The 576,716-nt window shown below is 46.9% G+C and overlaps 1 protein-coding gene across 1 annotated transcript; it reads right to left on the reverse strand.

The window, feature by feature from the left end:
- Positions 1–15,393: 15,393 nt before the first annotated feature.
- LOC138528581 (sodium-dependent proline transporter-like) lies at positions 15,394–300,847 on the reverse strand. The gene is made up of 15 exons (XM_069640352.1): positions 300,499–300,847; positions 147,275–147,503; positions 118,638–118,769; positions 104,041–104,189; positions 98,886–98,935; positions 89,647–89,785; positions 73,989–74,123; positions 68,398–68,501; positions 63,888–64,012; positions 53,917–54,029; positions 52,843–52,977; positions 51,552–51,651; positions 24,711–24,829; positions 22,727–22,900; positions 15,394–16,053 (listed from the first exon to the last, which is right to left on the reverse strand). Exons 1-15 carry the CDS (start codon positions 300,619–300,621, stop codon positions 15,895–15,897), a joined length of 1,986 nt encoding a protein of 661 aa, XP_069496453.1. The 5' UTR covers positions 300,622–300,847; the 3' UTR covers positions 15,394–15,894.
- Between the last annotated feature and the right edge of the window lie 275,869 nt (positions 300,848–576,716).

The following is a 576,716-nucleotide window of genomic DNA, read 5'->3' on the forward strand; positions in this document are numbered from 1 at the left end:
CATATATAAACATAGGCAACGACTGCAGCATGCACCATAGAAGTACACTATTTATAATCTTGTAATTTTGGATAGTACAATAATGAATGCTACCGTATCAGAGTTTTGAGCAATGTTAAACATGTAATAACTAGCTAACAATTCAAGACATACAGCACTTGTGCTGGTACAAACAATACATATGAAGCACCACAATGCATACAAATCAGAGGCACATACAGGGAAACTAAAGTAAGGAAGAAAGAAACTGCATCATCAGAAAATGTTAATGACATTAAAGTTCATCTTCATGTATACAAATGAATTGTGCGTTTGAGGCCTGTTCATTTCCCCATGTATGTGCACCATGAGCTGAGACCAAACCCTAAGGACAGTACTTAAAGAATATATGACAAGGTTAACGTCTAGATATCTAGCAGCTTTCAATTTTATTATTCTGACTGCCAGTGAACAAAACCACCTGGCCTATATATGTCAAACAAAAATTAGTGGCCCAGATATGTGATGTCATCAGTGATGTCATCAATGACATTTGTGATGTCATCTTTGATGTCCTGGGTGTTAGTCTTAGCAGTGCACGGTGGTGGCGTGAGTTATGGTTGTTTAGCTTACCAACTTAACCATAACGTCCCTCTAACAAAGTTTTTTCATTGAATTTTATAGGTTTTTATTATTCCAACTTAACCATAACGCCCCTTTTAACAAACTTTTTTCAGTGAATTTCATGGGTTTTTAACAGTGCATGCTATTTACCTACAACTTACTAATATCATACTTCCCCCAATATAGCAATGTTTGTGTCCAATTTACAAAGTGTCACCTTAAAACTCTGCCATTTCCCACCTTCTAGAATCATTTTTAACACTTCTATACACTTTTTGCAACTAATTCAACTAGCTTTGCATCGGTATACGTCCACGAACATCTGACTTCATAGCGGACCTTCCGGAAAGTGCCACATGACCATACGCTGGCGCGCGGCATGATGACGTGTTCGAGAACCTGTCCGCACTTCACGATAAGATCTCTGCTTCGCAGACAGTTCAGAACTGCATTTTCTACTCATCTAAGAACTGTCAGCTTCAAAATTTCCCTTGCACAGCTCCAACACCTATTCCTACTCATTATCAATCTAGTACACAGTACATACTTTTAGCAAAACTGCTATTTATCTTAAAATGGCATCAGCTAATGCCATCCCTCCTCCCCAAGAGCCACCACCACTGCTGTAATCAAGGAGCATGAGAAACACTGCCCCCTACCTTAGAAATACCACATGTGCAACATTTTTCCTTGTTCACCTACCCCTCCATATTAGTGTTTGGTTCCTCTTCCCTCATTTCCCTCCCCACCTTTCGTTCTTAGCTCTCCTGCCAAAAAAATGCATCCAAAAACAACAAAAGACATATTCCTTTAGGAACCACCTTTCACAGTTAAAAAATAGAACTAAAAAAAAAATGTATAGACTCCATCTACTTTATATTTCTCAGTAAAGTACGTAGACTCAATAAGATTTTCCAACATTTCCATTTTGTGTCATGCTAATGAGAATATTGTGGCATTCATCCTCTGTTCCAGGGACTGGAACGGTGGATCCGGGCCGAGAGGCCGAAGTTATCAGCCCAAGCGAAGCGAGGGTGGATAAGGAGGTCTCTGGACCATTATCCCCCCCCCATTCCAGCCCCTGAAATGGGGGATGAAGGCCATTAGCACCCTAGGTTCCCAAAGCCTTCAGCGTCCCGCTGTATGAAGGAAAATCCTTTTCCAAGGTGGCCTCCATGGAAAGGGAAGGTGAGGGTTCCATACAGGGCCCCTCTTTGCTTTCCATGGCAGCCTGCAGAAGGCAAAAAGAGAACCCTATGACCATATTAGACAAGCACATTTCTCTTCCCTTTCAGATCTATCCTAATTTCGAATAATTTTACCACCAAGCCAGTCCTAGGTGGACATGGACGGATGGCCACTTTAATCCTATGTTTTGTCCCTTGTGGTCATGGCCAGTAGCCAGATTGTCCGGATCATGACCTTATTCCATGACCCAGACAATCTGGCCACTGCCCATGGCCACAGGCTACCCCTCAGTCACTAAAGGTATACCGCTATTTTTTGTAGCTACATTATGACACTTGTCAAATAATAAAACACTGGCACATTTGCAAAACCATGCTTGTAGGTCCTTGCCAATGCTCCTTACGCAAGCTTGCTGGAAATCCACCCATGTTTTATTTTTTCAAAAGTGTGAAATGTATGCACATACAATCGGTTTATAACCCAGCCCCCACTTGACAAAATCCATTCACACTTTACGAAAACATCTATATCTTGATCTATAATCTTTTTGCAAACCTTTGTGTAGATTTGTCAAATGGCACCACATTTATAAGCCTTCACAATATTTTGGGACCCCCCTCTAATTTTGCTCCCTCTTGACAGAATCCCACCAAACTTTGCAAAAACATTTATATCTAAATGTATTATCAGTTTCCCAAATTAAGTGTAGATTCGTCAAATGGCACCTCATTTATAAGCCTTTACATTATTTTGGGACCCCCCTCTAATTTTGCCCCCTCATGACAGAATCCCACCAAACATTGCAGACTCACTCAGAATCAGGTCAGAAATATACATGCAACATTTCATGCAGTTCCATTAAGCGGTGCCAAAGTTATAAGCCATCCAAGCACTGCATTTCACCAACCCTGTAATGCTGAGTTATTTGCGAACTTCACAGGACTGTTCGCGAACATCCAGACTTTTCGCAGACTTTTACAGCAAAAAACACCAATTTTTCTTGCTTCTTGCAGCCATATCCCATCCCATCCTCATCACCTCCCCAAAGATTAGTATATAAGTTTGACAAGTGCAATGTTGTGTTTTTAATATGTTTTTACTCTGATGTCCGCGGACAGCGGCCGCTGTCCGCGAATCCAAGATGGCGGGCATTTCCAAAAATCTGACGCAATTCACGCTCTTCACCATCCAATCAGCGAACACGTCGCATGTCCGTGGACATGACGCAAGCCGATTAACCAATCGGTGTCCTGTCCGCGGAGCGGACATAGATATCACTAATTTTTTTAGATCTACTTTTTGCTCATTTTTAAAAAAACGACTGGACGGATTTTCATCAAATTTACAAAAGCATGCTTTTGGGGCGCAAGCTGGTGCTCCTGCCACAATTTGGTGCAAATCCGTCCAACGGTTTGAGCTGTAGGCGATCGCAAAGTTTTTCCCCATTCACTCTAAGGGAAAAAAATACATTTTGGGAACCCCCTGTAACTTTTCCCCCCCTGAACCAAACCTCACCAAACTTTGCAAATAAATTCAGAGTGGGACATATACTTCTTTTGCAAAGTTTGGTGAGGATTCATCCAGGGGGAGCTAAGTTATAAGCCACCCACAAAGTGCTCTTCCTATGGGATTAGCAACTTAACCATAACTACATGGCCGCTACCGCAGGCCATGTTATATATATATACATATATATATATATATATATAGAAAGTGCACATAAATAAACGGTGTAAATATGATTGTATAAAAGATAATGTTTAATACAAACAGCAAAAACAAAGAAAGAATATGCACAAGGTAAATAAAAAAGTGTTCCTTACAGTTTTTGACAAAAGATCGACTTCGATCAAAAGGCTAGAATTAGATGAAACCAAAATAGAAGTAAAGAAGGCAGCCTAAGGACATTAAAAAACCAAGAACAATATAAAAAGAATTAATGGAAAGTGTAAAGGAAGGAACTACAAAAGAGTGTCAAATACATTTTTTTTTTTTTTAATTATAAAACAAAGGAAGTGGAAATATCCTGACCTCCTGGAATAAGAGTGGAGATTGATGGTGCCTACTCAAAAATATTGAAACAATATATTTAATTAATTTGAAAGTAAGAGAAAAACTTGAGTAAGTATTGACCGTTTGAATTGGCTCTTCATAATGGAGGAAACACCTCTCACACAACTATGCAGGACACTGCCAAGATTTTGCAGTACCATTCCGAATTGATTAAGGTTATGATCAATAAAACATGTATGCCCTGGCCTCCAGGAGGTTCTTTGTCAGATATAGTATTACGAAATCTGACAACATATTTGCATGCTACGTATAAGGGAAAGAAGCTAGAGACAAGATTGGCAGTATTAGAGCATTGAAAAATGTACCAGAATGAGAACTAAGATCCAGTGTATAAGGCATGGATGCTTATTCAGCATAAAGGGGAAGATGCAACGCCTTCAGCTCTTCTTTCCCCTCCCGAGAAACAAGATGTATAAAATAAGGAGGGGTATGTCAATCGACCGTACAAACCCCCTCCTATACTAGTGAAGAGACAGAGGAAGAGAGGAAGAATAGAGAACGCAGATATATACAGACACACGATGAAAGCAAACAGCGCAATGAGAAAAAAGATACAGAAAAAACATATAAGAGGCAGAGAGACAAAGAAGAACAACAGATAAGGGTACGACAATAGTACAAAACAAATAGATGAGAGGAAAAATACTGCTCAAACTAGATGACAAAGGTATTGGTGGTTTTCGAGAAAGAGAGGAAAGGGAAGAGCAAGATAAGAAAGCGAAAGAGAAGGAAGAAAACAGGCTGGATAAATAAGAAAGAGAAAGAGTAAGCAACGGGAAGAACGAAGAAGACATGAGGCAAAAATGAAGAAAGAGCCTAGACGAAGAGAAACGAGAAGTAGAAGTTCAAAGATTGAAAGCACTTAGGTTACAAAGCAGACGAGAGGAAGAGCAATTAAGGGAAATAAGGAGAAGGAAGGAAGAAATTAATAGAAGTAGGGGATTTAAAGGTGACGAAATTGAATATTTATGCAGTAGAAGCATAATACCCAAGAGCGATATAGAGTCCATAGGAATAAGAATGAAGAGACTATATAGACAAATGAGGCATAAGGAAAGGTACAGAACTAAAGTGGGTGAACAAGGAGCATCCCTTAGAGAATGAGGAGGAAGCTTAAATGACGTCAGAGCAGACAATCATAGAACAATAGTCTTAAGTGGGATAGATTTTGAGGATTTGGAAGAGGATAATAGTCGCACGAGTTGGGGCATAATGATGCCAGATGAGGAAAGGAGACAAAATAAGAAAACGGAAGAAAAGGCTCCATATGGATTCTCAAGAGAATCGAGCGTAGATAAAGGGGTAAAATTGTGAGATCTAGAAGATCTAAAAGGAAGACACCAGAACCCATACCATATATATACTGAGCAACCACAAGTACAATTGCAGAGTACAGGGGGTGCGTCCCCGCCTTATGTAAACAGATTAAGGGCATTACCAGAGAGAGGACAAGCAGGCAATGGTTATGCTGCCTGGAAGCAAAAGAGTGTGGGTAGGTATGGCAAAGGATCAGGGTTTTCACAGTTCCCACTATACAAGAAAGGAGAGGGTTGACCACAATATATATCATGACCCCAGATGGATAAGGATAATTTAAAATGCACGCTGCTAAGTTTAACTTCTGGTGCAGGAAAATGGAGTGAGGAATTAGAGAAAAGAACATCAGGAATGACGTTAGCTATAATCAACATAAAAGGATCAGCCATCTTAGGGGAGGGATCTGATGACATTTGTCAAAGAGTTGGGAGGACATTCCACCACCAGGTACCCGGTGTAAAGCCAGTGCAGTGCAAACTTAAGTCATTAAGTTGATGGATTTTACAATCTGCCACACACTAAATCAGTTCCCAAACCTCATGGACATACCTACAAAGCCGCCCTGATCATGAAATCCACCACTTGCTGCAGTCAATAGATCAGGAACACTGACAAAGGCCAGCATTCCAGTATGGCCAGTAGGATAGGTCAGGTGCAACGCGTTTGTCTTGGAAGCAAAACAATGCATAGCAACACAGGTTCGAATCTCGATCTCGCGCTTAGAAGCATTATGAAAGAACAATGATAATTTACCAGGATTGGAGATCTGACCATGTAACTCGTTGCCCAATGCCAAAATTATGACAACAGCATTCACACCTGCCACTGATTATATAGCTATGCCCCCACAATATTTGTGTACTCTTTGTGAAGTGCTAGATTGCTCACCACAGCCAGATCCACACTATAGAAATACCCCCCCCCCAAATAAGCAAAGATCCTGCAGAAAGGGGATACATCTTGGCCACTACTATAAATTGCACAGCTAGCAAATCAGTTAAGAGACATGCAGGAGCTGGCGGGCAGCTCTTAGGCAAAAAGATGAAGCAATGGATGGGGAGGACTTCCATAGACTTGTTACCAAAGCATACATCGCAGAATGGACAGTGTGTTTCAGACCTATGCAAGTCAATGTACCCTGGAAAGGAGACTATAGGCACAATGCCTTGAAGAGCTTCTTGTGCACATCACACTCCAGGACGAACACAACTACAAAACTAGCCAGCAGGCAACCCTTGGTTCTGGATAGCCTTCCTGCTGAACCTAGAACCTCCCTAGATGTTCTCATAATGCTCTATGCTTATTTGTGCATCAGGAAGCTAGACTGGATTCTGATGCAGTGCCAGTAACAATCGATTGTCCGAATACGCCTGGTGTTCCTCTGTTCCCCCTACAGGACCAAACCATTTACCCACCTTACAAATTAATTGTATGCCACTCCCCTGCACCCTCATGTGACTATTGGTACAGCCTTCCCAGGACTTCCTCCTCAACACATACTCTCAATGGGTAACTCTACGTTCTCTGCTCTACTGCACTCCCTGGAGGGGAGAGGGATTGCCCCCCTAGACCTTTCAGATCTTTCATCCTACTTCTTCATTTAAACTCCAGCAGCCGCCTCACGAAAGGATGGCCGGATGGTATTGCTTAGACAACACACAATATCCTCCTACTTAGTCCCTCTTAATACACTTTTGCCACATCATAGTATGATCGTGGATATTGCCGACACTCTCTTGTCTGAATATATGGCAATCAGCACATATCTTTCTTTAACTCTCTCTGGGAGCCCCTGGGTCCCTGGTCTCTCATCAAGTTAGCCGATGAGAATTGTTTTAACTCTGCCCTTGACCATATCAACACCCTCCCTGAATGCAATATACCCCTTACAAAACTTCAACCCTGCCTCATATCCACTACCACCAGAAATGCCAATGAATAGTAGCGTGGTCAAAAGATACAGCAGATTACTGGATCTCATGCACTACACAGTGCGCTGTTTCCACCGGGCATTAGTCCGTCAAGATGCTAAAATCCTCCCATAAATTGTGGCTTGCTACAACCTATGAAAAATGTTTTTTTTTGTGCCACTTGATGGTACTCTATATTGGCAACAGGAAAGGCATCTCTGCAGTAAACCAGATTCAGCGACTGCAAATGCTTCGAGATGTGGCCGCTTCTCCATTTGAAGGCCTTCATATATATGATCCCAGCTATGGCTCAATGATCCCCATAGGATCCCAATACTTTTTGACATTGCTTGGTTAGACCTTGCATGGATGGTCTTTGGATTGTTCAAATCTAAGATATCGGGGTACTCTGGTCCAACAAAGCCAAGATGAGAGGACTAAGCCCTTGCTGTTGTCCAACATGTAGGCCTTTGCCTCTCTGGGAAAGTAGGGTTTCTTTAATCAAGTCCCTTTCTTCTGGAACATACTTTCATGACATACTCAAAAGGAGCAGAATTCTTGATCCATTATGAAACATTGTAAATCCCTTCTTACTAACATGCACCCAATTGAATCCCTTTGATCATAAGCAGTTTACAATCCATGACAGTAGACCGGTCCTCATTGCAGGATAGATAAAAGCAATTACTCCAGACTGTGAGATGAAGTCGACAATGGAGCAATAAAGATAGAAATAGAGGAAATACAAAAATAAAGACAGGGAGAGAGGACTAGCAAAGATGTTAAGCAGTAGAGGGTGTAGAGAGGCAGGGAGAAAGTGTTGCATATGAGAAGTGCAAAGTTGAGAAGAAAGACAGGATTGGAGGCCAGTCAAATACATAGAAAACTAGAGTAAACGTTATCAGATACAAGGCAGGAATCAGTGGGGGAATCTGGGATGAAAATGTGTGGTGAAAAAGCAACATCGGCAGATCAGAGGAGGTGATGGGGAGAGAGAAGGCAACACAAAGGGGTTCAGAAGCCCAGAGATGCATGGGGCCGGAAGTCCTAAAACCCAGCCACCGGCAGTGTTTTGTTTGCGCTCAGCAAAACTCAAGCACAAAGCCACAGAACACTGTACATGGCTATAGCTTCACAATTGAAGATTACTATATATGCCAATAGTTGGAAAGGAGGATTCGGCGTACAGTTCATTGCTATGTATACAGCAAGTGCGGAGGAATGGGGGGGGTAAGTAAGGAGCCATCAGTTTCTTATGGAGCTGCAGGAGTGTGAGGCTGACTTCCAGTGGGATGCTGGTCTGGATCCTGAGAGCATATGAGGTCTCCTGTTCTTTCTGGGTTTTGCCCTTTTAGGATCAGTGCCAGGCTGGGTCCTGGTCTCCGCTGCTACACAGTCTTCCTGAGATGGAGAGCATCTCTGCCCCTTGTAGTAGTGATGTGCCGATCACCGCCTTATCCCTACTAACTGCTATATTCATCAGGAGGCGACAGAGGTTCGCAATAAGGCATTTAGAGAAGGTGATGACAGGGTAGACATTTCTTTCATCATCTCTCAAATGTTCCTTACTCACCCCTAATACAGTCTCTAATCTCCACAGTGTAGACAATATATCTTTATACGGCTTGGTTGTGTTATTTGATTGAAAGACAATGCTTCCACTCCCATACCCACGTTTCCCATGCATGTGTTTCTTGATACAAGCAATTAAAAAGGGATTTCCGCACCCCCCTTTTTTTTTTAACACATTATTCTCGTCCCTCTGTGTAGCCTAATAAATGTTTCCAAGATAATCATAAAAAATATTGTAAACTTTTTTTTTTTACTTGGAAAGTCTGGAAACGAAAAAGACACTTTTGAAGAATAAGCGCTTGTAGTAAATGTGGCAGACCTATTGCATTTAGATGAACCATAGTATATCATTTTAAATCTAGTTTAACCCAGTTATCAAATTTCCTAAAATTGACTTTGAATAAATCCTGGGGTGTTTAGAAGTTTGGACACCCAAATGTCTGATTTGATTTACTGATTTAGACTTCCGTTATCATGTTTGCCCGACAGAACCATTGTTTTCGCCATAGTTGTGCCTAACATCTTACAAAAATCAACGTTTGAGAAGAATGGTGTGTTCTTCAAGGTCATTTGGAGAAAAGAAAAATAAGGCGATCCGTGCTTTTGGTTGAAGGCCATAAGACATAAGAATAGGGCTTGGTTGTTCATGCAGCATCGTAACAGCGTCCGTCCGTAACTATTTTAAATATATGTCGGTTTCGCTGGTAGTCACTCTAGGGACTATAGTTCTTGTGTAAGGTGATTTGGAGTTTTTAGGCCCAAGTCTTGAAGTAGATCTTACACCGTTCTAGCTGAGCAATCCTTTGTTGGAGTAGACCTGCATGCACGCATTGTAGCAGTAACCAGTTGTGCTAGTCTCAAAGCTCGGCCCAAATTTACCTTATGCCTAAAACAGGGTTATCCAACTCCAGGCCCGGAATGTTCATGGGTTTTCAGGATATCCCTTTTAATATTTATGAGAATAAATGTGCATAGAATCGTATGTAAATTTATCTCATGAACATTAATGAGGGCTATCCTGAAAATCTGACATGTTTCTAGCCCTTGGACAACCCTGGCCTAAAGGTATAGAATATTCTTAAGCTGGGTGGGGAGCTAGTTATGTGGTATCCATGACCCTCTGTTCACTTGCAGGCTGAAAATAAGCCCGATCGCCTCCAGGTCATGACTCACCATTATCCATCCGATTCAGGCGGGCTGTGCTCAGGTCTGCGAACAATGGCCCCAAGGAGGCGATTTCGTCCACAGTGTACCCCGTACGTACTTAACCACACTTTCAATCCTCTGCACAAATCAGGAAGGCAATCCTGTGCGGGGCAATCTAGTTGGCCGGCGGCTGCATTGATACATTATAGAGCCACACACACAGAATTCAAAGCCCTGTGGGCCAATGCAGGTTGTATTGTGATTTATTTATTTGAATTTATAAAGCGCACAAACGGCCCTAAGGCATCGTGGCACTGTTACAGTACATTCACTTAGATACAGCTTCAGAATAGATTCTTAAAAAACAGGGTTGCACAGGTACGAAGACAATGTTGTGGAGATGTTCTGTGGTTACAGGGGAACATCATTAGACACATTCAGGTGCAGTCTAGTTGAATAACTTGATTTTTAGCACCTTTCTGAAAGCCAAGAGAGAGTTTTCCTTTCTTAGGCTGAGTGGGAGGGCGTTCCAAGCTTTTAGGGCTAACACGTCGAAGCTGATGCTGCCGGCTTTGGCATTATTGAAGGCTGGGACTGACAGTACGTGGGAGTATTGGTCTCGTTTTGGTCTGTGGGCGGGCACCTGATGTATCTGTTCAGCTAGGTAGGAGGGGGCGGACTGGGAGAGTCATCTGTGTGTGATAGCGAGGGCCTTGAACATTATGCACTCTTTGGTTGGGAGCCAGAGGGCATCTTTTCTGGCCTGAGAGATGTGCTCTCTCCTGGGGATGCTTAGAACCGCTCTGAGAGTGTTGTTTTGCGTGGTTTGAAATTTGTTGATGTTATTGGAAGCTGTGCCTAGGAGTAGGATGTTGCAATAGTCCAACTTTGCACCAATGGTAGCTCTTGCAATGTTGAGGCAGTTTTTAGGTGACAGGTGAGGTTTCACGACGTTGATGATTTTTGTTGTGAGGGCAGCAGATGATGAGATGGCACTAACTTGTCTTTCCATTGATAAAGTGGAGTCCAAGTATACATCCAAGGTTTTTGCTGTAGCAGGGACAGTAATAACAGTGTCCTCAAGGCTGAAAGAGCTGTATTTTTGTCTAATTTTTTCTTTGGGGCCTACCAGAAGAATTTCTGTTTTTCCCCGTTTAGACATGGCCATTAGCTGCTATCCAGGCCTGGATGCGGGCATAAGTCTGTTGGAGGGTGTTGAGGTCTTTCTCATAGTCACCTGATAGCGGGAGACGAATGTATGTATGTATCATCAGCATAGTTGGTAAAGGCCATGCCAAACTCTTCTAGGTCGCTGAACAAGGGTAGAGTGAAGCGATTATAGAGAGTGGGGGATGTGCAGGATCCTTGTGGGACACCGCATCCAATGGGGGATGGAATGGCTGATGCCTGATCAGAAAAGACCCCCAAAGCTCGGCCCTCGAGGAAGGAAGTAATCCAGGCGGTTGCTTCCTGGGAAAAGTGTTTGCACAGGATCTTGTGTTCGACCAGGTCAAAGGCAGCAGAGAGATCCAAGAATAGGAGGAGTGAGGATTTGCCCTTGTCCATGGATTCAAGTAGCTGATTCTTAAGATCAAGCCAGGCTGACTCTGTGCTGTGACGAGGCCGAAAACCAGATTGTGTTTTACCAAGGATATCGTGTGCTTCCAAATATGACTAGATCTGCAGCTACGCCACCTTGTCCAGAATTTTATGCAAAAACAGAACGGTGGTGATTGGATAGTAGTTGTTGGGAGAGTCCGGTGAGGGTGGGACAGTGCTCGAGGCGAAGGAGGCATTAAAAGGTAGTGACAAAGGGCGCCAGGGCTGCTGCGCAGACTTTAACTAGACTAGCTGGGCAGATATAACCTTTGCAGAGCGATGATTTAATATTCTTCATGATCTGCAGAACTTCAGGTATTTTTACTTCCCTAAAGGCAAAGGGTTTAGGTGTGTTTGTGCCATATGGGCCACCAGAGGCTGGCCTAGTGGCAGAGGGCTTTGGTTTCGGTGTTGCGACCTTAGGCAGGTTGCCGAATTGTGTATTGATTTTTTGTGGAGTGTCTTAATTTTGTCTAACATGGCATGTTGAATGTTATTACACAATGTGATGCAACAAGGTGAATTGTCCAATCTTGACTGGATTGGCTATCGTGGAACGAGGCTAGGCATATGGGAGGTACCCTCATTCCCATTTTGAACAGAAGATGATGAATAATTAAAAACCTTTTCCTTGTATACAAAGATTGGCTTGGCATCCAGCTCCCTCATGCTCTTTGTGCCACCCATACGCCAAAGAAGACTATTTCCAGAGTCTGCAAGAAGCGGGAGATCATCACCTACAATCTCAACACTCAATTCTTTGTCAACGCACATCCTCTATCCCACCGCCTCAAGCAGACTTGTTCCATCCGCCCATTTCCTCACAACGTTCTCCAACACAGCTTACTTGCAGCTCAAACTAAGTAAATACAAGTCTCCATACGCCCTAGCTCTTCTACGTACCCTACACCCAACCAGTGGACAGGCTGCTAATCTCTTTCATCCTCCACCACCCCAGAATATGGTTGCTTAAATTGCTAAGTCTATGAAATGGATGGTTTTTTTATTTACTTTTCCTTATGGTTTTTTTACATTAGGTTTTTATTTTTGTGCTTGTGTGGTCATGTGCAGTTATATCATCCCGGCCCTTCAAAGTATGTATGAAACATGGTCAGCCATGTTCTGCACCACGCTTCCGGGAGAAGGATAGGTGGCCTCATGTTTACCAATGTTGTTTTGTTGCATGGGGTACTTGCACAAACCTTATCCCTGGGTTGCTTTACACTTTAGCAACACTGAATATGGATGGCTAGGAGGTGTTGAATTAATCATAACCCCTGGCATTGCCTTACCTGTACGTGGCTGTCTACATGCAGCGCTGGGTGGGGATTACACCCCAGCTCTGGAGCAAGGCTCACTCCATCTCAGGAAGGCTCATCGGTCCTCACTTGGGGTAGTTGGCGAGGAAACCCCGAAATGAGTTCACGGTTCAGACAATGGCAGTCCTTTACTGGGGTTTGAATTATGCGTCGTGCAACCCTCCCCTTCCACGATCTGAGGCTACCCCGGCATGATCTTGCATAAGAAACACTGTACACAATCTTTTTGCACATTTCTGAGATCTGTACAGGGTCATCCCTCCTTTGGTGAAATACAGGTCAATAGAAATGACATACCCTGAGCAAAAGGGAATGCAAATTTGGCACACGGATGTGTAGCATAAAAAATCTTTTTTTGGGATAATACATGACAGAACCACCCTTCCCCAATAAAGACATAAAACACACTGGTATGGGATGTAACATGATGGTGGCGGGAACCTGTGCTGTCTTGGGGCGTTTTTTATTTGCCCTTTGCTCTTCAGTCACCCCATTTAGTTTAAAAACTGAGATGTACAGGTTTAAACACAAAGACAATAAATTAGGTTGCAGGAGCAAATTACACCCATCAAATAAAATGAAAATAAATAAGCATGTTTGACACCCACCAAAAAACGTGAAGGTCCAGGTGATCGAGCCACGCTTCGCAGCTGCAGTTCTCCTAGCAGTGATTTAATAAAAAATTTCAGTCGAAGGGAGGGGCGAGTGCAGCGTCAATGTTTTATCAAACTAATTGACTAGGGGGCGGGGGGACTGCCGAAACATCCATAATCTCCCATTCTTTCTAATTTCAGGAAGAATTTGTTTCATTTAATAGACTTCTCTTGTGATTCGGAAGACAGAGGTCCTTCCTGGTCAGGATCAAGGCAGTGGTTGGCCAATCGAGAGAGTCGGAGTCTCAAATTTAGTACGATTCCAATGAGGTAAGATGATGGCTGTTGAGAGGAAGCAACTCAAATACCTGGCATGCATTGGCATCACCCTTAGTTTCCCCGGTTTCTGATCGGCACGATGAAGCTTAAAAACCAAAATAACCACCATCTGGCTTCAATCAAAATCAATAATTGTTCACCAATAGTCTTTGTTGGGCAGTAAAGTACTTTTAGGGAAGGAAAACATTGATAAATTGGCTCCACAGACTCAGCAGAGAAACTGCACAGGAAGGAGCACAACGGGTGGAGCTGTGGAACGCACAATTAATCCTGGGGCGGTAAGTGCTGCAGCTGATCCATCTCTTGAAAGAAGCATCTTCCAGTGGCACATTGACACATCTTTGTGCGTTCATCTGGGAACAGAGTGGAGAGGACAGCAAATAACTAGAGTGGGTCATTGAAACACACCTGCAGCAATGAAACATCAGTTTTGACACACACAAACAATATTCGTATGGGTTACCTCCTATGCATTTAACAAACAGTTCTTTAAAAAGCATTTAGCCGTGGTAGCGATGCACGGGCATAGAACGTCAAACACATGGAGGGATTTTTCATCTCAAAGCATTTCCGACCACCGAGAGAAGACCATCTATGGGAAGCCCAGACCCATGGAGTAATTCCTGCTTCTCAATCTTAAGGACCATGGGAAGCCCAGAGCCATGGAGTCATTCCTGCTTCTCAATCTTAAGGACAAGGGGAAGCCCAGACCCATGGAGTAATTCCGGCTTCTCAATCTTAAGGACCATGGGAAGCCCAGCGCCATGGAGTCATTCCTGCTCCTCAATCCTATGGACCATGGGAATCCCATAGCCATGGAGTAATTCCCGTTTCTCAATCTTAAGGACCATGGAAACCCCAGAACCATGGAGTCATTCCTGCTTCTCAATCTTAAGGACCATGGGAAGCCCAGAGCCATGGAGTCATTCCTGCTCCTCAATCCTATGGACCATGGTAAGCCCAGAGCCATAGAGTCATTCCCGTTTCTCAATCTTAAGGACCATGGGAAGCCCAGAGCCATGGAGTCATTCCTGCTTCTCAATCTTAAGGACCAGAGAAAGCCCAGAGCCATGGAGTAATTCCTGCTCCTCAATCTTAAGGACCATGAGAAGCCCAGAGCCATGAAGTCATTCCTGCTCCTCAATCCTATGGACCATGGTAAGCCCAGAGCCATGGAGTCATTCCCGTTTCTCAATCGTAAGGACCATGGGAAGCCCAGAGCCATGGAGTCTTTCCTGCTTCTCAATCTCAAGGACCATGGAAAGCCCAGAGCCATGGAGTCACTCCTGCTCCTCAATCCTATGGACCATGGGAAGCCCAGAGCCATGGAGTCATTCCTGCTTCTCAATATCAAGGACCATGGGAAGCCCAGAGCCATGGAGTCATTCCTGCTTCTCAATCTTAAGGACCATGGGAAGCCCAGAGCCATGAAGTCATTCCTGCTTCTCAATCTCAAGGACTATGGAAAGCCCAGAGCCATGGAGCCACTCCTGCTCCTCAATCCTATGGACCATGGGAAGCCCAGAGCCATGGAGTCATTCCTGCTCCTCAATCCTATGGACCATGGAAAGCCCAGAGCCTTGGAGTCATTCCTGCTCCTCAATCCTACAGGCCCGCCTAGAGGTCAATACAAAGATGGTGAACATTTGCAGGCCCTCAGCAGCCTAAATCGCCTGCAAAACCTACTAGAGGTCAACAATTCTGATGGCCATAATATTTTAGAAGGAACCTGGATTGGGGCAAGGCAGGGGTTTATTTCATTACAGAAAGGGCGGTGGATGGACTGTGGGCAAGTTTAATAACCGGAAAGCAACAGTCGGGGGCGTCTCGATGATGGCAACACTCGAAAATTCAAGGGATGTTGCGGTCTTCCTAGGCTTCAAGTAGAACAAAGTCTTTCGTAACTTAAACAATTTGCTTAAGTGTGCTGTACACCTGGAGACGCAAATCTGCAAAAGTATATATGGCACTGTCCTCCAACTTTTTTCATAGCAGAAGAGTAGTTTAGTGCAGTTCCAGTAACAAGCATGGCAGCTGAATAATGCATTCAAGTATCACTCCGGTTCAGCCGCACCCGGTTTGCATCATCACTCCCCTAGAGGGGCCGAAGGCAGGTTTCCTCGTCGTTCCAAGTAACTGCAAGATGTTCTTGAGTTTTTTAAAACCTCCAATAAGTCTACCAAGAGGCATTTACCCAGGGTTTGGTTCGTAAAGTGCCCGGACGCCGGTTCCTTGTCACGCCTCGCTGCTGCCACTTTGCCACTCTGGGTTGTTGAAGTCTTGATCAGTCAGGTTCACGGTGTATGGCACATCGATGACCCCGCTAGTTTCCATTCGCTGCTGGCCACTGGCTGTGCGCCAGGAGTTCAAAGGGGAAATTGACTTCTTGAATCTCTGAGGGAAGAAAATGTACACTGTAATTAAACCATTATCAAACTAGTGTAAGAGCCCGTGTACAGGGGCCCAAGTGCAGGTTTTCATTAACACAGTAGGACCACAATATAACCAAAGGCAACAGCTCCCTCTAGCGGTGACAAAAAGCAAAGCTATTCAAATTATTGTCTCTTTATATCCTAAGGCAACAACTCCCTCTAGCGGTGACAAAAGGCAAAGCTATGCAAATTATTGTCTCTAAATAACCTAAGGTAACAGCTCCCTCTAGTGGTGACAACAGGCAAAGCTACTGCCTCCGACAAACATACATCAGCACAATAGGAAGTGATAACGTACTAGTACAGATTTTGAGTCAACAACCGCAGTAGAAGAGTAGGATGAAATTGGTATAAATGAGGCTAACGTCAGAGGATAGGAATATATTAAACAGTAAGAGTAGAAAATGGGACATACCAAGATGCTTCTGAAAGCATAAAACGGGAGCAATGTTCTTAAGCTCATGCTTCATGCCGTCTAAGCGCGGGACCGGGGGCAATCAAACCTGTGCTGCTCTGCGTGGTCTTGTTTCCAAGACAAGCGCATTGCCCCTGAGCTATCCTCCCATTAGCAAATGATTTACTCTTTTAGACATGGAACAAAGGGCCTTTGCTGAAGGCGGTGCCAGAGATAAGAAGGATCAATTTCCAGAGGGGTTTAGATTGCGCATGAATATGCTGTGTGGTATCAGTAAGCGTGGCCGAAGCAATCGATGGATAGTTTTCTGGCTATACGCATGGCACCTTGTGGGTAAACCAGAGGTTCTTTAAAGAGCTGTATGAATTACAGTAGCAACTCCCAATCACTGGAGTGTGTTTACCAGCCCGATGTTGAGCCAGTCACTAGGAACGCTGATGAATAAAATAGTGAGTCTTATGGAAACATTATCTGGACAGACCTAACTATAGGCTTCTTCTTCTAGTTATTGGGAAAGGATTCCTGCCAGTTCCTTACAAAAGGAAAAGGAATTCCCCTTTGAGAAAGCAGACCACCCCCCCCCCTGCGCCCCCACACAAAATGGCAGGAAGAAAACAGCTACGCGTGAATTCTTATACGGAAGTCTTGGAACATTCTTGTAAGAGTTCCCATAAAAAAAGCCCTATATGAGTTTTCCCTAATAATTATTATAGGTTTGCTGTAGTAACCCTAGTACCGTCATTTTGAAAGACTTTCAATGATAAATTATCAGGCCTCTCCTAGAAGTCCTAGAGCTGGTGAGCTAGCTCAGAAGCTCCGATCTCTTGACCTGAAGGTCTCCCCCTCACCAGTATCCTCCAAGGTGAACACAAAGAGGACCATTGAATGAGTATATTAAATCTAACAAGTCACAGCACTACGAAATAATGTGAGAAAAAAGTGATTGGTAGTGGTATAAAAACTAGAAACAGTGATTGGTCAGAATCAGGACTCGGACAACGGGGCATCTTCTAAGAGTTTTATTTTCTCTCAAACGCAAACCTAATCTTTCCCTAAATCCACAGCTCAGGCCCTATTCGATAGCATACAGTCATGAAGGGCATTGGTCAAGATGCCTCAAATTAAGGAAAGTTCTACCTTGAATCCTGCTCTAACCTAATCCCTGTCCCTACTCACAATGACTTTACGGAACTACCCACGGAAAGGGGTGGCTGCTGGTTTCTGACCCAAATCCTATCCTTTGTCATAGGCTCTAGCTTATTTTTGGAGTTCAAGTGATACAGTTTTTGTGGCCTACAATGTTATACAGGTCCTCCAAGCCAGGCCTCTTGTGTCCTACCCCACTCTCAGTTTCTTTGTTGTTCTCCCCTTGGGCAGGGTTTTCCTCTTTCTTGCACCGACTCTCGGGCCTTCCCCCTTATTCCCCACACTCTGGGTGTCTCTGTTGTGTCCACTCTGGGATTTCTTATTCCATCCCAATCTGGGGTTTCCACCCTTCTCCCTCCCCAAGTGGGAGCTCTTTCCGTCTCTCTTCTTACCCCTCCTTCATGGATTCTTCCAGGCGCTCCGCACTCTGCGGCCTTCCTCCGAGCCGGGAGTTTTTTCAGTCCCTCCCCACTCTGGGGCTCTTCTCACTGCTGCCCCTGGGTCTGCTCTTTGCTCTTTCTCCTTGTCTCGGGAGAATAGCTCAAGGGAAACATGCTCGCCTTGGAAGTAAGATGACAGAGCAACACAGGTTCGATCCCCTGTCTGTGCGTAGAAACCTCTGGGTATTAAGCGCGGTATAAATAACCTATTATATCATATAGCCTATCACACTCTGGATTTTCTCCTTTCTTCCCACTCTCGGGTTTGTTCTTTTCCACACCCCACTCTGGGGCGTTCCTTCTCACTCCTGCTTCAGTGGTGTTCTTTCTTCAGTCTTCCCATTGGCGGCTTTCTTCCATCTCTCCCCTCTTTAGGGCATTCCTTTTTCTCACTACTCACCCCCCCCCCAAAACCCACCCACCCGCCTCTGGGGTTTCTTCTTTCTCTCCACCCTTTGGGACTTTTTCATCTTAGTCTCCTCTCGTATCTTTCAGTCCCTCCCCGCTCCGTGGCTCTTGCTGCTCCTCCTCTCTCCTCTGCCCCTTCCCCCTCCAGTGGAGCTGCAGCATACCTGATCACTATAGGTGGGGATGCGTGGGGTGGGGGGGCGTTGGGTTGGTTCAACTCTCCTCTCTTCCCAGAGTCGCTCACGCAACTCGCCAACTGGGTTCCGTGTCAGCCTTTGTAGGATATCATCTCCAGCTCACTCAGTTGGGGGGTTGGATAAGCGGTTGCTCTGCTGTCTTTGGTTTGTCTTGCTGAGGTGCTTTGTCTCCGGTCTCACCACTTCCCTGAGCTGCTCCTTTTCATTCTCTGGCTGCGTTTTGCTCCACTTTCCCAGAGCACTTTGCGGAGCTGCATGCCGTCATTGACCTTCTTGCTCTCTCGCCGACCACCACTTCTGTGGTCTCCTCGACAGAGTTAAATTATGTGGGACCTCTGCCCTCTCTCTCCCGATTGGTTCTTCCCTGGACGCTCCTCCATGGGGCTGGGACACTTGTCTCTCAGATGTTTTCCATGGAGACGTGGCAAAGGTAGGGTTAGAAGCCGAGTCAGCCATGATTAAAGGGTGTATGGGGTTGCTGCCCCCCCGCCCGCACCCCTGAGTCCCAAAGAGGGAGGCTCCCCCTTGGGTAGAGGCAACAATCTCCATGGATTTCTCCCAAAGGGTATTTTACAGCTTCCCTGTTGGTTCTTTTGGTCTTTTTAAATACCTCCCTACCATTGAAGAAAGAAGTTTCCTTATTAAAACAGTTTGAGTCTTTACATGGAGCAACATTAGGGAATCCCCTTTTAACAACATACACCAGCAGGGGGTAAAGAAGGCAGTTTGAGGTAGGCAGAATAGAGTTAAGAGCCACGTGGCTTGCTATCAAAGCTGGTTAAAAATCCAAATTAGTTATATATTCACTCCAATGAGTAGGTGGCCTCCATCCAGTTGGTGGTGGGCATGGTATGTTCTGTGAATAGGACATCTATTGTGCTCATCATTCCAACAGTAGTCCTACTGCGCTGAGGCATTTCTGGGTATGGGCGAACTGTGCCCCTGCCCGGGGTAAACAATATTGTGGTCTGGTGGAGGGGGCACATAACCAATTTCCACTAAAGCCACCATCAGCGGTCAAGAGTCATTGGTTGATCTCCAAGTCTCTGAATGAAACTCATACTAGGTACGGTCTTCTCGGTGGTCAATTCTCAAACCAGATGATACTTTTGCATTCTTTAAATTAAAAAGGTCTTTTATAAAACATTCATAGGAATTTCAGTGTATGGGTTCTTCAATTGTCGAATCCTCCCAGGAAAAGTGTTGTCTTTGGCATTATGCAAGAGGTCCAAAACAGTCGATGAATAGGCATTAAGCAATATCCTTTTTGGCAAACTAATAGGAACGGCTTTCTGCCCCCAGTTGTGCACTGGTGGGAATGTCAAGGAGTCCCAGAGATCTCCACCACTACTTAAACTGTCCACCATTACCCATGTTTGCCAAAGCCTTGATGAAGCGCTGGAGAACGTGCGAAACACTCGTCGGTAAAATGTCATTATCTGATTGAAACATTTTGTTTCGAAAGGAAACATCTGATGGCCCGGTAAATGCGGGGAGGGAGGGGTCATGTGTTCAGGGTTGCCACTATCTTCCTGCTCCTTTGCATGCAGACATTTACATAGTGGTTCTTTTTGATCTGGTTTGGTTTGGTTTTGGAGGGATTCAAAAATGCAGAGTCAGGGAATTTAAGGTGGTTTACTTATGGCATTTGAGATTGCGCATTTCCAGGCAATCCGAGATGTTTCGCTGGGGTTTGCAGACCAGAGAGGAAAAGGAGATTTGAGGAAAAGTTTGAGCACTTTGATAAGGGTCTTTAGTTACAGGACAGTTGGGTATAAGCGATGTCCAATAATGACAAACTGCATCTCCCGCCTGCTTTGGTTTCCTTCTGTGCAAAAGAAATTGGGCTCACAGCTCAATACGATAAATGACCATATTAAACATTACATTATACAATAACGGACATCTAGAGTTCTAGGGAACAAAGCCAAGCTTTTGCTGCAAAAAGCAGAAATATATTAACCTTTTAACTGCCATGGGCTCCCCCCCCCCCCAGTGCCAAGGCCTTTTTTGGTGATTTTGGTATTTCTCCATTCAATGCCTTCTAACGTTTTCTGTTTCGTTAACCCCTTAAGTGCCAAGGACGAGGTATCTCGTCCTTGGCAACAGGGAGGTAATCCAAGGACGAGATACAAATCGGTGCATAAAGAAATAGAAGCTTGCAGCTGAACCACCCTCCTAGCCACTTTCATGAATCGGAGAATGCTAGAGCCGATGGACCTCAGGCTTCCGGGGCCTGCTAGCAGTGGCCACCGGAATCCCCCCCACCCCCATTATTGCCTCACTACTCCCAATTTTTGCAAAGAATGCAGTGAGCAATTCTGCTGATCCAGATCCGTCAAAAGGTATTCCTCGGTCTTACGGATGGAGCACTGGCTGTGTTAGGGTAGGACTACAACAGCATGGCCGCAACATTACTTCTGAATGTGGCCTGCCTGTTGAGGCAGCAGGACCTGGGCGAAACATGTGCTGGCTGCGGGGTGAGTCATGTGCTGGGCCCCTGGCTGTGGGGGATGGAGCGGTGCTACGGCAAGACATTTTTTAATCAGAGCGCTGCTTACCCTCATTTTTAGTTCATTTATTTTTTATGAAGTGTGCATTTGTGAGGTGCTTAAATTCTGTTTTAAAGCGCCCACGGGGCGGGAACAAAGGAATGAAAATCAATTAAAACAATGAAAGATGGAAGCGGTCCTACTAAGCCTTGTGAGCATTCAGAACTTGCAAGTGCAGAGAGAAGAGTTAAGCCTTGGCACATCAGGAAACTACGCAGCTCAGTGAATGCAGTCTTACAAATCTCCAGCCAGTGAGGCGTAACCCACCCCCCCCCCCCAAAAAAAAAAAAAAACCTATCAGCTGGTTTTCAGGGTTTAAAATTCCCCAACATTCTTGAATTTCATGATAGACAGTGAACATCATGACAGTGTTCGGAAGCAGAGAATTAAAGGTTTGTGTGACATGCCATTGCATTGGTAATGCAGTGGTGTCTTTAGAAATATCCCTTTTGTGCCGACGTTTTTGTGTGCAAAAAAAAAAAAAAAAGAAAAAAAAAAAGAGAAATGAAAATTAAATAAGAAGAAGGAAGTGGGGTTTTTTTCCCCCAGTAGGGCAAAAAAAAAAGGGTGCGCCTACAAACAGATTACTGATACTTTCACAGTCAAAATAATGACATGGGGCCAGGTTTTTATTGATTTACCAGTATATATGTCACATTCAGATGCCAGTGGGATCAATGAACGGGGCCTTGGCTGGTCCCATATAAAAGCTGCGGTCGCCTAAGATCCAGAATCTTTTTGATCGAGGACTTTCGAGACGAAAGGAGAATGTGGGATCCGGACTCTAGACCAACCGGGGTGTGACCTTGGTAATACCACGCCACGTGCATGCATGGTGTGCTTACACAATCCTGATGCACTTTCCAATGGGTCACACTGGTGTTGGTTCCAAATGGCGCGAGACTGCCCAATACGAAGCCGCTATTGGTCCACCATCCTAAAGATGGACAAGCAAAGGTATTCTAATTGGCAAAAAGGGACCATTACAATAAAATGGGGTTGGTGGTTTTGTTTCGAAGTTCGAAATTGGGAGGTTAGCATGGGAAACAGGGGGGATGGGGTAAGAAGAGAAAAGGGGGGCGGGGGGTGGGATGGGAATTGTGGACTCAGGGATGGGCATCTCATCAATACACTATAGAAAAACACTCAAAAGGACTTTGAAGAAGGTCAACTTCCAGAAGTCGATTAATGGAGCTTTTACATTTTAAAAATCAAAATTTGAATGAGGAGCTCAGACTCCAAACTGAAAGTGGCCCTTTGGGGCTATGCTCAATGAGACCTGTGCCACGCACAGAGGGTTGAAAGGGGTGACTTAAAACTCCCAGTTCCCAGAAGACACAGATAGGTGGCACACCGACAGCCTTGTCATCTGACAGACGCCATCTTTAAGGCCCGTAGTGAGGCGTTCACCTCTTTCGCGCAAACCCTGGGTCTGTTCGGCACCGTTCCAAAGCTCAAGAGGGGATGCTCTACTTACGTCCACCAGGGTCCCGCTCTCTTTGAAGATGGCCACCCCGGCCCAGATGGGGATCTGGATGCAGCAAAGGGCCCCCATGCAGATGCCCAAGGCCTTCCCCCAGCGCGGGTACTCGTAGGTGCCGTAGTGCAGCGGCGTGTTGTACATCTCCATGAAGATATAAAAAAGAATGAACTGCAAAAGAGAGATTTTGGCATACGTTTAATTCACCCAGTTGTCCTATTTCTAGATGCTCCGTACGAGCCGCGTTCTTATTCCATAGTATACGGTGCACGGTCTCTCATGGGAGACGCGCGCTGAGCAAAGCATTGCACGGTCTAGTCATTTCAACACGCAGTAACTTAGTTCAGTGCAAGGGGAACACCTGGGAACTGGCATGACCTGAAGGGAAAAGGTGGACATCCGTTTATTGTAGGTTCCAATATCTTCTTGGCTTACCATACCCCTCCCAAGCCGCAGAATGAGAGACACCCATCTACCTACGAGAACCACATATGGATTTGATGTGGGTTTTGATTTTACCTGGGAGAGACCTGCTCCCGCACACTCCTATTTGATAACAGTTTTTCCAGAGTGTAGCGTTTGTCCGCAGAGTCACTGCAGCAGCATCTGCTAACACATTCCAGCCGGGGGAAGAGCGCTCCAGGCCAAGGCTGCATAACCATGGTAAGGGATGAGAACACCTGTTATAGACCTCTCCCCCAGGGCTGCAATATAGCTAAAACATGAAAACAGGGTAGAAGCAGGCAGGGCCAGACTGGCCTAGGCCCATGGCCTAACCAAAAAAAAAACGCAAAATGCTGGTGTGGGCCAGTTTTTTGGCCAAAGTGGGCCAGTTTATTTGGCCAATGTGGGCCAGTTTGATGAGTTACTTCACTATGCAGCTAATCGTTTTGACCAGTGTTGCTGAATAAATAGTCTTTAAATGCACAATTTCCATCACATTTTATGAAAAAAACTCCCCCTTGTGTACTATTCAAAGTGTCACAAAAGGAATTAATAGCCATTTGCAACTGTGGGCCACGTTTACAATGGTGCCCGAGACAATTGTATGGCCCAGTCCGACCCTGATATGTATACATGAATAGTTGGAGAAGGTGCTGGGAACCTTGCAGTGAGCTTCTTGCTTCCTGGTGGAATGTTGGCTAAGGGTAAAACTGATCAACCAGGCAACTTGATGGGTGAAAATATCAATCTTTGTAAGGCCCTCTGCTGACCCATTATTCACAATAGCCATGCCAACATTCCAATGTTCCCATATACATTATATTGTCACCTTTATGGCAGGTTTCATGTCAATTAGCACATTCCAAACACGTGGTTTGAGCAGTACGCCAGGCTTATCTGAAGTAGAGTTCTTGGCCAGCAAATCGGGAATTCTGCATTCATCACATGCCCTCCATTAGCCACGGCTTCAAGGTATATGAAATGAAGCAGCTCCCAGCTTTCTTAGGTTGACTTGAAAGGTTTACTACATGCTTCTTAGGTATCTTTACAGGCAGTCAATCAAGTTACTTTTAAGTTACATAAAGGACATTAAACACTGGCAGCCCATCACCCAGACAGAGGGCTAACCAACTGACCAGGCTAGAACCTTCACCCACACATTCCAACACTCAGACATCAACACTCCACATGACATCACAACATTCCTTCTTGCTCAGGCAAGCCACCAGTATGTGCCATAAAATATTTCACATAAATGAACAGCAACGCATGCAGCTGGCAAATAGATAACTCCATATTTATTATATTGTTCATTTATAACACGCTTAATACCAGCGAGTAATTTCTAAGCGCGGGAATCAGGATTCGAACCTATGTTGCGCTGCATTGTCTTGCTTACAAGACAAACACGTTGCCCCTGCGCTATCCTTCCTCCCCAAAGGATCGAAGCGTTGTGTAAAGCCTGGGTGCAGCAGGCTTTTCTGCAAAGCAAGAAATGACCGAGGCAATACATGAGGAACTACAGATTGGCACTCACCAGCAGCAGGAGTGGTGTACAGAACACCCAGCAGGCCTTGAAGAAGAAGAGAAGCTTGGTGCACCATGGAGGGCACTGGCAGATCATGTCGATGATGTCTTGGCAGAACTGGTTCACTCCTGAGATGGTAACAAAAACAGATCAAAGTGGGGTAATCTTGCAATTCTTGGAAATGATTGCATAGTACAGTCTCAGCCTGTCATTCACCACCCTGACTGCCGCCATCTTAAATCATTCACCACACCTGCTTTCTCTATAGGACATCTTTCACAAGGCTTACAGCCACCTACCATACCAGCAGCCAATTTCCACGTCAGTCACTGCAATTACAAACTATGGTCCTTGCCGCTACTCTCTGGAACGACCTCTACCCCCCCACCCCACCGTCGAGATGAACCATCCTACAACAGTTTCAGAACAAAACTCAAGGCACACTTCTTTAACTGACACTCCCCCACTTCCACCTCTGAATGTACTGCATGTTCCTTTCTCGGTTTCTTTATTGCAACCAACGCCTAGATGCCCACGGGCTTGGTGCGCTCATATGATATGATATTTTATTTGTATTGCGCTCGTACACAAGTGTTTCAGAGCGCGACTAGGCAAGGGAGGGGAACAGAAGAGAACACAACACAACAACGATCTTACTAGGCCCAGTGACATTGAGAACGCGCAAGTGCATGGGAAAGGGAAAAAGGGAAAAAGTGCATGGAAGGGGGAGAGTGGAAGGTGCGGAGCAGAGGAGAGCAGAATAAATAATAAATAGAACATTGAGGCAATAAACAGTGGTAGTGCAGCCGGCAAGTGGCAAGTGCTGTGTTTAAGGCAGCAGACTGGGTAGTCTGATAAGTGCAGAAAAAGAAGAAAAAAATAAAAAATGGGGGAGGGTATCTGTATGGGTACAGATACAGTCCCGAGTGCAAGGGGTGGCCGGGAGACAGTGCAGGAGGGTGGCAGGGTGAGCAGGTACCTGGGCCCAGGTGATAGAGGGTGGCCAGGTGCACAGTGCCAAGAGAGAGCAGATCAGCAGGGTAGAGGAGGAGTGAAGGCAGAAGCAAAGAGGAAGGTCTTGAGGTGCTTCCGGAACCGGAGATGGTTCTCCTCAAGTTTTAGAGTGGCAGGGAGGCTGTTCCAGAGGGAGGCTCCAGCCGAAGATGGAGATCTAACCCCAGCATGTTTCTTTGAAAAATGATATACACGTATAATAAATACAGATAAATACATTTACCAGACCACGTCATAACAAGCCCCATATCAAACCAGACATTACCATAAGAAACCACATAACGTAGCACTTAGTACCAGTAAAGTATTCGCCAAACTAGTTCGTACCATAACAAGCCAATTACAGGACCACACAGCACCCATAACAAACGATAACCTATCAGTTCTTCGCACAACAGACCATTGGCCAGGCAGGACTATACAAAGGCCACTTACTGCAGTGGCCAGTGCCGAATAAACCTTAACAAGCTACATATAATGCATACCCAGCAAGTCCCCTCAAGTCCCGCTTTGCCGCGGGAGTCTGTGCTGTTTGCTACCTGTCCTGCCTGCCTCTCAAGTTGGATTCTTATCGGATTGAAAACATTACTACAGCTACCAGAAGGCTTTGCTCTTTTTTTCTTTTTCTTTTAATTAAGGACGTTCCCGCGCGCACGCACCCAGCAAGTCCCCTCAAGTCCCGCTTTGCCGCGGGAGTCTGTGCTGTTTGCTACCTGTCCTGCCTGCCTCTCAAGTTGGATTCTTATCGGATTGAAAACATTACTACAGCTACCAGAAGGTGAACGCTATATACTGGGTAGTCAACAACTACCATCAATAACACTTAAACCCAATTTTATCTGCAAACTTAACTAAAGCAGCCTTTCTTTTTCTTTTAGGCTTTGCTCTTTTTTTTTTTTTTTTTAATTAGGGGCGGTCCTATATAAGGACGTTCCCGCGCGCACCTGTGCGCGCGCACCCAGCAAGTCCCCTCAAGTCCCGCTTTGCCGCGGCAAAGCGGTGAACTTAGTGTTTCATTTTTTCCTTACCCTTTTTTTTTTTTCTCTAATTTAGTAGGTAACACTACTACCGTTGAGTATGAAACGTAGAATAAAATCTCTAACAACCGGCATGCCGCCGGTAACCGAGCTGCACAAGTCCAATGGTTCTAGTTGTTCCCAGATTTGCCACTCTGCACTGATAAAAAAACCTCGACTTAGTTCTACACCAAGGATATGTGCTACAGGCGCAATCAAGAGTCGATCTGAGACGCTGTTAGGAATGGACATCCGCTCCTTTTGTAGAGCCTCCAGTCGCATGGAAAACAGCTCACGACCTACTGGAAATGCCGTAGAAACATCTTTACATCATCCAGTAACGGCTTCCTTGGGTCCAAAAGATACTACGCATGGATTGGAGCCGGAATCTTGTACTTCTGCAAAATGATTAACTGGCCAAAATGATCCTCTAGCTACTGCGATAGAGGTCAGAACTGGTGAGGTCTTAAAAACTGTTACAACGCCTGGCCCATCTGTTACTTTTGCGAAAGAAAATGTTTCCCTTACCGATAGTGTCATTCTAACTAATGTCTTAACTGGTGTTGCAGTTCCTCCCCTGATGTACGTGACATCTCTGTATTCACTGTAAGTGACACATCGGTTGCTAACTCATTGTTGAAGCCAGCTGTTCAGGATATACCTGTTATTGACTTAGATATTATTGCCTCTGTTGAGTCACCTCAAATATCTTTGGTTAATTTGTCTAAATCTCCTGTGCTTTTCACAAACGTTAGTGCTGCAAATTCAGTTGCAAATTTGTCCTTTATAGCTCCGACTCCTAGAAAAATAGTTGGAAAAACCCCTGCTACTTCTGGTGGTCTTGATTCCCAGACTGTCAGTACTAGCATAGCACTTACATCCATGAACAACGCCATATTAGCTCTTGCTAAACTGTTCGAAGTATTAGTCGTAAAGGCTGAAACACATTCAAACCAGTTTGACCTGCTACTTGACAATCAATTTGTACTTTTTAACAAACTTGAGAGCCTGGGCCAGCCGGAAGCTGCTCCAAATGGTAAGAAGTCTGTATCTTAACAGACTTCTTACTTGGCTGAAACCATGGTTCAAGCCTATCAACCTATACCATTCATACCTGATCCTATAGTTGACATTATGGAAAATGCAGTCGCGACAAAAACTGATTTGCAGAAGAGACCCACATATTCCCTTTTTGGGATCAAATCTTCTGTGCCCGATCTGCAGAATCCCCAGAATTCACTGCCTAAAAAGACTCGACTGATAAATCAGTCAAAAAAACCGAAAAACATCAAATCTGTACCACCTCATACATCCCAAATTAAAGCCTTTATTAATAAGCTCTCAGCTCCAGTATCCTCTTCAGCCTTGGCATCTAAAGCCATCACAAGAAAATACTCAACAACTGCAAGCAAAAAAAGCTAAGTTACACCCAGCCCCCACTGTTCCCTCTTTGGCACACAGCCCTTTAAGTGAATTGATTACCGTGGCCGAGCAGATGTCACAAAAAACCCACACTAAACCAATGTTGGGCAATCGTATTTGCGAAGGGGCTAGTGTACCTAACTCATCCGCAAATAGTTTTATGGGTAATGCTTTTGTGGCACAGAAACCAGAGCATGGGGAAATGGGGAGAGAGATACGAAGAGCAGTGGATGAATACTTATCCTCTAAATCAGACCCTAAACATGTAACTTTTGCGCCCTCTGCCTCGGCCACTTTGTCTGAGCCAACGCCTGTGGTAGCCCCAATTCTGAAAAAACCTAGTCTCCCTGTCATTGCGGATGCAGCAACTTTTGGCTCTCCTATGCCAATATGTCCGGGTGGACCTGGCAAGGCTAAAATAGATTCACTTGGTGATATGGAACGAATTTTACAATCCACTTTCACTAAGTTTCTGGAAGCCTCTTTTGCCCCGCAAACAGTCTTACAGCCTAAAATAGGGATTAATACCTCTACAAACCCTAATGAGTTACTGTTACCAGCTAAACAAAAGCTAACAACTATACGCTCTAAGCGTCCGGCAATTCATTCTCTGACCCTTAGTTGCCAGCCATTGCCGGCTAAACAGTATAATCTAAATCGGGCCTCTGTTCTCTCGATATTTCGTGAGATCCCAGAGCTCGACGACATCAGTACCATAGATATAGAACTTGTGGAGTTCCCAGATTCATCTAATCAGTCCCTTGTAAATCTATGGATTAATTCAAGGGTGGTTCTTAATACCATCTGGGCCGCGAAGTCACAAATTGCCCGATCTTGGCTTCACTGTGCTCCCCACCCCAGATGTTTTAGAGAGACCTTCTATGCGTGCAGATGCCCCTCAAAACAAACTTCCCATCAACCCACAAGCTAACCCCGGAAAATCCTGCATTTGTCAATATCAAAGCAAGCAACCTTAGCATTCTTCTATTCTTACATCAGAGCTATGCTTTGTTAGCTGGAATTCCAGAGGGAATCGGCATTTACTGAACAATCATTCCCTCCATTTGCTGAAGTATGATGTTATACTGCTTCAAGAATCATGGTTGGTTACACCACCGTCTTGGAATAATTATGATGTATGTTTATTACCTGCCGTGAAGCAGCAAATGGGTCGTCCAACCTCTGGCCTGTTAACGGCTGTTAAACAGTCGTCTGGCTTAAAAATCTCTCCGTGGTTTTGTCCAAATGATTTTATACAAATGTCTAGAATTGTATGTGAAAGCTACACATGTGCCGTAATTAACATCTACTGGAACCCCCTGAACATCTCTGATGATTCCTTTGTGGAAGCAATATCTAACGCTCTTGATATAATTACAGTGGATGGAGCTGTAGATATGATCTATTTAGCGGGGGATTTGAATTTACACTGTTTGGGCCCCTTTTTTAAATCCGAACAAAAACGCCTGGATAAATGGCTACTATTCATTAAATCACGGAATCTCTATATGTTGAATGGTGCCTATTCACAGGACATACCACCTAGAGCTACATGGCATCGTGCATGTAGTCATGGGATTATTGACTTTACCTATTTTAACATGTATATGTCAAATATGGTTACATCTTTTCAAATAATAGAATCAGAGATGAGTGATCATAATATCCTGGGTACTACCCTCCGCTCGAACATGTTTGTCCCCAAAGTACACCCTTCCTTTCTTAAGGGAACGTATGAGATAAATCCTGCCAGAAACCGATTAAAGTGGTCTGAACATTCTTTGAATGCCTTTAAGACACGTTACCATAGTGAACTAAACCATAATGATGTAGAACAATCGCCCTCAGACATGGTTTTTTATGATCTTATGCAGCTCTTCCAACCAAGCTCTACCACTCATAAACATAAACAAATACCGCATTTGCATATCCCCAATCATGAAATAAGATCCAAAAAAATCCATGGTTCGAGCGGAAAAAAGGCAGGCCTTAAAATTACCGCCAGATCTCCGTGGGGCTGCTCTGCTACGTATACAAACCAGCTACAGCAATTGGGCTAGGGGAATAAAAGCTAAACTTTACCAAACAGATGGGAGAAATATGCTAGTATCTCTAGCATCCAAAAACTCTGCCCAGTCGTGGTACATTATAAACCAATCCACAGCAGGCCATCAGGTTGCCTGCCAAACAAATGATGTAACAGAGGATGAGTGGGTATGCTATTACTCAAACCTATTTGCAAACCCACACCCTCATTCCTTTGCTCTTGAGCTAAAGTCTGATCATTCGTTTTACTTACACTTCGATAAAGAAGACATCTTGTATTACATCAATCATGCAAGCAACTCGCGAGCACCTGGCCCCGATGGCCTATCAAATGCACATCTTAAGCAATTCCCTAACATATGGGCAGATATACTATTTCTCATGTTTGAATCAATAAACACTTCACAAAAAATTCCGACATCATGGAGATAATCAATCGTTATTCCAATATATAAGAAGGGTGATCGCGCCAATCCGGCTAGCTATAGACCCATTTCATTATTGGATGTCTCGGGAAAGATCTTTACTCGTCTCATACTGCGAGAACTTAATGATCGGACAAAGAAGAACTTCAAACGGGACCCGCATCAATCTGGCTTTGTTAGCGGACTGGGGACGATCCCCAACATTATTACCATTAATATGTTGAAGTCTCAATATGCATCCAGAAAACAAACTTTATATTTTGCGTTTATTGATTTCAGTTCCGCTTTTGATTCCATAAACCGAAATCTTCTTTTTAAAAAACTAAAAGATTTTGGCTGCCCTTCCTCGCGTTTGGCTCTAATTATCCAATTACATACAGATACTACCATGAGAGTTCGGCTCACAATGCAAGGACTCCTGTCCGCCCCTTTTCCTACTTGTATTGGTTTAAAGCAAGGATGTACATTGGCGGCTTCATTGTTCAATCTCTTTATCCTTGATTTAGGCCTGTCATTTTGCGGAATTACAGTGGACGCTCCAGAGTTGGGGGGTCATCGTATCCCTTGGATACTTCATGCAGACGATTTGGTCTTGATTTCCCAGACTCCCATAGGTCTGCAAAATCTTTTAGCTGCATTAGCAATCTACGTGGAGGAAAATGATCTAACAGTAAACCTAACCAAATCCCAGATTATGGTTTGTAAACCCGCTACTAGGTGTAAATCTTATAAGGGATTTTGGTCCTTCCAACAACAAACTATGGATATTGTCTCGGAGTATAAGTATCTCGGTGTTTCCATTCAAAACACGGTTAGCGATGGGAAACTGTTATATATGTTAGACTCGAAATTGCTAAGCTTGATATCGCAAGCGAAAATCCTACTTTATAAGTTTGGGAAATTTACGCTGAAACATATCCTGATGTATTATGAACAAAAGGTTGTTCCCATCTTACTCTATGGCGTTGAAGCCAAACTGTATTCCAAGGATAGCATATGGAATAGACTTGAGGCTACTTTTTGGAAAAAGGTCTTGCGTCTTCCGAACTGCACACCGCTCCCAATACTACGGTTTGAATTGGGTTTGAACTCTCTCTATAGTAAAGTTAAATGGAGAATGTGCGCCTTTTTCCGTAAAAGCCTTCTCGGCTTGACCAATAATAATATCCTGGGTACGGTTGCTCTTCACCTAATAGGGTCTACAGCTGTTTTTCCGCTAAAATGGAGAAATATTGTTTTGGACACTTTAGTTGGAGCAAATATCTCTTTACAAGTTCTGATTGATCACCCCGCACGAGCAAAAAGAAAGTTTTTCTATTGGGATTGGATCACAAACTATGATCTTTGTGTAAAATATAGAGATTTTGATGCTAGTCTCTTTGGTACTAAATGTCTAGGCCAAGCGGAAGGTTATCTCATGAAATGTCCATCTGCAAATATACGCAATAAATTCCTGCGGACAAGGTTAAATTTATGGCCGACGAGAGAAATCTTGGCTAGACGTAAACTTATTCAAGCGGACCTCAGCTTCTGCCGATTTTGTGAGAAACAAAATGTAAGGGAAACCCTCCAACACATAATTGTGTCTTGTCCAAACCTAATAGCCATTCGTGATAAACATTGTAATAAGTTATTGAGTTTGTATATGGAGAAGAATGACAATGAGATATGGAGTATTCCATTTAAGAATGTTAGATTTTCAGTAATGAAGGCCATTGTCCACTTTTTAGAGGCAGTTTTACCTGACGAAATAGTGGTTTAATTAGTCTACCTTAGAGTATCCTATTTATATACTCGTGAATGATCATTATAATTATCACTATTAATATGGCTCTCATTATATATAGATTTAATCGGACTACTTTATTGAACTTAAATCTTAATTTATAGGCCGACTCTCTAACTCTGTCTCTTTTGTTTACTCTTCTCCATTATGTCGGTTGTTGATATTGTATGTAATTCTATATGATTTTCATCAATTTTAAATTGTAATGATATTCTTTTATAATTGTTATTGATTTTGAAAAGTTGATGTCTTCAGCTATATCAAAATAATAATTAAAAAAAAAAATGCATACCAAAACAAGCCACTTAGCTAATTATACCATTGACAACTGTTCCCTTACCAAACCACACAATAGCATAGCGCACCATTTACTGAACCAAACTATTTCTTGTGACACCATCTAACAGATAAAACAGGGATGGTGGCACATCTTTACTGCTGCACTGGTCCAGTCAAGAGGCAATTCAGCATACTTGGCAATGTGTAAATCAGTAATGCATACTAGCCCACATCACGGGAACGCATCAGGATCTACGCGATTACTGCCGGCATGAAATACCGTATCCGAAAATGTCAAATAAAAAAAAATAATAATACAAACCGACTCCACTCTATCCCTGCAGCGTCAGTTCCCTCCCACTAACATGGGTCGGAGCTGGCACCGTAGGGTCCTGTCTTTTATTTTGTTTTATTTTATTGTCCCCCACTTTGAATATCATGGAAGCGGGGACACCCCTGCGACCCCCCCGAAGCCTATAATGCTGAGCGAGGGGAGAATTGGACGCCCCTGCTCCCCTTGTTCGACATTATGGGCTTCCGTTTTTTTCCTTTTACCATGCCGGATGTGCAGTAAATGCACATTCAGCATTTTTTATTCCACCTTTTTGGCTGAAACGAAAGCATCATTGCCACTCATCTGTATGACAGCAAAACAATCATACCAAACATGTGAAGGCAAATGCTTAGAATCATGGGGTGATGTGTACATCATTCATAACTCGGGGTAAGTTCTCGTTTTATTTTGGGAGCATGAGCTGTAGAGATGTGTCATCACTTGGTATGCTCCCCACCTGAATTGGAAACTTACCCAGAGTTCTTTCCCCTACTTTGCAAACAGAATATATCTCAGACTCTGGCGCTTCAAGGCCAATCACCATGGCAGTGGCTTCTGCTAAATAGATGATATGATATGGCATTTATAACGCGTCTATACACAAGTGATTCAAGATCTCAGACACTGGCATGCCAGACCAATCACCATGGCAGGGCCTTCTGCTAGAATATATCTCAGACACTGGCATGTCAGACCAATCACCATGGCAGGGGCTTCTGCTAGAATATATCTCAGATACTGGCATGTCAGGCCAATCACCATGGCAGGGCCTTCTGCTAGAATATATCTCAGACACTGGCATGTCAGGCCAATCACCATGGCAGGGGCTTCTGCTAGAATATATCTCAGATACTGGCATGTCAGGCCAATCACCATGGCAGGGCCTTCTGCTAGAATATATCTCAGACACTGGCATGTCAGGCCAATCACCATGGCAGGGGCTTCTGCTAGAATATATCTCAGACACTGGCATGTCAGACCAATCACCATGGCAGGGGCTTCTGCTAGAATATATCTCAGATACTGGCATGTCAGGCCAATCACCATGGCAGGGGCTTCTGCTAGAATATATCTCAGACACTGGCATGTCAGACCAATCACCATGGCAGGGGCTTCTGCTAATATATCTCAGACACTGGCATGTCAGACCAATCACCATGGCAGGGGCTTCTGCTAGAATATATCTCAGACACTGGCATGTCAGACCAATCACCATGGCAGGGGCTTCTGCTAGAATATATCTCAGACACTGGCATGTCAGACCAATCACCATGGCAGGGGCTTCTGCTAGAATATATCTCAGACACTGGCATGTCAGGCCAATCACCATGGCAGGGGCTTCTGCTAGAATATATCTCAGAGACTGGCATGTCAAGGCAATCACAATGGCAGGGTCTTCTGCTAGAATATATCTCAGACACTGGCATGCCAGACCGGGGCTTCTGCTAGAATGTCAGACCAATCACCATGGCAGGGGCTTCTGCTAAAATGGATGATATGATATGCCATTTATAACGTGCCTATACACACGTGATTCAAGATCTCAGACACTGGCATGCCAGACCAATCACCATGGCAGGTACTTCTGCTAGAATATATCTCAGACACTGGCATGCCAGACCAATCACCATGGCAGGGCCTTCTGCTAGAATATATCTCAGACACTGGCATGTCAGACCAATCACCATGGCAGGGGCTTCTGCTAGAATAAATCTCACACATTGGCATGTCAGGCCAATCACCATGCCAGGGGCCTTCTGATAGAATTAATCTCAGACACTGGCATGTCAGGCCAATCACCATGGCAGGGGCTTCTGCTAGAATATATCTCAGATACTGGCATGTCAAGGCAATCACCATGGCAGGGGCTTCTGCTAGAATATATCTCAGACACTGGCACGTCAAGGCAATCACCATGGCAGGGGCCTCTGCTAGAATAGATCTCAGACACTGGCATGTCAGGCCAATCACCATGGCAGGGCCTTCTGCTAGAATATATCTGAGACACTGGCATGTCAGGCCAATCACCATGGCAGGGGCTTCTGCTAGAATAGATCTCAGACACTGGCATGTCAGGCCAATCACCATGGCAGGGGCTTCTGCTAGAATATATCTGAGACACTGGCATGTCAGGCCAATCACCATGGCAGGGGCTTCTGCTAGAATAGATCTCAGACACTGGCATGTCCGACCCAATCACCATGGCAGGGGCTTCTGCTGAGGCCATGCATTGCACCAGTCATACACCCATGTATGTTTAATGTGCAAAGCAAAATGTCTAAATGTGTGCAAGTTGGGCTAGGCCACAATGCACATTTAGAAGATTCTTGTTCCAACTCCCACAATCCACTCCGACATTGGATCACTTGTGCATAAAATCCATATAGGGGCAGAGCAGCCAAGTAGATTCCCCTGAACAGTCATTCAAAAGCCACAAGCACTTCCTTCAGCCCGCTGTACACATCTTTGCGGGGGAAAGGTACCTTTCCACCCATTGTAAGCAGGTGTTAATAGATGGCGTAGAGATGTGAACATGGTTTGGAACACGAAGAACCCAAAGATACGGTAGAAGGAAGCTGCTTCACTTCAACTTGTTCTTCGAACCAGGCTGAAGAGTGTCTATGGTAATTGGTTCTTTATAACGCGCTTAATACCCAGAGGTTTCTAAGCGCGGACCCAGGGAATCGAACATGTGTTGCTCCGCCTCATCTTGCTTCCATGACAAGTGCGTTGCCCATAGCTAACCTCCCTTCACAATCAGTTAGCTTTTTTGTGGGGTGTGTTGAGACTTTCGGCTGTCAGTTTTGTTAAAGCCAACGCTCCCGCCCTAGTAAAGCTTCCCTGATGAAAGGAACCAGCCTTGGCTTTGTGGTCCAAATAGAAGGTGAAGAGCCAAACATCAGTGCCGTTCTCTAGGAGTGATTCTGGATCCGTTGTGACGGCATTCATACAATCCAAGACCATTGATGAAAGTGCTTCCATATTGGCAATCTTTAAACATTTGATGAATCAAAATGGACAGAAGGTTTTAAAAAGAGAAAGACATCATAGAAGAGGATTCAGGAACAAAAGAATCTGATGGAGGTACTAAACAATCCTTTAGAAATATCAAAGATTAAATCCAGGCATGGACTTGAGATTAAACACTTCAAAAGAATTGAGCCAGGATTGGCCAACGTGTGTGATGAAACTTGATCCATTTAAGCGAAACACATGAACGATTATGAAGTGTTGGTCCACAGGGACCCATTCAAATGAACCACCAGCAAATATTCAAGACACAACCATTGTTCAAATGGAAAAGGAACAGAACTTCGCATGATACAATCATTAGAGCGTTGGATAGGATGGCTGCAAGACTACATGGGATGACAGCACAAGACCAAACTACAAGTACCTTGCATATGAAGACTTTTCAGTGCCTCAACTGTAGCCTGTGTTATTAAAAGGAGTGTGACTACGCATCAATGAAAAGAAGAGATTCCATTGCAGCATTTTGCAACATACCTGTAGAATGTCAGAGTGTATATGAACAAAAGTCCACCCCGACAAATCTATGTTGGCGATTGACGAGAATGGTTAAAATGGTTGCGAAAAGGAATGACATCAGTATGAAAAATTCTAAATCAGTGATCACAAGACATTTCATCTTGGCAAGTCATGGGACCACGTACTTGGAATTCCAAGTGATTGACATGATTCCTCTTTGTCATTATTGTAAAGAATCTTACTGGATTGATAGACATTCAACCCTGTTTCCAGGAGGGATGAATGAACTTTTAAGCTCTAGTTGTTTTAATTGAACTTAACTCGGGCACTCCAAGTATTTCTTCCAAACCCAAGGGGAAATGAGTAATAACATGAATTTGTGTGTACTCCAGGATTCCTTGGCTATATTGAGGAGAGCTATCCAGGTGGAAGAAAAATATGGGTTTGTGTTGGAGCTACACAATGAATGAATAGTAAATTTGTAATTTACTAAAAATGTTGTGACCTCACAACCAATAGTAGTAAAAATATGTGGATCATGGAAAGAGTACCAGGAATACACGGATGATCGCAATTAAAATTGAGAGGGTTATCATTCAGAAAAAGGAGCGTGGGACAGGGATTGATTTAAGACTATATATTGGGATATGCACTTTTGAACGTTACATCATCAGCACTGTAAGGAAGGCATGGTATCAAACAGTGAAGACCGACAAGTGATCACAGTTCAAGGATGTTTATTGAAGTTCAATGTTTTGATTGAATGCCTATTTCAACCCAAGTCGAAAGATGGGAGCAAACTACGGCCATCAAATAATAACGCAATCCTAGTGGAGTCTGTCAAAATAAAATGGCCTATACTAATAAACCTATTGCCAATCCTTATTTCTAAATACAAATGATGTGGGAAAACGATGTATGCAAAAGAAAAGTGTTCAAGAAACAATATGTCAGGATAGATAAGCATTTGGCGTTAATTCCCCATGTTTTCAGCACGGGACAAGGTGGCGCACTCGAGCTTCGCACACACTCTGGCTTCTCTGCCACAAGGATGCAGTTCACAATGTAGGTATCTGGGCATTCTGCACCAAGGTCTCGTTTCCTTTAAAGGTCTCTTGTTGCTGAGTGCTGGGTGTAACAAACAAGTATCAAGGTTTTCTTCTCATCAGGGATTTCACATTCACAAGGTTTCTGGTTTACTGTTCATCACGGGTCTCCCTCGGTCGGGCTCGGACCACTTTTACACAAGTTCACAATTGGTCTCCCTCATTGTGCCTTGGACCACGTTAATCTTGCTTTCTTGCACAGTTCAAAACTTGAAGACTTTCAACTGTGCAATGGATTTCTCTCAAGCAATCGTAGGACCACTTTGAATCAATCCATTCATTACTTTCTCTTTTACCCCTTTCTATTTCTGCCACTTCTTGGCTGGGTACGTAATAAAGAGACCTTCGATTGAGCACACCCGCAGTGCCAGACTACTGTGTTACTTTATTTTGCACCTTTGCTGTTTCGCATTAGAGTACAAACATCCATCAGCAACTGAGCTTTACTCACACGCGTTAATTCTTTGCTCTGTGTTCCTCATACAATGTTGCCGCTTGCAACCTTGACTTCAACACAAACCGGTCTTGCATCAGACTCCCCAACTCACTGGCTTTGTTGATTTCTCTGCCGCTGCTTTGATCCTGGAGGCAAGGACGGTACCACAGCGGCTGCAGCTCCTCCCCGACTCGCTCAGTCATGCAGGTGGGTCCTGGGTATCTTTGACACACAATGCAGGACTCTTTTAGTCTGGTTTCCCGACCTTACACTTTCCAATCTGAAGGTTTCTGGAAAGGAACAGTTTCTAAGTGGAAAGGCCAAGAGTATCTCCCTCCTTGCTTTCCCTTCTTGGTTTGACACCTTTCTCCCCTCGTTCAGCTGCTGTCTGGAAAGCTCTATTCATGTGTGCGCTTTTCCTCGCTCAGAGTGTGCTCTCGTGCTTCCGCCTTTTATCCGTGATGGGAAGCTTAATGGAAGTCAGGTGTGAGTCGTTAACAGTAATTGCCTGACTCTGCCTGAGCACAGTATTGGGACATGTCAAGTGTAATGCTCGGGTGTGAGCATTTTCTCCCAGGGTGGGCTGTCCATGTGAACGTGTTTGTGTAGGGAAAACTGGGGGGGTGGCTTAGGGCCGCAAGTATCCTAGTAGGATGGGTTAAAGAAGTTACAGGGGTGGGGGGAATACTGCATCTCACCATCCAGTGTGCCCCTCCCACTCCCTGAAGACCCTTCACGTAGGTGATCCTCCCGCACTGGTCCACCCCCACAGTCTGGATCCAAAAGCGATGGCCGTGCCCTGGCCACCTGAGAGAGAGACCCCCCCGGGGACTAGCGGATGAGACACCTTCTGGTTTCTCACAGAACCAACAGTAAATGAGAATGTGGCTTTGATCACACAAAGCAAAATTCAAAAAGAAGATGGGGTGTGGGGAGGCGGGGGGGCAACAGTGTCTGCTTAGAGCTTAAAAATATTTTCTGGGCGAGGCTACTGGAATAATACAGGAATGGAAATTACAGCCTATGCCAAAACATAAGTAACTATATAAGCACAAATAACCAGTGCATTATTACCTCCAACATACAATACACTGGACATAAAAAGAGTAGTGCTTTGTAATGGACATTCAAAGTACTGAATAACTAAACCTTTGAGAATCTGTAGGGTACGCTTATCGACATAATTCCCTTTTCCATATGTTACCTATATTCAACACTGGTTTTGCTACAATCTACCTTTAACATTATGCTTCTGCCAAAATGAGTTTCACGCTCAGTTCTCCAAGGAATTTAAGGCATTAAACCAGGCATTTGTTTTGGAGCGCCCTTCCTCTTGCCCCGAGAGCAGACCATTCCTTCCTCAACTTTAGGCGAAATACCATAAACTGGCTCGTAGCGAAGGACTCCGACATACCCAGGATAGTTTTAAGCCACAGTCGATTGTTGATATATGACTCCTTGGCACTGTAACCAATGCCATTGACTGCCTATTGCTTTTGATGTTCCTTATTGCATTTTCTACTGTACTATTATGTATATATTATCTGTAACTTCTGTAATTCATGCCAAAGTATACTTGGAATGCGCCCAGATACCTTCGGGTTTGGTGCGCCATATAAATCAATAAACTAACAAAACATAGGTCAGATTATTAACACAAACACAATAATTTAAATATTCAGTTTCAATAAACCTGCGACTGATCCTTTTTGTCCTCTTTTGCAAATCAGTGTGGAGGTTAGTTATTGCCTGGAACTTGTATGTTTTGTGACAAATCCAGGGAATTCGGTCCCTCTGCCCAAGTGGAAGCTCCTTAGAGGTCAGGAAATCCCTAGAAAGGGATATAGGTGATCCTCCCTCATCGCAAGATCCATTGTTGTCTACATGGGAGTTAAACTCTATGATAATTTCTTTTTTTTTTTTTTTTACTTTGTTTGCTATCAAAATAAAATTGATTTTACAAAGGTTGTTAATTCGTAATTGTGTCCATTATTGTTTGTGGTTGTGTGTGGTTCCGTTTCTAATTTCCTTGGTTCTTTATAACTTTCATTTGATAATTTCTTTCTTTATTTCTTTGTTACTTTACTTCTTTATTTTTTTTTTTTATTTTTTTTTTTTTCCTGTATTCCGGTCGCTGTGTCTGCTTCTGTCCTTAAGATGTTGGATTTGTGTTTTTCAAGCATTTTTCCAAAGCAGCTTCTAGGATTTTAGTTGTTGCTATCGTCCAGCGGGTTTTTTTCCCACTTAGGAGGCGGCACCACCAAGTATCCTCCTCTTGGAGGACGAAGGATTCCAGGAGCGGGGTTAAGTATGCTTTCCTGAGATAGACGGTTTTCGGGCATGTCATCAAAAGATGTCTTATTGTTTCGATTTCAGCAGTATTCTTGCAAAGACGGCACTTGTTCGTGTTTGATAGCCCTCTTAAAGCTCTTATCTCGTTTGTATGCAAGAGGTTTAGCCTGGCCCTTAGGAAGATGTTTCTTCTTCGTTTGTCCGGAAAGCATGTGAAGACTTGGTAGATTTCATTTAGTTTTTTGGGTTGGATGGGTAAATGGCCAAGGAGCTTATTGGCAGCTGCTTTTTCCAATGTATCAATCCAGTCAAGCTCTTGGAGCTTCTTCTTCACCCGCATTGGATTTCGGGTTAGATCGTTCTCATCGCATCCGATCTTTAACAGAGAGGCTTTCTGTTTGAGCACCCATTTTGCAAGGATTTCGCTTCTCCCTGTAGTTGTTTCATCTTTAAGCATATTATATTGTGGAGCGGAGTCTGGCATAATGATTTTTCTAAAAAGGGCCATCTCATTCCAATCGACAGTTGCCTTCAGTGACAGCAGTCCCAGTTCCCTTCGAATTGCTGGTAGGGATGTCGATTTCGGAAGGTGTAGCAGTTCTCGCCAGAAATAGGCTTCCAATTGTGGCCAGATGTTTGGCGGAATAGTTGGCATACCTTCTCCTCCATATGTTATTGATGGAACGAATCTTCCTTTGTAATATTTTATTACAGGCAACAAAGAAAATCGGCCAAATTTTCTGTCTAGGGCCTTTGCTGATAATTTCTGTGTCTTTTCCCATAGGTTCGATTGCATACTTGTCTCTCTTTCGGAGGAGTCAATCATAACCCCCAATTATTTAAAGTCCTTAACCTGGTCCACTTTTATGGAGTCTATCGACCAGTGGTTAGGTTTTTGGTTTGGTTTAGTTGTTCTTTCAAGAACCAGGATTTTGGTTTTCTCTTTATTGATCAGCAAATTGTTCTTAGTTACATAAGTGTTCAAAGTATCCAACTGCCGTTGGAGACCGATCGAGGTCTGATCTATCAGGATAATGTCATCAGCATAAAGCAGCCTCGGAATTTCTGTGCCCCCTAGTTTTGGTGGAAAAGTTCTGGGCTGGTCTTCAGAGTCTTTTAGGTCGCCGAGGAAGGCCGTGAAGAGGGCCGGAGCCAGAGGCCAACCCTGCTTTACGCCTCTTTCAGTTGTAATTTCTTCTGACAGGGTACCGGTCTGATTTAACTTTACTCTGATAGATGTTTTTGCATGTAGTGCAATAATAGGATCAAGAATCTTGTCGGGGCCCTTCCATCTTTTTAGCTTCGCCCGTAATAGGTCTCGATCGATCATGTCAAAGGCCTGAGTCAGGTCCACAAATGCCAGATAGATCTTTTTATCTTTTTTCCTTGCCAGATTTTTTAAAATGCTTATGAGCATGATGTTTATTGTTGTTCCAACGTTTTTTGTGAAACCTGCTTGCAACGGGTCATAACATGACAAATATTTTGCCCACTTTTGGGAACTTGTGAGCAGGTATGAGCCGTAGATTTTCCCTATTGTATCTAATAGGGCGATCGGTCGATAATTTGATGGATCGGATCTTTCTCCCTTCTTGAAAATTGTTACCACCGTTGCTGATGACCATGAGCTAGGAAACTATTTTGAACGACAGATTTCTTTGAAGAGTATGCTGATAAAAGATGCCCATGGTTCTTGGTTTGTTTTTAGATCGAAATTTGATATCCCATCAGGACCAGGCGCTCTTGAAGTGGTTAAAGTCTGTATTGCTTTTTCAATGTCCTCTTTGTCCGAGTAGTCTTCCCACAGTGTACTACTCCAGGTGTAGGTACAAGTTTGAATCGAGTGAGTCAGAGGTTTCTTGAAAAGCGTAGTAAAATGTTGTATCCAGCGTTCTTCGCTTACTGCATTTGTTGTTGCTGCGATTGAAGGATTTCCTGCCCTCTTTACAAGGGTCCAAAACTCACGAGAATTTTTTCCATTAACCTTTTTTAACATTAGTTCGGCGTCTTGCTGATAGAGGTCAGCTCTGTGGAATTTTAACCATCCATTATATTTCTTGGTCTCCTCTTTAAATTGCCTCTTCAGCGATTGTGAGTTTGTCTTTTGGGCTTGTCGTTTGAGTTTTCTAAGTGCTCTTCTTTTTGTAACCAGGAGTTTGTTGTATTGCTGTGAGCCTTGTGGGGCTTTACTGGTTGTTTTTGAATAGTCACTTTGATATGGGATCAAGAGGGGTTGATAGTCTATTGTGTGCTGGCTTTTGTTTTTTTCTTCACCAGCAAGTTTTTGCCTGTAAAATTCAGCAAGTTCCACAATCCGGTCTTTTGTCATCCTTAGCCGGTTTCCTTGGTTGTTTATTTCGACCCTTGTTTCCATAGTTGTTTTTGAGGAGTTGTCAGACAGCCAAGTTGTTTCCACGATATTATGGTCACTTGCTTTTGCTCGTATCACGCTGAAAGATATTAGGAGGTTTAGCAGGGGTTCAGAGGTAAAGATATAATCTATTGTGGCATTTTGATGAGCTCTTTCCCATGTCGGTATTTGTTGCGCGTTCGTTGACTTTTGGGCTGCGTTGTATATGTGCCTCGAGTCCATCAATTTCACCCATTTTTGTCCTCTTGAGTCTCCCCGATGTGGCTCTTTTAGGTTGGTCGATGGTTTTTTTGGAACGGGACAAGACGCGTTTAGATCACCACAAATCGCAATCATCGTGATTTCTGTGTTTGCTTGAATGTCATCGATCTCAGCTTCGATCATCCTCAGGAATCTCTCGTCTGAGATTGCTTTCGGGTTCCAATATACCGTTATTACAGCCAATGTTGACTTTAAAGACTTTACTTGTCGGGTCTTTTCTTGACCATTCCACTTGAATTGATAGATGACTTTGGGAAAATGAGCGTTTTTTGGTTATCTCGAGGCCAGAGCCGCTTTTTACGGCTATTAGCAGACCTGCAGACGGTCGGCCTATGACAGCTTTTTTGGCTGGTGCAATTTCTAGTGAGTATCCATCTATCGCTGGAGCTTCTGCTAGCCAAGTTTCTTGGAGAGCCACGATATCAAATTGCCCAAGGTTTGTATCTCCGTTCGTTGTTAGGTGTTTAAATCCCCTGGTGTTCCATGATCCAAATTTCAGTGAGGCTACATCTTTTGTTTGAGTTGGAGTTTCAGATGTTGTATGCCTCACTTCTGATTGCTATTTGCTAGAATTTGAAAATTAAGGTTTTGGGAGCCATGCCCAAAGTTGTTTAATTGGTCCAACAGGGGTTTTGCTATTCGTTTTAGTTAAGGACAGAGGAAGCTTTGCGTGATGAATTGTGGGAAGCTTTTTTCCCAGGTCTATTTTGGAACTTCTTAGATTAGGCTCCGTTTGCGATGGATTAGTGCACCTTCGTTCTTCTGGCCGCAATATCTCCGCAGAGTTTAGTCGTGGATGTTTTATCGGGAAGGCTTCGTTTTTCGTTGATTGATGGTGGCGAATATCGTCTTGCTGCCTGATGTTATCCCGAAAGTTCTCTGGCAACCTTTCTCGTTGGTTTTTTGCTGGAGCCCGCTTTGACTTTGTGTATTCAGTGATGATTAGTCCTAATTTTGAGAGGATTTCAGAGTCTTTGTTGGATATAAACGAGTTAGAGCACTCCTTTATATGAATAAAAGCTCTAGCTTTTCTAGCAATGTGGTATGGTTCCACGAGCGTGATTTCCTTCGGGGTTAAACGTTTGAGGTCTTTGGTGTTTTTCAGAATCTTCATAATAGTGCTTCTATTCAAGGTTAGCGATTCCCTGTTTGTTTCAGATTGTTCCAGTTTTAGAATTATTCCATTATTGCTCTTACGGGGAGAACTGTGATCTAATCTGTTTCTGTCTCATGGTCTGTTGTCTTTGATCTTATCTTGATGAGATTGATGTCTTTGCTTTTTCATTTCTGCCGGCCCTTGTGGTTCCGGTTTGTCTTTAGAAGTTCTATACCTGAAGGATGATTGTTCTAGTTTACTTTTTTGCGGAGCTTCTTTCTGGAGAAGGTCTGAGCACGAGAGAGTTTGAGTAGTATTAGTTGAACTCTTTCTTCTGCGTTTTTTTGATTGTTTATCTTTTTCAGAAGAGCATATCGATGTTGGTTTGCATGCTCTTGGGGGAATTTTATCTCGTGTTTCTGGCGAAAGATGGAGGGTAATATTCATTGCGCTTTGATCCGCTAAAAAATCTTCAGCAGTTCTTGGAGATTTTTTTATTTTATTTGCAGACTTTTCACCAAAGTTAGATGAACTTTTCTGGGGATCGAATGCCAGGTAATTTTGTTTTTCGTTGGAAGCTCTTTTTATACTGTTATCAGGAGAATTTAAGTGGTCAATGATGATGCATGTTTGATCATTTTGGCTTCGTTCGACAGCAGAGGTTTTTGGGCCTGCCTGTGGTTTTCTGTTTTCTTCGTTGGCTGAGATTTCTTGAATGCCAGAAAATACAAATTGAACTGGTCCTTGTTGAGAATCAGTTTGTGTATGAACGCAAGCGCTCTTTAGTTTGGGAGCTGCCCTTGCTGTATTGTTCGTTTTAGGACTTGAAGTTGCTAAGTTGAAACAATTTTTAGGTGTTTGGGGACTCTTTTCTTTTGCAGTGATGAAGCCCTTGATGTAAATCAGCTTTGTGTGCAACATAGCTAATAACGTAGTGTGGTCTCTCATTGTCTCATTGAGAGACTCGTAAAGTTTACCAAATGGTGATAAACCAATTGTTATAGCCGACATTATCGTCGTTAGGTCTGGTTTTTTTGTAAAGGATTCATTCTGCCTTCCAGAATAAATCAGGTTGGTTTCTGTTTGATGCCTCAAAGGAGGAGTCTTGAGGAACCCTCTGTTCCTGCTGGTGGTTTGTTTCTCGAGGCTCTCGTATGAAATGAGGAAGAGAAGATCTTCTTGCCGGTCTATGTGCGCCGTAAAGCAGCCAATCTGCGTCTGCGGATATTCTAGGATGGTGGGACAATGAGGCTTTAGATTTAATAAAGACTTCCGGGTGGTCTGGCGTAAAAGTTATTTGATTGCTGAGGGAGGTGGAATCTAAGCTTTCACCAACTTTTTTTGATTCGTTGGGCCGTGGCGGGACGGTGACTTCAGCTCCCTGGTCCTTGTTTAAGGGCGATTGGAGTGGGTGGGTCGTAGTTGGACACCCCAAAAAAGGGGGGTACAACCAACCCCTTCTCAGCATTCATCTCGCTTGGCGCGGACTCATTTGCGCATATTTCAGATGAGTTTTCTTCTGTGATTTTCGGAGTCCTGCTGGGTTTTAGGATTGGTGCAGTCTTTCTTGTTTTCACTACGGGTTGTACATCGATCAGGGCATCAAGTATCTCATCATCAGTGAGTTCCGTAAGCACATCGTGCTTTCTTTTCCCTTGTCTAGCGAAAAGTTCTTTTATGGAATTGCAGATCCTGGTTTTGGGGGTAACATCCTCAAGCGCTCTTTGTTGTGTTTTATTCATTTGGCCAGTTTTTTTGGCATTTATTTGTCCTATTTTTTTTTTGTAGTTTTTTGATGTTACTTGACTCTCCATTGGGTCTCTGGGAACTTGTCTTTTTCTTTGTCAGAAGCCCGAGTTTAGGGTCTTGGATGAATTCCCATTCCTCAGCTGAGTCCGGCGTTTTGTCCTCGGATTGGGCTGCAGTGCCGCTAGTCTCCTCCGGGGGAGCTAGTCTGTCCGGGCTGGCGCCGAACGCGCCTGCGCAAGGGCAGCCGACCGGAGAATCACCCCTCGGGCGAATCGACCCGGAGGTACCACCGTCCCCGAGGCCGCCCGCGTGCACCTGTGCGCGGATCCCCACCGCCGGCTGGGGTGCCGCCACCCCACCACGGCATCGAGGCGGGTCCTCCGTCTCTGGCGCTGACCTTCCCGCCTGAGCCGCGTCGTGGGAAGAGGAACCGCCAAACCCCGAAGAGCCGCCTGCTCAGTGCAAGCTTCCACGGTAAGTGGGAGGTCTTGTGTTATGCAGCAATTTGTTTGTTTGGGTTGTTTAGTTGGTTTTGCCTGTCTACGGCCTCTTCCTGGTTGAGCCTATGCACCTGTGGAGATTTTTCCCTCACGGTCGGTCCTCCGACTGGCCGCACTGGGATGCCTACGACACTTGGCAAGGGCTGGGCTGGGTATTCGGGCTGAGTATTCGGAACCTTTCCCGCATTTTCAGCACTTCCCGCGTTGTTCTCTTTGGTCAGAGAGGCGGTTATGTGCTGCGTTGTGGCTAGAGCTTCGACCTCATGACTCACTCCTCGGGTTTTAGATTTTTGTTGATTCGTGACTTCCGTGAGGGGGATGTGAGTTTTAGCCACACATGATTGGCCCTTTTTAGGTGATTTCTGAGTGGTCACTGCCGCTTTTTTCTGACGCTGAGACCCGGCTGATGTGATGGTTGGGCAGGTGCCCATCAAGGTGGTGTTTATAGGCAATAAAGCCTGAGTTCTGAGTTTGACCGGGTGTTTTGAGGAAAACGGAGGACTTGAGGACAGTTGGAGTTTCCGTGAGCTTCTAAGGCGCATGTTTTCTTCTTCTTCTATGCCCTCGCTGGAAATATTTAAAGTGCCTGGTTGGTGGAAGTCAGAGGTTGTCGCCATGTCTCTGCCAGTCCTGGCAGGGACTGCAGAGACTGCAACTGACTCTACTCTGACTCCGCGGCCGCTTCGCGGTGTATCTGGGTATTTGTATTCTTCTTCCTGCAGTAGACAGTGAGAACAGACTCGGAAAGTAGAGGAGCAAATGAAAAGTCCGACCTGCAGAGACTGCAACTGACTCTGCTCTGACTCCGCGGCCGCTCCGCGGTGTATCTGGGTATTTGTATTCTTCTTCCTGCAGTAGACAGTGAGAACAGACTCGGAAAGTAGAGGAGCAAATGAAAAGTCCGACCTGCAGAGACTGCAACTGACTCTGCTCTGACTCCGCGGCCGCTCCGCGGTGTATCTGGGTATTTGTATTCTTCTCCCTGTAGTAGACAGTGAGAACAGACTCGGAAAGTAGAGGAGCAAATGAAAAATACGACCTGCAGAGACTGCAACTGATAATTCGAAACTTCGAAGATCATTAGCTGGTATGGTATCTGGTCCTCTGAATTCACTGTCCTCCCCTGGGACAAGAGAACAGTGGATAGTCCCACCACCTATCAGAGTGGGATAAAGAGCCAATCGGAACAGGACAGGAAGAGAGGAGACCCAGTCCGAAGGAGAAGCAAGGAGACCTCACCCTGGGAGGTGTTGCAGGACAGAGGGAGTGTACAACAAGTATGGCAGAGCCGAAGGAATGCTCACAACTCCTGCCGGGCCAGGAGCCGGAAGTATCTGGCCCAGAAGAGTGCAGAGGAACCAATGCGGACCAAAAATCAGACAACGAGACAGCCAAGGCAGGGCGAGAGAAAGGAGACAGCCAAGGCAGGGCAAGAGAAAGGAGAAAGCCAAGGCAGGGCGAGAGAAAGGAGAAAGCCAAGGCAGGGCGAGAGAAAGGAGGCAGCCAAGGCAGGGCGAGAGGAACAGCACTCTTCTGGGCCAGATGCTTCCGGCTCCTGTCCCGGCAGGAATTGTGAGCATTCCTTCGGCTCGACTGTGGCCGAGTCCACCATCCTTGTTGTACACTCCTTCTGTCCTGAGGAACGAGAGCCCAAGGCATAGTGAGAGGAACGAGAGTCCAAGGCACAGTGAGAGGAACAAGAGCCCAAGGTGGGGTAAAAACCAGGAGATGCCCAGCTGGAGAGAGTGCCAGGAGTTTCCTTTGTTGAGAACACAAGAAGAACATCCAGCGTGGGGATATGAGCCAAAGATCCCCAAGTGGGAAAGAAGACAAGAGACAGAGATAAAACCCTGGTGAAACTAGAGGAAAAGAGATCAACCATAGACTGACAACAAACCAGGGTACAGAAAGGGTGAAAAGACATTCAGTGTTCTTGCTTGAACTGTGCATCTGGGTGAGGAGCCCCTTTGGATAAAGAGACAGCAGGGTTGGTGGTCAGAAACCAGCCCCTCCCTATTCTTTTGTTCGGGTAAGAGCCCTAATTGAATCTTAGTTGAATTTATGTTTTTCCTTTGTAGTGATAGGGGAAGAATTTAGGTAAGCACACGATTCTGGACAGAGGACAGGTCTTCTTTTTCAAGACATCCTGACAAGGATCCTTTTTAAGTTTTCTCCTTTGTATAGTACGGAAGAACATCTTAGGGTTGACAGCTTAGGCCTTATGAATTCTAATAATGAAGTATTCAGTAAAAATGCCACCCTCTTAATTCTGACCTACCACAGGTTCTATAATTCAAGAATTTCTTAAATGGTCAATTCTTTTCACAAAGACCATTGCACTTTACCCATTATCCTTCTCAATTTTGATTGTTTAATTTCAACAACATTGTTCATGCTGCCAGTTTATCAATTTCTACTAATTACGACTTGGGGAGGACCATCTCAGTGTAAGGAGATTTAACTGATGGCCACCACAAACAACGTTTGTGAACAGAGGTTTTGAAAATTCAACAATCAAAATTGATTTGAAAGGATAAAATTTAGAGTGTAGAGGTCTTTGGGAAAATACTTAAACAGTAAACAAACACTTGAATTAGAGAAACAAACAAGGTCCAGGTAATAACGGACCTCAAATGTTTTAAAGAAAATACTGAGGACACAAAGGGCCATTCACAATCCACGGTCACTACATGCCACTAATCAAGAACATAGGACTGCTGGGTCATTACATTTTGTCTTATCAAAATCCACAATACTGTTATTGACATGCTTTCCACTCATTTTCACCTCCCTACCTGTACAATTGCATGCTAGTGCCTGTTAGGTGCAACTCGCTCTCCAGGTGCAGTTCACTGCAGAACCCGTATTCTCAGTGCAGTGCCTTTTATGATGCAGGACTATCGCTAAGTGATGAATTGCAGGATTCTGTCACTTCTCCCCCAGGTGGAGCCTTTCCTTGTGAGTCTAGGAAGGTCAGCCCGCTATGCAACACCCTCCTTTGGGGTAGAGGAAAGCAGGACCTCACCGGGAGAGACTCCCCCTTTTGGGACGAGAGACTCCCCTTTCAGTGAGGAATTCCCAAAGCCCAAGACTATCATACCTTTTTTTGTCAAGATCTTGTGAAGAACAAGCCCAAGTTTGCTACTGTCAACCAAGTACTGCTTTAATATCCACAAGAGAAACTGGGACGTAGAAGATCACTAGAGTCATAATGCATGAACAGCTGAAAGAGAAAATGGACTTGTGCAAATGGAGCGGGAAGCCAGGATGTCATAAAAATGAGGTAGGCTCTGTTGGAGAGAGTGGAGGACCGTGAAGTTCAAATCAGCTGGTGCTGCCCACTGATGAGGTCCTGGGCATGCAGCGTCCAACACGGAGAAGATAACCCAGAGAGAATGCCAAAGTGCCGATTTGGGGAAGGAAAGCCACGCTACAGACTGGAGTGAGAATCGAGCGAGCAGAGAAACAGAGAGCCAAAGCAGGATACCAACGTGCTGCATTGGGAAAGTGGTGGCGTGACTGCTGCAGAGACACAGTGTTGGTCCCTCAACAATGCTATGACCACAGAAGCAAGGTGGACCAAGAGCAAAGCGAAGGAAGGAGTAGCGAGTGATGAGCTGGTCGATTAACAGGCCAAGAAGCCGTCCCGATATGAGGAGAAAAAATCCACAGTTTTGCCGGACCCCAGTGACATTACCGTGGCAAAGGTGAGGGGGAAAATGGCAGACCTGGTAGGGGAACAAGAGAATAATAAGCATTACTGGGACACGCATACTCATCTCAGTACACCGGAAGCTTTAAAGATCCAGAGAGAGAATAATAAGCATTATACGGCAAGCTTTAAAAATACCAAAAGTAAAGACAATCATTATTTGAACCTTCCTACTCAGCACAGTCAAGACGAAATAGAGAAATTACCAAAGAAGAGGGATAAAGGTTACTGGAACGTTCATGCTACCCCAGTCTAGCAAGAGGAATACGAGAAAGCGACAAAGAGTGTTAACTTTAGAGTTTGTATTTCACAAGAGGAAAAGATGTGAAAGACTGTTGCAACAGAAAAGATGTTGAAAGATACTACGAGGGGAAAAATGACAATTGATGGAACAGAAGAGCATAGAGATTAAGAAGAACCAAGTAGAGTCATCCTGAAAACTGGGAGAATCGAGTAGATGAACTGTATAGATTAATGAGAGTGGTGGCAAGAAGATATCTACGTGTTCCATATTAAACTGAACTTGGGGGAAGTCCCAGACAAAAGGAGAAGGGAGTCATTCTCCTGTACTTTAGTCATTAGTATAGTGGTAGGGTCAGGGTAGAGTAGTTTTGGACAGCGGACTGAATCTGATTTGGGACTTGCATCAGATGACCGATGAGCACCTTAGTTAGGTAGGGAACACCCATAGCTTAGCGGAAGATAGGAGTTTGCACCTTTTTGGTAAATGAAAACATCTATACATGGAAAGTCGGAGTCTTTGTCCTCCTTCTGACCCGCCACAGTACTCTCCAGCTCTGCAAATACCACATAAATGTGGATGAACCTCAGTGCGTACCAGTCCCATTAGAACACCTAATCTAACACTGCAGCTTAGACTCTCCTAATTAACCCACAGTAATTCTCTCCTTTTGCAACGAACAAATGTCGGAACCAAGTCAACCCTACATGGCCTGTTTACATGCCGTGTGCCTGAAGTGGCTTCATTGAGACACAATCATGATTTGTCTTGCAATTCTGCGTCAGGCTTCTGACCCGTTAGGGACAATGGGGTGCATAGATTAACAGAGGCACTGCATCACTGTTTACATGACACCATAGAATTTAGGAGTTTCATACTATTGCTGACTCGTGTGTAAGAATGTTATTAATTATCTCAGGGCAAATAACTGAACCATTCACTCGATCACAAACTTGCCCTACCCTTACATTAGAAGTACGCATGCACCAACCCAAAGTGCTAGTGCACGTGTGTCCACCAATGCATGACCATTCAGGTACTGGGGGTAGCATGAGGTATATGAGAGAGTGTAATGTAAGTGTTCGCACTAGACCAAAGGGGATTCTTCATGATGGTGGCACCTTGTTTTACCCAAGTATTTATGTACTAATGTTATTGTGTACATCGCTTAGGCAATGTACACAATGGAGGGTGAGTTTAATGGAGGGTGTGTGTTTGTGTACGCACGGCATCCAACAGATGCATGAACAATGAGCCACCTCACGGGAGACTTACCATAAAAGAAGGTCATGCCAAGGCACATGAACAGAGTGATGATGATGAGGCCAAAGCTGGTGCTGAAGGAGTCGATGAGGGTAAACCAGTAGATACCTCCCTGGGAATGAGAAAGACAATGTGATGAACCAGCAAGGCATGGCGGGACTTTGCTACGGAATCTAAGATTGGACGCAGTTCTCCGTAGACGCATGAACAATTAATATGCATCCAGTCTTTGATTGGTTTCAATATGAGCCTGTCCCCAAAACCTCTGAACGCTCTCTCCGTAGGATTGCTCTTCTGCCCATGTGGGATCCAGACAGCCTCATATCGGCCTATTGATGTTGGAGCATTGAGATAACATAATACATGTGTAACTTCAGACAGCATTGTAGCCGACTCCAACCCTCTTGCCACCAGAATGTTCACATGTTCTGGTACATTCTATCTTACAGTTTCCCAAGATCAACCGGTGTCCCGCAGATGAGGGATTTCCTAGGCATGCACAACCTTCTTGGCTGATTCATTGTGTTTTCTTTACTTCGTTGCATGTTCCCTTCCTCAAACACTAGTGGATTTGTAAAGGAAGATAACAGAAGAAAGGCCCGTCATTAACAATTACCATTAGCAATTGCTTGGGGCAGCTTCCATTCCATTGTGTTTAGTCAGGGGGGACACCACATACAAATCTGTCTTAGTCCTAGGCTACCTCAACTCTGTACGGAAACATAAGGGAGCAGCTGTATTCGCTGGGAACAGAATTAATGACTACATATGTCCAATAACACCTAATATGCTCCTAATCAGAAGGACAGAAGGTACAATGGTTGGACCAAAACCTTCCTGGCACCATCAACACGCAAGAACTGCACAGCAAGGCACATTGGCAGCACTCACTTTCTAAAATGTCAAGAGAAGATTGTTTCAGCGGGAGATTTTAAATATGTGGGACAAGAGAATACCCTCATTCTCTCCGTACATGTCCTTGCCTTGGTTGAACATTCCAGCCTTATTCTAGCACTGAGCCATGGAATCACCCCTGCCGCCCTGTCTTTCGGGGTGAGGTACCCTCCTAAATCTCAGTTCTCCTGAAGGATGACCCACAGGCATCTGTGAGTGATGCTGCATGGCTGGCCTAGCTTGAATCCTCTTAAATGTACCCAGGTAAGCATGCATTCAGACTAGAGCTCGCCCGCAGTGCGATTTCTGGCTCTTTGATCGGTTACTGTGTGTTTTCAGGTGGAACGATACAAGGGAGCAGGTCTGAAGTGGATCACACCAAGGGGAAGATGCGTCTTCATTCTGATACCTCAGTAATCAGGAGTAGTCCCAATAGGTAGAACCCGAAGCAGAGAACCCCGAGGAAGATGGTCCTCCGCCTCCAGTCTCGTAGGGACGGAAACTCATCGATCACGGCTGTTGTGATGCCTTCCATGTTACCAAACTGAAATACACAAATAGTAAACACTCAACGTCTGGGGCATGCTGGCAGACCAAGATGACATGGGTTGCATTTAAGACAAACATTACTCAAAGGACTATTGGTAAACAAAGTGATTCTGCTGCACATATTCCCATGGTGGGCCAAAACAATTACAATGGATAACTGCCCACATTTCTTGTTTAATTTAAGCATTTGTTATGGTGCAGACCTAGAGCCAAGCAGCAGCAGAACACTCACCAGAGAAGCATTTATAGCAGGGGGGCATGCATATCAGTATGCAAAAGGTACATTAGTTGTTGGATCAGAGAAGCTAAATATTGTAGCAGGTCAGACACATTTGATCGATCAGGGTTGTACAACTCGTTGCCTTGAGGGCTGGATCCATGCTGGGTTTTCAGGATACCCCTCATTAATATTCATGAGATAAATTTGTATAAAATGATTCTAAAGTTATGCAAATTGCTCCTCATGAATGTTATTGAGGGATATCCTGAAAACTCATCAGGATTGAGGCGCTCAAGGCCAGTAGTTGAACGACCCTGGATTACATTGCATAAATGTACTGCTCGAGGGAAATTCAACCAACGACGAGGCGCAAATTCAGGTTTAGAATAGAGTCCTCAAAATTCAGCAGTATTGACCAGACATCTGCCACCACCTCCCCAAGATCATGCAATGCTTGAAGTACAGGTCTTAAAGAGGTTTGTCATAGTATAGCAATGATCATAAGGTCCATGTCCCATGTTATCTTCTAAAGATAGAGATTAACGTTCTCCTATGGCTATAAAGGTAGACTTGAAAATATAATGAAACATTGATAGCCCCAATAACACATGCACAATCCATTCAAATGCCCGATCATTCTCAATTGTTGCCAATTATCGTAGGTGCATTCTCCCATCAGGGTGGACGGAATGATCCTGGGTGCTCTGCACTTACCAAGGTATCCACCCCCAAGGTGAAAAGCATGAGGAAGAAGAGAATAGACCAAAAGACAGAGCCAGGCAGGAGAGCAAGGGCTTCAGGGTAGGCCACAAATGCCAGCCCGGGACCTGCAAAGCAAATTAAATGGGTCATTTAAATATATTTACTTTAGAGACTACGAATTGAAGTACACAAAAATAAATTTAATGAAAAAACAGCAAATTAACTATAATATATTCCCATCATTGATAGGAGATCGACTAAATACATGCTGGGAACAAATCTGAAGCATAAACAGACAGGAGGCCATTCCGTAGCTGTGATCAGCCCTGATCAACGGAACAATCCCCCAGCAGAAACCGCTAAACGATATCCTATATCACCATTTCTGCCACAAACTAAAAGTCCATCTTAAACACCGCCTGCTGACAAACCTTCCAACTACCAATGCCTCTCATCACTATATGGAGCTGGAAGGATAGCTCAGGGGCAATGTGCTAATCGATGAAACGGTTTGGTGGCGTTTGATTGTCTGAGAATTGATTTTCGCAAACTGTTTGAAATAAAACAACCTGCATGCGATCAATTATCATATGATCAAACATGCTCACACCAAAACGTCCATCCTCCTTCCCCACTTACTCGTTTGCCCGCCGCCTGGTCGACTTCAGCCCTGCGGCGTCAGATCCGTCCCTCTAAAGCTGGTGGGATCCAACGCCGCAGGGTCCCTTTTTCTTTTTTTTCCCAGTGCCCCGCCTCCAATATTGATGAAGCGGGACAGCCCCTCCAACCCCCCTCAAGGCTAATACATACCGATCATGGGGAGAGGAGGTTTGTTGCTCAGACACGCTGCTATAAACATTTCAGAATCCATCTAGCAAATTCTCGAACCACATACAAATACTGTGCTAATTTGGACTGGAGATGTACAAACTGTTTTAGCAAGCAGTGATTTATTTGATTGGGGGCACACATTCATTCCATCGTACCACTTAATACGGACAGTGTGCAAACCCCATAACTGGGAAACCTTGATCCATAAAGTGGACATATCAGAAACTGGTAAGCTAATTACTAGAATGTCACACTAGATGATCATCAGTCACCATACATGTTGGATTCTTAGGGCCCCTCTCACCAATTCACCCCAGACACATGACTATTCAGCCAATCATAGTTTGGAGCATTGAGCGTGTATACCTCTTAGCAAAAGGCGGTACATCCAATTTACTACTTTCGTCCATGTTATTGGTTTCCTTACTTATAATGAATTGTTTCCGCCATAAAAATGCAGCTGTGGTGGCCATCTGATTCATGGTCTACACACCACAGTGAGTCGCTCAACTCTATCGACAAGTAAATATCAGCACACACCAGAGTTCTCGCTCGCTTTCTCAAACCCTCAACTGTAAAGGAGTAAATCTAACTGTGTCCAAGGATGGGGGGGAGGGGGTGCATGTACCATCTATACAAGTGAGGCAGTGACCGTCACATGTAGGGCGATGTCACGACACACGTAGATTACTAGATTACACCTAGAGTGCCACACATCAGAGTAGGAGGGCGTGGCGCAGGAGAACAAATGCACAAAAACACACAATGTAGATGTAGTCCCGAGGTAAAGATTAATAAGGATGTGAGAGCATGGTGATTGTATAGAATAATCTCACATGTAGCAATAATAATAGTATATGTGTTAGCCTTTTGTTTTTATTTTTTAGATCATATGTGTGCAGGTTTTTCTGCCACATATGTACATAGGGTTTTGTTTATTTTGTAAGCATAGGTGGAGCAGAATAAACTTTTAGCTAGAGGTAGTGATAGGAGAGTAAAATAGAAATATAATAAGGTTTAGTGTTGTGTATTAATGAACCACAGTGCGGCCATGTTTAGCAGGCCTAGGGCAGACTTGATAGAAGCCATTATTTGATGTTTAAGAGGCCACAGCACGCAGTAACATTTAATTTCTGTTGTCACAATGAAGCAGTGGAAATCAGCTCATCAAGGTCGAGGAACACAGAAGCCCACAGTAGTTAATCGTTTCCAAAGGAAATGTTTCTCATGGGTAGGACCCCAGACAGACACCAGCTATAGTTCCACATGATATGTTTCAAGGGCTCTGGCAGTACATACAATTGCAATTGAGAATTAAATAGCAGAAAATACACATTTACAATGGTGGTGCATGAGGTTCTTTTCTAATTAGAATTGGCATGATGCAAGAAGGGAGTGGGAGATGACGGGTTTAGGTGGCAAAGGATGAGGGGAGCCAATAAGAGAGCTGGGATATAGTATTTGACAATGGTACTATTATGCTGTGAGCTTAATAATAATATTATTATATAATAAGCTTGAGGGTGTAACCAAGCTGTTGCGGAGTACGATTATGACATCATAAAGGGGTGGTAGAAGGTTGTGTTACAGGAAATGTGTTCTGCAATAGAACTACCCCAATGCATAGGGCAATATAGGGGCCCGATGATGTGCCACTAATACATTTTTTGACCTGCCCCAAAATGTAACGAATGTGTTTTATTTTAATCCTGTGGTTTATAGTTATAAAAGTTGCATCCGCAGTAGGCAAGGTTGATAACTTTTCAACCAGTTCAGATTGCAGGGCTGTCTGAATTGATATCTCCCAGCTGTGGGGGATCAATAAAGCTCCGTTTTCTATTGTATTGCACAGTCTCTACTCTTCTGTGGAGTGTTTCTGTACCTTTTTGCCGATGACTTATGCAAAGTAATCCCCCTTTACACAACTATGGCAGCCAGCCGAGGCACGGTCTATACACCCCACTGAGCAGCTCAACTCAATCTACAATCTCGCAGGGAAACGGAGGGGTTCTTGCTTGTTTCCAGTGACCTTAATTTGGATTAATAGATCAGAACTGTGCGCTTTAAAGCAAGCAGACTGTATAATGGCAGCGTTGACGTCATTTGGGAGACACCAGGGGGTGCAACTGCGACCCCCGAGGTATCCCTTGCTAATATATATAGTTATGGTTAAGTTGCTGTTTCCATAGGAAGAGCACTTTTTGGGCGGCTTATAACTTCGCTCCCCCTGGACGAATCCTCACCAAACTTTGCAAAAAAAGTATATGGCCCACTCTGAAGTTTTGGTGAGGTTTGGTCCGGGGGGGCAAAGTTTTAGGGGGAGTCCCAAAACTTATTTTTTTCCCCCATAGACATAATGGGAAAAAACTTTGCTCACGCCTACAGCCCAAACCGCTGGACAGATTTACACCAGGAACGGCTTGGTCCCGAAAGCGTGCTTTTTAAAAAAAAAAATTGGTGTAAATCCGTCCAGTAGTTTTTTTAAATGTCAAAAATGTAAGTGAAAAAAATTAGTGCTATTTATGTCCGCTTCGCGAACATACTTCCCTGTTCGCTCCGCGGACAGGACAGGGATTGGGCAAGCAGCTTGCGTGATGTCCGCAGACATGTGACGTGCTCTCCCATTGGCTGCAGTGAAGCGTGCAGTGCATCGTATTTTGAGAGACGCCCGCCATCTTTGTTTATCGTTTGCATCAGAGCCTAGGAACGGGATCTGCCGCCTGCATAGTAAGCTCATGCCCCGTGTCTTCCTCCCCTTTCCCCCCACCCCTGCTCATGCCCGTGTCTTCCTCCCGTTCCCTCCACCCACCGCTCATGCCCGTGTCTCCCTCCTGTCCCCCCCACCCCCGCTCATGCCCCGTGTCTCTCCTCTGTTCCTCCACCCCCCCCGCTCACGCCATCGCCACATGGTGGCCTGCGGAGGGCTGAGGAGCGGGATCTGCCGCCTGCACAGTAAGCTCATGCCCCGTGTCTTACTCCCGCTCCCCCACCCCTTGCTCATGCCCCGTGTCTACCTCGTTCCCCCTCACCCCCTGCTCATGCCCTGTGTCTCCCTCCCGGTCCCCCCCACCCCTCCCGCTCATGCCCCGTGTCTCCCTCCCGGTCCCCCCACCCCCGCGTCTTCCTCACATTCTCCCCCTGCCCCCGCTCATGCCCCGTGTCTCCCTCACGTTCCCCCCACCCCCGCTCATGCCCCATGTCTCCCTTCTGTTCCCTCACCCCCCGCTCATGCCCCGTGTCTTCCTCACGTTCCCCCCACCCCCCGCTCACATGCCCCGTGTCTCCCTCCCGTTCCCCCCACCGCCCGCTCATGCCCCGTGTCTCCCTCCCGTTCTCCCCCAACCCCCGCTCATGCCCCGTGTCTACCTCACGTTTCCCCCACCCCCCAATCATGCCCCTCGTCTCCCTCATGTTCCCTCCACCCCCCACTCATGCCCCGTGTCTACCTCTTGTTTCCCCCACCCCCGCTAATTACCCTTGTCTCCCTCACGTTCCCTCCACCCCCCGCTCATGCCCCGTGTCTTCCTCATGTTCTCCCCCACCCCCGCTCATGCCCCGTGTCTACCTCTTGTTCCCCCACCCCCGCTGTTCCCCCACCCCCCGCTCATGCCCCGTGTCTTCATGTTCTCCCCCACCCCCGCGTCTACCTCTTGTTCCCCCACCCCCCACTCACATGCCCCATGTCTCCCTCCCGTTCCCCCCACCGCCCGCTCATGCCCCGTGTCTCCCTCCCGTTCTCCCTCAACCCCCGCTCATGCCCCGTGTCTACCTCACGTTTCCCCCACCCCACCCCCCAATCATGCCCCTCGTCTCCCTCATGTTCCCTCCACCCCCCACTCATGCCCCGTGTCTACCTCGTTTCCCCCACCCCCCGCTAATTACCCTTGTCTCCCTCACGTTCCCTCCACCCCCCGCTCATGCCCCGTGTCTTCCTCATGTTCTCCCCCACCCCCCGCTCATGCCCCGTGACTACCTCTTTTTCCCCCCACCCCCCGCTGATGCCCCGTGTCTACCTCTTGTTTCCCCCACCCCCCGCTAATTACCCTTGTCTCCCTCACGTTACCCCACCCCCCGCTCATGCCCCGTGTCTTCATGTTCTCCCCCACCCCCGCTCATGCCCCGTGTCTACCTCTTGTTTCCCCCACCCCCCGCTAATTACCCTTGTCTCCCTCACGTTCCCCCACCCCCCGCTCATGCCCCGTGTCTTCATGTTCTCCCCCACCCCCGCTCATGCCCCGTGTCTACCTCTTGTTCCCCCCACCCCCCACTCATGCCCCGTGTCTTCCTCACGTTCTCCCTCACCCCCCGCTCATGCCCCGTGTCTACCTCTTGTTCCCCCCACCCCCCACTCATGCCCCGTGTCTTCCTCCTGTTCCCCCCCACTCATGCCCCTTGTTGACCTCTTGTTCCCCCCACCCCCCGCTCATGCCCCGTGTCTCCCTCCTGTTCCCCCCACCCCCCGCTCATGCCCCGTGTCTCCCTCCTGTTCCCCCCACCCCCTGCTCTTGCCCAGTGTCTCCCTCCTGTCCCCCCCACCCCCCGCTCATGCCCGATGTCTCCCTCCTGTCCCCCCCACCCCCTGCTCATGCCCTGTGTCTACCTCTTGTTCCCCCCCACCCCCGCTGATGCCCGTGTCTTCCTCCTGTTCCCCCCCACTCATGCCCCGTGTCTTCCTCTTGTCCCCTCCTTCTAGGATGCCCCTTTTTGTCCTCTTGTTCCTCCCACCCCCCGCTGATGCTCCGTGTCTTCCTTCTGTTGCCCCCACCCCCACTCATAACCAGTGTATCTCCTGTTCCCCCCACCTTCCGCTCATGCCCTGTGTCTTCCTCTTGTCCCCCCTCCTATGATGCCCCTTGTTGACCTCTTGTTCCCCCCCACCCCCGCTGATGTCCCGTATCTTCCTCCTGTTCCCCCCACCCCCTGCTCATGCCCCGTGTCTTCCTCTTGTCCCCCCTTTCTATGATGCCCCTTGTTGACCTCTTGTTCCCCCCAACACCGCTGATGCCCTGTTGTATTCTCTTTATACACCCCGCCTTCCCTTTCCATGGTGGCCATCTTGGTAAAAGACCTTCCTTCCTACCCCGGGACGCCGCAGGCGTACCGGTTTGGGAAGAAAAATCTTTTTTGTACCACCCAGGGTTCCCACTTTGGGGACCCTAGGATGCTAGAGGTCTTCATCCATTGAAAAGGATGTTATGGTTAAGTTGAACTACTAAAAACCTATGAAATTCAGTAAAAAAAACTTTGTTAAAGGGACGTTATGGTTCCAAGTAAAACCGAAAACCCCCTGAAATTCGCCAGTTATGGTAAGCTAAGCAACCATAACTCGCGCCACCACTGTGCATTGCTAAGACTAACACCCAGGACATCAAAGATGACATCACAAATGTCATTGATGACATCACTAATGACATCACATGTGCATTTACTTTTCATGAAAACTTTGTAGAAGGTATTCGCATTATAATGTTGACCAAAAAGTGGCAAGAAATATTGGAATAAATATCAAGTGCTAATTAGTACATGCATTAAACTATGCATTGATATAAATAGCATTCTATTACGAAGTTCCATCCAGTATACTAAGCTACTCATGCAGAAACATAGGCATTGTGTGCAGCATACATGATGGAGGTGCAATATGCATAAGCTTGCCATGTTGAACAGTGAAATGATAACTGCTTTCTTATTAGACTTTTGGCTACTGTGAAACAGGTGATAAGTAGGTAATAAAAACCACTCACTACATAATTGCATTATTATAGACAAAACACAAAGAGACAACACCACATACAAATATGAGTATATACAAGGACTTTCAAGTAAGGAAAAAAATAGCAGTAGTAGCAGAAAGTGTACATATTCTAACGGATTACGTTTATGCAGAGAAATGATTGCTCTATTTCAAAGGTGCCACTTACCCTATACATATGTATCACATGATTTGACTGGGAAATACTGTAAGAACATACTTGAAGGATAAGTCTACAAATAGAGTACCTTTTCAAATTTTAATTCCTGGCTGTTACTGAAGGAAACCATGTGGCCAAGATATCGCAATAAAAGAAAAAAAAGGGTGAGCCAGACACGTGATGTCATCAATGACATTTGTGATGTCATCTTTGATGTCCTGTGTGTTAGTCTTAGCAATGCACAGTGGTGGCGCGAGTTATGGTTGCTTAGTTTACCATAACTGGCGAATTTCAGGGGTTTTTCGTTTTTTCCTTGGAACCATAACGTCCCTTTAACAAAGTTTTTTTTACTGAATATATATTTTAATGGACCTCTTGGGCTGTGGTCAGCGCCATGTGGCTTTGTTTCTGGAGTTGCTGGCTTTTTGTTGTTCAGGCCTCTTAAAAACAAAAAAAAACAGGGAAGTTCCACAAGTGTAACACATTGAGCAGTGACTCTAAATAAGAAAGAATAGGAATAAAATAGTTTTTCTGGAATTCTATGCAATAATTGCTAGAATAATTAAAGGTTTTTTTAGGCACACTTCAGGGGGTGAGTCCCTGATTTAGTTTGTTTTTAAATACCTCAAATTCACAATGCAGACAAAAACTATATGTATTTTGCTTTTCACAAGTTGCAGTTATAGCATGTTTTTTTCTGTCATCTCCGTTAGGATCATCACAAGACCTTGGTTACTTGACAAAATCCAGGTGCCTAAAAGCTTGTGCACAGTGTAGAAATGTTTGACCATAGCACAACAAGTGGCCCTTGATTTCATTGCGCCACAATGAATGCCTTGTTGCAATGTGTCTATCTTTCCTATCTGCATGGCATGCTGTTCAGGAGGTTTGCATGTATGAGGTAGCGAGTGCACAGAGTACAGGGTGTCGTGTGAGGGCGCTGCTTTCCCTGTGCTACTGTAAATTGTTTAATACACAGTTATGAAACCTCACAAAGATATGCATTTTGCCAACCTCTGAAGCCTGAAAAGTAGATCCACGCACGCTTGGATTTGGCCAACTTTGCTCCAGACCTGCAGATGAACTGGCCTGCTGTTAAATCAGTTATCAGTTTAATGGTATCCACTACAGAGTGTAATTTGCTTTCTGGCTTATAGAACATTCATACATGTAATTGCTGATTTGACTATAGCTGGTAAGATAGCTATTGCTAGTAAGATAGCTCAGTGGGTTGAGCGCTAGTTGCTGCAATGTGTGTGTGATCTGTAGGTTCGAATCCCGGCAAGGTCAACTCAGCCTTTCATCCTTCTGAGGTCTATAAATGAGCATCAACACAGGTTGGGTGATATTGTATGTATTTTTGTTCTATATAAAGCCCTTAAGCTAAGTACTTTATAATAAAACAGCTTTTATTATTTGGCCTTGGATGTCTGCTTGCATTTACTGTAATTTGGTAATATGGGCCTATACACACTGATATTAATGATACATATGGTGATTAATTCTTGTATGAAGTTTATATCACTTTACAGTGATATCATAAGAACAATGCTATGTGATGCGACTTCCTGTTTTGCCAGGGGGTGAAAGCTTGGGTTCGACAGTGTCCTGTGATGTCACATTGGGGTGGGGTCAAATGACATCACTTCCTGTGAGGCCATCAGAGGTCATGTAATGTCACTTCCGCTATCGCTGGCATTTTGATGAAATGATGTCACTGAATGGCTGCCTCACTTTCCACAGTTACAGTCCCGTTATTTGATCAACACTCGCAGCACCATTTCCCTCTAACAGTTTCTTACCAACCTGAGCAGCACCACTGGTCTAATAGACAGTTCTCAAGACACACCACCCATAGCCTAGTCGATGCCATTTTAAAGGTGCACCTCGAAAGTGCCTGGCTGCACTCAATTAAAGCATGATCTTAGTTTTTTTCCTGTTGTACAAAACAATAAAGAGACTACAGCTTTCATAAGTGAACGGTTTGATTTCACATGCCCTTTGGTTACGCGATGTGCATTAGGATTTAATTCAGAACGTTGCTATCACTGGCCTGGATCAAGAGTGAGTTCTAAACACGCATAGGCCTGGCAATCTATATTTATTTTATTGTTAATTTATAAAGCGCCTAATACCAGCAAGTGGTTTCTAGAAGTATCGGAAGTTGAACCTGTGCCGCATTGTCTTGCTTCCAAGGCCAACGCGTTGCCACTGAGCTATCCCTTCCTTCCTACAGCGTTGAATAAACAGATGACAACGTATTCTTTATTTTTTTGTTTTTGGTTTTTTCTTGTTATCTTCATTTGTAATTTTTGTTATTCTTAATTTTTGTAACATTTTTAAATTTTTTTGTTAATTTTTGGTAATTTGTAAAAACATTTAAAATAGTAATTTATTTATTTTCTATTTTGTCTTTTTACATTTTTTTTTTTTTTTTTTTTAGAGGACAACTTTTTGACAAAGAGGATCCTCAAGTAAACACAAACGCAGTAAGCGATTGTGTCAGTGCCAGAGCAGAGCGTTTTCCTTCTCCAACACGTTGAGAATGCCACCAGTGCCCGCGTGAGACCCTAGGAATGTATCTAAACGGATGTTATTGATGACTCTTCATCGTCCCGAAGTCGATTGACTAGTATTAGATTTGGTAAAGCCAGCACCAATTATTACAGGATTTAAAAAAGGAGTGAATGCTAGCATACAGTATTTTTTTAAAAATCAATCTTTTTATTTTAATGTTGTTTACTTAATTGAATTGGAGTATATTATTGGGTGACGTCCTTTAATCAATAATCATTTTCTAATGCGTTGCAGTATCTGTGTCACGTGTAATAATGGAAGATTTATAAAGATTATCTCCTTTCTTAAGGGCTAATTGGTTAAAATGCAGAATAACGATTTACTGTACTAAAAATACATTTAAAAAAGATTGGTAATCAGTATTTGCTCAGGATACAGATTGGTGGGCCTGCCGGTTACAGACTTTTCGATGGCATGTTGGAACCAGGAACGGCAGAGCTTGTGGCATCTCAGGTTTCTAGGTAGGGGCATCATCGCTACGCAATCTATCCCATACGGTTGGTCTCGTCTCGGGAGGATAGCTCAGGGGCAACATGCTCACCTTGGAAGCAAGATGACTCAGAGCACCACAGGTTCGATTCCCGTGTCCGCGCTTAGAAACCCCTGTGCATTATAAATAACATATCATTCATTGACTTTAAAGAAGAAACCATCTTCTCTTACCTGAATCCGCCACTTCCCCCACCGGCACCTGCTTCTTCCAGGCCATGTGACCGAGCACAGAGAAAATGGCAAAGCCAGCAAAGAAGCTGGTGCAACAGTTGCCGATGGCAATAACCAGGGTGTCCCTGTGGGCCAAAGCAAAATAACAGGTCAGGCAAGTAAATGTCAACAACCCAACATAGGCATCAATGTTTTTTCTTCAACTGTTTTAGCCTGAAGGGTCGAGCCCTTCCAAAAGGGGCAGCAACCACTTTAGGAAATAGGAGTGGGGTGTTTCCTTAACTGAACCGTCAGAGATCATGCCTTTAAATCGGTAATTGAGGAGCTTGGTGCAGAGTGTTTGCCCCACAAGCCTACTGGCTTAAGGTCAGACCACTCAGGATGTTAAAGGCTCGCTTCAGAGAGTTCTGCAACCTGCAGCCACATGTGCAATCGCATCTGGGCCAGCTAAGCCCTTTAACCTCTGGCGGCCAATACATGGAGGGCCGCTGAATTGCGCAATCACACTGACTAGGGTTACAGTACTGGCAAGCAAGAGGAACATGAAGGCACAAGATCAATCTGATCCATCTTAAGTAGGTGCAGGAATGTGATAACTGCAGTCAGGGCTCCCCGTCTTCAGAGGATGGCTCAGGGGCAACGGGCTTGCCATGGAAGGAAGATGATGCAGAGCAACACCGGTTCGATCCCTGGGTCCGCACTCAGAAAGCAAATAACTAATTACAATTACCTCTCTATCAAGGGCATTTTTTATTTGGACGAAAATCATAACAAATGATTAAACCAACATATTGAAATGCAAGTGCTTTACACCAAACGAAGTTGAATAAGTACACTCAACAAACATGGACATACATCACATGAATAAAGCAACTGTTTGACAAAGTGGTTTATGACGCCACATCATTTAGCAATCAAACGCTTATCCCAAAGCCTAAGGGATGTGTGCGTGAGGAGGATGGACAAAGTTTCCTATACCTTAGAGGAAGGACCCTTGGTATAAGCAGATGTCAAGGAGGACAATGAAAGTGGGTTGGGGCCCTTCGGATGAGGATACTTGGGTTAGGGTGACAGTAAGGGTCCCAGCATGCAGTGCCTCAGACTGGGCCACTCCACCAATTAAAAACAAAGTCCACCGTCTTTCCTCGCGAGAAGTATGGAACCACCAGCCTACACTAATGTTCTTGTGGTCTTCATGCACGGATGGTGGCGGCCTTACCCAGGACCCTCCAAATCCACAGCTTAGTAATCCGGCATTCACTGCTTACTTACTGCGTCGGGGTGCGTCGGGGTCATGGGTATGCTCAATGCAAGCCACCCACCGCAGGACGCAGTTTACAGAGGTGTATTTGGGGCGCACCAACCAGATTTTCCAATACATTTTGATTCCCCAACTCAACTCATTTGAAGGCAAATTCAAAACGTTGCAAATGAGAATCTCAGTTCAAAATGGACCAGAAGATGAACCTGGGGGAGGGAGGGGACATCTGAGAAATGAGGGGAGACTTCACCACACAATTAAGGTCTGAGGGGAACACGGATTGCTCCCCGATATGCAGAATTAGCTGCTTAGCAGAGACTGGTGTTAAGCGATGTCTTGTGGAATAATAGAGAATAAGTAGGAACCATCTTGTGAAACCCCTGCAACCCCCGGTCTGCTTGGTCGCAGTAATGGTAGTCGGTATTTTGTGCACCCCCAAAGTCGCAGTGACTAAAGGGGTGCAGTCGTAGAGGCAACATTTCGGCACGATTCCGTTACAACCATTCATGTAGCCCTGAAAAACAATCTAGGGTTAGAAGACAGTAAGAGGGCACCCATTTTCCAGGAGTTGCCCATCACGGGAGGCCCGTCTCAGAGATGAGGACCCACTGTTTACCAAACAAGGGCATGTCAAGTGACTGCACCTTTCACTGCCTAGACCTAGAGTGAATGGGGAGTGGGGGGGGAGCAGATCCATCCACCTACTCACAGTGTCCCCCCTCAGAATGCCGTAGTGTGGTTTCCATCAGGCATGCGAGAGGTTTGGTTGGCGATGGGAAAGCCGAGCGCCAAACAGTCTACAGCGCAAGGATTTACTGGGATAGCGAATGGCCCGTGTTTGGCTGAACAAATGAATCCAAACAAAAAAACGCGATGTGTGAACTCCCTTCGGTTGATATGTGAAACCTTGAGAGGCGACACAAGAGCAGCATTAGAGGCACTTTGCATTGCCGCAGCAAGTGCACGAGGGCAGCAATATTTTGCAAAGCATTTTTGCACCAGGGCAATGTTTGTCCTAGGTCTTTGCTCTATTGTGATAATGCTTTGAAAGAATAGTTTTTTTTTTGCACAAGTGCAATTTTTGCTCTTTGTGCTGGTTGCAACGCAAGGTTTCTTAACATGGCCCATAACGAGCAAACTCGCCCGATGATGTGCGTTTCATATAGTATGAAACGTTTGGGATCCGCCCAACAATGTATTTCTTGTTCAATGGCAGACACGGTTATACATTCCTAGGAGAAGGTGTTAGACATGTGTCACATACACAATCTTCATCCCGGGCTGTGACGGAGAGGGCCATGCAATGTAGGATTGAGCCGCATCAAGTTACGGGAGTTTCCCCGTTTGAGGCATTGAGAAGGAGGGTGCGCAATTCGAGACTCAAGCCAGGTTGGATGGGGAAGTTTGGTGGAGATCTCAATGTTGTGCCTCAGGAGGTTCTAGGGGAGAGAGAGTGAGGCATGATCAAGTGGAATCAAAAAAAGGAGGTATGATAAGACAAGGTGTGTGAAAGAACGGTTGATGCGAGAGGGTGTAGAGGTGAAAGTAAAGTGTGGATGGAGAGTACAGACAGGATGTATGAAGTATGTAGTATGTAGGACCATTACGCATGGTGAAGGATCTAGGGAACACAGAGCTGCTAAGCAATGGAAAGAAAGAGTGGCGATGTGTGGGGTGTAGGCACAGGCTAGAGGAGCCATTTTATTTTTAAGTTGTCCTCACAGAAGGGAAGGAGGTGTGTTATATGCACATACTTCATTTATAGAGATCAAGTTAATGTTCAGTTTGCACACAACCCAACCCAACCCCGGAGACAAAGTCAGTGTGCATGCTTAAAGCCACACTGTTGTCAGACTGGAGATGGAGTGGCTGGCGTGAACCATTCCATTCCAGAACCAAGATGGGTTTGGAAAGTTGACATATGAAAAGTAACTGTTTGTTAAGAAGCAGAAGGTTGGGGCTGCTTCAACCTTTGTACTTGATTGTTATAAGGATATAATAAATACATATACAAAAATACCTCTCTGATGCTGGACTTGACATCGTAGGGACGAACGTTACAAGCCAGGAGACGGCAGCACTGAGAGGAATATCCGTCGGTCTGTTTTCCCAGGCCAGAATACGCCGGCATGTTTTGAAGGAATTGGGTTCAAGAGCAGTCTGAGAAGTGTGGGACATTTTGATCACCTTGCATCAGAGAGCGCAACAATGCAACGCAGTTTTGCTGATTCTATGTTCCCCCCCCTGGATGCTCGGGTATAACATTTAAGAAGGGACATCATGAGAGGTGGACACTGAGCTACGTCGGTAGCCTAAACCGCGCAGAAAGAAACGTCTGAACATTTGGATTTCATGATTGGAGCATTTAGGATCCATTGCACAGTTCGTGGTTTCCTCCATGAATACAGCCTGGAGAATATTTGGTCCGAAGACATCTTCCATCTGATTATGTTGCAAGGGCGAGGAGACAGTTACGCTCCTCCCATGTCCTGAAGAAGGTCAGAGTAGTTGCTAGGCTAATCGAAAAAGCTGTTTATACCGACCAAAACATATGTAGACTTTTGTTAATAAGCCTTTTGTGCGATTTAACAGATATGCACACCATAAGTTATGACTGGGTGTGAAGATTTCAAATACCATTCGTGTTTTTTTAAGAGGATCTCATAAGAGATTACCCATTTGTATTTCTCTGTTGACATTGGATGTGTGCGAGCGAGAATGTGTATATATGGTGGAATGAAACGGATGTCAAATTTGAGAGATTTATTGTGATGTATATGGTAAACAGTGTTTTAGGTTTTCTAATAAATTCATTTTGTTCATGAAAAGTATATGGTAGTATTATCCTTCCAACCTCATTGCCAAGGTCCATTTTCTTGTTTAATATTGCAAGTTATAATTCTACAGTTTAAAAAGGCAAAGGCAAGGTTCTCCAGTTAGAACTATGGATGTAAACAGGCATTGGACCAGCATACCACGACGATATTTTCTGTAGAGTGGAATCCATGGTAAAGCTTTTTTCTCTCGGTAGGATAGCTCAGGGGTAACGCACTCACCTTGAAAGCAAGAAGATGCGTTGCAACACAGGTTCGATCCCCGGGTCCGCAATTAGAAACCTCTGGGTGTTAAGCGTGTCATAAATAACCAATTATATTCTATATTGTTGAATATGAGCCCAGCACTTGCATGTTATCCATTAGGGAAGGTAGGAGTCACCTTCCCCCAAAATCTCCTATTTCCCCCGCGTACCTAATGACGTTGTTATTAAATTTGTTGTAGGATGCCATAGAGAGCAGACCACCAAAGCCAATCCCCAGAGAGTAGAAGATCTGTGATGCTGCGTCGTTCCACACCTGTGAATGAGAAAGATGGCAGCATTAAAATCATTCACCTCTATAAAGAACATGTTCTTTACAAGTTGTAAATCAACAGACAAGGTATTGGTTCAACCACTGCGCATAGACCATTGATCAATCCTCTCCTTAATATACAATGTTATCAATAGGTATCAGTTTTCTTTCCACTTTTTCGCAAATGAGAATTTAACAAATTCTTCATGTTCAAATTTAATTTCAATTGGTGATTAATATGCTCCTGCCAACATGTGTTTCGCCTTACAGAACACAGGTCTTCTTCAGGGCCAATGTATCACCTTACTCCTGTTTAAATATTCTAACTAAATGATTGAACGATGTCCAGCAGCTTACATATAACCTTGCTGTCTGGACTAAGATCTAATCACCTTTGTTTACTCAGAAAAACAATTATTTCTCCGTGGATTGGAGTTGCGCTTCTTAACCTTTACAATGTTTCCAATAGCGTGTTAATGCTGCCTGCAGTGGTCTAGTCCGCTTCTTTACAAATTGGGCTGCAATAGCAGATAAGCCAGGGCCCGGCCCCAGGGCCAAAAGAGGATATCTGTAAATTTCCCAGATATGATTGCTCCAAGCTAAAACTCCTTAATAACGTATGTCCTTAACTGGGGAGAACTGAATTTGGAGAACACAGCTAAGGTTCTTTGGTAGCTTCTGTTCACAGGACATTGAAGAATCTCAAGTCATTGCCTTTCAAGCGCACATGTGGAAGACCTTGAACATTTTACTGGACTACAATGTCAAAAGTGGTCAACAAAAGTTACATGTATTGGTAGGTTCTCATGGGGCTCCTCGTGAAATTATTCACCTCCACTGAATAGCTGTGACCATGGATGGGAATTCTTTGAAAAAAATACACATCTCAGCTTTTTTGCATATACTGCAAGGCGGCAGATGGACATGTAACGCTGCAAAAAGAAATGAACTGTCACTTCAATACAACCATCGGAGCTTCTAAAATATCCCATCATGCAGTGCAGGGTCTGCTTAGTTTTCTATGATAAAGAGTAACTATTCTATCATCTCATTTTCCCAGTTCATCTTTTCCCAGAGAACTCAGGACAGAGGGATGGGTTGCTCATGAAGATACCCATGTTGGGGACCTAGCATTATAAGTAACCTTGCCCTCTCCATCACAAGAACGCCATGGATAAGCTCACCGAAGACCAGATGGCAGGGAAATCAGCACTAAAACTGTGATGAATCCTACGGATTCCTCACTAAACCCCTGCCTAAAGTCTCCTCCCTGGTGGCCAGGGAAAGGCAGCCGCTTCCTGATCCGGACCTTCAAGGGCACGGGGGTGTCCTGCGGGAGGATCACCTGGGAGGAGACAAGGCCCACGGAAGTGAGGAGATCCAGGGAGGTGAGACACAGTATTTCTCCTTGAAAGTAAAAAACCTTTTAAAAGGTACCACAACACGTAATGGGCTGTGGTTATTGTGATGTATTGGAACCACCTATTAATCCTGTAAATGTGGATAAAGACAGTGTGACCTCTTTACATTTCCCCACAAAAGTAAAACCGTTTGAGACTTTTAAAATCCAAAATACCCCTTGCTCCCAAGGGTATAGTGAAAGGAAAACTATAAATATTGGTTAAACCAACAGCCAACCTCTTTTCATGTACATTTTGATTCTTCCTCTTTAAATGCATGTAAGAAAAATAACTATGCATTGAGAAATGAGAAGTTGACAAGACAACCTAATTTTGTTGTTTGGGACTACACCTCCCATAATCCCACGAGTACTGGGACGAGGAAGAGGCCTGAAGAGCAATGTTGCAGTGTAGATCAGCCTATTAAGCTTAATTGCCCAACACCTGAGAGAAGTTGGGAGGCTTAAAAGGCCCCCTCAGGTGCAGGCCAGTAAAAGGAGATGGAGCTGTGGCTGGAGTGTGCAGTAGTAGCTGGAAGAAAGCACAGTGTTGGCAATCCAGACAGAAGTGCGAGAACCGAAGGGGCGTCAAGACTTTGATGAAGCAGATTTCAACTGCCTGTCCTGGGAGAGTTTGTTTTCCCAAACTCTGAATTGCAGAGGTTGCACAGCAGAAGGCATGAAGAAAGACTGCTGTTCTCCATGTGAACCTATTTGCAGAAATTGCGCAGCAGGAAGCGTGCAGGCGACCGTGACCAGAAGGTGTGTGAAGCCGTGGGTGTCAGGAACGAGAAGGGCTCTCAAATCATCTGGCTGGACCGGAGACACCCTCAACAAGGAAGGCTGTGGGTTCATATAGAACCCAGAAGTCACAGAAGTCCTGCGACACATGAAGAAAAGGAATATAGAAGCCGCTGAGTCTTACCGAGCAATCTCGTTCCTTGCGAGAACACTGCCGGCAACAGTATCCTTAAAACAATCACTTCCATGTTAGAAAAGCGATGTGTAGTTACAGTTGATTGCCAAACAATGGGGCACTTGAAATGTAGCAATCACGTACAAGTGAATGTCATTTCTTTCGCTTGCGTAAGAAACAAACACAGTGAACCTTTCTTATTGAACTTTAATTTTGGCAATAACTATATGAAGTAGTCGCGTGTGCCCAATAGAGATTCTCACAGGAAGAGTGACCTCTGAACCTTTAAAAACTCAACAACTTTAACAATCAAAGTTAAGCATTTGAACATTATTCTTACAATTTGGAGAGAGTAAGCACTGCCCAAGCCAAGAGTGAACAACAGGTCTCCCAAATTAGGAGTGAAACCAGCTTTTCTGAAAGCCACGAAACGGTGCAAGTATTGTCATATGCCTAACAGAACATCACCATTGCCCAAGCCAAGAGTGTGCAAGCATTAACTGAAGCCAAGAGAGAGTGGCAACAAGGCTGAATAAATTATCATGGCTGGCAGAATGCAAAGAGGCAAAGGCAAGGTTAGGGAAGGGGACGCTTGCTGCCTGTGATTATTCTTTAAAAGCTGACGCAACCTACATTACCAAGGTCCATAGGAGAAAGAAAGAAGTATACCCTTAAAGGCAATTTTGAATTGTTGTTTTTGTAGACAGACAAGATTGGCAAATAGGCTGCCCTTCTGGAAAGTGAATATTCAGAGGAAGAGTGCTGTGCATACTTGAAGGTGTTGAAGTGCATTAAAGTGAATCTTGTCTTGCATATAAAGTTGTTCAAAGTCACAAAGAAGCAGACTGTTGAAGCTGTGGTATTACTTTGATTGTCAGTAGATTTTGAACCTTCATGTGCACAGTTGAAGGTGGAACACTACGGGGCAAGCAAGTAGACCCACATGGTGAAATCTTGCAGGAATTAACTTAAAGAAAGAGTGGTTCAGGTGGAAGTAAAAGTGCTGTGAAGTCATCCTGACAAATATAGAAGCTGTGTTTATTAACTTTACTAGAAGCTGTGTTTCATTTACCTTACCAGAAGAGGTGTCTATTTTGAATATAAAAAAGGAACTGCGTTTCTTTTTGGACATGTATAAGTTGTGGCAGAACATTTTGGCTGGAAATAACACTGATGCTATTTAATGAAGTGGAAAGTAATTATTTCAGCAAGAAGAGAAGAGAAGCTTTTCTGTTTGAACTTTGGTTAACAAAACTATGTTTTGACACATTGAAGGAACCAAGACCTGAATTGACGCAGTTTCAAACCCTGATTTCCTTGGTTTTTTTGTTGAACATTGGAATTAAATTCACCTTGAAACCTGTGGAAGAGGAGTTCACGCAGGTTGCGAGGAAAGACTGAATATCATTGTTGATGTTACTGTGAATTACCATAGATTATTTGTGTATTTTATGTTTTAGTGGGAGGGCCAGATATCCTGTTAGAGTTTTCCTTTAGTTTTGATAGGCGGGGAAATACTCGTCGGAGTAGGGATAGTGAGGTGTTTGATGAAACTTCTACTTTAATAAAATGGCAAATTTTGAGAAATCACCTAAAAAGTTGTCCGTCTCACATTACTGAGCCCTCACATAAACAAATCAGAAATTAATCTGAGCATTCCCACCCCAATTGAATTGACTGCATATGGAGGTCTGGCCTACTTATGCACACTAGTCTTGTGAAAAGATGTTACACAATTCTAAAAAGGGATGCAGTCCCTATATACCGCAGTACTCTGGAAATCAGTGGCAATGATGAAGAAAATGACAATGAAGCCCTCAGTAATTCCCTACCGAATCCTACATTCTACTCTTGAAAAGCCCTACGAAGTTCTGCTGAAAGAATGGACAGGAAAAAGGTCTGATCGCTTGGCGCATGCTGGAACTAACAGAGAATCTCCGGAGTAACCTTTTCACTGTAAAGAAGAACCTCACACATTGTGATTGGATTGACACTAGTGTCAATACTAGATTTAATATGACCTCCAGTCTAGATCTTGGTGGTGAAGCTCGTGGAATAAATCATACCCCGAAATATCTAGAAAAATGTCCATCTGGGTATCACCGGGATCAGTTCCTGCGGCTACTTTTAAGCCTGCTTCCAACCAAGGAGATGATGTTCATGAAACATGACGAGAACACCGTAAACGATCATTGCAGGTTTTGTAACATCTCAGCTGAATCCATAAAACATCTGGTCATTGAATGTCTGCCTTCAAACATTCAAAGAAGTGTCTTTGTGGGGAAGTTTGCTCCCTTGAATGAAAATATGGAAGATTGATGGCATGCATTTGTCTGGCAAGAACTTTATAATGATTTGTGCAGTGATCGATTACCTCGATAAGGTAATAACGAAATGGCATGGGGAACACGCTCTATTTAAACAAATGATAACATTGCACACTTAAACATTGCACTGGAGACCGCTTGGAACAATGGAGCCCTTTTTTTCCTGGAACGTTCATAACTCCATTGAGTACCGAAATGCCACGTGACCTTTAATATGTCACTCACTTACATGGCGAGTTTTCATTGAAGGTTTGGTTCCAAAAGAATACATTTATGTCAAAAGAAGGTGATAATCCCCAGAAAGACAACACAGAGGGCCTCATTACAAGTCCGGCGGTAACCTTGCTGGTAAAACCGGCAGGTTGCCGCCGGACTTGCAATATTTACCGGCACCTGACTTTCCGGAAACACCAAAGGATTACGATCCCGGTGTTCCTGGAAGTCAGCCGCCGTTAAATGGTAAATCCCCATTCCCATAGGACTCAATGGGAATGTGGATGACAGTAGTACCGGCACCGTTAATAAAAGTGCTGGTGCTACCGTGAAAGTCTGCAGGGGGGGTGCCGTTCTGCCCGCCAGGGCATCAAGCCCCCAAACTTGCACTGTGCCGGTCGGTAACAACGGTGCCGGTATGCCTACCGGCACTGCTATTACCGGGCCAGCAGGGTCGTAATGACCTCAGACTCTCTGAATCAGCACTTGAGGACGTTAACTGGTATACCTGAACCCTTTAGAATTGGGCATCGAAGGATGTGTGCCAGGGTACACCAAAAGGATAAAGTCTTGGCACAGGCAAATTAAATCCAAATCCTCAGGAGGTTTTCCTGGCATCAAGGGTATACACACACCTGTGCACTCTGGAGCCTCTTCCAGTCCGCAGTGAGATAGAATCGCACACCATCAATGGACCCTTCTAGCGTGGCACCTCGGATGATGAGAACAAGGATGACAAAGTAGGGAAAGGTTGCAGTGAAATACACAATCTGTGGGACAAGAAGACAGACACACATTACTAGAAGAAAGACCAAATCAGCTACATTATACAGACAGCCATAGAAGTAAAAATATATACGATCATCCTTTTAATGGTATGGCAGCCAATGCTGTCCATCCCAGCATCTGCCTGGCAGAATAGTTATTTGGCGATGATGTGAATCAAAAGCACAAAACTCACCGGCTCCTGCCTGTGGGACATGCCATGCTCGCTACCACACCTAGAACGTTTAACCCATTAGGCAGAAAATACCTTGGGAAAAGACAAGGAAGGGCATGGCATGGACCTCGTGTACAGGAGGGCAACCAGGTGGTGGTGGTGGTGTGGCTTTAATTCTAGCATAGCACACCGATGCTACCCCTAGTTCGGACATACACCCCAATCTCCTTCAGAGCTCGTAGGTTCCTCGTGGCCATACATCAGAAGGCCCTCCAGTTCCATTTTTGAAATTATGGAACTTGTAGTTTTCCATTTTTTTTCAATGGTAAAGAAAAAACTACAAGTCCCATAATCCAAAGAGAAAAAAAAAAAACAGGACTGGATGGCCTCACGCATGGCCGTGGGAAACTTCAGGGCGCTGCCCCTGCCCCCATGTCAGTCTGCCTTCCCTCCTGGCTGCAATTAATACCCAACTATTCTGAGGACGCTGTGCTCGCTTCATCTTGCGATTGGATCTCTCAGACTCTTTCAGCAACATTGGAATGGCATTGGTTTTGTTCTTCGTGTTAAACCAATTCCAACACAGTGGAGAAGGCCAGTGCATTACGTCTTCCAATACTATTTTGGGTACCCCATGGGTTGATGCCTGTGGTTATGATCAACAGCTGTTACGCACAGTAGCAAATAAGAACAGTTGAATCAGCTACTGTGGATAATGTTCAAGTAGTTGTTTAACTTGAATATGTGTGGTATTTTCACCACTTTTATATATTGTGTATTTTTTATGTGATTTAATGCAGTTTTATGTGAATGTCTTTTGATGAATTAAATATGATATTTTAAATATTGAATACATGTCATTTATGATATTCAACATAGCCTTTATTTGGTGAGTGGACTATGTTAACTGGTTTCAGATTGTTGTGGATAACGTATTGTATTGTACATGTCTCTTCTTTCTTGATTAAATAAATATATATGATCAATTCAAAACATTCCAGCCATCACACTTTGTTTTGCTTTAGTCACCCCGAGTGGGAAGGGTATGCCCAGACGTGAGTCCCGTGCTTGCTGGGCCTAGAGACCCAAGCCACTCCTCACTGATGAGGTCCAACACAGCTGAAACATGTCTGGGGATGCTTGTGGTCTCATGCAGAAGGGATGTTACATAGCTCTTTGGACTGGACTGACCCTCTTCGGGTGGGACCAAGCCCGATTTGCATATGATCTTTCCCCGTTCTGTAATGGCTTGGCAGGATAAAGGACAATGGTTTGGATGGATGCCCAGAGCTGCGCCAGAGGTTATGATTAAGTCATAACCTTCCAGCGATCACCTTTTTATTTGCTGCAGCTCATGTTTAACCATTACACAGTGTCGCTGCAGGATAAAATTTCTTACCTGGATGTACATGTTCACCAATGTGCTAATGGTACTCAGCTGTAATTGTGGGGCTCAGGACACAAAACACCATACACTGTTCCTTCAAAAGATTGAGCCATAATTGAGCAGGCATCCTGTTAAAATCTAACCACCATCAAAGCACAAGGCTGTTCACAAGCCAACGCGAACACAGCGTCCTGTTTAGTTATTGGTTTAGGGAGCTGTGCACTGATGGGGTTTGCCCTAGTAAGAGCATTTGCGTTTAATCTCAGATTACTACTGGATTCTTGGTTTTGTACGGTTCATATGAAAAACATAGTAATATGGCATTCATTTCCATCTCCCCTTCACTTTCTTCTGCTGATTTACAAAGAGTAGTTGAAGCCCTTGATATTGCTCAAATAACCTTTAGGAATTCTGTTCTGGCTAAACTTCCTAGTTCAATTTTAAGTCTGCAATTTTTAAGAACAAGAGATTTGGCAAGAGCACCATAGTGGCCAGACCTCTACTAGCTCCCCTTGGCTGTCCTTATGGCAATTAAACTTTCCCATCATTCCTTCAACACTGTACACCAGATTTCTCAATAATTATCTGCAACACAGCCAAATTACATGTGCTACACAAGGGTTGACAAACAGACCTCATAGCTTGAGACCACCAGGCTCTAAAAATGTTTTCTGTAAAAACAATATTCCGTACAAAGCCATTTTGTCCTGGAGAGAGCGTGTAATTGTGAGCGTATATTGCTTTAAGAAATGACTTCAACTACAAGGAGACGCGGAGCGCCAGTGCGCGGATTCCGGTGGAGAGTCCAGTCACTCTGCAGTCAGTTGATAGTATGACGGACCGGGCTGGTGGACTCCAGGCCCCCTGGTGTGCGGCACTTTGTTCAGGCGGGCCTGGTGAAACTGGGCTTGGATTACTGTCTGATGGAGCCGTACCGCGGTCAGAGCTTGCAGAGCGGCAGAGGGGGGGGGGGAATTGTGGTAGATGCAGCGGATCCTCAACGTCAGCCATGGACCATTCAGCGATGAACAGAAAGGGGAGCAGAGGTAAGCCCTTCTCGCACTGCTCCTCAACTTATCTTGACTTTACTGAAAAAATGGTCCTCCTTCCGCAACGTGAACCCAGCAAACGTTATTGTAAGCTCCGATGGGGCTGCCAACGGTGCCCCAGACTCTGTGAAGGCCAACACTAACAGTTTTAAGGACCCAACCTCGCTGGAATGGTAGAGTGGGTTGTCTCTCCGTGTGTTAGGAGGGCTGATAGTCAATCCAATGCTAAAAGTGCCACGTCCAAACACTTTACCTTTAAATCTTGGACTCTGCTATGTTGAGCCATATGGAACAGCAATAAATATAAGTGGAAATACAACTGCAAACAACAAAGCAAATTTAAGCGGAGGCCTAACATTGAATTTAGATTTACCGGTTGGGCGGAGCACCTCCCCTGCTGTTGGTTACATAGAGGGATACCCTAGCCTGGACTTGAGTGCTGGCGTGGATGTGGTTTATGGAGCATCTGGAACCATTGCGGAAGGATCGTTAGCGGATCACCGGGGGAGCTGTCCCATGGTGGGTAGTGCAGAGCAGTCCATCTATTTAGTGAGGCTTGCACCCAACCCTGCCTTGGGTGTGAGGGGTGTGTGCAGGGGGCCAGCCCTAAACCTGGACTTCAACCAGTGTCCATTGATAATGGGTTAGTGCTTGCAGGGGGCTGGGCGGTCAAGGATGGGGGTTTGAGCCAGTGGGAGAGATGGTGGCTGCATATCGGTCCCTGTGACAATCATAACTGCAAAGGTGCGGATCCATGAAAACCGCCAAAGGACACCCGACCCGATTATCTTCCGTTTATAAGTGCGACTCTGGATCGAACGACATAATAGAGAGGTTGATACAAAATAATTTCGCCATCAATGGACGGTCACCATCAGCACCAGCGAAAAGCTTTGAAGTGGACACCTCCCAAACCCAACATGAGCTGAGTAAACCCAACACCCTGGAGCCAACGGGGGGAATTTTCAAACTTACCAACAAAATCTGCTGGGGTGGAGGGTGTAAACCCCAATCAGATTCCAACTAAAATGGTAGTGGGTGTGGGGGGTTAACCACTCTAGTGGATTGATAAAATCTTTTTTCTTTAAAAAGTCTTGTGCCCAGCAGGAGTGGCTTTCTACCCCCGGAGATGTCACCGACGCGGAAATACTGGAGGGGGCGTCCGAGTGTGCGGCACTGGCCCCAGTTGCATCTTTAACACTGTCTTGTCCTCAAAATAAGCCATGTATAGAGGGCCACCTCCTGTATTCTCAGCAAACCCTACAATTGACACAACTAAGAACTTTGCTAAAAAAGCTTTGGGCCCCCCCTTAGGACAACAAGCTAGTACACTGGACCAAATTGCATTTGTGGAGGTTGAGGCCGTTGATAAGGAAATAGAACGCTCATTGAGGCGTGACATTGCCAGAATTGAGAAGTTGATAGAACTGGTGGATGTAGGTAGGCCATTGGCTTTGGCAACCCGGCAAGCCAAACTAAGTGCCTTGATGGGAGGTCTGGTCCTGAACACTCCACGGAAAGAACTCATATTGAGGCAGCGCTGGAATTATTTGACAAAATTCCAGGAGACTTGGGGGAAATACATAATCCCTACTAGGGAAATGGATAACATGGGGATAGTGGGGGACAACCTTGTGTTTGCTTCAGCAAATTATTCCCCTTCAGCGGAATCTTCGGAATCCTCTTATTCAATCCAGGAGATGACAAGGAAAACCGGTTATAAGAATACTCACCACATGGATAAAGGCTCCCATTATGCCTGACCTCTGCAGCGGCATGTCAACATAGACTAGAACATTGGCTCCATTTTTAAAACTTTATGAATCAATTAATGACAACATCAAGGACCAGGCTACATTGCTTGCCATGCTGCATAGTAAGGTTCTCTTTATGGAGAGGTACATTACAGCTCACAAGGAAAATGGCCGTATGGCTGTAAAATGAATTGTTGGAAGTATTTGAAGGTGGGACAGGCCTCTCTTCTCGGGGCCATGCAGGGGCCGCCGCTCCTGGAAGGGTTGGGCTGAACATCCCTCATTGTGCTAGTAACTCCACTTTGCCTAACAAAGTAGTGGATCATGAACTCTCTAAACCCGACGGCCTGGTCTGTGATGCCACTGAAGGTTTTTGCACAAGTATTGGTGTGCAGAGGGACGAGGACCAACCTTTGGTGGGGCCCGCGCAGGTGGACGTGACTTATCAACACTCGTACATAATGCAACCATTCTCGAGATTGAGGCAGAAGAGGTGGAGGTGTCCCAGGAAGTCTCAAGAGCCTGCCCGATATTTGGCAGAAGACATAAGAAAGATGGGGAGGGTTAGACAAACTCAGAAATAAAAAAATAAAGATACCATTCCATCGGTTACAACAAATGACTCAAGACGATTATTCAGAAACCTTTCTAATCCATCTGTAAAACAGGGCTATGTAGGGAAAAGACACATAAATAATGGGGCTTGAGGGGCCTCCATAAAAGGAGCCCAAGACTTCAGACTTCGAGTTGATGGAGGCTGAACCAGCTGGGGAAGCCGCTTCCCAGAATTTTAAATTATTGGTCGGTTTATTCAACTGGATCGGAGGTGGTGGCTGAAAGCAATAACCAAAGGAATGGGGCGGATTCTGTGTCCCCGGAGTTGCGTTTGTTGCCCGACTCCACCGAAATCATGGAAGTAAGTTTTCAAACCCTCGCCGAAAAATGCGTGCCAGTCAACGTAAGATTCCGGGCAACTCAAAATCTTGATGCAGCCAATGCTGCTCTTGCACCTGGAAGTGGGCTCCCTTTGGTTCTCGGTCCCTTGAGAGCCTTAACAGGAAATGGAAGTAATGAAGTCACATTCTTGGGTGAGGCAGATGGTACCTCTAACAAAAGTTGTAAACCCCAAGGAGGACTGTAGAGGAAATGTCATTTGAAGAAAAGAAGCAGATATGGAAGGAGGGTCAGAAACAGAGGCCTGGCACTGATAAGCGGGTCAAAGAGGGACAGTGCCACAAAACCCAAAAGATGAGTTTTGCTGTTTGCGTTTGGAAAGACTGATGGGATAAAAGTTTGTTTATGAACAAAAGAAACGTCCTGGCACTAACTGCATCCCAAACATCCATCAAATTAATTCAGAAGACTTGCAAGTGGTAGAATGTATTGATGAGGTTCGTATGTATGCCGTCTTCTTGCACATTCCGTCATCTGTAGTGAAGCATTCTTTGCTCAGCGCAAGCTGGAGCTTTCCTCTTTTGGACTATAACAGAAATGTGTTCTGGAACCCAGGAGGCCTTGAGTGATCTCTTTTTAGTGCCAAAACAGTTTACTGGCACAGAGGCCTCAACAGAGGATGTTCGGACCACAGTTATCAGAGGTGGAGGAGCCAGGCTTTGGGGGAAGGGTCACCTTAAGGGGCCGTTTCCCATAGATGATCCTCCTATCGACCAGAAACCGGTCTTGAGAATGACAGTTACGACTAATGGTGGCCCCAGATCTATAAGAATGATGGCAATACCCAAGATGATCTTTTCGGATGCCCCTTCAAAAGCACAATGGTTTTGGCCTCCCGGGGTGCAACTGAGAACAGATATTCAATAGATGGCCGAGAAGGGTCACCCCAGGCTCTTGTCTATGGCATCTTGAAACACTAGGGGGTTTTCCCCCCCATTTGTTTTAAAAGGGTGCTGTTAATCTGGGCGATTTTGACCTTATTTGCCTCTAACAGACCTGGCTTCATAGTAAGCCAAACTTATATGGCTTTACCATTATATTAAATCCTGCATCACATGCACGAAAAGGGAGACCGTTTTCAGGCTTACTATTTGCAGTGAGAAATGGAATTGGGCTAGAATTAAAAAGTGTTGATAACCCTAATCCATGAATGCAGAAGGTGACCTTATACTTAAACTATGGCCTCCGGCCTACGAGGGAGGCAAGGACATTGTTGTCTGTAATAAACCTTTATTGGAACCGACTGAAATGGCTGCTGAGGAGTTCATTCAGACGGGCCTCTAACCTCACCAAAGTATACGTTGATGAGGGGATGGCGGGGGGGCCCAGGCATAATCTCTGGGGACTTGAACACTTGCCCGAATGGTTTGGGGTTCATTAATCGTGTGGATAGAGTAAATCTGTCCCACTCTGAAAAAAGGGGGTTGGCATGATCTAGGCTAATGGACACAAGGGACTTTCATCTCCTCAATGGTTGTTTTGCAGGGGGGGGCGTACCCTGTGTAAGCCTTCATGGTCTAGAGGTACACAAGTGGCCATAATTCATTATGTATTTGTTTACCATGACTTGTTCCAAAGGGTGGAAGATTTTGAGGTGGTGAGGTCTTCAGCTAGTGACCACAACTTATTGAGACTGCAGTGGTGGAAGGAGGTAAAGAGAGTAGAGGAACGGATGATCTTGACTGTGGAAGCAGCGAATGGAGGGTGGAGACTAAGAATGCCCAGAAAGAACGCCAATATTCAACAGGAGTAAACCTGGATAGTGCAGTTCTTTCTCAGTCCCAGTTGGACTACTCCCCGATCCTGCAGTCCTTTATGGCCAAAAAGCATGGCCGTTTGACTACCTCGATGAAACAGTCATGTATATGAAAAAACGGTGTTGGGGTTGGGGGGGGAGAAGGACGCTGAAAATGGCCGTTTGTAGGGCCAAATTGTTGGGTCCAGAGCAATCAGCACCTGCAATCAGTAAGTTGAAAAACGCCTACAAATACTGGCTTCGGGGGCACAAATCCTCAATGTTTCAACAAATCCGGATGATATGTTGAGGGCCATTAGCTAGAAAATCACAGGGGAAATCTGGGGGTTAATTAATTCCACCCATATGACTCAGGATGCCCTTCTTGGGAGCAACATTTCAAAAATCTGTATTCTGCTCATACTGTTTCGGAACAAGCTGTTGGCACTAGAAATGTATGTGCATCGATGGTTCTGCAAACCACTGATATAGTAGAACTAATCAAAAGGGCAAATACTTCCCGTGCCCCTAGCGCCGATGGGCTCACAACCGTAATGTTTAAGCATGTTGTGGGCCGCCTTCCTACGGGTAGTGTTTGGGTGGATCGAGCATCAAGCCATTCCTGATTCATGGACGTGGGCCATTATTGTCCCGATATTTAAGAGGGGCAATAGGGACGATACTAACAACTATCGCCCTATTGCCCTTCTGGATTTCATGGGAAAGATTTATGGCACTTGACTACTGAAGAGACTGAATGAATGGGCGGAAAGAGCTGCGCATTCAGACCCATTCCAGGCTGTCTTTGTTAAAGGCCTGGGAACCAGCCCCAATATTGCCCAGATTATTGTTCTTAAGGGCAGGGCATTGGAAGGAAAGGGAAAAACATACGTGGCCTTTTTTGACATAGTTCAGGCTTTCGATAGTGTGAGTAGGCCTAGGTTATGAGACATAATTTGAGAAATGGGGTTTGTAAATAACTCATGGTGGCAACAGTAAAGACAGACACAAGTGATCACAGTTCAATGGTGCTTATTAAACTTTAAATGGAGGGTGGAAAACCGCCTAAACTAAAACTAAATCTAAGATGGGAGAACATTTCGACCATCAAATGAAAAAGAAGGCAGTCTTTGTAGCATTGTGTCAAAATAAAAAGGCCTATACTGAAAAAAAAAGAAAAAAGAAATATTGACAATTCCTTACAGATAATTACAGAACGAGTGTGGGATAGGTTTGAATAAAGAAAGAAGTGCTCACAAATAAGTCCGGATGTGATTGCCAGGGTTCTCCATTCTCCACGTTTTGAGCATGGGACAAGGCGGATCTCCCGAGCACAGCACACACTCGAGCTTTCCCAGCACAAGCCGACAGCTCTCCACCAGCTATCAGGTTCTTAGATGTTTAAGTCTGTTAACAAAAGTCTCTTGCCTTCGAGGGCCGGATTTTTTCAACAAACAAACACAAAGTTCTGTTCCACGTATACTTTGGGTGATGACTTCGCCCTTGGGTCCCCCACTTCCGGGCTCAGACCCCTCACAAGTCTCATTCAACAATTCAACTAAACAGCTCCTTTCTCAATGAACTTTGGGGTGATGACTTTCCACCCCTGGATCTCTGTCAGCCAGGCTCAGACCCCAAATGACAAGAGGGACAAAATACTTTTCCTTGTTTTGCAATACTTCTTGCTTTCACTAATCATAATGTCTTTTTAAACTGCTCCTCCGGGTTCATCCCCGTTTGTCAGCCTCCCTCTGTCAGGTTCACTCTGGCCGACTTATCTACAACAGTTCACTGTGGGCATTCCTTGATAGGGTTCACTCCTGTCAACCCACCGTTCACAGGGACCTTAGGCCTCGCCCCTTTCCATATGCATGTCCTCTGCCGGGTTGACTCTTGACAACCTTTATAACGCACTCTTCATGCGCTCACTTCACCAAGCGGGATTCAGTTCCTTTCACTTCACAATTATCTGTTGGTCAAAGACTTACGACAGTACAGAGGATTTTGCCTTTGTTGGAAAGTGCAAGGTCGAAGCCGTCTTTGTCCTCCTCTTGAACTGCAATGCAGAGGTAGCTTTCACGCTGTGCGGTCTGCATTGCTCGTCTTGTGCTCTCGTGCTCCAACTTTTATCCTTGTGGGGAAGGGAAAGGGCCATCCGGTGTTTGTGATTCTGGTCAATTGCCTGAATTTGTCTGACCCTTGTATCGTGACATGTCAGGTAAACAGTTTAAGCATCAGTCCGTCGTCTTCCCCGGGGTATGAAAGTGTTTCTGTCAAAAGAGGGGAGGTTTCTCATAAGAAATTATATTCCTCGTCCCAGGTGAGTAGGCAAATTCAGAAAGGTGAGACTGGTAGTGTTGGTGAAACAAACGGGAATGAATGAGTGTTATCATGAAATAAACAAAGAGGATTGTGTGAACGGTAGTGTTTTATCTGACCGGGTCGGAAGTGTGGGAAATAATCCGAGGGATGGGGAAAAATAATGACTGGGAGTATTCGGATAGGCAGAAGAAAACCAAGGATTCTGGGAATTGTGGTTTTTGAGGGTGATGGGGTTTGGGCTATTGGTTGGTTTACCAGAGGTGTAGGGGTGGTTGGATTTTGTGAAGGGAGTTTGTTCGGGTGGAAGGGAGGTAGATGTGGAATACCCAAAGAAAATCTCAGGGACTTCGTCCTCCTCTCCGTCTACCGCGATGGAGTATCGCGTCTCACCAGGGCATTTGTCCAAGCATAACCCCAAGCTCTCCCACCCAGGTGATCCTCTCTTGCTCGTCCACCCCAAGGGTTGGGATCTGATGGCGCCAACCCTCTCCTTGCCACCTGACTAGGGGATTCCGAGGCTTACTCTGGAAAATACCCTCAGGTTTCTCACAGGTTGTCCCGGGGAACTTTTGGAACAACTACAAGCACTACACACAGGAACTAGCCTGAGAGTAGCGGTCCAAACCTTGAATAAACTCATGTTCTTCATATAGGATTCTATGTATTTATGGAAATGTCAACTCTTTGAGATGATTATTAACATTTGTCCACTAAGTGAGAGACGGGAGCGCATGTTCTCTACCCACCTCCCCTTATTCTATCTGTTTGAACTTTGCCAGCTCTTGGTGGATGAGCTGGTGGGTGTTTGAGTTCACACTGCCCGTCAGATTCAATATATTGGTTGACTCAATATATTACTTACTTCTCAGATATAGTCAAGGAGCGGTCAATAGCGCACAGCATTCTCTCTTTCGAATCCACCAGATTTTCTATTTTCCTAGCATGAGAGTGAGGCTAAATAGAGCAGGCCTGATATCTGAAGAAATCTTGACCATTAGAGGCCTTAAGCCGGGTTGCCCTTTGGCTCCCCACCCTCTTGAACCTCTATATCGTGGACATAGGGCTGGAAATCTTGTTTACTCCAAGGCTGGATGGAACTCCAATGTGTCACTTACTCTATGCAGACGATCTGGTTCTGATGGACCAGACGGCCATTGGTTTCCAACGTCAGCTGACTAAACTGGAATAGTATGTCAAGGATAATGAGTAGGCTGTTAATATAACCAAAACAAAAGGTATTGACCTTGGAGAAAGTGCAATTGATGGCTAGAGTGCGGTGTCAGCGCCTGGGTTCGACACGGGTTGAAGTTGAATTGTTCCAATACCTGGGCATTTGCATTAATTCAAGTGGGATTAAGGCCAAAAACCGAAGAGTTAATAAAGATCAGGGCTAGAATGTTGGCTGCTCAAGCGAGGGTTCTTCATAAGTGATTTTGCTGTTTTCCGATTATACCGCTGGTTGAATTTTATAAATTAAAAGGTAACAGCGGTCTTGTCTTAGAGTTCAGAATCACTCTTTTGTATCCGCCAATCAAATTAGCACATAGCCGAGGGCCTCTTTTGAAAGAGTGTTGGGCCCGCAGAGATCAACCCCTATCAAGGTGATTAGATGGGAATTGAGGTTCATCTCCTTAAAGGGAGTGGCTGAGTGGAGGTCTTGGTCTCTGTTCAGGCAGTGCATATTGGAGACACCTGCCTCAATTTCCCGGTTATTAAAAGGTGAAATGTCACTGGGCAGTGATAAAGCACTCTCGAAATGGAAACTTTATGCTGGGAAATTACTGGCAAAAGCCTCTGCCAGTGTGGAAGACTCAAGATTAAACCCAACTAAAGTAACAAAGAATCTGTAGAGAGCAGATTTGATAGAGACTTTGGAAGAGGCGAATTATTTTAAACTTTTTTACAACTTAAAATATGAAGCAAGGGCAGCTGATACTCTTCCTAAGCATCTCATCAAATTTCCAAATAGGTATTACAGAGCCCATTTCATGAGGCTAAGGTTTAGTTCATTCCTCTCTGGGGAGGCCCTGGCTGTGAGGCTTGGTAAAGGACTGGGAAACGCACAATGTCGCTTCTGTACCCAAATTGAATCTGTGCAAACCATTAGCCATCCACTAATATTTTGCACATATTTACAGAGCAAAGAACCAGGTTCTTTGCAAGTTTCTTGAGTAGAGTAAGGATTCTGACTCTGGCCAAGTGGTGGACACTTTTATTGAGTGGGGAATGATTTTTATTGATCTTTTGAGCAGTGTCCTTCTTAAACAGTATACTCAAGAAACCCTGAGGACTCTTTCTGATTAGGAAGGTCTTAACAGGTTTATGCATTAGTTTACATGTAATTAATTGGGGGAATTGTTTTTTTGATACATTTTTTATATGCAAATGAAGTTTAAGGATTTATGATGTTGAGCATTCTCTGGTCAGAGACCCGGTTTAATTTCGAGCAAGCGCTATTGATAGAACTCGGACTGCGATTTCTGATTTTTCAGAAACCTTTGCAACATACACTTTTTCAAGAGGACACACCAGGAGAGTGGGTTTACTATAGCTGAAAACCTGGATTTTCTTTTCTCGGACCAATTTATTCTATCCCTACATTGTTGCACCAATAATTTACTGTGTGCTTTGGAAAAGCACATCCATTCCACTAAATACATTTTCTCTTGGGTTTTAGTTTAGTTTAGTTTGTTTATTTATAAAGCGCATCCGAACCCTCAGGTAACTGGGCGCATAATCATGTGTACAGCAGAGTTACATATCGTTACACGAGCATCATAGTACAACAGACAGGACGTACATTAGTCCAGGCTCTGAATGTTACATACAAGAGTAGAATATACCAAGAAAAGTATGTACAGAGAATATGCAAAAAAGAAAAAAAGTTAGTGGCTAAAGTGGACCGGGTTACAGGTTGGTCCCGAGTAGGCTGTAGGTGGAGTGAACATTACTACAGGTAGAGAGCGGCGGCTAGCTAGTCATGTCGGTGAGAGTCTGGTTGTTTAGGCTAGTAGCCATGATTTTACCATGGCTCTGAATGGCCAGAGTGCGGCTTCAGATCCAATTGTAGTGGGGAGGGTGTTCCAACATTGTGCTGCAAGCACTGGAAAACTGGAGCCCCCTGCTGTTTTTAGGTTATAATTAGGGATCTTTAGTTGGTGTAGGTAAGGTGTTCTGGTGGGTCTAGTGGGGCAGTGTCTAGCGAATTTGTCAGAAAGGTATTGTGGGGCAGTATGTGATAGGCACTTGTGGGTGATGACCAGTGTTCTTAGCTTAATTCTGTCACGGATCGGGAGCCAGTGGACTTCTTTTCTAACCGTGGATATGTGCACCTTGCGCGGGAGGTTGAGGGCACATCTTAGTGCATTATTTTGCAGGATCTGGAGTCTGTTCAAATTTTTAGTGGTAGTGCCTAGGTAGAGTGTGTTGCAATAGTCTAATTTAGAAAATATCAGCGCTCTAGATAGGATGAGGCAGCTAGAGGTGGAGAGGAAAGGCCTACAGGCATTGATCAATTTATTGTTGTATGAGGTAGCTGAGATGGTAGAGTTTGTTTCTTTAATGATAGGGTAGAATCAGCCTCAGCTTTCTCCTCAGCTTTTCAAGTCAGCCTTGAAACGCATTTGGTTTATTTAGGAGAATTTTGGGTGCCTGTCCATGGATTGTATTTTCTCCTTCTGCAGGTCTTTCTCTTCCCCTGGGCAGACACCATTGCCTTCCAAGGTCAGGCACAGCAGCAAGGAATCTATACATCACTTTCAAAAACTACCAATCCCTTCCTCCCACAGGGGAACATTGTCACACGAAATACAAGCCAACTCCTTCACACGTGAAATAAGATCATCCTTTTGGCAAGAATTCCAAAACAAAGGTGGAAATATTCTGGATGGTACTCGGCCAGATGGATAACAGCAGAAAATGCCTTGAGTTAACTAAATCTACTCTAAAGCAATTTCACTTGGTCCAAAATCACCACCCAATAAGCTGGACACCATCAAGCCACGCTCCAGTACCTCAACTGGTTTCCAATTGAGCACATTGTGGCATGGGCAATGTTTGTATAAGCCCAAGTGAGCCATGAGGACTGTTGGCCTGAAAAGTGGTCTACTATGGCAATGAGATACACTCCCACCAGATCACTCCGAGCAGCCAGTACAGGCCGTCTGTGCGAACCTACAATGAATATTAAAGAATCGAAAACAATGCGCTTTCTCATAGAATGGCTCAAAGTTATGCAGCCCGCTCCAGACGGGGTTGGGCCCACTAAAACCACATGCAATTTAGATCTCAAAAACCCATGGACCATTCATCAGCTTTTTGTGATGACCAAAGAACAGACTCATTTTAAATCAATTTCCAAATACACTATTTCCACTGTGATGCCTTCCAACAAGGATGGATTCAGGAGTATTGGACTTCTCTGGCAATGTCTAACATTCACTGTCAGTATTTGCTGAAAACATTATGTAAATATACTTTTTGCCAGTAATGCATTCTCAGATTCCAAAGTAGAATGTTTTACTCAGTAGCACCTACCAGAACTCATGAATAAAGACAGTTTGTATATTCCCGTACTGTATCATATGGTTGGTATTTCTGGTTTTCGGGAAAGGAAGGCAAACCTATGCCCAATTACGAACCAATTGGTTGGTCAAATGGACACTTTGTGCACATCAGCAGTTCGTGATCACAAAGTGACATTTTTCATTTTTTGACTATTCAGTGTTTAGGAAACATTAATCTACGCTCTGGTTGGTAATATGGGTTGAGGGGAGAAAGAAACAGTAAAACAACCACTCAGAACTTAACATCTGCTTTCATACTGTCTTCCCAATGGACTTCAAAAGTTGGCCCTAACCCTTGCAATATCAGGCACATGCCTGGATAACAAGTTCAAAATAAATTCCCTGTTTTCCCGGATGCAAGTAAATTCAATTCTTAAGACTGAATTTGTTAAGGTTTCATAATTTCCCTTTATAAAAGGTTCCACCAGGAAGGAGTCTGCACCTTCTGCATGTAGGATTGTCTCGAAGTTTAGAGCATAACAAGATGGATCCCACGCCTGCCACCATATTGCACTGTGTTGGTCAAAGGATTCAAAAGGCACTTCGACCAAGCATGGACTTTTGGAGTGTTGTCATTAAGAGCCTGGGATTGTTGGTTAAGCCTTACTTGTTACCCATCAACCAGAGCAAGTTAAATGCATTACTTGTCATTGCCAGTGGTACACATCACTTCTCTCCCGGGAACAGTAGCACATTGCTTTAAGGCCGAGATTCCCAGCGCCAATGGCACCTAACGTATGCATATTTCTTATATCATTGGGAATTTACATTATTTGTGGACAGAAGAGTGTTCTATTACCATGACGGTCTGTTTCTAAGAGCCAGAACCAGACTTTCCCCGATATCTTCAGATGTTTCATTAGAAAAAACACACATTTACAACTTTTGCATTCTATCAATTTAAGGACTGATCAAATCCTGGTCCTTTTCTGTAAATGTTTTATATTATGGAATTTTGGAAAGAGGCATAACCTCCAGACATGATTAGAAAAAGTGGGACCACCAAATCTGTTTAGATTAGTATTTTAGCAAGAACCTTGATCATTCATGCAAATGGTACAGGTGGAACAGAAAATAAGATAATGGGCCTCATTTAGAGTTTTGTGTTTTGGTAAAAATGTGGCAGCAATTCTGCTACCACCACTTTATTGCACCTCTGAATTTTTTTTATGTCAATTGAAGGATTTACCTTCAGCATGCTGCTCCACTTTTCCTTGAAAAATTAAAGCATTTACCACGTGGAATAACCACTCACAGTAAACCCACCAAAATCCCCATTGAGTACTATGGACTCCAAAAATGGCGACCACATTACCCTACTTTAAATCTGGCGGTAATTCCACTGCATCAAGCGGCAGTAAAAGTCAATGGATTTAGCCGGTAGTTCCACCTTAACTACAGCTCACTATGTAATGAGGTCCAATGTTAGAAAGATCAGGTGGCACAAACTAGGCCAGAGAAAATTAAACTTAAATGTGAATTCGGCAAGATTAAGGATGCAGCCTTTGATCAGTTATATCTGCCTAAGGTGCGGTTCGGACATGCAGAAAGCACAAGTCCGGTAGATGTGGTGAGATAGCGACTCACCTTTCCCGAGCTGTGGATTCCCTTTAATATGCAGAGGAAGATGATGAACCAGGCGACCAGTAGACATATGGCCAGCTGCCACCGTACTGGTCCGGGGTCATCGAGTCCCGTGCTGTGAACAACGCCCAGCACCTGCTCGCTGCCAAACAAAATTCAGTGTTAGTAACAGACCTATGTGATCACAGAGCACAAACTGCATGCCATGTTCCCCAACACATATAAAGCATAGCCAACTGCAGACGATGTTGTGCAACACATACATGCAACCAGTCTCTACCAGTCAGATGCCAAAGACTACTCACAGGCACCTGCCAGTCAATGTCATGTCTAGGGAATCGGAGAACCCAAAAACATCACCAGTCTACACTGACATCCAAATGAGGTCTCCTAGAGGAAAAGGTCATCCTTGCCCCCCACCCCACCACCCCAGTGAACACTCTCCAACTTCCACAAAAATAAATATCTTAAAATCAAAAAATAAATAATTAAAACGGAATCCCCCCTTCCATATATATGGATTGTATTTCCTGAGCTCCCCTGGTTCAAGGTTAGTCAACTTTCACCTATTGGGGTTTACCGTTCTAAAAACCTCCAACAAAAGACAAGGAAACGTGTTGTGACCAGGCCATGGGCAGAGCAGGTAAAAGGCAGTAAGAGATTAAACCAACAGACTGGCATTGGTTAATTACTACTGCTCTCATCCCATTTACCTAATTTGGGGGAGTTTTTGACACAGCCCTAGAAAGAAAAGATGGACTTGTTTCCTGTGCAGGGCCGGGCTTACACCACACTCTCAGAGGAAAGACTCCAGAATCAGTGCAAACCCTTCTAAAGAGACTAGCATTTTCTGTTCGTTGAAAAGTAATCCTAGAACTGGATCGATGTAAACTTGATGTGTGCGGGGACGGTGCTCAGGGGTTACTGTGAATAGGAATTTATCAAAACAGCAGTGAATACATAGACTCAGTACTCCTTTGCTTCCTAGCTGGGTTTGCGCTATATACAATTCAAATAAAAAAAGTTATATTTAAGAACACACAATGGACTCCTATCATGCGATACACCAGGGGTCTGCAACCTTTGGCTCTCTAGATGCCCAGGGGGACAGCACCCATAGGCCTTAGCAACATAGTCAAGCTGAGGGATCATGGGAGTCGTAGTCAAACTTCTGAAGAGCCACAAGTTGCAGACCCCTGCAATACACCCTAAAGTAAGAGGAATGCATGGTAATATCTGGCACACAGGGGTGGTGCAGAAACTCACTGGTAGAGGCAGTATTAAACAGGTTATAAGTGGCAGAGGAGGAAAAATCCCGACACCCGAGGCCGAAAGGGAAAAGTCAAAACTGAGAAACCAAGGGCCAGTTATGGGGAATTGGGCAAAGTGGGGTCCTTCTCACACGTCAAATATTCTAGTCTACAAAAAGACACAAAGATAATTCTATCCTTTAAGTGACAGCACTACTTTTATAGTGGACTGAAGAGCTGTTGGGTTACCTCTAAAAGCATGAAAGTGACTGGCTGTCAGACCAACGCTAAACCCTTACAGGTTTAAACCCTCATCCTTAAACCTTCACAGCCTGAAGGATGCCTCTTCCACACCAGACTTCGTTCCATCCACTGCACAGCGTTTGCCTTTCTTTTTTCAAATCTGAATTCCTTTTCCCACTCCCAGCTACACCAAACTATTAACTTGTATCCACCCCCAGTCTCAAAGCGGTCTTTCATTTCCTACTCCCAGCTAGACCTTAAGAACATTTCATCCACCACACCCACACCCACACCCACACACACCCCCATACCGACAACCACACCCACCACTTCAACTATGCCCTCGGGGGGCGTGGCCAGCAGGCGTAGGATGAGGACGTGATTCCTCGCTGCTCCCGGCCGCCAGCCTAATCCTACATCCATCCTGCGACTAGAATTATAGATAAAAGCCCTAAAATACTACAGCGACGTCCGAAACCCTGCTGCTTCGAATCGGAACATTGCGGACCCGAATCGGTGCGGGCTCTGCGAGATATAGCCCTCAGCGCACTCAAATTGCGGACCGTTACCAACATCCAAGATGGCCGCCTGAGGGCGAGGGAGGCAGAGACTGAGAATCCTTGAAACCACTGCCACCCCAGGAAACTGCGAAGTGAGCGCGACCTCCCACGCTGCGACGTACGAGAGCCTGTGGGAAATTATACCGTCACCTCGCCTGAAGGGGTGAGAAGCCAGCCGGCAGCTCCAACAATACGAAGGCGCCCTCCCCCGCCGTGACCCACACCTCCTGATACGGGCGCGGCACGTTACGGGCCCCACCAGAGGATCACTGGGACAAAGCCGCTCCGGTCCCAGTCAAGCACCCGCTGAGCTCCGACGGCGACTCCTGATAACCCTCCCGGTCGCTCGCTGAGGACTCGGGCCAAGCGGTAAGGAGAGGGGGAGACGGGGGATTGGATCCTGGCATCCTGTGAGACTTTTCCCGACCACATATTTGCAAACGCCACGCTCCGGGCCCGACGTGTGTGTCGCAGCTCCTGAGCGAAACTCCGAACCCCGGAGAGATGGGCCTCACCGGCTTACCCAAAATCACCTAGTAGCGGTCCACAGAACTTCGGCCCTCCGAACCAGACCCAAATCTGTGGGCTTCCCCCCGACACGTGTCCAGCTGCGTGCACATGGACTGTGGATGCCCCTCTCCCGAAGGGCCATCAGTGGAGCCTGCCATAACCATTTCTTCTGCCTGTTGAACACCAACACTTGCTTCCCTGCCCTCTAACGAGAACCTTTGCCACCACCTCCCCAATTCACTTACAATGGGGAAAGATAAGCCTAGGAAGACCTCCACTCAAAGCCGGATTGAACAATACGCAACTACGCCACTCACCCGCTCCCCGGAAAGACCAACGCAACAGGACTCGGACCCCATGGAGGATAGTATCTCCCTCAGAGACATAATGGGTGCTATTGCCAGTTCTAGAACCTCCATGGAGAAAAAGATGGACAGCATTGGTGCGGATGTATCCCTGCTAAGACATGATCTACAGAAGCTGACCTCTCGTACTGGGGAAGCGGAGATGCGGATCTCCGAAGCAGAGGACAGCCTTCGCGGTGTGAACCGACAGATGTCCGGCATGTTGGCACGCATAAAGCTCCTGGAATCGAGAGCCGATGAAAGTGAGGGCAGATCAAGACGGAACAACGTCCGCATACTGGGTATTCCGGAGAAAGCAGAAGGAGATTGCATGGAACTTTTTCTTGAAGGGTGGCTTGCGGACATATATGACCTACAATCCTTCTCCAAATTCTTTTCCATCGAGCGAGCCCATCGCATCCCCACAGGCAAGATCATCCCAGGAGCACCACCACGTACAGTCATTGCGAGGTTTCTAAATTATAGAGACAGGGACACAGTACTGCAACTGGCGAGGTCCAAAGGGACTATTACATACAATGGCTCAAGGATTGCCTTCTTCCCTGACTTCACCAGAGAAGTACAGAAAGCGCGCCAATCCTTTGATCCCCTCAAAAAACGCCTGCAAGCAATGGGAGTCAAATACGGGCTAATATTCCCTGCCCAACTCAAAATATATCACAAGAACACGACAGTCCACTTCACTGATCCCAAGGAGGCGTGGAGCTGGGCTGAAAGACACATAGACGGCGACTGGAGTACTGCCGGGAGAGGAGGGAGAGAACGGAATGGACCGCGCCCTGACCGACCGCCTGATCGGGAACCGCAGCAACAACAACAGGACGGAGTCCCACAACAAGCAGAACTTTAGTAGACATCACTAATATCAGGGATATCCAAGCCATCATTATGACCCTGCAGGGATGCTGTACTGTACACTGTAAATGCGACTAAGATAGCAATTCCGGCTGGCGGCCGCCCACACAGCGCCCCCCCCCAGCCCCTGGACACCAAACCAAACGAACTCGGAACACCACATAGCGGAGTTCCAACACCCTGCCTTGTGTCTCCCCCCCGGGGCGTAACAACTGGCACATCTGTGCCCGAGACGCGGATTGCCACGAGGCAGGCAGATGTAGACTATTGTTAAACTGTTTAAAAGTTAACACTGGGTCGACAGATGCTTCAGTTGTGGGTGGAGTATGGGGAGGGGGGAGTTGGGTTTTTTATGGTTATTCAATGTTTGACATACAGAGGCAAGACGAATATGCTATACGGATCGAATACGACCGAAATATTGTGCATGCAACCAAGGAAATATATCTGTGTAAACAAACTGCCCATTGACAATGGCAACCCGAAACACTGCAACCCAAAGTAATCTTAAACTCCTAGCATGGAATGTGAACGGACTGGGCGCCAGCATCAAAAGACGGCTAGTCTTGCAATATCTAAATAGACATTCCCCAGACATAGCCATACTGACCGAAACACACCTGGCCGGAACCACATGCAAATTTTTTCAAAGATCTAATTACCGCACTGCGATACACGCAGGCTTTTCTATGGGAGCGAGAGGGGTCCTCGTACTAATCCACAAGAGGCTTCCACTAGTGACCACAGACGTGTTGCTGGACAGGGGAGGCCGTTATGCATTCATTCAGGCAACACTATGGAACCAAACACTGGCACTCATGGCAGTGTACTCCCCGCCAGCTCTCCTCAAAGATCTGCTAAACGAAATCACCCCCATCATGGCAACGAGAACTGCAGACACATTGGTGATAGGGGGAGACTTCAATGAGGTCATGGACTATACGCTTGATCGCACGCACCTAAGGACCAGGAATCCCGCCACCACAACCAAACTGGCCTCCTTCGTGTCGGCAATGGGCCTCTGTGACGCATGGAGGGCCCTTAATACACAGACTCGTCAATATTCCTTCCACTCGGGGGCCCACGCCTCGATGTCTAGGATAGACTACTTCTTCCTCCCACACCAAAGTGTCCACCAAATAAACAATGCATCCTTCCTTCCCCGAGGAATCTCTGACCATTCCCCATTGCTGCTGGAGCTGGAAACGGCCAGACCGAGACCACCCCCCTCATGGCGCCTAAATACCTACTATTTAGGATTCCCTGAATTTCAGGAGATGGTAGAGACCGCCACCTCCGACTACTTTGAGCTTAATATAGACTCAGTTGATAACCCCAATACACTATGGGAGGCATACAAACCAGTCCTCCGCGGAGAAATCATATCGTGGACGTCCCATAAGAAGAAGAAACAGCGCGAAAAGATCGTCGAAGCTGAATCCGAGGTCACATCCAAGGAACTGGACCACATTGCCAATGACACCCCGGAGTCAAACAGGGCTCTACTGTTGGCACAGCGGAAGCTCCATAACTTATCCTTGGACTGTGCCAAGAAAGCACACGCAGCAATGAAGGCGCGTGTATATGAAACAGGCGACAAAGCAAGCAAACTGCTTGCGTGGCTGGAAAGACGTGATGAAGGACAATCGAAGGTGAAATGCATCAGAACCCTAAACGCAAACCTAGTCTATGCCGACGCAGAGATCGCTGAACGCTTTGCTGAGTTCTACGAGAACCTCTACGAACCCCCCACCGATACTGTGGATAGTACCATACTAGATGATATCGTTCTCCCAACACTCACCCCAGACCAGACCACTGCCCTAGATAGTAAAATCACTACTACCGAGATATCAACTGCCATTATGCAACTCCAGGCCGGCAAGACCCCGGGCCCGAATGGGTTCCCGATTGACATTTGGAAAAAACTACAACATCTGGACATACCCGCACACTTGCTCAAGGTGTTTGAACACTCTCTAACCCAGAATGAGCTCCCACCCGACCTTCGCAAAGCTACCATCGTAGTGATCCCTAAAAAAGGCAAACCCCCAGAAGAATGCACATCCTATCGTCCCATATCCCTTATCAATAGCGAAGCAAAAATTCTCGCCAAAGTTCTAGCCAACAGATTACAACTAGTCATTACATCACTGATTCACCCGGACCAATGTGGCTTTATGCCCCAGCGATCGACCAGAATGAACATTCGCAGATTACACTTGGCACTAGAAAGAGCCCCGGCCCTGCAGCAATCTCTGGCTCTGTTGGCCATAGACTTCGAGAAAGCATTCGACTCTGTTCACTGGGAGGCGCTATGGGCCATAATGCATAGGATGCACTTCGGAGCATCGTTCATAAAATGGGTGCAACTCCTATACAAGAACCCAATAGCCGAGGTTAAAGTAAATGGGTGGCCGTCGCGCACTGTCCGACTAGGGAAGGGAACCAGACAAGGTTGCCCACTTTCGGCGATGGTGTTCGCACTAATAATGGAACCACTAGCAGTCCTCCTGAGGGATTCTTCCGCATGGACTGGCTTTCGATGGGGTCCGGGCTGTGAAGATAGAGTTTCCCTCTATGCAGATGACCTCCTAGTATACCTGAGCGACCCAGCCTCTTCATGCCCTGTGGTCACGCAAATCCTAATAGAATACGGATCCTTTAGCGGACTTAAAGTAAATTGGTCCAAATCTGTGCTGTTCCCGGTTAAAGGGATAGACTGCGTTCCGACAGCGGGCTCCCCATATAAGGTTGAAACCAAACAGTTCCGATACCTGGGTATTTTAATCGCCAATGAATTAAATAACTATGTAGAACAAAATCTACGTCCACTTGCTAAAAGATATAAGCAAGATGTAACCCACTGGCAGGCACTCCCATTGACACTGTTAGGAAAGGCAGCGCTCTTCAAGATGCTGGCCCTACCCCGCTTTTTATATGTTCTTCAGAATGCCCCCCTCCACGTTCCCGCTGCAGAATTCCACAGTATAAATAGCACAACACGTATACTCCTCTGGGGTGGGAAGCGTCTGAGAATTGCCCTCCACACTCTCCAACGCTCGGTTTGGGAAGGGGGAATAGGGCTCCCGAATATCCAGATTTATTACTGGGCATCCCAGATGGCAACAGTCAATGATATTCTACACGGGGACCCGAGCATACCCCACATAAGAGCCGAACTAGCGGCGAGACATGGAATGTCCCCACTTGAAAGTCTCTACTGCAAACAAACTCACCCACCTGCACACACGATAGCAGTACACACAGCCCTGATATGGAAAGATATACACAGACACTTGGATTGGGACAAGAAAATCACCCCACTCCAGCCCATCTGGAACAATGCTCACCTTTCGAATCTTGCCAACCTCCCGAAATGGCCAGCCTGGGTCGTAGCTGGCATACAGACGAGCCAACAGATAATCGTAAATGACCGGCTGATGCCGTTCCCCGAGCTCGCAGCGGCACATGGCCTGCCGGAATCTGAACAGTATCACCACAGACAGCTACAACACGCACTTGTCGCACACAGAGCCCAACTTGTGGACATGCCGGAATGCACACCTATTGAAAGAAATATAGTAATGGACAAGGTGAACAATAAAGTCACGTCTACCATGTACAATGTTGTTTCTTCATTCGGCACGAAAGAACTTCTGACCCTGAAGACGAAGTGGGAAAATGACATTGGCCCCATATTACCGGAAGACTGGATTGAAATCCTAATGTATCCTAGAGAATGCGCAATCTCGGCACGGATTCGTTTGGTACAGCTTAAAATACTACATCGGATATATTATCCTCGAATAACACTCTACAATTGGGGTAAATCGACCGACCCCAAGTGCCTACGCTGCAAACAAGAAGAAGGATCCTTTTACCACATCCTCTGGCAGTGTGCACGCATACAACGCTTCTGGCATAAATGTAGCGCAAGGCTCTCTCGGGCCATGTCCCGCCCAGTTCCGACGGACCCTAAACTCATGCTCCTAGGTATTACAGACGACCTAGAACTGTCACGATTCGAAAAGCTACTTGTGTCAACTGCCACAGGAATTGCGAAAAGGAACATCGCGCAATTATGGGGTTCAGAAAACACCCCGAAATATGATCACTGGCTATCGGACGTGGATGCAATCATTTTAATGGAACGCAGAGTCTACCAAGCCAGAGGTTGTCCGGGCAAAGCGGACAAGATTTGGGGAAGATGGGAACAAACAATGTAAATCTACTGTAATAGCGTTATTGTGCATTGGCGTGCAGTCCCGCAAAATCCATGCCTGCTAACACCATGCTTTGGGGCATTTTCACGTAATATGACTAGCCAGGAATTGATTGCCACCTCAACTGCTCATATACTTTATTTCACATGTGTTGAAATGCTTGCCTATGTCCTCCAGTGTATTCGTCCAGGCTACCCTGCCAGCCGTATGCAAAGTCTTGTAGTCTTGTAGTTTCGTTGATTTCTTGTTGATTTCTTGTTGATTTCTTGTTGTTTCTTGCACAAAATATAATAAAATATGTTATTAAAAAAAAAACTATGCCCTCAAAGGTATTGCACACTACCCATTCATAACTCACGGCACCCCTCCCTCACCTTTCCCCATCTAACGCCAATGCAACCACCACCCAATTCCTATTCTATGGTTATTGCTTAAACCGCAAACCTAGCTCGAAAGCAGCGGAGTGCTGTACAGAGTTTGGATAGCCAGCCTTTGGGCTGCCATCTTTTAACAGTAGCGCAGTACTTTGAGGACTGCGAGTCGGTCTGTGCGTACATTGGAATTCCTCCTTGGTCGGGTGTTGTTGAAAGAGCCATGTTTTGAGAGATTTGTGAATTTGGAGAATTGTGGGGGCATTCTGAGCAGACACTGGGATCGAGTTCCAGGGGGTGGGTGCATGACAAGAGAAGGATTGTTTGCAGGTCCTCTCTTTGCGGACGAGTTGTGATTCAAGCCGGTTGGTAGACTCGCTGAGCGAGGCGCGTGTGCCACTACTACTAAAACTTTACATGCACTCCCGAGACCTCTCCAATCCCTTCATCAGCCTTTCCCTTCAAACTGATCACCACCGCCTACCACAATTTCCACCCACATCGTCATTGGCACCAGCTTCCAGCATACTCCCCCCACCACAGTGACCACACTTTCCTCTCACTGCCAACACAGTCTCTGTACGTGTTTCTCTCAATCTCTTGTCTGCAAGCACGATACGCCTGGAGTGGATGAGATGAAACCATGGGGCACTTACATACCAGGGTCTTTAATCCCCCCTAGAGGGAATGATAATTACAGGACATTTTCAAGATGATTTTGGGGAATATCTTGAGTTTACATTCCTCTTTGGGAAGCTGCAGGTCAGTTCAGCTGGCAGAGATTAATATCGCTGCTGGTTCTGGCAGAGCGCTGCCTTCTCATGCAAGCCAAGTCTACGAAGGGAGCAATACAAGGACTTACTTCCAGAAGGCTTCGCTGGCACTTAGCTGAGTGCTGTTTGCAGATACGTTCTGAAAAAAATTAAATAAAAGTATAAAAATGGTAAGTCATTTACATAAAAGAATATTTTGTCAAAACGTGCAAAAAAATTAAGAAAATCTGTGTTTATAACCAGAAGGTGTGCTATTCTACAATAGTTCACTCAGTCCGAGTGACATAACTTCGTTTTGTGAAGGCACACACAGGGACACTTGCCGCTTTCAATTAAGGACTACACACAGTGGTCCAGTTGGGTACTTCCGGGTTTGACAGCGTCAGCAAATAGCAACTGCAGGGCCATTAGCCTCGCCCAAAAGACCACTTACAGCGATAGCTCGCCAGCGCTGCTCAACCTTCACGCATTCAGCGAGCACAAACAATCGTCAGGACGCCACCTCCACAAAAATCCACAGAGAGACACCCTTGCACAAGGTCAAAGGGCTGGCCCTTCACTGGTGACGTCCATCTTATGCTGCGGACCCGTTATGGACGCCATTGCAACCCAGCCCACCACTCCCCACCGAAAGATGAAGGACCAGGCAATTGAGGAGACTACGCAGTTCTAAAGCCCAACTAGTACTGCTGGATTGGAAAGATCAGCTCAAGACGTTCTCCACCGCAGCCGCTGACCAGGGCCCCGAAGCCGGAATACACTGCCCTCCAGAGACAGAGCCAGGATTGTGTAAGAAGTGGGGCCTGCAGCTAATGTTGAGCCCACAGAGGGAAGGAAGCTTGTTCTGCCCCCGGCCGAATGAGTATGAGCGACTGAGCATAGCGAGTGAGCTCAAACCAAACGGATGGGTTAGGGGGCAAATAAGAGGTTAAAATGGTGCATTGGATAGTACACCTTGTGATAAATTAGGTAAAAAGCCATGCAGTATGGAATCCGTTTTGTAGGGTCAGAAGTCCATCAGATGCCAAGTCACCAACAAGGAACAGAACATTTTCCAATGCATTTTCATAATGCCTTTGCCCACTATATATGCCAGTAATCTGCAAATGTAAAAAAAATAAAAATGTTCATACTGATTGTGCCCACACATGTACATTCTGGTGCACCTATATATGCCAGCATCCCCACATAAGAGCATACTCGTGTTGGCTTTGCCTTAATGCCAGTAAGAAAAAGCCATGCCATGTCCTATCTGACTACACAACATTTTCCCAGCCCTCTTCCACAGAAGAACACTCATGTTATATGTGCCCCCTACCACCAGTGAAAACTGCCATGCCACAGTAAGAAAGCATGCCATATTACTTTGTTGACTGGTTTTGACTACATTAGCAGTTTGCTGAGAAAGAAAGCTTTTTGTAAGTGGTCATTTAGGGGTGGGGCCTCCCATTACCCTCCCCAGTACCTTTCATTGTTCTGCCCTGCAGTGATCACTACAGGTGGTCCCTGATAATCTGCAGCTACTCACCGTCCCCCCATTTCTTGACCTAGGATTTTGAAACTGATTGAAGCCGCATGGAGGGATTGAAGTCATGCACATATGTCCAGTATAATCTATGCACACCACAGCTGCATCAAGCGGGGCCCGGAGACATAGTTGGCAAGTGTGCAGCGGTGCAAGAGCAATTTTGATCGCATTTGCACCAAAGCAAATACTGGCCAAGTTTAAATGTGTATTTTTTCCAATGCACTTTTGCACAGGGACAATGTTTGCCCTGATGCAAATATTGTGAAAAATAAGTGTGCAATGTTTAGTTAATATGGGGCCATAATTAAACTTTTATAATGTGCTTAATACCAGAGACCAGTCTCTAAGCGTGGGGTGGATAAAGGCAGCTCGGAAGCCAATGGCACAAACATCATCCAATGCTACAGTGGTTCAAATTGTATACTTTATGCAGCAAATACTGTGAAATATGTTACTCCCCTAGACACCCAGATTGCAGCGCTATTCAGAGGCTTACATGGAACCTTTATAGCAGGCTTTGACCATAAAGGTCTCCAATGTAAACTATCTGGTAAGCCGTTAAGCATGTGCACAGTAAAATCATTCCGCAACCGCCCATACGTAAACCCCGTTTAGGCTGACAGGTGCACATTAGCAGCTGAATTGCCTCTTGGCGCTAAAGTGTCATTCATCATTAATTTCGCTTAGTTGGTCAGTCAGTCAGTTGGACTATTTACATATGGCATTGTGAACTCAAACGCCTTTATACTGATCTTAACTCGTCTGGAACCCAGTACGACGTCCTTTCATCGATACCTATTTTTTCAACTGTTTTTTCGAAAAATATAGGGCGGTAGGAAAGGGAATATAAGGGTTGGGGGGTCAGGAATACTAAAATAAACAATCGAGGAGGTGAATCTTGGGGAGGAACCCCCAAAAATAAACATTTTCAATGGGGTTTTTCTGCGAAAACATTTAGTTAAAAAAAGTCAAGAAAATAGCAGTCGATGATATGACATAGAACCCTGGAACCCATACTTAACACTTAACTGAATAGCAGCTATACTCCAACGAGGGCCTACCACTACAGCAATGTGTGCCGTCATGAGCAGAATTTTGTAATTCCAAAGCCTGGATCCCAAGACTGAACATCTTTCATCCCCTCTGGTCTGAATGGTCTTGGTCGGTGGTCCTGGAGCACCCACACAAGTGCATTACAGTCTAGTCTAGACGTGTCACCAAGACTCCTACTAGAAGTGCATTCTTGCCCTGTGGCATGAAGGGGCAAATCCCATGTAGCCCCCTAATGGTACAGCACAACCCAGCGGAAATGGCACAAATTCATCAACATCTAAGCATTGCGTTTTTCGAAACATCTTGTGGAATAAAATGGCTAAAATAGGCATTCCTCAATATTTGATGCTCATCCTTTCTATGTTACATCTGAATACTACTTATAAGGAGAGAATCAATCAGGAGGGTGATTTGACAGATGCGATTCCAACACTTACAGGTATCAAACAAGGTTGCAACCTGGTGTCCGCTCTCTTTAACTTGTATCGGAGTGATCGTAATGACATGTGCACATATTTTCAGTCAGATTAGGCAAGCTCTGTAGTCACTGGATGACTTTTGCGGACGACTTTATATTTTTCGATACAGCGCCCTTTGGATTACAAAATAAACTCCAGATTTTTTCATCCTATGCACATCTTGCATCCAAATTCAGATAAATCAAAGATGGTGATCTTCACCGGTAGAAAGAAAATATGGTCCTTCAAATAGTCAATTGAGGGAGTAACTATTGAATGTTCCATCCGAATACTCTACTTCGGATACAATCTTTGTGACACTTCATCTTTGGCCATGTGGAGGCTCACTTTAACTCAGAAATTAAGACCTCTCCTTTCCTGAATCAAAGTTATTTACAGTAAATACTGTACATTTTCTATTATTCCAGTTCTAGATTATTATATCTTAAAGGTAGAGTCTGTTGGGTTATACGGCCTAGATATGTGCTTGGTAGATGGAAGACCATTTTTGAATATACTTCAAGGTCATATTTGGAAGTAAACCTTGCGAATGGCTGTTTCCCTTCCAAATTCTATATTACGTCATGAACTAGGATTTAGCTCACCATCTTCTAGATCCGAATGAAGAATGTTAAACTTTTCCAAAATCATCGATCCTCCATCGAATTCATTGTATTTTGATCTTTTTGAGATGTTTGGTGAGGCTTGTCCTCATTCTCTGGTGTTGTTTTTTGGAAAAGTACAATCCTTAGTGGTCAAACTAAATGTTGTAAATCAAGATCCGATTACCCGTTAAAAAAAAGCATGTTCTTGATTGGATCTGTACTGTTGGTGACTTGAACAAATATACTCTATATAAGGAGTATGCTTATTTTTCTAAAAGGAGAAGTCCCCAACGTTCATATTTGAGAGGTTTCCCCATGTAATAAGGCTTGCATATTATATATGCGATTCAAGTTAAATCAATTTCATGAAAGAATTGCACATTGAGAAACCCAAGGGTTCTGCAAAGCCGCCGATATAGTGTAGATTTTCAATATGCAATGAGCCTAAAGAAACCTTGAAACATCTAGCATTAGCGCGTCCTCACTGTAGAGCGGCCAGATTGCGTGCCCTAGGAAAATACATGAATAATGAATCCGGTTTCTCAATGAATTTACTGTGGATAAGACTGATGGGAGGGGAAATATATGGTTGTTTTTGGCATTAACTTGTCTTTTGAAGATCATCAATGATAAAATATCGCAAAAAAAAATTGTTATTTAGTATGATTATATGAACTGTAATTTTAGATGCTTACAGGACTTATTTATTTTGTTGTGTAAACAACATAGTTATTTAATATTTTAAAGTTTGTAACTATGATCTCAGAAAATGGAGTTTAACAAAATGTGGTTGTCAGACTATTTATGACTTCACAAAGTGGAGTATAGTAAAGGTTGGATGTCGGCCCATTTCTGAATCTATGTGAAATCAGATCTCCTGATGTAATAGTACCTTTTATTATATAACTTGAATTTTGATTTTGCAGAATTGCTTTTTTGCACATAGTACTGGAGGGGAGTTGACATTTGGACTTGCACATTTTTTGTGAAGTTGATCTTAAAATGATACATTTTATGATGATATTTTAAATAGTAAATCATTGAGAATATGTATGTGAAATCATTGTGAGATTTTTATTTAGCAACTTTAAGTTCTTAAATATTGTTTGTAAAGGTTTGTATAAACCAAATGCAAATAAAAACAAAAAAATAAAAAACATCTAAGAATTTAACCTGGGATCCCTTGACAAGTTTTCAAAAAATGCGGGGGAGATTGGGTATTGCGAGAGAATATCTTGACCATGACCCCATCTCTGGCATCCGGTTTACAATTACTTTGGCTATTGCTGAATAACAGCCCTGCAAAGTGAGCCCTCTCCCACTTTGGGCAGCTGTGTGCCTTGAAGAGCAGAGAAGGCATGTTAAGGCAGGATATACACACGACATGTTTTGGACTACATTTCTTTCCAATATAGTAATTATTGAACACAGTCCTACACATATGCAAAACACTATTTTAACTCTAGTTTTGTTTCTTCCATATCTCCCAAAATCAACAAAATGACTTTTTTCTCATTTTCAAAATGGCTTCCATGCAGGCTACTCTCTGGCTGCGTTGTGTTCTCGTGTGGATGATCTATAAAAGTAAAAAGGCAGTGACCTGGCAGAGGTGGGCGTTCTGGGGGGCTTCGCAGGACCAAGGCAGCGGGCTCTGGAAGGACATGCCCAGGTAGTAGAAGGTCCAGGCGATGATGACGTTGTAGTAGAGGGAGACCAGCGAGGAGACCAGCAGCATCCCGATCCCAATCCCTGCCGAGAGGAGGAAACGGAAGATGTGGAGGAGTTAAGACCCAGTCGAGCAGCATTTTAATGTCTGAATGTATTTGCATAGCGAGGCATCCTGTGACAAGTACCTGCACGTGAGCACCTATGGCTGACTGGGCATTCACCTGAGAGGAGGCCATGCATTGGTAGATTAGATGTAGGGACAGACACAATAACCATGTGTGTTAGGGAGAACTGGGGTAATGGTAGAGGGGCATGGCATGGACATACGGTCATATGCTTACATATTGCAGGATTAACACCGACCAAGGTACACAGGCGATACAAGATTATAATTTGTAGTATTTACAAAAATAGGCAGATGTAGAGATGGGTAGGAGATAAGGAAATGATACTACCCATCAGCCTGGGCGCTCCTTCGAGAGAAAGGGGTTGCCTTTTTGGGCTAGTCTTGAAGCCAAAATGAGCATGGACTCGCCATCAGGTGGTACAGATTTAGGAACAGCGGTGAATTAGCGAGAGGTAGCACAGGGAGGAGAGGGGAAAGAGGGTGAGGTTGGTTTGCGATCCAATACTATGACGGGAGTCAAAAAGTGGAGTGAGGTAGGTTGGGTGCCTCGTCTGCTTGAGGGTGGAGGGGGTTCTTCACCTGGAGGCTGCAACTTCCTAACAGGTTATAGTTACTACCAAAACAAAGGTATTTAACTCTTGGTCATCTCTCCCTGCCCCAGTTTAACTTGATTATCATCCCTAGTTCTACCTGGGAAGATCACTGTAAACACCAGAGACCGAGGTGTTCCATGCCTTGAATATGCTGGTCCTAAAGCCCCGTCAAGCCAAGCGTGCCCTTACTGCTTCATCAGTAAAGCACTTTGGATGCCTCTCAAAGACAGGACCAGACAGACAAGTACAATGCCAATCTCAACCAACAACCAACTACGAGCCAAATGCCCTCAGGAAACAATCTGACAAACGTACCCTCAAGGGTGGAGACCTTTCACCACAGATGTCCACCACAAACCTGGACCCAGAATGTCTTCATGTAATGAATGTCGGGATAAAAACATTCCTGGCAAAGTGCAACGTAATTGAGACAAGACCTTTTTTTAGTTCGTGCCAACAGCTCCCGACCTACACCTGCACTGAAGACCTCAATCAAACTCGGGAGATCAGTCTCAGGTGGGTCCGTCCATCCAGCTCTTGCTTCAACACAGAACCCTGAACAAGAACTCCAACCCCGATGGAGAACATCGGGGTTGGAGTTCTAATGATTCAGTCTAGCACCAAGGCCCCATAATAGGAGTCTTCCCTAATGCCATACCCTCGCTCCAGCTCAACCTACTTGTACCCCTCTAAATCTCCTACTACAGTACAATAGACACAGCACACCTCACACTCTGCAGCATCAGGTCAACCAATACCCCTTTACTGGATCCATACCATAGCTCACATCTTTAGCGCTGGCACACAGAAACCACCCCGGTTAGGGGCTAACTGTGTCGCTCAGAACGGCGATGTATCTAGTCATGGGCTCTCTCTACAGGCTAAAACACAAACCCAAGTACCCACCCCAAACCACATAAAACAATAGCAGCATTGTCCCTGGACTGCCACTTTCAACTGCACTCATCAACACTCTTATCGCCCCCTGTAGCCCAACAACAACCTCTACCCATCGACGTTTCTTGCAAAGATGCATGCAACGAGGATGCTTAAACTGTACACAGCTTTGATATGTGCTATGAAAGACCATTTTACTTTACATTACAGGAGGAGGAACGCAAGGAGAGCGATTGCGCATGGGCAATCATCGCACCATGAGGAAGTGCACAGAGGTGTGCAAGGATTGGGAGGGAAATTGAAAAGAGGGAAATTGAAAAGAGTCAGAGGAGCAAAATAAGTATCTTATAAAGTCCATTAAAGAAGTAGTCAGTCCCTCAAGGAGACCAGAGCAGTGGTCTAGCCTGGTCAGGGATAGGCTTGAGATAAGAGTTTAAGTGGAGTGAATTTAAGAAAAGGGTAGACTTAGCAGATTTTGAAGAGGTTAAACCAGCAACCATAGTAAAACATATATGATTTGTTGAAGCTTTCGACAGGCAAGCAACTGCTGTTGGGTGGATTCTGAGGGGGGTGGAATACCGGATGGATGAAGCCTTGGAAACCAGAGGTAGAGACACCCCTAGTTTTGGAAGAGTTAAGGATCGGGAGTTGACCTGCATTGGGCGAGACAGGGCTATCAGACAGTCGTGACATAGAAAGATCGTTCTGAGGTAAAGGAGCGGAAGACAGATTTGACTAATCAGCAAATGGAGGCCATGAGAACCCAAAGCAGGTGGAGGAGCTTGCCAAGAAAGGAATTGCGAGTGAATAGGAGTGCACTGAGCAGAGACCTTTGAGGGACTCTGGCAGGTAGAGGAGTTGCAGAGGACATTTCAGCGATCCATGTAATGGAAACAGGAGCTAATTTTGGGACAATCCAAGCAAGGGCAGTGCCCTGGATGCCAAAGCCAGGGAGAGGAGCTAGGAGAGGAGAGTGGTGAATAACACCAAAGGGTGCAGAGAGCTCAAGGAGGAGAATGCTAGAGTACAGGTGGGAGTAGAAGGCCATAGAAAGAAGTTAGAGACACGGGTAAGCATAGTGGAGTGGTGACAAACCCAGAAAGCGGGAGTGGAGGGTCGCTGAATCCAAGCGTTTCCAGGTAATTTGTGATGTAGCTGAACACCACATCCATTCACATTTTGGACTGATAAGCAAAAGGTGAGACAGCAGGCCGGTAGTTAGCAGCGTTGATGGGGTCCAACAGCAACTTATTTTTTTAATTGGAGGAATGGGGCTGACCAGTTTATCGTAGAGGGCAAGGAAGCAGTGTGGGAAGAGGTCGGTGCAGGTAAGGGAGGTCAGTTACTTAACAGTATGTGGTGTAAATGGGCCAACAGGAGCACATGAGGCCCCCAACCTTTCACTTGAGTCAATCAGTAGCATAATCACGTAAAACCCACAACTTTGGCAAGGGTGTATGATTTACTGTATTGCTGATTTATGATGTCTCAGGCGGTAAGCACATAAACGGATGTCAGCAACCTATATGCAAAGTAAACCGTGATCCACACAATAATGGTAGAACAGAGAGGGACACCCTGGGGTGATCCCTCTATCCTAATCATGGTGGTCTGAACTGATGTCCATAACATTGACCCTTCTACATGGAATACAACACTCCGACAGGTTTTCTAGATTGTGCTGCGCTGAAACCGTTATGAAAATGTGTTGGTGTACATCTATGCCACTACTGGCTACTGTACCGGTTATGATCAATACAAATCAATATTTTACTGAATAACACCAATGCAGCGCTATGCGGATTCATTAAAATTAATTGAAAAAACAATTAGCATATAGTCTTTCCCCTTCTGTATTGGCTTGGAAGGCGAATAACGATGGTGTAGACGGGGGGGGCAAATATCACCCTCATACTCCCCACACCGCTCTCAACACGAAGGCAGAGAAACGACAGATGCACCACACTCTTAGGTTCATCACCACAATCCTAAATATATCGCAGGTGTGAGAAGTGTTACTCTCTCAGAAAGCCATTCAGACCATACCCAATCGATGATTTGGACGATATGGAAATGACATAGATCAATCAAGTCGTCTAACTGTAAAACCAAAAATCAATGACGTCGTCACTGACATCACGACGTAGTCACATGGATACATGAAGTACATATTCATCCATTCATGAAGTTACACAAACATGCACTAGTTTTTTGTATATAGGCACAGGGCACAAGCTTATGACCCACAGAGGTAGAGGACGGACACACACACAGATTTCTAAGCTTGTGTAATAACACTTGTGTACGAGCGCGATACAAATATATCATAATAAGCTGAATATTCATATATTTAGCTTGAACATGCTTGACGGCCACTATCATGGAGAAGCCGCAGGGAACAATATGTAAGCTTTAGGCCTATGAGGCAAACAAAGGAGAGGCATGTTTTGGGTATGTGCAAGGGCTAACATGATCACTGCAGCCAGAGGCAACCAGAAACAAGGCCCCCAGGCCAAGGACTAGTGGAGACAGGATAGTTGCAGTTACCAAGACAATGTGCCACCTGCAGAAAATCAGGCTAAAATCCTCATAACTGCAAGCAAGATCGTTTCATTTCGTGGTCACAACACACATGACCCAGCCGAACAGGACAATGCCCATTCAACCGAGGGAGACAAAGAGGACTGTTCCCATCGAACCAGAGAGCAAAAGTTACAATTGTTGCCCACCAACTGCCAACTGAATGCACTCTCCCAACCTAGGTGATCAGACATGGCAACATTAGAGAACACATTGCACCTCTATGTTCATTCTCATCACCTTGAAAAGGTACACACGGTCTGGTAACCGTCCAGGGTCCCAGGGCTGAGAGGACGCATTCTGCCCAAACCAGAGTCCCCTTTCATTTGGGGATATAATTTGTTGCAAGGGCCAATGGTTTCTCTGCGACCCTGCAACATTTTAGATTAACACCAGCAGAGGTGGTCCCAGGGGGAGCCACCAAATATGGCTATCCAGCGGTAGAACAAATCCCTATAGCTCCTATATGTAGCTCATCCAAACTGACCAATGTGAATGTCCGATAGGTTTCCGGGATGGAACCTGGATTTGTGACATCACACCAGGTTAAAACCGGGTGGCACATGCTTAGAAGCTGAGAGCTCTGGAGAAAACTTGTTTTTCTGGTGTGATCCCTGTCATTTTGTTTGCCAATAAAAGACAGTAACTTTACTCCATAGCAGAGTCTTCCGTTCTTGTGGCAGGAAGTCTTTGACATGTTCCCAAGTGTTCTCTGCTGATAATTGGGGTGACTGCTAGAGAGCCCCGGCAACATCTATACAATGGTCTGGAGGGTTGCCCATAGCAATTGCCAGAGGTTAAGATTAATTCTAAACCTTCCAGCTGTTGCCTTTTCTGTTGTGCTTTAACTAAACTCCCATCAGACGTATGGAATTTAGTCCAAAACATCTGGAGAGCCGCAGGCTGCAGACTGGTGGTGTAGGACTATGCAGATGTCAGCGTATACAGTTTGTAGCATATGCCCTTGCTCTAGGGCCAAGATATGCCACCTGAGGCTCTCCACATGTTTTGGACTACAAAGCCCATCAGCCCAGGCTTACATAATCAGTTGTGAGGGGTCATGGATGTCATAGTCCGAAATATCTGGAGAGCCGCAGGTTGCAGACCTCTGCTCTAGGGTCACTACCCTGGGATGAGGTAAAATTTCAGAAACAGAACGCAGATTCCTGTAATACTCTGCACGCCATACACCCCCTGTTAGGAAAGATTTCGTAACTGTAGGTAATTTTCCTTCCATGTGGCAACCCCTAAACTTTTTGCTGTTGTTTTTCACCTTGTTCTTGACTTTGCCAGAGAAGTGCAGCCTTCTGCCGCACTCCTCTGGGCTTTCGCTCCTTTTCTTATGGGAAAACTGACATGCCCTTAAGACAGTCAGTACCGGGGAACGCTGTTTCCCATAGTTTCTTTTATCATGTTGCGGCTTTAGTGCAACATGACACAAGAGGGCACTGTAAGCTAAGTTATAGCTCTCTTGGGTCTCTAGCCTTCTACAGACCCTAGATACTCTTTTAGGATGGTATTTGATCGGTGCAAGTCATTCAGGGACTCGAATGGTGGCAGCGATCGTTTTGTTTATTTTGAGCTCCTTTTGGCGTTCTGAGCACGTTTTTCGCCCTGAACCCAAAATGGTGGCCTGGCTCCCAAAATGGCCAGACCACGAGGCTCCTTTGTCTTGTCCACTGACCGTCTTGCTCCCTTCACCTTCCCCAGGTCGAGCGACCCGGGGCCTTCCTTATTTGGGCATGTACTTTCCCGCGAAACGTGGTTGCTTTCGCGGGCTTCTACATGTCGTTTGTGTGCCTCCAGGGTGTGGGCTGGGATGTCTGGTCCCAATACACATCCTGGGTGCCAGAGAGTCTAGGGTAGTGTGAATGCCTGGGACCACCGTGGTCCGTGATTGGTCCGCGTATGGTATGTGTGTTGATGAGCGGATCTCCCATTGGCTCCCCTCCGTTTTGGCGCGAAGGGAACCGTGGATAAGAGGGAGCTGGAAACACCACTACCATGTCGATCTCCTGAGTTCTCACGAACGAAGGAATACAGGAGCCAAGTATCCTGCAACCAAGAGGCTGGACCGAGGAATCGCTGGTGACCCGCTGAAGGAATCCTCCTTTGCACTGCTGTCGTCCTGTGAAACCCTTTCCTCCTTTGATCGAACCAGAAGGCCTGTACTGGTGCTTCGACCTTTGGAATAGCAGGAACAGCTATTCCCTGCGACTTCATCAACTCCTGCCAAGTAAGCCTTCGGAAGTGTCTCTGGGACATCCAGTTGACTGACCATCTTACAAGGGAATCCTGCTCTGTAACCGCCGCCAGGTTGTGTTGTATTTCGAGTCCTGGTCACTCTCCCACGCTTCGTACACTTGGCGTTCCCAAGTCTGAAGGGAGGAGTGTACATTTGGCTCGAATACACACGGCCGCTCCGTTGTCCTGCTGCGGCAACAAACTGTGCTGGTTTCGTCGATTGGGACGTCTTTTTGCTCTACACGACTACGAGGCGTTCCCTGCTCTTCTGAACCTGCCAGCTGCTGAAACTAACGTGGAGAAGCCTGGGTCTGCTAGCTTCGGGGACCGGTGAGTAGTTTAGCTAGGATCTGGTCGCCCTCCTGCAGTCGCCCATTGCTTTTCCCCGCTGTGTAAAAACAGCACCCTTTTGTCCGTACTCGCGCTCTGCTTCTGCTCGCTGTGGAGGCTGCGCTTGAGTTGCGGAACCTGTTCTTCTGCTGTGCACTAACCCGAACTGCCTGACTTCCTCCAAAGAGCTTCCCCTTTTGCCCGTTGGCACCGGCGTGGCAGGTACTTTGAGCACAAGGCTCCACTCTTCGCAGGGCTCGGACTTCCATCTAGTTAGGTGCCTCTGAAGGCGAACTGAGTCTAAAGCGTTATCGCACTGCCTGTTTTCCTTCCCTTTCAGGTGGACTACACATTTCGTGCTTATAACGCTAGCGACTGTTGTATTTGTATATATATTGTGTTGATATGGTATGTGTTGGTTTAATATTGTGATATTGTGATTTTCTCGCTACGGTCATTGTTTTAAAGGCCTTAAAATAAATGTGTATATATTTTTGATATAACAACTGTTTGGAGTAGTTTGTAAGCGCTCTTGCTTTGTGTGCTCATTGCGGGCTTTCAGTCACCCTCACCCCTCTTGAGACCTAGTCTTGACCGCCGCGATCGCTACCTTGATTGGTCTGGCTCGTCCAGAGGTTACCCTGTTCCAAGTAATTAGGTTGGCCTTCTGAACTTCTGCGCCACCAGGACAGAGTTCAGAAATCCGTCTTAACACCCCCATAAGAAGCCACAAGACCTGCGACCAATAGAAACATAACGCAGATTCCTGTAATACTCTGCACGCCATACACCCCCATAAGAAGCCACAAGACCTGCGACCAATATTTTTGGCCTGATTTTTAGTTTGTTGTTTTGAACCGTGCACACATGAAGGAGGACAAGACTCTCTAGCAGTGAAGACGAAGCTTGCGAGATCCTCCAGAGTCAGAGACTCCTCAATCGCTCTTTAACATTTAATTGTGGAGTACGGTGCTGGAAATGCAAACATTTACTGGGGGAGGAGGAGACCATCTCCTCCTTGGGGATGAGGGGCTGTGGGGCTGTGGGGAAGAGGGAGCAATGCCCCAGGCCAGGTCACATGACCCGATATCTTTTTGTCCATAAAAAGGGCATTATTGGAACATAAGAATGCCCACAATTTCAAATTTAAATTAAGTCTGATCGTGATTTAGAAATAAACCCTTTAGAGCGAGTAGTGGAAGTTGGACTCTGCCCTTTTTCATTAGTCACACTACTAATCCTAGCAAAGAGATGCCTGCAAATTCATACATCTATACCAATTTGGACAGCTGCTAAACAGTATGCGAGGCTGCCGTCATTCTCCCACGCCTGGTCTTCTGAAGCACGAACTCTGCTTGAGGACAACCTGGGAGTTTCCTGGGCGAGGCCTGGGCATGGGGACGCAGCAGAGCTCCGTTCCGTCTTGTCCCCACCTATTTCCAGGCCTGGTTGATAGTGGCACATCTAAAGGGGAGTGGGGAATCTGAAAATATATTGGACCAGATGGCCATATTGTTATGTTTTGTTATTTAGAAAGCTTTGGATGCATTCGAACATCCCATTTAAGCTCTAGGAATCCAGATACAAAATGTATCCGACATATACACCTATCGATATATTTATTTAATACCATTTGACGCTGAGAACCAGACACATGATTTCGATCTATTGTGATTTTAACTAAGGAAAGCGAATTGTGAATCGGGGGCTGGATTATACTCTCTTGAATTAAATGGTTGCTATTTTCGCGATACGTTCCGACGGGATTAACAGAACCAAAATAAGTGGCCACGTTACTTAAAGCAGGCACAAACACAATATGTGTATGCCTGTCTTGAAATAAATGCAACATTATGCATGCACTAGGTTTTTGAATGATTGAATGTGAAATTCTGTTCAATTAAACCTAACCTTCCCTCACGAAAAAGAGCTACAGTTTTTTTATTTTTGCTCAGTATAAAGCCAGTTATTGTTTTAATTGTAATGGTTTATTTATAACTCGTTAAATACCCGTAGGTTTCTAAGCGCGGACCCGGGGATCTGTGTTGCTCCACAGCATCTTGCTTCCAAGGCGAGCGCGTTGCCCCTGAGCTATCCTCCGAGAATTAACAATGTGCAAGAGTCTTTATGTTTAAATGAAAAGATAAAAAGAATTGTACAGAAACAATATTTTGCGCAGACCTGGATTAAACCGATTTCCAAGTTCTTTTTGCAAAATGCAGATCCACTTTAAGGTCCTGCTTTAGGAAATAGGCTTTGAAGTATGGAATAGCGGTGAAGAGAACATGTACATATGAGGCAGTGATCAGAATACACACTGGTACGCTGAGAAAGATGAAGTCTGGAGGTGAGCCACCACTGGGCCTTCGGAGACAGGGTAAAACCTTAACGTAACCTGCGCTGCACGTTGAGTGCCATCTCCGACGTAGGGGCTCAACTAGCGGAGGACCTTGATGAAGGGGCTGTCAAGGAGGGCAAAGGACTGTCCTTGTCAGGAGGGTTGGCAGTCCTGCAGGCAGTTGCCTTGTCAGTCTCTGAGGTTTAGGATGGTACGAGGCAGGGGTTTTGGACTACGACTCCCATCAACCCCAGCCAGTATTGTCAATGAGGAGAGATCATGGTATTCGTAGTCCAAAACATCTGGAGAGCCAAAGGTTGCAGGCCCCTGGTATGAGTGATGACTGACTTCTTCTGGCCGGAATCGCTCTGCCAAGGAGTGCCTCGGGAAGGAGGAGGCATGGAAAGCTCCACCTTCACACCCCATCGTTTGATTGGTGGATCAAAGGATGTTCTATGAAAAGACACTGCCTCCTTCTGTATCTTTATTCTTCAGGCACACATCAGAAAACCCTCTGAAGTTGGACTTAAGACTAAATGCAACAAGTCGTAGTTATAGGCACGGTTGATCCCTTAGGGAGAGCACAATCTTAGTGCTGGAACAAGTCCAAGTGATAGGCACATGTGATCCCTTAGGGAGATCACCAGCACAAGGTATAGTGTGTGTAAAAGAATACTGAGCTGGTCTCATTTCTCATGGCATGGTTACCTAGTGTACAACTGAAGGCCTAATCAATTGCAGGGATTCATGGGTTGAGCAAGCCCCTCCTCCCCCCCAGCTGTTTAGCTAGGTGGCACAGTATTCTAGTCCTTGCAAGATCCTCAGAGCACAGTTTGGTTATGTTATGTTATTTGGCACTTATATAGCGCTCTATATAACATTGGTATGACTTCAAAGCACTTGTGGGTTGAGCGCCCTCGGGGACCGTAGTCTAGGTCATTTGAGAGAGTAGGGGATCATAGGGTGCTTAGGTGCAAAAGCCTAAGTAATATTACAGACATTTTAAAGTCTGCAAACACCCAGTGTGTTCTTGCTTAGAGAAAAAAACAATGATAACTATTGGCTACACCAGGGACTATCTTTGGGTGAGCACATCTGCTAAACCTTGTCAAAATCCCTCACAAGTAACTGCCAAAGAAATTCACATTCCCTTCAACGTAAACAAAAAGAGGCCATCAAACCACTTACCTCTCCATCAGACCTCTGAAGGGTTGTCTAAGCCTTGGTTTTAGGTCAGTTTTATGGATATAATGCTATTCAGATGGGTCTTCCCTATTCGACTTTTCTCCTTTAAAGGATGCTTTAACATTGAGCAGTCTGGCAGGTTACAGGCCAGTGGAAAGATGATGCCATTTCATCAATATCACTTCAGTGGCCACCGAGTCACATGCACCTTCCTTTTCAAAGATCAGCTGCATAATATTCAAGGATGTGGCAATGGGCAATCCCTTGCCTGGAGAATAACCTGTAGATATCTGGGAGCCCGAGAACCACAAGAAACTCAAATTCCTTCCACACTCCTCGTCCTTACTAGCAAGGGAGGTGGCTGTTGGTATCTTGGCCCACTCTTCCCGGACCCCACGCCCTTCTTCCCCTACCTTCTCTACTTTTAAATATCACCTCTGTCCTTTTCCATGCCTTTTTCACCTTTCCTTTGCCATCTACCGCCCTCTTTGCCCACCTACAACCTTTATCTTCTCTCCTCCATTCTTCCTTCGAGTTCCTCTTTTTTCATTCTTGGTGATTTTAGCCTTCATCTCGACTCACCCTTTCTCCTCCTCATCAATTCCCATCATCCTTGTCCTCTACAATGTTCCCCTTCCCATGTTTCTGAGTCTTCTCTAGATCTGATATTTTCCTCCGTTCCGTGTGATGCCTTGGTTTCATCCTGTCCCGTTTATTCCTCTGATCATTCCTTCCCATCATTCTCTTTCCTTATTTCCTCTCCTCCTCCTCCACCTCCTTTTCCTCCTCCTCCTAGCTCCTGTTCCTTTGTGCTTCATGACCTTCCCCCTCCTCTGATACTCCTTCCTTCTTATCCTCTCTCTGCTACTATCTCCATTTCACAACTATCCGCTGCAGTGCCTCCTTTAAATCTTCCCTTCGTTCCACTCTTGACTCTCTCTACCCTACGCGTCCTTTCGGCCCTTCTCGAGAACTCCCTTCTACCTTAGCTTACTCCTTCTCTTGTGTCCCTCCGTCCCTCCCTTTGGAAATTATAACACTGATGGAAAAAGTCTCATTCCCCCTCTGTGTTTGATCAGCTCCCCTCTTTTCACTTTTCATAGGGTCTCCCTCCTCCTGTCCGCCAAAAAACAATACCTTTCTTCACGTACTCTTGCTCTATTGCAGCACCAGTGTTGTCCTTTTCAACTTCTTAATAACATCCTTTCGCCACATCCTCCTGACCCTTTGCTCTCGTCTCCCTTATCTGCATCCGACCTAGTGGATGATTTCACTACTAAGGGCACGACACTTTGCTGCAAATTCCCAACTCATCCCTTACCCCCTCTTCACCCTCTGCCCCCATCTTCACCCGTCCCTCTCCCCTCACTGACCCCTCACACTTCCACTCCCGTGGCCACCCTAGCGGCTTCCCCACTGACCCCATTCCCTTCGCTCTCATTCCTTCCAACTACCCTCATCTTCTTCCTTATCTTACTACTCTTATCAATGTCTCTCAACGCTTAAATTCTCCTTCCACCTTTAAGCAGGTCACTATCGTCTCAACCTTACAACCATCTCTTGACCCCTCACTCCCTTCCATCTTCCGTCCTATTTCACTTCTCCCCTTCCTATCGAAACTCCTGGAGCACTTTGTCTTTTCCCAAGTTTCCTTCTTTCTTTGCCTCCACGCTCTTCTCTCTTCACCTGCACGCTCTTCCCTCACCACTCCAGTTCAGTTTTCGGCCTGTTGTCTTGTCTTGATGTCCCCAAGACTCCATGTGCATCCTCCCACTTTCTATTGGCCCCTTTCACTGGAATTCTTTGCCTCTTGCTATCCACTCTCCTACTACCATCAGATCTTTCAGATTTGTTTAAAAACCCATCTTCTGTCCTCTGTCTGACTCCTAGCCTTGCATCTGCACCTTTTGTTACTCCGTCAATACTCTAAATTGTTTGTACCATTCCATTTTTGTTCAGTGCTTTGGCGAAATCCCAATGCCAATATTAAATAAATGTAAAAAAAATTAAAATAAACCAAGATATTCCGTCTAAAATATCCCCAAATTCTGTCATTCTCTATTCTTCAACTGAACGTTCTCTGCTGTGGCTCGACTGGTATGGAATTTCCTTCTATCTCCATCCTTCACCTCCACGTTCTCAGTGGCGGCTCGATTGGTATGGAATTTCCTTCCATCGCCATCCTTCACCTGAAAGTTCTCTGCGGTGGCTCAACTGGTATGGAATTTCCTTCCATCGCCATCCTTCACCTGAACGTTCTCTGCTGCGGCTCGACTGGTATGGAATTTCTTTCCATCTCCATCCTTCACCTGAACGTTCTCTGCTATGGCTCGACTGGTATGGAATGTTCTTCCATCGCCTTTTCTTTCTTCCATCTTTAATTTTATTCTGTAATGCGCTGGAATCTTGAATGGTATTCTTGATATGGCTGGTTACTGTTCATTATTTCAAATGATGTAATTTTGTATAATCCGGTGGGTGGCAAATTTGATATTGATGTGTTAGCTGTACAATGCCTTGATACCCTTGTGTGGGAGGGTTACACTTTATAGTAAAATACTAAAAACTTATACTGAACAACAATGTCAATGCTCATTGTGCATAAGGACCTACACTACAGGGGTTATATTCTTATTGGTGTTAAGCCATGCGTAAGTAGACCAAATACTATATGAATAACCAGCTTTTTGTTGTCGGTCGGGGAGTCCTGCTCTATAGTTCCCCAGTACCTTTCCTATTACTGTTAGTGCTTGCCCTCCTCCCCCAAACCTATCCCTAGAGAGCCTGTCCTTCTTCCTATTATGCACCAGGAAACCCTATGTGTTCAAACCCCCTACGCGCATCAGCCGAGAGGGGAAGCCACCCTGCTGTCTCCGCGGGAGGACTTGATGCAGGAGAGGTCATATCTATAGTCAGAACATTAGATCAGAAACTCCTAGCAAAGTAAGGAGGGAGGTGTGAAAACCAGCACAATAATTGTTGGATGGCTGCACCTCTGCAAGACAGACATCGCTGCGTTGAGACTAGAACATAGTTAAGCAATAAGCCCCGAGTAGGAGGGCATGGGATGGGGGGGGAGAAATTACCACTCAGGTTACGACCTGGGGCCCATAGTTACAGACCTGAGCGAAGCCCAAGAAAAAAAAAAGTTTTAAAAATGACCACCATGGAAGGACGAAGGTAGTCTGTTCTTCCTTTCCATGGCAGCCATTGGAAAAAGTAAAAAAACAAAAACAAAAAAAAAGGTAAAGACAACGAGAGAAGGCATTACACGTAGTCCCTTCTCCCTTTCCAGTGGCCATTAAAAATTATGTAGGAAAAAAGGTTTTATAAAAAAATGGCCACCACGGAAAGGAGAGAAGGGACTTCATGTAATCCTTTCTCCCTTTCCATAGTGGTGTGCCGCAGATTGGGACTGGAGGATCCCGGGACAAGTGTACCCAACACGTCCGCACCCAGTCAGGAATGGTTTAAGGTAAGTGGGATGGGGGGGGGGAAGGAGGAGCAGCCATTTATCTCATTCCCCGGCGAGGAGAGATGGAAGGGAGGCCATCACACCCACCTCGCCGGGTACTAATTTTGCATCACAACACTCGGTTAGAAGTTTGTTTCTGAAAAAATAATGGCAGTTTAAAATTATCCATTTTCCTACAAAAAAAATACTGCTTGCTACTTTATTTCCAGAATAGAGAAGAAACATATGAGCAATGAAGGTAAATAGGTTCTAGGTCATATTGCTACTTGCCGAGTGCTGCTGGGAACTAACTAGGGCAACAGCAGTATATTTATTCTTTTTGCAAGCCCTACTGCCCCCTCCCCTGTGTAACCTGCCTACCACTTAACATCTACTCCCTTCCCTAAAGATCTGTTTGTGGTGGGTGTGAAAAGAAATAGTTGTACCCGCATTTATATAATTTTACCACCAGCATCCACTCCACCGGGCAGCAAAGTGACCGGATACGATAAAATAAATATGAAAAAGAGGTGAAGGGAGGCCCAGCCATATTGGTTTCCAAGGTTGGTTGCCTTCTGTTGCAGGATTAAATAATACATAACTACAGTGATGAAATAGAAGCCTATTCCTTAAGAAAGTAAATTAAATCTGGAAAAGAATGGAAAATAATTATAAAAGTGGTGGGTTTAGTCATAAATTACAACAATGCAGAAGATCATTTTTACAAAATGATATTTCTATACACAGAGCTTTTGTTTGCATCAAACCCAAAGTAGAGTACCTTTTAGAATGGGACAGCATTTCCAAACATTGATGGGTCCTGCAGCGCCATACTGGCCTAGACTCATCTCCATCAGGAAGAGGGGTAGGCCAGTGAAGACAAGCATGATGCTGTACGGTATCAGGAAGGCACCTGGGTGGTGGGTAAGGCGCAGGCGAGATGGAAGCAAGAGAAGAAAGACAGAAGAAAAAGCAACAGGGAAAACAGCAGGGAGAACAAAAAATACATACATTAGACTATTAAAACAGTAACAGTTGATTAAAATAGTAAATTGACTTTTTTGTGGGAATTTGCTATTACCCGTCCAATGCAAGTTAAACAAAATGTTCAACTCAAATGGAAGATATTTTAAATGAAGATTTATTGAATATTCCATGTACAATATGCACGTGAAATCCTACAGAAATAACTGTGTGCGATTTCATCAGTAAAAAAGAAAACAATGAAACAATCAATTGTTGAAAATGGCCACCATGTGAAATGAAAACAACTGAAATAACAGACATTTGCCAAATTGTAATTGGTTATTTATAACGCACTTAATACCCAGAGGTTTCTAAGCACGGACCCGGGAATCCAACCAGTGTTGCTTGCATCATCTTACTTCAAAGACGAGTGCATTGCCCCCGAGCTATCCTCCCGAGAAATTAGATGGACAGAGGTTCAGACCCAACCAAAGGCTTGGAAATCTTAAAACTTGCACAACAAAAATAAATAAATGGCTACACTTACCAACAGTTGGAGCAGTGAACTGCTTTTAGAATTAAAAACAATGTCAAACCGCTGTTCTCGATGATTGGGCAGTGAAAGATGCCAAGACACACCACAGAAGGCAGCCGGCCCCAATTTGAGAAAATCAGCCGAATATGACATGATCCTGTTTTGATCAATTTGATCGCAGGTTGGGTGACCCAACTTTTTTGACCCTTAAACTAAACACCCGTCCCCACATATAGGAAGACTGGTGTTATCTACCAAACTAACACAAGTCTTAGCATATTCGGGGAAAGTGCTGGAAAGTGCGTCAGGTCACTTAGGGTGACCCAAGTCAACCACTGTCAATCAAATTGACCGTGATCAATTACAATAACAAAAGCATTCCAATTTTGGATGGGTGAAAACCAAAATATGTGCAATTTATGGCTGGGGCCGCCGGCACATAACACACACGATGTTTCGCAAAGTCTGACATATGAAATGTGCACCGACCACATTAGTAGTGAAACTCACTTAAACTGGGTGGCACTGTCACAGGGCAAGTTAAAGATCCAGCTCAAAGCAAGATTTGCACAATCATTTTTTACCCTCTTATGGACATGGGCATCCATGGTATAATGGCCTCAGAGTATGACAATCACACTAAAACCCTCTTTCACAAGAAACAAACTGTTTTGTACTCATTCATTTAATAAGTAGAATTAGGTAATTCATAGAAGATTCCCCACTCACGATACAAGGGAAAGACACAGGAATCCATTTGGCCAATCCAAGCTCACACTAAGTTTCCAACCTTCCAACAGAAGCAACACAGTCTTCCTATGTAATAAATAAGTAGTTGTAGGGGGAACCTTTAATTTCCGGTCTTAGCCCTGCCTCTTTTCCTTAGTCCCACACCTATTATATACATCTGATGATAACCCCAATAATTCTGTACATCAATTTGATTGAAACTCAATAAGTGTATATATATTTTACATAAATTATATACATTTTGAAATGTCAATATAATTTTTTATATCAAATTCAATATACATTTTATATTAATTCTGATATGAATTTGATCTAAATTGGGCAAGACCGTCATCAGGGTGTATAAATAGATGACACGAGACCCACCCACATATTTGATTCTGCCCAGATATAACCCTATACATTTGAGTTAGCTTTTTCACCCACCAACATCAAACTTTGCCCTACACAAAGACCCAAATTGTTAGCTTTGGCAACGCTTGTTCCTTAAGGATTGTCCTACACTGGCTCCTCCTGGGGTGCCTTGGTCCACAAGCCCCCCCACCCATGCCTCAATAACCCCTTCGCTTTAAAATACAATAGTGCTTGCACATCTTACCCGCAAAAGCCTCCCAAGTCCAGGACCAGGCAATCATCACAGTAGTATTAGATTATCAGCTTTCCAGCTTCTGCACTTAACCATACTGTGTGAACTTGCTCAAATACCCTTACCTCCCAGGGAATCACCATTCGGTTCCCTTTCCAGATACGACAAGCCAACAAGCAAGCTGTAAAGGACCCGTAGGCACTACATTAAGCTGGGGTGACATATAACCTTGCGTTGTTTCCCCTGTCCAGCACCGCTCGAGTCCTACCGGCCTTTCAGCAGACAGATATGTGAATGCCCCTGAAAACAGGCGTGTCCTAAAATGTGTAAAATCCTGTTTGACAAGTGGTTGCAGTTTATTTTGCAGAGGAAAAGCATCTCTCCGGTCTTTATTCACGATCGGCTGATAATTGAAACGTAAGCCGGCTAAGGATGTCATTTTGTTTCCATGCGCAATGCTGCTAATGTGGATAAACAACGGTGTGCCAGGCTAGGATGCATGTGTGCAACTTGAACAGAGGTGGCTCGAGAACCCACTTTCCTCTAAGGACGTTGGTGACCATGAGTGTGCTAACTTCATTGAGCAAGCACACTAGGATGTGTGCCTAAATTGTACAGATTTTAGCCCAAACTCCCCCTACAAGAAGCTGTGTTCCCTGGCCCTGATGAAGGCAGATGTTTTGTGAAAAGACAGTGACCTCCAAGCCGAAACTCGAGTTGGCCGATACCAGTTGACCTACCCATTGAAACACATTTTCTCAGCTATGAACTGGGGCAACCAAAGGGTTGATTCGTTCACCAGGTGTCTGCAAGTCTTTGGTTTCCCCCATTTGGCCTTGACCAGACACGAATAGCTGATGTCACCTTTTTGTTTTTTTTGTTTTTTAGCTGATCCCCATTGGTCCCCTACACTTGGCAAATTCAGATTGGGGTGACCTTGTGCTTGTGTTGTTTATTTCCCTGTGACGAGCTGTATCCAGGCTCCCAGAGATGAAGCTCATCTGTTGCTACCAAGCAAGAAGTGTTTGCTTTTGCTGCAAAGATTTCAGAAGCCTGGTGCTGAGATGAGGGCAGCTTGAACCAAAGCCTGCCTTGCTCTGCGATGTTCAGGGAGAACTGTGTAAACACAGGTGCAGCCAAATGCACATGTAATCCGGTATATCTGGCCAGTGGCGGCTCAGCTATTTGTGGATTTTGATACAATATAGTGACTCACGAAGCCAGATATTTCATAATGTGTGTGTTGATATAGTGTGCATTTTGCAGAGTAAGCAACAGGATGCCTGGGGTTTGCAGATAACATAACAGGGGAAGGGATTGTATTTAAAAAAATAAATAAAATAAATTAAAAAAATAAATAAATTTTAAAAAAAAAACAGTCGCCGTCATGCTGCAGGCCTCCCGTTTCCCATCAGTACATGCTCAGCCCCGACAACGGGACTCGTAGATAATTTCGGAGGCGACTGCCGTGCCCCGCTATTTTTAGCTTATGATACAGTGACTCAGGAAGCCAGATATTTCATAATCAATGTTGTAATTTGTGGATTCTGCAGCGTCAGCATAAAACACGGGCTACAGGCTGGGTTTGCTGATAAAGCAACAGAGGAAGGAATTGCACGAAGCACTACAAAGAAATAACAATAATGATCCATGGATGTGCAGACCTCATGTTTCCAGTCAGCTCACCTGTAGACCAAGGCATCTGGACCCCTAGATAATATCTTTGGAGGCTACCAAGGGAAAGGGGGGCATATTCACCACTTGAAAGCAGTGGTTCTGGCTGGGATGGTATATCGTCAAACTCCAATTCGGATTTGCTACTTCGAGCAGAAGTATTATTTTTTGGCAAATGAGCCTGTCGTTGACTTTAGCATTTGGAGTCTCATGCTGGGATAATTGATTAAAAGCCGTTTGAAGGTCTGCTGCAAAACTCTGCTATGCTATAACAGTACAAATATGCAATTTACTGGTATCATGCGCTTAGCAAAACAAAATGTATTATGTCCACAGCTATCTGTTGGTTATGTCAACCACGAGTAGCCGAGCAGCCAACACGTGTTTCGGCAATATCGCGGAAGCTGTAACAGATGGCTCCTTACAGGACATCTTTAAAGGAGTATCTACGTGATCCGAACGCGGCTTATTTTGCCGCGGACGGAACGTTTGCATGAGAAAGGTGCGAACTACCAAATGTTTGCACCTTTCTCATGCGAACACATGTACATACTACCCCGCACACTATACTGCTCACCCCTACAGCCCCTGTTTTTTGTCTTTTTTTGCGGGTGTGCTGCGGTTGGTGTCCCCCGCAACACCCTGCTCACCATACCACACAGTATATAGTGAGCGGAGTGTTGCGGGGGCACCCCGCAGTCTTTTTTTAAAAAAAAATTTAAACTTACCTGCAATGCTACCACCAAAGGTTCGAACTTTTGATGTTCGAACTTTTGGTGGTAGCATTTTGAGAACTTTTGGTCCTTGAGGACCTTCATTGTCGGTGAAAAGGTACAATCCCTTTAAAGGATATGTTATCCAATAACACACCAGTAAACAATTTGACGGTTTGACCATTGCGGTCTGGACACAACCACTCGAATTTTCTCATATCAGACTACACAGTGCTTTGTACTCACAAGCCTCTGAACAATCTCATGGCAGTTTGATATGACCCATCATGGGGGATTCACAAAGATTTCCCAAATGCCTTGATAAAGACGATGTGTGAAACACGTGTTTGCTGCTCGGCTTCTCATGATTGACATAACCAACAGATAGCTGTGGACATAATACATTTGTTTTGCTAAGCGCATACTAGTAAACTGCATATTTGTACATTTTTGACTGTGGATAAGGGTAGAACCACTTTACTAGACGTGCAGCTGCCATCAGATTTGACCTTGGTCAAGGTTTAGCGCACTGGGATTTCGGTGTACCCAGTAGTGGTTTGTTTGTGCAATAACAGAGTACATTGGATCCCTGTCAGAGCTCAAGTTCCAGGGAGCCCCGATTGCAAGACCTGGGGTTCTTTTCAACAGGATGAATGGCTGTAACACATGGCTGGCTGGCATAAAAGGGGAGTGGCTATTTCATTCATATTAAACATGTATTATGTATTAATGCTTGGGGGCTATTTTAAGACTGGTGTTCTAATAACAGGGTTAAAACATTTCGATTTCAAAGAACGTTTTATAGATTTGGCGACATCCCCGATGGCTTCTAGACTGCAAACAAAAAAAGAAAAAGACAGTTGCCTTATGTTACTAATCAAATGTTCTCACTGGGGGCTTATAGTTTATCATTGTGGTTTTGATTTTCACATCCTGAATGGTAATCTTCTGGCTTAACACGTTTCTGTAAGGATTTACATGATATGTGGATGTACTATACAATTTTTGTGCTTTGTAAGTAAACTCTAAAAGAGAGTATTATTGTGGACCTTGAAATCCCAAATTTAGATATGAAAGCTTGGAAAGTAGGAGGTCAAATTTGCAGAGTGGGTTAAATTCCCGGTATCCCGGTTTACCCAAAGTGTGTGATCCTGGAGAATTATTTAACCTCACTCTGCACACATGGGAACACACAAAGACATATGAATATGCATACATTAAAAACACACATAAAAATACATCAATGCACAAAAACACACAGACACACAGAGTTACATACTCAGGCATACTCTGACACACAATGGCATGTGCTCCCACACATTCTCCCTCTCACACAAACACACACATATATATAGCCGCAACTATTTCTCTCCATTCCATACTTCGTCTAACTCTCTCCCATATACTACCAGGGTTGTTCTTTTTCACTTGCGACTTAAATAGTTCAAAGCGCCTGTTTTTCATGCGGAATCTTCTTCTGGTGTAGTCTGCAGGTAGACACCTGCATTTGTTATACAGGTATTCGTGGAAAACCACTCTTTCAGTGTTTGTGGTTCACAGTTACTCCCCTATATTAAGCGATGAGGTTCCTGAATGGTGCCAATTACTGTAAAATATTTTAGGTGTGCAAATATTTAACATGTCATTGCTTTTGGATGGCCACATTTAGTGAAGAAACTCTGAAGGATAAATGTGCATAGTACCTACCACAGGTCACGCTTATCACCACTTCAGGCTGGCGGCTCTACAGGGCTAAACAGTGTACAAAATGTCCTAGGGGCCTACAGGGCGGTAAACCTGTTTAGCACAAGAATGTGAATAACATTGCTTATCAGAACAGTACCTACAGAAATGTAAAACGTGCATGGCTGGTAACATACAAATGTCGAGTAATTAATGTCATGCTAGACAATGTTATGGCCATGATTGCCCCAAGAAGATTGTGCGTGGTACAGCACAAGAGACAGTGGTGTGTTTGCTTCACGGTGCCCAGAGACATACAATATTATCCACGATGATGATCAGATGTTTGGGTTGAGTAGGGTATGTGGATGCAGGAAAATGAGTTTGGTTCCAAAAGAGATCACATGCAACTTCTGTAGCTTAGCTGTAGTTCCCATGAAAATGGTAAACCTATTAAGAGGTCAAATGCTTGTGGTTAAAAAAAAAAGAATTACAAAAGAAAAAAGAGCTGTGCACGACGATTGTGGAAACATCAATTTTCTCCTTCATCTATTGATGGCCGGATGACTAACTGGCGGCTGAAAGGCACAAAGCGCTCCGACGGTCAGTGATGGTCATCAATACCCAGTGGGCGAAACGAAGGACTCAACAATCAGCAGGTGGGATATTTTGTTTATGCAGCAGTATATTTTCTTCATATGCATTGCATTTTCATTTAAAAAGTATCAGGTAACTAATATAACAAGGGACACAGTTTCCAAGTACCAGTAAAATCATACTTGTGTTGGGTGTCTGCAAATACCCAAGTTACTTTTTTTCAACCCTCAACATAATTCAGGAAGTCTGTTGTAGTTTTCAAAATTCTTGCTACTTACTTTCAATGCAAAATCTCAGAAATTCACATTTTAGTTTGTTGACAAACCTTCCACACAGACCCCGTAACATTTCTCATTCGCTCTATAGCCTGCAGCACTCTGAAGCATCTGCAATGCTACATTAATGTCATACAAACGCCCACAATAAACTATAAAACCATAAGCTCTTCTCCTTGCCTCCTGTTTGCATGTGATCCTTTAAGGAAAAGGGAATTACATAGCACCCAGTATTGTGGCAGCTAGAGAGAGCAAGTCTCCAAGGTATTCCATTTTTTACAGTTTTGGGCAGTTTCTTTGGAGCAGCGCACTCTGTCCAAGCGCAGATACTATTTCGGCACGGGTCGAGTAAGTGATGTGTAAGAGGAGTTAGAAGATCACAGTCATTCAAACTTAGAACAAAATGGGTGGGTGCCTTGGGGGTTGGGGCTGGGGATTACACAGCCCTCGAGCTGAAGAAAGTAGGACATGCCTTTACATTTGTGTACAAGAGCAAAACAATAACCTACATTTGTTTTCCAATGAGGTGCCCATTACATAAACACGTAGTTTAGACAATTGCAGGGACTATAAATAAATGTTTCAAACCAAGTAAAACACTATCCATGACATCTGAATACTATATATCTTCTATTTAAAGGTGTGTTGTCTTCATAAGTATTATGTAGTTCCGATTAGTCGACGTGTTCAATACATGATGCCTAGCGAGAAAGACCAGGCGTGGTACAAGTTGAATTAACGTGGCACGTTTGCCTTTCGCCAGGTGTAAAGGGCTTACTGTCAAAAAGATGTCAACATTTTAAGACAAGCCTGTAATTTGTTCAGGGACCGGATCATTCCAATGACCTGTTGTGAAACACCTCTAACAGGACGACCTACACGTGTCATACGTCAATACTGAATCACGCTGGCTAGTTGTTGTATGCAGATCTACATATGGATGTATCTAAAACCTGATACAATCGCACTGCTCACTTAGTGTAAAAGTAGACAGTTTTCTTAAAGATAAGAAACTGCCCAACCCCTTACAGCCCCGGGATGCGTTGTACGGTGGTTGTACGAAGGCTTGAAAGTTACACCATCGCAGGGTGAGCAAATACACAACTTAAATTTTACCAGTCTCTACCCCTCTGTGAATAACGACAAACCCTATCATGTGAGGCATCCCGAGATCGGTAACAATTTTGGGTATATAGACCAATATTTTGGTCTGATCAGGTGCAAGGTCTACCCACCCCACAGTCTTTACTTACTCTCATTACCCTACAGATGCGCTGGTAAGCTGATGTTTCCGCTTTGCCGCACATGCATCGAAACAAAGCAGGGCAGATGTGGGCACACGGTTGAAGAGCAAAGGTCGACAGGTTCTTGGTGTACGATTAAATTACAGACCGCTTTGAAATAGGGCTATTGCCTGGGGCAAGATAAGGCATTTTAAAACAAATCACCCTCAAGCTCTTCTGTGGTTATATGGAGATATTCCTACAACAGAAACAAGAAGCCTCTTGCTTCCTAGCATGCTGTGTGGACTATGCCTCCATAGATGACGATTATAAACATCAGGGCATGTGCTTGCGTACGGAGCACATCGAGGACAACGCAGCTTGGCGGATATCAAAGTAATGCCTTAATTCGTTGTGGGGTAAGTTTGCACAAAGAGGTAATTTGCCAAACACAACCACCGTCACAGACCCCAATGTGCTTCACACTCATCTATTTGAGAATTCTTACGACATGAGCAGCTTTGTGCTTATAGATGGTGAAACAGCTTCTTTATAAGGGCCATATGCTGTGGAGTATCCAACAACTTCAGACAACACCAATATATGCATAGCTACATTCACAACCGCTCACACACGCTTGAAGCGGTTTGCTGCGATGGAGCAATTGCAAGAGTGGGTTCTGCATCACAATACCGATCGCGTTTTGTCAGAAACCGCAGGGATGTCAACCCACCCATCAGAGATTATCTAGGGGATCCAACATTGAAGCTAGTCCCCAGCAAATACACTGTGGAGTTTGTATCCACGGGTCCCGAAACATACGCCTATTGCGCATTGTTAGGGACCGTCAGTATGAAAGTAAAGGGTATAACACTGAACGTTAACACAGCTGAGATACTTTGACAGTTTGAAAGATCCGGCACAGTCCTTTGTACAGGGAGATGCGTGTAACACCCCTCGGTCTATCATCATTACACAGCCATAAATCTTCCATAATAAAAAGTAATGGGAAATTAGCACAGCTTCTCTGCAGAAGACAGACGGTACCGTGTTTCATATTGACTCACCGCTCCTGCTATTAAGTATTTGGTGTTAATCTTTACCCATCCCCTCACAAGTCCACGATGACCCTGCTGCCTATACCTCTGAATCATCTCGGTCCTGCAGGACGCGCTTCCCTCCTAGTTGGCTGTCTGCACATTGTTTGTCTGAATGCGTATGCTTATTTTCCTTTTGTATTAAATTGCATTGTGCTGTAACTTTTTTTCCATTATGTATTAAATAGGTCTTTTTTCCTTTCTGCATTGAACTGTTTGTGCATATATAACCCCTTTTCTTTCTGTGTTAAATATGTCTTTTATAAATAAATATTTTTTCAATTTCCTAAAACGGTGTAGTTCTTTTCTTATGTATAATAACACACACCGCTTGTTGATGTTAAAAATGTTATTTCATTCATATGTGTAACACTAGGCGGTGTTGGGGACCGATGATGCATTGTTTTGCAGATATTGAATCAGTACACTTTTTACTGGACTGTATGTTTTTTCTGTACCCACCATGTAATAGTTCGGACAAGGTTCTCACTAACTGGGAATGCTTGCTACTGAAAGGTTCCTTTTACCCCTTATTTTCAATATTCTGAGTTATTCATCATGCGAGTGATCTTTGTTTGCAAGAAGTGACTTGCTATTTGTTTAACTAGACATTATGTGTACACCGTAGGTGTAGCATACACCAGTTTTCAGTCTACGATAGACAACCTTAACTACCAACACCCCTTCAGCTGAATCTATTTTGTACAGTTTTACACCGGACATGTTCACCTCATGACCGCTGAACATAAAGACACAACTTGGTTTTTATAAAGAACAGATTTTTATTAACATTTAGACCATCCACCTGTATTCAAATTGTATTCACATTACAGGTCAAGCTATGAGATGCTGCACAACGATCCTTTCAGATACAAATTCTGCAGTATCAGCAATCACATAATACACAGACTGTCATTCACCACGTCGATTACCAAACATGCACAGCCTAGAGGTGGCCGACAGAAATTCATAAAGTTCCCTGTCCAACAGCCAATGTCCTTTAACGTATCAGAAACTCTGTTGCATGTTGTCCACCTTCATCTAGAGGTGGCCTTAAAGCACTGAAACCCTCTTTGTAGTGCTTTTGCCAGTAGTTGTCCATAAGCGGTTGGCTACTTTTGTAGCATATGTTTGCGATGCATAAAAGATTGTTACATTCACGTCTGTATACCTCCGGTGGTGTTTGCAGATAACACAACATTCTTGGACATATAGTACTTGGATGCTCTCTAAGTAAATCCAGAAATAATTGTTGTACACATCCATTGGCGGGTTTCACATTAAATTGATCATTTTCCCTCTGGTGTTCATTTTTTATTCCCTGTAAATAGCCTCAAATACATATAAAAAAGATCTAGATTCTCAATCTTCATAGGCCAGTTTACGTGGCCCCATGCACGTTGCTCTACCATACTGTCTTTGATAAACTTTATCCTCCCTCTTGCGAATTGTTTTCTCAATGATCCTTCTAACACACATCGGACACCCCCCATCTAAAATGCTTCATTTTCAAAAGGGGGTTATTCGCCGAATGTATAGCCCACAATGTTTAGATATGCATTGTTCTGCCCCTTTTCCAACCCTTTCCTGTGTTAGCAGATGTATTAGGCGCATCATTTCTACAAGGCATCAACATGCAACATATTTTAAATAGCAAATGATCTGTGTAAGATAGTTTCAAACATTCATGGGCATCATGTTGGGAGATCATGAATTTTATGTCCGGAGCACCATATGCGACAGTGTTGTTTTAAACACATTTTCACCACAATGGCTATAAAACTCTGAATATTGAGGATATCAATCCAGGTCACAGCAGATGTGTCTGCATCGTCTTTAACATTATCGGTCGCCATTAGCGAAACATTGCTTACATAGGCTATTATCGCGATCCCCCGGGTTGCCCATTGGATTTGAGCAGCAAATACAATAAATATTGATAGTTTCTACTGCAGCTTGGCTCTCCTCACGGGTGTCCACTTTATCTGTTAGAGGCTGTAAACAAAACAGAGATATATATATACATATATATATATATATTTTAACTATGGCTAGTTCTCGCGCCCCTATAACAGGCCGTCCAATATCCAGTCCAGATGGACCCCCATTTTTTCCCCAAAGTCCCAGTGGGGCGTGGTTACTCTACGTCATGACGACTACATTATTCTGCATAACCATAGATTTGAACCCGCTGTCTTCAGAGCCCACTTCGCCTGCGTATAGTTGCCCGGGCTCCACAACCACTGGCTGCTCCAAAACCACAGCGTTGTCCCAGGTAGCCATTTTCCAGATTAAACGTGGTTATGGGAACATCCTCAATGTTTTGAAGGAAATAGACTGCCCCATAACCGTGACAATGGGTGTTAGCTCACTGATGACAGAGTGTAGCCATATTCTTGCAGAGCTCACCGGTTTCACAGTTCACCATTAAATCTTGAGCATCCTCCATCTCATTATGCCCCATGAGACAATAAGAGGTATAGCTATTGTTGTAATCGCCGGAACCGCTCGGGGTGGTTTTCCCCTCGTCTTAACTGTAGCGGCTCATAATCGTTGCTTCCCGGTTACCGCACCGGATAGCCTCTGGGAAGCAGGAAGAGTGTACGTGTTATCCAAGCATACCACAAAAACTGTAGAACCGCGTTATAAGCCCCTCCCCCACAGCATCATAATGTTAGAAACGACCCAGGCCTATTTATAGCTCACCCAATTTATATAAAATGTATATCACTGTATTAAAGTGTTATATTAAAATTATCGGGGTTCTTATCAAAAGTATATCAAAATGATTGGGGGCAACCAAATTAGTATAACAAATTATTGGGGTTCTTATCAAATTTATATAATATTTATATAAAACGTATATTACATTTATTTCAAAGGGGCAGGAATAAGGAAGCAGGGCAGGGCAAATACTGGACATGGGGGCAGGGCCACCTGTCAAATTTAACATCGACATAAAAGGTACCCCATACAACTATTTAAATAGAACAAATAAGACTGCATCAAATTGACATTGAAGTCAAAAGTTAAATCCTCATTCAGAAAAATAGGTTATGTTCAAATGCTTAAAATGGCAAATGCAAGAATCACATCACTTAAAAATATTCACATTCAAAATATTAAAAGGGTAACTATGGAGGATTATTTGCTAAAACCATGTGCTCATGAAATGTCACAGTAATAACGAGTCTACAAATCTCTCATTATTGAGTTGAGGTCATGACTTCTAGTCGCTGCCTTGCTTGTTGTAATGCTTTGAGTTTTAGAGCAATTCACATGGCTACCTTTAAAATGTCAATTTCTCAGGGGCAAACGAAATGTGGGAATCCGACTCACACACTATTTTCAATTATCCTATTTCAACTTTATTATCTGTGCCCCTTTCACCTCTTCTATGGTCTGTGCGAAAAGGAGCTAGCTAAAGACTTATTTAAATTAAATATTTTACAGGGCATTGTGATGAATCCTACGGAGTCATCATTGATCCCCAGTTCAAAGTCTCCTCCCATGTGGCCAGGGAAAGGCAGCCGCTACCTGATCCTGACCCTGCGGGTGGTATTCGGAGTTGGGATCACATGGGAGGTGGTGGTTGTCAGGTGAGAGTGGTGACTCCACAGAGAGAAGCAGTATAGTTCTCTTGGTGGTGAGCAAAATCCCTTAATTCCAGAGTTCTCGATGGCTTCCTGAAATTACCCAAACCATCTGATTGTAAAACTATGAAAACCACTTTTAAACAGAATCCTATTGAATCTCCATATGTGAATGAGGAACAGAGTATATAAACCATCTGATAATTCAAACAACTGTTCAACAATGGGATTCAAATTCGGTTGAAATTTATGGGAACTCCAAGTCCCAGAAAGCTGCAAGTACTGGGACGAGGATGAGGCACAAGGAGTTCATGTGGAGGAAATGTGACTTTTACAACAATGTGCAGTCAAGTTGTTGTCAGCCCAGTCAATTATGCAGAACATATAAATCTGCTGATCAGCTTGGGAGAGGGAGATGACAAGTAGAATGTCGGACATGAAGGAAGAGATAGAAGGAAGGCTGCAGAGTGCTCAGAGCAGGAAGTGTGACAGAGGAAGATCTATGTAGTACCGTGGGGATAATGAGAGAGACACCTGGCCGAAGATGTTTGGCCTCGCTCAGGACCAGAGAAGAACTCCGGGGGGGGAGCAGACGACACGCAGCAGGACTGTAAGAGATGCGGTCCTATGAGGAGGCGTAAGGCCAGGAGGACCAACGCGGGGACCCAGAGAGACTCTGTCCAGACAGAGAAATTGGCCCCTCATGAGCACATCTCAGCCGCTGCACAGTGAACCGTGAGTCATCCTGGTATTGAAGGCCCCCTAACCTCCGGAACGTGCAGACATGCTAAACAGCATTGTGAAAGTACTTTGAATATTGATCAAATGTAATTGAACGATAAAGGCAAATATGGTACAATTCTCCTGATATGAGATGTCAGTTGGGAGACACCTGGAACAAGCATTGCCAAGAGCCAAAAGACTTTATAAGGGAGGTTGACACAAGGAGCTTTTACAAATCCTCATAAGGTATACCAGTGTGAAGGAGATTGGTGAAAATACTAACAGACGTCAACAAGGGTTGTATCATTAGAGAGGTGCAACTGCAAGAATTTCTAAGAGGAGAGTGAATGTTGCGGAGAAGCCAGATAAGGGTATCGGGTAGTGAAACCTTTTTGGACGGAGATACCCAGCAGGAGAGTACACCAGGGCATCCAAGTAAACCAAAAGGGGGATATTCCTGGCAGGAGAGTAAACCAGGGTATGAAGAGTTTCTCATTTGAAGTGGAAATGTTTCCTGAAAGGAGAGTGTACTAGTAAACTTATTTTGAGGTGGTGTTTTAAAAAGAGTATTGGTCATATTAGGTTCTTCTTTCAATTAAACATTTTGTCAACCAGAAGCCGCAAAAAGACATGCTTTTTGCCACACTTGAATAATTTTCTCTGATATAGACATTTGCTTTGTCATTCTGAAAAGTAGTGAGCCGTTTTTGCTTTATCTGGACAAACATTAGGAAAAGAACATTTGTTATGTCATCCTGTATTAGGTGAAAAAGACATTTGGAATGCCTTTAAGACACTGGTCTTGACACAAGAACATTGCGAATAACTTAACTGAAGTATTCCAGGGCAAGGGAGTCAACCCTGGATACAAGAAGTGTTTTTGTTGAAGTTATATGTTGGAGTTATTGCACTTTTATATTAAGTTAATCTTTGAAACAGTTATCTTGCACGGTTTGCTTGTATATGTTAGTGTGTGGGTCAGATGGATTTTGGACACATGGTCCTCCTGTTTTAGTTTCATAGGAAGGGGCATTTACATTAGGATAAGGAAAGTTGGGCCTTCATCCATACCCCTTTTTCCGTGAACACCAGAACTAATATTGAGAAAAGTATCTCTTTGCGTCCGCCTCTCATTGCCAAACCCTTTCTATCTGACTCCAGCTGCTTGACCCTTGCCAGAGCCCTTATATTGTCCCGTCTGGACTACTGTAACGCTCTTTATCGTGGGTCCTCAAAAGCTACCACTGGTAAATTACACATTCTCCAGAATAACGCTCTTAGAGCGGCGCTAGGCATCTCTAGAAGGGACCATATCACAGTATACAGTCAACAGAACAATTGGATATCCATCAAGGATAAAATTCTCCTTAAAACAGCTTCACTTACCCACAAGTCCCTCAATAATGCTGCTCCTATCTACCTCATCGACAGATTTCACAGACAGACGTCTCTGAGACCCACAAGATCAGTATATAGAGACTGCCTCTCTGTCCCTAACTATAAACGCTCCACCATAGGAGGCAACAGTTTCCCAGTGAAAGCGGCCAAATTGTGGAACTCCCTACCACCAATTCTCAGAATGGAGTTACCTTACCAAAACTTCCGTTCCAAGACTATCTCTTGGCTGAAGACGCAAGCCATCTAATACTAAGAGTCCTTAGGTCTTGCATATCCATTGTCATTTGTATATGTTGTATTTACTTGTGTTAATTTGTATATGTGTATATATTCCTGCCATTTTCTTGTGCTCATGTGTATGTACATATTATCGTTGATGTAACTAAGTTTCGCAAATCCATGTAACTGCTGCGCCCTGTTACCTTAGGATATTCTGGCGCATTACAAATATTCAACAAACAAACAAACAAACGCTGGACCACATAAAGGAGCAGAAACGGGAAGAGAGTTGAACCACATTGAAGAGAAGAAAGAGGAAGCCTGAAAGGAAAGTTTAATTGTTGTGGGGAGGGTTGGAGTGCTTTTCAGGGCACTGACATTGCGCCAGCTGTGAGGCGAGCGAGTACCTGGTGCCAGGAGTATGCGATAAAAAAAAAAAAAAGTTGGTTCGTCTTAACGGCAATTCCTAGAATGCCAGTTGCCATGGGCATGAACCGCAGCGAGCACAGAACAGAAGCCATGTCAGGCGACCTGCCAAGCCACTCGGGTGACTCCCCAGCGGGCACATGGTTGGTAAGCATGGTTTCCCGTGAGAGATTGCTGGTCTTTGGGGACTGGTTCACAGGATGCGAGGGCGGCAAACAGACATTCACATGGTGTTCTTAAACACCTTTTATTGGCAGGGCTCTGGCTGCATACTTCCTAGTGGCATTGTATTGCACTTAAATCTGCACCTTTCCAATCACTTGCTTTTTCTAGTTTATAATTTGCTTTTGGTGCAAATCGGCCATCATTTCCCATGTAGTATGTGAAGGCTAAAGAACTCATTAAGAGAATGGAGTGGAGTGGATTCCTACCATCATTGATGAGAAAATCCAGGATCTACGCCTCTCTTACACCCACAGATAAATGTAGATTTACGAGGCCGACTTACTTGACTAAATTCCCTGACCATCCATAAGCGCAGATTTTCTGAGATTTCGCCTAAACATGCTCCCTACTCAGGAAATCCAGAATATTAGAGACGCTGCTACCACAGTGAATCCAATCTGTCAAAGATGCCACGAGAATGAGATCCAAACCTTGAGACATCTGATGAGTGATTGCCCCGCGACCATCCAGATGAGAACACAAAGGTTGGTCAGATTCGCCCCCATGATCGGTGGATTGAGACGGATTGTTTCTGGAATGGACTGGCATCAGGCCACAAAGTCTTTCTTACCGCTGAAATGGTAAAATTATTGCAGAATTTGCTGAGATCCTTTGTATGATTAACTAATCTTAAAGTTTGAACATTTTTGTTTATTTTTATTCGTTCTTTCTTATATATTTAGTGGTTTTGTTTTTTTCTTTCTTTGCTCATTGTATTTTATTGTTTCTGGAACTTATGTGAAAAGTCAAATTTGAATCCATTTTGTTTTGACTATATCACAATAAAGGAAAAAAAAGAAAAAAAAAAAAACAGATCATATATACATGTATATTCTTTGAAGGCAGTTTTGGTTTGGTTACTATGGTGTTGCACACTTCGAGTTTTGCACTGAGAATGTTCACGGGGCTTCTTCCACTGTTCCCTGCTGCCATCTTGAGGTTTCATAATGGGGCGCAGGTTTGATATTTTTAGTAGGTTGCAGATGTCCTGCTCCTGGTGGCATTCTTCCTCTTTTCCAGCTGGCTAATTACCTCAACAACATGGCTCTTAGTTCTTCCATTTCGAAGCTCAGCCATTTAATGCTTTAGAAGGCTTGCTTTAGTGCAGAGCGAAGTCAAATTACACGTTTGGGTCTTTCCTTAGGCTGAGGAGCAATGGGTAAACACACCGCTTTACCGGAAGGTGCGCCAGTGCGTGTTTCACATTTGTCCCAAACATGCTCTATTCGAGTCAGTAGATGCTAGTCTAGTCTTGCTTTCTATCATTCATTCTGGGACGTCCAGTCCTGGATTCATGCTAAGTAAATCCACGTGTAAATCTGGATCATCTGGTGCCATGCCTGACGCTCCATAATGCAATAGCAATGGCACGGATCAAGGTGAGGAACCTGCGTGCAAGGCTCGCAGGCATGAGACGTAACGCACAAGCTGACACTTCATCATGGGGTAAGGGGTTGATTGAGCGGGCGCGTTCCCTAGCTCTTCTACACTGCAGGCCCCCTCTTCCATCATCACTACAACATGCTACATTGGTGACAAGCTGGCCTGCCATCACCAGAACTCCTGACAGGTTTTAGACTATTGTAAGTTGCAGCCCCACTGTGAGAAACCGGAGGGTGTTCTCCCAAGCATAACTAGGGAAACCCTTATTCAGTTGGCCAGGGAAGGGCTGGCGCTCTCAGATACCAACCCTGGGGGTGGACGAGTGAGGGAGGATCACCTGAATGGGGGAACCCAGGGTTATGCTCAGGAGATTGCCCCAGGTGAGACGCGGTATTACACCAGATAGAGCAATGCGGAAGACGAGGTCCTCGAACCTTTCATGGGCTTTTCAACTCGATCTCCCTTCTGTCCGATAAACTTCCTTTTCAAGAATCCATCATCCCCTCCGCCTCTGATGAATCCATTACTCACCCTGCTGCATTCAGAAACCATCTTTCTCAGAATACTTGTTTTTCTGTTCCCCATTAGAATACCCCTAATCATTCTTCTTCTCGTCCCTCTGATTATTATTTTCTGCACTCCCAACCTGTTCACATAAAATACTTCTGTTTCCACAATCCCCCTTGTTTATCTTGAGATCCCAACTATTCCCGCTTGTCCCGCAGGTCCCACCAATCTTGTTCCTTTGAATGTCACTTCCGGATCTCACAATCGAAAGTCACCAACAATTACAGTTCCCACAAACTCTCCAAAACCAGTTTCCTTTAAAATACGAACACGGTCTTTCCACACGAAAGACTGCAGACTGTTTATCTGACATGTCCCAAATCCAGTGTCAGGCAAACTCAGGCAATTAACCTGAACCACACACACCTGACGGCCCTTTCCTTTCCCCACAGGGATAAAAGGTAGAGTAAAACAGCACAGGATGAGCACGGCGAGCACAGCAGACAGCACGACGAGACGGCATATCAGGCGAGCAGTCCAAACGAAGGAGAAACCAAGCAATAATCCTAGACCCGCAGAACCTTCGAGGAAGAAGGCATAAGACCACGAACAATAGCACAAGTGTCTTGCAGCAGATGCCAATGGTACACAGGGCAAGCCTATGCCGATAGGCAGGAGCGAGGGAACCATGGTACCGGCCTTGACTCCAAAGAAGAGGAAAGCCAAGCGGTTCATCATTGGCCTTGAAAAAGCCGATATGGATTCACCTTTATAAGGTTATTGGCCTTGAAAGAGCGGATATGGTGAAAGACTCAGCATGTACAAAGGTGTTGGTGGAGGATATGACACGAAGATTTGATTAATAAATGTTTTTATTCATGTGAAATTTGATAAACTGATCAATTCATGAGAATTTGAAAGAAACTACTGGCCAGCGCAAGACAATTAATATGAAAATATCTTCCTTACTTTAATGAATTTAACATGAGTATTAGGTGAAGGTAACTATTCCTACTAGTTACGCTGCAGGACCTTGTAAAAGCAAAGATGAAAATATGTTATGTGAAAAGCGCCCAGTGGTAACATTTCACCACACGAACTAGCAACAAAATCAACATGATGGAAGAATCGTGATCAGATCCCTCAGTCATTCCCGTGTCCATGTACAAAGCCATGGTTGGCAAAAGAATGATGTCAACTTTCAACTGGCAGGATATGAGGGCACACCGGGAGGTGAAACGTCCCACATTTATTCTACGGTCAAACCGCACCGACATGAATCTACTTCACTCATCATGGACTTGCAGTACTAGGCCGAAGGCCGAAGGCCATACTTTCAAGACTGTAGGCCCTGGCCACAACCACTGAGGCATTCCACACCCATGGATACACCTGTAGTATTGATTATCGTTTAGATGGTTGTGGGGAGTGTGTACAGTCTTGGCTGTGGAGACGCATGCAAATGAGACTGTGCGAAGGTAGGGATTGGTCAGTGAAGGTCAGTGGGTGTGTTTTGTATGGAGATATTTAGTCAGAACGTCTTTTCCCTGACAGGAGACCAGACAGCCATGGCTCGGTGTGCTCGACAACAGATTATCTGGATTATGGGAGATTCGTGGATACATTGGCTGAAGATGCAGGAGGAAAGTTGCGGTCTATCTGCAGATCTTGGATTGCCTCATGTGGAAGTGCACTAGCATGGCGTGCGCGGAATGAGGTGGTTGGACTTGGTACCTTTCTGCATTACTTTACAGACAGAGCGTCATCCTGATATACTTATCATTCATTGTGGCTGCAATAGTTTAGGCCATGTTTCTGGCATTTCTTTGCAATGAAGGAAGGAAGGACTTGCGCAAGTCATGAACATGTTTCCAAATTGCCATATACTTTTTTCCCATATTGCTCAAAGACAAAAGTGGCTGCGTTCATCTGCATTTGGCCCACAAATGGAGAAAGCGCGGCACAATGTGAATAAGGCTGTTTGTGCATTTCTAAGAGATGTTGGCATGTCCTCATTCCACAATGAAAACATTTTGTTTCGCAGCTCTTTCATATTTCACAGAGATGGAGTTCATCTCACATATGCTGGCAATCAAATTTTTCTTTGCAATGTACAACATGCATTGCAACTTTTTTTGGAATCGTAGTCACCTATTTGGCAATCCGTTTTTTCCAACCTACAGTTTTTGAAGCACACACAAAACCACCGAAAGGCTCTTTTCAGAGCCACCACTTACTCCCTGTAAAAAGTACATTGATTTTGCTTTGCTTGCACCCTCCATTTTTGTGTGTTCATTGACTATCCGCGGACCTTTAAAAAAAAAACGAGGGGGCCTACAACGGTAATTTCAAAGCTCTATTGTTGCACTGAGAAAGGCAGCTCTGAAAAGAGCCTTTTGTTAAATTTTGTTAACTTTTCTGTTCACTGCTTTTATGGACACAACACACTAGGAAACGAGGGCAAGTGAGGGTAAGGAAGGGATACCAACCACGGGGATAAGAAGGGCCAGGTGGAGAGAGAAAGATATTGGGTGGCCTTCACTTAGGTAGGGCACAGTTCTTTTCGTGCTCGGTGACTGTAGCCTCAAAAACACTTTGAAGACTCTCCCCCTGCAGAGAACTGCGTCACAGTACATACACAATATTTTGACCCTCGAAAGGTAAGGGTCAACAGCATTGCAAATGGGTTGTGACGCAGCTGGAGGAATGCGCTCCCCACAATAGTGTCTCTTGTGGTGAGAGGATCGGACACGGAGGATGCTGTGGAGGATCTCAATCTACTAGGTTCTTCACATGGCACCATCTTGTGAATGTCCGCACTGTGGAACGACATCAGGTGTTGCTCATGGTTGTCGTACCAAAGCTGTACGCACCAGGTCTCCCGCAACTCAGCACCAACTGGCACTGGTTGCACTTGACCAGGTTTGCACGTGCTTTCTGTACGTTCCCATAAACGGAAAACAACCGCCACACCCACGACTCCCGCCGAGTGTTTGTAGTCAGAGTTCCTTCACCTCATTCTCTTCTTCCGCTTCTTCCTCAAGCTCTACATCCTCACCCACATATCCCTCTGCATGCCCTTGGGAAGTTGGTGGCGGTGGAGGGTTTGAGGGTGGTGCTGAGGGTAATGCAGCAGTAGCAGCTATGGATGTCATAAGGATTTTTTGCCAAATGGTCGCTACAGCAGTAAAGGCAGCACAACTCTAACTGCTATAGCCAGAAGCACAATGAAGATGAGCTTGGGGGTGTGGCTATTTATAGGGATCAAAGGATGCGGCTTGTGACCACATTGCTTGCTGTAAAACGCTGCAAAAATTGTAAACGACACAATCATAGGTGGAGCTATTGTATGGGAAGTGTCAAATGGTGATGTTATACTGAAGAATTCTTTCCCATTTATGTGTCAGTTATTTTGCAGAGTTGCGGAAGCAGACAAAGTGCACAAATTAGTCCTCACGCTCAGCGTGGGTGTGGTCACATGATGATGTCCTGTACACATCCGCGAGGGAAAAGCATGGCTGCACAACAGCAAATGCAGACTAACACACGTGCGCATGCGCGCCAGTGTTCTACGAACAGTGGTCGAGTCCTGCAACTAATCAAAAGTGTGCCACAAGTGAGATGGACAGTTAGGGACAGGCGGGATGTTCACAGTACTTATGGGTGTACTGCGCATGTGCGTACGTGATTTCATGACTGTAAGGACAGGTCCTGTCTCCTTAGAACACCTATTTTGTTTGATAACGAACATGCCGCCCACCGCGCCTGTTCTACGGACGGTCCCATCTTTCTGCGGACTATACAGACAAATATAGTGTCCTTAGAACACTTCTAATTTGCCTCATTTATATACATCCTGCCTATCTACTATGTTCTAGGAACATGTTTTAACTCGTTTGTGAGCCGTACGGAGAGGTATAATGTCCTTAAGCACGCCCCATTCCGTTTCTTTACACACAACTTGCACAGATGGTGCCTTCTAAGATCAGTTGCATCTTGGTTGCCATTGGTACGGGTAGGTATAATGCCGTTCGAACCTCCACATTGTATTGCTTACGGCTAGCTCGAACAGATAAGCTGTTCGTGAACATTTGAAGTTTAAAAATGTTTTTTTTTCTCTAACCCGTATTCAACAACTATACAAAAATGTTATAAAAAATTACACGCACTTTAATCAACGGAAACCCAGGGGGATGCAGACACTGACATCAATATAGGGGAATTAGGGTTCAACACAAACTGATTGTGAGGAGATTATTTGTGTGGGGAAGAAGGGATGGATATTTCATCAAAACGTCCATTTTCTTCTTGAAGGTTTGGGGACGGTTTACTAGGGAATGGAGAAGGGGGGCAGGTACAGTTGGGACAGTGGCAACGTACTTTTCCTCTAACAAATTCTTCCAAAAATTCCCTTAAACTATTAAAATTGTCATTCAGGGTCTCCATTTTACGTTCTAACCTTTATAGCCTGTTTTCATCTGTGTCCTTTGAGGGCTTCTCTTTTTTTTTTTCAGGCTCTGCTACAAATATATATATATATGTTAAATGACCATAAAATACTGCACATTATTTTGCTTATGCAGAGCACTGTATATCATTACTGTCGCTATCTTCAGACATTTCCCCAAGTGGAAAAATCTCCTCCAGCCACTCCAAAGTACTGCACATTTCTGTACGCAAAGAACAGAAAGACTTTATTTTTTCTGCATTTTATACCAAAAAAGTGCACGCTCTTATAAGAAAAATGAAGTCAACTTACTTTTTTGCTGTCATTTGTCTTCCTTGAAGTGCGTGTGTCTACGGACGGTCCTGCCTACAGAGTTTTTGTGAGGTACTTCCGTTGGAGTCATCCTTTCTCTTTTTATGGTACAATCCATTTCATTCTTCATGGTCATTAAATGGATAGTTTTTGTTTCAGACATTTAGGTTTCTGTATTTATTTACTACTAATAATAATGTCTTTGTGTCCTTTCTCAAAGTTGCACATTAGTACAATTTCAGATGGGCCCCGACTGTTTTGGTAGTGATGACCTCATCCACGTTCGTCAGCAGACTGCCGCTCAGTCCGTGCCTTCACAATATCGACAGCGAGGAGGTTCTGTATGGTCTACGTTGTATGTTTGTTAAGTAATCAAACTATACTACATATCTGCAAGATCACATGCCGATAGTGTATATTCAGCATAAAAACTTCATTCACGTGCTGTTATGCTTAGGTACCCCTTCAACAAATGTGTGTAATTCAGTTACAATAAACATTTTGTTAAAGGGACGTTATGGTTAAGTTGCCCTACTAAAAACCCTTACAATTCACTGAAGAAAAAAAAAAAAAACATTAAGGGGACGTTATGATTAAGTTGCCCAACAAAAAAACCTGTGCTCTTCACTAAAAAACCTATTCAAATGTGCCATTATGGTTCAAAGTAAAACCGAAAAACCCCTGAAATTCGCCAGTAGGCTAAGCAACCATAACTGGCCACACCATTGTGCGCTGCAAACACCAACACCCAGGACATCAAAGATGACATCACAAATGTCATTGATGACATCACTAATGACATCACTGATGACATGACATGTGTAGCCCCTTCGTTTTTGATCACTGCCACATCTAGGCTAGGTGTTTTTTTTTTGCTGACAGTCGGAAAGGTAACTTTCAAAAGTTAGTACATTTATAGATATTGCTATTCTCACATAATCTTACAAACCTTTCCTTACATTTTAATCTCATCCTATAATGTACATATGTAGGGGAAGAAGCAGACCTGAAAGAAAGCTGTTGTTTTTGTGCGTGAATACAATCATGTACATTATACACAGTTGCTAATGATACTGGCTCTTGTTTGTTTACTGTACTCTCCATATGTAAGCCCCATATTTGTATACACTGTGGTCTATTTATGTTTTGTGTGCATTACTAGAAATATGAAGTAAGTGATGCATTATTAGCAACTTAGTACATGTTTCACACACCTGAAAACTCAGATACAGAAGTATTCACCACTTTCTTGTACAACTTTAGAAAGTGCAAATATAGCACCTTTGTGGTGTATGCTGCAGCCTCTACCTACATTTCTGTAGGAGTAGATTCCGGTATTAGAAAGAATGCTGCAATGGAATTTTCTTTAGCACCCTACATTGGGTGATTGAGTATGTAGTTTATTACACATGTCCAAATAACCCCCGATATTTTTTTTGCCAACATGACATTCACAACCCCTTCTCCGAATATCAAATATACATGTGATGCCATCAGTGAAGTCATCAATTACATTTGTGATGTCATCTTTGATGTCCTGGGTGTTAGTGTTAGCAGTGCACAATGGTGCGGCCAGTTATAGTTGCTTAGCCTACCATAACTGGCGAATTTCAGGGGGTTTTCGGTTTTACTTTGAACCATAATGGCACATTTGAATAGGTTTTTTAGTGAAGAGCACAGGTTTCTGTTTGGCGTTTTTCCAACGTGCATATTGTTTAAATAAACACCCTGTTTTTACTGTTGCCACCATGAGTTCCTTACAGATTAGAGCGCATGGCTTTACATTGTATTGCACACTTGGAACTCTCTCTAGAACAGGTGGCTATAGCAACCTTGACTACCGATGACCTGCCCAAATCGGAATGTATTTTTTTTACTATGCATTCCCAGGAATGGAGCCAAGCGCTTACATCGTTCCGAAAAAAATCTTTTGTAGAAAAAATGTTTTGCCATAACTTTGTAAGACCCAAAATAAAATAGTCCTGTCCACCATGACACAGGCACTGGACGGCCATTACATGGCCCCAGATAATCAATGGTTTTTCAGCGATGAGTCCGATCCACGAGCCTTCCAGCGCGATGGGAATGACGGGTGCTTGAATGCCTCAGTGCTGAAGGGACTTCAACATCACATGCTTTAACCACCTACAGCACAGTTTTATTTTAAATGCAACTACTTCAGTGGCTCAGGTATTGAATGTACCGTATGTACAACACCCTTCACCACCGTAGTGGTTTTACGGCAGCTGGCCTTGTTCGAAAGGCGGCATATTGCGACCCAGCTACAACGTGGAAAGGAAGGGTACAGGACTGGTGGAGCGGATAGGAAAGATCAATTAGACAATAGAATGACCCAAATCACAGAGGAAAAACAATTGGGTTAAGTGGGAGGGGATAGGGATGTGGGTTTCTTAAATGTGATTGGTTACTGGTAAGTATGAGTGAAGGACTCGGGAGAGTACAGCTTGCTTTAGAGCAGAGTTGTATGCAGAATGATTCTGATATGTTATTTATAACGCGCTTAACACCCAGAGGTTTCTAAGCGTGGACCCGGGGATCGAACCTGTGTTGCTCCGTGTCGCTTTGCTTCCAAGGCGAGCACGTTGCCCCTAAGCTATCCTCCCGAAACACACTGGAATGACATATACGTACACACCATTAGATTTCACAAATCAAGTGCACCAAAAAACATTACATTTAGATAAAGACCAGCAGCGAAATAGCCAATATGACTTTACGCTTGTAGGGCTGGTACGTAGACTAGAAAAAACCCAGGAACAAGCAAAAACAAAATACATTGCAACAAATAAAAACAAAGTACAGTCCCCTGATGAAATAAATCATACTGGCTGCAGAGCAATGTTCTGCGAGACGGGTGAATGCTGCAGTGGTGGTGCGTGTTCAGACGCATCTGTGATCAAGTGGAGCATGCCTTGCTCACCTGAGCTCTGTGGAGGGTTGACTAGACAGAGAGCTAATTATAAACCACTACTGAAACCTTTTATACACGTGGAGAACCAGGAGGATCCCCCAGGGCACAAAGAAGCTCCTTCTGACTCATGAGGAAGAAGCAAGCACAGGTGTCATTCATTATTCGCGTGGAAAGGCTGTGTGAGCTAGTGCCAACATGCTGCCCATAACAAATCGAATGCTACGACCCAATGGCACATGACTCAACTTGGCATTCATCCCAGAATGCATCTCTCTAAAAGCTCAATCTAAAATGAATGAAAATTCCTCTCTCAGATTCTGTGCAGGAGCATCCATCTCGCAGACGCGCGGGGGTAGTTGTGTCAATTTCAGGGAGATTTCGGGTCATTACCTGCAGGGTCTCAACTTCCACAAGTAAAACCAAAGAATGCTTCCCAGTTAAAGACTTGCTCCACTTTCTTCTGGATGGGAAGCAGAGTCACATCAAGTAAAACAGCCCATTTGTTAACATTTTGAAAGTCTGCAAGTTCCATGGGTTCCGTATCTTAATGGGAACGTTCCTTGTGGAGAACTTGTTTTTTGTTGGTTAAAAGCAAGTATAAATCTATTTATTTTATTGTTTTTTTTATAATGCGCCTAATACCGTACGGTTTCTAAGCATGGATCCGTCTGCGTGGTCTTGCTTCCAAGACAAGCGTTGCCCCTGTACTATCCCCCTCTGCTATTCTCTGTGAATCCCAATCATTGGCGAATGCTTGCTTTTTGTTCTATACTGGAGTCCCCAAATCAAAGTGTTTGTGACCAGAGGATGTACTTGATTAAAGATCGTGCCCGGGGCCATGCACCAATAAAGATGGTGGATTTCATCATGAGAAATGGAGGCAATTTAAATATTCCAGAAATTCTGTTATGGTGGTCATTGTGAAGACATTGTCATCATCAATTAATTATCTTCATGTTATTTTAATTGCATTTTTAACTCTAGTGATCCCTGTCAAATAGAAGGGGGTTTCAGACAAGGGTGCAAAAACGTAAAAGAAAAAAAATGAAAAATGAAATCTAATCAATTACAATTGCAAGACCAAGAGTCCCATCCTGCTATATTGGCATCAGGCCTTGTGCATTTGGGATTTTCCCTGCCTTGTTAACCCTACTTTTCCTCATGAGCCCTCAGAGGAGATCTCGCTAGAGACGCAATTTACAATGGTGCCCCTGAGAAATCGCAAGACCCTCAAGAAATCGCAAGACCCTCACGGTTAGGGTACTCTAAAGGTTAGTGCGCCCCAAGATGCTAAGCCTAGGTTTCAATAATAAGGCTATCAGCATTCCTGTGGCAGGCTTATTTGATTGCATATCAAATTATGGAAGCTAGCATGTGTTACATTATTATATGTATTCTTCCAGTGGCTTGTGCGCATTAAGGGGCGTCTTTCATTTACGGATTGACGCAACCCCTTTGTTGTAACATCAAACGTGCGCCTGCAATTGTTGCAGGCACATATTCAAAAGTGGGGGCTTACCTTATTTTCACAAGGACCCAACACGATGCAAATAAGATTATTCTTACTGGTTGTGCGCAATATTTGGATTAAAAAAAAAAATGGAGAAAAAAATGTGAAATCAGGATCTGATGTTCCATGCTACACGTGAAAAGTGCAACCTATACTCCTATCAGCCAAAACTATGCGGCCAGACATCACTAACGTAGCTTCCTTCTCTTCACCTGCCCTCCCCTCCACCATCCTCCCCTACCCCCGCCACATCGACTTCCTCATACATCTCCGAACTGGCCCCTCGCCCGTTAAACTGCGATGCCAATTTACGTTCCATGCTCCAGTCCTCAAAGCACTTGACACCCAGACTACCCAACCAGTCTCATTTGCGCTCACACAAACCTCGATACACTTCCTGCGTGAACCTGAATCACCTCCACACTCCCCGGACTTACGCATGTAAGAGGGGCTCTTTCTGTAATTCTGTCTCCCAATTCTCCAGGACTCTGCCAACCTGCCCAACTTCACAGATAGACCAACGAAGACCTGGCCCTTCTCTCGATCCTTCACTGCCTCATTATCGAGTGGGGCCGTCCTGCACGGTGGCTTCTCGGTGCATTGTCCACAATTAGAAGGTGCTGATGGTCCTGAAAGGGTTCACTGCCACTTCATCAGACCAGTGCACCAGGCATTCATCTTAAAGCATGTACTACTTTTTGGAACCAAGACTTGGCCAGCGTTACAGTTGCTGGCATGAACACAGCAGAACGAAGCCCATTAAACAAAAACGGCCTACACCCTTGCTTGGGATATACGACACTAAAACAGATAAACCAACAAACATGACATGGAAAGAAAAGTTGGGCACTAGATCCTTCACTCTATTAGTTTTACACTTGTAGCTATAAGTTATTTGTATGTCACTTTCTACTGGTGCTTAGGTTTACCTGGCTGCATGGTCACTGGTTGGTAGAGATACTGCTCACAGCTCTTCTTGGGAGTAAAACTAGTCTGTACCCCGATGCCTTGCATTGGTATTTCATATCTTCACATATGGTTTGACTTCAGTGAGGTTTATTTTGTATTACATGTGGTCAGCCGACACGTGTTTCGACCCCATAGGGTCCTTTTTCAAGGCCAAGGTTGGTTTGTTTGTTTTATGCAACGTCTTTTAAGCGTGGTAAGTCGGAATTTTCGCACTGGCCCGCTAGGGCTGTTTGCTGCGCAGCAGTGTTCGGCCATTGTGTACGGACCATCCAGAGGACACGTACATATCCGCAAAAACACACACAGAGCATCAACCTTTTTTTGTCCTCCCTTAATAAAGAAAGTTAAAGCTGCTGCATTCTCACCAGAAAGTCAAGGATCAGAGAGATGTGTAAAATGTCACTGTACTAATGTCCTCTACAAAACTTGAATTTTAAACACAAAGGACATTATAGAGGCATTACCCAGTGATTTGCTGTCCGTCTACCCCGCACCAAACAGGCATGATCTTTCTCCTCAACACAGCAAAACATAGGCCACAATCATACAATGTTCTATATTGGGGCAAATCTCAATGAACTTTGATCTTCCCATTGGTGGCCCAGTGTTTACAGTAGATCTTGTAGGACTATATGACCACATTGATGAACACATTGATGGACAGGTTAGACTCACCTCCGCCATTGCGGTAGCAGAGGTACGGGAAGCGCCAGACGTTGCCCAGTCCCACGCAGTAGCCAATGCAGGAGAGCAGAAACTCATACTTCCCACCCCACGTCTGCCGTGGCAGGAGCGAGGGGGCATCTGGGCTGGCCGGTAGCTCGGTGGGGGATTGGCGAGAACTCTGCTGCTGGTGGTGGGCGTTGTACCCCAAGCTGACTCCATTGAGGTGTACTGGGCTGTCCTGTAAACATGAGAAAAATTGGTGAGACAAAGATATGAACCTACCCACATGTACAGGTGGTCAACAGGATGTTTCCTCAACTCATCTTTGTTAATTTTAAATCAGGAAAATAAAGCAACTCTATTCAGATTGAACGGCAACCTACATTAGCATTACACTTCAATTGTCATAGCGAAAATGTAGCGGCGAGCCGAGATTAGAACGTAAATCTATATCAAGGTATCTCCACGTAACAATCGCATACTGAGCATGCAATTTTCCATATACTCCACATGCCCAATGTACCCTATGCAAGTTGCACATCTGAGGACATGGATCGTCGATGCAATCATCTTCCGACACACAGTGGAAAACGGTGGCCAATCATATCAGTGCGAGTCGCACAGGCCACATTTCAGTCTTTAAATGGATTTGTGCCAATCAGTCCAGATACATGTTGGGCAACGGACGTGTGATAACAATTGTACAGGCAGAGCTTCGTTATATTACTAGATCTTCCAACCATGAGTTGGGAACGGACCTCATACCATACTCTAGCTATTAAACGTCTTCCAGCAGTAGTAGCTAGCACACAGCAATGCACGTTCTTTGGCCTGTAGTAAGATATGGTCCTATCTGTGGGATCGCGGTAAACCTCTGGCAGCCGCATCCGTGCTTTGGGCATGGATTTAAGTAGCCGACCAAGGTAGATGTTGGAAGTCCAGTCTCGGTGAAACCAAGGCTGTTACAGCCGACTATGTGGAAAAGACAGGAGCAGAAGTTTTTCAGTCGTACTAGTTAAACAAGAATGTATTTTTCTTTTTTTTTTTTTTTTTTTTTAAATGGGAGGAGACTTATTCCTTAAGTACCTGCTTGGCTGCCATGATAATGAATTTAATTGATATTTTATTTCTATCGCGCTCCTACACAAGTGTTTCAAAGCGCGACAAGGCAAGGGAGGGGAGGGGAACAGGGGAGAACAAAATAACGATCTTACTAGGCCCAGTGACATTGAGAACGCGCAAGTGCATGGGAGAGGGGGATGGGAAAAGTGGATGGAAGGGCGGAGAAGTGGAAAGTGCGGAGCAAAGGAGAAACGGATAAATAATAAAGACAATAAACATTGGTAGTGCAGCCAGCAAGCGGCAAGTGCTGGGTTTAAGGCCTTAGTTTCTTATGGTGGTACCGGTTTGGGACCAGGCCTAAAACTCTTGCCGAAAGGTGGTGCTCCATGGGTTGGGCTTTGCATGGACTGCAACAACCTTCTTTGTAAGGAATTATTTGGAGCAAAAAATGGTTGTCCATTCAGCTTTTGAATGATGCAAGCACTGCTGTCCAGTCGGATAGCACAGCGAATTGAGCGCTCCCCCCAGATATCTGTGCGCAGCCTGCTGTGGCAGGTTGGAATACTGGCAAGGTCAACTCAGCCTTTCATCCTCCCAAGGTCTATAAATTGAGTAGCACTCTGTGGGATAATGACGTCATCTGTTTTTTCAGTGCTCGGAGACCGAATGGTGTGTAGATCTATACAAATGTAGATATTATGTGCTGAATGTATTGTACTTTATTGTATTGTGGGATTGTGCACAGCATTTCGTCACTGCAGTGGTGGTCTACTAGTGCCATTGTCATCAGTTCAAATTATTTAGGGAATAGGAACGGGTCTAAGAAATAGGATAGATGTTTGAGACTAGATGTAATAGAAGGTTCTGGCCAGTATGAGGAAGCGTGCCCTCCCGCCCGTTTCATCTTAATTTTGGAAATCTGCAACAACGGATGTGCAGATGAACTCAAGCATCAAGACGCAACAGAATTTTGGAACTTGTGCCTTAGAAAGAGCGGGCCAGTCGCTGTATAGCCTTGCGCACAATACCTAAGGATTTAAATGGTATCCGTTCCCGTATAGGAAGGCAGTTGTGCCGCTTTAACTGTCCCAGTGCAATCTAGGTAAGGATTGGGCTGTAATTCTAAACTGTTAGTCATCTGGGAGGGTTTTATGACGTTTGAATAATCCACCAGCGAGAGTAAGAGTGGTCTGGTCTCTTGAACATGATCCGGGAGATTAAGGTTTGCAAAGATCATTCTCAACAAAACACAAGTTTCAATAAACACTTCTAACCATAGTGGCAATCTCAGGCACTAAAGCGATTCAGAATTAGTGTGGCCTTTACTGCCAGACAACTTTACCAAATATGTAGGTCGCGGTCATGGTTCGAAGCCAGAAGGACACCTTTGCGAATAACTTCTGCAAGGGACATGCATAAAGATTTAAAAAAACAAAAAGGTGAAAGTGTTGAGTAGAGCCTCTCTTCAAAGGACTGTGCCCCATTGATAGGCATAAACAGATCTACTTCAGCACAGAGCCTTGAATCCGTTTCCGCTGGCCTGTGTCGAATGCCGCAGTGAGATCCAGAAGGTCCAGCACTTCACCTGATCCACCATCCACTTTCTCCCTTAAATGAGCAAAGAATGTTTTTAGCAACCATTTCAGTATTGCAGCCAGAATTGAGCCCAGACAGGGCAGGATCTAGTAGTTCATGTTGCTCAAGAAATGTTTGAAGCAGTTTCATGAATGCATGCTCAAGCCGTTTCCCCCAAGCTATGGCAGCCAGGCATTGGGACAAAAAGCACCCGGGTCATCGTCTTCCAAAGAAGGTTTTTTGAGATTTGGACCAACCACAGCCCACAGCCCCTTTTACAGAGGACTTGTATTACTCTATCATAAAAAAAAAAATCACATACAATATTAACAGTGGAAATATTTCCTTGGCTGCTGTCAGGAATAAAATCATGGAGAGCCAGGCCCTCTGGAAAACACCAGGATTAGTTCATTATCTTCCAAAAATGTATTGGAAAAGCTTGAGGATCTAACAAGCTTGACGATTTTCAAGAAGATTGGCAGGACAAAGAAGTTCAAAAGGAAGAACTATGGCTAAGATGGTTTCTGTTTTGATCGGCAATTTCTTGTGGTCGAGTAACATTAGAAGCTGGAGCTTGGGGAATGCTGTGACCTCGCAAAGAGCTCATGAGGCAAAACCAACGCTGTTGCCAAATAATTCTCTATTTTGCTCCATTTATAGCAGCCTATAAATGCTTAGAGCCGCATCCAGAATGGATTGGGAGGTCATAGGAAGGTCTTCAATTCCTTGTTTTTGTTCATAGAATATTTCATTCCTCTGTGAACCATTTTTGTCTGTTTCCATTGTGCTTCTTTCTTATTCATTTACGTGCAGCAATGTATACAATCCCATGGTTTAAGAAAGTAAGAACAGTACCAGTGTCTGCAAACGTAGGCGGACGGGCAGCCCTGTACCAAATCTTGCTTTACCGCCTCTTTCCAATCTTGCATCAATGATATACTTCTCCACTCGGGTGGTGGAAGCAGGCTTTCTAGAGGGAAGTGAAAAAGGAACGCCAAGATGGTTGGACCACGGAAGCATCATATGGTCTGAAAAAATGAATCTCTGGAGAGCAAGTGGGATTAGTTACTGTACCAGCAAAGCCAGGTTTGCCAAAGGTTTCTGTTTGTTCGAGTAGAATTAGGATCGGAAACACTCAAATGAAAAATATAAAAGGAATTTAAAAGGAAAAAAGCAAGCTAAGCGCTACCAGGCGAGGAGAAGTAAAACAATCCGAGCTTCAAAATCTGACAATCAGTTGACAATCTTTTTTGGGTACGAATGTGGCTTGAGGTAAACAGTATATTTACACTTGCATCAAAGTCATTCCTTTACATGTAAAGAGCCCAGACAGGGGCGTTTTGTTGAGTGTAGCAGGGTCGGTTACAGGCAATTGCTACCCCACCTGCAACTCTATCGTGATGGGAGCGAGGGAGAATGTTGCTGTTATGGTGAATTAAAATCACTGAAGACAGAGGAACTGGACTCAAACAGCCATGTCTAAACCAGGATTCTAGACCCAAACTAAAATGATGCATTAACAGTTACACGTAGGCAACATTGTGCTCGTGACTGATTAACTTCAAGCAAAACATCTTTAAAAGTAGACCAACCCTAAAGACAAGTCTGCTTCATTAATGCAATCGGATAATAGGGAGTTTCGGCCTTTAAACTAAGGGGATTGTTGGCCTTAAATTGATAGTTTGGTGAGTTTGTTGCTTTACCTTGAGGAAGAGAATAAGCGGGGTGGTCCTGGCCCTTGATATGGGCTGGGGGCAGACTGGCTTGACCCAGGTATGCTGCCTACTCGCATCTGCTGCTTGGCTGCCCCATGAGCAGATGAAATATTCTGTCCAATGAGCATTTAGTAGAAAGTGAGAACAGACTGCAGTCATCCTTTCTCATCAGTGGGGCCTCAACCATCGTGTTATGATATGCAGTGGAGTAACTTTGCTGAAAAGGTTGGGGGGATTGGGGGGGGGGGGACATGTCATCTGAAGAAAAGGTGTCCCAGCCAAATGAATGCGGACAAAATGGTGTGCAATGAAAGTTGGGGGGGGGGGGGGAGGGACATCCTTGTCCCCCCGTAAAATTACGCCTATGATGATATGATATATGGTATTTATAACGCGCCTATACACAAGGGTTTCAAGGCGTGACATGCATCATAGCGTGACGTTAAAAAGGAAGATTTGCGTGCATCCAAATTGGCCCAAACAAATCAATGTGGCAGGAAAATGGTTATAAAAAGATTAAAGTGCAGTGGCTGATTAAAAGGTTTTGAACGTAGGTTAAACGTCAGACAGCCGATAGTCGGAGGATATCTGGAGTTGATCATCAGCACGTTACCCCGGTAGGCCTCTGCACCCTGGGGTGACGCCACCCCCCCCCCCCCGAAAGTCTGAGTCTGCTACCACATTGATGGCACGTGCCATCGTACATGGCTGGATTTAGGGTCCCAGTCGTTTTTCATTGTGTATACTCCCCCCGACCCCAATCATCTGTCCGCTGCTGCGATCGACATCCCACCATTGTGCATGTCCAACAAAGACCAGGTGAGTCCGTGCAGTGGAGACTTCTGTGCTGCGCAAGTGTGCCGGTTCATTGTATGACTTCGAACACCAAATAAGGACATGTGGAAAAATACTCTTTTTGCAGTTTCTTCTCAGTTCAATTCCTTCACAAGGCCTGGTCTGATGAAGTGACCTCACATACCGGCACATCTCGGTCCTCCTGCCATTACTACAGGCAACCGCATCTCAGATCTGTGGCCAGCGCTGCACTTTCTTCTGCTGTGGGTCAGGCATTTGCCAAGCACTGCTATTACATGCCCAGGTACTGGCATCATTTTGCAACTGCTATCCTTGATGGCCAGTTAATACCATTTCGGCAGTGCCCTGCAGATGTCTACACACAAGCTAAGCTGTTGGCTTTTCCAATGCTCGTTTTTGCAGGACTTCAGTGAAGGACACACATGGTTTATGTTTCAACTAGCTGAAAGCAGATCTGCTTAAGACATTTTTACTACAGAAGTAGCGTGTTTGCAACGCCAATTAATCCATTAACTATGAGAAGACTGCTTTGAAATAACACCGTTAGGCTCTTTGAGTGGCAATCTTTATTTTAAGGCTTGATAAAACTAACTCAAAGAGATCCCAGTAGGATGAGTTTTGTGCTGAGAGGGACCGGAAGTGGGTGAAAATGACCATAGGGATTAGCATGGTCATGGGCAGTCAATGGAGGGGAAGGGGTAAATGCCAAACACCTGCAAGCTTTGTTTATCTCCTCATAAATCATGTCCCCCCTAGCTGACTCAAATGCAATAATTTTGGCTCAGAGGTGGCGCTAAAGCACCACACAATAGCCAACACTAAAATGATTTGGAGAACGGGGAGTGCAGCTTCTAATGAAATGCTTTACTAGAATGCCAGAAGTTCTAGACTCCAATCTAGCACTGAAACCATTGATTTCGTGACCTCCCTGAGAAAAGGGATAAGCATATTTTTTGGCCAATGCCAGTGACCAGTCAATTCACGATCAACTGATTGTTCACTGCATAGACACCAATGTTCAAGAAGTGCTATGACTTACAGACCCACCGAATAGTTTCACCTTCAAAATACATTAAGTACCGCGTTGACTGCATGCCTGCAATCATTCACGCATGCCACGCTTGTCCCTTGAGAGGATAATTAAACAAATGCTGCAGTCACTTTTCTGATTGAATATAGGTAGAGCAGAGGTTGTAAAGTGCAAACAGAGGCCCTCCCTTCATGTGCTGGACAGACAGACTCCTGGTGGTTTGCAGGGGAGGGTATTTTGCAATTGAAAACCATTGAGCTGGAACAATACTTTAGGAAGTCGCTATTAGAAAATTGTATTTTCTTTAGGCACTCATTGATTTGCTGAGGACATGTGTGAGAAATCTTAATCAAAAATTCGGGAACACCCCTAATGGCAAAGGACTGCTTGACTGAGTACCAACCGATGCCAAATATTGTGGGTCAAATTACATCATTGTATCACATGACATGTACGCGACCTTGCTGGTAAAGGAGCTGCACATTTTCTTTTTTTCTAGTGTAGGCTTGGGTTAGGGAAACTATTCATTACCAGAGAATGCCTCATAATAAAAACGCGGCAAGAACAGTGTTCACCAAAAATGAAGTTCGATCACTTCGCTGATGGCCCAATATTGGAAATTCAAATGATGTCATGCAAAGACAGTTTAATAAACTTTAGAAACTGGTTCAATGACTACTGGTACCATGAACGGGTACACTCACAAGATACAAATTACACAAAGGTGCCATCTCTGTACAACAGAAGGTCCGGCCAGTGGGATGAATGCATGGTCTTTCTTGACCATATTCCGAGTTGCATAAGCACCACTGATGACGTATCGGAAGGATTTCGCTCCATTGAAGTCACTAAAAAGCCTAAAGGCAAGAGTGTTGGACCCCAAAGCTTGAACGCAATTGGACCCTACCTGCCACTTATAAGCATTACCAATCCTTCAGCCTTTTGGTCATGGCGGGACATGCACATTGCCCAACACCAGATCCTAGCATCTCAGAGGGAAGGTGCATTCCAGTACACTAGAAAGCCATTCGATCTCATTGGTCACGACAATATTTCAATAATTACCAATCACTTTAAGAACCCATCACAGGTGTCCTAATTCCAAGATGGCATTTTGATTCATGGTTCCTCCTCAAAATGTAATGGATTTAGCACATCTAGCACTCCTCCACAGATTGCAAACCAGTGGACTTGCATTTTAGTGCAGCAAGTGCATGCTTTTAGAGGGCCAAGTCGAGTATCGAGGTTATACTAGATCACCCAGGCCCACCAGTAAAGACCAATTACGGTAGTTGATGGGGTCAGCGGCACATCATGCTACATTTGTCCTCGAATTTGCCTCTAAAACTGAGAATGATGACCATAAAGAACAAAATTGTGTAAACCCTGTGGCCACAACCTTACCATTCTAAGAAGACCATAGAGACTGACAATGCAAGGAATTATGGGATAGGGACTGCCCTTGTGTAGAAAGACACACAAGAAGCCTATGTGGGAGCTTTAGTTTCTAGATAACTCGTCGATTCGGAAAAGGGATATTCAGCAAATGGGGAGGCCATGGGCCCGGATCATGGAACACTTCCACACCTCTGTTTGGTACTGCGTTTCACTTTCACATGGTCCACACACCCTCGATCCACATACTCACAATGGGGACACAAGAAAAACAATCCAAACTTTTCAGCAACTATTGCAGTCAAACTCCCAGAGTGTATACTCATGAGATCATGCTCTTGAGAGTAGAAACAAGCTATGATGGCTGTGCCCATGATTCACCAAAACCACATGTTGGGGAAAGTTGGAATGTGTGCTGGCCGATCTACAAACTGCTGCTGATAGGTGTGAGGGGTCAGAAAGGAGAGGCGGACACAAAGTGGTAATATTCTCAACATTAGCCATTTTATTACCAGAAAGGGATTTGGATGAAGGGCTAACTTTCCCTATCCTAACGTGAATGTGCCTTCCTATGAAACGAAAACAGGCTGACCTTGTGTCCAAACTAATTCTGACCCTCACACTAACATACAGAAGCAAAAAGGTGCAAGGTAAATGTTTCATAGTTCAACTCAACAGAAATGTGCAAACACTTAAACATATAACTTCAACCAAAACAATCCTAGTGTCCAGGGGTTGATTCCCTTACCCTGGATTGTTTCAGGAAAACTGTTCACAATGTTCAGTGTCAAGACGAGGCTCTTAAAGGCAATATAAATGTTACCCAGTACTCTCCTCAGGATGGCAAAGAAATGTTCCTTCCACAACACTGAAAGACTAGGGGAGACTTCCTCTTTGCAATATTCCAACCAGAATGGCAAAACAAATTTAATTTTCCACAACACTGGTTGGAATATGGCGTAAAGGAAAGTCTTTCCTACTTTTCAAGATGGCTAAGCAAATTTCTTTTCTGCAACAGTGATTCAGGTATGGCAAAAGGCATGTCTTTTCAATGTCTCAGGTTGACAAAATGTTCAATTGAAATAAGAACTTAATATTACCACTTTTCTCTTCAGCAAACCAGTTAAAATTGAGTTTCCTGGTACACTCTCCTGCAAGACACTTCTCAACTGAATACTCTTGATATCCTGGTTTGCTATCCTGTCAGGAATATCCCCTTTTGGCTCACATAGATCCCCTGGTGTACTCTCATGCCAGGTATCTCTGTCCAAAAAGAATTTACTACCTGCTACGCAATTGCACTTCTTCAACAGTATAACTTTGTTGACTTCAGTTTTTCACACATACTGACATTCCATATATGAGGGTTTGTTAAAGCTCAGTCGGTCAACCTTTCTTTTAATCTCTTTTGGCTCTTGGCAGTGCTTGTTCCAAATTTCCCACAACTGACATCTCGTATCAGGAGAATTGCTGTAACGTCTTTTGGTTTAGGCAATGCTGGTTCTACGTTTCTCCCATCGGACACCTCATGCCAGGAGAATTATACCATGTGTGCCTTCTCTTTTCACTTCTATTTGGACGGTATTCAAAAATGCTTTCAAAACACTTTAGCATGTTTGCACGTCCAGGGCCCCCAATGCTTCTATGCTGATTCACCAGTTCACTGTGCAGCTGGCAGATGTCTCCTCTTCTCCCATGGGATTGCTTCTGTGACCGGTCTCGCTTCCCGCTTCGCATTGTGGAGAATCCTATGGATCCCTCACTGAAATCCTGTCTAACGTCTCCTCCCAGGTGGCCAGGGAAAGGCAGACATTTCCTGATCCTGACCTTGGGGGTGGTGTACTGCGGGAGGATCACCTGGGAGGGGACAGGGCCCAATGTGGTGAGGAGATCCCGTGGGATGAGACACAGTATTTGGCCTTGGGTTGCATATTGACCTTGATCCACAGACAAGATCTTTGACCTGGGGTACAAGCTCTGTTCAATCTGAGCAAGTCTTATTGACAGAAAGATCTTTCAAAGTATCTCAGGATAAACACCCTCCTTACTCCCAAAGATATATGGTAAAAGGATCTAGAGAAAGTGTCTTAAATCCAATATCTTCCTCTGTAAGAACTAATTAAAACAGTTTGCCTTGTAATGAGTTTATGGGTAATACAGCTACGCTTAAAATCAACTCAGAAGTCAAAAGAAAACTTTGTTGGAGGGGACTATGTGTCCCATAATCCCATGCGTACTGGCACAAGGATGAGGGCTGAAGAGGCATGCAGTTGCATTAGTCAGGCAATTAAGCCCAACAGCCCACACCTGAAAGAATCAAGGAGGCATAAAAGTCCCCCTCAGGTGCAGGCAGTGTAAATTAGAGGAAGGAGATAAAGAACTGTGCCTGGAATGCGAGCTGTAGCAGTAGTAGCACAAGGAAGAAGGCACGAAGCTGGCAAACCAAGCAGAAGTTGGAGTACGGGGAGACAGCAGATTTCACCTGCTTTTTCTGTGAGGGTCCTGTTCCCCCAAACTCTGAAGTGCAGAGGCTGTGCAACAGAAGTCATGCTGGAGAGCTGGTTTTCCCCATGTGAGCCTGATAGCCGTGGTTGCCCTGCAAAGAATGTGCTGGAGACCGAGGCAAGGAGCAGTTGTCAAGCCATGGGTTTCAGGAGAGACAGGTGCTCCACAAACATGTGGCCAGAACGGACACACCTTCACAGAGGAAGGTGTGGGTCCTTAAGAAGCCAGAAGCAGTAGACGTTGTGGCAGAAATCGGGGAAGCAGTGTGACCCACAGAGCAAGTGACAAAGAAGCTGGTGAGTGAAGTATGGCATTCTAACACCTTCTGCAAGTATTACCACCAACAGTATTCAGCTCCATGTTAACTCACATAAGATTTCAAGCAAGTTAAGTTTAGTTGAAGGACAAATACCTGAACAATGGAAGTGTAGCATTCGCGTATAATGTGAAAGTCATTTTTATTTGTGTGAGAAGCTAACGCTGCTTAACCCAGTGGTCGCGTGTCACTAATTAAGAGGAGTGAATGCGGCAAAGACCATTATGGAATACCTAACATTGACAATACAATTGTTGAAACCTTTAACTTATGAAAAATACTTTGAGCGGTGCGTGTGCCCAATTGTGATTTCTAAAGAAAGACTGAACTCTATTCTTTCCTTTAATCTGGCATACCTTACATTTATAAGAAGTTAAAAAGAGTATAAACTATTGAAGATGAGAAAAAGCATTCCCCAGCCAAGAGTCCACCCTATTAACCTTGAAAGAAGCCTTTCTCAAAGTTAAAAAGCAATCTAAATGTACTGTGAAGTTACTAACAGTTCACTTGGCCTAAGATACAAGTGTGCAGACATTACGTGAAGCCAAGAGAGTGGCATCAAGGCTTCTGGGCCGATAGCTGGAAGAAAGGTACAGGTAAAGTTGGGGGAAGGGAAACTGGCTGCTTGTAAAGATTATTTTGAAGTGGACACGACCTGTAGTGCCAGAGACTGGAAGCCCGAGAGAAGTGAACAAACTCAGGTTGTTATTGGGGCAGTCAGACACGAGAGGCAAAGAGGCTGCCCCTTCTGAAGAGAGATATTCAGAGGAAGAGTGCCTTGCCTATCTGAAGAGGTTGAAATACTTTAAAGTATATCTTGTTGAAGCATGCCTAGAAGTACAAAATACTGAAGCTGCGTTAGTAGTCCAAAATACTGAGGCTGTGGTAGAAGTTCACAATACTGAAGCTGTGGTGGTATATCGGTTTGTCAGTAGATGCAACACTGTAGTAGTATGAACAAGGTGGAGTACTTCGAGTCAAAGAAGACTGTTCTCATGGTGAAGCAAGTAGAAGTTAAGTTGTTGAAGTGAAAGCAGCAGCACTGAGAAGTCATCCTGACAAATATACCATTGTGAATTCTAAAACTATAACCAATGAAATACTAACTGTTAACCAATAACTGTGTATCACTAATAGTTGTGAATATTGTATTTCTTTTCAACTATGGCAAGTCTTCTTGAGGAAGTGACAAATCATCATGGTTGGGATTACCATTAGTGCTATTTGGTGGAAGTTGAAAGTGGATATTTCACCAAGGAGAACAGACTTGCTCTCATTGGAACCTTTGGTTAACAATGCTTACTTTGAAGTATCAAGAACTGATTTGAGAACATTTCTTCCTTTGGTTGAACATTAACAGTATTGACCCTGCATCCTGGGGAAAGGATTTACCCAGGACATTAGAAGGTTATTCAGAAACTGAAAATGTTCAATGTCATGTTGTATTGCCATATCATTACTTTGTGTATTTGTTGCTTAGTGTGAGGGCCACGTATTCCGTGTTAGAGTGTGTTCCCTCAGCTTTGGTTAGGCAGGGAATTCCTTAGAGTACGGATAGTGAGGCATGTATTATCAGATTTCCTTTAATCATAAAATGGCATACTTTGATAAATCATGAAACAGTTGCCCGCCTCGCAATACTGATCCCTCACTGTGTACTCTGCAGCCTTTCTCCCCTCTACTTCTTTGTTCCTCTTGCTGCAGGTGATCCTGGATTTAAATGTCTGGCGCAACTGATTAGGTTCATGACAACTAGACTGCACATTACTGTTAGCCTCACATTTCCTTCACATTAACTCCTTGCTCCTCTTCCTTGTGGCAGTACCCGAGGCTTTCTGGGACTTCAGTCCCAGGAAGTTTCAACTGATTTTAAGTCACATGGTTGAAAAGTTGCATTTAAAATAAAATATCCATAAACATTAGATGTTGGATATGTTCTAGGTTTACCAAGTACACATGAAGACTGAATAGGGTTTTGTTTAAACAAAGTGGCTTTCAGAGTGAAGGACAGCAGGCCATTAGAAACTCCAGAATTAAGGGATCTTCCTCACAAGAAAGAGAAGTAGACCGCCTCTCTTCTGTAGGAGTTACCACTCTCCCCTGACAGCCATCTTCCCCCCAGTGATCCATCCTCAGAATACCACCCCGAGGATAAGGATCAGGTAGCGGCTGCCTTCCCATGGCCACATGGGAGGAGACTTTAGGCTGCGGATAAGTGAGCACTCTGCAGAATTCATCACATGGCATCCTCGGCCAAGATCCAGGTTATTTTTTGTATTATATTGAACTTTACGCCAAATCGCTGGTCAAACCAAAAGGCTGTACAATAAATGATAAAATCAACAAATCGAAACATCTCAATCAAGACCAATGAAAATGTTCCTTAAGGAGGAAAAGCAGAAATAGAGCAGAGAGATAAAGGGGAGTGCATTCCAATATTTTGGAGCAAGTAAAGAAAAGGAACAAAAACAAGGACGCACTAGGGGGACAAGGAACAGGCAGAAGAAATTGAGACCGAGACCCAAGAGCTCATATGTACATGGAAAAACTAGAGGAGAAAGATAAGGAGGAGCGAGACCTAAGAGACATCTGAACACAATACAAATAGAATATCAATAATGTGGTGAAACAGGACCAGTGCTGATCCAGTTGAAGAGGTGTATCGGAAATGGTTGGACGACTAAACTGAATTTAGAGCCCATGTTAGAACCATATTGGAAAGTGGCAGAAGGACGGAGTGTGGAATCCAGGTGTGTGGTGTAAAATTACGTATTCATGATCAACCATGCTTTGAGAATACCACTGCTCGAAACAGCACATGGTGCTCACAAAATGCCATCTATGCAAACATGGCTGGTGGCCAGCCATGGACTGAGCGAGATCAACGCAATCTGCATTGTTCAGTCTGCGGCAAAGGCCTCAAACTCCTCACTAATGCCACGCCACCTATGCCTAGCATAAATTGTGGGCAAAAATAGAGGTAGGTTTTACTCGGGCCATTTGACTACAGAGAGTGCCATTTGATTGCCAATTGTGGAGAATCATGCAATAGAAAGGGCGTTTTGGCTTGGTTACCAAGAGGGCCTGTTAAAAAGCGGTCACATTATGGGGAAATGTTGTAGGGACAACCGAGGTCTATGTTGCATGAATTGGATGGTCAATTTCGGGTGCCGCAGATGGGCGGTGTGTGCCTGGGGAGGAGGATTTGGAGCAGACAGCTGGTGTGGCCTTTTTAAAGGAGATGCAAGGAGATTCCATGCAGATTAGACAGCAGTAGCTGAAAGGAGCCATTTTGGACGGCCTTTTGCCCCACAGGCTATGGAAGGGTATCAGGAATGAGAAGATGATCAGGGGAAGTTTGTCCTTAATGAGCAACAGGACACGGCCCTGCCCCAAGGGATATCATTTGGCAGTAGCCAGGGATGTCCAGTGCTACCCATGGCTTCGCCCTAAGCACTGATCTTTCATCCCCGAGGTTGGCGGTCACCAAAAAGGACCAGGAAAGTGAAGCAGGCATATCTCTCCAATAATTACTGGAACTGCACTGTTAACAATCCCCTTGAAACAACAGCAGCTGATCTACAGCTCCAAGACACAGGTCAGGGTGTGCATAGTTATGGGAGGAGGCAAATTCTATGCGACATGTGACCAAACCTTCCCAATAAAGCCTCTTCAATGTTTCACTGAGCACATTAGCATTCATGATTAAAGGTTTACACTGCAAAGTCTGCGGTGCAGAGAATGCACCATGATTGCATTCAATTTACTTGATGGAAATCAGTGTGCTGCCGTGTATAGATTCTGTTTAACATTAGTCCCTCCTTAAAGCAGGGCTTGGCTACAACATCGCTATATCAGTAGGATAAACAACCATACACTCACAGTAAAATGTATAGATCTCTCAAAATTGACTACTTCTGGATGTGTGTACACCAAACACATGAAGTGAATAGTACCGATTCTGCTCCGTTTATCCAGTAGGGATCAGGGCTGCATCTCTGGCGGTTTAAGGCAGAATCCCAGTTCTTATATCGCTGGTAACCAAAAACCTACTTTTCAGCTATAGGACTTCCTGTGATGTCAGGTTTGAAGATAAAGGCCCATCACTTTCTGGGATGTCAATTCATGCGATGTTGGCGAGTGCCTGGACTCTGATGGATCATCATCATCTTTATCTTGATGGTCATCTATGTCAGCATCATCATCTTCATCATTATTGCCCAACATATTACTGGAAATCTGATAATACATGCCTCACTATCCCTACTCTGCTAAGGAATTCCCTGCCTAACCAAAGCTGAGGGAACACACTAACACGGAATATGTGGCCCTCACACTAAGCAACAAATACACAAAGAAATTATATGACAATACAACATGACATGGAACATTTTCAGTTTCTGAATAACCTTCTAATGTCCTGGGTAAATCCTTTCCCCAGGATGCAGGGTCAACACTGTCAACCAAACGAAGAAATGTCTCAAATCAGTTCTTGATATAGGGTAAAGAAGATAGAGACCTGGGGTTTCTAATCTTCTCCCACTGCTCAACTACACCATGTGTTGTTCTCCTTTGCTAGCCAGTAGATGAAATCTGCAGCTCGTCTCCCCGCCCCTTCCACCTCACAGATGATGGATGGAACTAGAAATCCAACCTGATTGTGGCGGATGTTGATGTTGGTGCTATGCCCATGCATAGACTTCCGCTTGTACCCCAGAGTGACGTGTTACTGGGTGTAGAAAGTTTGAGACTTGGCCATGCACAATTCTGGCCTTCCTAATGCACAAAAACGGTTCCATGTGATCTTACCGAACCCGGTTATACCGAACACTGGCGTACAGAGTAGATTTTACCTAAATCTTTTTTATCTGTATTTTGTTTAAGTTTTGGGGGGGAAGACACCCTCAAACCCCCAGTTCTTCCTGGGTGTATCCCAACCCCAACCACCTCTCTACCGGTTTTACCCCTTTACCCCAAACCCCTATCTATTTTAAAAAAATACCCAAACTTTTTTCCGATAATATCTTTTCAGTATTACAGTGTTCGGTAGCATCATTGGATACCCACAAAACCAGAGTCGCTGCGTATGTGCCAAGATCAAAGGCCTCTGGCTCATACGCGTGCTGCAGAAATGTGTCTGTCTGAAACAAGCAGCCCTCAGTGTAAGGCTTATCCTCCTGCTCCTTCTCGCAAAAGTCATCGGCTCCCATGTGTATCGTTCTCTCACTACAAGAGGTAGACACGGACTCCCAACCCCCTGAATCGCTACTTTCTCCCACACAAATCATGCGAGCGAGGGTTCTCTCACAAGCTACCCTCGAGGATTTACTGAAGCACAATGCTTTTGTTCTTGCGGCACAGGTTCTTGTGGCTTACACTCAGACACAGAATGCCTCGCCTCTCCTCTTGCCTACAACAATCACTGGTAGTCTGTTTACGAGTTCTATACGTGTAACACAAAATCAAACGTCACTTCCGTGTGTCACAGTCAACTGAACTGCTCACACTCCTGGTTCATGCTCAAATCGATGAATGTGTCGCACAGCGTAAAGAAAACCTACCTTAAACCCAACTCAGCCCGCTTACTACCTCCCCCGACAAAGTTTCTATTCTATCACTCATTAACCCTCCCCTACACTTCCTTAACCTACCCCGAGCACCCACCTTCTGCCCCTCTAGAAAAAGCTGTCCAAAACTGAAAAAAGAACCCCACCAATGTGCACCCCTTCATAGCCCATGAGGAGGAAATCAGCGCCACAGAGGTTTGACCTGGTTGAATCCTCCCAATTTCAGGGGATTCAAGGTTCTACCGAGAAAATTCACCCAGACCCAATTGTGGGCACCAGCATCCTGTGTACTGTTGGCGAAATTGAAGGGGAAAGGATGATAAAGTTGAGGAACGTTAGCAAAGGGGTAACTGGGTGAAGTTTGTTTGAAGCATTAGTGCATTAGGGGTCTATAGTTTGAAAAGCGTTCAGTCTGCTTAGAGTGGTCTGTGAACTTTGACCGGTTACTTTGAAACTCGACTTAACTTGTGACCTACACATTTCTTTAGTTTGTGCGTTTGCACACAGCCCCCAACTAGCGTATTATATCATCAGAACACAAAACACAAGTGCTGGGTATCGCAATTTAACAAGACAGGTCATTGAATGGCCAAATCTTGTCAATTTGTTTAAATAAATAAATAAAATAGATAGATTTTTCCCTCTTTGACAAGTGCGTTGGACAGTGCATTTGTGCCCTCAGTGTCAGGATCCTGCCCAGCGCCTATGCAGGTGGACATTTAGAAACGTCACTTCTTACCATTTACAATCTGCATAATGCCCCGGCTTTCAATTATTTGCTTTCCTGCTACACAGTAGGACTTCAATCATACCCATTGCGGGCTTTGGGTTAATTTCGCAAATGCATTCTGGTAGATGTATGCTTTCCAGGAGGAAAATGGCTGATGCAAGCTGCAAGAGCTGGAGACACCTTGTTTAAATTCAACTGCGGTAGCCTATAGATATATAGAGTAAGCTTTATTGTGTAAAGCCACTGAGCTGGAAACCGCTCCACTCTGTCGCTGTGGACTGAAGAGCTCGCAGAACCTCACTTTCCTCAGTATCAGTTGCCCATTGGCTGCATTTACTGCGAGTTCCTGCTTTGTGCCGGTTCCTGGAAAGCCAGCTTCGCCTTTGAAACTTAATTGACATGGCTGCTTTGTGCAGCGTCTTGAATCCGGTTTGCTCTTCAGCAGACCAGTTTTTCGCAGTTCTTTAAGAGCCGTTTTCCTTTTGAATTGCAATCGTCTTGACTTCTCAGTGCAGCGTCCTGAAACATGTTTGCTGTTTAATCCTACCCGTTTTTTTGTATTCAGTTTTGCTTCTGAATCTTGCTTGCCATGGCTGCCTGAAGCATCCGGTCAGCCTGCATTTACTAAACCTCTGTTGGCAAAAGCACTTCCTTCCAGCTTTCACACAAAACAACCTGTTGCTGAGCGTTCCCCTTCACAGTTCCCTTCCTGTTTTGCTATCCACACCCTGTTTGTCAGTTTTCCCTCTCATAGACCCTTTCCTGTACTGCCACAAACTATGACAAGGCCATCAATCTGGCCTGGTCAAGAGGGGTGTTGGGAGGAGAGGGGTTGAAACCCCTCTTAGCCAGAGGGGGCAGAGGGAGGCATACCATGGAGAAATCCAGATCGAGTCCTACCCTCGAGGTGGGCGCTGGATGGAGGGCATCATTTCCAGCCCCACCCTTGTGCCGGCATGCGTCTATGCAGACCCTTGTTGTATCCAGCCTTGACTCTAAAGTCATATACTTGCAAGTGTCTTTCTGTTAATATCAGAGCTCCCACATCAAAAGTAAAGAAAAAAACAACAAACCGAAGAAAGATCAGGGACATTGAATGACCACTGTGGGGTTCCGCTGCAGCAACGAGAGCTGCCGACTGGAAAAGAAACAGGAAAGTTGCAGGAAACGCACCGGAGGCACCGGCGCTGCACAATGAGGGAGAGAGAGAGAGGCTGCTTCCATAAGCGGCTGCACAAAGGACTTTGCAGAGCTGCAGGGGAAAGCCCGCAAAACAACCCAAAGGCCCCTTGGACCATGGGGTACTGAGAAGAGAGAAGGACCCATCCTCCCCTAAAGCCTCACTGGGAGACCCCACAGAACTGAGTCATAGAACACGAACATGGATACTGGCCTGGACAGCGCCATATCCGGTATGCAACGAGCCAGCGCTGACAAAGTGGGTAAGACTTAGCCCCTACATATGACTTTACACCTTAGACACATGCCCCCGGTGGGAGAGACGAGGCCAGATTGGCCAGGAAAAGGCATCATATCCTGGACAAGAGAGGGAAATATAAACAGGGAATAGGAATATTAGCAAGGCACTATCCCAACTCCCATTAGAACACTAACCATTGAATAGGGTAGGAAGTCCCAGGGGAGTCTAGCAAGTTGAGACATCCGGCCTCTGGGTCATCACCAGTAGCTGAAGATAGAGGCAGACAGTAGGGGTCAATCTTCTGTACCTACTAACTTGGGGTCAGGGATGCTTGGGCAACCCTGAGAGGGGAACAACTGTAGGCCACACAACATCTACAATAAAAACCCTTCAACTGCCTCCGACTGGGATTCATTCTTGGCCCTCTGTGACAAAACATCCTTTGAGAGCTTCCACCTCAAAGACGTCCCTTGTTCTGCAAGTTCTCCTCTCTGTTTTTTTCTCTGTGCAGTTCTAGTTTCTTGCTTTACTTGACATCAGTAAATTGGAATCTTCTGCTGCAACTACACCGATGACACAATCTACAACTCTGAACCACTCATCACCAAATGCCCCAGATATTAAAAACTGCCTGACACTGGTGGACGCATGGATGAAAGCAAACAGACTAAAACTCAACCAAACAGAACTGATGCTCTGGAATCCTAGAGGTTCTAAATCCACCACAATCTGTTGGCCTGACGAGATGGGCCCTTGCCCCAAGCATCAACCACAGTAAGGAATCTAGGAACAACTAAGGACAAGACTCCCTCTTGATCCACAGGTTAAAGCCATCATCAGAAGCTGTTTCTCCCAGCTGTGCATGGTACACCGCAACTTAACATTCATCCACACAGCCATGGCCATAAAATATCCAAACTAGACTATGATAACAGCCTATGTCTCAGACTCCCAGATTACCTTATGAGGAAACTTCAAAGAGTTCAAATGCAGCAGCAAGACTACTTCTCAGAATTAAGTGATACAAACATATCAGGCCGGCATTACGTATTATCCACTGGCAACCCATCAAAAAAAAGGGTTAATTTCAAAACCTTGTCGATCGCCCACTGTCACAGACCCTGCCTCCTTCAGAAGTAAATTTCAACACTATACTTGTTCCAGAACACTTCGGTCCAGCAATGCTGTACTAGTACTAGGCCCCAACTTCAACAAGAAACTCAAGTAGGATGCTCTTTTTCAGTTACGGCCACAAAACTGGAACAGTACACTCAAACCTCTCTGCCTGGAAGTGAACCACCTGATTCCCAGGAAACCGCGAAAGACTTGGCTTTACAACCAACCAATGAAAAATAATAGCAACCGACTAAAAACTGTGCATCAGAAACTTGGGCTAATTTACAACAAGCAATTTTCAAAACTCTTCACACGACCAGCTGAGGGAAACTAATTTGATTTATGGAGCCTCTCCTGCATGACACCGGTCTACACCTTAAACTTAATGAAAGCTACAGCCAAGATCCAGCAACCAACAACACCCTCACTCCCCCACCCTCGTCCCTCTCTGCCCCTCAACTGGCTCCTCACTACTTAAACCGTGCATCCTTACACCTCAAACTCTCCTTCAGACAACCTCCAGGTCTAGTGTATTTAACAGATTCAGACCCTATCCCTCTTCTATCAAACACCCATGTTGTCAATTATTGCATGCCACAGTCGGAGCGCTGCTCGTATGGCTAACCTGCCCTGTCAGCACCAAACACAAACAGGTTTTCCTATCAGCACACAGGGAACAGGTACTTTCAATCTGCCTCCATCGACACCAAAGGTTTCTGCATCTGCCTCCCTGCTATTCGACTAACGCGCCTATCTTACAGGGGCATGCGCAGCGAGTGCAGCATTATTTGCAGAAAGGGTCTATACAAGACCACTTTACAATATTCCATGCATTTGCTAAATTGGCAGTGGCCCCCTGTCATGTTTGTTAACATTGCTTTGAGATTCACGATTCTGGAATTCCAGGGTCCCAGGTTCCTGTGAATGCTTCCTTTGTAGTCCTTGATATCGGTCTGGATTCTTGGCTCTTGATTCCACGCTCCACTGGCCTTCCTATGTGCCTGTAAATTGGCACTCGTCAAGCTCCCGTCATTAGCCTGCGTTTTCAGTTTGTGCACGTTTCAGTGTTTCCGCAGTCCGCCACATACCTGGTTATTCCCATTTACTATTTTTTCACCTTCATTGCAAATTGATCCATTGTTGTGCTTCAGCTCCATATACCATACACAGTGTAACCCCCGGGTTAGTCTCAGTTGCAATCAGAAAAGGGAAAGACTTCAGTTGCCTTAGTCTACTCTAGGGGAGTCCTAAACTTTCCCAGTAGAAGGTCTCCACCTTTACCCTTACAGAGTACAACCAGCAAGCCCAGCCCATGATGCCGCTGTATGATTGAGAAGAGCAGATTACTCTTAACAACCAGCGATTACCTTATCTGTCTGGACAACCCACATACTATCCCAGTGACATCCTTGCTCCGATCAATCCCTTTTACTCAATATATTTGCTTACCTTTCCCATTTTTTGTGCGTCTCTTTTGCTTACAGACAGTTCTCCTATGACTACCTGTCTCAGACAAACCTGTTATGTACCCTGCTTCTGCTATATACTAAATGCTCTCCCAAATGTTCTCTGTGTTCCTCTGTGATCCCTGTGACACCGCAGCATAGCGTAACACTTATGTCTCATCCAACCTGTTAGAAGACAGTTCATGGCTTGTTGGTGAATCACCAGGGAAGGCATTGGCCTGGAACAAGACAGTACTGCACGCCGGCAAATAATGTCTTTCTGGAGGACCAAACCAAACACCCCAAGTTCTATTCTATTGAATTTTTGTAAAGCGCCAACTCGCCCGCAGGCCTCCGAGCGCTGACAGAAAGTACAAACATGAAAACATAAAAGAATGCAATAGGAGGCGCGAGATGCAGGCACGGATAGTGTTAGATTTCTCCACCATCAAACAAAATTTTGAGGGCTTTTTTTGAACTGTACCAGCGAGGGGAGTTGCCAGATTGGTTGGGGTAGATTGTGCCAGACTCCTGGACCGCAGGCGTTGAAGCTTAGATCTCCAAAGCTTTTAAGTTTGGTGCAAGGTTGCAGGAGTAAATCCCTGTTAGAGCGCAGTGCCCGTATGCACAGCAGTCTGCTAATACGAGATTGGAGGTAACCAGGAGCATTCCCAGCAAGGCATTTATAGACTTTGCAGGATGCTTTAAAAATAATCCTCTCCTGTATCAGCAACCAGTGCAGTTTTCTGCGGGCGTCCGAGACGTGATCTTGTCGTCTGATGCCACCGATGGCTCCAACGGCCCTGTTCTGAGCAACTTGCAATTTCTTGACATTTGCCTGTGTAGTACTGGCCAGAAGACTGTTGCAATAGTCAAGCCTGGAATTAATTGTTGCTGCGGCTAACAGCGCCCTATTGTATTCTGACAAGTATGCCTAACCTGCCATAGAAGCTGAGTCATATGTGCAGTTGGAGGTCACATAGGAGACATGCTTCTTAAAATCAAGTTGAGGAAACCCGCCACTGACTGCTACACTGTGCGTTTGCAGTCTCAATGCGCACAACAAACGTGTCTGAAAGTCATCCTTTGGTCACCAGGACAGCTCAAACTCCAATAATTAAATGGTCCAAAGCTGTGTATATGTCTCATGCCCTGCACACATTTTACTGTTAGGATGACGATTCTGACAGATGAAATTAGCACCATACCCAGTGTGCATTGCATGCTCATAATCAATGCACATTTAAATTACTAGTACAGATAGGTTTGCTAAATTTGTGGATATTATTATGTTCCCAAAATGCACTTTGTTTTTATGCAAAGCAGCCAGCATGCTATATTCAGGGCACCCAGATTATTCACACCTAGCTCAGCCTCTCGGTCCCGCCCACACCACTTCCAAACCAGCCCCACCAGATCCTCCACACACCCCTTTGCTTGCTACCCCTACCCCAGGCGCAAAGTATGTGGAAGGAGTTTCCCCCAGTACATTTTGTCAATTTTCGTCACTGTGAAACTGTGTGCGCAGTTACCCCAATAAAGCAGCACTGCAGATTAAAAATAAACCCATCAGTAGTTTAAAGAACGAAGGAACCCATTTTACGGGTTTTACTGTGCAAAGTCATGTTAGGGCACAGTCGGGAAGCATGGTGCTTTCTCCTGACCGCAGCTTTTAAGTTAATGATTTACTTTTGGTGGGTGTCTTGGAAAGTGCTTTAGATGGTTGTATACTAATTGACCTTTTCACAATTGACCTCGGGAGAATTGACCTCGGGAGAATTGACCTAATTTAGAAGGTCAATTAGGATATATATGCGGGGGGGGACCACTGCAATCCCCCACCCAATCCCCTTATATTATTTTTAATCCAAAACCAACCCAATAAATATATAATATAACTAAAATAATATAAAGGTCAATTGTGCAGAAGGTCAATTAGGACCACTATAATTAGGTAAATTGTGCAAAAGGTCAATTGTAAAAGGTCAATTTAGGTAATACCCTTTAGACTGCTGTTAAGAACTTAGGGTGGGGAGGAAACTGTGGCAAGAATTAGGGGTGCGGGGTGAAGGGAGGGGAACATCAGAGGAGACAAGATAAGGTTATGTTTTGTTGGTTGCTTGTAGAGCCCTTCAAACCTCTGTCAGGACATCTGAATGATGATAGAAGGAGAAGAATTGGGAGGAGAAATCAGTATCAGAGGAAAAAAGGAACCGATACAACAGAAGGTTATGTTGCCATCATAGTGCTTTACCTGGTCAGGTGGTCTCCTATGTCTTAGAGTAAAGAGAAAGAGCAGGACAAGCAGAGGGAAGGACGCATATCCGCAGGTTGGATGCTTGTATAGATATGTACACCGCTGTCACACTGATTATCTACAGGCAAGAGGCCTGTGAATGTTTAAAACGGCCTCTTTGAAAAGTTAGTGAACATTGAGAGTCACATGCAAATCATTCTCTGAAAACAGATCAAGCTGAGAAGATACTCAAAAAGGGGGGAATAGTGTATGTGTTTTGTTCTGCGATATCTGCTTTAGTCACCAGGAGGGCAGCACTGAGCCACAAAGTGACAGTGCAGCCACACTTCACCACACTGGACATAATATGGGCATGGAGCGGCATTGGGGCAGAACCTACCCATTGTAAATCCAATAAGGGCAGACCTTTGGTATGGAGAGCCACAGGCGTAGAACACGGGAAGAGGGCACCATATTGGGGCAGAACTTAGTACTGTGTGGCAAGGGCTGGAACCTTCACATTTTTCCACCACAGCAAAGTTTGCCCTAGTGCGAAAACAAAATATTATTAGCACTACGGCAAATTTTGCTTTGGTGCAAAAAAAATGCATTGAAAGTATATGTTTTTTGCACTGGAAATTTTTCCCTGGTGCCAACACCGTGCAAACGTGCAAAGTTTCTGTAATCTGGCCCTAGGAGTGTTTAATGGTTTTGCCCAAAGAACTGATTGTTAATGTAAAGGCTGTTTTTCCATTTGTTCTGAAAATAGTGCTGCAAAATGCACCCTTTTTTACAAATATTATAATTGGTTATTTATAACGCGCGTAATACCCAGAGGTTTCTAAGCGCGGACCGGGGATCGAACCCGTGTTGTTCATGTCGAGCACGTTGCCCCTAAGCCATCATCGCGATACTGGAAAACACTGCACTGGAAATAACGGTCTGACATTCACCAGAGTTAGTTTGGGCCTGTTGGCTGCAATCTGGGTTAAACATGTATGCCCCACCACTTAAATTCACCTGCCACACTGGTCTGACGAGATGAGCTAGTTCCACAGTATCCAAAATGGAACAAGGAGGCGCTTGTTCCAGCCTCAGGCGATCAAGTCGACAAATCTATAGGGAAATCCTGGGTTTCCACTTTAAACTCAGGCTGGGCCTGAAATTAGGTTTTTCAGGGTTGCCCTCAGCAGAGAATAAAATCGCTTTTCATGCGCCTAAAATCTGGGCAGCTTGGACAGGTCTGGGCACGATCTTCAGGTTTTTCCGGAAGTAATCCAAGCCATGGCCCGAAAGAGGTCGAATTTTGCTTAAAATATATTTATTTTTAGATTTGCTAAATGTATGCGCAAGAAATGCTCCCAGATGCCTCAGGGTTAGGTGTGCTAGACAAATGCTACATAAATAAATATTTATGTTTAGATTTGTTAAATATTCCAAAGTTTTTAATGGAAAATGAATTTAATTCTTATGTCTAAAAAACGCGAATATTTCAGGTAAAGTAAGCGCGTTTTTACCCTACAGCTAAAGCTGGTTAAATGCAGTGATAGAAGTGAACCAAGAAAGTAGTGTAACTGACTCCGGTTGGAGACAGAGTAAAAAAAGAAGGGAGTAACGTCAAACACATTTTTTCACGGATGCAGTCATGCAGGTTGACAGCCAATTGTGTTGAAACAGATTTCTCTTTAGCTGTAACTGATATCCGTGGCAAAGTGGAGAAGTGTGCTTTAACTTCATAAAGAGCAGTTCTGGAATGGTAAAAATAGTTGCAAAACGTAGTAGAGCTGTTAAAATAGTGGAACGCCGCACCGACCGTTCCCGCAAACTTCGACCACTGGTTAAAATCACACCTTGCCTTATTCTGCACGTTTCTTTAAGATGATGAAACTTCTCCATGAGAAGGGGTCTATCGATGTTAATTACTTTTGGGAATTTTGCAGGCGTTCATTTCTGTAAGACCATGGATTAGTCTTGACGTTCTAGGATACCCTTAGGGTACAAAAAACATGGATGCCTTGCAAAGAGACGGTTACAAGTCAATAGTTTTGGCTTTTGCGTAGGCTTTGAATCAGCGCTCCAAGATACACAACATTGGGCAGCTATTGCCATCAAACGGCCAAATACTGACATCCCTTTCTCTAGTAGGGACACCAAAGCAGCAACATTGCCATCATAAGCAAGCCATTGCCATCAAAACTCTGGGAAATCACACTCTGCTGGCGAGAGCGGCATCCAATGTCCAGGTAAGGCACGCATTCAATCGCCAGGCATCCCAAAGCCGCGCGGAATGTTAAGGCAAGCCTTCAAGCTGCTCTAGACCAATTGCACTATAAGGGCCATACCCGTCTCCCCCATCGCCTCATAGAACATGCAGGTGTACCCTTTTTGCAGTGCACTTCTTTGTGTGTGGGGCAATACACGCAGCACAGAATGCTTCGACTACAGTACTTAGTCATGTCAATGGCCATAGCCCTCTACCGTGACAACATCAGAAATTGGTGGCGCACTCCCAATCCACCAAAACTAAAAAAAAGAAGCCAGAGTTGCAAAGCACTGGACAGTTTCTATTGTAGGCTGCACTGGTTTTCCCCCAAAAAAGAAAAGGGCCGCTCATCAGATCTCTGCCCTCCAGAGATCTGGACCTACCAACCTACGAAATGTAGAGGGTTTGAATTCCAACCCAATAGCCTAGGAATGGATCCCCGAAACACTGAAAGCTCGCCAGTACGGAGAGAATCCAATGTCCGGATTTGGCAACTTTTTTCGCTCGACACCCTACAAAGTATTTACTCCTCTCCCCCTGAATTACGTAATCTGGTGAAATGCCTCTAAGATCTTCAGCCTTCACCACAAAATCAGCGGTAGTGTATAATGCCGAATCGATCTACATTCCACCAGCCTATGCAAACAATATATGAAGAATCGCTCTAGAGTTTAGCCTGAATTTGCTGGAATCAATAGATTACTTAAATTGAAAGAAGAGATGGCGTATAGTCTACTCTAGCTCTTCTCCTACGTCAATAGCCAACCACAAGCCTTTGGTGCTAATCACTCAGGTGCGGTCCAGACACTGCAGCTTTTAGGGGATATGGCCCCAATCTTCCCCATCCAATATGGCCTCGCCCCAATCTTCCCCATCCAATATGGCCTCACCCCAATCTTCCCCATCCAATATGGCCTCGCCCCAATCTTCCCCATCCAATATGGCCTCCTGGGCAGCATCTCTACCAACATGCAGAGTCTTCCACTCCAGATTCCTGATATCACGTAGCCTCGAGAGTTTAGTCCTCTTTGCCAGAACCCCGCATTAGCACCCTACCTTGAAATTCAGAAGCAAGAAACCAAAACTCTTATTTTTGTACCGCGTGACCTAATAAAATTAAAAATTGGACAGGAAAATCATATGCTTGTGTCAAAAGGAAAAGGGTTTATTAAAAGCCGCAAATACAATATCTTTAGTGCATTTGGTTATCTGCATTTGGTTTTAAAAAATGAAAAAAATAGCCACGCCATTTCAGGTAATGAAATGTTGGGAAATTCAACGGTTCTGCGATGTAATTCCACTCTACCCTGAATGTTGTGCTTTGTATCGGTGCTAGACAGATAGTGCCTGGTCTGCAGAGAAAGACTAGCCTTAGGAAGGACTGAGCCTAAGAAACCGGCCAAACTATGAAACTGTGCATGCCTGGTTTATAACAGTGCCAATGAGGAGAGCCCAATTATACCACGTGGGCAGCCGGTGCAAGGAGACCGATCCTGGTTGGAAGACAGGAACTGCTGCATCATTGGAGGAGAGGACCTGCAGAACAGACCGTGCACGGATGCCTCAACCGCACCGTTTCAAAGGGCAGTTGCAAAATTACAGACACAAGGTGACGACAGGGTGCCCCCACCGTCAACCCCCCAGGGACAGGACCAAGTGAACTCTACAGAGGCCTGCCTAGCCCCTGTGTAAAGGAAGCAGTGGGTTCCGGGTACACAAACTAGGGATCAGGACCATCCACCCTTGGGCAGCGGCGAGAGGCCGGAGCACTTACCAATCCAGATCCACAAAGGGGTACTCACGCACACATTTACCATTGACTAGCGCCACCCAATGCCGACTCACATGCGGCCCAGGGCGGGCCAGACATACAAGCGGCAGAGAGTGTATGGGAAGGTGGATTGTGTTTCAAGGAGCTATACATAAAAACAGGCTGCCAAGAAAAGTGCAGCCTCCCGAGGGCAGCCAACCACTTAAGGAATTAAAGTGAAGCAAAAGCATCAGCAAACCAAGCCAACAAAGCTAACCTAGTGGAATAGTCATAGTGATCGTTCCATTCCCACAGCCCCCTTGGCCCACACTGCACCACGCCGTCCCACAAGAGGGTAGGACTCGTGAACTACCAGAGTGTGGGAACAGGATCGAATGTTGTTACACATGCAAGACCCTCACACAAACCACAAGAGAAGTGGCAACATGCAGCAATTATACACACCGGCACCACATTCCTTCCAACACCAGGCAACTACCCACACAGTGGAAACAAGGGTTGGATGCCTTCCAAGTGTACTGCAAAGGTCTCAAGACAGCAATAGGCAAAGAAATGACCAAAAAGAAGGACATTCAAAATATTGCAAAAGCAGGAAGCAACCTTACTATACTGCAATAGCAGGAAGCAACCTTCCTATACTGCTAGGGCAGGAAGCAACCTTCCTATACTGCTAGGGCAGGAAGCAACCTTACTATACTGCTAGGGCAGGAAGCAACCTTATTATACTGCTTGGGCAGGAAGCAACCTTATTATACTGCTAGGGCAGGAAGCAACCTTACTATACTGCTAGGGCAGGAAGCAACCTTACTATACTGCTAGGGCAGGAAGCAACCTTACTATACTGCTAGGGCAGGAAGCAACCTTATTATACTGCTAGGGCAGGAAGCAACCTTACTATACTGCTAGGGCAGGAAGCAACCTTATTATACTGCTAGGGCAGGAAGCAACCTTATTATACTGCTTGGGCAGGACGGAACCGTATTATACTCTGCACTCACCTTTGCACTTGCCACCTGCTGGCTGTTACTTTTACTTATTGCTATTATTCTATTCCCATGTACTGCACCGTCCCTTCCCCCTGCCCCCCGCGCTTTCCTCCTTCCCCCATCCCATACACTTGCGCGATCTGAATGACAACTGGCCTAGTATGATCGTTGTTTGTCCTCCCTTTGTTCCCCCTCCCTTGCCTCGTCGCGCCTTGAAACACTTGTGCATAGGCGCATTATACATGCCACATCATATTGCATCATACTGCTAGGGCAGGACGCAACCTTACTATACTGCTAGGGCAGGACGCAACCTTACTATACTGCTAGGGCAGGAAGCAACCTTACTATACTGCTAGGGCAGGAAGCAACCTTATTATACAGCTAGGAAAGGAAGCATACTTATAATACAGCTAGGACAGGAAGCAACCTTATTATGCAGGGCAGGAAGCAACCTTATTATGCAGGGAAGGAGGCAACCTTATTATGCAGGGCAGGAAGCAACCTTACCTATACTACTAAGGCAGGAATCAACCGTACTATACTGCTCTTTCAATCTTTCTCGTCTTTCACTCCTGATATTAATCACACTCTTTCATCATGTCTTTCTGACATCAAATCCTGGATGGCTTCTCATTTTCTTACTTTAAATGCAGGAAAGACTGAGGTCTTATTCTTTCCTGCTAACACTCTCCCTCCACACCCCCCTCCTTTGTCTATTTCTTTTCCTCCCTCTACCCCATCTATTTCTCCTACTGCACGTAACCTTGGTCTTCACTTCAATTCTAATATTTCCTTTGCCCATCATCTCTCTGTCATATCTCGCTCCCGTCGCCTTCACCTTTATAATATTCATAGAGTCTGTCCCTTCCTCACTGTTCATGCTACGAAACTTCTGGTCTCTTCCCTAATATTTTCTCGCTTATTTTATTGTTCTGTTACGCTCTTTGGCCTTTCCTGCTCACGCTTAGCCCCTCTTAAATCAATATATCACTCTTCTATTCGCCTACTTTGTCTTCTTTCCTATCAGGACTATCGCTTCTTCTCTCGCCTCGCTTGGTTGGCTACCCTTCCATTCTCAACTTAAATTTCACTTTCTTTGTGTAGTTTTTAAATCTCTTTATGGGCTCGTCCCTGGCTATCTTACTTCTCTTCTCTCCTTCTATACTCCTTCCCGCACTCTCCATTCTTCCTGTCTTTTCAGGTTGAATGCCCCCCACGCCCCTGCTCAATCCCGCCTTCGTTCTTTTCAGCTCCTTGCTCCTCTTCATTGGAACATGCTCCCTCTGTCTCTCTGTTCTATTACTTCCTACTCTCTGCTCCATTGTTCCCTGAAATCTCACCTGCTTCACTGTCCTGGATTGCCCGTTACCGGAAGTGTCTGAATGTTGACATGCACTACTGACTTATGTACCGTTTTCTTTTTATGTAAAGTTCTTTGGACAAAGATGCTATGTAAAAGCACAATACAAATACAAATACTGCCAAGGTAGGAAGCAACCTTTTTATACTGCTAGGGCAGGAAGCAACCTTCCTATACTGCTAGGGCAGGACGCAACCTTACTATACTGCTAGGGCAGGAAGCAACCTTCCTATACTGCTAGAGCAGGACGCAACCTTACTATACTGCTTGGGCAGGAAGCAGCCTTACTAAACTACTTGGGCAGGAAGCAGCCTTACTAAACTGCTAGGGCAGAAGCAATCTTATTATACTGCTAGGGCAGGAAGTAACCTTACTAAACTGCTTGTGCAGGAAGCAGCCTTACTAAACTGCTTTGGCAGGAAGCAGCCTTACTAAACTGCTTGGGCAGGAAGCAACCTTACTAAACTGCTTGGGCAGGAAGCAGCCTTACTAAACTGCTTGGGCAAGGAAAGATCGTGGTGGTTGCAAAAAGGTACTTAAACTTGGAGCATAAACAAATTAGGAGCTAGCAGATCCTCACACTCGGAAACTGGAGTGATCACTCTGCTCAGAGCTTGATCAGTCGGATTGCATCCCATTCGCAGATTCAGTGCCCTTGTTATGGGTAGCCTCTAAAATCTGGCACTGGATCTGGGCGGATTGGTGCTGGACAGTCAATGTTCAAATCGCACATGGATTTGCATTCCAAGGACACTTGCAACAATTGCATAATGCAAATGTATGCGGATATCCATGCAAAATCTCTCCAACAGTGATATCAACCCATCAGTACCAAACTATAAAAGGAATGCTAGACTGTAGCATGCCGAAACCTACACCCGATGTGGCCTTCCAAAGCCTGCAATCTCCATTTCACCCATTTCTGCTGCAAAAGGAACACAGTTATCAGAAAAGTAGATTGCGCTGAGAGTTTAGTCATTGGTCATTTGAATAATTCCCCAAAACTGGGGCTACCCTAATTCCTTTATGGCCAGTGTGGGTCTTCACCTGAAAATTACAAACCATGTGAAAGAGGCCAGCCCGGGGGTGGGCTGGCCTATAGGGAACATTGGAGATTTCCCGGTAGGCCTCAGCACCCTGGGCCTCTTGTGTGCCAATTTATTTTATTACAACATTTTCTCATAGGAAAAGGTTTGTGGCTTGCTGACAATGCGTAATATGGGGCAGTTTGAACATTATTTCCAGGACCTCTTTTGGTTCTCAGTCCACTCGTGCAGCTCCCAGGCTCCCATCCAGCTTACCTGGGAGTAAGTCTAAACGCAATCAATGTCCAGGTCAAGGGAAGTCCCCAGGGAAGCTACAGCGAGGAGTCCCACGTTGCACCCACGCTGGCAGGCGTGGGAGTGGAGTGATCTGCACGAGCTGTGGAACACTGGATAAGAGGCATTATCAATGAGACTATCACGGTTATAAAAACGCTGGAGGTCTGAGAGGAATTGCAATAACAAGGGTTATCATTAGCCCATTGTAATAGTACTGCAGGGCCAGGGGACAAGGTTTGCCCCGGTGATTGGGAAACCAGCTGATGGGACGCAGCAGCAGAACACTTCCTCTCTGGTGTGCGCATGCATCTGTTGTGACGCACCATAAAAAAGCTCAGTTGTCGAGATAGAAACTGGACCTGTCGGTTCCTCCAGCCAGGATTCAAACGCCCCAACCTGTTCAAAGCGAAGTCGCCGGGAGGAGACTTGATCATAGAGCAGCAGTGCCCACCACTTGGTGTTCACTTGAGCACTGTCACACTCTCGGTGTCGATGTTCCCGCTGCCCCACCCTTTTTACTGGCCGCTCCCCCTGTTGCACCAGGCAGCTGCGCTGGCCCTTTAAAAAAGGGACAGTGCAACTCTGCCCAAGGATCACGTGGGAAAGGGACACGTGGGGGGGAGGAGGAGGAGAGAGGTTATGGGCAATACACCAGTTTTGCGGAGTATGTATGATGAAGGGGTCACGTTATAAAGTCAACGTTCCTGCTGTGTGTTGTATCCACCTCATTTCCAGGCCTGTGGGTAACAACTGGCGACAACGCTTTCCTGTACCCACAGTGTAACACACAGTGTCGATGCCCGACCTGCATTCAGCAATCCCACTGACCTCCTTGGCAAAAGGCGATCTCAAATGCATCAGTTCTGCCCCTCTAGTGCCCCAGATCCATACCAGAGGGACCTGCAAGAATATGACTTGAACTATCTGGACTATCCTGAGGAGTATGTCAACCTCATGCATGATGATGGCATGGCGGTCAAGGCCCCCGAGAGTCCTTATCAACATAGGAAACAATAACCACAGTTTCCTCATAGATACATGGTCCACCGTCAACGTTATGGGAGAGCAGGAATTCTTGCAAATTGCCAACAAACACACACTCCAAATTCCTGGCGAGAACATTCCAGTGGGGTGCCACCAAACCATTACAATCCAATGGCCAGTTTCACTGCACACTCGTACATAATAAATGAGCTGTAGTTGCCACCATACATGTAGTGCGCAGACCCACCAAAGGACGGTGTCTTCTCAGCTACAAACCATAAACCAGTTGGATCTCATTGACATTCACTACCAGGACTCGGAAGTGGTGCAGACCACTACCCTCCAATACGATCACACCAACGCCATTTGTAGGCGGACAACTGAGCTGCTCTTCAAAGACACCATTAAGCTCCAGTTCCCACAGAGGTTTCAAGGTCTTGGCAAACTCAAAGGTGTTGTCGATAAATTGCACATAGACCACTCTGTCCGGCCAGTCCCCCAGCCCCCGCTGGTGGGGTTCCATCACCTGGCAGCTGTCTCACAAGAACTCAATCAACTCCTTCAGAATTATATCATCGAGAAGACACCACACCATGGATTTCCCTGCTGGTGATTGTCCCTAAAGAAGGGGTGGGGGGGCGCATAAAACACTGCACTGACATGAACGTGGCTAACACCACCATCCAACGTGAGCGACACCCAGGCCCCAAAAGAGGACATGATCGTCCAGCTTAACAAAGTGACCACATTCTCCAAACTCGACCTCAACCAGAGGTATCATCAGTTGGAGTTTCACCCTGGCCCCAGAGTTATCACCACTTTCTCCATGCATGAATGGCTCTTCCGATATAAGCGCCTCAATCGAAATCTCATCTGCTGCTGAGATTTTTCAGGAGGCACCTTAAATTGGGCGAAGTGTAACATCAACAATCATAAACTCAGATTCTTTGGACACGTGTTCTCCGATGCTGGCTTGGCCCCTGATCCCGACATGGTCAGCACGATAGAGAGTCTGCTACCACCCGCACAAGTATCGGATATCCGCTCATTCCTCAGCATGGCTGGATACTGTGCCAGATACCTCCCACATTACACCACACAGACAGAGCCACTCTGATGCCTGTAGCTGAAGGAGGCTGTACGGCTGGACGACGGAATGGCAGAGGGCATATGATGGTGCGGAAAATGCCCTGGTTGAAGCCAGGCGGTTAGCATAATTTAGCAAGTCTGGCATGCAGAGATCACTGTCAATGTGAGCCCGGTGGGGCTAAAGGCCATACTCGCCCAAACCAAAGAGGAACAATGACAACTCAAACACATTGTGGCCTATGCCAGCAGAGCCCTCTCGCCCACAGAGAGGGCTTACTCACAGGCAAAGAAAGAAAGTCTTGCTGGTGTCTGGGCCTGTGAATACTTCCATAATTTCATTATCGGGAAATGTTGGACCTTGGTTACCGTCTATCAGGCTTTGCCATCGCTGATTGGAAAGCCCTGCACGAAAATGATTGGGAATCTGCTTATATACTAGTAACATTATAACATTGTGCACAGGCCGAGAGGAGACCGCGACCCCGGCCCGTGGACTGCATTTTGGGACACCCACACGACCAACGAACAAGCACCAGAAAGAGGGATGTGGAGTACAGATACGTCACGGCAAATGCAATGCCTCCAGCACTCAAGCTTGATGAGGTTGCACAGGAGTCACTAAGAGATACTTCCATGGCAATGGCCATACAGTTGACTAACTGGAACAATTGAAGAGACTAGCAAAGACAATTCCAGTTTCATCTGAGCGCAAGCACGGCCAAGATAGGCAGGCTGCACAAAATTCATACAGAGCTGGCCATCATAGATCAGACAATCTTGCTAAGAGGAGGAAAACTAGTGGTAACCCCATCACTTAGAAGGGCAATCATTCAAACAGTGCATGAAGGCCACAGGGGTGCAGAAAACACAAAGAAAAGACTGCACCACCATGTATGGTTCCCAGCCATGTACACCATGGTCAACGACATGGCACAAAATGATTTACCCTGCCAATGCACTGCCCGAGTGGAGCCGCCATTACCTCTACAGCATACGGAAATACCAGAGAAGCCATGGCATAGGCTGGCAGCCGACATCTGCGGACCAATGGAAACCGCGAAGCATTTATTAGTGCTAATAGATGAATTCTCAAAATTTCCCACCGTCAAGAAAACACAGACTACAACATTCCCGCAAGTGGCGGCTCTCATGAACGAGATACTGGGTGAGTGGGAGTCCCCCACACTATCAAAACCGACAATGGTCACCCCCATTCAATTGACACAATTTTGCATGGTTTGGCAGACACTTGGTGTTCACTCATCAGAAAAATCACGCCACTGTGGCCCCAGGCCAAATGGAATGGCTGGGAAATTCATGTCCTCCTTAAAGAAAACCATACAAAGAGCAGACGTGGAAGGCATGTCCAGTCATCAGGCCCTCTGTAGGATGCTAAGAGAGCATGTCCAGTCATCAGGCCCTCTGTAGGATGCTAAGAGAGCATGTCCAGTCATCAGGCCCTCTGTAGGATGCTAAGAGATTATCGGAACAACAGAAGTAATGATGGACTACCAAGCAAACACCAGGTTGATAACCCTGCCCATAGATCTCAAGGACAAAGACAATGAAATAAAGGAGAAGAACACTGCCAAGAAATAAGCCAGAGAGGAAACTGATCATAGAAAAGGGCCACGGCCAATAGAGTTCAAGCCAGGAGAGGAAGTGCTTGTACAACAAAACGTCATGAGGAAAACCAATCCCTGATATGCTCCTACCCTCAAGGTAGTGGAGGTGAAAGGCCCCATAGTCACAACCAAGAGCAGGGATCAACAATTCATCAAAAATACATCATATTTCAGACATCGCCTGACACCTGAGATAGAAGGGAGACATAGGAAGGAGACCCGCCAAATGACCCGGAGGAGAAGGCAAGGAGTCACAGGTGCAGCAGCAGATTGCCCAAGAAAATCGTACACAGCAGGAGGCGAGGATTATCAGGAAACCGCAACACCCTGTAGAAGAGTGTTGATACGACCCAAGGACACATGTGAGGGGGTGATGTTGCACCAAGCAACTGCGCTAGCCCTGTAAAAGGGACAGCACAACTCTGCCGGAGGGACATATGGGAAGAGGAGCGAGAGGGGTTGTGGGAAATACACCAGTTCTGCAGAGTATGCATGATGAAGGGGTCACGTTGAATAAAGGGTCCAAGTTAAACGTTCTTGACGCGTGTAGTCTGAAACCTCATTTCCAGGCCAGAGGGGTAACAACCCCCGTACTCACCGTCATCCCCCACCCCCAATTCAAACCCCATACCTGGGTCCTTCCTTTCCTCCACTCCTCCCTGCAACAATGTGTTATACAATAGTTCTAGTAAGACTGAAGAAAACACGAAAGAAAAGGCATTTAAATGGCCACCATTGTTGTGTCATTGTCACTCTCAGCATGCACATTCATGCAGCTTCCCCTTCACACTAAAGAACATGCCCAGGTACACACATCCCTTTCATTGCCTGCACACAAGGCTGAGCTTACAGCCATTCATATGCAGATTGTTGTAACGCGATGTTTATTGGCGGCCTGTGAATAGGTTTTACATCCCAAGCAGTCTATCCAAATCAACAAAGAGATGGCTCAGTGCGATGTTACACTGGCTCGACATCTGCAGTGCTCATGTTCCCTCTAGGGGTGAAGTTTAAAACAAAAAAATATTTTTTAGGTCGCATAAAGTAAGGGAACGATGAAGATCACACTGAGGAATTTGTGTCTCTCAGGAGACCGGGAAATAAAGGGTACGGCGTACCCTTACTTTCCGGTGCAATCCTTCTAGTACCCCTCCCTCCAGTAAGATCAAATAGCTCCCACCAACTCCCCCCCCCAGCCCCTCTGGGCAAGTTGCAAGTGGCAGTCAGGGAGATAGACCTGCCCCCTCAATGGAGTTTCAACCTTCTCTCACTCCACCTCAATGCGATGAGCTAGTGTCAGTCCTTCGTATCCACAAGGCCCCAAGTTACATTCACCAGCAACCACAAACATCCAACATCACCCCCACCCTCAGTGAGATCCAACTCCCATGAGATCACCATCTCCGCTCAGTGAGATCATATCCCCAGTCTCAGGACCTGGGTGGCTGTGCAGCCATGCCAGTCAGCATTTCCAAGCCACTGAGGTAGATCCGCCGGACCCAGCGAACTAGAGATAGCAGTTTAAAGAGATCTGGAAAATAGATCTTTTCGGTGGAGCAAATCCGTGAAGGCATTAAATACTGAAAAAGTAGTATGGGTACAGGAAGCGAGATTCGCTGCGTAGAACCCAGCCAAGCTGAACTAAAGGTTTATCAAGTGCTTGGATTCAAGACTCCCACGAGAACACTCCTAGCATTTAATAGAACATTGATGAGCAAGCCGGCCACTAGAACATCGGGGCAGTTTTTTATCACCATCAACTCGACGAGATTGTGTCGGTGAGGAATTTTAGACCCGGCAGTCGAAACTAGTCGGGAGAGAAGGTCAATGAACCATGACAAAATTACTGAAACTCTCCATGGTAAAGGATTGCACGAAAAAAATGAGCAAAAAAACCACAAATCAAGCATCAACTAAGAGATTCTTCGAAGTAGTTATGGAAAAGGAATATTCTGCTTAGCCTGAGATTAGAACCATGTATGAGATAGACAAGCGTAGAAACAACAGCATGTAGATCAGTGGGTTGACTGACTACATCAGTGTAAATACATGGATACAAATATCAGTGAAATGAAAATACTGCTAAAAACACAAATTTATTACGCGTCTTCCAACGCAAAAAATAAACACAGTCGGTGGAATCTCATCCTGCAACGACTGCCAGAATGCAAAAAAGGACACTTAAAAAGTGGCTTAAAGTAATCCTCTTTTGTTGACATATTAGCACAAAATTAGAGGAAAAAGATCTTGAAAGTTGTGCAAGTGTTGTGCCTCCAACGCAGACAAAATGCCAGCATCAACCCTCCTGGCCCATTTACAAATCCTTCTCTCCCCCTTGATCATTCTTTTAAGTTAGATCCAATTACCCTTACATGCGCCCCTTAAATCCCTCCACCCCCCACCAGACTAACCCACCCTCTTGCACCCCTAGCACACATAACAGGGATGCACAGCCCTTTTATAAGTTATAAGGAACGCCCGCCGCCCCTCCCAGAATAACAGAGCTGATGTAATTTGCCAACTGCGAAACATTTCATTTAGACTATCACCCCCCCCCCCAGTGTTGTTTACCCCGCTGACCCATCAATGGCCACTGTGAAATTAAGATGGTGGCAGAGAGAAAGAACAGTGACTGCCATTAAAAGGCTATGTGATGCATGGATGACTCTCTAAAGGAGGTATCAAACGCAATATTTATTGCTTAATATATATGTTGGATAGCCAAAATAGCTAATGAAATTGAGTAATTAGCCAGCAATTATAATTACATACAAAAGGGGTGCGCTTCTAGAAAGATAGGATTGGAATGCATTCAGGCTTTCCACTTCTTCCAGCTGGTTTGTGGGCAAGGCCTTCAGCATCAGCCGCTCTACTCTTCTCCAACACACTCGTTTACACAAGAGGAGAATGGCCCATTTCCCAACTCAAAAAGGGATGCTTTCTCCAGCTCCTTGCCTCCACGCAATGAACCATCTAGCCTCTGGTAAGCACGGTTGTTCCGCCTGGCTTTCTTTTGCTTACCTTTGCAGCTGAAACCCTCTCAGCCTTTCTTGCTTCGCTGCCTGGTCCTCGTCAGCCCCTGGTGAGCTGCTCCTTCTCGTGTCAAGCCTTGCCCCTTGAGTGCTTGGGATTTGGGTAGGGATCCTCTGCCGGACTCTGCCTTGCAGCCCCCCTCCTCTCTTCCCAAGAGCAACTACCTTGTCCTCCTCCTGCAGGCTTCATTTAGCTACCAGTGAGAGGTTAATGTGCTGCAGGTTTGTGGTCAGGGTTGAGCCTGCTCGACCTTGCCTGTCCTCGTTAACAGGACAGCCTGTTGTCAAAATCAGAGAGTCTGTCCTCTGTGTCTTAGCGCGTGGTATCTCAGTACTCTATCCCATCAGTCCCTCTTTTCCTCATCCCAGTGTTTGTTTAAACAAAAAGGGGGGTGGAGGTTGGGCAGTCAGAGTATCGTAAAAGAAATAGGATGGGGTAGGGGAGAATACCATGTGTTGCACCTCACCCCCCCACTCCACGAGGACCCCTCACCCAGGTGATCCTCCCGCAGTGATTCCCAAGAACTGGTTCCAAAAATAAAAATATCAATGGACGTGCCCTGGCCACCTGGGAAAGAAATCCCCGGAGACTAGACAGCGAGACACCCTCTGGTTTCTCACACACCCCTGCCAGTCAACACAGGAGTTCCCGCTACACCTGGGCTGCAAGAAGGAAATCTATCCTACAGTGTATTACCAGAACCCAACAAGATACGTCTTCGCGAGACAACTCCTCCCAAAAGTGATGGTCTGGTCAAGAAACTCCACTATGTGGTTAGAAGAGAGAGGGGAGCTGGGCACTCACCCAATAATCATTGCGGTAGCCTGGGTGGACATAGAACACCCTTCAACCACTCCCCCAGACTCCAATTGGCTACCTCACAGAAGGGATAAATGTCAACACACAAGATATTAAGCGCCTCCAGGGTGGGACATGACAACCCATTACCAAGGTCAGGATCAAGAATGATGAAAATCACTTGCCTCATTTCCTGATTAGCAGGGAAAGTGTGCAGTACCATGCAGTAACATTCTTGGACTTCCAATTCTCTCCCTTTACAAGAAGTTCTTGGATCTAGTTTGATAAGGCCTCCTACAGACCCCAATACACTGAAGCAGGATGTTTTCCACCTTGACCTACAGCGGTTCCACTCCTCCTTGCGGACTTGGGGATGCATCCGTCTCTCCCTGATGCTCAGAACCACACCAAGAACCATGTGACAGAAAAAAAAGGAACTCCATGACCCAATTTTTCCAGAGTCCCAGAATCAAACCGAACATATCCAGTTTAGGTTCGTAAGGAGCCTATTCTAGACACCCTTACTGAGGACCTCAAGTCAGTCTAGTAATGGCAAACTATTATTTAAGCAATATTGCAAGGGCTTTAAGGCGAGCCCAGAGGGCATTACCTGACCAGGTATGCCCCCCCTGCAAGGGTTATATAGCGATTGGTACCCCGGAAAATGTACCAGGGTACCAAAAGTGTATATTTCTGTGAGAAATGGCATGTTACTATTACTTGGAAAACCCAAACTAATTACATATTTGTAAATTAGTTTCAATACATCTACTGGAACCCAAAGGGTTCATTGCTGTGCATTCAATGTCTGTTCGTTGTCTATGTACAATATATAGTTTGAGAAGTTAACCAACCTCATTTTCTGGCTCAAACTTCTTTTCATTCAGGGTAAAACTTACAAAGTGTTTGCATTATAAGTGTATCCTAGTAAAACAGTGAAATATTATAAAGTGATTTATGTGCATTTCTCATTTTAAAAAGTCACAATTTCTCTATCAAACGTTCTTAGAATGCAATAAACGGTATCTGAAATGTCTAATTCAAAACTGAAGCCTCCAAAAGAAGCAAGCGATTTTCTTTTTAAAATAAATTTAAAGTCTGCTTTCTGAGATTGATCAACCTATATTTTTGATAGGACAATACTGACTTGTTCATATGTTGACTATTATTTAGGAGACTACAATTGTATGGTGTGAGCTGAGCCCTTAACAATTTGTGCCAGATTAAAAGAAAATATGTCGCCCAGAGAAGAAAAAGGTAATTCATTAGGAAATGAAACCTAAAAGCGCATGTGTTGGAAAGTGCTCTTTTCATATTATATTTTTAACATGGGTTTAACTCCTACTACAATGGTCGACATCTACGAAAAGCATGGATTACCCTGGTACCATTTCTTAAAGGTCTTTACTAGATTCTAATTAAAAGTTGAAATGCATGATTTGATCAGCAGCTTTCTGAGACCTTCTGCTTGAGGGAACATAGTGTTAAAATGTGAAAATGCCCAGGTGGTGCGAAACATGTGTCGCCTGTTGATAACAGAGGATGAGCCAGATGGACAGGAGGAGATGGAGAACACCTCCATGCTGTGGGATTGGTTATAGAACAATCCCAGGCACTGGTGTGCCGTTCGCACACCCACCACCAGTGCTGGTCTTGTGTCTGTGTGAGAAGGTTAGGAGTTGTTGGATTCGGGGAGCATATATCCATGCCTTCATGACACATCCAAAGTCAGCTTTTAAGACGGCTCAAGATCGCACTTCTGACTGTAACCCCTCATACAAAACATTTTAGTGCATTAGGTCGATGCTTGGAGGTATATACATTATCAAATGCCCAACCACGGTTTACTTTTAAATACTTTAATGTACAAATGTGCGCCAGACAGTTAATCCCATTCTGCTTCTCAGTGTAAAGTTCACATATCAATCACAGGTTTCTCAACCAAAACCTCCCTGGACTAATGAAGTACTCAGATGACCTGCCCAGGCATTAGGGAAACCCTCAAGCCTACTTCAAGCCACCTTGTGGACTGTGTCCTAAATAGGTGGACATGGGCATCTGGAAGGCGACCTGTCCAGCTATGAAAGCCTACCTAAGTCTTCCTGTGAAACCTGACTGCCACTGCCCCCCCCCCCCCAGTGCCTCCGATCTTTAGGCATTCTAAAGATGTGCAGGATCGTGTTTGGTGTGGTATAAAATAGCAAAAGATGAAAGGAGCAGGAGATTTGGCTGGACGGGGTACGAGGGATTAGCAACAATGCACAAAGAAGTTGGTATGCTCCATAGCAAGATGGCATGTGTGGTATGGATGTGCCCTCAGGGATCTTCCCTTAGGGAACGGTAGAAAACGTTGCCTGCAGTAATCCGTTCGCAGATTTAATTTTGACCCAACCCTTAATTTTTTAAGTGGCCTGTAGAGAAAGTAGAGTGTTAGGAAGTAGGTATGTTGGCTCAGTGATGATCATAGAGGTGACCAGAGGTGGGCAGCGTTGGTGCAGGCAGGCGCGATTGTGTGCAGGGAGGTGTGGGCATCTGGGCTGCATGGTACTAGTCTAGTTGGGGTTTTTCTTTACCAGTTTCAGTGGGTGACCTTATTAGACAAGGCTACAGACGTCCAAGCAAGGAAGGGTGCCGGCTACTGTCACATCAATATGGTCAGAGAAGTTAATTATATTTTTATGTATTTGGATGTGCTTTGGCCAAAGTGCTCAATAATTTAAAATAAACAGTACATTAAAGCTTGGTACAATGCAGTTGGATTTATTCAGCGGGAAATGGGAGGTAGATGGCACAATCATTTGTCCGAGTGGTTGGAAAAGAAGGAGAGTTTTCACATACGCTTGGAAAATGAATACCCAGTGCTTGGGTGCGAGCAAAGCAAAAGAACAGAAATGGGAGGCGGCACGGGGGGGGGGGTTAGGGACAGAGGAGGAGCTGCTTCTGAGAGCGTAAGGAGCAGGGGGGTAAGGGAGTAAAGGGATATTAAGGAGGAGATAGGGAGGGGCAAGACAATGGATGAATTTATAGACAACTGAGAGAAAATGAAAGAAGGATGCAGGAATCAAAAGGGAGAAGAGATATAGATAGATAGAGAGGGAGCAACGGGGGAAGGAGAAGACGGATATAGATAGAGTGTAAACGAGGAGCAATGAGAGAAGCAGGAAGATCAAGGAGGAGGGCCAAGCAATTGTCAATGAGGAAGAAGAACAGAGACGTGATCAGAGGCTTATTAGTGTGGAAAGAGAATAAGGGCGGGAGTGACGGATGTTGAATAGAACAAAATTGTCAGGAGTGGGTGCGGGAATGGAAGTAGCAGGGAAAAAAGTTGAACTCAGTTTTGTAGGGTTTGAGGTAGAGGAAGTTGGAGGGCATCCAGAGTTGGAAGGCAGAGACAGACTGTAGAGTGGAGTGAGTCAGAAAAGGAGGAAAAAGAGACCATAGTTGGAGTGTCATCGGTGTAGAGATGATAGGAAAGATTGTAAGAGAATAGGAGACTAAAGAGGGGGATTGTGGAAAGGGATAAGAGAAGGGAACCCAAAACGGAGCCTTGGGGAATGCCCTAGAGGAAAGGAAATAGGGAAGACGCACTACCAAACCAGGTGACAGTAAAAGCGGTTGGAGAGACAGGAATGTAACCATTTGAGAACAGAACCAGAAAAACCGAGGGAGACGAGGGTGGAAAGGAGAACAGAGTGATCAACAGTGCTAAAGGCAGCTAAAAGATCGAGAAGAAGAGAGCAACGAGCAGAGTGGAGAGCATTAGACACATGCAGACGAGCAGTCTCAGTAGAACGCGAGGAGTGGCAACTGCATTGGAGGGGAGGAAGAAGAGAATGAAGAATACGCTAGGAAGAGACCTGGTACTAAGTGGCACTCTCGTCTCTCAGACTGGGCTGAAACCCTTGGTGGAATATTTTCCCATAACGAATAGTCAACCATGCACAGCTCTATATACAAAATTCATAGAAGTCTTGAATACCCGTATAAATGTAAGCAATTAACATTGCAAGCTAGTTGGGACATCACTCCTGACCTGCCATGAGAAAAAGACATCGCTGCTGCTCTGTAATCAGCTATTAATGTTGGATAACGACATCACAATGTCTTTCTTGTAAAATTGCTTTCTGTGACACTTTACAGCCATTTAGGGAACAGTTCATAGCATCTGATTATTTTGTGCGTTGCTGGAGTTAAACAAAAAACTATCATGATATCACATATTCTAAAGCACAAAACGTTTTTAGATGCGATTTATACATACACTCTAGAAGGTCCATATCAGTGCTTTTTTTATCCCAACATTCTCTATTGATCAAGGGGCCAGCTAATAAATAATAATCTTTTATTGGGATTTAGTTCATTTTGAACTTTACACAAAAGAAAGAAATGAAAATAAAGTAAAATAGGAATAGGATAAAACATATACATCAACAACACAATATAAGCGACAAGCAGCCTTAATTAAATAGAGTTGGTCGACGTGATTAAGTAATTAGGTGAATGGACTACAGTACTACATAGGAACAAAAGACAACCAATAGAGCGAACAGTGGAGTAAACAACAGCAACATAATTAAATATTCAGGTTAGACCTCGTACTCGAAGTTCATAAAATCTTAAAATCAGACAAAATTCTTTCATACAATTAATTCGAGACCTTCTTGAGCTCGGTGTCACCATTCTGCGAGTATAATTCAGACCAGTTTCCGGTCAGGAATGTATGTTTTGCTACTTTCCCAACTGCCCAGTCTGTCGAGCACAGATACTCGCAGATCGGGTCTATACATCGTCTGGCTAGAGTTTCCTCTAGCAACGGCAGCGATCTCAATGAAGTGCTGTCACGACCATGCAACCCTGTTATTAGGAACTTGCGGCGCCTTATTTGGTGGGAGTCACTTTGGCAGGCGACTGTGATGGCAATAGGTTCTTCGCCTGTAGCCAGACCCGATATAAGGCAATCTGTGCTGAGATGGTGCCACATTTAGACAGTAATCCCAAAAGGATTCCGATAGGATTGCCTCGTACCTGTGGACGCGACTGCCGAAGTTCCACATATGTAAAGGGCCCAATTTCACACATTGGGTCAGCACATGCCTGACTGTTTCGGTTTTATCAGACAACGAACCGATACAGCAATACCAGTGCTCAGCGGCTAGGCCCATGTGTGCTCCTAGCACAGACAATGCAGGAAGTTGGATAGTGCGAAGCTATAGCAAAAATTGGCTAACGGCAGGATCTGGGCACAGTAACGGGTATGGCTGGGTCTTCATGTAGCTGTGCACCACATGAGACACAGCCTCGTCTCCCTTTCACTTCGAGAGATGGTCGTAGTTATTCGTCCCACTTATTGAATTTCCTCTCGAAAGGCTTTTTCAACTGTATGTAAGGAGCGCCTCTGCTGAATTCTGGGATCTAGTTAATGTCAGTAAAAATAGCTTTGTGCAGTGCCTTGTAGTTGGAAGCCCTGAAAACAGCTTCTGTATCCATAGCTCTAGCCCAGGGCTGACAATTCACAGGCAGCGCCAGATCGCGATTTTAGATACAGGCAGCCTCTAGCACGGAGTGCCATTCCCCTCCGTGAGGCTAACCCTAATTCGAGGCATAGATATACCATGGAATACGAGGAGCCCAGGCCCAGATCCGAGCGCCAGAAAGATCCCTCTAGTTTGCTTAGCCAGGAGTAGTCCTGCATAGCAAGAGCCTCAAGGCCATAGAGTATTGCAAGTACAAATCACTGCCTATACAACATGATGGACACCAGTTCTAGTATATCCGGCACGGCTTTTAGCGAACTTGCAGGCTTTGAAAGTCAATGGTTTTGCTTGCCGGCTTTTGCTGATCATGTGTCTGTAGTCAGCAATACTGTTTGTCCTTCAGTCCAAGTAAGGGTAGGAGTGTAGATAATCGATGGTTCCACGCAAGGTATCCATCCTTGTCCTGTTGACCTTTTTCCGCGGCACCAACATTATGCTGCTCTTATCTAAATGTATGGTCACACTGTGTTGATGAGCATAGACTGCAAGTTCGTTTTGTTCTTCGTGCCGGTATAAGTCTAGTCGAACAGCATAAAGTTGTCAGCATTAGTCAGTAGGTTGATCACCTATCTTGGGGGGCCGTTTGTTTGCCAAACAATCAAGGAAGAAGGTCACTAGGTATAGGTTAAACAGGGGCGCCACTATGCACCCCTGTTTAACACCCATGTTTCTGGAAATAGGTATGGTAACCCTTCCCTCTTTGTCCAGCCTCACTCTAGTGCTGTTGTCACTATGCAAGAGAGCCAGGATATGGACGAGCCAGTCCGGACATTCCAATTTCCTAAGCTTGGTCCACAGTGTATCCCTGTTCACCTGATCAAAAGCACTTCGGAAATCCACAGAGGCAATATACAGTGTGGTATCCGTCCTGCTACGGGTGGTCTGTATCAGGAGTCCAAGGCTCTGATGTTGTGAGCGGTGCCGGAGCCAGGTCGAAAGCCGGTCTGTGCAGGATGGAGTATGTTATCAGCAGATGCCCAGTTCTGTAGCTCTTTTAATACTAAGGATGCAAAGTTTTTACCTGCGACATCCAACATGGACAGCAGCCTGTCGTTATAAGCGTTAGACTGGTCCCCTTTTTTGTGGGCTGGTATAAGAATGGACTGTTGCCATGAGGCCAGTATTGTACGTTCTCTACCAACTCATGAGAATAAGGTAAGCGGTACCTGTGACCAGTTAACAGGGTCCTTTTTTTAATACATTTGTCAAGCCGTTTAGGCCTGGTGCTTTCGCGGCATTACGTTTTGTAATGCCTCTGTCAGTATCTTCTGGCTCATCGACAGTAACTAGGGCACCTCTTTGCAAACAGACCAAGCAGGAATTTCAGGGTTAACACATTTTAGAGGTGATATAGCTGTTCCATTCGGCTCCAGATATGTGGTTTAAGAGCTTATCTAATTTTTCCCCCCTTGTGATTTCCAAGATCTGCCATATTTTGCCACCATCTCGAGTTGTTAATACTTGAACAAAATGTTGCCAACTGAGTTGACAACTGGTGGTGTTTTAACCAGGTACAGTATTCCCCTTTGATGATTTTAATTGCGCTTTGCGCCAGGAGCGAAGGGCCATGCAGCTTCGCCTGCCCCGTTAGAGCTCTAATTGCCTTGCACATCTTACACTTGCTGTCACAGATCTTTTTATCAAAGGGTTTACCCAACCTGGTTTTACTGGCTAGAGTTGGTTTACTATGACACGCAGCGATGGAATGTGCCAGTTGATAAAGACAATCTTCAATAGCTTCAGCATTTTTGCCTTGGCGACTTCTCAAGTCAAAACACACCTGGGGGAAGGCAAAGGTGCATCATTTTGGGATTTTGCTCTGATTCCAACTGACACGGTTTCCTGCATGGTTGGACCTCAAGTCTCCACACATATGAGCCTCTGTATAGCCACCATCTGTTTTGAGGTCCAAGGAAAGCGTTCCATGGTCACTGTATTCATTAGAGGCTGTCAGAGTACTCGTTCCAGCAGACGGTTGTTGCCGGCAAAATAGTCCAAAGTGGCCAATGGACAGGTAGAACTGCTAGGGCAATCCTGTTTGGCCATTTAATATGGTCAGACTCAATTCCTTAAGGTAACCTAGCCACTGCATACCCCCGATGTTGGATGTTAGGTGCAGCATATTACAATATACAACAACAGTTTATACACCAACTCTCATCATAGAGTTCCAATTTTGGTTGGGTGATAATTGTATGTATATATGTGCTCTGTAAAGCGCTTTGGATTAAGGCGCTATATAAATTACACATCAATATCATTATCCCCATCTACACATCTTGCGTTCCAAAAACCACAGACAATAACAGGGTTAGTAGCAGCTGTGTCACCCCACTACAGTAAGATCGGATCTAAGTTATCAAACGTAATCTCTGAGGTGTTGGTACCATGGGGATGAGGGGGTCAAAAAAATTCACAATTAACATACCCTGCTGTTCCTCTCCCTCGTTATTAACAGACACTTCCACTGCCAAGATGTTACCAGCAGGGCGGCCTGCATAAAACAGTTTAGGTTTAACATTTCTTGTACCGAGCAACAGTCCACCTGTCGGGCGACCAACGCTCCCCTTAATAGCCTCTATTTGGAATATTACATATCCATCCATTCTGATGTTAAATGTAACCCATGTATCCAGAAGAACAAATATTTCACAGGCTGTAAGCAGGTTGCGTGAGCCACCCGGGGGGGGGGGGGGATTAGGGGGAGTCAATGGTTTAAGCCCCTCATGTTCCAGCTTAGAACAATACAATGTCACTGGGTCCTTCTCTGTCTCGGGATCAGTCGCTTGAGCCATTCCCACCCCTGAACATCATCAATCTTTACTCCCACATCAAGCTTGTTGTTTAGGTTAGGTGCTCTGCTGTCAGCTTGCGATTGTTTGCATTGAGTGCAACACAGGATCCTCTCCTCCTTCTTTGGTTTCATGTCCAAAATAAATCCCAGATGCACCATCAAGGCCCGATGCGGTCGGATCAATGAGGTCGTCTCCGGGAGACAGCAGTGGATCTGCGTTACCTTCCCTGGTTGGAAACAGAGCGGTTCAATACAATCGAAGTCTCCCAAGTTCAAGATCCTCAGGGATGCGACCTTGTTGAACAGTACCACTAGAACAAAGCGGTCCAGGTGACGGGACCCTTTTACTTTGTGTTCCTGAGCGTTCGTGAGTTTTTTAGGGTTCAGGTCCACTGATTTCATGCTTCTTGGACTTGGTCGACACTACTTCGGGGAGTACCGTGGTGTGGATAGTAACATCTTCATTGGAGACAGTCTTATTCCCCGACGTTTGTTATTACCACTGCTCGATGCAGCTTGCTTCTTTGTAGGGGTAATTTATTTTTGAAAATCCTCACCTACAAGTCTGCTGGTTAGAGTTCCCACGGTCTGTGCAGATCTCTTTCGGGGGCTGCTCTTTTCCGCTCCTTCTTTGACTTCAGATTAATGTCCGTCTGACAGTGTTGATTGGCTGTTTATCCAGTGAGGCTATCTGAGAGGGTCTGATCTTAGTGCGTTTGAAAGCCTTTGCCTGGAGTCTTTTGGACAATCTTATTTGTTTCCTTGAAGGGGAATGTATGGGAGAATTCATATCTACGGCATCATTGTTTAGTGGATCTGTGTTAATGATCTGAACCTCAGAGGTTTGCAGGGATGGTAGTGGAGGTCGCGTTAAAGTCGATGGGATATTTCTGAGATCAATCAGTGGAGGGAGGTAGCGGGCGGTGGTCAGCAGCGCTTCGAGTGGTCATCAGCTGGTGTAATTGGGAGATGGAGATCCCTTGCTTTTTTATGTCCTCATGAATTGTCCCACAAAGTTTCAGAAGGATCTTCACGGCAAATTGTAATACTCCGTTACTCTGTAAGCTGCCGGAAGTCTCATGCATGTTGTAAATGTCTGCGAGGTAAGATGCAGGGTGTTAGTTTCCTGTTTCGTAGTGCAAGTTAGGGCTCACGGACAGTCTCTGGTTAGCTGGCAGACTTGGATGGTTAGGGGGGTGGGGTGGCAATGTACCAACCTCACCCTCTGCAATCTCCTCAACAAGTTCTTGGCATCTTTCCCCATTCGCCCCCTCCGCAGACAGTGCCGCAGGTGGCACGACAGCTCTGCTTTCAGGAGCATTAGGGACGAACGAGGAGCAACCCTGTAGGGCATAGCACATAGTGAGTCATTATCAACAATGTGTAAAGAGCTGCTCATAATCCTCTTCTGAGGACTTATAACCTCTGCCACTGTTGTCAGTTGGGCTGGTAATGAATTTGTTTTTTTGCTGGGAAGCAAGTCTCCACTATTCCCCTACAGCTGTCCAAAGCCCCTGTGGTAAAAGCTGCACGCCCTCTCTCATCGTCACTTACATATTCACTCGCTGCGGCAGATTTATGGGAGCGTAAGCCGTAAGGTATTTTTTTTAATACAGCTTGGCAGAGCCTTGGAACAGCTCTGCAATTTGCTGTGCATCTCAGTGAGATTCATAGTAGGTAAGAGGTGGGGGCAGGAAGAGCCAAAAGAATGTGGGAGGGGAAAATAGTTTAGATTAGTGCTGTCGGGGGATTGTAGCACAATGAGGTACAACTGCAATAGTGGCCTGGAGGTCCAGCGGGTAAGAATTAAGCAATGTCTCCGTAAGGCTCACCTTCGTTAGGGATAGAAGTCCACTTTAGGGTTGAAATCCAATGGTTGCCACGCCTTCTACAAGGTTAGCTGCCAGCAGCCAAGGTTGGGTCTGCAAACCCGCGAACCAAGTACAACACTGCGCAACGCTCCTGCCTCACTCTGCGTTGCTCCGCGCGTGGGCAGGGTTTTTAAGTGCTGGTTTCCTCTGATGCGAAAACAGTAAAGAGGGTAGAAGGACTCTGCTAGCTCAGTCTGTAGTCACAGGGTCCAACGCAGCACACCATTCCTGCCTCACTCCACAGATGATCGTCTGTGGCCATGTACCATTGGGAATAAAATATCCTCTACCAAACTTAAAAATATCGCGAGTCGTCTGCAATCTCGTTCCTCCCTTTGGTTAAGGAATCGCAGTACCTTGAAATATCCTTATAACGTACGGTATGGGGTACTTTATCCCACATATTACATGCAAGCTTGTATACAGAATAAGGGCTTCCATGGATTAGAAGACATGTATATACATCAGTTCTAGTATTTCCACTTTATTATTGATAACCTTATGTCAGATTTACCCATTAGGTAGTCAAAGAGAATATATATATATATAATCCCAACAGAAAAGGAAACGGGAGAACAGACCTTTACACACATCAGAGACAACTGAAGCCTTCACACCTGCACGTAAATCATGTATCTACCACCGATTTGGGCTTCTATCCGGACTTCCACGTGGGAGTGGGAGGGCCTTACAATGATTTCCAGTGTAATAAAGGACACATGGATATGCCCTTTAGGGGTTAAGATTAATGAGGCCAAAGCAGAGAACACAAAACAATACAGAAATCCACATTCCTCGCACAGACTGCCCATGCCCCGTAAGGAGCAAAGGCTGTTCTCCAAACTGGCCATCTTTGGAGCGCTCGCGGTCCTCCATGAGCCAATGGGAGGGGATGCGAGAGCGCGGGTGGGAGAGAGCCAGCAAGAGAGCCTTAAAGGATAGTTCCGGGACTTTTTTTTTATTGTCCCTATGGGTCGGCCATGTGTTTGTAAGCATAAATCGGTAGATCGTAGGAAACTTTCCTATGGACCTTACCCGACTTTTCGCCCATTATCGCACTCGAAATCAGCCTCCATTTTGTGATAATCCTATCATTCCGCCGCATCGACCTGGCTCACCTGCCTTTGCGGCACTAAATCAAATCCCCCGCCCCTGAAACAGACTTTATCAAAACATTCATATTCCCCGCCTCTATCCGTGACGTGACTGAGCTGCGTAGGCAAACGCGCCCAGGCGTCTTCTACGCGACTCCACACAGACCCCGGAAATCAACACAGATCAGCTCACAATACAGCGCACCACAATTCGGAATATGAAACTGTACTTTGAAATCAAACCGCAAGATTGTAAATGTGGTAAAGTACATTTATTTGACATCAAATGTTTAGAGAATATTCAGCGATTTGCATTTTTATTTGCTCATGTTCCAAAAAGTTCGTATTGAGGAACGCGATGGTCCTTTGCTGTACACAGGGTCTTAGAGCATCTCACAATACAGCGCCACAATTCGGAATGTGAAACCGTGGTTTAAAAGCAAACGGCAAGATTGTACATTTGGCAAAGTACGTTTATTGGACATCAAATGTTCTTTGCTCTCGATCCAAATTAGTTCGTCTTGAGGGAAGCGATGTTCGTGTGCAGTACACAGGGTGTTGGTTTACGATAAAAATAAGCTCTTCGGTCGCACTGATAATCGCATGGCTGTTCCAACAACGAGGCACTAGGCCACCACAACGGTAGGTATGTTGCATCTAACCGTTAGTACCGCGTAAGGGCATATTGTACTTGGCGATCGTCCCATAAAATGGTCAGGGTGGTAACGTTGTTCACGCGGAGAAGCAACTGGCGGCTGTAGAAGCCGTCCGCCGGTGTCCGGTACTCGTGACACAGACAGTAGTGAATGATGTACCTAAAAACATAAAAAATGAAATTAGTCTCACCATCAGATCCTTATTAAAATCATAGCGAGGACAGCGCTACTGGGTGTACACAAGTGTTTAAAGGCGTGGCGAGGCAGGGAGGGGGGGGAGTGGAGTACAAGGTAAGTAGCATAAAATAATAAATAAATAGGGCCAGCTGGTGGCAAGTGCAAGGTAAGTGCAGAACAAGTGCTGGGAAGGGGGGGCTGTAGGATACTGAGACAGTCCCCCAGTGCAGGGGTTGACAGGGAGGCAGTGCAGGTGGAGAGTGGAAGGGCCCAGGACCGAGGTCGCAGACAGTGGACCAGTTGTAGCAGGGGAGAGGGAGAGAGAAAGCAGAAGCAAAGAGGAAGGTTTTGAGGTGCTTCAGTAAAAGCAGATGTTTCTCCTCAAGATAGTGCGCGGTAGAAAACAATATGCCACATAGAACGAACAAGTACAACTGAACCCGTCTTTAAAGCCACTGTATAGTAATGAAATTGCGGTATAAACTCATCAAAAGTTACTTACATTATATTTGCATTTTCCATTGTGTCTCTGTGTAGGGCAGACCCGAAACACCACTCTTTCTTTGCCGACGTTACTTCTTCTAATGAACGTGGCTCATCGTTTCGTTTCTGAATTTTTATTCATTATCTTTTCTTAGTCTTTCAGGATGGTCCCGGCCTGTCAAGGTCAAATCACAATAGAACCTTATATTGGGTCGTGGGCCGTTCCGCCACCCGAGCAAAACATCAAAGCAGCTGACCTTCACTTTGAGCGAGCACACATTTCTAGTTAGCTCCAGTTAGTGTAAGGGCATCTTGTCTGCGCGCCTTTTTTTTTATTGTCCCTATGGGTCGGCCATGTGTTTGTAATACGGAAACATTCTATAATTTTTGTAAAAATGATTTATATTACTGTTTGGTTTAATTGCAATGGGCCTGCAACATGAGGAGACTCGAGAGAACAGACAATCAAATTACAATCATTTAAACCGTGATGTGTATTTCTCAATGAGCTCTGCTTTAGGTGGACATGGAACAGAGGCAATGTTGGGTGGCAATGCAGTTGTCCCCTGCATAGGTTCGTTCACCACTCCATGTATGTGCCTATCGAGGACATCTACGATAAGTCTCTCAATAAACTCATATTGCATATCCTCAAACACTGGTTTGATCACCCATTGTTTACTTCTTTTAGTGAAGGCCTTATTGTAGCGAAGCGTCCCTAAAGTTCCGGTCGTCCTACTTTGTTGACGGCCAACATTATGGTTATGTGCCAAGACCGCTAGAAGAGTCCGATTTATCATGCCTTCCATGCCAAAATGCAATCTTTTGGGCCTGTACTTTAGGCACATATTGTGGAACACCTCCAAATCTCCTGTGTGGCAGAATTCCGTGAGTCCCCTCAAATCTCTTGTTATAGTTTTATCAAATACAATCTTTTCAATGGCCTTGTGAGTGGGTGATGAAGGAATCAACCACTTCTTCTTCCGTGCCTCCTCTGTGGACAAATGGCCATGTTCACATTTGTGGAAATGCTCATTTGTCGACCATCGATGTACGTTGCTACAGTGCAACATTACTGACCGCCATTTTTCCAGTAGAATTTCCAACGACCCTTCACATGTTTTTGAGCTCCACCAAAGATGGTTGCTGATTGACTTGGACCACTGTGAAATACCTTGCATATCTTTTTTTTTTCCTGCAGCCGACAATTTTTTATTGATTGTTTTTGCAAGATGCCATACGTCAAATTGGTGATTTATATTTTTGTACTCTTCTCTCATTGTCTTGGCAATTGAAACGTGTCTGTCCGTGGCTATCAGGTCGATCACCATTCCCCGCGATTGTAGTTCTTGCAATGATGCTACAAAGCCAACTTTCTCCATGGCCACTGAGGATGTACTTTGTGACACCTGCACGACCACCGAACTCACAATTTTCTTACTTTCCATGTCCTGAAAGTGGTAGGTGCAGTACTTGGCTGAAAATCCTGGGCTGTCGCACTGTCCATCACCGGCTAGCCTGAAGCGTTTGCCCGCGAATGTACTTTCCATTGACATTTTTTCCATTCTCCAAGCTTCGCTGATGGCTGGAAATAGATAATCGGTTTGGTATTTGTAGAACTGACTTTTCGCAATGAAATGGATTCCCACAAACTGAAAGAAATACTGTAACTTTTTAAAACTTGAACCACTAAAAAGTGCGGCCGCTGCACAAAGTAGATTGCCTGCTGGCAGTTGCCCCAGCATGGGTTGTGCAGACCATGCGAACGGATGATATTGTGTACAGGTGGCATGTATTTTAAGGTTAGTGCCTCGAATTGCACGAGTCACATTAATCAATGGCTCCCCACATACTTCCCCACCAACCCAATGCCCACATTTCATCATCATAATAATATCCATCAAACAGCTATCGAATACAATGAATTTGGCCTCTTTCCTTATACTGTCACTCTGCATCCCAGCTGGTTCGGCCTGTAACGTTGAGGACATGTCACTCGCATGAAAGGTACAATCTCTGATATCGTCTTCCGCTATGCTGAGTGATATTGATGGTGTTTCATTGTCGTCCACTTCATTCTCTTCCATTGCAACATCTGTTCCTTGTCCGGAGATGGGAGAAAAAAACAATGTCTTCAACTTTCGCGCGCTCTTATTTTTTGCGGGTGTGGATTCTGTGAATTGATCTCCGACTGCATCCAAACTACCAGGAGGACATTCACTATCAATGGCTGGTGGTGGTATAGCTCCGTTGTCAATCACTTCATATTCTTCCCATTGGCACGATGCATCTCCAGTCTCAAGTCCCTGCCAAAAGGTTTGACAAGCAACATCTCTCGTTCGCTTCACTGTCTGTGTAGATCTAGTTCTTACACCCACTCGCAACTAGAGGACAGATTAGAAAAGGGATGTTCAGTTTAAACACAACTTACAGTATTGAACTATTGACAGTGAAAGACAACATAATATAGTGAACAGGACACTAACCTTCTTTTGCTTTCTTTTCTTTGAAACTTTCTTTCCTCGAACTTCAACATCTGGACGCTGTTGCTCCGACTCGTGTGTGCATGTCTCCACTTCCTCTCGCGCTGCAACGACTATATTTTCATGATAAGCACATCCATCACTCACTGAGGCTCCATCGACTCCCTGAAACATAGAACTTTCATTAGTATGTATAATAATATTGAAAACACAAAATGTACTTGGGGACCAATACCCATACGTACATCTCAATAGCAAAACACGAATGAACGCATTGTGTAGAACATTCAAACGACAATAGTTCACGCATTGTTGATCTAGTTAGATTGAACTGTCAAGATCCATACCTCGGGCTCCGCATAGACTTCCATTGATGATATTATTGAAGATGACGCTTCAGCAACTCCCTGAAACACAGTAATTGCATTAGTATGGTTTTCTATTTTGTTTAAAAGAACATAAACTTTCTGCAGGCGTCAACGGCTCATCTAAATAGACCTGCACAAATGATCAGTTGTCTAAAATAAATAATGGATATCTAAATATGATTCGATTTGCTCCATCGTTGGAAGTGTCACCACCCAGAGATCTGCATCAACTACTAGGGGTGATGTTCTTGTTGAAGAAGCTCCGTCAGCTCCCTGAAACATAGTACTTGCGTTAATAAAGAAGGAAGTATAGCGGATGTAATCACGTCATTTGATCTCGCATGATTGATCTGTCAGTATCCATACCTCGAAATGCATAAGAACATCAAGGGACGCTGTAACTGCGGTGCACACTTCTGCAAGCTGTTGCGCCGACCGGTAACTGCATGCTCCCCCTTCTTCTTGGACTAATGCTCCATCGACTCCCAGAAACATAGGACTTTCATTAGTAATGAAAACACTATTGAAAAAAGAAGACACATAAGAGGGCGACGACAGAAGGACTTACCAATGGCTAAAAACGAAAGAAACATTGTGTGTAACAATCACGCTACAAGAATGCAAGATCTGATGATCTCCATCGATGGAACTGTCCGGAAACGTACCTCGAGCATCTGAGTGACATCTACGGTTGTCGTCAATGCGTTGGACTCCTCAGCATCTCCCTGAAAGACAGTACTTGCATTATTTTGGATAACAATAATTATAACTGAAAACAAAGACTAGAGGACGAGTACTGTGGTGTACCATTAGGTAAAATGATTACACGATCAATTAAAACTATTGATTTACATGCCTAAAACAAGTCAGTGTCAGAATAGCTAAGTAAGATTACCCGATAGGCGCTTGAAGTGGCTGATGACTGCAATAACGACACGGATGGAGAATCTTCCGCCTTCATATTGAGTGGATACATAAATGGGGAAATTATTGTTAGCTAATGCTACACACTACCGCAAGGCCGAGAGACAAATACGTAAACTTGACTCACCAGTGGAGGGATGTGGACGAATAGAGTGGGAATAGCGGTTGAGAGCAATTTTCGCCTCGCTCGCGGTGTTTTCTTCTTTATTAGCAATGATGTGGAGTACATGTCTGGGCTAAAGTGCCTGCTGCAGATGCGGTATCGATCACCCCTCTTGTCCGCAAAGACTTCAAGGACTCTACTTTCTAGCTCAGAGGCTGGATATCCGCAATATCGGACCCATTCTCTTATCTGATCTATTGTCTTAGGGAAAACATGCATTATAGTATCTTCAGATTTGTTATGGGTCTTCGAAGGGCAACCGCCAATGGAACAGGCAGGCATTATGGAAAGTTCTGAAAAGTAAAGATCAACAATTCTCTATGAATACCAATGTGTTAAAACATTAAATGACACATAAAAGGTTCAATGCAAGGTCCGTTTTGGTTCTTGGAACTATACACGTTATTCACATGCGGTTAAGTATTTCAATAACTTTCAAAAAATAGAAAAAGTAATTTGACTAAACTCAGAACATGTGACTAGTTCCTTGCATGTACTGTCGTGAACGAAAAGAAAACATGGATGCAATTTGATGACTACTAGCAAATAGATATAAATTAAAAAATTGGACGCAAAATGATTATGGTACATGGACTTACCTTGACGAACAAACAGTTAGATGCAGGGATCAGAGTAGTTTCTTGTCGTAGAACAGGGAGCAGTTCACAGGTTGCAAACTGACGAGTTTGCTCAAAGTGGTCACGGAAGTTCACAGAGACGAAGAGCAGATAACCAGCACCTTCACGGGTTGACTAGCAAAGCGCAAAGAAGTTCTCATTAGAAATATGAAGTGGGTTATAAAGAATTCGAAACAGGGGTGTGTTTGTGAATGAATGACGTGTATATGTCGTGGCATTATGCGGTCTGCAGGGGGCCGTCCAGCGTGAGGGGGGATGCTTGGCAGGAGACACGGGGTCTGGAGGTAGACATGGGAACAACAAACCCATGCTCTATAGACCACTTTGAAGTGTACATGGTCTTTGGCACCTCTTGGCCTTTATCGCTCCCTGACAGCTCCACTTGCCAGCACAAGTACCCCGGTGCGAACTGCCTTTGATAGGGCGGGGGGGTGGATCGGGGCGTTGGTCGTGCAGACAAGACACAGGAAGACTCGTGAATGGAGACACACTTATGTGGATTGCAGGGGGCCGTCCAGCGTGAGGGGGGATGCTTGGCAGGAGACACGGGGTCTGGAGGTAGACATGGGAACAACAACCCATGCTCTATAGACCACTTTGAAGTGTACATGGTCTTTGGCACCTCTTGGCCTTTATCGCTCCCTGACAGCTCCACTTGCCAGCACAAGTACCCCGGTGCGAACTGCCTTTGATAGGGCGGGGGGGTGGATCGGGGCGGTGGTCGTGCAGACAAGACCCGTTTGCCGCAGGGCCTCACCAAGGAGAGGCCATCTAACTGAATGTAAGAGGATGGCTGCAGGATCTACTACATGGAAGGCAGGGGGGTGAGTTTATAAATACCTCACCCTCCCAGGAGAATATATGGGGGTCATCTCTGTACCCGGTGCCCAAAAAGAGGATTTATTATGATCAACCATATTTATTATTTACCTATAACCATGTTTTGTATCAATAAAATCCAACAGCTTTTTATTGCCAACGCTTGATGCCAACCCACAAAATAATATATGTATGACTGCTGCATATATGGGTTCAACGGTTATGTGGATTGAAGGTGTGCGGCCAGCGTGAGGGAGGATGCTGGCCGGAGACATGTGGTGTGACAAGACAAGGCACTGGAAGGCTATTCAACGGAGACACACTAGATTCATTTAAAAAATCAAAACAACCATTGCTAAAATATATGTTGGGCTTTATTTTAGATTTTAGTTAAACATAAATAATAAACATTACACATTGTAAAGTTGAGGTTGCAGCACATCGAGGGAAAATCCGCGGTATTGTCCACTGTCACTGGGGAAATGTTGTCTAATGGCAAGTACCGCACAGGCAGGTATTACTCTCCGAACGCGGTGTCCGAGCCTCCCGTGAAGCCACCAAGTGAAGCAACGATAGGCCACCAGCCTGTACCACCTGTGAAAAAAAAAGATGCAAACTGTATTAAACTGACCAAACTTTCTTATCAATGTCGATTCAGGTAACATGTCATTTTTCTTAGAAAAAAATTATATCTAGAAAATGCACTATATGGAACCAATTTACATGCGTTCGAATGATATGTAAATGTAATTTTATATGTGGGAGACGACCATGAAATAGTGGTGGCATCACTGACATCACAAACAGAGTATACTTACTCGTTACTCGGATTACGCGGACGAACAGTGCCACCAAGTTCGTGCATAAGCACCATCATCATCCTCAACACTGTCCGTGAGAGGCAGGCTTCCCTGAACTCTGGCAGCTCGGTGATGCATTGCGGACTTTGCTCGCCTTCCTGCAGACTTTGCTCGCTTTCCGAAATGTAGGCCAAGCACCCGGAATTTTCACGGCAGCAGCAGTTCTCCTCCTCAGTTGGCATTAGCTCGCACCAATTGCACGTGCACCAGGTGGAGACGCCGTCCATGCGACATGGTCCAGGCTCTTCATCCGTTGACTGGTCCTCCCAACTGCCGTCCGAATCCCCATCGTTTTCGCGTGCTTGCCTTTCCAGTAGTTCCTCCTCGGTGTACTCGGGCTCGTACATATACGGCATTATTGTGGCCATTGTGCGGTAAAGATAGTAAAATAATTTACAGAGATGGTACAGGTGTTCACACGGGCTACAAGCGGCGAAGGTAGCTGACCAGAGCACTGAAACGAGTCACAGAATACTCAAAGTAACACAGAGAGAGGAATGGAATCGAAAATCTGCTGCTGTATGTTGTGAAACGGTCTGTTTATACTTATTGGGGAAAGAGGCGTCCTGCCATTTCCATGGCAACACGTCAATAGCTGAGGCGCAGCGATTGTTGACACGAGACGTGCTTGAAATGGGCAGTACGCGTCTGCTGATGTCAGGCTCAGGGGCGGGGGATTTGATTTAGTGCCGCAAAGGCAGGTGAGCCAGGTCGATGCGGCGGAATGATAGGATTATCACAAAATGGAGGCTGATTTCGAGTGCGATAATGGGCGAAAAGTCGGGTAAGGTCCATAGGAAAGTTTCCTACGATCTACCGATTTATGCTTACAAACACATGGCCGACCCGTAGGGACAATAAAAAAAAAAGTCCCGGAACTATCCTTTAAAACAGAAGAGACAGAAAAGGATTGGGCGTGGGGAAAATGCGATAGAAAGCGCGCAGTGCAATGACAGAAAAGAAACAAGTGTAGCAAGACCGCGACAGAGTGCATAAGAACCAAATAAGGACATGGGGTGGAGAAATGCAGAGGCAGTAGAGAGAAAAAGGAAACATGCTGGGAAGGAGGGGCAGAGTGAGAAAAGAGACAGAAAGGAAGGTGGGAAGGAGAGAAGGCATTGAGAGTACAAAGGGAAGGTGAAAGAACAGTAGAAGATTGGAATACTGAGTCCGGACAGGATATGGAGGAAGGTAAAGAAGGGCGACAGAAGAGCAGCGAGAGAGTGAAGGAAGAGCAAGAAAGGGAGAGTGAAAAATGGAAGGCTAGCATAGATATAGAGCGAGGACAGGGGAAAGGGAGTGGAGGAGGGCGGTAGAGAGAAGGCAGACAGCAATGTATCAAAGCAGCAAAAAATGAATATTCTCGTGAACAAGGTTGGCTGCACCCACTGTGGAAATAGAATCCTTAGCGACTGGACCCCACTGTGGAAATAGAATCCTTAGCGACCGGACTCCACTGTGGAAATAGAATCCTTAGCGACCGGACTCCACTGTGGAAATAGAATCCTTAGCGACCGGACGCCACTGTGGAAATAGAATCCTTAGCGACCGGACGCCACTGTGGAAATAGAATCCTTAGCGACTTGACGCCACTATGGAAATAGAATCCTTAGCGACTGGACGGACTGTGGAAATAGAATCCTTAGCGACCGGATGCCACTGTGGGAATAGAATCCTTAGCGACCGGACTCCACTGTGGAAATAGAATCCTTAGCAACCGGACGCCGCTGTGGAAATAGAATCCTTAGCGACTGGACGCCACTGTGGAAATAGAATCCTTAGCAACCGGACGCCGCTGTGGAAATAGAATCCTTAGCGACTGGACGCCACTGTGGAAATAGAATCCTTAGTGCCTGGCCTTTTGCTGTCAGGATTGCTCCTAGGCTGCCCCATCCAAAATAAGTAATCTGACACATGGGTACCCAGCCCTTTTGGCACAAATGAAACCATCTTAAAATCACACTCATTTGATACCTGCTACTTTTCTTGGCACATCTTCAGCTTGCCAAGAAACAAAATGCCTCTTATGGACCTCAATTGTCTCACCCTCCAACATATCTAATTTCACCCCCTTCAGAGGCTCAACAGGTTGAGAGGTATACATGAGAGTGGGGGCTGGTGGCCTGCCCATCACCCACCTACTATAACTAGGGATATGTAGTATGTGCATGCCACCACTTTCACCCCCATAATGCATAGTGGGCAGCATGTTCCATTCCATTCGGGAGACGCTAATCCAGTTCTCTTTTACTTTGAATTCTGGGACTTGTAGTCCTCGATTCACAATGTAACCCGGAATTGTACAAGCATCTCCTGTATGGAACGAGATCTGATGGCATGCATTTGTGCAACCTCCACCCTGTTAGACCACCAATTGCCCATGCGGTAGCCTCCTTGATCGGTGGGGGGCCCAAACGAACACGCTTTTGCCAAAGGGGCCCCGGCCTTAGGAAGTTTGAAGACTACTGCACTGGGGTGTTTTATAATCGGCCATACGACCTAGGACACAGTGAATCAACAGTGGGTGCGGTAAAACAGCTAGCCTAATGAACGGTCTGTGCTACCAAAAGCCCAGCCCTTCCCAATGGTCATTATAGTTGCAGCTTTAAAAGGGGAAGGTAGAAAGAAGGAACCTGCCGGTCTGACGGCATTACTCGGTAGGTTGGGCAATACAGGTTGTTTGGAAAGGCGTGTTATGCTCAGCACACACGCACACAAACACACCGAGGACATTCAATGCAAAACACAGGCCTGGAAAAACAGAACAGGCTCGGTCGGGCCGTCTGCTGGATCACTTTTCCCCCATGAAACTACAAGCATTGACAAAGCCAACCAGAGCCGTTGCTAGCGGCGGACTGAGGGGGCTATATCCCCTGGTCTTTTGCTTGTAGCCTTGGATAGAAACTCAGGGGCTACAGCCAAGAGGCTAGCTAGCCTCGAGTCCCCACAGTCCCGGTATTAGCATAGCCCCGGATCTTCTCCAGACCTAGCAACACCCCACCAACAGTCCTGGTTTTGCAAAAGGCAATTGCTCCTGATGCAAAACGCTCTACTGGTGTCCCAAGCAGAGAGACTGGAGGCCTGCACAGCGATGGGCAGCAAAGGCGGCTAGCCATGGTGAAGCATAACTGCTCTACTGGTGTCCAAGGCAAAAAGACCGGGGAGGAGGCCTGCACAGCGATGGTGTCCCAGGCAGAGAGACCGGGGAGGAGGCCTGCACGGTGATGGGAAGGCTAGCCATGGTGAAGTAGAACTGCTCTACTGGTGTCCCAGGCAGAGAGACCGGGGTGGAGGTCTGCACGGCGATGGTGTCCCAGGCAGAGAGACCGGGGAGGAGGCCTGCACGGTAATGGGAAGGCTAGCCATGGTGAAGCAGAACTGCTCTACTGGTGTCCCAGCCAGAGAGACCGGGGAGGAGGCCTGCACGGCAACGGGAAGGCTAGCCATGGTGAAGCATAACTGCTCTGCTGGTGTCCAAGGCAAAAAGACCGGGGAGGAGGCCTGCACAGCGATGGTGTCCCAGGCAGAGAGACCGGGGAGGAGGCCTGCACGGCGATGGTGTCCCAGGCAGAGAGACCGGGAGAAGACCTGCACGGTGATGGGAAGGCTAGCCATGGTGAAGTAGAACTGCTCTACTGGTGTCCCAGGCAGAGAGACCGGGGTGGAGGTCTGCACGGCGATGGTGTCCCAGGCAGAGAGACCGGGGAGGAGGCCTGCACGGTAATGGGAAGGCTAGCCATGGTGAAGCAGAACTGCTCTACCGGTGTCCCAGCCAGAGAGACCGGGGAGGAGGCCTGCACGGCAACGGGAAGGCTAGCCATGGTGAAGCATAACTGCTCTGCTGGTGTCCCAGTGTCCCAGGCAGAGAGACCGGGGAGGAGGCCTGCACGGCGATGGTGTCCCAGGCAGAGAGACCGGGGAGGAGGCCTGCACGGCGATGGTGTCCCAGGCAGAGAGACCGGGAGGAGACCTACACGGTGATGGGAAGGCTAGCCATGGTGAAGCAGAACTGCTCTACTGGTGTCCCAGGCAGAGAGACCGGGGAGGAGGTCTGCACGGCGATGGTGTCCCAGGCAGAGAGACCGGGGAGGAGGCCTGCACGGTAATGGGAAGGCTAGCCATGGTGAAGCAGAACTGTTCTACTGGTGTCCGAGGCAGAGAGACCGGGGAGGAGGCCTGCACAGTGATGGGAAGGCTAGCCATGGTGAAGCAGAACTGCTCTTCTGGTAGCCCAGGCAGAGAGACTGCGGGGGTGGGGGGAGGCCTGCACGGCATTGGTGTCCCAGGCAGAGAGACCGGGGAGGAGGCCTGCACGGCGATGGTGTCCCAGGCAGAGAGACCGGGGAGGAGGCCTGCACGGTGATGGGAAGGCTAGCTATGGTGAAGCAGAACTGCTCTACTGGGGTCCCAGGCAGAGAGACAGGGGAGGAGGCCTGCACGGCGACGGGATGGCTAGCCATGGTGAAGCATAACTGCTCTACCGGTGTCCCAAGCAGAGAGACCGGGGAGGAGGCCTGCACGGCGATGGGATGGCTAACCATGGTGAAGCAGAACTGCTCTACCGGTGTCCCAGACAGAGAGACCATGGAGGAGGCCTGCACGGCGATGGTGTTCCAGGCAGAGAGACCATGGAGGAGGCCTGCACAGCGATGGTGTCCCAGGCAGAGAGACCGGGGAGGAGGCCTGCACGGCGATGGTGTCCCAGTCAGAGAGACCGGGGAGGAGGCCTGCACGGCGATGGTGTCCCAGGCAGAGAGACCGGGGAGGAGGTCTGCACGGCGATGGTGTTCCAGGCAGAGAGACCATGGAGGAGGCCTGCACAGCGATGGTGTCCCAGGCAGAGAGACCGGGGAGGAGGCCTGCACGGCGATGGTGTCCCAGGCAGAGAGACCGGGGAGGAGGCCTGCACGGTGATGGGAAGGCTAGCTATGGTGAAGCAGAACTGCTCTACTGGTGTCCCAGGCAGAGAGACAGGGGAGGAGGCCTGCACGGCGACGGGATGGCTAGCCATGGTGAATCATAACTGCTCTACCGGTGTCCCAAGCAGAGAGACCGGGGAGGAGGCCTGCACGGCGATGGGATGGCTAACCATGGTGAAGCAGAACTGCTCTACCGGTGTCCCAGGTAGAGAGACCGGGGAGGAGATCGTCTGCACGGCGATGGTGTCCCAGGCAGAGAGACCGGGGAGGAGGCCTGCACGGCGATGGGAAGGCTAGCCATGGTGAAGCAGAACTGTTCTACTGGTGTCCGAGGCAGAGAGACCGGGGAGGAGGCCTGCACAGTGATGGGCAGGCTAGCCATGGTGAAGCAGAACTGCTCTTCTGGTAGCCCAGGCAGAGAGACAGCGGGGGGGGGGGGGGGGGGGGGGAAGGCCTGCACGGCATTGGTGTCCCAGGCAGAGAGACCGGGGAGGAGGTCTGCACGGCGGTGGTGTCCCAGGCAGAGAGACCGGGGAGGAGGCCTGCATGGTGATGGGAAGGCTAGCCATGGTGAAGCAGAACTGCTCTTCTGGTGTCCCAGGCAGAGAGACGGGGGGGGAGGGAAGGCCGGCACGGCGATGGTGTCCCAGGCAGAGAGACCGGGGAGGAGGCCTGTGCAGAGAGACCGGGAGGAGGCCTGCACAGCGATGGTGTCCCAGGCAGAGAGACCGGGATGGAGGCCTGCGCGGCGATCGTGTCCCAGGCAGAGAGACCGGGGAGGCGGCCTGCACGGCGATCGTGTCCCCAGGCAGAGAGACTGGGGAGGAGGCCTGCGCGGCGATCGTGTCCCCAGGCAGAGAGACCGGGGAGGAGGCCTGCGCGGCGATCGTGTCCCAGGCAGAGAGACCGGGAAGGAGGCCTGCGCGGCGATCGTGTCCCAGGCAGAGAGACCGGAGAGGCGGCCTGCACCGTGTTGGGAAGGCTAGCCATGGTGAAGCAGAACTGCTCTACTGGTCCCAGGCAGAGAGACCATGGAGGAGGCCTGCACCGTGATGGGAAGGCTAGCCATGGTGAAGCAGAACTGCTCTACTGGTCCCAGGCAGAGAGACCATGGAGGAGGCCTGCACGGTGATGGGAAGGCTAGCCATGGTGAAGCAGAACTGCTCTATGTCCCAGGCAGAGAGACCGGGGAGGAGGCCTGCACGGTGATGGGAAGGCTAGCCATGGTGAAGCAGAACTGCTCTACTGGTCCCAGGCAGAGAGACCATGGAGGAGGCCTGCACGGTGATGGGAAGACTAGCCATGGTGAAGCAGAACTGCTCTACTGGTCCCAGGCAGAGAGACCATGGAGGAGGCCTGCACGCTGATGGGAAGGCTAGCCATGGTGAAGCAGAACTGCAGAGAAGCACATTTGCTCTTTTCTGCGCCGCACCCGTATTTGATGCCAACATCCATCAAATGGCTCTCGTAGAATAGACTGTTCATACAGTGAGAAGACCTAACATATGGCACACATTTTATAGCATAGATCAGTACCTGGAATGTAGTGTGCTTACCTGGGCATTTGATGCTAAAACCTGGCATATGGTGTGAGCAATTAGGAAAAGAAATCTAAAACACATGCTATGATATCTGTCCATCTGATGGCAAACGTGGCAAAGGGTTAGAGAAAGCGGCCAATTGTACCAATAGGTGGCAAATTGCTCCAGTACCTGGCAATTTGAAGACAACCCAGATAAATAGCTGAGTACCTGGCAATGCAATAGAATACCTAACAATGTCTGTAGCTGGGCATTCAGTGGCAATATCTAGCAACAGGTGTTCCTGGTCCTATTTTGACAATACCTCATGTATGAGAGCAATACCTGGCAAGTATACAAGAACTTGGTATATACACCTTCTGTACCTGGGCATATGCTAGGTACAGGGTTCTGCAACCTTTGGCTTTCCAGGTGTTTTGGACTACAACTCCCATCAGCCCTATCCAGCAAAGTCAATGCTGAGGAATCATGGGAATTTTAGTCCAAAACATCTGGAGACCCACAGGTTGCAGACCCCTGTGCTAGAATTAACAGTCATGTGATGGGAGCACTGGAAGCCTACTACTGAAATATCTGGGCAATGATGGCAGTGCCAAGGTGTAAAACAGCAACAAGTAATACATATCTGTGATTCTGGTGCCAGTAACTGCAAAACGGTCCGAGAACCGGTGCGTACAATGGAAATAACCAGCAGTAAAGCAAATCCGTTTTACTATACAAAACCCCAAACTGTTGACTTTATCATTGCATAGTGCTTGCTACTGATGCAAGGCTCGTGTTTAAAATCACGATATTGATAGGTAAGGGAACTGAAGCAGATGAAGGAAGTTCCCGGATCAAGCAACGCTGGCCATGTGTGAAGCCACAGCTGGCATCTTGGCCACAAGACCAGATCCCTTCAGCTTGGGCAAGAGCACATTGAGTGAAGTCATTGCGCCAGCATCTCGCCCACAGTGACAAGCACATCCTTCTCGCAGTGCTCCAGTTCCGTTTGCTCAACCACTGCAATAGCAAACCACCCACTCTGCAGTCAGAGACGCAGGCTTTGAGAGCACTACCGACATGCCCCCAGATCCTAAAGGCCACCCATTGGCATCTGCCTTTACCAAAAGTATCGGTGTCCCTCTACAGTTGACAGCACTGCAAAGGGTCGCGCTCCCTTCCTTCAGCCTATTGAGTGGCTCTCGACGCCCCCTCCCCAACACCAGTACCCAGAGCCAGCCTAAGGGGGTGGGGGGCGAGCCGGGCGACTGCCTGCGGCACCACGCCCCCTAGGGCACCTTTAGCCCCACACCACCCCAGCTCGGGGGGAGTCTTTCAAGGGCTGCCCGGAGCTGCCGTGGTGGCAGAATGCGTGGCAGGCGCCACATTGTCATTGAATGCACCCGCAGCAGCGGGTGCATTCAATGACAATGGGGTGCTGATGCGCCCTATTTAACCTCATGAGGGGAAAAAAAAAAAAAAGAAAATTAAAATAAAAGCCCATCCTGGCCCCACCCCCTGTTAACCAGGGGCGCGCGGACGGCAGCAATTCGCCCAGGGCGCTGCTGCCCTTAAGGCCTGCCCTGCTAGCACACCAGGTCCCAAAGCGTCCAGACAAAAGATTTTCCCTGGGTTCCTGAAGTCTTGGGGACATAGGTCCTACACCACGCCCCCCAGTTCCAACCAAACTCGGGTGTGCCTACATAGGCATTGCCTTGCGGGAACACATGATCACTTTCTGTAGGGTGCACATATGTATGACAAATATATACACGTCCGAAGGGTACTCAAAGGGTTAACAAGCAACCTAACACTGCCAGAAAAAACAAAAACACACAATCCGTTTTGCCCATCACAAGTCACCTAGTTTCAGAGTAAGGGATTTGGAATGCTGTTAAAGGAATCAACACAATAGCACGTAGTCCAATTACAGGAACAGTCTCCGGGAGGGTATGCAGCGATGATGTGGAATCCCAAAATAACGAATCCAATTACAACGACAACAAAACAACGAGAACGAAAATAACGAATTTGGGGGAAAAAAATCTAAAAATGGGGTTGAGTGTGGGAATTGTGCTTTTGCTGGTGGGGGAAAAGTATTAAATGTTAAAATGTTAAATGTATTTGTACCGCGCACCGTCACCAACGGAATTGGTCCCAGGCGCTCTGACGGCTCTATAAATAAGGTGGGGTGGGGTGGGTTAGTAAGGTGAAGAGGGAGTAGGATAGTGAGGGAGTGGTGTTTTGTTGGCAGCTTTAACTCGGTATACACCAGATGCAGAGCTTTGGTGCGGGTATTGGATCGGTGACAGGTCGCGTGTGCTGTTGGTCCGGGTTATGTGTTGTTTCAGTGTTGTGAAGTGCGTGTGGCATGTTGTGCGGGAGATGGTTGTTTGAGTTATTTTGAGTGAGGTAAGTATGCAGAGTTTGAGCTTATATTGGTTAGTGGGTTACCTGACCTTTGGCATGCTAGCGTTTGCAGTTCTGTCTCAGTGTGGCACCAGTTGACCCCCACACCTCTATCTGGATGCGGCGTGGGCCAATGTTTAGAATTCTATCTGGGTATGGGCAAGCCAACATTCACAGTCCCATCCAGATGCGGCGCCAGCTAGCGTCTAGAAATCTGTCCAGGTGTGGGCATGCCATCATTTGCAACCCTATCTGGATGCTACGCAGGCTGGTGTTCACAATTCCAAATGTGGCACACGCCAACATTCAAGTTTCATCTAGGCGCGGGCTTGCTATCCTACAATCAATCCCATCTAGATGCGATGCAGGCCAATGTCCACAATTCTAGGTGTGGCCTATGCTAGTCTTCAGGTTTCGCATAGGTGCGGGCATGCTAACGTTCGAAGTCCTATCTAGATGCGACGCAGGCTGATATTCTCAATTCTGTCTAAATGTGGACATGCTAATATTCACAATTCTATCTAAGGGCGTGCATGCTAGCATTCAAAGTCCCCTCTAGATGCGACGCAGGCCAATGTCCACAATTCCATCCAAGTGTGGCTAGGCTAATATTCTCAATTCTATCTAAATGCGTCTGCCGGTCTGGATATGGTGCGTCCGGTACGTGCGAGTGGGTGAGTCACTTGAGGGCTTTCGTCTGGGTCCAAGTATGTGTTCAGTCTCTGGAGCTTTCCTTTTGTGGCTATTTTCCATGATATCTTATGCTCTGTCGAGTGGTTAATTGTTTGGTTTGAGTGTTTGTCCAGATTGAGAGTGGCCGGAATTGGAGTCATTTTCATCGCCGTTTTAACGTCTGCGCATTCTGGTGCATCTTCGTTGTGGTTACCCTGTGAAGAGCCATGATTTGAGGAGTTTCCTGAATGTTAGGTGGTTTGTTGGGTTCTGTATATTCTTAGGTAGGTCATTCCAGGTTTTGGGTGCCAAGTGGGAGAAAGAGGATCCTCCGAGTTTTTTTCTATTGTAGGGTTTTAGTTCCAGGCGTATGTCGGTGCTAGATCTTAGTGTTCTTGTCGTTTGATGTAGGCATAATTTGTCGCTTAGGAATTCTGCGCCTTGTTTGTGTATTGCTCTGTGAGTGATGCACATGGACTTGAACTTTATTCGTTGCTTAAGTGGTAGCCAGTGTAGTATTTTTAGCGCGATTGTGATGTGTTCTCTTTGGGGTAGCTTGAGGAGGAGTCTGGCTTCTGCATTTTGTATGCGTTGCAGTTTTTTTTAGAAGTCGTTCAGTCATGCCCAGGTATAGGCTGTTGGCATAGTCTACTCTTGACATGTTCGGAATAATGATGGTAAGTGTTTTGTTGGCGAACAACAGGAACAGTAGGATCCTTTTTGCTGCTCGCAGAAGGAAGAAACATTTCTTGATTACCGAGTTTACTTGTGGCTCTAGAGTGAGATTGTTATCCATCGGGACCCCAAGGTTTTTTACAGTTGATGATGGTTCTGGTGTGGTGCCGAGCTCTCTTGGCCAGGGGATGTAGTTTATGTCTCCTCCCTTTTTTGAGACGATCATTATCTCTGTTTTGCCTGTGCTGATTTTGAGATGGTTGAGGTTCATCCAGTTGAATATGTCACGAAGGCAGTTCTCTAGTGTGGTGTTTTCTTCTCGGGTATCTTGTATGTTGAAGATTATTGGAGTATCGTCAGCGTAGTTGTAGCATGTGAGGCCGCATTCTTTTGTTGAGTTTGATTAGTAGGTACATGTAGATGTTGAATAGCAGCGGGGAGAAGGATGAACTTTGTGGTACTCCGCACGTGGAGTCTCTGGGTTTGGATTTAAAAGGTTTCATCCATACCGTTTCTGTTCTGTTTGTTAGGAAGGATTTGATCCATAGTAGGGCAGGGACTGTTATCCCTAGTCCTTGTAATCTCTTTATGAGGACGGTGTGGTTGACAGTGTTGAAAGCTGCAGACAGATCAAGGAGAATCATGCTGGTACTTTTGTCCGAGTCTACGTTTGTTTTTAGGTCATCCCATATTGAAAGGAGAGCTGATTCTGTTCCTCTCATAGGTCTGAAACCACTTGTGCCTGGTCTAGTAGGCATTGCTCTTCTATGAATTCTTGGGTTATTTGGTAGACGTACGTTTCTAGCAGTTTGGCTATGTACGGTATGTTGGAGATGGGTCGATAGTTAGATAAGTCCTCTATGTTTCCTGTTGTGTCTTTGAGTAGCGGCTTGATGTAGGCCGATTTGAAGGCCTGTGGTACTTTACCTGCTGAGATTGAGAGGTTGAGGAGGTTCCTGTGGTATTATATGGAGGTTCCTTGTTTGAGAATTGTTTTGTATATGTCCGGGGGGCAGGGGTCTTCAGGAGAGCCCGATTTGTTGCTTTTGTTTACCAGTTTGACGAAAGCCTCAACTGATATTTCTGGGAAGTGTCGGAGGGGTTTGCGCTGTGATCGCTTGGTCTGTTTTGAATGGTGTGTTGGATGGAGGTTATTTTTTTTTTGAAGTGGTCTCCGAGGTCCTCGCAGAGTTTCATCGATGGAATTGGCGTTTTGTTGCAGCCCGGTAGGTTTTAAAATTTCGTTTATGATTTTGAATAGTTCATTCTGAGCGTTTGGTGCTCTGAAGATTCGGTTGTCTTAATGTTTCCTCTTCGCTTTTTGTATTTCCTTTTTATATGAGCGGATCTGTTGTAGGAATTTCAATTTGTTTGCAGAGGTGTTGTTGGTCCTCCATTCAGATTCTAGTTTTCGTTTTTTTCTTTTCATTGCGTTGAGTAGTGGGGTGAACCACTTTGCTGTGGTTTTCTTACGTGATGGGGTGAAGGGCTTTTCTTTGGCGATGTCGCCTAGGGTTGTTGCGATCCAGGTATGAAGTAGGGCAACTTTTTTGTCTTGATCTGCTTCTTCCATGGTCGATGCTTGCGGTTTGCTGAGTTCTAGGAGTTCGGTTAACCAAAAAGGGGTGCTTTGGGTGGGGAGACAGGGAAACCCCCAAAAACGACGAAAAAAAGGAATTCGTTATTTTTTTATTCATTGTAATTGCATTAGTTATTCTGGGATTAGATGAAATCACATGTAATCCTACTGGAGTAATGATACAAGCTGTTAAACTAAAGAACGTCTTTTGACATACAATGTGCTACAAAGCACAGCATAACGTGATGAGCAAAGGACACTGTCCTCTGAAATAACAAGCACACTAATCACATGACTTGGATATAACTGCGATTTTTACTTCCGGTCTTCCTTTATGGTAAACTCGGACAGACGGCATTACAATGCAACCCACAAGGCCTTGAAATCATTGTGGCATAGATGGACCAATCCCAGGAGTGCAGAATGGGGTTTTTGGCACTGAATCCCAAACTTGCAAAGTTCCCGGTTCTCGATCATTTATGTGTTCTCTGTACAGGAGCCTCACTTCTCAGGTTACACCTCGACACATTCCTCAAAGGCCTCAGATGTAAGGGACAATACAAAAAGGGCCCAGCTTACTTCCTGTTCCTTTGCAGATTTTGATGGGCTGTGCGGGAAGGTGTTACAAAGGGCAGGCTCACTCTTGGAGGGCGTTTGGCGCATTTTGAGAGTGATGAACAGTTGTAGGAGTTCAGTGTTATAGTCTAGATTATTCATGGCAAGAGGTGCCATCGTTGTGCCACTTTGCTTCCATCATAGGCGCAGAGTACACAGGGCAGAGGCGGCAGTAGACTCCTTGAACCAGGGGTGTCATTTTGCCCCGTGGATATTCTGCATGCATTTGTTTGGGGGATGGGAGGTGACCCAAAACGAAAATGGAAAAAAAGGATGGGGTGCTCTGCGGTGTTGAATCGTTCAGTGTGGCAGTGCTCCTCACTCCTCTGCTGCTGGGCTGAGGCTCAGGGAAGTGTTTGCATGCATCTTGGAAAATTAGCAAGCGGCGCTCGCTCCCCATTAATGAGCCACCTGAGCCTTAATTGCAGGGTGGAGGGAGAATGAGAGGGGTGGACAGGCCAAAGCCGTTTGGCAGGCTCAGAAGAAGTAGGGTGAAGGTGGCGATCCAAAAGCAGAATGCAGAGGAAAGACAGCTCAGCAGGTTAAGCGGCTGTTGCTTTAATGCTATAGGTCTAGACTGGCCTGTAAATCCTATGGCTCCTCCCACCCCCCAAACTCTTAATGCAAAATGTGCTCTAAAATGGGTTGTTTTAGCATGGCAGTGGGTACGACTCCCTCGCTTTGCTCGGTGTGGGAATTTCTACCCCCAGTGAGAAGCAGAGGTTGGTACCCGTGGTCTGCATAATGGTTTCCTTATATATAAACAAAACGCAAAGAACTCTGCACTTCCTCATCCCCTTTCCTTCCCCATATCCTATCCAAAGGAAACAAAAAATGAACCCACAAAAAAGCGTTTTGGCATTTCATTGTTAGCCCTTCCATATTTGGGGTCATTACCTCATCTCCCCACTTGCTGTGGTGTGGTCATTTGTGCTGAGTAGTGTCATGTCTCAGGTCTTGACTTGTCCTTGGGTGTGGTCCTAGTTTCTTGGGGTGTTTCGTTGGTTCTCCTGCTCGAGGATGGGAATGGCACACTTGAAATCCCTGGGAAGTGGGAGGAGCCTAGAAGGATGTTCTATTTTGGTTTTGTCCTCATAGGTGGTGGAGTATTCCTCCAGGACTGAGGAGGAATGGGGGGTGGGGGGAGCTGCTGGAGGGGGGGCTTTGAGGGACCCGGTGCCGTTAGTTGGCGCCAGTTCACAGACATAGGCCAGGGAGCATGCCAGTCTGAGTCAGCGGGATGCAGAGTCATTGGAGCGGCCACAGCAGGTGGAGCGAGGGAAAAGGAAGGGACATCAGGAGAGACCCTCTATGTCCAGGGGCTGGGCCTCTGGTGCAGCAGGAAGGCATGTAGATGGTGCATTGTGACATGGGCATGTTCTGCCTGTGGCAGGATTAGACGGTTCCTGCAAGCATCTTGGAGGGGTACAGCTGAAGTATTATTTTCTGGGTGGAGGAATCACTACCACGGAGGAAGTGTTCCCCACCCTGCAGGGTGAGGGTGCCAACGAGGGGAATAGAGGAGGTCCCTCAGGAAGAGTTGCATGTTGGAGGAGGAGCCCCAAAGGAAGGAACAGCCTACGCGGTTGTTGCAACAGGCGTCAAACGTACCCAAGGGGGGCATGAGGAGAAGGGGATGAGGAGATGGTGGAGCCTCACACCTGCATCTGCCTTTGCTGTGGGGACAAGACTTGTTTGGGAGCTCACTCGGGGAGCAATTACCCCGCCCCAAATCAGCCCTCACGATCTTGTGGTGTGGTAGAATTCTGACCGGCCACTGTGCATGAATGTGTAGAGGGAAGAGGTCTTCTGCAAGGTGTGGAGGAGTGTACAAAGAAAGTGGTGCAGTGGTCAGAACCAAGCACTGTGCCCTGAGGAAGATGCCATGTGCAACCACATTCGCCAGTGGCCTGAAGATATTTACTGGGTGAAGGAGTCTCGCACTTCCATAGAGCTCCCTAGTGACCCGCCTGCCTCCACCAAACCCCGCCAGCTGTGGATGTGCCATAATGTCATCACCCTCCCATGCCAGAGCCTGGCCTCTACCCCTAAATACCCAGCTGAGGCAGAGCATAGTGCTGTATTAGATGCAAGGCTCTGGAGAGAGTTGGATCTCTGTGCTCAGTGCAAGAGGAACCCCTAACTTTGACCACATGACAGGTTTCCTATTGGGCAGCAATGTTTTCGTGGATCTACCTCTACAGTATCTACAAATGGAAACGTATCATCCTTGTGTGTATGATAAATATTAAAGGTTGTCAATATATTCTGCACAGTTTTATCACTAAACAAACAAGTATTATACTTGCAATATAGTGCCTTGTAGGCTCAAATAAACACATTACGAATACTTTCACTCTCTTAATATATATATCAAAACCTTTCCATTGAATACCCATATATCGAATATTTTACATTGAAACTGTTTATGGCGAATGCATTTAGGGTGGGGTAAAGGGTTAAATATGTTTGGGAAACGGTTGGGATGGATTTTTAGGGGTGGGAAATGGAGGTTTCAGGGGGGTGCCCCCCCCCAAAAAAGTGGCTTCACAATTCAATATTAAATATTCAATATATGGGCATTCTTTATAAATTGCTTTGATATAAAGACACGTAACCCTGTAGGACTATACTCACGATAGACATGCTAGGATTGGCAATCCAGGGGGAACGAGAGGATTTATACACCAATCACTGTAAGCCCCTTTAACTGGAAAGGCTGTCAAAAGCCCAAAGCTTTGAAGGGCAGTTAACTAACATTTAGAAGCAATGGGTAAAATAAATTACAGGTAGAGCATTTTAAATACTACTGCAAGGATTCTGCGCTTCGATCCTCTGTGCTGTGCTGGATGCACTTATCCTGGACAAAGAAATACAAGGCACAGCACAGGCTGCTAGGAGTTGGGCTGATTATTTAATCAGCACGGGAATTGTCGAAAGTTTTATTTACCAAAATTACCATGTAACATTAAATTACTCGTGTAACCATGGAAAAGAAAAACATATGTTGCAAAAATAACTTTACACCCCCCAAAATATTGTTAAAATGAATTTGGGAAAAATGGCGAAGTGGCTAGTTTTGGGGCTCACGAGCAGGTTGTCTAAGAGTCAAGGCATCTGAAACTAGTTTTCTTTTTACCAAAGCAGTTCAGCTAGGTATAGTTTTGCCTCCAAATTACTGAAGCAAGCATTGAAAGTCACAGTTTGGGAACAGTGGCAAAGTACCAGCTCTAGGTCCATAAACGCCACTATTTTTATGGCACATGCACTGAACTAGCTGCTCGATTTCTCTTACTCAGCCAGCCGAGCTTATTAATCAGCCGTGTCCTTCAACTATGCCCCCAGATCTGCATCTTGCTTCTTCAGGAACCTTGTCTCCAGCTCTGTCTGATCAGTGCGCACCTCTGTTGTCCTGTGCAGAATGTTAGAGTATAAACTCACTTATCTGAACAAATCTTATTTCCTCACCAGCCAATCATGAATAATGGGTGGTTGTCTTATCGTTTTAAGTCTATCCTGAATTATGGGCATTGTCCGCTACTGTGAGGGCTCAGGAATGCGAGTCAGACAACTGCTTGTGTTTTTCTCAAGGTAAGAAAACATTTGGCAAATAGATCCTTGCTATTCCTACTCTATCAGGGAATTCCCTACCTGTTCTAAAGGCTAAGAGAATACCTTTTGACATAAACAAGCTGGCCCTCACACTAAACAATAAAACATTCCAAAGAAATCATTAAACAATAGAGAATATTTAGCCAGTATTTTGGATGACCTTCACCTGTCCTGAATTAATCCCTCCCCCAAGATTTTCCAAAGTCATTTCTCCAAATCGTCAAAGGATAAGAAAAGTCTTGAACCAGGTCTTATGAATTTCAAGTCAACACAAAAGTTCATTAAACAAAAACCCACTAGTAACACTTCTTCAGATTTCAACTGAAAAGATCCCCTTCCAATTGCAGCTGAGAAAATAGCACCAATGTTAATCCCGGATGTCTTCTTTCCAAGATTTATTGCCACAGTTCAAAGATTAGGTTAACAACCTCTTCTTTTACAACTTTATCATTAAGACCTCTGCAGTACATTTGGTATGATTGTCAGGATGCTTCTCTTTGGGTTGTTGCTTTCCTCTTGACAGACACCCTTCTGCTACTGTAACCATTCAAACAGTCTCCTTTGTTTCACAGTATGCTACTCCTTCAACCAACTTCAATGTGACCTCCACTGACAGTTTATACACCACTAAAGTGCAGGTAATTCTGCTTCTAATATACATTCATTTTTCAGAATTATTAGGCATATAAAGAAAAGACACATCAACCTCCACAGGTAGGCAATGCACTCTTCTTTCCTATACTCAAAAAAGGCAGCCTCCTTGGTCTGCCTCACTGCCACGTATGCATGACTCTTTTACAAGCACCCAGCTCCCGTCCCATGCTTTGTTCACACCTTCTTGGTTCCAGTAACAACCCTGAAGCTGTATTGCCACTCTTCCAGCAACAATGCCACACTTGTATCAGAGGCCATTGGACGTTTAACAACCTTGCAGATCAGGTATTAGGATTGGTTTCACTATGGAAAAGGTTTGCCTCTTGGATTGGGTAATGCTTGTTCTTCTAGTCGGTACAACAACTTCTGGAGTGTTCCGAATACTCCAAGGTTCAGTCTTCAAAGGACAAACAGATTTAGGCACACGCGACCACTCTAAGATAGATATTTAACCTTAAAGAGATGACGATGATTGTATTGCTTATTCAATATCACCAAGACGCTAGATAGTTAACCTTAAAGAGATGACGATGATTGTATTGCTTATTCAATATCACCAAGACGCTAGATAGTTAACCTTAAAGAGATGACGATGATTGTATTGCTTATTCAATATCACCAAGACGCTAGATAGTTAACCTTAAAGAGATGACGATGATTGTATTGCTTATTCAATATCACCAAGACGCTAGATAGTTAACCTTAAAGAGATGACGATGATTGTATTGCTTATTCAATATCACCAAGACGCTAGATAGTTAACCTTAAAGAGATGACGATGATTGTATTGCTTATTCAATATCACCAAGACGCTAGATAGTTAACCTTAAAGAGATGACGATGATTGTATTGCTTATTCAATATCACCAAGACGCTAGATAGTTAACCTTAAAGAGATGACGATGATTGTATTGCTTATTCAATATCACCAAGACGCTAGATAGTTAACCTTAAAGAGATGACGATGATTGTATTGCTTATTCAATATCACCAAGACGGTTACTTGTAAAAATCAACATTAGTTTTTCAGAATGGTTTTTAACAGGCGTTCCCTTTTTATGAGAGATACACAACCACTCCAGCGACAGTTACATTGTTCAACAATGAAAATAAGTCTTCATCTTATGCCAACACTATTGCTCCCACTAATAGTGCGTGTGATACATTTCCATTATTAAAAGGAATTTCCATGATGAACAATATATACTCACATTTTGAACTTACACAATTTACTTCTCAGCTGGTAAAAGTTACTAGCAAGGCTTGCTGAATGAACCTGAACTCAGAGCTTCACTCGACGCTCCAGGAACACCGTGGTTGCGGGCTGTCTCACTTTTCCAACATCTTCAACTACAACTACTACTACTTCGGGCACTCTTGGGACCCACAGCAGTACAAGTGTCTCAGGTGCGGCCATGCCAATTGGGAGTCTCCTTTACTCCTCAATCCCTCAGCTTGCCTTCTGATACAGGCCGCAGGCTTCAGCACGATCATGGCTCTGCAATCACAGCCACACGCACACATGAGGAAAGCTCCACTCTCAGCACATCTTCCTCAGTGCAGCCACGGCAATGCTGTCTCCACGCTCTGGCGTCCCATCTGTGGTCACACTTCCACATGAATTGCCAGTCTCATGCTCTTGTACTACTGCCAGCCCCTACTCCTGCTCGAGTTCCGTCTGCCTCCCCTCTCCTGCGGCAGCCTTTTATGCCTCGCAGGTTTGGCAATTGGCTTCAGGTGTGAAACATTATTTTCTATTGCCTGACCTTTGCAAAGGCTGTTATGCCCAATTACCCGACTCCTACATCTAAATGCTTCTTTAACCCTCTTCTTCATCCTAGTCCCTACAGGATTCTGGGACATATAGTTTACTTCATCAAAGTCAGGTTTTTCTACTTCTTGAGTATTCTTAAGGGTAGATTTAATTCCCTTTGCAATTATAACCGAGGGGGATGTAGGTTTTAACTTTGCCGGGGGAAAATGATTTAGAGAAGACAGCATTTCCGCTATTCCTTGTAGTGTACTTTTGGTATTGAGGAGGGTATTTGATTTTAGGCACCAAAATAATTATTTCCTTTGGTATAATAAGCTTTGGTGTTACAACCTTAGGGTTTTCCACCTACGATTCCACTGGAGGTTGAGAGACATTAAAACAACAGTAAGCCACAACCTCTTTTGGTACAGTGGTAAGAGTCTCTCTGTTAGAGGTAAAATACAGCATCTCATCCCACGGAATCTCCCCACTACCCTGGGCCTTGTCCCCACTCAGGTGATCCTCCTGCAGTACACCACCCCCAGGGTTTGGGGTCCGGAAGCATCTGCCTTCGCCTGACCACCTGGGAGGAGGCAGGGTTTCAGTGAGGAATCTGCAGGATTTTTCACACTACTCAACAGATATTTGATCTCTCCGGCAACTAGGGTTTCTTATTAGTGGTCGAGTTTTTTTGCAAAATGTATCCTGCATATAATTCAGACTTCGCAATGTCCCCCAGATCAGTGACTTCCAACTGCAGGCCTATCATCAGTTTATCTTAAAAAGCTGCTCTGGGCTGCCAGTTCGGTTTTCTTTTCCTTTGAATAACATAGCCTTTCAGAAACTACTCTAAACATGTCATTGAGAGGCCAATCTAAAAGTGTCTACCCATCGTTGATCTTACCCAGCCCACAATGAACAAAATGTAGTCCACATGTTGCTTCACATTCATTTAATATAAAACGTCCAATGTTAATTTTGCATTGGCATTTGACTGGCTAATTTCCATAGGATAACATTAACTTCTGAAAATGAAAGTGCCATCTATAGGACGTTGCAAAAAATAGAATGCACATGAAATGTAATTTGGCTCTTCAGCTTTTAAAATTGGGCTAATGAGAGGCCTGGCAGAGAATTTCTGATGGCAGAGAATTTCTGATAACTGGAAAAAGTTGTATTCTTTTTCCAAAGACATGATCTTTAAACAAATATTGTCAATTGTATAATAACATGAAATTGACACCAATTGGGCCTAACTGAACCCATTTTCAAATAACACGGTGTTATAACTCAGTATTGAACTCATGCTGTTAAATATGGCAGTTGTGTATGTGAAAAGCAGAAATAATTAAAAAACAAAAGAAAAACACGTTCCTGTACATAAAGAGCAGGCCATATAAGTTATGCTTTGCATATTGGTTCAGAATGTAATGTCGATTCAGTATTTTGATAACAAAAAGGATATGCATGAGTGTTTTTGTAAATTTCGCTGCAGAGAAATGTTTATGTAATATTGTTCAGAAGTGCAGGCCATCGCATTGCGAAATATGAACACTGCCTCGTTAAGCAGAAAGCAGGCCCATAAGCCTGTATTCATTGAACTGCAAATGTAACGTGAACAAATGCAATAGGTATGAGCTCACAGATTCCATGCATATAGTTTGCCTTGGATGGTTAAGCTGTTCAACACAGGTATATTCATACAATATGTACGTTCTAGTACCTGCCAGACAGGATGCAGCATGACGTTGGCCATGTCACGCCAAGCAGCATAAAAACCTACATCCACCAAACCTGCCCAATCGGTGCCTGCTGCACTAGCAGCCATGACCAGTAGCAGGCTCCTGTTGCCAGAATCCCCTACGCCACCACTAGGGACACCCCCCGCGCCCACGAATATAGGCAGGCTCCATGGAACCGGGTGATGAGCCATCTAGGCAATCATTGCTGCTTCCTCTTCGTCCAATGGGGAAGTGCTTGGGGCGGAGGGAAGGTGGACTTGTCGTGGCTACTGTGGAGAGGCATGTTCTGCGGTAGAGGGGTGCCTAGTGAGGTCATGGAGTACAGGAGTGGCTGTGCTCTGTAGTAGACCCTGAAAACAATCGCAAGTGCACCTGGCCAGACTGACCCCTTCCTCTATAATTACTGCACTGGGTCATCATTCCTTCCCACAGATGAAGTGCCCCGTAGATAATTATCAAGCATCTGTGCAGCCAGGGGGCCACTGACCATCCCTGGTGAGAAGTATTCTGTATTCAACATGTCCATATCACTGCGGACGAGGTCCATAGTATCCTCTCCCAGTAGGCGGTGCCCACACTGCTCACAAAGCTTTCAAGAGACGTCAGTGATTTATTGCCCATTGAAGCCACCAATCTTGAACTTGACATTACGATTGAAGTTGGGGAAATCTGGCCTGGTTGAGGTTCATCCTGCTCCCAAGGTCCTTTCCAATTGAAGTTGCAAGCACGGCAGCACAGCAAAGCCTCCTTGCACATTATATCTTCAGGGTGATGTTCCCTTCAGGTCCTCCTCCATCAACAGATGCAGGTGAAAAGTGGATGCTACTTGAAATGTCGGTTGATAAAGGAAGACAGCAAATACTGTGACGAGTCCCAGGATATCGTCTCTGCTTCCATGGGGCGAGCCCCTTCCCATGAGGCCAGGGAGGTGAGGCTGCTGCCAGATAGTCCCCTGGAGTGGTACTCTGTGGGTGGATCTCATGGGAGGGGAATCTCCCCTCCCCTTATGGGACGAAGGACGACTATTGAGGGAGAATGCGGTATCCACCTAACGCCACGACCTCTCCTTCACCCCCACTCTCTTTACCCCTACCCTCCTATCCCATATACTTCTGTGGAGAGCAAGAAGTAGAAAGGACTGAGACGAAGATGAATAGGGATAGGGATGAACATGATCCAAAACAAGAAAGGGACTTCACCGCATGTCAAATGGTCTGTCATGAACCACGAGAGGGACGGAGGCTCACAGAAGGGGGCAGCAAGGGCAGACCCTTGTGCAGAGATGCTAAAGGGGCAGTTTCCATGGGATCCGCTGAAAATAACGAAGGGCTGGCTTCGGGAAGCCCCAGCAGTGTAGCACAAGACAGAAACGTGGTCTGGAGAGAAGGGAGACACCAAAATGGTTCTGAAGCCAGGGAGCCACTCCAGCAAGCCAAAGACAGCCCCAGAGCTCCGGCAAAACAGAAAAGGATACTGGGAAGCCTGCAACCGACCAGAGGACTGCAGCCAAGATCCTGAAGGTATTTGGGTGGCTGAACCTATGGTTGGGGGTCCCCAGAGGGTGTGAGAAACCCTGAAAAGCATAGTGGATGAAACCTTACCAAGCTACAGTAATAAGGGGAATAGGGTCTGGGACCCTCAGAAGAAAAGGCCATATCAAGTAACAAGAAGGTCTAATCTTCTTTGTGGCAGTACTTTGGGTGGGTGGGAGGTGACCCAGGGCTGTCACATAAGAGAAACCATAAAGAGAACTGTGAGAGTGGTAAATATGAAGACAGTACTTGTCAGGGGAGTAAACCAAGTCTGCATGTGAAATCAAGAAACCACAAAGAGAACTGTGAGAGTAATAAAGAGGAACACAGAGCTTGGCAGGCGAGTAAACCAAGTCTGTGTTTGGGACTAAGACCTGTATAGAGAAGGAAACCACGCCTGCCAACCAGGGTCAGGGGCCCACCATTGCTTTCAGCATCCAAGCCACTCTTCTTCATTGCAGTGCCTGGCAGGAGGAAACCACGTCTGCCAACCAGGGTGAGGGACCCAACACTGCTTGAAGAAGCTTCCAAGCCACTCTTCTTGATTGCAGTGCCTGGTAGGAGGAAACCAGTTCTACCAACCAGGGTTAGGGACCCATTACATTTTAGAGAAGCGTCCAGACTCCTCTTCTTCGTCACAGTGCCTGGTGGGAAAAGAACCAGGACTGCCAATCAGGGTCAGGGACCCCAAAGACATAGAAGACACAGAAGAAGCCCAAGAAGGGACAATAGTTGAACTGTGCTACAAGCCTAAAACAGATTGAAGGAGAAGTTCTCCCAACACTTGAGTAACTGATAAACCCAGAACTGTCTTTTGTCCAGGGGAAGGGGGTCATTCCTCTGGACTAGAAAGACCTACTTTTTATTTAGTTTAAACTTAGATTGTGAGGGACAGAGGTAGGATTCTGACATTGGACTTTGAACTTTTGCTTTTGGACATTCTGATGCATACACTAGAATATTTGGTTGAGGCAGGGAAACCCCCCTTAGAGTTAGGGCAAATATAGGCTTTTCTTTTCATTTAGCACTTAAAATAAATGTTTATGCCAACCACCATGACCCCTCAGTGTTGAGAATCGTGTTTCTGCACCCTTTCACTACCCCAAGGATTCCATTTAACCCAACTACCGATGGTTCACGACACACAGGTCCTTCTTCTGACATACCACATCTGCATCACCTGCCAGCGCAAGTGCCATAAGTGTGTGTGTTGGGCAGGTTCAGCATAAGCAGGTACATTAGAAGTCACACCTCAACGAGGGACTCACTGTGACAACTAATCCACTCAATGGTATCCTAAAAAGATCAAAGTACAGAGCAGGCATTAGGCACTTACTACGATGGACAGTCACATGAATGCCCCATCTACAGCTCTACTGTGAGTGTTGCAACAAAATGATTGCCGTGCACTGCGCACACAACCCGGCCAAAATGTGCAAGGTGGAGTTCCATTGGGTGGCCACAGAGGTCTTCACGTTAACCAGTGATAACCTGTAACCCACCTGCAGGTTGGGTAGTTCATTACAGGCCTGGTAAGCCCAGCTGAAAAGAAAGTGAATGTCTGGGTCACAGCAAACACTTCTTTTGCATGCGGATGATTGCAAGAAAAAGACTACAGGGGGAAAAGGCATTCATAAAGCAGGGGAGGTGAATGGTCCAGTCAATTTGTAAAACAAAAGAGCATTTGATCCATCGACTGCTTCCAAATGCAAAATGATAAAGTATTATCCACTGTGCCTCCCCCTTTACCGAGATGTCAATTCCCCTGTGGCTTTGACCCGGAAAGTCTTACATGCACAATGTTGCCAAATTGCATATGCCTAATGCCCCCTTGCATTAACACGGCTGATAGAGGAAGGAAAAGCCTCCCAGAGTACTGCGACAACCATGTTGGTAATGCTCGCACCACTTGTCAACATGGAAATGTGGACGTGGCTTTTTTGGCACACAGGATGAAGTAGCACCATCCCAGAGCAGTTGTGATGTAATCCTACAATTCCACTACCACCTTGCAAGAGAAGGAATAGCAGCTTCCACAATAGAAACTTCTAAGTGGAGATTTTCCAAAAAGCCACCAAACACCAGGAATTTTCACGAAGGAGTAGGTGAAGTGGTCTGTTGCCAATATCAAAACCATGTTTCCATTGTGAAGCCACATGCCTTCAGATGTTTTTGGCTATGCTCAAATGCTTCCACAACATTAGCTGATGCAATAGGAGAAAAAACAAAATTGAAAAAAGAAGCACAGCTATGCATCGCTAGGATACGGTCGGGGTAGGGCTCGTCGTTCCATATGTAGGTGAGGCATGGTATCACAAGTATGGCACTGGCACAATAGGTACAATTTGTAAACACTTATTGATGTTTCTGGGGTTGGAAGAATTCCTACTTTTCCCTAGAACTAAGATTGGAGTAGTCTCGGCCATCATACGATAAACAAGACAGTCCTAGTGGAGTCCGTCAAATCAAAATGGCCTATGCCAACAAAACCTAATGCCTGACCTACCTCTTGTGCAAAAAGTGTGTAAAGGAGAAATGCATGTGAAGGAAAAATCAGTGTTCAAAAGAATAAATGTAGCTGAAACAGCTCTCCTCCCCACGTTAGACCACCTGGAGTAAGGGGGTCCTTGTAGGCAGGATGACACACTCTGGCTTGGGTTACCAACACAACAGTTCCAAAACGTGGATCGAGGCCTACCTGGCCTTCCACTTTAAAGTCTCTCTCTTCAGACCTCCAAATAATGTTTCAACAAAAAAGTTCACATCAGTCCGCCTCTGTCGGGCTCAGATCTCTTCAAAACAAAGTTCTACAAAACGTGCAAGGGGCTCCCTTCCCCAAGCCTATTATACGTCTGGTCTCCCCCAGCAGGGCTCAGACCGCTTTCGGATGTCGAAGATTTTTGAATGTGCGTGGCTTTCTTTACAGACTTCCAGAGGATCACTTTGAATAAAAGTTCAAGGTTCAACTTTCACTCTCCCCCTTTCTCTAGGAGTTAATTTTGCTTACTTCGCTTTTGCAGTTCGCTTTATCGGTACTAACAATGCACCTTTCACAGAGAATTTTGAGTGGGCTTCTTCCTTTCACCAGACCATTCCGTTACTCAGTATCGCTGATTTCGCAGCTGTCCTTACTTCAAAGTTCATTCACAGGTCTACCTTTCTTCACATCTCATCCAAATGCGTGCAACCTTCACTTACGATAGAATGTTGCCACTTCAAACTTTCCTTAACACACACTGGTCTCAGGTCGCTTGCCAACTCACTAGCTGTGTGCATTTGTCTTAGTTTTACGATTTCCATTTCGCAAGTCAAGTTTAGTACCACTGGCTTGGCCTCGCCAACTCTGCCGTCCTCCCAAGAGGGTCGCTGGCATCCTTGAAACACAATGCAGCCTTCTGATATGGGATCTGGCTTACTCTATGTGTCTTTCATGGCCTGTCGGAAGCAACAACCTCCAGTAGGGAACTTTTGGGATTTTCGACCTACTGCTCTAATCTCTTGGTCTGTCGCTCTACTCCAGTAGGTTTGCCTTTGCCCCGGAAGTTTTGCTCGTACTCATGTTCCACCTTGCTCAGAGTGTCTTTTGGTTCTGCCTTTTATCCGTGTGATGAGAGCTAACGGTTGTATACTAATTGACCTTTTCACAATTGACCTCGGGAGAATTGACCTAATATGCCCCCACCCAATCCAAAAACCCCTGCAACCCCCCACCCAACCCCCTTATATTATTTATAATCCAAAACCAACCAAATACATATATAAAATAACTAAAATAATATAAAGGTCAATTGTGCAGAAGTTCAATTAGGACCACTATAATTAGATCAATTGTGCAAAAGGTCAATTGTAAAAGGTCAATTTGGGTAATAACGAGCTAACTGGTATCGGGCGTATGCACCTGTCAAGTGCCTGACCCGATTAAAGGGACATGTCCAGTACGATGTGTGACAGTTAGTCTTGTTACTCTCAGTCATTCTCTTCCTCACCCCAGCGTTTGTGTAAAGGGGAATCCTAGAAAATAGGACGGGTAAAATTAACAAAAAAGTGGAAAATAAAGCATCTCACCATCAGATTCCTCACCCCCCTCTCCCCGAAAACCCTTCACCCAGATGATCCTCCCGCACTAGTCCACCCCCAAGGTCTGGATCCAAAGGCAATGGCCGTGCCCGGACCCCCTGAGAGAGAAATCGCAGGGGACTAGCGGGTCAGACACCCTCTGGTTTCTCACACAAGCAATGCAAGACTGCAGTATTTTCAGGGGGTATTGTGAGGTGGTGGTATGGTGCTTGCCTGATGATATGGTGGAGGATAATTTCAGATCTTTTTCTTCCCCCCCCCCCGAAGCCTCCCGTGTCTCTCTGCAGCATGCAATACCAACGTTGGGCCGTGCCTTCCCTAGGAGCACCATTTTCTGGCAGAGTATGAAAGTAGCCATATTTGGTTGCCATTTCCTCCGCGTGTCAGACTGCCACACTTGACTTTCACTGTGTCTAACAGACAGACGGGATCATTTAGGTAGGACTGTATCGGCAGTGGTGGTATTTTTTTCCAATCATCTTCCATTTCATAGCCCTCAAGAATGAGTCAGTGGATGGAGGCGGCAGCAGAGAAAGACCTGAAATGTTCAATTAACCCCTCATCCCCCGCTGTTCAATTACACCATGTGGTGATCTTCCTGGATCCTCAGTAGATGCGATATGCACTCTATTGAATGCCGGGTCTGTGGTTCAGTGGACTAATGCATCCACTACAGCCTGTGCTTGACCCGAGGGTTGGAATCCTGGAAGGTCCACTCAGCTCTTCATCCTTCTGAGGTTGATAAATTGCATACCACCAAGTTGGGTTACAATAAACCTCCATTATCTTTCAATAGCACCAAGATACCTCTTTGGAGGTAAACATGCGCTCTACAAATACATGTGCCATGTTTAACACCTGTGCCCTTGAGATCGGGGATGGAACTAAAGGTGTGAACTCCTCGGTCTATTTTGGTGGATGCTAATCGTTGTGGTGTAATGCAGGTACTACAGAGCGATTTGTGACAAAAGGGTGTGAAATGAGATTTGCAAGATTGTGCTGGAATTAATGCTGCTCCTCTTGACTACCAGTGGCAGCAATGGCTAAACAGTCTACTCAGCCGCCCACTACTACTAAACCAGCAGTGATCCCCAATGGTAAAGCAGACATAGCCGGATGGTTATACCCACTTTGCCTTTTGTGGGGTTGTGGGCCGAGGAGAGGCTATAATCATCAGAAGGGGTGTGAAGTGATAACAGTAGCAACCCAAACAGCAATAAGTCAGAGACTCCAGAATCAAAGAATGTCCACTCGAGGTTCCATAAAAATATAGACTAAAACATGAATGCAATTAAGCAACTACAGGAGTGAGTTGTTGCTTGCATTATTAAAGAAACACAGAAAGTGCAAGCTGCTGTAGAATAGCACTCTTGGTAGTTGAGCAGGGATGTTCAAGCACTGAATTGGCACAATGGCAGTGCTCAAGAAAAAGTCTTCCGAGAAAAAAAAGGCAGCAAAGGGGTTGGGGGCTTCAAAGTCTCTATAGTCTCAAAAGTGATTCAAGGGCTATGGGCCATCTTCACAGCACCCAATTTCTTTGTCTGTGGTGCACAGCAGCTTCTATGCACTTTCCTGCAGTTGAGCCGGGGCAAGTCGGGGCTCTGTGTGAATCGCGTTGGTGGCAGAGACAATACAAATCAGTGAGTTCCAACAGGTTCCAGTCAGTGGTAAAGTCGGGTAGAAAAAGCTTACGATGTGTTGTGTCAGCATGTCGCACTTTGAATTCCAGCGGTCAAGTTGGATCGACGTGATGCTCGAAATGTGGAGAGTTGGATGCTTCTATAGTGGGGAGCTGCTTAGATCGAGGCCAGCTTGAAGTTTGTGAAGTACCAAAAGCAGCACTGCAGGTCTTGTGTTGGCTTGAAGGGCATAGAGCATGCTTCAAGTGGATTGTAAATGGCTCGTAGTGGTGAAACAGGATTCCAGCTGCTGGACCTCTGGATTGGTTTCAGTCCCAATCCGTGGGGCTACAGGACAAAGAGTCCTGATGCACCCACAATCCGGGGAGGTTGGCCGACACCTATAGCGGTTCCTTCAACTCCAGTGACGGGGTCCTGGTTCCAGTGCATCCACAGCGAGGCATTGGTCCATCAGAAGTTCACCCCGCAATGTGCTTGGGGGTGGTTAGGGAGCAGAGTTTTCATCTACCCTGGATGCCCTCTGTTTTCACCTTCCTGGCAGAGGATTGTTGAATGGTCTGCACTAGAAATGGAGATCCAGAATGTGTATTCTTCTTGCTCTTGTCCAGGAATGAACCAAAGAATGAGGGGTGCCCGCTACTTCTAATGGTTAAAGGCCTCGGTGGATTGGTCCAAAGCAAGACTATTAGAGGACACAGGCAATTTATTGTCTGCCCCATATAAGGTCCCTAAATTCTTTGGAAATGTTCAAGTTCGAATTCTTTCATAAAAGGCTTAAATATGTTGCAGCTGCACCCAGGTACAGTGAACACACAGTACATTTGAGTTATGTGCAAGATAAATCCCCAATCAATCAATCGTTGTCCTTATAAAGCACTTCTTTCCACAGGAAGAGGCTCAAAGTCATCTGAGCTTTTATAGTTTAGCAGGTTAGTTTCCGGTGTCTAAAATTAATGATCCTAGTCTTTCGACTTGCCACACGACTGTGAAAAGTGGGCCAAAACTGTTTAGGTGACTATTGATTTAAGAGGCCTGAATGGTGCCAGTCTTGGGACCAATTGCTCTGATCTACTTACCTCCTTCCTACCATCCTCACCCAGACCCAGTAGGGCCAAATACATCCCGTAGAAGCAACAGGTTTTTGGGTCTGCATAAGCAGATAGTGGTATATCATCTAGAAGAACCCCATGTGTGTAATTCACCATCATGACGTCTGAAGAGCATTTAATTGATCATTTGAAACACTAAAACAAGGCCATGAAGTGTCATCTCTAGGGAATCTGCAGTCTTCTCCTAGCAATTGTAAAAGAGTTAAGCCTTGGAGCTCAGCTCCAAGTACCAAAGGGTACTTTTCCAAGTGATTGGTGATCTTGCCTTGGTTAAGGCGGCAGGTCAGTTTGTCAGAGGATGTGCTTGAGGCCTGCCACTTCCGCTTATCAACTCTGCACTTGCGTTTCAGAGCGGCCAAGTCAGAGTCATACCAAGAGTTGCACTTGGAGGGAGGCTTCATGTGGATCCTCACGACTGGGGCAAGGATGTCCAGAGTATTGGAGATGGAGAGATGGAGGTTAGCAAGTGCCGAGTCGGGATGAGAGTCAATAGCAGGGGTGGGAGGAGGAATGAAGGTAGTGGCAAAAGCAGAAACTGATACATGCTTCATCAGTTGAATGATAGAGAAGGAGACTGCCAGTGTGGGCAGAGGCATCGCTGGGGGGCGAGGGAGACCCAGATGGGAGGAGAGAGTGGTCGGACCAGGGGATACGGGTAGTTGGAGGAATGGAGAGAGTGAGGTTTGCTGAGATGAGCGCATCCAAGATGTGACCAGTAGAGTGGGTTGGGTTGGAGGGCAGAATTGTACGGGAAAGAGTCACAGGCTGCGGAAGAGAACAGTGGTCGCATCGGGAGAGTCTAGATGAATGTTAAAGTCCCCAAGGAAGAGAGGTTTGGTGGGGGAGGTGGTCAGGAGAGAGGAGAAGAGGTCAGCACATTCAGAGCGGAAAAGGGAGGTAGGTCCAGGGGGCCTATAGATCATGGCAAGTGGCAAGAGGGGAGAGGGTAGGAGAGACACCCAGCCTACAGATGAGGGATTCAAAGGAAGAGCAAGATTGAGTGGGAATGATGTTAACAGGTATCCATTCAGGGATGACAAGGGCAACTCAAACTCCAGCCCGGTTATTCCAGGGTTTGGAAAGGATCTTGTAGCCTTGTCAAAAGCAGTGACGGAGCTGGCATTGAGCCACGTCTCGGAGGGCGAGGTAGTCCAGATTTAAGTCTCCAGGGAGGTGACAGATATCAGGAGTGTTGAACAGCAGAGCTAGAGTTGAGGGTAGCTAAGTGAAGCTTGTTGCCACATTTGAAGGTCGTTTGAGGTGGGGTACACGGATGTGGTACACCCATCGGAGGGGGTGGAGAGGCCAGACGGTTGGCTGTCAGAGGAGTGACAGGTGAGGGGAGGAAGTTAATGAGAGACGCCTATCCAGAAGGAGGAGGGTAGGCAGAGAGCCCTGGGCCATGATAGTGCCATTTTGGTAGACATTAATGATGCACCTAGAGGATGAGTAGTATGCCAAGATAGCTTCCCATCTGGTTCCACCATTAATGGGAGAGGAGGAAAAAGGGGATAGGATACAGACCATGTGGGGTGTCAGGTTTCACTACCCTGCAGCAATAGGGACTAGGAAGCGCCATGCTCCGGCCAAACGCTTGTCTCCCATTCATGGTGCGCACAACAGACAGCTTGATGCTGGCCCTTTAAGGACTCTACTGCCAGGTGCCTGGAAGTTGGCATGGCAACGCTGGCGTCCTGCTCACACAACCTGGTCCCTCCTCCGACGGCGCGCAACGCTCACGGCAGTCATGTGACATTATTCAAAAGCACCTCCTTCGCGCTATTCTGGTGCTTCTGATTTTAGTACCAGTGGCGTTTGCGAACTTCTTGTTCTTTCTTCCCGACCCCGTTACCTTCCTTGATCCCTGTTGTGCCGGAGTATACCTGCTTCTTGATCTACTTTATTTCCTACTCGGCTTGCCACGGACCGCTTGGAATACGTTCTGGTTTTCTGCTGCCCGCTCCTTGACCTGACCTGGACCGTCCCTGGATTTTGCTCTGCCTACGTTCTATTTTGGTTGCCGCCCACCCCCTGCTAGAACTCGGAACGAACTCGACCTGTTTTTGCCCGAGCTTTGGATTTGTTTGTTGCTCTGGGATTTTGTCCACGTACTGTCTTGGATTGCCTTCTCCAGGATACCTTGAGGATTCTCAGCTCTCTGGAACACCTATGTAAGGGTACACGGACTAGAGACTGCCTGTGTGTACCCTTAGGCGTCCTCATGCCGTCAGGGTAGGTTGTTGTGGATTGTCTTCTTCACCATTGGATCAGACTCTGTCCTGAATGCATCATCATTGCTGTCCCTGCCTGTGCCCAGATAGGACATCACTGTGGTAAGCTCCCATTGCTATTGTTCATGGGTTGTACTTCAATCCTTATTGCTTTGATAACTTATTGGGGTTTCTTGTTACAGAACAACCCCGGTGGCTGTACTCTAGTTAATCATTGGTTTCCTGGGTACTAAAGTTAAGGTTAGTGCCTTATATTAGCACTCTACTGGTCATCTTTGCTACGGACTGCAATGTGTTAACCCTTTGCTTTCCTTGCAGTCTTCGACCAGCTCCAGTCTATGCAGCTCGTGCCATCGCCTGCCACCTGCTCTCATTGGTTGTCACGGATACTTGTTTTTGGCATCCTATCTTTCCGCTAATTGACCGTGCTGGTTGTATTCCGTTACCAACCAGTCGGGTACATTAGCAGGAAGAATTCTTCCACTACACTATGTGGGCAACACGCCTCTGACATGGGGAGTCCATGGGTCAGTAGAAGGGACAGTGAAGAGGATGTATATGATGGTCTGTTAGGAGGAAGCATTGACATGGGTATCGGCAATGGGGAGGCCTCGGTTAGAGACCTGGAGCGCTTCCTTAAACTTGTTCCTTCAAGACTTCATGGGAGGGGTAGGATAGGTGATAGAGTAACAGTTATAGAAGACAGACACTAATGATCAGGAGTACAGGGGCATGGAGGGAAAAGTCAGGAAGAGGGACTGCACTGCACAGGAGGAATTCCCCAGGTGACCTGGCAACCAATACAGCAGGACAGTAAGTCAGGGGTTCAATGAAAGGGCCAACGTTCTAGCAAGCAGTAGTATCACAACATGAATGATGTGGGGGGAAGGGGAGAAGATTATAGTCGGTCACATAAATTACCGAATGCCCAGAATCTAGATTTTAAAGATGCAGCTAAGGGGCTCAGTTAGAATACAATCAAAGGTATCATGAAGTGCCCAGTTTGAATGCAGTTAAAGGCAAAACAATGTACATCTAGATTCGATGTTTAAACAGCACACTAGAAATGCAGCAGAATGCAGTTAAAAGGGCAAAGGAATTGCCTCTAGATTCACTTTTTCCTTTTCTTTTACAGAAGAGTAAAAGGTGGCAAAATGAGAAGGCCTGCAAGGACCCATAATAAAACAGAAGCCAGTCCAGTGGCAGATCAAAAGAATGGGGAGATACGATGCTGTGCAGCTCATGCTGCAATCAGGGTGGTTTGTGTACCAAGGCTAATGCGGGGGGTGGTGGAGGAAGAAATGCAATACGCTGTGCCTCTGCGGGAGGGGAGGACCAGGTTTGCGCTGCGGCAAGAGAGGGAGAGCAAGCCCAGCAATTGTGTTAGTAAAAAGTGTGCAGGCCGGGAGGGCATTGTGAATTGAGCGCATAGAGTGCTCTTAAAAATAGCAGAAAATAAATGTTCAGCCGGTGGAGCGTAGCAACCCGACGGCCATGGCCGAACAGGCCAGACAGAGGCCTTAGTGTGGGCCTTGGATGGGAGCCGGCTCATGTGAAGTCCTGCTCTCAAATCACAATTCCAACTTTCCCTCTGTTCTGATCCTTCTCAATCTTTCCTTTGACACCGTCAATCATGCCATCCTCAAAAACCCGTTTTTGTGACACCATAGGTATCACAGACCAAACACTGGCCTGACTGACCACCTTCCTTTCTAACCAGCCTTCACAAGTGCAATTGGGCCCTTTCCTGGTCGCCCCCTCTCTCTCTACCTGCAGCATCCCTCAGGGCTCTATTCTAACGCTGTGGCTCTTCAATATCTACCTTGCATCTCTGGCCCATCTATCTCCAACTTCTGTCCTCACTTCCAGTGTTACGCCGATGACACACAGCTCTCCTTCAAGCTGCCCTCGTCTACCCCCTCTTCTTCCTCTCTCATACCTAACTGCCTGGCTGCTATTGGGGAATGGTGCTGTGCTAATGATCACTGCCTTAATGCCAATAAGACCGAGATCCTTCTCATTGGGACCCCTGCTGCAGGTCCCCCCACCCACTCTGGCCATACTCCCCTCCTTGGGCCCCCTCCCATGACCCTCTAGTGAGGCAAAAAACTTGGGGTCATCTTCGACTCCACTCTCTCCTTCTCCCCTCGCATCTCGAACCTTGCCAAGAAGTCCAACTTTCAGCTCTACCCCCTCAGAGGCATTCTCCCTTTCCTCACCTTTCCCCAGAAGCTCAATGTCTCCACAGCTCTGGTTCTCTCTAGGATGGACTACTGCAACAGCCTCTTCCTCAATCTCCCCCTTTCCTACCTAACCCCCACCCCCTTCAGCAAATCCAGAATAGGGCTGCACGACGTATCCTTGGCCTGAAGCCCAGCGATTGCATCTCTGCCCTAAAAAACGCTCCACTGGCTCTCGGTGGCTGGAAGGATCACATTCAACCCCCTCTGTGCCATCCACAAGGCATTCTGGTGCCTAGGACCCTGGTACATCCAACTTGCTCTCCCTTAATACCTTCCTGCTAGAGTCCTATGGTCCTCTAGCTCCACCTCTCTGCAGATCAGATGTTTCCCCAAGCAGAGAGTGGGGGTAGATCTCTTTCTTCGGCAGGAGGCTCCCTCTGGGATGGCCTTCCTGCTCCCCTCAAACTTGAGCCGGATCTCCTTAAGTTCTCAAAACGTTCCTTTTCTCCTCCTCCTTCCATCTCCCTTGCTAACATCCCCCTGCAACTGGTGCCTAGCAACTTATGTGCCTTACAGGGGCCAGTTGCTCCTCGTCTAGTCCTCCCCAGCACCCCTAACTAACACTTTCCCTGCGGCACCCTTCCCTGACTAACCGATTCTCGGTCCCCCCCACCTCGCAACAGCTTACCCTTACCCCCTGCATGCCCTGGCACTTGCCCTCCTGTGCTCCCCTCAGCACTTGCGGTGCCCCTGGGCCCCCCATCATGCCTGCACTTATCCCCTGACCCTCTCCCTTAGCCCATCCCTTCCGCCCTGCACTTATTGTCACTGCCCTTGCATAGTCAGACTGTCACATGGCCTCGTAGGACCATTTATTGTTCTTTCTCCTCTGTGCCCCCCCCTTTTGTGTCTTGTGGCGTCTTGAAACACTTGTGTATAGCCGCCATACAAATGCCTAATAAATAAATGGATAGGACACTGGGAGCTTGGCCCACGCTCATTAAGTCTGCATTACCTTTCCCGCTCCTTTCCTCCATGTGTGTATTCGTTCCCACTCTTTTAACCATCTAGAACTTTGTCATCTTCCTTAAAGTCAATGATTTTAAGGTTAGTCAGAAAATGGCTTGATCCTGCCACATGCAATTATTATTTCAAGATTGGAATTCACAACAAAACGTTTGAAAGCCTGAACAAATCAGAACCTGATCACCCAACGTTTGTTACAGTCTTGGTACAGGCTTGTCTAGAGTATAGTCAATTGGTTAGGTCACTTTCCTACAGGCGTTGATCAGTTAGGTCACGTTCCTACAGGCGTTGATCAGTTAGGTCACTTTCCTACAGGCGTTGATCAGTTAGGTCACTTTCCTCTAGGCATGGTTGTGCCCTACTCTGCTGGAGTCGTGCATACCGAAGATTAGAGATTGGTCAATTGTATATTAAGTCTGCAGGACAAACAGCTGAACAAGACAACTCCAGATACTGCAGAAAGGTCATTTCGGCCATAAGAAAACGTGGCTTTTTACACTGAGGGAGCAAACGCTGGTCCTAGTTCCAATGTTAAATCAGGCCGCAAGTGGAGAAAAATAGCTGCGATTTTAATGTAATTGAGAACTCTGGGAACATAACCCCCCGCCCCCCACACCAAGTGTCCACATTTACCCACCGAGTCCACCTAAACTCTACCGTGCTACCCCAGCAGCTATAACATTCCTGTGGTTTCTCCATGTAGGGTGAACATAACCTCAGTCCCCCACCCCACCATTTTCCTTTCATCCAATCACTCCACTACCAGAGCTCTGCAACCTAGGTCTCCCCATATGGGTAGGACTTCAATGACCCCTCAACAATGACTATACCGACTGTGGCTGGTTGGAGTCGAAAACATCTGGAGAGCCAAAGGGTGGCAGAACCCAGCCATATGGCCACCCACCCCCCGCACCACCCAAGCCTTCCAAGGAAACGAGAGTGCTTGGAATTTTTAATTAACAGCTAGTGCGAACTCGTAATGATGGAATTTAAAACATTGCACTGCAGTGGCGGTATATGTTAAAAACATTTTTGAAAAGAACGAGGAAAAATCAAAAAATATTTTTTAAAAAACACGTAACAGGATGGCGGCACTGCCGGGAACAGGGATAGAATTTGTGACCGCTCCCAACAAATCAGGTGAGTGGCAAGGAGGAGGGAGACGGGCATCTTCAGTGCAAGCACTTCAGTTAACCTTGCCCAAAGAGAACTCATGCATGAAGTTACGTAGTGAGCTTGTTCTATGAGCCAGTCACCCACACCTGGGTAGTCCAGCCCTTGACCTCGAGAGCTGGAATCCTAACGGGTATTCAGGATCTCTCTCATTAATGTTCATAAGGGCCATCCATGTCTGAGAACCAATAGGGACACACTTGCCAAGGAGTTGTGTAATAGCCCATACACAGAGTTGAAGGCTGATAATGGGTAAGCTACTAAACTGTGAGCCATGGACACTTTAGGGGGCACACATTTGCAACTACCAGATTCCCCCCCCCCCTACCTTAGATACAGAAACGTAAGTCCGAGTGGGGCTCCATTTCGTTTTTTTCCATTTTAGGCGCTCAGTTCAGAATGTACTATTCTCAGAAGGCTTCTTAAAATTAGCACCTAGAATTACTATTTAGTAAGCATATGTGTTTATTCCTCAAAATTCTTCTTTGTGCAGCAATGGCCATAAAAAACTCTTGAGAGATTCTTCGGCAAGATGGACCCTGAAGCAGCTCCCCAGAGCATCGAGTAGGAAACCACTGGGAGCCGTATAGATCAGAGCTGTGCAGTGTCTGGCACTCTTTTCTGGCTTGAAAAAGAGCCAACAAGGTAACTGCAGGGGAATACAGTGGTCTCCATGGGATTTCTGGGGTAATGGGAAACCATGCATTGCACATGCACAGAGACTGCGCCCGCCCCGGTAGTGAGGCAACTGTTGTATCCGCCCAACGCGGTGACGCAGGGCGTCTTAATAAAAGCCCCGCCCCCGCAGATGGGGGGCAGTTCCGAGCCAGATATCAAGAACGTGTGGCGCGAGTCATTTCGCTCATGCCGGAGCTGCGCCACTGCGGCCTACTTCCGAGGCCCTCAACGTTCTGTCCCCCCAGACGCCGCAGCACGGAGCCAGAACGCAACACTGGCGACCAGGGAAACGGGACCCAGCACACGCGTTCAATGCCCTGCCAGCTGTTCATAACAGCATCGACACGCAAAATTTGTGGACACCCGGTGGAGGGGGGCACACAAACCCCCGCCCAAAAAACAAAAAAAAACAAAAAAAAAAAAACAATAAAAAAACAAAAACCACCACCTTTTTGTCCCTATTCTCCATCTGTCAAACTGCTCTGTACATGAGCCCCAGTTGTTGGAGGAAATACAGCCTCAACCTATGGACACAAGGAACTGCAACATCTATCCACTAACATCCAGGGGTCCAATGCGCCACGACACAACATGGGAAGACATCACACACGTGTGATCACGGCAACAAGACACTGAGCACCTGGATCGAGGCAGCTGAGCCACCCGCCACAACTCGAGCTTTCAGCCACTGAGGGGAGCACAGACGCCTGAAGCTATGCACCGAGGTGAGGCGAACAAACCCCATCAAGGGACAGTGAGGCCTTGCTATGGGCGACCGGCACGTCCACCCCCAGACCCGGTACGCCTTCAAGGCTTGCGGCTAATCTGTCTACGTCATCACCGCAAGCTTGCCCACAAGGGGCCTCCTCTGCAATGATACAGCCATTTGACCCATTCACGGATCAATCATCAGTTGGCCCCCGGTGGCAGCTACGGATCCAAAAATTTGAAATGGCAATGAATGTAAGAACATAACTACCGCCAGAAAAATAAGATCACATCTGTTGCCCAATGTGGGGGACGAAGTGCTGCGTATTTTTAACTCGCTAACCATCGATGATGGCCAGGACATTTACCAGCAAGCGAAGGATGCTTTGACCGCTCATTTTCTCCCACAACTCAACCCCGATTACGAAACCTTTATATTCTGCACCACAATTCAAGCAGAAGAGGAGACCTTAGATGCCTACCACACCCGACTCAGGAAACTGGCAATATCGTGCGAGTTCACAGATGTGGAGAAAGAAATCCGGAGACAGCTCATCAACGGCATCCAATCTGAGAAACTGAGAAGGATGGTACTGAGTGAAAAGGGCACACGCATCCTGGAATTGGGTCGCCAAAGAGAACTGGCACATGCTAGGGCCGCTCACATGGGCACTACTCTTCAAAAACTACAGCCTGCCCTCACGACAGCCATGGTAGCCCAGGTCACCAATAGACAGTCGACAAGGGATGAGACTGGCGGTAATTACACACATGCCAAATGGCAGCCACGAATCCCGGGACCCACGGAGTGCGGATGGTGTGGTGGACCGCGGTACTGCCCGGCGCAAGGGACAACATACGGTGCATGTGGCAGGAAGGACCACTATGCCAAGGTGTGCCGGTCATCAAGTAACCCACAACCGCCACCACAAAATCCTCAAGAGAAGAGTGGGACCAAGAAAAAGAAGCAAGCAAGTGCACGGCGAGTGGAAATGACAAACTCTTCGACTGAGGAAGAAGGTGGATGACATTACCGGGACCCAATAGGAATCTGGCAGGGAACAGTGGAAGAAAGGGAGAAAGGTCTAACTGGTGTCAGCCCTGAATCATGGACATGCTATGCTGAAAAAAGGGCTCAGGAAGTGCAAATGCCAGGTCACACTCCAAAACCAACAGGTATGGATGACCATAGACACGGGAGCATCCGTAAATGTTATGCCCATAAGCACATTTCAAACACTGCAGCCACAACCAGACCTGAAGGACACAGACACTTTGCTGTTTGCATATGGCTGCAGGAAACCCCTACCAGTGGTTGCCAGATTCCGCACTACCCTCAGCCATGGTGATAGCATTTTACCGTAAAAAATCTACGTGGTAAATGCGGGCATCGAATGCCTTCTAAGTAGCGATGTGGCTGAAGACCTATGGCTCGTAAAGTTCATCTGTCAAGTAAAGGAAGCACAAGAAGTTGAGAAGATCCTGGCACAGTATCCCAACCTGCAAAAAGGAATAGGGTGCTTAAAAGGAAAGGCAATGAAACTCCACATTGACGTTTCGGTCCAGCCAAAGGCCATAAGACACAGGAGGACCCCATTCCACATGCACGAACAAGTGGAAAAAGAACTTAAAGCATTGGAAGAAGCCGGAATAATAGAAGAGGTAACGGGACCTACACCATGGGTTTCCCCGATGGTAGTCACAAAAAAACCCAAACAGCCTGGAAAAGTCCGGATTTGTATAGACATGCGTCTCCCGAACGCTGCCATCAAGCGGGAGTGCCACATCACGCCTACCCTGGACAAAATTGTGGACGATCTCACGGGGTCAAGAGTTTTCTCCAAGGTTGATTTGAAAGCAGGATACCACCAGCTAAAGCTACATATGGAATCTCGATACATAACCACTTTTTCAACACACATGTGCTTGCAAAGATATAAGCGTTTGAGCTTTGGGATCTCTTCGGCTGCCAAAGTTTTTCAACAGACAATTCAGGAGGTCATCCGGGGCATACCAGGTGTCCTAAATGTGAGTGACGATATCCTGATCCATGCTTTGGACAGAGAAGAACACTTGAGGAGACTACAGATGCTCCTGGGCAGACTAGAAGGTGCCGGACTAACCATTCACAAAGAAAAATGTGAATTCTTTAAAACAGAAATATCATTCTTTGGCTACAAGTTTAGCAGCACTGGCATCTCCCCAGACCCCCAGAAAGTTGCAGACATTCAGGCTGCGAGTCCACCCATGACACCCACTGAAGTGCGCAGTTTCCTGGGGATGGCCACCTACTGTGGGAGATTCATCTGGAATTTGGCCAGACTCTTGGAACCCCTTTGAGAACTTACCAAGCTCAACACAAAGTGGGAATGGGGGCAAGCATGACAGGAAGCCTTTGAAAACATCAAAGAGTCACTGTTGGCAGACACGAAAATGGCGTTCTATGACACCGCGCTCCCAATGGAACTATATGTGAATACTAGTCCTGTAGGCCTAGGGGCCATCCTCATGCAGGTCACCAAAGAGGGTGAGAAGAGGCCAATTGCATACGCATCAAGAGCTCTCACAATGAAGGAGCAACGATACTCCCACATTGATAAGGAGGCAATTGCCGTGCTTTGGGGGCGTCGTCATTTCCACCTCTATCTATATGGCAGAAGGTTCACAACCTTTACCGATCATAAACCCCTGCTGCCAATCTTCATGGGCACATCCTCCCACCCGCCGGCCAGAATAGCCAAATGGCTGTTACATCTCCAGCAATACAATTTTGAGTTGGCCTATCAGCCGGGAAGTGGAAACCCGGCAGACTTCCTCTCAAGACACCCTCGAGCGGCGACTCCACAGGAAGTTCAAGTAGCCGAAGAGACTGAGGAACATATCTGCCAGGTGGTGCGTGCCATGAGACCAAAGGCCATCAGCATCAAGGACATTGCAGATGAAACACACAAAGACCCGTGTTGTGATCTGGTAAAGGACCCCATAATATCAGGTGATTGGAAGTCCTTCATGAAGAACACCCACAACAGGACAGCGGAAGCAAAGACGTTTTTCACGGGGATGTTCACCATTCGACAGGACCTGTCAATCGCGGAACAAGGGATTCTACTCGGGGGAAATCGTATCATCGTCTCGCCAAGCCTTCAGGACAGAATATTGGTGTTAGCCCACAAAGGCCACCAAGGAATGGCTTGGACGAAAGCTCGAATCCGGCACAGAGTGTGGTTTCCGCAGATAGATGAGAAGGTCGAAAGGCTAATCAATACCCGTCTACCATGCCAGATAACTAGAGCTCCACCTGACCCAGAACCAATCCAGTCAGCAAAACGAGGTTTTGGAAGATGGGACGCAATAAGCATCGACTTTTGTAAACTGCGAGAAGGCCTGTACCTCCTGGTGGACATTGACGACCACTCCCGATATCCCGAAGTCGAGATTGTTGAATCCACGGCAGCGGAAGTGGTCATCCCGGCCATGGAGAAGATGTTTGCAACGCATGGACTGCCCTCCAGAATCAAGAGTGATAATGGCCCACCATTCCAAGGGGAGGAGTTCAAACAATACCTGGAAGAACTAAACATACGTTACCATCACATCATGCCAAGATGGCCCCAGGCGAACGGGGATGTGGAACGGTTTATGAGGACACTCAACAAAGTGCTAAGGGTATCAAGAGCAAATGCCAGCCCGTGGAAAGTCGACCTCTATCGTTTTCTGCGAAACTACAGGGTCACCCCTCACAGCACGACTGGTGTCCCGCCAGCCGACCTCATGTTTGGCACAGTCATAAAGTCTTCCATTCCGCATCACCCCAGCAGAAGCCCGGACAGATTTGACGATGAGCGCACCGAAAGAAGAACGGGTGCCAATGCCCACATGAGTGCCAAGAGGAGGTCAAAACCATCCAACCACCAGGTGGGTGACCAGGTGGTCATGCTGCGGAACCCGACAAAGTCCAAGCTGGACTCCAGCTAGGAGTCTCTCCCATGGACTGTCAGTGAGAAACAAGGGACCATGATAACTGTACAAAGAGGACACCGACAGGTAACACGAAATGTGTCGTGGTTCAAGGCTGTGCCACGCAACCGATGGACCGATGGGGAATTTCTTCAAGAAGATGAAGACCCCCAGCCGAACGAGGGAAAACACGCTCACCCTCATGGCGAAGAAGAAGTGAGTGACAGATCGTGGGAGCAGTGGAGCGAACCGGACATGGGTGAGCCGGACATGGAAGGTGAGACACCCAATGAGACAGTGGGGCCCGGCTCCAGGGGTGGGAGATATGGTTTGAGAACCGCCACCAAGACGCCAGCTCGGCTCAAAGACTATGTGTGGTAGTCAGCCCCACGAGAACTATGAAAGGGGGAGGCACCCGGGTTTGTAGCTGAAGTATTTGCAGATATGTATGCCAAGCTTTGTTTAATGTTAAGTTGAATTAAAGGAGGAATGCTGTATCCGCCCTGCGTCCCGCAACGCGGTGATGCAGGGCGTCTTAATAAAAGCCCCACCCCCGCGGATGGGGGAGCAGTTCCAGGCCAGATACCAACAACGTGTGGCGTGAGTCATTTCGCTCCTGCCGGAGCTGCGCCACTGCAGCCTACTTCCGAGGCCCTCAACGTTCTGTCTCCCCATGCGCCACAGCGCAGAGCGAGAACGTAACGGCAACTACTCCCTGAGTGCAGACAGGAAGGAGTTTGCAGGGTAGAGGGCTTGCACCCGGAACAAAACCTCTCTTTCCTGGCTTTGGTGGCAAAGACAAGTTTCATTCATTAGTTTGGATGCATTATAATGGGGATTTCGGGACAAAGACGAAGGAAGGGCCAGAGAGGACATGGAACGGCAGGAAGCTTGATTCTTTTTACAGGCCTGGGTGCGCTCATGATTACGTATAAAGACTCCCGACTGTTAGAGCAGAAAAAAAACTTACAGAGAACAGCCCAAAGCAGTGCATGCAACGATCTTGGAAGAATCAAGCCTCCACGTACCACCTCCTTCCTATGCACCCTAACAAACCTCCAAAGACTGGGTTTCCAACAGCAGAGGCCGGTATATTTCGAGCACTGCCTGCCTACAGGATGCTGGGTGTCATGCAATGTGTCCCATTTAGAACACGTTGTTCCTTGCTCTACTGGGCTACACAGGACTTAGTGCGGTAGGGAGGGGATGTCGGAGGGCTGTACTTTGAGGACTTCCTCTTTGTGGGCAAGAAGAGCTCCCCAGCATTGGCATCATTTCAAGGGTTGTATCAATTTCTGAAGGATCAGTTAGCAACTGCAAAGTGGCCAGGCTGAGCTACTTGCATACCTGCCCATACTGATGAACACCAAAAGGGGCATTGGGGTGCCAATAGCCAAGGAGAAGGGGCTGAAGTCCAAGATAGAGGGCAGTGTAATGTACACCCATGAATTTGGCCTCCAGCTCCAAGGTCATCCCAGCAGTCAGGGTACATGCTAGGCGGTGACCCAGTATAACGACCGGTGTCACCGAGAAGCACCACTGCCTCAGGCTCCGAGCACTCAAGAAGACCTACACACGTGGAGGTCTTTCCAGACTGTGAATTTAAAGGCTGTCGGCTTTGGGGGTCACCATGGAGGTCCAGTCCAGAGTGGCTCTCTTAGGAAATGACCGATATGCTGAAAGATGGCACAGATTTTTGTAGAGGAAAGAAGCAAAACAGAATGACCCCGGAACCGATATCAATGACACTGGCTCTCATGATTTGACCAGAATGATTGATCAACAGAAATGACGTTTTTGGCGAGACAACATGGTGGTGGTACAGGCGATTTATTTACATTCTGGAGCATGCGGGTAGTGTTGGGTCTACTGAGGCACTTGGTAGAGACAGTTTACAGCAAAACACCGAATTAAGAGCACGGCATGTACAATGTTTTGCAAAGAATATTGTAAGTGTACATTTATAAATAACCCAGAGGTTTCTAAGCACGGACCGAGGATCAAACCCGTGTTGCTCTGCATCGCCTTGCTTCCAAGGTGAGGGCATTGCCCTTGAGCTATCCTCCCGAGTTGCTCTACATCATCTTGCTTCCAAAGCGAGGGCGTTACCCCCGAGCTATCCTCCGAGTGTTCCGGTAAGCACTAAGCAGGCCTTCTGGCCTAGAGGGCAAAGAGGTCCTTCTTGACGCTCCAGAAAGCAGTTTGTTGTCTACTGAACTGGAGAGCACTTGGTCACGTTCTGAGTGTGGTCCAGGCACCAGCAGAATTACAGGTCATTCAGAAGGTTGGTCGAACAGATGGGATAGGACAACAGGTTCTTTGAGCAACAAGTTAGCGAGTTTGTGGCAAGGGTCAAGTAAACGGAAAGTCTCAGAGTTGGGAGACAAGTCACTTGGCAGCACTGCCATTTTATACTAAACTGAAAAAGGGGCCAGGAGCTTGCCAGTGTGGGCAGGTTTGTGGTTCTGCGGCAAGAGACACCTCCCCGTTGACTTTGGTACCCTAACAGAAATGCTGCCAGAGGGGTGCTCCAGCAGCCTTGAAGGAGCACTGCTCAGGGCCGCCTTCCCAGTTGCCTTCTCCAACGTAATGTGCATTAGGGAGCTTGTGGCACAGAGTAAAATATATTTAATTCACGTACTTTGATGTAGCACAGACCAGCCCCAAATGTGCACCTTCACAGGTGTGTCAGATGTTTCTTCAAGAGAGATGAGGCACAATGTAGTTCAGGAGACGGCGAGTTCCAGAGCCTCTGAGCACAGCGCGAGGAAGACTGCCTCAGAGTTTGGTTCTCTTTACCAGATGTGCCTTTATCTATGCACAGAAGACATTTTGGTGCATTGAACATTTTCCCTTCCGAAATGAGGTACAAGGTTCTGGATCAAGCCCACCCATGAGCGTCTAGTTGGGGACTTCCCAACACTTCAAGATCACTCTTAACCAGGGCGACTGCAAAGTAGTGCCATAGTCTGAGGCGGCAATATTCGCTGTATGAAGAACTCTTCCGAAAGGAGGCGCTGGAGACAGGGAGCAGAGCAACAACTGGAGCGGACAAAGAAGGACTTTTACCAGCAGGGCAAGGAGCCATGCAAAGAGATCCACTGGCCACAAATTCGGAATGCAGCTGAAATGAGCCACTGGGGAACGTGAGTGCAACTCACAAGAATGCAAAGCTGCCAAGCGTAGCCGCGACAGGGCAGTGATTTAAGATAGGGAACCGAAGGAGAGAAGTTTGGCTATGTTTGACCTCCCCCTATCATCGCACCAAGGGAAACGAGTAGAGTCCAGATACATGCCTGACCTATCGCTGAAGCAAGCGCAGAGCCAACTAATGGCTCAGTCCAAGAGGCACCACCAAGGAATGGCCAAGGGAGGACACAGCAACCCTTAAAAAAACACTGCCCTCTGCACTGCCAACAGCCCACCTGACGGTTATGTGTTTGTATTGGTGTGCCACACCAGTGACCTCATCAGGCCACCCCTATGAAAAATATCATTAGGCCACCTCTATGAAAAATGTCTGGGGGGCACCACTGCTCAGTCCACAAACCTGGGGCATGGTCAAAGCAGCTCAACTGTTTGGTGGAACTGCCCCCATGCTAAACCAAGGGAAGTGGTACATTGACCAGCCTAGCATACTAATTGATGGGAGTTGCTACCCAGTGTGTGAATTAAGCGCTGCGCTGGCAAGACAAGTGCACATCTTGATGGGAGTTGTAGTCCTGCAACGAGCAATCATGTAGAACTGAAATGTGTGAGCCGAGTGGTGTCTTGACCCTACACACGGATTGCTTGATGGGAATTCTAGTCCAGAGACCTCCTAGAAGTCTGAAGAATGACCGTGCAGGTGCCTCGCTTGATGGGAGTTGCAGTTCTGAGACTTGGCAATGGGCAGGATGGACATCAGAACTGGCTTTAGAAAGGGTGATGCGCTGAAACTAGGGGCGCCATCTGATGGGAAGAAGGACTTTGGCAGTTCCATACGACAACAAGTCCCCTCAACCAGCTACAGAGTACTACAGTTGCAGCAGCAAGCAGAGTATTAATCAGAGAACTGCACCATCCACGTGGATCGGAAGGCCACCAGGACAGCGCTTGCAGGCCAAGGGAGGCCACCAAGGCAGCCCTTGCAGGCCAAAGGAGGCCGCCAACGCAGCCCTTGCAGGCCAAGGGAGGCCGCCAAGGCAGCCCTTGCAGGCCAAGGGAGGCCGCCAAGGCAGCACTTCCAGGAATCCTTGCTAGACAACTTGCCTTTAAATTTAAACTTACTGCAGATCATGCGATTCATTTTCAGTGGGGGTCGCATTTTACAGTTTTTAAAACCACAATGGATATTTTTTTTTTTTTAATGAAGAGCTGTCCCAAAACGAAGAATTGCGATTTATAACTAGACAAAACATGCTACTTTTGTGTCTCCGCCTAAAGGAGCGCAATCTCGTGTAGGTTTTCACAGGAAGCACCCAATCTCTTTCCGTCTGTAAAGACGCCGCAGGGGGGTGTCTGTACTTCCGCTCTCTATATGGTAGAGGAGAGGCACAGAGGACCCCAGCCAAGATTCTCTATTATTGGTACGTGGTCGAGCAATCAAGGCCTAGCTTCTCAGGAGGTGATGCGGGCTGGTTCTTAAGTACAGTGTAGTCCCCAAGCACCCACAAAGGAATGTCCGCACACTGTACCGGTTAAAATACAGCCGTTATATAATTAATATTCAAAGGTATATATAATATCACGATAACGCACTGTGTGCTTGGAAAAATCAACAATGGTAAATATATACAGTTCTAAAGTGGTATCAACGATTATTAGATCTCATTAAAGTGCATCAACTATACGGTAAAAATGTCACACAGATCAATAAAGAGGAAACCAACAGTAGAGAGAAGAAGGAAAGCAAGATGGTTGAACAATTGGCAGAATGCTGGTCCCGCTACCTAGACACAGTTCTGTGTGGAGATCCCCCCGCGTCCCGACCTGGGCAACCTGTAGGATAAAGATACAAGCCCAGTCCATATATTGTTCACACTAGACTTCCCAATAGTTCTGCAACCCCAAAGTACCTGGTGCTGTATCGTTCCTCGTCGGGGAATCGATGGCCCTTCTTGAGTGCCCTCCCTTTAAGGCAGGAGTTACGGGTCGAACGTCCGATGGAGAGCAGGTTGAGCTACGACGGTGAAGTGGCCGCATCGTTCCTAGCGGTGCTCTTTGACGGGGAAGAGTAAACGTCCTGCAAGGAAGAGGCGTGCGGGCCCCTCGGTGTCGATAGTTGTGGACCGCAAAGAGTTTGAAGAACTGTGGCCCAGCAAGGGCGTCGAGTCGTCGGCATCTCTGTGGTCTTTGGGTGGCAGGAAACCCACCGGTTGGATGTTCCTAGGCGCGTCGACGGTCAGGCCTTCTCCAGCCGGATACAGCGGCGACGATGCGGATGACAGCTTCCTTGGATCAATTAGGGCGGCTGCTCCAGTCGGTGACAGCGGTCGTCGACAGAGGCGGACAACAGTCCGGGCGCATCACTTTGTGATTCCGCGGCTGTCCCCGTCTCGGGTCGGCAGCCTGTCGAAGTCTGTCTACCAGGGAGCTTTGGCAAAGATCTGCGGTTGCACGATGGTCCCTCGTAGCTCGGGAAGAGGGCGCCTTACCAGGTCCTCTCTGGGTCAGTCCTTGGAGGCACAGCAGCTTTCAGATTTGGAAGGAGAGCAACAGCAATTCTTCTTGTCCAGCAGGGCTTCAAGGTCAAGTTTCAGTTACTCCAGTTACTACTCGTAGTGGACTTCAGCATCTGAACACGATTCCTAGCAGTGAGAGGTCCCCAGATATACTGTTGATCTCCCATTCATTCCATGGGGTCATACTCAAGCATCCAATCACGACTAAGGGCATTCAGGCAGGCAGGCAGCCAGCCAATCAGGCACACAGTGCATTCAGGCCATTCATTTCTCTCCAGACACTCACAACAAGTTATGTGTATTGGGACAAGTACCAAGCCATTCAACACTCCACACTGCATTCATACCGGTTTTGGGCAGGGCTGTCTCAGTCATTGTGTGAACACCAGATACTAGACACCCACAACACAGAATGCGTATTCGTCACACACTCCATTCACCCAGGTCCCACCCACAGGCGTACCCACAACATACGGTCGTTGGGAAGGCTCCAGCCAGTCTGGTCAACACTTCCCCCACACTACCATATATGGAACTTCCACCCAACAGCCAGTCAGGGGGAAGGGACAGAGTCAGGGCTTCCCGGGACTTCGGGAAGATCAAGGTAACAGGCAATGGAAGGCAAGAGGCCATGGGGGCCATTTTGTCTCCATCAGGAATCTACTGATTCCAATGACAGTGCCTGGGCATCCAAAAATGCAGGACGCTCAGGGCACCAGTCAATTCAGCACGTAGCTGCCACCAGCCCGTACTCTGCTCTGTGGATCACACACAGGTGCCCAAAAACATACACTAGGGGCACAGGGTTGCACCCCTACCCATGGGTGCCATAACGGTATCCCATGGGTCTGTTCAACAAAACAAGAGAGAGAGCTGCGCCGCCAGGAGTCCGACATGAACTCCTGCGTGGAAAACACGACAGGACACACGATAAAAAGCAGTTAAGGACAAGGATACGGAGGCCCTGTCCCTCTGATGCATTTTCAGCATCACACAGCCGGCAACTCCTGGTGAGGAAACTTGCAAACAAAGCGGTCTTGAACATAAACAGCGTTTTTATAGGAAAAATGGAAACTGTAGAGCGGAGCAGACTACTTTGTTTTTATCTTTCATTTGGAGCACACGCGCCACTTTGCATAATGTGCCCCATCTATTCATCGGCAGTCAATAGAGACATACATTTGCAAGTACGTACAATACATGCCAGGGATGTCATTTGGGAGGTCTCCCTTGCTACCCCTAAAAAACAAAAACAAAATTCTTTCCTTTTTTTCCCCTCACAAATGGAAGCTCCTGGGCTGTGACCAGCGCTATGTGGCTCTTTGTTTCTGGAGTGGCTGGCTTTCTTGATCAGGGCTCTTTAAAAAAAAAAAAGCAGGGGGTTCCACAAGGGTAACACTGGGAAGTGACCCTAAATAAGAAAGAACAGGAATAACAAATAATTTGTATTTCTGGAATTCTATAAAATAATTGCTGGACGCATTAAAGGTTTATTTCCGGCACACTTCAGCGGGTGAGTCGCTGATTTAGTCTGTTCTTAAACACCTCAAAGTCACAATGCAGACAAAAACTTCCATTAAGCATTTGGAGTCCATTTCGGACTGTGTATTTTGCTTTTCGCAAGTTGCAGTTAGAACGTGTGTTTTTCTGCCGTTGACTCCGTTACGATCATCACAAGGCATTCCATTTCAGTGTCTTCAGTCACTTGACAAAATCATTCAGCCTAAAAGCTTGTGTACAGTATAGAATTGTTTGACCACAGCACATAGTTGCCCTTTATTTCATTGTGCCACAACTAATGCTTTGTTGCAATGAATCTATCTTTCCCATCTCCCTGGCATGCTGTTCAGGATGTTTGTTTGCATGCATGAGGTAACAATTGCTCAGATTACGGGGTGCCGTGTGAGTGCACTGCTTTCCCTGCACTACTCTAAATTCTTTAATACATAGTTATGAACCCTCCTGATGGCATGTATTTTGCCAACCTCTGAAGCCTGAAAAGTAGATCCATGCAGGCTTGACATGTGGCCCAGTTTGCAGCCAACCTTCCCAGTTTCATGGTATCCACTACAGAGTGTAATTTGCTTTCTGACTTTGAGAACCTTCAGACATGTAATTGCTCACTTTACTGTAGCCAGTAACATAGCTAACGCCGGTAAGATAGTTATAGCCGGTAAGATAGCTCAGTGGGTTCAGCACTCGCTCCTGCAATATGTGCGATGTCCAGGTTGCATGTTCGAATCCCAGCAAGGCCAACTCAGCCTTTCATCCTTCTGAGGTTCATACACGAGTACCAACACAGGTTGGGTGATATTGTATGTAAATTTGTTCTATATAAAGCGCTTAAGCGTAAGTGCTATATAATAAACACATGATTATCATTTGGCCTTGGACGTCTGCTTGCATTCACAGTCATTTGGTAAAATGGGCCTATGCACACCGATATTAACGCATATGGCCAGGCATAAAATGAGCAGCGTCACACAGCAATTTACTATGCAATTCTGTCTGTTTGCTAATTAAATTGACACTTGTGTAGCACAGCTAGCTATTTAGGTTACCCTGTTCAATGAAAGCACAGCTTACCCTGCATTCTTCTTTTGCCCTCAGGGAAATCTACACTCCCTTTTCTTTGAAAGTTCAAAGGGGCTAATGGAGAGGGAGTGGATCAGTAATCATCTCCTCCACTCTTAAGTGCCAAAGGCCTGTGTGGGAGTACTAGGCAAGATTCCGTTTTCTTTTTCAAATAATTGCAACCCAGAAGTAATTGAGACGACACTTTTATTAAGCTATGTCCTGTTTGGCAAAGAGCAGTATGTGTTAACTTTATTTTTGTTAAGACAGTCGTGTAATTCCTTTCCTAAAAATGAAAGTTGTTACATAGTGCATAATTACAAGATTGCAACTGTAAAACACTGCTGTGTCTCCATGCTTTTCAGTACAGTTTAGGTTAGCGTATCTAAATCTTGGTGTCAATTAGATTTCATTTTGTTTCGGAAGATGCATTATAATGACGAGTAAACAATTTTGATAATGTACCTGATCACAGGACTAAATGGTTTTGATGGCAAACCCAGTTTTGTGACCTGCTGGTTGCAAACATGATATGATATTTATAACACGCTTAATACCCAGGAGGTACACGTGGAATTGAACCTGTGTTGCTCCGTGTCGTCTTGCTTCAAAGGTGAGCACGTTGCCCTGAGCTATCCTCCCGACATCTCCTATACATCTGTGCAACTGATTCTTAATGACCAGATTCCATACATTTTGATGTATCCTATCACCCTGTTGCTTTATACCAGTTACCCTGAAAGTGAGATGGCCACAAACTACAATATTCCACCTAGTTTTCCCAGTTCTCTGCCTGCTAGGCCATTGAATCTGCTTAGTCTCTTACTTTCCTCGTACATACCGCATGCACAAATCTAACTAGATGTCAACGCAAAGTAGTGACCAATAATTCCATCCAGCCCGTACATCTACAGATGTACTGCAATATCATACGTAGTTAGTATCCAGAGCTTGCTTCGATGGAGTGCATTATATATTGGCACCTGCGGGAGAGAGCTGGCCAAACCGTTTTATAGTCTCTATTTGTGTGCATTCATGCATCTAATCTCGTTACCCGTTACAGACACTCGTCTAGGGCTCTGAAAGTCTACTCACCCACTCGCATAGTCGAGTAGATTTTAGGGTTGACATTTACTGCAAAGTAAACGTTAAATAAAAAATTCAAATAAAATTCTTACTGTGCATGGCTGGACTCTACTCTGGGTGGCAGCAGTGTGCCAAACATAAACTGGGTTTGAGGTGACTTGCACCAATTTACAGAAAGCACATTTACATGTTGTGTCATATGTTACCACGTGTCAAGTGCATTTCTCTTAAGTCGAGTAGGTAAACTAAGTAATTGCAAGGATAGCAAAAGGTTAAAGAATTTGCAAGGCTGGACTCATTTCACTAATATCTTACTTCAAAGGTTCACTAAAATGCAATATTGGTGTTCATTGTAGGTCTTTGGTACAAATAACGACTGGTAACATTAAAAATATTAGTACAATTTTGCTAATCAAATAGGTTTGTTAATGAAGAACATTTTAATTAGAAAACTCTGCTAATCAATTTCTAAAAACAAACTGATGCCATTCTTGTATGAAATGTATATCACATTACAGTGATCTACATCATATTTTTCAAAGCATACTTTGGAACAATGCTATGTAACGTCACTTCCTATTTTATCAAGTGGTGAAAGGTCATGTTCCATTGCTTCCCGTGATGTCACTTTAGGGCGTGGTCAAGTGACATGCAAGGTCATCATGGTTCAAGGGTCATGTGATGTCACTTCTGCTACCCCAGGCATTTTGGTGAAATGACATCCCTGATACATGCATCACAATATTTAGAAAGTGTGCACATTTTTCATCCCCCAATTTTTCAAACTTTACTCCATCTTGATCCCAAAATTACGTCCATTACAAACTAAATACTCACTGAAATAGCTAGTAGGTTTGCCTTTTGTACAAGCAATCCGGTACGCACTGTTTTGCTGCAGCACTTTGGACGCTGGTCATTTCGGCGCAGTGTTTTTGGTGCAGGTCCATTTTAGGCGCACCCTGTCGGCCGTGGTGAGCTAGGCGAATGAACCTGCATACAGATATATTTAGTTTTTAATATTTAAGTTTCAAGCGAAGCAAGGGAGAATGCAGTGCTGTGGTTTGCAGTATATTTAAGCAAACAGCAGCCACTCAGTACATGGAGCTGCACTGTGACTGCACGCTCCATGCACAAATAAGTTGCTGTGTACCACATGTTAAGTTGAAGAGAAAAAACACAGTAGGGAGAAGTGCTGAGGCGGAGCTGGAGATGAGTGGTCCATGCTCCGACGTGTAGTCCACCTTCCCAACACCTGTGAAGGGGAGGCTGTGAAGCCTGAAGTGAGGCGATGGTCTTCCAATGGCATTGTGTGCACGGAAGTTCAAATTCCTGATATCCGAGGGAGGGGTGAACCTCAGTGCCGGAACGCACGAGGGAAAGGCTGTACAATGGCCAATCAAGGAAAGGGACTATCAATTGCATTGTGGAAATTGAAGTCCCGATTCTCACCACCTCAAAGAAAAGATACAAATATCCCAAGAAAGTGAGGAACTACGGTCGAGTGAAGGCCCAAGTGCCAGAGCCCCGAAAAACCAGAAGGTGACCCCAACAATCCCTAGGAACCAAGCTTAGCTCAGAATGTCACACGTCCAAGCCCACCAGACAACAGGAAGTTACATAAAACATAGGCCTGATTAGGAATAACCCAATGATCTCCACCGGAAGAACGACAAGAGTCTGTGCCACAACTACAAATCCAAGAAGCCAGCAACAGCAGGCGGCTACGTATCGCACTCCACGTTTATGGAAGATACACTCCATTCCCAATAACATGTCGCACAAGACCTCTGCCATTACAATGCAGCTATCCCCCACACGACAAAAATGTGGTCTAGCTGAACACATAATGAGTCCACTACCCTCGCACTCTCTCCTGCCAACTTCAAAGCTCCCATCCACATGCCAGCTCAATATGGGTAGGAAAAGGGACCTGGCCACCCCGATCACCTTTACTTTGGCTAAATGCACACATGCATTCCAAGACTCCTCAAATGATTCTCATACACAGACTTTGGTACCCCCTGAGGATGTTCCAATTTACAGCACGTTGGGACCATACCAATGGTGAAAGGTGTGATCCAAATGATGACTATGATGAGGACTATCTAACATTATATCGACACAACTCCCACATTAATCACTCTAAAAGGCATAATCGCGATCCATTACTGTGGTCACAATTCAAGGAGATCTGAAAGTGTGCCTAATAGCGTCACTGTAGTATAATTGAATCTAGAATGTGTGCCTAATAGCGTCCCTGTGCCAAAGCTCGAACCTAGAAAGTGTGCCATAATAGCGTCAGTGTGTTAATGTTGAATCTAGACGGTATTGCCAACATCATTGAACGTGCCCCAAAAGCGTCACTATGTTAAAAGCTGAATTTAGAAGGTATTCCCAACATTCACCGAGTGTGCCTGGTCGCATACACTTTACCGATTACCACAATATCACACTACTACGCTTACTCTCTCCTATACACCACCATTCAACTAGAACACAGCAATACAGCGACATATTCGGTAAAGCTGTTCTCATACTAACATGACCCATCAAACTACCCATCATCCTAATAAAACACAGCTAGCTAGCACACACCGGCTAGCTTAGGCGCCTCCTCAGGCCCAACGCAGCCAGAACTCAGTCTGGGTGTCCACCCTCCAGACTGAACACATTCAACTGATCTCAGCACCACACCTACCGCTAAGAAGCAGCTATCATGCAACAACCACACCAGCTGCGCACATACCTGGTGCGCCCACGCACTTTACGACTCTCTCTCTCAACTGACTTGAACTGTGGTTCCCGAGGGCATTCGACCTACCAGCGCTTTGAGATCATACCAATGATAAATAAGGCATGTTCGTCCACTGGGATCGGGTCACTGTATGACAGAAACGTCTCCATGGTAAAGGATGTTGCAGTTCCTGCAAATAAGAAAGTGGTGGGGGCCACAGGGTGTCTCCTTCGCAAATAAAGGACACAGACGTGCACACTGGCCCAATAGGTTAGGGTATTGGGGCTGGAGGGGAGCAATGCAGTAACCGCAGAATGCAGAACTGCAAAAAGTGGTTTCTAGCAAAAAGGGATCCCAATCATGTCCTCAAAACTCAGAAGTGATTAAGCATGAAACTCACAAGTTGAAATACATCGAACTACACCAAGGATCATCACTAAACAGAAATGCTTAAAATGTAAAGGTGCTCCTAACCAAAAATGATCACTCCAATCCTAAATTCAAGCGGCTCTCAAATTACTCTCAGGCTATGGCCAGAGGGCAAAGGAGCACCCTCTATTCACAAGGGCTTAACCGGAGACATTTAACATGGGGAGGGGCCTGAAGCGGGACACTGCCCTGTCCTTGAGTTGCAGTGGAACACTGATCCCAGTGTACTGGTAAACAAACGCACTTAAAATCCTGGGAGGGGCACCCACCTGGTTGCCTGATCCCAAGATATCAGTGCATAATTTTTTAATAAACATATAAATAATATGATACACTGTATTTTGTTCTGCTAAGGCACAGTGTGTTGTCTGGCTGGTGCGGATACCGAAGGCCCAAATTGATCAATAATCGTAGTGCATTGTGGTACATATAGTTTGTGTGTTCACCAGACTACAACTTATACTGCGGTTTCAGCTTTTTTTAGGGAAAACATTGATCACTTGCACTAAACAAATCTGGCATGCCGGTTATGGGGCAGAGTGCCATGATGGTTCATAACAGAGGCACAGCAAGGACTGTCCAACAAGTAGGACCTGAAGCTAATGTAGTTGGGCCCACCACAATGACATGAACACCTGTAAATGCCCACACAGTGCTGCATTTATGGTATTTGAGTGGACCTTCCACGCTCATACCCTACCCGGTCTACCCCTGTGGTTCATAAGATTACAATCTCCAGAAAGGTAGTCTTAGCATGACCTCTCAAAGGTTTATAAGAGTATATAAACTTTGGTGACACCAAGTTACTGCACCAGGAAATGCTAGTTATGACAATGACCATAGCATCACTATCGTGCAGGTGTAGAGCTTGGCTCCTCCAAACAAAGTTTGTAAATACTGTACAGCTAATGAGGAGCATAGTGTTTTGGGCAAGGTGCTTAGGGAGACAGTGGAGCCAAAGTGTCAAGGGCCACATTCCGGCATTTCCACTAGATTATACTGTGATCTTAGACAGATCATCTTATCTCACTGTGCAGTAACGTGCATGTGACCAAATGGCTTCTGGCCCGCAAGAGTACAAGGGTGGGTAGTGGCTAAAGCCCCTACTCAGCCCTCAAACTGCTACAAAATACGAGTGATCCCAAACATAAAAGATAAAACAGACACAGTTACAAGATACACTTCGCCTTTTGTGGTGCCGTGGGAAGTCTAAAGAGGGGTTTCAGTGTAATCCAGTAACAATCCAAACAGGAAAGCCTGGCCATCCAAAGTCAAGGGAATGTCCAATCAAGGTTCTATGAAAATTTGTATATACAAACTTAAATTAAACACACCATGTGCAAAAATAACTAAATATAAACACTACAAAAAACCCACCATTGAGGAAAGAACATAGAACATGCAAAACATCTTATGTTAATAACATTGGTATAGCGCAACTTTGACCCGGAGTTATCCTGGAACTTGAAGGACCCAATCATCAAAAAAGACAAACAGTCAACGGAAGCCATATGATCTTCTAATGAAATAAAAACCTTTTTTAGAGTTGGATATAGATATATATATATATATATATATATATATATATATATATATATATATATATATATATATATATATATATATATATATATATGAGAGAGTGAGAGAGTGAGAGAGTGAGAGAGTGAGAGAGTATGTTCTTTAAGAGAATATGTTCTTTTATGCAGAAGAAGCTAACGGTGACCGAACCAGTCTACAGGGCCCAAAGCTGGACCAAGGGTCAGGTATTCATCCAGAATATCTTTCTGTGGTTCGATGGCATCGACCCAGGCTTCTTAGTGCTGTGCGAGCTGATCGAGCCAAGTTCAAAGGCAGCAGATCATGCAGGCCTTAGCAGAGAGCAGGCGTTGAGCTGGTTCGATGGTGGCTCAGAGCAGTTCAATTTCAACGTTCGAACGACACAGGTCGGTTGGCTCACGGGTTGGTTTGAAGATCGATCCGGTTCATGTCATTGTAACTGCTGGTTCGGTCAGTGTGCAGCGGTTCAAGTCAAGGTCTGGCAATGGTTCGACACTGCAATCCTGCTGACCCGAGGTGCTGTTTGACGAGGCAGCAACTCTATGTGGAGCCAGTTTGAGGCATATGGTAACCACCGGGTCAGGTTGACGCAATAGCTTCATCGGTTCAGGACAAGTTTCGGCAATGAGCAGTTGGTTCGATCCAGGGATCTGTAAAGACTGTGATGGCGTAGAGCTGAAGTTTTCTGCGGTTCAAAGAAGTGTGCAATGGACTGCAGATGGTGAAAGCCACCAAAGTCGATTCAACAGTGAAGATACTGGTGCTTGGATGCGCAGTTCAAGTCAGACGGTTCGGTACAGGGTTTGAAGATTGTGGTTCGATGGAGCCCATAGGGCCTGGTTGACTGTTGAAGAACAGCAACGAAGGTGCTTATGGTTCAAAGGAACTTCAAATGATGTAGCTGCAGCAATGAGTTTCTTGTTTGAGCAGGGGGAAACAGTCACACTGATGCGGTGCAACAGTGAACTGGTTCGAAAGATGAAACGCCGCGGTTTGTAAATCAAGTGAGTGCCAAAGGCAGCACTGCAGGGTCCTGTTGGTTTGACTTGGTCAAACTAGCTTCAAACGCAGTTAACACAGCTAAAACACAGGAATTCCGGCTGTCGAGACAAGTGGTCTTTTCCAAAGTGCTTTCTGCTAAAGGAAGTGAAGGCAACATGATTGAAAGGTAGAGAGAAACAAGATGGTGGAATCTTCCTCCAACTGAACTAAACTCCCTCTGTCTACACTAACTTTGCCCCTTCCCTTGTCCATAGCATCAAGAGACCTTTTGGTACGCAGCACCCTTGTGTGAGACTAGTACCTTTTTGGGACGGGAGTGCCCTTTGATTCCAGTTTCCCAGGCTAACTCCTGCAGGGTGGCTGGCTCACCGGAGAGAGAGGTGCTACCCTACCTTACAATGGATCAAAGAGAGGCAAGCCCCAGGGCCTTGCTGGAAGGGGGAGAGGGGATACAGATAATCCTTCCGCAGCTGTGCTGGGCTCACTGAGCTAATATATGTGCATTATCAATTTGATATGGCTGCAATAATTATGAGAGATACAAGCCACGATACCTTAAACTCAGGTATGGTTTATATTTAAAGTTTATATTGTATTCAATGATGCACACAGTGATGCCTTTCAAACCGTATCTTCAATGTAAAGCGGTTAATTGGTTACAGCAAACATCAGTGGTCATCTTAACAAGTATATAGCAGTAGCCACCAGATATATATATCTCCCCCTCTCTCTTGCTCACCGGTTCCCATGGAACACTCATCCCGGTAGCAGATGGAAGCTCCATGATGTCATCAGCCTGCTTTCTCAGGCAGGGAAGTGCCAGAGGCGCCACCAAGGGGTGGCAAAGGGGGGCCACGGACATCCTTATAAAAACACTGCACCCACTCTGCACCGGCCGGCCTGCCTCTTAGTTGTTTGTTTTGGTGTGCTGCCCCAGTGACCTCATAAGGCCATCCCTAAAAAAATGTCTGGGGGCGCCACTGGGAAGTGCAGGATATAAACCCATTCAGAGAAGCAGAACAAAATTATGTCCCCAATACTACACATCCTTCGTCCCCATAGCATTTAGTGGACTAGGAGCACTATGACCTAGTGGCGATGTAGTCTAAAGCGGGACCAATCCTCCCTGTCTGCCCCGATAGAGCAAGAGGAATAAGTGTGCCGAGAGCTGGACAGACAGATTGTCCCCCACTTGAATAATGCAGTTACCCACAGAAAGAAATCTTCTCTGCCCGGACCCCGCCACCTCCTAGAATTGTTGCATATAAAGCATGGGTGCGCATCGTGTGCCACCATTTCTCACCAGGCTCATAGCACTTGGTTCATCAACCAACATTCATTGATCCATGGACAATTCTCTGATGATCTTAATTGATCTATACATTAACTTGGCAATTTACATAATATTTTCTATTTCACTATGTATGGATTTCACCACTTGGGCACTCTTTCAATTATGTGCCATTTTTGCATGACTTACCTCAAAAAAACAAATCCATGGGCCCTCCTCCCATAGCCATGTGCCATATTATTTCAAGATTTCAAATTATTTGAAAACACTTAAGCTCTGGTACGTTTTACATTCCAAGTCATCTGTCAATTTCATTAAACCAGATATTATTGTCAAGAATATAACCCATCTGCCCCAGGACATCTCTTAACTTCTTAAAACATATGCATATGTTTTACCCCATATCACTAGTTTGATTAATATCCCATCACATGCTGCACTTTACTGTGAACCGATGAGAGAGAACTATGTTATTTATGGTATGTCCATTATGTCCTCAAGGAAGCTTCATATATATATATATATATATATATATATATATATATATATATATATATAGCCCCTTACTTACTAATCATCAAGTTCTTTTCCACCTCACCTCCCTTTTATGTATCGGAGCCTTGCGTCATTTGTTAACTTCTGTACTCTATGTGCTCTCCCACTTTGGGTCCAGAGACCTGGCATGGACTTGCATGCCAGTTACTGTCGAAAGCGAACCAAAAGGTGATGCACGACACCACATTGCTGCTGCAGGGCCCAACGGTTGTTTTCTTTAATACGCAATGTGTTGTCATGACTCTCCTCTTCTCTAGCATCATACTGGGCGGTTGATCAGCAGCGTCCCTTGAAATTGCTCTTGCAGTGACAAGAGATTCCAAATGCTCTCTGGTCACTGTTCTCACGCCGCTCCACTGCACATAATGGAACGCTCGCATCGCCTTAGATTGGCATCACTGAAACTTGAATGGATTTCCCCGGACACAACTGCCACCAGGATAGGGACTCTCCTAGTTCTGCACCCCTGTTCCCAAAGATCACATCTTAAATGCAGCCCCTGTATTGCAAGGACTGTCACTGCACCAGTGACCTGCAAACCTGCTTTGTGCCACTGGAGAGCAGGTGCTGCAGATCAGGACACTGATTCAGCAGGGCAGAGTTTGTACACTATGCTTTTAGCATGGAGCTTGGATCAACAGATTTCCCTTCCGGAGATGGAATTACCCCCCATTTTATTCATTTAATACATTTCAAAAAGCCTGGGCTTCTACACCCTCCCCAGAGAGCAATACGTCACAGTGCCGTCTTCAATGAAAGGGTTTGCATTCTCACATTCCGATGGCACCGCTTAGCCCATTGCCTGCTTCTTTTCACGTAGGCCTTTTGAGTGGAAAGGCAAGAGAGTTGCCCCAATGACACAGGCCTCTAGAAAGCTTACTTTAAGGTCTACTTATTTGTCACAAAAGCGGCTTGCTTTGTTCTGCAATTTCAAATGTTCTTCTACATCATGACTAATTATATTAGGTTATGCTATGCTGATTTATACCGTGCACCGCTACCACCCAAGGGCAGTCTCCAGGCGCTCCCGTGGCTCTGCAAGAAAGAGGACGGGGTTGGTTAGTAGAGGGATAGGTCCAGAACCAGGAGAAACTGGCGTCTCCTTGTTGGCTTGCAGCTGCTGCATTGCGTGTACTGGCTTGTTGAATCCGTACGGCTAAAGTCCAATGCCTGGGTTGTTTTCTATGTGAATGTTTGTTATGTTGGGGTGTGTCTGTGTTTTATGTGTAGATTGGCTGGTATTTAAGGTTGTGTGCACTGGCTTGTTGTATCCATATGGGTAAGGTCCAGTGTCTGGGGTGGTTTGTTGCAAGCGTGTGTTACTTATGTTGGCAGTGAGTTTGTGCATAGCGTGGCTAGCCCAGTGGGTGTGTATAGTGTTTGGGTGGTGTATTGGAGAGAGCAAGAGCTGGGTGGTTAGTACATTGGTTTCTTTCTAAATTCTTCTATGTGGCTAATCTATACAATACTATATAGTGATATGCATGGTTAATTTCACAATCTTAAGTGCGTTAAATGCCTAATGTTCACAAATCTAAGTGAGACGCGCGGCTAGGATAAGCAGGAGAATGTATGATAACTTTACTTTAAAAAAGAGAAAATAAAAACGACAATAATTTTCCTTTTGCACAGAGGATTTAAATATAAATTTATTATATGCTCCCTTCGGTTCATTATGCTCTTTGTGCATTTTCCAAGTCCTCTCTACAAAACAGACCATTTTGTTTTGTTCACCTAAGTCAAACATTCATAAACAAGTGTTCCTTGCTCTAGGACAAGAAACGGGAAACACCCTGGTCAAGTGCCAAAATTGCAGACTGGACCCAAAGGCCGCGATTCTGGACAGCTTGTTTAATCTCACAGTGCCCAACTGTCAAATTTGCCAGTCCCTCGCTTTTCAAAATTGCCTATCCCCCATTTGGTTTTCAATGTGTTCTCTTCAAGAAATCCACACTCCCGGTTTAAATGGTTATAGGGGTGCTTTATTATCGCATACCAAAATGTGTTTCTTGGTACACTCCTTAATCCATGGCCTCTTCTAATCTCAGTCTACATGCACCTTCTTGGTGACTTCTGCTCTGCATTCTCTCTCCACGTGCTGCGGTCTGTGTACATGACTCATTGCTTATTTATTTATAACATTTATAGAACGCCCAGACCCTGGGTATCACAGCGTTTGGTACAATTGTCAGTTTGGAGGTACATTTCATACAAAGCATTAGTCATATTTGTCAAAAAGCCAAGTTTTGACAAGCTTTTGGAAAGCTAAGTACGATTGTTCATTTCTGATCGTGGGCGGAAGAGAGTTCCAGAGAGCCGGTGCAGTAACAAAAGCCGACGCCTCCTGCTCTTTTATTCTTAAAGCGAGGGGTGAGCAGTGAAATGCTGGAGCTGAATCTCAGCGAACGCACTCAGTGTTCGATTTATGCTGTTGTTGTGGTGGTGGTAAAGGGGGCCTCATTGTAAATTCAACGGTGGGCAATAGTCAGAGTTTTAAAGTCAATACAAGCTATGATGGGTAGCCAGTTGGCCTTTCGTCTGGTTGCTGAAATGTGGCCAGATAGTTGTAGGCCTAAGGCGGGGTGCAGGACTTTGTTCTGCAAAAGTTGTAGTTTGGCCAAGTACATAAATAGAATATTGCAGTAGTCCAATTTAGTGAGGATAAGTGCTCTTGCGAATGTGAGGCAGTTTCTAGGAGAGAGAAATTGCCTGCTCAGAGAAATGAGTCTAGACGTGTAGGCAGTGGCAGGCGCTAAAGCATTTATATGCCTGGATATGGTTAGCTCTGCGTCCAGGTTGACACCCAGTGTTTTGACCTCTTTCAGGACTGTGATGCTAGAACCATCAATACAGAAGGTGGCAAAGGACGTGTGAAGGTTTCTGAGCCGGTGGTGGGGAGCCAACAATGAGGTGCTCAGTTTTATCTTCGTTTAGGCAGAGGTTGTGGGTGGTGTAAGGAAGAAACGTATCAAACAGTGAAGACAGACTGAAGCAATCTCAGTTCAAGGGTGTTTATTGAACTTCATTTAGTTTGTTAAACGCCTTACTAATCCTCAGTCTAAGTATGGGAGCAAGATATGTCCATCAAATAATAATAACCCAGTCCTAGTCTAGTCTCTGTCATACTAATAAACCTATTGACAATCCTTACTTCTAGATACAATAGGGAGTGGGACAATAATGTATGCAACAAAGATAAATGTTCAAGAAATAATGCCAGGACGTTTGTCAGGGTGTTTGAGCAGTTGGCTTCCCTTCCCCACGTTTTAAGCAAGGGGCAAGTAGGCACATTCAAGCTTTGCACACACTCTGGATTCTATGCCAGAAGGACACAGTTTAAAGCATAGATATCAGGGCCTTCTGCCAAAGTCTCTTTTCCAATAACAGTCTGTTACTGCAGAGGGTCTGTCGTAACAAACAAACGTAAAGTTCTATTTTTATTAGGATCTTCATATGTAAAGTTCTCACTTTCAGTAGTTATCATGGGTCTCCCTCGTTCAGGCTTGGACCCCTTTGTACCACAATGTTTACTCTTGGTCTCCCTCGTTCGGGCTCGGATCCTCCCAATATCAAAATCTAAGCCTTTCGAATATGCAATGGGTTTTGCTTAAACCGTTGCAGGACCAATTCGATTCACTCATACAATATTTTCATCAACCTTTTGGCTGGATACCTTACAGAGATCTTCGATTGAGCACACTCACGGTGCTGGACCACTCTTAACGGTATTGTATCTTTCCTTCTCAAGTTCAAACATTCATCAGCAGTTTGTTATACACGTGTGATGAAAGACACAAGTGAAGCCAATGTCCATTCCAGCGCTCGTTATACAATGTTGCCGCTTACAACCTTGACTTCAACACAGATCTGTCCTTGCACCATTCTCCCCAACTCACCGGCTGTGTTGATCTCTCTAATGCTTCTTTGTTCTTGAAGCCAAAGACGATACCCCCGGCAGCAGCTGCTCCTCCCCACCTTAGTTGGTTATGCGGGAGGGCCTTCGGTACCTCCGACACAATGCAGGAGTCATCTGGATTCCTGGCTTGTGCTTTCTGCTTCAAAGGTTTCTGGAATGTAACGGTGTCTTGTCAAAAAGGTCAAGGGTATTTGCCTCCTTGCCAACCCTTCTTGGTTTTCCATCTTTTGCCCCCTTTTCAGATGTCGACTCAAAACTGCTGTTCTTTCGTTTGCTTTGCCTTGCTCAGAGTGTGCTCTATTGCTCCACCTTTTATCCATGTGGGGATGTTTAATGGAAGTCAGGTGCAAGTGATTGTCAGTAATTGCCAGACTTCGCCTGGACATAGTAGCAGGACATGTCTAGTACACTGCTCGGGTGAGAGTCTTTTCTTCCAGAGCGGGCTGTTCATGTGAAAGTGTTCTTGCAGGAGAAAAAGGGGGGGGGGGTAAAGTTTTCATATAACCTATTAGGTAGGATGGGGTAAAAGTGTTATAGGGAAGAGAGGGATACCTCGTCTCGCCATCTGGTGTCCTACTCCCTCAAGACCCCTCACCCAGGTGATCCTCCCGCACTGGTCCACCCCCAGGGTCTGGTTCCAAAGGCGATGGCCATGCCCTGGCCACCTGAGAGAGAGAGAGAGAGAGATCTCCGGGTACAAGCGGGTGAGACACCTTCTGGTGTCTCACAGTGGCCATCCAGTTTTGCATGGTGCTGTACACTTTGTTTATTGTGGCAGTGTCACAAGAGTAATCGCCTGTGATAAGGAGAAGTATGTGGGCGTCAACTGCAAAGTTAGTGTAGATGATCCCCAAGGAGTCAAGGTTGTCGAAAAGGGACTTGGTGTATGTGTTGTAAAGCTTAGGCGATCGGCAAGAGCATTGTGGAACACCTAGCGGAACAAAAATAGGGTCAGCAGCTGCATCACCAATGAATACTCTAGTAGGCCGTTCACCGAGGAATGATTTGATCTACGTTGTGACCGTGACCTAGGGTGAGAAATGGAAGTGTCAAATGAGATGTTGACAGGGGTCTCATGGTCTACAAGGTCAAACACTGCGGAGAGATCTAACAGAAGCAGGATTGCTAAGTTAGCTGAGTCACGGATATTATCCATTTGGATTTCCAGTGCTATGTTTTGGGCAGAAGCCCGATTGCCTCATTCTAAGCAGATGGATTTGCTCCAGGAACTGTTGAACTTGTGTGTAGGCTAGGCCAGTGGTCCAGAATTTTGAGCAGAAAGGGGACTGTGGTAATGGGGTGGTAGTTTGTAAGAATATTGAGATCTAGGAATTAGTTTTAGTTAAAATGTTTTTATTTACTAGTATTATTTTTATTTATTTATTTTATTTAATGTTTTTTTAATTTTCCTTTTTTTATTTTTTTTTAAAAAGGTGTGGTGGGATCCAAACTGTTTTTATGCTAGTAGGGACATCGTTGATAGGAAGGATGTGTTGGAAAAGTCAGTGATAATGAGTGCCAAGGTAGGTGCGCAGAGCTTCAATATATGTGCGGTATTACAATTGGAAGGCTTTAGTTTTAGGATGGTATCCAGGATCTTCTCTTGTGTGACTTGAGTGAACACTCCACAAGTAACAAGAAACATTACAAAACATCTCCCTTCGCTTAATTAACAAAACATCTTGACCACCGCAATCCTGTTCTTATTCCACACCTGACCGCTACTCCCCCTGACCGCACCTTCATGGAATCAGGGTATAACAGTTCTCCCTTCCTTTTCACAACACTTTTCTTAATCCTCACCCAATCACCACACTCCACTCTACATAACCTTAAACATACATTAAAACCTCATCATTATTCATGGCTTCTGTCCACTACTCTTTGCTTACAATACCCTCATAATTTGCAAAGACATCTCCGAAACATCAACCTCCTTAACATCCTTCAAACAATTGCCCATTCTAGATAAACAATCTGCCATTATATTCTCTTTGCCAACTATGACTTGAATTTCGAATGTATGGCTCTGCATCCTGGTCCCCCAACTTGCCACACGTCTAGATACTTCATCCAAGCCCTTGCCCTCAAAAATGCACTTAAGCAGTTTATGATACATCCTTATGAGGAAATCTGTCCCCCACACAACAATTTTAAACTTCAACAGTCCAATGACATGCTAACGCCTCATTTTCCAAAACAGAATTATTATTTTCAGAATCTCTCAAGGCATCAGCAATAATCTCCTCCTCAGCAAAAATGTCTTACCTGTGATAAAACTGCATCTGTACCATTATCGCTTCAATCCACGGTAAGCAACACCTATGTGTACAAAGGTTGAGCTAAATCAATTTCCTCTTTTATAGTGGAAAATTCTGGATCACATTTTTCATCCCAATGAAATTCCTCACTTTTCTTCAGAGATTTTCTAATCTAACACACTTTGCATAGTTCTTTACACATTTTTGATAGAACTCCATCATACACAAAAATGAGCGCAGTTCGCCTTTGGTCTTTCCACACTCTTTATGAATCCACCATGCTACTCTTTGGCTTCACACCATTCACAGACAACTCATGTCCCAGATTCTCACCCTCGTTTTCCTTTAAGATGCATTTCTCCTCCCTCAGGGTTACCCCCGCTCAATTCCAAAATCTTTAACTTATGTTTATTCTCAGACTCACCACACACCAGTACGCCATCCTGAAAACAAAACACGCCCTTCATCCCTCTAAATAGTCTATCCATCACTTTTTGGAACCCAAAATCAGAACAAAGGACATCCTTCAAAACTGGAACACTCCCTCATGCGTTATAAACGCTGTAAGATTTCTACACCCCTCTTCGAGCTCTATTTAGTCATATGCTGAGGCCATTTCTAACTTGGAAAACACTCTCCCCTGTCCAATCTTGGCCAACATTTACCCCATATTTGGTAAGGGATGCTAATCCACCACCACCCACATTCAATTCACGGAGATTAACACACAATCTAAAATCACGTGATGGCTTCTTCACCACAATCAAAGGTGAAGTCTGCTAAAACTCCACCAGCGGTTTCAATAATACCTATTGGGAGCATATTGACAAGTTCTGTTCATACCATCTCTGAAAGCCATCGGATCTCGACGTAACTAAAGTGAGAGAGGAGACGCAGTACTGCTGCGTGCAGTGTACCTGTGATGGTGATAACTCAAAAGGGCTTGTGAATGAATGGGTAGCCTTGCATTTAATAACCTTGTGGGAGAAGATTGCAGGATGTAAAGCGTTTTGCACGTTACGGTCTCAGCGGGAGGGCCGCAGTTGCAGTGAGGTAAATGGTAAATCTGCATGGGCACTAATGGTGCGAGTTGGGGACTCACGGGGGTTGTGTCGTGCAGATCACGCACCATTGCTGGAGTGATCAAGCTCCGAGGAGGATCCTGGAGCTCAGGTGGGTCACTTGGCAAACTGTGTGCGCTTTAGAAACACAGAGCATGGCAGGTAGGAAGCGCGATCAGTGGATGCGGAAGCGGGACGGGGTGTATTAACAGTAATACGATGCACATGACATGTGCAGTCAGATGAAGAGCAAGAACCCTTCTTACCTTTGTGGAACGTGTGGACACCAGTCCGCGTTACCATCATACCAGCAAGGTGATGGTTTGTTCCGTTGTGCAGGGGACACCAGCGAGATCTCACTGGGCAGAACGGCAGGACAGGCACAATAGGCCTTTGAAGGCTGCCTTCATTTGGGCTGGCTGCGCCTGCCGGCACAGGGGTAGCATCCCCATATCTTCCATGTCTGTCCAATCAGGATGCTGGTATTTGGGAGTAGCTTCTAAGAAAATCAGGTCACAGGGGAAGGCTGGGTGTTGTACAGTGGCTTTTTTGTATGGCTTTTCGCTCCGTGGCACACAGATGCCTGCAATGGGGGCCCAGTGGGTACTGGAAAGTCATCTGCAGCGTGCTGGTCTGCTGGCCATCTGATCTGGGTGCAGGCCAAGACAAGCACAATAGGCCTTTGAAAGTGGCCTTCGATGTGGGCCCGCTGCTTCTGACCGGTCTGCCTCATACACTTTTCAGGCAGTTGTACAGCCAATGATGCTGCTAATCAGAGTCTTCTACCTACGATAGGCTTTGGCACGCGGATACTGACCGGAGCCCTGCATCTATACTACAGCCTGTATACTTTCCTTGCGTTTGCCACGGTTAAAACGTGCCCGGTAGCTAGGCTAAGATGCATGCAAGTGCAGCCACCATAGCTCTTGAAATATCACTGGTTTATTGTACGGATTCCAGCACAGATGAAGGGGGCAAGGGAACCTCATGGGAGTACTCAAGCCTATTTTAACCACTACCAGGGCAACAAGCGTTATGGATGGTGGTTGTGACAAAAGGGCAAGTGGCGAGTGCACAAGCGGAGAGTCTTTTGACACCTAATTTAATCACCAAGTTTTCTTGGCCCCCGAAAAACCTTAACATGCCCCGGAATTAAAAAGGATCACACACACAATCGCACAGGGAACAGATCAGCAACAGTTTGCTTTACTCAAAGAGATAAAATGAGTTCACCAATTTCTGTGCCATCCGTAGATGCAAAAACAGTCTGGATATACAAGTAAATAGACATCTTGTTCGCAAATATGTCCCTTCTCTGGCTGCAGAATGATGGCTGGGCTGCAACAATGTACAACCGCACGCAGCAGCTACAAAGCTACATTAAGCACCAACATGGAATCCTCAAAAAATAAAAGGAAAGCACCGGGAGTCTTTAGAGAAAGACCCGGTTTCTAAATCAAAGCCAAATAAAGCCCAGTAATAGCTCAGACTCAAGCAGGAGGCTATGGCTGGCCATCTATTACAAGGGGTTTAACACCTTTAATTGCAGATTGTTAAAATGCTCAGCAGATCTCAAGTTGTGCCACATCAGGAGTGAACAACGGAGCAGTTGTGGCTTTCAGGTTGAAAGCCTATTGCATTATTGTACATGTAGTCCTACTTTCATTAATTGTACAGGAATCCAAAGCGGTCTGCGATGCAAATGACAGGACCGATAGAGCGTGATTTGAGAGCTAGGCTTTGAGTGCCATAACTGGAGGTTTCATCACTTCTTCCCTGTGGGGGGGGAAAGCCACCCCCTTTGAGGCTAAGGAGGTGAGCCTGATAAGCAAAACCCTCCATAGGGGTTTTGGCCAGCATGTCCTCACTGGGAGCGACTCCTCACCAGGGCACAGGGACTCACATTCCATTAAGGAACGCCCTTGTTCCGAGGCATTATCTGCATACATGCTAATACCAGAAGTGGATCGGTCTGCCATGTGGAACTACAAATAATGTAGGAAATTTAAACAGGTGGCTCAAGGCAATGCTGGTCTTTCAGGGGGCTGGACGATCAAATACACCCCTTTCGTATCCGATACCAAGGATAAAAGAACGTTCACTAAAAAGGAATTCCACTTGAATGGAGGAGACACGATACGCAGAGACGAGCCTCCGACATCATTGGGAGGTGGCACCGCACTGCCAAGCGGTGCTGGCTGTAGCGCAGAGAAGGACACAGCACGAGGTCCAGACAGAGACCCGGAAGGAGACTAGGAGAGAAACTTGCCAATGAGGCACAGGGCTGTGAAGAGTTGGCAAAGCCAAGCAGAGCTGGCCCAGAAGAAGGATCGGGGAAGAGGTCCAGACAGAGAACTGGGAAGACACCTGTAGAGAAGCCAGAGGGGTAGAGAAAATTAGCCAACAGGGCACAGGGATGTGTGGATTTGGCATGGCCAAGCGGGGCAGGCGAGGAGGAAGGATCCGGAAAGAGGTCCAGACAGAGACCCAGGAAGACACCCGGAAATAAGCCTGAGGACGGGATAGAAACTGGTCTAATGAGGCACAGGCCTGTGCGGAGATGGCAAGGCCAAACGGAGCCAGCCCATATGGAAGACGTAACCACGCAGAGGACATGGAGGGGGGCTTAGAGCCCAAGAAACAATGCCAAACTCGGCAAACGAAATAGGAACAAGTCCCCCGCTCACACCGCGAGAAACCAGAGAGGGAGGAACAAGGTGGTGAGCGAGTAAACACTCCTCCTGGCATAATGGAGAGGATGGCGAGAAGTCCCAGAGAACACAAGTGTCGGCAGACCGGAGCCACCTCGTGGGAGCAGGACCTGCCATAGAGAAAGTGTGCACGTTCCTGCCAGTCGAGGGGGCCCCAGCGACCAAACCCAGTTGGGGCAAGAAATAACTGAGGATAAAGCTGGCGCAACCCGGCCCAGAAGGGCAACCAGACACATATAATAAGAGTGCTTTCGGGAACCGTGAAAACTCAAGCCTTGGAAACTGCCAAATGGCTCAAAGGCACACCCAGAAACCAGGGGAAAGATATCCCTGGAGGAGATACGTATATCCCCATGGAGTGAGAATCTAGGAACAAGACAATCAAGGGAGCCAGGAGGGCCCTACAAAACAAGAATCAGCCCAAGAAACCAGAGATCGGGCACAGCTCTCCTTCTCGTCATCCCAATAGCTAAATCAACCAGAATACAGGAGGGGTGGGGGAATCCACTTTCTCAACCCACTCCCACCATATGGAACTCGAGCCCTTTTAGCATCCACGGAATAGAGGAGCACCTAGTTTTCCGGAAGGCACTCAAGACCTGGCTCTTCCCGGCTACACCTTGACTGACCTAGTACACTTCCTGGGTGAACTATCAGCCCCAGACAGGTAGGTGGGGCCACTGGGGAGTCACTTGAGTCAAGACAGTACCTAGCCAACATGGAAAGGATTCCAGTTGATCTGTATGATACAATCTGCATACCATCTTCGCAACTAGATAGAAGCCCGATTCTCTGGTATGTATAACACTCAATCTCAATGAAACCGCCATATCCCTCGTAGGGCACAGCCACCCACAAACCTCTGCAATAATCTACTACTCAATGCACTTCACCTCTGCCATTAGAATGCAGAGGACTCCCACGAAAAAAGTGCCGTCCCGCTGGGTACATAAACAGTCTCCTTGACTCGCCTACCCTCTTGACAGTCTATCCCAGCACCCATCCACTAACCAGATCGCCAAGCGTCGCTAGCAGGGACTCAGCCACTGCTCCCTACCTTTATGCAAGCTTTCAATGATCATACCTGGAACTTCGGTCCCCCAGGGGCGTTCACCACACAGCACTTTGAGGCAGTACTAACAGCATTGGGGGCTAAACAAATGCCATAGAAGATCATATGCATCCATGTAAAACTCACAAATAGAAATAAGGATGTTCTGTATGCTTTTCTCCAACAATGCCTTAAAGAAAGAGGACCTCTTCCACCCACTGCAATCAAATCATGAGTGTGCATCAGTCGCTACGGTGACAAACCCTTATGCTGCATAAAACTCTGGGCCATCCCCAATGCACGGCTTCCTGAGGAATAGGGAACGCTGGAGTAAATGACACCGGAACAGCGGCCATTGCTAGTGCAGAGATACAACGGGTCCTTTTGTTAGTACAAACTGGTCCTTTTGTTGGTACAGCGAAGCCAGGTGGCCTTGTATCTACTTTTAGAATAAATGCAATGCACAAGATTTTCTCCCCCACAATAGTGCGCTCAGTGTCTAATACTTCTCAATAAAATATAAGTAAATAAATAAAACACTACTTGGTATGTCTCACCAATCCATGTGGTCGATACTCTAAGAATATTGATTCATATTCAATTAGTACATGCGGGCTTGTGATTTAGCCATAAACAACCTTTTGGCGCACGGTCCTATTGTTTTGCCAATCCATTGGCTTCCTCTAGGCTACGTCAAACATTCCTGGCCTATAGCAGATCACTAAACACAGTATTAATGAACTACTGCATTCAAACTCATTTTTCTTTTACAATTAAAATACCCAATGTGTTTGTTAACCAATTCCTGTTCTGTAACAGATTTTAACACAATACTATTTGCACAATGTGGTTTCATGAACATGTGTGCAATATAGTTTGGAGTTCCATCTTGTTGTGTCTTAAAGTTGAATGTCCTTAACATTGGGGCAAATGATTCTGCCTATAAGCCCCTAATTATTGTCAATCTGTTATTCCTTCCCTATATTTTATGCTCCGGTCTCGGGAGGATAGCTCAGGTGACCACGTGCTCACCTTACGAAGTAACACAGGTTCGATCCCCGGATCCGCGCTTCTAAACCTCTGGGTATTAAGCACATTATAAATAATCTATCATATCATCATATCATGTAGAATGAAATGTGATCCCCAGTAATGGTGGACTATTCTTTTTCGAGTATATCTTTAGACCCTTCGTCCATGAGTTAAGGGCAATCTTTGTATTCTTAGCGGTCAAGTCAGACTTGTTTCTGGATTCCTTCAAGATTGCGGTGGCCGCGTTTCCGCGTGGTGGTACTTTTAGAACAACATCAGTAAAACAATGGCAGGCTTCCAGCTATCAATCTATTCTTGCTACTTTGTAACAGTTGCTGAAGAGCACGTTAAGTAGAATAGCCTCGGTTGCAACCTTGAGCTCCGTGTCCCAACTCCTAGGAAAGGTCCTGGAAGCTTGGTAGGACAGGGAGGAGGAAGGGGGTGATGGCATTGGGGAGCTGTTGAATGGTGATTCGATGCACAGGCTCCGGGAGTTCCCAAAGGAATATATGTCAAAGGATGTCCTAGATTTAGGGAAGCAGAATTACTGGCGGACAGTAATTCGACTGTTCTTTTCAAGAAACATCTTAAGACCTTTCTTTTTGATGAAGAGCTTGGTTAAATGACCAAACGGTTCCTTCCCCCTTTATGACCGGGTTTCCCCCTCTTTTTGTCATCTATTTTTTTCTTTGTGAGTGCCCGAGGCCTACGGGTTACGGCGCTATAGAAAAGAGCAGATCGATAGATCGAAGGATCCCGATGTGGGTAATTGCTATGATATGTTGAAGCAGCTAGAAGGTATGGGGGTGGGCAGAGAAGTTGCATCAAGGTGGCGTAGAGTAATCAGAGTGTGATTTATTTATTTTACATTTATAAAGCGCTCACACAGCCCGTGGGCATCGAGGCGCTGTTACAGGAATTGTTTTTTTTCTTCTTAGTTACGTATTTATAACGCGCTTAAACACCCAGAGAAATCTAAGCGCGGACCCGGGGATCGAACCTGTGTTGCTTCGTGTCGTCTTGCTTCCAAGACGCGTACGCTGCCGCTGAGCTATCCTCCCGGGACAATAGGTGGCGGTGATGTGGCCATGCGCCTGCGAGCCGACTACTACACTAGGAGAACAGAACAATGCTGCGCTCAATCCTTTGCAGACCGGATACTAATGGGGCAGGTGTTCGGAGATACCAGCTAGCTGGAAGTACTTTACAGGTGGCCCTTCTCCCTCACCAACCACCCTGCAAGTTCTAGTTTGGGATGATCTGTTGGGTCAGAGACCACAGTTGCCCAGTTAGGACCGATCCAGAGAAGACGCTGCAGAACACCTTTCGGGTCCGACTTGAACAAAGGTTGGCAAATCTAAAGACACTCGTGGAGTAGCCTGGGAGCAGCATACAAGGCGGTCTTCCAGTCAAGGGAGGATGGAGAAACTGTTTGCAGTGCAATCAACAGCGGCTGTGGGCAAAACAAACCGCAGACAGTCAAGGAAACTTCAACACGATTTGTTAAAACACAAAAAGAGCACTTGAAAAAAAACAGGGTCAGCTCTAGAAACAGAGAAACAGGTTGTGAAATAGGAGCAGCAGGAAAAAGGAACAAAGTCCCGTAGAAAGCCTCCGGAGATGCTAATCACACCTTTTATTATTTTTAAAAGGAATAAACGGCAGTCTCGATCAGGAGAGCCTTTGTTAATACAGAGGTAGGCAGTGCTTTAAGTGGCCTGATGCAAGAACAGGCAGGCTTTGAAGCCAATTCTACATTTGCTAACCATGTATCCATAACCCACATGTAAGGATAATAATGTGTTATGTATATCGGCTCAAGTCAAACCGCTGTACACAGAACAATGTTATACACAATTATTATTACCCAACCAAAGTTGGCACTCATTTAACAAGCTCGAAAAATACTTGGGGATTCGAACCTGCGACCCGCAGATCATATACACCTCTGAGCAGTGAGCAGTGAGCGCTTAACCAGCTGAGATATCTTACATTGGTACATGCTGGGAAGTAACCGTCATAATGTTGCCCCATCTCGCCACCATCCACTGGCGGATGTAGAACGCAAGGCTGGCATAGGCAACGCGTGTGTGGCTGGCATAGGCAACGCGCGTGGCGAAAGCAGGTTTACGCAATACAGTAATGCCAGGGACGGCATCAGGGCCTTTCAATCAAATGGGGCCTTAGGAGGGACCCAGCAAGTGCCAGTGAGCACTTTTATGACACAGCTATATATTCTGCATGCATCACTTTCATTCTGGGGCTTTAAATGTGTGCTTTGCAGGGATTGCCTAACTAGATGCGTTTGCTGGAGTCCTTTCGACCATCGCTTCCATTGGGGTATACCGTTGGGTGTCCTGACCCACGTTTGAGCTATCATGCTGCAACATTTGGTGCTGTGGGCTTAGAAAATCCAAGATGGCCAAAAAGACCACATGTGCCCCAAAATCCAGGAGAACCATGCAGTTTGCGCACACTAAAATGGTTGCCTAACTTGCCACCCACCAGTGCGAGCAGGATGGGCCGGGGTGCCATGAGTGAAATGTGTGCCAAAGGAAAAACCGCACTTTAAAATCACCTTTTGTTTCCCTGAATGCCAGCTCAAAAGGCCTATTTCAAACATTGCAACATATCCAAAAATCTCACGAAACACCGGCAGACATCTGGCAGAATGAAGTATGTGTGCATACAAAATCTGGGAAGTTGAAGAGCCCCAAAACAATGTTCATAACAAGACTGGCTGAGCTCTGCAGGTCTGCAGCAGCCTAACTGAAACTGGATTAAAACCACCAAAATCGAAATGTTTAAATTAACTGAGTGACCTACTTTTGAGTGTCACATAGTTTGTAACTGTCAAAATGTCATAGTTTTGAACTTAGAATCAGCATTCTAGCTGCATATGTAAAAATTGTCTCGACTTAAACTGGGGAACAAAAAGTGACATTTTACCTGAAACCTGGCTTAAGGAAACTGGAATTCCGCCAGACAGCTACCCCCGACAGGAGTGGGGCCTTTCCCAACAAATGCATTCCCAGGCCTGGCTGCATTCTGTTGCTACTGCCAAAAGGAGGTCACACACTCTCTGATTGAATTACCAGGGGATTGCAAGAAACTAAAGAAAGGGCCCAGGCAGATGGGTTATTGGGGTGGTCGTAAATGGCTTCCTTTTGAACAAAGCCCTGCCTTGACTCAGGCAGATGGTTTATTGGGGGGGGACCGTAAAATAGCTTCCTCTTGGCAGAAGCTGGGAGGGGCAGGGTCTCTGAGCTTGGCAGAAACTGGATAAACTGGTTTCTACACCATGTGACCTGAAAAGACACACCCCTGTTGGCCAGAATATGATTCTAAGAAAGATGTATAACTCACAGTGCGGACTTGTCAAAATTATTTCAATGATACCATAATTCTTGTGATTTTTCTGTGCACGTTTTAAGACGCGTTGGGAATTTGTGTGATGTTCTGGGGCAAAACCCCGCTATTTATTGACACCACATACTCTGTGTTTAAGCTAGCGACCTGGAAAGTTACTGAGATATGTGTGGGAGGGGGGTGTATATGTGTATAAATCTGGAGAAAAATCCGATGTTGCAAAACCCACTAAAAAGCACAAAATGTTGCCATTTCTGAATGCAAGCCCCCAGGAAGAGCAGAGTTTGAACAGAGTATACCTCATGTGATATGTGATGGGTGCATGTAATTTTAAACAACTGTGTATCTGTGCAATATGTATTTGAATCAAATATAGATTTGTGGGCAAACTGACCAGGGGAGGATTCTCTGACCCATAAAACCTACAGCATCACTGACTCACATTTCCTTCCCCCAATCATGGGAGAGGGGAGAATTTGGCCAATGACAAGTAGAGGGGCAGGCTTAGCTAGGCCCAGGCACACACCCATTTTCAAAACACATAAAAAGAGACTGCTGGGACAGGTAGAGACATTCAATTCCATTTGTTGCGGAGCATGCTGACCGACGACTTCACATCCAGAGATCCTACACTTAGACTTCCAAGCTAAACAGAGACTACAGAACTTTGAACCAAGAAGGCCCACTGCAAGCAAAAGTATTTGTCAGCAGGCCCAAAATCATTTGCAGACTATTCACAGCCGGGCTGAGCTGTTGATTCTGGCCCGAAACCCTGCGCCAGAAAGATCCAGAAGCAGTGCTGTACCCAGAGAAAGCAGAGCAGTATCCAGAACCAGAGATCCAGAGTGACCCAGACCGCTGTTAGCAGAACCAGAGAGCTGACCCAGATCACTGTGAAGTGCCGAGACCAGAACCGTAGTCCAGTCCAAAACCTGACCAGATCCGTGATGAGGCCTATTTCAAAAATATATTGTGAGTACCTAGTAGAACTGTGCAGAACCAATCTCTTAGTTAAAATAATCTAATCCAAAATATTTTAACCTAAGTAGAACTGCCTCCTAGAAATCGTGTCATCTGTCATTTTTAAAGCTGCACCACTGTCATTTGTCAATTCTGCAGCTGCAAAGCTGTCACCTGTCATTCTGAGTTTGCTTTAAATCCGAAAAACTACCTTTATTTAATCGTCCATATCTCTGGAACCGTTTGGGCTAGGAACTTGGTTTAACTTTCCTCTGAAAGCTTAGAACCGAAAATTGCCGCGATTTGCGATTTGGCCCGATTTCTTTACTTGTAAAAAGATAGCTGCTTTTGCCTGAACTGCTAAAATTCGTTTGCATCTTAAGAACCACATTGCATCTATTTGGAACCATAAAAGTATTGTTGCTATCTTATCCATCCTATACCCACTCATCATTGATTATAAAGAAGTGTGCTGGTGCCAGAATATCCATTATTGATTACTGCTCAGATTAAGTGTGATATTCAATTATTAATTTATTATAAAGTGTGATATATATATATATATATATATATATTGTTTAAATTCTCAAATAAACCTTTTAAACTTGCAAAACAGAACTACTTCTTGGCTCAGTGGGGTCAGGGGGATTCCAAGAGAGGGGGGTTATATAGGGGTAGTCATCCAGAACTCATGAACTGGACACAAAGATATATCAATAAGGGTTTCCATTCAGTATCCCAGACTAGGCATTGACTTAGCTGTAGTGTTGAATTGAATCCTCTTACAATACAGAAGTGTTATCACCTCGTTGCCTTTTTAAACACCATAGCAGACACTTTCTGACAAAGAAGAATGTATGGCTTTGAAGTGGGCATTTAGTGTTTCAGCTCCCTGCTGGCTGGTCCTCTCCTGATAACCAGCGGCTAATAACCCCCCACCCCCGCTAGGTTTCTTGGTCTCCGTTATAATACATGCACCCCACGGGTGCTGCCTCAGACCATTTTCCGCTCTAGGCAAAGGGGCCCCCACCCATAACCAGAGTATTGAATGGGTGAGCACACATCTCCATCCGCGCCAGAGAACTGCACTCCACTGCCAGGCCTGCCTCAAGTGTGCCACTTTTCATGATGACCTGTTGGCGCTTGGAGGTGGATTTCCAGTGTACTCACTCAGCGCATCATTCGCTGTTGATATTCAGGCCAGGGCCGACCTTAGGGCAAGGCCGCCCGGGGCGCCATTAGCCCGCCCGCCACACCAGCTCGGGGGAGTCTTTCAAGGTTCCACACCAGCTCGGGGGAGTCTTTCAAGGTTCCACACCAGCTCGGGGGAGTCTTTCAAGGTTTCGTCACAGCTGGCGTGGTAAGAGAAGGCTGAGCAAGCGTCCCATTAAAATTAAATCTGTATTTAATAACAATAGGGTGCTGATGCTTTTGCTTCAGCGGCTATGTACAAATGTGCCCCCCGCCCTCCGCATGTCATGGGGCATGCGGGGAGGGGAGGGCCCCATTTTGGTTTTGCTGGATGGAGTCTGACATAACTACACTCTTCCTTCCAACTTCTTCGTTGGCGCACACACACACATCACTTGTCATATCACTCGATCAATGACACTTTCCTCTGGCCTTCGTTCTGGAGACGCGACCGATGCACACTTTTTGGAGTGCCAGCGGAACGATTAATCGTGGCTCGGTTTTGCACTGGCACAAAGTCAGGATTTGCACCCCTGGAAACACAACTCCTATTTAGAGCCAGTGCAAAATACTTCACAAATTTGATAATTGCGCCTTTACTGGTAACTGTAACCCCAACACAATGACCAAAAAAGGCATTGCGCCAGACCTCTCCAATGACAAACATTTGCACCAGCACTGTAACTGCTGAACCCACATGCAGGCAACTTACATTTGTTGTGTGTGGGATATGTGCGTCTGGTCTCAACCACCCGTATCTTCCCCATGAATTATTACACCGCAACATTTGGAAATCTTGAAGTCCTCACAAGGTAGGATTCCATTTCAGCTACACTCATTCATTTAAGTTAATTCAGTGTCCTCTAACTGGGGGGCTGGCCCACCGGGGGGCACCAAAAGATGTCCTGGGGGCGGGAGGCAGACTCTCTAAAAAAGGTATTACGAGGACAGATTTTTAGATTTTTTTTAAAAATGAAAAGGATTATGGTGACTGTTGTTAATAGAAAATATGAGCAGTAGAAAATCTGCATATGTTCTAAAGAGTCTGGGGACCCCCTGGACATCTAGCTGGTGGGGGACAGAAACAATATTTTTACTCAAGGGAGGGCTTGTTATGAAAATGTTTGAAAACCACTGAGTTAATTGGAACACACCTGCTGCAGCACTAAGCTTCCTTGCCAGGGATTTAGACAAGCAGAGTAAGGAAAGCTGTAGTCTCAGGCGCGGGGGGGGGGGGTGAGGGCAGTGAGGGGGTGTGGGGGCAGAACACGTTGAAGGAGGATGGGAGGCTGGGCTTTACCACGTGAAACGGGACTGGTATTGGTGCCTTACAAAAGTGAATGGGGACAGTGTTCACTTGTATCTGCTCCATCTTTAAGGTTAACCACCTAGGCACCTAATCTGATCCCAAGATCATAAATAGCCCTTTATGGTAATCGTAAGTAAAGTGTAACTTGCTAGATCGGCTTTTTAGATACTCGACCGATTATAAAATCAGACTGATCCCATCAGCAGGATTGGAGTTCCCACGCCAGATGCATTCCAATTTCTTTTTCCATCAGTTTTGATTTGTATGGATCATCCATGAACCAATCGTTTTCCCCTGGTCTCCAGGTTGTTTCATACGCATAGGAGTATTTAATCATCTAATCAGCCAATCAAAGAGATTGCAGGTTTTGTCTGAAATATCCAGGTTTTTTTTAAATTGCTGATCGATTATGTATTGCTGGGTTCACGAACTGGAATAGCCGAGTGCTGTGACCAAAAGGATGAACATGTAGAGAGGTCTTTTGGAATGGGTTGTGCTTGGTGGGACCATCTACATCTGTCATTACTTGAGGCTCTTACAAAATTACAAATTAACATCTAGTAGATTGGTTAGAATATTTCAATCCAGCAAGAGCAACTAGGTCGGCCAACAAGTTGGGGGGGGTGGGGAGGGGGCGGGAGAGATCCACAAACAGGAGATCTATCCACACAGTGAGATGTACTTTGTGTGCATGTCTGGATGAAGAAATACCGGCACATAACAAACACTCGCACCCAGGAATCTCTTTACGTGGCAGAATGTGTGTTGTGCGGTGTAAGGTCGAGGTAAGTGCTAGCCAACCTCGACGTCCCTTGCTTTATTTATAAAACATGCAGTGTTTAGGCTTCTGATTTTATCACGCGCAAACATTCACCACGTAAGCATCTTGACACAGTTTAAAACATAAAACTTAAGTGAGGTGGAGCGGTGCCAAATCTATGGTTCAAATAGTTACATTGAAAAGATGTGGCTTGCGTTTTCTTTCTGAAATGTTAGTCAATTTGACACGTTGCAGAACGAAGGAGACCAATCATTCCACAATTTAGAGGCCTGCAAAGAGAAGGATCGGCTGCCGGATCTTTTCCCTTCTACAGCGAGGGATAATCAGAAGGCCGGTTGACTGACAAGGAAGGCCCCGAGAGGGGGCAATACCAATGACTTCTATTAAGCAAGGGAGGATATTTGTGGTGAAATAAAGCCTTATGCAGTGGGCACAAAGATAACAACTGGGTGCTGCTCGACTAGAAGCCAATGCCAGGACATCAGATGACATGAGGCGTGATCATCTAAGCAATAACCCTGGGGACGAAGACTTTGCAGCCTGAGCAGGAGTCTGGTAGAGATACCCAGATAGATGCAACTGCAGCGATCTAAATCTAATCTGGAGGAGACAAATTTAAACAGGAGTTCCTATCTTTTAAGTCAAAGAAACATTTGGGACAATGTACGGTCAGAGTCTAGAATAATACCAAGTTCTAAACCTAAGTGTCGGCATTAGATGCTCCTTCTATTGGCGCAAGCACTTGGGTGGAACTCCCCAGGTTTCATGGTCATTCACCATCACAACTTCAGCTTCAGATGACTGATCGTGTAAAGCAAATTATGATCCACCCGTTGTCCAATGGAAAAAGGATAGTGCCTGACAGATGTGAAAATTACAAAATAAAATAAAAAAAAAAAAAAAAAAAAAAAAGTACAGCACACCCAAGTCAAATTTGAGTATAAACAGTATACAAAAAGTAGTAGGTATGTTAGAATTGTAAATGTTTGAGGTGCATGGGAGACGAAAACAGTCCTAACACGTGGGCTGATAATGATGAACAACAAAGAAAAAGTTACCAGGAGGAGGGAACTCCCGGCCCCTGGAAAATCATTCACTCGCGAGAGCTTGGCACGACAGCAGACACCAGAGCGACTTATGAAATTAAGTTATTGTAATTGGTTATTTACAACGTGCTTAATACCCAGGGGTTTCTAAGCGCGTACCGGGTCTCGAACTTGTCTTGCTCCATGTCGTTTTGCTTCCAAGGCGAGCGTGTTGCAACTAATCTATCCTCCCGAGACCAATTTAAAAAGCAGATGTAAGGTTGTTTCAGTATTCTGAGCTCCAGACATTGAGGCAGGGCAGTTTCTAGCCACCTTGGTGCCCAGGGCCAAACATCAGAATGCACCCCCCCCGCCCCGACTGACACACGTCACTCCCAAACTACACCTCTGTCATATGACAAAACCCCTCCTCAATATGAATAAATGCTATATAAATGAAGATGGTTTATTAAATTGCTGCCCAAGTAAATGTTTTTTCTGTCACCTGCTCTTAGGTAAGGCCTTGCCTGAATGCAGTTTCAAACTGTCCATACTGGCACACTACCGTGTGACCAGCCTACCGGGGTCTGAGGGCTCACTGACCTGGCCCTGTGTTGCTGGTGTTCTGCTCGTACTACCTCACTTGTATTTCACAAGGGGCAATACTAGACTAACCATATAAATGATTTTCTGATAGAAGGTTATCATTCCAAGATGGCCAGTCTGGTACACTCTTATTGTACTCTTTCAAAATACCTCTCAGAGTAGGAAAGGAGACAAATAGCACCAATGAGGATTCCTTCCTGTATGCTCTGCATTAAATCACAGAGCATTTCAGGACTATAACAGTGATCAGAGATCTATACACTTGATAAACACGTCTGTGATAAAAGGATTGTAGGTGTGAATCCCTAAATTCATAACTGATGCATCGCTTGGTGGTCATATCACAGTTCACAGTACGCACCCTAATATTAAAATGTTTGTAGCCGGTCAAGTGGCACAGCGAGTAGAGCGCTCGCTTTGACATCAGTGCAGAGCCTGCGAACGCAGGTTCGAATCCCGGCAGCGCCAAACTCAGCGTTTCATCCTTCCGAGGTCGATAAATGAGCACCACACACCGTGGGTAATAATAAGCAGCGCTCAGATACCTGAGGGTTCGTAGCGCTATATAAATGCCAAATTATTATTTATTATTATTATGAACCATACATGCCCAATTGGACAGCTTACAATTTTGGATGAGAGTATAAAATGGCTGCAACATCAGCCGCTCCATCAGGGTAAAAGGGCTCTTTTGCTTCTTGTTTCTGAAGAGAAGAATGCTAGAGGAAGGGCTGGGTATCAGTGTGGGCATGCCCCAACCCCAATACAGAAACATCTTTAGGGAATTAGATCTACAGATATGGCAGGATAACACACAAGAGAGACCCAATAAACCATGCACAGAAAGGCTACACAGAAGGTATTGTACCCCTTTCAAACTTTAGCCGGACCAGTAATAAGCTAATGAAGCGTTTTAAACAAAACCAGCTTCTAATTCATGGTAAAGGGTCCACAGTTCCTCAGCCACTACCTCCTCACTATTATCCAGGCCTAAGGGGTTATTTCAGCAAAAATGAGCAGGCTCATGCTTTATCCAACAGAGCTGGCATTCGCATCTCTCATTAGTGATGGCCTGTAGCTAGTGAAAATCATGGTGTGGCAGTGTAGAAAGGGGGTTTGGCATAGTGCATTTACAATTTGAGGCAACTTCTTTGATTGCGTTATGCGTTTAAGTATGGGCACAGTATGGCATGTTCGTCAGAGCTACATACACAAAACATCCCAGTATGCCCTTGTATGGACATTGGGCACATCAGACAAAAACAGGTATATGTCCTGTTACATAAGGGAGCACCACATAGACGCCATTAACCAACAGGGTGGTGACTTGTGCAGCGCACAAATCATTGCTGCACACATATCACTGCATTGATTTGCCATGGACTACTGTCTGCACGCACGGTGAAACACAATGAACTCTACTTTCCTAATTAAGGTGCCAGGTGACATTGAGTTGCCATCTGGTGTGCGCGCTGGGCAGTGGCTGGCTTGTTTAGACAATTAAAAGACCTTTGATGCTGAGCGGATGCATTTAGTCCATGTCCCAAAGCAGCCACTAGACCACTTAGGCAAGAACATTTGAGTTAACCTTCCCAGGATGCGCCATATGTAACTAAAAAGAAATATTAAAAAAATGAAACGTTTTGTTGTGTCAAATAAAGAGACATAAATATAAAGAAAATAGTTCAAAACGTTTCTGTGTGGCACGTTAATTCTCTAAATAATGCATGGGTTTGGTGAGCTAACTGACACTTGTGCTGGTCTGGTGAATACAAATGCCACGTGTTCAGTTCAACACTGAAATGTTAAGTAGATACCATGTAAAAACAATGGCGTGTTAATTGAGCCATCACTTCAGTTTGCCCCACTTGAAAGGCCGTCAGCACAAAGATTGGAGGGGCACCAGGTGTGCGACTCCAGAGCACCTCACACGCTGCATTTGGAATATGCATTCCTTTGTTTGAATATTCCGAACGCATTGCAGTCATCCACAAGTCAACAGAGATCAGCCAGCCGCACATCACAGAGCAGTGCTCACCGGTAGAGCAGGCTACTTCATCTGTTGTCCGGCAAGCTCAGAAGCAGCTTTCTGCGTGGACCCCTTACTGCGCCCACCTCCTGGGCTATTTAGCTCTGTGCCTCGGGCCGTCGCCCGCTCCGCCCCAGCCAAGAAACGGGGCTGCCTTGAGGACAGTGTTGTTACAGAAGCGCATCTGGTTTCTTTTCGGTCTTGCATTGCTAGGAGTGGCTGCTGTTTTTTTTAGCACACCATCACTGAAGTTATCAGAATTCCATTAGAGGCCCGCTCTCCTCTGGGGCCACTATTAGTCAGATATTACAGTCTGCACGGAGAAGCAAAGGCACATTATTTGCAATAGCCCTGCCAGGTGAGAAGACATGGCGCTATTACAATCCTACAATCCTTCAGATGCAAAGACATCTGGTCTAACCGGTTATTTCCCATTTTTCCTTCCCCTCCCCCCCCCCATCACTTGCGACACGCACATCCCATGTTGTGCGGGATTGCTATTGCCCTGATGAAGGATATTAGATCGGAAATGTATTTGGCATTTGTAGCACATTGACACAGGCCGCCGTTTAAAGGCCACGCTGGTTTTATGTAAATCCAGAGTTGGTCTCTGCCTCAACTATCATTTGGCGTTTTTCTTTCTCAAGAATGATAGTCATTCCGCAATCATCAAAGGAACACTTTAACGTAATGTTATTCTAGGGAATTCGCTAGGCCAAGGGCCGTTTCAGCCAAGATCCACAGCTATACCACTATTTGCAACGCCCCGTGCAGAGGCAAGTTCCATAGGGTAAGCACCCCAAGATAATTAGATCAATCAACAATCAGAATTAATTTTACTCAGCTGTGCCCACTCTCACGTGTCACACTGCAATGACATACATAACATCAATATCTTTTCCTAGAGTGGCTTTAATATTTGTATACATTTTATTAGAAAATACAGACTTGGTTTGTATCCATAAAGAAATATACTTATAAAATACAAAAATAAATATTTTATAGAGAAAAGATTTTTTAAGATCAATTTTATTGCACACATATTCACATGTCCAAACCTTTCACCATGTATTGTGTGCAGAGATGCATATACTAACATTCACACAGATCCCAAATATAACACAAAAGAAAAACAATGCTTCACAACACCATTGAAGTACTTGATGGAAAATATAGGTATAAAACCAATCAGGAAAGTCTAAAAAGCTGAACACCACAACTACACATTAATTGCCGTCCATATGTCACATCACCAGACCAACCAAGTGAATAATTGTTGAGGAGTCACGCTTAGCATTAGATAGTCAGATATCCAGCAGAAATGTTTAATGACTAGATGCTTTGGTTTCCCTGCCCCATGTGAGAAACCTGAAGGTGTTTCACTTACTAGTCCCCGGGATCTGTCATCCAGGTGGCCCGGACACAGCAATCACTATTGGATCCTCCCGCACTGGTCCTGGGGGTGGACCAGTGCGGGAGGATCACCTGGATGAAGAGTCCAACGGGGAGTGGAAGTGGGACACTGAAGGTTGAGATGTTGTACCCCCTTCCCTAGAACACCTTTTCCCCATCCTACCCCGTAGGATATTCAGAAATTCTACCCTCCCCCCTTTTTTCCAACAAAAACCCTTTCCAACACTTTGACAAGACAAAGGGCTAACACCGAGCCGTTTACCCGACATGTCCCAACACGAGAGTCAGGCAATTGACAAAAAACATACACACCTGATGGCCCTTTCCCTTCAACACAAGGATAAAAGGCAGAGCACGAAAGCACAGTTCGAGCAAGACAATCCGCACGAGGAAGTAGCTATTCCAGGACAGCATTTCAAAAAGGTGGAAAAGGATGGTGAGAGCTATGAGGACGACAAGGAGGGAAGTGCCCTTGCCCCTTTCAACCGAGATCCGCGAACCCTCCGTGAAAGGAATCATAAGACCGGGAACTACAGCTACAGTGTGGTGCAACAGATGTCAACGGTGCACGGGCCTTCCAATACTGATAACCAAGGCGGGGAGAGACGCTTGCTTCCGTGGTACCATCCTAGACTCCAGAGACAAAAAAAGCCAAGCGGATCATCACAGCCAGTGAGTCGGAAGGAGAGCCGATTCTGTTGAGCGAAGGTTGCAAATGGCAACATGATACCAAAGAACCTGTGAACAAAGGCCTGGTGCGTTACTGAACTTTAATAGCATAAGGAAAGACCAGCTGCAGAGTGGTCTGGCACCATGTGGGCGCTCATTCGAAAGACTCTGACTGGTCCCGCAGTTGTTGAAACTACAGATCCCAGGAAGCCCTAGGAGAACCGATACAAGAGGTGAAAGTGGTCGTACAAGGGCCGAGCTAAAACTCCTTTCCTTGTACAATCAAAGGTCTTTGACCCATTGTAGATACCAAGTGAACTTTGTGGCAAATGTGAACACAACAGAGGGATGCTTGCAAATTCAAATTAGGGTGAATGCAAAAGAGAAGAGTCCTGACAGGAAAACCATGTGGTTGCTAACAGTGGGTTAAGTCACTGTGTGAACCTCAAGGAAACCGGATACATTGTGTTTATTATTTACACATTATGTAAGTACTTATATTTGTTCTCCATTGGGTTAGAGCAAAAACATACTGCACTGGATCTTAACAAATGTGTTTAGCTTATTAAATAGAGTATAAAATATACAAAAAAAGCATAGCAAAAATGAATGCTTACATCAAGAAAAAAAAAAGAAAGAAAATATGCCAATGGCATGCATGATGTAGAAAGCATACACGGAAATCCAAGTTTGAGTATTTGAACAAGGGTACATGAAGAAAATTGTCATCACATCCTATGAGCTGAACATTAACCATAACCATGTTCAATTACAGCATGAATCACATTATTAGATAATTGAAGTTGCAAAAAAATAAATAAAAAAAAACACTTGCCCATCAAGACTTGAAATAAAGTACTTCCATCGTATTTTTCTTTGGGTACTTATGTGTAGGAAAACCAAGGCGATTGTGTGTATAGAGTCTAAGCGTGGTTAGGTAAATTGGGGGCCCATGTAGGGCATTGGTGCAAATCCAAAGCAGTGCACACCTCTTGCATGTGTCAATCGGAGCGCAAGGGTAATTACGTTTCAGCGGTTGAAGGTTGTATCCGCCTTCCTCAGGACCAAAAGAGTGGAGTATTTTAGGCGGACCCCTCACAATGAGGCTTCAAGTACATCAGATGAACGACAGATTGCTCTTCAGGGCAAAGAGAAGAGGTGCATCTCAATTGAGTGCGGCGGCTCGTGGGGGCTTCTGTATTCCTCAGTATAAAGGTGCACTGGTGAGCCTGTATCTGTAGCAGTGGTCGAAGTGTACGAAAAGAAGTAGGGGAGCTATGTTCCCTGCCGGTCTGCCCCACTCCTCACAAACCCCATCGCTGCGCCCCTCCCACACACAGCCCAAACCCCCAAACAAACACACCTATTATTTAAGGGAATGTTCATTGCAGTGCACTGAAGTGCAAGCTTCAACTTCTTCCTACACTTTTATTTTAAAACTAAACCGTTCCGGAAAGGTTTTTTTTTAAAGTAAAAGTATAGGAACGGTGAAACAGAAAAATAAAAAGTATAGGAGAACCGCTCCCGACCGCTCCCGCCCACTTCAACTTCTGATCTGTAGGGCACTATGCACGGGTTATCACAAACTCGTTTGTTGCTGGCCGAATAGATGCGCTCCCATCTGAGTGGGTGAGAAAGTTGCAAGTGATCAGGCGGAGTACGTGTGGCCACGTGGGTGCCGTGCGATTGCCAGCGTGTTGGCGTGGCTGCTGTATGCTGCTTGCGAGGGAGACGCATCGCAGCAGAGTTTGTTGATAAATTGCCTAGGCAAATTAGGGTGGTCAGTAACACCCCTAGAATACTGAAGTACCAAAAGCCTGATTGGGGCTAAAGCCCAGACTTAAATGAACCTAGGAGGTCTACAGTGATTTGATGGTCCGAGCCTATATTTTTTATGTGTGGTTTATAAAAAAAGCTCTCAGCTACAAGCGTTGAGGTTCCTGGAAGCAACAGCCAATAAGGGAGAGGGTTGGCATGCGAGGGGAGCACTAGGGGGGCAGAAAAGGCACAAATGCCTAGGGGAGTGCAGGCAGTACAGTGAAATGCGAAAAACAATGCTGTGCAAGGCAAGCAGATTGATGTTTCTACACTACTTTTCTAGCTTCCATTTTGTGCTGGGTCCTACTGTTTTAAATAGCTCAAATAATGCACATATGTTGAATAAAAGAGGGACACACATTTTATTGTAAGGACATGATCAATTGGGATTCAAGTTGTTCAAGGGTTTGAAGCGGTACAGTTTCATAATGTGGCAACAGTTTTCCTTAGGAGGAAGGAGAGCGCGGATGGAAGAGGAGAGAAGATTTTGGAAGGGATAGGGGTGATGACATATTACAACAAGGCCTAGGGCGGATGATTGCCAGAGGAGCAGCATTTTATGGCAGTTTATTTTCAATTTACTGGTTGTCATTTTTTAAATACAAAGCCAATTTTGTTTCTCCAAGTCTGCCTATTCCACAACACTAAGTAATTTTGAGCTGTTAGCAGTCATTCCACTCTTGACAGCTAAAGTCTTCGATGGACAAACTCGTATGTATGCTCGATATTTGCAAAAGCTTTATTGTTAGGGTGACAAAAAAAATAATAAAGTGTACCAAAGCCAGCATGCTTTAGATATTTGGTGATTCAGTCATACAACTCTTACAGACAAACGTGACAGATAAGAGTTTATCATCTTCCCAAAATGCACTTTAATATGAAAAACCAGCAAAATCTCATTGGTGCCACTTCACATTATCTTTGGAGTTCTTTCGAATCAGCACACACATACACTGTGTTAAGCAATCACTTATATTCAAATACACAACATGAATTTTTTAAACTGTTGCAAAAATGATTGTTTTCCCTTCAGAAAAGTAAAGGTTAAAAATGATGCATCATGTTTCCTTACAGGTGGCACTAAAATGATGTCCAGAAGCAAGCACTAATTTCCCTCCCTGGCCCCACATGTCAGAGGTCTGTGGCCGCCCAAAAGGTGCAAGGATGAAATGGATCATAGAGAAGTTAAAATGGCAAAGGGTAAATCTGAATGCCCAAGTGCAGCAAGAAATCTTTGAAAGGATACCAAGGCCTTAGAAGAGCGAGAACAAAAACTGTGTGCCAAAGGTACACACATTTTCACAGCTGTAAAGGCATCCCGTAAAGATATCCATTCAGCCATCTTTACAGAAGCTGCTCGGTGCTAAGCAGGCAAATGGCATTCCTACTGGGTTTATCATGTGTCTTTGATGCACGCTCAGCACTACCAGGAGAACCCACTGGAAAGTATGTCACTCAATGCATATCTGTGATGCATAAAAGTAATCTTTACATTAATTATATTTTAAAAGACAAGGTTGAACTTTTACTGTGAAGCAGTACTTCAAACGACAGCAGAGCATCTATACCTATACCCACACATCTCAACATTTTACTATGTACTGTACAGTTCAACCAACTCTACAGAGTTAACACACAATTTAAATTACCTTAACCGCAAGCTGGCAAGACCCATAGCCTAAACCACACCCTCAAAGGTATTATCTGGAACGCCTGAGCCATTATTCAAATTGTACTCTTGGAGTGTTGGGTATTTCGAACAATTTGTTTAATGTGATTTAGTTTACGTAAACATTTTTTACATAAAAATTATCTAGAAAATTGTCAATATTTCAATCTTAGAACAGCAACAATAACAATACATATTATGTATATAGAAAAACATTCATAGTCATGAATATATAAATACATCTCATATGCACATCAATATCAGTGGGCTAAGATACCATCATAAAACAACAATAAAATAATTTAATATTTCATAATATTCATTTTGATGCTGGAAATGCCTTATGGCTGGACAGGGACCCCTTGTCCTCGTCCTACCACTTCTCTGTGTGTGTTTCTCTGTTTTCTGCCACACAGCTCTTCATGTCATCTTTTGGTGAACACCACCCGTGTGATACCCTTATGGCACCCATGAATGAGGGTACATCATTGTAGCAGTTATATATGTTTTTGGGCACCTGCATGTTACCCACAGAGCAGGGTATGGGCTGGTGGTAGCTACATGCTGGCTTGGCAGTTGCTCAGTGTCCTCTAGTTTTGGGACACCCAGGCCCTGCCATAGGAATCAATGGACTCCTGAAGAGAGAGAGTGTGAGTGTGAGTGTGTTTTCCCCCCTAACAAACTGACATGAGTTTAGTGTAGTGTGCTGAAAGGATGGGTACTTACCTCAATCCACATTCTTTATTATGGGTGCCTGGATAAAGTGAATGCCCTTCTGCACAATTGGCAGACTGAGCCTAGTTCAGCCAGAGTGAATGGGGGACAGATGTGTATATCTGGGGACCTCTCACCAATGCATTCAGAGGTTGAAGCTCAAGCAAGAAGCTGTTCCTTGAAGCCCAGCTGGAGGAGAAGTCCTCTCTGCAATTTCTTCACTGTAATCCAACAGCTGTTGTGTCTCCAAAGGACTGATCCAGTGCGGACCTGAAAAGGAAACCTCTGCCCGAGCTATGAGGGCCCATCGTGCAAACTGCTGTTCTTCATCCAAAGTGCCCTGGAAGCCAGTCCGGTGTGCCTGCCATTCAGAGAAGGGGTCTTTGTGAGTCCTGAAGAGGACTGCCCGGACATCTTGAGTTGAAGAAGTCCATTGGTGCCGCCCAGGGTCCGGAGGTGCGTTTCATGACTGCTGGAAGGCGTTGCTGTCTCCCGCCCAGAAGAGGGGGTACCCTGGCATAGTGCTGCTGCACAGCCGGAGCTGCAAAAGGTCAACACTGCCTTCGAGCAACATTTCAAGGAGCATCCTTGCCATCATCACGGACCTCTTTTTCCTGCCGGATAGAGATCACAGTCTCTGAGTGCAGAGGAAGGTCTGCCGGTGGGTTTCGCGCCCCCAGAAGCTAACAAAGATGTCCCAAGAGTCCAGATTTAGTGAGGGTCCATTGTCCACTCCAGTGGTCGAGTCCAGGTTGCCAAACGCCATCCACAGGTCTATGTTGTGGCAGCAGCACTGAGGAATCGAGTCAGAAAACAGCAATATTCCGAAACCGGACACCAAAAGTGACCTATTCACATGTCACCAAAGGATCCCAGGGGTCTTACTCTCATCTGCCAAGCCTTTAAGGAGTCCACAGCAAGTTTCATCTTCACAGGACTTCTACGGTCAGAGAAATCATCGACCAAAGAAGAGCACTGCAAACAGCAAAACTGATGCACTTCAGAAAGACTTGGTTCCATTTTTCTCATGGACTCAGCATCCCATTGGCATGGACTCAGCATCCCATTGGCTTCTTCTTCCAAGAGGGGTCCATCCTCTGAGGGAATAAAACCAAGAAACTCTGCCACTTCGCCTGCCAAGGCACCAAAGATACTCTGACGAGGAAGAGCATCTTCTAGCCTCAGGAGTCGTCCTGGGGTCCCAGATATGTCTTGGATCCTGTTCTCCTGTGGCCTCCCGGGTACTTTGGGGTGGTAGAATGTTTTAAAGAAAGCAGAAGGTTATTGAGCATTAGTGGAGTGGGCTGTAAAACAAAAAAGAAGTTACTCCCTAACTTTCCTGTTACAGGTTGCACGGGGAGGAAGGGATCTTCACACATAATTGTATATCTAGTCTAAAGAAAGCTTTCTACAACTGTTCACAACTAACCTGCCTTTCTTCCCTATTCTATGCAGATACACCTCATTTAAGAATTCACCGTCTGCAGTTAGTGCATCTATCACTGAGTTTAAGTGTTATGTAGTACCAAGTACAAAGTGTTATTTATATGTATATTTGTGGGTAGCAACATTATTTTATATAAAGAAGCTGTGTTATCACCTAACTGTGTGAACATAACTTTGTGGGGGCTTTTGGGGAAACACTGTACTTACCAGCCTGCATCACCTCCTGAAAGCTTAGGCTTGGCAGGGTAGAATAGGCGAGCTTGGCTGCTCGACCATTCTACCAAATTGAGAGACTTGTCCGGGGTGTTCTGTGCCTTCAGCCCACCAAAGAGGGTTTAGAAGTACAGATACCCCCTCCAGTTTTTACACTGGTGGTACAGCGATGGGATCACTGGTTTTAAGACACAGTGCTTAACCTAGCTACAACAAAATATCCACACTTCTTTATTGATTTAGAATTCCATTAGTGTATACTGATAACTACACTACAAACAATGGAAACTATTGCAAATGGTAAATTGAATAGGACCATCTTAGAGGCAGCTCTCCAGAGTGCTTGTGAAGTGAGGGAAATAGACCTTGAAGAAAAGTCTACAGCAGAGCTTATATTCTGTATGGATTACCAGATCGTGATACGATGAAAATGAAGAAGGCTTTGATGAGGACCTTGCCCCTGGGGAAGTCACCGTTGATACCAATGGGATTGCCGCCTCTCCTGACACTTCTATTGCAAAACCCAGCATTGCTCCTCAGGGCGATACCCTGAGACTTGAACATTTGAAATTGGAGCTACAGAGAGAACAGTTAGCCTTCCAATACAAGAAACTCGAGACTGAAGAGGAGTGAACGAGAGAGGAGTTGCAACAGCAAGTGATATTCAAAGACAAAGACACTGAAGCTGAAGGGACTCCTGCTAGAGAAAGGTAGTGTGGAGACTTCAGCAAAACCAGATGAGGGTGTCCGATCCCCAGCCACCAAGTTCATGAAAGATTTGGTTGGTATATATGTGGATGGTTCCAATATCCTCCAATGTATAGAAGCATTTGAGATGGCTTGTGGTATCCACCATGAGGACCATAGAGATTGGACTAAGTTTTTGTTAAGTAGAGTACCTCAGAGTGGTTATAAATGCTCTCTATAACCTTAATATCTTCTCCCCATGTTCTGAAGCTAGGTGGTCGGTCCTTACCGGTCCTTGTGTACGCAGATGATTCTGTTATGATGGCGCGTACCCAGAGAGCTCTGCAGGCCCTCATTTCTGAGTATGCTGACTTCATGGAGGGGCTAGATCTAAAGGTGAATGCAGATAAGTTGGTGGTGATGGCCTGTTGGCAGGGGACACGGAAGATCAAATTCAAGGATATGCACTGCAGGAGCAGTGTGTTCCCCAGGGTCAATTCTTTCGACCACCTTGGGGTGAGATGCTCTGCTAGCTTCTGCGCCACCGCCCACATAACTAAACAGGTGGTGCGGTTTAAGCAGGCTCTGGGTGGGGTCTCTAGGGCCAGGCCTATGTCTAGAGCTAGACCAATTGATCCATTGTTGCAACTGTACAAGGGCAAGGCTGTCTCGGTTGCCAGATTTGGGATGCAACTGTGGGGCTACTCTAATGTTAGTGCAGTTCAGACAGCGGAGAACCATTTCTTCAAGAGACTGCTGGGCTTGCCAGCTTCGGCTCCACATTATGGAGTATATGCAGAATTGGGCTGTATGCCGATTGAGGATGTGGTTTCTCTGCAGCCAGTATTGCACTGGCTTAGTCTATCGGGCAATGGGAGAGCTACACTTACCCACAAACTGATGATCTCCCTGATTGACAAGGACTTGAGAGGGAGAGTCCCATGGCTGTCTCATATTAAGAAACAGCTGATGGCGGCTAATATTACGCATCTGTACCCACCTTGTGGTATGCTCTCTTGTGGAGAGATAAACCGATGGACTGCCCATTTTTATGAGTTTGTGAATGCGAACAGAGAAAGTACAGAATTATTGAAACCCAAGAACCAAGGGCTAATGACAATCCTGCCAATGGTTGTTCAGAGCCATCTGCTGTGGGCAAAGTTCCTAGCAGATCGCGTACTGCTATCCAGGGTACGGTTTAATTGTATCCCTCTATGGGCAGTGGTGGCAGCCTGGTCTGGGGGGGAGGGGTGCCCACTGGTCCTGCCCCGTGTGTGAGGTGCCCCTCGAAGACTTGGCCCATCTGGTATTTTTTTGTCCTGCCTATGTGAGAGCTAGAGGCTTGTTCTTATGACCCGGATTGCAGGAATTGGGTTTTGCACAATATCGGCCTGCCCTAATATACCTGCTGTGTGCGGACTCACCACGTGTGGGCTGGTCTTTGCTTTCATATCTGCAATCAGCACTTTATCTGCAGAAACAAATTCTAAGTATATGAAATGAGATTATGCACAACTATTAACGATCTGGGGTCTGTGTTTTTTGGTGGCTATTTGTGATGTTTTATGTTGTATTTTACTGTGTTACAATGTAAATGTATTTTGCACTGTGTTTATGGAATGTTCTGTGCATATCCGAAATAAACAAATGATGATGATGATGGTTAAAACTGTATCCTGAAACTGAGTGTGGAAGAAAGAAGCCAGTATGAATGCATGAAAGCAGCTTTGGTTGCCAAGTTTGGCAAGACACCTGCCCAGTACCTTAAGATGTTCAGAGATTATAAGAAGAGAGAGAATATGTCAAGTGCTGCACATATGAAAATGATGGGTGGGTGGTTACAACGTGAAGTCTTTTGTTGAATTGGCTCACCTCCTGGGGCTTGTTCCCCAGAGCTGCGTCAGTACATTGCTGACCAGGATATCTTGGATCCCTTTAAGTTGGCTAAGTGGGTCTCCCACAGGGTGTCCCCTAAGGATCCTGGTGGGAAGGAAAGGGGCCAATTATAAGGCTAAATCGTCCAAGAAGCAGTCACATCTGAATACATCTAAACATTTCCCCTCTAAGGTCCAGAAATCTAGTGGAGATAATTCTCATGGGGGTGGGACTAAGAGTAGTGGTGCTCCTGCTGCAAAGCAGGCTCCCAGTGGATCCAGTTCATTCCCTGGCATTCCTGGCACCTGTTGGGACTGTGGGGCCATCCCAGATGTAAAGGTAAGGCACTTGGCATCCAGGCTGTCAGCCTGACCTACCCTTACTCTATACCCGAGGTGGGGGCCACGATCCTCCCCTCCTCTCCAGGAATCACCTTTGGTGAACCTGTAGAGATTTCCTTAGCGTCCCTTGGGGCATGTGACCAGTACTCCGAAGTACTGGCTACTATCCCACAGAATACTAGAAGGTTTCTGAGAAATGGTCTCATAAATGGCCAGCCTCCCACTGGTTTAAGGGGCACGGGGGCTAGCATGACAGCGGTGGACAAGACCCTGCCCAGGCCAGTGGTGTCAAGTGTTCAGAATTCTGGAGCCAGGCCCATTTGCTCTGACTTTTTTACAAACGAGCATTTCAATGTGATGAAGTCTGTGTTCAAATTCAGATGCCAACCAATTACATCCACATTAGTTACAGCTGCAGCAAATCTTTTTGCTGCTGTTTTTCTTCGTGGCGACACCAAGCAATGTCAACAAAGGACATCTAGGATTACAGATAGACTTTATATAAAAAGGATGCCTTGTTTGGCATAATATTACATCTCGATGAAATGAGGCAGAGTTCTTGCCTTAGTACAGCCAAGGCTGGTAAACCCAAGCAAACCCTTGCCCAAGTCAAGTCCCATAAGGTTAGTCAATGCTTCAAGCCCATAGATTATTGCGTGGCAGAAACACTGCCTGCATAGACGCAGAATTTCATCCAAGCTAAGCTGTCTGATTACCAAACGTTGATATAGTCTGCATTAGAAATGCAGCATTCCTTATCTTACTTGACACACATTCATCGTAAGCAAATGTGCAATCAATATCAATACCAAGATGCCCATAACTGTATTCTAAAGGGCCTTCAGGTGAAATAAATCGGATTTTATTCAACTTCTTTTTACCAAAATATACATTCCTGGTTTTTGCACTATTGAGTGTTCAACTATTTTTGCCTGAATATCGCCACCATTCGCCAATAGACCCCTTGAGTCCAGAATAGTTGTGGTTGAAAACAACAAAATCATCCCCATAGAGAAGACTGGTAATATGTGTGGATCCAACTTTGGGTGGGCTACCGGAGAACCGTTTTAAGCACTTAGTGATATCCACAATGTACAAATTGAACAGCAGGGGGGAGGGGTCGAGACACACCCCTGCTTAACACCAACATTGGTTTGTATCGGACTGGTCATGGACCTCCCGCTGCCCAATCGCACCTGCACACTCGCATCTCTGTATATCCAGAGGGCAACCATATGCAGCGAATTTAGAGCAAAAGTTCCCTCTATTCGCAGAATCGAACGCTGCTTTACCATCAACAAAAAGGACATGCCACCCAAGAGCATCGCTTTCATTCTGACAATCAAAAGATCTATCAGTCTCATATTATGAGAGGTTGAAGAACCAGATCTGAATCCTGTTTGAAAGACATCTAATATCGCAGCTCTATTTATCCATTCAGTAAGTTCATCGAGCAAAAAAGGTGCAAATAGTTTTCACCTGCTCTTTAACATAGGCAATTAGACGGATCGGTACGCAAGCTCTTTTTAAAAAACGGGTATAAGAATTGCCTTACACCAAGTTGTAGGTATACACCTTAAATCAATTACCTTAGTAAATAGAATGTCAAGCATACAGGACCAAGAGTCAGTCGCTTCTTAATACAACATTGGCTAGTCCGTTTGGGCCAGGGGCCTTTGAATTTAAGAGTCTTTCCAAGGATCTCTTCTCTTGCCACTTGCATCGTTAAACCTTTACTATCATAATATAAAAAGGTGCTATTATCTTCCAATTCACCTTGGTAGTAATTACGCTGGATAGGTTTCTTCCAAAGGGATTCACAGACAGGCTTAATAACCAGCTTGCCCCCCCCCCTTTGCAGTCCCCAATAATTGCCAAATACTCTGCGCGTTTCTAGTATTCAATGCTGTGATCATTGTTTGCCACGTGAAGTTCTGCCGGACATGCGCCACCACTTGATCCAGTTATATCATTGATTATTAATTCTTATTCATATTAGTTGCCAAGTGATATTACTGGATTTAGTTAGGCAACGTATATCCTGCCGCATCCGTCGCTTTGCATCTCTTATTTTACTATCGTAATTTGCTGAAGATTTTGCCTCATGCAATATATGGTTGGGTCCTTGCACAGCTACCACCGTCGTAAATTCCAAAACCCAATTTTCAATTTCATCTGCATCCATTTGGCATACGTTCTCTATCCACTCACAGTTTCAAACCCATAATATAGCTGGTAGATTTATCAATATTTCTAGAAGATCATCTGCTACAGGAATTAGCATGTTGCACACTTATAACACCTAATCTAACTTTTGTGGTCGAATTTTACAATTGCAACTCATGGTGAATGTGGCGTGATCACTTAAATTGTTGAGTCTAATTAATACACGCAATATGAGGCATCATGATTCTATTAACAAAAAAGTTATCAATTGCACAAACAGCAATGATGCAAACACTATGCACCACCTCATTTGTTATAAAAAGGTGCCTGCATTGTGCAGCTATGAGGAATGTGGTTGCTTCTCACACTTGAATGTTCAAGGTCGCCGTTCGCCATTAACATTTTAGACCAGTGTAGGTGCTTCTCAGAGTGACAGCAGGCAATTTGTGAGCTAAACCAGATATTAGCATTGAAACCAAACTTCCTCATTCCAGCTTTCTCTCACTTGTGTCCAGTTGGCAGGCAGTGTATGTTCTCATCACTTCATCTAAAAGATGGTTTTCGTACTTAAATCGAAAGTAGACAATTAGCCATTACAATTACCTCTAGGGCACTCAACTGTAGAAGACACTGCCTTCTCCAAATCTTGGGCAGCAGAGGTTTGAACACACTCTTTCAACTAACATGACATAGAAAATGACCGACTCGAACTAATGGAGAGGAAGCAATAACTTTCTAATCCCTGCAACCCTAAAAACACCCTCATAATGTTATGGAGCAAAATTGGGGGACACAATGGGGGTGAAGGGGTGTAGTTTGCACAACGCGGACAGAGTTTGTTGAAGGGGCGGAATCTGGTGAAGGAGCAGAGTCTGGCAGAGGTGGAGTAAAGTTGGGGGAATGGGGGCGCATGCGCTTATTTGGGCTTAGGGTAGCAGAAGCCCTAGATATGCACCTGGGTACAGGAGCGCATATGGTTTTGGAAGGATGATCGGAGGAAAGGCAAGGGTATATTGACAATGTAAACAAACCGAGAGGGCAAATCACTTTATCAGCAAAACTTGGTGATCAGGGTTTTTCCAGCCAGGGACATACACCCTAAACACACAACTCCAACAACAGACAACTTAAAAAAACATGGAACATTTGTCCCAACAATTCATCATGGTTGTAGTTCTCCCCCGGTGTCCCGCCTATCGAGGGCCCTGTCAATCTCGCACACAGAGCCCTTTGCCACTGCCTTGAGAGGTGCTTGTGGACACTGATCAGGAGGGTGGAGGAATAATGTCACTTTCAGCTCCATATCCTAGTGGGGTGGGGGGTTATATGGGTAAGAATGGGTTCCTGTTTTGTTAAGGCAGAGTAATGCCAGGCTTAACCGAATAAAGACTGGGACGAAGAACAGCCTGTAGTGGGGGTTAGCAGGAAGTAAGACTTCGGCGGGACGAGAGCCTACCACCCCAGCATCCGAGGTCTGATCGTATATACGCTGCAGCCTGCCCACCGAGCTCAGTGGCAGGTGTTGCGGGCTTTTCATCAGGGGTTGTGCCACTTCCGTTTCCGGCAGCGCGCGAGAGCAGGTCATTGTAACTCGTTTCACATGTTGCAAAGCGTCCGTCACCGAGATAATTGGCGACTTGTGCTCTGCCTCTTAATTTTACTGTGGCTCAGATGCCTTTCCTTGATGCAGGGGTCTCGCTTAGAATCATCACCCTCGCGTGTCCAAGTCGGTCCTCCCAAATGAGCTTTCCCCAAAGGCCCCCACCATAGGTCCCCTTTACTCTACCCACGCGGATGGGCCTCCTTAGCTCCCCTCGATCATACACCATTCCTGGGAACCTCTTCCATCTGATCACTGGATGGCCTGTGCCCTGTGCATGGGATCTTCCTAGAATCCACTTTTCGTCTGCAGCCCACCACATGCGGCTTTCCTCTCAAACCACCTGCCCCTTTACCCCCTCCCCCATTCATACGCCCACCCTCTGTCCATCTATAGTGCTTCATGGGTGCTCCCTTTATGAAGCACTATATATAGGTCACATTCCCATCATCCCTCAGGATTCCCTCTGCCCACACTGGGCGTCTACTAGCGCCCCTTCGGCTTCCTCTCCTTAGGTTCCCCCTTAACCCCGTACCTCTGCTGCCCACACTGCGTGTGCTGTAGTTAGCTGCACCCCGCTGCCTCATCTTCTGGTCACACCCTATGCAATCAGATACATATCCATGGCTGTCTAGGGCGTCCCCCTCCCTCAAATGATAAACATTTAAATGTTCCTCCCTGGTAGCCCCGAATCCTGCACCCCAGACCACCACAGGTCACCGCGTGTCAGCATTGCATGCAGTGCAGTTTTCTTCGCATTCTGTCATTTGCAGTTCTGTTGCAAGTGCAGCTCTACAAGTACCAGAATGCTCAGCGTCTAGCCCGATTGGTGAGAGAATAACGCACGCGATTGGGCAGCTTCAGATCTCTGCACTGCCATCCGTTGGTACCCCTACCTCCCAGCCCCGTGCTTCTGGGACAGGCCCTACTCACCGGTGTCTGGGGTGTCGCCGCGGCCCCCGCCGCCCCCACCTCCTCCTCTGCCATCTGCATTTCCTGGTCTAGGGGCTCAGGCTTCCTCAGCCCTTCGCCCCATTGTTCTGGCGGCAGCTTCATCGGGGGAGCCCTCTACGGCCCATTCCGGCCTCAGGAGCCGAGCCGCCGGGGTCAAGGGGGCAAGCAGTGGCCAGCCAGGCACTCACTGTGAGGCCAGAAGACTCAGCCGGCGAGCAGCCACCCCGTCCGTCTGCCTGCAGCTCCCTCCCAGCACAGCAGCCAGACAGCGCTTACCTGCGGCCAGGTGGGAGGAGGGCTCCACCCTTTCCTATTATGTCAGCAGGGTGTCTCCACAGTAACCGCGGCCTCAATAAACCAGAACTGTCAGCCGTGTAACAAGAGGGAACCACGGCCGTGTGTGTCTCAGGGCTGGCCCGGTGCCATGTGGAGGCACGCCCTCTGCATAACACCGGCAGCGGGAAACACAAGCACCTTGCTTCTCAAGCCAAGGGGGGGCCGTTGCTTTCCTTGAAACACTATCATTTCAGTGCTGCGCGGTCCCACTATTATCTATTCGGAGACGCTGTCTGCATTTATAATTATATTTGCCAGATGTACTAACATCCTGTGTGACAAGTCGCGGCTTGTGAGCTTTTATTTTGCATTCTGGGATTTGCAGTTTTGCTTGTAGCAGTCAGTACCTTCCGAGCTCTCAAGTTTCCCCCTGCCTTGCTTGAGAAGGCCATCCTCTCTCATCCGCTTACGTTTTATCATTTTGAATTCTTGGACTTGTAGTTTGTTCGTATTAGGAAAATTACAAGTTGCCTATGGCGCGGCCCCAAAGGGGCTGAGGGCGCCAGGGCTTAACATGGCGCAGGGGCCCAGCCCGCCGACTTCTTGTTTGGGAAGGCGCAGGAAGCAGGGGCCACGAAGGGGGTAACAGGGTCATAAAGAGAGGCGGGCAGGAAAGGGGGGGGAAATGCCCTCTTCACAGGGATGTCACTGGATTGGAGGGCGAAGGGCTCTTCGCACCTCATTAGGTGACATCAGAGGCCCCTTGGAGGCCTCTCTATGTAGGTGCTGTGCAGGGGGAGCAGTCCCTTTCCACGGGCGGTTCCACAGGAACAGTGGCACAGAAAAGGCGGAGGTGGCTTACCCCTGCAGGGCTGCCCGCTGCAGAAGTGCGTCTTTGCTGTTCGGGTACTGCGAGGCAGACCGTGTCCCATGCCGGAGGAGAGCAACTGATGAGGTGGTGAAGCGGTGTCGGCACGTGTGTTCCGCTATCATGCATCTTACTGGTCAGATAGCACAGCAAGCTAAGCGCTTCATCCCTCATATCTGTGTGCATCCTGCTGTGGCAGGTTCCAATCACGGCAGGGTCAGCTCAGCCTTTCATGCTTCCGAGGTCGATAAAATGAGAACCACTCTGTGGAATTATAATGTCTTCTGGTATTTCAGTGCTCTGAGACCTATGGGTGTGTAACGCTATATAAGAAATACATTATTATTGATAGGACAACCAGCAAAAAGAACAAGGGCGTGCAGGTGGTCCCGTCACGGGAAGAATCCCCTCCACGGCAAAGCCGTGTTCCAGGGATCAGAGCAGTAAGCAAGTGTCTGTATATCTCACGTGGGGAATGGAAGCTGGCGTTAGAGGAAAAGACCCTCGAACGTCAGCAGGCGTGGCGGCCATTCTGGTTGGGGAAATCAATAATAGTACGAACATGACATTTCTGCATGGGGAGAGCAGTGCAGCATTAATGCGAATGCAGCTCCTAGGGTACTCTGAGATAAAAGCGCATATGATGGTTGATAATGGTGTAGACTTTTTACATATATTAAAATGAGAATAGGGTGTACATTGAGTATAAAGCAATAGAACGTGGCAGAGCCTATAACATTGGCACAAAAGAAAACAATAACAAAACTTGACCATTAATTTCAAGAGCAGATGAGCCGATTCAGCAAGCAAGGAAGAAAGTGGAGAGATGGCGATATCCCTAGTCGATTTCAGAGATGTTTTTTTGATAACTTCCACAGTGTTTATAAAGGCTTCCAGAAGTGGGTGTCTATGTGAATCTCTGACGTGTTTGTTCTCGCCCACCAGGCCTATATGTCAATAAGTGGGTTGCAATGACAAACTACAAATTGTACTGCTGCGGTCTAGGAACTGTCTGCATAAATCTGCGATATTGTCCAGAGTCACTTGGGAATTTGTCACGAATGGCGCAAAACATACAGGCAGGTATCACTCGTAGAACACAGAGTCCCAGTCTTTCATGAATCAACAATGTAAACGCAAGATAGGCCACAAGCCTGTACCACCTGTGGAAGAGATACATAGTTTACTTATGTAAATAAACCCAATAATTGCATGTATTATGTTTTAAATACCTTTTTAAATGTAAGACATTGTGATGCTTTGAAAAGCACATTTACGTGGAAAGTACCAAGAGTGCATGGGATATCTACTGGGGATCAATTGAAAATGTGAACGCCCATTCGATGAAAAACAGTTTGGGATTCGGTTAAAAAAAGCTTTTTACATCTAAGTGAATGAAAGCTAATTGTTTGGACGCTGAAATGTTAACTGCCTCGGTTGTCAAACATACAACATATATTAAGTGAATTTACTTGTTACTTGGATTATGCGGGGATACTGCATATCAAAGTTTGTGCATAAGGACCATCATCATTCGAAACACGGATCTTGTAAGGCAGGCGGCCCTCAAGTCATGCAGCTCGGTAACACACAGCGGTGGTGTGTCATCTTCGGCAATGTAGGCCAAGCAGCCCGAGTTTTCTTGGCAGCAGCAGTTCTCCAGCACACTTGGCATAACCTCACACCAATAGAGGGCAAACCAGGTGGAAACGTCTTCCATGCGACTTGGTTCAGGCTCCGGTGATTGATCGTCACAATTAGCATCTGATTCCCCATGGTCTCGACTTTTTTCTCTTACACGGATTTCCTCTTCTGAATATTCAGACTCGTACATGTAGGGCTGAATGTTGGCCATAGTTCCTGAATATTATAGAAGTACAGAATTAAAAGTGAAATAAATAGAAATGTTTTTGTTTGTATACATTAACGAAATTAGGTTTCACATTAAAATTCAATGTCAACTAAAAACAAGCAAGAAAATAGCCAAGTTGGAAAAAACAAATGTGCAAAGGCAAGATTAATCGGGAAAAAATGGAAAAGTTTGCAAGAACATGCCATGTTAAAGTATAATTTAGATAAAGTTTGGTGAACACATTTGTACATAATATAAGAACTTATTAAATAAAAAGCGACTATTGAGTTCATTATTTTTGGCAGCCTAAACACCTGTTGTAAGTGTGTGGTGTACTTGGCAGATGGCTGAACAGAGCACAAACAAGTCTGGTAGACTCGAAAAAAGAAATAAACTGTCACGAAGGAAAAATGATCTCCAATGGTGTGTGATCAGAAACGGTTTGTTTACGTTTATGGAGGAAAGAGGCGTCTTGGCATTTCCATGGAGACATGTCAATAGATGGCGCACACAGAACGTTCACATGAGTCGTGCGTTGGCGTTGTGCGCAACGGGGTAAGCGTCTAATGATGTCAGCATGAGGGGCCGTTGATATGATTATGTGCCGCGGGGGCACTTGAAGTTAGGGCAATGGATCAATGGATAAGATTTACACAAGATGGCGTTGCCGAGGTAGGCATTTGCATTAAAGTGAGGAAAACTAAGATAAGGTGCATAGGAGTTTTTTGTTAAGATGCATCGATGTAGATCAAAAATACATGCTTGATCGATTGGGACAATAACATTTCTGAGCGAACTACCCCTTTAAGGGGAATACAGCAGCAAGCGTGCAACTACATGCCGGGCACGGTGGTGGGCCAGCCTAAGAGGGTGAGCATGGTAGCATGCTCTTCCCCATCACAGGGTATTAAAACTATTTTAGTTTGTATTCCAGAAAAATGTGGATTACATCTCGGGAACAATCAGGACATGTGGGCATATTGACATCAGCACTAGGAAGGCCCTTCCAATCAGAAGAAGTTAATAAAGGAAGGCAGAAATGGAAAAGCTGAAAGCAAAGAGGAAGAGGGCATGAAGATTGAGGCTGCTGTGGTCACTGAGAGAGCCGGAGGGCTGAAGGACAATGAATAACAATGATAAGATGGAGGACCTGCTGAGGAGGATCAGAGCGGCCATGAAAGAAAGGAGTGTTGACTGACTGAATTCTCAAGGTACAGCGAAGGAAGAGTTGGATCACAATGACATATTGGCATTAGAAGATAAAGAAGGGGAGGATTGCATCCCAGACACGCAGCCGCAGCGGGCAGAAAAAGAAGTGAGTCTGTCGACAAGTGGGCGGTCGCAGCCCAAGACCAAGAAGAGCGAGGGCACGGGAGAGTATTCTAAGGTGCCAGACAGACTAGAGGCAGCTCTAACAAAAAAGGGCTTGGAAGAAGAGGAAGACCCGCCACCACCCAAAAGGCCTGAAGGAGGGAGGAAATCATCGGCGAAGGCGGCAGAGGCGAATGGTGAGAGGAAAATGCCGAAGTAGAGGCAGCAGACGAGTGCGAGAGTAAAGAAGCCGCTGGGAGCCTCAAGAGCAGCAGCTGAGAATGACGCATTGGGTGAGAAGATAGCAAAATTGTTGAATTGCATGTTAAAAAAGCGCTGCAAAGGTTGCATGAAAAGTTGGGCGTTGATAATGTTAATTCCTGTCAAGATAACTATGGCTTCCAAGCAGGGACAAGTAAAGGCAATGCTAACATAGCACTGCATGAAGAAAAGCGTGTCTCTAAAGTGAGAAGTGAACTAGTAGCAATGGGAAAGGTTGTGTAAGCGCAAGACAAAGAGGAATCAAGCAGTCTGCTTCAAGAAAGGAGCGGAGCTACTGCAATGAGGAGTCTAGACCAAGGAAGAGGGATGCACCTGTTCCTTTGCAAGCATGTTTCCCAGGGGAGCCTTGGGGGCTCAAGAGGATGGGCCACCAAGTGGAAGACAGGCACAGGGACAAGCTGGCTTCAGCAGTAGGGGCCATAAGGGAACCAGAGTGCACACCTGTAAAGACTGGTAGGGGGTGTCTGTACTTCTGCTCTCTATATGGTAGAGGAGAGGCACAGAAGACCCCAGACAAGATTCTCTATAAGGTAGCAATGGACGAGCAATCAAGCCCTAGCTTCTCAGGAGGTGATGCGGGCTGGTTCTTAAGTACAGTGTAGTCCCCGAACCCCCACAAAGGAATGTCCACACACTGTATTACTGAAAACACAGTCTTTATATAATTAATATTCAAAGGTATGTACACGATCACAATAACGCACTTTGTACTCGGAAGTCAATAATGATAAATATATACAATTCTAAAGTGGTACACCTAATGTTATCGAATCTCATTAAAGTGCATCAACTGTACGGTTAAAAAGTCACACAGATTAATAACGAGGAAACCAGCAATAGAGATAGGCAGGAATGTAAGATGGTTGAAACAATAGGCAGAATGCTGACCCCTACCGCTAGGCACAGTTCTGTGTGGAGATCCCCCACCTGGGCAACCTGTAAAATAAGGATACATCGCACAAGCCCAGTCCATATGTTCAATAGTCTCACTTCTTCCTATTAAGGTTTGACCCCCCCAAAGTACCTGGTGGAGTAGAGTTCTCTGACGATGCGCCGACCGATCCTTCTTGAGTGCCTCCCTTTCAGGCGGGAGCCACGGATCGTCGAGAGGTGTCAGGGAACTTGGCGTTCGGTGTCGGGGAATCGACGGCCCTTCTTGAGTGCCCTCCCTTTAAGGCGGGAGTCACGGGTCGTCGAACGTCTGACGGTGAACAGGGTGAACTACGGCAGGGAAGTGACAGCTTCGCTCCTAGCGGTGCTCGTCGACGACGGAGCGTTGGCGTCCTGCAAGGAGGAGGCGTGTGGGGCACCTCGGTGACGATAGTTCTGGACCGCAAAGAGATGATGAAGAACTGTGGCCCAGCAAGGGCGTCGAGTCGTCGGCGTCTCTGTGGTCCTTAGGTGGCGGGAAAACCACCGGTGGATGCTCCTCGCGCGTCAACGGCCGGGTCTTCCCCAGCGGGAGACAAGCGGATGACGATGCAGACGAGAGCGTCCGATGATCAATGGAAGTTCTTAGGCAAACGGGATAACGGCGGGTCCGGTCGGCGACGGCGGTCGTCGACAGTGGCGGACAACAGTCCCGAGTGCTTCTCCTTGGAGTTCCGCAGCAGTCCCCGTATCGGGTCGGCAGCCTGTCGAAGGTCTGTCTACCAGGGAGCGTTGGCAAAGGTCAGCTGTGCACGATGGTCCCTCGTAGCTCGGGAAGAGGGCGCCTTACCAGGTCCTCTCTGGGTCAGTCCTTGAAAACACAGCAGCTTTCAGATTGTGAAGGAGAGCCACGGCACTTCTTCTCGTCCAGCAGGGTTTCAAGGTCAAGCGTCAGTTACTCCAGTTACTCGTCGTAGTGGACTTCAGCTTCTGAACACGATCCCTAGCAGTGAGAGGTCCCCAGATATACTGTTGAACTCCCATTCATTCCGCTGGGTCACACTCAAGCATCCAATCACGACTACGGGCATTCATGCAGGCAGGCAGCCAATCAGGCACACGGGGTATTCAGGCCATTCACTTCTCTCCAGACACTCACAACAAGTTATGTGTATTGGGACAAGTACCGAGCCATTCAAAACTCCAAGCTGCATTCATACCGGTTTCGGGCAGGGCTGTCTCAGTCATTGTGTTAACCACCAGATACTAGATATCCACAACACAGAATGCATATTCGTCACACACTCTATTCACCCGGGTCCCACCCACAGGAGGTACCCACAACATACATCACCGGGAAGGCTCCAGCTAGTCTGGCCGGGCCTTCACAACAACACCATATATGGCACTTCCACTCAACAGCCAGTCAGCGGGAAGGGACAGAGTCAGGGCTTCCCAGGACTTTGGGAAAACAAGGTAATGGGTAATAGAAAGCAAGAGGCCACAGGGGCCATCTTGTTTTCCATCAGGAATCAACTGATCCCAATGGCAGGGCCGGGGTATCCCAAAATGGAGGATACTCCGCGCACCTGTCAACTTCAGCATGGAGCTGCCACCAGCCCATACCCTGCTCTGCGGGCCACCCACAGGTGCCCAAAAACATACACTAGGGGCACAGGGTTGTACCCCCACCCATGGGTGCCATAAGGGTATCCCACGGGTCCGTTCACCAAACCAAAAGAGGGAGAGCTGCACCGCCAGGAGTATCACATGAACACCTGCGCGGAAAACACGACAGAACACACGATAAAAAGCAGTAAAGGACAAGGATACGGAGGCCCTGTCCCTCCGATGCATTTCCAGCATCACAACACCTATGGCCACAAGAGCAGCAGGCCTGGTATGGCACATACCTATAGGACTCAAAGTGAAGATATGGAGAAGGTGTTTATCGCTATGTTTACTTTGCTGGAGCAGCTCGGTTTGGACATAGTGAAAGAGGCCAAGAAGTAGGATGGTAGGAGAGACGGCAGGAAGAAGGTAAGGAAGGAGGGGAACATAATGAATTGGCTGTATGAATTCAGGAGGTATATCTCAAAAGTGGTGAGACGCCACTGCACTGATAACATACGAGCAGCACACTCACGAGGCTCACAAAGAGTGTGGGGGTGATGCATGGCTCAAATATGATGGTTTCAGGCTAACGATGCAAATGTATCCCAGCATGAATTGGGATGACTTTGACGTGTCAGGGCACATGCACTGAATGATATCTATCCAGTAATGGTTCAGGGGTGGAACAGCATCCATTTAGGAGGCATTACCCGAGTTGGATGTGCTGGAGTTACCATAGCAGTGAAAGAGGAAGGCGCCCATTTAGGCAGGGGGTGGTGCCTGGTCCAGAAGTTATAGATCAGGGAAAAACACCACCTGCTGGAAATAAAAATAAAATACAAAAGGGAACTGCACTTGGGGAGCCAATTGCAAGTCCAGGCACACGTGCAGCAAATGCGACAGAGACCACACAGGCACTGAGTGTGGGATTAAGGAGAAGAAGGTCCTGAAACAGAGGGAGCCAACAAAGCTAAAGGGGGGGACGGAGCTAGGTTGATTGAAACAGCCCCGAATCAAGCTGGAGATATTGCGGACGCTTCTTAACACATGCCATGACAAAATGGCAGCCAAGGCACCCTTAAAAGGTTTCGCAGATGGGTTCAAGATACCGATCCGCAAAGTCGTTAGCAAGTCGGTCCCCAGAAATGTGAAATCAGCAATCCAGATATAGTGGAGCTAAAGATTCAAAAGAGAAAATGCTAGGCAGGATAGAGGGGCCATTCGAAGCGGCCCTGTTTGAGGAATTTGTGGTATCTCCCATAGGGGTGTTTTCAAAGTAGGAAGAACAGCGTTTCAGACTAATTTACCATCTGTCATACCCCAGGGATCCTCCATAAACTGAGGGCTAGATCCAGGGCAGTGTTCAGTGGGATATTCGTCTTTTGACAAAGCATTTGACCTTGTGAAGCAAGCAGGCAGAAAACCTCTGTTGGTGAATGTGGGCATTGAGTCCACATTCCGACTATTGCCAGTCCATCCTGAGAGCTTCTGGTTGGTGGGGCTACAGCTTCAAGACAAGCTGTACTTTGACAAATGCATGGCTATGGGCCGCGCAATCTCGTGCCACTGCTTTGAGCTACTCAGCACCTTCATTGAGTGGGCAGTGGGAAAGCGATACTCGGGCTAAAGTGGCACACTATCTAGATGACTTTCTGTTTGTGGGGAAGGTAGGTGAGGAAGGATGCGAGGCAGCACTAAGTGCATTTGAGCAATTGGCAGAAGAGCTAGGTGTCCCACTGGCCCAAGATAAAATGGTTAGACCAACAACAAAACAGACATTCCTCGGTATTGAAATCGACTCCATAGAAGGTCTCTGCATGCTCCCCGTGGAGAAGGTAGAGCAATTCATGGAGGCTTTGCAGGCCATGTGTAAGAAAGAGAAAGAAACGTAAGCAGAACTGCAGACATTGGTGGGCAACTTAACTTTGAATGGAGGGTCATCCCGGCTGGTGTTTGCGAGAAGGCCTGCTCGAAACACAGTGGGGTTGACGAAGGTGCATCACCACGTGCTCTTGGGGGCGGGAGTGAAGAAAGACCTGCAGTTTTGAGAACGGTTCCTGGAATCCTTTAATGGGGTGTCGGTATGGAGGGATTCACGGCAGTCTAGCGAAGTGATAGAGCTTTTCACAGATGCTTCAGGAAGTGTGGGATTTGAAGCATTTTTGGCAGGAAGTTGGTGCGCGAGGGCTTGGCCAGGGGCATGGAAAGATCAAAACGGCAACGTAACATTCCTAGAGCTTTTTCCCATTGCAATTAGTTTGTAATCTGGCAGGAGAGGATGGCCAATAAAAAGATCACACTTTGGTGCGATAACCAAGCAGTAGTGCGGGTGGTGAATAATAGATCAGCATATTTTCCGATGGTGCTTGCCTGCTAAGTTTCTTGACACTTGCATGGCTGAGAGTGAACGCAGATGTTAGGGCATGGGATATTCCAGGTGTACAGAACAGCATAGCTGACGCTTTGTCTAACTTGCAGTGGCAAAAGATTCAGTCAGCTTGCACTGGCGGCAGAAGAGATGTCAGCAATGCCAGACTGGCTCGTGGGGATAGCGAGGATGTTGTAGGGACACTTGTAGAGAATTTGTTGGCCCCAGGTACGTTGCAGAGTTACAAGTGTCATTTTGATAACTTACTGGCAATAACGAAGCCCAGTGGAACAATTCAAGGGCAGGACGTAAAATTCATAAGAGGCCTACTAGGCAAAGAAGAGAAGGGCACGAGCGGCAACAAGCTTAGCAGCAGTGGCATTCTTCAGCAGAACCAGAGGAGTCAAGGACCCCACAAAAAGCAAGGTTATAAAGGCAGCCATGAAAGTTTGGTGGAGGGTGGAAGGCAGGGAGCCAGATCACATGTGCCCCATTATGTTCCAAGACCTGACAGGACTGATGAGCAAGTTTGCACTCATATGCAAAGGTACATATGAGATAAAACTATTCAGAGCAGCGTTCGGCGTGGCGTTTTTGGGGTCTTTAGGGTTAGCAAGCTGGCCGCGGCAAACAAGGCAGGTGATGACCAAGGGGGCCTCAGAGAGACTGACATAGAATTGCAAGAACCGGAGTTGAGGATATTACAGAGAAGGTCAAAGACGGATCAGGCAGGTAAAGGGCAATGGTTCCGGCTACACTGTATACGAGATGTCAGCCGCTGCCCAGTGTGTTTTCTAAGTAATCTTATGGTCGTTAGACCTATGGACACAAGGAAACTGCTGGTCCACAATAACTGTCTGTCATTAATAGTGTTTCAGTTCCAGGCAGTGATGGGCATGGTGTTGAGAAGAGTGGGTAGGGATCCAAAACATTACGGCACCCACTCATTCAGAATAGGGGCAGCCACCACGGCAGCAGGGGCAAGCGTTCAGTGGATTAAGGATGTCAGTCGATGGAGTTTCAGGGCCTATTAAAAAGTAAGTTAGGGCTGAAAGGATGTAGAGGATGCCAATGATGAAAATATATTTTTCTCCCCCTGTGATAGAGGACGCCATGTGTGGCAGAAAGGTAGCATGGGTGATTGGTCACTCATTCGTAGTAAGAGAGAATTGGGAAACTTCAGGATGATTGGAAGAAAGAGGTTCTTGAGAAAGACCCACATTTAATGGTTTGGTAAGAAAGGCATGAGATGGGATGAACTGGATAGCATGGTGGAGAGATTGACTAAGGCAGGAGCTCCCTCCGACATAGTAATAATTCATCTAGGGGGGAGCGACTTGGCCCAGTTGAGCAGGGGGCAACTGTTGAATGAAATGCGCCGCACATTGTGGGCATTGTTGTGAATTAATTTGGTCCGAGATGATTGCTATGTTTGCTTGGAAAGGGGCTAAATCAAACTCAGCAGTGGAAAAGTTGAGGAAGAAGTTGAACATGGTGATTGCAAACTTTTTCAGGGGGGCTGGTGTTTCGACGATTAGGCATGGGCTGATAAACCTAGGCGTGCCCGGGTATTATGAGTCCAGGGTTCGCCTGTCAGAGATTGGTTGGGATTTCTTTTTGTTGAACTTTGAAGATGCTCTAAGACAGCGAGTCTGTAAATAATGAGCAACTTTTTACACTCATGGCAGCGGCAAAGGGTCGAAAACACCTTTTTTGCTGTGGCGGTTACTCAGGTGATCGAGAAGTACGAAAACTAACCTGATGGAGGCTAGAGGCCCGAGAGTAAATTGCCCCCGGTTAGCCTAGCACAGTGGGGGAAGAGGTGCAAACCCCCATGGTCATCAGCTTCCAGCCTTAGCTGGTGGAGAGGAAAGCATAACGGTGCTCTTTGCCGCTGTCAATGTGTTTCCCCCCGGAACGGAACGGGAGGCGTAGGCTTAGAGAGGTTCGGGGATCCTGGAGAAAGAGTTAATAAGGAGAAAAAGAGAGCTGACTGGGAGGAAAAATCAAAAGGGCGGTGCGGGTGAGGAAGAAGAATAAGCAAAAAGGCGCCGCGATCATCTTGTCTATTAAATACGTGAATGTGTTTCTTTGAAGTTAATGGTTTGTAATATGTAAGATTAAACTGCCCCTTGTTTTGCCACAGTAAGGAGAGCTGGTCTGGCTCAGTTATTCAGTCAAAGTGGCTACAGAGGGATTGCAAATATGTTGCAGGGGTGGGGCGTGAACAGTACCCGACTGCCCAGGTTAACAGAATTCCGCGAAAACACAGGGCTGGGTGGCTTTCGCGCGCAGGGTAAGAGGAAACTGCAGAGCTCTGTAGCCTGCACACTGGGGCCTGTACTGTTGTTTCCCCAGCAAGTCGCAGCATGCCCACTGCTGCTGGTTAAAACGCGAAGACCGGTTTACTGAGTCGCACGTGGCATGCAGCCATTTAGCAGAGAGAGAATTACTCGAAACCCACAGTAACACAACTGCCTTTTTTTTTCCTGAACTCTCTTTGTTCTTCTTTCACTCTTTGCTTATTTACTGTTTGTTTCCTGCCATGCCCGTGTGCTTGTGCACCTTGTGCTCTTAGCTTGGAGCATGTCATTACTTCTTCCCGCCTCATCACAGTCCATACCTGCGGCAAACCTTATTTTTAAAAGTTTTAAGAGGAATTTATTTTCTGTCCCTTAATATTCTTACTGTATAGGGCGTGTAAATCGGTAACCCCTCCCTTACACTCTCACATCAATTGTGATAGTACCCCCACACGTTTTAGCACTTAATCAATAAACAGCATTGGGCACCATAGTATCATTTGTATAAAAAATTCGTATTTATTCTTTCATTATTTTAAAAAATATCATCAAACTCATCAGTGATCAACAAAAATATCCTAAAAAACATTTTTGTGCATAAGAGTTAGTACACAGTGATTTTCCAGTAGACCGTTTTCTACAAATAGGTAAAAACAGCTTATTTTGTCATTTTCATACAGAAAACAACAACGCTTCCCACATCTATAATCTGTTCCTCCAACTTGGGAGGTCAAATAACAATAAGATTGACCCAGTCAGATGGGTAGCCTAGGGTTACGTTATACAGACATACAATTTCTGTGGTACGAGGACCTCAATGTTTCAGTGTCCTCTATGAAAAAAAAGGGAACAAGAGAAAAGTGTATTCTCTAGTCATCTGTCGATTCGTGTTTCGGCCCCTCTACTCAGATACATTTTTTCCTGCCATTCTCAGACAACTATTTGTTGGGCCTTCATCAGGACGATGTTCGATGTTGTACTCAATATTGAGTAGCCCAATTATTCATGGATACTCTACAAACAAAAAACATACAACATTTCATAACTATTAAAAAACGTTGTCAGCTCTATGGTGTTAAAACTACAGTAAGATAGTCGGATAGCCGGATGTTACAGTGCATTGGTCCAGGTATCCTCTCTTTATATTCACACTGGCCATTTGTGGAATGCTTGTATAAGGCCTCTACATCCAGAGACACTAGCCAATCATCTTGACCGATATTGATTGCTGCTAGAATGTTGATCATTTCTGTTGTATCTTTAACAAATGACCGCATCTTTCTTACAAATTGTCTTAAGAAAAAGTCAGAGTAAATAGAAAGAGGCTCCAAGATTGATTCGATTGCTGAGACAATATGTCTGTCAGGTGATGTCACACTATTTTTAAACATCTTTGGCAGGATGTAAAACACCAGTGTTGTTGGATGTGACCTAGTTGGGAAAGTGTGTTTGTCGTGGTCTATCCACCCTTGCATGAACGCATGGGACGTCAAACTGCTAATTTGTGAGGGGTCATTCTCTAGTCTTTATTAGAAAATGGGATTGTCCAGATGTCTAAATACCTCTGCGCTGTAGGATTTGCGTGACCATAGCACGATCCCGCCCCCCGTTGTCTGCTGGTTTCACTGTAAAAGAGGCATTGTCATGCAAACGTTTGAGCGCAGCTCTTTCTTCTTTACTTAAACAGTTGCTATGGTTATTTTTGGACAGTATTTGTTTCTTTGTTTCTGTCCATATTTTGTTTTCAAATGCCACAACTGCTGGACTGACCATGGCTGCTGAAGGTGGAAAAGTAGACGGAGGTTTTAAGCCTGTCACGCTAGTTTCTCCTCCAGTATCATCACCTGTGTTCCGGAAAAAGTATTTTAAACATAGAGATCTAAAGAATTTCTTCAACTCTACTTCTGTCTGGAAGTGGTCAGCTCGTGTATAGGGAACAAAACGCAGTCCACTTCATATAGGAGAGACATGAATCCCATGGCCGTGGGTAACAACCCATGGTCATAAATAAGGCGAGCTAGAGGGGTCTATACTTAATGCACTAAGACATAGCACGCCTATTACATTATCAACGCCCAGAGCTTGGAGAATTATTACTCCTTGAATGTGTTTTTTTCTTTCTTCGACTAGTGTGATAACCAAGTAAGAAGCGGCATAGAATTGTGGAATAATGCATGAGTGCAGACCAGACTACAGACTAAAATATAACTGTATGTATAAAGTATCATGCAGGGGAGTAGAGAAGACTTTTTGTCCGTGGACTGATTGCACTGTGCCGCTGGTTGTTTTAATCAATAGTACGGGCTCAATGCAGTTGAAAATACACCATTGCACATATTTACTTAATTGTGTGCCCCCAGGTACCACTCAAACAGTTTACTGTGGAACGTCCTGAACTGGGATTTGCGAATGTGGGCCAATTTTTTTTTTGTGCCTAGGACAATTTTTTGTCCCTATGTTCTCCTGTAATGTGTCCTCCCTGGGTTCATTAATGGAGCTTGACACCATATTCTTCAGTCACTAGTTGAGACGTAGGCTGCCTTCTCTGTTAATGATATCTTGTATTTTTGTTTGGGGACGAAGAGCTGGAGTCCTCAAGAAAACAGTCCCTCCACTTCTCTGAGCTCTTCCTGCTTTCCAAGCAGTATCCCTAGTAAGCCCTTCCAGGAGGCATCAACGGGTTGTGCCATATTGGAATCCTACATATTGCTCCCCATGTATTTTTGTGTGTGACTTGTGCTGACTCTGCTTATGTGGACACTGCACTCCATGTCCAGGCACGGTGCTCTGCACATGTGTAATATGACAGTTGCCACCCTCCCGGAGAAGACCGGGGAACGAGAGGAGAATGGAGTAGTACAGATGGGTGAGCCAGAACACTCTGAAGTAGGGCCGCGCCAGGGCCGACGTTGGGGTGCCAGTCTGGCTCTAGGGACAAACGGTGAAGCACTGCGACACACACTGAGCAAGGCAAGGCCCAGGAAGGAGCAGTTCTTCCGGGGCAGCAGCAAAGCAGGTGAAGCAGGATGGCAGGCCGAGAAGCAGAATCAAGGAGTGGTGAGACCTTGGGGGTCCTGGCGAATGATCGTTGCCTCCAAAGAATCTTGAAGGCTGCACAAGTGACCCCGACAAAAGAGAACCGTGAATCCTGCATTGTGTGCGAAAGATTTCAGCAGCCCTCCCGGTGAGCAACCTAGTTGGGGAGGTGAAGGAGCAGCTGTGGTAGCAACCTTGGCTCGTAGAGCAAAGAGGCGAACAGAAACTAGCACACCCAGTGAGTTCAAGAAAGCTATGAAAGGCCGGTCTGTATTGAAGGTAACATTTACAAGCAGCAACAGTGTATCACAAGAATGAAGGTTGCGCGTATACTGAGAAGATGTGAGTGAAAGTAAAATGTGATTAAGCCATCAAACTATTGCTGAACAGTTAATCAAACAAGTGAGACATGATACGAAATAACAGAGTGGTCCGGCATAGCAAACATGCCCAATCAAAGGTCTCTGTTTAAATGTACATAGCGGGCAAGCGGAAATGTGAAAAGCCGACAAACTCATGAATGACAAGTGTATCTGACATCAGTGGGAAAATGAATACAAAAAGTGAACTGTAATCGAAGTCATCATGCTGAGGTATTCGTAAAACTCCTTGCGCATTTGAAAGTCTTCAATGAGAAAAGCGAACTGTGAGCAATTGTGATTTGGATAGTCTTAACCCGATCGAGGGAGACCTGCAGCGAACTGTAAGAAAGTGTGATCGAAATGTCTGAGCCCAGCAGAGGGGGAACTGTAACGAACTGTGAAAAAGTGTGATTGGAAGGTTCAAGCCCGACAGAGGGCGACCTATGTGAACTATAAAGCCTGACATTTGTGAACTATGAATCCTGGAGGACAGGAACTTTTGTTTTGTTGAATGAACCCAAGGTATCATTTGAATAAGAAACTTTGTGCAGACAAAAGACTTTGTGCGACCAAGAGACTTTTTTTCATGGAAGGCCCTGGTCCGTGTCCTGAGCTGCATCCTTGTGTCTAATGTCAGAGTGTGTTCTAAGACCCAAGTGGGCTACCTTATCCCGTTCTTAAAGACGTGGGGAAGGGAGTTTTGCACATTTATCTTGACATATTGTTTTGAACACTGATTTTTCCTTTACACATACATCTTTTCCTATACACATTTATTGTAGTAGAATAAGGGCAGGCAGTAAGTCTTTTAGTGGCATACTTGTCCACATGGAAAGACATGCAACTACGAAAGAAATCCGATGAAACATATTAGTGTAAATAACACACAAGTCAATCCTGTGGGGTAGTTTAGTAATATAACAACCAGTGGAACAGTGACATAAGCCAAGTGGATAGGCCATGTAATGTGTATGGTTCAATAATTTCTCATAGAAGGAAAAAAAGCCTTAATCTCCTGCGTTAAAGACAGAAGATTCCAATTGAAAATCCCAAACACATCCGGTACTAACATTAAGGTTAGCAGACCCTGCACCTGTCATAGACTATATGTCTGCAGTCTTAAAACCATAGAGCTGACAAAGGTTTTGAAAAGTAATGAAATGTATGTTTGTTGTTTGTAGAGAATCCGTTCATAATTGGGGGTACTCCAGATTGAGTCCACATTGAGCAAGGTTCTCGTCCTGATGAAGGCCCAACAAATAGTTGTCTGAGAACGCCATGAAAAAGCGTATCTCAGTAGAGGGTCAAGAACACGTGTCAACAGATGACAAGAAAATACACTTTTGTCTAGTTCCCTTTTTTTCCATAGAGGACACTGAAACATCGAGATCCTGGTACCACAGAAATCGTATTTCTTGTAACGTAACCCTAGGCTAACCATCTGACTGGGTCAATCTTGTGCTATTTGACCTCCCAAGGTGGAAGAACAGACTACAGATGTGGGAAGTGTTGTTGTTTTTTGTATGAAAATGACAAAATAAGTGTTTTGACTTATTTGTAGAAAACGGTGTACTGGATATGTTAAAGTCACTGTACTAACCCCTATGCGCAAAAAGTTTTTTAGAATGTTTTTGTTGATCACTGATGAGTTTGACAATATGATTATGTTTATTATGTACATGTTATGAGAAAAACAAACAAAAATTAGTTTTTTTTAAATAATGAAAGAATAAATACGAATTTGTGATACAAATGATACTATGGTGCCCAATGCTGTTTATTGATTAAGCATTAAGACGGTGGGGGTACAATCACAATTGATGTGAGAGTGTAAGGGGGGAGTTGGAAATCAGGTCTTCCCTGCTTGAGACCGGTCACCCGTAAACAAAAAATTATTGAAGTACACGTATCCCAAATAGATCCTTAATAGCCTTATACAGACTTGACCATGCATACCTTCTTCCTGTACATTTTTCAGCTTAGCAATACTCTGTGGACGGAGGTGAGGCTCCAGGGTCTTGCAGAATAACACCAGACACAAAGTGCTGCTTCCGAACAGTATTCATCCAGTAGAATAAGGGGTTCTAACTTCTGGATGAGCTCAGAACTGTAGATCCAAGGTTAAATGAAAAGGACCCCCACCCCATTCATGGCTTGTAATATTGGATGAATGTGTGCAAAGAGACTCATGTGGCTAGATCGAAAATGTCCAACATGTAGACTCCCTGACCGCCAACACAAGCAGTTGCCATTCCTCTAGTACAGTGGTATTCAAACTCTTTTATGCTGAGCGCCCATGAGTAAAATTTTTGCTGCCAAGCAGCCCCTCTGCCCCAAGTAAAAATATTGTTGCTGGGCCCCCCAGATGCCATATCTCCTATATTTTCTATTCTAAGAAGTCACTGTAATCCCTTTTTGGAAGAGCCTCGCATCCACCCGCACCCTTGGGCATCCTTCAGGCCCCTCTAGGCGGGGCCAGTCCTAGGTTTGAAGACCAATGCTCTAGTGGGTCATTATTGTATCACCCTGAGTGCAGGTAGGCATGCTTGTATGGAGGCTTCCAGGACCATGGACATAGTCCAGTGACTGAGCTTCAAGCCGACACTGTAGGCTGTAACCAAGTGACACAAAAAGGTAACCCAATTTTCTCTAGAACTCTGCCTGGAATTTTTAGACACACAAGGCTCCAGTTAGGTTGATGGAATGGAGTAGCCGCTTTCTTAGTATTGAAGATTTGAACAGAACACTGGAAGGTTAATGTCCTTATTAATGTGAACAAAGAACATACTTTGAGGAGGAAGGTGGGACCAGTATTGGTTAGAATCTTCAAGTATTGTGCCAGAAATATCAAATATCCAATCTGAACGATCTCACAGTATGAGATAATAGCCACTAGAAAGGCCACTTTCCAAGACAGAAACTTCAGATCCACTTGTAGGGTTTCAAATTGACTTCCCATTGCTGCAACTGGAGAATAATATGGAGGTCTTCATAATGCAAGACCTTTCAAGAATCTTCAGGCAAAAGGTTCGAGTGAAGGAAATGAGGAGATAGGTTGGCGGAAAGTTCTGGTAGCTGTGGATAGGCCATCTCCTAGGTCGACTATTGTAAGCCAGTGCCGAGTGGATCGTGGATACCCCAAGAAGAGGGTCAGGCCAGAGCCCCAGTTTAGAGAAGCTCTATGGAGTAGGAGGTCGGGGTTGATTTGGGTGGGGGGGGGTTCTACCACTTGGAATTTGGTGGGCAGGAGAACTTGCAGCATCATGACCCATCCTTACTCTTTTTCTAACTCATGCACATTCATTAGCAAAGTGACCTGCAATGACGAGATAACTGCCATGTTCTAGGGATGCCCAGTTTGACAGGCAACAGTGCATTCCTCAAGAACTGCAGTGTGAACCCCAAGTTCAGACCCGCCAGTCTATCAAGTGCTGGAATGCCACCACAGGCAAAAGCCTCAGTGTCGCCACTGCCAATTCTCCTTTTGGGACTGTGAGAAACCAGAGGGTGTCTCGCTGTCTAGTCCCCGGGGATAGCTTGCACAGGTGGCCAGGGCACAGCCATCGCCTTTGGTTCTGGACCCTAGGGGTGGGCCAGTGTGGGAGGATCACCTAGGTGAGGGGTCCTCGAGGAGTGGGGCTGAGATACCCAATGGTGAGATTCATTATCCCTCCCTTTTCAGCACCTTTACCACATCCTATCTTTTTAGGATATTCTGATTTTCCAACTCCCGCCAACACTCAAACATTGCACCAGACATGTCCAATTAATAGGGTCAGGCAGAGTCAGGCAATTGACCACATTTGCATACACGTGATACCTATTGATTTTCCCCACACAGATAAAAAGTGGAGCACTGGGACACACTCTGAGCAAAGCAAGGCACGAGAAGGAGCAGTTCTTCCAGGGCAGCAGCGAAGCAGGTGGAGCAGGATGGCAGGCCGAGAAGCAGAATCAAGGAGTGGAGAGACCTTGGGCATCCCTGCGAATGATTGTTGCCTCCAACAAATCTTGAAGGCTGCACAAGTGACCCAGACGAAATAGAACCATGAATTGTGTGCAAAAGATACCAGCAGCCCTCCCGGGTGAGCAACCTTGTTGGGGAGGTGAATGAGCATCTGTGGTAGAAAACTTGGCCCCTAGATCAAAGATGTGAACACAGAAACCAGCACAGCAGGTGAGTGTCACGAGAATTAAGGTTGTGCGTGTACTGAGAAGACGTGAATGAAAGTCAAATGTGATTAAGCTGCCAAAGTATTGCTGAACTGTGAATCGAACAAGTGAGACATGATGCAAGATAACACATAACACAGTGGGCCGGCAGAGTGAAAGTGCCCAATCAAAGGTCTCTATTTAAATGTGCATGAAAAGCCGAGAAACACATGAATGACAAATGTACTTGACATCAGTGGGACAATGAATAGGAAAAGTGAACTGTAATCGAAGTGGTCATGCTGAGGTATTCATAAACCCCTCGCACATTCGGAAGTCTTCGATGGAAAAGCGAACTGTGAGCAATTGTGATTTGGAGGGTTCCAACATGACCGAGGGAGACCTGTAGTAAACTTTGTGCAATTGTGATTTGGTGGGTCCGAGCCTGACAGAGGCAGACCTGTAGCAAACTGTGAGAAAGTGTGAGCGGAAGGTCCAAGCCCAAAAGAGGGAGACCTATGTGAACTATAAAGCCTACAGTTTGTGCACTATGAATCCTGGAGGAAAGGAACTTTTGTTTTGTTGAATGAACATCCTTGTGCCTAAAGCCAGAGAGCATTCTAAAACCCAAGTGTGCCACCTTATCTCGTGCTATAAACGTGCGGTAGGGAGTTTTGCTCAGTTACCTTGACATATTGACATATTGTTTTAAACACTGCTTTTTCCTTTACATATACATCTTTCCCTATACACATTTATTGTAGTAGAGTAAGTGCAGGCAATAGGCATTTTAGTATAGGCCTTTTTGTTTTGACTGACAAATGACTAGGACTGTGTTTTTTTACTTTGATGGTTGAGAGTACTCCCATCTTTAGCTACAGGGCAAGTTAGGAGTTTTTCAAACCCCCCTTTCAAGTTGCAATAAAGGTTTTTGAACTTGCCAATCCTGTGGCTGTGTCTTCTTATGGTACCAGGCCTCCTTTACAAGATGTATGCAATTAGGAGGAAGGTAAGGGCTGGGAGTTCCGTATAGGACCAGTAATGGATCAAGAATACATTCTCTTTAAAGCTTTAAAACATAAGGTCAGTCTCGCTGACAGTGGCCATTCTTCGTATGTTTCAGATTGTGATGAGGTGGGAAGAAGGGGGTTTATATTTATCTCATTGTCTGAGCAGAAGAGTGAGGTGGTGTGATGTTTTGGGACCTCCATGGTTCTTAAATATGTATCTAATTAATGGACACAGGTCCATTTGCATTCATCGAGGCCGACTTTGGCACGTTGTATTTGACTGCATTCCACTTACTGAAGGGAGGGATCTGCAACCTTTTGGCTTACCACTTGTCTTGGACTACAACTCCCATCAGCCCCAGGCAGCAATGTCAATGGTGAAGTTTCATGAGAGTCCTAGTTCAAAACATCGGGAGAGCTACTGGTGCCAGACCTCTTTCTATGGAGTGATACTTGAGCACAAAGCACCATTATGTAGGTTTCACGGTTTGTGGAATATGCTTGTCTATAACTTGAGTGACATTTTATAACCAATATATATCATGAGAACTCTTAGAGCTTGATCGTGTCTACCAATAAAGAATTCCACCATCAGCTGTCCTGAAGAATTCTTTTATATTTGAACTATGAATATTTATAAAGTCTTAGAGACAACCTGGTTTAAAATATCTCTTTTAAATTGGAAGCATCAATGAATCTTGTATCGTACACATCAGATATTCTATGTGGTGTGACTTGGTCTCCGTGGTGTTACATTATCACACGCATCAGATGATGTGAATCGGTCTCTGATGTGTTACATGATCCCAGGCATCAGATATCATGAGTGGTGTGGATCGGTCTCAGATATCACGAGTGGTGTGGATCGGTGTCTGGTGTTACATTATCACACGCATCAGATATCATAAGTGGTCTGGATCGGTCTCTGCGGTATTACATTATCTTATGCATCAGATATCATGAGTGGTGTGGATCGGACTCTGTGGTGTTACATTATCACACGCATCAGATATCATGAGTGGTGTAGATCGGTCTCTGTGGAATTACATTATCACACTTACCGGACATCGAGAGTGGTGTGAATCAGTGTCTGTGGTGTTACATTTCATACATCTGATGTACTTTGTTTTCTGTTCCCTTACACAATTTTCTGTTCATTTCATTTTTTTTGTTCATCCGATCATCATTTGGCTTAAGTAATTGTTTTTGCACAACACTGGAGAACAAAGAAGGATATTCTATATATTTTCTAATATGAATAATTGTTTTCCCATATCGACGTACTTGTATGAAAAAAAAAAGATGAAAATCAGCACAGGTGAGTATAGTTGCATGATATTTGAATATGAAACCTTGGTTCTGTGCAATCCACAATGATGTACATTCAAGAATTTATTCAACTACTGGATCAAGCAAAATTGTTTAAACTTGCTCTAACTAGCGTATCATACGCCAACCTAGCACACCCTGCCTCTCTCACACTGTTTCTGCTCTCTCTCTCTTTGACGTGTTGTCTCTCTCTAAGTCTCTGTCTCTTGTTATGTGGGTTGCTGACTGCTGCGCTACCACCTTCTATCCTTCCAACTCCCCTTCTTTTGTATGCACAAACCATGGCCTGATGACATCTTGATGGGGTCACAATACACCACTTCCCGGACATGGTCAAGTGCCGCAAGATCACTGCAGTGGTTATTGAATAACATAACAAGCCTTTACTAAAAAGGGCTTCATTTAATTGCACTAAAATTGTAAACACGTCTTTTGAAAAAGGTACAATGTTTATTTCTAATGATCACTTCCGCTATAAATTGTACTCATAAGAAGGTTACACTTGTCTTACTGAGGAAAGAATATGAACGGAACCTAGAGCAACCATATACATGATATCCTGATAAAGGGTTATCATTCCAAGATAGACAAACTGGTACAGTCCTATTGCACTCTTTCAAAACAGCCCTATGATAATGGGGAAGGCAGCAAGTAGCACAAGTGAGGGTTGCAGGTAGCTTTGGATAAAAATCAAACAGTATTTTGGGAACCTAAGAATGACCACAGACTTGTATATCTGGCAAACATATCCGTAATAAAAGAGTTGTATTATTACATCACTAAAAGAAAATACTGCACACTGGGCTTTGTACTCATTTATTTTTTTTCAAAACCCACCCTAACATTACAATGGTTGCTCCATTGAAGCATATACACTTATTCTGAAAATCTCGGCTTGGCTGCGAGACAAAAATTGGTGCAAGAAAAGGTCTTCACTACCTGATAAGGATAAAGATTGCTGTGGACACGCTCAATTTCAAATGCACAGAAATCCCCAAAGGAAGAAAAATATTGTAGTCAAAGTGACTATCAATTTACACTGGAAAACCAAAATTTGAATTGCTAATATTTTTTGACTTGCATGACAGATTTGGATGATATTTTGCAAACACAAAGTTTGTCACGGTACAATAGTCCTCTCCAAACCCCCGCCCCCACTCGCCCATGCTCCCTTCCCACCCCCAACCGACCGGACATTTTGGGAAAGATTCATTAAAAAATGAAAATGTTATTAAGAAAACAAAATACCACACTTTCACACTTTTCAGACTGTTCATTTTCACATTGAGGATAAAGTGCAGTTTTCAAATAGTCGTAGCATGAAAACTGCTGGGCAGATTTGGACCAAATAAAAAACAACCTAGGAACAAAGTATTGACTTATATGTCTTGACTGATTTGGGGTACATCCATCCAGTAGTTTGTAATATGTTTGACAGAGAAGGGGGCACCAGCTGCTCCGTACAAAACCTTCATATCGACCATGGTGCTTTTTACTGCTGAGAGGATGAGCGAGGTGGGAGGAGTCAGGAATGAAACTCTGACACATTTTATATACAGTTTTGCATAAATATCTTTATTAGAACACAAAAGGGGTTGGTAAAAGGCCTCGCTGACCCTGCACTTGATGGGTTTCCCCACCTAAACTCAAAAATAAGGATCTGTCAGTGTCAGAATGTCCAGAACAAAACCACTGTGTCCAAAGAAGTATCCTGACCCTCACATTCTAAACAAAGGAACTCTAAATAGAAAGGATAATGTCTTTGGCCTTGAGTGTTTTGTAAATGTTCAAAGGAAACAAAATATGCATAATTTCCACAAAAAGAAGTTCCTTAAAGATAGATCCCCTTGCTCCAGAGGGTTCCTCCCTTTTCCTGTATTCTGTGTCGCTTCCTTGGGTTCCAAATGATGTTCCCCTTTTTTGGGCCAGCAACAAATGGCAATTTCCCAAATGTCTTAGCTTTAAAGTACAGTTTTCTTTTCCCTGGGTATCCCTCACAGTTGGGCTCAACAATTTTACTATATATGAAAGGAGTTCCAATTTTGAACAACAGAAGATCTTTATAAGGGTTCCTCCCAAAGTGCAATTGGTTCCCCTTCCTTTCCAGACTTCTGTTCTTCCTTTCTTGTGTACCGCTGCCTTTATATAGTCCTGATGTAGCCTTCTCAAGACTTCATTTCATCATACTCCACCTACCACAATAGGTAATTAGCAGCACTTTAACTTTCAGGACTGACTACATTTAATACATTCCTCTGTTAGATGTTGGGTTCCTCAGTCTTTTAAATCAACATAGCCAGCTGACTCTACGTTCCCTTGGGTCAAGAACAAAAGTTATCTTTTAGTTGGTTACCTTTCTTTTATGTGTGGTCGGAATACTGGGTGTATTCTCCTGCCAGGAATGTTGGTTCTCAAGTCTTTTAGACCAACACACACATCCTACTGGCTATTTACTGTAGTTTGTTCAATTTCAGTTTGCCTGGTGTGTTCCCCTACCAGGACTTGTAATTGCCTGGAGTACTCTTCTAGCAGGGCTTTCTGTAATATTGTACTTGGAACTGCCTGGTATACCCTCCTGCCAGGGCTTCTCTTGAATGCACAAACTTATAGCTGATTGGTATATTCTCCTGTCAGGGCTTTTCGGGTGTGAGCTTCTGCTCACTCTGCCACCTTTAGTGGGTCTGTCTTGTAGCCTTCTTGGCTAAAATACTTGGTTTCTCATATATTGCCTCATCAGTCTCTCTTTTATATTCTCATAACATACATAGACAAACTTGAAAGCCTCTCCTTTTTGGAAACTGCCCTTTCTGTCCTTCTCTCTGTGGTTTTACAAATTACATTTCTTTCAGTTTGGCTTATTCTCCGACATGCCCTGGTGTTCCCTCTGTCCCTTTGTGGACTCACTGGTTCTTGATGGTGTTTTGTAGTTGTTTCTACGGCCTTCCAGCGACGGCCTCCTTCTCCCTTCCGCGTTGCGACCATTCTTCCACTGGATTCCTGCTTCTTGAGGCTTCTGCTGCGCTCGTCTGTTTCGCATGTGATTCTGGTGAGCAAAGTGCTGTTCTCCGATGCTGGCGAACCGCAGAAGCTCTCTCCTTGCTTCTGGCATTCCCACCGTTCGTCACCTGCTTCCAGCAGCCTTCTCTACTCAGGACTCCAAGCCGGGTTGGCTCCACAGAATTCTTCTTGGACAGAAAGGAGCAATACCCTCCTGCCAGAAGCCTCTCTATGGTTCCTGCTTCAGTGACATAAAGGTCCCAGGCACAGGTGTGTGCTCGCTGCCACTAGAGTGCTGCCTGTGCTTGTGTAAACCTGTGCTCTGCATTACTCCACTCCTCTTCTACATCCCAGTGTTGAGGGGATTGTAGGAATAGTAGTCCCCTTCTAAAAATAGTGTATGAGTGTTTGCAATGTGTTTTAAAGGAAAACAAGGTTTGGAGGAAGAGAATGTAGGACTGGAAAAAGTGTCTTTCACAATTTTATGCAAGGCCAGTTGACTTCTAAAAGTTGACCTTTGGAATGCAATGACTACTACCCTCCATGAGTGGAAGAGGGGAAGTATTACAATAGGCGTTTAGGGCATGAGGAGTTGGAGATGCATTTTCAGAATGGGAAGTTCGATGATGCCTCCACCCTCTCCCAAAGGTTGTCTCACACCATTAGATCGTCCCTCATATATCTGCCCCCAGGGTCAGGATCAGGTAACCGCTGCCAGTTGCTTGCCACATGGGAGGAGGTTACCATCAGGAAATGTAATGAATCCTACAGACCCCTCACTAAAACCCTGCCTAAAGTCTCCTCCCAGGTAGCCAGTCAAAGGCAGACACTTCCTGATCCTGACCTTGGGGTGGTGTACTGTGGGAGGATCACCTGGGAGGAGACACAGCCCAATGTGTTGAGGAGATCCTGTGGGGTGAGACACAGTATTTGTCCTTTGAAAGGGAGAACCTTTTAGAATTGCCAAAGCATGTACTGGCCTATTGTCGTTATGATGTATCTGAACCACAAATAAAATATGTGTATATAGACATAAGGAACATAAAACCTGAACAAGCCCTAAGAACCGAAAGACCATTCAAGGCATGTGAGGATAAAACTCCTCCTTACTCCCAATGGGATAATGGAAGGGAATTTAAAAATGTCACCTTAAACAAACTCTTCCTCTGTAACAATGAATTCTGATGGTTCATCCCTGAATACTGTTAGGGGAAATAAATATGCCCTTAAAACTAAGCAGTTGTCAAAAATAAAGCTCTGTAATTGAGTGGTCAGACTGGAGATGACTTCAGTGAGGAAGGGTGTGGGTCCCAAGTGAATCCAGAAGTCATAGAAGTTGTGCAGCATGGGGAGAAAGGAACACAGAAGCCAGTGAGTTTGACTGAGATTTCTGTTTCTTTGCACGAGCATTGCCGGCAACAGTATCCAGCTAAATAACCACTCGCATATGAGTAGAAGTGATACAAAGTTGATCGTTAAGTATTTGACAATGGAATACTTGAATTGTAGCACTCGCGTGTGACCAAGCATTGTCCCTTTCACTTGCGTGAAAAGAAAACACGTTGAAACTGTATTGTTGAACTTAAAACATTGCAAAGAACACAAAGAACTGGTTATGTGTGCCTAATAAAGTGTTCTAAGAGGAGGAGTGACCTCTGAATCCGTATTAAAGCAGGTAACAATTCATAACGAGAGAAGTCAAGTATTTAAACGATGTTATTACAAGCGGTAGAAGGCAAGAATTTCCCCAGCCAAGAACGAACAAGATATTTCCCAAATTAAGACTAAAACTAGCCTTTCCCATTGACAAAGAAGAGTTTAAATGTTACTGTGAGCCAAATAGAACATCAGCATTGCTAAGACCCAGGTGTGCAAGTGTTACCGGAAGCAAAGAGAGTGGCAACAAAGCTTCTGGGTAATTATTCTGGATAACACTAGACAGAGAGATAAAGGCAACGTTGGGGAAGGGAAACTTGCTACCATTAATTGTTTCATTTCAAAGTTGATACAACCTACATTGCCAAAGCCAATAGGATGAAGAGAGACGTGTGTCCTAAAAGCAATTCTAGGTTGTTGATTGTAGCATACAGACATCAAAGGCAAAGAGGCTGCCCTTCTGGAGAAGGAAGGTTCAGAGGAAGAGTGCCTTGCTTACTTGAAGGTGTTACCGAAAGTGAATCTTGTCATAACTGAAAACTGTTGAGCGTCACAAAGTACTGAAGCTGTGGTGGTGTCACAAAATACTGAAGCTGTTGTGGTGTATTTGGTTGTCAGTAGATTTGAGACTTCAGTACCACAACTGAAGATGGAATAATATGATTTTGAGGAGTATATCCTCCAGGTGAACTCTTGTAGATATTGCCCAAAGTTGGAAGTTGTTGGAGTGGAAATAGAAGTTCTGTGAAGCTATTGTGACAAAAATACCTCCTGTGACTCCAAATCCTGTAAAGAGAGACATACTCATTCTTAACCAAGAACTGCGGTTCATTAACATTTGCAGAAGTCATATTTACTTCAATCTAACAAAGAACTGTGGCATTTCTTCTTGGACAACAGGAAGTTGTCGCAAAGCATTGTGTATGGGAATGACATTGAATGACATTGTAGCTGTTTTTTGAGGAAGTGGAAAGTCGTTAATTCACCAAGAAGAGACCTTTTTCTGTTGTTTGAACTGTGGTTAACTAACTTTACTTTAATATTGAAGGTGCCAAGAACTAAACTAAGACTATATTACAAACACAGATTTCCTTGTTTCCTTTTTTTTAATGCTGCACTGAATTACCTTGAAACCTGGGGCAGGGGAGTTCACCCAGGTTACCAAGATAGACTGTTAATATCATTGTTGATGTTACTATGAATTGCCATACATTTCTTTATGTATTTGATGTTTAAGTGTGCGGATCAGATATCCTATGTTAGTTAGAGCGTTTTCCTTTAGTTTTGATAGGCAGGGAAGTCCTTGTCAGAGTAGGGCTAGTGAAGCGTTTGAGAACGTTTATGATTCAATAAAATGGCGTATTTTGAGAAATCATCCAAAAGTTATCTGCCTCACATTTCTGACCTCTCACAGAAAGGAGTGATGATACCATCAAATTCATTACAGAGGCTAAAAACATTTTGCTTGCTGGATGGATTTGGATGACATTTTCAAAAGTTTGTTAAGCGCTCCACTAAATTGAACATTTTGGGACCAATTCATTGGAAAATAAAAAAAGATATTAAGAAAACATAAAAATGCTGTTTTCAGCCTTATCGCATTCATTTTCTTATAGAGAAAAATTGCACTTTTTCGAACAGCCATAGCATGAAAACCAATTGGCAGATTTGGACCAAATAAGAAACAATTTTGAGCTAATTTCCTTGGCTGGTTTGAGGTAAATCCATCCAGACGTTGTTATAATATTTGACAGAGAAAAGGGTTTACCCTGCGCCTTAAAACCTCTCTATCGGTCTTGGTGCTTTGCAACATAGAGGCTCAGAGGCCAATAACTTTTGATTTGTTGGATCGATTTAGCTGCCATTTTATAAACCAAAGGTTTGTCAAGGCCCCCCCCAAATTGTGCATTTTGGGAACAATTTATCAAAAATGAAAATGTTTAAAAACACAGTTTTCAGTGTACTCCCATTCATTTGCCCATGGAGAAAAAGAGTAGCTTTTGAACAGCCGTAGTGCGAATACCGCCCTGCAGATTTGGACCAAACCTTGGAATGAACTCCCCCACTCGCTTATAGTGTCAATAACGTTCTTGACATCAGAAAGAGACTACAATGTTCCTTTTTATGTAGTCACTCCTATGGGAACACTGATTGTTTTGAACAAGAGCACATAGATTGCCTGGCCGTAGTGCGAATACCGCCCTGCAGATTTGGACCAAACCTTGGAATGAACTCCCCCACCTGCTTATAGTGTCAATAATGTTCTTGACATCAGAAAGAGACTACAATGTTCCTTTTTATGTAGTCACTCCTATGGGAACACTGATTGTTTTGAACAACAGCACATAGATTGCCTGGCCGCAGGCGCTATATGATTACCAGTACCAATAGCAATCACATCAGGCTAGAGGTTGGGAGTGGGAAAGAAGATACCATGTGAAGTTGGGGGTGGGTTGGTGAGCCAGTTATGGGTAGAACTGTCACAAATTGGGGATTTATCCGTAATGTCCAAATCACTTTCTAGTTCTGTTTCCTCCCCCTCCTCCTCACCTGAAGAAATATCCTTGGGGGTTTTCTTTCTTCTTTCTTTGACGGATGATTTGTTTTTTATGAGATACGGTCTACCACGGAACAACGCCAGACTGGTTGCGGAAGACTTCCGGAAAACAGTGGCCCCGGGACCATGATAGCCAGAACGGGGAAAAAGCCACGTAGGCAAAAAAAAACAGAACCTTCTTGCAGAAGGGATGGTAACCACGAGGCACTGAAGATCGATGGGTGACACGAAAGCTTCGAGCAGGCAAGTGCGAGTCAGACTGCGGAACAGAGACTTGAGAGAAATCCCCCGTAGAAACGGAAGCGCTCGGGGAAACCTGGAGAAGGCGCCGCCGAGAGCGACCCCACTGGAAAGGAGAGACGAGAAGCCAAGGCAAAAATACGCCAAAGCTTCCCAGAGGGCAGTGCAGAGAGACAGAGAGAGCGAAGGGAGTGGAATGGAGAGAGAGTTCCAGCTGGTAGGAGCATAGAGAGAGAATGGAAAAGAAGGTACGTAGAGAGGGGCGAGGACCCAAGGAAAGGCAGGGCTCAGCAGAGCCTAGAGAAATTACCAGGAGCGTGACAACAGCAGAATAGCAAAACACACACAGTTGCAACGCGGCAAGCCGACAGCAACTGAACGCTGATATGCTGGGGACGGCCATGTTGAAAAAAGACTAGACCGCAGCTCAGAAAACGTGTCAAATGTAATGGAACAAATGATGGCGGCCCAATCTCCATCGATCCCAATGCTTGGCGAAAAAGGGGCGCATGACAGTATGCCCCCCTCCAGTGCGGGAAAAGCCTGCTTTATCCGGATGGGCCCGATAGAACTGTTTTACCAGACGGGGTACATGAACATTGGAATTGGGTTCCCAGGAGTCTTCTGATGACGGGTAACCCTTCCAAGAAAGCAGAAATTCAAAACGTCCACGATGATAACGGGAATCCTTGATCTTGGCTTCTTCATATTCTTCCCCCTCAGCCTCAGGCCTTTGTTCCTCCACCAAGGGACCCAAAGGGGCTGTCGGAATGTCAGCCAAAGCCGGGCATAACTGGGAAGCATGACATACAGGATGAATTCTTTTCATGCTGTTAGGCAGCTGTAGTCGGAAAGCGACCGGATTTATTTGAGAAGTCACTGTATAGGGTCCCACAAACCTGGGTGACAACTTAGATGGGTGAATCCACCGGGGAAGAAATCTGGTGGACAGCCAGACCCTTGATCCTGTCTTAATTGCGGGTGCCTCAACACATCTTCGATCTGCCAAGCGCTTGTATCGGTCTCAAGCTTGAATCAGGGCTGTCTTTTTCCGTTCGGTGTGCCCCCGTAATTTGCTGTAGACGGTCCTCAATAGTGGGACATACTGATGCAGAATCCGAGACCGGTAAAATACTTCTCGGATGTATTCCAAAGGTACTGAAAAAAGGACTCAGTCCTGTGGCAGAATGGATGCAATTATTATAAGAAAATTCGGCGGTAGGCAATAGATCATACCAGTTGTCTTGTGTATCATTGGTATAGCATTGAAGATATTGTTCCAAAGTTCCGTTGAGTCTCTCGGTATGCCCGTTGGTCTGAGGATGGAAGCCGGAGGATAGTGCTCTTTCGATACCCAATCTCTGACAGAGAGCTGTCCAGAATTTCGAGGTATATTGACTTCCTCGGTCCAAGATAATTTTAGTAGGCAATCCGTGCAACAGAAATATATTTCGTACAAATACCTCAGCCATCTGGGGGGCCGTAGGAATTCCCAGGAAGGGGGAAAAATGAGCCAACTTAGTGAGTGTATCGATAGTGACCATGATACACGTGTGGCCTCGAGATTCTGGAAGGTCCACTACAAAATTTGTAGAAATCTGTTCCCAAGGGACCTTGGGTAAGGGAATCTGTTCTAATAATCTGATGGGTTTTTTATTACAATTCTTGTTTCGGGTACATTGAGCACATGCTTGGACGTACTTCTTAATGTCAGAGGACATTCGTTGCCAAAAGAACGATCTTTGAACTAGAGCCTCCGTTTTCTTCATACCCCGATGCCCTGCAGTGGGGTGGTTGTGACACCAAGATAACAATTTCTGCTGCAAGCTGACCTCCGGCAAGAACAATCTCTTGTCAACAAAGCACAAACCGTCTCTCAAGTCCACTTGAATATGAGGTGAAGAAGAAACAGGTAATGGTGCTTTAGTGGTGGCGGACCTGACTTGAGAGAGGAATGAGGAAACAAAGGCAATAAAAACTCTGTCGGGAAACAACCTTTCTTTTAGGATCTGTGAAGGGTCTTCCATGGTATAACGACGGGAGAGTGCATCTGCAATCACGTTCTGAGTGCCTGGTAAGTGATCTCGAAGTCAAAATGGGCAAAGAAGTGTGCCCACCTAGCTTGATGAGAGTTTACACATTCCATATTCTGCAAAGACCTGAGATTCTTGTGATCTGTTCTAATGAGGAAAGGATGTCCTCCTCCTTGCAACAGATACCTCCACTCTTCACAGGCCAATTTGATGGCTAATAGTTCTCGCTCAATAACAGATTAATTCCGTTGGCTGGTTGTGAGAGTCTTCGAGAGATATGCGATGGGATGTTCCTCTCCTTCCTCTTCCTGCAGGACAACAGCTCCCACTGCGTTGACTGAGGCATCCGCCTCTACAATAAACCTTTTGTCTTGGTTAGGTTGAAACAGAATGGGTGCCGAACTAAATCTTTGCTTCAAGGCCAGGAGTATCTATCACGAATAGTTACCAAGCTGAGCCCACGATAGTCAATGCAGGGTCTAAGCTACGTGGAGTCTCTCTTAGTGATGAAAAACAACGGGGCACCAGCAGGAAATTTTGAGGGTTGAATAAGGCCATTGGTTAAGTTGGCATCCAAGTATTTCCGAAGTACTTCCTTTTCTTTTAGGGACAGAGAAACATTCTGCCAAAAGGAACTAAGGCATCAGGTACCAAATTGATGGCACAGTCTTCAGGACGGTGTGGAGGAAGATCATGCTCTGCCTTTTCCATAAAGACTTGATGATATACCTGAAACTGAGGAGGAATTAAGTGAATAGTTCATTATTGAGCTTCGACTGAATGTAGAATCGCAGGTTTGTAGCTAGCAGATTGTAGGGAGGATTGTTGGCAATTGGCTGAACGTAAACTGAGGGTGTTCTTAGACCAGTCTATGGTGGGATTGTGTAGACGAAGCCAGGCAATGCCCAGGATGATGTGGAAATGAGCTGCCCGATTAATCTTGAAGGAAAATTCCTCCTTCTGCTGTTGAATGGTAAGGCTGATCAGTTCCGTGGAATGGGTAATGGGACCCGAGCAAAGAGGAGTACCATCAACACCCTCTACCTTGAGATCTTCCTGATTGAGAATGCGCCGGATACCCATCTTCTCTGCCCACAAGGTGTCCACAAAATTGCCAGCCACTCCGCAATCTATAAGAGCGAGAGTCTCTACTGACTTATCCCTCCAGGACAAGTGTAGAGTAACCACCATCAAACGGGTGTCTTCTGACTGCGTCGAAGGTGTGATGGATAATGAAACATAGGGACTTTCTGTAATTCCTCGAACCGTGGTCGCCCCTAGGTTCGAGGCACCCCGTTTCCCGACCTTCTTGGAGGGACTTCGGGACAATTCCGAAGCAGATGTGAAGAGGATCCACAATACATGCAGAGACCCGAGTCTCTGTGTCTCTTCCGTTCTTCCTGAGTAAGTGGAGCCCTCATGGATCCAATTTGTATTGGTTCATCCTTGCTTAGGGTTGTAGACTAAGGTGAGGGAGGTGGAACGGGGGCAGGAAAACCTGTGATTACTTTCCCTCTCTTCTTCTCTTGTCTGCGTTCATTTATTCGGTGTTCCATCTGTAGAACTACTGACACAAGGTCTGAGAAAGAGGCGGGCCTAAGAACTCTTGCCAATTCATCCTTTAGTTCCTCCTTGAGACCTGCGAAATATGGTGAATTGCACCTGTTCTGACCAGGTGGATTCGGTAGCTAGTCGCTTAAACTTTGTGATGTAGGACAAAACATCCATCTGGCCTTGGTGTACCTCCAGGAGCTCCTCACACACCATGTAGGTTATTTCTGGTCTTTCAAAAGTCTGTCTTAGCTTGGTAAGGAATGCTTCCCAATCTTGTAGGACCGGATCATTTCGGGTGACAAACGGGTTGGCCCAGGCCAAAGCGTTTCCGGACATATTGGAAACTGCAAACCCTACTTTGCTCAGACCTGTCGAGTATGCTGTGGGTCGAAAGGCAAAGTACACATTACAGGCTTCAATGAATTCTTTAAGTGATTTAGGTGTGCCATCAAATCTACCCACACACAGAGGTAGTGAAGGGAGATCAGAACGTGTTTCCCGGGTAGACACCAATTGTCTAAGTACATTGTTCTCCACATTAAGGTTTTGTATTTCTTGATTAAGATTACGGACTTCCACATTAAGGGACTTTACTGCAGTAACCAATTCCTGGAGTTGTTCAGGGGTAGCCATCTCTGTTTGTGTTGGGTGTTGCAAACTGTCACAAATTGGGGATTTATCCGTAATGTCCAAATCACTTTCTAGTTCTGTTTCGTCCCCCTCCTCCTCACCTGAAGAAATATCCTTGGGGGTTTTCTTTCTTCTTTCTTTGACGGATGATTTCTTTTTTATGAGATATGGTCTACCACGGAACGATGCCACACTGGTTGCGGAAGACTTCCGGAAACCAAAGGTCCCGGGACCGTGATAGCCAGAACGGGGAAAAGCCACGTAGGCAAAAAAAAACGGAACCTTCTTGCAGAAGGGATGGTAACCACGAGGCAATGAAGATCGATGGGTGACACGAAAGCTCCGAGCAGGCAAGTGCGAGTCAGACTGTGGAACAGGGACTTGAGAGAAATCCCCCATAGAAACGGAAGCGCTCGGGGAAACCTGGAGAAGGCGCCGCCGAGAGCGACCACACTGGAAAGGAGAGATGAGAAGCCAAGGCAAAAATACGCCGAAGCTTCCCAGAGGGCAGTGCAGAGAGACAGAGAGAGCGAAGGGAGTGGAACGGAGAGAGAGTTCCAGCTGGTCAGAGCGTAGAGAGAGAAGGAGAAAAGAAGGTACGGAGAGAGGGGCGAGGACCCAAGGAAAGTCAGGGCTCAGCAGAGCCTAGAGAAATGACCAGGAGCGTGACAACAGCAGGATAGGGAAACACACACAGTTGCAACGCGGCGAGCCGACAGCAACTGAACGCTGATATGCTGGGGCGGCCATGTTAGAAAAAGACTACACCGCAGCTCAGAAAACGTGTGAAACGTAATGGAACAAACGATGGCGGCCCAATCTCCATCAATCCCAATGCTTGGTGAAAAAGGGGCGCATGACAAGAACATTTTCAGTTTATCCGGGGAAGACCACATGAACCTCACAGGATTACAGCGGCAACGTCGCAAGACGCACTCAGAATTGTTTTTGCATCACATGAAGCAATGAGTGATAGGGGTAATGGGAGAGGGCCATGGAGGGAAAATGCAATTTATTGGAGTGAGAGGACCTGGAAAAAGAAGGAGGGCAAATGTTGAGTGCTGTAAGAGGATTCAATTCAACACTACAGCTAAGTCAATTCCTAGTCTGGGATACTGAATGGAAACCCTTATTGATATATCTTTATGTCCAGTTCATGAGTTCTGGATGACTACCCCTATATAACACCCCTCTCTTAGAATCCCCCTGACCCCACTGAGCCAAAAAGTAGTTCTGTTTTGCAAGTTTAAAAGGTTTATTTGAGAAATAAGACAAAATATAGATACCACGCTTTTATAGTAAATCAATATCGCCCTTATAAATATAATGTTAATCAACAATGGGTAATCTGACACTAGCACACTTCTTTATAATCAATGAGGAGTGGGTGTAGGATGGATAAGGCAGCAAAAATACTTTTATGATTTCAAGGGAAAAGCAATGAGGAATAAAATGCAGTACAGAAATACTTGATATGATTTTAGCAAAAGATAAGATAATCACTTTTTCTCTGGCAATTCACCCCCCTCCCCTATGCAATGTAAGAAATGGAAGGAGATGGAAAGAGGAGCACACAGTTCTCAGGAATGCAATCAAATACAATGCGAAATTCAGTTCCCCCCAGCAAGCTTAGAGAAAACCGGTATGAGTTTTAAAACACAGGCCCAAGTGCTTTGAATGTGGTGGCAATGAAGTGAGAAATATGCTGAAAATGCTTTTAATTCCCTTTAGGAGGTTCAGGGTGAGTGAGAGATACTTGGGATGAGTGCAGGCTCACCTTAGCAATGATTCAGAGATGGTGATTAAGAGGCAAACGAATTTTTAGCAAGGAAAGAAATGACTGCTGATGGTTACACGTGGCTGGATTTTTAACCAAATCGCAAATCGCGGTAAAATTCGCGAGTGCGTGAATTGTGTTTGCTGAAAAAGTATAAGGAGTAGGAAGTCGGTTCTAGGCTTGTTGGAAAGCTTAGATCCTAAGCTTTCAGAGGAAAGTTAAACCAACGGTTCCAGAGATATGAACGATTTTGTAAAGGTCGTTTTCGGATTTAAAATAAACTCAAAATGACAGGTGACAGCTTTGCAGCTGCAGAATTGACAAATGACAGTGGTGCAGCTTTACAAACGACAGGTGACAGTTAGGAGGCAGTTCTACTTAGGTTAAATAGATTGAATTATATTACTTTAAACTAAGAGATTTGGTTTTGCCCTGTCCTATCTGTACTCACAATATATTTGGAAGGTCTGGGTCGCGCCACGGATCTGTCAGGTTTTGGACTTCGGTTCCGGTCTCGCCACGGACGGTCTCTGCGCACAGCGTCTGGTCTCTGCTCTGCTGGTCTGGTCTGGCACTGGTCTGGTCTGTCCGGATACAGCGGTCTCTGAACGGCTCCTGGATCTCTGCACTGGTCCTGGCAAAAGTTCTTGGCAAGGGATTCAAGCAGCTCACCCGGCTGTGAGTAGCTTGGAATGATTTGAGGCCTGCTGCAGAGAACTCAGCTTGTTGTTTTAGGCCTCTGATTTAGGTTCTAAAGTATAAGTTCTAGGTTCTGGAGTATGTAGCTGGAGTCAGTCTGGAACTGGTATCTTCTGGATGTTGTGTGGTCCGGCAAAACGCTCCGCAGCAACTGGATTTGAATGTCCTCTCTAGCTTCCAGTGGCTCTTTTTATGTCTTTTAAAAGTGGGTGTGTGCGCAGCATCACTAAGCCAGCCCCTCTCTCAACTGATCATTGGTCAAGCTTTTCCCTCTTCCTTGATTGGGGGAAGGAAATGTGAGTCAGAGTGGTGCTGTAGGTTTTATGGGTCAGAGGATCCTCCCCTGGTCAGTTTGCCCACAAATCTATATTTGATTCCAATACATATTGCACAGATACGCAGTTATTTAAAATTACATGCACCCATCACATATAACATGAGGTATACTCTGTTCAAACTCTGCTCTTCCTGGGGGCTTGCATTCAGAAATGGCAACATTTTGCGCTTTTTAGTAGCTTTCCCCATATCGGATTTTTCTCCAAATGTATACAATTGTGTGCAAGACATGTGGGCATTTAGATAAGGAAGTGTCAGATTTTTAACCTGTATACATTTAGAGTAACAACCTCTTTTCCGCTCGTAAACCCCCAGATCATACCACCGGGTCCTAAAACCTCTTAAAATGTGGACAGAAAAATCACAAGAATTATGGTATCATTTAGATAATTTTGACAAGTCCGCACCATGAGTTATACATCTTTCTTAAAATCATATTCTGGCCAACAGAGGTGTGTCTTCCCAGGTCACATGGTTGAGAAACCAGTTTGCCCACTTTCTTTAAGCTCAGCCTGTTCTCAGAGGGGGCTGCCCCTCCCCGTTTCTGCCAAGAGGAAGCCACTTTTACGATGCCCCCAATATAACATTTGCCTGAGTCAAGGAAGGGCTTTGTTCAAAAGGAAGCCATTTACAACCCCCCTAATAAACCATCTGCCTGGGCCCTTTGTTTAGTTTCTTGCAGTCCCCTGGTAATTCAATCAGAGCGTGTGTGACCTCCTTTTAGCAGGGGCAACAGAATGCAGCCAGGCCTGGGAACCTGTCAGGCAGAATTGGAATCTCTTTAAGCCAGTTTTCAGATAAAATGTCACTTTTGTTCCCCAGTTTAAGTCAATACAATTTTTACATATGCAGCTAGAATGCTGATTCTAAGTTCAAAACTATGACATTTTAACAGTTACAAACTATGTGACACTCAAAAGTAGGTCACTCAGTTAATTTAAACATTTCGATTTTGGTGGTTTTAATCCAGTTTCAGTTAGGCTGCTGACATGCATAGCTCAGCCAGTTTTGTTATGAACATTGTTTTGGGCTCTTCATCTTCCCAGATTTTGTATGCACACATACTTCATTCTGCCAGATGTCCGCTGGTGTTCAGTGAGATTTTTGGATGTGTTGCAATTATTGAAAATAGGCATTTTGAGCTGGCATTCAGAGAAACCAAAGGTAATTTTAAAGCGTTTTTTTTTTTTAACAGGCGCTGCTGTTTTACCTTTGGCACCCATTCCACTCATGGCACCCTGGCCCATCATGCTCGCACTGGTGGGTGGCAAGTTAGGCAACCATTTTGATGTACACGCAAACTGCGTGGTTCTCCTGGATTTTGGCGCACATGTGGGCTTTTTGGCCATCTTGGATTTTCTAAGCCCACAGCACCAAATGTTGCAGCATGATAGCTCAAACGTGGGTCAGGACACCCAACAGTGCCTATTAGGACGTGGAAGACTTTTTAATTCAGAGAATTTTTTCCCGTTACCGCAGGAATCGGCAACCCGCCACTCTACCGCGTGAATTTCTGTTATTGGAAATTATTACTATCAAATTATCACGGGAATAAGGAGTAAGAAAAAAAAGTTTTAACATCTACAGTGCCTACATCCACTGGGCAGGGGCAATGGGTGTTTGATAACAAATGAATGGTGTGACATAGCCAGTGGGCCCCAAAGAAAAATATTTGTGCACCACATACAGAGGCCATGGCCAAAGGCCATTGCTAGTGAGGCCTCAAGAAACTCTGCAACATGTTCGGGTGTGGCCACTGGCCATGGCTGAAGGCCATGGCTAGTGAGCCCAAAATATATCTATTGGTACAACATTTACAATGCCCACAGCAGAAGGCCATGGCTAGTGGGCCCTGGGGAAACAAAGGTATAGCAAAACCCTTGAAAGTAATTGAAAAACTATTTCAGAAAGATTTGAGGTGATCAGATTTAATGCAACAAAACCCCTGAAATTCAGCACTCGCATTTCAATCAAGTCCACCTCGGAGAAGAAAATGCATCACACGAAGCAAACAGTGATGGGGGTAATGGCCAGGAGGGGGACAGGGAGGAAAAAAGCAATTAAAGGGAGTGGGTGTACCATGGAAAGAGGAAGGGGACTGTCAGGAACCAGGATTGGAAATGCTGGAGTCGATGGAAGTTCCGAACCCGAGGATCTTTCTAGTCCTCATCCAACATGGCGCTGTGCCTTTAAAGGCAGTCTCCGCCCCCTGCTCGGCGCGTTGTATCTGTTGCTGTTTCATTCAACGCTCCGAGTGCTGCTTACTCGTATCTTAGTTCCGTGCTTCCTGCTCCTTCTACAGCCCTCCCGTAGCAAGCCTGTACTACGATCGTTTCCTTTCCTCTCTTACCTATCTATCCTTTTTTTTGTGTTTCAGTTTCCCTACTTTTGCCTCCCCAGTTTACTTTCACATTCTACCTTGTCGCTGTTGCTCTGTACTGTCAACAATACTTTCGTTTGCTTAGAGCGCCTTCCTATCAGCCAGCAGATTTGGTTCTACTTCCTACCTTTTGAACGCAGTGCCAGTTCTTCGCACCGTGTTCACTTTTCTTTTCTGCTGCCTTTCGTCCACTGCCAACTCGGCAGCTCCCTTCTTACGTGATTCTGTACCCCCAGTCTTCGCTCACCTCTGCGAAGTTATCTAGTTTACCATTGGATTATAATTCACCTCTTTGGATCCACAACAAGAGCTGCTGAGCATCTGTGCCATCTCTTCGACCCATCATCAAGACCATCTATGAACTAGGGTTTTTTCTGCCTCGTGCTTTTTCCCTAGACTGGAGGCTGGCCCCCTGGGGTTCCCCTAAGACAGGTCTTTGCCTCTGTCAAGGTGGCCCCCGGAGGGGCTAGACCTTACCTGCACGAAAAGAAGGTTCGAGCACCCAAGGGCAAGGGTGCAAGGATTAAAAAGAGACTCCAGAAGACAGAAACCGGCCGTCAAGAATCCACCTCAGGAGAGTCAGGTGAGGAGAAAGGGGAGGTAGAATCAGATCCTGACAGAATACAACGCCCGTGCAATACCATGGCCTCCTTGGAACAATACCAAGAACTAGTGGCAGCTATGCAGAGCCTAACTACAGAAGTCCAAGCGCTGAGGACTGAGAATATCGCCCTCAGACAACAGGTGGTCTTACACCGTGACGACCGCGGGGATCTACCCGCTATGCCCCTTTCTTTTGGCAAGTACGATGGTCACCCAGGGGGATTAAAGGACTTCCTCGACGCCTGCAATGTTTATTTCGCCTTTCGCACCCATGCCTATGAAACCGCCAAGTCCAGAGTCGGATTTATTATTGCCAACCTCATTGGCAACGCTCTGGCTTGGGCTACTCCCCTGGTAGCCAGAAATGACCCTTCCCTGAACGATTATGATCGTTTTGTGGAAGCCTTTAAGGATAAGTTTGACAGACCAGAAGTATTCTACTCTTCACTGGAAGCTATATTGGATGTCACACAAGGGAACACAGACGTCCAGACCTACATATCCCGCTTCCAGAGATTGGCGGCTAAGGCAGATTGGCCGGACTCTGCTCAACAAACAATATTCCGAAGAGGGCTACACGATGAAATCAAGGATGAGTTAGCTCGTGTAGCTTGACCGGTGTCCTGCCAAGGATTGATGACTCTATCTCTACAGATCGAATTCCGTTTATCTGAACGGAGACAAGAAAGAAGACGAATCAGAGGTACTCCTCAGACTGTCTGTCTACCTGCTCCTTCTCCCTCATCCAGGTCAAACCTCACTCCTGAAGAACCTATGCAAATAGGAGCCACCCGAGGGCCTCTCACACCTGAGGAACGCAGACGAAGAAGAGAAGCCGGATTGTGCATGTACTGTGGCTCCTCCAAATATTTACTAAGAAACTGTCCAGAAGTTCCTCCTAGGCGGAAGGAAAAACTACAGCCCCCGATCTGCCGCAAGGGAAGTCTCGGGGGAATTGCCAAGTACGCTTGCAACTCCTCAAGAACCATGAATAACCCCGAGGAGAACAGTCTGATGGTGTTCCGAGTCAAATTGTGGCTATCTGACTCGAGTCCCACCGAAGTTCTTGCTATGTTAGATTGCGGAGCAGCCGGAATCTTTATGGACTCCAATTGGGCTAAGGAACATCAGGTGTCCACTAGACCAAAGACAACTCCCATACCTGTAGAAGGTGTGGATGGGAGGCCTTTGTCCTCCGGACCTATTACTAAGGAGACTATACCCCTGAAGATGGAATTGAGTCACCATTCTGAATATTTGGTGTTCGATCAGATCCGAGCTGCGCACTTTCCATTGGTCATAGGTATCCCTTGGTTAAGACGACACAATCCTCAGATCAACTGGAAGGACAATAGAGTGAGCTTTAATTCGCACTTTTGTAAGTCCACTTGTATGAACCAGTCTATCGGCTTGACTCACCATGGAGGGAGGTTGGGTCCTGCTCTAAGTCCGGCTATCATCGCTTTGATTCCAAACCATTACCAAGAGTATTCGGAGGTGTTTTTAGACATCCAGCCACGTGAGTTACCTCCTCACAGGGCAGAAGACTGTGGTATTGACTTACTTCCGGATGCTGTAGTTCCGTTTGGACGGATGTATCCCTTGTCTCTCCCTGAAAGAAGAGCTCTACGGAATTACCTAGACTCCAATCTTCAAAACGGGCTTATCCAAGAGTCCAGATCTGCTTGTGGCGCCTCCTTGTTCTTTATTCCGAAGAAGGATAGTGCAGAATTACGTCCATGCATAGACTTTAGAGGTCTAAACAAGGTGACGATTCGGGATAGGTATCCCATGCCTTTGATCCGAGATATTCTGGAGGCAGTACAGGGGGCTATTTACTTCACCAAACTGGATTTAAGGGGCGCTTACCACCTCCTAAGGATAAGAAAAGGGGACGAATGGAAGACGGCGTTCCGCACCCCATTTGGACTTTTGAGTACAGGGTGATGCCGTTTGGCCTTGTCAATGCCCCAGCCATTTTTCAAAGATACATGGACAAGGTATTCACGGACATGTTGTTCGTATCTGTTGTAGTGTACTTGGACGACATCCTGGTATTCTCCCAGACATTAACCGAGCATAGGGTACTGGTTAAGAGTGTACTGCAACGTCTTCAAGAACACCAGCTATTAGTTAAACCGGAGAAGTGTCAATTCGAAACCACCTCAGTATCCTACCTAGGATTCCTTTTGTTGGAAGAGGCATAGAGATGGATCCAGGTAAGATTAAGGCCATCAGGGAATGGAGAGAACCCGCCACCGTCAAGGAACTACAAAGCTTCTTAGGGTTAGCCAATTTTTACAGGAGGTTCATTCCCAACTTCTCCAACCTAGTGCTTCCTCTTACCTCCCTGCTAAAGAAGGGTGTCAAGTTTGCCTTTGGAGAGGAACAACAGAGGGCTATTCTAACCCTTAAGGAGTGTTTTTCTTCTGCTCCAGTTCTGGTACAACCAGACCAAACCAAGCCTTTCATTTTGAAGACTGATGCGTCGATAGGAGCGATAGGGGCTATCCTATTGCAGAAGGCCGCGGATGATTATGAACACCCAGTGGCATACTTTTCTAAGACACTCACCAGCAGCGAACGCAATTACTCCGTTCTGGAAAGAGAGCTGTTGGCCATCAAATTAGCCTGTCAAGAATGGCGACATCTCCTATAGGGCGCTACCCATTGTTTGTGATCAGAACTGACCATCGTAACCTTCGGGTTCTCCAACAAATGGAGTGTACCAATGCCCGACATGCCCGGTGGGCTTATTTCTTTTTGCAATTTGATTTTGTGTTAACCTACATTCCCGGTTCTGAAAACAAGAAGGCGGATGCCTTGTCACGAAGCATCGGGGACAGCTCAGGGAATTACGAAGGGCATGACCGTATTTTCCCAAATCTTAAGGTTTTAGCAACTACTGTCTCCTTCCTCCAAGACCTGATACCTCAATATCAGGCTTGCACAGAACTCCCTTCTTCTGTCAGCTTAGGTAGTGATGGGTTGTATTACCATGAAGATGCACTATTCATTCCCACTAAAGGTCTGCAGAAACTCATTCTTTCCTGGTGTCATGATTCTCCCTTGACAGGACATCCCGGTATCCGAAAGACCTATGAATTGCTGCAATGAGGTTTCTGGTGGCCAAGGTTAAGAAAGGATGTGCACCAGTATGTCACTTCATGCTCTATATGTGCTTCTAATAAATACCGCACTGGCAGACCACTCGGTCTCTTGCAGCAGCATTCCTTACCATCACGACCATGGGAACACGTGTCTACAGACTTCATTGTTGATCTCCCTCCTTCTAACAACATGACAGTAATCATGGTCACAATAGACTCCTTCAGCAAGCTGGCCCACTTTTCTGCATTCAGGCAGATACCATCCGCCTCTGAGACCGCTGAGGTCTTTCTTCGAGACATTGTCCGACTGCATGGATTACCCCGGACTATAGTATCGGACAGGGGACCTCAGTTTACGTCCAAATTCTGGACTTCACTTTGTCAGACTTTGGGAATACACCGCGCTCTTTCCTCGGGTTCCCACCCTCAGAGTAACGGGCAGACAGAAAGGCTGAATGCCAGCCTAGAACAATACTTGCGGTGCTTCTGCAGTCCACAGCAGGGAAGGTGGTACCATTTCCTCTCGCAAGCAGAGTTTGCATACAATAACACTCTGCATACCTCTATCCAAATGAGCCCCTTTTTGTGCACATATGGGTATCATCCTCAACATCTACCGGGCCTTAGTTCTCCAGCCACAAAGATCCCTGCCTTGGACGGTATCTTGAAGGAAATACATGAAATACATGGTCTTGCCAAGAAGGCACACCAGGCCAGTCTACAGACTCAAAAGAGATGGGCAGATAAGAAACGGGGATCTAATCCCAACTGGAGTGTGGGACAACTGGTCTGGTTGTCAACCAAATTCCTACCTCGATGGGTTCATGCTGGGATGTTTTCCCCTCGATTTCTTGGGCCGTTTTCTATCCTTCAACAAATCAATCCGGTAGCCTACAGGCTCAGACTTCCGGACTACATCAAGAGAGTTCATCCGGTTCTTCACATATCCTTGCTTAAGGAGTATAAGGAAGATCCGTTCCTTAGACCCATTCACAAGGGTCGAGCCCAAGTACGATGTGTTCCGGAGGAATACGAAGTGGCTTACCTTGTGGATTCCAGATACCGCAAGGGCAGACTCCAATACCTGGTACACTGGAAGGGCTATCCAGTGGAAGAAAGGTCCTGGGAACCAGTTAGCCACATCCACGCATGTTCCATAGTCTCCACCCGGGCAAGCCTGGGGGTCCCCCGAGAGGAAGGAGGTATACTGTCAGGAACCAGGATTGGAAATGCTGGAGTCGATGGAAGTTCCGAACCCGAGGATCTTTCTAGTCCTCATCCAACATGGCGCTGTGCCTTTAAAGGCAGTCTCCGCCCCCTGCTCGGCGCGTTGTATCTGTTGCTGTTTCATTCAACGCTCCGAGTGCTGCTTACTCGTATCTTAGTTCCGTGCTTCCTGCTCCTTCTACAGCCCTCCCGTAGCAAGCCTGTACTACGATCGTTTCCTTTCCTCTCTTACCTATCTATCCTTTTTTCTGTGTTTCAGTTTCCCTACTTTTGCCTCCCCAGTTTACTTTCACATTCTACCTTGTCGCTGTTGCTCTGTACTGTCAACAATACTTTTGTTTGCTTAGAGCGCCTTCCTATCAGCCAGCAGATTTGGTTCTACTTCCTACCTTTTGAACGCAGTGCCAGTTCTTCGCACCGTGTTCACTTTTCTTTTCTGCTGCCTTTCGTCCACTGCCAACTCGGCAGCTCCCTTCTTACGTGATTCTGTACCCCCAGTCTTCGCTCACCTCTGCGAAGTTATCTAGTTTACCATTGGATTATAATTCACCTCTTTGGATCCACAACAAGAGCTGCTGAGCATCTGTGCCATCTCTTCGACCCATCATCAAGACCATCTATGAACTAGGGTTTTTTTCTGCCTCGTGCTTTTTCCCTAGACTGGAGGCTGACCCCCTGGGGTTCCCCTAAAACAGGTCTTTGCCTCTGTCAAGGTGGCCTCCGGAGGGGCTAGACCTTACCTGCACGAAAAGAAGGTTCGAGCACCCAAGGGCAAGGGTGCAAGGATTAAAAAGAGATTCCAGAAGACAGAAACCGGCCGTCAAGAATCCACCTCAGGAGAGTCAGGTGAGGAGAAAGGGGAGGTAGAATCAGATCCTGACAGGGACTCTTGATGAGTACCTGTGAGGACAGGGAAGAGTTTGTATTTTTTTTGCGTTATCGGGGGAATGCAGGTGGAATCCCGCAGCATGTGTAGTTCTTTGCCTGCTGTATGTGTAGATTGTTGCCATTATCTGGGGAATATCAGGGTAATCCCATGGGAATGGGGAGATCCAACATGGACCATGGAGCTGCGTCCACGCAGCATAGACACGGCAGCGGTCACCCTGATTGCTCCGGATCACCGGAGTGGAAAACGTGGGCTGGGGGCACCCAGCTCACCACAGCCCCGGCTCTGGGGGCACCCAGGCCGGGGTTGCACCGATAGCCGTGATCACATGGCACAGCGAGTACAGTGGGATGGTGTTGGCCAGCGGGAGTGCCGTCCTGATGCCGGGCCATGTGGGCAGGCCCTCGACATGCTGCGTAGCACCAGCATGTTGTATCCCAACCACAACGCAGGAGTCAGCTTTTGTTCGACTGAGGAGCCGGAAATGGCTCGTCCTTTTTATAAGTTGGGTCACATGGTTACCACCATGTGACCCAAGCACAAGTTCTGGAAGCTACTATGCTCCCAGGAGGGGTGACATGCAACACTGCGGAGCGAGAGGCAGTGGGGGGCCGTAGACGATTGTGGATGTCGGCCCGGTGGCTGCTGATGGGCCAGCGCTGATCGGAGTGGGTCCCCTTCCCTCTGTTACCGGTCACTACACCTTTAAGGAATATGCCCGCCACATAAAAGGGGCGGAGTTTATGACAAGGGGTTTGAAGGGAGGTGGCTTGGTGCTGGTGTGCCAGTTCCTGTGAGAAATGAATAAAGTGAAATTGTGTTAATTGTACCTCCGGCTACGTGTCCTTATTCCATCCAAGTAGGCCCAGTCCGGGCCACATCTGGCGATGAAGACCGTTCCCCACCATTAGGCCCCAAGCGCCCACCAGAATGCCATACCGGCCACCACAACCTCAATATTTCCAACAGAGATTTTTTCAACCAAATCAACGAAGGTATGTCCGGGCCGTCGACGAATACCACTATTAAGACTATCCACAAGGCTATTGGTGCGATGAGCAACTGTCTCATCTGACAGACGAGTACGATGAACCCCCGGAGGGGTACTTGGAAGAAGAAAACGACTATACTCCCATGCCCACCCAAGGTGCCTTATAATATGACCCAATGATGCAGGATGAATACGTCAACCTCGTCCAGGATAGCGAAGAAGCCAAGGAAGCTCTGAGGATCCCAGTCAAGATGGGAAACTGCCTGTTTCACTTCCTGGTAGACACAGGCGCCACCGTGAATATCATGGGTGAGCAAGAATACATGAGAATCACTGACACACCGGCACTTGAACTGACCCAATCCAGAATCTTCCAATGAGGTGTAGCCACGCCCCTGCTGATCATCGGCCATTTCAAACGCGGCCTCCTCCTCAAAGGTCGGCAAACCGACACTACTATACACGTCATCAGGTGCCCCACAAAAGTTCGCTGCCTCCTCAGTTACTACACAGCCTCATGTCTGGGACTCATTGACATACATGTGGAGGCTAATGACGTGATAACTTCAGCCACGGTCCATCAAGGCCGTGAGGACACTGTGAGAGCCATCACCTCCGGAAACACCCAAGGCCTCATCACCAAACTCAACGTCATGGAAATAATTTCCTCAACTGTGCACAGACCTAGGAAAGCTGAAGGGCCCCCCGATCAAACTACACATTGACCCATCGGTGTGACCAGTTCCATAACACCCCAGGAGAGTCGGATTCCACCTCCAAGAAGCGGTCTCCAGAGAGCTCGACCAACTGCTCTCCAATGGCATCATCGAGCCTGCATCCGGGCCCACCCCTGGGTCTCACCCCTGGTCATTGTGCCGAAGGAAGGAGGGAGACTGCGACTATGCGTCAACATGGGGATGGCCAACACCGCCATCCAAAGGGAAAGACACCCAGGTCCATGCATTGAGGACATGATCGTGCAGCTCAACAACGCCTGCATGTTCTCCAAGCTCGACTTGATACAGCGGTACCATCAACTGGAACTACACCCTGACTCCAGGGTAATAACGACATTTGCCACCCACGAGGGGCTGTTCGGATAGTGGCAGACGCCCGGTCCTTCCTTACGAAGGCCGGATACTGTGCCAGATACAACCCTCATTATGCCTCGATCACTGAACCGCTCAGGAAGCTGCTGCGGAAAGAAGCCATGTTTGAGTGGTCCTCGGCATGCCAACAGGCTTTTGAATCGATCAAGCGAGCCCTGACGGAGGCCCATCACCTTGCCTACTTCGGTCCCTCCTGGCACACGGAAATAATAGTGGATGCCAGTCCAGTGGGCTTAGATGCCATCCTTGTTATTCTGGTAATTGGTATATGACAATCTGTATCACTAACCTGGGCAGACTGCGGTTTCCAATGAAGACAGCCAGCAAGGAATTGGAAAATCTCCCGTGAGAATCCTGCTCCCCCATCTCCCCGCGGTTGAAAGTCAGGGAGGAGGAAGGCACAACCCCCAGGGAAACCCTCCTGGGGAAAAAACCCTGTGTAGCAGCGAAGCTCCGGACTGGACGATGGAGTGTGGATGCAGTTCCTTAGACGAGTTTGTACGCGATGAGGATTGGTGTTCTTTCTATGAAAGAAAGGCAGAACAGGTAAGTTCAAGGAAAGAAGGGTGTCTCGATACGGAAAGCTACCTATCGGGAGGGGACTTACAATGAATCCTGAAAGGTGTTTGATACAAAGACTTGACTATTCTCTGAGGTTCGAGGAAGACAGAGGAAAGTGTCTCGGGAGGCTGGCTTGGTAGCTGGGCTGGATGGAAAAGAAAGGAGATTCAGAAATGGATGGTTTGAAGGGAAGAGTAATGGCAGGGGAGTAGAGACAGGTAATGTGAACACTCACTGTCGAGGGCGGAACCTCTCTCAAGTATTTAACCGTATAATCGGTGATTGGCCAGATCGTAAATCTGAGAAAGGGAGATTTGGAGAGATGATAGTTAGAACAACAAGGGAAGTTGCAGTCAGCAGAGTCAGAAAGGTTGGATTCCTAGTAGCAGACTTACGGAGCGTCGGTAAAGACAGTAGCGACGCGTTTGCTTGAAGCACTTCCTTCCTTATCAGGCATCACGTGATCTGTCGCAGAAGCGGCAGGCGAACGTAAAACATATGCCAGCAGGGCTTTGTCCACACCGGAGTCCGCCTACTCGCAGGCTGAGAAAGAGAGCCTGGCCGCTGTCTGGGCCTGCAAGCCATTCCACAACTTTATAATTTGCAAAAAGTTCACCCTGATCACCGATCATCAGGGGCTGCTATCACTATTTTAGCTTAGAGATGAAGGGTGCTAAATCTCTAGCTGCGTCCTTGATTACTTGTGCCGGAAGCCACCAAACCCCATCAGGTCCTATGCTGGCTTCTAAAGGACTATCGAAATACCCCACACGAGGCTACGAACAAAACCCCAGCAGAACTGATGGTTCGATACGACGTACACACACGCATTGTGAGAAGTTCCTCGACACCTGGAGGTGCAGATGCTGAGGTGATCCAGCGAGATACAGAAGTGAAGGTGAAAACAAAGCAATACTCAGACGCGAGGCGCCGGGCAGTGCCTAAGGATTTCCAGGTCGGGGACGAGGTTCTTGTTCAACAGCCCATGGAAAAGAAGACTGACTCCCGGTTTGCCTCAAGCCCCATGTGGGTCACAGCCATAAAAGGGACAATGGTGACGGCCCAGAATGAAGACAAGGCCATTCGAGAAACAATTCCCTATTCAAACACAATGTCAAGAGAGAAGATTGTGAATCTCCCCCGCCAGAACCAGACCCGTGCCGCGAGAACCACAGGACGACTTGTGGGTCCCGCCTGGAGGAAGTGTGAGCCAAGCGGAAACTCTCGAAGAGTCTGGGTGTTAAGCGGCTAGACCGTGGCTGGAGAGGAGTGCAGGCTGCCATCACACAGCCTCTCAGGAGCGGACGCCATCTACGTGGTATGTAGAGAGCCCTGAATCCCACCGGCACTCGGAGCGGTGTCCCATTGGTTCACATCTCCTGCCTCTGTCTCGCTTTATGGTTGAGTGCGTAGAAGGCCCTGCGGCAAGATCGAGTAATCCACTACAACTACACTAGTGGGTTCTGGGCGGTAAGTACGAGACTGACATCGCAGCCGGCAGCAAGAGCAAAAAGACCTGCATTTTCCTAGCGCCTCCGACCTGCGAGGCGCTATAAGGTGGTGGGGAACAGCTGGCAACAGAGCATTTGTGCCTGCCTGGGCAGAGGAGAATCAGTCTGGTAAATTGTGTGGAGCGGAGCTGAAGGTGCTCTCTGGTCTTCCTGCACGTGATATGGCTTCCCTATGAGAGTGGCAGGATGATGTCACTGGCTGATTGAGGGCACTGCCTGTGACTTTTCATGGAACATGCTGAGATGCCACGGCTTTGGAGTCATGAGCTTGCCTAATCCAAGTGTTGTTTTGAGGGAGTAAAGCTACCTTCCTAAGGTGTTGGCTGATTGACAGGGGGGCACACCCGGACATTGGTCCTGACATTAGTGGAGAGTGGTGCTATTTGTGGAGGCGGAGTCGCTGGGTCCCCCTCTCTCACTGGAGTTGGATGGCTTCCTATCGTGATTGGACCACTAGGCACCATTGTCTGCTAGATTTACCAAAGCTTGCATGGGGTAATGGCGGCTGAGCAGGGAAGGGCAAGTGTTGGCGAGTGGTGGCTGCGTCCCTCTGCCCACCCCCGTTGTAAGCATTTCTGGATATTTTTTGCAGTGGTGATAGGCATTGTCTGTGTAGGCCCCTGGACAGTCATTGGATGGCAAAGGTAACAAAAAGCAGGGTCGCCTGCAGTTTATACAGAAGAAAAATTTATCTCTATGCAGGGGCACTAAGGCCTTGTCTGGTTTGCTGGGACCAGAAGAGGCAGTGTCTGCTGTTTCATCTCTGCCGGCAATGCAGGGGTTAACGGGCCGTCTTCAGACCTGGGCCTAATTTTGGCAAAAATGAAAAGTGGTTTTGCATCGGTCAACACCAACCTGGATAGCATGGAATACAAAATGGATCGCATGCAGGAGACGATTCAGAAAGAAAGCAGTTGCCTTTGCGAGGCTGCACACAGAGTGGGAGTCTTAGAAGATACGAGCAGTGAGGTGACCCAGGCTATCAGAGGGTTACAGCGGGAGGTGAAGGAAATCCGGGATAAGAATGAAGGCCTAGAGGCGAGGTCCCGGCGCAAACAACATAAGAGTGGTTGGAATCCCAGAAACTGTACCTGCACAAAATATGGAGTTATTCATGGAATCCTTTATCAAGGAAGTCCTCAAAGATCCCCCACTTTCCTCCCAATTCTTGATTCAGTGTGCTCACCATGTGTCAGCGCAGAATCCCAGGCCAGGGCAGAGTCCATGGACGGTCATCGTGAGGGTTCTGAACTATCGTGATCCTGACGCCATTGTTAGGCAGAATCCTGTGCAGTGCCCTTAGGGACCACTACACACAATTAAAACTACAGGTGGCAGTACAAGTTTTACCTTTGGTACAAGCCTGTACTACTACTAAATTATAGTGGTAGCAGTAGCGGAGCAGCCAGGCTTATCTCAAGAGTATATGAGCAGTAGCAGAGATTACACAAAGGGACCACAATTACTGTGACTCAAGCAAACACTGACTCAAGGTTTCAGGTAAAAAATATAAGTACAATTGTTATCGACACAACACTTCTATTAATTCAAAAACCACATGTTAAATATACTACAAGAGTGGTTGGAATCCCGGAAACTGTACCTGCACAAAATATGGAGCTATTCATGGAATCCTTTATCAAGGAAGTCCTCAAGGATCCCCCGCTTTCCTCCCAAATCTTGATTGAGCGTGCTCACCGTGTGTCAACGCAGAGTCCCAGGCCAGGGCAGAGTCCATGGACGGTCATCGTGAGGGTTCTGAACTATTGCGATTGTGACGCCATTGTTAGGCAGAATCCTGTGCAGTGCCATTAGGGACCACTACACACAATTAAGACTACAGGTGGCAGTACAAGTTTTACCTTTCGTACAAGCCTGTACTACTACTAAGTTATAGTGGTAGCAGTAGCGGAGCAGCCAGGCTTATCTCAAGAGTATGTGAGCAGTAGCAGAGATTACACAAAGGGACCACAATTACTGTGACTTAAGCAAACACTGACTCAAGGTTTCAGGTAAAAAATATAAGTACAATTGTTATCGACACAACACTTCTATTAATTCAAAAACCACACGTTAAATATACTACAACTAACCAATTCACTTTGTACAGTATTATTCGAGCTAAGTACCCTTTGTTTGAATGGACCGGTGTTATGAAACAGAACACGTTACCGTGAATACAATTGCAATCACTTTTTGACAGTTCGGTCTACTAGATAAAAACGTATCCGTGGCAAGAAATGCTACCGGTGTAAAAACACACTTAGCTCCCGAAATACCCAGAGAAAGTTGGGGGCAAAAATCACAGGCAATATGTTGGTTAGGCAGACAGCATCGAAGAACACACATAGACAGGAATTCAAGAGTCAAGGGACCGCAGCCAAAGTCAAATGAAACTGGGTGCCTGTTGTCGAGGATCACACAGTCGGACAGTTTGAGATTCAACGTTGCCAAGAGTACTTTGATATTGTCAATGTTCGGAAGCAAAAGCTATAAGAAGGAGGGAAAAGTAAGGACAAGCCTTAAAATAGAGAAATAGGGATTTCACCCAAAATTCCTCAAACAGGACACAGTACCTTTCTCAAAGAACGAAGCTGGTGCCACGCAGTTGTTCCTGTTGGTTTCCCGCAGACCCATGCTTTCCTGCAGCTTCAGCAGGAAGGACGATGAGGGGGTCCCCACCACACAGGGATGAGGCTGGCAGCAGTGACAATGAATAAAAGGTGCGCTCCTTAAAAACAGGTGAGGTTCTTCAGGTCGCTATCTGGACCACTACAGCAGTGTGCAGCGATTTCGACCATGAAGGCGACCTCTGGCTGAAGAAGATGAGCTGGTTATCCCCACCAGGCTCAAGGGAAGAAGACTCCGGACTGGATCTTCTCTTAGTCGTTGAAGGAAAGATAGCTCAGGACTGCAGCAGAGCTTCACCGGTACAGGGTAGTTGCAGCAGTCAACCTCTCCTCCCCTTCTCGTCGGTTCCTTGTAGTTCCAGTGGCGACTCTCTGACTTCCAGCCCAAGAGACCTGCCTTTTATGCGCAAAACCACCATTCACACAGCCTGGCTGTCAACCACCCAGCAGGGGGGTTGTCCTGCCCAGACAACCACCTTGCCCAATCATGGTAAATTGCGACTTGGATTTCCTAGGATACCCTGTGCAGGGGGTGACTACACCCCTCCCTCACATTCAGCCCACCTAGACACCAAGGCGCCTGGAGGAGGGCTTCTTAGCAGAAGCCCGCCAAAAGACAGCGAACAAAGAAGGCAAACCTGGTTTGCCACGCAAAGTAAAACACAAGAAGGGTTTGAACAAAAATAAATGGTGGATAAACCATACCGGAGCCAAAATAAAAAGCATTTGGTCAAGCGGGTTTAAGTTCGAGGCTAATACAATAGCTTACAATATTACCACGGTTATATAAGATAACCGCGGTAGAAAGTTAGGGTAGATACCACTGCCACCAGCCATGTCTAAATGTTAAAAAGAGCGAAACAATGCACTGTGAGGTACAGATAAAAAGAGTTAAGAGTTAACCCTTCCAGCACTCCATGTAAGATGGTGTGTACTGGATCTGTGGTTAAATTTGACTAAGTAAAGTTAATGGTAACTTTACCCTTTTCTGGGGGATGGTAGTCGCCTCAGAAATGGAGTTGGGGGAGTCTGAACGACAACCCTGTGCCACTGCACAGAAGGTGCTGGGTGACACACACAAAGAAGGGAGCTACTGAAATGATGTACTCCAGAGCCCACAATCACAAAAAAAACAGGTCAAAACACATAGCAAAACACAATTAAGAGTGGGGAAAAACTCACTCACTTACCATGTGGAAGGAAACAGCTCCAGGGATCCAGCAAAGCTGCTGAGGGACTCGCTAGGTAAGGGAAATTAGCCATGAAATGAGAATTCCCCCTAACACTCACCCCCAGCCCCCCGGCTAAGGGACAGGAGGATTTAATCCAATCCTGGATGGTTCTCATACCTCTAGTCGGTTACAAACATCCTAGAGAGACAATCAGAGACCATTTTGGTGGTGACTTCCTGCTCTGTGCTCAATGGAAAAATCAAATCCTTGAAGGCAGATTGACCATCTGAGTAACTTTGGGTTTTCCCCTTTCATTTGCATCAGCCATCTCAAGGGTTGGTGGTCAGTCTGAATGGTGAAGGTAGATCCATACAAGTATGGTCTAAACCTCTTCAGTGCCCATACAATAGCAAAGCATTCTCTTTCTAGTGTTGCCCACCTTGTCTCAGGATCCTTTAACTTCCTGCTGATGAAACAAATGGGATGTTCCCTACCTTTCTCATCCAGTTGACTAAGGACTGCACCTATACCTACATTTGAAGCATCAGTTTGTACAATGAAGGGTTGGTGATAGTCAGGAGCTCTTAGGACTGGAGCTTGACAAAGGGCTTTCTTTAGACCTTCAAAGGCTTGATTGCACTCCTCATTCCACTTGACCTTTTTTGGACATTTGGGAGAGGAGATGACATTCAAGGGAGAAGCTATGGTCCCACAGTTCTCTATGAAGTTCCTATAATACCCAGTGAGACCTATGAAGGCTCTCACTTGGGTTTGAGTAGTAGGGGTGGCCCCGTTTTGTACAGCTTGTACTTTGCTAGGCAATGGCCTTATTTCACCTCCTCCTACCTCATGTCCAAGGTAGACAACTGAACTCTGACCAATTTGACATTTGCTTGCCTTTATGGTCAGATGGATCTGTTCCAGGGCCTGCAATACATAGCCTATGTGTCCAATATGTTCTTTCCATGTAGGGCTGAACACTGCAATGTCATCCAAGTATGCCATGCAGAAGTCATCCATCCCATTCAGATTGATTGACCATCCTCTGAAATGTAGCAGGTGCATTCATTAATCCAAAAGGCATTACCTTGAATTGGTAGAGGCAAGCTGGGGTAGGAAATGCAGTTTTCTCCTTGGCATGGTCTGCCAAGGCTATTTGCCAATAGCCTGACGTTAGGTCAACTGTGCTGAGGTACTTGGCTGCACCAAGTTTGTCCACCAGCTCATCTGTCCTAGGTAAAGGATGGGCATCAGTCACAGTGACTGCATTTAGAGCTCTATAGTTCACGCAGAATCTCAACTCTTTGGATCCTGCCTTTGGTACAAGCACAACTGGGCTAGACCATGGGCTAGTAGAGGGTTCTATAACCCCGAGATCAAGCATCTTGTTGACCTCCTTCCTTATATGCGTTCTTACATTGTCAGACATTTTGTAACCCCTGCTTTTGACAGGCAAACAGTCACCACTGAGTATATCATGCTGGCCCCAAGGGGTTAAGCCTGGTGAAAGTGAGAACAGGGAGGCAAACTGATTCAACAGTAACTAGCACTCATCCTGTCGGTCAGATGTGAGACTGGTAGAGAGATTAACTCCTTCCACTTGATCATCTAAAGGTAAGCCTCTGAGGAGGTCAGGCAGAGGTGCACTCTCCTCCACCTCCTGAGCTGAAGCTAGAAGCAAAGCTCCTATGTGAGGTCGAGAGACATATGCTTTCAAACGGTTGGGTTTGAAAGACTCTGGGAGCCTCCTTAGGTTTGTCTAAGTCCACCAGATAGTTCACCTCTCCAAGTTTACCGACAACCTTGAAGGGTCCTATCCATTTGTTCTGCAAGGCCCTCTGCCTTGTGTGGACCATAACAAGAACAAGCTGGTCTTGAGTAAACTCAACCATGTTAGCCTTCTGGTCATGCCAATGTTTGACCAGAGCTTGACCAGCCTTCAAGTTATCAGTTGCCTCTGCCATCATGTGTGACATTCTCCTCTGGAGATCTATTACATAGTCAGTCACTCTGACTGGCTTGGGGGAAGGAGCACTCTCCAACCCCCCCCCACCCCCCCCCGTAATCAGGGCCAATAGACCTCTGACTGGATGGCCATAGAGAAGTTCAAAAGGACTAAATCCTACTCCCTCCTGAGGGACTTCTCTATATGCAAAGAGAAGGCATGGCAGTAGAAGGTCCCATTTTCTTTTAAGGGGTTCTTCTAAAGCACCTATCATGCTCATCATAGTTCTGTTAAACCTCTCTACCAATCCATTGGTTTGGGGGTGGTAGGCAGTTGAGAACTTGTAGGTTACTCCACAGGTTTTCCACATGGCTTGCATGTAGTTGGACATAAAATGTTATCCCCTGTCAGATATCACCTCCTTAGGAAAACCTACTCTGGTAAAAATACCAAGTATGGCCTTAGCCACAACTGGAGCCGTAACAGTCCTCATAGGTATGGCTTCAGACAATCTAGTGGCATGATCCACTACAACCAGGATAAACCTGTTGCCTGAAGATGTGGGAGGATCAAGTGGACCAACAATGTCAATCCTGACCCTCTCAAAAGGAACTCCTACCACTGGGAGAGGCACTAAGGGTGCCACATTCTTGGATCCACTCTTGCCAGAAGTTTGGCAAGTGTGACAACTTGTGCAGAATTTGTCTACTTCTGAACCCATCTTAGGCCAATAGAAGTAAAAGGAGAGCCTTTCCTTGGTCTTCTTAAAACTTAGGTGACCAGCCAAAGGTATCTCATGGGCTAACTGCAGAAACTGGAGTCGGTTCACTCGAGGTACTACAAGTCTTTTGCAGTCTCCAGGGGTTGACTCAGTTGGTTCACTGTAGAAGAGGACATCTTCCCAGTACATCCTATACTTCCCAGGCTCAGTCCCATTGAGCTGAGAAGTGGCCTGTTGGCGAAGACCTTCCAAGGTAGGACATTCTCTTTGTCCCTTATTGAAATCTTCCCTGTTGGGTCCACTTTATGCCAGTAAAGACTGCAGCTCAGGATGGTCAACAGGGTCCAGATCTCCTACCAAGGTAAGATCCTCTTCTAGATATGATTTCTCAGTATCTAGTTTGACCATACAGGGTTGAACCTCACACTCAGCCTCAGCTGGTGTGGGAGTCACATGTGTGACTTTGGACAGTCTCGGAGATGTCCTTCTGGGCACAGGAGTGCTTGCTGGTTTCTTGCTGGCAGGTTTGGGTTTCCCCTGGGTCTTTCCTTGCCCTGCAATGGCAGTAAGTAAGTCCTGTGGACTTGGGGTGATAGTTTCCTCTATCATGTCCCCAAGAGAGCCTCTTAATGTTCTCTCCCTTGCAGACCTTGTGAGCTCCTGTTTCCTTCTGCTGGGGAGCCTGGGGGTCCTAGACACAACTCCAATAGTTTTAAGGTCATTAACCAGCAGGACCCTCCGAGGTATGTTATTTTGCACACTTACAAGTATCCTGACAGTCATGCCATTACACTGGATGAGAGCTGGTAACTGGGGAACCATTTGCACAGGGCCTCCAGCTAACTTGGTTAAGTTTTTGGGTGCCTTAGCAACATCCTCCACCTTGAAAAGCATTCATCAACCACAGTAATGCCGGATCCAGTGTCTCTGATGGCAGGGGTCTCCTGACCATTCACAAGAACACTATCTTTGTAATACTCTTTAGTATCATCTGGGATTGAGTTATATACATCTAAGTTCTGTTGTTCCCAAAGACCCAAGGACACTAAAGAAACACTAGCTGAGACTCTCATGGGCTCATCAGCTAGTAATTGAAAGTTTCCACTGGTCATAGGTACTTCATCTACCTGGGAGAAGGCTAAGGAGACAGTGTTGATCCCTGAAGGTTTACCCTTACATCTGGGATCTCCTTTCACATGGTCAGGTAGCCCACAAACAAAGCATTTCCCAAATGCTCTTGGAATGGGGGTTTACTCTGACCTCTATCTGGTTTGGGACCAGAAGGTACACTAGCCTGATTCGGGTTTCCTTCTGGCTTACCCTGGTTATGTTTGGGGCCCTCTTTTGGATTGGAATTATTGGAATTCTCTTTGTTGTCTTTCTTTGGCTGCTTTCCCTCTTCCTTTTTCTGAGTTGCCCCAGAATCCTTGTGAGTGGCCCTGTTGGCAACCCACAAGTCAGCAGCCTTAGCTAGTTTCTTAGGATCTATCTCCTTTGAATCAGCCAAGTGCTGTCTAAGCTCAGGGGAACAGACATTAAAAATAGACTCCAACATTACAAGATTCCTCAAACCTTCATAAGTGTTCTCTTTGTAACCCTTAACCCATCCATCTAGGTTTTTCAAACATTCACACACACAGGCAGCCCAAGGGGTACCGTCATGCTTTTTGAGGGTTCTAAACCTCTTAAGATACTGGGAAGGGGTCTTCACAAATCTAGCTATTAATGCTAGCTTCACACACTCATAATCCTGTTTATCCTCCTCCCCAACTCCATTACAGCATCACTTGCAACAGGGGGAAGCCTAGAGAAAAGCCAGGGAATCAACTGATTCCCTGTGATACCTTGAATCCCATGATTATACTCAAACATTGCTAACCAATCCAAAACATCAATTTTAGTCTCATACATACCAATCATTTCCTTTGGCATACAGGGTCTCTTAGGGCTGGCAGACCTAGAAGACTCGGGGAGAGAAGCATTTTCCACAGATAATCTTTTCATCTCTAGTTCATGATTCAGCTCCATTTCTCTGAACCTTAACTCTTGATGTTTCATGGCAGTTTGTGCATCAATACGTTTCACCTCTAATTCAAGTCTCATTTTCTCCAGTGCAATAAATTCAGGAGTAAGTGTAGGACCTGTGGGGGTCCCAGTGGACAGAGGCTGTGCTTTCTGAGCAGGCAAAGGAATTGTAGGGTTACCTAACAAGGACTCATCTACTTCTTCCAAATCAACACTCTCAGAATCAGAAACATCAGTATCCACATTTGCTGGAGGGGTAGGCCCTTTTGAGCCACTCTCCAGACTTTGTGTTCCTATCAACTTTGCAATCAATTCAGATTTATTTCCTTTACCAGAGAGACTCCTCTCCTTACACATGGTTCTCAAAACCTCAGCAGTGTAGTTTAAGAGACCCTCTTCAGTGTAGCTTCCCATATTTGACATGATTTCTTAGTTAGATAGAATAAGTGGTGTTAATACTGTGGTTGGTTGAACCAAAGCAATAGCAGCACTGTAAGTGTAATCACTCTACTTTCAAATCCTCACTGCTGTACACCAGTGTTAGGCAGAATCCTGTGCAGTGCCCTTAGGGACCACTACACACAATTAAGACTACAGGTGGCAGTACAAGTTTTACCTTTGGTACAAGCCTGTACTACTAAGTTATAGTGGTAGCAGTAGCGGAGCAGCCATGCTTATCTCAAGAGTATATGAGCAGTAGCAGATATTACACAAAGGGACCACAATTACTGTGGCTCAAGCAAACACTGACTCAAGGTTTCAGGTAAAGAATATAAGTACATTTATTTTTAACCCAATTGTTATTGACACAACACTTCTATTAATTCAAAGACCACACGTTAAATATACTACAACTAACCAATTCACTTTGTACAGTATTATTCGAGGTAAGTACCCTGTGTTTGAATGGACCGGTGTTATGAAACAGAACACGTTACCGTGAATACAATTGCAATCACATTTGACAGTTCGGTCTACTAGATAAATGCGTATCCGTGGCAAGAAATGCTACCGGGTAAAAACACACTTAGCACCCGAAATACCCAGAGAGAGTTGGGGGCAAAAATCACAGGCAATATGTTGGTTAGGCAGACAGAATCGAAGAACACACACAGACAGGAATTCAAGAGTCAAGGGGCCGGAGCCAAAGTCAAATTACACCGGGTGCCTGTTGTCGAGGATCACACAGTCGGACAGTTCGAGATTCAACGTTGCCAAGAGTACTTTGATATTGTCAATGTTTGGAAGCAAAAGTTATAAGCAGGAGGGAAAAGTATGGACAAGCCTTAAAATAGAGAAATAGGGATTTCACCCAAAATTCCTCAAACAGGACACAGTACCTTTCTCAAAGAACGAAGCTGGTGCTACGGCAGTTGTTCCTATTGGTTTCCCACAGACCCACGCTTTCCTGCAGCTTCAGCACGAAGGACGATGAGGGGGTCCACACCACACAGGGTTGAGGCTAGCAGCAGCGACAATGAATAAAAGGTGCGCTCCTTAAAAACAGGAGAGGTTCTTCAGGTGGCTATCCAGACCACTACAGCAGTGTGCAGCGATTTCAACCACGAAGGTGACCTCTGGCTGAAAAAGGTGAGCTGGTTATCCCCACCAGGCTCAAGGGAAGAAGACTCCGGACTGGATCTCCTCTTAGTCGTTGAAGGGTAGATAGCTCAGGACTGCAGCAGGGCTTCACCGGTACGGGGTAGTTGCAGCAGTCGACCTCTCCTCCACTTCTCGTTGGTTCCTTGTAGTTCCAGTGGCGACTCTCTGACTTCCAGCCCAAGAGACCTGCCTTTTATGTGCAAAACCCCCATTCACACAGCCTGGCTGTCAATCGCCCAGCAAGGGGGTTGTCCAGCCCGGACAACCACCCTGCCCAATCATGGTAAAGTGTAGTGTGACTTGGGTATCCTAGGATACCCTGTGCAGGGGGTGACTACAACCCTCCCTCACATTCAGCCCACCTAGACACCCAGGCGCCTGGAGGAGAGCTTCTTGGCAGAAGCCCGCCAAAAGACAGTGAACAAAGAAGGCAAACCTGGTTTGCCGCGCAAAGTAAAACACAAGAAGGGTTTTAACAAAAAGAAATGGCGAATAAACCGTACCGGAGCCAAAAGAAAAAGCATTTGGTCAAGCGGGTTTAAGTTCGAGGCTAATACAATAGCCTACAATATTACCACGGTTATATAAGATAACCGCGGTAGAAAGTTAGGGTAGATACCACTGCCACCAGCCATGTCTAAATGTTAAAAAGAGCGAAACAATGCTTTGTGAGGTACAGATAAAAAGTGCTAAGAGTTAACCCTTCCAGCACTCCATGTAAAATGGTGTGTACTGGATCTGTGGTTACATTTGACTAAGTAAGGTTAATGGTAACTTTACCCTTTTCTGGGGGACGGTAGTCGCCTCAGAAATGGAGTCGGGGGAGTCTGAACGACAACCTTGTGCCACTGCACAGAAGGTGCTGGGTGACACACACAAAGAAGGGGGCTACTGAAGTGGTGTACTCCAGAGCCCACAACCACAAAAAACAGGTCGAAACACATAGCAAAGTAAGAGTGGGAAAAAACTCACACTGTTACCAAGTGGAAAGAAACAGCTCCAGGGATCCAGCAAAGCAGCTGAGGGACTCACTAGGTAAGGAATATTAGCCATAAAATGAAAATTCTCCCTAACAGCCATCCTACTCAGAGCACATGAACTTGGAGACTTGCAATACAAGGATTCCACAGTATCTTTCTATCAAAACTTTACCCCAATCTGTGCAGCAAGCTCGACTCTGCTTCTTGGCAGCAAATCATCTGCTGAGAGAGAGGGGAATACAATATGCCATGCTGTTCCGCTCTAAGCTGCGTGCTATTCAGGACAATAAGACAAACTTTTTTACGGATCCGGCTGAAGTGATAGCTTTTGTTGAGGCTTTACCTAAGAGTTGAGAGGGTGGTGGGCTAGAGGAATACATTACCATGATGGGGAGATCTTCTGACCATATTTGACTATGGATGCTTTTCAGGCAGCTTTGATCTCTGTGTGGCTTACTGGTCAGAGGGTCTAGCAGAAGGTGGTAAGGGGAGTAGCACCGCCATCATTATTTTTATTTGTTTATGTAACGGGGTGCGTCAGTTGCTACTTATCCTGGCAAATATGAGCCTCCTCCTCTTCGGGGGCAATTTCTCATCGCGATTGGGCCAGCGAAGTCACTGAGTTTGGTGCCTCTGGGTAGGCGCCCTTAAGAGAGAAGTAGGGAGAGTTGGGGAGGGATAGTGGGGAGGTATCACTGCTGGTTGGGGTGGGCAGTGGGGGGGTGGGTGGGGAGGTGGGTCTGTGTCATGCTTGCGTGGAGAAAGTGGGGTCTGGGCTATTGGGGTTGGGACGTGGGGTAGGTTGGGGGCTGTTATGTTTCAGAAATTTCAACCAAAATTGGTTCTCGTCATCTTGAGAACTATGCAGAGTGCACACAGTTGTTGTTGGGTTTTGTTATACTCGGAGAGACATGCATGCAGGGGCTGTGAGATGGCTGAACGATGGCTAATGTAGTGTCACCGGAACACTGCATCCTCCTCAGCTGGAAAGTGAGAGGACTGAATAACCAGGCTAAAATGAGCAAGATAGTGGCTTATGGGGAGCGGCCTGGAGCCAAGATTCTCTTTCCTCAAGAGACACACTTGAGGGGGAAGTTAAATGACGTGTTGGCTAAGTCCTGGGGCGGTGCCCGATTGTACACCTCTAACTCATCATATTCGTGTGGTGCCTCGATTATTGTCCATAAATCATTGGGGTTTCAGGCTCTAATGTTATTGTGTTGGGGATGCTGGCCCGGCGACTGGTCACTTTGGTCAATGTGTATGGCCCAAATACTGATGAGCCTGGATTTTACGGCTCCTTATGGGTCCAGCGCTTGGCATGCTCACACACTCAATTGATCGTAGCAGGGGATTTGAACACTATATTGCATAGGGAGGGCTAGAGGGTCTTGGGCTACTGGACCTTTGGAGAATGCTGCATCTGGAGGAGAGAGATTACTCTTTCTGTTCCTCCGCTCATGACATGCCATCCCGCATTGACTATGTAATGGTGGGGCCTGGCTGGGTGCATAATACAGTCAGCTGCATTATGCTTCCAAGAACACTGTCTGATCACTCCCCCGATCCTGTGGCGGTTTCGAGATGAAAATTTGATGGGTGCCAGGCCTCGCTGGCGTTTCAAAAGCCTGGCATTATCTGATGTGGTGTTTCGGAGTGAAGTGCAGGAGTTTATAACATCCTTATTTACCTACAATGCAGGGTCGGTAGCCTCGGTCGGGACCCTATGGGAGGCCTTTATGGTGTACCTGAGGGGGCGCTGCATCTCTATTGAGAGTGAGGTGCTTAAGGCAATAAGGCAATACAGCGTAGACTAGGAGTGTTAGAGGGTGGGCTGAAAGAATTGCAGTCTGGGGAAAGGGTGCAGACGTCTGCTGAATGTCTGGTGGTGGTCCGGACTGCCCTTGACCACTTTAGAGAAGAGGCTGATACCGAAGTGCGTTTCCTTGCAACCCCTCACCCTGACCCCCCCCCCATTGGCACGTAGATATGCGGAGAAGAGGGGGTGCCGGGTAGGTACTTAGCAGGGCTAGTGCAGTGGTCTAGGGAGTCAAACGGACATCCCAGTGATTAGGCAATCTGACGGCACGCTGGTTTCAGAGCCTGACTTGATACCTGCTGAATTGCTGGATTTTTATGGCAACTTGTATACAGCCAGGGGTAGGGTGGAGTCAAATGCTATGAATATTTTTGTGGGGTAGTCCGAGTTTGTAGGATTGAATGAGCAGGCTAAAGTGGTTTTGAGCGCTCCTATTACTGTTGAGGATATCCTACAGGCGATTAAAGATCTCCCGACTGCTAAGGCCCCAGGTTCGGATGGGATTACACCCGAGTTTTTTAAGGAATACGGCACTCATGTAGCCACGTGTTGACTTCAAGTGTGGCAGGAGGGCCTGAAAACTGGGCTGCTACGATGCACAAGGGTATACAGTTTGCTCTCTTTTCTCCCAGCTATTGTGCATTCGGATCAAGCTGGCTTTATTCTGGGCCGCCCCACACCCCTTAAATTACGGAGACTGTTTGCAGTATTAGCCCAGATTGATCCCTCAATAAAAGCGATCAGAGCATTTTTAGACATGGAGAAGGTTTGTTTGTTTGTTTATTATTTGATAATGCGCACAAAACCCAGGGGAAGCCGGGCGCAGCAGGTACAAGGATACTTGAGCTTAGATAATAGTCATGGACTGGTTTCAGGAATATCATGGCCGTTGGTGCCGCGCGAATTAGTTATCGTTGGACCAGAGCCAGTTCTTTACCTTACATCTGAAGTTTGTGTAGGGTAGGTTGGCCCTTAATGCAGTAGGCAATGCGTTCCACGCCTGGGCAGCTCTGACAGGGAAGCTAGCTCCGCCCGCTTTGGATCTTCTGAATCTAGGGGTTTCAAGCAGGAAGGGGTTGGTAGCCCTAGTGTGGTGTCTGGACGATTTTCTGGTCAGTCTGGCCGAGATGTAGGGGGGGGTGCTGTGTTATTGAGCCCTTTGTGGGTGAGCGATAGTGTCTTGAGGAGGACTCCAATGGAGGTCTTTCCTGATGTTGGAGATATGTTCTCTACGGGGTATGTCAAGGGCTGCTCTAATAGCGTTATTTTGAAGGATTTGCATTTTATTTATGATGGTTTTATTGGCTCCTGCATAGAGAGCATTACAATAGTCCAGCTTGGACATTACTAATGCGTTAGCTATGGTGATGCAGTTAGTTTTGGAGAGGTACGGTCTGCAGGTCCTGATTAATTTACAGATGTACGCTGTAGACGATGCCAAGGAGTTAACTTGTTTTTTGAGGGACAGAGTGGAATCGAGGTAAAAGCCTAGAGTTTTTACCTCAGTTGCCACCTTGATTATGTTACCATCTATGTTGAAGTTGCTTTAATTGGGACTCCGTTTTTTTAGGTTTGTGTCGGAACCCAAGATCTGTTTTGTCGTCATTTAGACAGAGGCCATGGGAGGCCATCCATGCCTGAATGAGGAGGTACATTTTGTTTACTAGAGCTGTGTCTTCGACAAAGTTGCCAGATAGTGGTATGAGAATCTGCGTGTCGTCTGCATAATTAGTGTAGGTTACCCCTAATCTGTCAAGTTTGTCGAAGAGTGGCTTAGTAAATATATTATACATTGTCGGGGAGACACATGAGCCTTGTGGGACACCACAAGTGATATGGATTGGGTCAGCTGCCGCTACGGGGGAGAACACTCTCATCGTACGGTTAGCTAGGAAGGATTGTACCCATGCTATAGCTTCACTTGAGAAATGGGCGGCAGACGCTAAGTGGTTGCATAATACTGCATGATCCACCAGGTCAAAGGCCGCTGATAGGTCAAGGAGGAGGAGTATAGCTGTAGTACCTTTATCCTTCAACTCGTCGATTTGTGTCCTGAGGTCAATGCTGGCCGTTTCAGTACCGTGAAGTGGTCTGAAGCCAGATAGCCGTGAGCCTAATAGTTGGTGTGTCTCCAAGTAATTTTGGATTTGGAGGTAGGCTACTCTATCGATGATTTTAAGGAGAAATGGGACCGTAGGAATGGGCCTATAATTAGTGGGGATTGCTGGGTCAAGTGTCTGTTTTTTGAGTAGGGGCAGTACCCAAGATTCTTTAAGGTTAGTAGGTACCGTACTCGTATTGAAGGAGGCGTTAATAAGTTTCGAGATGAAGGGTGATAAATCTCTGGCTGCGTCCTTGATGATTTAGGCAGGGCAGCTGTCGCCTTGGCAGTTTGATGGTTTAAGGGATAGAATGAACTTTTCAGTTTCCAATATGGAGATATTAGTGAATCTGAAGGGTTTACAGTTGGTTTGGGTGGATGTGCTCGGTATTTCTTTCCGTGGGGTGGTATGGGTTTTGCTGGGGCTCAAGGAAGCTTTTTTCTTAGCAATTTTAGATTGAAGGGTTGTGATTTTATTTGCTAGGGCATTTTGGATGCTGGTGCACCAGGATTTGTCCTTGGGGACATTGTCTATAGGGGCAATTGGATTTTCCAATTCTCGGAGAATAGTGAAGAGCTCTTTGGAATTCGAATTGGCTTTACTGATTCTATCATTGAATTAATCTTTTTTAGTTTGAATTATTTCCTTCTTGTAACTTTTGTCAAAGTTGGCAAGTGTGGTTTTATTGTCAGCAGAAGGGGTATGCCTCCAGATAGCTTGGAGTTTGCGTTTTTGGATGCGCATTTCTTTGAGTTGGGGAGTGAACCAGGAGTTAAGGTGAGCCTCACGTTTCATTTTATGAGGTTTGATAGGGGCAATCAAGTCTAGCGCTTTAGCCATAGAATTGTTAAATGACTCAACTAACTCACTAGGGTTGGATTCAAATGAACTGGCGGTGAGAGCTGGTAGGAGTAATGGGAGTAGTTTTTCAGCCGTGATTTCTTTTTTGCTTCTCGTTGGAATGGGGGGTGCTATTTTATTCTTGTTAGGTTTGGGAGGCTCGATGCTGGCTGTGAAGCATATGAGATAGTGGTCCGTCCATATTTGAGGTAGAATACTAGAGATGGTGATGTCGCAATTATGGTTAGCTATCCAGTCTAGTGTGCGTCCTTTTGTGTGTGTAGGAGCTAGGACATTTTGGGTAATGTTATGATTGACTAAAATGGATTGGATAGATTGGGCTTGTTTGTCATCGACGTCATTAAAGCCCAGGTTAAAGTCACCTAGTAAGAGGAGCTGGGTGGTGACTTTAATGCTATTCGTGAGGAGACTAGATACGTCTTCCTCAAAATTGCCTAAAGGGCCTGGTGGTCTGTACACTAGAAGTATTGTTAGTGTGCTATTGTTTGAGATAGGTATTTTAGCTGAGATAAGTTCGCACAATGTGATTGCTGGGTGTGGGGTAAGTCTAGCAGCTAGCTGTGTTTTGGTTATAATGGCCAGGCTGCCTCCTCTAGTGTTAGGCCGGTCGACTCTTAGGATGTTGTAATTGTCCGGTATGGCAGTCATAAGGGCCGGGCCGGCTGCATCATGGAGCCAAGTTTCAGAAACAGCAAGGATATCTAAGTTATCCGTAGCTAGTATGTCAGCTATTTCAGTATTGTGTGCTATAAGAGACCTAGCATTAATAAGGGCTCCTGATAATGTAGGAGTAGTAATGGTATTTTTAGCAGATCCGGGATGAAGGTGGTTGGGTATCCTCTGTTTGTAGTATAGGTCACCTTGTGGTTCGGGACGATTTATAATCGCTGAGGCTAGGCGGTTAGGCTTAATGGCGGTAGAGATACGTGTAGGTACAGGTGGGCTGGTTCTTTTATTTTTTATGTCATAAAGTCGTGGTAGCCTAGCTCTAAGTCGCAAGTTTCTCTCTTGCAGGTTGCAGGGGGCGAGGTTGGTGAGGGCCATTATTGTGGTGATGGTTAGAATAGTCCAGGCTAGGGACCAGGATGTAAAAAGGAGGCAGGTCTGGAGGGTACGCACGTTTGGTAGGAGGACACAGTGACAAGTATATTGGGGCCTGAGATACAATTGTGCTGATGCTTTAGCACCAAGGTGTGACAATTTTGGTCAAGGCTAGTAAGCCTATATACTTCCGAGGGGCGTCACAATTAAGCTGGAATGCACAGGGCGACATCTAAGTTTAGGCGTCTATAATACAGGCAAGAGGCAGGCTACAATACACATGGCAGCACCTACATTTGAGTCATCACAGGGCATCACAAGGCAGCACAATTAAACTAATATGCACAGGGCAGTATCTAGAAATTGGGCATCAGAGGCAAGCTACAGTACACATGGCAGCACCTAAATTCGAATCATCACAGGGCATCACAAAGGCAGCACAATTAAGCTAATATGCACAGGGCAGTATCTAGCAATTGGGCATCAGAGGCAAGCTACAGTACACATGGCAGCACCTAAGTTCGAAACATCACAGGGCATCACAAAGCAGCACAAATAAACTAATATACACAGGGCAGTATCTAGCTTTAGGCGACAGAGGCCAGCTGCAGTGCACATGACAGCACCTAAATTCGAATCATCACAAGGTATCACAGTAGAACTAGAGTGCATGGGTCCCCATCTAAGCTTAGGTAACAAAGGCGGGCTAAAGGTGGGTTTAAAGTGCACTGCAAAATTGAGATAGCTTGGTGCAAAGAGTCATTTGCAGCAAAGTTCATGTAAATATGTAGCAGGGACTAAGCAGATAATGTCAATGTGGCACAGTAAGCTGAAAGCAGAGTTATCTTGGCAGTCGTGTGTAGTAGAACGAAGGGTTCTGGCAGACGGCAGAGTAGGCAGGTAACAGGCATGGAAACAGGAGAAGGCCTTGTTAGCAGTGGGCCTTGAGTGAAGTGTGAGTGAACTTAGAGTGTACTAGGTACCTCGTGGTTTCAAGCGGATGGTAGTGGGCACAGAGTTGCTGCTACCAGCAGCAGAGTGCTGCAAATGTGGAGGTTTTCCTTTGATGCTAAAAGATATGTTGTGTGCTGTAATGTGGAAGCACAAGCATTGATTTTTCCGATTGCTCGCGTTGCGGCTGCAGTGCTTACCATTTAACATGGGAGGAGCAGGACATCCGCTGCTCCTGCAGGGTCAGATGCGGCTCGGTAGAGCTCCTGCTCCACGGGGTACAGCTGATGGAGACGTCAGGCTGATGATGTAGGTCGTTGTGCAGGTCATGTAGAGGGGCACGGGTGGGGATGCTGCAGCGAAATTTTCGGGCAGAGTTTTCCGGCGATGGCGACTGGAAGTACTGGACAGGCACGGGACAGGTAGTTTTCCTTGGGGCATGTTCCTTAGGGCAGTGGGCCGGCTTACGCCTCACCGGCATAGGATTGGCTGAATAAAGCAACCAACAGCCAATCCTGGGTGGTAGCCAGAGTAGCCTGAGTGGCTACTCTGTGTTTGACTCTATTGCTTGGGACTATCTGTTTGTGGTTCTCAAGAAAGTGGGGGTGCCACAGTGCTACCTGCAATGCGTTAAGGTCCTGCACTCCGGGGTGACCACAAGAATCAGACTTTTCGGTAGACACTCTGCAGCTTTTGAGTTGGGGCGCCGGATACACCAGGGATGCGTATTGTCTCCGCTTTTGTTCGAGATAGCCATGGAACTAATGGTGGTGCGTTTGAGAGCAATTCACACACATCGGGGGCTAACTATGGGTGAGGTCCGGGAACTGATTTCACCATATTCTGATGATGTTATCCTTTATATCAAGTACCCGGGTAACAATTTGTAACCTCTTTTGCAGGAGATTGAAGCATTTGGTCTAAGTCGATCCTGTTCCCTCTGAATGAGGCCTCGCTACAGCCCCCAGGCACTGAGCGGTTTTGCTGGGATCAAATCTCAACAGAGTATTTGGGTATACAAGCGAGTAGAAGCCATTCTCAGTTACTTAGGGACAATCACTGGGCTTATTTGGTGACACTTCGGAGTAAAATTGACCGGTGGGTTACTGTGAGAATAACATAAGCACTAACCTGTTTGACTGTTCAGGAACGAGGTTGAAGAACAGGCAAACCTCCCAGAAAACTCTTGTTGACGAGGAGAGGAAATTACTGGCGGGCCCATTGGTCAGTACTCACCCTCGAAAACTAGTAATGCATGATAGCTGCACCATGTGAGGACAGAGTGCAGGATTCACATACTCCAGCAAGATTCAATGAGCAGGACTCAGTAAATTGGCAAAGGGAAGTCTGTTTAATGATACATACATCAGCAGATGGAAATCAGCAGCATCACGCCCACCTGCCTCACCCCGACTTCCTCGAGCTTTAGTCAAACAGCCTCTTTTATGGGCAAATCCATCATCATTGACGTCTAATTCTACAAATAATCACCATGCAATATAATTGGTTGGGAAAGGTAACTTAAGTATAGGTGTTATATCTGTATATGGAAATAACGCAAGTGGATTGGATAACTCTTATCGGGTGGGCGTCTATGCCCTTCCCTCTACAGCACACATGATTGACGTCACTACAAGTACGACGTCTCATTGGTTACAGTGTCTATAGTACCCTAGATTACATGGTCCCTTGTGATTGAGCAAGTTACACCCCTAAACATAAATCTCCATTTTAATTAGCAGCATGCAGAATAGACACCCCAGTGCCTAGTGTCCCAAGATTCACCCTTCCTCCCTTCCATCAATCAGTGTTTTAGGGCTATGTGTCAATTAGTTGGCTGGGTATGGCCTCGGATCTGTAGTCTCTTATCAGGAAAAGTTATGGCACCCTCGGTTTCTGGATGACATCAGGCGGTGGTACATCTTCACGCCTGTCTGGTCATGTGCTGGTCCACCATGAATCTGCTTCAGTTTCCAGCTTTTAGTGCATTTAATTCTGTTTCAGCCTCACCACCTGCATGGGCCCCCCTTATCTTGACCTTCATGAGTCAGGCTGGTATGCTCTGAAGTTGGAGTCTTGTGAGCTCATGCTCACCTCCCCTTCTCTGGTTGACCTCGATCTCCCCGGCATAAGCCTCTCTTTGTTGAGTTTCGATTCCGCTCCTTCGCTGGTCTTTGCTGGGTTTCGAAACTCGGCCTGTCAGGCCTCTGGCCGCCTGGGTTCATTTCTGCTTTTACAAAATGGAGTCACACTTGTATAATGTGCCTTATTGAGGTAGATATATGGTTGGCGCTTGCCGCTCTATTCTTCTACTAAGCATTGTAGGCAGTATCGATTTCTTAGCATCTTGCGTTTCAAGCTTATTTACACACATTCAACAGGGCGGTTGCTTCCATCTTGTCTCATGGCACCATTCTCTTACGTTTTAACAGTGTCTCTCCCCTGCGTCCATTATCATTTTCCTTGCAGTTACTAGTACTGGCATACGTGCTTTCAGTAGCCAATTCCGTTTGTTCTCGGGACTGCTCGGGCCCTTGGTTTATTTCCATTGGCCTTCCATTAAAGCTTTAGGGGTCTCCTCGTGGACCGTGGTCAGGTATTCCTCACTTCACATCAGCGGCTGGTACGGCGGTCTGATATGGTACTGTGCTGCCCAGGGTTGTCGTGTTATGGCTGCTTCAACCGGTACTTATCTCCTTATGTACACGGGGCAGAGTCCCAGTGCGGCTCTCTGTTGGTTCATTTGCTCCTCATCCGTCACGTACCTCTGCGTGTACCTTACTGGCAACTCGCAATGGGGGGCAGGGGTGCAGGTCATAGCTGGGTCCTCCTCTACACTCCCCCCTATGGTCGGTTCATCGACCACTTCTGCTTCCTCCTTTATATTCATTTTCTTTGGTTCTTCAGATTCTTGCTCATCGTTTCCTGGGTTTACACAAGAAGGCGTGAAAGTATGCAATTTTGGTGTCCATATTTTTATCACCCCTTTCAAACTTCCTGCTGTTCTCACATGCTCATCTTTGTTCCAGGTCATCAGCTGGCATTGTCCGTTTGAACTGCAGTAAATCCATTTGCCTTCGTATCTTCTTCGTTTCTTGGGATAAGTGAATTTTGTTCCTTCTGGTGCAAATTCACTGGCCTTCACAAAGTCCTTTATTTCCTCATCTGTCAGGTCTCTGGGCTTCCAGCCTGGCTCGACATCGACCATGATTTTCATCCCAATGGCCTTCTTTGCCGTTTTCTGGCATTGTGTGATGATTGTCTTGATTACACAGAATCCTAGCAGCACCATTGCTAGCAAGGCTCCCAGAAACTTGAATATATCAGCCATCCATTGCGGGACCCATGAGAATAGCTTCCCAAACCAGCTGTCGTTGTCCACTTCATCTGTCTCCTCAGTCATCTGGTCTTTCAGGGTTGTTAACATATCTATGGCCTCTGTGAGGGTTCCATTTTCTTCGTCGTGTGATGGTATAAATGTGCAACATGATTCTCCAATTTTTTGCGCAAACACCTCCATCCATTGCGGTGATCATGTCAAGCACATATCTGTTTCTGGAGGGTCATCTGTCTGACTGCTCTCAGTTCTTCCTTGATTGCCTTGAACCCTTTTATGGTGGTATTGATGGTCTGCAGTAACTCCCATCTCGTTATCTGCAACCACTTGGTATTTGCACCAACCTGGTTGTGCGGCAAAAGTATTGTTGTAAATACGAATGAAGTTAGGCTAAACAGCCTGTGCTCGTAGGGAATGGCATAAAATGCGTCCTCTGATTTGGCGGAGAAGTAATTCTCTCTCTTCATCCTTGACATTAGTTCCACAGATCTCCTTTTCCTCAGGTCAGTGTCTACCTTTGGGAAACTGTCCAAATTCAGTTATTTTTTGGGATCACTAGGGCAGAAACGTGGACGTTCACCAGTGTGCATATGCCTCCCCAGTTCCTTGGTAGTCTTATGTAGGCTTTGGATCCACATGCCCAATAGTGGTCCATCAAGTCTGCGGTCCCTTGCGACATCCCTGGGGCTTCGTATATTCGCCCGCAGTTTTGATTCTCCCCCATTTTCCTCGTGCCCTTACTTCTAAAGCACAGTTTCGGGTTTTCCAGCGGTACTATTTGCATGGGGCCTCCTCTGTCTTCGACCCACGTTAACAGCTGTACCAATTTTGGCCAGAGTGGTTTACATAGTCTTTGAGAGTTTTCTATGGCTTCTTGGCAGGCTCAAAGGACCACCCAAGCTCGGCAGATTACAACTCCTTCTTCCCAACCGTCGGGGGAAACTACTGATCCCCAGATCTGCATTTGGCCTTGGTTCTTCCACATTTGAGCTTCTTCTGCCGTTTTCCTTTGGACGTTCAGTCTTGAGTTTATTTCCCACCTTATTCCTGATCCTTTGACATCAGGGTTCTCATATCTAATTACATGATTCTTGGTGTGCGCCCTGTTTCTTGTTTTGATATCCTGGACATATCCGTCTTCATCAGGGTAGTCCTTTTCGTTGGCCCATATCAACAAGGCGTCTCTCCCCATGAATTGTCCTCTGGTGTTGCACATTGACCCATGCTGTACAGCAGGAGTGCACAGACGAAACTTTCTCCTTCTGATTGTCTTCGTTCAACTTCCTTCATGTGCTGGTACCATATGTTGTTTCCAAGATGGGCCGTGCTGTCCAAGTAATCGTTAAACTCGTTATCGGTTTCATATGGACTTCTCTTGATCCTTAGCGTTTTTCTGTAGTTGGCTATCACTATGTCTCAGAATGTGTCTGTTCTGCTCTTTCGTTCACGCAGACTCTTGGGTGTTATCCTTGGAGGGGCAGGTTTCATTTCCTGCCCTGCAGTAATAGGCGGAGGTTTTGCGCTTCTCTTCCTTCCCTCCTGCATTCTTTTGTAGACCTCCTCCCACCACATGCGACTTATCATCCTTCCAACACGTGGCTGTGTCGTAGGCTCGGTAGTTACTTCTGGCGTTGGAGCTGGCCTACTCGCTATCACAGTTGTGGTGGTTGTCTTGCTCAGCTCATCATGTAGCTTCTTTGCTCTAAGTATGAGTGGAAACACATACTCAACTACCGCATGTGTTTTCTCAGTGAGTTCTTTCGTTGCTTCCTCTGTTCCATAGAGTGATTTTGCTATTTCACTTTGGTTCGGTTTCTCACGTTGCTCCCTGCTTTCTGGAACTGCTTGTTCCACAGGTGATTTCTCTCTTTCAGTTGGTTTGGGCTGCGGTTTCGTAGCCATTGACACTTGCCCTTGTTCGTGTGCACTCAGTGTATGGGTGCGTGCCGTGGACAGTGCTATGTTATCATTCATTCCGTGCTGACCCTGTCTCCAGCCTTTCTCACCATTCATTACTTCAAGTGTATACGTATTACTGCTAATTACATTCAACTGTAACTCGTTTGCTTTATCATCAGTTTTGCTTGGAACAGGGATGACAATATAAGGTCTGGGTGCTTTTGTGGGCCCCAGACGTTCATTACCTGGTGGATGCACAGACATTGGGACGCTTCGTGCACCAATAAAAAATGCAATTCTAATAGTTAACGATAAAAATACTACAATAATCACAATACATATACATATGACGGCCTTGAAAGACAGCTTGCAGCATCTCCTTCCAGGAAACCGGGGGCGCCCTTCCGCTGGCGGTACGACAAGGTTACTGTTTTTGGCCCCCATTTCAACCAAGTCCATAGTCAATAGTTTATTTTTCTCCTTATTCTGATCTCGTCGGTCAAAAGTTCAGTAAACACTAAAGTGACAAGTGCAGTTCAGTGTCCCCCCTCTTGCAGTGATTATGATGATAAGTCTCTGAGTATGGAGTACAGTTCCCTTGCCAGACTATGGAAAAAGGTTAGACTATCATTTTCAGCACATCATAATTATCCTTTATTTGTATGGCCAATGTATTCCCAGAGCACTCTTCCAACTCGCCTTGGCTCTGGGGACATACAGGAATTTGTTTGCAGCGACACCATGAAAGGATGGATTTGTTACACATCACACAAAGATAAAATATTGAAAAAATAAAAATAAAAATAAAAATAAAAGTGAACATTTGAGAAGGTAGGAAAAAATAAGAAAAAGGTTGAAAAAGGTAAACACGGCAGTGAAGTTCATGTCTCTGTTCCTTTCACTTGGTCTTTCGAGGTCGAGTTGGCGAACAGTTTCTCTCTCCCCCATTTACTCCAATGCGGAACGATGATGCAAAATAGAAAAAGTAAGAAAATAGGAAAAGAAGTTTAAGATGTCGTTGTCCTTGTTTCCGCCTTTTCGGTCAGTTCTACGTTGGAAGCACGAAGAACTGTGTCTTTGTTTCCTTGCTCTGTCCCCGGCTGGGGGATGATGGAAACGTTTTATCTTGGATCTCCCCCTTCTAAGGCTCTTCTTAGCAGTGGATGTCCATAATTGCTTCTTAGTTGTGATGCAATAGCCCTCAGGAGCCGATTCAATTGGGCATTTTATGCTGGATCATTAAGAAAAGCGGGCACCTCAATGTTGTGGGGTCTGCCCACTAGTTCTGGAAAGTTTTCAATGAGATGAAAGAAAACATGAAACGCATACCGACTGTCTTCGGATGTTAATGACATTTGCTCTGACTCTTTGGCTCTTAGATCACAGGCCTTTCATGCAGTGTGATCAGTCTTTGCCTCCTCGATCTGTCCCTCGCTGAATAGTCTCACAGGAATTTCCTTAGGAATTCTCGCTGGAAGTTGGACAGTTCCACTTGGAGCATAATGCCATGGAGGAGGGTCTTCATTTGTGGGAGATTGACTGGATCTCTAAGGAAGGTTGCAACATCGACATCAGCAGGCCTTCCCAGCATTTCTGGATAGTCTGTGACTAGCCTGATCAGGACGTTGTGGGCTAGCTGCGTGTCTGCAGGGGACAGGGACATTTGTTTTGTTTTTCTGGGTCCCGATCACAAGTCTTTTTGTTGTCGCAAACAGGTCTTGCACTTTCCTGCTGCGTGGTCTGCTACCACATTGTTCAGTTTACTCCATATTTGATCCAGGATGTGATTATTTCGGGGATCTCTGATGAAGGTCAGGGTATCTGTCGTCCTTCCGACAAGTTCTGGGCACTCCTCAATGATTTGAAAGAATAAAATGTAGGTACCTTCGTCAATAACTGCTTGAGGCGGGAGCATTAGTCTTTTGTTCACTGTGCTCTGGCAACTTGGCGAAGACCTCTGCGATGACAGTCAGTAGTTGCCTGATTACCTTCTTATTTTCTGGATCTTGAATATATTCTGTGACACTTGTTACTCTCCCTATAGTGATGATAGAACAGCACTACTAGCTGGTGAGCACATCCCACTTGAGACTTCTGCTGGGGTGAACCATGTGTCCGTGAACAAAGTCTTGATACTGGATGCTTCCGGATACCAGTTTTAGTTTACAAAAGTGTCCTGTTTGTACAGTTTATCAGAGTCTGAGAGTGCGTGTTCAATGCTTTGTGGCTTAGCGTGATCAAGCTACTAGTGTCACCGCGGGTTCAGAGTATACAGGTTTCTTCTTTTCGCTTGAACTTCAGCTGCACAGTACATGTTTGAAAGTCCTGTATCTCATTCAGTGCCTGGAGGAGAAGTTCAGTGTATAGCCACAATTTTCACAGTGAGTTCCTTAGTTTGTGTTTTCTGCTCGTGCGTCCTTCTTCCTCGTCATAGACCTTGTCTGCACATGCTGTGGTCCTTCCCCATTGTCAGTGGGTTCCCCGGCAGTAGATGCAGTAGGAGTGCTCTCTCCTATAAAGGGTTTTAAGTAGTTCAGGAAGATCCAGGCTCTTCTGCCCACAAGCTTGACAGCGGACTGGGTGCAGTCCTCTACGATGAAGGGGCCGTTAAACCTCGGCTCGTCCCATTTCTTTCTCGTAATGTTTTTTACCAGAACACTGTCTCCAGGGAAGACAAGGGGTGTGCCAAGGCTGAGAGCTGCGCTTGCCTCTGCACTATTTGCAGTGGTTTGTGCTGCGCTGTCCCCTTTCTGCCGTCGCTGCAGCTGGCCTGAAATGACAGTGGCACTGGATGTGAGACAGTCCAGGTAAGCTTTCATCTCTTCTCCCAGAACCTCCCTTGTCGACTGGGCATCATATCTAGCTCTGTCTCGGGGGTAAGGGGAGTCCTCATCCTTCTCCCAGTAACTATTTCGTGCAGTGTAAAATGATGGTCGGAGCCTAGTTGGTTCCGAAGAGCATACAATGCCAGTGGTAGACAGTGCACCCATCCCTTTCTTAATGTGAGTTTCAACTTGGCTATCCTTTCCTTAAGCAAGCCGTTGATCCATTCACATATCCCATTTCCCTCTGGATGATACGCCGATGAGAACTTGTGCTTTATACCCAGCAACAAGCTAATCTGTTCGAACACTGCATTCACGAAATGAGGCCCATTGTCTGATCTCATAACCTCACACACCCCCCATCTAGGGAAGACCTCCCTCACCAGGAATTTAGCAGCACAGGCGGCATCGGTGTGTGTACAGGGACCTGCTTCCACCCATCTGGAAAAGGGGCACACCACCACAATTAAATACCTGCACCCATTAGACACCTGAATCATATCGACATAATCGATATGCAGGTGCCGGAAAGGTCCACTTGGTCTGGGGATGACTCCACTTACTACTTTTAATGTGCACCCAGAGGTGAATTGTTGGCAGACAATGCAATTTACCATAAAGAATACAACATGCTATGCTAAATTCGGTGTAAACCAGTCTTTGGCAAGCGTTGCGGCAAGATTTTCTGTTGTCATGTGAATGGGGTAATTAAGCTGTTCTAGCACTACTTTTAGAAGGGCGACAGGCATTACTGGTTTACCAGTGCTGTCTTGTCTCCACAATCCGTCTGAGGGGTTTAAAGAACACCCTTGACGCTTCCACAGGTTTTTCTCCTCCTGAGGTGCCTCCCTCTGGAGCTCCATTAACTGAGACTGCCCCATATTACTATAGGCTTCTGGTGTGGCTCGCGCCACCATCATACGTTCATGGGTACGTGCCACATCCACGTCCACGATTGTTTCAGCTTTGGATGCCATGCGCTTGGCTTCCGTGTCCGCTTCATGGTTTCCATGTGACACAAAATCTGTCCCTTTGGTATGAGCGGCACATTTTATGACCGCTATGCCCACTGGGAGCTGTAGTGCTTTTATCAGCCTGTCCAGTAAGGCCACGTGCTGCACTGGCGTGCCGTCCGCTCGGAGGTAGCCCCTCCTTTTCCAGCGTGCCAGTCCTGCGTGCACTGTTGACGTCACATAGGCGGAGTCAATGTACACTGTTACTTCCTGGTCCACGTGATTCTCAATGGTGAGTATCAATGCCACTAGTTCTGCAGCCTGTGCCGAATAGTGAGATGGTATTCGTGCACTGACAAGTACTTGGAACTCTCCATTCGCCATATGTTTGATCACGGCCACGCCTGTATACCTTTGCCCGCCATCTTGGTCAATTCTCGATGACCCGTCAATAAAGACGATCTCTCCACTTGGCAGGGCATTTTCCTTGACCCTGGGGATCTCAGGCCGGTCATGAAAATGGCCTTTCATGACCGGGTCCAAACTTCCACTGTAATATGCTAGGGGTTTATATCCCAGTGAGGTTCGCTGCACGAGTACTGCGTCATAAAATCGCCATCAGTATGAGAAAACAGATAGAATTCCTCAACATAATTAGGAATCCCGAGGGCTGGGGCCTTACAAATTGCCCCCTTGAGTTCTGTAAACCCTTTCTCCATTGCTTCATTCCATTCGATTTCTTCTCTCGTTGCCTGGGCCTTTCTAAGGGCCTGCAACAAGGGCTTGGTATACGAGCTGTAGTCAAAGACCCATGCTCTGACATAGTTGCACAGGCCTAGGAAGCTTTGCATTTGCTTTACTGTGCGCGGCTTGGCCGTGCTCATGATAGCCTCAGCCCTTTCTGGGGTTACCTTTTTCCCTTCATGTGAGATCAGTTGCCCTATGTACAGCACCTCCTGTTGGCAGTATTGCAACTTGTCCTTGTCCACTTTGTACCCCTTCTCAACCAATATAGTCAATAGCTGGACAGAGTCGTGTCGGCATTGCTCTTCAGTCCTGCTGCAGTCCATTTGCAGGACTGTGTTGAAAATAGATGGAGACTCGCAATACCCCTGTGGCAGTCTCGTACTTTTCAGGCGTATTTGTCTGAAAGCAAATGACGTCAGGTCTTGTGAGTCACGGTGTAATGGAATAGAGAAGAATGCATTCTTCAAATCGATCACCGTGAAGTATTTTGCTTCAGTGGGTATATTGCACAAAATTGTGGCTGGATTAGGGACTAGAGGGAACTCGTCTTCGACTATGTCGTTCAATGCTCATAAGTCCTGGATTAAACGCCAGGACCCCCCTTTAGATTTTTTGACAGGGTAAATCACTGTGTTGCATGGTGATTCCGACGCCACCAGGATGCTCTGTTCCATCATGGCAGAGATTGTCTTTGCGATCCCTTCATCTGCTTCCCTGGAATTGGGATATTGTCGTGCCCGTGGCAGAATTGCTCCTGGTTTCAATTTAATTTTTACTTCTCCAGCCCCCTTCGGGAGACCTACATCATAGGGCCCTGTAGTCCATACTTTGGCTGGCACTAGGGCAATATCTTAACCACTGGAAGAGGACTAGGTTTTTTTTGGGTTGAGGCCAGGACCATGCCCTACGCGCACTATAATTTAATTTTTAACAAAAGAGATCCTGTGCCTCACTGTTTCTCCCCACTCGTGAGGTAAATGCTCACAGTGGCCCCTTGAGGGTGTGCAACTTCACCGTTCCAACCAAAACACAGTTCTGGACCATACAAATTTGAAAAATTATATATATTTATTTTAATTGTACCATATTTCATTATTTTCTATAAAAATACATATACAACCTATATAGGGCTGCAATGTAATCCCCTTTTTTAAAAAAATCTTGGAGAAAAATTGTTCTCACATACATTGCCTACATAAAAAACGTAGCAAATGTTGACACGAATAAGAAAAAAGGATAGAAAAAAACAAGTGATAAATTACATGAAAACTAATCACACCAGATACGGCAAAATCAACCGTCACCTAAATCTTATCACCACCAAAATTCATCAGTACATACACAAATAGACAATACAATACATTTACATAAACGCACATTAAAAAATCTACAATGAGTTCTGAAAAAAGCAATCGTCGTTACTAGTACAGCTCTATATGTGTACCAATTAGCTGCCTAGTAATTGATCCTTATGCAAATTAGGATTACTCAGTACATTTTTTGAATGAGTACAAGCTATCACTGCTTTGTTGTAAGCGTGTCTCGGTCACACGTTATCGTCCCGACATGTTTCTTTCCCTAAATCTGTGTCTCTTGTACAGGGAAATTCCTCAGGGGTATTGCTTCCAAAAGTATCACATTAAACACATTTGTAAAATGTCGATTTCTTATGAAGAAACTTGGTTAGACCGGAAGTTGCAGCCCTCAAGGGTTTCCTTCTTGTTATAAGTGACTATAACCTTGAGGAAACAAAAGGGTGGAGGGAAGGGGAGAAAAGAAAATAAACACACCTTTAAATGGAGGTAGTGTTAAGCTCTATACCCAGTAGAGCTAGCTACTCGACCTTAGTTTATAATTAACTCAGGGAGGCTTACCTCACTACAAACTTTTACGATAGTAGAAGGTATGGGAGCGCTGCTTTTTAGTAGGGCGCTGACTCCCTAAAAGGGAAGAAAAGAGAGAATAGCAACAGGTCAGTATTGAATATGGACGAGACGGTCTTAAGCTATAGAACAAAGTACAGATGGTAAAAAATGGGAACCACAGTTCTTTATAGGTTTGCCAGAGTACGCCAAATGGCTTTGTCTATTATTTCTTTTTTCCTTTTATTCTTTTTTGCAACCCGAAAATATGTCACCTGAGGGGCTGAAAGATACTCTTTAGTTTTAAAAAGAGTTTTTTGTTTTCATACAGATGGTTGTGGCAAGACCCAGTCTGAAAGATCGCCACTTAAAGTGGAAGGGTTAAACTAGCACTGTTGGTCCTAGAAATTCGAAAAGAAACTAACGCGCATGGGCAAACCAATTGGTTAGTGAGGATCCCACAAGCCAATATATATAATGACTTATTTACTTTCCTAGTATCAAGAACTAATTACTGTTTTGTTAATGGACCAAATGCATACCTGTATGGACGTTTAGGAGGAAACCCGTCTTGTGTGAGTCTTCCTGTGAGTCTCTATGGTCGTATCACATGGGGTGGCAACTTCTGGTTCGACTCTGCAATGTAGGTTTAAGTAGATAGCTTTTATTTATTAAAGCTGTTGGAAAAAAAAGAAATGGTGCGCAATGAACTCTATTTCTAACTTAAACTTGTTAAGATTTATTACGAAATCTGCTACAGCTGGATTCCTACAGACAAAGATGACAAACGGTTACTTACCTTTCAGCTAGTGTATTTATAAAGCTGGTTCCTGGCATGCGTGATTACTCCGTCTTCGCCAGCGGATCTAATCGACTAAACAGTCTGCAGTCTCGCGAAGTTAAACTTCTCTCTCCCGGAAGTGGAAAATGGCGGTCATGTGACGAGCTGTAGGCATAAACACTAGTACGTGTAAGCTAGTGCACGTTTTGTGCTTACACGATCTCCATAGGAGAACTATAGAACTGCTACTATCTATATGGCCAAAGTAGCGAATCCATGGATAGACCTCGTGTGTGTCACGACTGGAAGCCGGAAATGGTACGGTCAATATACGAAGTATGCACTTTGTTCTGGCAATTTAATATAATATTAGGCTCCTTTGTTATTATTCTTCTGGCAAATTGCTAGATGCTCATTTTTAAATATGAGCCTACAAATTCCATATATTAGCACCAGATTGCTTCTTAGTGTCTAATTACTCCTGAAATTGGATGGTATATTCTAGGGCCATATCGTCATTGAAATATTCCGGGCGTACCAGCGCTAACATCATCCTCTGCGGCACCTCCCGCTTGATCATTTTGACCCAAAATATGAGACTCACTTCCACCTGTGTCTCTTCTAGGTTAGGGTGTTCTTTGAACAGATCGTCATCGGTGACGTCAGTCACTCGATACCCTTCTTCGATGGCAACAATCGCACAGCAAGGTCTGCCCCTGTCGTCACATCCTTCAACTAATACTACCTTTCCTCGCACCGTGGCAGATTGTATCATTAAGGGAAATACTTGTCCCTCCTATTCGTGCATGGGTATTCTTGGCCTGAATAGAAACACATCTGGGGTTCTCATAGCTTTGTCTGCGAGGCCTGGCAGTCCCGCCATAAGCACTCGCATGCCATATGCGAACACTTCTGATTCCAGTGGTATAGCTCTCATGGCTGCACGTCCAGAGTATGCTCTTATCATTTCGCACACGTTTGAATAATGCATTCCTGGAGTGGAGCATACTATGCCATCCTCAGTGAACGAGATGGTCATATTCAACTTTGTCATCAAGTCCTGACCCATGATATTCACCGGGGACTGACGAGAATACAATAAGGGTACATTCATGTCGCACTCTCCCACTGAGACTGGGAGTGCATCAGTAAAGGGAACTCTGCTATGAGCTCTAGTAAAACTCTGGGTATCTATGGCCTCGCCGGACAAGGAGAACCTTCCTTCTCGTATGCACGAGCGCGTTGCACTTGTGTCAATTAAGAAGGAATATTCCTTCCCCGCTATGGTGACATTTACCCTAGGCTCCCTGTTAGGGTCTGGTGTCACTGATAAGATAGAGCACATCAGCGTTCCCTGTGAGCCATCCTATTTCATATAAAGGTTCGGTCCACTCTATACCTGTGGGTTTCCCCCACCGGAATTAGTGCCCTGAGCCACTTGTGGCAGTGTCTGCTGGGGTTGCCCCTGTGGTACATTCCCCATGTTCTGTGACTGGACCATTTGCTGTGCACCTTGCTGCAAGCCAACCGCCTGCTGCTGCACGGTATAGTTTTGTGCACTGCCCTGTTGTGGGGTAGCAGGTTGATTGACCATGCCTGCCCCCAACCCTTGGTTGATCTGCCACATGCTTTGGCTTCTGCACATGCGCGCCACGTGGCCTGTTACTCCACACAACCAACACACTGGCGGCGGTCGGGCCATCTGTCCATCTGGCATAGTCGGACTGGCCATCGGTGCGTTTTGGATACCGTTTTGAACATTCTGTAAACCTCCTTGGTTACCTCTAAATCCTCCCTGATTGCTCTGCCATCCTCTTTCTCCAAATCCCCTTCCTCTCGGGCAATATCCCGCGTTACCCTGATTGTTTTGTGGCGGGTGAGAGGCACGTTGTGCACTGGATTCAGCTGGACTTGTTAGCATGGCTACCTCGAGAGCATACTTTGAGACCTTCCTTTGCACTAGCTTCGCCTCCTCTCCCTTACGCATTCCCTCTTTTTTCCGAATCTTTTCTTGCAACAGTCTACAGTAATGGGCAATCGTCAACTGGATTTCAGGCCATGGTTTAGCTTCTATTCCTACCAATTTTTTTTGCTGTTTTTGCACCGGTTCTGGTAACCCTTGGCACAATATATGATAGAATACAGGGATAGATTTCGTCCAAGACTCATGCGTTTCGAGCACCCACGCGTCTTGAAAATTCTGGATATAAAGTAAAGGATCCTCTGACTCCTTCATTTTTCGAGTCATTATAGCTCCCATATCAGATGTGTCTGGATATAGCGTACGCAGCGCTTTCCACACTGCTGCTCTCAGTGGCGTAACACAAAATGTGGGGGCCCCCCTGCGAGCCATGCTGAGGGGGCCCCCCAACTCGGCAACAAATCACGGGTCGCGCCACACTCTGGACCGGCCTAGATTGTCACGCTTGCGCAATATGCATGAACGTGCTGCTGAAGGGGTATGCAGCACACTACACTAGGAGAAAGATATAAATATGTGTTTTAATGTAATATACAGCACACTTTCTGAGATAAATTGGCTATAAAGCCAGAGTGTTTGCAATTGTTTTGTAGGGTAACACAATCCAATACATGCAAGTCACCAACAGTGCACAGGAACATTAATGCTTTGCTATTAAAAATGCCATGCCACAATGAAAACATGTTCAACTGGCTGCACAATGTAGACCAGTGTAAACACGTAATAACATTATAGTAAAGCATGACAGGCCACATTTAGATATACCTAGAGTGGTTGCACCAAAATGCCACTCCAAGCAATAACACTCATCAAGAAGAGAGCACACATTAAAGCGTGTGTCTCCACGGCCTCTAACAACACGGCCAAACTCTTTGAAATCTGCAAAGAACTGGCCAATCCTGTTGTGGTCTAAACCTCTCCTGTTCCTTTACAGGCCCTCTGTAAAGCCCTGGCCTCTCACTTCTCTGCTAAATCTCAGGACATCCTGTCCTCTATCTCCTCTGCCTCTCTCGGCCTCGTTTGGCCATATCTACCTCTCCTCCTCCTTTTTCCTCGTCTCTCTGACAACACCTGACAAGGTTTCTAGGCAAGTCCGATCTGTGAAAGTGTTATGCAAACAGATGCTCCGCTGCTCCTCCAGAACCGTCAAAGACCATATTGTCACCCTCGCTCCAGCCTTGGCCGATTTCTGTAATCACTCTTTCGCCACTGCAACGTTTCCCTCTCCCTTTAAGCACTCCCTTGTGCACCCACTCCTCAAGAAGCCGTCTGCTGATCCTACCTGCCCGGCAAACTATCGCTCAATCTCCATCACCCCTTTCCTGAGCAAACTCTTGGAAAAGCTTACCATCTCCCAGTTTACTCTCCACACTGAATCTGTTGGTTGTCTCCATGACCATCAGTCTGGCTTCAGATCTGCCAGAAGCATGGGATCTGCTCTCCTTAACACCCGTGAAGATCTGCTCTCTAACCTTGATTCCAGCATTCCTTCTGTTCTCATCTTTCCTCTGCTTTCGACAGGGTCAACGTCACCATCCTGATCAATCGACTCTGTGAGAACCTGGGCATCACGGATCAGACCCTAGAGTGACTGACCTCCTTCCACTTGGACTGCCCCTCCGCTCCCAGGTCCATCTTGGTCCCATTCTCTCTGCGACCTCTCTCTACCTGTTGTGTTCCCCAGGGCTCTATCCTCTCACCCTGGTTTTTCAACCTCTACTTGGCCACTTTGGCCTCCCTGATCTCTCCCTTCTGCTCTAACTTTCATTGTTATGCAGATGACTCAGCTTTCCTTCAGACTCCCCTCCGCCTCCTCTCCTCTCTTGCTCATTCCTGACTGTCTATCCATGATTCAGGATTGGTGCGCCTCCAATGATCTCGGCCTTAATGCCAGTAAGTCGGAGATCCTTCTCATTGGGACCATTGCCTCTGCGTTTCCTCTCTCACTATAGCAGACCGCCTTGGGCCCTCTTCCTTTGCCTTCCTGCGAGGCAAAAAACCTTGGTGTCATCTTCAACGCCACACTCTCTTTCTCTCCTCACATCTCGGACATCGCCAAGAAGTCCCACTACCAGCTGCTCCTCCTCAAAGGGACTCTGCCCATTCTCACTTTCCACCAGAAGCTCACTGTCTCCAGAGCCCTCTCTAGGCTGGACTACTGCAACAGCTACTTTCTGAATCTTCCTTCCTCTAGTTTCCGTCATCTGCAACTAATCCAGAACAGGACTGCAAGACTTACCCTTGGCCTCAAGCCCTGGGATCGTATTTCTCCAGCCCTGAAATCTCTCCACTGGCTCCCGGTGGCTGCAAGGATCAAGTTCAAGAACCTTTGCATTGTCCACAAGACTTTCTGGGGCCGGGGCCCACACTAAATCCAATGCTCTCTTCCAAAATACCTTCTTTCTCTAGCCCTTCACTCAGCTACATCCAACTCTCTAAGGCTTAGACGTTTCTCCAGGCAGAGAGTGGGAGTAGACTTCTCTCCTCTGCTGGTGCCTCCCTCTGGAATGGCTTCCCTGCCCCTCTCAAACTTGAGCCGGACAACCTGAAGTTTCGGAAGCAGATCAAAAGTTTCCTCTTCTCTGCTGCTTTCTCTCTCTCTCCCTCCCCTGTTGACCTGTCTGCTTTACCGACTGGCTGCTTGGCTACCCTCAGAGTCTCTCTGAGTCTAGTCTCTTTCTTGATTGGTCACCCTTGCACTGCCTCCGGGCCTACCATGCACTTAGGGGCTGTAACTGAAACCCTGCAGTCCCTTGTTCTCCTTGCACAACCAATAGCCGCTCTGCCCAGGCTGCACTTACTCAGAGCATTGCTGCCCCTCCCCTCTCACTTGCACTTCCACCCCTCCCTTCCCCCTTGCACTTCTCGTTCTCGCAATGACACAAGGCCTAGTGAGATCGTTTGTCTTGTCCTCCCTCTATCTTCCCTCCCGTTGTGTACACTCGTGTACAGGCGCGTTATAAATGACTTGTATCATAACATATCATTTTATCACGGATGCCTAGAAAAATATACAATGCCGCAGTAAGAAATGGCTAGACTGGCAGCACCCAAATGCCAATCTAGCCAGGTAATTAAAGTTAGCAGGACTGCTTTATCAGAAATGTCCAGTTAAAAGAAAGTCATACCAAACTGAGGAATGTCTAGACTGGCGGCACCAAAATGCCTCTCTAGCCACTAATACCACATATCAATCCTGCTTAGCCTGGACATGGACATCCATTATGATTTATCACACAATCCCGCCCCCCACACATCCCCTCTCCCTCCCACCTAGTACCCCAACCTCCACAATCAGCTCCTTGGCCCAGAATTACCTCCACGTCCCTCTTCCTTGTCCCAGAGCTTACGTATGAGGATCCTGTCTAATAGCTAAGTACTGGGATGAGGAACAGTGGTACTAGGATGTGTGTGGGAGCCAGTGCCAGCACTAGGTCGGGTGGGATGTGTGGGACCAAGTGGCAGCACTAGGCCGTGGGATGTGTGGGTCCCAGTGCCAGCTCTAGGCCTGGCGATGTGTGGGACCCAGTGCCAGCACTAGGCCTGGTGATGTGTGGGATCCAGTGCCTGCACTAGGCCCGGGGATGTGTGGGACCAAGTGCCAGCACTAGGCCTGGCGATGTGTGGGATCCAGTGCCAGCACTAGGCCTGGCGATATGTGGGACGCAGGGCCAGCACTAGGCCCGGGGATGTGTGGGATCCAGTGCCAGCACTAGGCCTGGCGATATGTGGGACCCAGTATAAGCACTAGGCCGAGAGATGTGTGAGACCCAGTGCCAGCACTAGGCAGAGGGATGTGTGAGACCCAGTGCTAGCACTAGGCCCGGGGATGTGTGGGGCCAAGTGCCAGCACTAGGCCTGGTGATGTGTGGGATCCAGTGCCAGCACTAGACCTGGCAATATGTGGGACCCAGTGCCAGCACTAGGCAGAAGGATATGTGAGACCCAGTGCCAGCACTAGGCCGAGGGGTGTGTGGGTCCCAGTGACAGTACTAGGCCGTGGGATGTGTGGGGCCCAGTGCCAGCAATAGGCCGAGGGATGTGTGAGACCCAGTGGCAGTACTAAGCCGTGGGATTTGTGGCAGCCAGTGCCAGCACTAGGCCCGGGGATGTGTGGGACCCAGTGCCAGAACTAGGCCCGGGGATGTGTGGGACCCAGTGCCAGCACTAGGCCCGGGGATGTGTGGGCCCCAGTGCCAGCACTAGGCCGGGGGATGTGTGGGACCCAGTGCCAGCACTAGGCCGGGGATGTGTGGCACCCAGGGCCAGCACTAGGCCCAGGGATGTGTGGGACCCAGTGCCAGTACTGGGCCAGTACTAGGCCTGGGGAATGTGTGGACCCAGTGCCAGCACTAGGCCCGGGGAATGTGTGGCACCCAGTGCCAGCACTAGGCCCGGGGATGTGTGGGACCCAGTGCCAGCACTAGGCACGGGGATGTGTGGGACCCAGTGCAAGCACTAGGCCCCGGGATGTGTGGGCCCCAGTGCCAGCACTAGGCCGGGGGATGTGTGGGACCCAGTGCCAGCACTAGGCCCGGGGATGTGTGGGACCCAGTGCCAGCACTAGGCCGGGGATGTGTGGCACCCAGGGCCAGCACTAGGCCTGGGGATGTGTGGGACCCAGTGCCAGTACTGGGCCAGTACTAGGCCCGGGGAATGTGTGGACCCAGTGCCAGCACTAGGCCCGGGGAATGTGTGGCACCCAGTGCCAGCACTAGGCCCGGGGATGTGTGGGACCCAATGCCAGCACTAGGGCCGGGGATGTGTGGGACCCAGTGCCAGCTCTAGGCTCGGGGATGTGTGGGACCCAGTGCCAGCTCTAGGCTCGGGGATGTGTGGGAGCCAGTGCCAGCACTAGGCCCGGGGGGATGTGTGGGACCCAGTGCCAGCACTAGGCCGGGGGATGTGTGGCACCCAGTGCCAGCTCTAAGCCCGGGGATGTGTGGCACCCAGGACCAGCACTAGGCCAAGGGATGTGTGGGACCCAGTGCCAGCACTAGGCCGATGGATGTATGAGACCCAGTGCCAGCACTAGGCCGAGGGATGTGTGAGACCCAGTGCCAGCACTAGGCCGAGGGATGTGTGAGACCCAGTGGCAGCACTAGGCCGTGGGATGTGTGGGACCCAGTGCCAGCACTGGGCCCGGTGATATGTGGGACCCAGTGCCAGCACTAGGCTCGGGGATGCCAGCAGTAGGCTCGGGGATGTGTGGGACCCAGTTCCAACACTAGGCTGGGGGATGTGTGGCACCCAGTGCCAGCACTAGTCCCGGGGGATGTGTGGGACCCAGTGCCAGCAGTAGGCTCGGGGATGTGTGGGACCCAGTGCCAGCACTAGGCCGAGGGATGTGTGAGACCCAGTGGCAACACCAGTGCCAGCACTAGGCCGGGGGATGTGTGGCACCCAGTGCCAGCTCTAAGCCCGGGGATGTGTGGCACCCAGGACCAGCACTAGGCCAAGGGATGTGTGGGACCCAGTGCCAGCACTAGGCCGATGGATGTATGAGACCCAGTGCCAGCACTAGGCCGAGGGATGTGTGAGACCCAGTGCCAGCACTAGGCCGAGGGATGTGTGAGACCCAGTGGCAGCACTAGGCCGTGGGATGTGTGGGACCCAGTGCCAGCACTGGGCCCGGTGATATGTGGGACCCACTGCCAGCACTAGGCTCGGGGATGCCAGCAGTAGGCTCGGGGATGTGTGGGACCCAGTTCCAACACTAGGCTGGGGGATGTGTGGCACCCAGTGCCAGCACTAGTCCCGGGGGATGTGTGGGACCGAGTGCCAGCACTAACCCGGGGCTGTGTGGCACCCAGTGCCAGCAGTAGGCTCGGGGATGTGTGGGACCCAGTGCCAGCACTAGGCCGAGGGATGTGTGAGACCCAGTGGCAACACCAATGCCAGCACTAGGCCCGGGGATGTGTGGGACCCAGTGCCAGCACTAGGCTCAGGGATGTGTGGCACCCAGTGCCAGCAGTAGGCTCAGGGATGTGTGGGACCCAGTTCCAGCACTAGGCCCGGGGGATGTGTGGGACCCAGTGCCAGTACTAGGCCCGGGGAATGTGTGGGCCCCAGTGCCAGCACTAGGCCCGGGAATGTGTGGGACCCAGTGCCAGCACTAGGCCGGGGGATGTGTGGGACCCAGTGCCAGCACTAGGCCGAGGGATGTGTGGACCCAGTGCCAGCACTAGGCCCGGGGAATGTGTGGAACCCAGTGCCAGCACTAGGCCCGGGGAATGTGTGGGACCCAGTGCCAGCACTAGGTCGAGGGATGTGTGGGACGCAGTGCCAGCACTAGGCCGAGGGATGTGTGAGACCCAGTGCCAGCTCTAGGCCGAGGGATGTGTGAGACCCAGTGGCAGCACTAGGCCTGGGGATGTGTGGGACCCAGTGCCAGCACTAGGCTCGGGGATGTGTGGCACCCAGTGCCAGCAGTAGGCTTGGGGATGTGTGGGACCCAATGCCAGCACTAGGCCCAGGGATGTGTGGGACCCAGTGCCAGCTCTAGGGTCAGGGATGTGTGGGACCCAGTGCCAGCTCTAGGCTCGGGGATGTGTGGGAGCCAGTGCCAGCACTAGGCCCGGGGGGATGTGTGGGACCCAGTGCCAGCACTAGGCAGAGGGATTTGTGAGACCCAGTGCCAGCACTAGGCCGAGGGATGTGTGAGACCCAGTGGCAGCACTAGGCCCGGGGATGTGTGGGACCCAGTGCCAGCACTAGGCTCGGGGATGTGTGGCACCCAGTGCCAGCAGTAGGCTCGGGGATGTGTGGGACCCAATGCCAGCACTAGGCCCGGGGATGTGTGGGACCCAGTGCCAGCTCTAGGCTCGGGGATGTGTGGGACCCAGTGCCAGCTCTAGGCTCGGGGATGTGTGGGAGCCAGTGCCAGCACTAGGCCCGGGGGGATGTGTGGGACCCAGTGCCAGCACTAGGCCTGGCGATGTGTGGGACCCAGTGCCAGCACTAGGCCTGGCGATGTGTGGGACCCAGTGCTAGCACTAGGTCGAGGGATGTGTGAGACACAGTTCCAGCACTAGGCCGAGGGATGTGTGGGTCCCAGTGGCAGTACTAGGCCGTGGGATGTGTGGGACCCAGTGCCAGCACTAGGCCGGGGAATGTGTGGGACCAAGTACCAGCACTATGCTTGGGGAGGTGTGGGACCCAGTGCCAGCACTAGGCCCGGGGATGTGTGGCACCTAGTGCCAGCACTAGGCCAGGGGATGTGTTGGACCCAGTGCCAGCACTAGGCCAGGGGATGTGTGAGACCCAGTGCCAGCACTAGGCCGAGGGGTGTGTGGGTCCCAGTGACAGTACTAGGCGGTGGGATGTGTGGTGCCCAGTGCCAGCAATAGGCCGAGGGATGTGTGAGACCCAGTGGCAGTACTAAGCCGTGGGATTTGTGGCACCCAGTGCCAGCACTAGGCCCAGGGATGTGTGGGACCCAGTGCCAGAACTAGTCCCGGGGATGTGTGGGACCCAGTGCCAGCACTAGGCTCGGGGATGTGTGGGCCCCAGTGCCAGCACTAGGCCGGGGGATGTGTGGGACCCAGTGCCAGCACTAGGCCCGGGGATGTGTGGGACCCAGTGCCAGCACTAGGCCGGGGATGTGTGGCACCCAGGGCCAGCACTAGGCCCAGGGATGTGTGGGACCCAGTGCCAGTACTGGGCCAGTACTAGGCCTGAGGAATGTGTGGACCCAGTGCCAGCACTAGGCCCGGGGAATGTGTGGCACCCAGTGCCAGCACTAGGCCCAGGGATGTGTGGGACCCAGTGCCAGCACTAGGCATGGGGATGTGTGGGACCCAGTGCCAGCACTAGGCCCGGGGATGTGTGGGCCCCAGTGCCAGCACTAGGCCGGGGGATGTGTGGGACCCAGTGCCAGCACTAGGCCTGGGGATGTGTGGGACCCAGTGCCAGCACTAGACCGGGGATGTGTGGCACCCAGGGCCAGCAATAGGCCCGGGGATGTGTGGGACCCAGTGCCAGTACTGGGCCAGTACTAGGCCCGGGGAATGTGTGGACCCAGTGCCAGCACTAGGCCCGGGGAATGTGTGGCACCCAGTGCCAGCACTAGGCCCGGGGATGTGTGGGACCCAATGCCAGCACTAGGCCCGGGGATGTGTGGGACCCAGTGCCAGCTCTAGGCTCGGGGATGTGTGGGACCCAGTGCCAGCTCTAGGCTCGGGGATGTGTGGGAGCCAGTGCCAGCACTAGGCCCGGGGGGATGTGTGGGACCCAGTGCCAGCACTAGGCCGGGGGATGTGTGGCACCCAGTGCCAGCTCTAAGCCCGGGGATGTGTGGCACCCAGGACCAGCACTAGGCCAAGGGATGTGTGGGACCCAGTGCCAGCACTAGGCCGATGGATGTATGAGACCCAGTGCCAGCACTAGGCCGAGGGATGTGTGAGACCCAGTGCCAGCACTAGGCCGAGGGATGTGTGAGACCCAGTGGCAGCACTAGGCCGTGGGATGTGTGGGACCCAGTGCCAGCACTGGGCCCGGTGATATGTGGGACCCAGTGCCAGCACTAGGCTCGGGGATGTGTGGCACCCAGTGCCAGCAGTAGGCTCGGGGATGTGTGGGACCCAGTTCCAACACTAGGCTGGGGGATGTGTGGCACCCAGTGCCAGCACTAGTCCCGGGGGATGTATGGGACCCAGTGCCAGCACTAGGCCCGGGGCTGTGTGGCACCCAGTGCCAGCAGTAGGCTCGGGGATGTGTGGGACCCAGTGCCAGCACTAGGCCGAGGGATGTGTGAGACCCAGTGGCAGCACTAGGCCGTGGGATGTGTGGGACCCAGTGCCAGCACTAGGCCCGGGGATGTGTGGGACCCAGTGCCAGCACTAGGCTCAGGGATGTGTGGCACCCAGTGCCAGCAGTAGTCTCGGGGATGTGTGGGACCCAGTTCCAGCACTAGGCCCGGGGGATGTGTGGGACCCAGTGCCAGTACTAGGCCCGGGGAATGTGTGGGCCCCAGTGCCAGCACTAGGCCCGGGAATGTGTGGGACCCAGTGCCAGCACTAGGCCGGGGGATGTGTGGGACCCAGTGCCAGCACTAGGCCGAGGGATGTGTGGACCCAGTGCCAGCACTAGGCCCGGGGAATGTGTGGGACCCAGTGCCAGCACTAGGCCCGGGGAATGTGTGGGACCCAGTGCCAGCACTAGGTCGAGGGATGTGTGGGACCCAGTGCCAGCACTAGGCCGAGGGATGTGTGAGACCCAGTGCCAGCTCTAGGCCGAGGGATGTGTGAGACCCAGTGGCAGCACTAGGCCTGGGGATGTGTGGGATCCAGTGCCAGCACTAGGCTCGGGGATGTGTGGCACCCAGTGCCAGCAGTAGGCTCGGGGATGTGTGGGACCCAATGCCAGCACTAGGCCCAGGGATGTGTGGGACCCAGTGCCAGCTCTAGGCTCAGGGATGTGTGGGACCCAGTGCCAGCTCTAGGCTCGGGATGTGTGGGAGCCAGTGCCAGCACTAGGCCTGGGGGGATGTGTGGGACCCAGTGCCAGCACTAGGCCGAGGGATGTGTGAGACCCAGTGCCAGCACTAGGCCGAGGGATGTGTGAGACCCAGTGCCAGCACTAGGCTCGGGGATGTGTGGCACCCAGTGCCAGCAGTAGGCTCGGGGATGTGTGGGACCCAATGCCAGCACTAGGCCCGGGGATGTGTGGGACCCAGTGCCAGCTCTAGGCTCGGGGATGTGTGGGACCCAGTGCCAGCTCTAGGCTCGGGGATGTGTGGGAGCCAGTGCCAGCACTAGGCCCGGGGGGATGTGTGGGACCCAGTGCCAGCACTAGGCCTGGCGATGTGTGGGACCCAGTGCCAGCACTAGGCCCGGGGATGTGTGGCACCAAGTGCCAGCACTAGGTCGAGGGATGTGTGAGACCCAGTGCCAGCACTAGGCCGAGGGATGTGTGGGTCCCAGTGGCAGTACTAGGCCGTGGGATGTGTGGGACCCAGTGCCAGCACTAGGCCTGGCGATATGTGGAATCCAGTGCCAGCACTAGGCCTGGCGATGTGTGGGACCCAGTGCCAGCACTAGGCCGGGGAATGTTTGGGACCAAGTGCCAGCACTATGCTCGGTGAGGTGTGGGACCCAGTGCCAGCACTAGGCCCGGGGATGTGTGGCACCTAGTGCCAGCACTAGGCCAGGGGATGTGTTGGACCCAGTGCCAGCACTAGGCCAGGGGATGTGTGGGACCCAGTGCCAGCTCTAGGCTCGGGGATGTGTGGGAGCCAGTGCCAGCACTAGGCCCGGAAATGTGTGGGACCCAGGGACAGCACTAGGCCGGGGGATGTGTGGGACCCAGTGCCAGCTCTAGGCTCGGGGATGTGTGGGAGCCAGTGCCAGCACTAGGCCCGGAAATGTGTGGGACCCAGGGACAGCACTAGGCCGGGGGATGTGTGGGACCCAGTGCCAGCACTAGGCCGAGGGGTGTGTGGGCCCAGTGCCAGCACTAGGCCGGGGAATGTTTGGGACCAAGTGCCAGCACTATGCTCGGTGAGGTGTGGGACCCAGTGCCAGCACTAGGCCCGGGGATGTGTGGCACCTAGTGCCAGCACTAGGCCAGGGGATGTGTTGGACCCAGTGCCAGCACTAGGCCAGGGGATGTGTGGGACCCAGTGCTGGCACTAGGCTTGGGGATGTGTGGGACCCAGTGCCAGCACTAGGCCCGGGGATGTGTGGGACCCAGTGCCAGCTCTAGGCTCGGGGATGTGTGGGAGCCAGTGCCAGCACTAGGCCCGGAAATGTGTGGGACCCAGGGACAGCACTAGGCCGGGGGATGTGTGGGACCCAGTGCCAGCACTAGGCCGAGGGATGTGTGGGCCCAGTGCCAGCACTAGGCCCAGGGAATGTGTGGGACCAGGTGCCAGCACTAGACTGAGGGATGTGTGAGACCCAGTGCCAGCACTAGGCCTGGGGATGTGTGAGACCCAATGCCAGCACTAGGCCGAGGGATGTGTGAGACCCAGTGGCAGCACTAGTGTTACTCACCACTCCGAAATAGGCCAAAGATGCAGAGGAGTGACCTTGGAGATGATGGTGGTACAAGAATCGATATTCAGCCTTCCATCCCAGCTCCCCGGAGTACAAGACTCAGGCTTCCTCAAAGAGGGGCTCTTTTCCACAATGTATCTCTCTGCTGTTTCAGTTGGGACAGACAGAGGTGTCAATTGAATAAAAGAGCGGGGAGAACACACACCGCCAATACCAATGCTGCAAAGGAATACAAAGATATTAGACAGTGTTGAGGTTAATGCAAGTAATTAGAACAGTTGAATTAAATGGGCAACTACCTAGATAGGTACTGGAGTGGAGCTTCCCCGGGGTGGATCTACAAGGAATAACACAAAATGAGTGGAAATGGTCTAATTCAACATCGGTCCCAACTATATATAGAATTGATAACAACTAACCTGAATAAGGATATATTGAGGAAAGGAATCCAGGAAACAGAAGACAACGACAGGAGAAAATAACAAACAGGGATGTTAGTATAGGGAAGTAGCCCCGGACGGCACGAGGGTCGCACTAGTGCCGGGTTGGTGCAGTTTCAGGGAAGCGTTCATATGCACTTGAGGACAAGCTCACAAGAAAGTCACTCAATGTCCCAGAATCCAACAGAAGACAAATATCCAAACAGGTTGTGGAGAGAAATAGTAGCAGAGATGGGGTTAGCCAATTAAGTATGTACCTGAGCACACATGTATCCAGAGTAGTTGTAGAAAAGTTCCAGATAGTCGACAGCAAGTCTCTACATTTTTGGTTCCGAGTGCAGAAGCGGCAACCTGGAATGCAGTACCGCAAGAGACAGAAGGGAGCCGCATCCAGTAACGTTCCGAGTCAAACAACCAGATGAGCATTACAGGAATAAAGGAGGAGGCGAGGCAATCCAGTAGTCAGGCAAAGGTCAAAACCAGGAGTTCAGATGAGGAATCGTTTAGGAAGACACGAAGAAGTAACGGAAGTAACCGCGTGTAGCATGTAACGCTAATTAGCAGCAACGAGCCCCTTGGAAGACGGTGGTTTTATAGTCGTAAGAGGGGCGTGTCTTGCCGTACGTCTTCCATGTACAAGACGTGTCAGCTGACCCGGAGTCCGTCGTAGTTTGTACAGACGCCATGGCAGCCTGTATCTGGTCCATAGAGGAGCTTGTAAAGAAGTTGAATTCTGCAAGGAGGCCCGCGGGGAAGCCTGAAGTGTAACAACTAGGCCGTGGGATGTGTGGGACCCAGTGCCAGCACTATGCCCCGGGATGTGTGGGACCCAGTGCCAGCACTACACTCGGGGATGTGTGGCACCCAGTGCCAGCAGTAGGCTTGGGGATGTGTGGGACCCAGTGCCAGCACTAGGCCGAGGGATGTGTGAGACCCAGTGCCAGCACTATGCCGGGGGATGTGTGGGATCCAGTGCCAGCACTAGGCCCGGGGATGTGTGGGACCCAGTGCCAGCACTAGGCTCGGGGATGTGTGGGACCCAGTGCCAGCACTAGGCTGAGGGATGTGTGAGACCCACTGGCAGCCCTAGGCCGGGGGATGTGTGGCACCCAGTGCCAGAACTAGGCCCGGGGATGTGTGGACCCAGTGCCAGCTCTAGGCTGGGGATGTGTGGCACCCAGTGCCAGCAATACGCTCAGGGATGTGTGGCACCCAGTGCCAGCAGTAGGCCCGTGGATGTTTGGGACCCAGTGCCAGCACTAGGCCGGGGGATGTGTGGGACCCAGTGCCAGCACTAGGCCGAGGGATGTGTGAGACCCAATTCCAGCACTAGGCCCGGGGAGTGTGGGTCCCACTGCCAGCACTAGGCTCGGGGAGGTGTGGGACCCAGTGCCAGCACTAGGCCCGGGGATGTGTGGCACCCAGTGCCAGCACTAGGCCTGGCGATGTGTGGGACCCAGTGCCAGCACTAGGCCGGGGGATGTGTGGCACCCAGTGCCAGAACAAAGCCCGGGGATAAGTGGGACCCAGTGCCAGCACTAGGCCGGGGAATGTGTGGGAGCCAGTGCCAGCACTAGACCCGGGGATGTGTGGGACCCAGTGCCAGCACTAGGCTCGGGGATGTGTGGGAGCCAGTGCCAGCACTAGACCCGGGGATGTGTGGGACCCAGTGCCAGCACTAGGCTCGGGGATGTGTGGGACCCAGTGCCAGCACTAGGCCGAGGGATGTGTGAGACCCACTGGCAGCGCTAGGCCGGGAGATGTGTGGCACCCAGTGCCAGAACTAGGCTCGGGGATGTGTGGGACCCAGTGCCAGCACTAGGCCGAGGGATGTGTGAGACCCACTGGCAGCACTAGGCCGGGGGATGTGTGGCACCCAGTGCCAGCAGTAGGCCCGGGGATGTGTGGGACCCAGTGCCAGCACTAGGCCGGGGGATGTGTGGGACCCAGTGCCAGCACTAGGCCGAGTGATGTGTGAGACCCAATGCCAGCACTAGGCCCGGGGATGTGTGGGACCCAGTGCCAGCACTAGGCTCGGGGATGTGTGGAACCCAGTGCCAGCACTATGCTTGGGGAGGTGTGGGACCCAATGCCAGCACTAGGCTCGGGGAGGTGTGGGACCCAGTGCCAACACTAGGCCCGGGGATGTGTGGCACCCAGTGCCAGCACTAGGCCTGGCGATGTGTGGGACCCAGTGCCAGCACTAGGCCGGGGGATGTGTGGCACCCAGTACCAGAACTAAGCCCGGGGATTAGTGGGACCCAGTGCCAGCACTAGGCCGGGGAATGTGTGGGAGCCAGTGCCAGCACTAGGCCCGGGGATGTGTGGGACCCAGTGCCAGCACTAGGCTCGGGGATGTGTGGGACCCAGTGCCAGCACTAGGCCGAGGGATGTGTGAGACCCACTGGCAGCACTAGGCCGGGAGATGTGTGGCACCCAGTGCCAGAACTAGGCTCGGGGATGTGTGGGACCCAGTGCCAGCACTAGGCCGAGGGATGTGTGAAACCCACTGGCAGCACTAGGCCGGGGGATGTGTGGCACCCAGTGCCAGAACTAGGCCCGGGGAAGTGTGGACCCAGTGCCAGCTCTACGCTGGGGATGTGTGGCACCCAGTGCCAGCACTACGCTCAGGGAGGTGTGTCACCCAGTGCCAGCAGTAGGCCCGGGGATGTGTGGGACCCAGTGCCAGCACTAGGCCGGGGGATGTGTGGGACCCAGTGCCAGCACTAGGCCGAGGGATGTGTGAGACCCAATGCCAGCACTAGGCCCGGGGATGTGTGGGACCCAGTTACAGCACTAGGCTCGGGGATGTGTGGAACCCAGTGCCAGCACTATGCTCGGGGAGGTGTGGGATCCAGTGCCAGCACTAGGCTCGGGGAGGTGTGGGACCCAGTGCCAACACTAGGCCCGGGGATGTGTGGCACCCAGTGCCAGCACTAGGCCCGTGGATGTGTGGGACCCAGTGCCAGCACTAGGCCCGGGGATGTGTGGGACCCAGTGCCAGCACTAGGCTCGAGGATGTGTCGCAACCAGTGCCAGCACTAGGCCCGGGGATGTGTGTCACCCAGTGCCAGCACTAGGCCCGGGGATGTGTGGCACCCAGTGGCAGCACTAGGCCCGGGGATGTGTGGGTCCCAGTGCCAGCACTAGGCTGGGGGATGTGTGGCACCCAGTGCCAGCACTAGGCCCGGGGATGTGTGGACCCAGTGCCAGCTCTAGGCTGGGGATGTGTGAGACCCAGTGCCAGCACTACGCTCAGGGATGTGTGGCACCCAGTGCCAGCAGTAGGCCCGGGGATGTGTGGGACCCAGTGCCAGCACTAGGCCGGGGGATGTGTGAGACCCAATGCCAGCACTAGGCCCGGGGATGTGTGGGACCCAGTTACAGCACTAGGCTCGGGGATGTGTGGAACCCAGTGCCAGCACTATGCTCGGGGAGGTGTGGGATCCAGTGCCAGCACTAGGCTCGGGGAGGTGTGGGACCCAGTGCCAACACTAGGCCCGGGGATGTGTGGCACCCAGTGCCAGCACTAGGCCCGTGGATGTGTGGGACCCAGTGCCAGCACTAGGCCCGGGGATGTGTGGGACCCAGTGCCAGCACTAGGCTTGAGGATGTGTCGCAACCAGTGCCAGCACTTGGCCCGGGGATGTGTGTCACCCAGTGCCAGCACTAGGCCCGGGGATGTGTGGCACCCAGTGGCAGCACTAGGCCCGGGGATGTGTGGGTCCCAGTGCCAGCACTAGGCCGTGGGATGTGTGGGACCCAGTGCCAGCACTAGGCTGGGGGATGTGTGGCACCCAGTGCCAGCACTAGGCCCGGGGATGTGTGGACCCAGTGCCAGCTCTAGGCTGGGGATGTGTGGCACCCAGTGCCAGCACTAGACCCGGGGATGTGTGGGACTCAGTGCCAGCTCTAGGCCCGGGATGTGTGAGACCCAGTGCCAGCACTACGCTCAGGGATGTGTGGCACCCAGTGCCAGCAGTAGGCCCGTGGATGTGTGGCACCCAGTGCCAGCACTAGGCCGGGGGATGTGTGGGACCCAGTGCCAGCACTAGGCCGAGGGATGTGTGAGACCCAATGCCAGCACTAGGCCAGGGGATGTGTGGGACCCAGTGCCAGCACTAGGCCGGGGGATGTGTGGCACCCAGTGCCAGCACTAGGACCGGGCATGTGTGGGACCAAGTGGCAGCACTAGGCCCGGGGATGTGTGGGACCAAGTGCCAGCACTAGGCTCGGGGAGGTGTGGGACCCAGTGCCAGCACTAGGCCCGGGGATGTGTGGCACCCATTGCCAGCACTAGGCCGTGGGATGTGTGGGACCCAGTGCCAGCACTAGGCCGGGGGATGTGTGGCACCCAGTGCCAGAACTAGGCCCAGGGATTACTGGGACCCAGTGCCAGCACTAGGCTTGGGAATGTGTGGGAGCCAATGCCAGCACTAGGCCCGGGGATGTGTGGGACCCAGTGCCAGCACTAAGCTCGGGAATGTGTGGGACCCAGTGGCAGCACTAGGCCGAGGGATGTTTGAGACCCACTGCCAGCTCTAGGCTGGGGATGTGTGGCACCCAGTGCCAGCAGTAGGCCCGGGGATGTGTGGGACCCAGTGCCAGCACTAGGCTGGGGGATGTGTGGGACCCAGTGCCAGCACTAGGCCGAGGGATGTGTGAGACCCAATGCCAGCACTAGGCCCGGGGATGTGTGGGACCCAGTGCCAGCACTAGGCTCAGGGATGTGTGGAACCCAGTGCCAGCACTAGGCTTGGGGAGGTGTGGGACCCAGTGCCAGCACTAGGCTCGGGGAGGTGTGGGACCCAGTGCCAGCACTAGGCCTGGGGATGTGTGGCACCCAGTGCCAGCACTAGGCCCGGGGATGTGTGGGACCCAGTGCCAGCACTAGGCCCAGGGATGTGTGGGACCCAGTGCCAGCACTAGGCTCGGGGATGTGTGGCAACCAGTGCCAGCACTAGGCCCGGGGATGTGTGGGACCCAGTGCCAGCACTAGGCCCAGAGATGTGTGGCACCCAGTGGCAGCACTAGGCTCGGGGATGTGTGGCAACCAGTGCCAGCACTAGGCCCGGGGATGTGTGGGACCCAGTGCCAGCACTAGGCCCAGAGATGTGTGGCACCCAGTGGCAGCACTAGGCCCGGGGATGTGTGGGTCCCAGTGCCAGCACTAGGCCGTGGGATGTTTGGGACCCAGTGCCAGCACTAGGCTGGGGGATGTGTTGCACCCAGTGCCAGCACTAGGCCCGGGGATGTGTGGACCCAGTGCCAGCTCTAGGCTAGGGATGTGTGGCACCCAGTGCCAGCACTAGACCCGGGGATGTGTGGAACCCAGTGCCAGCTCTAGGCCCGGGATGTGTGAGACCCAGTGCCAGCACTAGGCGGTGGAATGTTAGGGACCCAGTGCCAGCACTAGGCTCGGGGATGTGTGGCACCCAGTGCCAGCACTAGGCCCGGGGATGTGTGGACCCAGTGCCAGCAGTAGGCTCGGGGATGTGTGGCACCCAGTGCCAGCAGTAGGCCCGGGGATGTGTGGGACCCAATGCCAGCACTAGGCCCGGGGATGTGTGGGACCCAGTGCCAGCACTAATCCCGGGGATGTGTGGGACCCAGTGCCAGCACTAGGCCTGGCGATGTGTGGGATCCAGTGCCAGCACTAGGCCGGGGGATGTGTGGGACCCATTGCCAGCACTAGGCCCGGGATGTGTGGCACCCAGTGCCAGAACTTGGCCCGGGGATTAGTGGGACCCAGTGCCAGCACTAGGCCTGGGGATGTGTGGGACCCAGTGCCAGCACTAGGCCCGGGGATGTGTGGCACCCAGTGGCAGCACTAGGCTCGGGGATGTGTGGGACGCAGTGCCAGCACTAGGCCCGTGGGATGTGTGGGACCCAGTGCCAGCACTAGGCCGGAGGATGTGTGGCACCCAGTGCCAGCACTAGGCCAGGGGATGTGTGGCACCCAGTGCCAGCTCTAGGCTGGAGATGTGTGGACCCAGTGCCAGCACTAGGCCCGGGGATGTGTGGCACCAAGTGTCAGCACTAGGCCCGGGGATGTGTGGGTCCCAGTGCCAGCACTAGGCCGTGGGATGTGTGGGACCCAGTGCCAGCACTAGGCAGGGGGATGTGTGGCACCCATTGCCAGCACTAGGCCCGGGGATGTGTGGCACCCAGTGCCAGCACTAGGCCCGGGCATGTGTGGGACCCAGTGCCAGCTCTAGGCCCGAGGATGTGTGGCACCCAGTGCCAGCACTAGGCTCGGGGATGTGTGGGACACAGGGGAGGGACACACTTGGGAGGGTCACACACCACGTACAGGTGTGAATGGTACCGGATTGAGGGTGTGAGGAACTGTTCTCAGACAGGTCTAGTAGGGGGGCTAACTAGACTCAGGAGACGGGTGCTTTCATCCTCGTGGGCCGGGGTGGGCGTGTGAACTATTCCTGAAGGGGGGATGGGAAGAGGAGAGTGATCCGTCAATATTGGTTATTCGCTTCCAACCGGAACGGGGCCTAGTAGGTCAGGCAGTCCTTCCTGGTTTTTTTGAGACAGCTGCTGTCACACTACCTGCATGTAAACCTGTTCTGTTTATCCTTTGCAATGTACTTCTTTTTCTTGTATGAATGACTCTGTGTACTCCTGGAATATGTGCATCTAAATAAGGTTTTAAAAAAATAACCTGCCAGACGCAAAATCGCCTAAAAACTGACATGCTACAGCCGTACTCCCCGCTGCATGCACCTCACTCCTAAACTGAACTACACTATCACCTGGTGTTCAATCACTGGGACTGCACTGTAGTTCTGGCTGCAACGCCATCGTAACTTGCACCCCACTTTTGCAGTATTGTCACCCGCGTGTGTCTTATTCGTGGCGGCAGCTTCTCCGGCTGTTCCACTACTGGGAGCCTCACACTGCTCTGCCAATTCACCTCCTTTCTAACCCACAACACCCCACGATTGCACTAGTGGATGCTACAAGCAAGCCGGCTAATACACCTCTGCACAGGTGTGCTGCACCCCCAGCTATTTCTGTGCCGGAGCCCATACATAGCTCTGCCGACGCACCTCAATCCTGGCTAGCAACGCCCCCTGCTGTTGCACTAGTGGGAGTTACATTAATTTGCAATGCAAGTCTATCCACAAAGGACTCAGCCATTGGGTCTCAAGCTTGACTACCTTCAACCCCTGCCTTCCCAGCACTGGGATATCCATACACAGCTCTGATAATGTACCTCAATCCGGACCTCTACCAACCCCAGCTCTTCTAGCTCTGGGGACCCACACACTGCTCCGGCACGCTGTGTTTTGTCGCAGCGCTTTCTGCGCCGTCCGTTTGCGCCGGAGCTTTGGACGCAGGACACCTTTAGGCGCACTTCTGTTTTCTCTAATGAAAATGACAGCCTGAAGACTCCGGCCAAGGCAGCATGCAAAGCGCGCACTGAGCCTTAGAACGTGAGAGATACGTTCACCAATTTAATGCGGTGTTATTAGACTATTGACTGGCAATATGGGGGCAGTTGCTTGGGCTCCGCTGCGGCTCAAGGCCCCTTTTTATTTGAAAAGGTTGAAAGGCCCAGATGCTGTCTCTGGTGTATTGTATCCCACATGTTATGTTTCCCGGACACAGCAAACCTATTTTTGCATGGCGTGTGCACTGACAGGGTAGCTGCATGTAGTGAGTGCAGCGCCATCTCAAGGTGCGCTGAGAGGGTGTAGCCGCACAAGGACACCCCCACCGCGGATCAAAAAAAGGGCGCGTTGCTGCCAACTCACTGTCATATAAACAGTGCCTATTAAAGAATCACGGCATGATTTTTTAATAGGCGCAATTTACATGACACTGAGCTGGAGGCAAGACACCCTTAAACACCCTTTACAAGCGTATCAGGGGCCTCCGTTCTGTTGTTCGCTGATCAGCTGAATAACAGAACTAAACCCCCTGATGTTCTGCATTTGTGGTGGGCAGGCACAAGTCTCGCACAGGGCGCTGGCAGACGGTGGGCAGGCAATGACTGAGTGAATAATGTTTGCTGAAATATGCTGTCAACCAAAGCACTGCATGTTCCTGTACTTTGGGTGACAATATATTTAAGCAAAACATTAATATCTCGGCGTGCAGGTCCCTGATAGCCATGCTCAAGAGGGCGCGCCTAAAAGAGACCTGTGCCCAGGCGCTGCACCGAAACTGCAGGCATGGAAAGCGCTGGGCGAGAATGTCCAGCGTCTCAGCGTTCCGGTACAACTAATTTTGGCAAGTCCAGTTTGGGGCAAGGTGAGGACACTTCAGTTTAATCCAATGAAAGTGACAGCCAGAGGGCTCCAGCCAAGGCAGCATGAAATCCACGCCCAGCTCTGCCAATGGCTGTGTATTCATACCGCCAGCACCACCTGCTGACAAACACCAAGAACTGCAAGCAGCTTGCCAACTACACCTCAGTCCTGACACACAGCTGCGTAAAGGCACCTCCACTCTTCACTGCAGCACCCTGCTGTGTCAGTGCTGCAATCCACGCCCAGCTCTGCCAATGGTTGTGTATTCATACCGCCAGCACCACCTGCTGACAAACACCAAGAACTGCAAGCAGCTTGCCAACTACACCTCAGTCCTGACACACAGCTGCGTAAAGGCACCTCCACTCTTCACTGCAGCACCCTGCTGTGTCAGTGCTGCAATCCACGCCCAGCTCTGCCAATGGTTGTGTATTCATACCGCCAGCACCACCTGCTGACAAACACCAAGAACTGCAAGCAGCTTGCCAACTACACCTCAGTCCTGACTGACACACAGCTGCGTAAAGGCACCTCCACTCTTCACTGCAGCACCCTGCTCTGTCAGTGCTGCAATCCACGCCCAGCTCTGCCAATGGTTGTGTATTCATACCGCCAGCACCACCTGCTGACAAACACCAAGAACTGCAAGCAGCTTGCCAACTACACCTCAGTCCTGACACACAGCTGCGTAAAGGCACCTCCACGCTTCACTGCAGCACCCTGCTGTGTCAGTGCTGCAATCCACGCCCAGCTCTGCCAATGGTTGTGTATTCATACCGCCAGCACCACCTGCTGACAAACACCAAGAACTGCAAGCAGCTTGCCAACTACACCTCAGTCCTGACACACAGCTGCGTAAAGGCACCTCCACTCTTCACTGCAGCACCCTGCTGTGTCAGTGCTGCAATCCACGCACAGCTCTGCCAATGGCTGTGTATTCATACCGCCAGCACCACCTGCTGACAAACACCAAGAACTGCAAGCAGCTTGCCAACTGCGCCTCAGTCCTGACACACAGCTGCGTAAAGGCACCTCCACTCTTCACTGCAGCACCCTGCTGTGTCAGTGCTGCAATCCACGCACAGCTCTGCCAATGGCTGTGTATTCATACCGCCAGCACCACCTGCTGACAAACACCGAGAACTGCAAGCAGCTTGCCAACTGCACCTCAGTCCTGACACACAGCTGCGTAAAGGCACCTCCACTCTTCACTGCAGCACCCTGCTGTGTCAGTGCTGCAATCCACGCACAGCTCTGCCAATGGCTGTGTATTCATACCGCCAGCACCACCTGCTGATAAACACCGAGAACTGCAAGCAGCTTGCCAACTGCACCTCAGTCCTGACACACAGCTCTGTAAAGGCCCCTCCACTCTTCACTGCAGCACTCTGCTGTGCCAGTGCTGCAATCCAGGCACAGCTCTGCCGATGGCTGTGTATACATACCGCTAGCACCACCTGCTGACAAACACCGAGAACTGCAAACAGCTTGCCAACTACACCTCAGACCTGACACACAGCTGCGTAAAGGCACCTCCACTCTTCACTGCAGCACCCTGCTGTGTCAGTGCTGCAATCCACGCACAGCTCTGCCAATGGCTGTGTATTCATACCGCCAGCACCACCTGCAGATAAACACCGAGAACTGCAAGCAGCTTGCCAACTGCACCTCAGTCCTGACATACAGCTCTGTAAAGGCCCCTCCACTCTTCACTGCAGCACCCGCTGTGCCAGTGCTGCAATCCACGCACAGCTCTGCCAATGGCTGTGTATTCATACCGCCTGCACCACCTGCTGACAAACACCGAGAACTGCAAGCAGCTTGCCAGCTACACCTCAGTCCCGACAGACAGCTCTGTAAAGGCACCGCCACTCTTCACTGCAGCACCCTGCTGTGCCAGTACTGCCATCCACGAACAGCTCTGCCAATGGCTGTGTATACTTTCTGCCAGCACCACCTGCTGATAAATACTGAGAACTGCAAGCAGCTTGCCAACTACACCTCAGTCCTGACGCACAGCTGCCTCCACTCTTCACTGCAGCACCCTGCTGTGTCAGTGCTGCAATCCACGCACAGCTCTGCCAATGGCTGTGTATACATACCGCCAGCACCACCTGCTGACAAACACAGAGAACTGCAAGCAGCTTGCCACTGCACCTCAGTCCTGACACACAGGTCTGTAAAGGCCCCTCCTCTTTTCACTGCTGCACCCTGCTGTGCCAGTGCTGCAATCCACGCACAGCTCTGCCAATGGCTGTGTATACATACCGCTAGCACCACCTGCTGACAAACATTGAGAACTGCAAGCAGCTTGCCAACTACACCTCAGTCCTGACACAGAGCACCGTAAATGCACCTCCACTCTTCACTGCCGCACCCTGCTGTGCCAGTGCTGCAATCCACGCACAGCTCTGCCAATGGCTGTGTATACATACCGCTTGCACCACCTGCTGACAAACACCGAGAACTGCAAGCAGCTTGCCAGCTACACCTCAGTCCTGACAGACAGCTCTGTAAAGGCACCGCCACTCTTCACTGCAGCACCCTGCTGTGCCAGTACTGCCATCCACGAACAGCTCTGCCAATGGCTGTGTATACTTTCCGCCAGCACCACCTGCTGATAAATACTGAGAACTGCAAGCAGCTTGCCAACTACACCTCAGTCCTGATGCACAGCTGCGTAAAGGCACCTCCACTCTTCACTGCAGCACCCTGCGGTGTCAGTGCTGCAATCCACGCACTGCTCTGCCAATGGCTGTGTATACATACCGCCAGCCCCACCTGCTGACAAACACCAAGAACTGCAAGCAGCTTGCCAACTACACCTCAGTCCTGACACACAGGTCTGTAAAGGCCCCTCCTCTCTTCACTGCTGCACCCTGCTGTGCCAGTGCTGCAATCCACGCACAGCTCTGCCAATGGCTGTGTATACATACCGCTAGCACCACCTGCTGACAAACATTGAGAACTGCAAGCAGCTTGCAACTACACCTCAGTCCTGACACACAGCACCGTAAAGGCACCTCCACTCTTCACTGCTGCACCCTGCTGTGCCAGTGCTGCAATCCACGGCACAGCTCTGCCAATGCATATCCATAATGGTAGCCAGCACCACCTGCTGGTGAATCCCTAGAGCTTCACGCAGCTTGGCACTACATCTTAATCCTGATACACAGCTCTGTAAAGGCACCTCCACTCTTCACTGCAGCACCCTGCTATTGTAGGGTACATTTACCAGCCCCACCATTAATTCCCTGCATCACAAAACTGCATTTCAGCAGTTACCCAAAAATGGCTCTGCTTTGATCTGCTGAGCACATATGGGGTGCAAGTTGAACACAGCCACCCCAAGAATAGCTGCATTTTGTTTTCATTCATAGGAATCCAGAGAAAACAACTAGAATTCAGAATGGCTGTGCATTGCTGTTCTGTCATGTAAACATTCAAGGCTGCACAGGAAAATTACCTGCATTTAAAACGGCATCGCACTGGTGCCTACTTTCATTTCAAACATCAGACAGTTTTGTTCTATTAAAACACAGCCCTGGCCGTGTATTTCTTTTTGAACACCATCAAATAAGGCCACCCCTCCCAGAACGGCAATGTTTCATCAGTAAAGGTCATGAAAAGCAAAAGAACTCTGCTTCAAGTCTGCACGGCTTGGCTTTACCTTTTTGAAATAAACGAACCCACGCAAAGTACTTCAAAGAAAAGATGCTCTCTCTTGCTTCGTGTCCTTTACTAAGAAACCACATCTCTGTGTCTAAGAAACTGACCAGATCTATAAAGAACCTGCTAGAAAATAAATTCAAAGGAAGCTGTGTGCGGGGGGGGGGGAAACGCATTTTGTGAAATGAACATGAGAAAAAAAATGAACCAGTGTAAATTTGTTGTTGCAAAGCAGAAAATGACCTTGGGAAAGCTTAATGGGAAATAGTACTGTAGTGTGCAAAGAAACACAATTATACATGTGGGGACAGGGGCTGCAAAGATATATATATAGTGCTCTGTTTTCCCCCCAAAAAGGACTTCAGCAGCCTGGATGAGGCCCAGGCCTTCCTGTCAGACCAGTTTGGTTTAAAGGCAAATTTCACACCGACCTGTGACTGCAACAAGGGCATGTGCCCTTTTCCCATGGACCTGGCCATGTGATAATTACAGGTTATCTCAGACTGCCAGGCAGAACTGCTCCCAAGGACAAAGGATGGGGGAAGCCCTGTGTTTTGCCTTGTAAGTGTGATTTCCTCTCCATTCATCCCTAGTCTCCTCTAGAGGACTTCAAACAGGGAGTCATGGAAACCCTTGTGCAAGATGACCCAGGGAAGACAACTTGGATTGTGGGGGTGGCAGCGCTGCACACTTCTTTGGCAGATCTGCCTCATTGACAATGCAGAACATACTTTAAGAAATGTTTCTTTACATTGTGAATAAGCCGCAATGTGATATTATGACAGTTTTAATGTAATTTTTGAACAAGCAAAATAAGACTATGTGCAGCTCTCTGGCCCGCGGTGAACTGAAATTATAAGAAAAAAGCCTTTCTGGGAGAAGCATAAATGGCATAGATATTAAACTTGGGGAAACTATGCCAAATACTATTATGCTTATGTGTAGCCATTTGTAGAATTTTAGGTAATATGTTTCTCCTGAAAACGGCGAAATTGTGCCCAAGGGCAAGGCAACATGACACAGAATTGGCATTCAAACCGGCATATTCCTTGTGAAATACTGGATATGCCTATCTGATTTATATGATGGTGACTATTGTAAATATGAGGGTTTTGTTCCATAACTTATTTTGGTAAAGAGTAACTGTGGTGTTAATGTTAAAGGACATTTGTACTGCGCACTATCACCACCGAAGTGGTCCCCTGGCACTCTGGCGGCTCTGAAAAGGGGAGGAGAGGGGTGGGTTAGTGGGAATAAGCTGGAAAAGTGCAAGAGAGCAGTGATGTGCTGTTGGCAGCCTCAGCCCGGTGGGTCGTATGCTGAACTGCCAAAGAGACAAATGGAGTCATAAAAACACACACACATATACTTATGTCACTTTCTTAGACCAACCAGCCCGGAGGAAAGAGGGGACACCCGTAGTCTTGCCTATCCCATGCAATGGGTAGGTCCAGAGAATTTCCGTCCATATTGTAAAATTATATGATGTCACTCTGGCTATTTAAAGAGTAGACAGGGAGGCACAGGGAGATTCAACATTAAAAATTCACCCTGCAAGATTCCAAGACTCCAGAACCAGGTCCAGCGGTAGCTGACCCAGATCCAGGCAGAACCACCTATTCAGAACCACCTTCATTCCAATAATCCACAGAGCAAGGACGAAAGGCAGTTGATCCCTTTAGGAGAATCCAGTGACCAGACTCTTTTCCCAGCTGGACCATCCCGCTGTCCACAGTGATCAGACTTTGCCCAGCCATTCCCTACCAGGAGAGCCCAGCTAACCCAGTAACCAGATCTCTTGATCCTGCTGCCTGTAACCAGATCTGTGGCCCCACCGTCTAGAGAACCTGCTGGCTGTCCAAATGACCAAACCCAAGTTTTCTTTGTAAGTATCCCATTACCCGGTACCCAAAAACTGCATAGCCCGCTATTTTACCTTGCATTCTGTCCCAACCCTATTAAAATCCCATTAAAACCCTAGTCATTTCCCAAATTGCCAGTATCCTCTGTTCACCCTTTCCCTCTGAGAATCTGGTTAGTCCATATCTGTTAGCATATTTGTTCTTTAATTTCCTTCAGTTACCTGTGTAAGTCCTTAGTACCATTTTTGAGATTAATTAATTAATTCCCCTATAAGGAGGCACGCGGCGCGAGCTAGTTGAAATTGCAAATTACCCACCTTGCGTGCAGTATCTTTCTTTAATAAGCTAGCCATTAAAGTATAGTCTCAGTAGAACCTGTCATTGTGCGAACAAAACCGATTTTGCCTTTGTATTTGCTTTCCTTTTAAAATCCGATTTGCTTTTCCCATAAAAAACCCATATCATCATCCCATGAGAGTCATCTCTTCCCCTTAGTATCCTCTCTGTTCTGTGTCTTTGTTTCCCATCCCAAAAAACGATTTCCAATCTTTATTGCTAAGCTCATTTTCTTAGCTGTTTCCCAATGTAAAGCCCGTGTGAAATTGCAATTCTGCCACGTGTGATTTTTGCTGCATTTTTTTCCTCCCAAAATTGATTTTCTCACCTGTGTTCATGTTGCTTTAGTACCCTGCTCAGTAGCTTGGAAGCTTTCTTGCCTCTTCAGTACAGCCACACGAATGTCCGTCCCATCTATCCGACCGCAAATGTAAACTGACCTCTAAGTATTCGGTGAAATCCGAGTATGCAATTTTGCTCATTTTTAGGGTTTTCAATTTTTGTTTTGGCCTCCCATTCTGGGGTGGTGGGTCGAATTTAAAAAACGATATTTCCCTCTAATTTCTGACTCCTTGCCACTACTTTGCACCCACACAGAATTTAGTCAGCAGGTGTTTGGGGGAAGTGTTGCAGGGGGAGTGCATAACATACAAACAAACAAACATATGTGCGATCTGAATGTAAAGAAAAGTGATTTTGTTTCCATTCCTCTCAAAGGTGTATGTACATTGTGTTAGTAGTTGAATCAACTGTCCCCTAGGATTCTGCAATTGTATTGCCACATCGTGGTGGATGCTGCCCTAAATTTGATTTGTTTGATTTTGCATTTGAATTCTAAAAATCTATAAATATGTCGTTGTTACACACTGGCCTGGTTCATGGTACATGGCGACACATGGTGTTTGTTAAGGTGGGTGTGAGACGCGTTGGGTGCCTCGTCAATAAAGAATCCAGGGTTCAAATAATAAAAATTCAAAAGGTGTGTTTTATTGCGCGACACCTTCAGCGTTATTGGAAGAAGTCTCTGGCTGGAGTGTGCTGTGTCTTAAAATCTGTTACACTGTGTCAGTACTGCAATCCACGCACAGCTCTGCCAATGGCTGTGTATACATACCGCCAGCACCACCTGCTAATAAATACTGAGAACTGCAAGCAGCTTGCCAACTACACCTCAGTCCTGACGCACAGCTGCGTAAAGGCACCTCCACTCTTCACTGCAGCACCCTGCTGTGTCAGTGCTGCAATCCACGCACAGCTCTGCCAATGGCTGTGTATACATACCGCCAGCACCACCTGCTGACAAACACAGAGAACTGCAAGCAGCTTGCCACTGCACCTCAGTCCTGACACACAGGTCTGTAAAGGCCCCTCCTCTCTTCACTGCTGCACCCTGCTGTGCCAGTGCTGCAATCCACGCACAGCTCTGCCAATGGCTGTGTATACATACCGCTAGCACCACCTGCTGACAAGCATTGAGAACTGCAAGCAGCTTGCCAACTACACCTCAGTCCTGACACACAGCACCGTAAAGGCACCTCCACTCTTCACTGCTGCACCCTGCTGTGCCAGTGCTGCAATCCACGGCACAGCTCTGCCAATGCATATCCATAATGGTAGCCAGCACCACCTGCTGGTGAATCCCTAGAGCTTCACGCAGCTTGGCACTACATCTTAATCCTGATACACAGCTCTGTAAAGGCACCTCCACTCTTCACTGCAGCACCCTGCTATTGTAGGGTACATTTACCAGCCCCACCATTAATTCCCTGCATCACAAAACTGCATTTCAGCAGTTACCCAAAAATGGCTCTGCTTTGATCTGCTGAGCACATATGGGGTGCAAGTTGAACACAGCCACCCCAAGAATAGCTGCATTTTGTTTTCATTCATAGGAATCCAGAGAAAACAACTAGAATTCAGAATGGCTGTGCATTGCTGTTCTGTCATGTAAACATTCAAGGCTGCACAGGAAAATTACCTGCATTTAAAACGGCATCGCACTGGTGCCTACTTTCATTTCAAACATCAGACAGTTTTGTTCTATTAAAACACAGCCCTGGCCGTGTATTTCTTTTTGAACACCATCAAATAAGGCCACCCCTCCCAGAACGGCAATGTTTCATCAGTAAAGGTCATGAAAAGCAAAAGAACTCTGCTTCAAGTCTGCACGGCTTGGCTTTACCTTTTTGAAATAAACGAACCCACGCAAAGTACTTCAAAGAAAAGATGCTCTCTCTTGCTTTGTGTCCTTTACTAAGAAACCACATCTCTGTGTCTAAGAAACTGACCAGATCTATAAAAAGCCTGCTAGAAAATAAATTCAAAGGAAGCTGTGTGCGGGGGGGAAAAACGCATTTTGTGAAATGAACATGAGAAAAGAAATGAACCAGTGTAAATCTGTTGTTGCAAAGCAGAAAATGACCTTGGGAAAGCTAAATGGGAAATAGTACTGTAGTGTGCACAGAAACACAATTATACATGTGGGGACAGGGGCTGCAAAGATATATATATAGTGCTCTGTTTTCCCCCCAAAAAGGACTTCAGCAGCCTGGATGAGGCCCAGGCCTTCCTGTCAAACCAGTTTGGTTTAAAGGCAAATTTCACACCGACCTGTGACTGCAACAAGGGCATGTGCCCTTTTCCCATGGACCTGCCCATGTGATAATTACAGGTTATCCCAGACTGCCAGGCAGAACTGCTCCCAAGGACAAAGGAGGGGGGAAGCCCTGTGTTTTGCCTTGTAAGTGTGATTTCCTCTCCATTCATCCCTAGTCTCCTCTAGAGGACTTCAAACAGGGAGTCATGGAAACCCTTGGAAACCCTTGTGCAAGATGACCCAGGGAAGACAACTTGGATTGTGGGGGTGGCAGCGCCGCACACTTCTTTGGCAGATCTGCCTCATTGACAATGCAGAACATACTTTAAGAAATTTTTCTTTACATTGTGAATAAGCCGCAATGTGATATTATGACAGTTTTAATGTAATTTTTGAACAAGCAAAATAAGACTATGTGCAGCTCTCTGGCCCGCGGTGAACTGAAATTATAAGAAAAAAGCCTTTCTGGGAGAAGCATAAATGGCACAGATATTAAACTTGGGGAAACTATGCCAAATACTATTATGCTTATGTGTAGCCATTTGTAGAATTTTAGTTAATATGTTTCTCCTGAAAACGGCGAAATTGTGCCCAAGGGCAAGGTAACATGACACAGAATTGGCATTCAAACCGGCATATTCCTTGTGAAATACTGGATATGCCTATCTGATTTATATGATGGTGACTATTGTAAATATGAGGGTTTTGTTCCATAACTTATTTTGGTAAAGAGTAACTGTGGTGTTAATGTTAAAGGATATTTGTACTGCGCACTATCACCACCGAAGTGGTCCCCTGGCACTCTGGCGGCTCTGAAAAGGGGAGAAGAGGGGTGGGTTAGTGGGAATAAGCTGGAAAAGTGCAAGAGAGCAGTGATGTGCTGTTGGCAGCCTCAGCCCGGTGGGTCCGTATGCTGAGCTGCCAAAGAGACAAAGGGAGTCATAAAAACACACACACATAAACTTATGTCACTTTCTTAGACCAACCAGCCCGGAGGAAAGAGGGGACACCCGTAGCCTTGCCTATCCCATGCAAGGGGTAGGTCCAGAGAATTTCCGCCCATATTGTAAAATTATATGATGTCACTCTGGCTATTTAAAGAGTAGACAGGGAGGCACAGGGAGATTCAACATTAAAAATTCACCCTGCAAGATTCCAAGACTCCAGAACCAGGTCCAGCGGTAGCTGACCCAGATCCAGGCAGAACCAACTATTCAGAACCACCTTCATCCCAATAATCCACAGAGCAAGGACGAAAGGCAGTTGATCCCTTTAGGAGAATCCAGTGACCAGACTCCTTTCCCAGCTGGACCATCCCGCTGTCCACAGTGATCAGACTTTGCCCAGCCATTCCCTACCAGGAGAGCCCAGCTAACCCAGTAACCAGATCTCTTGATCCTGCTGCCTTTAACCAGATCTGTGGCCCCACCGTCTAGAGAACCTGCTGGCTGTCCAAATGACCAAACCCAAGTTTTCTTTGTAAGTATCCCATTACCCGGTACCCAAAAACTGCATAGCCTGCTATTTTACCTTGCATTCTGTCCCAACCCTATTAAAATCCCATTAAAACCCTTGTCATTTCCCAAATTGCCAGTATCCTCTGTTCACCCTTTCCCTCTGAGAATCTGGTTAGTCCATATCTGTTAGCATATTTGTTCTTTAATTTCCTTCAGTTACCTGTGTAAGTCCTTAGTACCATTTTTTAGATTAATTAATTAATTCCCCTATAAGGAGGCACGCGGCACGAGCTAGTTGAAATTGCAAATTACCCACCTTGCGTGCAGTATCTTTCTTTAATAAGCTAGCCATTAAAGTATAGTCTCCGTAGAACCTGTCGTGCGAACAAAACCGATTTTGCCTTTGTATTTGCTTTCCTTTTAAAATCCGATTTGCTTTTCCCATAAAAAACCCATATCATCATCCCATGAGAGTCATCTCTTCCCCTTAGTATCCTCTCTGTTCTGTGTCTTTGTTTCCCATCCCAAAAAACGATTTCCGATCTTTATTGCTAAGCTCATTTTCTTAGCTATTTCCCAATGTAAAGCCCGTGTGAAATTGCAATTCTGCCACGTGTGATTTCTGCTGCATTTTTTTCCTCCCAAAATTGATTTTCTCACCTGTGTTCATGTTGCTTTAGTACCCTGCTCAGTAGCTTGGAAGCTTTCTTGCCTCTTCAGTACAGCCACACGAATGTCCGTCCCATCTATCCTACCGCAAATGTAAACTGACCTCTAAGTATTCGGTGAAATCCTAGTATGCAATTTTGCTCATTTTTAGGGTTTTCAATTTCTGTTTTGGCCTCCCATTCTGGGGTGGTGGCTCGAATTTAAAAAACGATATTTCCCTCTAATTTCTGACTCCTTGCCACTACTTTGCACCCACACAGAATTTAGTCAGCAGGTGTTTGGGGGAAGTGTTGCAGGGGGAGTGCATAACATACAAACAAACAAACAAACATATGTGCGATCTGAATGTAAAGAAAAGTGATTTTGTTTCCATTCCTCTCAAAGGTGTATGTACATTGTGTTAGTAGTTGAATCAACTGTCCCCTAGGATTCTGCAATTGTATTGCCACATCGTGGTGGATGCTGCCCTAAATTTGATTTGTTTGATTTTGCATTTGAATTCTAAAAATGTATAAATATGTCGTTGTTACACACTGGCCTGGTTCATGGTACATGGCGACACATGGTGTTTGTTAAGGTGGGTGTGAGACGGGTTGGGTGCCTCGTCAATAAAGAATCCAGGGTTCAAATGATAAAAATTCAAAAGGTGTGTTTTATTGCGCGACACCTTCAGCGTTATTGGAAGAAGTCTCTGGCTGGAGTGTGCTGTGTCTTAAAATCTGTTACACTGTGTCAGTACTGCAATCCACGCACAGCTCTGCCAATGGCTGTATATACATACCACCAGCACCACCTGCTAATAAATACTGAGAACTGCAAGCAGCTTGCCAACTGCACCTCAGTCCTGACATACAGCTCTGTAAAGGCCCGTCCACTCGTCACTGCTGCACCCTGCTGTGCCAGTGCTGCAATCTACGCACAGCTTTGCCAACGGCTGTGTATACATACCGCCGGCACCACCTGCTGACAAATACTGAGAACTGCAAGCAGCTTGCCAACTGCACCTCAGTCCTGTCATACAGCTCTGTAAAGGCGCCTCCACTCTTCACTGCTGCACCCTGCTGTGCCAGTGCTGCAATCTACGCACAGCTCTGTCAACGGCTGTGTATACATACCGCCAGCACCACCTACTGACAAATACTGAGAACTGCAAGCAGCTTGCCAACTGCACCTCAGTCCTGACATACAGCTCTGTAAAGGCGCTTCCACTCTTCACTGCTGCACCCTGCTGTGCCAGTGCTGCAATCTACGCACAGCTCTGCCAACGGCTGTGTATACATACCGCTGGCACCACCTACTGACAAATACTGAGAACTGCAAGCAGCTTGCCAACTGCACCTCAGTCCTGACATGCAGCTCTGTAAAGGCGCCTCCACTCTTCACTGCTGCACCCTGCTGTGCCAATGCTGCAATCTACGCACAGCTCTGCCAACGGCTGTGTATACATACCGCCGGCACCACCTGCTGACAAATACTGAGAACTGCAAGCAGCTTGCCAACTGCACCTCAGTCCTGACATACAGCTTTGTAAAGGCGCCTCCACACTTCACTGCAGCACCCTGCTGTACCAGTGCTGCAATCCACGCACAGCTCTGCCAATGGCTGTGTATTCATACCGCTTGCACCACCTGCTGACAAACACCGAGAACTGCAAGCAGCTTGCCAGCTACACCTCAGTCCCGACAGACAAGCTCTGTAAAGGCACCGCCACTCTTCACTGCTGCACCCTGCTGTGCCAGTGCTGCAATCTACGCACAGCTCTGCCAACGGCAGTGTATACATACCCCGGCACCACCTGCTGACAAATACTGAGAACTGCAAGCTGCTTGCCAACTGCACCTCAGTCCTGACATACAGCTCTGTAAAGGCGCCTCCACTCTTAACTGCAGCACCTTGCTGTGTCAGTGTAGCAATCCACGCACAGCTCTGCCAATGGCTGTGTATTCATACCGCCACCACCACCTGCAGATAAACACCGAGAACTGCAAGCAGCTTGCCAACTGCACCTCAGTCCCGACAGACAGCTCTGTAAAGGCGCCTCCACTCTTCACTGCTGCACCCTGCTGTGCCAGTGCTGCAATCTACGCACAGCTCTGCCAACGGCTGTGTATGCATACACCGGCACCACCTGCTGACAAATACTGAGAACTGCAAGCAGCTTGCCAACTGCACCTCAGTCCTGACATACAGCTCTGTAAAGGCGCCTCCACTCTTAACTGCAGCACCTTGCTGTGTCAGTACTGCAATCCATGCACAGCTCTGCCAATGGCTGTCCATAGTGGCAGCCAGCACTGTCTGCTGATAAACACTGAGTACTACAAGCAGCTTAGCACTACACCTGAATCCTGACACACTGCTCTGTAAAGGCACCTCCACTCTTAACTGCAGCACCCTGCTGTTCCAGTACTGCAATCCACACACACCCTGCTGATGCAGTACTGCAATCTGCCAATGGATATGTTTACCTACCGCTAGCACCAATACTGGTAACTACGCAATGTTTGCCTACTGCATGTTAAACCTTCCAGTGTGCTTCACTCCCGACCTGCTAGTCCATCATTGCATCCCTGCCAGTTCAGCGCAGGGACCCAGTGCGCCTCACTCCCGACCTGCTATCCCATCATTGCATCCCTGCCAGTTCAGCGCAGGGACCCAGTGCGCCTCACTCCCGACCTGCTATTCCATCACTGCATCCCTGCCAGTTCAGCACAGAGACCCAGTGCACCTCACTCCCGTCCTGCTATTCCATCACTGCATCCCTGCCAGTTCAGCACAGAGACCAAGTGCACCTCACTCCCGTCCTGCTATTCCATCATTCCATCCCTGCCAGTTCAGCACAGAGACCCAGTGCACCTCACTCCTGATCCAGTGCACCTCACTCCTGACCTGCTATTCCATCATTGCATCCCCAAAACATTCCCTAAAGAACCCTTGAAACTCCAGTACTGTTTATATGCACTTTAGCCAAAGCACATCAACACCGACCTGCACCGTCCCCTGCTATTTTAGTAACGGTTCCTGAGTGCAATGTCAACTAAAATTGCGGCGAAGGTGCTGCGCCGAACAGCTGTTTTTCATGCTTGTCCGACTGCGCCATCTGCTGTTTTTATACTGGAACCAAAACGCAGCACTGATTTTTCACCTCATAACCTGTAGCAAGTTAGCACAGTGACCAAGGCTAGAAGCCCTCGTGGCTGTCAAGAATATGGTCCTGAAATGGATTGAGTCCCTCCGAGACCAACTCGGCAAAATAAGGGAAGAAATGCGGTCCTCCCTACAGGAGGTCAGGAAGGACATCACAGAACAAGGGCACAGAGTGGACACTGCAGAAGCAGGGCTTTCGGAGATCGCGGAAGACTCGAAACAGAACGGTGCACTTCTTGAACACGTCGCCAGGCCAACACATAAGCTAGAACTCCAGGCAGAATACCTCGAGAACAGAGCCCGTAGATCCAACATCAGGGTTAAAGGCCTGGTTGAAACCGTAGCTCTCAACGGTTGTCACCAGGGGAGTTGCTAGGTCTGGAAAAGACCCGGGGCTAAGCTGATGTCGAAACTGTTGGGACTGGGGGCTAGCTAGTCTTTTGGCTGTAGCTCCTGAGATTCTATCCGGGGCTACAACCAAAAGATCAGGGGCTATAGCCCCCTTAGCCCCCCCCTAGCAACACCCCTGGTTGTCACCCCATGGCGGGTGAAAACAGCCGATTTTGCTTTTGGCGGGTGAAAGCCCATTCATTTATAAGGACGGGGAAGGAGCTTGGCGGGTGAGAGAGCAGCTTTCAGGGAGGGTGACACCCGCCAAGTGTGAGTTGAGAGGTACGTGAAACAATCGAGGATAAAGACCTGAAGGACACAATGCAGCATTGCTTTAGCAGCCTACTGTCCGGCACACAACCGGAAAACATAGAAATAGATAGAGTGCACAGAGTGGGACCTAGGAAAGGAGACCCTGGAGCCAGGCCCAGAGACGTCCTACTAGAAATTACTTCCTACACCACAAAGGAGGAGATACAACGTGCAGCGAGAAAGCAACAGACGGTCTCTACCAACGGAACGCAGATCCAGTTATTCCAGGACCTTGCATTATCTACGCTACACAAAAGGAGACTGATGCAGCCGGTCACAAGGGTGTTAAAGACCAAAGGAATTACTTACAAATGGGCATATCCTTTTGGCTTGCTGTTCACCTGGGGGCGGGGGGGCAGACAGCAGCATATCACCACTTGTGAGGAAGGACTGACCCTGTTACAGTTAGAGGAGGAAGACCCTCGTTCGGATAAGAGGTCAAATCAAAATCAGAGAGGGGAATCACCCAGACAATGGGAATGGTCATCCGGTACCAAAAAGAGGTGTGGGAAAGAGATCACTCTAACAGGCCCCCGTCCGAAATGAAGCCCAAAAGCAGAAACACACGTAAGACAATAACCAGTAAGTGTGGCCCAAGGATTGGGTCAGGGGAGGAGGAATTTTAAGGAGGGGAAATGATGGCGAGAAGAGTGAAGCAAGCCCGGACGGGGAGGGGAAACGGGAAACATCATGGAACCTAACTCAGGATATGGAAATGTCCTGGCAGAAGTAAAGTTGGGGCAGATATAAGACCCAGCACCCCAGGGGAGGTTCTAAGCGACCTTGGTCCGAGGGGTAGGGGACGGGGAGGGGGGGAAGCGAGGGGAGGGATGGGGAGGGAAAGTTAAAGTTGAAGTTCAGTTAAATGGGAAAGTTCCATGGTATGGTCCGCAAGGTGGGAAGAAGCAAAATGGAGGCAAATGGAAGAGACATAGCGAATACGAGAGAAAACTCAGGCATAAGAGGTATGGCTGACTTGAATAGCATTAACCCAAACGCACAGGGCCTAAACTCACCAGTGAAGCATCGCTCTACCCTGGCAAGACTAACAGATCTTCAAGCATCGATAGTCTTTTTTGAAGAGGCACACCTACTCCTGCAGATGAAAGAAGGATGACCCATAGAGCATTCCCTAGACAATACTATGCCTCGAGCAGGAAAAAGAGCAAAGGCGTGGCTATACTATTGGGGGCCAATGTGATATTCAAGAAACAAGCTTTGTACAGAGACAGGGAGGGCAGATACCTGCTCCTCAAAGGCATGCTGGGTGAACAGATATATACACTAATCTAAATATATGCCCCAGTTGATAAACAGGTCCTGTATCTAGGGGAAATACTACAGAAACTGGGGGGCTGGTGTGAAGGCCAGATAGTGATTGGTGCAGACTTTAATTGTGTGATGGACTCCGCCCTGGACAAAACCCTCCGACCCATTGCTGCAGCCGGGAGAAATAGGCAAGCGCTAAGCAAACTCTTTAGGGACTTGAGGGTAGTGGAAACGTGGAGATTTATCCATGTGCAAGAGAAGGAATTCACCCACTACTCGGCAGCTCACAAAGGGTACTCAAGAGGGCATACACAGGGCACATGTTTCTGAGGCACGTCGAGCATTGCATTGGCAGCCCGTGGATTCACAAATATCCTTCAGACTTATGGTCATTACCTTTAAATGCCTCAAGGGCAATATGCATACCTACCTACAAAGGTACATAGGAATAAAAACACTGTCTTAGAAATCTTCGCTCCAATAATCAGAACCTGCTTCACCAGCCCAAAGTGAAAAGTAAGAAAGCACAATGGGGCGGCTTTGCTTTCGCGCCGCCGGCTCTCAGAAACACCCTGCCAGATCAGTTGAGAAACTCGGCAGTCTTGAGTAACTTCAAGAAGGGCCTTAAAACCTTCCTTTTCAAATAGTAGCCTCAATCCTTTTAGTACCATTCCTACGGACCCCCTGGTTTCTTCAAGTCTTTTTTGTCTTGTCTGTGCCCTCACACCCATGGGTTTATGGTTGCGCAATATAAATGTAATAAAGTAAAGTAAAGTAAAGAATCGATATGATATGATATTATTTATTTTATTTATTTCTTACATTTATATAGCGCACAGACAGCCCAGGGGCATTGTGGCGCTGTTACTTGCAGCAAACTTAGTTACAATATGCATAAGTTACAACATTGGAGCCCAGAGATGTAGTACATGTTATACATAAAACGAGCATAGTTAACATAACCATCGACGTCATGGCAGGGGTGTGGTGATCAGGCGAATAAGGTGGTTTTCAAGGTTTTGCGGAAGGCAGTGAGTGAAGGTTCAGCACGCAGGGCAGTGGGCAGGGCATTCCAGTGCAGGGCATATTGGTCTCTGCAACGTTGATTCCCCAGATGCGAAAAGTAGAAATAGGAGTTAAATATCTCTCCGACCATGCTCCAGTCCTAGTGCAAATTGTGATGGTAAAAACAACGATTAAAACCCGTAAGAACTGGAGGTTGAACAAAATGATATTGAGAGACATCACGCTTAGGGCACATATGGAGAAGGTACTGAATAAAATGACAACCGGAAACAGACTGGAGAGTAATCTGGGATGCGGGGGAAAGCGGTAGTCCGGGGGGGATACATATCACAGGCCACAGCATACATGCAGGAAAGGGAGCTCATTAAGAAGAAACTTGAGTCAGTGCTACAGGAGGCGGAAACACAACATAAAACTAGGCAAACACAAAAATCGCGGAGAGCACTCCGGAAAGTGAAGGGCCCAGTTGGAAACATACATAGCAGACTGCACGGCACAGTCCTTACTGAACACGAATCAGACATATTACGTTCAGGGGGGAAAAGCAGCCAAATTACGTAAACAAAGATCTCAAAATTACATTGCACAGTTTAAAAACAAAAAAGGGGAACTATGGGCATCATGGGAGGGAAACTGGAAATAATGGAGAGATTTCATCAGGGACATCTGAAACAGGAGGACCTTCACCCACATGCACAATTAGATTACATGTCAAAATTCACCCTGCCCCAAATCACTGAGGAAGACAACGACGCATTATAAGCTAACTCTAGCATCTTCTAACTACAAAGAGGCCATTATGCTTGCTAAAAAAGACACCTTTCAGTGCTATGCGGACGATACCCAGCTCATTTTCAGACTACCCTCGGCCTCCTCCTCTCCCTCCCTCATCTCTGACTGTCTGTCTGCTATCCAGGAATGGTGTGCTGCCAATGACCTCTGCCTTAATGCTAGTAAGACTGAGATCCTACTCATCGGCACACCCACTCCCTCCTTCCCTGCAGCTCTCTGGCCGGCCTCTCTTGGCCCTCTTCCTGCTCCTACCTGCAAGGCAAAAAACCTCGGGGTCATCTTCGACTCCACACTCTCCTTCTCTCCTCATATATCTGACGTCTCTAAGAAGTCACATTACCAGCTGCACCTCCTCAGAGGTATTCTTCCCTTCCTCTCCTTCCCCCAGAAGCTCACTGTCTCCCGAGCCCTGGTTCTCTCGAAGCTGGACTACTGTAACAGCCTCTATCTTAATCTGCCTGCCTCCACTCTCCGCCCTCTGCAACTCATCCAGAACAGAACTGCGAGACTTGTCCTTGGCCTCAAGCCCAGGGACCGTATCTCTCCAGGACTGAAATCTATACACTGGCTCTCAGTGGCTGCGAGGATTAAGTTCAAAACCCTCTGCATTGTCCACAAGGCCTTCTGGGGCCTGGGGCCTAAATACCTTCAACTCTCTCTTCCTAAATATCTTCCTTCCCGAGCCCTATGCTCATCCGTCTTCAACTCCCTCAGGGTCAGCCGCTTCTCGAAGCAACGAGCTGGGGGTAGATCTCTCTCCGCGGCTGGGGCCTCCCTCTGGAACAGCCTTCCTGCCTCCCTGAAACTTGAGGAGAACCATCTCCGGTTCCGGAAGCACCTCAAAACCTTCCTCTTCACTTCTGCTTTCTCTCTCCCTCTCCCTTGCTAAATTCTTCACCTAAACTGCACTGATTCTGCAACTGGGCCACTCTCACCGACCTCGGTCCTGGGCCCAGTCACTCTTCACTTGCACTGCCTCCCTGGCAACCCCTGCACTGCGGGACTGTCTCTGTATCCCTACAGCCCCCCCCCCCAGCACTTGTCTGCACTTACCTTGCACTTGCCACCAGCTGGCCCTATTTATTTATTATTTTATTTCTATTCTACTTATTTGTACTGCACTCCCTCCCCCTCCCCCTTCCCCTTGCACTTTTTCCCTTCCCCCTACCCCTGCACTTGCGCGGTCTGATTGACACCTGGCCTAGTAGGATCGTTGTCTGTCGTCCCCTTGTTCCCCCCTCCCTGCCTCATCGCGCCTTGAAACACTTGTGTATAGGCGCGTTACAAATGCCATATCATATCATATCATACCTACAACAAAAGAATCATACAAGCGGAATCAAATACAAAAGAACTTTTTAAGATCCTAAAAGAACTGGAATCTCCTATCGCCCCTGTTGACAAATGTATCACAGATGCATTATGGTGCACTAACATTCAGAAGGTGCTATTAGATAAAATAGCTCTGCTACAATCTAATATTAACGCAAAAAAATGTTCGCTATTCTCTGACCCTGAATACAAACAATATCCTAATAAGACCTCCACCTTTGAGCCTACCTGTAAACCATTTAGTTTCTCACTCCTGTCCATCTGGGAAGTGGAAAACATCATTAGGAAACTCAAACCCTCGAATTGCCAAGGTGACGGCTGCCCTGATCCGATTATCAAAGCAGCAGCACATGACCTCTCCCCATTTATTACTAATTTTATCAATGCCTCCTTCAAAACTGGAGTAGTGCCTGATAACTTAAAAGACGCTTGGGTCATTCCTCTAATCAAAAAACCGACCCTTGACCCAGCCAACCCGTCCAAATATAGGCCGATAACAACGGTACCCTTTTTACTAAAAAATATTGGATAGAGCAGCCTACCTGCAAATACAGGTGTATCTAGAATCTAACAATCTATTGGGACTAAGGCAATCCGGTTTCCGACCAAGACACGGCACGGAAACTGCCTTGATAGATCCCACCACTCAAATTCAGGTATTAAAAGACAATGGTAAACTAGCACTCCTCTTACTGCTTGACCTGTCAGCAGCCTTTGATTTGGTTAACCACCAAACGCTATGCCACCATCTGAAATCTGCAACACATTTCTCCGACTCAGCCACATCTAGGATCAGCTCCTTCTTGGCGAACAGAACTATGAGGGTCTTCTCTCCTACTGACTCTGCTGAACCTTCCCCGGTACTTTGTGGGGTTCCGCAAGGTTCTTGCGTGTCCCCCACGCTCTATAATGTCTTTACAAAGCCCCTATTCGATATTCTTGACTATCTGGGTGTCACGTATACTAACTATGCGGACGACACCCAGATACTCATTCGCATCTCTGGAGGCTATGCAACTGACAGCAAAACCCTTAACGAAATCTACTCAGTAATACAAGCATGGATGGCACAAGGTGGTCTTTGTCTAAACGACGAAAAAACTGAGCTGCTTATCCTTGGTACACATGCTAAACTAAAGAAACTAAACACTGCCTTCAAATCATTTACTATAGATGGCAACTCCATTACCGTCTCAAACAACACTAAAACTCTTGGCATTTACCTTGATGCCACCTTATCCTTCTCCAAACAAACTAATGCGGTAGCAACTTCATCCGCATATACTTGTAAACTAATCACCGCCTGCAGGCCGTTCATTTCCACACCTAATTGCATCACACTTGCTAGAACTCTAGTTCTGTCCAAAATTGATTATTGTAACACCCTCTATTTAGGTACTAGCCACAAAAACATTAACAAGTTACAAGTAATTCAGAATAATGCCATCAGGGCAGCCCTCAACATCCCCAAGAAGTCGCATATTTCTGAGACTAGACGCAACATGCATTGGCTCCTGGTAGAGCATAGAATATCTCTCAAAACCCTAGCCCTAACACACAAAGCCAGGACCAACGTTGCACCAGCCTACCTTACTAACCAACTCATTTTACATACGTCCTCAAGACCACTTAGAGCGGCTCAAGCAAACACAATGTCCATACCGAGATTCAAACTCCATAACTCGGGAGGTGCTAGCTTCCCTGTACGCGCATCAAAGCTATGGAACATACTCCCTGCTTCCCTCAGATCAGAACCCTCCTTGCACTTATTGAAGCGCAACGCTAAGCGCTGGCTTCAGGACTTGGATACAATGACAGTTTAACTTCCTTGATCTTAGGCTTGTCGCCTGCCCTACTGTATTTATTGTAAATACTGTACTGTATTATTTAACTGTATCTTCCTTTGTTTACTGTATGTAACTGCAACATGTATGTATCTGTAACACATATGTATCCTCCTTATCTACTGTATGTAACTGTAACATTCTGCAACCTGTTTTTAAATTGATGCGCCTGTATGCCCATGGGCCTGGTTGCGCTTTATAAATAAAATAAATACAAATTACAGGCCCCCATAACGGCAGAAGAAATAAGTGATGCTATAATAAATGTACCCCCTAACAAGACCCCGGGACGGGACGGGCTAGGGAATGGATATTACAAAACATTCTGAAATCAACTACTAGGCCCACTAACTAAAGTCTTTATTCATATAAGGGACAGTGGTATGGCCAATCCCGACATGGGAAGTTCGATCACAATACTAACACTTAAACCAGGCAAAGACCCCACAGACTGCACTGGCTACCAGCCGATATCGCCGCTTAATAGTGATGCCAAACTATATGCTAAAGTCCTCGCAACAAGACTGACAAAGGTATTACCCAAAATAATCCATGAGGACAAAGCTTGCTTTATAATAGGGAGGCACACGCAAGACAATATAAGGCGGGCAGTGGATGTCATGGACCTAGGAACCAGGTCGGGACAAAAATTCTCTATAACTGCATTAGATGCACGACGTGCCTTTGACAGTCTAGATTGGACATACTTGAAGATGGTTTTAAAGAAATGTGGCTGTGACCCCAACTTCATTAGGAGGCTCCTAGCAAGCATTCGACTCCCAACTACGTCCTTCGTGGTTAACGGGAAAACCACGGCCCAAATAAAAATACAGAGAGGTACACGCAAGGGATGTCCCCTATGCCCCCTAATATTCGCCATGGCGATGGAGCCTATTGCGGAAATAATAAGATTGGACCAAGATGTGGTGGGGGTGACCTGCGGAGGGGCAATGAACAATAGCTCTATATGCCAATGACATTATGCTCTTCCTAAAAAACTCTACAAGCACACTACCGAAAGCATTGGAAAGGTTACAAGAATTTGCTAGGATTTCAGGGATCACCATACATTTCACTAAATCTCTGTAAGACTCTGAACATCACGGAAGCATTGGAAAGGTTACAAGAATTTGCTAGGATTTCAGGGATCACCATACATTTCACTAAATCTCTGTAAGACTCTGAACATCACGGAAGCATTGGAAAGGTTACAAGAATTTGCTAGGATTTCAGGGATCACCATACATTTCACTAAATCTCTGTAAGACTCTGAACATCACGGAAGAAGAGGGAGAGATTGATAAACTGAGCGCATTATACCCCCTGACCTGGGAAAGCGAGGTAATAGAATACCTGGGTATTCAATTAACAAAGTATTACAAAAGCCTGTATGGGGCAAATATAACACCCCTGTGGAAAAAATGGAGGGAAGGCCTTCACAAATTGGATGCCCAGGAATTATACGGGTTCGCACACATTGCAGCACTTAAAATGACACTGCTACCCCGACTACTATATGCGGTGGGTTCCATTCTGGAGGATATCCCCCACAAGATGAGTAAGGCGCTACAGAAAGAGTTAACAAATTTCGTGTGGCACCGGAAAAAACCTAGAATACAAAAGAACATTTTTACTACGCCACCACTTGTAGGAAGACATGGGGTTCCCGATGTCGAGAGGTATATCCTGCTGCGCAAATAGCATCAATGTTGAAATGGATGGGAAGGGACACACTGAACAGTTGGATGGGAATTGAGCAAGGGGTGACTACAATCTTTCTTGGAATGATACACGCGCTGCCAGTAAGGGCCAGAGGGGCAGAAGGACAACCGCTGAGGCTACCAAAGTGTCACTGAAGGGATGGGATAGAGCACTTAGAAGGTGCCAGGTCTAGGACCCTTCACCCCAATAGCACACAATCAGGACTTTACCCCGGGCAAGCAAAACATTTTTTGGCGATAATTGGGGACGGCACAAACAATCCACTTAAAGGAATTTTTCCAGGGAGAAAATCCTCTTCTATTTGATGAATGCAAACTGATATTTGGCATAGGGGAAAGGGAAAGATATGCATGCATACAGATTAGGCACTGGACATCACAGAAGGAGGTTAGGAAGGCGGCCACAAGAACCCCGATAGGGATGGAGCTGAAGCTGCAGGAGGGTATGACGACAAGGGCAATATTGAGGCTGTACAGGCTGTTAGATAAGACACAAGGGGAGGATAAACTCTCATACAAGGACAACTGGGATAGGGACCTGGGCACACCCATCACAGAGGAAGAATGGGGTCAAATCTGGAGGAGGGCACAAAAGACGTCCAAATGCACTGCTATTTAGGAAACCATATGTATAATATATTACAGGTGGCATCGGACCCCCCCATAGGATGTATAAATGAACCCTTGTTACCCCCACATGTTGGAGACAATGCGGTGGCAAAGGAGACCTATACCACATGTGGTGATCATGCCCCAAGGCTACAGTATATTGGAAGGAGGTCCTAGGGCACATAAAAGAGATTACAGGGAAACAGCTGCCACTCACACCAAAGGTAGTATTACTGGGAACAGAGGTAGAAGGAGTTTACGCAGCAACCGGTAACAAAGCTGCCCTCATCACCCACTTGTTAATGACGGCAAGGATGACCCTGGCCCAGGGGTGGAAAATGCGGATGGTCCCATAATAGCATGCTGGTGGGTCAAAATCTGGAACCTAATGGCCATGGAAAAAGTGGGGGCCTGAGAGAGGGCAAACATTAGAAATTCCTGTCAGTGTGGGACCCATTCCTCGAGTTTGTTAAGGAAAGGCAAGGCCAGTATTATAGACCAGCCAGAATGAGAGCGATACAGAACTGAGGGACACCGAAATGGGAACAGAGGAGATTTGAAATCGTGAGCTATGCCTAAAGAGCGGACACATCAAACTCATCAAGTAACTCAGAAATTGGACCATACCAGTTGGGGATAAGGTGGGAAGGCGAGGCGGGCATGAAAGATTTTGAGAAATGTTATAATTAAAGTTGGACTGAATCATATAAATGCACAACCACCGACCCTAGGGGGAACTCTGCTAGTATGGATACTCAGAACTGCGAGCGAAATACTTATTGAAGCAATTGTGCCGTCAATGCCATGTAAACCGTGATTGTCTTTGAATAAATAAAGTTTTGAGAAAAAAAGAATAGTGGAAGAAGCAAAGAAGACTTCGGGAGTGAACTTCCTTGTTCCATTACTCAAGGAGAAGACCAGGGAAGCCTGGGGGTTTACATTGTGTTAAAAAGGAAGAACTGTTGGACAATTGGTCACACCAAGGAAAGTCCCTGGGAGGAACTACAAGGACATTTAAAGGCTGTTACCAGAGACTGTCCGAAAACAGCCTCTAAGGCTAATGCAGTTTGACTGTGAGGAGGGAGCCATTCTCTGGTCTACCTTTTGTTGTATCAGAAGCTATTTCAAAAGATTGTTAGAACTCAGCTCGAAGGCTGACCCAGTTGATCAGGAGAAAGGGGTCATTCTACTGGCTCCACCTTAGTTCTTAAGAACATTTGCGCAAGACTGTTAGAAAGCAGCCCTGATGCTGATCCACTTAAACCAGGAGAAGGGAGTCATTCTCAAGGTGTTATTTCTGTTTGTAAAAACCTCTTTGATTAGTGGTAGGGTCAGAATAGGACAGAGTTGTACAGAGGACAGGCTCTTTAGTTTGACTGAGGGATGCCTACAAATTTAAGTTGGTCTGAACCCACCGCATCGCTGCTCTCTGCTCCAACTTCCAGGGCTATGCGGATGACACTCGGCTCGCTTTCAGGCTCCCCGTTGCCGCCTCTTCGCCTTATCTCATCCCGGATTGTCTCTCTGCAATACATGAGTGGTGTGCCGCCAATGATCTCTGCCTGAATGCCAGTAAGACGGAGATCCTCCTCATCGGCACACCTGCACCTTCCTTCCTGCCACTCTCTGGCCAGCCTCCCTTGGCTCCCTTCCTGCTCCCACCTGTGAGGCTAAGAACCTCAGGGTCATCTTCGACTCCACACTTTCCCTCTCTCCTAACATCTCTGACATCTCCAAGAAGTCAAACTACCACCTGCACCTCATCAGAAGTATTCTTTCTTCTCCATCCCCCATAAGCTCACTGTCTCCAGAGCTCTGGTCCTCTCTAGGCTTGACTACTGCAACAGCCTCTTTTAAAATCTACCTGCCTCTACTCTCCGTCCTCTGCAACTCTGGGATCGTATCTCTACAGCTCTGAAATCCCGTCATTGGTTCCCAGTGGATGCAAGGATTATATTTAAAACCATTTATTTGATTTTATTTTATTACATTTGTTATACGCCCAGACCCGGAGGTATCATGGCGTAGTTACAGACAGCTTGTTAATTACAATCTTACAGTCATAAACACATGATTTACAAATTAAGGTAGGACATAGTGGTGCCATTAATGCAGTATCTGCATTGTCCACAAGGCTTACTGGGCCTGGGTCCAAAATACCTTCATCTATCCCTCCGTAAATACCTCCCCTCTCAAGCCCTTTGCTCCTCTACTTCAAACTCCCTCAGGGTCAGTAATTTTTCAAAGAAAGTAGATCTCTCTCTTCGGCTAGGACCTCCCTTTGGAACAGCCTCCCTGCTTCCTTGAAACTGGAGGAGAACCATCTCCGGGTCCAGAAGCACCTCAAGACCTTCCTCTTTGCTTCTGCCTTTGCCCCCCTTCTCCCCTGCTGATCTGTTTTCTCTCTCGGCATCGTGCACCTGGCCACCCTCTGTCCTTCGGGCCCAGGTACCTGCTCCTGCACTGCCTCCGGGCCACCCCTTGCACTAGGGTCTGTATCTATACCAATACAGCCCCCCACCCACCTTTCTTCTGCACTTATCAGATACACCCTTTCTAACTAACCTAGCACTTGACACTTGCTGGCTGCGCTACCACTGTTTATCGCCTTTAATTATTTATTTATTTATTTTACTTATTATTTATTCTGTTCTCTCATCTGTTTCCGCGCTTTCCACTTCTCCCCCCTCCCATGCATTTCCCCCTTTTCCCTTTCCCATTCACTTGCGCACTCTTAATGTCACTGGGCCTAGTAAGATCATTGTTTTTGTTCTCCCCTGTTCCCTTACTTTTGCCTGGTCGCACTCTGAAACACTTGTGTATGAGCACGATATAAATAAAATATCATTTAATTTAATTACTTCGCTTTTGCCGTTCATTCGCTTTATCGTTTCAAACAATGCACTTTCAACAGAGACTTTCGAGTGGGCTACTTCCTTTTGCTGGACCACTCTGTTACTCAGTATCGCTGATTTCACAGCTGTCCTTACTTCAAAGTTCATTCACAGGTCTGCCTTTCTTTGCGTGTCTTCCACACGTGTGCCGCCTTCACTTCCGATATTGCTACTTCAAACTTTAACACACAACGGTCTCTCAGGTGGCTTGACAATCACCGGCTGTGTGTGTTTCTTTCTTGGTTTTACGATTTACAGTTCACGAGTTAGTACCGCAGGCTTGGCCTCACTTCTCCAACTCTGTTGTTCACCCGGGACGGTCGCTGGTGTCCTTGAAACACATTGCAGCCTTCTGATGTGGGATCTGGCCTTCTCCACATGTCTTTCGCAACATGTCGGAGGCAACAACCTCCAGTAGGGAACTCTTGGGGTTTTTGACCCGATGCTCTCCTCCCTTGGGCCGTCGCTCTGCTCCAGTAGGTTTGCCTTCGGCCCAGAAGTTCTGTTCATACTCGTGTTCCATCTTGCTCAGAGTGTGTCTCTAGATTATGACTTTTATACGTGTGAGGAGAGCTAATTGGTATCAGGTGTATGCACTTACAGTCAAGTGCCTGACTTTACCTGACCTGATTAGCAGGACACATCCAGTACGATGTGTGAAAGTTACTGTTGCTACTCTCAGTCACCTTCTTCCTCGGCCCAGTGTTTGTGTAAAAAGGGGGGAGTTAGGACCTTGAAGAATCCTAAAAAATAGGATGGGTTAGATAAATAAAATAGGGGGGAATACCACGTCTCACCATCGGCTGCCTCACCCCCTACTCTCCGAAGACCCCTCACCCAGGTCATCCACACGCACTGGTCCACCTAAAGGGTCTCGATCCAAAGGCGATGGCCATGCCCTGGCCACCTGAGAGAGAGATCCCTAGGGACTAGCGGTGAGACACCCTCTGGTTTCTCACACTTAATAGATAGGCTATTGAAGGGCATAAGGGCCTTCTTTCAGATTGCTTGACAAGAGGACACTACATAGGAATAAGTGGTGGTGAAATGTTAGGTGAAACAGTATTTCACTTTCAGAATGTGTTTCCCAGTGCCACAGCAAGAAAGGTCGCCTACAGACAACTAGACACGGACCTTGGAGGAAATTAATAGATCATGCACTTAGTTATGTGAAAGTACACTCTAACACACCCCCAAGCACAGTGTTTCACGCTAACACACTGAAAGACAATCAACATATAACCCACTCAATCCCTGATCATGTAAAGGGACTATTAACAGCACACGGAACCCACACACATGCACTCAATCTACTAATTATTCACTCAAGCCCCTTGAATACACCAACAGACGATCAACTGTTGACACAATAAATATCACACACTGAAACGCACAAACGATTTCTCTCAATAAATCACACACCCAAGCAAAAAACATGCACTCATCCTAGGGTAGACATACATGCAAAATCAACAGATCACAACCTCAGCTCAAACACACATGCATGGTCCCATGAACAACCACAAATATAAACTGCCCTCTCTTTACATTAGGTTCACTAGTCAGAAATATTATGGGCCTCATTACGGGTCTAGCGGTAACCATGCCGGTGATACCGGAGGGTTGCCGCCGGATCCGTAAATATTTACTGGCGCCTGACTTCCTGGTTACACCGGGGATTACAACCCCGGCGGACCGTAAAGTCAGGCACCGGTAAATTGTAAGTACCCATTCCCATAGAGTCCCATAGGACTCTAAGGGAGTGGGGACCATGGAAGCACCGGCACCATTGTTAACGGTGCAGGTGCTTCCGTGACGGTCTGCCTACCTTGACCGCTGTGCCTGGCAGGGTCAGACCTGTCGGGTACAGCGGCTCCGGCAGGCAGACCTGTAATATGCCAGTCCAGAAACAATGGTGCTGGTAAGCTTACTGGCACCGTTGTTTCCGGACCGGCAGGCTCAGAATGAGCCCCTCTGTCCTGCTAAAATGCAATATAAGATAACATAAAGTGCATATTGTTGTAATATATATTTGCAATATTGTCAAGAAAAAGAGAAGGGATTGTGTTGTAAATATATGTATATATATATATATACATATATATATAAGAGTAACTGGATTTGTTGGGGATTATATAACGAATAGAGATCTGGATTCCTCGAATTCACGGGCTCAAGAGGATGGAAAGGGCACTCACTATAGTTCCATATCGGAGCATTAAGGATTCCTACTGACAAAGCCAGGCACAAGAGTGTGTGTCAAACACCCAGAGGGGGTGATAAAAAAAGAGAGGAGAATACATCGACTAAGGCAGTGGAGGAAGACGCGAGTAAGGGTACAAATTCAAAGTGCACATATGTATGGGGTTATAATATGTTAGTAAAAAAAGTTTGTGTTGTGTCTAGACTAATAAATATAAAATGGTAGTAAAAGATTTAAATTAAAGCGCTTATTAGAGGTTCCTAACCAAAAGATTGACGTCAATCCGCGAGGGAAATCAAAAAGAAAATAAATAAAGATAGAAAAGAACTTTAAAATATAAATATTAAAGCAACGATATCATAAAAATTGATAGAAAATGTAAATGAAGGAACAAAAATAACGTCTTTGCATATGATTTATGAAAAGGTGTGGATAAAATATTCTAATTTGTGGATAAATAAGCAGCAATTGATGATGCCTGGTCAAATTTATCAGTGTGGTATATTTGATAAAATAAAGATAAGAATAAAAGGCCAGACAAGTATTGGCAGTCGAGAACAACTTGTCATCATGATAGAACTTCCACCAGTGCACAAAAGAACATATGAGAGTAATTCAAATTAACATTATTTTATATATATATATATATGTGGTTATGAAAAAATGTTGATTGAATGTTATGGGTGAAAAAAGGTGTAATTTCTGGGAAACACAAGAGGAATGCCAATATGGCCCTAGTGGAGTATAGTGGTATAATTGGAAGAAATATTATGAAACAAGATAAGTACTAGTGGATGAATAGAAAAGAGAGAAAAGGTAAGTACCAGTGGACACAAAAAGTGTGTGAATCTCCTTATTCGATCATTGTTAGGAGAAGGAGGACCCAGGTGAGTACAAGTAAAAGTCAGTGAGGGATACACGAAAAGGGTAGCAGGTGCAGGCAAAGAATAGTATAGATATGCACGTGTGACCATATCTAAGTGAAGAAAGCAAAGAAGATACATGAACATGCTGATAAAAGGTATTGATTATGTATATATGGTTAATGCATAAAAATGTAGAGATAGGCAAACATTGTATGCATATATGCCACACTTGCATGCACTTAATAGGACAAGCGCTTATTCCCAGCGTCATGGGTAGATATTAGGGTAACAATTATATCTCAACAGAATAAACACAGCAAAGAAAGAAGGGACCATGATCCTATACCATCAGAAGAAGGACTACAAAAGTACAGAGATGATGCTTCAGCATAGCAGAGAAAATTAAAATCAGGCCTGCCACCGGATCATGTTCATAATAATAAATCACGTGCACCATCGCTTTACTTAAAGAAAAATAAGTTTGTGTCCTACCTAACAATGGACATAAGGAAACGACCCCAGTGTTATACATGAATAAAAAGACACTGTCCCTTTAAGGGCAGCCAAGGAGAAAGAGCGGGAGGAAAGACGGAAAGGGAGGGGCTGGAGGGAGGAGACGGCAGTTGGAGTTTGGCGGTGAATAAAGTTGGTTCACCATAGATTTGGCTCCGCGTCATTTGTAGGCCTGAGTGCGTGCGTATGAGCGGGGTACAACACTGGCGACGAAGCCGATACGACCCTTTGCGTGCCGGCAGCAGTTTGGAGGGCCTGTGAGCCCAGCAGTGCGAGGAGGGCCCGCGCGCCCAGCAGCGTTCAAGGAGGGCCTGCGTGCCCAGCAGTAAGGAGGACTCGTGAGCCCAGCAGACCCGGTGGGCCCGTGTGCCCTGCAGCGTATCAGGACCGGAGAGCCCAGCAGAGTGGTGCTCAGCAGTGGTGGCCTGCCAGCAGCAGACCAGCCGACCAGAAGATTGGAGGGGCCCGTGCGCCCAAGACTGGAGAGCCCGGCAGTGAAGACCAGCCGACCAGAAGATCGGAGGGCCCGTGCGCCCAAGACTGAAGAGCCCAGCAGAGTAGAGCCCAGCAGCGGAGGCCTACCAGCAGCTGACCAGCCGACCAGGTGATCGAAGGGCCCGTGCGCCCGAGACCGAAGTGCCCGACGGCAGAAGCCCGCCGACAGCAGCCCAGCCGACCGGGAGATCGGAGGGCCCGTGAGCCCAGGACCGCAGCGCCCAGCAGAGGAGGTCCCGCGACAGCAGCCCAGCCGACCAGGAGATCGGAGGGCCCGTGAGCCCAGGACCGCAGCGCCCAGCAGAGGAGGTCCCGCGACCGGGAGATCGTAGGGCCCGTGAGCCCAGGACCGCAGCGCCCAGCAGAAGAGGTCCCGCGCCCCCCTCGGCAAGAAGAGGACCGCGGACGCCAACAACGAGAAGAGCCCGCGAGCCGGAAGAGGCCCACAAGAAGAAGGAGACTACGAGGGAATGCAGCAGGCCCACACGTCACGGAAGAGGAGACCCGCAGGCTCGCGGCATCCACCCCTCAAGTAAGGTGTCGGAAAGGGGTAGCAAAAGGGGAACCCCGAGTCTCCCACCACGTGACACATCAGTAAAAGCACACAAAGGGGAACCCCGAGTCTCCCACCCACGTGACACATCAGTAACCACATCTAAAGGTGACATTTGCAAAGAGGAACCCCGAGTCTCCCACCACGTGACACATCAGTAAAACACACCTAAAGGGGGCATTTACCACATCAGAAAACAGTAAAGCCAGAGCGCCGGTCTGCACACAAGAAGCAGAAGGTGAACAGCGTGCCCCAACACGCGGACTTACACCGCAGCAGAACAAAAGAGCCATTGTGCACAGCCTACTAGGGCACCCTGAGCACCTGCGACGCAGCACTCCACGCTGCACATCAAGAAAACCCACAACCAGGTGATAACATACGCACACCACCTCAGTGGACGTAGAACCACCAAGCGACACCACCATGTCATCTGCAGACGCGCCAAACCCTAATGCACCACCACCACCAGGAGCTCCCTCCTCTCACGCAAGCCTCATGAGGAGACCTGCCCCATTCACGCTAAACCCACACCATGACCAGGGGCAAAGATGGGAAGAATGGATGGAGGAATTTGACGACTTTGTAGGTGCCATTGGCACGCAAGAACCTCCCAACATACTGAGCATATTTGCAAATGTCGCAGGGAGAGAAATAAAAAACATCATACGCACAATCCCTCCACAAGATCGCACCACGTATGCAAGACTCCTGCAAGCCATTAACGAAAAGCTGGTCATCACACCTAACCGGGACTATGAAAGATACACTTTCAACCAATGTGGCCAGCTACCTCACGAATCAATAGGGGAGTTCGTAATACGTCTCCAAAGGAAAATATCCAAATGTGACTTTGCTAATTTTAATGATGAAGAGGCCATTAGATTACGCATCATAGAGGGGTGTGTATCCTCGATGTTCCGGAAGCACCTCCTCAAGAAACCCTTATCTCTAAAAGAAGTGCTAGACCTAGCCAGGGTCTACGAAAGAGTGGACATTCAGGCAGCAGCCATTGAGAATCCAAAAAAGGGAGAAACTATAGCCGCAATACATCCCTATGCCCGCCAGCCAAACCCCCAACCAAGGACCAACCAGAGGTACCCGACACAACGAGCACAGGGTGACCGCCAATGCTATCGCTGTGGATTCGAATATCCACACAGAGGACCGTGCCCCGCCATCGGGCAACGGTGCATGAGATGCGGAATGGAGAACCACTTCCAAGTGATGTGCAAGGAGCCACTACCAGAAGGGGGATCAACACGCCCACGACCTGCCCCTCGCGTGATGGACGCGCATAAAGAACAGCACCACCAAGTGGACAGGAACGTACCTCTCGCGCCATCATACCAACGCCCAAACACAGTGAGAGCCCTGGAGGGACTTCAGATTGAACCGGACAGGAAAGACCACGAACTATATGATGCCTATCAAGATGACTTCATGCGGGAACTAGAACGCGAAGACAACCGCAAAGCGGAAGCACCAGACATCCGGGAGCGCGACAGGGAGCCATACCCCTATGCCCCACCACATTATCCACCAGGAGGAAACGAACAACCTCAATACCTGCAAGACGGCTACGACCGAGAGTATGTATGCCTTCTCAGTGTGGAGGAAGAAGACACTGCGGCTCCCAGAGTAACAATTCAAATGGGAAGAGCCCAAAACAGATTTATCGTTGACACAGGAGCAACGGTAAACGTCATGAATGAAGACATTTATCGTGAAATAGCCTCGGCATACCCCATCCAAGAGCCTAAGACACACATCTTCCAATGGGGAGCAGCCCAACCCATGACATCTAAAGGGAAATTTCAATGCGATCTATGGCACAGAGACATCACAACAACCGCCACGATACATGTGATAAGAAGCCCAGCTATTGGCCGCTGCCTTCTCAGTTACAGGACAGCTAACGCACTTGCCCTGATTGACCTACATTATGACCAGTCGGAGGTCATTGAAGGACTACCACTACCACGCGAATCCGTCAGGGCAATGATAGACAGACCATTGGAAAAAAGGGAACTCAAGAACACTTTCCCCAAACTGTTCGAAGGAGTAGGAATGTTAAAAGGACCATGCATCAAACTACACATAGACAAAAATGTCAGGCCAGTTCCACAACACCCACGGAAAGTGGGTTTCCACCTCCAGGAGCAGGTATCAAAGGAAATACAACTTCTCCTCCAGAATGACATCATAGAGAAAGCGGAGGGGCCAACACCCTGGGTGTCACCAATAGTAATTGTCCCCAAGGACAATGGTCGTCTTCGTATCTGCGTAGACATGCGCATCCCAAATACCGCCATCCAGAGAGAAAGGCATCCGGGACCAGGACTGGAGGACATGCTAATCAGGTTAAACCAGGCGAGATTCTTCTCAAAACTCGACCTCAACCAGGGCTACCAACAACTCGTCCTGGATCCAGAATCACGGCCCATAACCACATTTGCGACACATGACGGCCTGTTCCGATATAAAAGATTAAATTTCGGCATCTCATCTGCCGCGGAAATTTTCCAAGAGACCATCAGGCGTCTCATAGCATCAGAGACGAATGCATTAAACTACAGTGATGACATCCTGATATTTGGGAAAGATCAAGACCAGCACGATAGGGCTCTCAAAAACATCTGCTCCATCCTACAAGATGCAGGGCTAACACTGAATGAGTGCAAGTGCGTCATTAACAGAACAAGTCTCAAATTTTTCGGACACACATTCTCAAACAACGAAAGACCCGGATAAAATAAAGGCCATCACTGAGCTTCAAGCGCCGACGAACACAGCAGAGTTACGCTCGCTATTGGGAATGGCAGGATATTGTGCGCGATACCTTCCGAACTACGCCACAACGACTGACCCGCTCCGCAACCTCCTGAAGAAGAACCAACCGTTCATATGGGATGCACCCTGCCAGGAGGCATTCATAGCGATAAAAGAGGGACTTACCAACAACAAACAACTGGCATATTTTGATCCTAACTGGCACACCATCATCACAGTTGATGCGAGCCCGGTGGGGCTGGGAGCCATCCTAGCACAAACTGACTCTGCAGACAACGGCCACCATGCGATAGTTGCCTACGCCAGCCGAGCCCTGTCACACACGGAAAAAGCCTACTCTCAAGCAGAGAGAGAAAGCCTGGCCGCGGTATGGGCGTGTGAAAAGTACCATCACTTCATCATTGGTCGGAAATTTACCCTAGTAACAGACCACCAAGCCCTCTTATCTATCTTTGGGAACCCCAGGACGAAGATGCCACCCCGCATAGAGCGATGGGGGATAAGACTACAGGAATACGATTACACCATTATCCATAAACCAGGAGGAGACGCAAACCCAGCGGACTATTTATCCAGACACCCCCTACAAGACAAAGATGACACTTTGGCACATGAGGCCACTGAATATGTCCTGTACCTATCGTCAAATGCCATGCCACCCACCATCTCGACCACGACGTTCGAGGAAAGGAGCAAAGCCGACCCAGCGATCAGGGCCGCTATCACACTTACCCGCTCCAACAAATGGAGAGAACGCCACTCAAGCAGAACTGAAGAAGGAGATGTAGACCAGAAGGAATTGGACCGGCTAGCCAAAGTAAAAGATGAGCTTATAGCAACTGACCAAGGGCTGCTACTACGAGGAAAGAGGCTAGTAGCACCAAAAGACCTAAGAAAAACACTAGCAACGCTGGCACACGAAGGACACAGGGGAATCGACAACACAAAAAGGTTCCTCAGGAACTATGTCTGGTTCCCATATATGGACATGATAGTGGAGGACATGCTCAAACACTGCAGACCCTGCCAACTGGCAGCCCAAGGACCAAACCCAAACCCCCTCCAACTCACCACGCTCCCAACGAGACCCTGGCAAAAGGTTGCAATGGACTTTTATGGACCCGTAGAAGAGGGAGGGTATCTATTAGTAATAATAGATGAGTACTCAAGATTCCCGTTTGTTAAGCAAACACCCTCGACATCCTTCACTGACAATGCACCCATAGTGGATGAACTTTTCAGCGAATGGGGCATCCCCAATATCGTGAAGACTGACAACGGGTCCCCTTTCCAGGGACGGGAATTCGCAAACTTTGCAAAGCACCTAGGCTTCTCCCATCAAAAAATCACACCACTCTGGCCCCAAGCCAATGGGATGGTCGAACGGTTTATGGCCACAATCAAATTGACCCGACAAAAGGCAGTAGCGGAACAGACACCCCATCCGAAAGCCATCTGCAGCATGCTCCGAAGCTACCGGAACACTCAACATGACGCAACTGCAAAACCACCCGCTGAACTCATGGTGAGATACCAACCCAGGACGCGTATCCCACGATGGGAAGACTATACACCGGAAGAAGACCTAGCCATCAGGGAACGCGACGCGGAGAAACGAAGGAAAGCCAAGCAGTGGGCTGACGCAAGGAGGAGAGCAAAGGAACAACAGCTGGAAGTTGGACAAACAGTACTGGTCCGACAAACACAGCGCAAGAAAACGGACACTCGATACCATCCAGAACCAAGAATCATCACAGCCATCAAGGGGCCCATGGTCACGGCAACCGGAGAACTAGGGGACATTACCCGCAACTCCTCATTCTTCAAGAAGCTATATCTGGAAGAACCTGAACCACCAGAGATACCCGACGAGAGCCTCAATGAGGAAGAGGAAACGGAACCCCCAATAGAGTCAAGCGGCGAGAGCCGAGAATCACCCGGGAGACCCCCTAGGACAATAAAGAAACCGGTGAGGCTCATCGAACAGATGTAGCTGGACTGTCATGATAAGTACGGGGGAGGTGTTATACATGAATAAAAAGACACTGTCCCTTTAAGGGCAGCCAAGGAGAAAGAGCGGGAGGAAAGACGGAAAGGGAGGGGCTGGAGGGAGGAGACGGCAGTTGGAGTTTGGCGGTGAATAAAGTTGGTTCACCATAGATTTGGCTCCGCGTCATTTGTAGGCCTGAGTGCGTGCGTATGAGCGGGGTACAACACCCAGACCCATCATATGAAGGAAATGCGCAAAGGACAAGTCCTATTTTAGGGAAGTACATTTCTTCTTGTTAGCCTGCCATGACTTTTTGCCTTTATTTGGTTTCTGCAGGAAGCAAAGGACAATGTTATCCATGGATGCGTCAAGAAGGAAGAAGAAGAGTGGCTAAAGAAGAAGACACCCTTTTTAATATCTTTTTGGATGTGTTATGTCTGTTTTGTCTTTTATTATATTTATTATAAAGAAGGGGACGATTTAACCCCAGTGGTGTGAAAAATAAGAACCCACGTGTAAAGACTCTATCAAGAGTAGAGGAGAAATGTTTCCATTTTCACTTAAAAGAGGAGTTTGGAGATGACGTTTGGGTTTGGCACGACACTAAGAAAGACACAATGAGGTATAAACCTATGAAAAAGGTGGGGCAAGTGAGGGTAAAACAAATGTATATGTGTGCTTTTTGGTCCAACATCACAGGCACACCCAGGTATAGGCATAGATTAACATAGGTGACAATAAGGTATGCATGATAGGGAGAAAAAGCAGCCATTCAATTATATTAAGGAAGAGGCACTGTATTAGCAAGTGTTTTCAGGAGGCAGGGGTGCTTTATAGAAAAACAGAAGCACTGCAGTAGTAATGTTTAGATTTTAGGAGGAAGTACTGATGATAAAATGCACTTATATTTTAAGAAACTCACCCAGTGTTTTATATTTCAGATGGACAGGGAGTACCGGCACGACAAGTGATCCATGGCAATCGAGCCTACGAGCAGGGAGAAAGGCCACCAATTTTACAAAAAGGGGTTTTAAGGGTACCCAGCCAGATGCCCATTTGAGATTTGAAAATTAAGAGAAGAAACAATTCTCTGTATGAACCCCCTCCCTTGTGTCCCCCAGAACATCTAATGTCCCCTCGACTGACTATTTTATTCAAATCAGAAGATTGAGGGTTCGAGTCCTCCATGATCGCAAAACAATGCATCCTATAGCATGGCCTATGAACTAAGGGCCTGTGAACTTGCTGCAAAGCAGCTAAAAGGAAAAAAAGGGAAGATAAATAAATAATAAATGGACCACAGAAAAGTCCATGGACTTGTCATATTTTTTTATTTCTTTTTATTTTATTGTATATGGTTTACAAAAGAAACCTTTACAATTACATTCAATAAGAAAAAAGAGCAATAAAATGCATATATACATACATTACAATAAATTGATTGAAGATACAATACAACTCCAGGATCCTTCTTTTTTTAAAAAATAGAAAACATAGAACAAGCCAATAAAATCAGTGCATGATTAAGACCAAATACAAATTCCAAGTCATACTTCCCTCTGCGTGCAGAAATATCAAGAAAATGTCAGATTTATATGCAAATACAGTACATTAGATGGTATAAAAAGGATTAAAAAATCATCATACAAGTAATTCATCGAGAAGGCACATACAGATCTAATGATTTAATGAAACCCACCACTGCAAGTCCATCTATGGTTTTAGAGATAGAGAGACAGTGAGACCAAATAAGATTTTCTACCCCCAGAAGTCCCAGAGTATTGAATCTGCCTAAATAGAGTGCCCTAAGACCTTTCAGTGCTACACAGTCTAAAAAAAAGTGACGGGCAGATTCAATCACCCCAGGATTGTGACAGAAACGACGTGATAGATCCAAGTCACTAATCTCCTTCCTTCTATATAAAACTTCCTTGGTAGGAAGAATATTCCATCTAAGTTTCAGGAGTAGTGAACAGTAGTAGCGGTTAGGGAATTGTGTCAGAATAAAAGACAAGCAGCCTCTCTTCTAATGATCAAATTGTAAATCGCAAAGAGATGGATAAGTGTGCAATTTTTTCAACGTATCATTCCAGTCACAGCAGAAAAGGAGCTCTTTCACTTTGTTCGGATTGGTCAACAAAGTATCCCTATCGGTAGACAGATCTAATAGGGTCTTGTCACAGAGGTCCCTACATTTTAGAAGAAATAGGTTTCGGTCTAGGGATCCCTGTGAGAAGAGAGACTGATCAAAGAGAAGGAAAACATCAGCATATGCCAACCAAGAGAGCCTGAGATCCCCCAATTTTGCGTTCACCAAACCTGCATCTCCGAGAAACTCCCATACATCTGCCAAATAGAGAATAAAAAGGCATGGAGCTAAAGAGCAACCCTGTCTAACCCCAATGCGTGTCCTTATTCTTCTAGAGAGGGTTCCCTCTAAATCAATCCTAATATGGACCCCCGAGTTCTCATACATTGCCATAATTAGGTTGAGAAGACCTGCCGGGATCCCCCACTTTGATCATTTTGCCCAAAGCCGAGACCTAATAACCAAATCGAATGCATTTGACAAATCGATTGAGGCAACATAGAGAGTGCCACCGAATCTTCCCCATGTTGTGCTTTGTAAGGCAGTTAGAATAAAGCCGTTAAGGTTAGTTGAATGGCCAACCCTAAAGCCTGTTTGTTGTTTCGGAAGGATGTGGTTTTCCTTGATCCAAACATTGAGATGAGAAAGAAGCATGGAAGCAAAAGCTTACAGTCTGCATCAATAAGAGAGATTGGTCTGTAGTTCTTGACCATAGTTCGTTGACCTCTCTTAAAAATGGGAACAATATGGGCAGTTTGCCAACTGGTTGGGACATTACCGGTATTTACTATATCTTGAAATAGCAGACATAGAAGTTTTGCCCAGATTTATGGTTCCGCTTTCAATTTATTGTTCGTCAAGCCATTAGGACCAGGAGCCCTGGATTTCTTAGCTTTGGTCATTAACCCTACTATTGTCTCATAATCAATGACGGGCTCCCACCTAACATTAGGTGCATCCTCCCCAGTTGCACAGAGTTCTAGCCCCTCTTCCCCTCTACCAAAGTATTTGGTGTAATGGTCTACCCATTGAACCTCCGGGATGGCGTTCAATTGGTCAACAACCGCATCGTGGTCTTGAGCTGAGAAAATAACCCAAAACGCCCTAAAATCTCTTTTAACCAGGGCTCTTAACATAAGCTCTGCATCATTTTGCAGCAAACTAGATTTTCTTTATTTACAGTAGTTTTTATATTTTTGACGAATGGATTTAATTTTTGCTTTTTTGTTATCCCAGTCACTGTCAAGCAATTGAACTTCTCTGATAGGTTTGCGAGTATGGGCCTTTTCATAGGCCAACTCCTGATCAAACCTATGAACATGAGATCTTTTAGAGTTACCTTTCCTGAGTGAGTCATAGATACTACTATGGAGAGCATTCAGGAAAATGTCAAAGAGTAAGGTGTTAAAAACCACTTGTTTCCACAGAAGCAAGGTATGATTGAACGAAGAGATAAGTCGACAATTAAGGAGATTAATGTTAACCGGCGACCAGCGTACCCCGGTTCCTTGTCCCACAGTATTAAGTCGTCGTGGTCCCCCAGAGGACAATAACTTTGTGGGAAAAAGAGATGGAAATGAAACCGACAAAGACCCATGATCACCCCATGGGTTGAAAGAAACCTGAACCTCAGACGAGAGAGAAGACAGGGAATAGTCTACGAAGACATAGGGCCTCATTACGACCCTGGCGGAAAACCATGGTGCTATTAGCACCATGGTCCATGCCGGTAATTTACCGACTCTGCCATGGAGAAAGGGGGAATTACCACACCATTACAAGGTTGGCGGGCCGGTAATTCCCCCTTCCTCCATGGCCCTTCCCCATTCCCATTTTTGCCCCATAGGGCTCAATGGGAATGGGGAAGGCGGTAAGTACGGTGCGGCAAATTGCGGCACCGTACTTAGCACCAAGGTCCCTTTGCGGGTCCCTACTTTAACGGCTGGTAAAACCAGCCGTTAAGGTCGGGTCCCGCAAAGGGACCTCGTAATTAGGCGCTAATGGGTTAACGGCGCCGCAGCCTTTTATGGCGCCATTAACCCATTAGCGCCAGGGTCATAATGAGGCCCATAGTCTACGGTAGACGATGACAAACCTCTATGCCATGTAGGGCAAAGCGGGAGAGTAGAATCGTAGGAGCCATTAAGACATATTAAACCCACTGATTCCATAGAGAGATTCCAAAGTCTACCCCAAGCAAATTTCTGGCCTCTCCGATTATCATCCTCCAAAACCGGACCTAAATCGCCATAATTGGCCTCAGATGGTATAGAGCAGTCAGAGTTGAGGTCTCCAGCCAGGATCACTTCCCCCCTGGTATGGAGAAATCTCCAAGCAAGAACCATATCCATTAGACTTTCCAAAAAGGGCTCAAGGGCAGCAAGGCCTTTATGCCAATAGATATTAATCATAAGAAGGTTAACCAGGCCATCTCCAGAAGTGGACTCCAAAGCTAAAATAGCAAATGGCATGTCCGAAAGAACCACATTCCTAAGGCCAAGAGAAGCTCTAATTCCTATGAGAAGACACCCTGAAGCCCTTCCTCCCAGACTAGATTTAGCATTTTGAGAGTAAATTTCAAAGCCATCAATGAAGGGGGGGGGGGAGCAGCCAGGTTTCCTGTAGGTAGAAGCAGTCAGAGCCGCTGATCATAGATGCTGTATCAGTATTAGTTAAGAGATGTAAATTTCCCCTGGAATTCCAGGATAAAAAGTGAATTTGTTAGGGGCCGTATGGTTAATTACTGGGACAAGACTCATAAGGGAATGCTCATTTCCACAGACCAGAGGTAACTTGGGCCCAGTTTCTGGCATCACCATTGTTTCTGGGCGTAAATTGCCTCAGTTGGGGCTGCGGAGCCTTTTCCGGTTGATACACCATAGTAAGATTTCCCCTATACTCTTCAGATCCTCCATATTTACCGGAGAAATTATTAGATTGTAGCAAACTTACTTCAAAACCAAGCTGCATTAGGCCCTCTTTTTGGCCCATTATTAAGTCCAACACCACTCTTGATTTCAAAACAATATTGCTCAAATCTACACGATCTTTAGAGGGAAGGAAAATCCTTTCCATGTCATAACTAGAGATAAGAGAATATTAAGAGGTATTAATTGATGAAAAATGTTCAGGATATTCCCACGGTTCAAACAGATAGGCATGTCCTGACCCCAAAGACTAGTAAGTTGCAGGGTCTCTAATGTGTCTTTATCCCCCAGCGGTTGGGGAAGTGAATCAGCTATACATTTAGTAAATTGACTTAAGGAGTCAACTTCCAAATCAGTGCCCCTTGCACCCCTTAAAATGGTCCTATTTTGGGATACATAGGGACCAACAGGAAATCTTTCATGACCGTTGAAAGAACCCCCATTTGATTGCTTTAAATGAATGGGGTTTAAGAAATTAGGAACATAGAGGTCCCCCACTGGTCTAAATCCCATAGCACGCTCCCCTAACACGGAATCTGCAGTGACCATATGACCCTCGGGAGGTCAAGATGATTGGCCATATGTAATGGAGGAACTAGTTGTGGCGGCCCTAGCCTGAAATGGACCTGAGGTTGGATTAGCGTCCACCAAGGAGGCGGGGGGTTGTTCTATAAAGATCCTGTAATAATTGTTTCGCCATATCAAGATTAACCAGGGTGGTAGATATGGGAGTTGTGATAGACACAGGATGAGTAGAATTTAAACCAGGTCGCAAATTACCAGGAATAATTAAGGATTCTGTAACCAAGGAAGAAGCCACAGAATTACATTCTGTTTGAGCATTCAGAATAACTAGAGCACTATTATTTATAGGCTCAGGAAGGGTTGGAATAATTTTTGGATTACAAATGGCATGGGTTTCCTCAGCCAAAACAGAATTCCCCACAGCCACAGGGGGAATATTGTCATTCGGCACATAACTAACTACCAATGATTCGGTCTGACTGCCAACAGCTAAAGTAGTAGGCAATAAAATCGTCACAGCATTAGGTATGGCAATTGGAGGTACTGCTTCTTCCACCGGGATATTAACCCCCTTAGAAGGGGTGATAGTAGTTACACATGGGGAAGCACTTGGCAAAACCAGATTTAAAAAAAATTGATTAGTAAATGAATTTATTTTTTTTCATATTTTTCTGATTTTTAGTTTTCTTTATTTGTTGGCTAAATTTTTTTTACACAAAGGAAAAAAGCCCTTTACGTGTACTGTTTCTTTAGTGAGATCAATGAAGTCAGAAGACTTCTCCAGATTGGAATGAGATTTAGAGTCTAAAGGAGAGGCGACAGTATCTCCCTTATGTGGTTTATCTGTTTCTAATGTAATAGATTCACAGGCAAGCACGGGAAGAATAGGACCAGAGGAATTGACAGCCAACCCATCTGGTACTTTTCCCAAGGGGGAGATAATAGTCACATTTACAGGGTTAATTGATGGTTTTGCGCCTAAGACGTGATCCGAATGGACTCCCTCATCCTTCAGAGAGGGGTTAGGGAAGGTTTGAACACATATTCCCTTCTCTGGACAGAGTTAGGCGGTTGTAGAAGAAATCTTGTTAGAATCTTCCCCCGAGGCACTAGCCCTTTCCACATTAAGGCCCTTCTCATCTAACGGCCCTTCCATGGTAAGTTGGTTTGACAGAGCAGATTCCGGGCACTGTTTGGTTATAGATATAAATGTTGTTTAACTATATCTCCCAATTCTCGTAGTGGCCGAAATCCAGTATGAGGTGATTCAGCAGTTTAAATGATTGGAATATACTGTTTCTAACAGTGGTGTCGAAAGGTTATCTATAAATAGAATTTGCCAGTGGGTTAAAAGTTAATAAAAGCGGGATAACCCAATTGAAAACTGGATATCTTATCTATGTTCTGGGCACACTGTGCTAATGAGTCTGAAGGCCAGTGTCATCCCAAACTGCTTTTAAACCAGTTCGCCAAGTTGTGAAATATCTCATGTTTATTGGAAATTTGGGGAATTACCTAGATTTGCTAATTTGCATAAGGAGTCTTGTGTTTAAAGCTGCCATTTTCTAATTTGGGATATAACAAGTCATCAAGCAGGACCAATGAAAAATGTATTAAAAGTAAGGTTCAGATTTGCATATAAATATTGTGGAATCCTGTATTTGCTATAAAAGGGGGTTTAAAATGAGCAGGCTGTAGTTCTTCATTTTTGACTGACCAACTGTGGCTGCTGATGATATGATATGATATGATATGGCATTTATAAGGCGCCAATACACAAGTGTTTCAAGGCGCGATGAGGCAAGGGAGGGGGAACAGAGGGAAGACAGACAACGATCCTACTAGGCCAGGTGTCATTCAGTTCGCGTAAGTGCGTGGGAAGTGGGAGGGGTCAGTGCAGTACATGGGAAAAATAGAATAAATAACAGTAAGTAAAAGTAAGGCCAGCAGGTGGCAAGTGCAGGGGTAAGTGCAGGCATCCGGTGTCAAGTGGGTTCCATGTCTTAAAATCGCGGCAGAAATGGCTGTGAATACAAAATATCGCTGCAAAAATGCAGTGGTTTTTTGCGCCACAATCATGTAAAGGAAGCGGGGGACACCCCTGCAACCCCCGGACCCATTATACCATTTAAGGGGAGCGGGGGACACTCCCGCTCCCCCCTCTCCCCTTAAATGGTATAATGGGGTACACCTTTACCGGGCCGAACCGCTGCAATTATTTTTACTGGCGACATTTTTGCCACGATTTTATTACCTGATACCGTCAAGTGCTGGTAGTGGGACTGTAGGGATACAGAAAACAGTCCCCAAGTGTGGGGGATGCCAGGAAGACAGTGCAGGTGTGTGACTGGCGGGGGAAGGTACCTGGGCACCGAGTTCAGAGGGTGGCCAGGTACCAGTGCAGTTTCAGCCAGGAAGTCAGCAGGGGAGAGGAGGAGAAAAAGCACAAGGAAAGAGAAGGGTTTTGAGGTGGTTCCGGAACCGGAGATGATTCTCCTCAAGTTTCAGGGAGGCAGGGAAGCTGTTCCAGAGGGAGGCCCCAGCTGGGGAAAGAGATCTCCCACAAACTCGTTGCTTAGAGAAGCAAACCCCAGAGGGCCTTGTGGTACAATGCAGAGGGTTTTGTACTTAATCCTCGCAGCCACTGGGAGCCAGTGCAGTGATTTCAGTCCTGGAGAGATACGATCACTGGGCTTGAGGCCAAGGACAAGTCTCGCAGTCCTGTTGTGGATGAGTTGCAGAGGACGGAGACTAGAAACAGGCAGATTTAGAAAGAGGCTGTTACAATAGTCCAGCCTAGAGAGAACCAGAACTCTGGAGACAGTGAGCTTCTGGGGGAAGGAGAGGAAAGGAAGAATACCACTGAGGAGGAGCAGCTGGTAGTGTGACTTCTTAGAGACGTCGGAGATGTGAGGAGAGAAGGAGAGTGTGGAGTCGAAGATGACCCCAAGGTTTTTTGCCTCACAGGTGGGAGCAGGAAGGGGGACAAGAGAGGCCGGCCAGAGAGTGACAGGAAAGGAGGGAGCGGGAATGCCGATGAGGAGAATCTCGGACTTACTGGCATTAAGGCAGTGATCATTGGCGGCACACCACTCCTGGATGGCGGACAGACAGTCAGAGATGAGAGAGGGAGAAGAGGTGGCTGGGGTAGCCTGAAATTGACCTGAGTGTCATCCGCATAGCTCTGGAAGTTGGGGCAGAGCGCGGCAATGCGGTGTGCAAGAAGTGCCAGGTATTGGTTGAACAGCCACAGAGAGAGGTTAGACCCCTGGGGAACACCACAGGTAGGGATAGAGATAGAAGAGAGGAAGGACCCAAGTTGAACCTGGGATGGTCGATCAGAGAGGAAAGATGGGTTCCAGATGACTGAAAATAAAACCTTGCTGTGTGTACAAGATCCCTTGTCTGATGAGGCTTTTTTAAAGTATGACTGAGCTAAGGCCTCTGGCACAGACTCCATCCTGATGCCCACGCTTTTCCCTTTTAACACTACCAACACCACGAATCTGGGTACAAGATGATCCAGATGGATCCAGGAGTTCGACGTATACCTGGTTGCGTTGGGCCCGCAAGACGATAAGTGCGTCATAGGCTTGCTCACCCTTACAGCAGGCCCCGAAGTCAGTGACATCATATTTGAGCTACCCGAGGACGTCGAACACACTTATGCAGACTTGAAACGCATCCTGGGTGAGCATTTCGCCATCCACAAAAATGTTGTCCACGCCACCAGACACCTTCCAGGTGAAACCTTGGACAAGTTTGTGGCGTGGCTGCGAGCTAAGGTGAAACACTGTGAATTTCACCAGTTTTCCAATGAGGAGGCCATCAAGTCACAGGTACACCCTTGCTGAAATACTACTACTGGCCCGAACGACCACAGCACTGAAGCTCCAGGTCTCAACCATGACATATCTCCAGATCAGCCTTTCGGTCGATATAAAAGAGCAATCTGTACAGAAAGTAGTGGCGCAGTCCACCACGTCGAAGACCGGCAGATTCGGGTACGAATTCCCGCACGAGGAGGCGTGCCCCGCCATAGGGCAATAATGCTTACCATACGGAGGAGAAGACCACTTCAGAGCCATGTGTAGTGCTTCGAGAACATCCAGGTCAGGACAGAGAGATCACTGGTCGTCAGGGTATAGGTCTCCCTCCCATCTGCCATGGGATGACAGGCATAGACAGCATGACAATAAGTACTCATCCATATTCTCAACAACTTGATGGCCGGCAAATACATTGTGCCAGCAGCAAAGATTGAGGCAGCGTTCCCTGCACTGTTTACAGGGATCAGGAAGCTAAAAGGGAGAAAGATCGAGCTTCACATAGACACCGCCATAAAGCCCACCACACAACACTACAGAGGTATTCCGTTCAACATCCAGCGCCAGGTGGAGAATGAACTGCAATCGCACCTGGATGCCGACATCTTTGAGCCTGCAGTGGGGCCCACCCCTTGGATTTCTCCAGTAGTGCCAGTCCCCCAAAAGGGCCAAGAGGGACAGATACGACTCTGTGTCAACATGCGCATCCCCATCCAAGCCATTCGTTGAGAACACCACCAATCCCTGCGCATCACAGATATGATGCATCTGCTTAACAGGGCCATTGTTTTCTCCTGGCTCAACCTCAATAAAGGTTACCACCAGGTCGAGATCAGCGAAGAATCACATTACATCACCACGTTCATTACCCACCTCTGGGGTGATCTGGAAAGTTATCTGCCACATACCACATAAATTACAGTGATGATATCCTCATATTCAGAAGGTCAAAAATGCCAAATATGTTTTTCAAAACAAACGTGGGCGTCGGAATGGCTACTAAACAAGTAGAAATTAGGTCAGCAGAACTGTGCACATCCGAAAGACAAAAGTGAGAAATGTTAAGCACTTTTTGGGCCAAATAGACCCAAACATGTCCAGTTTGTTTGGCCAAAGCAGAGTATCCATGATGGGAAAAGGAAGTGGTAACTCCTGGAGGAAACAAAGGCAACACTCTGCTTTTGTGCTCACATCGTTTTCTGAGTGCAATCCGATAGGCAGCAATAGATGCATCCTCAGGAGTGAAGGTAATCGGTGGTGAATCGTTATTTGCAGAATAGAGAAGTCTTCCACATCCTCGGACATGAACTCGGACCCTCCCGAAAGGACTGCAATGTGCCAAACACAGGCACTCAACTGAGTCAGGATCTAAAACATAGTTTCAGAAAAGAAAGATATCAGTGAAATACATCACTCACGTAAATAACACTTATCAGCCGCAATATGCATCCATTTCTTTTTTCCAGATTCCATAACCAAAACAAGTTGATCATTTCCAGATGCTATTACATCAGCAGGCACGGGCGGACCAGTAGGTTTTTCTACCCATACCTTTGCACCAGGAATCATTGTGTCAGATGAGCCAAACCCTTTATTCCCATGAACAGTCAATTCCGTGGGAGGTTCACCTTTAGTTACCACAGATATTTTAACAGGTACAACAATTAATTGTGCAATTCTATCTCCATTGTGAATGGGCAGCATGTTTTCACCACTATTCAAAAGAATTACTTTAATGACGCCTTCATAATTTGCGTCAATTATACTGCCTAACACTTAGATACCTTTTAGGGCCAATCCTGATCTTGGAGCAATCAAACATGTGCAAAAGGAATGTGTACACCAATATGAGTATCAATGACAGCAATACCTTTAGGTTGTAAGCAAATTTCTTCTCTAGCATGTAAATCCACCCCTGCAGACGGAGTGGCGTGATAAGGAGCTAAAGCACCAGGAGATGTTTCCCAATACAGCAAAGTCTCATGTGCACGGTTTGGATTCATTTGCAAGGCTACCGTCAACATACGCATTAATGGAGTTTCACCATTACCAATAGGACGGTTGTTTACATTTTTGACAGCTTCAGATAAATGTCCGGGCCAGCTTCGCAAAGTACCATCACCAATTTTGCGCAATTGTTGTTTCAATAAACCGTTCATGCGTTCAATCAGACCAGATGCTTCCGGCTGATAAGGGACGTGAAAAATCCATTTGATCCCTTTCTCAACAGAATAATCAGTGACCATTTTACCTTTAAAATGGGAGCCATTATCACTTTGAATTTGTAATGGGGTTCCATATTATACAGCCACCTGATCAAGTAATTTAATCATATTCAATTGAGTAGCTCTCTTTCATGGCAAAACCATTAGATAGCCTGAATATGTATCCACAATTGTACATGCATATTGACAACCCTTACTTAGGGGCATATGGGCAATATAATCAATTTGCCAAATTTGACCTGGTAACTTTCCACATTTTAATGTGAGGAATAGACCAATGTTTCTGATGTTGGCATACAGGGCATTGCAAAATCACAGTCATTCACAACTTCTAATGGTATGTTAATTCCCCTATCATGCGCCCACCTGACAGTAGCCTTCTCTCTGAGATGTCCACTTTTCTGGTGGGCCCATTTAGCAATCCCCTCCAAGTCTTCTTCCTCAGCTTTTGAGTCCATAATTTTAACTCTTGCATGTCCATCTGCAACAGAATCGAACCATCATTTCAATGGCTCTGTTGCACAATGTGCATCTACATGATATACAGTAACAGCAGTATGCATTAGCATATCATCAATGTCCTACCATATTTCTTTTCCCCACAATTTTTTAATGTGAATTTTCCATACATTCCTTTTCCAAGTCGGCAGCCAAACTACCAGACCATTAGCAACAGACCATGAATCAGTATAAATATGACAGGTACCAGGCGATTTACCAGGCGATTCCTGTTTTAAAACTTGCTATACAGCATATAGTTCTGCAAATTGGCTACTTTTGCCTTTTCCTGAGGTAGTAAGCACCTTTTATGTCTTGGGATTGTATGCACCGGCTTTTCAATATAGCTCAATCCCTACATATTAAGCTGTGCCATCAGTAAACCTAGGCATGTTCAGTTTTTTCAACAGGTAATTCTCCATATGGGATCCCCCAAGTAACTGGAGATTTCTCAACCATTATCTCACCTTCTGGTTCGAGGTCAATCAGGGGCACGCCTGCCACCTGTTCATGTAGTTTTGCTAGGCCCGTTTTACCAGGTTTGGCATGGTCTTGTATATACCATTTCCATTTAATAACACTGGCTTCTTGAGCATGCCCAATTCTGTGTGTCTTTGGAGAACTAAGCACCCACTGCATGATAGGTATCTCAGGTCCTATAATTACGCCATGACCCACAGTCATCTGTTCAGTGTCTATTAAAGCCCAATAACAGGCTAATAATTGTTTCTCAAAAGGGGTTTATCTATCACCTGCATCAGGTAATTTCCTACTCCAAAGGTACTCGTTTTCTGTCCTGCTTTTGCCATAGACTCCAATTCACATATGAATCTTGAGTAGAGACATTCAATTCAACTTCACCCTCCCTCAATGGCCATAAATCAAGCACTTTTTTAGTAGTATTTTTAGCCAATTGAAATGACATGTCTTGTTCTTCACCTCATAAAAACTCAAATTTTTTACGTGTAACTTTGTAAAGGGGTGCCAAAATGTGTGCAAACATGCAGGATATGCTGTCTCCAAAATCCGAATAAGCCAATAAATTGTTGTGCTTTTTTGTTTTAGTTTTCGGAGTGGGAAATTCAAGAATGTTCTGTTTAGCCTTAGGCACCATTTCACGATGTCCATTATGCCATTGTATTCCAAAAAAATTACCGTCTCCGCTGGACCTTGTGTTTTAGCATCATTTATTTCCCACATTTCCTTGTACAAAACTTCCATGGTAAGGTTCAAATGCATGCGCACGCTTTGCTCATCTTTACTTTGAATCAGTATGTCATCAATGTAGTGCACAATCTGCACATCAGGTTTACATGGGATTTTATCCAAATGCTCAGCCACCAGTCGGTGACAAATAGTTGCACTATACATATAGCCCATAGTTAAAAGATTAAAGGTGCATTGTCTCCCATTCCAAAAAAATGCAAATTTTGGCAATCAGCCGCAATCGGTATTGTAAAAAAGGTGTTAGCCAAATCCAACACTGCGTACCAGGTGCCTTCGAATTTTTGTAAATTTTCAACTAATGTTACAGCATCAGGTACCACAGGCACTAATGGAGGAGTATATTTGTTCAATTCGCAGTAATCAATTGTCATCCTGTAGCTACCATCAGGTTTTTTGACAGGCCAGATCGGATTGTTCCAGGCAGTAGTCACGGAACGTAATACGCCCGCTTCCACATAATCTTTGATAGTATTTGAAATCTCTTTTTGTCCACCCGGAATCCGATATTGTTTCATGGAAACTTGTTTAGTTGCTCTCGGAACCTGCACGGGGGTATTTGCAATTCACCAACTACAACTGGTGAACAAGTAAAAGTATCAATGCCAAATTGATAGGTTGTACCTCCTAATCCTAGGGTCAGGTCCAATAATGTATTCTGCCAAGGGAACGATCAATACCTGATAAGTGCCTCTCTTCAATTGCCCAATTTTCATGTCAATTTGAGTTTACACCGCTGAAATTTCTTTACCACCCAATCCAGTAATCATGAAATGTTTACCTTTGAATCTGGAAGGGTTCCTGTGAATCAAAGAGGCCTCCACTCCAGTATCAATTAAAGCACAAACCTCTTATACATTACCGGAATGCCAAAACAATTTAACTTTAACATGAGGTTGTCTGTCTATTTTAACATGGGCTGTTGACACTAAAGCTTGACCAATATCCTATTCATCTTTAGAAAAAGTGCCTTTTTTCGGTTCTCTCTCTACTAATGCACTCAACATTTTTCTCAAATCAGCATATGTTGGCTGGGAGGGTATCGAAATATAAGAGAGTTCTTCATCACCCCCCTCTTGTGATGATCCAAAAGGATCTAATTCATCTTTTGGCTTATGCAAGTCTTGCCGTTTTACTTGTTTATAGCGCTCTTTTCCATCCAAACCTCATTTTTTATATAAAAAAATACATATCATGTGGTGGAATTCCATCTATTTCTTACCTAGGGACACCATCTTTTAATAAATCTAAAAACATATCCTTTCTGGATACGCGGGAATCTCTGCTATCAAATCTTTACCAGGAGTATGCTTTTCTGAGCGACTCTCCCTCTCACGAGATTGTACTTGGGGTATGTCCCATTCACCCAAATCTGATAGCTGTCTGATCGCTTCCACTGCCTCATCAGTGTCTTTTCCTGTCATTACCACCAACAAGGTCATGATAACATTTTTATATGCAGGAGAGACTGTACGTATAAGCGAATTAATAGCTGAGACAGATAAATGTACCATTCCCATATGTTCAGGAGTATCAAGATGAATAGCCTCCTTCATAGCATGTTCTCTTATCCTTTGAATTAGTTCCTTTAATGTATACCAGTTTATATCATTAGTCGGCCAGTCCGACGTAATTGGATATTTGTGATTACATCCTCGTGCAGCCAATTGTAAAAGAGATAGTTGCCCATCATCACCATTACGATCATGAGGAGGACCTGCATGCAGGGTCTCCTCAAATTGAACATCATTAGATAAAGACAAAAATCTAGCAGAATCTGTAGAATCAACCAACAAACCTGCAGCTCCGCAATCAAATATTCTGACCATCCAAGCCAACAATGATTCACCAGTTCTCTGTTTTAGTCTATTGATTATTTCACCAATTTCTGGTTGTGAATAATCTTCAAGGGCGGTCATGTCTAAAATACCGCCTCCCAGATTCAATGGATGGCGACCCATTTTCCTGCGAATGACGGGATTAACCATCACTTCTTTACAGGTGGGTTTCGTTTCTGTAATAGGATCAGATTATCAGAATCACTACACGTAGTAGTACTGTCAAAAACATTGCAATCCCATTTATCAGATCCCGATTAACATCTGCGGCAGCAATCACTGTCGCTACATTGTGAGAATTAACCCTTCCTCTTCTTTTTTGATATTTATATCATGCAACTCTTACTGCAGCACTTTCAACTACAGCTTGATATTTATCAGCTTTGTCACGACATAACTTCAATTGAAGTTGTTGCATCAAAGCAATCTGTTTTTCAGCAGCCAATTCCTTTTCTAACTTTTGAACCGAAGATTGAAATTCTACATTTAATTGATGCATCTTTCTGAACGCATGTAATAAAATCCATCCCCTTCTCCCAAGAGCCGAACACTCCTTCCCTTTCTCCACGGGGACCAATTGTAAACATTTAACTGGTTCGTCCGGACTTGCATTCTCCTATGCTAGTATCCCATGTTTCACTTAATCCCGCACCACATGCCCAAGTCTGTGAGATTTTATCATAAGGGCTTTTTGACCATCCTGGAATCGTTATATCAGGGAAATCTCTGCTAGCTGAACTACTCTTTTTTAAAAATAAAGAGGCCATAATAACAGAATGAAAGTTTCACATCACACAAACTATTGTCGTTGAGGTGCACCGCATGTCTCATCTTCACAGGACGTTCAGGAGCCTTCGTCAATAATCACCGTGAAGATTGTAGCTGCTCCCGCGACAACAGCGTTCACCTATTCTTCACCGAGGAATCTCGACGACCCGTGGCTCCTGCCGTAAAGGGAGTTCACTCAAGAAGGGCCCGTCGCCGACTCATCGAAGAACTCTACAAAACCAGGTATATTGGGGTCGTAGAACATTTAGAAGGAATCAAGACTGTATTAAGCATATCTGGACTGGCTTGTCAATACGCTTTATTTACAGGTTGCCCAGGTGGGGGGATCCTCACACAGAACTGTCTCTAGGTATACGGGAGTTAGTATTCTGCCATTGCTTAATTTACCTTGCTTTCTTTCTGTGTGTTTCGTTGATTCATCTTACAATCTGATTTGCATGTCATTTGATTTGTTAGCAGTTGATGCATTTCAAAGAAATCGATAGTCAGAGTGGTACCACGTAGACTTGTATATATTTGCCATTATAGCATTTACAGAGTACAAAGTGTGTTATTGTGATTGTGTCTATAACGTGAAGCTTGTTTATATAACAAGCTATGTTTTCACTAACATAGTTTGTGGACATTTCTTTGTGGGTGCTTGGGGACTACACTGTACTTAAGAACCAGTCTGCATCACCTCCTGAGAGCTAAGCCTTGATTGCTCGTCCATTGCTACCAACAATAGAGAATCTTGGCTGGGGTCCTCTGTGCTTCAGCTCTGCCATATAGGGGGCAGGAGTACAGAGACCCCCCTCCAGTCTTCACAGGGATGACGCAAAGTTAGTAGAGAAAAATATTGGTAAAGTTGGCAGTTCAGGTGCCTGTGCCAACACCAGTACAGGTGGAGGGAGCATAGAGTACACAGCAAGTTGTGAGTGCCGCTATTGCGGCCCTCTGGGCAGAAGGAAGACAAGGCCAGTGGGGCGGGGGAAAACAGTAACCTGACTCACAGTGGCAGCAAGGAGGGCCACAGCGAGGGAGAGGGGGATTTCGAGGAGCAGGGGTGGTTGATTTGGAACCAGGGGAGGTGGGTTTGGACAGTCTCAATGTTGGAATTGTTTGAGGTGGGGGCATTTTGCAAGGGAGTGCCGGAGCAGGTCCATGGCAGGGTATAGTTACAGGCTGCAGCAGCAGGGCCAAGGGCCCCAAGGACCTCAAGGATTAGGGTACCAGCAACAGGGCCAAGGGTACCAGAACCTTCCTTGGTGGCAATACCAAACTTTTAATCAGCAGCCCCAAGTGCCAGACGCACAAGCACAACATTCACCACAGCAACAGTGGGGTGGTGTTGCCTCGGTAATCAGGGCACCGGGCAGGGCGACCTCTCCCTTTGGGGGGGCAACAGTAGTAGGAGGTAACTCTTTCTCGTTCCCTGGAACGAGCACATATCCTGACTAGGACAGCCCACATTGAGCACTCGCGTATCCTGTGAACGACTTTCCACCCTAAAGAGGAACCATTGATGGGGGTGGAGATAGGAAACAAGCAATTTATATTTATGGTTGATTCTGGTGCAACCAAATCGGGCATCATGGAAAGCAACTTTCCACTATTTGGAAAATATCTTTACGCGCAGGGGTTCTCTGGTGCTATTTCCAAGGTTCCATACATTGAGGAGTTGGATGTAAAGGTGGGAGGAAAGATAGTACAGGTGCCCCTACTATATTCTGAGAGTCCCCCTGTCAATCTACTGGGTAGGGATCTGCTCAGTAAGTTAAACATGCCTATATCCTTTACAGATCATGGAGTAGAATGTTCTACTTCTGGGATGTGTGCTGTAAGGACGATGCTGATTATCTATACAATGGCAAGGGAGGTGGTGGTCCACAGGATTCCCATAGACCCAAACATGTTTATTTATGATATCAGTGTGCTTGTGAAGGCGGTACCCCAGATTGCCAAGCAATCGCCACCGAGGTGGTGGCAGGAACGATAGTATCGCTGGACCTGCAGGGGTGGTTGTGTCAGACAGAAGTATTGTCCTATTAGGGGTGGCTAGGGATGGATGTGAGTGGCGCACAGTGCTCTGTGTAGCCCCAAAAGTACATCTAAAGGAAGTGGAGGATGACAAATTGTTTGAGGATAACAACAAAGAGGGGGAAATAATCCTAGAAATGTGCATCTCTTGTGACATAATAGTACAGGACCGTAGAGTGCAGTGTCCCTTAATGGCAGTAGTAACTTCATCCCCATTTTTTTTTCGAATAAGATTTATGGCACGTGCCCTCACAGTTGTGGACTACAAATCCACATGATGTAGTGTTGTTGAAAGATGTAACAACTGTGCGTATAACCCTAAAACCAGGTGCTGTGCTGCCCCGGGTAAGACAATATCCACTGTCAAAAGAGGCAGAGGAAGGCATTAGGAAGACCATACAGACTCTCCTGGATCAGGGGATTATCGTGCCATCTACCTCCTCGTGCAATACAGCGATATACAAGATTAAAAAATAAATGGGGGGCAAGGTGAGAATGATCCAAGATTTGTACCCCCTAAATGATGTGGTACAGAAAGAGTTTCCAGTGGTTCCAAATCCTGCAACAATTTAATACAGCATCCCCAAGGAGGCTACGTATTTCACTGTGGTGGATTTGAAAAATGCATTTTTCTCGATTCCACTCCATCCAGAGTCGAGGTATCTTACAGCATTTACACAGGGTCAGATGAGGTTCAAACATACTAGATTACGTCAAGGGTATTGTGAGAGCCTGAGCATATTTAACAGAATACTGCACGTTGATTTAGGGACTATCCAGGTGCCCAGCATGATTATCCAGTATGTAGACGATCTGCTAGTGTTTAGTGACAATGAACAGCATTGTGGAAGAGACTCTTGTTACGCTCACCTGACTCCCACGGAGGCGCAGGTCTGGTTTGGAGTGTTGTTGCTTCTTCTATGGTGAAGCGCAGGACCCGGAAGATGGACTGGACCGGACCTTCGAATCTGGCTTGTCTGGCTCGCAGGAATATCTTTCTGTATGTGAAAAGGGAGTATTAACAATCTGCGGGAGAAAGTATAAGCTTCCCGCTCTCCGCTCTACGAAACCCTCCTGCGACCCCCACGTGAAGTCTCACCTTAGGGTTTGAAAGGTTGAGCTCTCCATCCTGCTTCTCATGCAGGGGCGCGTTGTATCCAGTTACTTCACTGGGATTTTGATTGTAGAGGGTTCAAGTTTTGTTTTCCCAGTATAGTACCGTAAGGATTCTGTTAATGAGTATGATTCCGCAATAATAATTGTTCGTTGTCTCTTTTTCAGGTGCGGAAACTATTCCAAGAAGAGCTGTGGAACCAAAGAATGAGACTCTAGTGAGCTTGATGAGAGTTCTCTCAGTGTCCTTGTATCAATGCGCTCACTAACGCTGATGTCTTTTTTCCCCATAGGGGCCGGGGTCCGGAAATGCCTGGATGCGGCACCGACCCGAAACGAAGCTGAATCCAGAAGAAATCAGGTAAGTCTTTAATGGGCGTTTGGGCAATGTCTTTTCATGCGCCCACTAACGCTGATGTCTTTTTTCCCCATAGGGGCCGGGGTCCGGAAATGCCTGGATGCGGCACCGAGCCGAAACAAAGATCAATCCAGAAGAAATCAGGTAAGTCTTTAATGGGCGTTGGGTAACGTCTTTTCATGCACCCACTAACGCTGGTGTCTCTTTTTCCCCTTAGGGGCCGGGGTACGGAAATGCCAGGATGCGGCATCGACCCGAAATGAAGTTGGAATAACCCAACAGGTAAGCTTTGTAATGGAAATTAAGGTTTCCTTGTTTTCTTTCCCCTCTCACCTTTATTCTTGTCTTTTTCTCCCTAGGCGTGGTGATGTGGCTGCGAGTCCAGATGTCGCCCTAGAACGTGGTGGTACCTTGTACAGGTGAGTGAGATGCGGCGCTGCAGCGATCGATGCGATGTGCTTTTAAATGGATGTCTTCCTTTTCAGGACCGTCGGCGAGATGTCTTCGGAATGAGGATTTAGCAGGTAAGGACTCTTCTTTACCCTTTTCTCTTCTCTCTTTGCAGGTGTTCCAGGATGCTGGCAGGAGTGGCAGAAGACAGAATGCAGGAGCAAACACGGTGAGCGTCCAGCTGCTAGATGCAGAACAACGCGAAGCAGGAGTTGCTGCTTGGGCGTGGCTTAAATAGCCTTCAAAGTAGTTCCAGGTATGTATCCTTCCTCTCAGGTATGTATTCCTCCCCTGACCACACCCGTGTGGTTAAGTAGTTCCAAAGATAAAGTAGTCCCATTCAGGCCTCAGAAGGCCTGGATGTTGCAGCATGGTCTGCATCAGGTAAGTTAACACTAAGCACCTTTAACACAAAGTCCCCTTTTATGAGCCTGGCGCCTATGGCGCCAGGACTGTGGCCCGATAAGAGCCTGGCGCCAAAGGCGCCAGGACTGAGTCCAAAGAGCCCCTACTTGAGGCTGTTGTGACTTCCCTTGAAGACATGATGTCTGCCTCTGGGGTAGCTGGGTCTTGTCTGGCACCTTGGAGGTAGGCATCATGACAACTCTGTTGTAATGCTACAATTACTAGCTTGTAAAGGGTACAAGGTTGACAAGGCCAATTTGCAATATTGCCAGCAGAAAGTAATTTAATTGGGGCAGTTTATATCAGTGAATGGAAAGAGGATACTGCCTGACAGGGCAGAATCGGTATGTGCCACCCCCAGACACGCCTCTGTTAAGTAGATGCCTGTGCAATTACTGCAGGGCCTGGATCCTTGATTATGCGGTGTACACTAAGCCACTTTATCAAGTCCTAAGGGAAGCACAGAGAACGAAGGACCACAACTTATTGTGGACGGCAGAAATGATTAGACAATTTGATGATTTGAAAGAAGTCATCACGGGGGGGCGTGGCCAACAGCGAGATGCAGTAGACGTGTGCCTCCGGAACTCCCGCAGCCGCGGCTTACATCCTGATGGAAAACGCCAGCCTAACAATACCTTCTGACCCCCAAAAGATACCCTCCGGTGCGCAAAGGCTCCGGGCACACCCACGCCCGAAATTGGCTTATAACACGCCGGGGCTGTAAGACAGGAGGCCGGTGAAAGTGGCACCGATTTCACCCATCTGGCAACCAAGATGGCCGCCGGAGCATTGGGCGCACTCTGAAGCAGGAAGGGAGAGGCCCATACCCCGACAACCGGCGATCGCCAAGGCGGGTTCCGTGGCGCTGCAGATGATCGTGGGCCCAGGAGTGAGGACCGACGCAGCAGATACCAGGCTGCAAGAGTGACAAGATCCGGGCAATGGTGTCCGGGAGATCGGAGGAGCAAAGACACGGAGGCAAGGCTTCAGTGGAGCACTGAACGGCGGCATAGGGGACCCGAACCACCTGCCCAGGTGCAAGAAGGAGGAAACGGCTCACCTAAGCGGCGCGGCGGTGGCCTGAAAACAGCTGAGGCTGCCCCACCGGTGAGTGCCTGCACCGCAGCTCCCTGCGTATGAGGGACACCCCGTCTTCTCTCCCATCCGAGAGGCCCTTCAGACGAAGCCAGGCTTGCCCGCCCCAGAGGATACAGCAGTGAGGGGGAGACACGGGAGCCTAGCCTGGCCTTGATCCACAGGATCTGCCGCGCAGTCGATTGGAGTTCTGCGGCTGGTGATATGCATTCCTCCTGGTGGTCGACCGGGGCCCCGGCTGCCTGAGAGGCCGTGGGGCGCACCACATACAAGGACGCCCACTGCAGCAACACGACCCCCCCAAACCGGACACCTGCAGACACTGCTGCACTGAGCAGGGAGCGACAAGTGGACCCGCCGAGGTTCGTGTGCTGGCTGCTGGGGGCTGGGAGCTCAAATCTCCCGCCGTCCTTGTAACAGACACTGGGACTCATCAGCACACACGACCCGACGGAGAGCGTTAGCCCCCTCTGGGAGGTCGAACAGGCGCGCAGCCCGGGGCGGACGGAACATTACAGTTGCAAACACGAATAGAACACAGAGGTCCGCCACCGAACAGCGCCCTGCAACAAGGAAAGCATTGCATCACACAATCTCCCCCCTCCGCGGAACGAGGTGGCTCTCAACCCCGGCACAGTGCTAACAAGTGAAGATCGACCTGTAAAACAAGTCTATGCAAGGAGGCCCCTCGAGCAGCAGGACAGATCTTTTGGAACAAGAACGCACCCGCAGGATCTGACAGTAAGCATGGGGAAAGACAAGTCTAGGAGTGTCATGATGCCCGCTCCCAGGGAGCCGGTTCAAGCCCTGCGTCCCCGAAAGCGGACATCCAGTCCCCAAGGAAGGACCCAGCAACCCCATATAGGGGCCCTTTGGACAGTGTCCTGGCGCCTATGGCACCAGGCTCATAAAAGACATCATTCCTGGCGTCATAGGCGCCAGGCTCATTATGGAAGTGCTTGGGTGCACTTACCGATTGCAGACCATGCTGCAGGATCCCGGCCTCCTTGAGGCCTGAAAGGAACTACTTTACCTGTGGGACTAATTTACCATCCGGGCGTGGTCGGGGAAGGATACATACCTGATTGGAGGAAGGATACATACCTGGAACTTCTTCCAAGGCTATTTAAACCCCACCCGAACAGCCACACATGCTTCGCGTTGTTCTGCATCTAGCAGCTGGATGCTCACCGTGTCTGCTCCTGCATCCTGACTTCTGCCACGCCTGCCAGCATCCTGGATCACCTGCAAAGGAAGAGAAGAAGAGAACAGAAGAAGGAAAAGTCCTTACCTGCTAAATCCGCATCCCGGAGACATCTCGCCGACAATCCTGAAAAGGAAGACTTTTATTTAAAAGCTCATCGCGTCGATCGCTGCAGCACTGCATTCCACTCACCTTTACAGGGCGCCTCCATGTTCAGCAGCGATCATCCGGATTCGCAGTCACGCCCCAGCGCCTAGGGAGAAAAAGGCCAGAACAAAAGGTGAGAGAGAGAAGGGAATAAGGAAAGCTAAATCTCCATGTTAAGACTTACCTGTTGATTCATTCCCTCTTCATTTCGGGTCCGCGCCGCATCCTGGCATTTCCGGACCCCGGCCCCTAAGGGGAAAACAGAGACATCAGCGTTAATGAGCGAATGAAAAGACATTACCAAAAAACGCTCATTAAAGACTTACCTGATTTCTACAAGGATTTCACCTCTCATCTCGGGTCGGTGGCTGTTCCCCGGCATTCCGTACCCCGGCCCCTATGGGGAAAAAGACACTAGCATTAGTACATTAATGCATGGACACAAGGGGAACCTCTTATCAAAAAACTTACCTGGAAGCCAAGCAAGTTTGGTTCTCACCAATCCGAAAATCCAATGAAGTAACGGGATACCAACGCGCCCCTGCATCAGAAGCAGGATAGAGAGCTCGTCCTTCCTGACCCTAAGGTGAGACGCTACGAGGAATCACAGAAGGGTTTCGAGGAGGGTGAGAGGGGAAAGTGGGAGGCTGATTGCATTACCCCGCAGACAGTTAATCCCCTATTTTTGCCTACAGAAGGATACTTCTGCGAGCCAGACAAGCCAGATTTGGGGGCCCGGTCCAGTCCGTCTTCCGAACCCTGCGCATCACCTTAGAAGAGGTCACAGCAGCGCGAACCAGGCCAACGCCTCCGTGGGAGTCAGGTGAGCGTTACAGAACGCGAAGCCTTCCTACAAATTCCCACCCAGGCGCTATGGAAAGTTCTGAGACTGATCAGTTGGCCCAATTACTGGGGGAATTACGGGCTGAAGTACATGTCGCTCGTCAAGAGACTAATGCCCTCAGGAGGGAATTAATAATATCAAAGGAAAGAACTGATGACCTGGCCAGACAGCTTTTGCAAAGTCAAGCTGGGCAAACTCCTCTACCCGGTTCCGGAGGGAACCCCGCTCCTGTGGTTTCCAGTAACCCTGTGCAGATTAATCTACCTGGAAACATGCCACTGGCCCCACCCGAACAATTTGCTGGGGACCCCAAACGATTCGCTGTATTCATGAATCAGTGTCGTTTGCACTTCCTATGCAGACCTGGGGCCTTCCCTAATGATCAGACCAAGGTAGCCTTTGTATTGTCATATCTCAGCGGCTGCGCTGCCGATTGGTCAGTTCCACTGGTTACTCAAGATGACCCAATTCTCCGTGATTTTCAAAGGTTTCAAGCAAGCATGGAAAGGTTATTTGCTCGACACTCTCAGGGGCAGGCTCTGCATGACAAACTTCTATCCCTGCGACAGGGCAATCAGGACCACCTATCCTATATTGCAACCTTTAATAGACTAATTGTGGAAACGGGATGGCCAGAGGATAAAAGAGTCACGTTGTTTTATCGAGGCCTACGCGGAGAACTTAAAGATGTCTTGGCCCAAGTTGTAAATCCGCCCCAAGAATGCACAGAGTATATAGACTTAGTGGTCCAATTGGATCACAGACTTCAAAACAGAAAAGCAGTGAAGGTACGCATACATATGTAATGTTGTGCTCACACTTGGAGTTTGTACTAATCACCATATGTGTTAAAAGAATGTACCCTTTGTTAAAAGAAGAGGCCTTCTCTTTATACAGCGACATTTAAGACCTGCTGACCTGGCAAGAACTTGTTTTTAACAGAAGAATTGTGTTTGGTCACTGTATGTCGAAGCATGCTGAGCCTGCTAAAACTATCTGCAGATTACGGGTGGGGAAGGAATGAGTAAGCACAGCCTCGTGCACAGAGATAAGGACACAGAGGGGCACGAGAGAGAGCGAATAACAGATAACAGGAAACCACAATAGCAGATGTTGAACTGTTGACCGTTGATGCAAAGTCATGACTGGGAGGAACCGCCTTGTGGTGGACATAATCTATGTGCAGCAATGTATGACAATGTAAAACAGATGGGTATAAAAGGACCACGATGTGCAGGGCAAAGGGCGGCACTTTGACGACTTGCTTTGCGAGACGGTTGAACTTGTGGCCCATTCGCGAATGCTTGTGTGTTAATAAAGCAATGTTTACTCAACTCTTTTCTGTTTGAGTTTTTATAGGGTCCCTTTTGTACTGATTATGGTGACGGCGAGAAATCGCACCCACAATTTTGGTGTCAGAAGTGGGACGCGAAGGAGCGACAGTCCGTCACTGGCCGGCCCCGCCTCCCCCCAATCTACTGTATCAGCCACGACAAACGACACAAGTGCAAGGTGTATGCCAGGGTGAAGAATGTGGAGAAGGGGTATACTATAACGATGATTTTCAGGATAACACAAGCGATATGTCCTGAGGATGCCGGAATGAGATAGCGGGAGTGGTGCAGGTTCCTATAGACCAAAGGGGGCCTTATGCCTCTATTAGGATCGGCCCCCACCGAAACTTGAGATGTCTGGTAGACACGGGAGCTGGAAACAGTTCCGTGAATATCAGAGCCGTCCCCGCTGTCCCATTATCGGATAAAAACAAGGTATCAGTTGGATTTGGGGGAAATCCAATAAAGACTCCTGTAAGTGAAATAGTAGAAGCGGAACTTCATGGGGTAAAATGGGAGAATGGGTGGCTATTGACCAATCACTGCCCAGAAAACTTGTTAGGTATTGATGCATTAAAAACGCTAGGGGCCACAATATATTGCTCCCCCCAGGGAGTGAGAATGACCATAAGCAAACCTATGAGTATGATAGGAGTAATGCAAACCCTGCCCCCGGAACTCCAAGACATCCCGAATGAACTATGGGCCACTCATGGGAATGATGTAGGAGTGTTGGATGTTTCCCCAGTAGTAATCAAACTAAAGCCCGGTGCCAGGTTGCCCAGGATAAAACAATATCGCATATCACACGAGGGAGAGAAGGCACTATATCAAATAGTACAGGACATGATACGGTTAGGGGTGGTAGAGCCAACAAATGATAGCCCTTGTAACTCTCCGATCCTTCCAGTACACAAGAAAGGTGATGAAGCCTTACCCTATCGTTTTATTATTGATTTGAGAGAAATAAACAAAATAGTAGAACCCAGATATCCAGTTGTCCCTAATATTTCAAGTGTACTCACTTTAATTCCCAAAACAGCGAAATGGTTTACGGTAATTGATTTGAAAAATGCCTTCTTCAGCATTCCTATTGCCGAAGAAAGCAGGTACCTGTTTAGTTTCACTCTTCGAGATAGACAGTATCGATTTACTAGAGCCCCGCAGGGATATACAGAAAGTCCCGCCATATTCAGCCAAGCACTAAAAACACAGATGGATAACCTAGCCCTACCCGCTAACACTGCTCTGATACAATATGTTGATGATTTGCTATTATGTGCAGCCACCGAAGAGGAATGCCATTATGTGACCAGATTGGTGCTAATGCACTTAGCAGAGAATAAGCACAAGGTAGCCCTAGCCAAAATGCAGTATGTAAAACAAAAGGTCCATTATTTAGGCTTTGAGCTGTCCGAAGAGGGGCGAACCCTGTCTACTGATCGCATTGCTTTGATACAGTCCATAAAAGGTCCAGACACGGCAAAGGGTCTCCGAAGGATAATTGGTGTTTTATCCTACTGTAGGCACTGGATTCCTGAATTCTCTGTATTGATCCAGCCCATGCTAAAAGCCTTAAAAGAAGTACAAGAAAACGGCCCATTAGAATGGACAACTGAGATGGAAAAAGCCCTGACAGCTATGAAAGATGTTCTATGCCACGCACCGGCCTTAGGCACACCTGATTATACTAAGAGATTTTGCCTTTTTGTTGATGAACAGGAAGGTTGCGCTGTGTCAGTCTTGACACAGGAACAAGGGGGTAAACAGAGACCATGTGCATATTTTTCTAGCACTCTGGACTCAGTAGCTCGAGGCCTACCCCCATGCATGAGAGCAGTAGCTGCAGCAGCGACAGCCCTAAAACAAAGTGCAGGTATCATCCTAGGGAGTGAAGTAACAGTAAAGGTTCCACATACGGTAGATGTTCTTCTGAATAGAGTGCATACACAGCATTTGACTACAGCTAGACTCACACAGTATGAGATGATCCTGTTTGCCAGTAATGTAAAAATTGAACGGTGTAACACTTTGAATCCAGCGACACTGCTTCCTTTGCCCACCTCACCTGATGACATTAGGCATGATTGTGTGATCCAAATGGAAGAACACACTAAGGGTAGAGCAGACCTGCAAGACACCCCGCTGGTTGATAATGAGGGTATATTATTCTGTGATGGTTCCTGTTTCAAACTGCCAAATGGGGAGACAACAGCAGGGTATGCAGTAACTACAGGGGAACGGTTGATTGAGAGTGGGAAAGTGTGTGAAAAATCGGCCCAGGCAGCAGAATTAATTGCGCTAACGAGAGCATTAGTGTTAAGCAGCGGTATGAAAGTGACAATTTATACTGATTCAGCCTACGCTCATGGGGTGGTTTCCAGTTTTGGTAAACTCTGGGGAGAGCGTGGGTTTTTAACCTCCCAAGGTGATACTATTAAACATGCCCGATTGATTGCTGAATTATTGCAAGCCCTTACGCTGCCCAAAATGGTGGCCATAGTGAAGTGCTCAGCGCATAAAAAAACACTGGATTATGTCACGCAGGGATATTCTTTGGCTGACCAGATGGCTAAACTAGCTGCCACAAGGGACACTCGGTGGGAAGCCCGACAGCTCATAGTGGGGAGGGATGTGACTATGGAAGGGACGAAGGAGCGCGTAAAGGAAATCCAAGCAGATGCAACCATTGAAGAAAGACTATCTTGGCACAAGGATGATCAATACGAGGAGACGGTACTACCTGATGCATACTTACCTGTGATAGTGAGTGTGGCTCATGGTCCAACTCACGTTAACGCAAGGACTATGGAAGAAGTTTTAAGTACTGTGTGGTACAACAAAAGATTGGGAATGTATTGTCGCCAATGGGCAAAACAATGTGAAATATGTGTTTTATATAATGTGGGGAAAGGTGTACCGGCCCCGGCGGGCCACAGTAAGTTACCCACCTGCCCTTTTGAGGTGGTGTATATGGACTTTATACAGCTGGAGCCTGTAAATAAACATTCCTACTGTTTGGTGATGAAATGTGGGTTCTCAGGATGGGTGGAAGCATATCCCCTGCGGGACAATAGTGCCACCTCCACAGCACAATGCATATTGAAACACTGGGTGCCCTTGTATACGGTCCCCAGATATCTATGGTCTGACAATGGGACTCATTTTACTGGTGAAGTAGTACGCAAAGTTTGCAAGGCCCTTGGTATTGATCAACGTTTCCACGCAGTTTTTCATCCTCAATCAGCTGGGATTATAGAGGGCACAAATAAGGTACTGAAGAACAAACTGGCAAAGGCTTGTGCTGAAATGGGACTGAAATGGCCGGATGCATTGCCTATTGCATTATTGAGTATGCGTACTATGCCTAAGCGTACACATGGTTTATCTCCTTTCGAAATTGTTATGGGGCGCCCACCAAGTATTGGGACCCCCATATCACCTAAGAGATTGTCTGAGCAAGCATGGCCTGCATTACAACAGTACTGTATTGGGTTAACTAATAGACTGATTTCTATTAATGCACAGGTGAACACAGTAGCTCCATCTCCTCTGATAGGAGAAGGTCACGACGTGCAGCCCGGTGACTGGGTTGTTATAAAAGCCTTCGATCGCACCAGCGGACTGCAACCCAGTTGGAGGGGCCCGTTTCAGGTGCTCCTCGCAACACAAACTGCGGTAAAAGTTGATGGCAAACCGCACTGGTACCACGTGAATCACGTCAAGAAGACGCTTCCATTACTGATTCCTCCGGAAAAGGGAACCAACCAACCCCAGGTTGCAACAGTACTGCCAGACGCCATTAGTAGGTGTGCCCATCGTCTCCGATCCCGTGACGTGTATGTGCCAAGCAACGTGTAAGGACACTGTTTTGAACTTTGATCATTAGGGAGATGAACATTTGGACTCTCTTGTTGGTTTTAGCAGAATTGTGTCTTACTGAAGACGACGGGCTTGTAGCCTGAAGGGCCTTCGGCGTTCCCCTCCTGGGACAGGAACTACGAGACGTGGGACAGATCGGATGAAGGTTTTCAGTGAGACCTACCACTATTAGAGTAATAAGGACACTGGTGCTTTAAATAGGGGATATTGCTATATCGCTAGGTTGCAACTGATATACGCTGTATACTGAGCCATATACTGAACTATGTCTACACCCGTGTATGCTGGTTTAGTCCCTGAACGGATAAGTGTATGCTCCTCAAACACAGAAGGTAAGAGGAAAATACCAGTTTGTACCACAAGAGGCAAAATTTTGTTTTCTGTATGCACGATAGTAGTACTAATAGCATTTGCCATAATATTCTGGTATCTGGAACATCCATCTAGATATGAATTAAAGAACCTGTTGCCCGAGTCAAATGAAACAGGGAGAACAGATTGGGTCAAGAGCAGGAATCGAGATGCCTATGACCAACACGACCCGGAAGACTATGCTAAAAATGAATACGTGAAGATAATAAACACAACATATGGGGTAGTGAATAAAACTGATTGCTGGATCTGCACCCACATGCCACGACATAGCAGTGAAGGCATCCCAGTGTACGCATCGCCAGTTACTGAGGATGCCGGGTGTACATTAATTTACATGAGAATAGTGTCAGCACAGCAATACATGATACCGAATACCGCTTGTTATGTTAGAGGAGAGAACAAAACCCTTCTAAAGGAAAAGATACGCTATAAAATCAAAACTGAGGGAATCGGGCTTGCACCTGCTATGGTACAGATAGTAAGAGAACCTCCTCCCCCTATCACCATCACACAAGAGTTTAGGCCAAAGAATATATGTTTTAAGAGGAGCGCAAGAGGTAATCAAAGAATGAACTCGGGGTGCAGTCAAATGGTGAATCTAAATAACTACACGAAGGGATTGTTACAGATTGAAGGACATGCCTACGTCTGTAACAAGAGGGCTTATTTGTGGTTAGCCAAAGATTTTGTTGGGGTATGTTACATAGCCAGAATAATGCCGGCTGTGATGGTATATGCCCCGTCTACTCTGCATAAAGAAATACACAGCAGAAATAAACGAGCAGTAAACCCAAAAATTCCTACGTATCAACCTACAGGATGGGAAACGTTTATAGATCTGATGGGGGTCCTGGTTCCTCCAGCGGGCATCTTTATGAACAGTCAAGAAATCCAAAAGCTAAACAGGGCCCTTGAGTTCGTAATCGAAGAATCTGCAGACCTAATGGAAAACATCACTTATGAAATGAAAGCAATTCGGCTAGTGGCTCTCCAAAATAGGTATGTCTTAGACATACTCACTGCAGAAAGGGGCGGAGTCTGTTTTTTGGTGGGATCCCAATGCTGTGTTTACATACCAGAAGGGAGTACAGGAATCCTGGATGGAGTAAACAAACTGCATAAAGTGGCGGATAGCATCCACCAGGAGGAAGGGTCAGGAGATAGCTGGTGGATGAAGCTCCTGAAAGAAATTGGATGGCAACTTCTTACGCCTATACTGGTTCTAGCGGCAATAGTTGTAGGAATTTGTCTCTGCATCCAATGCTTCCCGGTATGTGTGTCGTGCTGTGTTTCCATGTGTTCTTCCAGCATAACGCGCCTAAATCCAATGGATAAAAGCCATGTACAACAGGAATTTTTTGACATGGGAGGCCTGGAGAAGATTATGGTACATACAGTATGTGATGATGTTGCTTTCCTGCCATCTGCTTATGCTAGGACTGTTTAGATTGATGCTCAAGTGTGAGCAAAGGGTGGATTGAAGGTACGCATACATATGTAATGTTGTGCTCACACTTGGAGTTTGTACTAATCACCATATGTGTTAAAAGAATGTACCCTTTGTTAAAAGAAGAGGCCTTCTCTTTATACAGCGACATTTAAGACCTGCTGACCTGGCAAGAACTTGTTTTTAACAGAAGAATTGTGTTTGGTCACTGTATGTCGAAGCATGCTGAGCCTGCTAAAACTATCTGCAGATTACGGGTGGGGAAGGAATGAGTAAGCACAGCCTCGTGCACAGAGATAAGGACACAGAGGGGCACGAGAGAGAGCGAATAACAGATAACAGGAAACCACAATAGCAGATGTTGAGCTGTTGACCGTTGATGCAAAGTCATGACTGGGAGGAACCGCCTTGTGGTGGACATAATCTATGTGCAGCAATGTATGACAATGTAAAACAGATGGGTATAAAAGGACCACGATGTGCAGGGCAAAGGGCGGCACTTTGACGACTTGCTTTGCGAGACGGTTGAACTTGTGGCCCATTCGCGAATGCTTGTGTGTTAATAAAGCAATGTTTACTCAACTCTTTTCTGTTTGAGTTTTTATAGGGTCCCTTTTGTACTGATTATGGTGACGGCGAGAAATCGCACCCACAGCAGATCGGTCCAGGTTTGAGACCCGGGTGTTGGTCAAGACCCATGCTAATCCCAAGGGAGTTGATGTCTCTGAGCCTTTGCAAATTGGAAGTGTTAAAGGACCCTTAACTCAAAAGGAACGTGAAAGGAGGCGGCAATTAAAATTATGTCTTTATTGTGGGAATTCAGGACACTTTCTACGAGATTGCCCGGCAGAACCGCCCCGAAAGGCGGTAGGAGCCGCTGATAAAAACCATGAAGACTCTGTTTCGGGAAACGACTCTGCCCGACAAGTGTAGGGGTCCGCTTGCCGAGCTTGAAAACTAACTCTCAGACCTCGCATTTCATTGTGCCAATGGTTCTCGTAGATCCAGAACAGCCTAAGCGGTTGCATGCAATAAAGACATACATCGATAGTGGGGCTATTGGAAACTATGTGGATCGTGAATTGGTCTCTAGGATTAACCTCCCTCTCCGTCCTAAAACCAGCAAAGATGTCATTACCACAGTCGATGGAACTGAAATTGCCTCTGGACCGGTAACACATTCCACTACTGAGGTGACTCTTATTGGTCCCGACGGCCATCGGGAGGGTGTTGTGTTTGATGTAATCAAGGCTCCACAGTTTCAGGTTATTCTTGGAATCCCTTGGTTAGAGACACATAATCCTCGAATTGATTGGCGAGCTAAGAGAATAAACTTCCCGGATTGTACACAAACCTGCTACCCAGAAAACCTGAAGATTAATCTAGCATCTGTAACCTCTGCCTCCATGCAACTACCTCCGGAATACCAAGACTTTCAGGACGTCTTCCAAAAGGAACAGGCCAAAACGTTACCTCCTCACCGATCGTAAGATTGCTAAATTGATCTGGTGCCCGGTGCACAACCCCCTTGTAGCAGGATTTATGCCCTTACCGAACCTGAAAATCTGCATTTGAGGCAATATTTGGATCAATACCTAGCTAATGGTTTTATTCGCCCGTCAAAGTCCCCGGCATCCTCGGCTTTGTTCTTCGTGCCCAAAAAAGAAGGCGACCTTAGAACTTGTATCGATTACCGCGCATTGAACCAGATAACGGTTAAAAACCATTATCCTCTGCCTCTGATCCCTGAACTCCTTGACCAGGTGAAGGACGCTTGCATATACACCAAGTTAGATCTCCGGGGGGCTTATCATCTGGTACAAGTTAAAGAAGGCGACGAATGGAAAACTGCCTTCCGTACTAAATACGGATTATTCGAGTACCATGTGATGCCTTTCGGGTTGTGTAACGCGCCGGCTGCCTTCCAATACTTCATGAATGATGTCCTTCGGGAACTCATCGATGTTTGTGTTGTCGTATATATCGATGACATTCTGGTGTACTCCTCTTTGGAATCTGATCACAGAAAACACGTCAGGGCAGTACTTGAAAAACTGCGCCAACACAAACTATTTGCTAAATTGGAGAAATGTGTTTTCCATACCACAGAAGTCGAGTTTCTAGGTTTCATCCTGACACCCAAAGGAGTCCGAATGGACTTAAGAAAAGTGGATGCAATCCTCAAATGGCCATCACCTAGCTCTGTAAAAGGGGTTCAAAGCATGCTCGCCTTTGCCAATTTCTATCGCAGGTTTATCCCGGAATTTTCACGTGTGGTACAACCCATTACTGCACTCTTGAGGAAAAATAAACGTTTTGAATGGTCTGAAGAAGCCGAGCAGGCCTTTCAGGATTTAAAAGCTAAGTTTACCTCTGCACCTATATTAAAACACCCGCGTCCAGATCTCCCTTATGTCGTCGAGACTGACGCATCCAGCCTAGCCATGGGAGCAGTCCTGTCCCAAAGAGATCCCGAAACCAACCAACTGCATCCCGTAGCATTTTGGTCCAGAAAATTCTCGGCACCCGAGGTTAATTATGCAATCACGGACAAAGAACTGTTAGCCAATAAGTCCGCTTTTAAAGCCTGGCGGCATTATCTGCTTGGCGCTCGACATACCATCACAGTGATCACTGATCACCGGAATTTACAGTATTTGAAAACCGCCAAGGCTCAGTCATCACGGCAGCTCCGATGGGCTTTGTTTTTCGCTGAATTCGATTTCGTGATTACCTATCGACCTGGCTGCAAGAATGGCAAAGCAGACGCCTTATCCCGAATTGGAATGGGAGAATCTGATACAAACTCAGAACCAGTACCAATAATTCCCGAACAGAGGATTCTAGGCATGACTTCGTTACAGACGCTTGAAGACATTCAAGCAGGAGTGAAACAACTCCTGGACCCTACAACCTTACAGGATTGGATACAAAAGGGATCAGACTTTACCATAGATAATGGTTTACCTTATTTCCAAGGACGCTTATTCCTGCCGCATAAGGAATTACACAAACTAGTTATTTCCGGTTATCATGATGCATTAATAGAGGGACACCCCGGTATTGCCAAGACAGAGGAAAAGGTGAAACAACAATTTTGGTGGCCCTCTTGGCGAAAAGATGTTAAATCCTTTGTGATGTCCTGTGGTGTTTGCGCCCAAAATAAAAGTCAAAAGAAAAGACCAGCCGGTCTCCTTCAACCTCTAGACATACCGCCAGCACCCTGGCACACCCTATCAATGAATTTTATTACGGACCTGCCTCCTTATTCGGGTTACAATACTATTCTGGTAATTGTGGATTTGTTTTCCAAAATGGCCCACTTTATTCCTTTGAAAGGTTTACCTTCAGCTTCTGTCCTAGCCAAAGAATTCCTCGAAAATATTGTTCGGCTACATGGATTCCCATCTATACTAATCTCTGACCGGGGAAGCCAATTCATTTCCCACTTCTGGCGCAAATGTTGTCAAATGGCACAGATCGAAGTAAGATTATCGACCAGTCACCACCCTCAGACTGATGGTCAGACCGAGAGGACAAATCAGACCCTTGAACAATACTTACGGTGTATGTTACAGCAATCTGAAAGCAACTGGAAAGACATTCTTTGGATAGCCGAATACGCATATAATAATTTGGTACACTCTGGAACTGGCCACAGTCCTTTTTATACTTTGTTTGGGCATCACCCTCGAACCTCAAACCTTGACTCACCCCAGAACCTCGGAATGCCTGCAGTAGAACATCTGCATTCAACAATTACCCAAGCCTTCAAAGAGGCAACTACGCATTTACAACAAGCCAAGAGAAAATACAAGGAGAATGCTGATCTACTTCGGAGTGAAGCACCTCCGTATCAGATTGGGGATCAAGTATGGTTAGCTACCAGACATTTACCACTTAAAGGGCCTCGAACTTTTAACCCAAAATATCTGGGACCTTATTCTATTACGGCAATAATTAACCCAGTCGCTGTTAAACTTGATTTACCAGCTAGTATGCGAATTCACCCTGTTTTTCATGTGTCACTTCTGAAACCAGTGGTACCCGGAACCCGACTACTCAAACCTCCAGAGCCTATTCTAATAGATGGGGAGCCCGAATTCGAAGTGAAGAACATTTTAGACTCAAAAATGTTTAGGTCAAAACTGTTCTACCTAATTGATTGGAAGGGGTACGGACCTCAGGAGGGGCCTTGGGGGGGAGTGCTGTCATGATGCCCGCTCCCGGGGAGCCGGTTCAAGCCCTGTGTCCCCGAAAGCGGACATCCAGTCCCCAAGGAAGGACCCAGCATCCCCATATAGGGGCCCTTTGGACAGTGTCCTGGCGCCTATGGCGCCAGGCTCATAAAAGACATCAGTCCTGGCGTCATAGGCGCCAGGCTCATTATGGAAGTGCTTGGGTGCACTTACCTGATGCAGACCATGCTGCAGGATCCCGGCCTCCTTGAGGCCTGAAAGGAACTACTTTACCTGTGGGACTAATTTACCATCCGGGCATGGTCGGGGTAGGATACATAACTGATTGGAGGAAGGATACATACCTGGAACTTCTTCCAAGGCTATTTAAACCCCACCCGAACAGCCACACGTGCTTCGCGTTGTTCTGCATCTAGCAGCTGGACGCTCACCGTGTCTGCTCCTGCATCCTGACTTCTGCCACGCCTGCCAGCATCCTGGATCACCTGCAAAGGAAGAGAAGAAGAGAACAGAAGAAGGAAAAGTCCTTACCTTCTAAATCCGCATCCCGGAGACATCTCGCCGACAATCCTGAAAAGGAAGACTTTTATTTAAAAGCTCATTGCGTCGATCGCTGCAGCGCCGCATTCCACTCACCTTTACAGGGCGCCTCCATGTTCAGCAGCGATCATCCGGATTCGCAGTCACGCCCCAGCGCCTAGGGAGAAAAAGACCAGAACAAAAGGTGAGAGAGAGAAGGGAATAAGGAAAGCTAAATCTCCATGTTAAGACTTACCTGTTGATTCATTCCCTCTTCATTTCTGGTCCGCGCCGCATCCTGGCATTTCCGAACCCCGGCCCCTAAGGGGAAAACAGAGACATCAGCGTTAATGAGCGAATGAAAAGACATTACCAAAAAACGCTCATTAAAGACTTACCTGATTTCTACAAGGATTTCACCTCTCATCTCGGGTCGGTGCCTGTTCCCCGGCATTCCGTACCACGGCCCCTATGGGGAAAAAGACACTAGCATTAGTACATTAATGCATGGACACAAGGGGAACCTCTTATCAAAAAACTTACCTGGAAGCCAAGCAAGTTTGGTTCTCACCAATCTGAAAATCCAGTGAAGTAACTGGATACCAACGTGCCCCTGCATCAGAAGCAGGATGGAGAGCTCGTCCTTCCTGACCCTAAGGTGAGACGCTAGAGGAATCACAGAAGGGACAGACGCTGTACCCGCACTCTCCCTGAGAGGCGTCATGGCAGCCATAGCAGACTCCCGCTCATCGATGGAGCAAAAGATGGACGGAATTAGCCTGGATGTGTCCCTCCTCCGACACGACCTACAGAAGCTGTCAGCGCGTACTGGGGAGGCGGAACAGCGTATCTCTAATACGGACAATGGACTAAACAACTCACAACAACAACTCCAAGAAGTCTCAAACAAGCTCAAGATCCTTGAGGCCAGGGTCGAGGAGGGAGAGGGAAGATCCAGGCGGAATAACATTCGAATCCTTGGTATTCCCGAGAAAGCCGAAGGACCATGTATTGAACTTTTCCTGGAGCAGTGGCTAACAGACTTGTTCGATCAGCAATCCTTTTCAAAATTCTTTTCTATAGAGAGAGCGCATCGGTAGACCAACGCCTGGCGCTCCCCCAAGAACGGTGATAGCGAAGCTGTTAAATTACCGTGATCGAGACGCACTCCTACACCTAGCACGAACCAAAGGCACGATCACCTTCAATGGCTCAAGGATAGCCTTCTTCCCAGCTTACACGAAGGAGGTACAGAGGGCGAGGCAATCCTTTGAAAAGCTTAAAAGGCAATTGCGGGCACTAGGAGTCAAATACGGCCTGCTTTTTCCTGCCCAGTTGAAAATATACCATAAAGGCACTACGGTCCACTTCGATGACCCTAAAGAAGCCTGGCGATGGGCGGAGCAGCATATAGAAGGGGACTGGTCAGCCCCTCTAGGCAATAACGGCAGAAATCCCAGACCACCAGCAGAACAACATCAAGTGCCGGACCAACCACCTCAACCAGTCCGCCCAGCGGACGATGGGGATTGAACCCTGGTCTGAGCCCCACCGAAGAGATAGATCATGCCGGCAGGTATGAAACTGAACTCGGGACTGTGCAGAACTATGTCACAGTACTTCAAATATGGCATTTTACACATTCATGATGCGGCAAGCGGAGGCTTATGGCACTCGCACCCAGGGAGAAGGAGGAACTCCCCCGCCACAACAACTTCCTCAGTTCATCGTGATTGGGAACGGGTTAAGCTGACGCCATACCTTTTTTGAGTGTCAGCGATGTTGGGGCGACAGGTACTTCGTGTTGGGGTGGAGTATAGGGAGGGGGAGGGATGGGATAGTTATGAAAAGTTTTTTTATGTTATCTTGTTAGTTCGGGGCTATAGCATGTCCAAACAGTCACCCAATCACAACCCTGTGCATACCATACCCTGCAGCACCATTTATCGGGACCCTACTCCCGCAAGACATACCAGTGGGAGGCAGCTCTCCCGACTAACACATCCTTCAAGCCCTCCAACAAGAGTTTTAGATGGCACAAGCACAAATCCAGTCGCTACCGGCTGACCGCCCCAGATCCCTCAAACTGCTCACCTGGAATGTGAATGGCATGGGCTCTGGAATTAAGAGACGCCTGATCAGGCAACTGTTGAATAGACACTCTCCCGATGTGGCCCTACTTTCTGAGACACACCTAGCGGGAACACACTGCACCCTCTTCCAGAGAAGCAACTACCGGGCCGCATTACATGCAGGGTACACAATGGGATCCAGGGGCACCCTTATCCTTATACACAAAAGACTCCCGTTCTCCCTACAGGACCCTCTAGGTCGCTGTGTATCCATCCTGGGATCACTCTGGGGGGTGACATTGGCCATTGTGTCGGTATATTCCCCACCCGGATTGGGACAGGAATTACTGGATGGCCTAACCACTCTTATGGGGAAATACCAGCCAGATCAGTGGATACTGGGGGGAGATTTTAACGATGTTATGTGCAATACCACAGATCGTACTCACCTTAGAGGGCGCAATCCAGATACCCCCACGAGGCTGTCGAACTTTGTATCCGCCCTGGGCCTTCGGGATATGTGGCGGGAACTACACCCCCAAAACAAGGGCTACTCGTTCCACTCTGGAGTCCACGGCTCCCTCTCCAGACTCGACTATCTCTTCCTCCCAAACACAGACCTACATAGGGCAATATCCGCAGAGTTCCTCCCTCGTGGAATCTCGGACCACTTGCCCTTAATAATAGAAATGCAAATGCAAGGCACGTCCCCTCCTAGAACATGGAGACTGAATAATTACCACCTCGGGTTCCCCGAACTGACTGACCGCCTCACGGAAGTATCCGATGAGTATTTTGATATAAATGAACCGGCAGTTGACAACCCAGTAATGGTATGGGAGGCTTACAAAACAGTGCTGCGAGGAGAAATAATCTCCTGGATAGCAAATAAAAAGAGAAAAAGACTCCAAAAAATAATAGAGGCAGAAGGGGAGATGATCCAGTCCGAAAATATGCACATTCTCGACCCTACCCTGCAAACCCAAAGGTCCCTTAAACTAGCTACAGAACGTCTCAGGAATACCATGCTGGACAATGCCAAACAAGCCCACTGGGATTCTAAAGCGAGAATATATGAGCTGGGGGACAAAGTAGGCAAAATGCTAGCCTGGCTTCAAAGGAGGGATGAGGGACGACACCACGTCTGGGAAATTGTTACTCCATGCAATGAGAGGTACCAGGCGGATGCCGAAATAGCAGAGGCCTTCGCCCAATTCTATGCAGAATTATATTGAGCCGAAGGCCACCAGGGGGCGCGGGCAGGATGGACGCCTGAACGTCGAGCTCCGCACCCAGCCCCGGGTGAACTGCGATTTACCGGCAGAACGAGGGTCCCATGCGCTACGCGACCCCCACCAAAAGACGTTGGAGCCTGTAGCCCCCACCTGGACCCAATTCAGGTCCCGATCCGACGCTCCTGTGCGGAGTTACACGGACCGAGGCGGCATCAGCTGCCCCTCCCCCACGACCTGGCGCGGAGTAACGCAGGAAGCAGCACGAGCCGCGCCGCCCACGAATAGGCCCGAGAAGGAGGGCCCACGGCGCTTCCTCCCCTGGACATCTTCCACGGCCCACCGCTTGACCCAGGGCCCCGACCCGAGGAAAGTCGTCCACCCGCCCAGGGAACACACGCTGGGGCGGCCCTCTGCGCCCAGGCGCTCCGCGCCCGGCGCTTCTGATACCCGAAGCCCGGCCCGACCTGGAGAGGACCATCCGCCGGTCCTGGGAGCTACGGTACTGCAAGGGGGCCGACGCGGGAGCACGCCCCCCCACCATCACAACACTCGCCGAGATGGCCCGCGGTGCTCGGGGGCCCCACGCCTAACGAGACACACCCGGTCACAGGGAGGCCCAAGTCCACCAGCCCCCTCCACGGCCTCAGAACTCGATCTGTTGAGGGCCACCCACTCACCCGTGGAGCAACGACGGGGCCGGAATAAGGGCACCAAGGACACCAAGGACTGCGTGGAACACACCGACAGCGTTGTAAGACCTTGGGGACCCTCTAGTTGACTTGCCGGGAATCCGCCACTAAAGGACCAACTCAACCACCCCTTCCCGGCTCCCCAGTCGACGAAAAGGCGGCGCCCGCTGATAAGTGGCCGGCACGAACCTTCCATGCACTGGAAAGAAAACCTGCAGAAATACCAGTTTGTTGCCAAAGAAAGTGCCATGGCCACCGGTAGCCCCACTCCCCCACCCCCAGACCTGGGGGCTATCCAGAACAACATCCAAACGATTCTGGAGGAGATACGAGGGATGAGGACAGACATGGGGGCCAAACTGGCCGACCTCACCACCAAAGTCACCACCCTAGAAGACCGCGTGGAGGGTGTCGAAAATAATCAACTCTCAGTAACACTCCTCGAAACCCAAATGGACATGAGACTCCGAGACATGGAAAGGCGTGAAGAAGAGCTTCGGCTTAAGGTTGATGACATGGAGAACAGGGAGAGGAGGAACAACCTTCGAATCTTTGGCCTGGTGCAATCCGAGGGCGAGTCCACACAAGGTCTCGAAGGCAAAGTGCACGACATCGTGAGGATCGCCCTGGGAACAGAGGGCGTGGGGACGATCAACTTCGACAGGGTGCACCGAGCAGGGGGGGAGGCAGAGGCCCACGCTCGGTCCTGGTTCGGCTGCACTACTACAGAGATAAGGTCAGAATCCTGGAGAAGGCGAGACATCTTGGCATCATACAGTACGGCGACTCGAAGGTATCCATCTTTCAAGATCTATCGGCCCTGACCCTGTCAATGAGGAGGAAATGTGGCACACTTACAAGATGGTTGCAGGGAAAAGGGGTCCGATATCGGTGGGGGCACCCCTTCTACCTGGAGTTTGAGTGGCTAGGTGAGAAACACCACCTGGTGTCGGAGGAAGACATACAGAGAGCCACGGATGATCTGGTGAGCGACCAGGCGGGCCACTCGGGCGCCCAGGAGGGAGGACCACGGGACCCCCCCAGGGGCCCCGACAGACTAGGAAATCACAGCGGGAAATCTAAGGTCAAGGGGGCCCGAAAGTTTCGGAAAACCAGACACCCGTCGACGAACCTGGAAGACCACCCAAATTCATGATAATAGCGTTCGATTGGAGGTGGAGAAAATCACGAGGTGAGAGATGATTCGGGGTGCGGGCGATGGAGGCCCTGGGCACACGAACTGCCTTTAATGGACGCCGCGGCGGCGCTGTGTTTAGTCCGCTGGACTATGGGACGGCAGAGCGTTTTGTTAAAAAGTTAACTGTTTATTTGTGTTGCCCCATGTCTGAGGTTCAAGTTATGGGTTGGTGGCCTGGGGGGGAGGCTCCGGGTCCCAGAATTCTATCTCGGCCATGTCTACCGAAGGCCTGAAGGGGCCGACCTGAATCAAGTTTGCGATCTGGGACTCTCCAAACACACGAAAACCCCGGGGCTGGGGTTAGAGTCCTTGGTGGTTCGTTGACCAACCCCAACATATGTTGGGGAAAGTGGACGGACGCCTTATGTTTCAAGGGAGGGGCGGGGGGAGGGAGGGCACAGGGAGGGGGGTTTGGAATAAGGGGGAAGGGGGTAGGAGGGACAACGGGGCAGTTAGAGGGGTTCAGGGGGAAATTCAGTTCAAACCACAGGAATACGCTTGGCAATGGGCTCTAAAATTCAATCACCACGAGGGGTTCAAAATGCACGCCCGGAATGATGACAATGATTGAAGGGAGGGTGGGCACGTTGAATGTCAAGGGTCTAAACTCTCAAAATAAAAGGTCCCTCACGGGTAATATGTTCCGGAAACAACACCTGACGGTCCTATTCCTACAGGAAACACATTACAAGCGTGGGAGAGAGTCCAGAATCAAGGGGAAAGATATCGGCAGCAATTACTGGGCTTCACATCCAACCTCTAAGAAGGAGGGGGTAGGCATTCTCCTGGGAAGGGCTCTCCAACTCACGGGGGTGGAAACCAAGAGAGGATTTGGGGGTCGATTCCTAGGCGTTAAGGGGCTTTGCGAGGGGCAACGAGTCACTTTTGCCACTGTATACGCACCCAACTCGGGTCAAGTAGAGTTCCTCACACGGATCTTTGGCGTCATGGATGAATGGGCTGAGGGGGCCATGATTCTCGGTGGGGATTTTAATCTCATAGCCGACCCCCAACTGGATTGGTGGTCCGCTAGAGGTGGGACACCCAAGGGGATCACTAGGGACAACCTGGCTTTGCAAAACCTCCTGAGGGATCACTACTGGGTAGACGTTTGGCGCAAGGCGTACCCGGCCCAGGGTGGTTACACATTCTTTTCTCCCCCACACTGCACCTACACCAGAATCGACCTTCTGCTGGCCTCAGAGGAGGGGGATGGGGCGGTAACCCAACCAAAGGTCGAGACCATAACGTGGTCGGACCACGAACTACTTGTAGCTAACTGGTCCCTGCCCATCGCCCCGAGATCGGCTCGATGGCGGTGTAACGACACGCTCCTTAGGGATCCAGTATTCCGTGATTTCATGAAACAAGAAATGCTGGCCTACTTCGAGATAAACGACACCGGGGAGACGGACATGTCCACGGTATGGGAAGCGGGGAAAGCCACCTTCAGAGGTCTCCTCATAGCGGAGGGCTCGAGGCGTAAAAGGGAAAGGGGCCTGATCGAGAGCAGACTCCGAGCGGAGTTACAGATCCTGCGGGCCAGACTGGGCGTCCCGGGGGTGGACCGGAGGGCACTATTGGACGAGATGCAGGGCAAAAGACAGGAGCTCCACACGGTTCTCATAGGTGAGGTGGTTAAGAGGATGAGATATACCAGACAGAGATACTATGAACAGGGAGACAGGGTAGGCACTCTACTGGCACAGAGGTCGAGGGGGTGTAGAGCGGAGAGAGGGATTACCCAGCTAGCCGACGAGGAAGGCAGAATTCATGGGAACCGGCAGGAAGTGACGGAATGTTTTGCTGATTACTACAGCAAACTCTATTCCAGGCAAGTGGGTGAATCACAGGAGGATATTGCCTCCTACCTGGCAGAACATCCCCTCCCCAAACTGACCGACCAAGACTTAGAGGCCCTCGAGGGGGAAATCCTAGAGGAGGAGGTGGAGGGAGCCATTAAGAGACTGAAGGCCGGAAAGGCTCCAGGCCTTGACGGCTACACAGCGGATTTTTATAAACAGACCCAATCCACCCTAGTGAAACCCCTGACTAAATTGTTTAATCAAATTAGGGGCAACGACACAATCCCACCGACTTTCTTACAGGCCCTTATCACTGTCATACCCAAACCTGGTAAGGACCGGGCGGTCTGTGGGTCCTACAGACCCATCTCACTTCTCAACGTAGACGCCAAGATTTTTGCTAGGATCCTGGCCTCCAGACTGGAAAATTCCCTCCCACGCCTGATACATCCAGACCAGGCGGGATTCGTCCTTAATAGACAGGGTTCCGATAATCTAAGGAAAACACTTCATATACTAGCCACAACCGAGGCCAGAAACGAAGGCACACTCCTACTGGCTCTCGACGCGGAGAAGGCCTTTGACAGGGTCAGTTGGGCTTTCATGAGGGAGGTTCTCATGTCGGTGGGGATGGGGCCAAGGTGGTTGGGATGGATATCCGCGCTCTACTCCTCCCCTTCGGCCAGAGTAGTGGCAAACGGGATTGAATCTAGAGAATTCCCCCTTGAACGTGGTACGAGGCAGGGATGCCCCCTGTCCCCGTTAATCTACGCATTGGTGATGGAACCGTGGGCAATCTCGATCCGCAATGACATGGCCATCAGTGGTGTGCAGATGGGGGATATGCACTGCAAAATCTGCCTCTTTGCGGACGACGCCCTGCTCTACGTTACCAGACCTTCCCATACAATCCCTCGGCTACTGCAGGGCCTCACAAGGTATGGAGAACTATCGGGGTACAAAGTCAACCTGGACAAATCGGTGGCATTTATGGGTGGGAACCTGCCGGACACAGAGGTGGCCTTTGTGGAGGGCCTCCCCTTCAAGCGGAACGATGAAGGGTTCCGTTACTTGGGAGTCCAAATCACACGTAACCTTGAAGACCTGTATGGGGCCAACTTCCCCCCCCTCTGGTCAGCAATCAGGAGAGACATAGAAAGGTGGGCGGGAACGGGTCTCTCATGGATGGCACGCCTTAATCTCATAAAAATGGTGATTCTCCCAAAATTCCTGTTTCTCTTCCAAATGCTCCCGGTGCAAGTCCCTAAGGCCTTTTTTGATGAAACAAAACGAATCCTCCTTAGATTCCTCTGGCAGGGCAAAAAACACAGGATTTCGTATGAGGTATTGACTAGGACCAAGGAGGATGGGGGGGGTGGGCTACCCCGACCTCGAGACGTACTATAGGGCATCCCAGTTGAGGATCCTTGTTGATCACTTCACACCGGGAACGAAAAAACAGTGGGTAGCCATGGATAATAGGCCCCTGGCGCCCGTCACACTAGAGGAATGGCTCTGGGTCCCAAGGAGTACGATCCCCAGAACCGTCTTGAACCACCCGATCCTGAAAGTATTGTGGTCTCTATGGAGAGAGGGAGGTTACTACAGATGGCTCACAACATGGCCCTCCCCCTTGAGCTGTATATGGGCCCCCCCTTTCCTGGCCAAAATAGCAGAACCAGCAGCTTACCAGACGTGGTTCGAGGCGGGCCTTGGTAGGACCGGCCAATTGTGGGTGGGGGGCTCCTTCCTCCCCCTGAAGGACCTCGAGGAAGCCCTGGGAATAGGTACGCTTTCCCCGTTTCGTTATCTTCAGCTCAAGGGTGTCCTCACCCAGCCATCTTGGGGCGATACCCTCAGGAGGGAACTCACAGACTTTGAAAAGCTCCTTTTGACCGCAAAGGGTTCCAAGGGGATAATCTCTCGCCTATACAAGCTCTTTCAATTCTCTATCCCCCGAGACCCACCCCCAGCACGCACGCAATGGGGTAGGGACCTAGGCGAGGAAATCGATGACGAGAGATGGACAGAGATGTGTAGACGGGCTAATCGGTCCACATCCTCCCTCCAATATCGCCATCAGGCCCTCAAGATACTACACAGATGGCACTACCCCCCGCAAAGGATAGCTAGAATGCGGCCAGGATATGACCCACACTGTTGGAAATGCAAGACAGAAAGAGGTGACTATATCCACATGTGGTGGGGATGCCCAGTGGTTCAGAAATACTGGGACAAGGTGCGGGCCTGGATCAAAGGGGTGGATGGGATCGAACGGGCTTCCTGTCCTTGGCTCCTCCTTTTCGGGATTAGCAATGGGGAGGACCGGGATAGCACTCAAGACCACATGCTCCAGGTGATGCAGGTAGCAGCTAGATGCTGCCTGGCACAGAAATGGAAACACCCGAAAATGCCAGGGGAAAAAACCTGGGTGACCAAAGTAAGAGCCATCTACGACATGGAGTTCCTCACACACCTGCTTGATGAGTCCAAGTCCAACATCGAGGAAATCTGGCTCCCCTTTTTTGACAAATACGGCCGAGTGGTCTAGGACCTGGTGGTTGAGCTGAGGGATCCCCCTCCTCCCCAAGGACACGGGACCATGGCCCAAGGACCCGGTTGTGAACCGAACCCGTTTGATCAGCATGACTTTGACGTGCCACACGCACAATGCACTGACGCCTCAATCACTAAGAGAGCCCGTTGCGCAAGTAACTACCTATGCTATGAACGCTCGAACTGAAGGGGGGCGGGGGGAGGGAAAAGGAGGGAGGGGTAAGGGGTGTGTTGCGTTTGGTTTTTTCTATATGTTAACTTACATTAATAAATGCAATGTAATAATGTAATCACGTAATGCACAAAGGAAACCTAATAAAATCGATTTTCAAAAAAAAGAATTATATTGAGCCCCGACATCACCTCTCGACCCTACTCTGTTTGACGACATAGCACTCCCATCATTGACAGCACAACAGCGAGCGGAACTAGACTCCGACCTCTCTGAATCCGAAATAGCCGAAGCCCTAGCGCAACTCCAAACAGGGAAAACACCAGGCCCTAATGGATTCCCGGCTGAAACTTGGCAAAAGCTTGGAGGGAACAAAATAGCAACCCCCTCTACAAAATGCTCCTTGGTTCCCATGAACAAGGCACCCTCCCACCAGACCTCTGTAAAGCCACCATTGTGGTCATTCCCAAACCTGATAAACCCCTGGAGATGTGCACCTCTTACAGGCCTATCTCACTAATTAATAGTGAAGCCAAGGTCCTCGCTAAACTCCTAGCCAACCGACTGCAGCCGGTAGCCCACACCCTGATTCACCCGGATCAATTTGGCTTTATGCCACACAAGTCGACCCGAATGAATCTGCGTCGGCTCCACTTGGCGTTAGAATGGGCCCCAGTTATCGACACCCCACTCGCCCTATTGGCAATTGATTTTGAAAAGGCCTTTGACTCGGTCAGGTGGGACAGCCTTTGGGAAGTCTTGAGACGCATGGGGTTTGGTGTTGGCTTCTTGGGATGGGTAAAATTGCTCTATACGAACATCCAAGCGGAGGTCATGGTGAATGGGTGGCCCTCCCGGTCCTTCCCTCTGGGAAAGGGCACGAGACAGGGATGCCCCCTCTCTCCCCTTCTCTATGCCCTTGCAATTGAGCCTCTCGCCCTTTGGCTCGGTGAATTTAGCGGGCTCGGAATTAACTGGGGAAAATCCGTTCTCTTCCCGGTGAAAGGTGATGCGCTGGTCAACCCCCAGGAATGCCCGTACCGAATGGAATAACAAGGTTTTCGATACTTAGGGATCTGGGTGTCAACAGACCTCACTAACTATGCAACACACAATATTCATCCGTACTGGACCGCTTTTTCAGTGACGTCCACCACTGGAAGCTGCTCCCCCTCACACCCATGGGCAGAGCCGCACTCTTTAAGATGATGACTCTCCCAAGGTTTCTCTATGTCTTACAGAACGCCCCACTAAAGATCCCAGATTCCGACTTTGATCGGGTTGAAACCCTCCTTCGGGAACTCATATGGGGTGGAGGCCAGCCAAGGATAGCACTAACCACGCTCCAAAGATCGATCAGGGAGGGCGGGATAGGGGTGCCCCGCCTCCAAACCTATTACTGGGCCTCACAACTTGCAGTGGTCAATGACCTGCTTCATGGAGACAGGGAACTCCCCCACATCAGGGCTAAACTCACCGCTATGCATGACACCGACCCACTGCACTTACTATACCAGACCCTCCCGAGATCCCCCCCACCAACGACCACGACTCATATTATCACTGTTTGGAAACAAGCGCACGGATTCGTAGGGTGGAAAGATAGAATAACCACAGCGCAACCCCTGTGGGGAAATAGCAATCTGTCTGAGATAAAGAAACTTGACCCATGGCCTCGGTGGGTTGGGGCCAGGATTCTGAGAGTTGAAGATATTCTTGATAGAGGGGAACTAGCCTCGTTTGAAGCCATGCAACAAAAATTCCAACTCCCGGGTACCGAGCGATACCACTATGTACAACTGGCCCATGCCCTAAGAAACCATATACCTGTAAATGCCAGTATCCCAGACTACACACCAATAGAACGCAACATATTACCAGCTTTCATCCCCACCAAGTGCACCTCATCCTATATAACGCCATCACATCCTTTGCCACACCTGAACTGACGAGCTTGAAGGCTAAATGGGAGGCGGATGTGGGGGAAATAGACCCAGAAGACTGGATCCAAGCACTAATGCATCCAAGGGAGGTTGCCATCTCCTCTAGGCTTCGGCTGGTTCAATTAAAAATCTTGCATAGAGTCTATTACCCTAGAAAAATACTATACAGGTGGAAGAGAGCCTCGAACCCGAACTGTCTCCGATGCAGAGAGGAAGAGGGGACCTTCTTTCATATTCTATGGGCATGCCCCCGAATCCACAACTTCTGGAACGAATGCTGTAATGAACTTAATAAGATCCTTACCTGTCATGTACCACTGGACCCAAAGATCCTCATCCTGGGTGTTCCGGATGAGATTGCTCTTAATAAATGGGAAAGACTACTCTTGAACACAGCAGTCGGGCTGATGAAGCGTAACGTAGCGCAAAAGTGGGGAGCCTCAGAGTCCCCAACGATGGAGCAATGGGCAACGGACATGAACATGTGTGCAATGATAGAGCACAGAATATACAATGCAAGAGGCTGCCCTGTAAAAGCGGACAATATATGGGGGAGGTGGGAAGAGGAAGGACCCTAGATCCCACAAGACGCTGCAGGAGTGATGCTGTTTAATCGCATTAAAGTCTTGGGGAAATGTTTTGGGTGATTGGTAACAAATCTGCTAATGTTGACTTTTGAAAAGACATGCTAGTTCCTAAAAGTTGTTGTTGTTTTGATTGTGAAGTAAAACAATAAAAAATGTTTTATCAACAAAAAAAAAAGAAGTCATCAGCTCGGCACCCGTACTGGCCACCCCAGATTATACACAGGAATTCTATTTGTTTTCATATTCCAATGGTCAGTTTATGACAGCAGTGTTGACACAGAAGAGCACTATGGGTCATATGCCATTGGTCTATTACAGTGTTACTCTGGATGCAGTGATGCAAGGACAGTTTGCGTGCGAACAAGTATTAGCAGCCGCTACCGATGCAATAGAGAAAAATTCCACAATTGTGATGGGGTGTTCAGTAACGTTGTATGTGGAACATTCTTTGTTTGATACTTTGGAGAGGTCGAAGTCCACCCTGACTATGTAAAGGTTGTCCGCATATGAAATTATCATTTCAAAACCTCACATTCATGTGGTTAGGTGTAAGACAGTGAATCCTGCCACCTTCTTAGCAGATATGTCCACTAAAGAGGACTTGACAGTACACAACTGTGTCACATACGAGGGGGAGGAGGACGACGCTCCCAAAGCGGAGGATCATGCATTAACAGAGGATATGGTACCTTTCATTGACAGGTCATCCACAATTGATTAGGAGGATGGGCAGAGGCTGACAGGAGCAGCAGTGGTAGCACTGGTGGGAGGGAAGTACAAGACAGTGGTTATGAAGAGGTTGCCTACACACTATTCCGCACAAGCAGCAGAACTGGTGGTGTTCATTGAAGCACTAAGAGAGTCACAAGGGCATAATGTTATGATATATTCTTACTCAGCATATGTTACAACAATGGTGCTTGCGGGTCCCTCTCACTGGAAGAGGAGGGGGTTCAGGAGTGCGGATGGGTCTCCAGTACAGCATGCTGTGCTATTAGAGGAGCTGATAGAAGCGTTATCACAGCCATCTGCTGTAGCGGTCGTCAAGTGTGCTGCCCATACTCAGGGGACAGACAAAATCTCAAGGGGGAGCCAAAATGGCAACGTATCAGTCAAGTGAGACATCCACTGAGTACGTTATGACTGCCCCACCAATGGATGAGCATCCAGTGCCTTACACCGCATTGCCCATCTCCCAAATTATTGAGCTTCAAGAAAGGGTGCCTGAATGGGAGAAGGAGATGTGGTTAAGGAGAGGATGTAAGCAGTCCCCAACAGATCTGTGGTGGAGGCAGGAGAGCTCGGGGAAGACAGTGATGCCCCGGGAATTGCTAGCAGTAGCATTTAAACAATTGCATATCATAGTTTGAAACAACACATAGCTGCAGATATACAGGAGGATTGGTTCACACCAAATATTCAGGAGAGCATCACTGATATGGTCGTTCATTGTACCACATGTCAAGGTTTTAGCATAGGGATGACACTGCGGATATTACAAGGCACATTGCCACGCCATATTGGGCTGTTCCATGAGTTACACATAGACTACACCGATATGGGGAAACGTTGTAATGGATTGAGGTACCTCATTGTTGTGGTCTGGAAGCAGGGCCATGTATGCACCCAGATGCCACGTGTGCTGCAAGTTTTCTGGTGCAGGAAGGGATCCCGCGCTGGGGTGTGTGCAAGGTTTTGAGATCAGACAATGGCACACATTTCTTCAATGCGTTATTTCAGCATGTTACAGCACTACTTGGTATCAGGCATCAGATGTGCTTGATTTATCGCTTCAATGAGGGTCATTCTGAGTTGGGCGGTAAGGGATACCGGGCACCGTTAAGGAGACCGGTGCCAGTAATCCCTTAACGGCCAATTCCGAGGTCCCTTAGTGGGAACCGTAAAGGACGTGTGGTCTAACCACACGTTCTTTACGGGTCCCCCTAAGGGACCAGGGCGCTAATAACAGGCCTGCTATTCGCGGGCCTGCTATTTGCGGCCCCGTTATTAGCGCCTTCCCCATTTCCATTAATGGGGGCTCAAATGGTAATGGGGAATGGTTGGTTGAATGGGGACTTACCGGGTCCTCCAGGGTCGGAATGACCCGGTAAGTCCCCATTGAACCAGACCGGACCCAGGCCCGGTATGGGAGGCAGCCATAGTGCTAATAACACCATGGCTACCACCCAACTCGGATTGACCCCCATGGTTATGAAGTCAGGGGCACAGGCATGCAGGGGTTGCATGCACAGGAGACCTGGGTGGACACTGTCCTGGCGCCTTTGGCGCCAGGCTCCTGAACAAAAGTAAACAAGAACATCCATTTAACACCAAAGCTTTTATTATGGACATAGCACTTCAGATGCATTAACGTTGAACATTCCATCCATTAAGAAGGATGTATTAACCTTGAACATTCCATCCATTAAGCAGCCCCAAGTGTATTCTTGGGTGTGGCTGCTAATGGATTGCCTTCACATGCGCTCACTCTCTAGGAGTGGCTGGTAAACCGGCCCTAATGGGCGTGCCCACGATCTCAGCTATATAAGCTGCCCTGATCCTCAAGACAGACGCTTCGTGTTATTCTGCACTTGCCAGCAGCATAACACTCACCGTCGCATGAGTTCACACTTACCTTTGAAGATTCTGCTTTCTGGACATCCTGCTTCCTGCCAGCATACTTACCAACTGGGTGAAGCTGTTCTTACCTGTACATCTCTTCGGCGAACCAAGTATTAATCTTTACACTTTCCGGAACTCTAAAATCTTCATCTTGGCACCGCAGCACGACACGCTCCATCGTCGACAGCAGCACCTGCAAGGAAAAACAGAAGACAAGGTTAGACATCGAAAAAACAGTCAGTTTAAGGTTGCGCTTCGCCATACTTTGTGCTTTTCCTTAAGCCATCACTTACCTGCTGTCGAACATTGCGGTAGCATCCATCTTCAATCCGGCCGCGTCTCACAGCTGCATTGAGGCTGCATTTCCATCTAAGGGAAGAAAACAGAAGAGAGACATTATTGCGGGCATAAATAGGAGCAACATATAAAGACATTAAACAGAACGAACAGCATCACAGGAGCTCAAGAAAGACTTACCAATCATAAGGAGAAGCATAGTCGCAGCTGGACTGGACTAATCCTTATCAGGGATTAGTGAAGGAACTAGATCCCATTCGACGCGCCCCTGCCAGAAGTAGCAGGATGGAGAGCTTATCTTCCATAATCCAGAGGTGAGCTTTATGGGCCGGCGTATGCTCACAGAAACCATACTTTGGGGTGAAGGGTTCGAGAGGTACAACAATCACAGATTGGCTCACTCAGACACTCTTATCTCCACGCAGGACTAGTATCACCACACACCACCGCTCACAGCTTTTCTACTGAGGGAGAGGCCTGAAGGGGGTGATTCAAGTTCAGGGAGGGCTGCAACCGTGCCCCAACGCCTCCGCAGAGACCAGGTGAGCGTAACAATAACCCTCAGGCCAATGGCTTTGTGGAGAGGAAAAATGGACTCCTCAAGAGTAAGTATCTAAATTGTGCACCACATTGAAGAACAACTGGGTGTACTGTCTGCCCCTGGCCCTTTTTAGCTTATGCACACAGCCAAGCAAAGACCACCACCTGTCACTCCACGAGGTGGTTACTGGTCAGCGCATGCATACACCTGTGTCCCCTGTGAGAAGGGTTTCTGATGCGCATAGGACTGCAGCAGTGTTAGGAGAGGAATTCAGGGAGTATTTGACGACACTAACTCATGCCTTTAAATATGTCTCCCTGTCAAACTTATAAAGGAATAGGGGTCTCAATCCCCTCTTCCGAACCACAGAAGCCAATTAGATTGAGCCCTCCCACCGTGGTTGGCACGGGCGCCTGAAGACTGATATCACAGGAAGCCACGTGGCAGCCAATGGGGGGAAGATGGAGTTAGGGAAAAGGGGATGGAGTGACAAAGGAAAGGAGGGGAACATACACAAGCAAATACATACAATACAGCGATATTCCTGAACCTGTACCTCTATTTCCTGAACACCTAAACTGACCTCCTATACCTGTAATGACCTTGTTACATCCGAATCATAGGAGCTCTTTAAACTCCACTTTGCACCTCACAGAACATAAGCGGATAACCTAGAACATGGACTTTGAACATAACATAGGGCTTGAACATAACGTATGACTTGGACAGTCATTTCTTGAACACACATAGATTGGCTTACAAGCTAAATGGCACAAACAAAAGGATGTCCCTTTTTATGAAGACACAAGACACATGGCCCGTCAGGCACAATGAAGCCACAAACAATGATTTAGGAAAAAAGACACACAAGAACATGCCCTTGTACTGTGTGGACCCATGTGTGTTCTTTAAATAGTCTCTATATCTTTCCCAGTGCCCTGATTTATCCGTTCAGAGCTTTATAGCATGTTTTCTCCACATGGCGTGTCTAATGCATGGCATGTATCTTAGGGCGTGTTACCTCACACACCCACTACCGCGTTGAAGTAGTCAATTAATAAACAAGTAAGCATATAGCAACTCCAGAATATGAACACTGGGGTCAAAAACACTTAACTGATGGTCCGGATGCCTCACAAGGACATCTGGACCCTGAAGAGCGATGCCCCAAGCTTATGGGAGCCCGCTTCACCGCCGCGGCCTGTGGTTATTCAGCTGTTCGTCACCGTCGCAGCCCGGGGAAGCTCCAAGAGTCCTTCGGCGTCTGAGAATTTCCGCATGCCTGCTCCTAAGTTGCCACCGCCCGTGTTGAAAATCATTAATTACCTGCACCGAAGCACGGGTGGCGGCGAGTTTTAACAGTTGCTGCTAATGAGCAGCTGTTGTAGCGCGCGATAGGAGAACTACACCTTTCCCAACGCCTCATGGGAAATTTAGTTTATCGCCTCTTGCAAAGCAAGAAGCGCCGACCTGTAGCTTTCCTCAGATTCCTGACAGTACCTCCTCTCTCAGGGCCCCTTCCAAGTTTTGCCTTCTCTGGATGTTGCAGATGAAATTGTCGCACCAATCTGGGTGCATGAACCGCACTAGCCGGTTCCCATGAACAATCCTCAGCTCCATATCCTACCCACTGGATGAGATACCATAAACGATTCTGTCTCCATCTTGAGTCCAGTATCTTCTTTACTTCATATTCTGCCTGTCCATCCTTGATAATTGAGGGAGGGTCTCTGTACTCGTGTTCCCGGAGCTGCGGGTTTAAGCAAAGACACATGGAACACTGGATGTATCTTTAACGTATTAGGCAACTTTAATTTGCATGCCACCGTAGATATACATTTCACAATTTCATAGGGTCCAATAAACCTGGGGGCAAATGTACGGGGTCCCTTTAAAGGCAAATTGTGTGTTGAAAGCCAGACCTTATTCCCCACTTTATACTGAGGAGCAACTCTCCTATTTCGGTCTGCATATTTTTTATATTGTTCCTTAGCCTGGTCTAAATTGGCTTGTGCTTTCTGTCTGAGGTGTAGTAGTACCTCTTTTCTATCTTGAAGCATAGGAAAATTCTCCATATCAGGTAGATGTTCTGGTAACATATTTTGTGTGTGACCATACAAACACACATTTGGAGACATACCCAATGAAGCGTGTTCAGTGTTATTATAAGTAAACTCAGCCAACCATAAAGACTGTACCCAAGATTCACAACCCTCACTTAAATAACACCGTAAATATTGTTCCAGCGTCTGATTGACTCTCTCTGTTTGTCCATCCGTCTGTGGGTGATAACTGGTGGACAACGCACACTCCATGCCTAACATTTTACAAAAAGCACGCCAAAATTTGGAAGTAAATTGAGGGCCTCTATCAGATACAATACTATGAGGTAGCCCATGTAATCTGACCACATGTTGCAAGAACAATTCCGCCAATCTCCCTGCTCCTGGGATTCCTTTACAAGGTATGAAATGGGCTTGTTTAGAGAGATAATCCACCACCACCCAGATTGTGTCATACTGATCATCCGGAGGCAAATCAGTAATGAAATCCATGCATATATGTGTCCAAATCTTCTCCGGGGTGGGTAGTGGCTTGAGTAACCCTGCCTTTTTTTTTATGGTCTGACTTACTGCGTACACGTTTCACACTCTTGAATGTACTTCATAGAATCTTGTCTTAACCCTGGCCACCAGAAATATTTCTCCAACAACCCTTCAGTCTTTTTGCTTCCTGAATGTCCTGCTAAAGGTGAATTATGACACCAATGCATCGCCTTCCTCTGCAAGGCGAGCGTCGGTAAAAACAATTTCCCTGCACAACAAGGAAGCCTATTGTGGAATGTTTCTGCGGGATTTTTTCCCCAATTCAATTGGACCTTTCCTTTCATTTCTTGTTTTACTTGTCTCAGTAATTGAGTCATTACTGCTCCTACAACCTTTTCTGCAGGAATGATAGTCTTCACTTCGGTTACACTGCTTTCCATATTTTGCTGCCTAGATAAAGTGTCCGCCTTACCATTTTTTCTCCCTGGTCTAAAAGTGACTACAAAATTAAACTCATTAAAGTACTGTGACCATCTTAACTGCCTTGGACTTAATGTATGAGCTGTCTTGAAGTATTGTAGGTTTTTATGATCAGTGACCACTGTAACCTGATATTTGGCCCCCAACAAATAATGTCGCCACTCCAAAAATGCTGCTCTAATCGGCAATAACTCTTTATCAGTGATTGAATAGTTTTGTTCGCAGCTAGTAAGCTTGCGAGAGTAGAAAGCTACTGGATGCCATACTCCTTCTTCATCCTTTTGAGACAATATTGCTCCAACAGCCACGTTAGAAGCATCCGTTTCCACTTGGAAAGGTTTTTCTGGGTTAGGATGTCTCAATACAGGAGCTGATGTAAATGCTTTCTTTAACTCTTGAAAAGCTACTTCTGCCTCGGTGTTCCAATCAAACTTAGTGGCTTTCCTCAATAATTTGGTAATGGGGGTAACGATTTGTGAAAAATTTGATATAAAGCGCCTATAAAAGTTTGCAAAACCCAAAAAGGACTGGATATCCTTAATGCACTGAGGCACTGGCCATTCCGTAACTGCTTGTACTTTTTTCTTGTCCATCACAATACCAGAGGGAGTCAAAATAAAACCAAGAAATTCCACTTGAGTGGTATGAAAGGCACATTTTTCCAGTTTTACATACAACTGATGGTCTTGTAATTTTGTTAACACTGCTCTCACATGCTCTATGTGTTGCTTTTCAGAAGAGGAATAAATTAAAATGTCATCAATATAAACTATAACAAATTGATCTAGAAACTCAATCAACACCTCCTGCATAAAGTTATCAACAATGTCTGACGCTGTGGGCGTATCAGCAGGGTTGTCCGTGATGTGGTCCACCCCACTCAAACCCTGAGAGTCTTTCAATTCCCCTTCCTCCTCACCTGATGAAGACGAGAAGTCCAACTTCCTTCCACGAGGTCGACGAGTAAAAGTCCTCCTCTCCTTGTGAAGATAGGGTCTGCCTCGGGAGGAAGCCACCGCGACCCTTTGGGAATGAATACGCGGGGACTTCCCCCCCGCAACAGACAAGTGCGGCAAGGGGAAAAGCCTTACGGCACAAAAACCCCTTTGGAGTGTAGGTATCAGAATGGTGCAGAACGAGAGGAGATCCAAGCCCGCTGGAATACGGGAAACCGGCAAACTGACGGTAGGGAGTAGCTATAAGTGTAGAGCAGACCCTGAATGTGAACGGGGGAGGGCAGAGAGAGTCAAGTAAGGCAGGAGGAAAGAAGGGAGGAGAGCAACCGTGCCCGCGAACAGAAGGAGCACCGGTAAGAGAGAGAGAGAGGACAACAAGAGGAAAATAGGACAGGAGCGGAACACCGCTAAGCGAGAGTACTGTGGAGCGCTCGCAACGAAGAAGAATTCAGAAGTTGCAACGCGCCGAACCGCCGAGCGTGAACAGAGAAGTACACTCAGCGGCAGCCATGTTGGAGAAAGACTAGAACGTAAACCGCGCTAATGAGCACAACGTGGCGGCACGGTCTGACGACCGCCATGTTTCCACCTCTTCCATAACCGCCAGGAACCAGCGGTTGTGACTATATGCCCCCCTCAAAGTCGGGTTCCCCCCGGCTTGCCGGGATGTAAACTGTGAAACTGACGTAACAAGCGGGGAGCATGTACATGGATCCTAGGTTCCCAGGTATCTTCCGAGGAAGGATAATCCTTCCAATGAATAAGATATTCGAGGCGACCTCTGCGATAACGTGAATCCCGGATATGGGAGACCTCGTATTCTTCAGAGATGGGAGCAGACAAAGTAGGGAGACAGGGGCTATTCTGTTTCCTGTTCCCAGATTTGAAGGGACGTAATTGAGAGGCATGAAAGGTCGGATGTATGCGACTAAGATAGTTAGGCAGTTTGAGGCGATAAGCCACCGGATTGATCCTGGAAAGAACATCGAAGAGACCAATAAATCGGGGGGATAGTTTAGAAGGGCGTACCCAGCGGGGTAAAAACTTTGTGGATAGCATGACCTTAGATCCTCTATTCCACTCCGGTACAGGTCTCCGGTGTTTATCCGCTTCTAGTTTGTTACGGGCATTGGCCTTTAGAAGACTTTGGTTGGCGGTGTCATGGGCTTCCTTTAATCTAGACAGAGAGTTTTCCAAGGATGGTATGGGAGTCTCAGTCCAGAAAGTAGGTACTATGGATTTAGGATGGTACCCATACGTACAAAAGAAAGGGCTGATTCCCAGTGCGCTGTGTACTGAATTGTTATAAGAAAACTCAGCTGTTGGTAAGAGGGACACCCAGTTGTCCTGTTGTTGGTTGATGAAACACCTCAAATACTGCTCCAGAGTACCGTTTAGCCTTTCTGTCTGCCCGTTGGTCTGTGGGTGAAACCCAGATGATAGAGCCCTTTCGATACCCAGCAGGCTGCACAAGGCTGTCCAGAACTTTGAGGTGTATTGGCTCCCACGGTCAGACACGATCTTTTTGGGGAGACCATGTAATCTGAAGATATCTTTCATGAAGACTTCCGCCATAAGGGAGGCCGAAGGTATTCTGGGTAAGGGGGAAAAATGAGCCAACTTCGAGAAGGAGTCCACAGTTACCATGATACATGTACAGCCCTGGGAATTTGGTAGGTCTACGATGAAATCTGTAGATATGTGCTTCCAGGGGCCTGATGGAATCGGGTCTTGTTGAAGCAGGCCAAGGGGACTTCGAGTGGAATGCTTATTTTGCATACAGACAAGACAGGTCTGGATGTATGCCTGAGTATCGGCTCGCATACCGGGCCAGTAAAAACATCTCTGTAGTAATTCCAGAGTCCCTCGTAATCCTCTATGCCCGGCTACCCTTGAGTCGTGGCACCACTGGAGAGCTTGTATTCTGAGGTCCTGTGAAGGAAGGATGAGCCTTCCTCAAGAGAAGTACAGACCGTCCCTCAGATCCACCGGAGTCCTCCCCACTTGCATGAGTGTTTCTTCGGGGGAAATAGATTTCTCTCTCACTTTTTCCAGGAAAGACGATACAGCGGATATGATCTTGATATGGGGAAACATAAGTTCTTTCTCGTATCCCAGAGAGGTTTCATCTCTGCGGGATAAGGCGTCAGCAACCTGGTTTTGGGTTCCGGGTATGTAAGTTATGAGAAAATGGAACTGTGCAAAGAAATGCGCCCATCGGGCTTATCTGGTGTTATAGCACTCTTGTTGACGTAGGATCTGCAGGTTCTTGTGATCAGTCCGTATCAGGAACGGGTGTAAGCTTCCTTGGAGAAGATGTCTCCATTCAAGACAAGCCAGTTTCATGGCTAGAAGTTCCTTTTCTATAACGGAGTAGTTCTGTTGGCTAGAGTTGAGGGTCTTTGAGAAATAGGCGATGGGATGTTCTTGACCCTGATTAGTTTGCAGGAGAACTGCGCCAACCGCACCCGCAGAGGCGTCGGTCTCAAGAATAAAGGGGAGCAGTTGGTCCGGCTGTCTCAGTATAGGGGCTGAACAGAACCTTCTTTTCAGGCAGACAAAACTCTCTTCGGCTTCCCTGGACCATTGAAATGGCCTGGAGGCTTTCTTCAGTAAGGAGGTGATGGGCAGGGTGAGTCTGGAGAATTCGGGAATAAACTTCCGGTAAAAGTTGGCCAGTCCCAAAAATCTTTGGATCTCTTTGACCGATGAAGGGGAGGGCCAACCTAGTATAGCTTCGACCTTCTTTGGATCCATGGCGATTCCCTCGCTGGATAGGATGAAGCCCAAATAGGAGACAGAGGACTTAGCGAAAGCACACTTTTCCGGCTTTACCAGTAAATGATGATGCCGCAGCCTGCGTAATACTTCCTTCATATGACGGGTATGTTCTTCGGGTTGACGGGAGTAAACCAGAATATCGTCCAAATAGACAACGGTATTTTGACCCAAGAGATCTGAAAATATACGGTCCATAAACCTCTGAAAGATTGAGGGAGCGTTGACCAATCCGAACGGCATTACTTGATATTCGAACAATCCATAGGGAGTGCGGAAAGCTGTCTTCCATTCGTCACCAGTTCTGATGCGGAGCAAATGATAGGCATTCCGTAGGTCGAGTTTGGAAAACACTACCGAACCTTGGATGGCCTCCAGGATCTCAGCGATGATGGGCATAGGGTACCGGTCCTTGATGGTAAGTTGGTTGAGCCCTCGGTAATCGATACAAGGTCTTAGGTCTTTGGGGTCCCTCTTTGGAATGAAGAATAAAGATGCTCCTGCTGGTGATCTGGACGGTCGGATAAGTCCATTTGCTAAATTGTCATCTAAGTAACGTCTAAGGACTTCTTTTTCCGACAATGAAAGGGGATACATCCTACAAAACGGAACCAGAGCCTGAGGGACTAAGTCTATCCTACAGTCCTCCGGTCGGTGAGGAGGAAGTTCCATAGGTTGTTGGTCTTGGAACACTGTGGCGTACTCCTGGAAACTGTTAGGGATACAGTGGATCGTGCTCCTCTCTGGGGCACACCCCATCTTGACGCTTTCGAACAAGGGTCCTGGAAGACACTTCTCCTGGCAGAAGGCCGAATGAAAATTTAGGAGGTTTGCCGACCAATCGATGGTAGGGTTGTGTTGTCGGAGCCATCCAATCCCCAAAATGACTGGGAAATGAGCTGCTCGGATTATGTCGAAGTTCAGTACTTCCGTGTGTTGTTGAATGGATACTCGTACCTCCTCTGTGGTATGGGTAATGAGGCCGGAGCACAGAGGGGTACCATCTACACCCTCTACCTTCTGGTCTTCCTTCTTGGCTATCCTACGAAGGCCTATCTTGTCGGCCCATAGGGTGTCCAGGAAGTTACCGGCTGCTCCACAATCCAGCAGGGCCAGAGTCTCTATTTCTTTTCCTCTGAACTGAAGCTGGACGGATATCACCATAAGACGTTGGTCCTCCGAGGGTTGCGCAGAAGTAACTGAAAGTGTTACATAGGAACGGAGAAAAGCCCCTCGGTAGTCCGTCCTACCAACTACCGAGGGCGTTCGTTTCCCGAACGTCTGGGAGGTACGTCTGGGCAGTCTCTCAAGAGGTGAGTGGAGGAGCCACAGTATAGACACAGGTTGCCTTCTCTTCTCCTCTTCTTCTCTTCAGCTGTCAAGGGCGATCTGGTTGTTCCTATCTGCATAGGTTCTTCCCGGGTGGATGGACGAGCGGCAGGTGAGGAGGTCGATGGGTGAGTCTCGGGGTAAGAACTGACGTTACGGGTCTTTCTCTTTTCATTTCTTCTTTCAGACAACCGAAAATCTATTTGTACCACTGCTTTTATGAGATCTGAGAAAGAATCAGGGCGAGGGATTCTAGCGAGCTCGTCCTTTAGCTCTTCGCACAAACCTCTCCTGAAGATGGTATATTGAGCCTCTTCTTGCCAGCCGGCTTCAGCAGCTAGTCTTTTGAAGGAGGATATGTAAGTGAGCAGGTCAGAACCACCCTGACGTACATCCAACAGGTCTTCACTAGCCTGGTGGGCGCTTTCAGTGCGAAGAAATGTCTGCTTGAGAAGATCCTTGAATGCTACATAGTCCTGTAATACTGGGTCGGACTGGGACACCAGAGGGGTAGCCCAGGCTAGGGCATTCCCAGTCATGTGAGTGATCATAAACCCCACTTTGGCATGATCAGAGGAAAAGGTGTTCTGTCTGAATGTGAAATGGATATTACAAGCCTCCAAGAATTCTTTGACTTTTTTCTCGGATCCGTCGAATTTTCCCGACACCAGAGGCAAGGGCGGTAAATCTCTGACTTGCTGTTCTCTGGCGGTGACTCTCTGTTGGAGAGCAGTATTTGCCGTTTGAAGTGCTTGAACTTCCAGGTTTAAGTTTTGTACAGCCGCGACCAATTCTTGAAGTTGCTGGGGAGTTGCCATGTCTGTATCTAGGCGTTGCAAGCTATCAACAATGTCTGACGCTGTGGGCGTATCAGCAGGGCTGTCCGTGATGTGGTCCACCCCACTCAAACCCTGAGAGTCTTTCAATTCCCCTTCCTCCTCACCTGATGAAGACGAGAAGTCCAACTTCCTTCCACGAGGTCGACGAGTAAAAGTCCTCCTCTCCTTGTGAAGATAGGGCCTGCCTCGGGAGGAAGCCACCGCGACCCTTTGGGAATGAATACGCGGGGACTTCCCCCCCGCGACAGACAAGTGCGGCAAGGGGAAAAGCCTTACGGCACAAAAACCCCTTTGGAGTGTAGGTATCAGAATGGTGCAGAACGAGAGGAGATCCAAGCCCGCTGGAATACGGGAAACCGGCAAACTGACGGTAGGGAGTAGCTATAAGTGAAGAGCAGACCCTGAATGTGAACGGGGGGGGCAGAGAGAGTCAAGTAAGGCAGGAGGAAAGAAGGGAGGAGAGCAACCGTGCCCGCGAACAGAAGGAGCACCGGTAAGAGAGAGAGGACAACAAGAGGAAAATAGGACAGGAGCGGAACACCGCTAAGCGAGAGTACTGTGGAGCGCTCGCAACGAAGAAGAATTCAGAAGTTGCAACGCGCCGAACCGCCGAGCGTGAACAGAGAAGTACACTCAGCGGCGGCCATGTTGGAGAAAGACTAGAACGTAAACCGCGCTAGTGAGCACAACGTGGCGGCACGGTCTGACGACCGCCATGTTTCCACCTCTTCCATAACCGCCAGGAACCAGCGGTTGTGACAAAAGTATTGAAATGCTGCTGGAGCATTACACAAACCAAAAGGCATCACAAGATATTCAAACAAACCAAACTTAGTCCTGAAGGCTGTTTTCCACACATCCCCCTCTTTCACACGGATTAAATGCTAAGCCCCTCTCAAATCTAATTTGGTATAGACCACTGCTGTTTTTACTTGATCCAATAATACTGAAATCAAAGGCAAGGGGTACCTGTTCTTCACTGTCACCTTATACAATGCTCTATAATCAATGCATGTCCTAAGTGTTCCCTCTTTCTTTGAGACAAAGAACAAAGGTGACGACACAGGTGAGGTGGAATGTCTAGTAAATCCCTTACTTAACATTTCATCCAGGTATTCCCGTAAATGCTGGTTTTCTGTTTCAGTCAAAGCGTAGATTCTGCTACAAGGTAATTTAGCCCCTGGTTCCAATTCAATTACGCAATCATAGGATCTATGGGGTGGTAACCTGTCTGCTCCCCCTTTGTCAAATACTTTAGCAAAATCTTGTTACTGATTTGGAATACTCACAGCCATTGCTCCCACCATTTGTGGTTCTGCCACCTGATCTGCCAAATATAATGCAGGTCTCACCTCCTCCTCCATGTGACCCTCACATTCCACTCCTGCAAATACCACCTCCCGCTTATTCCAATCAATCCTGGGATTGTGTTTAAGTAACCAAGGCATGCCCAGAATGAGCCCGAATTGAGGTGCCGCTATTAAATCAAATACAATTTCCTCTATATGTCCAGACTCACACCTCATTAGAATGGGTTTAGTTTGTTGACATATGGGTCCTGAAACCAATGGTGATCCATCCACTGATTGCACCCCCTCAACCTGAGCTTTTTCCCTTAAAGGTAAACCCAATCTTTTCGCCAATCCAATGTCAATGAAATTACCGGTGGCGCCTGAGTCCACCATTGCAGACACTAGCTACTTAGTACAGGCAAAAAGTAAAGTCACCAAAATGTACAAATGTGAATTTCTTTTCCCTGTCGTATTTGCACTCCAATTGGGGAACCTATTAATTTCTGGGCCTGTCGCCTGCGTTCCCCCTAAGGCCGGCCCAGTCCTTTTCCCGTCTCAACCTTGCTTCTATCCACCCCTGCTCCTTTCTTGGGAGTATTCGGGCAAGTTCTAATAAAGTGTCCTGGTTGTCCACAATAAAGGCACAAGTTATTAGCCTTCCGTTGCTCTTATTCCACCAATTTGCATAGGTTCTCCTTCTGTATTCCTGTTTCCCTTACCCCGATCCAACCTAGCAAAAGGCAACACTTCTGGTCTTTTCTTCTCCCCCTTGCGTTCTCCAATACGATGATCCAATCTTAGGGCTAAGTCAATCATGGCGGTACATGTACTAGGCTGAGGTTCTACTTGAGCAATAGCATCCTTCAATTCCTCTTTGAGCCCTTGATAAAACAACACAGTCTGTTTATTCTCAGGCCAATCAGTTTCAATCACCAACCTGTTAAATTGGGTAACATACGAAACCAAGTCGCGTGTTCCTTGTCTTAAAGCTAACAATTCTTTGTCTTGAGCCAAAGACACCTCTCGGCGATCAAATAACCTACCAAAATCCACTAGAAAACCATCCCAATTATATAATAATGGATCATCCTTTTGCACCAAAGCCATAGCCCATGCTGCCGCATCTCCAGTTAAATAGGAAATAACAAATGCTGTTCTAGCTTGTGTTGTCTCAAACGCCTTAGGTTTGCACAAAAAATGAAGTCTGCATTGTGTTAAAAAGGTCATGTATTTCTTAGGGTCTCCTGTGAATCTTTCTGGTGCAGCTAATGGCACACTATTAGGGGGCTGCACAATTACAGTAGGCGGGACTCTACCAGTTTGCCCTCCCGTAGAAGTTCCAGCCCCATCCAGCGGGGTGCCTTGTGCGACCAACCCTTGTACCTGAGCTTTCAATATACTAGACTCTTGCCTAACTTGTACCAATTCTGCTTGTATGTCTTGTAGTGCTTTTAGCACATCTGCTAAAGGGGGAGGATTCGTATCCATTTGGCCTGGGTGGTTCAATTACCCCGAAATCGGGGGCAGGTAATTCTGTCAAACTTATAAGGGAATAGGGGTCTCAATCCCCTCTTCCGAACCACAGAAGCCAAATAGATTGACGCCTCCCACCGTGGTTGGCACGGCGCCTGAAGACTGATATCACAGGAAGCCACGTGGCAGCCAATGGGGGGAAGATGGAGTTAGGGAAAAGGGGGATGGAGTGACAAAGGAAAGGAGGGGAAATGTGTGTGGTGAACGCTCACAACCTTCCTTTGTTAGATAACTCTTATGGTTAAAACACTACTAATTTGGAATTTAAAGAAGGGTGCAAACCCGCTGGAAAAGGTGCCTCCGTGGAACGGCACACAATGAAAACAGGGGGTAATGACCAAGGCCGTTAAGCCAGCGGTGCGGGCTGCACTCCCAAACACCACTCGTGGTGTATAGATTCAATGTGGTTCAAAGCACAAAATAATTAACTTCTGTCAGTTTACTGCAAAAAATGATAGTTTAATACTTGATTTTCGTCATCAATTTAAGTAATTGTACATCTTAGAAAAAGCAGATGTGCAGGGCGAGCTCAAATAATTGGCCAATGCATTTCGGAACACTGTTCCTTCGTCAGTGCCAGCTCATTCACAAACTAATCAGATTTGAGTGCTAAAAATTGAGCAAACGAATCTGTTGGATAACCCACAATATGTCAGCAACATTAATTAATTGAACATACAGTAATTATAAAGCAAATCCACAGGGATCATAACATAGCAAGAAAATAAAGTCATCAATGTATACATCATCATCATCATGATTTAGGAGTTTTTCAAGCATGCCGGGTGTGGATACATTATGCCCAAAGTGGCCATATGGATGCACATGTTCAATGACAATAACCGCAATGAACAACACGATTTCAACACATACCAGGAGAAAGGTTACATGTAATAAAGAGTCCATACATGTCATGAACCATAAGATTACCAACGGATACCAATAGTAAAAAAGTAAAAATAATGTAAAAAATACATACGTGAAATCCCATTTTATGTGCGTGATGATAAACCGTGTAATTACAGCAAAGAAGGAAGAAAAGAAAAAGGTAGAAAAATGACCACCAAAATGCCATATATCATTTTATCTAATAGGCATCAAGTAATGACGTGACTATTTCAACACTGACCTTGTCAAAGATACAGCATGGACTTGAATTTCACACCAACACTTCCAAAGTAAACGTGCTTGACTGGCGTTTCTATGCGTGTGCCGGCGTTTTACTTTGCGTGCAGACTCTTGCCTGGAAGAGACATGCAACGCGATTAGCAGTGTGTCAGAGTTACCATTTAACTAAAGACGCACGGACGCCTACGAGCATAGTCGCTCATAAGAGAGCCATGCAGCGCGGCACCCGGCGTGTCATTATTTCATCTTATAACAAAGGCTCTAAAGTTGACATGTAGCACGAGATGCGCCGTGTCAGAGTTCCATTCCATTAGAAGGGTTCAGATGCCTACGAGCACCATAACGCTCAATCTTGCTTCTTACCTGACAGTAGAAAGAAGGCGAGCCATGCGAAGACGCCACTAGGACGCGTTCGCGGTAGCCATAGTGCTAAATGTTGTGTTCGTGTCACACTGCCAAGCAACACATGGAGCCACAAGTACTGAGAAACGCCGGCGGCCATGTTGGAAAGGCTGCTGGTGTGTATCCCGAGTATTACATGTCTGATAAGGTGCACACTCTACGTGAGCTCGTAGTAATAATGGTTGAGTTCACATTGCGAAATAAAATAGGAGCGTAATTACATAACATTTCTACATGGATGAAAGTAATGACAAAATAATAATATAGAATCATAAAAAAATCAAACTGGGAAATGTGAAACCAAGCATAATGAGGGAGAGAAAAATTAAAGAATAAAAAATAAATGAAATCAACACCATTTCTACAGTTAAAAATACGCCTACCTTGTCTTGAAACCTATCGCCACAGTGTGCACTGGCACAGGCGAGAGTAGTTTAAGCTGTAAGCTCCCCTGTAAATATCCTTAGTTAGAAGTAAAGGAGGTAAAAAGAGAGTAAAGAGCAGATCAACGTTGCGAATGCCCCGGGTACTATATCTAAGATTATCATCAGGTGAAATAATCCTATGAAAGCAAGAAGGAAGAAAAGAAGGAACTTAAGACAAAATTCTCCGACAGTATGGAGATGGTATCATGGATGAATCCAAAGCCAGTATATAGTACCTTATTGGTCATAAAGGCCATGTTGTATATCTTTAGAAATATGTACATTCTTGACCACACCCCTGTTGGCATATCCTAAGTGAGCCTAGGATTGGCTCAATGTCATGGTAAATTCTGACATATCATACATTATCAACTCCACAGTATATCATAATACAGTTACTCAAGCATCAAAGGAAACAACTGAGGTCCAGTTCCTCGTTCATTCCATTCGGTGACAGCGAGTCGAGTTTGTTGATCCAAAAAGCCTCCTTCTGTGCTCGCCACTGTTTGATGTCTCGAGATTGTCCTTTGGGAAACATAACTTCTAGCACGAGAAATCTCAGTTGGCTCACTGTGTGCCCATTGTCATTGAAGTGTCTGGCTACAGCTGACATCCTGTTGTTATTCCTGATGTTTGATTTATGCTCGTTTATCCTGATCCTGATTTTGCGTGAGGTCTCTCCCACGTAATACTTTCCACAGGGACACTTTATCGCGTAAATGACATTCTCAGAAAGGCATGTAGCATGTTGTCTTAGTGCGAACCTTTTGCCAATTCTTGGATGTGTAACTGTGCTACCTTTGATGATGCTGTTCCAATTCCCACAGCTCATGCAAGGATGAGTCCCAGGGAATTTGTCTGGTCTCTTGGCGGGTATTTTCTCTTTGGTTTGTACTAATAAGTTCCGCAGGTTACTGCTCTTCTGATACGCAAATGTTGGTGGAGTAGGAAACAGGTCAGCAGTCCGTTCGTCGCTTGTGAGAACATTCCATCTGTTGTGTATTATGGCCTTAATTTGCTTACTTTGTATTGAATATTTGGTAACGAAAACTAATTCAGGACTGTCTTTCACCGGTTTCTTCACCAACAGTTGCTGCCGTTCTTGTGCATCGGTTTTGTCACGGGCAATAGCTAAATCAGTCTCTGGATATCCTCTTGCTTGCAATTTCTCTTGTCGTTTCTGTAATTGCATGCTGCAGTCCTCAGGGTCACTTACAATCCTTTTAACCCTTAACATCTGCCCATAAGGCAGATTCTGAAGAGTTTTGGGCGGGTGAAAGCTGAGCCGATGGAGCAGATTATTACGGTCTGTAGGCTTTGTGTACAGCGTAGTGGTAATTCTATTGGCTTGGATGACTGTTTGTACGTCAAGATAATGTACATTAGGATTACCTATCTCAATAGTAAACTGGATACGTTGGTCGATCCCATTAAGGAATATCAGAAACTCTTGAAGATCTTGTCTACTACCTGACCAAATGCCAAAAATGTCATCTATGAATCTGACCCATGTCTTCAACTGGTGTTGCCATCTTGGATTGGATAGCACATGCGTGGTTTCAAAATGGTGCATAAAGCTGTTAGCATATACTGGTGCCATTGTTGCTCCCATTGCTGTCCCCGATATTTGATTGTAAAACTTTCCATCATACCTAAAGCAGGAATTCTTGGAAATGAAGTCAAGCAAAATCATTAAGAATTCTTTGTTAGCTCCAATTTCTGTTGTACTAAGCAATAGAGATTCTACTGCTTGTTGTCCAAGATCATGCGGAATGCTCGTATAGAGGCTGACTACGTCAATCGTAAATAGGATGTCTTCCGGGGCCAAAGAGATGGTGTCTAGTATTTGGAGAAAGTGCGTTGTATCTTTCACATATGTACTTGTGGCTTGAACGATTGGCTGCAAAAAGAAGTCTATATATGTTCCAAGCGGTTGTAGCAAGCTCTTTGTGGCCGCTACTATGGGCCTTCCAGGTGGGTTAATCAAGCTCTTGTGGATCTTAGGCAAGGTATACAGATGAGGCATTACTGGAAATGTGGTTGATAAGTACGCCCTAGTTTTCATACTGATCCATTCTTCTTCTACAGCGTTGTCAAGAACTTCATCTAGTTTCTTCTTGATCTCTGGAGTAGGATCTTGCGGTAGCAATTTATAGGTGTTGGTGTCTGAGAGCTGCCGTAGACATTCTGAATGATATTGTGATACATCTTGGATCACCATTGCTCCGCCCTTGTCGGCCGGACGGATAGCTATAGTGTCATCGCTAAACAAGGCCCGTATCTGTGAAAGTTCTCCTCTGTTGAGGTTAGTTCTTTTTGGTGCTTGGAACTGAACCTTCTTGAGGTCACTCAGTACCATTTTTTGAAAAATGTCTATCGCCTGTACTTGTATTGGTGGACAAAAAGTACTGTTCGGTTTGAACTCAACATACTCTGACTCCATTGTTGCAGCAGATGGTGCACTTTCAGCAAAAAATGCTTTCAACTTGAGCTTTCGAGTCAGTTTGAATAGTTCAATCTCTGTCTGAAATTTATTGGTACTATAAGTGGGTACAAACTTCAGCCCTTTCTCTAGGGTTTGCATCTCTCGAGAGGAAAGTGCTCGCTTAGATAGGTTAACCACTAATTGCGATTCGCTTGAAACCTTGTTTGCATCCTTTGATTTCCTCTTTCTCCCCCTCCTTGTCCTCTTCCTCTTTCTAAAAAACCAGTGTTAGTAGTACGTTTGGGTTGCGCTGGCCTCGTTTCTTGGGCTGATGTACTGGCTGGTTGAGGATCTGTCGCTGCTCTGTCTTCCTGCTCAGGGATATCCGAATCGGAGCTGCTATTGCCACTTGTGGTCTTGTTCGGGCGTGTGCTTTGCTGCTGATACTTGTCAGCCCACGTATAAACCTCGTTATTGAGGTAATCGAAGGTATCTCGACGAAATTTACGTATTTTCCGAGCCTCCAGATCTTCTTGATAGCTCTCAAGCTTCTTATTGATATCAGGTAGAATCTCGGCAAAGGATTCGGCATCAGTAATGTCAGTGATATCTTTAGAGAGATTTTCAATTTCCTTCTCAAGCTGTTCTACGTTGCTAGATAGTTCCTGTATGGTCAATAGGATCAAGTCTAGGGAGCATCTATTGAGAATTTGTTCCCATTTCTCAACAAACTTCTTGTTCTCTTTGCAAAGAGTGGGTCGTAATGGAATCCGAAAACCTTGAGGAATCCTTTGTGGTTTGTAATACCTGCTCAGGGTCACTGCATGTAATTTACGATTGATTAGCTTTCTGACATTGTACTCAAGCTGTTTAATCTTGCTGTGCGGGTCTGCCCCACCTGGGGTACGTATTGTTTCCTTGATGAGACCCAGAATCGCGTCTGCTTCTTCAGCTGAGAAACCCAGCGTTGTCGCTCTATTGTCTGTGATATGCTCAATTTCTTCATATGACATCTTTTCAGTGGTGTGCCACGTTCAAGTGAATCCACGGATGGGAACAAGAACAGAAATGTGTGTGGTGAACGCTCACAACCTTCATTTGTTAGATAACTCTTATGGTTAAAACACTACTAATTTGGAATTTAAAGAATGGTGCAAACCCGCTGGAAAAGGTGCCTCCGTGGAACGGCACGCAACGAAAACAGGGGGTAAGGACCAAGGCCGTTAAGCTAGCGGTGCGGGCTGCACTCCCAAACACCACTCGTGGTGTATAGATTCAATGTGGTTCAAAGCACAAAATAATTAACTTCTGTCAGAAAGGAGGGGAACATACACAAGCAAATACATACAATACAGCGATATTCCTGAACCTGTACCTCTATTTCCTGAACACCTAAACTGACCTCCTATACCTGTAATGACCTTGTTACATACGCAACATAGGAGCTCTTTAAACTCCACTTTGCACCTCACAGAACATAAGCGGATAACCTAGAACATGGACTTTGAACATAACATAGGGCTTGAACATAACGTATGACTTGGACAGTCATTTCTTGAACAAACATAGATTGGCTTACAAGCTAAATGGCACAAACAAAAGGGTGTCCCTTTTTATGAAGACACGAGACACATGGCCTGTCGGGCACAATACATCCACAAACAATGATTTAGGAAAAATGACACACACGAACATGCCCTTGTACTGTGTGGACCCATGCGTGTTCTTTAAATAGTCTCTATATCTTTCCGAGTGCCCTGATTTATCCGTTCAGAGCTTTATAGCATGTTTTCTCCACATGGCGTGTCTAATGCATGGCATGTATCTTAGGGCGTGTTACCTCACACACCCACTACCGCGTTGAAGTAGTCAATTAATAAACAAGTAAGCATATAGCAACTCCAGAATATGAACACTGGGGTCAAAAACACTTAACTGATGGTCCGGATGCCTCACAAGGGCATCCGGACCCTGAAGAGCGATGCCCGAAGCTTATGGGAGCCCGCTTCACCGCCACGGCCCGTGGTTATTCAGCTGTTCGTCACCGTCGCGGCCCGGGGAAGCTCCAAGAGTCCTTCGGCGTCTGAGAATTTCCGCATGCCTGCTCCTAAATTGCCACCGCCCATGCTGAAATCATTAACTACCTGCACCGAGGCACAGGCGGCGGCGAGTTTTAACAGTTGCTGCTAATGAGCAGCTGTTGTAGCGCGCGATAGGAGAACTACACATTTCCCAACGCCTCATGGGAAATGTAGTTTATCGCCTCTTGCAAAGCAAGAAGCGCCAACCTGTAGCTTTCCTCAGATTCCTGACACTCCCGACAGATTGCACCTCCCAGAACTTTGACTACAGAGACGCCCGATGCTGTACAGACAACGGGAACAGATCATGAGCATATAATGGCTAGACCACTGCTGCCAGGGGATTACGTCTATGTGCGCAACTTTGTGTGCCGCTGGAACAATCCCCGGTTCCAGGGACACGACGAGGGGGTGTTTTGCACTCCCCTCATGGTGAAAGTGAGGGAGCTGCGCTACTGGGTCCACCTCTCTGACATTGGTAGGGCACCTTCAGAAAGCACAGTAGTGCATCAGTTGTTGTAACAACAGGGGTGACAGTACTTGTACCCCGAACACCTTACTGGCCTGCCTGAAGGAGACACAGGTTTGGTGGAACGCTCAAGTGGCAGGCCAAAGTACAGCTGCTAGCTCGACTCTTTTCTTTCTTTAGGAGCTCTCTCTTTCCCTCTATTTTTTTCTCACTCTCTCTTTTTCTCACTCTCTCTCTCTTTCTCTCTCTCTCCCCCTGCTTCCTCGTGTTTCTTTTTCTCTTGTACAGTGCATGTCTCGCACGTCCCTCCCTTTTGTTGTCATGTGCGTCTGTGCTTCTATTGCAAGTGAAAAGAAGATGGACGCCGCCCATGTACATAGGTTGTTAAGTAGGGACCCGAGGCGTAGGGATGCAAATGAAGGATTATGGAAATATATCTATTATTGTTGGATAGCACTTGCTAGAGGAGTGTGTGTGATATTGCTAATACTATTGGGAGTGTATTGTGGAGAGGGTATTATAGCGGGAGGTCCTATAAAGGGGGTCTGGGGGAAATAGGATTGTATATTATCCTAATGGAACGATACATATCAGTGTCAAAAACACAAGTGGAGTCACATATATTAACACTAATGTGAATACGAACAGTAACAATGGTAATAGGGTCAATGACTCCAATATGCAAGTTCCGTCTGAGAAGGAAGTAGAGAACAGGTTGGTTACAATAAACGGGTGTAAGGATTGCATGGTATCAAGAATAGACAGACACAAGTGATTACAGTTCAAGGGTGTTTATTAAACTGTCTAGGTAGGGTGGAAAAACGCCTAATCTAAGCCTAAACCTAAAATGGGAGAAAGCTACGACCATCAAATCAAATTAAGGCAGTCCTAGTGGCGTCTTGTCAAATAGAAAAGGCCAATACTAAGAAAAACCTATTGCCAATCCTTATGCTAAATACAAAAAGTGTGTGGGATAGGGTTCATAAGAAATAAAGAAGTGTTCACAAATAATATGTCAGGATGTAGTAGTCGTGGTCTCCCTTCCCCATGTTTTGAGCATGGGACAAGGCAGGACTCTGGAGCACAGCACACGCTCGAGCTTTCCCAGCATGAGATGACAGTTCAGCTTTCAGCTATCAAGATCTTCGATGGCCAAGTCTCTTGCTCTACAAAAAGTCTCTTGCCTTCGAGGGCCTGATGCATTCAAAATAACAACAAAAGTTCCTCTCACTATGTACCTTTGTGTTGATTCTTTACCCCCATGGTTCCCCCTCTTCCGGGCCTCAGACCCCTCTTGAATATCTCCCTCCCTCAGTCTGGTTCACTTTGGCTTGTATTCAAAAACAGTTTCTCAGTTGCATTCAGGGTGCCGATTCCTCTCAACTGTTTGCCTCCCTCAGTCGGGTTTGTCATGCACCAGCCCTGGAAGATCTTGAGCCATTGGAAATACTACTAATATGGTCCGGGTTGTTCCAGGTTGACGGACTAGTCTATTTCTAACATGGCCGCCGTAACCTATAACCAACAGTGCAATCTGGCGCTCGGCGCGTTGTATCAGTAATTGTTACGTGTGCTGCCAGTCCCTTGCCCAAAGTGACTAGCCTTACAGAGACTTTCTCCCTTCTTCTTATCCTTATAACCTGTCTATATTCAATCGTCCTAATTTTTCCACACGTTAGGATCTTTCAGGTCTTCAGGTAAGGTAACGGGAAACTTTTTCAATATTCTCTCATGCACGTAGCGTTGACTATCTTTGTTTCTAACGCTACCTCCGTGTGTGTGTCTTACCTCGGCTATCTCCCTTAGCCTTCTCCTGCTCTGTTCTATTACCGCCTTCCTCAGTACTGTGAGTCTTTCTACTTTTGATCAGTTCCTTCATCTCTCCGACCTTGCTATCTGGATTTATATCTGTATGTCAACCATTTAAGCGTATTGCTACCGGCTCTCCTGGTTACCGGAATCGGAACGTTCCATCTCCGTTCCGCCCCGAGTTCGAACCTCCTTCTTCTCTTTCCGGTGTTCCGATACCAGCTGTTTTTGATTCTATCAGAAGCCTGTCAGTCTTCAAAGGATCAGACTTTCCAGTCTTGTACCGGAGGGTCACGTTGGACACTCGCCTGTATTCCTTACAACTAGGATTATTCAGATTACTGCCTGCATTGTTGATCCTTCCTATCACTGGTTCTTAAAGCGGAAGTGTTCCTTTCTGATATCCCACGACTATTCACCACTTCTGAAGAAGGACGGAAACATCAATCATGGTTTTTTTAGCCTTTGGCTTTTTCCCTGTCCTAGGGGCATGCTCCTCGGGTATCCCCAAGATCTGTTTACAATCCAGATCAAGGTGGCCACCGAGGGAGCGTGTCCCTACTTACGTCAGAAGAAAGAGAAGAAGTCAATAGAAATTACAAGAACCAAGAAGAAGAAGGAAGCAGCAAAGTTGGAGGAGATACTAGAAGAAACAGGTGAGGAGGAGCTAGGGGAAGGGGAGTCAAGTCGTGACAGTATACAACGCCCAAGTGTACCCATGGCGTCTCTGGAGCAGTTTCAAGAGATAGAGATATGCAACGCCATTCAAGGACTCAGAGTGGAGATGCAAACCCTTCATGCGGAGAACCTTGCTCTTCGTCAACAGGCAGCAGCCATAGATGAAGGCAAGGATGATTTAACACTGATGCCGTTTTCTTATGGCAAGTTTGAGGGAAACCCCAAAACGATAAAGGAGTTCCTAGATGCCTGTGCGGTATATTTCTCCTTCAGCCCCCGAGCCTTCGACTCTGGAAGGGCTAGGGTTGGATTCATCATATCCAATTTAGCTGGGAGCGCCCTGGCCTGGGCCACCTCCCTCGTCACTAATCAAGACCCTTTAGTTAATGACTGCGCCCTATTTGTGCAAGGTTTCAAGAACCGTTTTGAACGTCCAGAGGTCCAGTATACCAAATACGAAGCCCTCCTCGATGTTAAACAGGGTAATCAGGATCTGCAAGCTTACATTGCGCAGTTCCAGAGTCTGGCGGCTTCCGCAGGATGGCCAGACATAGCTCAACAGACTATTTTTAGAAGAGTGTTAAATGAGGATATTAAGGACGAGCTAGCCCGTGTGGCTCGACCAATCAAGTTTCAGGAACTAGTCACTCTAGTCCTCCAGACCGAATTCCGTCTTCAAGTGAGACATTCGGAGCGAAGAAGAGGAAGAGGATACTTACAACGGTATAGCCCCCTCAAGGACGGAGGGAATGACCAACACTGGAAGAACCCATGCAGATAGGATCAACTAGGGGGCCCTTAACTAAAGCCGAAAGGAGGAGAAGACAAGAATTGAACCTCTGTATGTATTGCGGATACTCTAAACACGTACTCAATGATTGTTCTGAGATTCCCTCCAAACGGCAGGGAAACGTCAGACCCCAGGTTTATGCAAGGGAGACCATGGGGACGACCGCCCAAACCCTTGCAACGTTACCAGACCCAGCCACGAAGGAATAGAAGACAATCGTCTAATGGTGTTTCAAGTCTCATTTTCCTCCAGACCGAAGCAGATTAACTCGGTGTTGGCAATGCTAGACTGTGGTGCTGCGGGAAACTTGATAGCATTGACCTGGGCCCAAGAAAACCATATCCCACTCCGGGAGAAAACAAGACCTGTGCCAGCAGAGGGTGTGGACGGACGCCCTTTATCCTCCGGACCTATTACTATGGAGACGGTTCCGGTCACATTTGAGATGAGTCACCACATCGAAACCCTCAGCTTTGATGTCATCAGGGTGGCCCATTTCCCTATGATATTAGGAGTTTCTTGGCTAAGACGTCATAACCCCAGGATTGATTGGACTGCAAACAAACTGAGCTTTGATTCAGACTTTTGCGGTGAACACTGCATGAAGGGGCTCAAGGCTGAGGTTCAATCCAGTAATACCGGAAGGCCCTCCAGCGTCTCAGTCTCTTCCATTCCAGTTCAGTATCAGTCCTTTTCAAAGGTTTTTGAAGACTTCAACCCTAGACTCCTCCCACCTCACTGTCATGAAAACTGCAGCATAGCCCTCAAGGAGGAAGTCTCTCTTCCATTTGGAAGAATGTATCCATTGTCATTATCAGAAAAAGAAGCGCTGAAGGATTACTTAGAAGCTAATCTGGAGAATTGACTTATCCGACCTTCGAAGTCCTCAGGAGGGACCTTCATTGTTCTTTGTATCTAAGAAGGATTCGAAGGAATTACGCCCCTGTATCAACTATAGGGGTTTAAATAGCATTACCATCCGAGACAGATGCCCGATGCCACTTATTCGAGATATCCTCGAAGCAGTTAGGAACTCAAGGGTCTTCACTAAACTCGACCTCCGAGGGGCCTATCATTTGTTAAGAATTAAGAGTGGGGATGAGTGGAAGATCGCACTCAGAACACCGCTGGGGTTATTTGAGCACTGTGTGTTGCCTTTCAGATTGGTGAACGCCCCAGCGGTGTTTCAGAGGTTTGTGGATAAGATCTTTGCAGATATTCTATATATATAGCTGTAGTCGTGTATCTGGACGATATATTGATCTTCTCACCTTCTTTGGAAGAACATCGAATCCATGTCAATGAAGTTCTACAGAGATTACAGGAGAATCATCTCTTCGCCAAACCGGAGAAGTGTATCTTCGAGGCTTCCGAGGTACCATACCTCGGATTTATATTGTCAGCAAATGGGGTTCGTATGGATCCTAACAAGATTCAGGTGATAGATCGATGGCCAGAACCATCTTCGGTTAAGGAGGTGCAATGTTTCTTCGGTCTGGCAAATTTCTATCGCCGATTTATCCCAAGATTCTCGGACCTCGTTCTACTCATCACTTCACTCCTCAAGAAGGGTGTGGCCTTTCAGTGGGGAACTGAAGCGCAGGAGGCGTTCAAGAACATTAAGAGACATTTCACCCCTTCACCAGTCCTGTTCCAACCAGATCAGACCAAGCCTTTTGTCCTGGAGACGGACGCCTCAGGAGGCGCCTTGGGAGCAGTCCTGTTACAAGAGGACGTGAATGGGGAAGAACACCCCATAGCATATTACTCTCATACCCTGACAGGAAGCGAAAGGGACTATTCCGTAATTGAGAGAGAGCTGTTGGCTATGCCGAGCTGCCTGTCAAGAATGGAGACACCTTTTGCAAGGGGGCTCCCAACAGTTCACTATCCGTATGGATCATAGAAACTTGAAGGTACTCCAACAAATGGAGTGCAGAAACTCGAGGCATGCTCGCTGGGCTTACTACTTTTCCAATTTTGATTTCCAGATCACCTATATACTTGGATCTCAGAACGGCATCGCTGACGCTTTATCCTGAAGCTGGTCAGAAGAGGAGAGACTAGGAATAAATACGGAAAGAATCCTACCGAAGCATTATTTCCAAATGATAGCTAACCTCTTTCTTTCTACAGGAAGCCCACAGCGGGTTGGAGGAATACACACAAGATGAAAGACAAGCATATCACTTACAAGAGGTTGGAGGATTATGGTTTCACCAGTCTGCACTATTTCTACCTACCCCAACTCTTCGGAATCAAGCTATCAGCTTTTGTCATGACCTACCATTGGCTGGACATAAGGGTGAAAAGGCAATTTATGAACTGGTATCTAGAAGTTTTTGGTGGCGCATATATGTGAAAGGATATCGCCTCCTATGTTTCTACTTGTCCCATCTGTGCCATCAACAAAACACCTCGACAAAGACCACTAGGGCTCCTTCACCAGGCAGAAGCACCTTCACGTCCTTGGGAAGATCTTTCCATGGATTTTATAGTGGAACTACCTCCCTCAAACGGTAGAACAGCGATCCTGGTGACAATTGATTCCTACACAAAATTAGCCCACTTCATAGCTTTACCAGGAGTACTTTCGGCCTCAGAGACTGCTACTATATTTCTTAGGGATATAGTAAGACTACATGGATTACCAAGGACAATAATCACCGACAGAGGTACACAATTCACCTCCAAGTTTTGGGACTCACTATGTCATCAACTAGGAATACAGAGAGCTCTGTCCTCGGGATATCATTGTCACGACCCTCGCCCAAAACCCCCTCTGGCAAACCCATTGGCCAGATGGAGTCAGGACTCGGGCCTCTAGAGCCTGGCATCCTCTTCAAAAGCCCTCATGGGGCCAGTCCTGGCGCCTATGGCGACAGGCTCATACCCCATGAACAACAATGTGCTTGGGAACTACTTTATTGTATTGTCAGCCAACATGGAGGCATCCACATAGCTTGGTTCATAAGAACCAAGCTATGCGGTCTAGTGTTTTGGGTGTGGCAGGCCTGGAACTACTTTCCCAGGTACTACTTTACATGGGCTATATAAACCACACCCTAACTGTAGAACAAGCTTTGTGTTACTTTGCAGCTTGCAACATGATGCTCACCGTGTCCAGCTATTCCCTCGAACCTCGGAGAAGCAGAACCTGCAAGGAGACAAAAGGAACATCATTAGCAGCAGCATCTTACCTGCAGTCTTCATCTTTAAACACTCGCAGCTACTGAGAACAGCTTCCTCTAATCTGCACGCCTCCCGGACAGAACGACCTGAAAGAGTAAGATAGAGGCAACATTAAAGAATGCTAAAGAGACATTTACAAATTACGAACTGCTCAAAAGGCTTACCTGGCTGGTCGCCTCTCGGCTGGCACCACTCCAGACATTCCACTCGCGCTGAAGAACACCGCGACCTACAAGAAAGGAAAACACAGGTTAGCAAAGGCAAGACTTTGCAGCACTGCGCATAGCGCTTACTTACTGCATCATAGCGCTCTTAATACGCCATCATTTACCAACGGGGCTCAACCAAGCCAGTTTGCCGTGCTGAAGCTCTGCATACATAAGGGAGAGAAAAAGAGACATTTTAAACAAAGAAAGCCATGCAGTAAAGCAAAAAAACGAAAGAACAGCAATAAGACCTACCTGAACAATATCAAACGGGCCGGCGTCAGTGAAGTAACTGGACCACACTCACCCATAAAAGACAACGCGCCCCTGCAAAGAAGGCAGGACGGAGAGCATGCCTAATTCTAGCACAAGGCAGAAGCTTCCCCGCAGACCACATCAGGGCAACGCTGAGAAGCATACCAGCGAGTAACCCAGCTGGGTGGCTTCCCTGTGGATACCAGGTGAGCGTAACAGAACACGAAGCCTACCATAACAAATCCACCTGGGCGCCATCAGAAACGGACCAATTGGCCCAATTACTAGGAGAGCTTCGTGCTGAGGTTCATTATGCCCGACAAGAGACTAATGCCCTCCAGAGAGACCTAATAGTGACCAAAGAACGCACTGAAGAGATTAGCAGGCAATACTTGCAATCACAGGCTGGACAGACGTCTCTACCTGGAAGCAATCCAACGATGCAAAACCCTGCCATACCACCCACTCCGGTACAGATCACGTTACCTGGAACAGTACCCCTGGCACCACCAGAAAGGTTCTCAGGCGGCCCACGGAAGTATGCGGCATTCATCAATCAGTGCCGCCTTCATTTTTTTTGTAGGCCTGGAGCATTTCCAAACAACCAAGCTCGGGTAGCTTTTGTCTTATCATACCTGAATGGTAGTGCAGCAGATTGGTCGGTGCCGTTGGTAACCCATGACGATCCTCTATGACATGACTTTGGGGGGTTCCAGATAGAAATGGAAAAACTTTTTGCTCGCCATACCCAGGAGCAAGCAGTAGACAATTAACTCTTGTCCCTCCGACAGGGGAATCAGGACTTGTTAACGTACATTGCTACCTTCAACAGACTGGTTGCCGAAGTTAGGTGGACAGAAAACAAAAGAACCACGTTATTCCATCGAGGCTTACGAGGCAAATTAAAGGACGTCTTAGCCCAGGGTTGATCCACCCAGAGACTGTGCAGAATTCATAAATCTGGTTGTGCAGCAAGACCACCAGTTGCAGAACCGAAAGGCAGACCGGTCTAAGACGGACCCTCGGACTGTGTATGTTCAACCAAGGGAAAACACACCCCGTGTACCTGAAAATGCTGTAGAACCCATGCAGATTGGAGGGATACAGCCTCCATTAACAAAACAAGAGCGGGACAAAAGAAGACAACAACAGCTTTGTTTGTATTGTGGAAAACCAGGACATTTCCTGAAGGACTGTCCACTAAAACCCCCAAGAAGAACAGTCAGGGCCACAGAGAAGGATGAAGCTAAGGAATCGGGAAACTACCAAGCTCGACAAACGTAGAGGTCAGTTTGTCGAGTGAGAAGAAAGAGTTGCTGACCTCGCACTTTGCAATACCAGTGATCTTAATTAACCACCAACAGTCGTCAAGAATGCATGCCGTTGAAGCATACATCGATAGCAGAGCAGTTGGAAATTATATTGATCAAGAACTGGCAGCAGAGATGGGGCTTCCTTTGTGTTCTAAGCCAACTATGGACAAGGTAACCACCGTGGATGGGACAGAAATCGCTTCGCTTCCGGGCCAGTAACCCAGTGCACAGCCAGGGTAACCTTGCTGTGTCAGGACGGACATCAGGAGTCTATTTCATTCGATCTCATCAAGGCACCTCCGTTCAGGCTAATACAAGGGATGCCATGGTTGGTTGCTCACAACCCTTTGATAGACTGGCGGGCACGAAAATTAACCTTCCCCAGTGACTGCTCCCCTGCCTGCTATTACCAAGAGGAGAAACCCGACGTCTGTATCCCCATGACTCCCGGAGCGACAGTATCAACCCTGGGAGCAACTAATACCTTGCCAAGTGAATACCATGATTTCCAGGATGTTTTCCGAAAGGACCAAGCCAATACATTGCCGCCGCACAGGCCCTATGACTGTCAGATCGACCTTGTTCCTGGTGAACAAATCCCTTGCGGCAGGATCTACGCTCTCGCAGAACCAGAAAACCTTCATTTGAAATCCTTTTTAGACCAGTACCTTGATAACAGATTTATCCATCCTTCGAAGTCCCCCGCAGCCATTGCTTTGTTCTTCGTACTGAAAAAGGAAGGAGACTTGAGAACCTGTATTGACTACTGCGCATTGAACCAGATCACCGTGAAGAACCGCTACCCCTTGCCACTTATCCCTGAGATGCTAGACCAAGTTAAAGATGTCCAGATTTATACCAAATTGGACCTTCGAGGAGCGTACCACCTGGTCCGAGTCAGAAAAGGAGATGAATGGAAAACCGCCTTCCGTACTAAGTATGGCTTGTTTGAATATCAAGTCATGCCCTTCGGGTTATGCAACGCTCCTGCGGCATTCCAATATTTCATGAATAATGTCTTAAGGGAGTTCATTGATGTGTGCGCCTTAGTGTACATAGAAGACATCTTAGTATACTCAGCCTCGAAACAAGATCATGACAGGCACGTTCGTTCAGTCCTCACCAAGCTCCATCAACATCGCTTGTTTGCAAAGATTGAAAAATGTTTTTTTCACGTCACCGAAGTAGAATTTCTTGGTTTTATCCTTACTCCAGGAGGCATCAGAATGGACGTCCACAAGGTAGATGCCATTCTGAAATGGCCTTCACCGACGTCTCTGAAAGGGGTACAAAGCATGCTGAGCTTTGTGAACTTCTACCGCCGGTTCATCCCAGACTTCTCTCAGGTTGTGCACCCAATCACAGTACTATTACGAAAAAACAATAACAAGTTTGCTTGGACCGAAGAAGCAGAAGAAGCCTTTCAGGAACTTAAACGAAGGTTTACCTCTGCTCCAATCCTGCAACATCCTCGTCCAGACCTCCCTTATGTCATTGAAACTGATGCGTCCAGTCTCGCAATGGGGGCAGTCCTTTCACAGAGAGACCCGGAAACTGGCCAGCTACATCCTGTGGCCTTCTGGTCGAAAATGTTCTCACCTCCAGAGATTAATTATGCCATCACGGACAAGGAACGCCTGGCTATCAAATCCGCCGTTAAAGCCTGGAGGCACTACCTTCTGAGGGCCACACACACCATTACTGTCATCACAGACCACCGAAACCTGCAACATCTCAAAAGAGCCAAGGCCCAGTCCTCCCGCCTATTACGGTGGGCTCTTTTCTTCGCCGAATATGATTATGTAATCACATTTCGACCAGGAGTCAGAAACGGAAAGGCAGATGCCTTATCTCGCATGGGCATAGATGAAATAGTATATACAACTCCAGACCCAGTACCTATTATACCTGAAGACAAACTCTTGGGTATCACGACAGCCTTAACGCAAGCAGAACTACGAAAAGAAATCCAACGGACAATGAATCCTGATGCCTACCTCGCATGGCAAACTCAAGGAGAACAATATACCTTCAAGGACCACCTACCCTTTTTTAGGGATCGCCTATATGTACCCAAGAAGGAATTACAACAGCATATTATTTCAAACTATCATGATTCACTGATCGAAGGGCATCCTGGGATCGCCAAAACCCTAGCTATGGTGAAAGAGAACTTTTGGTGGCCTACCTGGCGTAAGGACATCATTCAGTATATTCAGTCCTGCGGTGTCTGCGCACAAAATAAACCACAGACACAAAAACCATCTGGTCTCCTACAACCATTGGACATTCCTCCAGTTCCATGGCACACTCTTTCCCTTGACTTCATCACTGATCTACCTCCAAGCCAAGGGTTCAACACCATCCTTGTAGTTGTGGACTTATTCTCGAAGATGGCCCATTTTGTTCCTCTCAAAGGCCTCCCAGACGCAGCCACTTTAGCAAAAGTGTTCCTCGAGGGCGTGGTTAAGCTACATGGCTTCCCTTCGGTTCTGGTCTCTGATCGAGGCAGCCAGTTTGTTTAAAACTTCTGGAAAAAATGCTGTGTAATGGCGCAGATCGACGTTCGGCTATCTACCAGTCACCATCCCCAAACGGACGGCCAAACCGGGAGAACCAATCAGACACTCAAGCAATATTACAGTGCATGCTGCACCACGAACAAAGGAATTGGAAAGACCTACTATGGATAGCCGAATATGCATATAACAATTCTTTGCATTCAAGCACGGGACAAACACCTTTCTATACCCTTCATGGCAGACATCCACGTACCTCTGAACTAGACCTTCCAGCCAGCTTGGAAATGCCAGCGGTAAAGACTCTACACACAACCATTACTCAGGCTTTCAAAAGGGCAAAGGAACACCTTATTCATGCCAGAGAAAAACAAAAGAGATTCGCCGACCAACACCAGAAAAAGGCCCCTGATTATCAAGTAGGAGACAAAGTTTGGTTAGCCGCTAAATTCGTACCCATCAAGGGAACCCGGGCCTTTCGTCCCAGATTCTTAGGACCCTATACCATCAAGGCAATTATCAACCCAGCAGCCGTGAAACTGGATTTATCACCTAATCTACACATCCACCCAGTATTCCATGTGTCCCTCCTGAAACCAATGCAACCCGGCACACGGATTGGGACACCACGTAAGCCCGTACTTGTTGACGGAGAACCAGAATTCGAAGTCAAAGATATCTTGGACTCTAAATACTCTAGGACCAAGCTATATTATCTTGTCGATTGGAAAGGATTTGGACCACAAGATAGATCCTGGGAGCCCAGTGAGAATATCCACGCACCACGTCTAATCAGGAAATTCCATCTGAACTTCCCAACCAAACCTGGGCCAGGCAGAAGGAACACCATGGACGGGACCTTAGGGGGGAGTGCTGTCACAGCCCTCGCCCAAAACCCCCTATGGCAAACCCATTGGCCAGGTGGAGTCCGGACTCGGGCCTCTAGAGCCTGGCATCCTCTTCAAAAGCCCTCGTGGGGCCAGTCCTGGTGCCTATGGCGCTAGGCTCATACACCATGAACAACAATGTGCTTGGGAACTACTTTATTGTATTGTCAGCCAACATGGAGGCATCCACATAGCTTGGTTCCTAAGAACCAAGCTATGCGGTCTAGTGTTTTGGGTGTGGCAGGCCTGGAACTACTTTCCCTGGTACTACTTTACCTGGGCTATATAAACCACACCCTGACTGCAGAACATGCTTCGTGCTACTTTGCAGCTTGCAACGTGACGCTCACCGTGTCCAGCTATTCCCTCGAACCTCGGAGAAGCAGAACCTGCAAGGAGACAAAAGGGACATCATTAGCAGCAGCATCTTACCTGCAGTCATCATCTTTAAACATTCGCAGCTACTGAGAACAGCTTCCTCTAATCTGCACGCCTCCCGGACAGAACGACCTGAAAGAGGACGATAGAAGCAACATTAAAGAAAGCTGTAGAGACATTTTCAAATTACGAACTGCTCAAAACGCTTACCTGGCTGGTTGCCTCTCGGCTGGCACCACTCCGGACATTCCACTTGCGCTGAAGAACACTGCGACCTACAAGGAAGTAAAACACAGGTTAGCAAAGGCAAGACTTTGCAGCGCTGCGCATAGCGCTTGCTTACCGCATCATAGCGCTCTTAATGCGCAATCATTTACCAGCGGGACTCAACCAAGCCAGTTCGCCGCGCTGAAGCTCTGCATACCTAAGGGAGAAAAAAAGAGACATTTTAAACAAAGAAAGGCATGCAAGATAGCAACAAAACTAAAGAACAGCAATAAGACCAACCTGAACAATATCAAACGGGCCGGCGTCAGTGAAGTAACTGGACCGCACTCGCCCATGAAAGACAACGCGCCCCTGCAAAGAAGGCAGGACGGAGAGAACGCCTAATTCTACCACAAGGCAGAAGCTTCCCCGCAGACCACATCAGGGCAAAGATGAGAAGCAGACCAACGAGTCACCCAGCTGGGTGGCGTCCCTGTGGATACCAGGTGAGCGTAACAATCATCCTCAATCAAATGGACAGACCGAGAGACTGAATGCTAACTTAGAGCAGTACCTTTGTTGTTTTTGTAACAGGGAGCAAGATAATTGGGCTTCTTTAATACCAATGGCTGAGTTTATAATATATAATATAATAATACATATCATACGGCGATCAAGATGAGCCCTTTCAAATGTACCTATGGGTATCATCCACACCACTTACCAGGAACTTTATAACCAAGTACCAAGACCACGACTCCAGCCATTGAAAGGATGCTAACGGATCTCAGCGTCTCTCACAAGGAAGCGTTACAAGCATTGGAAGACAGCAGTGAGAGATATAAGGAGTATGCAGACACCAAAAGAGGCCCTACTCCTTCATGGAAGCCGGGAGACCGAGTCTGGCTATCAACTCGGTATTTACCCCGTTGGACCCATGTGGGTAAATTTGCAGCTAGATATATCGGTCCATATCGGATACTATCCAGAATTAATCCGGTAGCTTTCAAACTGCAGCTACCCCGTGCTCTAAGGAGAATACTGTAACGCTCACCTGATTCCCACGGAGGCGCTGATCCCGGCTGGGCTGCTATCGTTTCTTCAATTGAGAAGCGTAGAGCTCGGACGACTCTCAGGACTGGGCTTCCTCTTATCGAATGTCTGACTTGCAGGGTAAGTTTTCTTAGGCGTATAAATGCTGAGCTCTCCATCCTGCCTCTGGTGCAGGGGTGCGTGGATTCCAGTTACGTCACTGCTCAAGTCTTTTGTGGCCTTAGTTGTGGCACTGGTGCTGGGATGCCGAAGAGCGATGCCGCCGTTACTGCACGAGCGGATGCCTGTAGGTATACTGTAGTCTTTAGGCTTTAAAAGATGGGCACCTCAATAATGTCCCTTTTCCTTTGTTTCAGGCCTCGGGATGCTGTGGGCGTAGTTTTCCGTTGCCGCTGCACGTGCCGATGCACGTAAGTATAATGTTCGTTGGGTGCTTTTAATGGCACCTCTAATAATGTCCTTTTTATAGTTTTCAGGTGCCGGGATGCTGCGGGCTTTATATCCGTTGCCACTGCACGTGCCGACGCACGTAAGTATAATGATCGTTGGCCGCTTTTAATGGCACCTCTAATAATGTCCGTTTTCTAGTTTTCAGGTGCCGTGATGCTGCGGTTGATGCGGCCGCTTCTGCGCGTGCAAAAACTGGTAAGTTAAGATGAATGCGACTGCCTTCACCCGAACCCCTTTTTAATTATGTCCTTTGTCTTTCAGGTGCAGAGAAGCTGCCGAAGAGAAGGCCGCGGTTAGCTCCGTTGCAATCACGGATGGATCAGGTAAGCGGGCCCCGCATGCGAGCGAGTTGCACTTTTCTAACCTTATGTTTATTCTTTGCAGGTTTTGCCGGTGACTGGATTCCGGGATCTGGTAAGTATTGTTCTGTGTCTTTCTTCATCCACAGGTTGCTGCGCGGAAGCTGAAGATGACTCTGGACCTGGAATGCAGGAGCCGACTCGGTGAGCGTCCTGCTGCTGCTGCAGAATAACGCGAAGCACGTGTTTTCCATCGGGCGTGGTTTAAATAGCAGAGAAGTGCTTCCAGTGTGTGTTCTTCCACCGGTTCCACCCAGGTAAGAAAAGAGTTCCTGAATGGAGGGAATAGTTCCTCCCAGCCCTGATGGCTGGGGACTTCAACCAGACTAGATTGTTCTGGGTAAATATGCAGCATGGTCTGCCTCAGGTAAATCCACCCAAGCATTATTACACTGTTTATCAATATGAGCCCCGCGACTATGGCGCCGGGACTGAAACCCTTCATGAGCCTGGCGCCAAAGGTGCCAGGACACGGTCCAAAGGGCCCCTGTAGGGGTCTGCTGGGTCCGGAGTAGTGGAAGACGGGTCTGCTTCCGAGGGCGCTGGGCCAGTCCTGGCCCCTCGGGAGTAGCGCCCATGACAGCACCCCCCCTCAAGGCCCCTCCCAAACTTGTCCTCCCCGGGGGTTTTGGTTTATCGGCAAAGGTTCGGTGAAATTTCTGGACTAGACGAGGAGCATGGACGTGGTCATAGGGTTCCCATGACCTTTCCTGAGGTCCGTAGCCTTTCCAATCGATTAGGTAGAATAGCTTCGATCTGATGATTTTAGAGTCCAAAATGTCTTTTACTTCAAATTCGGGCTCCCCATTCACTTGAATGGGCTCTGGAGGATTGGTCAATCTGGTTCCAGGTTGCATGGGTTTCAAAAGAGATACGTGAAATACAGGATGTATTCTCATATGGGTGGGCAATTCTAATTTAACGGCCACTGGATTAATTATGGCCGTAATTGGATACGGTCCCAGGTATTTGGGGTTGAAGGTGCGAGGCCCTTTAAGCGATAAATGTTTGGTGGACAGCCAGACTTGATCCCCAACCTGGTATTGAGGGGCATTGCTTTGGTGTTGATCTGCTCCTTTTTTGTACCTCTCTTTAGCTTGTTGTAGATGTGCAGTCGCTTCCTTAAAAGCTTGGGTAATAACGGTGTGCAATTGATCCACGGCAGGTGTTCCAAGATCTTGAGGTGGATCAAGGTTGGAGGTTCGAGGATGAATCCCATACAAGATGTAGAAGGGATTCTTCCCGGTACCCGAATGAACTGAATAGTTGTAAGCTTATTCAGCTATCCAAAGGATGTCCTTCCAGTTACTCTCCGACTGTTGTAGCATGCATCGTAAATATTGCTCGAGAGTCTGGTTTGTTCTCTCGGTTTGCCCGTCGGTCTGGGGATGATGGCTTGTCGAAAGTCTTACATCGATTTGAGCTAATCGACAACAGCTACGCCAAAAGTGGGAAATAAACTGGCTCCCCCTATCTGAGATTAGTACTAACGGGAAGTCGTGTAGCCGGACGATGTTTTCAAGAAATACTTTGGCTAGGACTGATGCTGAAGGTAAGCCTTTTAGCGGAATGAAGTGGGCCATTTTAGAAAACAGGTCCACAATAACAAGAATGGTGTTGTACCCGGAACAGGAGGGTAAGTCTGTGATGAAGTCCATGGAAAGGGTATGCCAGGGACACGGTGGGATGTCTAATGGTTGCAGAAGACCAGCCGGTCTCTTCTTCTGACCCTTGTTTTGAGCGCACACACCGCAGGACATCACAAATTCCTTTATGTCTTTTCTCCACGAAGGCCACCAGAAGTGTCTCTTCACCTTTTCTGTGGTTTTGGCAATGCCAGGGTGACCCTCAATTACTGAATCATGATAGCAGGAGATTACCTGTCTTTGTAAATCGGCGTGTGGTAGGAACAATCGTCCTTGGAAATAAGGCAAGTCATTGCTTACGGTGAAATCTTTTCCTTTTTGTAACCAGTTCAGTAAGTCTGGTGAGGTTACAAGTTGTTTAGTTTTTTCTTCAATATCCTCAATGGATTGTGAAGAAATCAGACCCACGATCCTTTGTTCAGGAATTATTGGTACAGGTTCTGGATTGGCAACGTTATCTCCCATTCCAATTCGGGAAAGAGCATCCGCTTTGCCGTTCTTGTTGCCGGGGCGATAAGTGATCACGAAGTCAAATTCAGCAAAGAATAGAGCCCAGCCAAGCTGTCTGGAGGATTGAGCCTTGGCGGTTTTCAGATACTGCAGATTTCGATGATCGGTGATCACTGTGACGGTGTGTCTGGCCCCGAGGAGATAATGCCGCCATGCCTTAAAGGCTGATTTAATCGCTAGAAGCTCTTTGTGATGGTGTAGTTGATCTCAGGCGCCGAGAACTTCCGAGACCAGAATGCCACAGGATGCAGTTGGTTAGTCTCTGGATCTCTTTGTGATAGGACTGCTCCCATTGCTAAGCTGGAGGCGTCGGTTTCAACGATGTAAGGGAGGTCCGGGCGTGGGTGTTTCAGTATTGGCGCCGAGGTGAATTTAGCCTTTAGCTCTTGGAAGGCTTGTTCTGCTTCTGCGGACCATTCAAAGCGTTTATTTTTTCTTAAGAGGGCGGTGATGGGTTGTACCACTCGTGAAAACTCTGGAATAAATCTACGGTAAAAATTGGCAAAGCCTAGCATGCTTTGAACGCCTTTCACGGAAGTAGGAGGCGGCCATTTGAGGATAGCGTCTACTTTTCTCGAGTCCATGTGGACTCCTTTGGGTGTCAGAATAAATCCCAAAAATTCGACCTCAGTGACATGAAAAACACATTTTTCGAGCTTGGCAAAAAGTTTATGTTGGCGAAGTTTTTCAAGGACCGCCCTAACATGATTTCGATGGTCAGCTTCTGAAGATGAGTACACAAGAATGTCATCTATGTAGACGACAACGCAGACATCAATGAGCTCTCTGAGGACATCATTCATAAAATATTGGAAGGCAGCCGGTGCATTGCATAGTCCAAAGGGCATCACTTGGTATTCAAATAGCCCATACTTAGTGCGAAAGGCCGTCTTCCATTCATCTCCTTCCTTGACCCGTACCAAGTGATAAGCTCCCCGGAGATCAAGCTTAGTATAAATACAGGTGTTTTTTACCTGGTCAAGGAGTTCCGGGATCAGAGGTAAGGGGTACCGGTTTTTTACTGTTATCTGGTTCAGAGCACGATAATCTATACAGGTTCTGAGGTCACCTTCTTTTTTTGGTACGAAGAACAGAGCCGAGGATGCAGGGGACTTCGACGGACGGATTGGCCAGGTACTGGTCTAAATACTGTCGCAGATCAAGGTTCTCAGGCTCGGTAAGGGCGTAAATCCTACTGCAAGGGGGAGTTGCACCGGGTAGCAAATCTATCTGACAATTGTATGATCTGTGGGGTGGCAAGGTTTTAGCCTGTTCCTTTTGAAAAACATCTTGGAACTCTCGATACTCTAGAGGTAATTGTGGACTGTCAGCCGTTACTGACGCAAGGCCAATGTTAGGTCGTGGATAACAAGTTGGTGTGCACTCTGGGAACTTTATCGTCTTTGCTCACCAATCAATCTGAGGATTGTGTTTCTCCAACCAAGGAATCCCTAGAATTACTTGGAATTGAGGAGCCTTGATCACGTCGAACACAATTACCTCCTGATGCCCGGCTTGGCCTAGTATCGTCACTTCAGTAGTGGTATGGGTCACTGGTCCGGAGGCGATTTCCGTCCCATCCACCGTGGTAATGACGTCTTTAACCACCTTTGGACAAAGAGGTAAGTTCATCCTGGAAGCCAATTCGCGGTCCACATAATTTCCAACTGCTCCGCTATCAATGTATGCCTTAATTGCATGCAAACGATCCGGTTGCTCTGGGTTTACGAGGACCATTGGCATTATGAAGTGCGAGGTCAAAGAACTGGTTTTTACGCTCGGCAAGCGGACCTCTACACTTGTCGGGCGAGGTCGTTTCCCGGCTCAGGCTTTTCAGAACTCTTATCAGGAGCTCCCACTGTCTTCTTAGGTGGTTTCACCAGGCAATCTCGAAGAAAATGTCCTGAATTTCCACAATAGAGACATAGTTGCATTTGTCGTCTCCTGTCGCGTTCTTTCTGGGTTAGGCGACCCTTTAGAACCCCAATTTGCATAGGTTCGACGGCTTCAACTCCTTTGGTGTGACTTTGAGGCTTAGGGAACACTCGTGTTTCAAACCTGGATCGATCCGCCTTTCTGTTTTGTAGTCTGTGATCCAATTGGACCACCAAATCAATGTACTCTGAACAATCCTGAGGAGGATTCACTACCTGGGCAAGGACGTCTTTGAGTTCGCCACGCAAACCCCTGTGAAAAAGCGTGATTCTTTTGTCCTCAGGCCATCTGGTTTCCACGATTAGCCTATTGAATGATGCAATGTAGGCCAAAAGATCTTGATTGCCCTGCCGTAGGGAAAGGAGTTTGTTGTCCAGGGCCTGCCCCTGGGAATGCCTTGCAAAAAGTCTTTCCATATTTGCCTGGAAGGTCGGGAAATCACGAAGGATCGGGTCATCCTGTGTAACCAGAGGGATCGACCAATCAGCGGCACTGCCGCTAAGATACGAAAGCACAAAGGCTACCTTAGTCTGGTCAGTCGGAAAGGCTGCAGGTCTACAAAGAAAGTGCAATCGGCATTGATTTATAAACACTGCAAACCTTTTAGGGTCACCAGAGAAGCTTTCAGGCGGTGCCAATGGCACATTTCCGGGTAGGTTGATTTGAACAGGATTGGCTGAAGCCGCTGGGATATAGCTCCCTCCTGAATTAGGTAGCGGGGTTTGCCCCGGTTGTGTCTGTAATAACTGTCTGGCAAGATCATCAGTTCGTTCTTTTGATATTATCAATTCCCTCCTAAGGGCATTCGTTTCCTGGCGGGCAGCATGAACTTCAGCTCTTAATTCCCCTAATAACTGGGCCAGTTGGTCTGCGTCGGAAGTTTCCATAGCGCATGGGTAGGAGGTTATTGGTGGGCTTCGCGTTCTGTAACTCTCACCTGATTCCCACGGAGGCGCTGATCCCGGCTGGGCTGCTATCGTTTCTTCAATTGAGAAGCATAGAGCTCGGACGACTCTCAGGACTGGGCTTCCTCTTATCGAATGTCTGACTTGCAGGGTAACTTTTCTTAGGCGTATAAATGCTGAGCTCTCCATCCTGCGTCTGGTGCAGGGGTGCGTGGATTCCAGTTACGTCACTGGATGAGTTCAGTGTTGAGGCTCAAGTCTTTTGCGGCCTTAGTTGTGGCACTGGTGCTGGGATGCCGAAGAGCGATGCCGCCGTTACTGCACGAGCGGATGCCTGTAGGTATACTGTAGTCTTTAGGCTTTAAAAGATGGGCACCTCAATAATGTCCCTTTTCCTTTGTTTCAGGCCTCGGGATGCTGTGGGCGTAGTTTTCCGTTGCCGCTGCACGTGCCGATGCACGTAAGTATAATGTTCGTTGGCCGCTTTTAATGGCACCTCTAATAATGTCCTTTTTCTAGTTTTCAGGTGCCGGGGTGCTGCGGGCTTTATATCCATTGCCACTGCACGTGCCGATGCACGTAAGTATAATGATCGTTGGCCGCTTTTAATGGCACCTCTAATAATGTCCTTTTTCTAGTTTTCAGGTGCCGGGATGCTGCGGTTGATGCGGCCGCTTCTGCGCGTGCAAAAACTGGTAAGTTAAGATGAATGCGACTGCCTTCACCCGAACCCCTTTTTAATTATGTCCTTTGCCTTTCAGGTGCAGAGAAGCTGCCGAAGAGAAGGCCGCGGTTAGCTCCGTTGCAATCACGGATGGATCAGGTAAGCGGGCACGGCTGCGAGCGAGTTGCACTTTTCTAACCTTATGTTTATTCTTTGCAGGTTTTGCCGGTGACTGGATTCCGGGATCTGGTAAGTATTGTTCTGTGTCTTTCTTCATCCACAGGTTGCTGCGCGGAAGCTGAAGATGACTCTGGACCTGGAATGCAGGAGCCGACTCGGTGAGCGTCCTGCTGCTGCTGCAGAATAACGTGAAGCACGTGTTTTCCATCGGGCGTGGTTTAAATAGCAGAGAAGTGCTTCCAGTGTGTGTTCTTCCACCGGTTCCACCCAGGTAAGAAAAGAGTTCCTGAATGGAGGGAATAGTTCCTCCCAGCCCTGATGGCTGGGGACTTCAACCAGACTGGATTGTTCTGGGTAAATATGCAGCATGGTCTGCCTCAGGTAAGTCCACCCAAGCATTATTACACTGTTTATCAATATGAGCCCGGCGCCTATGGTGCCAGTCCAAAGGGCCCGTGTAGGGGTCTGCTGGGTCCGGAGTAGTGGAAGACGGGTCTGCTTCCGAGGGCGCTGGGCCAGTCCTGGCCCCTCAGGAGTAGCGCCCATGACAAATACACCCGGTCTTCCATACTTCGCTTTTCAAAGCTCATAAAGAAGATCTGTACAAAAGAACCCAAAGGAAACCGATCACCGTTCCTCCCAATGAGCCTGAAGAGTATGAGGTTGCCAGATTAGTCGATTCTCATTACAGAGGAGGAACCCTCCAATACTTAGTCCATTGAAAGGGCTACCCTATTGCTGAATGGACATGGGAACCAAGGTCCCATGTACATGCTCCCAGACTTATTCAACGATTCCACAGACTGTATCCGGGGAAGCCTGGAGGAAGCAGTTATCGAAGGGGGCATACTGTCATGCACCAGCCCTGGAAGATCTTGAGCCATTGGAAATACTACTAATATGGTCCGGGTTGTTCCAGTTGACGGTCTAGTCTATTTCCAACATGGCCGCCGTAACCTATAAACATCAGTGTAAACTGGCGCTCGGCACGTTGTATCAGTAATTGTTACGTGCGCTGCCAGTCCCTTGCCCAAAGCGACTAGCCTTACAGAGCCTTTCTCCCTTCTTCTTATCTTTACAACCTGTCTATGTTCAATCTTCCTAATTTTGTCCACACGTTAGGATCTTTCAGGTCTTCAGGTAAGGTAACGGGAACCTTTTTCACTATTCTCTCGTGAACGTAGCGTTGACTATCTTTGTTTCTAACGCTACCTCCGTGTATGTGTCTTACCTCGGCTATCTCCCTTAGCCTCCTCCTGCTCTGTTCTATTACCGCCTTCCTCGGTACTGTGAGAATTTCTATTTTTGATCAGTTCCTTCATCTCTCCGTCCTTGCTATCTGGATTTATATCGGTCTGTCAACCATTTAAGCGTATTGCTACCGGCTCTCCTGGTTACCTGAATCGGAACGTTCCATCTCCGTTCTGCCCCGAGTTTGAACCTCCTTCTTCTCTTTCCGGTGTTCCGATACCAGCTGTTTTTGATTCTATTAGAAGCCTGTCAGTCTTCAAAAATCAGAGTTTCCAGTCTCGTACCGGAGGGTCACGTTGGACACTCGCCTGTATTCCTTACAACTAGGATTATTCAGATTACTGCCTGCATTGTTGATCCTTCCTATCACCGGTTCTTAAAGCGGAAGTGTTCCTTTCTGATATCCCATGACTATTCACCACTTCTGAAGAAGGACGGAAACATCAATCAGGGTTTTTTTAGCCTTTGGCTTTTTCCATGTCCTAGGGACGTGCTCCTCGGGTATCCCCAAGATCTGTATACAATCCAGATCAAGGTGGCCACCTAGGGAGCGCGTCCCTACTTACGTCAGAAGAAAGAGAAGAAGTCAATAGAAATTACAAGAACCAAGAAGAAGAAAGAAGCAGCGAAGTTGGAGGAGATACTAGAAGAAACAGGTGAGGAGGAGCTAGGGGAAGGGGAGTCAAGTTGTGACAGGGTTCACTATGGCTTTCATCACAATCTCCTCTGCTTATATTCTAGAATCTTAATGTCTTTTCAAACAGTTCAATGTGGACCACCCTCTGCCAGTTTATTCTTGTCAACACACTGTTCCTTTGGGACTTTAGATTTTGTCTCTTTTCATTGGCATCCCTCCTTCGGGTTCACTCTTGCCAATCTCACAGTTCCTTCTACTTTCTTATGATTTGGGATCCATTTCCCTTCTTCGCGATCATCTGCTGGTCAAAGACTTTCGACTGTACAGAGGATTTTACAGGACCCCCGTTTATGACCACTTTGACCCGCTTCTCACCTTTCTTTCTCACCTTTCCCACTTTGACCCTCTTCTCACCTTTACCAAGGCCTTCTGGTAATATTAGTTTCAACGATCGGGGAATCACCCAGAGCTTCTTGAGTGAGCACCCACGTGGTGCCTGACTCATCTGCAACTGCCTTTCCCCTTTTACATTAACAGCTCTTTATACATTCTACAATTAGCTGTTTGCTACTTTTGTTCAACACAGTTCAGTTTCTTATCGGTTCTCCCCTCGACTCACTGGCTGTGATGAACCGTTTGTCTTTCTTCGTATCGGGAGTCAAGGCCGGTTCCACAATAGCAAGCATCTCCCTCTGTCCTGCTTATAAATGTAGGCACACTCCATGTACCATTGACATCTGCTGCAACACACTTGGGCTATTGTTCGCGGTCTTACAATTCCTTCCACAGACGTTTCACGGGCCTTGGTCAGAAAGGGCAAGGTTGCTTCTCTCCTTGTCACCCTCTCGGTTTGCGCCGTCTTTCTCTTCGACTTGAACTGCGTGCCTCGATAGCTGTCTTGTTGTGCGGTCTGCCTTGCTCGTATGGTGCTCTTGTGCTCCACCTTTTATCCCTGTGGGGAAGGGAATTGGCCATCAGGTGTGTGTGATTCTGGTCAATTGCCTGACTTTGCCTGACCCTTGTGTTGGGACACATCAGGTAAATGGTTCTGGTGGTTCTCTGTCGTCTTTCCTGATGTGCGCAAGTGTTAGAGTTAGAAAGGAGGAGGTCGAGTGTCTGACTATCCCACAGGGTAGGATTGGGGGAAAGGTGTTATAAGAAGGGGGATACCGCATCTCACCCGTCGGTGTCCCTCTACCACTTCCAGAGGACCCCCCTTCCAGGTGATCCTCCTTCACTAGTCCACCCCCAGGAACTGGATCCAATAGTGATGGATGTGTCCTGGCCACCTGGATGACAGACCCCCAGGGATTTGTACGTGAGACACCTTCAAGTTTCTCACACAGGGGATTGTCTACTACTATGGAAGGTTACAATGGTATTTCTGACAATGTTACTAAAGCAACTATCTTAGCGAATGTGTATAGAAGAATAATTAGAGAAGTAAAACAAACGTATGACACATATCAAGGGTTGGGTTTTGATGTGATTGAGGATATTCATCACCCCAAATTCTCTAATTCCTTGTACTCTGATATGAGTGTTGGGGGAAGAATGCTGTAAATGGGGCTGTTATGTGTGTGTTCACTCATTCCGCCCCACGTCAGGGGCTCCCATGGTGTCAGTACCTCAAGCAGTCATAATTGTAGAGGCACAATGCCCGGTTCATCTTGCGCTATGCAGAATAAAAGGAACGTTCCAGGCACACAGTGTGGAATTGCAAACAGTGGGCCCAGATTTCGTGAAGTGTTCCGACAACCAATGAAACATCAAGTGTGTCGAATTACCTTATCTGATGGTAAAGGGGCAGAAATATGTCAATAATAACTGGCAGGACAGCACATTACCTTGCTTGGCAGAAGGACTGGTAACAAACAGCAAGGACAGAATAGCACAAGTGGTCAACTTCTGTGCACAAATCTGGACAGAACATGCTACAAGGCTAACATGGATTGCAACGATGGAAAAGCCGGTGCAAGTGCACAAGGAAGAAAAATGCAAGCTCTGTTTCCGCAGCATGGGTACAGTCTCTGTTGACACAAATGAATATTGTAATAAGACTCTCTTGATCACAGACATGAAGAAAGGGACGGCAGCATTGATGGATTACTACTAGATCCGACGTCGCCAAGCTTACTTGCACCTCCAATTATCATGTTGGGGCTGTTGCTCGCTGGCCAGATTGCATTCAGCACTATTAGTAATCCCAGAAGAACACCTGAAGGGGGGAGTACTGCCTGCAGGGGGGCTGAGTTTCCCCACAATGCAAACTGAAGATAAGAGCTCGGTGCCCACGCAAGAGCCCAACATACAGCTAGGAAAGGACAGTTCCAACAACTGCATAAGATGAAAAGATCGAATTATATATCTAAAGACGTTTCCACTTTTCTTGCTGAAATACCAGAAGAATACCGGCTGTTCAGCTCATCATAATCCTTCTTCTCTGTCCTACTCTTGACAGGGGTACAGGCAGCAGCCAATGCCAAATGGCTACAGATAATGCACTGGGAACTGGTCCAGCTCACAAACAACACAGAGAATGGGTTCAACGTGATCATGGCTGAGTTATGAGCACAGAGACTTATGACAATGCAAAATAGATATGTGCTCGATATGTTGACAGCGGTGGAGGGTGGGGTTTGCAAAAATTCCTAATGCTGTGGCACCCTCGTACCAGTACGGTGGCAGAGGTCTGCATGGTAATGGACTTGGCTCGCTGTGCCCCAACTCCAGAAGGTGCTGATGCCCCATAGCGCCCTGGGGCCTGCTGGATGCCCATAGCAGCCCCCAAGACCCCCAGAGGCACTGGGCCTCAATGATGATGATGCCCATAGCACCATGGGGCCTTCTGGATGCCCCCAGCAGGCCCCCCCATACAACATTGGCAATGAGAAGAAGAGCCCCAGCGGTGTGGTCGCCTGCCTGAGGGGGAAAGGAAGAAACAACAACCATTGTCATGGAAAAAGGAAGATGCAGCATCCGCCACCATGTCATCTGGTGGAGAAAGAGAAGTGCCCCCGCCGGGGAAAGAAGCGTGGCCTCGGTAGCAGTAAAGGCCAGATCCCATGTGCCCGGGTGGAGAGAGGGTCTGCTGGCAGCCCCTGCGGCATCCGCCGCCCTGAAGAACGAAAATGCCCCAGGTCCCGGGCGGCATGAAATGCGGGCCGATGGAGGGCCTGGGAGTTTAGGCGCGCGGTGGTTGGAAACGGCGCGAAAGCAGTAGGGAGGGGCGTCCGAATGGCGCCACAAGAAATAAAAGCCCAGGAAAGGGCAGGAAACAGCACCTGGGGAAGGTGCGAAATATAACAGCACGTGGCCGGGGGGAAAACCCGGCCCCCAAGAAGGAACAAAAGGTCTGGGGGGTATAAGTAAGCCAGGAAAGAAGAGGCGGCACAAACCAGGTAAAGAGCTCACCTCGGGTAGGCTCTTAGTGCCTGGACAAGGGGAAGGAAAAACGTTTGCTCTTGCGGGCTCACGCCTTTTCCACATTCTCTTACTTTGGCTAAGTGCTGCGGCTACGAGTCGCCTACCTGTGCCGGAGCAGCGTAAAGAGGGCCAGAGGAGAACGGGAGCGGCGTGAAAGTACCAGCCAGAGGACAGGGCAGTACGCCGGACCGTGAGGACACAAGTGAACAGAGCTCCTTCGTCGGGGGCAGGGGAGATAGGCGAACAAAGATCGATAAAAGAAGATCAGGAGAAGCAGAGGGCACACAGCGGGCAGGAGCTGGAAGGCTGGGGTGACAGCTCGCCGGTGGAGAACGAGGAAGCAGTTCGAGGAGCAGCCAGGGTCAACCCTGCAGAAAGAAGGAATTCAGACGAGGAGGATGGCGGAAGGAAGAGCAAAAAGGGGACAAGAATTCTCAGAATGGGCAAAGAAGGCGGAGAAGGAATATGGGGCACAATGGGTGCTGGAGATAATGCAGAAGGAAGAAAGGGCAAAGGCAATGTCACCCTTGCTGTTCATAGAGCCTAGAAGCAGCGAAGGAGAAGACGAGGTGCCACAAGGACAGAAGAGGGGGAGAGAGGAGCCAAGGAGATCGGAGGAACAGACTGAGGCACCTACCAAGAAGAGGAAAAGAAAAAAGAAAAACAAAAAGGTACTGTGAATAATGATGTGGGGAATAAAATCATAAAAATGTTAAAAAATTGCGTCACGGTTTCGGGTAAGTCGCCCAGAATCAATGGCAAGAAGAGCAGAAGTAATAAGGGATTCAGGGAGGAGCAGCAGGGGAATTCGTCAACTGAAAGGGAAAGCAGTGATGACGAAGAAAGGGATCACTTAAGGGCTTGGGTAAAATGGAGAGGGGTGGTGAGCAGGGAGAAACAGAGAGGGGCAGGGGGGTAGGGGCAGAACCCAGGGAAACGCCGGTCCTGGCGCCACAAGGGGCGCCAGTAGAGCCAAACACAGGAGGGGCACCGCAAGGGCCCAACCCACAGCCGGTGGTGCCAACAGGGACACCAGCGGCACCAGTGGCGGGGGACCCGCCGCTGGGGGCGGCACCACCAGTAGCAGCGACGGAGGTAGGGGGACCAATCATGACGAAATATGGCAGACCAACCATGGGTAAAGATGCACAGGGCAGGTCAATGAAGGCAATGGCTTGGTACATAAATGACAAAGTAAAGAATATGGAGAAAGGAATTAATTGATATTTACACATTGCTAGATTGTCAAAAGAGGCGAATGAATGTGGCACTGGAGGACATTAAGGAGGATGAGAAAAGCCTATTAAAAAGGGGGCCAGTAGTAAGGAATTTTGACAACTGGATGGCAGCCTTTAATATAATGTCTACGATTATATTACAGAAATTCCCAGAAGACGGGGTAGCTGTTACGCTCATCTGGTTCCCACAGGGGCATAAATCGGACCCGGACAGCTGCGGTCTCCACCAACGTGATGCGTAGTGCAGAGATGACTGTCTGGACGGGCCCGCCTAATCTTGTCTGCTGGACTCGTAGAAGTATTCTCCTGCAAGTGGAGAAAGGGATTTAGCCACCCGTGGACTTTAGTCATGGCCCCCCAACTGTTCTCGTTCTCCCCACTAATCACCTCCGATATCCCCTCTTGGTAACCTCACCTTATGTTCTTGAATGATGAGCTCTCCATCCTGCATGGCATGCAGGGGCGCGTAGATACCAGTTACTTCACTGGTTTGAAGGTACTGGAGGAGTTCTGGAGGAATATTGACTCCAGTGTCTATAAAGTTCAAAGAGTCCAATATGTCCGATGTTCACTCTTGTTCCATTCCCTCGTTAGGTTGCAGCTGGCTCTAAAAGAATATTGCCTGGAGGCAGCTGATGGCGTTCAGGTAAGAGTCTGTATTACCAAACACTGTCCGGTAAAAGTTGCATGAGTTTAACTTGCTGTTTTCTCTCCCTTTATAGGTGTGGCATAGGAAGATGCGGCGAATTAAAGGATAATACCTTCGGTGGTAAAGCAGGTAAGCCTATGGTGGCAAGAGATTGTCTTTGTTGGTTTTCTCGGCTCACCTTGTTATTCCTTTTGTTTTTCCCCCAGGTGCTGGGTTTCGACGAAGAAAATGATGGAGGCAGCGCCGAGTCGAAAGATGCGGTGGACTGGTGAGTATAACGTGGAGTTGCTGCTGGCGAAGCGACGCGTGCTGAAATAATGTCCTTTCCAGGCTCGGAGCTGTGTTGGGTCTGGAATCAGGTAAGGAATCAAATAATGTCCGTGATCTAACCTCTTCTCCTTTCTTTTCCTTTTGTCTAGGAGCTCCGGATTCGAGACGGGCATGGCAGAAGACTGGATGCTGACTTGCAGACACGGTGAGCGTTACGCTGCTGGATGCAGAATAACACGAAGCATGGGCTGCTGTTCGGGCGTGGTTTAAATAGCCTGCAAAGTAGTCCCAGGTAAGAAATTCCCCAGAACCACACCCGAGTGAAAAATAGTCCCTGTAAGAAAATAGTCCCATCCATGCCTCATGTTGGCTTGGGCTCATTTGCAGCATGGTCTGCATAAGGTAAGTAAAGTCTATGAGACTGGCGCCTATGGCGCCAGGACTGATTTCTATGATGAACCTGGCGCCCGGGGCTGTTGGGGTTTTAATAAGTATCTGGATGCCTGCTCCGGGGGCTGATGGACTCGATCCGGATGCCCGGGGGTAGGCATCATGACAGCAGCATTAGTTGCGTATCAGCAGAGGGTGCTGAAAGTACACGTGGCATTCGGGGGAGACGCATGGCAGGAGTATGATCACGAGTTCAGAAAGGAGATGGACTGCTTTCCGGATATGGGATGGGATGAGGAGAATTTTAATCTCTACATATTTAATGTACTGAAGGAGAAATGGGATTCCAAGGAGCGAAGCGCAGGAGGGCAGCAGAGGAGGCAGTATTGGTAGAATGAGTACAAAACTGATTATGGATACAATAACAGGAGATACGAACACAGCTATGACAGAAATCGAGAGCACATTTTTCGGAGCAGGAACTATGGGTCACAGAGAGGGTGGCAGAGCAGCCTGCCCCCAACCACGCAGGGGGGGGCAGTTGGAGCACGGGGACAACGGGGGCAGAATCAGGGCAATGTTGGAATTTTGAGAAGGGAGTACCATGTAGCTGAGGATGGAAGTGCAAGTTCAGCCACAAGTGCGAGAGATGTAAGGGTGACCACAGCAGCTCCAAATGCACAAGGGCCGCAGCTCCAAGCGGCAGGAACGATGAGAAGCGAAACTAGGAGCTGGGACGAGAAGGGAGCCACGCCAGTAAAAATTGAGAGGATGGAAGGGTGGCTCCAGAAATACCCAGACCAAAAAGCGGCAAATGTGATCAGGCAAGGTTTTAGAGAAGGTTTTAACATCCCGTTTACCGGACGAGGAGCGCCGGACATTCCCAAAAACCTGAAGTCTGCGACCGAGAACAGGGATCTAGTGACCAAAGAAATCCAGAAAGAGGTAGAAATGGGTAGGGTTGGGGGACCTTTTACAGCCTTACCGTTTGAAGAATTTATATGCTCTCCACTGGGGTTGGTGCCAAAAAAGGAAGAAGGGGAATACAGGCTAATCCACCACCTATCATACCCCCCGGGGGCCTCGGTGAATGACGGCATCGCCCAGGGCGATGCAACAGTATCATACTCAGATTTCGAGGAGGCGGTAGAACTAGTCAGGAAGGCAGGAAAAGGGGCATGGATGGCAAAAGCAGACATTAAATCAGCATTCTGGCTGTTGCCAGTCAACAGCGAATCTCAGAGGTGTTTGTGTATGCATTGGGAGGGGGAATACTTCATCGACAAATGTCTCCCTACGGGGTGCGTCATCTCATGCGCATATTTTGAGAGGGTAAGTTCATTTTTACAGTGGGCAGTCACAGAAGAGATGAGGGAGCCAGGATGGTACATTACCTGGATGCCTTTTTATTCGTAGGGCCCAAAGGTTCAGAGCTATGCAAGGCAACCCTGGACAAATTTGTGGAGATAACAAACGAGTGGGATTTTCCGCTGGCGGGGGAGAAAACAATGGGCCCAACACAGATTATCCAATTCCTACAGATAGAAATTGATTCAATCCTGGGGGTGTGCCGGATCCCGGATGACAAGGTAACGGATCTACTGAAGACAATAGAGGAACTACAGGGAAGAAACAAAGTGACAGGAGAGAATTGCAATCGCTGGCAGGAAAGCTGAACTTCGCAGGGAGAGTCATACCACAGGGTAAGGTGTTCCAGAGAAGCATTGAGCTGAAAACAAGAGGGGCTATAATGGGGCACCACAGAGTCAGGATAGGGGGAGGAATCAAGAGAGATCTGGAAGTGTGGGCAGAATTACTGAGGTATTTCAATGGGTCAGTGATATGGCGCTCACCCATAAACGAGGAAGGGAAAAGGGTGTTGTTCACCGATGCAGCAGGTGGCCTTGGTTTTGGCGCAATACTGTGGAGACAGTGGTGTGCAGGCAAATGGCCAAAAACATGGCAGGTGGCGGAATGGACAAAAAACATAACGCTGCTGGAACTCTTCCCAATCTGGGTCACGTTGTGCGCATAGGGGGAAGAGCTAGGAAACAAGGAGTTGGCAGTATGGTCGGATAACATGGAGGTGGTGCACATGTTAAATAAAGGGAGTGTGTCATGCCCAATAGTGTTGGAATTAATGCGGGCAATCACCCTGGAAAGCCTAAAAATGAATACATGCATAAGGGCGAGGCACATCGCTGGAGATGTAAACATGGTGGCTGATGCAATCTCTCGTTTTCAGTGGGAGAGATTCAGGGAGCTGAGACTGGACGCCGACAAGGAAAGAACGCCCATGTCGCAGAAGACACTGAAAGCACTGGAAAGGAAAGAACGGTTGGCTACAAGGTCGACTCTAAAGAAGTGGGAGAAACACGGAGAACGGAACGGGTCATTGACAAACTGACCAGGAACGCCCTAACGTACAAAACGGGTAAGCAGTACGAAAAGCATGTAAAAGATGTGTTGATGGGAACAGGTGTGCAAGAGGTGTGGAAAATTTCAACCGAAAAAATGTGTGAATTTCTGGAAGGGGCATTTGCCAAAGGGAGAAAGAAAAGGTGGGCGGCGGCACACCTAGCGGCGGTGGCATACACTACAAAAGTGGCGGGCATACCGGATCCAACCGGCAGCACTAGAATAAAATATGGTATGAGAGGATGGGCTAAATTAGAGGGGAAGAAACCAGATAGCAGAAGGCCAGTGAACTTTGGGAAGTTAATAATTTTGTTGAAAGTGTTGCGAGATACATGCAGCAGCATATACGAAACTGCGCTGTTCAGGGCAGCGTTCGTGCTCGCATATTATGGGGCTTTCAGGGTAGGGGAGCTGGTGGCCAGTAATACGGTGGCAGGAAATGGCCTGGCAAAGAGGGATATTAGTATGGGAAGCAAGGGGATGTCTATAATATTAAGGAAATCTAAAACAGACCAAACGGGGAAGGGGAGAGCAATAGACCTCAATTGCATCAAAGAGAAGGACCACTGTCCCAGATGCATCACCAAAGAATTCCTAGATCTCCGGCCAGAGGTCGACGGGCAGCTATTAATACATAAGGACGGTAGCGCACTCGGCAGGTACCAGTTTCAGGCGGTATTAAAACAGGCGGTGGCCAAAGCAGGATGGGATCCAGCCGAATTTGGAACACACATTCAGGATAGGGGCGGCAACCTCGGCATGGGCGGGGGGGCCTGGGAGCAAAGGGAGTGAAAAGGATTAGGGGGTGGAAGTCGCAATGTTTTAAAAAATACATAAGGGAGGAACTGATATAAACGCTTATCTCCCCTGTTTCCATAGAGGCTGGACCCTACAAATCGGCATGGATAGTGGGGCACTCCTTCGTGACCCAGGCAGGGAGGTGGCTGGAGGAAGTGAAGCAAGGTCTGCATTTCAAAAACACAATTACATCGTGGTGGTGCCTCCCGGGGATGCATTGGGAGGACATTTACAACAGGCTGTCGGACCTGATAGATTTCAGGGACCCCCTGTCAAGTTGGGAAGCACGAGAGGGCTGCGTACCTGGTTTCTTGGTCTTTGATCTTGCCGAGGTCGCCAGTCTGTAACCAGTCGAAAGACGAGCTTGTGGCACGAGAGACCAGCCTCTCCGCCACCCAAAAACTGATACTGGGTGGAGGATGGGCCGATTCCCAATGTCATGGAAAGCACTCTCCTGATTAACGTGACGAAGGGACTGTGCAAGCACAGACATGAGAGGCTACAGTCTTGTTGCCGATCACGGGCAGGGATGGAGTCCGATGGAATCAAGTCCAAAAGCACGTGAACTGAAGCGGAGGTCAAAGATTCCGGCATGGAAGATATATTCTTAGTCCACAGGAACAGATGTAGAGGGTAAGGCCGGACAGGAATTGAAGGAACCAAGCTGAGCAGGTGACCAAACTGAAGGGGCCCGAAAGGTAACCCTAGGACAGCAATCGCAGGGGACACCGGTAAGTGTATGCTGGCTGGCCCAGGGAGATCCAGGTAAAAGTATGTCGGCAGGCCCTGAGTTGAGTCTGGTAAGTTGCTGGCAGACCCAGGGGAACCCAGGTAGAGTATGCTAGCGGGGCCAGGGAGAACCCAGGTAAGGTATGCTGGCAGGCCCAGGGAGATCCCAGGTAAGGTATGCTGGCAGGCCCAGGGAGATCCCAGGTAAGGAATGCTGGCAGGCCCAGGGAGGAACTCAGGTAAGGAATGCTGGCAGGCCCAGGGAGGAACTCAGGTAAGGAATGCTGGCAGGCCCAGGGAGGAACTCAGAGGGGTAGCAGGCAGCCTAGAGAGGACTCAGGTAAATTGCAGGCAGCCCAGGGTGGGCTCAGGTAAGTAGCAGGCAGCCAAGGTAGGAAAGCTCACAGAACGAAGCAAACCGCGTTGAGACGGGGCCTGTCTCGATCTGCGGCTCCTTTTATGGGTCGCCGGCGCCCGTGAGGCTTGGAACGGAAGCCGCTTCACCTCCGGGCGCCAGCGTACTCAAAGCGAGTCCTGGAAGGCAAGCCCTTCCTAGGACTCGAGCCCAGTCACGGCGCATGCGCGGAACCGAGACAGAGGCCTCCCGCGCATGCGCCGTGGCCCTCCGGCCCCGACACCCAAGGCTCTCCCTCTGGCCAGCCCCCAGGCGCGGAAGCACGGGTAGACTCTCCAGGAGGTGACGGGAAGAGTGGGCGCGGCTGACCCCGGTCTCCAACGTGGCGTGACACTATGCCCCCTCCCAGGAAGGCCTGGGGCCCCGGGTTTCCAAGGAAACTGCCTATAGAACTCACGCACCAAGTGGGGAGCATGTACATGCCGGTGTGGTTCCCAAGTACGATCACAAGCCGGGTACCCTTTCCAATCCACCTAATAGTGGAGCACCCCCCTGCGATAACGAGCATCACAGATCTCCTGAACATCAAATTCTGGGATGCCGTGCACAATGACTGAGGTTGGGCGAGGGCAGGTGCGACCGTAGGTATCGACAACATAGGGCTTCAACAAGGAGACATGGAAAACTGGGTGTACATGCCAAGAAGGGGGTAACTGGAGACGGAACGCTACTGAGGACAGCCGCTTGGTAATAGTGAATGGACCAAAATAATGGGGAGCCAGTTTGACAGGCAAATTGCAAAGCGGCAGGTTCCTAGAGGATAACCAAACCTTGTCCCCGACTTGAAAATCTGGTTCCACACTCCTCTCCCTGTCCGCCTGAGCTTTCATCCGATCCTTGGTTTCTCTCAGGATCTTGCGTGCCAATTCCTGTTGCTGTTGGATGCTTGAGACCAGGGCATCAGCGGATGGAACAGTACTGGCGGGTACGGGATGGAAGGGCATCAATTTGGTATGTTGACCAGTTGAGCAGAAGAACGGACTGACCCCAATGGAGGCATGAACAGTATTGTTGTAGGATACCTCAGCAAGGTCTAACCCAGCCTTCCAGTTGGACTGAGTAGCATTATCAAAACAGCGGAGGTACTCCTCCAACGTCTGATTAGTCCTTTCGGTGAGCCCATTTTCTGTGGGTGATAACCCGAGCTTAGAGCTCTACGAATTGCTAGATGGCCACACACCTTGCTCCAAAAAGAAGAGATGAACTGGGAACCGCGATCTGAAATGATCTTTTCCGGAAGGCCATGCAACCGATAGATTTCATGCAGAAACGCTGAAGCCATTTGGGTCGCCGTAGGAATCTTGTTAAATGGAATGAAATGAGCTAATTTGGTGAAACCATCCACAACAACCATTATGCAGGTAAACCCTTCGGAAGGAGGCAGATCCACAATGAAGTCTGTGGCGATGTTATGCCACGGGTAAGGTGCCACTTCAGTAGGTACCAGCAATCCCAACGGCCGTCTTCTCGGAATCTTGCACTGGGCACAAACAGGACAGCTTTCGACGTACTTCTGAACTTCGGTAGCCCATCCAGGCCACCAAAACTGTCGGGATATCAATTCTCGTGTAGCTCTCATTCCTCGATGACCTCCGATAGGTGAATCGTGAAATCCATGTAATATGCTATCTCGGATTGTTCCCTTAGGAATGTACAGCCTTTTCCGGAAAAACAAAAGCCCATCATGTTCGTACACTGACCGACGTATTAGAAGGCCCGACCTTTCAGGATCCGTCCGGGTGGCGTCAGCGATTGACTCAAGGTGAGTTGACAAAGTCAGTAAGAAATGCTGAGGGGAAATCAGTGGCTGATCCGGACAGGCTGTCTCTACCTCTTTCTCCAGGGATCAGGAGAGAGCATCTGCTTTCAGGTTGGAGGTTCCCGGAACGTAAGTGACATGAAACACAAACGGAGAGAAGAAGAAGGCCCACCTGGCTTGACGAGGCGTTCGACATTGCAAAGAGCGTAGGTACTGCAAGTTGCGATGATCAGTCCGAACTTCCACAGAAAAGCGAGCTCCGAGTAGATGATGTCTCCATTCCTCAAAAGCGGTCTTAATAGCCAACAGTTCCTTTTCAATAACCGCGTAATTTCTCTCGCTGGGATTCAATTTGCGAGAGAAATAGGCTACTGGATGTTCTACTGACGTCGCTGGATCTTTCTGTAGGAGAACAGCTCCAACAGCGAAGTTGGAAGCGTCGGCCTCCACAATGTAGGGTAGATCATCCTGTGGATGGCGCAGAATCGGGGCGGCCATAAAAGCTGACTTCAAGGTGTCAAAAGCCTGAGATGCAAAGGAATCCCACTTGAAAACCACTTTACTGCTGGTCAGCCTGGTGAGGGGCGCTGAGATCTGAGAAAACTGTGGAATAAAGCGCCTGTAGAAATTGGCAATCCCAGAAAGTATTGAAGAGATTTCACGTTGTGGGGTGGTTTCCACTCTTGTATGGCTTGCACCTTCTTAGGATCCATCTCTATCCCATCTTGGTTAATCACAAATCCCAAAAACTCGATACTAGGCTGATGAAAGCAGCATTTCTCCGCCTTTGCGAATAGATGATTACAGGACAAACGGCGAAGGACCTCCCGAACGTGTTCCACATGCTCTTCAAAGGATTTGGAAAAAACCAGGATATCATCCAAATACACCCAGACTGACAAACCAATTAGATCACCAAAGATGTTATCCATAAACTGTTGGAAGATAGCGGGGGCATTGCATAGACCGAATGGCATGACTCTATATTCATAATGCCCAAAAGGTGTCTTGAAAGCTGTTTTCCATTCATCTCCACTCTTGATGCGGACCAAGTGGTAGGCCCCGTGTAAGTCCAGTTTGGTGAAGATCCGAGCTATGTGTAAAGTTTCTAGGATACTGCGAATCAATGGTAATGGATAACGGTCCTTTGCAGTTATGTCATTTATTTGCTGGTAATCTACACAGGGTCTCAAGGTGCCTTCCTTCTTCTTCACAAAAAACATGGGAAAACCTGCGGGCGACTTGGATGGAACGATGTATCCTTTCTGCAAGCAATCTGACAAGTAATCCTGAAGTACTTGTCTTTCGTCCCGGGTTAAGGCATACAGTTTCCCATGGGGAATGACACAGTCCGGCAACAACTCGATGGAGCAGTCGAATGAACGATGTGGCGGAAGAGGTATGTCGCCTGGTTCAGAGAATACCTGTTCAAAGTCGGCGTACTCCTGCGGGACCAGAGAAGTGGAACAAAGACGGACCCCACTGACATATGTTTCCAGGGCGGTTGAGAAAACCTGGGTAGGAGCTGATAATTTGCACTTCTGGGCGCAAACTGCGGAGGAAAAGGTCAAGGTCTGTGTTCTCCAATCTATAACCGGGTTATGGTGTTGTAGCCAAGGTAACCCCAGGACCACCTTGTAGGTAGGAGACTTGATAACATCCAAGGCGAGTTCCTCAGAATGACCAGCGATCTGGAGAGTTAGACCCACTGTAAACTGTTGGACGGGCCCGGCGGGCAAAAGAGTCCCGTCAATGACCACTACGGGTAGAGCGGTGAGTCTAGACAAGAGCGGAATCTTGTGACTGGAGGCAAAAGCCTCGTCAATGTAATTGCCGGAAGCTCCGCTGTCCAACAGCCCCAACACTTCCAGATTCTTATCAGGCAACTTGATTCGGATCTTCAAGGTCTGTAATACCGCATGTTGCATGGGAAGAAGTATAGAACAAAATGTGAAAAGGTCTGAAGATGGAATAGGACCTGTCGCTGCCCTTCCAATACACGACAGGTCTTTTAGTTTCCCGCCATCTTCTTCTGTGGACGTAAAGGACACGTACCCAGATAATGCCCGGCAGTTCCACAATAAAGACATAGGCGTAATGTTCTTCTACGTTTCTTTTCTTCCTCAGACAATGGACCTCTCATGGCTCCCAACTGCATTGGCTCTGATCCTGATTCAGTAGGACCGAACAATCGGCGGGTAAACTGGTCATTCTGGGATTGTTTCTTTCGAGCCAACGTCTTTCTGCCTTCCGCTCGGCTAGCCTCTGGTCAATGCGGAGCACCTGATCAATCATGTGTTGGAGACTCTCTGGTTTGGGGATATGGAGTAACTCGTCCTTGTACTCCTCTCTCAAGCCTCGACAAAACAGGGTGTTCTGCATGATTTCAGGCCACTGACAATCGGTTGCTAATAGTCCGAAGCGGCTGATATAGGTTATGATGTCGGCGCTTCCCTGTTTGATATCCATCAGTTGATTCTGTGCAGCAGAGGCGTTTGGAACACCTCCAGGAATGCCTTTTCATTCAAAATAGGACTGTTTGAAACCACAAAAGGAGTTGCCCAGGCTAAAGCATTGCCAGTTAAGTTCCCCAAGATGTACCCGATCTTGGCCTTATCATTGTTGAAATGAGTCGATCTAAAAAGAAAATGGATTTGGCAGTGGTTACAAAACTCCGCCACCCGTCTAGGGTCTCCATCAAACTTGATTGGTGTTGTATGAGCCAAAGAACCCTCCACCTGTGAAGTACTCATTGCTCCTTGGGTTATGATGTAACGTCTGATTCTCCTGACGCAAGGCGGCCATCTCAGCCCTGAGTGCTTGTAACTCGTTCTGCAGGTCTTGCGAATCCTCCATCTCCACATCTGAAGGCAGGCGTCTCAATCTGTCAATTTGGGAAGCACAAGAGGGCTGCGTACCTGGTTTCTTGCTCTTTGATCTTGCCGAAGTCGCCAGTCTGTAACCAGTCGAAAGACGAGCTTGTGGCACGAGAGACCAGCCTCTCCGCCACCCAAAAACTGATACTGGGTGGAGGATGGGCCGATTCCCAATGTCACGGAAAGCACTCTCCTAATTAACGTGACGAAGGGACTGTGCAAGCACAGACAGGAGAGGCTACAGTCTTGTTGCCGATCACGGGCAAGGATGGAGTCCGTTGGAATCAAGTCCAAAAGCACGTGAACTGAAGCGGAGGTCAAAGATTCCGGCTTGGCAGATATATTCTTAGTCCACAGGAACGGATGTAGAGGGTAAGGCCGGACAGGAATGGAAGGAACCAAGCTGAGCAGGTGACCAAACTGAAGGGGCCCGAAAGGTAACCCTAGGACAGCAATCGCAGGGGACCCCGGTAAGTGTATGCTGGCAGACCCAGGGAGATCCAGGTAAAAGTATGTCGGCAGGCCCTGAGTTGAGTCTGGTAAATTGCTGGCAGAGCCAGGGGAACCCAGGTAGAGTATGCTAGCGGGCCCAGGGAGAACCCAGGTAAGGTATGCTGGCAGGCCCAGGGAGATCCCAGGTAAGGAATGCTGGCAGGCCCAGGGAGGAACTCAGGTAAGGAATGCTGGCAGGCCCAGGGAGGAACTCAGGTAAGGAATGCTGGCAGGCCCAGGGAGGAACTCAGAGGGGTAGCAGGCAGCCCAGAGAGGACTCAGGTAAGTTGCAGGCAGCCCAGGGTGGGCTCAGGTAAGTAGCAGGCAGCCCAGGTAGGGAAGCTCACAGAACGAAGCAAACCGCGTTGAGACGCGGCCTGCCTCGATCTGCGGCTCCTTTTATGGGTCGCCGGCGCCCGTGAGGCTTGGAACGCAAGCCGCTTCACCTCTGGGCACAGGCGTACTCAAAGCGAGTCCTGGAAGGCAAGCCCTTCCTAGGACTCGAGCCCAGTCCACGGCGCATGCGCGGTACCGAGACAGAGGCCTCCCGCGCATGCGCCGTGGCCCTCCGGCCCCGACACCCAGCGCTCTCCCTCTGGCGAGCCCCCAGGCGCGGAAGCGCGGGTAGACTCGCCAGGAGGTGACGGGAAGAGCGGGCGCGGCGGACCCCGGTCTCCAACGTGGCGTGACACCCCCCCGAGTATCTGGTTATAAACCTCGGGGGGAACGACCTGGTGAGCACAAATAGGGGTAAGTTACAGAGTAACATTTGCGAGTCACTACATAGCATAGCCCACAGTTGGTGGAAAACCGAGATTTTCATGTCGGAAATAATACCAAGAATGGTCTGGTACAGGGCACACAGGAGGCATGCAATCGAGATAGCCAGAAAGAAATTAAATAAATCAGTGGAAACGTACTGCAAGAGCACAGGGCTACACCTCATAAAACATGGCCTACACCGGAACAATCCGGAAATGTTTCACCAGGATGGGGTGCACCTATCAAGCAAGGGGATGGGGGCTTCTTCCGACAACATTTTTAGGGCACTCCAGGAACGGGTTGTAGGTAGAGTGCTTTTGGGGGGGACCTGAACGGGCGCAAATAGCACCCGCTCAGGTGTGGCGGCATGTGCCCAGGAACGAAGGCCCAGAGGTAACAAGGACTCGGGAGGAGCCTTGGGCAACTTCAAAACGGGACACAAGGTGCCCAAAAGCATATGGCAGTGTATTGATTTTTGTTGTTATGTATTTTCTGTAAGAAAATAAAATGCCTACGGCCTACAACTTTTCCATAAACATAATTGGTCTGTGATTTATTATTTAGGTAGGGATCTGGTAATAAGAGCAAAGCGAGCCCATACTACTTAGCCTATGCCCCAGGCCCCGGGCTGCTTGAAATGCGGGCCGATGGAGGGCCTGGGAGTTTAGGCACGGGGTGGGGGGAAACTGCAGTAGGGAGGGGCGTCCGAATGGGACCACAAGAAACAAAAGCCGAGGAAAGGGCAGGAAACAGCACCTGGGAAGGTGCAAAATATAACAGCAAGGGGCCGGGGGGATCAGGGGGAGGGGAAACCCGGCCCCCAAGAAGGAACAAAAGGTCTGGGGGGTATATGTAAGCCAGGAAAGAAGAGGCAGCACAAACCAGGTAAAGAGCTCACCTCTCTCGGGTAGGCTCTTAGTGCCTGGACAAGGGGAAGCAAAAACGTTTGCCACCCAACCCACCCTACAAGGATAACGGAAGAAGAAGGAAGCAGGGAGGAGCCAGAATGCCGAGTACTCTTTCGGTACACGGTCCAAAGCAAGTCGTAGGCGGCATGTGCCCAGGAATGAAGGCCCAGGGCTAACAAGGACTCGGGAGGAACCTTGGGCAACTTCGAAACTGGACACAAGGTGCTCAAAAGCATATGGCAGTGTATTGATTTTTGTTGTTATGTATTTTCTGTAAGAAAACAAAATGTCTACGGCCTACAACTTTTCCATAAACATAATTGGTCTGTGATTTATTATTTAGGTAGGGATCTGGTATTAAGAGCAAAGCAAGCCCACACTACTCAGCCTAGGAGTGGGCTGCCATGCCATGGAAAAAGAGATGGAACCCCCGCTGGGGAAGAGAATGCTGCACTATCCCCGTCGGGATGGGGGGAAAGATGGTGAGGGAGCCCTGCCAGTGTTCCCCACCGGCCGCGGCCCTCTGTGAGGCGGGTGCTCACACAGCCCCCTCTGCGGCATCCGCCACTAAAGTAGGGTATTTAATATGTGCTCCAGTGTGGAGCAATCTGGCGGGCGAACGCGCCAGAGAAGATGGCATGGCGGGCGCCGCCCCTTAGTGGGGGCGATCCAGCTGACCTCCTCCCCACGAGGACTATTGGTCAGGGGGTGGGAGGGGGAGAGGAACACGTTAGCCCGCCCCCTGAAGCACGCGAAACGGGAGGGGCGGGGCGGGAAACTGAGGGAGAAGTCGGCCCATAAAGGCACGGGCATTTGAAAACAAACGCACATTCGCCCTCGGTTTCCCGCCTCACCGGATCATCGTTTCGTTTCCCACCCACCCTCCCAAAATACAAATTGTTTTGTAATAAATTGTCTTTTGTTTTACAGGTCGCCCAGCGGAGTTACATTGCGATCCCTTTAACGAAGCACTGACAGACCCATAGGGGAATGATCAGCCAACAGATTAGATGTACGGCGCCCCAAGAGCAATAGGCTTGGGGGAGGCCCTGGGGAAAAAGGGGAGGGATGTAGGAGACTTGGGAGCCAATCCCAAGACAAAAATTGCGGGGGGGGGAACGAATAACAAACTGAAACAAGGGCAGCAAGGGAAGCCAGTTGGGGGGGAACAAGAGGAGACTACGGGGGGTCAGGTAACGGTGAAAAAATAACAGCAAGGGAAAGTCTTCAGGAAAGGAGGGGGGCATGAGGGGGAGGGAGGTGGGGGATCCAGGAAAGGGCAGCAAGGCTAAAAGAGGGAACAGGGGGGAGGAAGCCAGTACCAAGGAAAGGGAGGGGAGAGGAGGTACGGAAGAACAAGGCTGGGTAGTCTGCATCTGGGGGGAAAGGGAGCCAGGACATGGAGGGCCAGAAATGACAGGGAAGGGGGGCTTGGCGGGACTCAAAAAATGGAGGACCGGGGGAATGGAGGAGCAAGTTTGGGAAAGGAAGGGAAAAGAAGGGATAGGGTACCCGGAAGAGACATTACGCTGGCAGGGGTGGCACTGGGTCAGATTTCACAGGGGGCCTTGAGGGAGAGGGAACAGGGAAGTTCTCAGGGGCTCGGCAAGACGGAAGGGAGACCTGGGGGACTTCATAGCATAGATAGGATTGGGCTTCCCGTACAAGCAGCAATTGGGGGAAGAAGGGGGGGACAGAGTAGAGTAGAAAGGACAACTAATAGATGGGCATCGCAAAGCGATGACCAACTAGGCAGGCAGAAAGTGTGGGCCGGCATCGGAGGGCGGTGTCGGCCTTAACAACGGAAGGGGATATGTGTAACGTTGGGGCACTTGTGGTGGTGCCGATATAGGAACCTGAACACTAGTGAGGCACCGCGTGGCTGCCGGTTTTATCTAGACCCAGACCCAGGACACAGGGTAAGTGTCAGGGTAGGAGCGGGGGGCTGGGCATTCCCAACAAAGACCTAGAGCAAAGGGGGGCTTAAGAAAAACACGGTCATGGGAAATCTACAAACGGCCGGGGTAGAGAGAGGCTATTAGCAAGGGCCGGGCTCAATCAGAGGCGTCCACCGGACGAGGACGATTAGGGAGAGGGGGGGGCAAGGGATAACTAGGTAGCCGCACACTGAGTAGTAAACCGGTGGCTGTGAATTACGGATCGCCTGTAAGATAGCTCCAAGACTTTATGCAAATAAAGCTGCTGAGGCATTTTAATTTTCCAACTTCAAACAAAGTGTCTGTGTCGTTCTTTGGCTCAACATGTGATGTATGACATATGCCGGGTGGCTGGCGGGGGGAGAAATGGGGGGGGGAGCGAGGGGCCAGGACATGGAGGAGGGGGGAGGACAAGGCACTGGGATGCCCACGCTAAGTGGAGCGCCTGCCCCAAGCCCACCAGAAGCAGCACTGCCTGCGCGGGTCTTCCGCACCCTAGTGTGCGGCATCAGCGACAAAAGAAGATGGGGGGGTGTCCGTTTCCCCCTGATAAAAGGTGAGGGCTGCCGGCATGAGGAAGGCGAGGGGGAGGGCCCTATTTCCCTCCCGCAACAAAGCCATGAATCGGCCGCAGCCAGGAGGAAAAGTGGAAACGCAGCCGCATGAAGAAAGAGACCTCTCGCCTGGGGGGGATAATGTCCCGGGCCAGGCGGTGAGTATAGTGAACAGAGGCTGTCCGCTTCCACAAGTAAAGAGGGCAGCACTCTGCTGTGCCGTCAGCCCCAGCTGTGGCAGGACCAGGCCGCCGGCGGTGCAAAGTTAAAGAGCCTCATGAATAGGTTCCCAAACCCCAGGGGAAATGCAAGTGCCCAGGCCCCGTGGTGTGCAAAGCACGACACGATGGAGGGTCTGGGGGGTTAGGCGCGGGGTGGGGGACAAACGGCGTGAAAATAAGGGAGGGGCAGCCGAATGGCGCCCCCACCCTTGGAGTCAGCCAGGGAAGGACAATAGCAGCGGAGGATAGGTGTGAGGTGTTAGCAGCAGGGGGGGCGCTAGGAAATCCGGCCACCACAAGGCACAACAAAGAGGCAGGGGGGTATAAGAGACCCCGACACTAGGCAGTTAAGCACAACCAGGCCAAGGAGCTCACCTCACTCGGGTAGGCTCCATAGACCTGGCGAAGAAGGATAAGGAAACGTTTTTGCCTCTACGGGCTTTTTCGTTTATCCTGTTACTTTTACTGAGACGATTTTGCCTCGGTGCAACGGAGCGGCTCGTCGGAAGAACAAGGACTCACCTCTGCTTCGGACGGCGGCCACGGACGAAAACCCGACCCAGGGAAGTGAGGAGACGACCATCGGGCAAAGAATCAGGAGTTTCGGCGAGCAACAGCTGGAGGTGTGGGGGCGGTCGGGGGACTTCAGAGAAGTAGCAGCAGGACAGTCCAGAGCCGGGATCGTAGAAGCAGGTGGTCGGCGTCGTGGAAGCTCGAAAGACAGTATAAAGCCCGAAAGAGTACTTTTTCCTTTTCAAGGGAGCAGGATAGCTGAAGAAAGGGCAAAAAGGGCGGAAGAATTTGCGCTTTGGGTGAAGAAAGCAGCAAGCGAATATGGAGCAGAATGGGTACAGGAGGTGATGCAGAAGGAGGGTAAGGCAAGGGCAATGTCGCCTCTGCTACTCGAGGACTCCAGCAGTGGCGAAGAGGAAGCAGGATTACCATCAGGCCAGAAAAGGGCGAGAGAGGTGGCAGGAGGATCGCAACAACAAACAGAGGAGCCAAAGAAAAAACAAAAGAAAAGCAAGGACGAAGGTACTGTAAAAATCAATAATGCAATGGGTAACAAAATTTTAGAAATGTTAAAAAAATGCGTCACGGCTCAGGGTAAGTCACCCAGAACCCGCGGAGCGAAGAAAAGCAAGCATAGGAAACAGGAAGAGGAAGGGGAGACAGCCGATTCAGGAAGTAGTGGGGACGAGGAGAGGGAGCATTTGAGAGCATGGGTAAAAGGGAAAGCGATAATAAAGAAGAAGAAACAGAAAGTGGTGGAGGGTCAAGGGGCAGGGGGGCCAGGGGCAGCAAACAATGTGGTCCACCTAGCGCAAGGAACACCACACACAGAGATGACGAAATATGGCAGACCCACAATCGGCAAAGACACGGCAGGAAGGGCTATGAAGGCACAAACATGGTATATTAGCGAAAAGATAAAGGAGAAAATATGGAGGAAGGAATTCATTGATGTATATACTTTGCTAGATTGCCAAAAGAGAGGACAGGATGTACCCATAGAAGACATAAAGGAAGATGAGAAAAGCTTATTGAAGAGGCCAGCAGTAGCAAGGAACTTTGACAACTGGTTGGCCGCTTTTCAAATAATGTCCAGTATCATTCTGCAGAAATTCCCAGAGGACGGCGTAGCATTAGTGACATACCAGCAGAGGGTGTTGAAAGTGTACAAAGCATTTGGGGGCGATGCATGGAAGGAATATGATCATGAATTTAGGAAAGAGATGGACTGCTTTCCCGATATAGGATGAGATGAAGAGAATTACAACCTGTATATATTTAATGTTTTGAAGGAGAAATGGGACACCAAGGAACAGAATGTGGGAGGGTATCAGAGGAGGCAATACTGGCAAAACGAGTACAGAAGGGAGTACAAATACAACAACAGGAGATATGATAACAGCTATGATAGAACAAGGGAGCACAATTTTCGGAGCAAGCAACATGAGTCACAGAGAAGTTGGCAGAGCAGCATACCTCCAACAGCCCAAGGGGGGGGTAGGGGTACGCAGGGGTCAACAAAAACAGAGGCAGGGCAATGCCGCAACTTTGAGAGCGGGACACTATGCAGTTGGGGAAAAAAATGTAAATTCAGCCACAGGTGCGAGAATTGTAAGGGAGAGCACAGTACCGCAAAATGCACCAGGGCAAGAGCAAGCACACCTAGAGGACCAGAGAAAAGAAATTAAGGGAAGTGAAGAGAAAGGGGCCACACCGGTGAGGATTGGGAATATGGAAAAGTGGCTGAGGGTTTTTCCAGGCCAGGAAGGGGCAGAGACAATCAGGAGAGGCTTCCAGGAAGGCTTCACCATCCCGTTCAAGGGCCAGGGATCTCAAAACACCCCTAAAAATCTGAAATCCGCATTAGAAAACAAAAAGCTAGTCAGCATGAAAATCAGAAAGGAAATAGAGCTGGGGAGAATGGGGGGCCCCTACAAAACACCCCCGTTTAATGAGTACATGTGCTCACCACTGGGGCTGGTCCCAAAGAAAGAAGTAGGTGAATTCAGATTGATTCACCACTTATCATACCCACCAGGGGCATCAGTGAACGATGGCATACCACAAGACGTGGTGTCAGTGACCTATTCAGATTTTCAGGTGGCAGTGGACATGGTCAGGAAAGCAGGGAAGGGGGCATGGATGGCGAAGGCCGACATAAAATCTGCATTTCGCCTACTACCAGTTAACAGAGAGTCACAGAAATTGTTGTGCATGCATTGGGAGGGAGAATATTTTGTGGACAAATGTCTCCCGATGGGATGCGCAATATCATGCGCTTACTTTGAGAACGTAAGCTCTTTTTTACAATGGGCAATCACAAAAAAGATGGAGGGGGCCCAAGTAGTCCACTACCTGGACGATTTCCTATTCGTGGGACCACAGGGATCTAACCTATGCAAGGCCACACTAGACAAATTCATAGCAGTAACGGAAGACTGGGGTTTCCCCTTAGCAGAGGAAAAGACCACGGGTCCTACACAAGCAATACAATTTCTGGGTATAGAAATCGACTCGAAAGAAGGGGTGTGCAGGATCCCGGAGGACAAGGTAGTAGATCTTTTAGAAACAATCAAAAACACGAAAGGAAGAAACAAAGCTACTGTAAAAGAGCTGCAGTCCCTAGCGGGGAAACTTACCTTTGTAGGTAGAGTCATCCCCCAAGGCAGGATATTCCAAAGGAGCATTGAGCTAAAAACCAGGGGGGTCAGAGAAGGACACCACAGAATAAGATTAGGAGGTGGGATCAAAAAAGACTTGGCAGTGTGGGAATATTTTCTGATGTCATTTAATGGGGCGGTGATATGGCGCTCACCGTTAAATGAAGAGTGCAAGAGGGTGTTGTTCACGGATGCAGCCGGGGGTTTTGGCTTCGGGGCTATCATGGGGAGAGAATGGTGTGCAGAAAAATGGCCAACAAGATGGCGGGAGGCAGCATGGACAAACAACATTACATTGTTAGAACTGTTCCCCATATGGTTAGAGCTATGCGCATGGGAGGCAGACCTGAAAGATAAAGAGTTGAACGTATGGTCAGACAACATGGCGGTAGTGCAGGTCATAAATAAGGGAGGCGCATCATGCCCGCTGGTGCTGGAGTTGATGAGGGCAATAACGCTGGGTTGTCTAAGGAATAATGTGTGTCTAAGGGCGAGACACATCGCAGGGGAAACAAACTTGGTTGCTGACGCCTTGTCTCGTTTCCAGTGGGACAAATTCAGAAAACTGAGACCAGGGGCAAGCAGGATAGGAACGCCTACGCCAGAAAAGGCATGGGTCCCATTAAGAAAACTGGAGGAAAAACGGTCAACTACAAGGTTGAATCAAAAGAAGAGGGAAAACAAGGCCAGGTGATTGAACGGTTGGCAGCAAACGCCATAACATATAAAACTGGTAAGCAATACAAGAAACATGTCATGGAGGTGTTAAAAGAAGTGGGGTTACAAATGATTGGTGATATTACAACGGCTAACATGTGTGAATTTTTGGAAAAAGCATTTGCACAAGGTAGAAGGAAGAGCTGGGCCGCTGCACATTTGACAGCAATGGCATACACAACAAAGGTAGCCGGGCTGCCAGATCCAACAGATAGCTCACGGTTAAAATACGCTATGAAAGGTTGGGGGAAATTGGAAGGAAAGAAAGCAGACAGCAGAAGGCCACTAAATTTCAGGAAAGTGATAAGGCTGTTACAGTTGTTGTAGGCCACATGCAGCGACGGGTATGAGACACGATTGTTCAGGGCAGCTTTTGCACTAGCTTACTATGGGGCATTCAGGATTGGGGAGCTAGTAGCCAGGAACACGGTATCAGGGGACGGGCTGGCAAAAGATGACATAAGCATCGGGTCAAAAGGTATGTCAATACGGCTTAGGAAGTCAAAAACGGACCAGGAAGGGAAAGGGAGGCTAATAGACTAAATTGCATCAAAGAACAGGGTCATTGTCCCAGATGCATAACACAGGAGTTCCTGGAGGTAAGACCGGCAGTTGGGGGGCAGCTATTGATTCATAAAGACGGAAGGGCACTCAGCAGATATCAATTCCAAGCAGTGCTAAAGAAAACTATCACAAAAGCAGGGAGGGACGCAGCAGAATTTGGCACCCACTCTTTCAGAATAGGGGCAGCCACATCAGCATGGGTGGGAGGCCTATGTACAGAACGGGTGAAAAAAATTGGAGGGTGGAGATCGCAATGCTTCAAAAGATACGTGAGGGAAAGCTTAATATGATTCCTCTCCCACCCCCCACAGATACAGGCCCTTACAAGTCGGCGTGGATAGTCGGCCATTCCTTCGTGACGAGGGCAGGCAGGTGGATTGAAGACTACAAGGAGGGGCTGCAATTCAACAAGACAATCACATCATGGTGGGGCCTCCCAGGAATGCTCTGGGAGGATATCCACGACAGGCTATCCGACCTGATCGGGTTCAGGAACCCGCCGGAATATCTGGTAATACACTTGGGGGGCAATGACTTAGTCAGGACCAACAGAGGGGTATTGATGCGTAGCATGTGCGAATCTTTAAAGGCCATTGCGCACTGCTGGTGTAAAACTGAGATTTTTATGTCAGAGATCCTACCCCGAAGGGTATGGTACGGTGCACATAGGAGGCACGCCATCGAGACGTCAAGGAAAAAGCTAAACAAGACAATAGAAAAGTATTGTAGAGGTACCGGCCTCCAGTTTATAAAACACAGTATGTCACAGAACAATCCAGAATGGTTCCACCAAGACGGTATACACCTGTCCAACAAAGGGATGGCAGTATTTACAGCTAACATTTTTAGGGCCCTAGCAGACCGGGGTTGTAGATAGATCTCGTTTTGGGGGGACCTGAGCGGCCTAGGTAACACCCACTCAGGTGTGGCGGCACGTGTCCAGGAACGGATGCCCCGGGATAACGAAGAACAGCCTAGGACCAGGCTGGGCATCCACAAACCCTGGACACGAGGTGCCCAAAAGCGAATTATGTCATTTTGGTTTGTTATATGAGTGAGTGGTTGTTATTTTCGGTAGAAAATAAAAACAAGCCTACGGCCTATAATTTTCCACGTACAGAATTGTCTGTCTCATTTTTGCCTACTAGCAGGTACCAGGGAATGTTGGGGGGACAGGTGCAAAGCGGGGCCCACACTACTCAGCCTATGCCCCAGGCCCCGTGGTGTGCAAAGCACGACACGATGGAGGGCCTGGGGGGTTAGGCGCGGGGTGGGGGACAAACGGTGCGAAAATAAGGGGAGGGGCAGCCGAATGGCGCCCCCACCCTTGGAGTCAGCCAGGGAAGGACAATAGCAGCGGAGGATAGGTGTGAGGTGTTAGCAGCAGGGGGGGCGGCAGGAAATCCGGCCACCACAAGGCACAACAAAGAGGCAGGGGGGTATAAGAGACCCCGACGCTAGGCAGGTAAGCACAACCAGGCCAAGGAGCTCACCTCACTCGGGTAGGCTCCATAGACCTGGCGAAGAAGGATAAGGAAACGTTTTTGCCACCCGCCCACCCGGCAAAAAACAAAAGAAAAAAAAAAAGAGAAAGACAAGAACAAGGAGCAAGAACACCGAGTACTTTCTTCGGTACACGGTAGAAGGGAGTCGTAGGAGGCGGCACGTGTCCAGGAACGGATGCCCCGGGATAACGAAGAACAGCCTAGGACCAGGCTGGGCATCCACAAACCCTGGACACGAGGTGCCCAAAAGCGAATTATGTCATTTTGGTTTGTTATATGAGTGAGTGGTTGTTATTTTCGGTAGAAAATAAAAACAAGCCTACGGCCTATAATTTTCCACGTACAGAATTGTCTGTCTCATTTTTGCCTACTAGCAGGTACCAGGGAATGTTGGGGGGACAGGTGCAAAGCGGGGCCCACACTACTCAGCCTAATGCTCTTGTGACGGAGCTGGTTAAAGGAAAGATCCCGGCTGCCAAGAGGTGAACGTGAATATACTCCACGTCGTAGTATGAAGTGAAGCTGGCCCCTGCAGATCCCAGGCCCGGCAGTGAAATAACAGATACTCCGGTCCACGGAGTTCCAAGCTAGGAAAATGCTGCCCAACATGCCAGTAATCGTGGTCAACCCTATATCAGGTGTCTTGCTGCCTGCACCAACAAGTCAGGCCATTCAATAGATCTGTGGCATTGAATGAAAGGAATTGAAGCAATGCAGCTGCCTGTGTGTGGGTGCACAATTAGTAGATAAACCCTGCAACTAGGCTGGGTTGATGTGTGAGGGGGGAAAGAAGAAAACCAAGAACCACTGGCTGTAGCAGTGCTTGGATTGAGCATGTGACGAGTTTGGCTTCTAGCCAACCATGGCATTGCAGTAGAAGTGATGGGAAGTGAATAGGAGAGCTAAACTGGCACATGCAATGCAAAGACACAAGAGGGTTGCAGCTAGGTGTGAGTGCTTGTGCGCCCTCTGTGACTCGCAGCGTCCTGACTGGGGGAAGCAAATTGAGAAGCAAGTAGCCCCAACATCCTGCCACGATGGCCGGGGGGGGGGAGAAAGGAAAGAGAGCAGCAGGTAGCCCCAACGCCCTGCCATTTGTGTTGCCTCGCCTGCCCTGAAAGTGCCCCTGACACCCTGTCACAAAGAGAGCAGCAGGTGGCCCCAACGCCCTGCCATTTGTGTCACCTCGCCTGCCCTGAAAGTGGCCCCTAAACCCTGTCACCTGTGTATGTCCAATCAGCATCATGTGGCCCTGACACCCACCACCAAGAAGCGGTGCAACTGGCAAGATAAGGGTTGCAGCTCTACGTGAGTGCTTGTGCGCCCTCCTGTGCCCACTATGGAGCTGAGTGACACTCATGACTGGGGGAGCATGACCAAAAAGGGGGGTGAGTGATAGCCTGTCACCCCAGGCCTTATCAAGTGGTGCAGTCTAGGCGCCCAGCTACCCACGTCTCGCTGAAAGCCCAACGTCAAGGGACTGACCAAGCCTGACCCTGGCCCAGCTTGGACGCCCTGCTACCTGCATCTCGCTGACGGCCCCTGGTGCCCCCAGGTGCGGCTTTACCGGCCTTTGAACTGTAACATCAATGCACCACCGAACATCAGCACGTGGATAGGCGACCTAGTCGAACCATAAAGAGAACCCTTAGATGGATGGCAGAAATGGGGTAGAAGATTGTTACTTTGGGGGAGATGTACTGTCTTGTCATTGGCCACCAATGACACTTGATGGGCAAGCACGGGGATCCTCAAATGGTTATGTGACCAATGTTGATGTGGGAGGGCATGGGGGAATAAAGTTTCAGTTGCCAAGTTTCAGTTTCCAAATGTCCAGTTGTGTGGCTGCGTCCCGCGTCTGAACGGCTGAGTAGGGACATAATAGGGTTATACATTGTATCAAATTCTATGTCAAGACTCGGACACTCTGATTATGCTCAGTTCTACTCTTTACTTCTCGAGCAGCCAACAAAAAACTCACTGAACATCAAAATGAAAATTAACTACATTAACCATGAGAACATGAGTACATTTGTAGTTTGTGTTTCATAGGTTTATACATCCACGTGATCCCTCTAGACCAATCGTGTTTCCAAAGTCCACAATAAACTTCACTGACTTCCTTCTTTCCTCCTATTTCTTTGCTGCTCGAGCAGCTAAGCTAAGTGAACTTTGTTAGAGAGAATTCTCATAAATGTGCCAATTCCGCCCACCTTAGAGCCCTCCAGCTCTTTTGCTGAACTTTGAACTTTTTAATTCTGTTTGTTTTCTATGTTTATTTCTTTGATTATGGAGTTTATAGACAACTCGATAGGCATCATCTTTTCATGTGTGTCACAAAACACCCTCAGTGCAGTGACACAGGGGAAGCCTTTTAGACTGTTCCAAGGTTTAAATACCTCGTCTGGGATGAACTACTGTTTCCCAGAGAAAGTAAAGTGAAATTGACTTTACTAGTCTTTTCAAATTCCTAGGCCCAGCACACCCTATCTTACAAAAGAGTGCTGGAGGGGTTACTTAGTATCTCCTATGTCTAGAAACTCATGTAGCAGTCAAATGCTACCCTTTCCTCTCGAAATGGCTGGTGGCAGTGGTTTACAATGAACTACCATGATTTTTCCTGACCGCGAACACCGTAGCGTTAAATCATAGGAGCCATGTTTTTCAAGATGCCGTCTGAGCCCCCTTTGTTTAAACAGGTCCCGGTGTTCCTTTTTCCCCATTTCTTTTAGGAAAGGTCCTTCTAGAGTTTGTCTCTGCGCGCCAAACCAGGTTTGGTCCCTTTGTTCCTACGGCTTTGGCGGGCTTCAGGACTGAAGACCGGCTCTGGCGCCTGAGTGTCTGGGGTGGGCAGGAAGTGAGGGAGGTGCCCGAAATTCCCTGTGCTTAGTCTCCTAAATGCACTCTGGCGTGATTGGCTGGCTGACTGTCCGGCAAGGACAGCCACCCTGCTGACTGAGAGGCAGCTAGGCTGGAATGGATGGGAGGAAACTGGATAAAAGGCGAGTCTCTAGGCTTGGAAGGCAGAGTCGACCACTGGAACGAAAGAACCGAAGACGAGCTTGAAGAAGACGGCTGCTGCAACTCCTGGACCATTGGTTTGCCCGGTGAAGCCCTGCTGCAGGTTCGAATCGGCAAGTTCATCTCGACAGAGAAGCCCTTCAAGGACGACTTCTCCCTTTGAGTTGGTGGGACCAATCAACTCGACCCCTAAGCCACCTGGATACCATTCTCAAAGCTGGTTGTATTTTCCTCAGAGTGCTGCTGGAAACCGAATAACCAGGGAGAGGGACACCAGTTTGTGTGCTTGTCTACAGCTACCGGAATTGAAGATTTGTCTTTGCCAGTTTTGCAACCAGTCCCCGTGCAGTGCATGAGTCTCCCGACATCATTTCTCTTGTCCCCACGACTGAGGCTCAGGAACAGCGAGATCTGCAGGAACTTCCAGGAACAGAAGTCTTCAGCTGCATCTTTTTCTTCATTGTAAGGTACTGTGAAAACCTGACCGAGAGAACTTACCTCTCACTGCGAAAGTGCTTGAAACTTTGGCAACTTGCAGGCCTAGTCAGCTTGTGACCCAACATACAAATCTTTCTTTTACGAACTACTTCTGAGAACCGTGGCAAAGACTTTTCCGTTTAACTACCAGACCTGCCTATCCTATACAAGACATTAGCCCATTCACTTTGGCCTAACCTATTGCATTGAATTGACTCCTCTGGCAAACTCAAACTATTTGCACTGTTTAAGAGTACTGTAATATTCTTTTTTATTAACCTATGCCTTTTTGCTCCTACTTCAAATGCTCTGAATGCCATTTTGCTCCTCCTTCAAAGTAGTTTAAATGCCTCAGAAACTGATAGTGTGAAGTACCGAAGTATATTCTTGTATGATATAGATTGCCTCCTTCTAGTGAATGTTTTATAACAGACTGTGAAATAAATTAATAAGTGTTTTACCCAGAAACCTTGAGTGTAAGAGTTCATTTAAATACTTGTGATTGTAGACTTCTGTGTAACATCCTTACAGCTCACATTCCCTCTTGAGATAAGCCTGGCTGCTCAGCAACGCTACCACAAATCTGTGTAGTACAGACTTATACCAAAGGTTGGTTTTGCTTACACCTGTAGTCCTAGTTGTGTGTAGAGCTCCCAAAGGGTACTGCATACAAACTTTGCCTAACACTGGTGGCAGGCGGTGAGGATCAATTGTATAGTTGTTACATTGAGAGTTCTGTTTTACTTGTGTTCAAAAAGTAACCTTCACAAGGCTAAGCACAACTAGAAAAGTAATTTTGTCATGCCTGATATGGATAACTTCAGACAGGAAGCCCTGATCATTCTAACAGTAGATCAACTGAAAGATATGTGTAAGGTCAGGAATCCCCCTGTTAAAGGAAAGAAAAATGAATTGATTGAAAGATTGTTGGAATTTCAAAGTCTGAGAAGTAGGTCTGTTACACCTACTCCTTCAGCAAATGTGGAAAATGTTGAAGAGGATGATAATGTTTCAGAGTCTAACTCTAATGTGATTGAGGAGCAAGAAGAGTTAGAGGAGACTCAGGATGTGAGCCCCTCTGCACCTCAATAAGCTCTTATGCCTCAGCCTTTAGCCACAGGGACCCTACCAGGTCCAGTACTGAGTCCAGAAGTTGTCTCTCTTGTGAAGAGGGAAAATGGGAGAGTCCCATCCCCCCATTCTCATCCAAACCATGGCCTAGGACGGTGGTCAGTCAAAAGGCCGAATACATAATACCGAATGCCAAAAATCTCGAAAAAAAAAATATCGAATTATTTATTAATTTATTTATATGTGTTTTTGGGGTCAGGTAAGTAAAAAAAAATGGTTAAAATAAAAAAAAAACAAAAAAAGGGGGGTTGGGGGGGAACCCCCCCATTTAAAAAAAAAACGTCAAAAAAAAAAAATCGATATTTTTTTTTTCGGCCTTTTGTCTTCGAGATTTTGGTTTTCGAGATTTTGGTATTCGGTATTATCACTATGAACCGCCTAGGATGTCACGGCCCAAGCACCCCCCGCAAGAGGGATTCAACCCGCTCACTTACACACCAGATAGCAAGATCCTCTGTGGCCACGCCCCACATGGCCAGGGAGCCTGCCCGTTAATGAAACCACGGGCGGGAACCCCAGGTGGAACTGACATCGACCATATGGACTAACTCGATTAGACAGCAACCACAAATATCATCATCGTTAGAGATGCCATGACGACATAGCCAACCGAAAAGAACACACGTGCCACCATGCACATTGGTCACCTACACACCAACCTACACGAAGAACATACTCAATGATATGACACAGAGGACCGCACACACCCACAGACATGCATCGTTGTTATTTTCCACATAGGCCACCTACAGCTCCGCAGAAACACAAGATGCCTGTAGAGCTTGTGTACATGCTTGCAGACGCTTCAACGCCACTAAAACCATGAAGATGTAATCTTACATATGTACTAATGCTTATGACACTCTGTCGCCCCTCGCGACCCCCATATTATGGATTATGTACCGCCACCAAGAAGCTAGGCCAAGGTAGGCTGCAAAGCAAGAGTCCCCAGGCGGAAGCCTCCCTTTCAAAACTGCAAAGCGCTGATCACGCAGAACGAGCCCCAATGAGAGCCCACAGCCAAGGCCGCAACGTTGCAATCAACATGCCGCGCTCCCCACGCCAAGGACACACCTGACACTGCCAAACGCTCCTCTGAGCCGAAATACAAATCAAATGCTCCTAATTCTGCTCCAGCCACGGTCTTGCGACACATGAGCAAGCCGACCTGATACGATGCCAAGCCTTACGGGACAGAAACGCGCTGGGGTCCCACGTCTGGGACACAGGCTGCAACAATGAAGTCACAAATTGGACACCTACAGCGATGGGAAAGACATGCACATTAGCCAATAGTCAGACATGTCCATTGTCCGCCACTGACACATAGTCGCACATTGTTGCCAGCACCAGGTACACTGCGAGCTGGGAACAACGATGGTCCCAGGCTTGGGGGCACGCGGATAACCCAATCAGAATACGAGGGGCACATCATGAAGCCACTATAGTCCAGCCAATCCCTAATTGGCCCTTGTAGCAACTTTTGTGTAACAATTGTTCGGGACAGCCCAAGCGTACCACCTGACCCTTCCTCACCCAATAACAAGCTTTCCTATAGGTAACTATACTGACCCTACCACTCGGGGAGCCAACCCGAAGTGGCGCTAGGTTTTGGGAATAGTTTCCCAGGTGACGCACGTAGCGCGTCATACAACAGTAAAAAGGGCCTGCGAGTCCCACGAATGATGAGAGCCTCCCGGATGCCTATGTTCTGAGAGTTCGTCCACGCTTGTTTCTCTAATAAACAGCAGTATCTACCTTGCTTTTGTGTGTGCCTCATACTCCTTTTGGGACGCAGGAGGAGTTTGGGCCTCCCCAGCCCCGGTGGTCCGCGGATGGTCCTGCCGGCCCCCGGGACAGTTACCCAACACTTGAAAAAATGTGGCTTGAGTTAGAGTTCAAAAGACTCCAATTGTAAACTGAAAGTAAACATCAAAAAATCAAACTCAGAGAAATGGAACTGCATCATGCTCTTGAAATGAAGAAATTGTCTCTTGGAACTGCATCGTGCTCTTGAAATGAAGAAATTGTCTCTTGAAAATGGTTCTCTCCCAGAGTCTTCTAGGTCTTCCAGTCCTAAGAGACCTTGCATGCCTAAGGAAGCTGTGAGTATGTATGAGGTAAAGCTTGGTATTTTGGATTGGTTGGCTGCTTTTGAGTATAACCATGGGATTCTGGGTTTCACAGGGAATCTGTTGATTCCTTGGCTTTTGTCTAGCCTCCCCCAGGTTGCAACTGATGCTGTAATGGAGGTGGGGGAACTTGAAAGGTTGGAGTATGAAAATGTGAAGCTAGCTTTGATAGCTAGCTTTGGGAAAACTCCTTCCCAGTACCTTAAGAGGTTTAGGACCCTCAAAAAGCATGAAGGTACCCCTTGGGCTACCTGGGTGTGTGAATGTTTGAAGAACTTAGATGGTTGGGTAAAGGGTTACAGAGTTAAAACTTTTGAAGGAATGAGAAATCTGTTTTTATTGGAAACTATTTTTGATGCCTGCTCTCCTGAGCTGAGACAGCACTTGGCTGAATCAAATGAGATTAATCCCAAAAATTTAGCACGGGCAGCTGACTCATGGGTAGCCAACAGGGCCACTGATAAGGATTCTGAGGCAACTCACAAAAAGGATGAGGGGGAGCAGCACATAGGTGAGAATACAGATAGTTCTAATTTCAACCAACCAGAAGAGGCCTCCAAACCACATAAGGATCGATCCCATGGGAAACCTGGTAGGTCTAGTGAATCCTCTGGTGCCCAACCAGAGGGAGGTCAGCAGAAACCCCCATTCCAGGGAGCATTTGGTAAATGCTATGTCTGTGGATCTGTAGACCATGTGAAGGGAGATCCCAGATGTCAGGGTAAACCTGCAGGGGTCAGCACTGCCTCCTTAGCCTTCATCCCTGAGGGAGAAGTACAAATGGCTAGTGACCACTTTCACCTATTGGCTGAAGAACCCTTGGGTGTTCAGGCCAATGTATCCTTAGAGCCCCTTGGTCTGGGTAAGAAGCAGAATATGGATGTATACAACTCCATTCCAGAGAACTCCAAAGGGTATTATATGGACAGTGTTCTTGTAAATGGCCAGGACACCCCTGCCATGAGAGACACTGGGGCCAGAAGAACAGTTGTGGATGAAAGCTTTTTGAAATCTGAGGATGTGGCTAAGGCACCCAAAGGTCCCACTAGATGTGCTGGAGGCCCTGTCCAATTGGTTCCAATTCTACCAGCTCTCATTCCGTGTAACAATATGACAATGAGGATTCCTGTTAGTATTCTGAATGAGGTGCCTGGGAGAGTCCTGTTGGGGAATGACTTAAAAACTCTAGGAGTAGTGTCCAGTACCCCCAGAAGCCCAGTATGAGGAAACAGAACCAAACCAAATTGGCTAGAGATGCAACCTTAAGTGACCACTCTGAGCCAGTGGGAACCTCTACAGAGACCCCCACTGTAAGCTTTTGTGTTAGTAAGTTGACCTCTAAACAAGGCAAATCTGAGGCTAGAATAGTAGGGAAATGGGAGCCCCAACCAAGCTCCATCATTGCCCATCCAGTTGTAAAGTCTCTGACCCACCCTGCTTCTGAGGAAGAGGTGGATAGACACATTGGACCCCTCTCTAGGCCTGTGAGAACTGGTAATTCTCAAAGCTGGTGGAAAACCAGGGAAGACAGGTCTAAGGCTAAATACCTTACGACTGTTGGTTCTTCTACTGAAGACTCCAGTAAAAATCCTAGTTTTAGGAGGGAAACTTCTAAAATAGGTAAGGACAGATCTCAGAGGAAGTGGAAGCGTGTACCTTTCTTCACCACAACCCATCCAACCAAGATACCTGAGACACAACCTGCTCTTGAGTGAGAGGTGGTGAGGAGCCATGGAGGCCCCTCTAGGCCTAAGGGATTCCTTTCCAAGGACCCATTGAAAAAGCCTATTGTAGGTTCAGAGGTTGTTATAACTTCTGAGGGACTGTTAGATCAGATCCCCTGTACCTTAAGTAAGAGAGATACTCGTGGAAGTACCGGGAGAGTACCGCTTGTCTGCTACACTCTCTGCTGCTGCTGCTATTGGATTTGCCCTGCTGTCCGCGCCGTCAGTGCTTGCCAGTGCCTGTCTCAAGGATCGTGGAGGACCGCCATGCCCACTCCCAGCATCATCACTAAACTCCCATCTTACGAGCGCGCATGCGCACAGCGCGTGCGCAGTCGTGGGAGTACCGGGAGAGTACCACTTGTCCGCTACACTCTCTGCTGCTGCTGTTGGATTTGCCCTGCTGTCCGCGCCGTCAGCGCTTGCCAGTGCCTGTCTCAAGGATCGTGTAGGTGACTGTGGACTATTGTGGCTGGGCCCTGTCTTGCTCACCGAGCTCTTGCTTCACCTAGCTCTATGTCTCTATGTCCCTTTACTAATTACGTTCTTTGTGCTTCCCCTAGGACGCCCACGCCCACTCCCAGCATCATCACTAAACTCCCATATTACGAGCGCGCACGCGTACAGCGTGCGCACACCCGTGGGAGTACCAGGAGAGTACCGCTTGTCCTCTTCCTCAGCCGTGTGGCGGTGGCACAGTGCCATATGGTCGCGTGTTTTCTCACTTAGCGAGACCTCATGGGAGTATAGGGAGAGTACCGCTTGTCCGCTACACTCTCTGCTGCTGCTGCTATTGGATTTGCCCTGCTGTCTACACCGTCAGCGCTTGCCAGTGCCAGTCTTAAGGATCGTGGAGGTGACTTTGACTGTGGACTATTGTGACTGGGCCGTGTCTTGCCCACCAAGCTCTTGCTTCACCGAGGTCTATGTCCCTATGTCCTTTTACTGATTATGTTCTTTGTGCTTCCCCCTAGGACCACCACACCCACTCCCAGCGGCATCACTAAACTCTCATATTACGAGCGCGCACGCGTACAGCGTGCGCACACTCGTGGGAGTACCAGGAGAGTACCGTTTGTCCTCTTCCTCAGCCGTGTGGCGGTGGCACAGTGCCATATGGTCGCGTGTTTTCTCACTTAGCGAGACCTGTTTTCTTCTGAGTTGATATTGCCTGAAAAGCAAAACGTAATCAGTGTTTTCCTTAATTCATTCTCCGATTGTATACTCAGTGCATATTTTGTTTAAATTGTTTTGACTTGTTAACAATTTTACTTTGTGCCTTGCCTACTGTCTCTCATATTAACAATGGCATATAAATTAACAACAAGTATGCCGTTTCTATCATTAGCGTCTAAACAACTCAGCCAGGCTGAGCCTGAAGTCCCCCCAAAAATTCTACTGTGCTATTTCCATCACACCAACTTGTGTGTCCTCTTGTCCAAAATCCAAATTCACTTTTGACGAGCACTCGAATGAATCCATTGTTTCCATATCATCTGTGTCGACCTCTCACTTTGCTAGCAACAATACATCTTGCCCTTCAGAGGTTAACAATGTGCCAGTTCCTTTGAATACGCCATGTGCAAGAGTAAACCCCCAACCACTTTCTGACAATACGATGTTAGCGTCCACTAAACATTGCCCGCGACTTTCATCTTCACGTATTGCCATATCCCCAATTAATTTTCAATCCCTGTCCCATGAGCAATCTGGCCTGTCCATTCATGCAAGTCAATGTGATTCACCAATATTATGGAGGGGAAATAACCAGCATGGTGAGGGTTTTCATGATGGTGATCGCGATGCAACTCTCCTCCAGTCCGAGGCAGACCTCCGTAATTCCATGTTACATTCTTTTGCCCTACCTACACCCAGACCAACAAAAGCAGTACCGTCTGATCTTTTTCTCCAGCACTCATCTATGATTCAACCTGCCCGTAAAGCAGTACCGTCTGATCTTTTTCTCCAACACTCATCTATGATTCAACCTGCCCGTAAAGCTATTAACACCAACATTATGAGTTTGTGTAAAGTCTTTGTGTCACTTGACACAAAGGTCACTCACCAGTCAAAACAATTTGATGAATTGACGAAGTGGTTATCAGCACATTACTCCTCAACACAATCTAAGAATGTCCTTTTGTCTAATGACTCTAATGCTTTGGGTAATTCGGTGGAATATGTTGATGTTCAGAATTCTCCCAAGTCTATCAGACAAGTACCTATCCTCAATCAGGAGATAGCTCCAAATTCTTGTGTTCTACCTTTGATTTCTGGTATTATACGCCCTATTGGCAGCACATGCCCTACCCCCATTCCTAATTTAAAGAAAGCATCTATTGCCTTTTCGACTCAGGTTAGCTCGAATGAGTCAGAACATGTGAAGTTGATACCAGTATCTGAGCGACCATCGGGCCAAGGCCTAAGCCACGTAGATGCGCTCAAAGTTAGGAATCCCAAAGTTGCACAAAAGAAGTCCTTATCTCTGCTGAAAAAACAATAAATATGGCAAATGTTAAACACACTAAAAACACACTCAATTCTTTCTTTAAAGCATTGAGAAAAACGACTGAGTGGCAAGCCAAAGCGGCTGCTATAATTGAGCAGACACCTATTCCAATGCCAGTACCCCCACTTCCTACAACCTTACTTTTGGTGCCCCCAGCCACTCCAAGCTTACTGCACAAAGCCCCCATAGGCGGCTCTCTTTCGCCTCTATCACAGTTAGTATTATCCATACAACGAAACAAGGATGCTGAGAACCACCAAGTCCTACTAAATAAACAAAAGGCTCCTTTGCTCTACCCGACTCCTGCCATGCCTACTGAACTCGCACCAGTTCCGACTGCTCAGAGTTCGCTAACTATGCCAATTCAGCCTTTAATTGCACAGGTTCCTTTAACTGTCACTGTGCCTGTCACTAAGAAATCTGTAGCCTTTTGTCTGCAAGTTCATGTAACCACGACAGGTGCTGTACCAACGTCACAAGATGTGTTTGAGAACTTTAAACAGAGAGTGGATGAATATCTAGCCACTCGCATGGCCAAAGTTCTCTCCACCTCTTCTGACTCACAAAGAAGATTGCAAACTACTCTTCCTCCCTCCGCGGTTGGTTTCAGTGGTCACATTCCACATACTCTTTTATATACTGATCAACACGCGCAGGAGGAATTGAGTCGTGCATACCCCAGTACAAGCCCAGATCCGTCAAAATTAAAATGGCTGCCAGGGAAACATAATTTGCAATCAGCCTCACGCCACTTGCATCCGCCCGAGCAAATTTTCATACATTCATCTTGAAATGCAGAGATGGGAATTTCGCTGTCTACGACCTGAATCGCCAGAGCGTTTTGAACCTCTTTGGAGATGTCCCTGAGTTGCGCAATTTGACAACACAGGACATCGACCAAATAGAATTCATCTCTGACTTCACACGCTCAGTAGTGCGATTATGGATCCTTTCCGGAGTAGTTTGGGACTCGATTTGGCGATGCAGGATGCAGTTGTTTGAAATGGGTTTTCTATTAGCAGAGGACCCGGAATGCGTCCCACCCAAAACCCAAAATCCCATCTTGAAACCGAATATTTACCAAGGAGTGATCAGAGCCAGTCAAGATACGCAGTGTGCTTCCACTCAACAGCATTAACCACTAACGTTGAATACCCCTTCCATCTTGAAAATTGCCAGCTGGAACCCTAGAGGTCATTCCCATTTACACTCATCCATTACTAATCTGATAGGCATCCATCATGTGATAGCTCTACAGGAAACCTGGCTTATTACCCCCCCACTGTGGGATGGCTATGACATCACTTTGCTTCCAGCTCTTCCTAGTGGTGGTAGACCATCTTCAGGCCTTCTTGTAGCTGTGAACATCTTGAGTGGTTTTAATGTCAAGTCATGGTCATCTGTTGGTGCTCAGATCCAATTAGTCCAAATTATTAGCAATACTCAGGTAAAAACATTAGTCAACATCTATCGAAACACCGCTACAATGTCTGATGACATCTTTTATGAAGGCCTAATCACGATTTTGGACATGATATTGTTGAATCATACAATCAGCCACACAATTATTGTGGGCGACCTTAATTTGGACTGCTGGAACCTGACTGGTAATACCCAGGATGTACAGAGATGGACCAATGTTATGAAAGATCGTAATTTTCATATGCTTAACGGTTCTGTCGATGGGGATGTGCCCCCCAATCACACGTGGCACTGTGGAATGTGTTCAAGTATTATCGATTACATATACATGAGTCGTCAATTGTTTCAAAATGTAAAAAAACTCACCATTAGTGATCATTCTCACAGCGACCACAGAATTTTAGTTGCACACATTGCATGGGATTTTTTGAAACATTAGAGAAAAAATAGCTTTGCAGGCAGAGGCGACAGTTAACTCAGCACAAAGTCGTCTCCGGTGGAACAAAGTTACATGAACTGCTTTTAAAAACATAGTCAATTGTAATGCACTACAGTTCAATATTGATCAGTACTCTGATCTGCTAAAACCATTTATTAAGACTGTTACAATCCCACGCCATAATCAAGTTCGACATCCACATACTTTTGTTGCAGATACTCACCGAGTGAAAGCAGAGTTTAAAAACTTAAGAAAAAACTAGCACTATCACAAGATCCGCTGTGCTCGCAGCATCTGAAAACAGCTAAATGCTGTTAAAAAAATTGGTTAAGGAGTCGGAAAGCAACACAATTTCAACATGATAGTGAAGTGATGCAAACCGCCATGTCCAACAAAAACTCCTCTGAAATGTGCCAATTGTTGAACGATCGAAGGTGCCACCTCCAGGGGGGATGCACAAATCAACGGTGTCCACGAATCAGACTAGGTCACTCATTTTTCTTCTTTGCATGCCGACCCAGCCTTTGAAAAAATAGTTTATACATCTACATCTCGTTCTCCATGGCACCTACAGATGTCTGAAGAGACCATTCGTAATATTATTATGCAGGCTAGCTCCTCTAAGGTGATGGGTCCAGATGGACTATCAAACTTCATGTTCAAATCTCACCCAGATGAATGGGCTAACATTCTATATAAAATCTTCTATGACATATTGAGGACACGTTCCATTCCACCATCTTGGAAAACCTCAATAATCATTCCCATTTTTAAGAAAGGTGATCGTAGTGTGCCCACTAATTATCTACCCATCGCCTTATTGGATGCACCAGGCAAGGTTTTTTCCAAATTGATCCTCTCTGAATTTAACACATGGACTCTACGATCCTGGCTTCATGATCCACACGAGACAGGATTTGTTGCGGGCATGGGCACAGCCATAAACCTCTTTGCTCTTAATTCCATCAAAATGCAATGCCATATGCATAAACAGCAGTTTCTTTTCGCTTTTGTTGATCTTAACGCTGCCTTTGACTCGGTGAGTCGGTTGATCCTGTTGTCAAAGCTTCGGAAAGATCACTGTCCTGCAACATTATATGATGTCATCCACTCGCTACACTCACAAACTTCCATCCGAGTCCGCCTCTCTTTGGATGGTTTATTAACAGATCAAATTAGCACCTCACAGGGCCTAAAACAAGGATGCCTATTAGCCTCTGCGATTTTCAATTATTTCATCCAAGATGTTATATTTACTTTATTCAATGTTGTGTCGTATTCTCAAAAACTTAACAACGAACCAATCCAAACACTCATGTATGCAGATGACTTAGTGTTCATCTCCAAAACACAACTAGGCCTGCAGCGTCTTTTGGATGATTTTCATGAATACACCCAAAAGAATGAGCTAAAAATTAACAAAGGAAAAACACAAATTATTGCCTATTCACCTAGGCGTGTTGGACCATTATCCTATGTCTGGACCTTCGACCAGTCTCCCATAAAAATGGTGCTTCAATACACCTATCTTGGCATACTGTTCGAGGGTTCCTCTCAAGCAACAGGCCATCTAGCTCGATTGGAAATGAGGCTTACTTCATTTAGTTCACAAGCCAGAATTCTCATGTACAAATACAGGAAATTCTCAATAATGCCAGCATGGCATTTCTGGAACATGAAAATAATACCAGCTCTCTTATATAGCCTAGAAACACTAAATGTCAATTCGCCTTTTCAATTTTCAAAATGGGAAGCAAAATACTGGCGGCACATATTACACCTACCTAACTGCATACCCGCCGCCTGGATAAGGTATGAATTAGGCTTGGTTTCTCTTCAGGCTGTGTAGAATTGGTGCTTATGTTCATTTTTCAGGAAATGTTTGGTCTCGACCAGTTTCAATGTCTTGTTAAAAACTTTGACTAAATATATGTTTGTGACTAACCATTCATTTATCAAATTATGGCTCTCGAAGGTCTATCATGTGTTAAATTCGGCAGACATTTCTCTGGAATTACTCTTACACAATCCAGATTAAGTTAAATTGAAATTGTTCAAGTCAGATTGGATAACCACAAGGTCATCGTGCCTTTCGTACCATGACAGTGAGGGATGTTGCTTCCCACATAAAAAACAATGTATTCTGCCCACCTACTTGATACGATGTACTTCACTCAAAATTCGTAATGGCATTTTAAGACTACGGTTCAATTTATGGATCACCAGGAACATACAAGACAAACGAAAACTCTTGGCCGTAGCCGATAATTTCTGCTGTTTTTGCCTAGTGATGGACACTTGTAAAACTTTAGTACACCTTATCACAGAATGTAGTGCACTACGATCTGCACAAGAAATACACTTTTCAAGACACTGCAAATATTTGTGCTTGACAGATTTATACTCTTGTTGGTCATTAATTTTGGGTGCATGGTGTCTACCATTAAAAATTGCAACCATAAACTTCTTGTCAAGTCTAAACTTGAATCCTTCAAGAAACCAATACCATTGATGCCCAAACTAGGGCTAATTATACATCATGCAATTTTCATCTACTATAGATTTTAGCGTTTAAATTTTTGCAATGATGAAATGACAAACGAGTAAAAAGCATAAATGTATTTGCCTTAGTATGTATTGTCAAATGATGAACTGTATCCTTGTGATCTTTCTTAGTTATGTTAAATGTAAATAATCATGATTTTGTATATAATATTTTTATGCATTTTGTATTTGAAAGGTTGATTTGATTCAGCTAATACAAATTTAAAAAAATGAAAAAATATAAGAGAGATATACCAAACAGGGTTTGTAGGTCATATAGCTTACAAATGAAAACCACTGATAAAATGTGCCATACCCAGGTTTACAAAAGGTTGCTGGTGTACTCAGCAAGCCATTTAACCAACTTGCAACAGGAGATCCATCCTGGTGGGGATTAGATCCTCCAGTCCCTTAGTCTGGATGGGACGAGTGTTAGGGAGAATTCTCATAAATGTGCCAATTCCTCCCACCTTAGAGCCCTCCAGATCTTTTGCTGAACTTTGGGACTTTGAACTTTTTCATTCTGTTTGTTTTCTGTGTTTATTTCTTTGATTATGGAGTTTTTAGACAACTCGATAGGCATCATCTTTTCATGTGTGTCACACAACACCCTCAGTGCAGTGACACAGGGGAAGCCTTTTAGACTGTTCCAAGGTTTAAATACCTCGTCTGGGATAAACTACTGTTTCCCAGAGAAACTAAAGTGAAATTGACTTTACTAGTCTTTCGAAATCCTAGACCCAGCACACCCTATCTTACAATAGAGTGCTGGAGGGGTTACTTAGTATCCCCTATGTCTAGAAGCTCATGTAGCAGTCAAACGCTACCCTTTCCTCTCGAAATGGTTGGTAGCAGTGGTTTTACAACTAACTACCATGATTTTTCCCGACCGCGAACACCGGTAGCGTTAAATCGCGGGATCCATGTTTTTCAAGATGGCGTCTGAGCCCCCTTTGTTAAAACAGGTCCCGGACTTCTTTTTTCTCCATTTCTTTTTGGAAAGGTCCTTCTAGAGTTTGTCTCTGCGCGCCAAACCAGGTTTGGTCCCTTTGTTCCTATGCCTTCAGCAAGCTTCAGGACTGAAGACCGCCTCTGGTGCCTGAGTGTCTGGGGTGGGCAGGAAGTGAGGGAGGTGCCTGAAACTCCATGTGCTTAGTCTCCTTGGAGACCCAAATGCACTCTGGCATGATTGTCTGGCTGACTGTCCGGCAAGGACAGCCACCCTGCTGGGTGAGTGGCAGCTAGGCTGGAATGAATGGGAGGAATCTGGATAAAAGGTGAGTCTCTTGGCTTGGAAGGCAGAGTTGACCACTGGAACGAAAGAACCAAAGACGAGCTGGAAGAAGACGGCTGCTGCAACTCATGGACCGTTGGTTTGCCCGGTGAAGCCCTGCTGCAGGTCCGAATCGCCAAGTTCATCTCGATAGAGAAGCCCTTCAAGGATGACTTCTCCCTTTAAGTTGGTGGGACCAATCAACTCGACCCGTAAGCCACCTGGATACCATTCTCGGATCTGGTTGTATTTTCCTCAGAGTGCTGCAGGAAACCGAATAACCAGAGAGAGGGACACCAGTTTGTGCTTGTCTACAGCTACCGGAATTGAAGATTTGTCTTTGCCAGTTTTGCGACCAGTCCCCGTGCTGTGCAGGTGTCCCCCGACGTCCTCCCTCTTGTCCCCACGACTGAGGCTCAGGAACAGCGAGATCGGCAGGAACTGCCAGGAACAGAAGTCTTCAGCTGCATCATTTTCTTCATTGTAAGGTACTGTGAAAACCCGACCAAGAGAACTTACCTCCCACTGCGAAAGTGCTTGAAACTTTGGCAACTTGCAGGCCTACTCAGCTTGTGACCCAACCTATGAATCTTTCTTTTACGAACTACTTCTGAGAACCGTGGCAAAGACTTTTCCGTTTAACTACCAGAACTGCCTTTCCTATACAGGACATTAGCTCATTCACTTTTGCCTAACCTATTGTATTGAATTGACTCCTCTGGCAAACTCAAACTATTTGCACTGTTTAAGAGTAACTATAATATTCTTTTTAATTAACCTATGCCTTTTTGCTCCTACTTCAAATGCTCTGAATGCCATTTTGCTCCTCCTTCAAAGTAGTTTAAATGCCTCAGAAACTGATAGTGTGAAGCACCGAAGTATATTTTGTATGATATAGATTGCCTCCTTCTATTGAATGTTTTATAACAGACTGTGAAATAAATTAATAAGTGTTTTACCCAGAAACCTTGAGTGTAAGAGTTTATTTGAATACTTGGGATTGTAGACCTCTGTGTAACATTCTTACAGCTAACATTCCCTCTTGAGATAAGCCTGGCTGCTCAGCAACGCTCCCACAAAACTGTGTAGTACAGACTTATACCAAAGGTTGGTTTTGCTTACACATGTAGTCCTAGTTTGGTGTAGTGGTCCCCAAGGGTACTGCATACAAACTTTGCCTAACAAACTTTATGAATTTTTATGTAATGTGTGATTGTGTTTGATATTAAGGATGGAGATTAGGTAGAGGCGCAGCGCGAAAGCGGGCGCACAGCGCAGATACATTGGCAGAGCTTATCCGCAGGTAGGACGTGACGGGCGAATGCTCCAGTGTTCAGAGCCTCGGTAGGAGGCAGTGCTGCACGGAAGTTCGTGCTGGGCACAATGGGACCTCAGAGGTTCCGGCGCTATTGCGAAACTTCTGTGGGCAAAGTGAAGGTTTAGAAGAAGTTGTGCTCTACAGTACGGAACGCGGCTCAAAATATACATTAATATAATGGAGTGGAGGGCTTGTGTAACGCAACTACACACCTCCGGATAAAAGTGAACAGAGTTACAGCACGCCACCTAGTGGCTTCAGAGGCGCACTGCAGGATCAACTGAAACAAGGCTGCAGGGGAAAGCAGATGGGCAAAGTCCCAAGATAAACTGCAATGGGGAATTGAAACTGCCTAGGAACAAGCAATTACCCCAGAGAGGAGGTGAGGCTCTGTATTACTGACAAGCACAGTCCCAAGCAATACTGCCAAAGCTGAAATTAGACCTGCCTAGCTAAAAATAAAAAGAGAAATTGACAGGTGCATCCCAGGCAAACTGCATAAAGACACGGCACAGGCTCTAACATGAGCAGATACCCTGAGGAAGACACAGAAGGCCCACATGTGAGTGGCATGAGAATGAGCCAGGTAGTGCAAAAAGTCCTGAGTACCAGCAGGGGCCCCATGCGAGACAAGAGGGGCATCATGGAAGACCTAGTGGCTTTCTCTCAGGGCATGGCGGAACTGAGGAAAGCGCACAGGGGCAAATAGGGAAGTAAAAAGAAAACTCGTAGGGTTCGTGGCGCCCGGACCCCCCGGGTTTGTAACAGAGAAACAAGGGCGTCTAAAGAAAGGCAAGCTCAAGAGCCAGATATGACCAAGATAGCTCAGAGGATACCTCTGAGGATGACTGCATGAGCAGCGAAGAGTTGGACGTGCAGAGCTCGCTAGAATCACAAGCCTCCTCCTAGAGCGATGGGCGAGAGCCCAGGGGCAAGAGAGGCAAACCTGCAAATGAGGATCTTCAGGGCGACGAGTTCGACCCAGATGCCTTAGTACACCCAAGGTTATAGGAATGGGACCCCCCAGAAAACATTACAGCCTACTTAAAAAGGCAACTTAGAGCCCCACTGAGTAAGGAGGCCAGGAGCAAGATGAGGGCAGAATGCCCCGGACCCAGAGTTCCGGACGGGATAGCAGAGACACCCAAAATTGACGATTGTATGCTGACTTTCATGAGTAGGTATGGCAAGGACGTCAAAAAAGGCATAGATCGTTCATGAAGGTTGTGCCAGGACCAATTACTAGACATGGCCGGCCCGATCACAAGAATATGGCAGCTGACAGAAGAAGCTAAGCAAAAGAAGGAGGCTAGCGACCCGGAGATACTCTCTGGCTGGGTCTAGAGGGCAATATGTCTTCTGGGAAATGTGAATAGCTCCATAGCCAGTGAGAGAAGAAGATCTATTCTAATGAAAATACACTCAAAGTTGGGGGAACTGGCGCCTTTAGAAACAGCAGCAGCGGCCAAGGGCAAACTATTGGGTGAGACATTCATCAAAGACATGGCGAAGTTTGCCGGCACCTACGCCTCAATGGACAAGGCACAGGCCTCCACCAAGAAGATTTTTGAGAGGAGGTTTTTCGATAAGGCTGCAGAGGCAAGGGCCGCTCGGCCAGCCGGTATCCATGTTACAGGTCCTCCGGTCATAGAACACACTGGAGAGAACAGGAAGACCGTCGGGCCAACCCCTTCTTCCCTTCCAGGGGAAGAGGCAGAGGCTGGAGAGGCAGAGGCAGGGAGCAGCAGCAAATCGGCGCATGTGAGTAAAAGGCAGCGCTAGCAGAGGCGTTAAAAGCAGGTATATCTCTGGTGGGAGGGAGAACAGCATTGCACGCGCAAAGATGCTTGGAATATCCTCATATGTATAGGTGATGTAGACTGTTTGAGGTTTTCGCTTGAATTCTGGCAGGAATAATACAGGAATTCCCACCAACAAGATAAGGTTCAACAGAGAAGACGAAGTACTACTAGACAGAGAGGTAGAACAGCCAAGACTAAAAAAGGCCATCAACCTGGCCACGGGAAACCAAAAAGGGATTTGTAAGCAACTTGTTCCTAGTGAAGGGCAGGCGCAAGGTCAGGCCAGTGATCAACCTCAGAGCACTGAATTCAATCTTGGTGTACAGACACTTCAAGATGGAAGGAATTTACCTGCTGTGGGATATAGTTCAGAAAGGGCCTGGCTAGTGAGGATAGACCTCAGGGATGCTTACCTGACGGTACCTATTCATCAGAGTCAGAGAAGGCTGTTACAATTCCTCTGGAAGGGGCAGAGATGGGAATTTACAAGTTTACCTTTCAGACTAGCATCAGCCCCCTGGTGCTTTACCAAGCTGATGAAGCCGGTGGTGGGGAACTTCAGGGAACAAGGAATCAGATTAATTATATACCTGGAAGATATATTCATAATGTGCCAGGATAGGATAGCGACATCATTGTTACAGCTACTGGGTTTTCTGATCAACTGGGAGAAATCGGAATTAGCCCTGGCCAAGTCAATAGAATTCTTGGGGTTCATTCTAGAAACTGTGCAGGGCACCCTCAGTCTGCCCCTAGCGAAGGTGAACTCTGTCAAGAGAGAGCTAAAGAACATGATGACAAGGGAAATTATCTCCCTAAGAGAGATAGCTAGAATGGCAGGCCGACTGCCATCCTCCATTCAAGCCATTTTTCCAGGCCCTCTGCATTACAGGGCGTTGCAACGTTTGAAGATAGAACATATCAGGAAGGGATTATCCTACAAGCAGAGGTACCCATCTCCCAGGAAGCGGGGACAGAGCTAGAGTGGTGCTATTACCACATGGAAGCGTGGAATGGCAGGGCGATATTTGGATCCTTCCCGGACCTCATAATAGATTTGGACGCCAGCCGCTGTTGCTGTGGACCAGTCGACCGGAGTGAGATGGTCGGACGAGGAACTAGCCATCCATATCAATTGTCTAGAACTGTTAGCAGGATCCTTCGCAGTCCGCTCCTGGACTTGAAAAGGGGTGAGATGCGCCATCCTGCTCAAGATGGACAGGCAGTCAGGTACATAAACCAACTAGGAGGGACGAGATCCAGAATGCTGACGGAGATAGCCAAGGACTTTTGGCATTTGTCTCAGAGAGGAGTCAGCGTAACGGCAGAGCATCTGCCGAGAGATCAGAACCAGATTGCGGACTGCAACTCGAGACACTTAATGGACTCCAGCGATTGGCAGCTGGAGGAATCCATTTTACAGGAGATCATACGTTGGAGAGGTCTGTGTCGGACGGACCTGTCTGCTTCGAGGTTGAACAGGAAGCTCTCCAGGTATTTCAGCTGGAGACCAGACCCAGAAGCGGTAGCGACGGACGGTTTCTCCAGGTCTGGGGACCAGTGACAGAATATGCATTCCCGCCATTTGCTATGATAGCACGAACTGTGGCACAGGTCAGGAGACAGGGAGCAACAGTGATTCTAGTGATCCCTGATTGGAGAGGTCAAGCTTGGTTTCCAGACCAATTCTACTGCCACACAGACTGTCGGGCTCAGACAGTGTGCTGGGCCCGACAGGAGAGCGTCACCCACTGGTTCAGGGAATCTGAATCTGATAGCCTGGGCAATTTCAGGAGATCCTGGGCCAAGCCAGAACTTTCGGGAACAGCTCAGGAATTCATCAGCGAATCCTGGGCCTCGGGGACCGGGAAGGCTTACAGAGTGGCATGGCTTAAGTGGAGTAATTGGTGCATGGAGAGGGAAGTACGAACAGATGTGATTCACATGGTGAATTGTTTGGCCTGTCAAGCGGCGCAAGCCAAGGCGTATAGAACAATGAACACTTACAGTTCAGCGATATCGGCCAGTCATGATTATGTAGAGGGGAAACCCGTGGGAGAACAACCCTTGATTTGTAGATTACTGAAGGGAGTTAGATGTATGAGACCTCTGACTCTGAAATATTCCCTCCTCTTCGATGTGAGCTTGGTATTGAGAATGTTCGAGCCATGGCCGGACAACGAACAACTATCTAGGCAGGCGCTTTGGGCGAAACTGACTACGTTATTGTGTTTAATTTCCTGTAAGAGGGTTTCGGAGGTCAGGGCTTTGGAGGTAGACAGAAAGTCCTTTTCACCCACAAGGGTTACATTATACATAGAGACCAGGACAAAAACGGGTATTAGGACTGTAAATTATGTGGCTTTTCCAGAAAGACCTAGGGTGTGCCCAGTCAGGTGCCTTAAGGCTTACGAGGTCAGGGCAGAACAAGTCAGGCCCATAGAGGAATCTCAACTGTTGATAGCGGTGAAGAAGCCTTTTAAGGCGGTGGCGTCGGCCACGTTAGCAAGATGGGTGAAGTGGTGCATGGGGCAAGCAGGCATTGGTGTGGGTCAGTTCGGCGCTCACTCGACTAGAGGAGCCATAGCTCTCAACTCACACGCTTTTGGCGGGTGTCACCCGCCTTGTAAACAGCTGACTCACCCGCCAAGCCTCCAGCACGCCCATTCGTTTCAATGGGCCTCTCACCCGCCAAAACTAAAATCGGGTGTTTTCACCCGCCTTTGAAACACAAATGGTTGAGAGCTATGGAGGAGCCATGGCATCTACGGCCTTCCAGCTAGGAGCACGTCTAGAGGACATTTTGAAGGCGGCAGACAGGAATGAAATTAAATGAATTTTAAGAATTTGTATTTTAGACAGGTAGATCAGGTGGCTTTGTTGGTGGTAAGTAAGCTTTAAACAGCATAATCAGAGCCTCAGAGTCTTGACGTAGAATACACATTTTCAACACATTTCTTAGGCAAAGGATTATTCCACCCGTTCAATCACTGGAGAGTGGTATGAATGATAACAAGAAGTTTATCGATGATGTACTGTTGATGCTAGTGAACATGTCACATATTATTATTATATGTGATTGCCCACCAGTCCTGGAAGAGTCGTTTCATTGCTGTTATATACGTTTTGACAGGTGTAGAGTCTAAACAAGACACAGACCTTCCAGGATTTTGCGGCATGAAATGGCAAATTTTGCGGCATGAAATGGCAAATTTTGCGGCACAAACCTTTATTTATTGCGGCATTTTTGCGGGACATTTTGTATTAACTGGAGG

Source organism: Ambystoma mexicanum, chromosome 7q (genome assembly GCF_040938575.1).
Source record: "Ambystoma mexicanum isolate Mex_15411 chromosome 7q, UKY_AmexF1_1, whole genome shotgun sequence".
NCBI classification, from domain to species: Eukaryota; Metazoa; Chordata; class Amphibia; order Caudata; family Ambystomatidae; genus Ambystoma; species Ambystoma mexicanum.

What these genes read in the sequence shown, in the direction of transcription:
- LOC138528581 (XM_069640352.1), bottom strand. Translation starts at nt 300,621, where the DNA reads ATGAAGCTGCCGCCAGAACAATGGGGCGAAGGGCTGAGGAAGCCTGAG. An exon ending in CTGCTACCGCAATGGCGGAG is followed by an intron (nt 118,770 to 147,274) that starts GTGAGTCTAACC and finishes CCCACCACCCAG; the next exon opens with GTGCCTTCCTGATACCGTAC. An exon ending in GCCAGCGAAGCCTTCTGGAA is followed by an intron (nt 89,786 to 98,885) that starts GTAAGTCCTTGT and finishes TTTGTTTGGCAG; the next exon opens with CGAGCAGGTGCTGGGCGTTG.